Source organism: Eumetopias jubatus, unplaced genomic scaffold (assembly GCF_037043125.1).
Source record: "Eumetopias jubatus isolate StellerSeaLion01/CBP00866 unplaced genomic scaffold, mEumJub1_p1.0 scaffold_15, whole genome shotgun sequence".
Taxonomy (NCBI): domain Eukaryota; kingdom Metazoa; phylum Chordata; class Mammalia; order Carnivora; family Otariidae; genus Eumetopias; species Eumetopias jubatus.
The window spans coordinates 7,163,667-7,740,382 of record NW_028274821.1 but is presented as its reverse complement, the minus strand read 5'-3'; the positions used below and the strand labels follow the sequence as shown (position 1 = coordinate 7,740,382).

The following is a 576,716-nucleotide window of genomic DNA, read 5'->3' as shown; positions in this document are numbered from 1 at the left end:
GTTCCAATATAAATGTTGGTTGAGGAGTTTATGTAAACGAGTAAAATGAAAGTGCAGTGAGGAAGATAAATGTCAGAATTCCACCGGTTCATCAATGAGGTGAGCAACTCTCAAATACTAGAAGAATATTTCCTCAATATTTTGTTATTTACAATGCAAGAACTAAGATCACAGCATATTTTTTAAGCGTAATTTGCATTAGTAACATTTTCTTCATCATTCTTAAGTCTAGACAGTCAAAAAAAAACAATAAATAAGCACTGATTTATGGTATACGCTGATTTCCATGGTGTAAATATTCCCACTGTGGCTGATTTTGAGATAACAATGTGATGTTCCTGAGGGCAGAGTTGGGAACAGATGGGCTATTGCCTACCATTTTAAAGTATCTCCTCCATATAGATATGACAGATGTAAACTTCAAGAGCACAGACAATAGCAAAACGTAGAAAAATAATTAGGAAGTGATGAATTTTGAGTATACAGTACCTTTGTTTTTAGTATAGTTTAATTGTAAGTTTATATAATTCCATTCTTTTTTTGGCTTTTTTTTTTTTTTTTAAGTAGGCTCCATGCCCAGCATAGAGCCCAACATGGGGCTTGAACTCATGACTCTGAGATCAAGACCTGAGCTGAGATCAAGAGTCAGGCGGTTAACTGACTGAACCACCCAGGTGCCCCTCTAATTTCCTTCTTAATAATGACTGTATCTAGTCATGATCTCACAACGTTTCTGAAATTTAACAACTGGCTTTTGTGAGCTGGTGTAAGTCTTAGTTCCACACCACTGGAAATTTCCACACCATCTGACTGGTGGGTAACCCGAGGGACAGACTGTGGAAGCATCTGTCAAGTTAAGAAATGACATTTCTTTGTCTTCCATGTAGATGGGGTGGCCCTATCATTCCAGCTAATAAGATGTAAGTGAATAAACTGAATGAGACAATAAAATCTCCTTACAAGTGGGCAGGAGGAAGTTGATTGTGCCTCTTGTCCTTTGCCCTTCCCATTGGTATTGGTCAGGTTAGGCTACATAATGCTCCAGTAACACTTTAATCCCCAAATACTAGAGGCTAACACAACCAAAGATAACTTTTCTCTTCATGCCCACTGCAGGTTTCTGGGGCAGCTCCGATCCACGTATCACTCAGGGACCCAGATGCAGCTGTATGATCTAGAATACACAGGCCTCCTCAGGTGACATGACTACATTTCTGTGTTTCAGCCCAGAAATGAAACATTTCAGTTCTGCATCCAGCCTATTGGTCAGAATTATTCCTATATTTCTGTCTAACTACAGGAGAGGCTAGGAGTTCACTGTCATTAAGTAAGAAAAATAAAACATCAAATTTGTTTAAGGCCATTATTTTTGGATTTCTGTTCTAATCAAATGCAATTCCTAAACAATACCATTGGTACCAATTTTTGTAAGTTGACTATAGGTACAGTCAGTGGCATACAGAGTGTGTTATATTTAATCCCACTGCAAGCATATACAATTTCAGCAAGTGAAACAAAGTGGAAGGGTATGGACCAAACACCCGCCTTCTTCTGCCGGGAAGAAAGACGCACGTTCTAACAAGATACCACAGTTCTTGTATACTCCTCAACCAGAGTGAGTCACGAGGAATGCAGTTTTTCCATGGGAAATCACTTTCAACATTCATATGGTTTTCTCTTTTGCCTTTTTGAGAAGACCTTTGCCCTAATCTGCCCCGGGTACCCATCTGTCTGAGAAGAGATTAGAAATTAAAGTGGAAAGTATGCAAAGAGAACGAGGAGGTAGTATTCAGCTCTTGACATTAGAAATCGGATGAAGAAGACAATGCCCTTCGAGCCAGGTTATTTTCCTGCGAAGAATGTTTCCAAATTCCTGCATGCCCCATTTAGCATCTCAAGGCCAAGCCCATCCTTAGGTCTGATCTGCAGTCAGAAAGAAAAATGATATGACATAAAACTAATTGAAAAACCCACCCATCTGGTCCCTGAAAATAGTAGGAAGGCAGGGAAGGCCAAGAGACAGGGAGAGAGGGAGTGTTGTGACCAGACGTGAATACTTGGTTTTGTCCACTCTGGGCTTCGGCTGAAAGGCGAGGGCAGTGCACTAACTCCGTGACGACAGATCTGAAGGAAAAGCTGAGAAATATGACAAACAGGGCCAGAGAGAGAAGCACCTGTGGTCAGCATTTCCAAGCTCCTCTTACTTCATCCGTGGTATAGATAACGAGTTGAAGACAGTGGGCATTCCAAGGGGCCTGCCGTGGCTGAGTGAGGTGCTGCGGGTGAACCCCCAAGTCAGAGGATGAGCCAGATGACACCGCTAAGGGTCTGGAGTGGGATCTGGAGCTGAGTGAGAAGGTGAGGAGGCGCCGAATACAACAGAGCTTCACTTGAGTCAAAAGAATAGATCCCAAGTCAAATCAGCCACAGAAAGCAGCATTTAAGATGGTGGCTGGGGCAAGGATGACACACATGGGCAAAGAACGTCCCCCCAGAGCCCCAGTGGATTCCAGCTGGCAAACACCAAGGAGCAGTGCGAGTCTCTTCCCTCACCAACCTCACACCCACGCACACACACCAGCTCCCTGGCCCCTAACCACGTGGATGCAATTTCAGAGAAAGGAACAAGAGAAAAGGTAGGCTCTCTGAGGACAACATTTTTGTTTTCCTAGAGACTAAATTTTACTGCAAGGGACCATCAAAATGACTGGATTGGGCTAAACTGAATCTAGATCCAATTAATTAATATGCCTACTCACCAGTTAATTTATATTGATCTTCAGGAGGAGGCACAGGTAGCTCCAGACAAATAAGGGAACTAGCCTGTTCTCAGCAGTGGGGATGGGTTAAACGTTGTGACCTCACCACAGAGTAGTTTTGCCGTCAGCGTCCCACAAGGATATGTTACGCGGAAGGCTGTTCCTGCCCCGGGGTAGAAAATAAGCAGATTCGCCCCCCGTGTAGGGCTGGTTGCTCCCTAGCAAAGATGTTCAGTTGTGCCTCACGCACAAGCAGTTTATAGGGTCAGTACCATTCCTCCATCCACTTACTCTAATCATCTGGTGGATTATCTGGGATATATCAGTAAGCCGCAACAATTTTGCTCTTCAGTAATGAATAGGGTAGGGTTAGGGTTAGGGTTAGGGTTAACCCTACTCCTAACACGTATACACATTGAGAGAGAGAGAGTGTTGTTGAGGACTGCATTGTGCAGTTCTTCTTGGAGGACTGCATGGTATAAAGATACTGCGGGGGCTTTTGTTTTTTTCTAAGATTTTATTTATTTTACAGACAGAAAGCATGAGTGGGGCTTGCTGCAGAGGGAGAAGCAAGCAGGCTTCCCGCTGAGCAGGGAGCCCATTGCGGGACTCGATCCCAGGATCCTGGGATCATGACCTGAGCCCAAGGCAGATACTTAACTGACTAAGCCACCCAGGAGCCCCAGATATTGTTTTTTATTCTCCCACCTCATTTTTTAGGGTGCAGATAGATCTGCACAAGAGGGTCTTTTTTTTTTTTTTTAATAACAGATTTTAGTCTAAGATATGGGTGAAGAACACACGAACTCTGGTTCAGGTTTCCATTCACCAACTGTGGAGTCATGTGGGTACATTACTTTTTCTGAGTCTCAGCTTCCCAGTCTTCAAAATGGGGCTGTATACCTATACCTGGAGAGTAAAATAAATGAGTTAGTAGTTGCGAAGTGCCCGGAGCAAGTCTTGCTATAGGGTAAGCATTACATATTTGTTAAAGTAAAAATTATGGAGGCTTTATTGTGTGAGAACTTAAACCTAGCTCCCTTCTCCTATTCAGGACTGTGGAGCTGTTCACCTTCTCCAGAAGGAACCATTTATGTCCAGAGGCCCTCTGGGTTAAGAAAAGCTTATTGATTTGGGAAGTCTCCTAAGATGTTAATGGATGGGAACAAAGGATTTCCTTTAGGGGAAGCAAAAGATACTTGGGACTGACCACTCTCCATCTCACTGATGCTTCCCACTGATCTTTTTTTTTATTATTATTTAAGATTTTATTTATTTGAGAGAGAGAGAGAGAGAGAGCACGAGCGGGGAGAGGGACAGGGGGCAGGGCAGGGGGAGAAGCAGACTCCCCAGTGAGCAGGGAGCCCAACCCCAGGGCTTAATCCCAGGACCCCGAGATCAGGACCTGAGCTGAAGGCAGACGCTCAAAGTCAACCGCTCAACGGACTGAGACACCCAGGCGTCCCGCTTCCCGCCGTTCCTACACGAAAGGGAAGCCATCAAGGACAAGAACACCCCAATCCTAGGTGCACTCTGTGAAGGACTGGAGTACCACAGGGAAGACCAGGCCAGTTGACTCATAAATTCTTAAGTGATTCTGTTGCCATCAAGGTGCAGGAGAAGGCTGCCGACCTCCACAGTGTGGAATCTGGCCAAGCGCTGTCTCAGCACGTCTGGATGGGGAAGAAGACAGAGTCCATGGCCTGAGAAAGTGAGGGAGGGAGACAGCGAGAGAAGGAACACAAGCAGGGGGAGTGGGAGAGGGAGAAGCAGGCTTCCCGCCGAGCAGGGAGCCCGATGCAGGGCTCGATCCCAGGACCCTGGGATCATGACCTGAGCCGAAGGTAGACGCTTAACGACTGAGCCACCCAGGAGCCCCCAAAATCAACTTCAAATGGACCCTGTTTCTCCTAAGCCGCCTTCTCCGCAATAAAGAACCCATGAAGCTGTGGTTTGGATGATTTAATTTTTTTCTCTAAAAATTATATTAAGATACATATACAAATATTTAAACATTTTCTAAGTGTGTCCATATGCCTCCTAAAATGCTCTCTTCAACGACGGGGGTTCTGTTTTAAGAGAAGCTGGAGTCTACAAAGGTTATTATGGCTAGCTGGTGCCTTGAAGCGAGGAGCAAGAAACATCCTAAAGTCATGAAGGGCCACAGGACACAGGCGTCCGGTGACAGCCACTGTCTAGCAGTGGGAGGTTGAGCAGGTCACTTCTCCCTTTTCTCTGTGAAGAAAGCAGATGGGCTAATGGCGGGGTGAGCGCTCACTCGGGGCTAAGAATCCGTGGCAGGTGCGCTGGGTAGCAATGACAAATACATAACAGCAACAAATACAGCTGGGCTAAGGGGCGTCTCACTACTGAACTAAAATCTCAGCAGCAACAATGGGAGAACCTCATAAACCTTGACCTTCAGGGTCCCTTGCTTGGGGTCCACACTGGGCAAGAAGCCCTGGGGATGCACAGGGGGTTGATGGACTCAAGGAAGCTGGAGAGCGTGCGGGTCACCAGGGGTGTGGACAGCGCTCAGTGAGAATGAGCAGATGAGAAAATCAAGTAAAGTAACACACGACACCTTTCTTCTTTCTTGATAAGACAGTTTTTCTTAATGTCTATAGACCTTCCATTCAATTTATTTTAAATCCCCTCTTTCAAAATTAAAAGGACATCCCCACTTTTGACATAAGCCCCCAAATGCATAAGATCCTTGTAAAAATCTATAGTCCATTATAAAAATTTACAGTCTGTGTGAATGGACATTTTTAAATATTTTCAATTACAGATTTATGACAGAATTTTTCATAGGCCTGAATTGTCTGTTTAATATTAAAATGATTCTTGTAAGGAGCCATCTGTTATGCGATCAGGCCTGGAAATTCTTTACAGGGCTTTACATCAGCACTCACTCCAATGTTTGTCATGCTTCAAATATCCTCAGGCACTCGTGTTTCCATTTAGAGGAGCAAGGTGAAGGACTTAGAGGCAGGACATGATGTCTTCCTGATTATTCAGGGGCTGTTACTGAAAACACTGTGTTCAGCATATGGTTTGCTAAATTGTCTTTTTCCCTAAACTACCTTCAACATTTTCCTTTCCTATGACAAAACGATGCTTTGAAAAAGAGGATGTTTCGATAATATTTGAGTCTCCTGTCAGAACAAACTTGGCTCGTTGCATTAATCAACTCATTTTTTTCTTCGAAACCATTGTTTTATCTTTTTAAAAAATAATATACGTCAGCTCACTTTTTCCCCCGAGTGCTATTCTAATTTGAGCTACTCTCTTACGGAATAGGTTTCACTGCAAGTGCTCAGTCTGACTCACTGGGTGGGGAGCCACCTGGAACAATGTGTTGGGAAAGATTCTGAGGCTGTGCTTTGGCCCTGGTGGAAAGAGCACCAGGATTGATTACTTATGTCTGCCGTGGGTGTCGGAGAAAGGAGCATGAGCTACGTGAACCTGTTATTTGCCATCTCCGGCCCATTCTTTTTTCTCTGCCCCGCCTCCTCCCCCCCCCCCCCGCCCACTGCTGTGCTCATTAATGAGCATTGTGAAATGGCTGACCTTAGGCCAAGCATGACAGAGTAAGATTAACTCCTCCATCTGGGAGCCGAACTTGAACATGACACCAAAATAATAATATTAACAATGACAGTAACAGGAGCTCCATTTGTTGAGCATTTGCTCCGTTCGAGACCTCAGGTACTTGGCAATCATGAAATAATTCAGTCTTCACAAACATTCCGCAATATAGACATTATTCCCCAATTTCAAAGAGGACGAAAGCTCAAAGGGGTTAATAACTTTACTGAACTCATCCTTGTGCTCAAAGCAACCTCATAAATTCCGCCTGGGTGGCTCAGTCTTGGTTTCTGCTCAGGTCATGATCTCAGTGTCGTGAGATCAAACCATGCCTCAGGCTTGGTGCTCAGCATGGAGCCTGCTTGAGATTCTCTCTCCCTCTCCCTCTGCCCCCCCCCACCCCGGCTCACACATGCTCATGCTTGCTCGCTCTAAAATAAATAAATATATCTTTAAAAATAAAATAAATTCCTTCAGAGAGCTATTTCTCGGAAGACAATTTATACAATTATTTTCCGGGTTTATTGAGATGTAATTGACATAAAACATTGTGTTAGTTTCAGGCATATAGCATCATGATGATGTATCTATAATGACACGATAACCACAGTAAGTTTAATTAGCATCCATCACCTCACAAAGTTATAATTTTTTCCTCATACATAATTTTTTTGATAAGACCAGTTTAAAGAATGGTCTTATGTAGAAAAGATGGAGGAAGTAAAAGTTTATACAATTATTTTCCGGGTTTATTGAGATGTAATTGACATAAAACATTGTGTTAGTTTCAGGCGTATAGCATCACGATGATGTATCTATAATGACACGATAACCACAGTAAGTTTAATTAGCATCCATCACCTCACAAAGTTATAATTTTTTCCTCATACATAATTTTTTTGAATTGAACAGTTTAAAGAATGGTCTTATGTAGAAAAGATGGAGGAAGTAAAAGTTTGGACTTCTTACCCTAGCTGTTCTCTTTCTGAATTTAAAAACCGAGAATCAGGCCCATTTCATCTCACCTCATGAGCTCATTCAGGAATTCAGTAAATAAGCGTTTACTGAGTGTTTTTTCTATGCCACGTACTGGGAATTCGCATATACCCCAGAAAATCCTCCAGGCAACCCGGCAGAGGCTATCTGTTCTTGGGAGCCGTCCACGCAGAAGATGGCTCCCTCCTGGTGTCACCCCGAACACCGCACCCTTCTTATGTTCCTTCTGCCTCCCCAGCCATTCTTTCTGCTCCTGTTGCTGGCATTTTGTCCTCTACCCCATCCTACTGCAGCTATTGTCTCATCTCCATGTATACAGCCTAGTGCAGGGCTGTCCAACAGAAACATAATGCCAACCACGTACGCGATTCTAGATTTTCTAGCAGCCCCATTAAAAAAAAAAATGGCAAAGAAAAAGATGAAACTAATTCCAACAACTTTTTTTTTAACCCCAAATAACCAAAATATTATTAATTCAACATGTAATCAATATATAAATTGTCAGGGCAATATTTTACATTTTTTTGTATAAATCCTCAGTCTCCTGTATTTTCTACTTTGTACTTCCTGATTTAGATGTTAAATTTTTAATGGAAATACTTGGTTTGTATTTAGATTTCACAAAACTTATAGCAGAAAAAGTAGATTCACATACCCAAGTTATTTCCAACGTGTTTAGAAGGTTGCCAATAGTTGAAATGTGTACCGTCTTTTGTATTTAAATTGCTGAAAATTAAAGGTTCAGTTCCTCATTTGCACAAACCACATTTCTAGTGCTTAATAGCCACCCGTGGCTTGTGGCTACCATATGTGATAGCGCCACTCTTGTTGCTGGCAGAGATTTTCATGGCTTCCAATGCCTCATATGCTAATGACTCCAAAATTCGTGTCTTCTGAGTTCTGAACTGTATACTTCAATACCAACTTGAAGGCATTTCAAAGGCATCTCAAATTTGGTATCTCTAAAATGGTGCTCCTGATTTCCCACCCCAAACCTGATCCTCTCTAGTTGCCCTAGGTTGGCTTTTCAGAAGAACAGACTCTGAAATGAAGATCTGCATGCAGGGGGTTTATCAGGGAGTATTCTCAAGACCAAGGCCTGTGAGGGAGCCAGAGGCGTAGGAATGGGCAGAGGGGGTAGCTGACCTCTTTAGGAGTTGCAACAATGGCCTCACCCAAGTTCATAGGGAGCTCCAGAATTGAAAGGGGCCTGTAGAGATGTTCCAACTTGAGATAAGGGGCCTAGGCTTTTGTACCCCTGCATCAACCAGTCGTTGGCTATGGGTTGTGCCTGAGAAAGGGGTTATCTTGGGTTAGGGCAAATCCCAGACAGCAATAAAGCTGTAAACCCTTGGCGGTTGGAGGAATGAAGGCTATGGTTCTGCAGGGGGACCTGAGAGACACCCCACAGCATCCAACACACCAGTCTTCCCCATCTTAGTAAGCAATCTGATTCCCTGCTCAGAAGCCTAGGAATCATCCTTTACTTCCCATCCCCAAATATGTATAGAGGGAATGACAAACAACAGTCAGTCTTCTCTACATTAGCCTCTTTATATTTCCTATTCCTGCATCCTGGAATCCTCCAGCCACCCTCTTTCCTCTGCCCAGGCCCACCACACACTGCCTACCCTCCTTTCCAGGTTCCAAGCATCAGCTTCATTACCAGAGGCTTGGCAAGCCTGACTCCCTCTTCCAAAGTACATCATTACAGTTTGCATTGATTTTGTTGTTTGCTCACTGTATTCTCTCTCTCCCACTAGAACTGTAAGCTTCGTGAATATGGGTTTGTTTGTTTGTTCCTGTAAGCCCAGCACCTAGAACCCCACTTAGAGTCTACAGACTCACATTATGAGTTTATAGAATGAATGGACTGAAAAAACAATTGAGCAGAACAGGCAGAGAAGAATGACAATGGTCCTAAGTGAACATGACCTGGTGAAGGTAGGCCAAGGTGCTCTGAGACCGCAGGGCTGGAACCTGGAACTTAACGATCAGGAAGAATGTCCCGTAGAGGTAACGGGTCAGCTGAATATGAAGCAAGCAGTGGAGATCAGCTGGACAGAGAAGGGAAGGTGAAAAGATTGGAGGTGGCAGTGGATGGCAAAGGTAGCATCTGTGGCAGAGAAAACAACTGCCTTATTTCTTCCTGTCTTTCCCAGACCAACCCCTTTCTTATTGTTCTGGACACTGTGAACCCCGTTCCCCGCCTTCCACACCTACCGGGTCATTCTCCTCATTGCATTCAAATCCCAGCTCGGAGTCTCCCTGCCTACGACTCCCATCACAGAGCAAAGAGAAATGGCAGCCTCAGCTTGGCTAAGTTGATCACTCCCCAAGTTGTAATAAGCTCCTCGCTGTGGCTAGGAGATATTACCCTATATGACCCATTTTTGATAAGTCAACCAAACCAGCTGTCAATTCAATTCTGCTTAAATAATCCCTTTTTAATGATTTGGTCAATTGTCCATGTTTTAAATTTAATTAAATTGTTATGTACCAATTGAGTGGTCAATTCAGAAGAGTTAGGTAGATCCAATCTGAGCTTTTCAATTGTTGGTCCAAAGTAAATAATCAATGTCATCTGCCTAATGGTCCTTCCATGAAAATTAGTTGTGATCTTAGTGGTGATAATAAGGTGAAATGGCCTGATGATCATATCCCGCTACGTAAGAGTGAATTAATAATAATTTTATTGTTACTGTGAAGAGTGAAACAGTAAGAATTTTTAAAAGGTGGTTGTGCCATTTCCCTTGGGTAGCTCCTAATGCCAGGAGAACGAAAAGCCTGGTGCTGTTCACCGCTGGCTTCCAAAATCCTCCAATACAGGTGTGAGTCAATCATAAACTTGAAAACGGCCTCCATATACATCTTGTCAGAAGCCAATAAGAGTTCACTTCCTCTAGAAAAAAATAAAAAAATAAACAGAAATATCAGAAGGAAATTGCCTTTATGGGCCAGAGAGGGATTGGATGAGTCGTGCACTATTGTTTATATACAAATCAACAGGAGACAAAAAATAAGCTTAAATTAACACTTGAGGTTCTGCTCCTGTGTCTGTTTTCAAGGCAGCTCTCGCTATTTTGCCTAAGCAAAGCTTTTGTTTGCCTTTTTAAGGCTTGCTTTGTTTTCAGATGTTAGCACATGAAAGGGCTTGGCAAATGTGTCTCTCTGAGGCAAAATTTAAGAGGTGAGAAATTCAAACACTTGTAAAATACAGATATTTGCTTTTACTAAAGTCCACTTCCGGCTCTCATGTCTGTCTGTTCAGCCCCTTTTATCCAAGGGTTGCTTGGGCAAAAGATGTGTGAACCGATCTAATTCACAACCTGACTCCTACATCCTCAGGACAGATATCTAATGTTTGAGCTTCCACGCTGACCTACCATTAACGATCAAGGAGTCTCGTTTTCTCTCCTCTACTGTGTGTGTGTGTGTGTGTGTGTGTGTGTGTGTGTAAAGAAGGAAATTAGTGTAAAGAGGTTTGCATCACTGCTTTTCTCTGTTCCTCTGCTTTTCCCAGGATAAAACTACATGTATATATTTTTGTCCATCCCTTTAGTGGTGAGTTCAAGTTCTACCACGACAATGACTTTGACTCGAGTTCCCCAACTTACTGAAGGTCTGGCATCTTTTCTCCTTTCCTGTTATCTAGCTTAATATAATTCCAAAGGCTTTCCTCTTTCCCCTCCATTCAGTTCAAAGAGTATCTAATTCTCCTTCCAGGCACAAATCAAAGATGCTTAACACTGTCTCTTACCCTTCTGTTGCTTACTTCACGTACTTGGGTCCTTAGCAAAGCCAGGGTCTTATTTTCGTGTCTAACTAGAGTACTTTTCCCCTTTCTCCTCTGCCCACAGACTCGTTTTCCACTTATCAACAAGCACGTCAAGTTCTTTCATCCTCCCTGCTCACATTTTGCTTCTACAGCCTATACAATCAAAGCACGTTGAAACAAGATTTCCCATCTTCCCTAACACTTGGACTGTGTCATCATTTTGTAAAGATACCAGTGACATCTCCAATTGTTTCCACATGCAAGTCAAATTCTGTGTCTCAGAGTTCTCCCTACTGCCCCTGCCCCCCACCACCTGACCCCCAGCTCCCTCTGCCTCCTTTATTTTCCCCTTGACATTTCCACAACCAGACTGTTTCCCTGGACAGGGAGGGGGGGGAACATCATTCCCTCCAAATCACCTTGACCTCTCTCGATATGCATTCTTGCTTACTTGCCAACTGGAACACTATGAAAAAGATTTTACATGAATGGGGTCTCTCATTCTTTCCAAATTCTTCAAAGAACTACTTACGGTTAAATAAGTTTTGAATTAGTTTAGTGGCAGCCACCACCCAAAGATAGCCTTAGAAGCTTTTAAGCTATTTTTATCCTTAATTCTTTTCCATTAAAACCTTTGTATAATATGTTAGCAGACTTTGTACATTTTCTTGACTTAGGAACTAATTATAAATGTTAGAAATCAATTTTGGGTTATGCTGCTTGGGGCTGGTGGTATGTTGTCACTTGATTTTCCACAGTGCATGAAAGAATAGAGGCAGTTTTCCCTGTCTTGGGAGGAAGATAGGACAAGGTGTCCTGTCATCTGAGAGCGAAGGAAGAGTCTGTAAATTTCTTCGTCCGCTACATTGTGTACCTGAAAAAGGCAAAAATAACCCCCCTTCTCTGTAGTTCCACAGAGGAATGTACCCCCTGAAAGGAGCTCACATTCATATACTTTAAATCAAGGAACAAACTCTTGGGTCTTTCTCTACTTTTTGCTTCCTCCCTGCTCCCCACAATTGAAATCAGAATTATTTCATAGCTTATAATTCAGTTCATATTCCATCTAATCTACTTGATAACTCTCCTTGCTAAGGCTGATAAATTGTCTTTCTTAATTCATCTTTGGTAACTCTTCCCATGGGGAGATACGGGCCAAGAGAGGGAATAAAAAAAACCTTAGAGTGCTATCTTTTAGCAGTTTGAGAGAAAGGTTTGGTGATCCCAGTTCCACTCAAAAAAATTATGTGGGAAGCATTTCCCCATTGGCTGTTTTCAGCTAATCCTTTTTAAGCTTCGTTTGGACATTTATCTATAGATTTCTTTCTTTATCTCTTATTTATCTCTCTTTTCAAAGACATTAGTTAGATAGTAAGATACCCTTTTGATCTCAAGATAAGTCATCTTCTGAGAATAAAATTAGAGAAAATCAATAATGTTGTGGGAGAATATTTTAAGACACAGAATGCTGTTCATGCTATATTCAGTGGAAAATGTTATAAAACAACATGTATTGTGCAATCTCATTTTTCTGTCTACCCATCGATCTATCTCTCTCTCTTTCTATCATCTATCTTTCACACACACATGCAAAGAAAGCCATATAAGGAAATAGATAAAACCTTCGGGGGAAATAGAATTATTAGGGCTCAACTTTGTATCTCCCCCCCCCCCCCCGCTCCCGTTTTTTCCTGGAGAAGATGCATTGTTTGTATTAAAAGTATGGTGATTAACATAATAATAAAAATAAATAAAATTTTAAAAAGGTATTTTTTAATAGCATTTTTAATATCTTAGCACACGCTGTGGATTGTTACCAGCAGAAACTATATTAGAAAGCTTCTGTTACTAAAGACTGAATGATAAAGACTATCCTTTATTGTATCCAACCCTTTTAAAATTTTTTCAACTGGTGATTTACCAAAATCAACAAGGAACACAGGCTAACAGAAGGACAAGAAAGAGTCATTTCACTTTTCAGAAAGCACTAAACAATTAGAGAACACATAGCTCTTGGCCAGACGTCTGCTCTAGCAAGAGCAGCAGAGACATGGCTGTTCTGTTCCTGACATGAAGAGAAGGTACATCAGGGTGGAGAGGATTAGAAGCCTCCTCCCCCCTTGTTCTGGAGTCCCAGCCCCAGAAGTGGGATAGAAAGCGAGTATTTGTTGAGCTTACTATCTGTATGCACTATTCCAAGAACTTTTTTATGTGTTAACTCATTTAATCCTATATGATGGGAACCATTATTACCCTGCTTTTATAGATAAGGAAACGAAGGCATAAAGACACAATAATTTGCCCAACATCTCAGCCAGTGAATGGCAAATTTGAGGTTTGAATCAGGCAGGGTGGTTCCAGAGCTCATGCTGTGAAGGGCTGCTCCTTACTGCCTCTCATTTGTTCCTACTGAATGGGGTCCAGGCCCTCTAATAATAAGAAACCCTCCACCTGCAGTGATGGCCGATTTCACCATGAGACTCTACCTGACCTAAGGTTTTACTCAGATATATGGGTGCTCAGACAACAGGTAAGTAGAGAAATGACTCTGGTTGGATCCCCCAATCAGACCTTGGTGGGAGGACTTGGGTGCGGGTAGTTTATCTGGAGGTGTTTTGGGGAAAGAGGAGTGAAAGAGTAGGGAATGTGAGGCCAGGAAGAAGGAAAAGTCAAAAAAGGGAGTGTTAAGTGTGTTATGGGCAGTTGAGTCTTGATTTCCCAGGGTCCCCTGACACATTACAAAGAACCTGTCTCAGAACTGTCCTGCTCAGGGCTCAGGGTACATGGATATTTATCAGCAGCATCCCTGGATGGCCAAGGATTGCTACTGGAAGCTATAAATCCCCAATGCTTCTGGGCTACTCCACACGCAGGCCGAGCAGGATGCCCTGAGCTGGATGAAGCCCTTGGGCAGACAAAGAGCAAGGAGGTCTATGGACTCCAGTGTGAAGCTGTCAACGTGCACAGCAGCTGTGGCCCAGAGAACTCAGGCGTGCCATGGGTTATGGGGAAGGGTCTCGAGGGTGCTTCAACAGTGCCCCATCCAACCAGTGTTGGCTATAAATTTCTTCAAAATGTTGTTAGAGGAAGGGTGGAGGAGTTCTCAGGGGATCTCAGAGTGGTCCCCAGGCCAGCCACATCAGCATCACTTGGGAGCTCGTTAGAAATGCAGATTCTTGGGTCCTCCCCAGATGTCCTGAATCAGAAACTCGGGTAGTGTTGCCCAGCAAGCTGTGTTTTTAGAAGCCCTCCAGGTGATTCTGATGAACATGGAAACTCTGCAAACCATAGCTTTAAGGTAGAAAGGGCCCCCATCCATAAATCAATTTATCTTCCTAGGGAAGATGGAGACTTAGAACTTTTCCAAAACGCCAAGTAACCACAACGCAGGTGTCCAAGCACTGAGTTTCTCACAGTAATGATTCAGACACTCCCCATACCCCCTGTAGTTTCGTGTGTTAGTCAGGGCAGGTGTTAGGCTGCTGTAATGAAAGAAAACAGAGACAATGGCTTAAACAGGATAGAAATGTATTTCTAACATAACAGTTTAGCCCATAGAGGGTGGTGGGGTCAGTTCTGCTCTAAGGAAATCATTGAGGGACCCGAGTTCTTTCCATCTTGGCACTCTGCCAACTACTTGGGTGGTGTCTGCATCTGGGTAGGCAAAGCTAGGTTGCCCTCTTACCCAAATTCTGACCATAGGATAGGGCAGACAGAACAAAGTCCAGGGCCAGAAGCTTATCTTAGTTTGCAAGTGACACAGTAGGTTAACATAACATAGCTTCAAAAGTTCTATTGTTCCAGACTGAGTCACATGACCACGTGTGACCACACATGGTGCTGGGCAATGTTGTCAGCAGCTTAGCAGCTTTGTTCCCAGGAAAAAGGGGTCTGGACAATCTGCAGACAGGTCACAGCGTGGGCCACAGTGCAGGCGTTCCAACACGAAAGGTGTTACTGGTCCTGTTGTTCTTTGTTTTGTTTTCTACTGTAGTTACTCACATCCTGCCTTATTCTTGGAAGGTACTAAGGCACCTTCAGTATGTGAGTTAGAAGATCGCATTCAGATGGCCTGTTAAGACTCCTACACCATTTTCAAGCCGGAAAGCATCATCCGCTAGTATCTTTTAAAGAAATCTACGCTCAGGTATACTGGATCAGACATCCGTCTTCCGGTAAAGAGCAGATTACTGAAAATGGAACTCAGATCAGAGCCGTTCTGAAGAAAATAAAGGCGCCTGACAACATCAACATTTCTAGATACATGGGAGGCGGTGAGAGAACACAGAGAGGATGAACTCAGAGGAGGGTGACAGTAGTGGAAGGCAAGCCTATTCCTACTGCAATTTTGCCCAGCCTTGGCAGGGCCCAGGGATGGATTTCTCTCTCTCTCATCTGTGGGTTCCAAATGCACCCCACCAGGGCACTTGACCAGCAGGTTAGTTCCAAGGTTTGGCTTGCACGGGGCTATCACTGGGGGAGCAGGGTGTCTAATCCACGGTGAGATTGGGAGGCGCCAGGAGGCTAGGTCAAAGCCGACAGGCTGTAGAACTCCGAGCATCTTTGGATCAGAGCATAATGAACTGCAGGTGTAAAAGGGAAAAGTTGGCTTTTTTTTTTTTTTTTTTTTTTTTTTTTTTAGAAAAGAGCAAAAAAACAAGTAAAAGATTTGGAGGAATAGAGCAGAATGAAATAAGGTGGAGAGCCAAGTGAGATGAGCCATTTCTGAGGGTGGGGCTGGTTGGTGGCGTTTTCTGGCTGATGGCAAGTTCCGTGGGTGACGTGGGATGTCAGAAAAAACCAGGGTTAGTGTGGGAAAGGAAAGCACAGGAATAATCGTTTTCTGAACAGCGTAATTCTCAGAGCTAAGGGCAAATCTCTACTATTTCTAAAGTAATATGTCACCTCAACACAGTCTGAGAATGGATTTAAAGTAACAATTTTAAATAAATCAAATTAGAAAGCTAATTAATTGAAGTGCTGCACAAAGACATAGGCCTTGAATTGTGCCCCCGAAGCCCACTGACTTGTGCTTTTGTATTTTTTTTTCCTCTAGGAGGAGGGCCTATAGATTCTATCTAAATATATCTCAGTAAATCTAACAAGTAAGCATGAGCACAATTAAGCCCCTCCACATAAGGCAAAAAGCCTCACCAATGTCAGCAAGCTGCAGTGTCCTTTTAAATTTAAAGCTTCTATAAAGCCCAAAAGGAAATACCAATCAGCAACCCTTTATCCTTTTAATGAAGGCCAGCAGCTTCATATTTTTATCTCTTTGCTTTACACTACACAGAAATAGCCTGAGTATGTTGTTTTCTTTCGGCTCGCCACAGAATTAGCAGAGAATCTTACATCCAAAACTATTACTCTCTATTCCTTCATCATGTACTCTTAACACACAAGAAATCTTCAGCACCATTTAATTATGCTCACCTGCATGTATAACGTGTTGAGTATCAGCTATGTGAAAGAAAGAGACTTCTCTAAATATTTCAAAGGTCCTAGCACACCTTGGGGTTCTATGACCACGCACAGCTTCACCTCTGCCAAGACAGCAAGATTGTCTCTTGTTCCTCTCTCCGCCTCGTCCCTGGACCTTGCCTCTTCTTCTACTCTCTGTCCTGGGTCACGATGCTCTTTCAGTGTGAAGGGCACCTCAGGGCCACCCTGCCTGAGGTCACATTACAATTCTGCCACCCACAAATTGGTTGGGTGAGCTCCTGGAGCTCTCTGAAGTCCAGTTTCCTCATCTGTAAAGTGAGGACAAACCTAATAGATGTGTAGGGAGGATGAAGCCACTTGGTAACATAAAGCCCATTAGAACAGTTCCAGGCACAGAGCAAGGACTTGGTACGTTAGATGTTTCTCCATCTCTGGCTGCTCAGATCATCCACCATGGCACCCCACCCTTGCCTGAGCCACGACGGTGTTCCAGGCCCCTCAGACTGTCCCGCCTGCCTTAAGTACCAACCCCCTTTAAGTTCTTCCCTCACCCAGTTCACGGGGAGAAAGGGTTGAGCATGGAGTGGAACAGGGCTTCCCAACTGCGTCCATGCAAATCACAGGAGTCCTTGTTGTAATGCAGGTTTGGATTGAGTGGGTCTGGGGTAGAGCCTGAGATTCCGCTAATACTGCCAGTCCATGGATCACACTTCAAATTACAAGAGGCTGGTGTCATCAAAATCTGGATTGTAGGGGTGCCTGGGTGGCTCAGTTGGTTAAGCGTCTGCCTTCGGCTCAGGTCATGATCCCAGGATCCTGGGATGTTGTCCTGCATTGGGCTCCCTGCTCTGCAGGGAGTCTGCTTCTTCCTCTGCCCCTCCCCCCGCTCATTCTCTCAATCTCTCTCTCTCTCAAATAAATAAATTTAAAAAATCATTTGAAATCTGGATTCTAATTCTCTCAAGAGTCTGGGACCTGGGTGAGTGTCCCAGCTTCTGCCAGCCCGTGTAAGCTCAAGGGTACCCCCGTGGGTCAGTATGAGGGTTAAATGAATTCATGGCTATAACGTGGTCCTGCCAAGTACCTGGTGCCCAGCAATATGCCCCCGATCACGGGTCGCTACGAAGTTGTTAGGAGTGAGTTAGTGGACATTAACCCCCCAGGGCATTTGCCTTTTAAAAGAGGTGACTCACATCAGCTGAGCCCAACTGCTTTAATTCCAGCTTGTAAAACCAAGGAAGGAGACGACACGGTGCCCCCGACCCCTGGCATGGTTATGACCAAGCTCCAGGCCAAGGGCAACAGTCCACGAGGCAGGCTCTGGAATTCCTAACACAAGATTTCAGCTCTGCTACCGACAGCACAGAATCTCTAACTCTCGACTCTCCTTTTGGCCAGCAGTATGGAGTTTTTCCACCTTTTTTTTTTAAGATTTTATTTATTTATTTGACAGAGAGAGACACAGTGAGAGCAGGAACACAAGCAGTGGGAGTGGGAGAGGGAGAAGCAGGCTTCCCCCTGAGGAGGGAGCCCGATGCGGGACTCGATCCCAGGACCCTGGGATCATGACCTGAGCCGAAGGCAGACGCTTAACAACTGATTGAGCCACCTAGGCGCCCTGGAGTTTTTCCACTTTAAAACTTCACCCGTGATTTCTGCTTCTGGCTGAAATGGAGTACCATGGACAGTTACTTCCCACCGGAAATGGCCCAACACACACAGAGACAGACAAAATATATAAACCGAAGGTATCCGAGACACTAGAATTGGGTCATGAGAGAGACTAATTCTTGAGGGAAAGGAAGTAATGAAGAGGCATCCATGATGGCTCCAGCTTCCTGACTGCCTTGAGAGATCTTCCAGACCCCGTGCAGGGAGCCAGAACCCGGAGAGAGCCCAGGAGGCTCCCTCTTTCAGCTGCAGAGACAGAGCTAAGAATCTAAGGACCTTGGTGGTCCCGGGGAGGAAAGAGCTGCATAGAAAGATCTCAGGGCCTCTGTAGATAATACAGATCAGTCTATAGGAACTGGAATCAGACCAAGGAATAGTGGGAAAGAACGGATCACAAAGGAGCACGAGGGAACGTTGGGGGATGATGGATCTGTTCATGGCCTTGACTGTGGTATATACACAGGTCAAAGCCTTTCAATATGTATACAATCTATATGGTTTACTGAACGTCAATTACACCTTGACAAAACTATCAAACAAAAAACTTCACCCGCAACCTCGATTTCTCCTGGCTAGCCTTGTAGTTTGGGGGGCTGCAAAGATCCTTCAGAGCTTGGATGGGGTTCACTCTGTCCTCTTGATTTTCTGAGCTCTGTTCCTGAATCATGTCAAGTCTCTGAATCTATGGCTTGAAAGCGACTCCAGACTTACCATTTCACTTCGTATCACTGCCTTCAGCAACAAGAAGGATGCCTAGCATCTTTTAAGGAACTGTCATTAAGGAGCCCCATGGAGCACCTCCATGTTGGCAAAAAACCAACAAAAACCATATTCTTCCTGGCACCCTGGCAAGAGTGGGCTGTCTAAAAGGTTTGAGACAAAATTAGTGTGGACATACAATACAGCAGGCCCTGGAATTTCTTCTGTGCTCTTGGGTCCCCATTATATGTACTTGCTACACCCTTGCCCCCTTCAGCCCTTAAAGATACTTCCCATTACCCTGTCCCATGAACTCTGCAGAGAGACAAATGAGTGAATTTGCTTCTAGAGTTTAAATGTTGGATAAAGTTTATCTCTAGGTGAGAAGTTAACAAAAATAAAGGTGTTGTTATTTGATACTGAGCATTAGGGATCTAAATGCAATGCCTTTTGCTTCCTGATACCGTAAGCATCTGATTTAATTACATTCACTGCTACACTCCACTGCTTTCACCTTGATCCAAGCAAGCATAACAATTCACTGATCACCGCAGCAGCTCCTTAACTAGTCTCTCTCCTTCAACCTTTGTTGTTTGCAACACAGGTTGCAACCTCAGTCTGTTTGCAACACAGCTGCCAGAGCCATTCCTTAAAGATAAAAGCTAGATCATGCCACTCCTCTACTGAAAGCCTTGCTTTGGCTCCCTTTTCACTTTGAGCAAAATCCAAATTCTCCAGTGTATTCAGGGCCCTTGGTAGCCTGGTCCATTATTACTTGTGACTGCTTGTCCTGCCATTTTCCTTATTCTCACTCTTCTCAGAGCCCCCGGCCTCTCCTCCTTTTCTGGAACTTACTGGGTACATTACTGCCACAGGGCCTTTGCACTTGCTATTCCTTTCGCCAGTAAAGTTCTTCCCACAGTCAGTAGTGCAGTTTACTCCTTCACCTTCTCTAAGTCTTGGCTCATATGGTGCAGTCTCAGGGAGGCCCATCCTGACCTTCCTATTTTATTTTATTCTGGGGGGGGGGGCAGAACCAGAGAGAGAAAGAATTTTAAACAGGCTCCATGCCCAGTGTGGAGCCCAATGCCGGGCTGGATCTCACAACCCTGAGATCATGACCTGAGCTGAAATCAAGAGTCAGACACTTAAATGACTGAGCCACCCAGGTGCCCCTGACCTTCCTATTTTAAATTGCAACCCATGCCTCATTTAGTTTATTTATTATTGTTTATTGTCTGTCTACAAGGGCAGGGATTTTGGTGTATTTCATTCTCTAATATATCCCAAGCTGCTAGAAAAGAGCCTGGCATGTGGGAGAAGCTTAATAAATATCTGCTGAATGAGTAACTATGTATTCCTTGACCTAGACATGAATTAATACTTGACCCACCTATATGTACATATGCCAAAGTGGCCTTCCATTAGGAGGAGAGAAACTATTCTGATTTTAGGCAGGTTAGGGTGAGTACAGGTCACCCTGTATTTCTAACAAGTTGGGCAGTCAAACTCTTAGTATTTTAACGATTCTCCTCGAATTGTGTTTACAGTTTTATTATTATGGCTACATGGCTTGTTCTGAGAGAGGCCCATCTGTCTCATACCTCCTCCCCACTCCATCTGTCTTCCCATAGCATGCTCTCTCTCCCACTTTCTCTCCTTCTGACCTTATGATTTGAGTAAGTGCAAAAAATCTTTGGCACTATCCAGAGTGAATGAAAAGCTCAAGGCTCTCTCTGTTGATACAACAAAGGGAAGCCAACTAAATCAATTAGAGGAATAGGGCGGTAGGGAGTGTGGGGTGAGAAGTGTGTTTGCTTGTTTATTTATTTATGTGTTTGTTTGTTTAAACTTCATTCTAAAAAAAGAATTTAAGCTGAGCCAAGGAGAGGGTTGGTTTTTTCTTCTTTTTTTAGTCTAAAGAAGGGAATTAATATTTTTAGACATCTACAAATTGTGAAATGTGCTGTGCACACATACACGTACATACATTAAAATATATGTCACATCTATAATAAACTAAAAATATTTTTAAGTTCAAAATTTTTTTACATTATAAAAAAAACTCTCAAATATACAGAAAATTAAAAAAATGAACACCCAGATACTCACTATCCATAATCACAGTGTTAAACAGTTGGGCATATTTGTTTTATCTACCTAGATAATTTTTGACTGAGGGAATTAAAAATTTACAGGCATCATAACACATCACCCATAAATATTTTAGCATCCATTCCTAAATTCCCCACATCACCCGAGGCCATTATCACACCTAAAAATATAATTCCCTAATATCTAATCCATATTTAAATATCTCTAACTGACCATTGATTATTATTGTTTTTGATCTAATTGTCCCCAAGTAGACCTACGGGAGCCCCTTAAATCTGACTCGTTTTGACATGATTCCATTCCGTTAATCTTTAAATACTTCATAGCTTTGAGGCTCACCGTCTTCAATCCCTGCCACAGACCAGAAATCACATGGTTCTTAAAGGAGCTCTGATTCCTTTTAGGAGGAAATGGTATTCAGAAACCAAAATCTGGTCACCAGGGATGCTTATTACTCCTGTGATGTCTTTGCTTCTAATCTAGGTCCTTTCAGTGGTCAAATCTAGGAAATGTATTTTTAAAATAACATGGATTAATAATGATATTTTCAATTCTGACTTAACAGTTTAGAGTTTTTGCTTAACTTACATGATTTTCTACCTGTTTTATTTAGAGCATCTTGAATCTTAATAATCTGCTTTATCTGATAATAGTATTAAAATAGTTCCAAATTGCAATACCAATATTACTACAAATAACAAAATTACGGAATAAAGTGCAAGACAATTTAGCAGTTTTCTTTTTGTTTTGTTTTTTGTCCTTAGATATGAGGATACTAATACCCTGGGAATCAAGTACCTTGCTCAGATTTTAATCAGTAAGTGGCAGAGCCTCAGCCCTACACAGATTTATTTGAGTATCACTTCTTCTTCTCAGTCCCCATCACCAGGCAGAGCTGGAGGAAACAAGCAGTTGAAGGAAATAGATTGACAATAGAGAAGAAGAAAAAAAAAAAAAAAAAGCCAGAAAGGTACTTGAAATAGAAGATGGGCCTGGGGGGCTGATGAAAAGTGTGGCTGGGGGTGGGTACGGTGAAAACACCCCCCTAATTACATGCTCTTGCCCTGGGCTTTCCCCTTTCCCTATAACTATGGTCCCAGGTCAGAAGCCTCAGCAGCACCTGGGAACTTGCTAGAAATGCAAACTATCAGGCCCCACCGTAGACTTCCTTAATCAGAAACTGTGGTGTGGGACCCAGCCAACTGTGTTTTCACAAGCCTTCAGGAGCTTCTGCTTCAGCTGAAGTCTGACAGTCCCTGCTCTCTACACCTTAAGATTTCTGTTCTAAAAAGTAATTCCCAGAAGCTTCCTAGGAGAAAAAGGGTTTTTATATTTTTGTCCCTCCCTGCTCCCCACCCCAGCAATGCATATAAACTTATCCATAAATAATACATAGAATTTTTCTATGAGTATATTAAAAATGAATATACATGCTATTACTCCACACATCTCATTCCATTTTTTACTTTTTTCAGTCAGCATTATGTTCAACATACACAAGAGTAGGTATTTTGTGATAATAAAAGGAATGGAAACGGACGATGGGGAATGAAGAATAAAAGAGAAACGTACAGGGGGCGGACCAAGACGGCGGAGGAGTAGGAGACCTAGATTTCCTCTGGTCTCAGGAATTCAGCTGAATAGGGATCAAACCATTCTGAACACCTACGAACTGAACAGGAGATCGAAGAGGAGAGTAGCAACAACTCTGAACAGAAAAGCGACGACTCTCTGGAAGGTAGGACGTGCGGAGAAGTGAATCCGAGTCGATATTCGGGAGGATAGACGGCGGGGGAGGGGCCTCCGTCGGCCGCTTCTGGCAAGTGCTAGAGCCGCGGAGCACAAAATCGGACCTTTTAGAAGCCGGCTCCGCGGAGGGACGTCGCTGCAGTGGCTAAGCGGGGGTGGAACCCTCACGGGACAGTGTGGTCTCAGGACCCTCGGGGTCACAGAAAGACCGGGGGTGCCTGAGTGCGACAGAGTTCCCAGGGATCGGAGCGGGGAAGCCGGCTGCAGAGACGGAGCCGAGGTGGGGCTCTCAGCTCGGGGTGGCCATAAACTGTGATCCGCGGCCCAGTCGGGCCACTGCTCCTGCAGCAGGGACCCAACAAGCGGCAGAGCCGGGGAGACTCCCCTTCCTCCCCCGGGAGGAGCGGCGCGGGAGCGCACCGCAGGGATCTGCTGGGTTTGGAGACTCCACACGGGGTCGGGTGCCAGAGATAGAAACGCTCGGTCACAGGCCGGGTGAGCGCGGAGTGCGGCCGGAGACCGGGGACACGGGAGTGACTGCTTTTCTCTGGGGGCGCACTGAGGAGCGGGGCCCCGAGTTCTCAGCTCCTCCGGGCAGAGATTGGGAGGCCACCATTTTCACCCGGGTCCTCCAAGGCTGTACCAGAGCTTGCAGGGAACAAAAGCTCCTGAGAGCAAACCTGAGCAGCTTGCTTAGCCCGGACCAACAAGGGCGGGGCAATTCCGCCTCCGGCAAAGACATTTGGGAACCACGGCAACAGGCCCCTCCCCCAGAAGATCAGCACGACCAGCCAGCAAGCCAAGACCAAGTTTACCGATCAAGGAGAACGGGAGAACTCCAGCGCTAGGGGAATACTGCACATAGAATTCATGGCTTTTTTTTACCATGATTCATTAGTGCATCAAAGTTAATTTTTTTAACTGTTTTTTTTTTAATTTTTCTTTTTCCCTTTTTCAACCAACATCTTATCAATCCCTTTTTTAAAAATTTTTTTTTATTTTTCATTTTTAGAGTCATATTTTATCCCTTCATACCAGTTACCCTTATTTTTGGCATATATTTATAAGTTGTTCTCTCTTTAAAATTTTGAGATACAGTTTCTTCTAACAGATCAAAATATACCCTAAATCACTAGTGTATGGCTTTGTTCTAGTCTCCTGCCTGACCACATTCTCTCCCTTTTTTCTTTTTTTTTTAAATCTTCTTTCTTTTTTCAAACAACTTATCAATTCCTTTTATAAAATCTTTTATAATTTTCATCTTTACAGTCATCTTCCATCCCTTCATTGTATCGACCCTTATTTTGTACATATATGTCTTTCTTCCTTTAAAATTTTAGGAGGCACTTTTTTCTAACAGACCAAAATACGCCCAAAATCTAGTGTCTGGCACTGATCTATGCACTATCCTGATCATATTTCATCATATTCTGCTTTTTTTGTATTGTTCTGTTTTTGTTTTTATCTTTTTTTTTCTTTTTTCTTTCTTTTTCTCTTTCTTTTTTCTTTCTTTCCCTTTCTTTTCCCCTGGTTTCAGGTCTTTCCTGATTTCTATACAGTATATTTGCTGGGAACGTTGTTAACCTGTTAGCATTTTGTTCTCTCATTCATCTATTCTCCTCTGGACAAAATGACAAGATGAAAAAAATCACCTCAGCAAAAAGAACAAGAGGTACTACCGTCTGCCAGGGACCTACTCAATACGGACATTAGTACGATGTCGGACCTAGAGTTCAGAATCATGACTTTAAAGATACTAGCTGGGCTTGAAAAAAGCGTGGAAGTTATTAGAGAAACCCTTTCTGGAGAAATAAAAGAACTAAAATCTAACCAAGTCGAAATCAAAAAGGCTATTCAGGAGGTGCAATCAAAAATGGGGGCACTAACTGCTAGGATATGTGAGGCAGAGGAGAATCAGCAATATAGAAGACCAAATGATGGAAAATAAAGAGGCTGAGAAAAAGAGAGATAAACAACTACAGGATCACGAGGGCAGAATTCGAGAGATAAGTGATATGATAAGATGAAACAACATTAGAATAATTGGGATCCCAGAAGAAGAAGAAAGAGAGAGAGGGGCAGAAGGCATATTGGAGCAAATAATAGCAGAGAACTTCCCTAATGTGAGGAAGGAAAAAGGCATCAAAATCCAGGAGGCACAGAGAACCCCTCTCAAAATCAATAATAATAGGTCAACACCCCAACACCTAAAGTAAAACTTACGAGTCTCAGAGACAAAGAGAAAATCCTGAAAGCAGCTCGGGAGAAGAGATATGTAACCTACAATGGTAGAAATATTAGATTGGCAACAGACCTATCCACAGAGACCTGGCAGGCCAGAAAGGACTGGCGTGAGATCTTCAGAGCACTAAACGAGAAAAATATGCAGCCAAGAATACTATATTCAGCTAGGCTATCATTGAAAATAGAAGGAGAGATAAAAACCTTCCAGGACAAACAAAAACTAAAGGAATTTGCAAACACGAAAGCAGCCCTCCAAGAAATATTGAAAGGGGTCCTCTAAGCAAAGAGAGAGCCTAAAAGCAGCATAGATCAGAAAGGAACAGAGACAATATACAGTCACAGTCACCTTATAGGCAATACCATGGCACTAAATTCATACCTTTCAATAGTTTCCCTGAATGTAAATGGGCTCAATGCCCCAATCAAAAGACACAGGCTATCAGATTGGATTAAAAAACAAGATCCATCCATATGCTGTCTGCAAGAGACTCATTTTAGACCCAAAGACACCCCCAGATTGAAAGTGAGGGGGTGGAAAACCATTTACCATGCTAATGGACACCAAAAGAAAGCTGGGGTGGCAATCCTTATATCAGACAAACTAGATTTTAAACCAAAGACTGTAATAAGAGATGAGGAAGGACACTATATCCTACTTAAAGGGTCTATCCAACAAGAAGATCTAACAATTGTAAATATCTATGCCCCGAAGATGGGAGCAGCCCATTATATAAGGCAATTAAAAACAAAAGCGAAGAAACACATGGACAACAATACAATAATAGTGGGGGACTTTAACACCCCCCCCCACTGAAATGGACAGATCATCTAAGCAAAAGATCAACAACGAAATAAAGACTTTAAATGACACACTGGACCAAATGGACTTCACAGACATATTCAGAACATTCCATCCCAAAGCAACGGAATACACATTCTTCTCTAGTGCCCATGGAACATTCTCCAGAATTGATCACATCCTAGGTCACAAGTCAGATCTCAACCGGTACCAAAAGATTGGGATCATTCCCTGCATGTTTTCAGACCACAATGCTTTGAAACTAGAACTCAATCACAAGAGGAAAGTCGGCAAGAACTCAAATACATGGAGGCTAAAGAACATCCTACTAAAGACTGAATGGGTCAACCAGGAAATTAAAGAAGAATTAAAAAAATTCATGGAAACCAATGAAAATGAAAACACAACTGTTCAAAATCTTTGGGATACAGTAAAGGCAGTCCTGAGAGGAAAGTATAGAGCAATACAAGCCTTTCTCAAGAAACAAGAACGGTCTCAAATACACAACCTAACCCTACACCTAAAGGAACTGGAGAAAGAACAGCAAATAAAGCCTAAACCCAGCAGGAGAAGAGAAATAATGAAGATCAGAGCAGAAATCAATGAAATAGAAACCAAAAGAACAGTAGAACAGATCAACGAAACTAGGAGCTGGTTCTTTGAAAGAATTAACAAGATTGATAAACCCCTGGCCAGACTTATCAAAAAGAAAAAAGAAATGACCCAAATCCACAAAATCATGAATGAAAGAGGAGAGATCACAACCAACACCAAAGAAATACAAACAATTATAAGAACATATTATGAGCAACTCTATGCCAGCAGATTAGATAACCTGGAAGAAATGGGTGCATTCCAAGAGATGTATCAACTACCAAAATTGAACCAGGAAGAAATAGAAAATCTGAACAGACCTATAGCCACTAAGGAAATTGAAGTAGTCATCAAAAATCTCCCAAGAAACAAAAGCCTGGGGCCAGATGGCTTCCCAGGGGAGTTCTATCAGACATTTAAAGAAGAATTAATACCTATTCTCCTGAAACTGTTCCAAAAAATAGAAATGAAAGGAAAACTTCCAAACTCATTTTATGAGGCCAGCATTACCTTGATTCCCCAAACCAGACAAAGACCCCATCAAAAAGGAGAATTACAGACCAATATCCTTGATGAACATGGATGCAAAAATTCTCACCAAAATACTAGCCAATAGGATCCAACAGTACATTAAAAGGATTATTCACCATGACCAGGTGGGATTTATCCCTGGGCTGCCTGGCTGGTTCAACATCCACAAATCAATCAACATGATACAATACATTAACAAAAGAAAGAACAAGAATCATATGATCCTCTCAATAGATGCAGAAAAAGCATCTGACAAAGTACAGCATCCTTTCTTGATCAAAACTCTTCAGAGTATAGGGAGAGAGGGTACATACCTCAACATCATAAAAGCCATCTATGAAAAACCTACAGCGAATATCATTCTCAATGGGGAAAAGCTGAGAGCTTTTCCCCTAAGGTCAGGAACGCGGCAGGGATGTCCACTCTCACCACTGCTATTCAACATAGTATTAGAAGTCCTAGCCACAGCAATCAGACAACAAAAAGAAATCAAAGGCATCCAAATCGGCAAAGAGGAAGTCAAACTCTCACTCTTTGCGAATGATATGATACTGTATGTCGAAAACCCAAAAGACTCCACCCCAAAACTGCTAGAACTCATACAGGAATTCAGTAAGGTAGCAAGATATAAAATCAATGCACAGAAATCAGTGGCATTCCTATACACCAACAACAAGACAGAAGAGAGATAAATCAAGGAGTCGATCCCATTTACAATTGCACCCAAAACCATAAGATACTTAGGAATAAATTTAACCAAAGAGACAAAGGATCTGTACTCAGAAAACTATAAAATACTCATGAAAGAAATTGAAGACACAAAGAATGGAAAAATGTTCCATGCTCATGGATTGGGAGAACCAACATTGTGGAGATGTCAATGCTACCTAGAGCAATCTACACATTCAATGCAATCCCCATCAAAATACCATCCACCTTTTTCAAAGAAATGGAACAAATAATCCTAAAATTTGTATGGAACCAGAAGAGACCCCGAATAGCCAGAGGAATCTTGAAAAAGAAAAGCAAAGCTGGCGGCATCACAATTCTGGACTTCCAGCTCTATTACAAAGCTGTCATCATCAAGACAGTATGGTACTGACACAAAAACAGACACATAGATCAATGGAACAGAATCGAGAGCCCAGAAATGGACCCTCAACTCTATGGTCAACTCATCTTTGACCAAGCAGGAAAGAATGTCCAATGGAAAAAAGACAGTCTCTTCAACAATGGTGTTGGGAAAATTGGACAGCCACATGCAGAAGAATGAAACTGGACCATTTCCTTACACCACACACAAAAATAGACTCCAAATGGTTGAAAGACCTAAGTGTGAGACAGGAGTCCATCAAAATCCTAAAGGAGAACACAGGCAGCAACCTCTTCGACCTCAGTGGCAGCAACTTCTTCCTAGAAACATCGCCAAAGGCCCGGGAAGCCAGGGCAAAAATGAACTATTGGGATTTCATCAAGATAAAAAGCTTTTGCACAGCAAAAGAAACAGTCCACAAAACCAAAAGACAACCGACAGAATGGGAGAAAATATTTGCAAATGACAGATCAGATAAAGGGCTAGTATCCAAAATCTAGAAAGAACTTATCAAACTCAACACCCAAATAACAAACCATCCAATCAAGAAATGGGCAGAAGACATGAACAGACATTTTTCCAAAGAAGACATCCAAATGGCCAACAGACACATGAAAAAGTGCTCAACATCGCTCGGCATCAGGGAAATCCAAATCAAAACCTCAATGAGATATCACCTCACACCAGTCAGAATGGCTAAAATGAACAAGTCAGGAAACGACAGATGTTGGCGGGGATGCAGAAAAAGGGGAACCCTCCTACACTGTTGGTGGGAATGCAAGCTGGTGCAGCCACTCTGGAAAACAGTATGGAGGTTCCTCAAACAGTTGAAAATAGAGCTACCATACGATCCAGCATTGCACTACTGGGTATTTACCCCAAAGATACAAATGTAGGGATCCGAATGGGTACGTGCACCCCAATGTTTATAGCAGCAAGGTCCAGAATAGCCATACTGTGGAAAGAGCCAAGATGTCCATCAACAGATGAATGGATAAAGAAGAGGTGGTATATATACACAATGGAATATTATGCAGCCATCAAAAGGAATGAGATCTTGCCATTTGCAACGACGTGGATGGAACTGGAGGGTGTTATGCTGAGTGAAATAAGTCAATCAGAGAAAGACATGTATCCTATGACCTCACTGATATGAGGAATTCTTAATCTCAGGAAACAAACTGAGGGTTGCTGGAGTGGTGGGCGGTGGGAGGGATAGGGTGGCTGGGTGATAGACATTGGGGAGGGTATGTGCTATGGTGAGCGCTGTGAATTGTGCAAGACTGTTGAGTCGCAGATCTGTACTTCTGCGACAAATAATGCAACATATGTTAAGAAAAAAGAAAAAGAAGAAAATAGCAGGAGGGGAAGAATGAGGGGGAGTAAGTCAGAGGGGGAAATGAATTATGAGAGACGATGGACTCTGAAAAACAAGCTGAGGGTTCTAGAGGGGAGAAGGGTGGGGGGATGGGTTAGCCTGGTGACGGGTATTCAAGGGGGCATGTTCTGCATGGAGCACTGGGTGTTATGCACAAACAATGAATCATGGAACACTTCATCAAAAACTAATGATGTAATATATGGTGATTAACATAACAATAAAAAAATAAAAATTAAAAGAGAAACGTACCCGACCGCCGATGACCATGTGCCCCAGACTGGAGGACATGACCACTCTGCAGCCCCCAGTCATGTTCCAGTTTGTAAAACCCCAGGGACACAGATGCTTTCTCTCAACGTCATCACGTCACAACACACCTAAAACTCAGTTTTCCTATCTTTAAAATGGGAATAATTACAGTCTGCCTCACGAGGTTGCTGAGACATCCTGTGAGAGTTTTGTGAACTGCAAGGAGCTATAGAATTGTGAATATTACCAGGTCCTTTCCCAACAGACTGTCCTGCAGTGAGAGCCATAAGGCGTGTAGATAAATTTGTTCTCCACACCACGTCAGATCAAAGGACAGACAAAACTAAACCGTGTTCCTAATGAAGAAGTGCTTACCTAACTGGAAGTCCCATCAATAATGACGTCAGTGAAACACGAAGGAGCATTATGGTGGAAACTTCCGTGCTTGTTTTGCCCTTTAAAGCACCTGCATTTGTGTGTGTGTGTGATAAGAAGGTTCTGATGAGTTATGTTGTCTCAGTTTATCCATATTTATGTTGCCGTGCCTTATGTTCTGCTTTGCCTATACTCAACAAGCATTAGCACTCAAAACAGCAGGACGGGAAGGAAGGAAGATACACCCAAAGTCTCCAATTTATTAGGCATTAAATGAACCCCCAATAAAAATGAGCAATCGTAAATTTTCTGTCTTCATTATGCTTCTTTCTCTATACTTTCTCTCTCTTTTTTTTAAATCATTTGCAGAGTGACAATCATCACATCACATCTGTGCCGATGATCCGCAAATTCACATCTCTCGGCCAACGTCCTTATTAGATCTCAGACCCACATAGCTAACAGGATTGTGGACATCTTTGAGTCCCAGGGATCCAGCAAATTTGATATATACAACACACGCCATCACCTGCCTTCCACACCACCCTCTCCCCCTATCCTCTGGTTTCATTATTTCTGTAACATTACTCTTCCCCTACCCGGCAAGGCTAGACGCTTCCAACTCCTCTTGGCTCACCAACGGGTGATGAAATATTTCCATTTTTCCTTTAAAATGTCATTTGAATATAATCATTTTCACACCTAAAGTTTCTTTCTAAATTTAGCACTTGAGTATCTTTTATCTAAACAATTGCTGTAGCTTGATTTTTGCCTTGACTACAGGCTCTTCCTACCTTATTTCTTCTTCCAGAAAATATCCAAATATAATAACTAACATTCACTGAGTATTGAATGTTTACCAACACTGTTCCAAGCATTTTCTGTATATTATCTCATTTAATCCGCACACAAGGCATGTATCAATATACCACCTCACTCCCCTGCTCTGAAACCTTCAACACCTCCCCATTACTTCCTCCATAAAATCCAAGGCTTTCATAGTGCTCCCAGTATAGACCGTCAGACAGATTTCTTACCATTCTTTCCTGGATTCACTATGTTCCAACCAAACTGGATCACCTATCATTTCCCTAAACGCATCATGTGCTCATGGCTCTGCTTTCACCCATGCTATCACTCAGCCTTTTCCATACCTACTACTGCTCACCCTTTAAACTCTAGCTTAAATACTATCTCCTCCACCAGACTTGTTCCATCTCTTAAAATAATTCTCATCATTGCTTGCTTTCTTCTGTTCAATAAATATTTATAAATATAAACACATAATTTATTGAATAAATATTCAATAAATATTTATTCCCTTCGTTATTCTTTCCACAGAAGTTTTATTTTATTGCTAGGCACCCATGCTGTCATTGTACTTCACATCTCTGGTATGTTCCTTAGAAATTTGTCTTAGACAACCAACAGGATGGGAGAAGATGTTTGCCAATGACATATCAGATAAAGGGCTAGTATCCAAAATCTATAAAGAACTTATCAAACTCAACACCCAAAGGACAAATAATCCAATCAAGAAATGGGCAGAAGACATGAACAGACATAGCTCCATAGAAGAACATCCAAATGGCCAACAAACACATGAAAAAATGCTCAAGATCACTCGGCATCAGGGAAATACAAATCAAAACCACAGTGAGATACCATCTCATGCTAGTCGGAATGGATAAAATGAACAAGTTAGAAAACAACAGATGTTGGTGAGGATGTGGAGAAAGGGGAACCCTCTTACACTGTTGGTGGGAATGCAAACTGGTACAGGCACTCCGGAAAACAGTATGGAGTTTCCTCAAGAAGTTGAAAATAGAGCCCTACGACGCAGCAGTTGCACTACAAATGTAGTGATTTGAAGGGGCATGTGCACCCCAATGTTTATAGCAGCAATGGCCACAATAGCCAAACTGTGGAAAGAGCCAAGATGTCCATCGACAGATGAATGGATAAAGAAGATGTGGTAGATATACACAATGGAATATTATGCAGCCATCAAAAGGAATGAGATCTTGCCATTTGCAACGACGTGGATGGAACTGGAGGGTGTTATGCTGAGTGAAATAAGTCAATCAGAGAAAGACATGTATCATATGACCTCACTGATATGAGGAATTCTTAATCTCAGGAAACAAACTGAGTGTTACTGGAGTGGTGGGGGGGTGGGAGGGACGGGGTGGCTGGGTGACAGACATTGGGGAGGGTATGTGCTACGGTGAGCGCTGTGAATTGTGCAAGACTGCTGAATCACAGATCTGTACTTCTGAAACAACACAACATATTTTAAGAAAAAAGAAAAAGAAGAAGATAGCAGGAGAGGAAGAATGAAGGGGAGTAAGTCAGAGGGGGAGACGAACCATGAGAGACGATGGACTCTGAAAAACAAACTGAGGGTTCTACAGGGGAGGAGGGTAGGGGGATGGGTTAGCCTGGTGATGGGTATTAAAGAGGGCACATTCTGCATGGAGCACTGGGTGTTATGCACAAACAATGAATCGTGGAACACTACATCAAAAACTAATGATGTAATATATGGTGATTAACATAACAATAAAAAATAAAAAAAAAAACAGTATGTCCAGGAATACAGGTATGAAACAGCATGAAGCAAAGGTTAATAATTCTGAATTATCAGAGCTCAAGTGGCCTGTGGAAGGAGATCCAGCAGACCAGTAGATGTCCATCAGCTTCTGGAAGTTCTTAGATACCATGCCAAGTGGACATCGTTGTAGGAAATTTAAGGTAACATTGAATAAATATTTGCTGGATACCCGATGAATGCTTGCTCCCATTTGTGTGGTTCTGGAATCTTATACCACATTGGAAATCATTTCCTTTTATCTACTTGCATTTGGGGTAAAACCCAAATTTTGCAACCTCTTTTCTGGCTCCACAGTATTCACCTGCACAACTCACAGGCACTAGCAAAAACTGTCATGTCCCCTCGTTCTAAGAGGGGAGGGGACATGTGATATGCATGGAATAGGAAAAGGAGCATCCCAGCCCAGAAGATTCTGACGCAGTCCTCTAAGGAAGCGCAATGTAACTCATGTCACCTTTTGGTGTGTAAGGTTTTGCTTGTTTGGGTGTTTGTTTTAATGTGAGAAGAGTTTGTTTTTAAATTTGTTGGATTGTCAGTAAAACTATTAATTTCCATTGGCAGTGTAATATGCAAGAAATCTAAGCCTCTGCTAATCTGCTTAGGTCAGCATTATTTTTTCACATCAATGCTTTGACCCCCAAACCTGCCCTTTTAAGAAGAAAATCTAGGATCAGTCATTTGATGCACACCCACACCGTTAGCCCTGCCACACACCCACACATAATGTCCAAACACCTCAAAGGCTTTTTTTAGACAAAAGACTTAAAAGTCTTTTAGTTTCTAGGTGCCAAGCTTCAGTCAGGTCTACACAGCATGCCACTGAACCCTGGTCCCATCGTATCCAGGGAATGCTTGGTCACCCCTGTGGAGATGCTCTTGCTTCGACATTACAGTGAGCTCCCCAGCGAGGTCTACCTCCCATGCCTGAGCTGGGGCTCCCCACATCACTGCCCTATAACCAGACCCAGAACAACCGTAGGCTGTAGCCACAAAATATGACAGAAGCAATCTTCCTTAGCCTCCATATTGAGCTTCTTGGGCTAAATAACCAACCCAAGTTTGCAGAGCTAGAGAGAGCGCAGTGTAGATGCAAAGTCAAGTCTTCAGGTTCCCAAGAGTTTCCCCAGTAAGCTCTGCACCTTCAGTAAGAAGTTTGTGTTGGTTCAAGGGATTAAGAAATGGGACACAAGAGGTTTTATGAGATACCTGAGCCTTCGGGATTATCAATACTCGAAGACTAAGAACCTCGTATCATGTCCAGCAGATCTTTTAAAGGAAGGATTCCTTGAGTCTGGGTGGCTGGACTCATGCTTCATTTGGTGATTTAGAGCTCATGACTTTTCGTTTGAAGGCGTTTTGGACGTGTATTCCCATGCTTTGTGCCAAGCTACTTCTCTGACTCAGCGGCCTGCTGGCCTTATGCAGCGAGAGCCTTTTAAATGCCACATTTGTTCAATCAAAATACGAACTTGATATAAACGTGAGGGATGAGCAGACTTCAAATATGACAGAGATTTCAGAATGCATCACATCGGGATAAAAAGTCTCAGGCAACGTGTTAAACTACTGAGACATATAACGTATAAATCCATGTTTCTGTCCTTCATCCATACAGGATAACACACACCACAATCATACCAATAATCCTATCATGACATACCTTTCAAAATTATGTTATACATGTAATGGAACTCTTCATCAAAACAGATAATGAAATAATTAGCATAGATTTTGAGATGAAGGCGCTTTCTCTCATCTGAGAAAGATACTTAAAGAATGATAAAAATAAATGTTTCTCCAAATTGGGCTGTTTCTCAAGTTCCTATCAACATTTCATTATATCTCCTCCCCCACACTCACTTTTAATTCGACTGTTTACTCTCTATTCCCACGGGGTTGTGGTCCTCTCTGCAAAGACTGCACGTTCAGCGTGCCCCGAGGAAGGCAAAGTGATGCAAAGCGTGCAAGGATGGGCTGGGGGCACCAGATCAATCCCTGTGCTTAGCTCCGCATCAAAAATGTCACCCACTTCCAGGTTTCAGTTTGCTCATTTGCAAATCAAGCAAGTGGTGGTGGAAGTGCATTGGGTGACTTCTGAGAGTCTTTCCCCTTTGAAATTTTAGACGTCTGGCAAGTTGATGAAATCCTCAGTGCCAGCCTCCTCCAGAAGGTGAGGACTACCTCAGATGCCTGTGCTGAAGGCCCCACCATTTTCTCACGTGATGGCTCATGTCTACATAAGCCCCTACAAACCCAGTGAAGAGAGAAGTCTGGCTGCCCACAAGGCTTGAAGCCAACATTTGGAATATATAATATTTCTTATTTCAGAATGTTTATTTAGTTGTTCTTGTTTGGGGTTTTTTTTGTTGTTGTTGATGATTTTTTTTTTTGATATAAAGGCATTCTCTAGTCTGTGGTGATTCAAAAAGGGGATGGAAGAGGAAATAAATTTAACAATTCAACACGCTGGGTATACCAATCTTAGAGATGGGAACAATTTCTCCGGGTCACGCAACAAAGACTTAAAAGCCAATGGAGCTGGTCCACACACGATAGGCTTACTTGTATTAACAGTATAAACTGTTTAATATTTTACCTGATGGTAACTGTCAGGTAGGTCCCCTTCTGGGCGAGTACAAACAGCCACTTGGCATCACCACTCTTCTAAGGGGATGCCTGGGTATACACCAAAAATGCCTACCCTCCCCATCCCCTTCTCTCCCACGGTAACAAAATTTCTTTCCTCTCCTGCAAGCTGACAACATGCAGCCTGCTTTCTGGCTCTCCTGTACCACACACTGGCCACAGCTGTTCACAAAAATGCACACTTTTTGCTGCACAGAAGAGTATTTTAGCAGGGATTCAGGAGTTACAAGTGATTACCTCCAAACCCCCGATTTTAAATTTGGGTTCCCTAAGAAGGTTGATTTAGTCTTCCTAACTCTCCCACAAAACTATACTAAATACATACCTAATCTGAGAGAAAGTTCCAGACCTCACTTTCTGAATTCCTTAGTGTTCGCTAAATAAGATCGTTCGTGCCTAAGGGGTCATAGCACAGATTTAATGTGGACGAGGACACATTTCTTAACCAATCGACAGAGATCACTGATACCAGATATGTTGAGAGGGATACAGATGTGTCAAGCCTCTAATGCATGTGTAATGTACACGACACTGGCACCTCCGGGCCGGGGGGTGGGGGGTGGGTACGCTTTGCCTCACTTGAGAGAGAGGAGCGATCCAGGGGGCTCGCCTGCAAGGGAAGCCTGCAGCTCTAGCTGCATTTCAATGCAGTGCTTAGTTTATTCACCAGGGGTCATCAAAGGTCTGGATTTTCTTTGTCTACTTGTTGATTTCGTCTATGTACACGGCACACTCAGGCACCCCTGAGTTCTTCAGACTTGCCTATCGGGAAATATGGCTTTGCTGCCCCCGTGTCCCCGCCGCTCCAGACCCTCCCCCACGACTCAGCTCCCAGCCGCTCCTACTTACAGACCTCGACCAACACATGACGCGGGGGAAGCCGCTGAGATGCGGGGCGGAAATGCCTTTCCTAATCAAACCAACTTATTAAAGAGGAGGAAGAGGAAATGTGGAATCGGATTCTTTTGTTGTTGTTGTTGTTGTTGTTGTTAAATAATCATTGCTTCCATTTTTCAAAGTCGGAAAATATAAGGCTTACCTAGCTATCGTTTTCTAGATGCATGAATCTGAATCGTGTGCTTGGAAGGCGATGAGTCACGACGCCCGTCACGACGCCCACTCGTTCATTGGCGCTGGGGAACTGGGTTCCTAGAGGGCCAGACCGGGTCACCAGAAGAACACTGTTAACATGATTCCCTGAGACCTTTCCAGCCCCCATGAACCAGTAACTAATGGAAGGCTTCAAGGAAGATTTGCGCCCCAGAATGGGGGGCAAGGATCCCACAGGTATTGGTGGGCCTGATGATGCCTCGATTGAACGCCTCCTTTTGAGCAGCTCAAGCTACTTATCTCAGTTTTTCTGTGACGACACCCTTAAATGTCTTTAGCCTGAAGCCAGTTTGATTCTTTCTTATCTGTGCCCTCTGAATAAATCAAAATGCGTCATTGAGAAGCTCAAAAGTGAGACAGGTTTCGGCCACAATGAGGAGTGGATTCGGCTTATAGAATTCTTCCCCAGGGCTGTGTAGCTCCTACTTAAGAATCAAAGCCACTTGCCCTTCCTCTTGCCCCCAGACAGGCAGAAAACCAGCCTTGTTATTCAAGTGGGAATGATTGATCTGTTTTCCTTTTATGCTCTATTTTAAATGCAATATTCGGGGGCACTTGGGTGGGTTCAACGTCTGGCTTCGGCTCAGGTCGTGACCCCAGGGTCCTGGGATTGAGCCCTGCATCCGGCTCCCTGCTCCGCGGGGGTCTGCTCCCTCTCCCTCTGCGTGCCCCCCTCCCTGGCTCGTGCTCTCGCTGGCTCTGTCTCTCAAATAAACAAATAAAATCTGAAAGAAAGAAAGAAGAAGAAAGAAAAGAAAGAGGCACTCAAGACCATGGAACGAAGGAGGGGTCAAGTGTGGCAGATGGCACGGTAGATGACATTAGCTCTGAGCACTCTGAGGGGACCCAGACCACAGGGTTGCACTTGAGACCCTCGACTCTCCGGGCTGCTGGCCGTCTTCTTATGGGCTTGTCAACGACAAAATAAAAAGACTATGGGGCACATGGGGACCACGTTGTGTCAACAAAAGACAATGCTTTGCTAAGGCTTGTCAGAGAGAGATTTGAGAGCCAACACAAGATGGGGGAACCTGGTTCGGCACAGCCCACTGAGAATCCAGAAGATTTGGAAATCCTCATACCCTTCTGCAACACACATTTTGGCAAAATGTCCAACACCACAGTGCCCGATTTTTAAGTTACAAAACCACCACCCATTACCTCTTAATTTCCTGACAGAATACGGATTTACGATCATGAAGAAGCAGGGGTGGGGGTGGGGGGGACAGGGGCCCAAGGTGAGGCTACTTGCTGTGTATTTTCTACCGGCACCAAGTCTAGCTTGAGAGATTAACTAGAAAACCCTTAAGGAGCTAGACTTGTCCCCTGGCCCCACTGCTGTTTTATGTGGAATCCTATAACCCAACATCAACTCCTACCAAAGCACTACTTTTTCCAGCATCCTCCAACTAAATAGCAGGGACAGTTATTTCAAAGTGACATTTACGGTGTTGATGGGGAACTGATGGCCAAAGGGTAAGATAGTGATCAAGGGATTTAATCCCAGGACCAAGCAGAGGCAGGTATCTGTGAAAAAGATAAGAGAGCCCAGAGCTGCCCATGGTTTCTTATATTTAGACAAAGTAAAAATACTGCCCTTACGAAAGGCTTTACTAGCGTGTGTGTGTGTGTGTGTGTGTGTGTGTGTGTGTGCGCGTGCGCACGCACACGTGCACACTTTTCAGGAGGAATAAGAAACTACTGGCTTAGTCCAATATTTCTTATTTGTTTCTCCGTTAAGTCCTCCAATGACGGTTGATTCCCTTGTCCTCAGATACACCAGTGATGCCCCCCTCTCTCTACCCCCAGAAACTTACCAGTCAGTCAACAGTATTTTATTGAGCCCAACACGTCACAGACACTGTGGGCATGGGATCTATTTTTAAAACCCATAGGTCTATCTCATTTCGAAGGTCTACCCTCTCTCTACCCAAGTTGTTTATTTGCTTGTTTGTTTTTGTTTTGGAGGGCGTTTCCCTGCCTCTTATTTGATAGAGATTAAAGGTTTTTAAGGGGCTTTAAGGCAAGATGAAGAAAACCCGGGAAGCTTCTGTTTTGTGAAGAGAAGGCTGCATTGTAACCATCCACTATAACAAGTATAATTATAGCAGATGATGACCCTCTGTTTCCTGTAAGGCACAGCATGATGAAATGGGTTTCTGCAAAGAGGACTGCTGACAATTCAGGCTGCATCAATGAGCAAACAGGAAGGAGGGTGAGGGGCTACTGACTACCTCGAAAGAACCACGGCTGTTTAGCCTAAAACTGAGAAGATGTTAAGGCAACCTCTTAGCTTTCTTTCATACCCCAAAGGGCTTCTAAGAGGACGTTCTGCTCTGTAGAACCATAACCTAGGAGGCGGAAGCTTTGAATGGGCAGGTTTGAAGTTAACACAGGGAGTCCTTCCCATCAATTGCACGGGTTGCCTTATGCCTTCAGGGCTCTCTTACCAGAGTCTTTTGCAGAGGCTGGATGACCATTTCACAGGGGTGTTGGGAAGGGGACTCCTGAAATAAATAGAGGCTGCATTAAATAATCACAAAGGCTCTTCCTGCTCAAACACTGGAGACTCAGCATAACAACATCAGATGTGAATAACCTACAAAAGCAGCCTACTGAGTACATTTCTACTCAGAGCTAACTCTGATACAAAACAACTAAATAGGACTGCCTTGCTTTATGTAATTTTACCTAACATGGAACGTGAGATTTTTTTCCTCCCTGCCCCTCCACGCATTGCTGATCCATGCCCCGTATCATCATAGACTAAAGTGATGAGTAAAAATGCACTTCAAGAATCAATAATAGATTTCCAGCAAACATTAGAGGGTATTTTAGATGGAATTCTGATGCACATACCAGAAAAACCCAAGGTAAATAGTTTTAATGGGATAATTGTGTATCCATCATGTAAGAAATTCAAAAAAAAGACAATTTGAGACTGGTATGGGAGTTCTGTGGGCATGTCAGGGACCCAGAGATCTAGCTTTCTATCCTACCATCTCCAGTATGTAGCTTCACCTCATGGCCCAAAATGGCTGCTGGAGCGCCTGCCCTCATCCCAGACAGCTGAAAGGAGGAAAAAAAGAAAAAAGCGTACCTCCTGCCTTTTATTCAGCTTTACTGGAACTCAGAAAACATTTTCACTACATCTCATCCACCAGGTATAGATTCAAAGAAGGCAGGAAAACATATTTACCTGGACAGCACTGGCCCAGGCTTCTGTAACTGGGAAGAGAAAAGAATAGCTATCAGAAAGCAGTTGTCAGTTTCTCCTGAAGAGAGTTTAGGTATTGTACAAAACAACATAATATTACTTATTGTCTTGATTTCTCTTTTTGTCAATATTTTAAAGAGAATGCACATATACCAGAGACCCAAGTTTTCAAAGTAAATGGTGGGGGGAAATTTTGAAGTGCAATTTTACCTTGAAAAATGATCCTAAAATTCTGAAAATATATTTATCTTTATATTTAACAAGATTTAAATTATAATATCAATTGTTCATTCATCTCTTTTTCCAAAAGTGGAATAAATGCTGATTATTTCATCTGATGTCATTTTAGTGAGAAAATAATTTGATCTAACAAGAGAGCATTCTTTGTTTCCATTTGTCTTTTCTGCATGATCATGGAGAGAATCTCTGTGTGAAAATATGTATGTCACTTTTACCAAGAGTTTCTCTCAGGCCTTTGATATTCGAGCCATTCTCCTGAAGACCCTAACTTAGCATCCAAATTCCAGATGTTCACTTTGAAATTTTCACTGGTCGCCTTCTGCCAGACACTCATTTGTCAGGAACTTTGAGTGTGACATGATTACTTTTTCAACATCACTTTAATTAACTTCATGAAATCTTGTTCCCATTGCAAGATCTGCAACCTCAATTTACAACTGATGTTTATTACCAGATACTCACAATGTGCAATCTGTTAGAGAGTCATCTACAGATACTTGGATGGATGGCTAGAAAGAGACACTATTCTTTAGCACGGAGGGATGTCTGAGTGCTAAAATTCTAAGTGGACAGTTCATTGGTAAATATTTTTACATTATGAAGACTTTTGTTTCCACTATCTGATAAAAACAGGATTTTAGATAACAGAGTTGTGGATAATGAGGACTTTTTTTTTTTTAACTGTGTTGTACTTCAGTTAGGAAGTCAGAAAACATTACATACATATACATTTATATACACATACATATATAGAAGCATTTTCCATGTTATCTCATGTAATGCTCACAGCCTATAGCATAAAGTCTTAATTCCCATTTACAAATCAGAAAACTTGGGGCACCCGGGTGGCTCAGTCGGGTAAGCGTCTGCCTTCGGCTCAGGTCATGATCCCAGGGTCCTGGGATCGAGCCCCGCATCGGGCTCCCTGCTCAGCAGGGAGTCTGCTTCTCCCTCTGCCACTCCCCATCCACCCATCTGGTGCTGTCTCTATCTCTCTCTCAAATAAAATCTTAAAAAAAAAAAAATTAGAAAACTTAGTAAGTCTAAGTGATTTCTAAGTCCAGGACTGTCTGCCTCCAAGGCCTGTGCTCTTTAGTTTAGAAATACATTATGCTTTGAGATTCTGATCAACTTGCTTTTAAAGATTCCCACTGTTGATGGAAGAGACAGGCAGGATAGAATGTTTCTTTCTGGGTAGCTTCACGGAAATCAGGCTAGGAACTAGGAAGGCAGGAGGCCTTTATATCTTTACGGGTTTCGCAGCACCTATGCATGTAAATTAGGATGTTTCCAGTTGCAAATAAGTGAAACTCTTGCTGAAATCGACTTTTAGAGCAGTGATGATCAAAGTAGGATCCGCAGGCCCGCAGTATGGGCAGAACCTAGAAAGGCAGATTCCCACTTCTACCCCGGGTATCCCGAATCCAAGACCCTGGGGGTGGGGCCCAGCAATCCGTGTTTTAACAAACCCTCCTGGTGATTCCGGTGAATGTTCACATGGAAGGGCTACAGTTTTGGGCAATAAAGACATTAATTTTCTCACTGAGCAGGAAGTATACAGAGTATCTCCGGGTGCAACAGGATCGGGCCTGGTTCTAGTTCTCTGTGATTCTCTACTTCTCTCCTTCTCCTCAGGGCCACACCATCCAGACGCAGAAAGTGAGCCACCTCCTCCTTTGTCTTTTCCAAAGAGTGGAGACACACAGCATTTCTAAAAGTCCTCCCGACAGGCTTGCCCTCATGTTTTGAAGGCCAGAATTCTGTCACCTGACCAAATCTTCAGCCCATTATTAAGTTGAATGGGGCCAACACGATTGGATGAAACTAACCCAGACCCACTGCCTGCCCTATGGCGACACCAAGGAGGAAGCATATTGGAATAAAAATGAGGTTTTGGGGGTGCCTGGGTGGCAGAGTGGGTTACGCCTCTGACTCTTGGTTTCAGCCCAGGTCTGATCTCGGGGTCGTGAGATCAAGCCCCAAGTTGGGCTCCATGCTCAGCATGGCGTCTACTTGGGTTTCTCTCTCACTTTACCCCTCCCCCCACCTCTCTCTCTAATAAATAAATCTTTTTTTTTTTTTTAATGAGATTTTTACTGGAGGAGAGCAGAGCAAGGAGGTGGTATGCGGGCATACATACCTGCACAGGCTTCCAAGTGGCTCAGCTGCCGTCATGAACTTGGTTAACTCACCACAGCAAGTTCTTAGCTACATAAGGACTTCAACCTGGAATCTGTAAATGTGTTTCAATAACCTGATCATTCTAATTTGTTAGCCTTTTAAAATTTCAGGTCAAAAGCAGCAACCTAGAGATCACATATTTTAAGTTTTGGTGATTAGAGTCTGACGTTTAGAATCAGCTGGGCATAATAATATACGAAATGAAAGAGTCCTTTAGTAACATCATTTAGAGATCTGTTTCACCCATGTTAGCTGAATGTTTTATATTTTTATACCAGAGCTCTGAGGTAATTATAATTGAGAGGACACCCAATGATGATTAAAATATGAATTTTCCTTCTACAGTCTTTGAACTTCTTCAAATGACAGGTGTTTCTTAAGAAAGGAAATTCTACTCATTGCGCTCTTTTCTATAACAAGAATAAATTTTAAATAATGACTTTTTAAAAGCGGAAATCTGAAATGATGAGCAGCCTGCTTTGATCACTGTGCTTTGCTGAACACTGCAAGCAGTTGTTTGGAGGCAGGTAGGAACCCAACAAACATTTCATTTTTGCTCAATTCACAGATGAAGCTATCAGTCGGGACGATGAGTAATTACCAAATCCTCGACTCAATCACACATGAATGCCACGAAGCTCTGCAATTGTTTAGCTGGAATATGGAATTGATTTCAGCAGATGTAGTAAACGAGTTCATACCCATAACAGTCTAAAAACATTCACACAGCCTGCATTTCATTGTCTCTCTGTACCTCAGCCTTCCCCGGCTCTCCCATTGCTTAAGTTTTTCAATTAAGTGCTTTCCTCATTTATATTCCGCATCTGATCAAATACCAAAAAATGTGGATTAGTCACATTCCTACATAAATTTAAACATTATGTAACAAGTATCCCAGCAGTTTGGGAAGGACCCTCAATGTTGCAAAAAACCCTGGGCTGGCCCTCAATGGCTCCTAACCCCAACTTCTGTCACCGACCTGCCTTGGGGTGATTCAGTGCACAGTTCTGGGCCTTCGATCTCAGCAGGGAAGTGGGAGACTGTCTCCAAATCCCCTGTCAGTTCTACCGTCCGGCTGGAGAAAGATTGGAGGAGAGGCAGCTTGGCGCATTGTGAGAAAACCTTGGGTTCAAATCTCAGCTCGGCTACTCATTAACCGTGAGACCTTGGGCAAATTATTTAAAATCTCCGAGAGTGTTTTCTCACGGGTAGAACAGAGATAATATCAGCCCCCACCTCTCAGGCTGTTATGACACATTAAGAAAAATATGTTGGACGTGGCTGGCATTGTTGAGGCCCTTGTGCTCATCATTATTATGACTTGAAGGCCGAGGAAGAATGCCACCTTATTTTTCCTTCCTCTTCTTCACTACTAAGATTCCTGCGCCCACACCCCCTCCCCCCCAAAAACCCACCAGAAAACAGGTGGAGCCAACATCTCCATTTTCTTCCCACCCACGCATTCATTAACCCCTTACTGTCAAAACATTGACACCTCGGATTGATATAAGGTTACATGTCCATTATATAGCAATAAAACTGGAAAAAAGAAAAGTCTGGTTATGTCAGAGCATACCTTGAAATGCTAGGCCTCCAAGAAAAATCTGGAAAGGGCTCTATCTGCTCGCCTATTAAAAAAAAAGCAAGGAAGGAAAAGAAGGAACGAAATTGACAGCTGGGCGTGTTTTTCTTCTTTGCCCTCTACTTGAAGGTGCTGTAGCATCACCTGTGGGGCTTATTATAATTCAGATTGGTGGGTCCCTGGCTTCGGAGCCTCTGGCTCAGGAGACCTGAGAACCTGGATTTCTTACATGGTCGCAGGTGCTCCTGGTCTGCGGACCACACTCAGAACCACGGAACCGGTCCACACCAGGCTGATCATCAGACTTTGAGAAATTTGCAAAAGAAGAGAAGTTTCTAGCCCCACGCTTGGAGGTTCTCGCTCAGTGGGGCCCGGCCAGGTCTTAGGAATCAGTATTTTTTAAAGCCCCTCAGGTGATTCTCATGGGTAGCAGCTTTGACCAAGCTGCTCTAAGGGGTTCCAGCTCTGCGAACACATTTCCCAAAACTGCCTGGTGGCTTTGTTGAGCTGGTACTTTCCTCCAAAGATCCTTCACCCTTCTGGGCCTCTCCTCTAGTTTCACTGCACTTAGCATCATTCACCCTAACTTTTCTTGATTTCTAGATGAAGGCGATTTCTCCTTGCTTTGACCTCTGCTATTACCAGAAGCTGGAAGTCCTAATGCCTTATAATACGGTGTTTCTGCCTCTCAAGACGTTTATCTTTCTACTTCTCATATATGTGTAGTTCATTTTCCCTCACACCAATTCCTCTCCCCAACAGCACTAAGAATTCCTGGTCCTTCCAGGTAATGACTGTGTCCGACTCAAAGCATGCCCTAGCATAAAGCCTTGCAAGTATTAGGTGATCAAAACAAAGATGTTGAAACAAGTGGATCACCTAAGTAAGCCAGTTGTCACCTCCTCCATGACCATTGTCATAAACCCATATTTTCCCCCAAATGTTGCAGTAGTAATACCTAACATTTATTAAGCTAATTTTATGGACTGTTCCAAGGGCTCAGTCTGCATCAAATCATGTAATTCATTTGATTAGCTCAAGGCATCTTGCAATCATGGTCATTTTGCTCCCCCTTAAACCAGCCTTGGAAGGCAGAGCGGTCACAACCGTCTCTAGCAGGTGAGCAAAACTGAAGGGACTAGATGAAAGATAAATGAGGAAAAGCCAGAAGTCCTGGTGGGACACAGAAGCTACGTCCCTCTGCTGTGTGTGAGCAAATCCTACCTTCTGCCACGCTGATTCGCCACCCCCACACACCGTCCACAAAGACGACCACGCTGACGGCCACAAGCCTTGATTTGGGTATAAACATGAGCATGGGGGCAAGATCCTAAACCAAGTACCAGAAGACATGGGTCAACACCATTAGTTATGATAGATGTGAATCGCTGAACATCAATGGGTCTATTTCCTTATGGGCAAAAATGAAAATAATAGGATCCCTTACTGTGATGATCCACTGAGCCAGTATCACTGAAAAGAGCCATGTTGTCACTTACTGCACAAAACTGTTAGAATTCAGGAGTTGCGGCACCCTGAGGGCTGGGTTGGGAAGTTCGTAGGGGCTTTGTTTTATTTATCACGATGATTTTAGACACCTATGATCTGAGGAGCATCCAGCTGGACGGAATCTGAGACGCCGAACGTCCTGCAGTGGGCTGCAGACAGCCCTCTACAATTGTCTCGCCTCCACCGAATCTTCTCGTCACAGACTTGTCAATTCAAGAACAGACATTTGTGTAAGTGAAAAACTTGTTTATAATAATCGGAGTGTCGAGCCTTACTTGGGTTAACATATAAACACCAGCTAGTTTTGCATGGTTGGAATGTGTGCGGAGTTTTCCAGATGAAAATTACCATTGCAAATTGAGGAAATACAGAATCTAGTTTTGTTCAAAACTTCTCCGAGGATGGCTTGCCATTTTGCAATTCCTGTCACTGATGCTGTGATTGTGGTTTGGGTCACAAATACCACACATGTGTTTCAGTTTGTGCTTGTAACTGCGGTATCCACCGCGATTTAAACACGTACATACACATACACACAGACACGTATATGTATTTACACAACCTTTAGTTTAAAAATGTGAAGAAAGTGTAAGTAGGACAAGACTAGTTGAATATTATTTTAAATTTCAAATTTATGAATTTTAAGTAGGTGCCAGCATCCAACTACTTCATGATTCTCTTGTCATTGTACCTAAGCATTTACATGTGAAAACACATATTATTTCATTACAATTTCCTTCTCTCGTCATTGGCCTTTCTACAAAGTTAGAGCATTATGTTGATGTTTTTGAAACTGTGCTTGTAGGTAAGCTCTTTTACCGATGAATTTCATTTCAGGAGGGTGAAAAGGCAATACGAAAATATATGCTTTATAAAGACAGAGCCCTGACCGAGTAGGCTGAGCACTACGACACTAAGAACGGTGGATGATTGCAGTTTGTCCTTGGTTTTGCACAAGAGACTGACTGAAGTAGAATTAACTGGGGGTAGATGGTCCTCTGCTCTTTCTGATGTCAAGGCCGTTCTACTAGACATCTCCCTGCATGCTTCGTTTGTCCTCTAGTGTGTGTGCCCAACAGTTATGGTTTGCGAGTGTAATCTATGGGCGATCACAGTTTTCCGAAAGGTAAGTCAGCTGTGGGTGTGAGAGGTAATCCTAAGAACCTTGGCTGCTGGCAAGGCTGGACCCTTAATTTGATATCCACATGCGCATCTGTGCCTGGGGGCTTAATGAGAAAGCCAGAGTGGCTTTAGTCAGCAGCTCTGGTAAGTGCCAATTACTGCATTTATTCTAACACAGTTATATCCTGGGCTGGGTTTAAAATATTATTCTACTTCTAACCACTTACTGAGAAACCTTTTTCCCTCGCATGTGTCAGTATGTCAAAATGCGTCCGAACATTTGAGGAGAGCGAAGAAGACTTAAACCAAAAGTCCAGAACGAGACTCATTTCCCAACCCTAGTCCGTGGCCTAAGGCCCTTCCCCCAAACAATACCTTGTTCCCTCTTGATCTGCGGACTTTGAACTATCACCTCGATTTACACTTGAGGAAACAGAAATAAGCAATAAAGGGCACAGGTAGGGCTCATGGATAAATAGAAAATTTGGGAATTAAATCCACATCGTCTGATTCTAAAGCTGATAGGGTCTTTGCAAGATACCTCTCTACTCTCTGTCCCCTCTGTCCTCACAAATCTATTCAGTTTATCCAAATCGTCTTTGAGCTGCGACTGTGGGAAGGACGCAAGGATGGGTATGACCTTGGCTTTGCCTTTTGAGAAGCTCAGAGAATTGCGGGTAGGCAGATCAATAATAGGAGGAAACTGGGACCAAGGGTACGGAGCTGGCGATCTATAAAGATGGCCGCCATCAGTTCATTCTTCCCTTTCCGGGCATGCAACCCCTTCCACCAAGAGGGGATGTGCCTCTCCCCTCCCCTGGAATCTAGGCTGCCCTTTGTGATTTGTTTTGGCCTAGAATATACAGTGGAGTTCAGTACCTAGGGTTTCAGATACCTGACAGCTTCCATTTTCACTCTTTCGGCGACCTGAGCTACTCTGAAAAGAAGTCCCACTACCCTTCTGGAAGGTGAGACTGGGCCATCTTCCAGATAGCCCAGCCTCTCCAGCTGAGGTACCCGACATGGGATGAAGCCTTTGGGTCTTCCCCAGCTAATACCACACAGAGCAGAGATGGGCAGCCCTGCTAAAATTCCAGACTGACAGAATAACGAGCTGTGAAAAGTTTTGGCTTTAAACCACCATCCTGGGGACGGTCTATTATATGGAAATAGACATCAGAGGCAGAAACACCACAGAACTCCTGCAGAGAAGGAAGAGACGACTGGGGGACTTTGAGCAGGATTCACTGATGTAGAATTTGAGTTGAACCTTGCAGGGATGACTGGACCCTCAGGGAAAACGCTCTATACCTTGACCCCCGCTCAGAGCACCTGTTCTATCTTGGAAGCAAAACACAATAAAATCACAAGTTAGCAATATAGGAAAAAGGCTCGAATGACCAGTTTTTGTCTTTGAGATGAAGAACACCTCCCCTCTGCAGCAATCAGAACAAGACCATTGAGGGGTAAAGACCTTATTCCACACATGTGTTGAGAGAAACTCCTGCCACGAGGCACTCCCAGCTCCACGTCATATTCAAGCCTTCCCCTGCATTGAGATCCATCCTCTATTTTCTCTTCAAAGATGCGCCCTCGAACTTACCAAGTGACTTTATTTGCAGCCATAAAAACATGCTAAGATTTTTCCCCCTAGTTTCTTAATTTTTATGACTTCCAAAGGAAGCACTTTCCAGTGACTTTTTCCCAGTAGGTGCTCTTGAAACGGGTGTGGAATTATATGGTACTGAGTATGTAATTAATTTGTCATAAAGAAAAAAAATTTTTTTGCAAAGGAAGCTATAAAATCCAATGACTTTTGCTAAACTTCTTCTCCCAATTTCTAATGAGTCAACGTGTGTTGAGAAGAAGAAATTAGTCAGAGAAGAACGTATCCTATTATACGGCTTCACTTTTGTGAGGGTGAGTCAGAGATTCCCCTGTTGTGGTGTTCTGGGCACCTGGCTGGGAGGAGTAGGGTTAGGGGTGAAAGGGAAACTCTTTCTTAACAGACTTAAAAGGAAATGCTAGCAGAGACTCTCAAACAGAGTTCAATTGAGAAAAAGCCAATCGTAGCCAGACTTTGGTTCTAGGACTCTGGAAAAATGTATGACATTGTTTTCCCCTAGCCTATAAATCATCTCAGCTTCTAATGGCCTGGGCAAAGCCACTGCCCCACTACACAAGACAAACAGAAGCAAGGTGAGCCTTCAGTGTGACGATTTCACAGAAAACCTGACTGGATAAACAGCTGCTTTCAACCAGAATATTCCACATGTGCTTTGTGTGAGAAACTACTATGGGCAAAGCACAGAACTAGGGCGAGGGATCCCCAGATGAGCAAAGCTCAGCCAGCCTGCTGAGGCGTTGATACTTCAGAGGACGGGATAAACACACCGATAATACAGCAAATGGGAGCGAGAGGGGCAAGAGGGCATGAATTTGTGGAACGCAGGCTGCGAATGGAATTTGCCAGCCTGTAGTACTTCCAAATTGAAGTGAGAGAGCTCTTCACTGGAGATGCTTTCTCTCTCTTAATTGAAATACAGTTGACACAGAATGTTACGTTAGTTGCAGGGGTACCACGCAGTGATTGGGCAAGTCCACACGTTTCGCCATGCTCAGGCCCTCTGTCACCGTACAACCCGATTATAATATCATTAACTGTACTCCCTACGCTTGTACTTTTCATCCCGTGACTTACTCATTCCCTGACTGGAAGCCTGTACCTCCCACTGCCCTGGTTGGAGATGCTTTTAAACCCCACCCTGGGAATGGGAGTTGAGGGCAAAAGAAAGGAACTCAGGCTACCTTCTTGTATTTGGACAGCCACACTTACATTATGCGTATTTTTGGAGCCCAAGATGGGAAACTATGATCTCATGTATTCTGACAAGACAAAATCTTTGAGGTATGTGTAATGGACTGAATATTTATACTCCCCTCAAACTGGTATGTGGAAGCCCTCATCCCGATGTGATGGTATTTGGACGCGGGGCCTTAGGGAGGTAATTAGGTCATGAGGGTGGAGCCCTCAGGAATGGGAGGAAGTGCCCGAGGTGCCCTTACAAGAAGAGGCCAGAGAGCTAGCTCTCTCTTTCCATCACATGAGGATTCAGGAAGTCTGCAACTCGGGAAAGGGTTCTCACCAGAACCCCACCACGCTGGCACCCAGAACTGGAACTTGCAGCCTCCAGACCTGTGAGAAGTAAATTTCTGTTGTTTAGAGGCCACCCGGCCTAGGGTACTTTGTTTTTAAGCAGCCCAAACTAAGAGGGTAAAAGACCCAGGGCTATAGTAGCCACAGCACAATGAGGTAGAAAAAAAGCTTTCACCTCAAGGCCAAGTTCAGGACCCTTGGCCATCTGCGTGTTACTGCCCAACGCTTTTTACAAATCGTATCTCTCTAGGAATTAATAATATGAGGGCAAGGATGTCAGTGTGTTTGAATGGTGCTTCCCCCCACATCTTAATTATTATTATTTTTAATTGTACTAGTAACTGGAAGGAGCAACATATGGGAGGGCACAGAAGTGGTAAGCAATTATTTTTAAGTTGAGTATATTCAAGCCTCACTTCGGCAAGGACCCAACCAGTAAACAGCACTGTGGGAATGCTAACATGGAAACTGGTTTCAGCTTTGTTTATTTCGTATTTAATAAACATTTATGGGGAAGCTGTGTGCGGGGTATTGTGCCTCCTACAGACCTGCTCTTCCATCTGCCTGGTCAACCTTTCCTCAGAGAGAGGCTGCCAGGACGGCAAGCTCCGCAGGTCCCCAACGAGACTCATCTGGCCCCAAACCTGTTCCTCCTCCTGTGTTTCTTATCTCCATAAATGACATCACCGTCCTCCCAAATGTTCAGGCCCCCACCTTCCAAATCATCCCCGCTTCCTCCTCCTCCTCCATCCCCATTCCCCACATATCACGTCAACTGTCAAATCCAACCAGATTTCCCAGCCATCCCCTTCTGTCCATTTTAATTTTTCTGCACCTTCTCCTCTGATCTAAATGATCTGCCCGTCGTAAATGGGCAGCTTGTCATTTGCACCATCCATCATCTATTCACTTCTCTCTTCTTTTCCTTTTCCCCATAGCAGTGTAGCTGGAGCGGGGGGCGGAGAGAAACTGTTCCTGTGGATGTGAAGAAGGGAGGACGAAAGATCTAGAGCTGCCCTTGTGGCCTTGGGACCACAGCAGAAGAGCCCCATCTGACACGGGGCTAGCACAGACAAAGTACACTTGCTCCTGATCCTCTGGTAAGGCTCCAATATGCTTGTGTACCTACTTTTCTCTCTTCTCCTTCCCAGCTGATCCCTACGTCACCGCCTATTAATGACTCTATCATAAAGTTCTAGTCGTTCCTCTGATTAAAACCTAGAGTGACTCCCTATCAGCTCAAGAATAAATTTTAAACTTTTTAGCATTACCGGAAAGCCCTTTCCGATCCGGCCGTAATCTGATTTTCTGCCACTTTTTAATTGTCTTCAAAAATATTTGCAGTATCTTCTACCAACATCAGGCCTTCACATAGCCTCTTGACTCTCACACTTCTGTCATTTTCTCCTCAGGCTTTTCTATTTGGAATGTCCTTTCTCCACCATTTCTATTTGCCAAACTCCTATTCAAGCTATGAAGCCCATCTCAATTGTTACTACCAATAGGAAGCCTGCTCTGCTCCCACGTGCCATTCTCAGGTTTAACTAATAGTCTCCTCCTCCGTGTGTATCCGTCATGATAGTACCGACCAGGTGTGTTTGGTGTTGCTGGTCCGTGTACCCACCTTTCCCCTTAAACTGAGGGGAGAAACCGTGTGTCTCTCTCTCTGTATATATTTTTAAAGATTTTATTTATTTATTTGTCAGAGAGAGAGAGAGAGAGCACGGGGAGCAGCAGAGGGAGAAGAAGGCACCCTGCTGATCAAGGAGCCCTATGCAGGGCTTGATCCCATGACCCTGGAATCATGACCTGAGCCGAAGGCAGATGCTTAACCGACTCAGTCACCCAGATGTCCCACTCTCTCTCTCTCTGCTTTTAAATAACTTGGTTTTATTAAATCCTTCTAAAGCCTCCAATGTGTACTTTAAGAAAAAACAACAAATCCTATTTCATGTTTACAAAACATCTAATTAAACTGCACTATTATAGTAAGGGTACAAATACCACAAACAATTTTGGAAATACACAAACTAAGCAAAACACTCAACTGGGGAGAGAAGTATACAAAACTATTAACTAGAGAGTAGCCTAGCCTCAGCTACATGAACCTCGGGCAGTCAACATAGTTTTCAGATGAACCAAAGAGTATTAATTAATTGGGGACATTAGTGGAGAGACTTGCTAATGCATTCGCAAGGTACCCCAAAGTTCTAATATGTAGTAATATGGAGTTTTATTTCACACAGTCACTTGGATAAGTGGCTATTAAAACTTTGTTTCCTTCCAAAACTAATGATGTAATGTATGGTGACTAACATAACAATAAAAAAAAAAAAAACAACTTTGTTTCTTTGTGGAAAAATGGCCTTTCTGAAAGACACTGATGATAAAAGCCAGGTAATAGCTTTACAAATGAATCTTAAATAATAGATCATAAGAGAAAGCAAAATTTTTCTGAGTGTAATTTCATTGCATTTTATAGACAAAAATAATGTCATTATGATATCTGACAATCTAGCCATATGCCCCAAATTCCCAGTACCTAAGTTTTAATTGGTATATCAAATCTATAGGCACACTTTCATCTACCTGAATAATATTCAATGACCAAGAAATAACTGAAAGATTTCTTTCTTTCTTTCTTTCTTTTTTTAGAGAGAGAGAGCGTGAGCTGGAGGGGCAGAGGGAGAGGGAGAGAGAATCTCAAGCCGACTCCAAGCCGAACGTGGAGCCCCATGCTGGCCTTGGTCTCACAGCCCTGAGATCATGGCCTGAGCTGAAACCAAGAGTTGCTTAACCAACCGCGCCATCCAGGCGCCCCTCATATGTCTTTGGTTTGTATTTTTCAAACACACGCAGGAAGGTACAATGCCATTACAGGATGGCAGACTGTATTCCTTATGCTGTGCTTTGTGTCCTTGCGACTTATTCACTCCGTAACTGGAAGCCTGTGTCTCCCACTCCCCTTCCCCCATTTTGCCCACCCTCCACCCCTCCCCTGGGGCAACCATCAGTCTGTTCTCTGTATTTATAGGTCTGACTCTACACCTGATCCCATTCTTTTGCTTTTCTCATAACAATGTCACGCACATACAGTACTCATTATGTGTCAGGTAGTGCTTTAAATGCTTTATGTTTATGAAGTCACTTAATCGTTATAATAATTTGATGAGGTTGAGCATTATTATCACCCAATTTGATAGATGTGAAAAATGAAGCATGGAGGGGCACCTGAGTGGCTCAGTCGGTTAAATGTGTGACTCTTGGTTTCAGCTCAGGTCGTGATCTCATGGGTTGTGAGATTTAGCCCCGTGTTGGGCTCCGTGCTCAGTGTGGAGTCTGCTTGAGATTCTCCCTCTCTCTGCCCCTTCCCCTGCTCACACAAACACACACTCTCTCTCCCCCTCCCTCCCTCTTTCTAAAATAAATAATAAATAAATCTTAAAAAAAATGAAGCAAAGTTAAGTAACTTTCACACGAGCTGAGACTTGAACCCAAACTAAATCCAAAGTCTGCACGCCTAACACTAGACTACCCCTGCCACTCATGAGCCTTTGAGGGAAATAGTCTGGCTCACTTTTACCTAAGGCAGGAACATTGAAATTGTGCAAATCATTTGATAAGTCCATTTTTAAAAACCTGATGAGTCCAAGTGTCCGTGAGGAAGTACCATGATGGGAACATCATTTGCTACTGGTAGTAGTGTGAATTGGAACTGCCCCTTTGGAAGACTCTGTGGCATTATGGAGTAAGGATGAAGATAAGTAAAACTTAGGATCCACCAATTCCACTGTCAGCCACTGATACCCTAGATATATCTGAGCTCATGTGCGCCAGGATAAAGTGCACAAGGCTATTCATACCTGCATTGTTTGTGATAGCCCAAACATCCTGGACCGCCTTCAGGAGTACAATGGATGAATATGTTGTGCTATATTCACACAATGGAATGTGACATAGCAATGGCAATAAATGAACTTCTGTCTCACCAAACCACACAGGTGAAATGCTCAGTGAAAGTAGCCAGTTACGAATAAATACATAGTGTCTGACTTCATTTCAAAATTCAAAACCTGGCAAAAACTAACCTATACTGTTTATAGATTCATCTTTGGGTGATAAAATTGAAAATTAGCAAGAATAATTACTGTAGACATCAGGCCACTGCTTACCCAGGGGAAAGAGAGAATTGCAGTCAGGATGGGGTATAATAGGAACTTGCGGGTGTTGGCAAAGGACTATTTCTTGACGTGGATGGTGGTTATATATGTTCATTTAAAAATGCTTGGTTAAACTTTAAATATAGCACTTCTCTGCATGTTGATTAAGTTTCTTTATAAATAATAATTCTTTTAAAAAGTTAAATGAAAGAAACCCAGAGAGAGGGAGAAAGAAAGAATGGGAGAACAGGAACTGGGGATGTTAGGTATCTCTTGTTCCCTCATCTCTGGGTCACACTGAAGATACAAAGTCCCAGGACAGAGCATTCTACTGGGTCAGCCTACACCATGTGCCTGAAACTATGCCAGGGCAGGGACAGGGAGGATCTGGGTGACAGTGTGGGGTCCCCCCCCCGGGAAGGCACAGTATGGTATTAAAGGAAGGGGGAATTGGAATGCCAGAAGACCCCCAAACCAATAATATCCTGTAGAAGTTCCAGAGCTTTTGGTTTTTTTTTCCACCTGTTACATGGAGGTTGGGAGGGATGGGGGTGTGATTGTACATGTCCTTATTATCTCATCTTAGTGAAATGGAATCCCTAAAAATCACTCTGCAAGTCAGAAAGCTCTGCATAAAACATGCAAAACTTTATTCCTAACAGCAACCCAGAGAGACCTCACCAAAGATGTGCTGCATTATATTTTATGGCAAACCCTTGAGAGGGCTAACCCCATTTCTAGAAACAAGGGTGGGTTGTGGCCAAGTTGGATGAACACACTGACTGGAAATCAATTGGAAAACAAGCAAGAAAGTTAAAAAAAAAAAAAAAAAGCACAAGACAAAGCTCAGTTTATTCTTTCTGTTCCTCTTTAGCAGAGAACAATGAAGCCACAGGCTGGTGACTTCTGGCAACTTTGCCACAGACCAAACCACATGACACGTCGCCCTATAACGCACACGATTATGGTGGTGGTTGTTTTGAAAGTTGAAACCTGCTGTAACCTTCATTTCAAAATGCTTTTAGGGCTTTTGCTTGTTTTGTTCTCCCTTTCAACAGGAAAATCAAGGAACAACAAAATTCCACACATTCTTTCATATAAATTATTGACCAGCTTTTAGGGTAACCTTTGTTACGCTAGAGTTATCTGGTACAAATGCACTTCCTGGAAGCCAAACAGAAAGAAATCAGGCTCCCATCGTCGCAACTTTGGGGCAGGCACAGTCCCTGGTCCTCCAGACTGGAAGCTTCTCCTTCCATTTATTCTATCAAAAGGGACATAATAGCATTGATTCAGTAGGCACCCGCCCAAGGAGATCAAGATTGGCTTGTGATTTTTTTAAGAAGACTTTTTAATTGCTTCACTTTTTCTTCGTTTCCTCTTTACTCATTTTGTTCTCCTGTCTTGGGTAAATTCAGCAAGATCTGGCTGTATGAAGGCATACGGCAAGGTCATTACCCTACTTGGAAGGAATGTGATCAGGGAGAATGTACAAGGATGGGAGTATATGAGGCTTATGCTTTTCAGATTGTACCACGGAACATGCACAATGATTTTCCAATAAATAATATCCCTCATTGGGCTAATAGGTACAGTTTAGACAGAAGAGTGTAACAATCTTTAAATGATGACAGGTATTATTATGGGAAGAATAGAGATGCATGTCAGCGCTGTAGGTAAGTTGTATTTAAAATGTTTTTTGATTTGTTTGCTTGTATTATAAAAAATGTGTACGCATTGAGGAAGTAGAAAAATGTAGAAAAAAAGCACATATGAGAATTAAAAAATCACTTATTACCCTACTACCCAGATAAGCACATAATACTGTGATATATTTCTCTTTCAAAGTATCTGTTCTTTCCTATTTCAAATTGTGTTCATCTACTTTGTTGGTACCTCACCAAAAGTTTCAAAATATGCCTAAATAAAAATTGAAGAAGTCCCAAGTGTGAATACATTAACTCATCCCATCATAAACTTCACAGAGAATTTCAGAAGCCTCCAATCTAGTTTACATTAATAACAAGTCAATCAGACTCCCATGATCCCCCTCCTCAAGTTCTCATTCTGCTCTGCCTCAGCCACTGAGTTCTCATCTGTGGCCCAGTAAGATCAGAGCTCTACCAGACTGCATCCTGGTCTGTCTTGCACTGGAATGGGCTCAACTCTGCAAGCACCTCCCAGATGTCAACCCCCTGGATTCATGTGTTCATAAAATGTAGGTTAACAATGAGACACCACCTCACACCGGTCAGAATGGCTAAAATGAACAAGTCAGGAAACGACAGATGTTGGCGAGGATGCAGAGAAAGGGGAACCCTCCTACACAGTTGGTGGGAATGCAAGCTGGTGCAACCACTCTGGAAAACAGCATGGAGGTTCCTCAAAAAGTTGAAAGTAGAGTTACCATACGACCAGCCACTGCACTACTAGGTATTTGCCCAAAAGATACAAATGTAGGGATCCAAAGGGGCACCTGCACCCCAATGTTTATAGCAGCAATATCCACAACAGCCAAACTATGGAAAGAGCCCAGATGTCCATCGACAGATGAATGGATAAAGAAGAAGTGGTATATATACACAATGGAATATTATGCAGCCATCAAAAAAATGAAATCTTGCCACTTGCAACGACATGGATGGAACCAGACGGTATTACACTAAGCGAAATTAGTCAGAGAAAGACAAATACCATATGATTTCACTCATGTGGAATTTAAGGAACAAAATACATGAACATAAGGGAAGGGAAAGAAAAATAAAATAAGATGAAAACTGAGAGGGAGAGAAACCATAAGAGACTCTTAACTCTAGGGAACAAACTGAGGGTTGCTGGAGGGGAGGTGGGTCGGGGGATGAGGTAACTGTGTGACGGGCATTAAGGAGGGCACGTGATGTAATGAGCACTGGGTGTTGTATGCAACGGATGAATCACTGAATTCTACCTCTGAAACTAATAATACGGGCTACTTAAATGGAATTTAAATAAAAATGTTTTTAAAAATGCAGGTTAATCCTCAACCACGCCAGCAATTAACTTAAACAAAATGATCGCCCCACCCACATCATGGGGTCAATTTGGATCACAGTGGACACTGCTGCCATTTGGGGGGAAGTGAGGTACAGTGGTTGCAAATATTCCCCTCATTATATTGGTTGCTTTTTTATCAGGCTTATACTGTTTTGGGAAGCATAACTTGTTTTGTTGTTGTTGTTTTAGGTATAAATAATTAAATCTATAGATATCTTGCTCTGTGATCTTATTCCCTTGCTTCAGTTTTTTTGTATTTAATTTTTAGGCAAGTTGGAAAATGCTTATGTCAGGGGTGTTGTTAATCATATCTCAGCCCAGATGTCTCCAGCTATTCAGTTTGGTGCCCTCATCACCCTCAACGTAGGGATCCAATTCGCTCTCACCTCCTACCCCCAGACACAATTTCTTGTGACACTGTAAGCAGTGGGTATCCACACCAAGTAGTGTGACAAGGACCAAGCCTAGGCTCACAGACACAGGTGGGCGTAAGTCCTGATGCTCAGGCAGCTGGAGAGCCCATGGGGACCAGCTTCCCACCAGCACCCTCTGGGGAATTTACTGCCATGGGCTCCTATTCTGGCAATCGAAGATTCTCACTCTTGGGATCTGAGCAGTTGGCAAGTAAATACTAGGCTCTCCTCAACTTTTGAGTATTGTCCCTCCGAGTGGCCCTTCTCCAAGTTGGCCAGTCTCCTTTTTATTTGTTCATAACTTTTGGATTACCTTCCCACAATCAACTTCTGGAATTATGAGAGTCTGTCCGCTGACTCTCCTGCTTGCTCCTTCTGGCCCCAACCCTCCATTTCCCAATTCTCACCTCCCATTCAGAGCAGAGAGATAGATTGTTGCACCATCGTGACATCTTCAAAGTGAATCATGAGCAACAGGAAAACTGTGTCTCCTCTGTTCTCCTCATCTTTACACCCCTCGGAGGAATATCTGTAGGTCAGTTTACAAGGAAAGCTGTCCACTCCCAGAACTTAAAGTGGGTTAGGGTCTCCTAATGTTCTATATGAGAGAAAAAGAAAAGCAATGTAGGCTCATTTCCATATAGAAATCAGTTAAATAAATATAAAAAACTCACCTACACAGTGGAGCTGTATTTATACAGGACTTATTTCTGAAGTCAGCTTTAAAAATCCTTTAGATCCCTCCAAGTAGAGTTTACTCCCATTAAACACACTAAGGTTTGAAATTTATTTTGTAGACTAAAGGAAGGGAATAAAGGATGCTCTATCTGCAGTTGTATAGCCATTCAAAGTATTCTGCCTTTAAAATAATAATGACATCCCTAACAATAAACTGGGGAATGGGTAGGGAATTCCAAAGCATTTCTCTTTCCTTCAGAGTTCATTTATTCTATTTTGATACTAAACCTTGTAACCTTGATCCATGTAAATAGATGTGTTTGTTACTCTGAAATTTGGATGAGAGAGCAGAGTGGTAGTAGGAATAAAATTACCAAAGAAACAAGTAATTTATCTATCATCCAACTATCTATCATTTATTTATCTACCTACCTATTATCTATTACTACAGAGAGATTAGATATACCGACTCTACTGAAATCCTACTAACAGAATATAACTACTGTTAATATATTAGTGTTTTTTTTTCCCCAGGCTGCTTTTACTTAAACACACACACACACACACACACACACACACACTATACATTGCGATGGACCTCTTGAAGCTAAATATTTTCACACTCCCTAATTATTTCTCAGATTCTTTATCTTCGGAATTTTTATATTTTTGGAATACAGATATAAAGTTTTTTTCTTAATCAAATTAAAAGTTTTAAGTTCATGCTATTTCTCTTTGTGCAATGTTTTTAAAAATGTCTTTACAGGAAAATAAAATTAATCAACCTGTACTTTTTCCCATTAATTTATTATTTCATGTGTTTTTCCACTTATAACCCAGCTTCTTTTGGTAGAAGGTGTACAGTAGGGAATCAAGACTTTCCCCCCCAAAAAAATGTTAGCTGATTTTATCATTATTTATTTAATAATCCATTCTTTCTCCCCAAATATATTTGAAAAGCCCCTTATACAGTAAATTCTTTTTAAAGATTTATTTATTTATTTGAGAGAGAGTGAGTGGGGGAGGAACAGAGGGAGAGAATCTCAAGCAGACTCCCCACTGAGCATGGAGCCCAAGCTGGGCTCAATCCCAGGACCCTGAGATTATGACCTGAGCTGAAATCAAGAGTCAGGTGCTCAACCTACTGAGCCACCCAGGCACCCCTATAAAGTAAATTCTTATTCTATTCTTAGAGTTTTATGACATTCTAGATTTCTGTCTGTTCCTGGGGAATCACACTTTTTAATAGAGTTTTATAGAACATTTTATTATCTAGAAAATCTATTTGTCTTTCCTGTCTAAATATTTTTCCTTAAACTTTTTAAAAACAAGGACTATGTCATTTAAGTACCATATTCACTGAACCTGTATACATAGGCCCAACACAGTGTTAGGCAAAAAAGATACTTTTTATATGTAGGTTATTTGGCTTTCAAAGTTTTCTTCATATATTCTTCATGAGTTCTTCCATATCCCAATTCCCTTGCCAGTATGAAAAAAGTAAGACAAAATGGTCAAAAGCTCCTTTATGCCTCAAATACAGGCACACAGTAGGTTCTCAGAGAATTCTCCTTAGTTTCCACACTGTCTTTTGTTCTATTCAAGAACGACAGCTTGAAAAACCATGCGAACCATGATTAACAACCAGTGACTTAACATTTTGATGGAGTGAAGTGTAAAAGAAGTTCCATCCTGAGCCTAAACAAAGTAAGAAACCTCCTCAGATTCTGCTGGAATTGTTGTCTTGAACTGCGATGTCCCTGAACCGTTGGCATGGCAAGTATGATGTGTGCGAAGCATCACAAAGACACCAGGATGAGTGTATCAGTATCTTATGGATGCTGTAACAAATTTCCACCAACCTGGTGGCTCGAAGCAACACAGTTATTCTCCACGGTTCTGGACGTCAGAAGTTGAAATCGGTTTCACTGGCCATACACTCTCCTGAGGCTCTGGGGGAGAATCCATTTCTTTGCCTTCATTCCTTTCCCTAGGGCTGCATGGTTTGCTTTCTTAGCACCCAGGCTCTTCCCCCATCTCCAAAGCCAGCAGAGCAGGATCTTGCTTCCATCATTATATTGGCAGTTTCTTCTCTGGTTAAATTTCCCTCTGCCTCCTTCTTACAGGGACACTTGTGATTAAATTTAGGGCCTACTGCAGATAACCCAGGATAATCTCATTTTAAAATGCTTAATTTGCCCACATCTGCACAGTCCCCTTTGCCATATGAGGTAACATTCACAGGTTCCAGAGATTAGGACCTAGGTCTCTTGTGGGGCCATTATTCAGCCTACCGTAGTGAGTGATCCTAAGTTCTCTGAGGTTTCACAGGTTTCAATTCATGGGTCAGGAGAATGTATTTTTCTCCCAAGGAGGCATCTCTATCCAGGAAGATGCTTCTTCTTCCTTCACTCATAGAATGGGTTGTGAGCAGGTATGCAGGTTACAGAAAAGTGACTGCCTTCAAGAGGGTCTGTAGTTTTGTCATTGTTATTGCTGTGTTTTTAAAATGTAGGCTATATATCGTGGGCAGTAGAATCTACGGATGTTACCTATATTAGAGGGGAGGGAAAAACGTTTCCTCTACCCTCTTAGGTCATTCCCTGGGGCATGTAAATTAAACTGACAAAAGACTAACAGAAAAAGTTTACTTCATATGCACATGGGGAGCCTCACAGAAAAGAAGTGAAAACCTGAAAAATCAGTTGAGCTTATTGGGAGCTTATATGCCATTTTAACAAAGGGTGCTAAATTTCAGATAACTGACAAGTTAAAAGAAAATGGATTTGGGTGTCGAGGCGGAGCAAGATGGCGGAGGAGTAGGAGACCTGGATTTCGTCTGGTCTTAGGAATTCAGCTGAATAGGGATCAAACCATTCTGAACACCTACGAACTCAACAGGAGATCGAAGAGGAGAGTAGCGACAACTCTCTGAACAGAGAAGCGACCCCTTTCTGGAAGGTAGGACGTGCGGAGAAGTGAACCCGAGGCGATATTCGGGAGGACAGACGGCGGGGGAGGGGCCTCCGTCGGCCGCTTCTGGCAAGTGCTAGAGCCGCGGAGCACAAAATCGGACCTTTTAGAAGCCGGCTCCGCGGAGGGACGTCGCTCCAGTGGCTAAGCGGGGGGTGGAACCCTCATGGGACAGTGTGGTCTCAGGACCCTCGGGGTCACAGAAAGACCGGGGGAGCCTGAGTGCGGCAGAGCTCCCAGGGCTCGGAGCGGGGAAGCCGGCTGCAGAGACGGAGCCGAGGCGCGGGCTCTCAGCTCGGGGTGGCCATAAACTGTGATCCGCGGCCCAGTCGGGCCACTGCTCCTCCAGCAGGGACCCAACAAGCGGCAGAGCCGGGGAGACTCCCCTTCCTCCCCCGGGAGGAGCGGCGCGGGAGCGCACCGCAGGGATCTGCTGGGTTTGGAGACTCCACACGGGGTCGGGTGCCAGAGACAGAAACGCTCGGTCACAGGCCGGGTGAGCACGGAGTGCGGCCGGAGACCGGGGACACGGGAGGGACTGCTTTTCTCTGGGGGCGCACTGAGGAGCGGGGCCCCGAATTCTCGGCTCCTCTGGGCGGAGATTGGGAGGCTGCCATGTTCACTCTTGTCCTCCAAAGCTGTACCGAGAGCTTGCAGGGAACAAAAGCTCCTGAGAGCAAACCTGAGCAGCTTGCTTAGCCCGGACCGACAAGGGCGGGGCAATTCCGCCTCCGGCAAAGACCTTTGGAAACCATGGCAACAGGCCCCTCACCCAGAAGATCAGCACCAACAGCCAGCAAGCCAAGACCAAGTTTACCGATCAAGGAGAACAGGAGAACTCCAGCGTAGAATTCATGGCTTTTTTACCATAATTCATTAGTTTTTCAAAGTTAATTTTTTAACTGTTTTTTTTCAATTTTTCTTTTTCCCTTTTTCAAACAACATCTTATCAATCCTTTTAAAAATTTTTTTTTTTATTTTTCATTTTCAGAGTCATATTTTTATCCCTTCATAGTAGTTACCCTTGTTTTTGGCATATATATATATATAAGTTGTTCTCTCTTTAAAATTTTGAGATACAGTTTCTTCTAACAGATCAAAATATACCCTAAATCACTAGTGTATGGCTTTGTTCTAGTCTCCTGCCTGATCACATTCTCTCCCTTTTTTCTTCTTTTTTTCTTTTTTCTTTTTTTTAAAATCTTTCTTTTTAAAAACAACTTCTTATCTTATCAATTCCTGTTATAAAATCTTTTATAATTTTCATCTTTACAGTCATCTTCCATCCCTTCATTGTATCCACCCTTATTTTGTACATATATAAGTCTTTCTTCCTTTAAAATTTTAGCAGGCACTTTCTTCTAACAGACCAAAATACGCCCATAATCTAGTGTGTGGCACTGATCTATGCACTAGCCTGATCATATTTGATCATATTCGGGTCTTTTTGTATTGTTTTGTTCTGTTTTTGTTTGTTTTTATCTTTTTCTTTTTCCTTTTTTTTTTTCTCTACTTTCTTTCCCTGTCTTGTCTCCTGGTTTCAGATCTTTTCTAATTTGTATAGAGTATATTTGCTGGGGACGTTGTAAACTTGTTAGCATTTTGTTCTCTCATTCATCTATTCTCCTCTGGACAAAATGACAAGATGAAAAAAATCACCTCAGCAAAAGGAACAAGAGGTACTACCGTCTGCCAGGGACCTACTCAATACGGACATTAGTACGATGTCGGACCTAGAGTTCAGAATCATGACTTTAAAGATACTAGCTGAGCTTGAAAAAAGCGTGGAAGTTATTAGAGAAACCCTTTCTGGAGAAATAAAAGAACTAAAATCTAACCAAGTCGAAATCAAAAAGGCTATTCAGGAGGTGCAATCAAAAATGGGGGCACTAACTGCTAGGATAAATGAGGCAGAACAGAGAATCAGCGATATAGAAGACCAAATGATGGAAAATAAAGAGGCTGAGAAAAAGAGAGAGAAACAACTACTGGATCATGAGGGCAGAATTCGAGAGATAAGCGACACAATAAGATGAAACAACATTAGGATAATTGGGATCCCAGAAGAAGAAGAGAGAGAGAGGGGGGAGGAAGGTATATTGGAGCAAATAATAGCAGAGAACTTCCCTAATGTGGGGAAGGGAACAGGCATCAAAATCCAGGAGGCACAGAGAACCCCTCTCAAAATCAATAATAATAGGTCAACACCCCGACATCTAATAGTAAAACTTACGAGTCTCAGAGACAAAGAGAAAATCCTGAAAGCAGCTCGGGAGAAGAGATATGTAACCTACAATGGTAGAAACATTAGATTGGCAACAGACCTATCCACGAGACCTGGCAGGCCAGAAAGGACTGGCAAGATATCTTCAGAGCACTAAACGAGAAAAATATGCAGCCAAGAATACTATATCCAGCTAGGCTGTCATTGAAAATAGAAGGAGAGATAAAAAGCTTCCAACACAAACAAAAACTAAAGGAATTTGCAAACACGAAACCAGCCCTCCAAGAAATATTGAAAGGGGTCCTCTAAGCAAAAAGAGAGCCTAAAAGCAGGATAGATCAGAAAGGAACACAGACAATATACAGTCACGGTCACCTTACAGGCAATACAATGGCACTAAATTCATACCTTTCAATAGTTTCCCTGAATATAAATGGGCTAAATGCCCCAATCAGAAGACACAGCATACCAGATTGGATTAAAAAACAAGACCCATCAATATGCTGTCTGCAAGAGACTCATTTTAGACCCAAAGACACCCCCAGATTGAAAGTGAGGGGGTGGAAAACCATATACCATGCTAATGGACACCAAAGGAAAGCTGGGGTGGCAATCCTTATATCAGACAAATTAGATTTTTAAACAAAGACTGTAATAAAAGATGAAGAAGGACGCTATATCCTACCTAAAGGGTCTATCCAACAAGAAGATCTAACAATTGTAAATATCTATGCCCCGAACATGGGAGCAGCCAATTATATAAGGCAATTAATAACAAAAGCAAAGAAACACATTGACAGCAATACAATAATAGTGGGGGGACTTTAACAGCCCCCTGACTGAAATAGACAGATCATCTAAGCAAAAGATCAACAAGGAAATAAAGACTTTAAATGAAACACTGGACCAAATGGACTTCACAGACATATTCAGAACATTCCATCCCAAAGCAACGGAATACACATTCTTCTCTAGTGCCCATGGAACATTCTCCAGAATTGATCACATCCTAGGTCACAAATCAGGTCTCAACCGGTACCAAAAGATTGGGATTATTCCCGCATCTTTTCAGACCACAATGCTTTGAAACTAGAACTCAATCACAAGAGGAAGGTCGGCAAGAACTCAAATACATGGAGGCTAAAGAGCATCCTACTAAAGAATGAATGGGTCAACCAGGAAATTAAAGAAGAATTAAAAAAATTCATGGAAACCAATGAAAATGAAAACACAACTGTTCAAAATCCTTGGGATACAGCAAAGGCAGTCCTGAGAGGAAAGTATAGAGCAATACAAGCATTTCTCAAGAAACAAGAAAGGTCTCAAATATATAACCTAACCCTACACCTAAAGGAACTGGAGAAAGAACAGCAAATAAAGCCTAAACCCAGCAGGAGAAGAGAAATAATAAAGATCAGAGCAGAAATCAATGAACTAGAAACCAAAAGAACGGTAGAACAGATCAACGAACGTAGGAGCTGGTTCTTTGAAAAAATTAACAAGATTGATAAACCCCTGGCCAGACTTACCAAAAGAAAAGAGAAGTGACCCAAATCAACAAAATCATGAATGAAAGAGGAGAGATCACAACCAACATCAAAGAAATACAAACAATTATAAGAACATATTATGAGCAACTCTATGCCAGCAAATTAGATAAACTGGAAGAAATGGGTGCATTCCTAGAGACGTATCAACTACCAAAATTGAACCAGGAAGAAATAGAAAACCTGAACAGACGTATAGCCACTAAGGAAATTGAAGCAGTCATCAAAAATCTCCCCACAAACAAAACCCCAGGGCCAGATGGTTTCCCAGGGGAATTCTATCAGACATTCAAAGAAGAATTAATACCTATTCTCCTGAAACTCTTCCAAAAAATAGAAATGGAAGGAAACTTCCAAACTCATTTTATGAGGCCAGCATTACCTTGATCCCCAAACCCGACAAAGACCCCATCAAAAAGGAGAATTACAGACCAATATCCTTGATGAACATGGATGCAAAAATTCTCACCAAAATACTAGCCAATAGGATCCAACAGTACATTAAAAGGATTATTCACCATGACCAAGTGGGATTTATCCCTGGGCTGCAAGGCTGGTTCAACATCCACAAATCAATCAACGTGACACAATACATTAACAAAAGAAAGAACAAGAATCACATGATCCTCTCAATAGATGCAGAAAAAGCATCTGACAAAGTACAGCATCCTTTCTTGATCAAAACTCTTCAGAGTATAGGGATAGAGGGTACATACCTCAACATCATAAAAGCCATCTATGAAAAACCTACAGCGAATATCATTCTCAATGGGGAAAAGCTGAGAGCTTTTCCCCTAAGGTCAGGAACGCGGCAGGGACGTCCACTCTCACCACTGCTGTTCAACATAGTAGTAGAAGTCCTAGCCACAGCAATCAGACAACAAAAAGAAATCAAAGGCATCCAAATAGGCAAAGAGGAAGTCAAACTCTCACTCTTTGCAGATGATATGATACTGTATGTGGGAAACCCAAAAGACTCCACCCCAAAACTGCTAGAACTCATACAGGAATTCAGTAAAGTAGCAGGATATAAAATGAATGCACAGAAATCAGTGGCATTCCTATACACCAACAACAAGACAGAAGAGAGATAAATCAAGGAGTCGATCCCATTTACAATTGCACCCCAAACCATAAGATACCTAGGAATAAATTTAACCAAAGAGGCAAAGGATCTGTACTCAGAAAACTATAAAATACTCATGAAAGAAATTGAAGAAGACACAAAGAAATGGAAAAACGTTCCATGCTCATGGATTGGGAGAACCAACATTGTGGAGATGTCAATGCTACCTAGAGCAATCTACACATTCAATACAATCCCCATCAAAATACCATCCACCTTTTTCAAAGAAATGGAACAAATAATCCTAAAATTTGTATGGAACCAGAAGAGACCCCGAATAGCCAGAGGAATCTTGAAAAAGAAAAGCAAAGCTGGCGGCATCACAATTCCGGATTTCCAGCTCTATTACAAAGCTGTCATCATCAAGACAGTATGGTACTGGCACAAAAACAGACACATAGTTCAATGGAACAGAATCGAGAGCCCAGAAATGGACCCTCAACTCTATGGTCAACTCATCTTTGACAAAGCAGGAAAGAATGTCCAATGGCAAAAAGACAGTCTCTTCAACAAATGGTGTTGGGAAAATTGGACAGCCACATGCAGAAGAATGAAACCGGACCATTTCCTTACACCACACACAAAAATAGACTCCAAATGGTTGAAAGACCTAAGCGTGATACAGGAGCCCATCAAAATCCTAAAGGAGAACACAGGCAGCAACCTCTTCGACCTCAGCCGCAATAACTTCTTCCTAGAAACATTGCCAAAGGCAAGGGAAGCCAGGGCAAAAAGGAACTATTGGGATTTCATCAAGATAAAAAGCTTTTGCACAGCAAAAGAAACAGTCCACAAAACCAAAAGACAACCGACAGAATGGGATAAGATATTTGCAAATGACATATCAGATAAAGGGCTAGTATCCAAAATCTAGAAAGAACTTATCAAACTCGACACCCAAATAACAAACCATCCAATCAAGAAATGGGCAGAAGACATGAACAGACATTTTTCCAAAGAAGACATCCAAATGGCCAACAGACACATGAAAAAGTGCTCAACATCGCTCGGCATCAGGGAAATCCAAATCAAAACCTCAATGAGATACCACCTCACACCCGTCAGAATGGCTAAAAATAACAAGTCAGGAAACGACAGATGTTGGCGGGGATGCAGAGAAAGGGGAACCCTCCTACACTGTTGGTGGGAATGCAAGTTGGTGCAGCCACTCTGGAAAACAGTATGGAGGTTCCTCAAACAATTGAAAATAGAGCTACCATACGATCCAGCAATTGCACTCCTGGGTATTTACCGCAAAGATACAAATGTAGGGATCCGAAGGGGTACGTGCACCCCAATGTTTATAGCAGCAATGTCCACAATAGCCAAACTGTGGAAAGAGCCAAGATGTCCATCGACAGATGAATGGATAAAGGAGATGTGGTAGATATACACAATGGAATATTATGCAGCCATCAAAAGGAATGAGGTCTTGCCATTTGCAACGACGTGGGTGGAACTGGAGGGTGTTATGCTGAGTGAAATAAGTCAATGTATCCTTATAAGGAAACTAACTGAGGGTTGCTGGAGTGGTGGGGGGTGGGAGAGATGGGCTGTCTGGGTGATAGACATTGGGGAGGGTATGTGCTATGGTGTGAGCACTGTGAATTGTACAGGACTGATGAATCACAGATCTGTACTCCTGAAACAAATAATGCAATATATGTTAAAAAAAAGAAGAAGAAGATAACAGCAGGGGAAGAATGAAGGGGAGTAAGTAGGAGGGGGAAACGAAGCATTAGAGATGATGGACTCTGAAAAACAAACTGAGGGTTCTAGAGGGGAGGGGCATGGGGGGATGGGTTAGCCTGGTGATGGGTATTAAAGGGGGCACATTCTGCTTGGAGCACTGGGTGTTATGCACAAACAATGAATCATGGAACACTACATCCAAAACTAATGATGTAATGTATGGTGATTAATATAACAATAAAAAATTTTTTAAAAAGTTAAAAAAAATGGATTTGGGTGTCTATGGGTGGTAATTTTGGGGAAGGTAAATATATGGTGAAAACTAATGAAATATAAGGGTTATTTTAGTAAGGTTTGTTTGTGCAGACCCATCTCAGGGTGGACTGTCTGTCCCTACAGATAAGTGCTGTTTTCTTCTGGTACAGGAGAAGGAAGGAGGAAGAACTTCACAAGGGAAAGTTGTGTCCTGAGCCCTTCCTGCATGTGCTTCTTATTATTTCTATTTGTATTTTTTTTTTTTTTTTGAGAGCGATAGAGAGAGAGAGAGTGCATGATTTGGGGTTGGGTTGCAGAGGAAGAGAGACAATCCCAAGCAGGCTCCACGCCCAGCATGGAGCTCAACAAGGGGCTCCACCCCACGACCCTGATATCATGACTGGAGCTGAAAGCAAGAGTCGGACACCCAGTTGACTGAGCCACCCATTCCTGCATTTACTTCTTAATTGCCTTAAGCTCAAAACAATCCCTAAGCAAAAGTGGTATATCCTGGGGTGGCAAACTCTGATCAGCTTCGATGCAGATGTCTCCAAGGCTTCTAGTTTTGAGGATTTGTTCTTTCCTAGTATTTTTATCTGTCTGAGTCTTGTTCTCTTACAATTCCCATTCTAGTTGCCAGAGAATGATACCACACATGCACACACGCATGCACGCGCACACATACACACCCTTAACCAAATAAATATATGTATAAAATAACAGGTAGTAGAAAGAGTTTTTTAAAAAAAATTGTAAAGTAAGGGAGATGAAAGTGACAGAGCAGAGTTGGTGGTACCATTTTACATAGGATCGTTAGAGAAGAGCTCTCTGATGAGATTACATTTTAGCAGAAGCCAAAGGGAAATATAAAGGAACAAGGCAGATGGCTAGTTGGGGAAAGAGTATTCTAGACCAGGGAACTAGCTCGTGCAAAGACCCTGGTACTTTGATATGTTGCTGTGCTTCAGGAGTAGTAAAGAGTATGACTTTACCCCTGTAACCCCCAGCCACTCCCTCTTCCAGGCTCTTCACCTCTCTCTTCTTGGTCCAGCCAACTCAACCCTTTACACATCATCAGTATTGTTCTTCTGAGTTCATCCTTACAGATTGCATGTGTATTAAGTAATGTTCTAATCTCAGCAACAAATTTAATTCCCAACTGAAGCAGGAGGAGGTTAAAGTAAATTGCCCAAAGCCATATGGTGGCTGGGCTGGGATCTGAATCCAGCCCATTTGGTTCCTAGAGCCTGACCTCCTATGTCATTGCTTATTAATTCTGCAGATATGAAAACCTCTGCCTTTCCCTAGAATGGTCTCCTCTAACCCAAAGTCTTTAGGACTCAGCTTTTGTTGTTTTTCTAACCCATTCCTGTGGGATTTTCTCCCCACTCACCTCTTCATGGCATTTAGCCTTGTCCATCATGCTCAAATGACTCTCCATCTTTTGGTTCCACGGTGATAGTCTAATCTCCCCCAAAGGAACCATAAGTGCCCTGATACCAGAGCCATGTTGCATACTTCAGCCATAGCATCCAAAGAGGCTGACACACAAAGTGCTCAGGAAAAAAAAAAAAAATTGAACTAAAGACTATTTTTCATCAATTTGAAGATACATGCTTTTGTTACACTGAACATCTCTGAAATCAGTCACTCAATTCATGGTGTGTCAGAGTTAATTGGCAGGTTTCTTTTCTCTCCTAGCAGCCTTGTCGATTTGATAAAATACAGTAATTAAAAAATCTTGACCTTGTCCCTTCATTTGGTGCCTCGGTATTGTGAGGATTTACTCAGCATGGTGGACTGAAGAGGAAATGACCTTGCTCTTTTCTGACCACACAGTGCTGGAACAGAAAGCTCTCTGATACTCTTCAGCAAATACTCAGTAAAATTCCACTTATTAGACTATTTATGTGACTCCTGAAATAAAGAAAAAAAATCTACAGGTAGAACATAATGATGAGAGACTCGGGACTTTAAATATTCAAGGTCCGCGTTACAGACAATAAAAAGGGGAGCCCACCACGCGACAGAGAAAGTTTCTTGAAGTACGCAGATAACGTCTTCTACAATGTATTTTCTCTGCTGAAAAAAAGGAGCTCATGCAGGAAACACTTTAAAGCCAAATAAATACAACAGAGATGCCCACAATTTCCTGCAAGTCTGATTAAAAATAGGAGCTCTGTAATCAAAAAAGTCACTCATCTGTCAGTGGCAAGGCCATACCTTGGGAAGCTAACATCTCTGGCAGCTCCCAAAAGCAGTGGAAGGCGGGTGTTCCTATCAGCCCCTTGAGGGGGGAAAAGGTTACACTTCAGAGGCTCCTCTGGGCAGACTTTGGGTAGAGGAGAGCTTCTTGATCAGAAAAGGTAGGTGGCAAAAAATTATTTGATTTCTCGCTTTATTATTTCCATACCCATGCCAGTCCTCCAGTTTTGCCCTAGCTGTGTTCTCCAAAATGAATTCTAATCCCCTGCACCCAAGAGACAGACTGAAATCCCCCCTTACCGCCAAAAAAGGGCTGCAAATAAACATCAGACTTTTACTCTCCACTCCTTTACCTTAACAAATATATCACAAACCAATGCAGATGTTAGCTCCATTACAAATACTTATGACTGTCTTCTTCTTCTTTTTTTTTTATGCCTGAATTATAGGAACATGGATTGGATCTTCAAAGCAATATACGGGGTTCAAGCCGAGCGATTCCCATGCAAGTCTGCGGGAGGCACACAGCGAGAATCCTGTAATATCTCAGAGGATTTATTCCTTTTTAAGGTCTTTTATAAGAAGCCTTTGCTAAGGGATTTGCAAAAACTCAAGATTATTTAGTGATAATGGCTGAGAAATGTTGCTGGAAGTGTAAAACGCAGTCACACTACCACCCGAAGAATTCCTTATAAATAATGTCATTATGGCACAAAGAATACCAAATGAATTTAATCATTACCTTCTAACTGAAGGGCTCTGCCAAATTTGCTTCCTGTGCTGTGTTGGCTATTCTCTGTTCAGTGGGACTCTGTCAAATGCAGACAAAGAGCAGGTGAAAGAGCATGCTTCGTCACAAAGCTGGTGGGACAAAGTCTGGACCAGAGGCTTGGTGGTGGGAATCGGATATTGTGTCTCTTATGTCCCTCGTGCCCCAACACTTCCCCCACTAACTCCCAGAGGAGCCCTGTAATTCACGGATTTTGGCCAGTGGAAGCGAAATGGTGGCACATTCAGGGATGCAGGGCAAGATTCTCTTAAACAAAGCAAGGGTCAAATAATGCTTTCAGACTGCAACAGAATACTCTCTTTGAACAGGTGTTTTCACTGAGAGAAAAAACAAAAAACTAACTCAGTTACATGCCACATTTTTTAAGATAAGGACTTTAGTGTCAAACTTTTCTAGAGTTCCTAAATAGGGCATGTATATACATAACTTTGCATATGAATTCTCATAAAGTCCTCAATTACCCAGGAAGTTTGTGGCACAAATCAAATGAATTGTGTAGTTTTTTTTTTTAACTGCTGTTATTTTACTTATTTATTTAAGTAATCCCTACACCCAATGTGGGGCTCGAACTCATGACCCTGAGATTAAGACTCGCATGCGCAACCAACTAAGCCAGCCAGGTGCCCCAGTGAATTGAGTAATTAAACAATGACTAAAATATTTTGCATTTAAGATTTTGCAAACATTCACTGAAAAGTTTTTATAAATGCATTACTCCTCTTTCATGGCTTATTCAGTACAGTAGTAGAAGGACCACCGTTGATTCTTTTGGTAATTGGGGATTTTCTAGTTAAGAGTAATCTTCATGACATCAGTTCTATTTCTATAAAATTAGAGACCTAGAAAGCCAATTAATCCCAAGAAATGTCCTGGAAATTGTTTCAAGATTCTTTTTTTTTTATTTTTTTAAGATTTTATTTATTTATTTGACAGAGAGAGACACAGCAAGAGAAGGAACACAAGCAGGGGGAGTGGGAGAGGGAGAAGCAGGCTTCCCGCCAAGCAGGGAGCCCGATGAGGGGCTCGATCCCAGGACCCCGGGATCATGACCTGAGCCGAAGGCAGAAGCTTAATGACTGAGCCACCCAGGCGCCTCTGTTTCAAGATTCTTGATACGAGTTCTTAAAGTATCACTGCCTCTCAAAAAAAAAAAAAAAAAAAAAGAGAGAGCGAGAAGTTCCAGTAAATTAAAGATCCTGGTTAAGTAGAAATTGAATGTTTAAAATTCCTCACTCTTCCACTCACCCAATTCTTGTCCATACAAAACCACAGATTTAGTTTTACCTCAAGATATTCAAATAGATAGCATCCCCTTAACTGTGAAAGGGTAAAGTAAAAACGAAATCACTTAAAGCGACCCATATGCAGAGACAGCACCTCCTAGGAAGTTGTTAGTGTGTGAAACGGCTGAAAGTCCTTCACAGCTGAAGCCAGTGCTAAAAGAAGATGGTCTGTCATGCCCCATTTTGTGAGGCCTATGACGCTGTCTGTGGAATGTAGACAAGATGGCGGGCTCACTGGCTGATCAGGGGAGAGCGCTATGTGCCAGAGCCACCTGTTTTGTTACCTCGCCACAAGAAAATGGGACCTTCTCATGAGAACATTCACAACTTGATATACCCTGAAATGAAGACAAATCTTTTAAGGGGCTTCATGTGGAGTCAGACAATAGAGCTCACTGTGTTCCGGAACAATCAAGTATTACTCACTTACAGAGCAAGTTCACTCAGGCCTGTACACCAATGGGCTTCTCACGGAAGCAGCAACATCAAACATGACAGTGAAGATTTAAAGGACCAATGTTTCTAAAGTAACCATCTTCAAGCCACTCAGTGTGTAAGAAAAATTACATATGTATATATGATATATATATATATTATATAAAACACACCCCATTCTAGAAATTTCCATCTAAAGCCACCACTCTGGGTTCCCTGCCACTCCTCCACAGTCTGGCTTTGCCAAAGAAGGCTTAGTCTGTAGAGATGAGAAATAAGAAAAAAACAAACAAACCAAAAAAAAAAAAAAAAACACACACACACACACCAAAAAACCTGAAAGAAATAAGCCTCCCTCTTATTTCTACTTTCCCTTTTTACTCAGAGCCCAGAAAAACTGAAAGCCAGGAGAGTTAAATGTAGAAAAAATTCAGGGATTTCTCAGCTATCTCCCCCATACTACCTATCTCATTTGGTTTCATTCTTCTATTTGACTTGAGCTTCACTAAAGATAGAAGAGCCCCATATAATCTTCATTTCTTTCCTCTTATATGGTGGCCATAATGGAAAGCCACCCTTTGGGATCCAAAAGAATTTGGAATTCAAACGGAGTTGTTTTCAGAGAGAAAAGATAAGGGAGAAGGCAGAAGAAGGTAGGCTGATCCTGTGAAATCATTCATATTTGTGTAGAACTCTGTTTTCAAAGCTCACGGGAGTTCAAATGTGGGAGGAGCACAGGCAGAAGCTGAGGAAAGAATGGGGTAGACTGTGCCGCTGGTCAGTTAATAGTCCCCTTTCTTTTCCAGATCCAGCTTGCATGGCCTGTTTTGTGCAAAAGTTACTTGCCCTTTTAAATATTTGTCCTTTCCTTGATGTCATCATGTTTCTGGTTTGTATGGAGGTTTTTTGAGATTTCAGTGTATGGAGGTGTTTGTTTGTTTAGAGAGTGTATACAAGTGTCGGTGGGGGGGGGGGCGTTGCTGGGGAGAGTCAGAGGGAGAGGGAGAGTGAGAATATCAAGCAGACTCAGCATGGAGCCGGACGTGGGGCTCCATCTCACGACCCTGAGATCATGACCTGAACTGAGATCATGACCTTCAGCTGAGCTGAAATCAAGAGTCAGACACTTAACTGACTGAGCCACCCAGGCGCCCTCAGTGTATGGAGGTTTTTAATTTAGTCTTTTTTATTGAGATAACATGGACAAAACATAACATTTACCATTTTAAAGTCACACAATTCTATAGTTTTTCAGTATATTCACAATGCTGTGCAACCATTATCATTATATAATTCCGTGACATTTCTACTACCCCCAAAAGAACCCTGTGACTGTTGGCAATCCCAGTTGCCCCCCGTCCCCCCAAGCCCTGACAACCACTAGCCTACTTTCGGTCTCAATACATTTGCCTATCCACACAATATGTCGCCTTGGTTGTGTCTGGCCTCTGTTGTTTAGCACGTGTTCAAGTTTCACCCATGCTGTAGCATGTAATCAGAAACTCATTCCTTTTTTTTTTTTTTTTTGGCCAAATAATATTTCGTTGTATGGATGCACCACATTTTGTTTGTCTGCATTTTTCTTTATGCAGGTGATGGACATGTGGGTTGTGTCCTCTCTTTGGCGACTACGAGTAATGCTGCTATAAACATTCATGTTCAAGTCCTTGTGTGAACATTTGTTTTCAATTCTCTTAGATATACACCTAGGGGTGGAATTGCTGGGCATAGAGTAACTCCATGTTTAACTTTTCGGAGGACCTGCCAAACTCTTTTCCCACTGGTAACATAGGGGAATTCCAATTACTTCCCCTTCTCCCCAACACTGACTATTTTCCATCTTTTCGATTGTTGCCATCTTAGTGGGGAGTGATCTCTCATTGTGGGTTTGGTTTGCATTTACCTAATGACGAATGGTGTTTGTATGATTTTGATTTTGTATTTTGAATGATCTTTACATTTACAGAAGAACTGCAAAACTAGCACAGAGAGATTCCATGTGTATTTGGGCCCAATTCTGAACTTTCTATTCTATCCCACCGGTCTACAGTATTTGCCAATCCATGCGTCCCACCGCACTATTTTCATCAAGGAGCCTCATGTCAGGTGTCCATGTCTTCTCGTGCTACTCCTTCCTCCCTTGTAGGTGTTCTTCAGCGGTCCCTAGTGATCCTGCGTGTTTGTTTCTCCATATGAATTTCAGTATCAAATTGTCTGTCAGATAGCTTCTTAGTATTTTAATTGGAGTTGCACTGAATTTATAAATTAACTTAGGGGGAACTGATATCTTTTGAATGTTGTCATCCAAGCCAAGAACAGGGAATAGATTTCTAGTTGTTTAAGTCTGCTTTTGTGTCTTTCAGAACTATTTCAGAATTGTCCTTGTATAGGTTTTGCCCATTTCTGGTTAAACATATTGCCAAGCATTTAATGTTTCTTTTCTTTTTTTAAAGCAGTTTGCCTTTATTTATTTATTTATTTATTTATTTATTTATTTATTTATTTATTTATAAAGTAAACTCTTCGCCCATGGTGGGGCTTGAACTCATGACCCTGAGATGAAGAGTTGCACGCTCTACCAACAAAGCCAGCCAGCCGCCCCCTAAGCATTTAATCTTTATATCCTGGTACTCCACTGAATTCTTTTACTGAGTTTGCTTTATCACTGACTCTCTGGGTTTTCCAAAGAATACTATCACATCATCTTCAAATAGAGGTAGTTTTGCTTTTTTCCCCATGCTATGTTTCTGATTGGCGTCTCTTGTCTAATCACATTAGCCAACAAACACACTTAGTGTGATGTTTGATTCTTGCCTTGTTCCCAATCTTACAAAAATACCTCCAGTATTCCCTCATTAAATAGAACATTAGCCTTAGGACTAAGGTATACATATTTTATCGTGTTGAGAAGGTAGCCCTCAATTCCCATTTCTGCAAGTGTTTTCATCATGAAGGGGTGACGAACTTAGTCAAAAGTCTTCTTAGCATCTACAGAAATAGTGCATTCCTTAAATTTATCCTACTTGGTCATATTACATCATTACATTTAATGTGGTGTTGGATTATGTTCACTAATAATGTGTTTGTTTATTCCTTTAATTTTTCCCCTGCCCCTATAAAGACTCCATTCAATAAATTTTCTTCAATCCCATCTATATTAGGATTTTTTCGGTTTGTTTAGAATTTCTGCATTAACATTCATGAGTGATATTGGAATGTAGTTTTCTTTCTTTGTACTGTCTTTATCTAGCTTATATATAATGATATACTTGCTTCATAAAAGGAATTAGGAATTGCTTCTATCTTTTCAATGTTCTAGAATGATTTGTAGAACATTGAGGCAATCTGGTCTTTGAAGATTTGGTAGAAATCACTTGTGAATCCAACTGGGCATGGTGACTTTTTTGGTGTGTGTTAGTTTCTTACAAATGTTATTTCTCCCGTAGAAATTAGTACATTTAATCTTTTTAACTCCAATGGCATCAAATTTGAGTATTCTGGATTTCCTTTTAAGAAATTACCTATTTCATTTAGGTTTTCAAATTTAATTGTATAGAGATCCGTAGTTTCTAATCATTGATTTCTTTTTCTGCTTCAATGGTTATATATCCCCTCATCATTTTAATTTGTAGGTTTGTGCTTATTCTTTCTTTTTTTAAAAAAAAGATTTTGTTTATTTGAGTGAGAGAGTTCACACAGAGGGAGAGGGAGAAGCAGACTCCCCTCGGAGCAGGGAGCCTGACATGGGTCTCAATCCTAGGACCCTGAGATCATGATCTGAGCCGAAGGCAGATGCTTAACCACTGAGCCACCCACGTACCCCTTACTCTTTCTTTTCTTGCTCAAGTTAGTGGTCTATTTTGTTAACTTTTTAAATTTTTTTATTATTTTTTAAAAGATTACTTATTTATTTGACACAGAGTGAGAGAAAGAGAGACAGCGAGAGAGAGAGACAGCACAAGCAGGGGAGGGGCAGAGGCAGAGGGAGAAGCAGACTCCCCACTGAGCAGGGAGCCTACACAGGCCTGATCCCAGAACCCTGGGATCATGACCCAAGTCGAAGGCAGATGCTTAATGACTGAGCCACCCAGGCCCCCTGTTAACTTTTTTTAATTGCAATTTTGGTTTGTCAACCAGATCTGATTTTCTCTTCCTCAGGCATTTTATCTCAGCCCTGGGGGTGTGGCCATTCTTTGTATCTCCTATTCCTCTTTACTTTAGGGTTCTCCTTACTTCTTGGCTAGCCAATTCCCCATTAACTCAATCTCTTTTTATAGATAATATTTCTTTTCTTAAAATTAGCTAATTTTATTATTAAAGGGTGTTCTATATGGTTATTTATGTATGTATGTATTTGTTTTTAAGTAAACTTTACCGCCAACATGGGACTCAAACTCACGACCCTAAGCACAAGAGTCACATGCTCTGCCAACTGAGCCAGCCAGGCACCCCTAGATAACAAATCTTTATATGAAACATTTCCCATTCAAATTGCTGTGTGGTTTTGTCTCTTGATGACACCCTGATACATTTGCCATCTCTTGGATTTGCTCCCTTTTCTACCCACTCAGCTACCAGCTTACTCCAGCCTTCTCAAGTCTAGATAAATTCAAAACTTTTGTAATATCTCACTGATCTGCAAGTCTCTAATTATGGCCCCTTCTAATCTGTCTTTTATGATGATATCAGAACTGTTATTAATCTAATCACGACATTCCCCAATTTTAAAGTCCTCAATGGGTATACAACCCTAAATCTGAAGAGTAAACTCCTAGGCATGGAACACAAGGCTTTCTACGCTCTAGCGCCTTCTCAACTCTTGTGAACCAAACCTTCGGTCTTGCCCCTTTTCTTTCTCCCTTCCTTTTTCACTTTGGGCACAATAGGCATTTTGAAGTTCCTTGAACAATTGGGTTATTTCTCTCTCTTTTTTCAGCCATTGTTAAATTGATCGTTCTGCATAGAATTCTGTCTCTGACTCTTATCTATTTGGTGAACACACCCACCGTTCCTCAAGTATCAACTCAAGGATTCATTGATTTAGTCTATCTTCATCTTCTAGAATGACAAATTTCCTCAAAGACAGGACCCATGTCTCACTTGTCCTGAATTTCTAAGTTCTTCCCCAAAGTAGGCAATAAATACATGTATATTGAATGCTGAATGAATGGATGAATTTTTGTAAATGTAATTGGTCTTGGTACAACACTGTGAGGTTGAAGTACTTTCTAAGAAATAGCTAAGGACACAAGAGGGCATTGTTATTCCAAGACATTTTCTATTCTCCAGGAGGTGACATGATGAGAGTGTAGAGTTTCAAGTTCTGAGGCCAGTTCCTGGCTCCTCTACCTTATAAGTTGGGTGTTCTTCCATAAGCCACCCTGGGAATGATACTGTACTGTCACAATTACCTGTATGGTGTGGGATCCAACAAGAAAAAAAGGTGCACTCAGCTTAGATCGTGAAGACGATTAATTACTAGAGTCTTTACACAGGTATGAGGAGGATTAAGGAAAACAACAGGGAGTGTTAGGGCATGTAGCAATTAGCAACAGCGAGAAGCCATTACCACCTAATTCTAAAGGGGCAAGTGAAGAAAACCATTCCTGGAGCCTGATGAGAACTGGAGCTATAAAACTATAAAGCTTCCTGACAAGAGGAGATATAGAGATGCCGTTAGCGCCAGAACAAAGCGCACTTCAGAAATGAAGCAGGGGAAGAATCCGCTTCCTTTATCCTCCACGCTCTTGCTGGTGCTTTCCTTTGGTTGACGCCAACTAGGAGCTAGATCCAAAGACACCTGGGTGATGCCGTCTGGAGAGTCAGCCCCCATCCTCCAATCACAGAGCAAGTTGGAGAAAGGCAGAGGACAACTGGGGGAGGTGCAAGGGAATAAAACCCAGCAAACCACTTCATTTATTTTGGGGGGGGGGTCAAAATACATATGAATGTGATATATAACTTAGAAATTTAATGCAAAAAAGAATATTTCCCAAATTCAACATGGTCAGAAATACCAAATAATCAACAGTTTATTTTCTTCTAGAAGGGATGATTGGGACAAGTGTGGGAACTCTATTTGTGCCTAGTCTGTGCTTGGATAGCTCTCTTAGGTAGAGCCTGGTGTTGATGAGGCCAAATGAAGACATTCAGTCACATGAGCACAAGTGTCACATGGACATAGGCTATAGTCCAGGCTTTGGCGGGTGTTCTGCCATTATGAGGAGGGCCATGCGCATCCATTAGCACTACTCCCTAAATAATTTGTAACAGTGTGTGTCCTACTGCAGGTTTATGTCAGAGGTGAGATACTCAGGCATTAGAAACAATTTTTACATAATGCTTTTAAAAGCATATAAGGCATTCCTAGTAATTATCCAAAAATCACCTAACCACCCAATTCGATACTTCCTGTGATAAATGCAAAGAACGATGCCTCACAGAGGGTGTCAGAGGGCAACCCAGGGTAGGATTTGAGGAACACTCCAAGGAACTCCCCCCAAAAAGGATTTACCCCATTCACTGTCCCCACATTGCAGTGTGAGAATCCCCATGATTCTCACATTGGCGATCCTCCTGTGGGGTATTTGCAATTGCTTCAGAAGTCCCCCTTCTAAAATACACACAAGGTCTTTAGGATTGGTGACAAATCTGCATGTATCCCCATGATTTCATTTGTCAGATCAGCCAGATCACTTACTTGTTCATTCATTTAACAAGTATTTGCTGAGAAGTTACTTGGTGCCAGTCACTATACCAGACGTGTTTATACAAACCAAGAAGAGCACAATGGCATGGGTTATTTTGGGGTGAGAGATGGGTGGAAAGAGATCACAAAACATCCAGAGCTAGTGGCTCTTATCAGAGAGGACACATGTGTGCCTCACGAACCTAAATGAAAGGAGCAAAGGGAGTAAAAGAAGAAAGCTATGGAATTGGGGCACAGATGAATAATGTGGGTTCGCTTTGGCAAAGAGACACGTCTGAGGATATCGTGTACATTATGATGCAATTATGTGAACGCTTACTATGTGCCCAACAGAGTGTTAATATGTTACTAATTTCTTTACCTTTCATTCTTCCCTCACATGGTGGCCATTGTGATACCCATTCTTTTGATGGTAAAATTGAGATGCAGAAAAAATATGGTTTCTGCCATACCCAAGTACATGGTAGAGTCAGGAATCAAATCTGATTCTATCTCCAGAGTCTACGCTCTTTCCACTCTAGAATGTCAGCTTCCTGTGGGGCCGAATTAGTAAAACATCTTCTTCACCTAAAACTTGGCAATTCCAAAAAACTGCTTTGACTTGCATGGTCTCTTGAAAAGAGCAAATGCTGAAGGGGATCTCACATCCTTACAGAAAGCTCTTCACAGTTTTGCCCTCATCAGTTTTGTTTTCTGAGGAAACCCTAAGAAGACACACAGATTACTCAGCAAATATGGGGTGAGTAAATAGCACCATAATGAAGCAGTTAGAAGTCACACAGCATTTTATAACACGTAAAGCACAAGAAGATGTCTCAATTCCTCCCGGAAGACTCATTTCCCATTAAATCCCAATTTTCCACTTGATGAACTGCCGACCCTCCCAGTATCAACAAGGACGAAGCAGTACTTCCTTGTCAGACTGATGCTGCAGAGAAGCAGACTGTAACAAATGGGGGCCGGACCAAACAAAAGACCAATAAATGAGGAACTTTGCTCAATGACCCTCTGGCTTTCTTGGCCTGGCATCTCCCATGGAGAAATAACACAGGGCAGAGAGGATGACCAAAGAGCTTCAGGAAGTTGTGTCCCCTTTTTTTGGAATTTGTCAATGGAATTGGTTTCCACGAATGACCTGTTCTTTCTCTTAATTACACATCAGCAGGCTCAGAACCAGGCAGTTTCAAGAAATGGGTGGGCTGCCAGATAATGTTTGTTCCTTCAATGGGCTCAGTGAAAACCACCGGGATCCTGCCCACCCGGACAACAAGAGGAGATGAACAAAAGCCTAGGTCCGTCACTTCTGAGATGTGGTTGCTCCAAAAACCCCGCCATCTGTTTCCACACACGGCTGATGTAACTCAGTAGCAAGCATCCACTCACTGTGAAAGTAATGGAAACAAAGAGAACACAACCCTCCCTCTCCCCACATTAGCAGAGCCTGAAGAAGCCTCCGAATCATGTACTTCACAGGGTCTTCTGAAACCATTGCTCCTTCCACTGTGTGGAAAGCAGCAAATAAATCTAGGGCTATCATCTTATCTCTACCGTGTATTTCTACCTAAGATGCATAGTGGTGAACACATTTTGGCTCTTGCTTGATTGAAGGTGGGGAAAAAGAGAGAACCCAGTGCATTCCTACTTCCCTGGCTTGCCTTCTGTCTATATCACCATGGCTTCCAGTGAAAGTCGAGCCTCGTCTTTGTCGTTAGTTCCCACCAGACATGCCCACTATGGTCCTAGCTTCTTAAGGTAACCTTGGCTGCTGGGCCCCAAGGTCATTACCTCCCCCTTTGTCCTTCCAGCCCTCAGAGTGACCATGGCTCCTGATGTTGCTAATCTCTGGGTTCCCTCATCGTCTCATTTGGCTCCTCCATTGCTCCATCACCTACATAACCAATTCCCTGAATAAATCCACTCTTCTGTCAACCTTTGAAGCTGTTTGTTTTTCTGATTAGACCTTGATCGACACATGCGTGTTCTTCCCTTTACTGTGAGGGTGGTACCCGGAAGGCAAGACAGCAAACACAATCTCAAGGCCAGTACCTCCAAAGCAAATACTTGTCCTGCTCCACCTTCCTGCCGGCTAGACTGTGGGGTGAGAAATTGGAATTGAACTTCGGGGGCTCTCAGAGAACAACTGGTGAGTGTATGAGTCTCTCGGACATGAGACATCCTGAGTTTCCCATGTCCAAGTGGCCAGCTTTTGGCCCAGACGGAGGTGATGCCGTTCTGGAATGAGGATATACGGCTCCGTTCACCTCTGGGACCTGGGGCAATGGATAGGCTTTGATATAGTAGAAAATGCTCTAGAAAATAAAACTTCCTTCTGGACACGTGTCAGTCAGGACACTTCACTGCAATAAGAGATAGACACCTAATTGAATTAATTTAAACAGTAAAAAACTATTGGCTCACATGACTGGAAACAAAGAGGTCGCACAAGCTTTAGACGTGGCTGGGCCCCAGGTTCAAATAATGCTTCAGGAATCTGCTCCCTCTCTCTTCACTCTGCTTTCCTTTGCTTTGGTTTCTGCCTCCAACAGCCCTCTGTCTCAGGAGAGACATTTTCTCTCTGTCTCCGTGTCACCCCCAGTGCTCAAGAGAGGACTCTGGTTGGTCCTGCTTGGATCTGTACCCACCCCCAGAACTATCACTTCATCCCTGGCGACCGGAGGTCCCGGGAGCACGCCACTCTTACCAGGGAGGCAGAGTCCCAGGCAAGTGACCACAGCCAAGGGGATGCTGTGAGGCAGTCGGGCCCTGAGGGAGATGTACCTGAAGTAGAAGACTGGACATGGAGGGCTAACCCCAACACCGATTCACTCTGAGAGCACAGGCAGGGTGTTCTAGCTCTCATCCTTGATCTCCTCGTTGGTCAAATGTGCAGATTGGGTTTAGAACGGTATTTGTAAGCAATTTGAAGCCCCCCCCCAACTCTCTATTTAAGTAAAGTGTCATGCAAAACACACAGAACCCTAGTGAAGCGGGCTGGAGAGGTGATGGGGGTGCCTGGGGCCCTACCTGCTCTCCTCCTCCTCCTTCCACCCCACGTTGGGCTCCTCGGAACACCCTTTGAGAAACCGTGAGGGAGCTGACCTCCAAGGCCTCTTCCAGCCTGAACTTTGGGGAATTCTATGTAGATTGTCCAACCCTCTTTAATCTAATTTTTCTCACTTTCCCTCTATTTATTTTTTGGCTAAAATCATGGACATTGGCTAGGTATGAGAGTCCACTTAGGAAAAATAATCATTTATTTAAATGCCCAGCCAATTTACTTTGGCTTATTTGGAGCTTGTTTTTCCTGACGGAGAGGGAATAAATTTCTAAAGCCCACTTTTAAGTTCAGGCTAGAAAAGGTGAGTGTACAAGTGAGGAAAAGTGAGCCACGGAAGCAGTAAAGCCAAACCACCTCCATCCCCTCAGATGTGTGCCCCACTGGGCATCCAGGGCCAAGAGTACTCTCCGGAACGGATGGCAGAGGAGGATGTTGTGGGTTTTGGCTTCACCGCTTGTGAAAACTTGCTTTCGGGGAGACACCTTCAGCTCCAATATGAGTGTCCTTTATTGAAACAGAGAATCAGGCAAGAGGAAGGAGAGAGGCCAGGGATGTGGCCTTCCTCCAGCCAGGAGGCAAGGTGGGAGGGGGTCCTTTGATCCAGGCAGCACCAGGGGTGAGAAATTGGTGCCCAGGCATTTCAGAGGAGGAGGCTGGGATCTGTGCTTCTCTTTTCCCTGTGATTGTTTATTTGGAAAATGTCTAAAGAGTGGCTAGAAGTCAGACATACTTTGGGGGTGCAGAGGTCCGTAAGTGGTGGTCTTCTCGCCTGGGGACCTCTCAAGTCAACGGGTGACACTGTATGGGAAGGCCAGCATCCAGCGGTTGTGCACAGGCTGGTCACAGCTGGGGTCTGACGCGATGGGTCAGGGTCGGGGCCATACCAGCTGTTAAATATTTTAGATAATCATCCCTGCTTTGTGACGTGTGAGAAGTCAAACCAGATAGATGCGTCCACTCCACCGCAGGAACGCAGTGCGGGAAGGATAACCCTGGTGGAGTTAGAGAGAGCTTGATGAGGGTGGTGGCATTTGGTGTGCGGGAAGAGAGAAGGGAAGGGAACGTTCTGGAAGACAAGGGGAATGTGACCATGTTCCGTGGCCTGATGTGCCTGCAAAGGTTGGAAAGATGAGCACATGGTTGTCTTGAGCCGGGCACAGCTGCTGGGGAGTGACTACTGATCAGGCCAGAGATAATGGGGATGGGCCTGTAGTTGTTGCTTAAAGGTCTGGTCTTGGTCATGCTGCCCTTGGGAGCCAGTGACTGGAGCAACAGAGTGACATGCGCAGGCCAGCATTGGAGAAGATTCTGGAGGCGCCCCCAGGGTGAAGACCAGCCCAAACCACTCGTGCCCAAGCAGCCAACAACCTGCTCTGTTCTGTTTCATAGAAGCCGACGTTTGCTGAGCATTTACTCTGCTCTAAGCCCTTGCAAAATGCTTCCTCTTGTGTAACCCTCAGCACATTCCGGGTTCCACGGAGCCCAAGTTAAAGGTGAGAAGCCTGAGGCTTACAGAAGAGGTCACTGGCCCTGCGGGAAGGCAGCGGGAGGAGGAGGAAGGAGCAGAGTGATTCAGATGCTCTTAGTGAGGAAAGGAACATTCACGGAGAGCCCGCTGCGTGCCAGGCTCTATGCGACGCGCTTTGCACTGAATTCTTACAAAACAGTTGTGCCTCAGTGGATGGGAGCTGCGTTCTTCCACGTGCTCAAGGCCAAAAACCTTGGAGACATCCTCCTTCTCTCACACTGCATATCCAGTCCATCAGGAAATCACGTTAGTGCTCTTCCTTCAAAATCTATCCAGAATTCAGCCACTTCTCTCCCTTCAGTGCGGCCAGCCTGGCCCAGCCCCTCATCTCTCCCAGATCCTGCCCCCCTGCAGACGTCCTCCATTCAGCAGCCTGAGGGATTAATTTAGAGTCCAGGTTGGATCACCTAATGCCTCTGCTTAAAATCCTGCAGTGGCTCCCCATGTCATTAAGGTAAAGCCGACACCCTACCATCTGTCTCTAGCAACCAAGCTAATCCCATCCTCCCGTTACCCCCCAACCTCCTGTCTGACTTCTCCCCTCACTCTAATCACTCTGGCTTCCTTCCTCTTCCTCAAACCCACCACGCATGCTCCTGCCTCAGGACCTTTGCTTTAGCTGTGCCCTCTGCCTGAACACTCTTCCTGCAGGTATCCCCTCATCTCGGTCTCTTATCTTCAGGTCTGTGTTCCTCAATGATGCACTGACTACCCTTTTGAATTTTGCGACCTGATACTCCATTGTATGGTCAGTCTACCAGTCTTGACCTATGCCTTTTCTCATAGCAGTGACCACTTCCTATCATAGTACCTATTTCCTTATTCATTCTGTTTATTATTTATGTTTCTTGCTCGAAATAAGGTCCACGAGGGCAGATATCCTTGTCCGTTTCATTGACAAATTCCAAGAAGTCAGATCAGGACCAGACATTTAGTAGGTGCTCAATAAATATGTATTGAATGGCCAGGGACTGGGATTTGGCCCATTCTTCAAATCAGTGGTAGAGCCAGCGTGCGGACTCAGGTCCGCTCAATGGCAGGTCCTGGGCTCTTGCTGCCCATGTGAGTGGGAGTGGGAAGCCAACGGAAGGCTTCGTGGAGAACGGCACGGCGGGCAGCATTTGACACAGATTTCCCACTAGTCCTGCTGACGTGGAGCAGCAGGTAGATGCTGCAGCAAAGAAGAAAGCAAGCTCTTCTTGCTCCATTTTGGCACTGCAGTTTTAAAAAAATAAACAAATGAATGAAACTCATGGCCGAGCGACATCCTGCTTATGTTTGCGCATGCACGTGTGTGTGCATGCGTATGTGTGTGTATGCGTGTAGGCATTGGCCTTCATCCTAGAGCCTTACCTCATCCAGCAGGCATTTAACAAAGGCTGCATTATTGAATACCAACTAATTATCCGGCAACAGAGGGAGAGACGGAGAGATGCATGCGGACAGCGCACCTGACAGGATGAAATGTCAGTCATTCACAGATGGCTTTCAGAACGGGGACTAGTCTACAAGTGCTGCTTTATGAGCACCCCGTGGAAACCCTTTATTTCCCATAAGGTTTCAGACCGGAGACGTGAGGCTGAATTTGCAAAAGCCGCCTTAAAAGTCGGCAGCGTTGCCTGGATGTCCCCGGAATGGCCACTCCGGACCCGGTCCTGCCACCACGGCCTGGGGTCGGGGGCTGGTGCTGGGAACAGGTTAGCTGTCTCTCTCATGCTCTGGGTTAACACTGGGCCTTCACTGGTTAATCCTGAGGACGGTTCCCAAGTAGGGAGGGAATGTCGCTGTCCCCATGACCCTATGGAGAAAGAAGGCTGGGTGGGAAGGAGGCAGGCACCAATACGGGGAAACTGAGGGCAGGCCCCACTCTGAGTTAGGTTCTTCACTCAGCCGGATGCTCACTCTAAATGTGCAGGCTTGGATACATGCCAGGGGAGGGATGTTTTGCTAAAATACATGGGCTCTGTGGAATGCTTTGTTCAGAAGTCAGCCACACCTTCGGGTTGCAGTGATGCGTTGAGTGAGGCCACAAGCACTCTCAGCGATCCAAAGAGATGAGCTTCCCCGGGCTTTCTCCCAAATCACAGGCAGCAGTGTGCGGTAGGACATGGCTGGATAAGCTGCTGTGATAACAGAAACTAAATGTATTTTGCATAGAAATCAAATGATCATCACTGCCTCCCCCAAAATTTCCAAACTACTGAAGACACCAGGGACGATATCAAAAGGTGATCTTCAGAGAAATGTATTTTCTTATAAAATAGCTGCTTTACGAAGTGGTTTCTTCCACAGAAGAAACATCCAAATCTCTCTGCTCCTCTCCCTCCCCAGCTCACTTATCTTGGGGTGCAAAAGAGCACAAGGGTTCATTAAGTCCAAACCCTAATTTGGTCTCTACACCTGACCAATGTCACCTGTGACATACTGGACCTACTGTCCCACCTGAGATTTGTAGGCTTGGAATCATAAAACATTTCTGAGAAGATACCCTCCTGGTCTCGCTGTTGCTTTCCCAAATCTCCTTATCGTAAAATGCTGATCATGTCTGCTCTCCAGTCTACAGTGACTTGGGACATCGTCTATACCAGTAGTTCTCAGGCTCCTGCTTGCATCCAAATCCCTGGCGGGGCTATTAAAATACAGTTCTCCCTGGGCCCCACCCCCTGGAATTTCTGATTCCAGAGATCTGAGTGGGGCTCGAGAATCTGCGTTTCTGACAAGCTCCCAGGTGGTGCTGATGCTGCGGGCTCTGGGGTCACACGCTTTGAGAAACCTCTGTTCTGTCTACTTAGATTGCGCTTTGAGGAACAAACAAACAACAGGTGTTTTAGAACTGAACCCACGTGGAGTTAGCAATGTTGGCACAGCTGTGAGGCCAAAGAGCAGCCCGAGGACCGGCTGGGGAGTGAGGGCTGGGCCTGGAAGTGAAGGCAGGTGTAGTAATTCATGTTCCTCACAGGTCCTTGAAAGATCCTTCTCCATAGAGGAAGAACCCAAGCAGTGAAATGATCAGTATCAGTTTGGATTCTTTCCGTTACAAGCAACAACAAAAACAACAAAAAATAGGGGGCATTTATTGGCTCTTATAAACGAAAAGCCTAAAGATGGCTGATTTCAGACATGGCTTGATCCAGAAGCTCAAATGAATTGTTTCTCTATACCGTTGTCCTCGACTTCCTCTCTATGTGCTCCATTCTCAAACGGACTCTTGGATCTGGGTGACGAAATGAATGAGAGCCAGTCCCTCCCATTGGTCAGACTCTTGGGGAATCATGCTATCACACTGGCTTAGGAAATAGCCCACGGGGGTCACCCCCTCCTTGTGTTCCAGAATACAGAAGAGGATGGGCAAGGTGTGGACCGATCCACGGTATATGAACCATAATGGCCATTACCACTTGAACACGGAGAAAAGTTTGTGACCGTTTAAAAATAGCACAGTCCTATGTTTATTATCAAAGCTTCCTGTTATGCAAACTCACCTCCATTCAACTGGGAAGATGACACCTTTTACCTTGGGAACTGTCACTCCACTTTCATCTCCTTTCCACCATCAAGCGACAAGTGGTGAGCTTGATGGTGGAAACCTGTTATTTTAATGGGAGAATTTGCCAGAGGGAGTGTCACAGGCAAGGCAAAATTGTAGCCATCATTCTCCCCCAGATCTACAATAACTTAAAAAAAAAAATCTTTCCTTCTGCTGAAAAGCACCTGTCTAGCTGCAGAGTCGAACAGGAGACTCTGAGGTGGACATAATGGTATTCTAAGTGCTATTTTCGGTCCCGTGGAGTGTTCATTTAGTTCTTCATGTAATACGCACATGTACAAAAGCAATTAAACTAGAACAAAGCAGAAAATAACAGCAGGTAACTCGCTGCCTTCGGTTACAGCGCTCCCAATCTGGAACACTGTCAGTCACCGGTGTGGCCTGCAGAATGAAATTAGTTGGGGGAAAATAAATTTTTTGTTTTGGCTGAGTCAGCATCCAAATATAGGAATCCTTCTGAAGGACTGCAGGCTTCTCAGAGGGCTATGCTGGAGGCAAGGAGTAGATTGATTTTTTAAAAGTCTATCCAGGAACAAAGAATTATCGCAAAATGTGCTGGTTTCCTGAGTTGGGGTCTGGAAAAACCATTCCTGGGCCCTGGAATCTTGCCTCCCTCTTGGAGACCCTGGACTTGGTCTTTATTTCATTCTGCTACACCATTACAATCATCATGTTCCCAGGATGATAGCTGTTAAGGATGGCCGGGAGTTGTGTCTCGGTTGAGTTAGGTTACAGTTAATGGGAACCCAAACTCACATATTAAGGGGTATCTTAGAAAGACACTGGAGGCTAAAGGGACCAGGGGGAGAGAAACTGCTGGACTTCAGACACTGGCTACTATCAACACCCACTTGCAGGCCTTCTCTGCCACCAACTCTCTTCCCTACTCCATCCGCGCCCGCCGGAAATAGATCCCCACAGATGATGGACGATGGCCGCCAAAGCCTTTTGATTCATGTCCTCCAGTATCTATGACCTATAAGACACTCCCTCCTCTGCTTGAGAACAAACTCCACAGAAAAAGGAGTCCACAGCGGGGAGTGAGAGAGGGGTGCCCTGTGAGTAGGAGAACGCCCCCAGAGGGCCAGGTCCCCACAAGCAGAGTGGGAAGGAGCTCCGAGGCAATGGCAATGGTCCCAAAGACCAAACGCCACAGAGCGATCAAGTAGAAAGGGGCGGAAGAGCTCCTGATGAGGTTTGTGACACACAGAAGTCAATGTCACTTTCATCTGGGCACATACACTGTGGAGGTGTAACCGTGAACATCACAGTCCTTCTCCGGAATTTCGGTGCCCTACTGTTGTGACAGGACGCATTACTGTGGGTGACTGCCGTTACATTTGTGGCTCCATGTGAAGGTGGGTCACATGGTATTAAAAGGTATTAATCAGCGTTAAAACAAAATCTGATACAGGACCCAGGAACAACAGTGAAATAAATTCCAGAGAAGAACCATGACGGGCCTCCCTTGGGCACAGGCCCCACCCCCCTTACCTCATCACCGGGAAGAGATGATAAAGTACAACATGGACCAGGCTGAGTCACGTTACGGGGATTCCTGTGGGCAAGGGGTCAAGCACTACCACTGGCAGCCCCACTGGAATTACATACGTGGATCCGGGGAGAAGTTGTTTCCCAAGGAAGAGAGCGAAGAACGGTATGTGTAGGACCAACAAAAATGATTCCAGGAGCATAGCGAAGCATAAACACATACCCAGGCATCCAGTAACGACTCTTAGTTATTCAAAACCGCGTTTCTGTTGCACCGACTACGTGTCATGCTGTGTTCGGTCTTGGGTATGCAAAGGTAAGTGGGACGAGGCTGTAACCCTTCAGAGCTCGGGTTGCTGGATTGACAGCTGAAAATAAATCCGGGACTATGGAATGAGTGCTAAAGGGGAGGAATTTGCAAAGTGGTGGGGGAGAAGAGGGGCAAAGGGATGAATTCTGCTGGGGACGATGGATCGGGGTGAGTTTTATGGGGAATCAAAATTTAGAGGAGGGCTTTGAAGGAGGCATAGGAGTTTCCCAGCGGGGCAAGATGGATTCCCAAAGAAGTCTCCCCAACTTAACTGACCACTAAGCCCAGTTTTCTTGGAGAACATTACAGGTTTGCATGACATGGGACAAGACTTGAGAAACACAGAGCTAGTCCTAATTTCAAATACAGAAACTAAAGCTTACAGAAATCAATTTGACCAAAGCAACCGAGCCAGAGGGGGACAGGGCTAGGGTTAGAACCCAGGCTTCTGACTATCTGGAAGGTGCTTCTTCCATTCCTCCACATAAAATCCTGAGTATCAGGGGTCAAGCAGAAGGCTGGGCCTCGTCCTGGTTTTCAGTAGTCGGGTCTAGAGCGCCGGATCCAACCACAGCTGTCGAGTGCCCGGGCGTTACCAACTCAGTAGCCTTGAAGATGTCTAAGTTGCAAGTGCTCCCTGGGCCTTGTAAATTCATGAACAAGTGGTTGGAACAAATCTGTTTCAGGAAAACACAAGCGGCCCCCACAGACCTGTGAGTGCCCCTACATGTTACATCCAATAACCAATGGCTGTTGAATCACTTTTTAATTAAATTGGCCAGAGCCGCGTTTTCACATGGGCTATTTCCTTATTGGAGCAGTGACTCACCGTGAAGGCCGGCCCCAGGGTTTCCAGCAGAAAACAAAAAAGGCCGGGCCGAGAGGCCCCGTTTTACTCACATGAACCGGTGGGGAGAGGCCTGCCTGGAAGATGCTGGGCCCAGTCGGCCGTTGTGGCGCCTTCCCGTGGAAGGCTGGGCTAGAGACCTTCCCGGTTTCCCAAGCACAGGCCCAGGGCCCCGTGCAAAGCCAGCGTGGGGCCGGGCCGGGCCGGGCCAGACAGGCAAGAGGAGCGGTCTGGAGGCAGGAACTAGAAAGAGCAGTAGCAACAGCACGAGCCACCCCAGAACAGGTACGGCGGGGGGTGGGGGGTGGGGGGGTGGCTCACTGGGCCTTCCCTACCGCCAGCCTGCTGCAGGCCACCCAGGCTCCCCCAGCTTCCTGCCCCACCAGACACGGACCGAGGGCAGCAGGTGGGCCCTATTGGTGAGTAACGGCCTCACCTGTGGGATCGGGGACCGAGGTTTGCAGGCATCGTCTTTCAAAATGAAGAGGCTATTAGAGTAGCAAGAGAGAGACAGAGACAAAGCATCCCGCATTCGTGGATGGCTGGCCAGAGGAAACCCGTGCCTCCCCTAAGTCTCAGTGTAATACCCTGTCACTCCCGGGGAAAGATCAATACTGACAATTGTCAAGAGCCAGGCAAAAACTGTCGAAAGCACAGTAAACCAGCCGTGTAAGATGGGAAATGAAACTTCACCCTCCACAGTGGGCTACAAATTCCAAACTGTCATCACAAATAGAAAATAAAAAGCGAAGCCTAGGAGTGCCGCCTCACTGAGAGACCTTCCCCACTTGAGCCGAGGTTTCTGCCCACTTCGCCTGCTCACTGCTTCGGACAACCCGTTCGCTTTGGTCAGAGACCTGAGTCCCTGGGAGGCACCGGGCCCTCTCATAAGACTTGCCTGGGTATTTTTTGTGGTTTTAGAGAAAGACTCTCCATGACATGAATCCTGGCTCTGCTGTTAACTGGGTTGTGTGACCTTGGGCACGTTATTTAACCTCTCTGAAAACCTCTAAGTCGAGAATCTCGGCAAATGATTGCATGGGATACTGTCTATGAAGTGCTGAGCGCAGCACTGGGTCACGGCAGGTGCTCAGAATGGTGGCTGTTTGTGTCGTTTTTATTATTAAAACACAGTCCTTGCCTTTGAACAGCTCACAGCCTAATGGGAAAAGCAGACCTAGGTGTGACTCATGCAGGGTATAATAGAACAGTTGTGTAAGTGTAGGTTGTGGTTATTTCTAGGCTTAGGATCACTTTTGTATAATCTGTTCCCTCTGGTGGTTTCTGTCCAGCTCGACAGAGACAGCATTTGCAAAAATTCCAGGGAAAAAGCACAGATTCTCATCAGGCTGGGAAAGTGTTCTGGATTTTAGAGCACATCAAGATCTTTGTCTAATAGGGAAGGCAGGAGAGACCTGGTGATGCCCGCAGCTTTAGGCAGCTTGGATCTCAGGTTTGTACCAGGGGAGCTTTTAAAATTCCAGTGCCCATTCAACTGAGATGCCAAAACAATTCAAAGGAGAAAGGAGAGTCTCTTCAACAAATGGTGCTGGAACGATTAGATATCCATATGCAAAACCCCACACGATACACAAAAATGAACTCAAAATGGATCAGAGACCTAAATGTAAGAGGTAAAACTGTAACATTTCCAGAAGAAAATTTGCAGGAGAAAGCCTTCATGACTTGAGTTGGCCAAAAATCTTTTTAGATATGACAAAAAAGTATAATGCATAAGATGAAAAACTGACATTTTGTTCTTCATCAGAATTAAAATATGAATGAAAAGACTGGGAGATGATATCTGCAAATTATATATCTGATAAAAGGCTTGTTTCTAGAATACGTAAAGAACTCTTATAAGTCAACAGAAGAAGACAATCTGATGAAAAAATGGGCAAAGAATTTGAATAGATATTTCATCAAGGAAGATATATAAATGGCTAATAAGCACTTGAAAAGATATTCAATATTATTACTCATCAGGGAAACAAAAATTAACAATTAAAAACACTGGCAGCACTAATTGATGGTACAGATGTAGAGAATATGGAACCCTCAATCATTGGAATTGGGAATGTAGAATGGTACACATTGGAATCTAGTTTGGTAGTTTCTTTAAAAATTAAACATAAACCTATCATATGATCCAAAAATTCTGCTGTGTATATTTGTAGAACTATACCTAAGAGACATGTAAACATGTTTCCACATGAAGGCATGTATGCAAATGTATGCAAATGTTCATAGTAGCATTATTCCTAATTGCCCCAAACTGGAAACAACCCAATGTCTGTCAACTGCAGAAGAGATAAACAAACTGTGGTATATCCATACGGGGTAGAATACTGTTCATCAATAAAAAAAAAAAAATCCCACACTGTAACATGAATGAGCCTCAACACTATTAAGAGAAGTAAAAGAAGCCAGCTGCAGAAGTCTATATATAGTCTGATTGTGTTTAGACAGGTGCCCACAAAAGATAAATTGATAGAGACAGAAAATAGATTAGTGGATATCTGGCTCCAGAGGTAGGAGCAAAGACTGACTGAGAATTCGTAGAAGGGACCTTTTGGGGATGATGGAAATGTTCTAAAACTGGATTGTGGTGGTGGCTGCACAATTCTATTTTTCTTAAGTATCTGAATTTGTAAATAATTAGAATGGGTAAATGTCATGCTATGTAAATTCGACCTCAATAAACCTGGTTTAAAAATCCCAGTGTTTAAACCTCCCTCCAGATCCATTACATCAGAATCAGATCTAGGCACCAGTATTTTTTAAAAGCTCCCCAGGGTATTCCCTGCCCAATGGGCAACAAATGAGAACCACCGAGGTAGAGAAAAAGCATGGATTTGAATTGCTTCTCTATAACTCACGAGCTGTGTGACTTAGTGCATATTATTTAATCTCTTCAAACATTATCCTTGTTTGTGAAATGGAGAAATAATACCTACCTTGTCAAGTTTTTTTGAGGCCAAGATGAGATGATGAATGTAAAGGACTGCAGAATAATGTCAAGAGGGACAATGGTTACATCTTGTGTATTCTCTGGGATCAGCAGTTTAGACTAGAGATGACAGACGTATAATGTGAGCCGAAGACCTGGAAGTCAGCCATAGGTTTAGCAAGAGACTTTGAGTACCATACATCCTTGGATCAGGATGCCCTCTGAGGCTAAGCTCCAGGGTATAGAAGGCTACTTTGACTATGCTAATTTGTGATCATTTAAGAGTCTCCCAAAGAGCACATCAATGAGACCAGGCTTCCAACACTAATAGACCAAACGATCTAAAAGTATTTTTTTAGATTAAAAATATCTAGATGTCATCAATAATTCAGGATAGTTTTGCAACTGGAAACAGGGTTAGAGAGTTGAGTTCCAGATACATCAAAATCCGGAGCCTAGCCTCTTACAGCTGCTATAAAGATATTCAAGTCATAACAATTAGGGTGTGTTCAGCTACAAGTAACAGAATACTTGATCTGTAATGCCTTAAATGCTGATTCTTTTTTCATTTAGCAGATAGTCTGGAAGTAAGCAATCCGAGTTTGCTTTGGAAATTCAGTAGTGTCATTAAGGACCAAGGCTCTTTACATTCTTGAACTCTGTCATTCATCCCCACCCATTGTGTTGGCAACTTCTGTCCTCAGGGTCAGGAAATGGTGGCCAGATCCCCCAACCACTCATTCTGACGTCTCACATGATAGCAACCCAAGGAGAAAACTGGGCAGGGGGGCAGGTGGGGGCCAGCGACACAAAGGTTGTCTCTTCAAATACTTCTTTCTGATTAGGAAGGAATGAACACTCTTTCCCAGAAGTCCGAAGATACCTACACTTTATGCTACCTTAGCTGAAACTGGGTCAAATGTCCACCCTGTTCGCAAGGAAGAAAGAGGAATGGCTGTTGGAGAGGCAACCAGGAACATCTGCTATGTCACTTATCTTCATATGGTGTTTTACAGCTATGCATATGTAGTAGACAATGTTCCTAATTACGGGCAACAGAAAATGTTCCTGGCTAATTTAACCAGAAAATGACTTTATTCATAGGATTTTGAGTAATTCAGAGTTGTCGGGATGTCTGAAGAATGAAGCTTGAGGTTAAGTTGCCAGAAACAATGTCCAAATACATCCGAGCTATTCTGACGAAGAAGCGTCTGCCGCCCTCAGTCACCACACACACAATCTTCAGCTTGCACCACTGTTGTTTTCTCGGATGAGAACTCGATCTTGCTTTCACTGTCAGGGCCACGGCCATCACAGAGAGAGAGCGCGCCTGCTCCCCGGCCCTGACTGCTGTGTCGCTAGCTCCCAAGTCAGAGTATACAAAGTATACGTCTGATTGGTGGAGGCCAGGTCATGTGACTTTGCCTGGCTGCAAAGGGGTCTGGGAAGGTATCTGGCATTTTGGGTTCTTCTAATGGAAGGAAGTCTTCGTCCTCCACCAAGACTCATAAAGTAGAGATTTTACAACTCAGAGCTTTAGACAATAGGCACCTAGAGCGAATTACACATGGCTACCTCAATGTTAATAATCTCATCTAATTCACAACCTCCTGCAGTTACCCTCGTGTTACAGAAAAAGAAACTGAGGCTCAGAGGTCACTTAACATGTCCAAAAGTCTAAGCTCTACAGAAACATGCAAGTAAGCGAAGATTAACATCCAAGGGTTGTCACTGTGCATTGTTACAACACATTTATTGAAGACAAACCAGATGTCCATCATCAGGTATTTGTTAATGAATATATATGGTATATTTCCAAGATGGAATACTATGTAGTCTTTTTTGAGGTAGATTTATATGAGCTGATCGAAAAAGATGTTCAGGATGTTCCAAAATGAAATGTAGAGCATAACTCCGCTACTGTTTCAAGAAACTCAAATTATACACACACAGCCCTCCCTGATGCCAAACGCTTAACAGTGCTTGTCCCCTGGGGTATGAATAATGGCAACCTGCACTTTGTCTGTTACATATTTTTGCAATTTTTGGAGTTTTTACTTTAAGCATGTATTATTTGGTAAACCACAAAACATTTGATAAATGCATTAAGTGAGCCAACTGGTTCGTCACTCAGTCACCCACACTGTTGTGAGGACGGTGGGTGGGGGCTCATCCGTACTTGAGGGCAGGTGTGCCTCTAAGGCTGAGATAGTGAGGTGAAAATTAATGAGTCCCTCAAAACGCATGGTCAGGGGGAGAGGGAAAAGGGCGGGAGCTCGGTTTTCCACGAGAGGCTGGGTCAGCAGCACCGAGACAGGAGGGCTGGGTCACTGGCTAGAGCTGAGGGAGGTCATGCATCACGAGCGGGTTCCAGACAGCCGGGCAGTGGGGAGCAAAGCCTCGGTCACAGATCAGGACAGGGTCCTGCAGGCCCAGGCATGGTCGGGTTTTATTCTCAGGCACGGACAGGCTGCTGCTGGTTACACTGTGAAATGCTGGTTTTCTATTTAATGGTACTAACAATTTAATATTGACGAAAATTGTTTCTAGCCATAGGAATCCTATATTCCAACACCATAAAGGGTACAATGAAATGTACAGACACTGAAAGAGAGGCAGTACGGTTTCATGGAGACGAGCATGGAGATGGACTTAGTGATTTCCCAGCCAGTAGAGACAGAGTTGACCTCAGAGGACTCCAGAGGGAGAATCTCTAGTTGAATGGCTGGGTTTTTGTTATGTCCCCTCGAGAGAAATGACATCAGTATTGATGGGGACATCCCAACCCAGGGGTTCCCCCTGATTTGCCTTTGTCCTGCACTTCAGCTGTGGGAATCATGGTGGGAATCCATGGCGCTCCAACTCTGAAGTTCTTAGAGGATGCTCAGGCTTTCGTCCTAGGATAGCGAAGGAAGAACGTGTATGATGAACCCAACAGCACTCCAGTGGGGCCTGTAAATCCTGCTGACGTGTCAAAGTGAGCAATATTGCCTGACTCACACTGAACACAGAAGGACACCTGAGGAGGGAGACCCTGGCTGAAGGGTCCACCATGTTGACCTCTTTCCTTTTGTTGGAGGCTTGATGTTGGTGGCTCACTCTCCACACTCCCTAGCGCCACATGGTGTCTGTCATTGCAGGTGTCACAAATCACTGGTGAGAGGTGTGTGTGCAAAGGCAGAAGTCTAGAAAGATCATGTGAGCCAATTAGGAAGTGTTTACCCTGGAATGATCCTTCAACATCCATGTGGACTTCTAAGTCTCTTTGGTCAGTTCCCACGCTGAAGACATGACTTTGGGGCAGTTTGCAGAACAGCCTGGCATGTACCACATTGTTGGGTTTTTGTCCTTCCCCATTTTGTTTTGTTTTGCTTTCCAACACCAAGGCACCCTAAGCCACTAGACATAATTTCGATCCAATAACTTCCTATGAACAATCTCCAGATGTGCTATTTGTAGTCTGTCCAAAATATAAAAGACATGTCATCAATCCTTAGAGGCATTATAGCATAACACTCTAGAGTGCAAGCTCAGGAGCCAGACTGCCTGGAGTTGAATCCTGACTCTACCCTGTGGGCAGGCTTCTTGACTTCTTTGTGCCTCAGTTTTCCCATCTGTAAAATGGTGATAATTGTAGTACCACCTCATGGGGGTGTTGTGAGGATTAATTTTTTTTTTTTTACAAAAGGGTATGTAGAATAGTGCTTATCATATAATAAGCGCTGGATGGAAGGTAAGCATTGTCATTATTCAAAAATCTTGTTGGCAAGTTGTATAGGACCTCACAGGATGGGAGGAAGTGGATGGATGGCCATGAGCATCATGGTGGGATGCTCAGCTTCATAGATGGACAAATGTGCTTGGCTCAGTGCAATCCCAGTTAAGTGGGCCTAGGGGATTATCTCACTCAGGCTAAACTCACAAACTCACAAAAGGGTTTATTGCTCCCATACCAATGTGTTCATTTATAGCAAGATTTAGAACAGGCAAGGGGGGCACCTAGACATTCATGTTAGTGGGTCAGCATATCCTTCCTTGATATGAAAATCAACATGGGAAATTGAGCGTTAATTTGAAGGTTAGTTGGTGAGCATGGAAATGGACAAGGTAACCTCAAGTTGTATGGATTTAATGCTGCCATTCCCACTTGGGAAGAGAATATTGGGCATTTTCCTGCAGAAGGGAGGGCATCTTCTAGTCCTCTGGTCAGGAAACTCTCGCTTGTGAACAGGGCTGACAAATTTGGACTTGTTTTCTTTTGGTCTGGTTGCACACGGAATACACCGCTGTGATAATATGCTCCCTTCAGACTGTGCAGGATATAAAGAGGGGGCAGGGTCCGAAGCTTCAGCTATGCTAATACAGCACTTCCAGAACTACACTTGAGTCTGACCCAGGGTATATCTGAAACTGTTTAGACATTGTGGCTTCAGATGAGTCTCTTCCAAACCGAACAGGTGCAGAATGGCGTCTCCAGCCACTGAGTGAGGAGGTGAAGCTCTCAGTGTGTAATAAGATGGAGACGTGTACTTACCAGAGTTCTCTTAAAGGCCTTTATGGAGTCAAAGAGTATTCTGTAAGGCACTTGGTGTCAGTGTGTAGAGAGTGGATATGCTCAGGCGGCAACAGATGGTCACTAAGCTGCATTCTAAGCAGTGTGGTTCTACTCACCAGAGCCCTTTGCGTTTACAAATGTGGAAGCAGAGTTTAGAAGGGGGCACTGCCAGGGTGGTCAGGAGGAGAAGGAGGAGCACTTATCAGACAGGTAGTCAGGAAAACACAGAGGAGGATGTGGACAACGGTGGGGATTGGGGATGTAAAGTGAGACCCTTCTATTTTGCTTGAGCTTTCTTCAGTGAAGCCTGACCTGCAGAGAATGGTGTGTGTGCGCGCGTGCGTGTGTGTGTGTGTGTGTGCGCGCGCGTGCGTGTGGCTGTGGAAGGGACCAAGGGCTCAAGGTCTACCAGGACTCGCCCACCCCTCTAAGACAGTCTTTGGGATAAGACGATGCCCCATGGTTGGCTTCCTACGGGGGGAGCGGTGGGGTTGAAAGTGCTCTGTTGCTTGACGCTTGGGCAGAACTCTCTTTTGGATTGGTTCTTTCATTCTGCTTTTCCTCTGCTCTCTCCATCTCTTCCCTTCCTCTCCTTTACTTCCCATCCTTCCCCCTGCCCCCCTCACCCCATCCTCTCCCCACCCCCCAGCAGCATCTTACCTGACTCTCCCTGAAGCACCCATCACCATGCTTCTCTGGGATTCTGCCTGTTTTCTGAGCTGAGTTCTCCAATCTCCCCAATAATTGGGTGAGCTAGGCTAATGGCCTTCCCATGAATTTCTTGTTTAATCAATTCATTTATGGTGAAGCTAATTAGAATTCCTGTGTGCAATCTGTATGAACTCCCGGCAAGTGTATGTTTCAACCACTGTGTGATGGATCGCCTCGGGGGTCACCGGAGCCGTGAGTTCCTCGGGGCCTGGCCGTGTCTGGCTTCTTCGGCCCTGCTACTCTTTCTGCCATGTGACGTGGAGCTGCGGCACCGGATGGGATTTGGGGGCTCTGCCCCGAGAGTGCTCTGACGACCTTCAGAGAAACAGTGCGGCGTACTGGAGAGGGGAAGCGGCAAAACGTTAGGAGCCCAAGGTTCGGGCTAGGAGCCCACCATCACTACCCTTGGGCAGGTTACTGCCCTGCTCTGCAGCTCCGCTGGGCCACCTCTAAGATGTTTTACTCCTAATGATGTACTACATGCTGGCTGATTGAACACGATAATAAAAACTAAATTAAACAAAATAAAACGTTTTACTAGGTGACATCGAGGTGACAGTCTTCATTTCGTTTCATCAACTATTCACTTGGAGTTACAGAGATTTGTTGAGGGTTGTGGGCATACAGACTGTGGAAAGCCCGAGTTGGTCTTTAGTTAGCCTCACGCTACCCCCAACGAAGGGTTGCCTGGAATCACCTCCTTCAGCGAAGCCGACTTCTAAAAAGCCAACCACGAATGAAAAGTGCTCTCTGCTGTCCCTGGATCTGCGACGTTCCTTCTCCACCCTCTGCCTCCAAGACTCTCCTGGCTTCTGCCTCACTGCCCTTTCTCTTGGAAGACGTGTTCTCCGCTCTTTCTCCTGTGGGGGTTCATCGTATTCCTTCCTCAATGTTAATTTTACTCTCTTCAAGAGCAGAACCCTCACCCGTGTTGCTCGGACAGATCTTTCAAATCCAGAGTAGTATATGAAGGTAAAACTTAAATTCTTATAAGCATTTGATATTCATCCCAGGGATCCAGAAATAGACTCCCTTTTCAGAGAACAGAGGTACCAGCTATAATGGCACCCCTTGCCTTGGCTCGGAGGTTGCCATTTTGGACAGCAATGTGAGTTTCCTTTCTTCTTTTTCCTTGCCTCTGTGAATAAGGAAGTGCCAGAGACCTGCCCACCTCCTCAGCCAACCCAATACTCCCTGTGCAGGTGCTCCTGCCAGCTAATTAACACCTCCTTCACAAGCTGTAAATTGGACGGCAGATGCACATGAATGCAGGACCCAGCGGGGAGTCTCATGCTTTCTCTCTACGTAGATTTCATGAAAGGCAGGAAGTGAAGTCAGGCGGGCTGATGGGAAATTCATTTTGCCAACATGGCCACCCCCAGAATCTTAAATAAATGTATGGGTTTCTAACACAAAATAAATCTCACATATCTTTGGAGGAGAGGCCCATGCTGGTTGTTTTTCAAACGTGATCCAGTGGGTTTTTGAAGTCCTGCAAAAATTACTGAACACCTTCGGGCAGTCCTCGGATGCAGGCACGTTACTGCACCTACCCTGGGCCCACTGAACATTATCTTCCCAACCCTCCAAGGATCAGGGTCTCGATCGTTAAATCCCTGCCTCTGGTCTCAATCTGCTCCAATCTGTCCTTTATTTCCCTGCCAGGGTTCTGTCTAAGAGCCAAAGAGGATCATGTCACTGGCTTAAAATAGTTTTTTGCTTCCCCAGATCCCAGAGGATATATTCGAAATTACAGAGTGCGGGCCCACAGCCCGGAGGACGTGTCTCCTGCTTGCCTCCCCTTCTTTCCTGATGTGCCTTCATACTGTACACACCAGCCAGACTGAATCGTCTGTGGCCCCGGCCCAGGTGGTCATCCCCACAGCTCTGCCTTCTAGATCTCTGTCCCTGTCCCCTTCTCACTCCAGAAGCCATAATTCTGACTTTCTCCAAAGAACTCACAAAGAATTTTTTCACTGCCCTTCAATTTAGTCCACTTCAATTGAATCCTGTTCAATCCGACAAAGTCTACTGAGTAACCAACTTTTCTGTGTCCAACACTCTGCTGTGCTCAGGAAATAGAAAGATGAATAAGTCATAAGCTCTCTCTGCAAGGAGATATGAGATAGTGGAGTAGGGGAGACATTGGTAAATAACTATAATAAACTCCGGTGGGTCCTCCTAGAGGGCATGCCTCCAGGCCTGCGGTGACACGGGATAATTAATTCTTCAGAAATGGCAGCGGGCTTTGGGGTGGGGGGAAGGACACATATGTTGGGGGAAAGCTTCAGAGCAGAGGTTGATATGGGAATGGAGCTCCCCGAGCTTTCTTATTCCTTTGATTTGGTTCCATGTTTCCTGGTGCATAGAAGGCAGCAATTTGTGGAAAATGGGGGGAAAATGACACAGAGATGGATACACCCGATCATGTGGAACGAGCCCGGAGTGCTGAGAATATTAAGTACAATGGATATTGGAAGATGTGAAGAAATAAGCTCTGCAATATGTCCGAAACTGGCTAACTCTTCCCCTTAAAGTAGATATCGTCTTCCTTTCGGAGGGGGGGAATCTTTTTGTACAAACACACAAGAATACAGCTAGAGCCTCGAGTGGCTAACCATAGTCTGTTGTGTGTGCAAGCCAAAATATAGAGGTTTGCAATGATTTGCTGAAAGTTTTAACCAAAACTTCAGAGAATTCCTAACTTGTAGGTAATGTGGAACGTAATGGAATAGGCAGGTGGCCCAGAATATAATGGGGGAATATTCAAGTCTTTGCTTTCTCCTTCCTGAGAAGCAAGTGATGACCTTAACCATGATGTGCAAGGGAATGGCCTGCGTGTGAGTGTGGCCAGTGTCTTCATGCCTACGCAGCTGGGCCGGTAGGGCGACGTCTACTTCCCCGTTGTAGGTGCCAGTCTTTGTCTCTGCATCTGGTTCTCAGCGTGTGGTTCCTGATCAGCGGTGGCAGCCTCTGGGAGCTGGTTCGAAACGCAGAGACTCAGGCCCCGGCCCAGACCCACTGACTCAGATTGTGTGTTTTCTCGGGATCCTCAGATAATTCAAATAAACGTTAAAGTCTGCCAATCCCTGTGTTACCTCGTTCAAACGTCCCAGCAGCTATACGGTCTTCTCAAAGCTCAGCCTCGGGCTTCGGGCGCGGGAGTGTGTGCATCTCGTGTGTAAGCATCATGGTGGAGACAGGGACCCAGACTGCATTTACCTCCTTCCCTCCCCCATCACATATGTGCACCCTACACATTTTGAGAAGTAAATCAATAAAAAAAAAATGTTTTTCCCATGAAAACTTCTCCCGACTCTACACACGCGTGCACGCACACGCACACACACACGCGCGCGTGCGCGTTTCCAACTTCTGAACAGCAGTGGTAAAGCTAGTGGGCAGGGAGGGGGACATTTGTCCAAGGGGCGCCTGACTTGTCTGGGAGGAACAGAGAAAAGCTTCAGTTGCCGGCCGTACGCAGAGGGCAGCAAGAAGGGAAGTCCAGTTATCCCTCCCCCTCTACTGTTTGTTGTTGTCTTTTAAATGTCCCCTCTCAGTGGAATGGAGTTGCCAAACCACCTCTATCCCACTAAAGAGGACATGATCAGGGAGCGCCCGCACCTACTACATCTTCCTAGTCCACGGACGCTTATGCTCCAGACTGGGTTTAGATAGAAAATGCTAGAGAAGGTAGACAGCCCGATCGACCACTAGCAAATTTCATGCCCTCTTTCTCAAAACCTCACTCCCTACCCCTTCTTCTGAAAGCAGTTTTATTTATTTCTGAAGGGGAGAACGGAGTGTTGAGGAACACTCCGTAGTCAGTGAGGTCAGGGTTCTGAGAAGCATCCTGTTGGCGAAGGGCCAATATCCATTCATTACTGGCACAGGTAAGCCAGCAACTAGGTTCCTCTTGAGGTTACGGTCAGGATTCTGGCTGTCAGAGTGGCCCCACTTGTTAGGCTTCTGTGGACCTCTTAGAGCATCTGCCGGGATCACAGAGAACCCCCCACCCTGCCCTGTCCATTGCCCCTCGCTCATCTGGGGAGCCCAGTTCAGTAATTCATCAAGGGCTGGGAGTTAGCGATCCGACCAGGGGGGGTCCCTGGGCCACGATGGGGACCTCAGAAGCCCTTCTTTGTGGATTTCAAGTCCAGATTGATAGTCTGTATCTACACATACATACCCATCTATATTTATCTACTTATCTCTATGTAGAGAGACTGGCTGACGTACTCTCTTTTCTTTATGCTGGTGAAGCATAAGCCTTGGAATGTGGGATGGGCGTCATATGCTCGCTCTGTGGATCGGAGAAGCAGAGGAGGCTGCTTAGATAGAAGAATAGAACAGGCAGAGGCCAAAACGAGCAGAGATGAAAGGAGAGGGGAGAGACAGAGGGAGAGAGGGAGAGAACACACCAGAGCTAGGTTAGTGTCTCCACTCCACTCAGGTATCTCCTTACACTTGTTCCCTGTGTTTTTTCGATAACTTTCCCTTCAGCGCTTAAGCAGACTCAGGTTGGTTTTGTTACTTTACAGACGGAAGCATTGCCCTCCCCGCTCTGCAGCTGGGCTCTCCCCACCCCTCTCCCCCGCCTCTGCTCTCGGTCCTGAGGTTGCAGCCCGGAGAGAGGAAAGCCCAGAGAGGGTGTCCTGGTATTGTTCGCTCGGGGCACTGGCTGCCCCGTCATGCAGCACAAGCCCCGTGGCTCCCACGCTTGAGGACGGCAGGCCCCCCTCTAGAACGCGCCCGGCACCTCCCTTGGGGCAGCACAGGAGGAAATCCTGCCACAGGTTCCTTCCTGGGTCCGTCTTCTTGGAGAACCATGAATAGTGCGCGTTGCCAAGTGGACAGACTCTGAAGGCCAAGCTCCTCATGGCCTGGGAGGGAGGGGGCAGCAGCTTCATGCACACTTTCCAATGGACACGGCTGGGCGGAGGAGGGCGGGAGGGCGGGGTCCCAGAGGGGTGCCTGCCGCGGGTCCTGGTGAAAAGGCTGAGAGAGGAAGCCAAGTGAGCACAGAAGCCGGTCAGAGCCGTATGGGTCCTCTGCTTGGACTCACTGAATTTTACAAGTGGGGGACGGAAACCAACACTTATTGGGGGCCTGCCATGTGACAAGCGCCCGAGTCCCCCCAGGCCCTGTCGTTCGGGTAGGATCCTGATTGAATAGACAAAGAGACGGAGATCAGAGTGGTCAAGTAACTTGCCAAAGTGGTGAAGATGCAGTGGATTCCCAGGCCATCTAATTCCCAAGCTCGAGATGTTGTCAGAAGGGACCCGGCCACAGTCACCCAGTGAGAGCCTGGTCTTGGACTGCCCGCCCAATGCCCTTCGCATCCACCAGGCGGCCTCCAGCACCATCCAGGCTGAATGGCTGATCCCAGGCAGTCAGAGCCCAGCCAGACAGGTGGACATCTACCCCAAAGAGAACGGAACAGAACCCCAGGATCGCCCACCGCAGTGGGGCTCCGCTAGGGGCCGTGGCCAGGCCTGCCCAGCGACAGCTCAGCACAGATCAGCCAGGGTCGAAGAGGGAGGAAGTGTCAGGGCCGAGGAAAAGTGACCTCAGAACCAACAGGAGAGCCCAGGCTTCCCGTTCTTGGGCTGGTTCAGGCCACCGACACTGCGTCTGGGTTGAGCCCAGACTGGACAGCGTTCAGGGACCAAGCTCTGGACTGCGTGGGCAGCCCCGGGGGCCCGGAGCACAAAGGGGTTTCTTTCCTCACAGGCCCTCGACCTCAGACATGAGCTCTTTCTGGGGACAGGAACGTGGCCTTTTGAAAGTCTAAGCAGAAGTGAGCCCAGGGCACATGGCAGGGAGAAGAGAGAAGGCAATCTGGGGTTGATGAGAGAAGGCCCAGCTGTGCGGCCGGGCTACACAGATGGGCCCCCCAGCACCCCAGAGAGACCGTGAGCTTGATGTGCCAGGCAGATGTGCCGGGGGGGGGGGGGGCGCGTCACGCTACATCGGCGGGCTGCACAAAGGACCCAGCTGTCCAGACGTTCCGGGTGCCATCCACGGAGACACGGTCCACACATGCTCGATGGGAAGAGCATAGCCAAGTTGGGGGCTCTCGGAGTAGAAATCATAATGCATCGTTTTGTTATGAAAAGTCTCATGGGGCGCCTGGGTGGCTCAGTCGGTTAAGCGTCTGCCTTCAGCTCAGGTCATGATCCCAGGGTCCTGGGATTGAGCCTGCTGCCCCCCCTTCTGGTACTTTCTCTGTCAAATAAATAAATAAAATCCTTTAAAAAAACGTCTCAGACTACAACAAATACTTGCATTGTACGCCATTCACTGTCTGGCGACTGTCAAGGTATTTGTTGGGCCCCGATGCCAGGACACTCCGTGCGGAGGTTTCATGGGCTGAGATGCTCCACTGCACACCTTCTCTCCTGGTGCTTTGCAGGTCTGCTGGCTCTGAGCTCTGACAATCCTCCCAGGCCTGCCCTGAGCATTTACAGGGCCCACGACGAGACTGCAGATGGAGGCCCACAAACTCAGAGATCTAAATATTTAAAAATCCCCAAACAAGCTAGAAAGACAATTAAATATAGTATATTCCCTCCTCTTACCAAGTATGCTTCCATCACAAGCTGGAGGGCGCGGTCTGCTTTAGAAGATCAGAGACTCCTTGGATTTCTTGGCCAGAGCTTGGGTGGCACCAGGAGAACCAGCCCCCCGCCTCCTGCCAGTGACCCACTCCGCTCCTCTTCAAACCCTTGGTGCCATCTTCAACCACAAGGCAGCTTCATGCTCACGTATGGCTGGCCCAGTCTCTGTGTCTAGCTCCAGCCTCACCCCGTGTCCAGGTTCATCCACAATCCCACGAACAGCCACCCCTTGGCCACCTCCTCAGGTGGGGGATGGGCGCACCCGAGACCTGGGCCCCTCTTTGGAGGGTGGATTTGAGAAGCAGTCCGAGCAGCCCCGGGAGCAGCAGGGGACGCCCCTGACGGGGAATTCTGAGGTTACAGAAACCTTTTCTCATGGCCCCAGGAAGATGCCGAGGGGATGGCAACAGTCTTCAGGGAAGACTTCTCACGTGCCTGGGGCTGCGCCAGATCATCTATGTGCTTGTCTCACTGCTTGTGAGATGAGCATGATTATTCCTGCTGGAGAAGAAGAAACGGGCCCAGGGCAGTGTCCTGTAGGAACTTACCTCCGACGCCACGAAATGTGTAAGTGGCGAGAACAAGGTATCTCTGGCACCAGAGGCTGTGACCTTCCTCGATGCCCTCCCAGGAGGAGAAAAAAGCAACAGGTCATCCACCTCCCCACCCTCCTCAAAATTTCTCACCACTGTGCCCCAGGGAGGAGTAGGCTAGCCGTGAGAGAATGTACTAGAGATGCTGAAGTCCCAGGGACTGTGTGTGTGTGTGTGTGAGCAAGCTAGCAGGGGAAGGACAGAGTCAGAAGTCCATTTCCAAAGTGCATGTGAGTGGACATGCCCAGTACCCTCTTTATGGCAAACTGGGAAACCTAAAGATGGAGGGCTCGTATTTCCCCCAGTGCCCTGTGTGGCAGGCACAGGGTGTGTGCTGGGCTGACACCCTTGACTTCTTCCGAGTCTGCGTTAGCTTCGAGGATCTCTGGAGGGATCTCAGCCAATGAATGACCAAGACAGTGACAGCCAAGATGCAGCCTTGTCAAGGGGGGCTTCCGCAAGGGAGTGGTATGATGGCCTCGCTGATTCCCCCCAACATGGAACCCCTCTGCTGGGTAAGAGCTGCCTTTGTGCCAGAGCGCCTACCAAGCCTCCATGTGGTTGGCATCTCAGTCTGATGGCACCCCTGCCCGACCCTGCTTCCGGCCCTTTCCTTTCGCAGGTGACATTCTCCAGTGAACATGTTGTACTCCCAGCTCTGTCTCAGCATCTGCGTCCTGGAGGGCTGACCCTTGATGCTCATAGCCTCGTACTTAGCAGACAACCGAACTGAAACACCAGCCTGCTAGCATACAACGCCACGAGGACAGGGACAACTGTGTGTTTTCTCTTCTGCATTATCCCCTGCACCTCCAATCGTAACTGGCACCCAGCATTGGGTATGGGGCTCAGTAAACATGTGTTCAAGGAATGAACCACGTCCAGATCTCCGCCTTTGCGCACACTGGGATCGGCTGGGTCTGCGCTAGTATTGCTTTTTATCAATCCTCTGGTTCACTCGCCACCTCCTCCTTCAGCTACACCAATATCCAGGCCCCTGCCTTCCTCCTTCCTTTCTCTCCCTGACTCCGTCACTGAGAATTTAGGTCAGGCACAGTGCTCGGTGCTCAGAACCACCTTCCACAGTTGCTCCAAAGCACCTTCCCCTCTTCCCTTCAGCTTCTCTTCCTTCTCTGTGTTCCCAGCCAGCCAGGCACCCCGGCCACCTCCACTCTGACCTGTCCCAGAGCCACCTTCCCAACGTGTGTCCTGGCACTTACTTTTTAAATTGCCTTTTACGTGTCAGGTACCCTCTTAGGTGCTCTGTTTACATTATCTTTTTTTTTTATTGTGCTAAAATAGACGTAACATAAAATTTACCATTTTAACCATTTTTAAGGGCATGGTTTGGTGACATCAAGTACATTCGCTCTCACACCATATATAGAAATAAATTCAAAATGGATTAAAGACCTAAATGTGAGACCTGAAACCATAAAACTCCTAGAAGAAAACACAGGCAGTAACCTCTTTGACATCGGCCATACAAACTTTTTCTAGCTACGTCTCCTCACACAAAGGAAACAAAAGCAAAAATAAACAACTGGGACTACACCAAAATAAAAAGCTCTTGCGCAGTGAAGAAAACCATCAACAAAACGGAAAGACAACCTACTGAATGGGAGAAGATACTCACAAATGATATATCCAGTAAGGAGTTAATATCCAAAATATATAAAGAACTTACACAGCTCAACACCAAAAGAATAATCTGAGTAAAAAATGATCAGAGGACCTAAACAGATATTTTTTTTCCAAAGAAGACACACAGATGGCCAACAGACACATGAAAAGATGCTCAGCATCACTCAGCATCAGGGAAATGCAGATCAAAACCACAATGAGATACCACCTCACAACTGTCAGAATGGCTAGAATCAAAAAGATAAGAAATAACAAGCGTTGGCGAGGATGTTGGAGCAAAGGGAACCCTCGTGCATTGTTGGTGGGAATGCAAACCGGTGCAGCCACTGTGGAAAACAGTGTGGCGCTTCCTCAAAAAAATTAAAAATAGAATTACCATATGATCTAGTAATCACACCACTGGGTATTTAACCCAAAGAAAACAAAAACACTAACTCTAAAAGATATATGCATCCCTATGTTTGCTGCAGCATTATTTACAATAGCCAAGATGTGGAAGCAACCCAAGTGTCCATCAATAGATAAATGGACAAAGATGCTCTATGTATATATATATACAATTGAATATCACTCAGACACAAAAACGAATGAGATCGACCCAGAGGGTATTATGCTAAGTGAAATAAGTCGGAGAGAGAAAGACAAATACTATTTGATTTCACTTATATGTGGAATCTAAAATACAAAGCAAGGGAACACAGAAAGAACAGAAACTGATTCATAAATACAGAGAAGAGACTGGTGGTTGCCAGAGGGGGTGGGCGGGGGAGGGGCAAAATGGGGTAAGGGGAGTGGGAGATGCACGCTTCCAGTGATGGAGTAAGTCAGGGGGATGCAAGGCACAGCATGGGGAACACGGTCGGTGGTACTGTGGCAGTGTCGTACGGTGACAGATGGCACCCACCCTGGGGTGAATATCGCATAACCTATAGACTTGTCAAGTCACTATGTTGTCCACCTGAAACTAAGGTGACACCATGTGTCAACCGTACTTCAGTGAAAATGTGCATTCACAATAGTGTGCAACCATCACCATTACAGAATTTTTTTCATCATCTCAAACAGAAACTCTGTACCCATTAAACAGTAAGTCCTTCCCTCTTTCCCCAGCCTTTGGTAACCTCTATTCTACTCCCTGTCTCTATGAATTGGCCTGTTCCGGGTACCTCCCACACGTGGAACTGTACAGTATTTGTCCTTGCGTGTCTGGCTTGTTTTATATAATGTTTTCAGGGTCCATCCAACGCTGTGGTACCTGTCAGGATTTCCCTCCTAAGGCTGAAGAATATTCCATTGTATGTACAGACCACACTTTGTTTATCCATTCATTTGTTGATGGATATTTGTGTTGTTTCTACATTTTGGCTACTATGAATAATGCTGCTAGGAACATTGGTGTATAACCATTCGCTTTTAGTCTGTTTTCTTTTGAGTACAAGTGGAATTTCTGGATCATATGGTAGTTGTATTTTTAAGTTTTTGAGGGCCCACCAAACTGTTTTCTGCAATGCTAGCAGGTACTTTTCAGGAAAAGGGTTCCATGGTCAGTAGACTTCATCCTCAAACTCTTTCTTAAAGAGTCACAATGCACTTAGCAGAATAAAGGCTCTGACAGGTCCTGAAGTAAAGAATCTAAGTAACTTCGACTCCACCATCCTCGCAACTAATCTGGCAGTGGAACCCTTTCTTTGCGGAGTAACTGGTAAACACACCAGCCTCTGCTGGTTTGGGAAACAGTTCTCTGGGCTCAGCAGGAAGAGCTGGGGCTCAGGGCCAATGCAGAATCACTCAGAGCCCAGAGACAGGGCCCCCTCCAACTCTGCAGCCAGCCTATGGGGCGCCCTTGGCAAGTTACCTTCCTTCTCCAGCGGCTTTGCACCCGCCCTGTGCTCTGCCTGCTCCACCTTTTCTCTGCTTCTCTGCTTCTTGAAGGTTCACTTGGCCTTTAGGAGCAGCTCAGGCACCTACTCCTTCTCTCAGGGAACTCTGGCCCTGCTCTCCTGTCTCCCCAGGTGGGATTAGAAGCCCCTCTCCTGCTTAGCTCTTATAAAACTGTGTTGTCCTGTTAAATGGCTGCCACTATATCAAGGGGTCAGCGCCACGATTCGTTTGCATAAAACCACCACAGGCGAGCTTATTAAAAATGCTGATGCCTCCATCTTACCCTACAAATTCCTACTCAGTAGCTCTGGGGTGTGCACCCCAGGCAATGTTCTTGGGCAGATGATTCTCAGGATGCCCCTGCTGTGAGCTCTGTGAGGATAAGCACCACTTCCTCCTCTGTGTCTTGTACACGATAAATACTGAATGAGTGAACAAATGAACACGGAAGGAGGGCGTGCAGGCACGAATGAGTGAAACAGCTGTTTCCTCTTCTGTAAAAGGTGAGGTTGGAAGAGACGTTCTCTAAGTTTCCTCGTCATTAAACTTCTCTTTCTAAAGTTCAGGGTATTTTCCCCAAGAAACTTCATCAGAACCGTACACGATACACAAGCCCAAGCACCTGGAACCACTGGGGAGACCTGCCGAGGAGGACTTAGTCTGCGCTGGTATTTAGCAAATGACCCGGGACTCATGAGCACCCATACTCTTGACGCTGTCGATTTTATCGTCAGAGAGGCAAAGAGTGGCAGATGCTTGTGCCCGGGTGAATTCCGTCTCATTCTCTCTAAGAGCAAGTAGCTGAGAGGCAGTACTGTTAGAGCCAAGAACCCCGAAGTTTGAGGATTAGCGAGGGAGGTCTGGGGGGACCAGGGGCTGGAGCTGCTGCAGCACCCTCTTTGCTGCTTGGAGGGGGCACAGACCATTAGCAAGGGTAGGGTGCTCCCACCACTTCCTGGCACAGTAAAACCCCGACTCTCCCCTCCCTGGGGACCCTGCAGGTTTCGAGAGGCAGCACCAGCTTCTCCTAAGAGCTATGGCCTGAGAAAAATGAAGTCTCCCTTTGCCTATAACCTCTCAGCATTTCAGAGGAAATGGTTGGCTAGGGCTGCCAAGAGCCAGCAAATATTTGGTTAGCCTGGAAAGAATGGGTGCTCGTTTTCCAATTCCCACAGACTTCTGTACGCCCAGTTCCTTTTATTAAAAACTTCAAATCCAGAGATAATGTCGAATGGCACTCCAGGCTCTGCGCATTCATCTGTATCCTGGGGAGCAGGACCCAGAATCTAAACAAAGAAGAGCTTAATCAATAGAACTCATGAATATCCTCTAGGAACAGGACCCAGCGCAGTGGAAGGCTCGGCAGAGGGTCTGAACTGCTGTTTTCTTTGCGTGGGTGTCTATGGCAAGTGCTGGAAGACTCGCCTCCTGTCCGCGAGGGTCAGCAAACTACGGCCCACGGGACAAATCCTGCCGGCTGCCTTCTCTTTGTTTTCGTACAGCCCGTGAATTAAGAATGTTTTTGATTTTTTACAGCTTTAAATAGTTGAAATAAATCAAAAGAAGACAAATATTTCATGACATCTGAAAGTTGTGTGAAATTCAAATTTGTGCCCACAAACAGGGTTTTATGAGAACACCGCCACACCCGTTCGTTTGCGTGTCATCTGTAGCTGCTTTTGAGCGACAGGACTGAGTGGTTGAGGCTGAGACCACATGGCCCTCAAAGCCTAAAACAGGTCCTGTCTGGCCGTTCGCTGAAAAAGTGTGCAGACCCCTGGAGTCGGGGAGGGAAGGCCCGGCTGTCATTGGTATTTGAACTAAAAGCTAGGGGGGAAAAAAAAAATATATATATATATATATACACACACCCACACCCACACACCCACACAGTTAATTATAAAGCAGACAGCTGTTTAACCTAACAAGTGGGTCAAGAAAGAAAACGGTGCTGGTCAGCACCCCAGAAGTCCTCCGTGTGTCCTTCCTTCCTGACCGCAGTTCATCAGTCCCTGGACCTTTGTGATAACATCTTCCTTGCTGTTCTTGATACTTCTACCACCTGAGCTCTGCAAATGAATTACGCTTGCTCTCGAACTGTATACAAATAGAACACTGTACATTTGCTTTTGTGTCTTGCTTCTTTCTCTCAACATAGTTTGTGGGACTCAGCTCTGAGTGTGTGTGTGTGACCGCCTTCGCTGCCTGGCCTTTCTCACTCTATGACTTCAGCAAAGTTCATCTCTTCATTTTACTGTTGTTGATGGACAGGTGGGGCATTTCCAGTTTGGGGCCATTGTGAATAGCAATGCTGTGAACATCTTGCATCTGAACCATCACTGACTTAGGCAAGAGTCTCTCTCTGGAAAGAGAGAGAGAGAGAGAGAGAGAGAGAGAGAGGAGTGGAACTGTTGGATCGTGGGTTATGTGTATTTTCAACTCTACCAGTTAATGCCAAACTGTTCCCCAAAGACGCTGGACCAGTTCACGCTCCCACCAGCTGCCTCCTTATTTAAGGAGCAGAGAACTCTCTTGAGTCTTCTCAGTCAGCTCTATTTCCATCTTCAAAACCTAAACCACAGGGGTCTGCTGCCTGCCCCCTCAGTTCCCTGAAGAGCCAGAAAAGGCGCATGAGACCCATCATCTCTACCGCTTCATAGTTTAAGTCTTTTAAAAATGTAGCAAATAGACCGTCAATATTCCAAGAATGATTCTTGAGAGAAGATGATCTCTTTTAGGTTCATGTGTGTGGCTCCGGGTCAGCCAGGTGTGAGAATGCCCTGACCACCCTCTCCCTACCTAACCACTCCAGGTCCCGTGTCGGGAGCTGAGGAAGGAAGCTCGTCGCAGCCAGTGGGTCAGGTGGCCTTCCAAAGCCTCCGAGTGCGCAGAACAGGCAACCGCCCCTTTCTCCTTTGGGCAATCACAGGACTTCAAAGGTCGGGGTATCAGCTCACAGGAAGAAGACGCTTGGGTCTTTTTCTGCAGCGTTTTAGGAGAACAGGGCCGAAAAGGCCTAATCCGCCATGGCCAGCATGCCCTCCCCTCACCCAAAGGACCGAGCACTTAGTGGTATTTCTGAAACATGATGCAGCGTTGCATTGAGAAGGCACAAATACACCCCAAGCCCTAGCACACATTTATCCAGTTTGTGGAGGCGGATTAATAGAGTAACCAATAAAACATGTATAAAAGCTTTAATTAAATCTGATGAAATAAAACTTCATGTTTTATTTATGGACACTCCCAACATGTAAAGGATTCGGGGACACATTCATTCTTACTGCCATTTTGTCCTCATATCTATAATTAAATCCAGGCTGCAGCTCTGGCCCAAAGCAATGCGGCATTTTCAAGCTGGCCTTGGACTCACCCTCCCCCACCCCCATCTGCTTTTAATTATAATTACCATCCCAATAGGAAGGAGGCTTATGGTAAAACAAAACACAATAATCAAACAAACAAACAAACAAACAAACAAACCAACCAACCCACCCCTGGGTTGTTCCCATTGTGTTTCAGAAGGCCGTGCAGAAGGAGGATTTCAGGGATTTCAGGCAGGTGGGCCATTTTCTCCAGTTCCAGTTTTTATTCTGTACCAAGGGCACAATCCCTTCATTTTACTTTTGACATTAAAAAAAAAAAAAGGACTTCATGAAACAAGACAAAATAACTTATGATTATACGAAACATAACTGTGACAAATCACAAAACTATACATATTAATAGAAAAAAAAGTGTACCTAATTCTTTAAAAGATTTATGACAATAAGCACCAGATGTGCCCCTAAAGAAAAATCGGCCCCATATCCAGTATGATATATGCAGTTCATTTCTCTACGTGAGTGTATATAACTATGTACAAGAATCTGTGTGATTTATGGAAACCAGATTTCCATTTTTCCCCCCCAAAGTGCTTTATGTCAGCAACATTACACAGGATGCTCTTCTGTCTGTACAAAATAAATCTTTTTTTTTTTTTACATTCGCCATTTCTCCAATGACTGGTTTTTGGTTTTTTCTTTTCTTTTTGCTTTATCCATTGCAAAAAAAAAAAAAAAAGTAACTGCAGAAACCCCACACCACCACCAAAAAGTGCCATTACAAAATGCTGCTAGAAAACGTCACGGTCAAACAGTCAAATAAAATACCAAATAATTAAACTGGACATTTACAGTCACTATTCCTGATACTTCAAGGCAACTGGACAGTCGAGGTTCTTGGACAGGGTAGCTGGACATTTACCTCTGCTCTAACATAAGTAGTAATGTGCTTGACAGCAGGGAATTTAAAAACAGCACACCACCACCAACACTGTTTTATCAGTGGGTCCACTGAAGGCCTTCTGTCTGCTTTCCAATCACCTATGCAATCCGGGGGAGACAGGGGTAAAAGGGGACACCCCACAGGACCAGTACATCCTTAAATAATATTTAACAGCTAATCAGCGGCTAAATTACAACTGACATTTTGAGGCGGTGCCTTTAAGGAATTAAGACAATGCAGCAAACGAAATGTCTCTAGGCAGACTGATTTTTTTTTTTTTAATGTAATAGGATAATTGGCTTTGGGCTGTGTGTATTTTCACAAGCACCAGTTTTGTTTTTTGTTTTTGTTTTTTCAAAAAAGGGGGAATGACAATCTCTGCTCAGATGTTTATGAAAATGGCTAGTTACACAGCGAGACGAAAAAGGCCAGGCAATGGAAGGGAATGAATTTTCTGAAGTTTCTACTTTCACTGCTACACCTATGATGACGAACGCCATCTATGAATCTTGAGCAATGTGAAAGCCAGCAAGGGACAGATCGGAAGGTCAGGTGAGATTCTGGAAGCCAAGGACAGCCTGGGCCGTCTCCAAGGAACCTGACTGTGTCAGGCCCTGAGGGCTGAGCTCAAACCCGGAGACACCAGGAAACACCGAGGGCCATGTGCGGGGACACGAGCTTGCAGCCTGCACTGGGCCCGCTCGCCACACGCTCACACCCATGCCCTTTCCTGCTGAGGAAGGAGGCCCTGCAGGTGTTCCCCTCCCCCCCCCCCGCCCCCAGCAGTGACGAGACAGGGGCGGGGCCGCCGTGAGGCCACGGCCGGACCAGACACTGGCGCAGGGGCATCTCCTCCAGCCAAAGAGGAAGATGGCCTGCACAGGGCCTGAGGTTCGGCGCCTGGCTTTGTCCTTCTCCCCGCTGTCCACTTCAAACTATATAAAGCCACAAGGCAGGGCTGACATCCCTGCAATCAAAGCAATAACCCCTTGCTTTTCATCTTTTCCCTCCTCGTCACACAAAGTACGAAGTGTGATCCGAGTTCCTCATAAAGGAATTTAAAAACGCACACACCGTCTAACGCTATCAGAGCTTACCTTCCTTTCTGGAGTGGGGCACGGGGACCCGCGGGGGACGGCCGCCCTGGCATGCGTGTGTCCTGGTTTACACCCAGTGACAGAACCCACAACGTCTGCAAGGAGGCTGGCGTTTTACGCGCAGGCTGGGAGCTCGTCTGGCTGGGAAGCCTCAGGAGCCTTGTTTCGTAAAGCAGAGCAGAGGTTTGTAAAGTGAGTAACCTCGCTCTTTTGCAGCTCTGGACGCCTGCATGGTGGCCTTTCTCGGATCAGAGCCCATGAGTCCAAGGAAGCAGACTGACCTTGGGCCCTGGAAAAGAGACCCCCCCCACGTGGCTCGTTAGTCCCCTCACTCTACGGCACATGGGGATCAAGTCCAGCCCGGGCAGCCCGACTGTGGGGACCTGCCTGTCAGGAGACAAACTGTCCCCGGGTCCCAAGGGTGACACCGTGCTGGTGAACTCTTGTTGGAGACTGTAATGATCTCGGTGGGGCAAAGGGCACTGTTTCATTTTACCAGAGGAAAGAAACGGAAATGTGACAGTTCTGGAATGTCAGGCTTTACCCCGTGTCTTTGGGGTGTGGCTACTTTTTAGGATCTACGCGTGGGACTGAAGATCTTTTTAATAGCTTTGTCAACGCATCCCAGAAAGTGGCTTCCTATTCAGGGTTGCTATCAAATGACCAAGAGCTCTGTGAACATTCCAGGCTCTCAAAGGAGAGTTTCAGGGAAAAAAGTTAACTTCTTCTGCTTACCTTCCCTGAACTTTCCCTCTCCCTGCCTCAGAGCAGACCTTGCGGGGAGGAAGGATGGTCAGGCGAGGGCGGGTGGGTGTGCTGATTGCAGACGGGAGGAGGTGAGAATAATGGCGAGGGTGGAGAGGACAGTACGGGGGAGGGACAGACAGACAGCTGAGTGGGTATCCGAAAGGAGGTGAGCAAAAGCTATGCAAAATCATTGGACATTGGGCACCTCCAGTTGGGTTTTCTGAGAGAACCCAGGATCTCAGATCAGGGGGTCCCTGTTCTCACATCTTCTAGCATGACTCAGCACAGTACCAAGTGGAGGCAATGGGTCAACCAGTCAAGCGATCTTTTCCATGGAACGAGGTCTTCGAGGTGGAGTCACCGAACAGTCAACCCACCAGGGTTTCCGCTACGGCCCTGGGAAGGGGGCTGGGCCCACCCCCTTTCCCTCAGGTCACTTTTATGAAATGCGAAACTACTGTGGGGGGGGGGTGTTCACAGGTGCGTGAGGTGGGGCCAGGCCAAGCTACAGCGGTGGCAAAATGGACGTAACTGGGGTGATTACACTACTTCTTTCCGTCCAAAGAACAGACCTCTAAATATTTTTTTTTTCCTTTAAAAGTAGATGTAAATAACAAGTCTTTAAAAATAAAAGAACTAAGATAAGTTGCTGGAATATAAAACAAGTCGTAGTGCCTTTCAAGGGACTGTGCTTGACAGAACCTTCTTATTTTGCTTTCGGAGAAATATTGAAAAGCAATTGGTTAGCATGGGCATAGTAAGAGGAGAGAGGCAGCCAGCTCCCTGGGCTGCCAGGCCAGGGCTGGTGCCAGGAGCCAGGGCTTCTCCAGGAGTTGAGCCCAAGCTGTGCTTGGGTGTAGGTTTCCCCTGTTGCCTGATTTTGCAGGAGCCAGCGGGGACGGGGAGCAGCGGGGGGTTCACTGTGCTTCCGGCAGTTTGGGTTGTCCTTCCCTCTTTGGAGTTCTGCGCAAGCGTGATCCCCAGACTGTATGTTCATATACGCATCCTTTCACTGGTGTCCTTTGAGAGCTGACAGCCGGAAGTCACAGGTGTCCGGTAGAGTGACTCTAAATTCCCTTTGAAAAGCCAGGCCTGCTGGTCACCAGCAAACCCAGAGAGAAAAAGGACAACTGAACACATTCCTGCAAAGCCTGGCTCCGGCCAGTCCTGCCTTCCAGAGACACGTCTGTGATTCTGCAGGGTCCACCAATGAGGCGGACAACCTTTTCATGCAGTCTATGAGAATATGAAAATAAAAGGTGGCAAGTGACAAAAAAGGTTCTGGGTGTCAGTGGGGGTGGAGGCCAGGGGAGCCTTTAGCCTTCAGTATAAACAGAGGAGAGCTGGCTAGGACAGCGGTCCACGGCGCTGATCTGCAGAAACGTGGCGTCCTCAGGTCCGCTGCAAAAAGACTCCCCGAAGAGGCTCGAAGACCCTGAAGGCAAATCATACACTGGAAGAGAAAGAACAGGAAAGTTAACAATCGCGCCTGGTCACACCCACTGCATGTGCAGGCAGCAAATGCTGACGGGGGCCAAGGGCTAGGCCCTTCAGCGGCTCTGTCCTCAGGGACCTCAGTGGGGAGGGAGGTGGACTTGCAGGCAGATGGCCACAATTAGTCTTGGCACAAAATACGGGCTGAGTAGAAGTAAAAGTGTTCTAAGCAAGGGCGAGGATGGCCTCAAAAAAGAGACGATATTAAAGTTGAGTCATAAAGATGGGATTCTCACAGATGGAGAGATAAGGAAAGAACATTCTAGAAGGAGGAAACAGAGCGCAAAGATAGATAGGGAGGGGCTGTGGGGCCAAGTGCCTGGGCAAAGTTCAGGTGCAGCACATGTAGGGAGACATGCGTGAAGGTGGGCCTATGTGATCTGGCCCATCTCATGGGGGCCTTTAAGTTTAGGTGGCTGGAGACTATCTAAAGTGTTCCAGGAGGAAAGGGGCATATTTTAGCCTTCATTTTTGGAAGGCAATGCTCATGGTAGTATGGGGGGCAGAAGGGTAAAGACAGAGTTGACTCAGGGAACCTCCTGGAAGGCTATGGCTATTGCCATGGTCTGGGAGAGACACTATGGCCCCCTGAGCCAGGGCGGTGGGCATAGGGCTGGAGAGGAGCATGAAGGTGAGAGACATTTCAGGGGCAGATTCAACAGGACATGATGCGGTCATGCGCCAGGTCAAGCCTTGTCCGGGCCAGACACGGCAAACCCACCTGGTCCCACCTGCGAGTCTGCCGGAGTTTCTAAGTCACAGAAAGCCACCCACCTGCAATGCCCGAGTGAGCGGAGAAGGCTCTGTGGAACACATCAAAGCCGGCCTGCCCCATGGGCGTGGGGGCCAGGCAGTCCTCGAAGGAAGGCGCCCCGCTGCAGGGGCTGCTGGGCAGCACGGCTCTCTGGGAGTCGGGATACTGGGGGGGGCGGAATGTCTGTAGCTGCCCGTAAAATCCTGCAATGCAAGCACGGCCGTGAGCTCCTACAGAGCTTAAGTCCCCAGGACCGCCCTGGCGCAGCTAGACCCTCACGCGGCCTGGCTTCACGTGACAAGAGGCCTCTCACTCTTAAGCCCACCTGTGAAATCTTTGGAGCGAGCCTCTGAAATGCACACTCTGAGCAGAAGCTCTTCTACCATCAGGGGCTGTCAAAGCTTGTTGGCTTCTGACATTTTTACGTGCTGCTCCAGGATGGGCAGCTGAACGGACTCTGCCCTCCCCTAGATGCTCTCAAGAGGCCCAGAGACGGCAGGCCTGACCCACAGAGAACATGCCTACCCCATCCCTCCCCCCGGGTTTTGAGCCTATCTTAACTTCCTTTATCGTATATTCGATTCTGCTTTTCACGTTTGGTAAAACCTGAAACACGCCCTTAACAAGGCTCACCTGAAAACGACAACATCAACAACATAGATCTATCCACCCAACTGTCCCTTCTAACAGAGAAGTTCATACACATTTATAGACTTTTGACTATTTTGAATAGGTACACAGAGTATCCTGTAGGATGGGATGTGCTGTATTATTATTGTTAATCTTTGCAGTAACTGGGACAACTGCAAGATATCATGTAACGAAGAAATTTGAGGAAAGACTGCTTAATATTTGAAAATCATCATCAACATTCTGCTGATTTTGTTTCATTAAACTCTTCCATTGTTTTCTTCTTGTGTGACACAGGTTTCCTGGGGGGTGTTGGTGGTTCTTTTCCACAATCCCTCCACACCCCAAGATACCTTACCTTTTCCTTCTTCCTCTTGGCCTCATGATACATTTAAGTCAATGGACTGTTTTCCTGCATTATATGCTTTTGCAAATCTAATAATGAAATCTTCCCTCGATGCTTTATTGAACGGAGAGTTGTAGCTCATTGTATCTGTTTGCTCAGCTGCAAAACATCACTGTTTCCACTGACTACTGTGAAGATTTAGGGCGAAGAAAGACCATATATGACATTTTAAGGTGCTTCAGAGCATCAGTTATTACTGATATCACTACTCTGGTAGAAGAACCCATGAGGGCTGAGTAGAGAATGGGACCCATGGTTCATACTGATGGTTCATGATGATGGAGAACACAGGACCAGTTCATGGGCTTTGGTTCCCTAGTCCTGTGTGGTTCCTCCACTAGAACGGCCCCCTCTTCTTAATGATCAATAGGTAGGGGAGGTGTTATCTTTTTTTTTTTTTTTTTTTTACCAGCTCTCTTGAAGTATAACCAGGGCATGGTGACGCATCCAGCCTACTGTGCTCATCACCCTCCCATTTCTGGTTCGTGTTCTCCAGGTGGCCCGTGTAAATGCTCACATCACCTTTGGCCAGGGGCTCTGTGGCTGCTGGGGACGTCCCCAAAGCATGTGTGCAGAACTGCTCCTAAAGACACAGTCTGGCCCTCTAGGAGCTTATGATCCAAGACGGAGGGACCCATGTGGATTTATGCATGGGGCACACTCGCAGGAAATGAAGTACTATCCTTTCAAAGCAGACACTAGAATACTTTATACAGAATCCAGAGAAAAATGCACATAAGGTTTGGGGGGAAGATTAAAAGCACGTACGGAAGTATAGACTAGAAAAATATTCGGGGGGATACCATGTCAAGGCAAGAGAAGAAAAAATGGGAAACCACTGACCCTTCTCTGTTGGATTCCCCAAAGGCTTCTGTAGGATCTCAATAGACAGATGGGCAAAGGACCCAACCAGACCGCCTGGAGACACAGATAACTGATCCACCAATATGGACCAGCTCAATCCTCTAGCCAACAAAGAAATACAATCAAGACAATAATAAAATACCACATTCTATCTATCACAGGAGCAAAGATTTCTAGAAGTCATTCTTGGTGCAGGTGTGAGAATGACAAAGTCACTTCTGTCCGTGTTGCAGACACTGTGAAGGTGCAAGCTTCTTGGAAAACCACTCTAGAGCCCGAAAAGTGTTCATACTCGTACACCTGGACCTGGGGATTTTACTTCTGAGGAGGTATTCTCAGAGTCTATTCCAAAGAACAGAAGAAATTCTGCACAGAGGTAGTCGTTACAGTGCTAGTCAGAACAGAAAACCCAAGAGCCAAACGGGCAAACGTAAGGGAATGAATCAGCAGAGTGGTACATTTACACGATGGGGATATTAAGTAGGCACTAAAAAAATATTTACAAGGAGTTTTTAACAACAGGGAAAGACCATTATACAAGGTTCAGAAGAAAACAAGAGCAAGATACAAAACTGAATGTGGAGATGGTGCAGTCACGGGCAGGTCCATGTAATAGCATGGATGGTGAGGCAACGTTTCTTTGTTTTTTTAGAGAAGGAGAGAGTGAAAGAGAGAGAGAGAGAAAGCATGTGAGCGGCGGGGAGAGGGAGAGAGAGAGAATCTTAAGCAGGATCCCAGCATAGAGCTTTTGCTGGATCCTTAAGCAGGATTTCAAGACCCTGAGATCACCGCCTAAGCCAAAATCAACTGTCGGACGCTTAACCGATTGAGCCACCCAGCCACCCTGGTAAGGCCACCTTTTATGGTTGCCTTAAGGCTGGGTTTTTGGCTTTATATTTTTCTGAGTTTTAATAGTGGTGAAGAGCAAGTACGCTGGAGCCAGACTTCCCGGGCTCAAGTCCTACTTAACCACTTACCCACTGTGTAATCTTAGTGAATTACTTAGCCTCCTGGAGTCTATTTTCTAATCTGTAAAATGGGGCTAAAAGTAGTACCTATACCTCACGGAGTTATTATGAAGATTAAATGAGTTCATATGTACATATTATAGAATATAATTTGATAACATAATTATATAATTAATACTTGTATATTTTTTATATAATACATGTTTGTTAAATAAGTAAAATTAAAAAGTGACATGATCTTACAACAACTTAGTCCTCAAAAATTGAAAAAAAAAAACCTAGTTATTAAGAGAAATAAAATTTTCTAAAGGGCAACGGGTAAGTCCTTCAATAATAACCCAGTGTGGGAATGGACATGGCAACAGGCATGAGGTGCATACCCACTTCCCAGGCAAAATTCTCTGGAACATTCTTGTCCCTGTGGGGATCTGAGCTGTATGTATCTTGTCCATATTGGTTCCTAGATCCTGCACTAATTAACGCATAGCTTGATTTCTTCACTCACCCCCGTGCAGGCTCAAAACAGCAACAAGTTTAAGTGGTTTGAAGGAATCTGGGATGAGCGGCTTTGTGGTTTGGGAGGCTCCTTGGACTGATCTTGATTTTGGGTACCTGGTGGCCAGGCACACATATCAGGAGGAAAGCATGACCATGGACCACCATGGCTGGTTTATTAGAATGTAATGCCTCCTCACTGAGGAGAAGAGACAGTATTTGCTGTTTCTATCACTCTGCTGGCTCTGCTCAGATTTGTTACCCATCAATTCCCCAATAATGTTCCTCAGTGTACTGTTGCCCTTCCAAGAAGAGAAGCCATTTCTCACTCAAGTCCACAACTCCCCAAATAGGGACGTTAATCATTCATGTATGTCAGGTACACGGATAGAGACCTTCATTGGCCTTTCGTGAAAACCCAATTCTCTCTCTTCCTCATCTTCCCTCCTGCTTCTAAGAGAGCAGGAATGTTGCCTGGCTTCAACCTCCATCTGAGCGTTGTGATGTGTGAGTACAGAAGGTCAGTCATGTGGAGAACACACCAGGTTCCATCCCCCAGACTTGCCCGGCTGCCTGGATCAGTGTGAGAAGGCAGAGTGGACTATAATTCTTGCCTGCGGATGTCTTGGCTGACACGAAAAACAGTTGAAACCAGAATGGCCCCGCAAGCATGCTGGATCACTCTCACAGCCAACTTGGGGAAAGAAAATCCTCTTTATTAAATCCCTCCCTCCGAGAAGCCAGTCACTTGGAGATGCCAAGTACACTGGTGTGGATGGCTGTGGTCAAATCCAAGAGCTTTAACAGACCCTCTTCCCAGTGCTACTTCCATAAAAGTAACAAAATTTTTAAAAATTCCGTTAGGGTCTTGCCACACACACAAATCCTGAGAAAGCCTAACCCATTTTCTGATGAATGGCTCCTGTATTCCAGCTGTTGGATTTCGTGGAGTGAATCTGGATGGAACTCTACCTCTCGGACCAAAAGCAAAATGAAGCAAGATGTTAACACATTTCATGGGCATAAGAGTGACGGCAAGGTCAGCTACTCTGTCAGTCCGTGCGTCGGTGCTGGCCAAGGGGCTGTCGGAGAAACCAAGAAACAAGGTAGTACCTTGTCCTCGAGGATTGAGAATGCAGCTGGAGCGAGAGCACACATAGTTATAGCAGCAAAAGAACACACCCAGACATTCACGTTGGCAATAATTTTGTTAGCTGTCACCTCCGGTTATAAAATCACCCCTCCCCCATAATTCTGCCTCCAAAAATGGCAGGGCTGGGGGACAGGGAAGGATCTACAGATAAACTGGATCTACCCAAACTGCAGCTCCCGAATGTCAAGCAGAATCATTCCTCCTCTTGTCAATTTTGGGAAGTTTTTTCCCTTCTGAAAACACACCTGTTTTTCTAATTATATATATTTAAAAAATGTATGGAATTGTACCAACCAGAATATGCAGAATAGTATAAACAAAGAAGGAAAAGCTTTTTTTGTTTCCACATTCAGATATGGCCAGATATAGCTACACAAAACTGGAATGTTCTATATATTGCTTGGTCTTCTGTTTTCCTCCATAATATTCTCTATGCGCTTCACACATCACTAAACTTCATTCTCAAAAAACGTTCCCCTTTGTCCCACAGGGTCACTGATGCCGCTGTGATTTTGGGTTCGATCAAGAGTCTGCAGTCACTGTTGCTGCTAGGCCCCCCGAAGCCGGTGTGGGTTTCCTTCCCGAAGTGGACGGGGGTGGGGGACGTCCGAGGAGAGAGGAACTGCGTGACTAAGTGCGATGACAGAAGGGTGTTCGTTCTCTAGGGCAGCACCACCCAATGGAACTCTCTTCGATGATGGAAACGATCGAGTTCTCCCTCTGTCTTGCTGTTGGTACAGGAGCATCCAGTGGCTGAGCTAGTGCAGCGGAGGAAATGGCTCTTTCACTTTGTTTCATTTTAATTAATTAAAACTTAGGTAGCCACGTGCGGCTCGTGGCTCCTGTCCTGGACAGCAAGCTCTCGGGCATTCCGCCTTCCCAGCGTTAGCAGACTTTGTTTCAGAAATGTCTCTCGTTAAATTCCTGGAGGAAAAACACACGACCCACCACCAAGGGTTTCAATAAAAGCCAGACAATGATTCTTAGACTCGTGGCCTCCAAGATAGGAATTTATATTGGACTCCTCAATACATTTATCTTTTCTTAAAAATCCACCACTCCGATCTTTGTGGAGGGAACCAGAATATACATACATCCGTAAGTAAACAACGGTCACCAGGCTTGCAACCCTCCGGAGGGCTGACGAGTGACCGTCTGAAGCATTTCAGCGCTCCTGAAGGAGCGAGCCACATTCCCCTCTGGAAGTAGGCGAAGGAAAAGGAAACAAGTCGCACACTTTCTGCCTAGCTTGCCGGGCCCGCTGGGAGTGGCAGCAAGTCCAGTCCCATCTCCAGCGGCCCCACCACAGGAGGGTGGTGTCAAGTCCGACACCGAGGCTCGACCCAACAGTTCGCCCCCTGGACGGGGATGAATATCATCAGCCCGTACCTCATCAAAGGGCTGCGTCGGGAGCTGTGTACTTAGTGGGTCTGTTTATGTAGCAGACGGCTTTGCAAAACAGAATTCTCATTTTCCTTTACCATGAGGCTGGGAACCACCACCAAACTCTGGGCACCAGGAAAAGCGCTGGATGGACGGTGTGCAGAATCAAAGACTGACCCCCCCCCCCGCCCCCACCTCGTGGTAAGCTCTGCCAGGACCACGATGACAACTTAGAGAGGCGGACAGCCTGCAGGGGGAGCCCCTCACAGGCCATGGCGAGGTCTCCCAGAACTACCCCCCAACCAGGCGTTTCCTGAGCAGGCTTGGCAGAACCATTTGTGAGTCTTCTCAGAAACCATGACAAAGGCCATCACTTCCCAAGCCCCCCTGAGCCCTTTGGATGGGAAAACCCTCCCGCTTCTGTGTGCCCCTGGGAGCTCCTTTCAGGGGTCAGGCCAAGCACTGCCATGCTCAGCCCCGGCCAGGCCTCAGGAGCCGGCTGCTTCCTTGACCTTCCAGAAGGAGCACTGATTTTACTGTGTGTGCTTGCCCCCATTGCTGTATTTCTGTAAAGGGAGGGGTTCGCAGTATCTGCCTGACAAGGTACACGCGCAGGTTCCAGGGGACCGAAAGGAAGACCGTGTGAAGACTCGCGCTCTCCACGTGCTGCTCTGTCTTCTTCTACGAACACAAGCATTTCCAGTTTTATACTTTTACTCACTCAAGGACTATTTACTAAGCACCCAAGTGCCAGAGACACAACGGTGGCTAAGATGCACGGCGTGCCTTCTTGGAGTTGATGTTTTAGTGAGAAAGAACGAGAAACATGCCCACAAGAAACCCAGGAACACCGTTTCATACTCTGTAGGACGATATAAAGGACACTTTCAGGGACACAGAGAGTCTTGACTCTCTTCTCCAGCATGCACGCAAGACAGGAAGAGGGAAAGGCAACAGGTGAGAGAGAAGCCTGCGTGCTGACAGCCGTTCCCTCTGTTCGGCCCTGGCTCGTGGTGGCAGGTACAAGTAGGGGGCATCCGCCCCCCAGCTCTGCTGAGGACCAGCCCCGACAGTCTTCCTCCGTCAGTGGCTCTGACCTGCTCGTGCCCGGGAGGAAGACGAGCAGATTTGAGAGGTGCAGGGACAGCTGGTGTGCCTCAGCTCTTGGGTGGTACCGCCGTTTGGTAGCCAAGTGGGAGGAAGGATATGTATTTATGAGCTTTATGACTTAATTATTTTTCCGCAGAGACTATAATTTTGTGGGTTACTTTAGGAAATGTAGAGGGTTTTTTTTGCCTCAGTCCTATAATTGTTGCATGAGCAGGGGCATGGGTGAACCTGGGTGATGAACGGGACGGCGGGGGGGTGGGGGGCACGACTCAGAGAGCCCAGGGACGGGGACAAAGTAGACACATGACCCTGCTCCCCTAATTTCTCCTTCTCCGATACTCTTATGGCTCTTTGCACATATTCTCTGGGAATCCTGGAGCTACCCCCTTTGAATACCTTCTGTGATCCATGGCACAAGCCATCCAGGAGAAGAGAGGAAAACACAGGTGAGCCTCTGCTAAAGCTCCCAAAGGCCAGAAGCATATGCTCTTTGGCATCTTGACTTCTCAGCCTGATTTTATGCACTCCAACCTTACTCAGAGAAGGGCCCAGGGAATCACACGCTTACTACTCACATGGTGACTTTGTATGAGAAAATTTGTAGGATTCCTTCTCGGGTGGCCCCCTGATATTCTTGCCTTGTAAGCAGGTGATTCAAACAAACATTCCCATTTGCAGAGACAGTGAGATGGAAGCAGAGGACCTGTTGCATTTGCTGCCTTTATAACCAGTACTTTGCTTATACGATGCCATGCAAATAAAAGTGGAAAATTCATGCAATCATTTTAATATTTCCAAACATCCAGAAATTTGAAATTATTTATGGATCTAGCCTTTATCTTAAAACAAATGGGCAGCAGGACTCAAACAGCTACTATATAAGTTCCTACTAAGTTCGGGGCTTTCTCATTTGCAGTCCCCTTGCTTGGGCATTTTTGTGGAACACTTTGGTTAGCATTATGCCAACTGCTTGAGAATTCTGTCAGAAGGGAGGAAAGGAACTAATATTTATTTGCTCCACGTCAGGCACCGTCCTACATGTTTCAGACAGAAGATCTCCATCCTTACGACAACTTTTGAGTCAAGCAGTGTTGTCCCCAGTTTATAGACAAAGAAGCAGAGAAGTTAAAATAACTTACCTAAATCCTCAGAACTACCGAGTTTTCAGAGCTAGAAATCAAACCCTGGTCTCTTTTGGTGACAGAGCTCATACAGACTACTAGGGCTTGAGCTCATGGACCAAATCATTTTAAACACAGTCTTGCCATTTCTGTTGATGTCCCTTACTGCCAACTTCAGAGGCAATTTGCTCACACTGGACAAATATTTCATAACGTACAAACACTTTCATTAGGGAGAAAATCATTGAATTAATTAATGGAAATCAATAAAATCACCTAACTGCTAAAAAATTCTAAAAACCCTCAAAAGTAGAAACAGAGACATTTTAGACACTTCCTTTGGCCAATTTTCTGATTTAGTCACTATTTCATTTCCACCCCTTGCACGAACAACTTGGATCTGGGTTTGAATCGTGGATGACCCATTAACCAACTGTGTTAATTTATCCAATCTGGACAAATTATTTTCCTGCTTGAGCCTCATTATCTTTTAAAATAACACCTATTTTATTGGGTTGTGGAAAGCATTATACATGAGCGTGTTTATAAAAGCATATACTGCATTCCCTGGCAGGTAGGAGGCCCTTAGTAAATAGAGCAATTACTATTGCCACGAAATGAGCTCAGAAGTATTTCTAGATTCTGTATAACGTACAAGCAATTCTTTAGAAATGTTTCCCTCTCATAAGCCACCGCCCTCAAGTACAAAATGATACTCCTCTTAAAAGTGGAATCACAATTTGGTTGTCATTTTTTGGCTCCTGGCCATGGCCAGCAACATCCTCCAGGTCTTCATCTAGCTAGAACTCCACTCAGTCTCCTCCATGGAAGTGGTGGAGAAACGGACTCTTCATTTTGACACAGAGTCTACAAATGCAGAAGCCGCAGGGACGGCTCACAGACTGGGTGAGGAAGACAGGTTTTTCTCTGGGCTGAGAACTGAACCACCTTCCACAGCACTCGAGCTATTTACGACTGACATTTGAGCATCTACTGTACTAAGAAAGAGGAAAATAATGGACATAATAACCCTTACGATTCCACTTGGACACATTCCTCTTGTGGGAGCCCGGGGACTGTGGTTCAGAAGTCGACCACCGGAGCAACTGCCTGGTCCCCTTGCCCTCTGGCCGAGGGGCTCCTGCGTGGGCCCACCTAGATCCAAGAAAGGGCGCCATTTTCATCTGGAGCATCTGCTCCCAGTTGGCGGGTCACAGAGAGATACGCTCAGGACACTCGGTGCCTTCCTCTGCTTGCGCCCCTCACAGCCCCTCAGCGGTCTGCACGAGCTGCTAAAGCTCGTTTGTTACCACGAGCCACACTTGGCCTCGGTGTTGTGTCCAGGGCAGGGTTGGGGGAAAGGGAGAGGGTTTGCTAGTATGTCTGCAAAGGGTCCCACAAGGGGCTGGGAGTGGGCAGAGCCTGCTGCTGACAGGGACAAAAGGGAAAGGCGACAGAGCAGAGGGAGGACGGCAGGCGCAAAACACTCCTGGTTCAGAGATGTAATCCATTTTCATTTAAATATCCTCCACCCACCCAAACCCCTAACGCGTGGTGGCCTCTGGCTTCCAAATTCTCAAGAGTGATAAGCTGCCAAAGTAAACTAATTGCAATGTGTCTCAGTAATTGCCATGTGTGGGTATCTGCAGTTATAGTAAAATGGTTCAGTGAATCCTGACAGTGATAATGAAACACTTGGAAATGACATAAAATAAAGACTCTCAAATCCAGAAGACCCGAAGAGTCTGAAATGGATCCAAAAGCCGGGCTTTGCCATGTACCAGCTGTGTGGCCTTGAGGAAACCACGGCCTCTCTGAGCCTGAGAGTCCCTGTGTCTAAAACGGGGATACTACTACGCACGTGGCAGCATGATCCTCACGGTGGGAGGAGAAAGCAGCAGAAGGAACAAATGGATGGGGCTCACTGCCCCGTCGCCCACGAGTTGCCGCCCACACCCCAACACCTGCCTGCGACTCAAACATCCTCAATACCTGCGAGGCCCAGAATGGAGGGTTCGGGATCTGGCCTTTCTGGGTCTGATGGTCGTGTGAAGTGACATCATCGCAAAGTGGCCACTGGTTGGCGTTGGCAAGAATGAGCTGGGAACTTCTCTAGGAGCAGGCTCCGCCGCTCGTATGGGTACTCCTACTGAGTGGGGTCACATGAAATAGGAAGTGTGGAAACACCTGGCAAACAATAAAACCCACTGCAGATTCCAGCCCTGCTGTCTGATTGTAAGCCTGGTGCTACTTGTCCTCCTACTTTCCCTGAGTCCAGAGGTGTACCTGCCCTGGCTGACGACGGCTCTGCCCCATAAAGCTCACACCAACCCCCGCCGGGCTGTTTGGGCCTGAAGCAGAACAAGGAAAGAATGGCTAAGAATGAAGACTTAATTCTGGGTGCCCTTGGCCTTCCGAGCAAACTCTGCTGTAAGAAAGGTCCAGCAAAGAAGAGGATCCCAGACAGAGATTAAAAGAAGGGCTGCAGCCCCCCCGCCCCCGGGGGGGGCGGTCTAGGCAAGCCATTCTGGTCTTGATAGCTTTGAGGTTGTGCTATATTTACAGGACTTCCCCAGGAAGTCAAGGAAGAAGGAAGCTGGAAAGTATTTACTTTCTCTACCACTGGCCAATTGCTTCCTTTGGATTATCTCTGATTGGAGAAGCCTGCCAAGGGAGCACGGAGTTCTCAGCATCGGCTCCAACTCAGCTCTAGGCAGACTTAGTGAATCAGAACGTCTGTGTGAACGGCCTGGAAATATTCATGTTGAAAAAGGTATTTCTTACACTAAAGAGTGAGAGGTTCTGAGAACATCTTTGGAGGATTTTTAATCTTCTGAAAGTTTTCCAAATGAAAGACCAATAGGAAAACACAGAACAGCTCTGATTTCATTTGAAATGGAAGAAGAGAGTGCTTCTCATGGGCCTCTTCTCCTCAGCTGGTCCCCAGCCCTTTCTGCTGAGGACTCTCAGGGATAAAGAAATAATGACCGCCCTCAAGAGACTTCGGATTATACTCCCAGCAGATACGGATTAAGGTGGCCTCCTTCCCCACCCCAGTGCCTTTCCCACACATTTAAGTTCTTGGTCAAGGTGAAATCATGGGACTCATTTGTGTGACTCAGAAGTCTGGGTCTTACTGTGGGCCTCACAGTGATCTTGTGACCTAGACTTCTGTTGTCTAGCTGTAACCAGGTTCCCAAAATATATCTGGTCCACTAACTAGGTGACTTCTTGCTTGTTTGAATCCAAGTCTGTGATTATACAATTTTCCAGCACTCAATCTAAGAGTGGGCAACCTTCCCGGCAGTCGGACGGAAGGGGGTGACACCAATCCTGGAATCCAGTGATAGTCTTAAGGTTTTGTAAGTGGAACGTCCACTCTGCTATCTCAAACCCACTGACATATATTTCTCTACTGCTCTCCTCCAACCCAGATTTCATCTCAACTTAACATTCTAGACAGTATATTTGGGGAGGCCTAATCATATGCAACAGGAACTTTACTGTGAGGCAGAGGTTCAGGAGATATACTCAAGCCATTGGCACAAGTGTGAGATGGGGCCCCCTCTTCATGATCTGGGGGCCTGCGCTCTGATGGGTGTATATAGTCTACAGGGTCCTTCCTTTCCTGCTTCATCTCATTCCACTGCACACTAGAGTCCTGAATGTTAAGTATGTATTAAGCATCTAAAATTTTGTCAAGTGCTACAGGGAATACATAGACGGTATGATTCCCCGCCTACACATGGACCGCAAGGACTATTCTCTCACTGAAAGTTTTCCAAATGAAAGACCAATAGGAGCAACTAAGCTCAAAGATTCTGATCTATGAACCTTCTATACTACAGCCTTTCAGCATGACCTCCTGTTCTAACATGGAATTTTATTTTATTTTTTTAATGGAGGAAGAAACAAAGATGATGAAGGTATGATCGGCCTGGTCCAGGTGACCTGGAGAGTTCTGCTGTTCCAAGCCACCCTTTTCTGCTGGGTGCCAGAGGGACTATGGAACCCGAATGGGAAAAAGAGTGGGCAGAAGAATTAGGTAACTTGTCCCATCCACAGAACGCCCTGAGCTCTTTTACGAAACCATGCCAAGTCAAGGAACTTGATCAACTACTCTGAGTTCCATCTCTAAATAGGGGCAGAAATATATTTCCTACTCTCTTCACAAAGTTATAATGAGAATTCAGGTATTCATCCAACAAACATCTTACTGAGCAGTTCTGTTATAGTTACCAGGTACTGATAAAACTTTTGTACTGAAGAGTAATTTATAAAACACACACTGCAATATAAATGTAGGTACCCTCACTGACCTCACTAGTGTTGATAAAAATGCTGCACCAGCCCAGATCGACAGGTGCAAAAAAGACCTTGGGTAAATACTTGGCTAACTGAGATTTCTGGAATCATTCTGCCATAATGATGAGAAAATTTAAGAACGTGAAGAAGAGGTTGTGCTTCGCGATGTGTGATATGAGACTGGGTTTGGTGGAGGAATGTAGAGGGGGAAGGGCTGGTTGTTACACTTAGATGATCTAGAAAAATGCCTGAATGTTTTTACTTCATGGCTGCATCTTACAAAGTCTAGTTCTTAAAGACCTTGCAAGAGAACAAAATGGAGAGTTTAGTCAGAACAATCTGGTTGGGGAGGGAAATCTTCTGTAATCAGAAAGGGAACTCACAATGTAAGTAAACCAACTAGAAATTCTAAGGAAACTGGGATTGTTCTGCAACACGGTCTGAGCCCAGATGATCTGAATGAGTGCAGATCAAGGCAGTTTTGGGGTTTCATTGTCGCTCTTTTGTTTTGTTAACACAGTGTCCTCATTACCGGTCACCCATATATCCTGATGTTGGGTTCCCCCCACTTTATTTTAAGGAAACAAATAGCCCACAGCTATTCACATTTTTTCTTCTAAGCCATGAACTGCTTATCACAATTACAAGGAAAATTCCAGCTAAAAATACAAGAATCACAAGACAGAGATTGCCATTAATATGTTCAGCCTTGAAGAGTCCAACTAAGCAGCCTGTAAAATAGAGTTATAAGAAAATATTTAACTTGATTTGAAGAGCTCCATTCATCAGAGGCTAAACTTCATGAGTTTCAGATAGAAGACAGAACGTTTGCTTCTGGAAAAAAAATGTCATTAATTCCCCAGAATTAAGCATGAAAAAGCACTAGATCTGTAATAATGTTCATCAAACACTTTTCTATAAATGTTTTTAAGTTAACTGACAGAGAAGTCACAATAGTCAATGAAACAGAAATTTTCTGGATATTTTCCTTCTCTTCGATACATTTTTGGGTTCCAATTAAGGAAAACAAAGAGTCATGCTGTGAGCAACACAGCCTGCCTGGCAGGGTGAAAGAGCGAGCAAAGTGCTTAATAAGTAATATTATATATTACATATATATATATACATACATATATATATATATAACCGCCCAAGCAGCAGTTACGACCACTTCATCCTTGTTATAATGAAACTACCTTTAGAGCTCGCTACAAATAGGAAAAGATGCTGAATCACATTACTAACCAAAGGAAAATGCAAAATAATGTTGCTGCACACGCTGTCGAGAATTAAAATGACTGACGATGTCTAGGGTGGGGACATGCACTCTGCTCTGTTGCGGAGCCTAAACTGGCATGGTCTTCGTTAAGGGGTCTATGGCAGGATCTACCCAACTTTAAAATGTGCATATCCATCAAACCGGCAATTTCTTTTCCAGAAATAATTCCTGAAGAAGGTATGCAGAGAGATACAGAGGTGTGTGAGGGTGTTCATGTAAACACTCACGTGTGCATAAAGAGATTTAATATAGCATTGTTAATAAAACCAAAAAAATGTCTATCAGTAGGGGAATGATTTTAAAAAAATGACATGTTCCTGTACGTACTACATAATTTTTTTAAAAAGGAGCGGATCGGGCACCTGGGTGGCTCAGTTGGTTGAGCGACTGACTTCGGCTCAGGTCATGATCCTGGAGTCCCGGGATTGAGTCCCGCATCGGGCTCCCTGCTCAGCGGGGAGTCTGCTTCTCCCTCTGACCCTCTTCCCTCTCGTGCTCTCTCTCTCTCATTCTCTCTCTCTCTCAAATAAATAAATATAAAAAATAAAAATAATAAAAATAAAAAGTAAGTCATAAAATAAAATGCAGAATGCGAGCCCATTTTTATAACAGGGCATGTGTGTATGTATGTATATACATGTAAGCTTATGTAAGTACACATACACACATACATTTCATTTCTATAAACATCTAAAAAGTCATTAATAGTCTTGGGGCACCTGGGTGGCTCAGTCAGTTGAGCAACTGCCTTTGGCTCAGGTCGTGATCCCAGGGTCCTGGGATCGATCCCCACATTGGGTTCTTTGCTCAGAGGCGAGCCTGCTTCTCCCTCTCCCGCTCCCTTCGTGCTCTCCCTCTCTCTCTCTCAAATAAATAAATGAAATATTTTTTAAAAAGTTATTAATAGTCTTAATAGTCTTTACCTTTCATCGTTGCTGAAAACAACTTAAACTCTTTATAAGCCTAAGTACACTAAGCATCAAAAAAAAAACAGGTAAATTTTTTCTTTTCTAATTTAAAAAAATCAGTGAGAATTTTCAAACTGTATTTTAAGGACTGTGCCAAGAGTCTAACAGCCCTGATTTGATAGTAATGCAGGTTCCAACAGTTACTCTCGCACACGTGTGCTCGAGAGGCAAACACGGCGCATGTGAGGCTATGATACACACACACACACACACACACACACACACACACACACACACACACACACACACACACACCCCATGGGGCAATCCCACTGGAGGCATGAGAGAGAGAGAGCGCCCCCTTCCCTAGAGTGACATATCGGCTGGCTGAGGCACAGACTCTGTGGTCAGAGGGTCTGCGTGTAGTTTCCAGCTTCACCATTTCGAGAGTGAGAAATCTGGGGCAAGTTATTTAACATTTCAGCGATTCAGATCCCTCATCTGTAAAATGGGAGTAGACAATGCCTTCTTTATAGTGTCGTTATGAGTTCAATGAGAAAGGGCACCGTAAGCATTTGCCACACTGCCTGATGCAGAAGACACGAGATCAAGTGGCCGGTGGGAGACCCCTGTCTCACGAACCACAGTCCCTGTAATGCCTGCAGAATTTTAGCCCCGGAAGGAACCCCATCATTAATAGCTCCACACATCCACATCTCACAAACAGAATTCCCAAGCAACCAAGCACTTCCATCGTACTGGATCTAGAGGCAACATCGTGAAGGAGAAGGAGTGTGGGACTGGGGTTAGACAGTTCCCCAAACCAGCTTGGACATCGCTAGGTGTATGACGTGGGGCAAGGTGCTTCATCTCTCAGCCTCGCCTGGGAGATCAGGGTATGCTGGTATTTTTACTAATGTTATTTTGAGGATTTAACAATACAAGGGATGTACCAGAGCACCCAGCATCTGGAACATGGAAGAAAAAATAACAATAACAACAACCAGCTCTAATTAACTGAGCATCTACTACAGGCTACGCATTTTCTCTCATTCTTATATCAACTCTGAAAGAGAGGTATTGCTATCTCCTGAGTAAGAGCCAGGAAACTGAGATTCAGGGCACTGCATGACTTGGCCATAGGATTCCCATTCAGATCTGCCTGACTCTAAAGTCTTTTCATCTACCTTTTTTCTTCTTCTTCTTTTTTTTTTTTTGGTGGGCGGGCGGGGCGGGGAGGACAGAGGGATAGAGAGATCTTAAGCAAGCTCCATGCTCAGTGTGGAGCCTGATGTGGGACCTGATCCTCATGACCCCGAGATCATGACCTGAGCAGAAATCAAGAGTTGGGAGAGCTACCCAGGTGCCCCTACTTTCTTTCCCATAGTTCATTATTTCCCTCCCTGTGTCATTTGGGCTAATCACAATTTCCCCTTCTGGTAATCTCCTCTTCTGAGATAATATGACCACTTTGGGGGTATGTAAGCTAGTGGCTGTGAACGCTCTGAAAACTTTCAGAAACAAGGGACTTTTAACTCTGGGAACGCCTCAAACACTTCTTCCCCTGGCTGCCACAGCTACGGGTTTCACTGCTGGACACTCGGCTCCAGGGGTGCAAAGACTCCAATTCACCTCACCGTGTAAGGGAATCATTAGATCATCCTCTTGCCTCCAGGGCGAGGTCCCAGGCCGTTGGGTAAGCACTGGGTATGTAATGAAAGGGATACAAAAAAGGACCAAGTGCCCAGAGAAAAGAGGGGCCCTGGAAACTTGACTCCTAATCACGGTTTTGCCAAGCACTGGCTCTACCGATCAGCCTAAGAAGCCATAAGCAAAAATCTCTCTTTCCTCCTCCCCAACACCCCCCATCCTTTTATTCATTCATGTTTATTCAATAAACTTTTATTAAGCATGTACTATGTGCAAAACATTTCCTGTCCCGAGGAAACTTATAGTTAGGGAGGGTTAGTTGATCAGTCATCTTAGTATCTTTAAGGCTATATGGGTTTTAGTCCGTGTGTGTGTCTGTGTGTGTGTGTGTGTGTGTCTGTGTGTGTGTGTAGATACTTAATTCCATGTGTAGATTATTCACACTTCAGTCGTTTCCATAACCAATCGTTTAAACAGCTCTTCTGATGAAGATGGCCATCCCACACCCCTCCCCACAAAGCCCAGCATGCTGTGATGCCAAGTGTACCCCCCTGTACACACCCAAATTTAACTTTTGTTTAATAGAATTAGCACACTGTCAGAATTCATCAAGTACTAGTTATGTAAAACTGCTCTTGGGTAATTTTGCAGTAATTAAGTGTATAAGAGTAATTAAGAATTTCTCTGGATCTAATCATCAATCCCTAGTACTATATAAGCATTAATAACATCGCTGCTGATACCAAAAATTAGTCCTGACGAGGAGTGCTGCTGATAACATTGGAATAACGTGAAATATGCTTGTTGGCTCGTTCTCCTTGTGAGTATGTCACAACTTTCTCAGTGAAGACGATTACGCGCTGATTTACAACCAATCTTATTTGTCTTCCCTGAGATTTCAAAGGGGAAATTGTGACACATGCTTAAATTCTAAGCAATTTCTAGACTTAAATACTTTAGTATTTCACAACTTCACCTATGCCGATGTGACTACATTTCCTGTGGGAGGGGGTTTGTTTATTGTCTCTGCAATTGCCTTTAAACAAAATAACCTTTAAACATTTAGCTTAAACCCCCAGAAATGACATCAGTCGTGGCTGTAACCCATAAGACTCTTCTGGAAAGTACCATTGCACAATCATGGGGTGGCTGGGTGATAGACATTGTGCTATGGTGAGCACTGTGAACTGTGTAGGACTGTTGAATCACAGACCTGTACCTCGGTAACTAATAATACATTATATGTTAAAAAAAAAAAAAAAGATAGCAGGAAGGGAAAAATGAAGGGGGGGCAATCGGAGGGGAAGACGAACCAGGAGAGACGATGGACTCTGAGAAACAAACTGAGGGTTCTAGAGGGGACGGGGGTGGGGGGATGGGTTAGCCTGGTGATGGGTATTAAGGAGGGCACGTACTGCATGGAGCACTGGGTGTTATACGAAAACAATGAATCGTGGATCACCGCATCAAAAACTAATGATGTAATGTATGGTGATTAACATAACATAAAAAATTAAATTAAAAAAAATCACTGTAAGTAAACAGAGGAACTCAGAGGAAGAAGTTAAACTTGTAAGGGCCACCTCATTCCATTTAAATATCAATGCTCTGAGATTCCTTCAGCTTGAAAGATGATTTGGCTGTTTGGTAGGATAAGGCCTTTACACAGTGTTTCGTTCTCGGAGGCCTACTGGTGGCTGGAAGCGTTTTGTTTCCCCGTGCGGTCAATTTGCACTGGGTTGTCAAGCATACCATGCCATCCTGAGGTGGGAAAATGCCACCACTGTCTGCGAGCTCAATGGGCAGCCTCTATAGGGACTGCGGGCAGGACAGCTCTAAATCGTAAGACCCACAGGAGCCAGGACCCACTGGGAAGCTCCCACCCGCCAAGGCTGCGGTCTTGCTAGCACACCGCCCAGGCTGGGAGGCAGCTGCATGGTACTCTCCTAATGAAATCTAATGACTGGATCATGGATGATGGAAATCTGCGTGCTGGCAACTGGCCTCTCCAGAGGGTAAAAATAAGAACAAGCAGTGAAAAGCATAGAAATCTGAGACAGGGGGAGAGGGATGTCAAGGGCAGAACCCTCAGAAAGCCTCTACCACTGATTTCCAAGAGGTAATCAGTGTGAAGGAATCTGAGAGACAGTTCCACTTTGTAGATCAGAAAACCAGCTCAGGGAACGTTTCGCTGGCCCTGCGGTGTGCCTATCCAATAAACACCATGAACGGAAGCACGATTTCGTTAAGCCTGGCAACGCACTGAAATATCCTTCTTCCAGACTCCCTTGCAGGTGAGGGCAACCATGTGACGACATTTGGGGTACACTGGTACTTCATTCTTCTCCCTCCCTGCTGCCTGACACGGGGACGAGATTCGGAGAATGTCAGCACCTGTACCGTCAACGGGAGGGTAGGAGCCGCCTGTTACAGATGGCGAAGGAAAATGCCAGCAGGGACTGGCCCATCGTGGGCTCCCCTGGTGCTCCCCCACCCAGCACCGTCTACTACCAGGGCTGTTGTCTCGGGAGAAGAGCGAGCCCTGACGCCAGGAGCGCTGCTCTAACATGAGAAACAAATCTGGAAAAGTCTTGTGCTCCGGACAATGTGGATTGCAAATAACAGGCTCTTTGGGAAAACCTGGGATGGGGACAGACCACTCAAAATCTATGAAACCTTCTAACTCTAGCAGTATCAACACAAGTGGGAATCTGGGCAGCCAGTTCTATGTGGCCAGAGGCTCCTTGGTAGTCCAGAAACGCACACAAGTGTCGGCCGGAAATGTTGGTTTGCAGGACCTGAGGCAACAGGTGCTAGAACCAGCTTGTGGGAAAGATCCTGATCTGCCCGTCGCTGAGGGCCAAGCAAGGCCAGGAATGCACCTCTCTGGGGAAGGGGCTCTTAGGGTACTGCTCATTCCCAGCTGTACTAAAGAGGGATGGAGGGGCTCCTACCTGTGTAGCAGCTAGGCTGAAGGCTTTTTTCATTTCCTTCTCTTCTAGTCCAGCTCCCCTCACCTACAAAAGACTGCGGGTGAATGAACACAGTTCCCCATTATTCTGACCTCATTCCTCTACTTACAGTGGCGTCTGAGTTACCTAGACTGTTGGTTCAGTCACTGCTGTTTGGGTGTGGGTGTGGTACAGGTATGGTCCAAAATAATCCCAGCAGCTAGGATGCAGCATTCCCACCTCTCCAATTCCGTTCCCTACAACAATGTCCCAGCTTACTTTCCTAAAATACCAGGCTGGCTTCACCGTTCAGTGGGATTATACTTAGCATGGTCCCAAGTCCCTCTATGAGCTGGTCTTGCTGGTTCCCAGCCTCCTCTATTTATCTTCAAAACCCTATTCAAGAGTCACCTCTAGAAAGGTGACTAGCTTCTATGACACCTTCCTCTGAATAAACCAGGTACCTCTTGATATTATTATTATTATTATTATTATTATTGCATGTATCACTGCATTGATTAAATGACATTCACAACCACTTGGCACCTAGTGGGTGACCAATAAACGCTTGCTGAATTGAACTTGGCCACTCCTTGATGGGTCCAGAAGCAGGAAAGTTGTGAAAATGCTGTTTTAGGAATTCCCATGGCAATCTAACAGCCTGGAATGAATAGGGCATTTAAAAAGAAATTATCCATTAGTACCATAACAAAATGTACAAATATCAACTCTCAGGCAACTAATCCAGGCAAAATTCTAAAGCTTGCCCGGGCAAGAGAAATGGTCCTAAAGAGAAAGAAAAGACTGAAGAACAAGCTTACATGATTAGAAAGAGTTGTTCCTATGTTTACAACTAAAATAAAAGACTAAAATATACTTAGAAGTTGCCTTGGAGATGCCACCCAAACAGAGACCCATAAATGCTATCAACATTCAAACATTAAAAGAAATGACACTTCATACTAATGAAGGCAACATAAATGGATGAAGTCGATGCAGAATCAACAAAACTGAGCTCTAGTCCTGGGTCACTCGCTAGGTGAGGGGCTCAAAAAAGCAGCACTGTTAATCTTTTCAAAGTGTGCCTTTTACAAAACACTCATTAATACGGTAATAATGTATGGCAACAGATGGTGACTATAGTTAGCGCTGGGAGCACTGAGGAACGTACAGAATTGTCAAATCACTATGTTATACACCTGAAACTAACATAACATTGTCAAGCATACTTCGAGGGTAAATAAATAAACACACACACACAGAGCACACAAAGTCTAAGCGCTGTATTGATTAATATGGCATGAGCAAAGCTCAGTGGGACCTCTTTTTCTTCCTCACCTGGAAGACCAAAGCCCTTTGAATTCTAACTTTCGTGGCTCCGTGTAAGGCAGCAGCATCTACATACAAGTATATTTCCCCATGGAAAAATGTAAATACACATTTACTTTGGTGTGCCTTTGACTCAGAAACACAGAGATGAAGAACGTGGCTTGGAAATGTGGACCTCTTGTTAAGGATGCCTGTGCACTTTGCTAAGAAGGCGGCGATGCCTAGACATTTTGTATTCTTCTCTGTCTCAGCTCCCATCTCTAAAAATATACTGATGACATTTTTCTCTGACCTCTACCTACCGCAGGGAATACAGAGAGGATGGGGGTGACAGCGCTCATTAAAGCCATGAACTTCTTGAAAGACAGAACACGCCTTTCATTGTGGCTACCATGTTAGCAATCCCGACAGAGTTCTCGGCATTTTAAAAATCTAGTTTTATTAGGGGGTGAGGTTCCCCGTGACCAAGAAGCTGTATGACGCCACCCAGCAAACTAGTCCAACCAAAGCTGCCAATAATTGCAACTCATTTAGAAGGTCTCTGTGCCTCTCTTTGCTCCCAGCACTGTATCACCCACTTGAAAAATATTAGCTCAATTTGCTCTTTATCCTAAGGAGTGGTTGATGAGAAGTGCTCGTGCCTAGCAAGCTCCAGGAAAACATTTCCAGACAAAATGCTGGGAGGATGAGGGAAGGCTGCATCTGGATGCCTACTCCTTCATTCTTAGCAGTGGCCCGGCGGTTAAAGCACGGACACTCCCTCTGTGAGCCCATCGCAGCAACCACTTGCCCATCTTCTAGAACAAAGTTATGGTTTCCCAATTTGCATAACTACATCCTGATCTCTTCCAGAAAGGCTTGTCATACGGATTTATTTTTAGGCTGCTGCTAGCAGTTTCTCATTGGCCACGGGAATTTTTAACAATCGAAGTAAAAGTTAAAGAAAAAAAAAAACCAACTCAACGGATTCAAGTTGACAATATATTCATTATTCAACTAAAAAAAGAGAAATATGGGAGAGGAGCCTTTTGCTGGGAAGTAGGGCGAAATGATAGGGTAGGTCTCATTTTCTGTGTAGTCTTGTTTCATTTTACATTTGTTGAATGAGAGAGTGTCAATCATTTATTCAGTAAATATTTACCAAATGCCTACTTTGCCCCAAGAATTACACGGTGCCCTAAGGCTAGAAATATCCCCATTCTCAAAGAGTCCAGTGAAGAAAAGGGAGGGAGAAGAAGGAGAAGCATTATATTAAGTTCCTACTCTGTGCCACATGCTTTTCTTGTGGACTCTTCACAACCACTGGTGAGAGAAGGGAGCTGAGACCCCCAGAAATTGTTCAGAGTCTCACAGTTGAGTGGACTGGTATTTGTAATCGAATTGGTCTAATTCCAGAATCTCTTTTAAAATGTCTTCAGAAAGCAGAAAAAGAAGAAAAGAAATTATCCATTATCCCTACCGTCATGATTTAAAAGCAAAACAAAGCAAAACTGTTAATGTTTTAGAAAATTTCCTTCCATTCTTTTTTTTGGTCTACGTGTAGGTTAATTTTTGAATTTTTAAAATATGTTTCACAGTTGTCATCAAAGTGTTACATGGCCTTTCATTGGAACTATGACACGACTGCCTGAAATACTCCATTATTTTTTACAGCACTGGGGAGAAAAAGCCACGATGCCACTGACTGACACATGTCCAGATCTCGGCAACGTTAAAACGTGAAGGGTAAAAATGGTGTGTTGTAGGATCAGTGACCTCTTCTGTACTCCAGAAAACCCACACTCGTCTACTTCCTCCCTGCCGGCAAGGCTGGCTTCCCGGCACGGGGGACCTGGAGCTCCCCCACATTAGAGAGGCCCCTCTCCTGGGTCAGGAGGTCTCTCTTGGCAGAAAGAGTGCTCTCTTTGTCTTTCTCACACATGCGCTGCTCTGTGTACAATACGTACTCAAGAAATATTTCTTGGTTGAATAAATACATAACTAAAGCTTAAGAAGAAGGTTACCGACAGAAAAGAGGAACCATTACCATAGGCCCAAACAGTGGTGGGAGCCCACCTTTCGTCGGGGAATGAGGGTTTGTGGGATTACACTCAGGAAGAGAGGAGAAGAGATGGATGGAACTTGGACTTGGAGCCAGTGGCCTGGGCTTCTCAAGGTGTTTCCCTTCCCATAGCCCACATGGTCTCCTCTTTGGCTGTCCAGACCCCTACTCTGATGCCCTCACCTACCCCTACCTCCACAGCACTGCCTGATCCTGCCATCTTGGGAAGTCACTCACACTTATTCACACTCAGCTGGCATACTGATTAAGATTTATTTGGGGACACCACCCATTAACATCAAGTAATAACTCACGTGGAGCAAACTCGGGAATCAGCAAGAGGCAGACAGGGGAGAGTCCTATTTTTCAGAAGGAGCTGAAAATCTCCTTTAAATGGACAGGATCCCCTTTGCCCCCAGGAAGTAAAAGGCTACATATGGTCTGAGTCCATGCGATCTGACAACTCAACTCACCTTTCTATGGATGTTCACAAAGATACCTGCCTGAGTCGGCAAAATCAGCAAAAATAAAGAAAAGAAATTCAGCCAAACTTAGCTCTCCATGGATGTTCTGGGTTCAACACCAGATCTTCACATTTTGAACACCATCATGATTTCTCTGGCCTTCCTTTCCTCCTTTTCTTTCTCTCTGCACTTACCAAGGACCTTAGCATGTAGAGAACTGGGCTAAGTTCTCCAAGACAAAGAACAAAGGGTCAGAAAATTCTGACCTCAGAAAGAAGCTTCCACATTAATAGAAAGGCAAGTGTTCCTCACAAAGGAGTAACTTAACAAGGCAGAGAGAGAGCGAGAGTGCTATCTGAGTGACACAGGGGATATGCAGTCAGAGACTAGAGCCAGGAGAGATGCAATCCAGCTAGGACACCAGGGAAGGCTCCAGAGAGGAGGTGTCATTTCACCTGGGCCTTGAAGGATGGAGAGGTTCTGGGAGTAGGGGACCTGGGGAGGGGGAGGTATGCCTGGGCAAAAACCCTCCTGTTGTTCCCTTTTAAGTGACTGTTTATTATTTAGGAAACAAGATGCTGTTGTGAGGGCCTCTCCATGAGGTGTTAAATCACTGGTCAGTAAATGGATCATCATCTTGCGCTGACCATTCTGGGGTGTCATGAGTTATACCAGCTTAGGGCCAACAGCAGGAAAATGCTATGAGATTTCATGATGATGAGGTGTGACATTTTAGAGGAAAGTCCTCAAAGCCAAAGCCTGGCGTTGTGACCAAACGAGAGGGACCCACCTCTCGTGAAGGTCGTGAAGGCACTTGTCTGACAGCGACAACACAGTATCACTTTCTGAGACTCAAGGGGTGGTCGGCTCCCCACTTACCATGGACGTGGATCCCACTTGGTTGAAAGGAAGAGTTTGTTTCCGGCTGGTAAGACTTCAGGTGTGGCCCACCTGCTGGCTGCTGTGCGTGGGGAGGCTGCGTTCTCGGCATTACTGAAGAAGGAGCTGGAACTCTCCGGGGGCTGATGTGGTGAGGAGACGGGGCAGAAGGTGCAAACCTGGGAAGATGATTATGAAAGGAAGCGTGAGGGACATGAAAAAGCGGGAGCAGAGACAAACTCTCCAAAGCCAAATTCCGATTTCCACACTGGCTGGATAAGAGCGTACAAAAAGCCCTCAAAAGAAATTGGTGAACACTTTTTCTCCCATTTTTAACCAATGACTTCTCAGTTGAGATACTGAGGGGATAAAAGAAGTCAACTCAAGGGAAAATGTAGTCACAGTTTGGGTTTGTCAAGCGTCTTAAAATGCATTTCAAATACTCTGGGTTTGGTGAAATTCAAAGCACATCTTTTGCCAGTCCCCCTTTTCTGCTAATTTTTAAGTTCGTCTGCATTTTAGGGGAAATTTGATCCTTATGTTTCTGATTCATTTACACTTAGCTCATAAACATTTTGTTCTGAGAGACATATCTGAGGTCCAAGAAGTGTTACAAGTCTTTACTATAAGCCTCTCTCATCCTGTTCTCTTTAAACAATACATTTTCTTTTGCCAAGAATGAGTGAATTTAAACCTCAAAGATCAAGCGTGGTCTGAGACCCAGAACCTATCTGCATGGGTTCTGTGCTCGGCAAAGAATGCTCGCTGCTTGGGGCACAACCACAACGCCATGTGGGACATTTCTGCGGTCACACGTGCTAATCACAGTGAAGCCATTGCTAGTTTCTGAAGAGGGACAGACAAATACAAGGTGACCTGGTCAACGAATCTGAGACACAAGCCTGACAACTGTCCACCGGTCTTCTAATTGTAAGGGGACATTGGCAGGGTCCGACTCCCTGGGTTTGAAGTGACTTTCAAGGTGCACTTGGCAGAGCAGTGTTCAAGTTTACCAGCGTCCACAGACCACCAAAGTGACTCTCGGTGCCGGGTCACTAGGGGGCTGGCACAGGAAACCCATCAGTGTCATGAGATGAAGTGACAAAATAACTGGGGAGCAAAGTGTATCATGAATTATTTCATGTCCCCAGAAAGGCCCATGACGTTGAAAGCTTTCAGCTGGCTATTCCTTATGCCGAGTGAAAAGACAGGCTTTGTCGGATGCTAACATGGAGCCACGGCCGGCGGCACCTGCGGCTTACTGCCCAAGAACGAGTCCCCTCCCTTTGCTGGGCTTTTGTGTAGGGCCAGAGAGGGTAAGAAGGGAAACCGAACCAGTCAAGTTTATAAAGCAATTTGCACCGTTCTGAATCAGAATATTTAATAGGGTAGAGCTTCTACACTTGTGTTGTGCCAGGAAGGAACCATGGAAGAAAAAAAAAAAGTATGGAATTAATACCCTAGATGATTCCTAAATGCGTTCTGTCCTACGAGGGCTACGGAGGAAGGGGATGAGGGAACCGAGGAGGGAGGACGTGGAGAGAAGCCTCCACTGGAGGCCAAAACAAACTGGCTGTGTTAGGATGCCTATTTTCACTTTGCTGCAGGAAAACAGTAACCGAGTACCCTGGGCCAGGTAAATATATATTTTCCAAGCATATCATCTTAATTGGAACTTGCCTGGAAGATGAGCTGAACGGCCTTGAGAGAACACATCGCAGATGAACCCTGTCACTGCCCTGAGGACATCGAGTAAAAACCGTGCCAGGATTCCTCACATGGAGGCTATTTTCTTGGGGAACACGTCCCTAATGCGTCTGGCAACCCTCTGAGGTCACGGGAGGGAGCTGAGGAATTGTGGGATCGCAGGCTTTAGGGCTAAAAGGAGGCCACACGATTACCCCTGCTCCTGGAGCCCTGGGGGCAGGAAATCCCCGGGGGAGAGTGGGGGGGCCTGGAATTGGAAGACAACCTTTGTCACTGGCATTGCAAAGCAGCAAGATCCATTGACTTGCTTCCTGACTGTATTTCTTCATCTGGGAGTAAAAGACGCAGCACACTCTCGATGGTTTTCTGGTCTTTTCTCTGGTACTTCTGCCCCTCTTCCTTTCCGTTGAGGACCGAGAGGGCCAGAGGTGAGTGGATGGGGCAAGTCACAGGAGGTATAAATCTGACCCTGATATTGCCGGCTTGATGGAGGAGAGGGATTCCGTTTCACAATCCCCTGCCCCCGCCCCCCACCCCCTGGCCAGTGAGTCTGCCTCAGAAACAAGGGTCTGATGAACAAAGATAGAAAAGGCCGATGGGGAGGGGGAAGGAGACAAAGACCATCAGCAACATAAAATCTTACCTCTGTAATTTGGGGTGATCTCGCTATCGAGTGAACTATGGTTATTAGCTATAAAGAAGGGAAGATGTCAACTAGCTAAAAGGAAAGAATCCACTGAGGAGTCATCTAGAATGTAGATGCCATACAAGAGACTCTACATCTATATATGGATTATATAGAATTATCTATCTATGTATCTATCTATAGAGCATATAATTATACGGTAATTATAAATCATTCTTGTCTATTCACTCATGCAAATTCCAAACCCTGGCCATGCCCTCCTGGCTACCACGTATTACGTAACGTAGTAACAGTGAGCAAAGCCAGGTGTTAGCAATGGTTATTTCAGAGACCTGGGGTGGGGGAGTAAAATATACCTACTGATCCTTCGACAGACTCCACGTTCTGCTTTTTGCTAATTCAGACTGGATTTTTCTCCATGTTATTCAAATAAGTAAGATTATATGGTATGAAGTTAATGCAATTTAAAAATATAGTGTGTCACTTCATATAAAGTATTAACAAAAACTTAAAAGTAAACTATTCTAGGTGAGATAAATGTACACCTAAAGAAGTCCTTGATTTGGAAAGGGAAGGACTGATACAAAAATGTTAACTTTTACGCATATAGAGAAAAGATGAGAAGTGACAAGATGTGATTACAATTATCCACACGACTGCTAAGAACGAGGAAATAAAGAAGAATTCAGCACTGAAAAGCCCAGCATAAGAAATGAGTGTATAAATGTGATTGATTTTCAAATACAGCACTTAGATTTAATTTTGTTACTGCTGCAACACGGTACATAGTATTTTATGGAAAAATCTCTCACACTCTTCTACTAATTTAAATTTAACTTCTATAAACCTGCTTCCACGTTAACCCACTCATAGTAGAGTAGAATTAGCAAATTAAACTCCGAGGTGGGGGGTAGGAGTGCAGAAGTAGGGGAGTCCCTCTGTTAGAGGGAAGGCCCTGAGAGCATCCAGGAGTCACTGCCCACTCGTAACAAGACCGATGCCAGAAACGTTTTAGAAAAGGCAAAAGGACTTGAGAAACCTGAGTGGTTTGAGGCCATGCACTCCAGAAGAAACCAAAGAACCAAGAACATACACACTTACACAGAAGCTCATGAAGCCAAACATAAAATGTTCTTACTGTTACTGAGGGTAGAGTGTGGGGCCTTAGAACCCCATTTTCTTAGTGCCCTCACTGATTTTCCAACCTTGCTTTTTCAGCCTGCACACATACCAAAATGAATATGGTCTGAATATGCCGTCCAAAAAAGTTTTTTTTTAAAATCCAAAGATAGTGAATTAAAAATTTTTGATGTTAAAATAAACAATTTTCGTGCTGAGTCGAAGTTGCAGTGATTTACAATTTTTCTCCCATGAAATAGCTCATCCCCCATTACGTCAGGACAAGATGACATCACTCTGATTCACTCTGAGTTACAGCAGTGTCCAAGAGCCAGAAGACAGAACGTCTGAAATCTTTCTAGGTCCAACTCTGTCCCCCAGCTGCTGATCTGCAGTTCACATTTCACAGATTTCATTCAACATAGCTTTTGTTAATATAAATATGCACACAATGGACTAGAAATTAAAAAAAAAAATTTCACTGCTTACCAGAAACACTTCACACAAAAGCAAAGCAGAGAATTGAGTCAACCATTAGTACTCTTTTAGTGGAGGAGTTTACGTATAACCTCAGCGTGAGCCATTGCACGGTTCAGTGGTTTGTACCCCTCCCCCCACACCTCCTGCCAGAAAACCCAAAAAACCCAAAAAGAAAACAAAAACAAAATGGGGGGGGCAGATTTTAAAGGGCTCATAAAAAATCTTCTGGAAAAAAATAAACCTAAAAAGGCTTCTGTAAATATATATCTATACACACCCTAGAAAATGTCTATTATTTGGCGGGATTTAGTCCATTAATCTCCTTCCCCTCTGTCGACCCGCTTCCATCCTTGGCTCACACTGAGCTTTCCAACCTTGCAGTGAAGTGGGCCAGAAGCAAAAAGGTCATCTTTCCTGTAAATGAAGTACTCAGAAACAATCTTAGGTTGTTTCTCAGAACGGTAGATCCCGATTGAGACACACAGAACGGATGAGGTTCATATGCAGAAACATTGCAAATGGCAGGAGGAGAAGGGTATCACTTGAAGACCCACAGGGTTTGGAGTCCGGCGCTGTCCTTACTAGCTGGCTAATCCTGAACAAATTCCCTGACTTCTCCCAGCCTCAATTTCAAGTATAAAATAAAGAGAATCTCAGCGCTCACTGGAGATCATAAAATCTGAGGTAACATATTCATTTATTCATTCAGGAGACAGTTATTGACACTCACCCAGTGTGTGGCCCTGTTCTAATCACCAGGGACAGAGCAACACATGAAATATATCCCCGCTTCCGTGGAACTTCTATTTCGGGGAGGGGAGGAAGGCAAGGAACAAAGTTAAGTAAGGAAACTATATATCGTGCTGAGGAAATGAATACTATGGAGAAAAATTAAGAATGGAAGGTGAGGGCTGGGGGTGGACTATGAACCATTTTAAGTTGGGAAGTCAGAGATCTCACAGTACTTTAGACAATGTCTGACACCTTCCAGAGATGATCAACACGTGTTTATGGAATGACGGCTCTAAATGGAATGTACACTTAAGGTATCCCTGACGTGAACACATACCCAGTGCTTGAGAGCTCTATAAGATTGTGGTTCCAGCACCGCATTTGATTTTCTACAGTTCTTAAAATAAAAAATCTTAGGACTCTTTTCTCTCTTGCCTATTCAGATACAGAAACTAAGGCTCGAAGAAAGCAAGGCATTTACCCATCTGGCTAATTTTCTAGTTCTAAGAGCAGATAGTCGTGGTCTTGTGGAAGAGTCTCATTTCTTGGCATTGGGTTTCCCCACAGAGTATCTGTGTTCACAAATTCATGCGATCATACCATGTTCTAGCTGAAAGACAATGGAGTAGCCTTATTTGGATGAGATAAAGTAGGCCCAGAGACATGAAATGATTTGCCCAGTTACACAGCTAGTTCTCCAGATATCACTTTAGCCCAATAAGGTTAGATGCTCCCTAGAGGAGACGCAAGGCAAGGTGGAGGGGTGGGGTGAGGGAGGGCGGCGGAGGGCTCCTACAAGCATCTGAGATTTGGAACCTTCTCACCAGCTGGTGGGGATGGGCGTATCAACAATCCACTGCCTTAAAGAAACCTGGCAACCAGTTTCCCAGGTTGCTTTGGTGAACTTGTTCAGTTCTGTACTAGAGGTCTTCGTGCCCAAGCTGGGCTTAACACCTTTGGTCTTTTTTTTTACACCTTTGGTCTTTCCAGCTGGATAACTCCTTCCAAATAATGCTCTGTCTCCTGTCTATAAGTTCAAGGTATTTCTATGTCAACTAACAACTGTATTTCTTCAAATAATATTTGCTAATAGACCATGTTGCAGGTTAAGCACATGTCATAAATATATCTTACTTTTCTTCATTTGAGCTGTATATTCAAGCAGTTCTAGCAGGCAGCACGGGACTGTGTGGTTTAGCATTGTGTTGGGGGTTAATACTTTGAAAAGAGGGGTTTCCGTGATCAAGTAGATTAAATGTTGGTTGATATGTGCTTTGGACAGTTCTCTTCTCCCCTCTCTCTTCCACAGGGGTAATGGACCTCCCAAAGAAAGAAGAATGCATCAGAACAGCTCGTTTCATTGTATTCACACGAAAAATATTATTGATTTGCTGCTAGGGAGTAGAAATAATGGATACAAACTGGTCTATGCTGGATTTGGGGAGGCATTTTTTTATACCCCAAAGAACTGTGGTGGTTTTTAAATTCATCTGTGAAAACTAATCAATAAAAAGTGGCTTTAGCCGTTGGCCAACTACAGAGGGGGAAAAAAGGAATCCTTTTCAAAACCTAAAAAAAAAAAAGCACAGTTTTAAGGATTTCACATCTGATTTAACATCTAAAAAAAACCCCCCAATGATAATACCCCACTTTGTATAGCCAGACAGCACTCCATTTTAGTAGACTTTAGTGGTCTTTATAACGATTTATGAATCACTTCATGAATTCCTGGCTGACTCATCTGGGTGACTATAGTATCTACTTATACTTCCCTTCTGTCTCACAAAAGAGACACTTGGACTCAGTTCAATCCAGATTTGTCCCCGAATGAATCACAGCACGTTACTGGGGGAACTGCAAATTGAATTCTGCTTCTGAGACAATCAAGACCAGCTTTCAGTAATGAAGAAACAGCCGCTGGGAAGTGTGGGTAATTGCAACACTGTCCATCTGGGCAGGACCGAAGCCCGCCAAGAGCTGTATGTCCGTCCGAGGATTCTGTTCCAAACTAGTCAAAGAGCTGAATCCATCTCCTGCAAGGGCTTAGAGCTTCATTCTCCTCATGAGAGGCTGGATCAATATTAACTGCAAATAATATCTCACGTTGGGCAAGACCAAGACTCAGACATGTTTGCCCGAGCCTCCACAGACCACGACAAAATTAGGGCTGTGAACTGGCTGTAGGTGAAATGATCACCAGAGTTTCTCACAGAAGACTCACACGTATATCATGATGAGTGCGGCATTGCATAAATGATAGTGTGTTCTGGAGGACACTTTCTAAACTTGGGCATAGGGGGTCAGTTCTAAGGCCAGAAAACAAAGTCACCAATGCCCCAAGGCCGAGGAGTGTGTTTTTTTTCTGGGATAGACTGAAACAGGGCGGAGAGCATTACAATCTCTCCCTCCCTGTGGGAATGAAAAGGGAGGGGAGAGGACACCCAGGATATGTCAGAGAAATGAATTATGCAGGACACATTTAACCAAGAGCTGGGATTTTTTGGAATATCTTGACTGCAGAATTGGCTGTGACTCTGTTGTTTGTCTATTTCAGAATCCGATGTGATGGGGAGAAAGGGAAGAAAAGTCTGATTCTGCCAAATCCTCTTTAAAAAAAATCACCAACCAGAAGAGAATTTATCCAGAGTGGTCTTAGACATTTGATGTCAAAAATTCTGCTATAAAAAAGAAAACCCTCTGAATGAGATCATCCTTTGGGCAGCCCGGAGCAGGTCAGAGCAAGGGGATTAACTCATGGTCCTGCGGCAAAGAGAAGACTCTCTTGTTCAGCACGGTATTAGGCATACAGTTCAGTCTGCTTTGCAACAGAGTGGATCAGATGAAAGAAAAACATTCAGAAGTGAGTGTAACGAGAAAGCCAAACAGGAATGAGGGGGAAGAGTGTTGTTTTTGTCCAAACATGGGAAAGGGAGGCACAGGTATATAAAAAAAAAAAAAAAAATGGCCCCTTCCATGTCTTTCTCATGGGCTCAAACTGTGAACACCAGCCTCTTGATGACATTGCAAGAACTTTTAGAATTAACTTCAGATGCAGTAGTCCTGCCAAGTATGGCCAGGGGCCTCTGAAAGCTACTGCCAAACGAGACCTTAAAAGTCAATATAATCCATAAATTTGAAAGAAACTAGCTGGGTGGTGGTTTGATTAGTAGTAACATGTGCTGTTTACGTGTAATTTTTTTTTTCCCTCTTCAGGATGTCAGGTTACTATGGTAGTAACCACAAAGGAATTTTCTGCACCTTCCCTTGAATACAAGCGTCAACATTTGGTTAGAGAAATGAATTGGAGGAAACCACATCTATTAAAAATTCACAATTAGAGAAGGGCTCTTGGCTCTTCTAGATGAACATCAAATCCTTGGATGTCTGCTACCATTTTGTATCTCTAGCTCCTTATCCAGTCCTACGCAAAGATAAGTATTTAATACATGTTGGTCCTTGCTGTTGAGGAATTACTCTGTTGAACAGACCACAGGTTCCATAGACTTAGCTCCCAACCTGGTGCCAGTATTTGTGTGTTTTTTTTTTTAAGATTTTATTTATTTATTTGACAGAGAGGGAGAGAGAGAGAGAGTGAGGGCAGGAACACAAGCAGGGGGAGTGGGAGAGGGAGAAGCAGGCTTCCAGCTGAGCAGGGAGCCCAACGCAGGGCTCCATCTCAGGACCCTGGGACCATGACCTGAGCCGAAGGCAGACGCTTAACAACTGAGCCACCCAGGCGCCCCTGGTGCCAGTATTTGTGTCCAGGTGGATGGTGCCTTTGCCCAATGGGAGCTAGTTAATGTCCAGTTGGATACTATATTTGCCCAGAGACCACAGTTTCTGTTTCTGAGGGGAGATAATCTTATTCAAAAGAATGATTCCAATCATTGACTCCGGGAAAGATGATTAAAACCTAGAAAACTTTCTCCTTGCAACTAAACAGAAAAGCAACCAAAGACTATTTTTCAGAGAAAGGAGCAAAAAAACTTTGTCTTGTGGTTTCTGCTCACTTCAGTGGTCTCCTCACCACCAGCAGGCAGACAGTCCTTCACTTGCAAAAAGATAATACAGTTTCTTCAGAGCCCATTCCCCCAACTGCTTCCCACCCAAGAGGGGAAAAGATAAAGTTGATTTCCAGGTCACACTAGAAAGCTTTATGGGCTTTCACTTTGGGAATTCTGTCTCCACTTGACCAGTTGTTTCAGAGAAAGCCTTAGGAAAGGAATACACTGATACATCCGAATCACATAATGGTTTAGTTTGAACTCCATGTTGCTTCATGCTAACGGACTAAAGTAGAGGTTGCAAGAAAAGGAATTCTATTTTACCTCAAGCCTTCCTTGTTATTGTCATGACTCACTTTCCTGACTGAAAATCCAAGGGGACTAAAAAAACATCATCTTGGGCTCCACATGAGGTAGATTTGTTTGGAATGTGGGAACAAAATAAAGATGGCTAATTTGGCATTCAGAGGTGAAATGAATGAGACCTCTTTAAAATGAAGAACCACTGCACTTCAAAACTAAAAATACATGGAAAATAATCTGATGTGAAGGGGTATTTGGGCCATGAGTCAAGCTGTTTGTCTGGTGGAGCGACACGCGTACGCTCACATCAGCGTCTCCTGCTTTGTCCTGAGGTGACACAGAGGACAACGTGCAGACGGAAGAGCGGCCATCCCCTGCTCAGGGTTACTGTTACCGTTCCCAGGAATCATCAAGGAATCATATCGTAGTCCTCCCTTCTGTTCACATGCGTTCATTCCACACGATGCCCAAGCGCTAAGGGGGTAAGGGCTGTAAGCATGACATGGTCTCTGCCCTCAGGGAGCTCTGGTTCTAGTGGGTTGTAAGCAAGTCAGTAAGGAGACAGCGTAATCTCGGGGACTGCTAAATCCATGAAGAGAAACAAAGCAGAGTTACGAAAGAGAGTGAGATTGGGGGGGTTGGGGGGGTTAGGGGAAGCAGTCGAGAAAGGCCTTTCTGAAGAGGTGATATTTGAGCAGACACCAGAAATGAAGGCACAAGTCATGTAAAGTTCTGGTGAAGGTGCCTTTCAGGCTTCAGGAATAGCATGTACAAACGCCCCGAGGCAAGATGAGTTGGTGTTTTCCAGGAATAGTAAGAAAACCAGTGTGGCCAGAGCAGAATAAGCAAGGAGGAGCAGCGATAAGAGTGTGACTAAGGCCAGACCACAGAGAGCCTTGTCGCCTACAAGAAGGAGTTTGGACTGGACTCCAAGCATGGTAGGGGAGGGACCCGGGCAGGAAATCCTCCGAGACTCCATTTACATTTTAAAGGGGCCCTCTTGTGGTGTGGAGCCCTGGCCTTGTGTGCGCTAATGGGATGGGGGTCAAGAGCCGGGTGTGGGGGACAGTTAGGGGCCTGCTGTGGTTGAGATGGGGGGAACAGTGGTGAACTCAGCCTGGAGAAATGAAGCTAATTGTGTTTGAAGGTAGGGCTAACGGGACTTACAGATTAATGAGATGAGAGAATGCTTGAAAGAGGAGGAATCAAAGTTGACTAGGCTTTTTAAGTTCTTAGTAGTAAGTTGAGATAGCCATGTAGGCTTAGCTCTTTATTCTCCTCCATTATCAAGAAACAGACTGGACTCTGAAAATTATGCTTATAAAAGTTTTACAGACAACACAGACATTTAAATTAGAGACAGATTAGAGACAAACCAGAGAAGACTAGAAAAGCCAGTTCAGCAGTGTCTTCTTCTTGTTGTTGTTTTTTTGCCCAATAGAGCTATTCACAGTTACTAGGTAACTAAGAAGAAAGGAGCAAATACCACCAATTTCCCTGTATGTGTGCTGAGAGGAGTAGATCACGGGGGAATATTTTTTTAAATTTTTATTTATTTATTTGAGAGAGAGAGAGAGAGAGAGAGCACAAGCAAGGGGTGGGCAGAGGGAGAAGCAGACTCCCCCGTTGAACATGAAGCCCCATGTGGGGCTCGATCCCAGGACCCTGAGATGATGACCTGAGCCAAAGGCAGCCACTTAGCTGACTGAGACACCCAGGCATCCCTGAGGGGGGCATATTTAAGAAGCTGTTAAAACAGTGAATATCTCTATAAGAAGTTTCATTCCACAGGCCAATAACCCAACTAATATCTGCCATGGAGGATAAAGCATGGCTGTGGTTACAGATCAGCATTAAAGAAGCTTAAAGACTGTGGGCTATTCTGCCCTGGAATAAACTTGGAGAGGTACTAGAAACTTTCCACAGATACAAAGAAAAAATAATAGAATAAGGGTCCCAAGCTTTTCCAATCTAAGATCCAATGTTCTAATCTCCATTTTCAAGGCTGGGACATTGGGATTTTCTGCCTCTTCTCTGCTCACAGCACAGACTTTGGGAACAATGTTCATCACATTCAGGGATTCTCAAATAAAACGTGTGTGTGTGTGTGTGTGTGTGTGTGTGTGTGTGTGTGTTGCGGGTGGATTTTGAACACCACATCTCTCAGCCCCGAATATCTGTGGAAGTCATTTTCCTACAGAGAAACTGACCCCTTCGTGGGATGCTGAGTGAGGATAACTGTTTGTTTTCCGGAAAGAAAGTGCTGCAGCCCCAAGAGAGAGGATGATGCTCACGATCACGTGGCACTGGGTGAGCGCGACATCGATGGCCTGGCAGAGGATGATGCAGACGTCAACATGCAGGCTGAAGAAATGGCTATTTGAAGCCTATGTTGGTTTTTCAGCTCTGGCTTTTCTCAGGTATTTCGATGGTCAAGATTGACAAGCTTTATTTGGGGGCCAGCACTTATTAGTTGCCCTGTAAGTCAGGTATCTTTCGGTCTGTGTGGGAAAGTGTCTGTGACACACATCAGGGAAGCGCTTAGAGCAGTGCTCACTGGGTGAGTCGTGACTACATTACAACACCCCGCAATGTGGGTACCCTCTTAATGACACCCAGGTTTCTCCGGCAGAAGATGACTGTGGCCAACTTCCTGATGATATCAGAGGTCTCTCTTCCACATGTTTGTCACCGTGTCTCTAACATGGAGGTGACTTTTTTTTTTTGACAGTGACTCTTCAAAATCCTCTAATATAGGTAACAACTACATAAAATACAAGCTTGGAATTGTAAGGGGCAAAACTGGCGTTTCCAACTGTATTAAAACAGAAAATAATACAGACCCCGTGCTGCCTCGCTGGTCTAGGATATACAAAGGACAGTCTTTGTCTCTTGAGGACCACACACACCATTTGTCTGTTCTTTGTCATGTCTTCTTCCGTTGGGCGTAGAATATGTTCTGAACTCTTGCTGGGTGGATGACATGATGGGGAGGCCTTTGGAATGTATGCCAGAGTCCCCAGGGTTCCCTTCCTGGGCAAATACACAAACCCCTGTCCTCCAGAGAAAGCTCGGTTTCCTGAAGGCAGCTTATGGGCCCCCCACCCCGCGGAGGCCGCCCCTGCTGGCACCCCCTCCTCTCAGCTCCTGTGTGCACCCGTGGCCCTTGGTCGGGTCTGACAGACTTTCAGATGTCAGGGAGATGTTTCTTCTTCTATTTCTCCTCCACTCCCCCGCTTTGGGGTCATTTTTGTGTGCCTTCCGGTGTGCCCCCACAGCCTCCTCTGACACCCCTGCATAATAGCCTAAGTTATGATGGCCTGTTGGCCACTGTCTCTCCTTAGGCTGCACACTTTGAGAGGACAGGGTTCTGTCAGTCTTGCAGACCGCTGTATCCTCAGGGTCCAGCGTATCGTCTGGTACCCAAACACCAGCTGACCAAGTGACTCAATAAATGGATGTCCCCAATGCTGGGGTATATTTTGATAAACTTTAATATTTTATGTGATGCTTGTGATTTTAGCCATTAACGCTCATCTCCTAGGAGATTAAGAAGGGAGAGGACAGAAAGATTATGTTGTGTGTGCGTGTGTGTGTGTGTAAGGTTGAAAAAAGCTGAGTGGGTGAAGATATCAATGTCCCTCTTTGCTCAGAAAGTCCCAGTGAAGGAAGGTGAGCAAAGCAGCAGGTCCAGTTTTGAGCTGTTCACATGTTATAGATGCAAATGGGAAAGGATGGTGAGTCTCAGGCTTTTGGTACTGAAGATCACAGAAGAGCAACACAGGGAACCCCCAGTGGATGAGGGCGGGGGAGTCCTAGCAATGTGTGTGTGTGTGTGTGTGTGTGTGTGTGCGCGCGCGCGCGTGTGTGTGCATGCGCGCGCGCGCGCGTGTGTGTGTGCGCGCGTGTGTGTGCGCGCGCGCGCACGTACATATGTATTAGAGCAATTACGTGTTGTAGCAAAGTACGTAGGTTGCATAAATGGCTCAAACTTTGAGAACTGGGTCCACCATTGTCCAGACCAATGAATCAGGGGGGAACCACTCTTTTCTAGGAACCTCCCACCCGCAGTGGGGGCGGGCAACGACCTCCTGTTTCCCAGGCATTCCCATACTGGTCTTTCTCCCTTGTCAAACCCTCCCTAGCACACAGCACTGTGAAACACCACACAGGCATTCTGGAGGTTATAAGGAAATTTTAGGTTCCTGCCCTCAGAGAACTAGTAATTCAGTTAGCAAGACAATATCTGGGAAATGATAAATAAATAAAACAGATGATAAGAACCAAGGGGAACTTGTCTCTGTGAGCTGTAAGATGCAAGGGGGCTTTCTGGGTTGAGAACTAATCCAAGCTCCAGGCTGGGCAATGTTTAGTCAAGAAGAGGACAATGACGGAAGGTCCTTATTGTCTTTCTAGGAAGAAAAAGATCCTGAAATAAGATGCAGATACAAACAAAGTCAGTGAGGAGGCTGGTTTGACAAGAGTTGGAGAACAGTGCAGAATTGCAAAGAAGTTAAATAGAAAACAGTTGCTATCCTTAACCCCTTAGCATCCAGAAAATCTACAACATGTTTCCAGTGCTGAATTAAAAAATGGTATCAGTGAAGACCAGCCTTGGTTACCCAAAGGCACAGAAAGACTGTGCATATATGTATATATCTAGAATCTTAGCAATGCCACATCTGATATAGATAAAAAAAAAAAAACAAAAAAAAAAAACAGCACGGCTTCCCAATACTTGATACAGACTCAAGAAACTGACATTCCTTTTTTGGTTAAGGTATTTTGTTTGACTACTTTCTCAAAAACAATTGTCCCTAACATTCTCTGCTGTTGATTCCTGTCCTAGATTGTGTACGCCTCGAGAAGGCCACATCCGTTACCTATTTTCATTCCTCTGGCTCAGAGATGGGGCTCATCGAAGCCCTTCCCAAGTCACCCCAGGTGGTCAATGCTCAAGTCTCCTTCAGCTCTGTCATACTACAGAGCACCCCATGTCTGTGGACATCTGTGGAATGGAGAGAGGCAGCTCACATGCTCTCAGCCAAGGGGAGCAACACAGATCCAGTGGACTTTTCTTGGGATTGTAAGATTTCTCCACCTCAAAAAGGGATTCACATCAATATGTTTGTTTTCTCTGCTCTAACAGACATACTATGAAACCTAATGAACTGACATTTCCAAGACGCTGGGTTCCTCTTATGGGAAGCCACTGTCGTAAAGTACTCTTGGCTCATTCAACATGACATCGTGAAACACCACTTCCCATAATAAGCTTAAATCAACATTAGGTGATGTGGTGTGGTGTGAGTAAATCACTCAAACGATGTGTCATTCAGATAATGTTTCAAAATAAAAATGGAGCCTCATCAAATTGAGAGAAGTTGCATTTACTTTATTTTATGATGGCAAGGATCAAAGAACCTGATGCTAACTGGATAGATGTGGTAGACCTTTCCTGACTTCTGACAGTGACTCAGCCCATTTTATTAACAAGCTAAAGCTAAGTAAATGATGAATCAGTGCCCGCAAAGCAGGAAAAAATGCGTTTCCCACTAAAAATCGCAAAGTGTGATAAACCTATTTCCGTTAAGAAAACTGCTGGAGTTTTTACTGGGGGATTTCCCAGGCAAACAGAGGCAAAGATATATAAACCAAAAGCGGAAGGTAAGCACATTTCCTCTTAGTGTTTTTATGCTGCACACTAATGCAAACACAGTGCAAAATTCAGGGCTGTTTCATGTCACCCTCCTCCCCAAACCTGATCGGAAGAGATAACCTTCCATCAACTTGCCCAGTCCAGTTGGGCTGGCAAAGGAATGGGCCACATATCCGGTGGGAAGAGCACAGCACAAAGCAAAGCCACATGTGTGAGAAGGTACACTTCATCACCCAGCCATATAAAGTACCGTTACCTTCCTCCCCTTCCTCCCCTCTTTACCTTCCATGATGGCCTACATTGTCCACCACTGTCATTACTTAACAACACCCTCTGGCTTCTCTACCTCAACCCCCCAGCCACGCCAAGGTTGCCTGCCTTCACTCTATGCCACATGCTAGGTGCTTCACCTGCTGCGGTTCTTTTAATCTTAATTCCCCATGGGGTGTGAGCAGAGGCTTAAATGAGTAAAGGAACACCACATTCTCTATGTGGGGCTCCTGATGAGAAGGGATGTGTCTGTCGAAGAGGAAAAGTGCAGGCAAGTCCCAACTCTGGAACATTCTGCAAAATAAATGTCCTGAGTCTTCATAAACTGTCAATGTCATGAAAGACAATGATGATGATAACTTTTTAAAAACTGGGGAACTTCATTAGATTCAGGAAGATAACAAGAAATGAGAACTGTGATCTTATTAAATCCTGGATCAAAAGAAAGGAAAGAAAAGAAAAAAAGCTAGATATAAAGAACATTATTTATACAATCGAGGAAATTTCAGTATTGACTGCATGTTAGATAATGCTTTATTGATGTTCAATTTCCGGAGCATGATAATTACATTGTGATTATGCAGGAGAATGTCCTTCTTAGGAGATCTTTCCCAAAGTAATTAGGGTTAAAGCTCAATGATATTCACAACAATCTCTTAGAGGGTTCAGAAAAAACAGGCAAGCAAACAAACAAAGAAAGAGACCAAGAGAAAGAAAGAGAAGGGAAAATATCAACAGTGGGTGAGTGTGGATGTGGGGTGGTATGAGTGTTCACTGTACTATTCTTATAGTTTTTTTTATATGTTACAAGCTTTCAAAAGAGGGAATTGAAAAAAAGTTAAAATTATAAACTAAGATAAAATGTTAAAAACAAACAAACAAACCAAAGTAGCAGGAGGACCTAAGGAACACATTCAAACAACCAGCAACCGCTGGAGCTGGGCTTCGAACATCAGGTGTTTGGGGTGGTTGTTGTTAATGCCAGTCATGGCTAAAACCTTTTTCTACCTTTATTCTTTTAAAGGCTGTGTGCAAAAAGAAGACACACAGATTGCTTTTTCTTGTATTCCTGTAAACAGAGTACTAATGAGAATTAATAATAAGATGGGATGAAGAAGAGGTCTCAAGTGATGGTTTCTTAGCTTCCTGATCTTGTGGAGTATGATTCTCAGCCAGGCAGAAGGAAATGAGAGGCTGATTAGCCCATGGCTAATATCACTTAAAACCTGACTGGGAAGTTAATAAAATGCTAAAATGAATAAGCTCATCTCAACCTTTAGAAATACATCAGATCACTGGCAGGACTGTCCGCCCCCAGTGTCCGTGAACTTAACAGATGGTTACCACTTGCCCCGCCCTACTAATGGAGCCTGGGGGAGGAGGCTAGGAGCTGTTTGCACTTGACCACATAGGCAGAATGGTTAAGAGCAGTCCAATATCTTCTGATCCATATTTCTGATTGACTATTAGACACATGCACATGGATGTTTTACAGCTGCCTAAAACCCCAACCCTGAAGTCCATTTACTACCATTCTTTCTCTCCTACTCTTCCTCCTACTAAACACTCCCTTTGCTTCTGTTAATTGACACACTTTTCGAAAACATCTGTGTCTAGAGGTGTAAACTGCAAATGAATTTGGCCCTTCCCTTTTACTCCATAAATACATTAATAATTAGCAATTCTAAATAACAGCCCTTGGATAAAGTCTCCATCTTTCCCACTTCACCTTAGTTCAGGTCCTCATACTACTCACAAGGACTCCTACAATAACCTCTTTCTTGTTTTCTCTACCTCCTGTCCCTGCTCCCAGCCGTGATGACTGCCATCTTGTCACCTGAGTCCCTTCTCTATGATGACAGTCTGATGTGTCTCTCTCCTCATAAATGGGCTATATGGTTCCATATATGGAGCCACAAATGGTTTTTTGCTTTCAGTAAGAGGTAAATCCCTTGGCATAAAATATATTGTTCCACATAAAGCCAACCCCCTCTTACCTGACTTCATCAGTCCTGTCCACTCTGGATGATGGCACCTGAGCTTACTGGGACTTCCTTCCATGTGTGTCTTTGTCCCTCTCATGTCTCGCATGTGTTCCTCTGGCTGCCTTGGGTGCTGCTCCCCATTTATCCATCTGGGAAGTCTTAATCTTCCTTCCACGCCTAGATCACCCTTTCTTCCCCTCCCTCCCTGAGGCAGAATTAGGGACGTCCTCTCTGGGCTCCTGTGGCATCTAGATTACATCATTTATCCAAACAGCATTACTATACGTTGTATGTCTGTCCTCACCCACTAAATCCTAAGGGAAGCACCATGTTTTAATAATCTTGGCATCTCCAGCACCCGGAACAGTGTCTGACACATAGTACTCAACAGATTTATTAAATGAACAGATGTATTAGTAAGTGAAGAGGAGACATAAGTAAAAAAAAAAAAAAAAACTATACGGTTTATCAAACTTAAAAACACATATTTAAAAACTTATAGATAAGGCCGACACCAATGAAACCACAGATCGCTGGTTGCAATTCAAGACTGAAATCCTTCGCTACCGCTGCCCATTCGAGCCATTCTTATGTCCCAGGACTCTAGGATAGCACAGGGGTCCCCACAAGAACGTTTTTTTCCTGTAGGTGTCTGGGAGTAACCCCTACATAGGTCAGCTTAAGCCTGCTGACACGTGGGGAGAACAAGAGGGGCCACAGGCTGTCCACATTATTGGAAGGTTGGGCAGTCCAAAGACAGACGGAAATGTCCAGATTTAAAACTTTTCTCCCCAAAACTCTTTATGAGGGTGGTATCAACACAGAGTATTCAGTGACCAGCCCCTTGCTGGTCACCCACCTAAAATCCTGTGCCCTTTTATGCTACACTCCCAAGCTAATCCTGATCTCTGTGCCGAAGGCGCCATCTTGCCTCTGGAAAGCTGTTCCGCCTGTGGGGACATCGCCTTAGAGCCGAGTCACCAAAACAAACTGAGCGGAAGTGGGGAAGACGGGAATGGCAACCAGCCCCTTCAACTGGCAACCGCCAGTTCTCGGCTTCTCCCGTGAAAAGTAAGACAGATAATGAGATATTTGATCCACATGCTTTGTGTGTGCACTTTCAATATGTCACCTTTGGAGAACTCAACCCAACCGATGGATTATTAGTAAAATTCAGCAACCATCCAGGCCCTTCTCTGTGCCGGGAAGCTGAGCGGCGACACCCAGTAGAAGAGAGACAGGTGGCCTTACCTCTCGGCTCCCGCGTCCACAGCTGCGAGCGGAGGTAACTGGGAGGCAGGGTTGTGGGGGCTCCCCTGCACACTCTGGCCCGGGGAAGGGTGGCCGACGGCATGCGGGGCTGGCATGGGCCCAGCAGCTGTTCCGCTTCGGCTTGAATGACTGTTGCCGAAGATGGAGGCTGGAATCAAGGAAGAACAAGCGTCAGACCGCACGTGCTTTCCATACAGGGGGCTGACAGCAAGCGTGTTTGAGGGGCTCGTCTGCGGTTCTCCCGGTGGCTTTGCGGGAGCAGTGCTCCGCTCACTGGACACACACAGCTTTCGTTTTCAGGGGGACAGGTTCCCAGGCTCATGTGCCTTTCCTGCTGCTCGCTCCCGCTGATGCTTGCGGGTTGGCTCGCTCCCTGCCTGGACCCTGTACTGTGTCAATCGTGTCACGCCTGTGTCTGGGTGAAGGTCTCTGGGTTTGCACTGCTCAGTCCCGGGGGGACGAGAGGTAACAGTAAATATTTGGTCTGCTGACCCCGAAGGGCCGAACACAGGCCGTTTGCCCCTTCTCCTGGCTGCAGCAAGCCTCCGCGGGCCAGGCTGGCGCTCTCTCTGTCACTGCTAAACCAGGGCAATGAGAATACCGTCTCCTGTCCTAGCACCAGTGTAGGATCCGACACGCTCTTAACCTCAGAGTCTAACTGAGCCCGGGCATTTCCCTGATGGTGTGATTCATGGACACACTCAGTCTCCATCAATGGTGAGTCCGTGCCCAGCCCCACAAAACCTGAAAAGGGGCCTCAAACAAAGCTCTGGATCCCCCCCCCAACACACACACTGTTGTCTATTACAACACAGAGAGTGAGTTACAGCCTCATTCGCAGGGGCAGCCTAGCCTTTGAGAACCGTATGTGACCTCAAACTTAAATATGTGCCCATTTAGATGAGCTAATTGGTACGATGTCACAAAAGAGATGGGGCTTGTCACTTTCAGAGTCTATCACTATCAGAGAGGCTCTCAGTGTCTGGGACCCACTCAGCACACATCTCATTATGCTGCAATCACACCAGCATCATTACGCTGACTCCCTTCAACTTCCTTCTCTGTACAAAGCGACGCAGAGCTTTATACCCATCTCTGCTCTTTTTGAACTTACTCTACTGATGTCAAAGAATAAATGGATCTAAAAAAAAAAAAAAAAAAGGAATCAGGTTCAGGATTAAGAAGAAGAAGCCACATAATCAAAGAGATTTGAGGGTTTAAAAGTTCAGGGAGCGCTACTTTTAGACCAGTACCACTCTCTCCAACCTCTCCCGGAGAGCACGAATACCCCACATGACCCAGCCCCCAAAAGCTTCATCCGATGGAACAAGAGTTCAAGTACTTAAAGGAACATGTGAGGAAGCTGAATTACCATCTTCCCGCTCAAAAGCTACTGACAAGAGTGTGATCTGATGTGAAGGGTTTATTTCTGGTAAGTCAGCACGGTGTCAGGTTAACTCCTGTCCTCAGAAGCCTGCATCCTCCACAGCCCTCCAAGACCTGAAGAGGTGGTGAGACTAGAAAGTGCTTACTTGCTCAAAAAGGCACTGCGGGCCTTCGGTTGTGCGTCAGCCTCCAGAAAAGTTGCACGTTTGCAAACTCGCTAGAGTCACCTTATGAATCACTACCCTCATTTATGCTCAGCACACTCAGGCAACCACAATTCTGCTTGTATTCCAAATAATAATTTTACCCAGGGGAGAAGGCTATTTGGATTGACTGCAGCAACAGCTTCAATGCTGGTGTTTGTCAGCGTGGAGCTTGGTGTTTTATACACTATTCCAAAAACTAATGGAATAATAAGAGGTCACAGAGACACTGTGGAAACACGGCTCAGTTTTTTTTTCTGCCTTATTGTAGAAACGGGAGCTCTCTTATTTATTCCGTTGTAGTTGCAGAATGCGCCCCTCACTTGCTATCCCCTGGAGGTATTTTTGCATGTATGTGTATGTGTTCATCACAAGGGACCACGGCCCCTGCTGTTCCCAACCCTGTGGGCAATGGGGACTCTTGGTATGCTCACTCTATGCTCTACTCTGTGGTTCAACAGAAAATGTGGTGCTTCCCAGAGGGCTCCATGAGCTGTATCAGCTACATTTTTGCATTAGCTGCAATGAAATACCAGGTTGAGAAATTTGGCATTGTTTGCAGCCTGCCACACACTGACAGGCTGAAAGTCTGAAAGGACTGGTTAAGGGCCTCTCCTTCATCCCATCTAATAGCCAGGACCAACCATCTGCCATCCCTCCATCCATCCATCCATCCATCCATCCATCCATCTGTCCTCCAACCATTATTTTTTTAACCCAGGATTTATTAAGTGCCCACTACATGCCAGGCACTCTGTGGCATGTGGGTCCCTGCCCTTGAGGACGGTGCAATTTAGTGAGGGGAACAGGTCTCTAGACATTAATTCTACCCCAATACTGAGACCTGCCAGTAGACATCATCAACTGGTGTTCTAAGTGCTCTAACACACTTCTATCCGTGGCCCCACACTGTGCCCTCAGATCTGGCCAAGTCAGACAACTGGTCACTCCTCAACCATATCACAGCAACTGATGCTACCGTGCTTTCGATTGTAATGTCCCCTACCTTCCTCTACTTTAATACTTTTGCTCTGTCCTCAGTCACCTGTGTTCCTCCGAATCCTCTCTCAGCAGCCAACTATTCCACAAATATTTATGGAGCACGTACTATGTGGCAGACACTGGGCGAGGTCCCGGGATAGACTAGGGAACAAGACGCCCTTGGTGCCTACTCTCTCTGACAGCATCATTCATGTTTGTTGGAGTAAACAAGGACGGACACAATCTAAATGTCAATGGAGTCCATCTTGGGCCCAATGAGTAGGACAGGAACAGAAAGTAACTTTTATCTACCAAATCCTGTTCCTTATTGGTCAAAGATCGCCCTACCTAGGGTGTTACTTCTCCCACACAAGTAGGCGCGTGTAGCAGAGTGGCTAAAGTTCTCGCAGATGCCCAGCACCAGGGCATCAGAGAAGCCTGAGGGCAGAAAGCCAGATATTCGTGGTACAGTTGAGGGGAGGTGCTTCTGAGTTATACTTGGTGCCATATATAAGAGTTGCCATCGCAATGGCTGCCTGTAGGACTAGGTGGTGGAGAGGATATGAGGTGGATGATACAGGGCAGAAGTCTCCGGAACCTGCCTTCCAGCTGTGCTGAGGTCAAGCGTTGACTGACCAACAGTCAAACACACATCAGCAGCCCTTTCTTCCACTGCTAAAGCTGGTGAATGGCATTGAAACCAGCAGCGACCCTTTGACTGGGGACCCCTTGAGAATAAGAAAGGGAGGGCGTTAGGGTTCAATTTAAAGTCTGAATTTGTAAAGTATACAGAATAGTTTCTTATGTCAGTTGAAAGAAATCAAAGCAAAGCCCATGACTTGCCTCTATTTCCTAAGAGATGGGATGAGAAGTATGGGACAAGACCTCTCCTGGTGAGGTCCCCTAGCAGAAGCTGATTGTTCAGCAGGTTGCATGCAGTCCTGGGCAAGACTGCTGCTTGCGGATGTTGCCTGTAGCTACTACAATGACCAGAGATTTCGAGGAAATAAAAACAGAGCATGGTGTCCCAACATTCATCCAACCCCATGTCACATACCCTTCTGCTGTAATGGACAAAAGTCTGGGATGAGAGAACCGGGGCTTGGTAGGAATGCCCTTGGCCACTACCTGGGATCCACATTTCTCAGTGATTGCCCCTGTGGCCCAGGAAATGCCTCTCCTACCTACACTGACTTCTAGGAATTTCCAGCTGTATCAGTCATACATCCAGGATTCCAACTTCGTGTAGTCTAAGAATATCCATTCAATCATTCATTCATTCAAACACGATTTTCCAGCCCCTACTCTGTAGGAGGCAGGTGCAGGTCGCAATGTTTGAAGTTGAGCATCTGCTGACCTCACAGAGTGCCCAATACAACACGTGCCTCCAGACAAATGCTCGTGCTTTGCCCCGTGATTTTTTAACCTCCAGAAGAAAATCTCCACGTTAGAGAGCAACGGTAAGATCATTTAAAAAAGGAAACATTTCCTTCCATACACACTCAACCAAAGGGGCGTACAACGAAGCCTGTCAATCAAAGTGTAGGGAAAGGAACTGATCCCTCTAGAATCAGAGCAATATTAACAAAACTGCTGTGATCAAATCAACTGGTGCACATGGGGGTGGCCTTCATTGTCTGGTGTCACCTCGGGGGTTTGTGCCACTTTCGAGGCTGGAAGAGAGCTTTTAGGTGAACCTCCAGCCGGCGCTGATGACTGGCAGCTGGAACAACTGATTAGGCATGGCCGAGGAACATATTGGAAATTCTTATTGCTTTTGTGATTAAGAGATGGCGGACTCCCCAAGGAAATAAAAGCCTGGTCTTGAGATGGATTCGTGAGCCCTGCCTTCAGCGGAGGGCCGGGAGCTGGCCTCCCTGACACTTTGGGTTTTCTCTCTGGAGCATAGCTTACTGCAGTCCCCCACCCATCTCCTGCAGAGGGAGGTGCAAGTTACTCAGCTGGGCTTTATAGTTTTAACAAAGCGGCATGTGTTGATCTACGTGGTCCCCAGAGGCCATCTTGCCAGCTACTGGGACCAGGACATTCGAGGCTTGAGCCTTTAACTAGCTCAGGTTAATCTGGGTTAATAAACAGCTCTCTCTCTTTATCCAAATGAAAACAATCAATCTATATTTCTAGGGGTATAGACAGGGCACCCCTGGGGATACTTTAGCTGTCATGATATTCACTGTGTGAATGGAGGCAGGCAAGGCGTGTTCCCGAAAGAAGGCCTACCTGTTTCAGGCCCTCTCCCAAGGCCAGAGAAGGCTACCCTGGGCACTGCTTGGCAAATATGTTCTCATCATTTTAGAGGACGGGGGGAGGACCTCCCTCGTCAGGTGAGGTTTATGAAAAGAGCCAAGTGGAGGGCATATTCCTGTTCAAAGCAGGATGGGCAGTTAGAGTCCTGCTTTTCAAGTTTTCCCTAGCAAACCATTCACCAGGAACAAATAGTGATTCTGATTCACTGGTCCTGGAGGCAGGCTGAGGTTCCGAGCTCGTATCAAACTTCCCAAAGTCCCCTGGGATGCTGAGGCTGCCGATCTGGGGATCGCACTAGGAACAGCCGGGGCTAGACCTTCTCTCAGCTGCATTTCATCTTTGTGCTGCCCTATACCTCAGGACCAGGGGAACATGTATTGAGTACTTTGCAAACCTTTCCTCAGTTTACTGATGAGGAACCTGAGGCCTCACTGGGTTCCTGATTAGGGTCCCGTGGCTGGTAAGCCGTGGAGCTGGAATCCAGACCCAGGAAGATGGATTTCAGATCCCACACACCTGACCACCACACTATGTTGCCTCTCAGACACAGGGCAGATTCAAGAGCAGGCCTAAGAGTGTTGATACTGCACACTCCATTTGCAAAGATTGGAGTCACGGGGCACTTTTCCCTCACACACACAATGCACACGGCTAGCTTTAGCCACCCAAAGGCTGGCTAGGATGCCAAAAATATATTCCCATTTCTGTTTCTGCCCATCCTAAAAGCCCTGAAGTGACCTCAGCACGGCTGAGAGAAATTTTCCAGCTCTGAAAATTAACTCAGGCCAAAAGTTAACTAAATTATTTGGTTTGGAAAACAAACAGCTGGGAAGAAATGTGCTTTTTCCCAAATAAAGATTTCAGATGCTTGTCAGGGGCATATTGATCTACAGGGGCATATTGATCCACAGGTGGGAAAGAAGGAAGGCAGGGAGGGGTTATTCGTGAGCAATCAGATACATGCACCTGTTACCACAAGTGACCACGATGTGGTGGGCTGAAAGGCCACCGCCTCTGTCGATCATGCACAAAGCAGAGATTCGCTGTGCAGATCGGTTGTGTCTGAGCGTATATGGTAAACGTGCATTTGGAGTCCTTTATGACTGCTTAAAAAGCCGTGGCCATTGTAGCGGGCCCGCTCTCCTAGGACGGGGAGCGAGTCTTTCCCAGGGACTGTGAACTCACTTACAGTGAGGGCTAGGGTAATGCTGGGACCCTGAGAAATGGCAGGTAATGCTTGGTAGCTGGTGCACAGGAAGAGGTAGGGGCTCCCCACTCACCTCTCCGGCAGTATTTCCGGGGCTGGGCACCGAGGGCGTGGCTAAGCAATGAAGCCAGGCTACGTTGGCTTCCACAGAGATATTAAAAAGAATTAGATTTCCACGTGAATGGAAATGGTGAGGTCGGCCTTGTGTCTGCCTCCCCTGCCCTGCCCCGCACGTCCCCCAGGAGAAATACGAACCTGGGAAGGAGTTAAGAAACAGTTGGAACTGCAATGGGAATGTTAACTCCTTTGGCCTCACTACAAATTGGGCACCCGAGAGAGACAGTGTCATCAAGGGAGTTATTCAGAGAACGAAGCGTGGACAACGGGAGTCAGACGGACGTCGGTTTGAATCTGAGCTTTACCAATTCCCAGCAACGTGTCGTGGGCAAGTCACTTAACCTAAGCTCAGTTTCTTCATCTTAAATAAGGAGACTACCTCACAGTATGATGAGAAGGATTGTATAATGTATAAAAACACTTAGCACAGTGCCTGGACCACGTTTTAGTGTCTGATAAACCAGTTACTATTCTTTGCTTATTTATGTTATTATAATTATTCTTATCAACAGGATATAAAATGAAGGCATATGTTGCTCCAAAATGGTCGATCTCCAACCAAGTATGGCCTCTTACCTGGAGATGCATATAAACTGTGGACTGGGGTCATTTTAAAACGCAAAAGAGTGTATACGTCATGCCCTCCGATAATAAGCATTGTTTGTTCAGTTTTTCTAACACAAGTTGCTGTAAAGTGTTGAGGGTCTGTGAGAGAATCCTCACAGGGTTAAAATGTTGTCCTTTATTTTACACGGGTAATATACACCTCTGAGTTACAACCCATACCCATTTCAGTTTAAAAAACAACAGTCATTTTCATGCACGACTGCGCTTCGTTAAGGAGTGAAAACGGGCTGTTACTAGAATGTCAACACAATGGTCCCTCTTGAAGCTTAGTTTATCTTGAAGTATTTTTACATTTTCAGCACTTCATTTTATTTGTTTCTCCAAGAGCATAAAGCTGCAGCCGTGGTTAATTTTCAGAATTCAAAAAACACTTCCCTTCCGTCATTCTGAAGGACAAGGCGAACACTGCGTGGGGAGGGGGGTGGCGGTGACGGGAGGTTTGCTCCCCAACAGTGAAAATCTGGGCCACAATACCTTCTGTGGTTCTTTGCGCTTCACACATGGAGAACAATTAAATTGTTCAGTGGAAAACGCTCCCATGACCCAAATTCACGAACCAAGGAGAAGTTTCCAGCAGGGAAAAGGCCCCATCCCCCGGAGAAGGGCAGAGATGCCACAGTGACTCCTGGCCTGGTTGCTGGTGGGGGTGAGTAGAAGGGCTCAGCTCCCTTTCTTTCCCCTCCCAGGCTCCTGTGGGCAAACCACCCCCCCACCCCCTCCACGCCCCCCACTGGCCAGGGGCAGCATTCCACATTCCAGCCAACTTTAGGAAAGGGGGGCTTCTGAACGGTTCCCAGAGTCATCTCTCTAATCTTTCTCTCCTCCTGGAGGCATGAATAATTTTAATATTGCCAATCCCTAAAATTCTATTCTCTCTGCCTTTTCCCCCCACTCCTTCTTTTCAGTGTGGATTATCCAGCAGTACTGATAAGAGGATAATGAAACAATTCCTTCTCAACCGGCCCCGGGCGGCTGTCAGAATCAAATGACACCATCCGTACATCCTTGACATGCTACCCCAAGCTAATTGATGGCAAACAATGGTAACTGTCACCTGTGCACTAAGACAAAGAAAACATACTCGTGTCACCTGATGGGAGAGCTACCTGGCAACCAATGAACAAATGTGTTAGAAAGACATTCTATTAAGGTAAGAGAGGGTACATCTCTGAAGAACATGCCTATTAACTTTGAGCTTAAGAGCACTGCTGTTCACTGGGGAACGGAAATAAATAAGGTAAAATGAGAATTTATTGATGTCTGGACAGTTACATGAATATTCAGGTTCTCTTACAAATAGATATTCCCACATGAGCTCCCAACTTCTATGTAGGCTGCCCAATTACATTTCCACATCATGCAGCTGGATTTACAGCCAGGGAAGAAGTTATTAGTATTTGGAAGAGGACACATGCTTACGTGGCTTTCTGGAATACACTGGAATACAACTCGCAGATAATGGCTGATGTCATCCACACAGATGCCAAAGGTTACCATCAGACATTCTGAAATACCAGGTGTAATTAACGGCGGGTAGCAAAAGCTCCTGAAACATCCGCATTTCAGAACAAAGACATTCTGTTACGAGTAAGATGGCATCATCTGGCGGCTCGCTCAACTTCTCTGGGACCAACGTTTCATGCAGCCCCTCTCGGGTCTTTCCAGACAATGCATGACTTATCTAACCTCCAATCTCATACCTTACCTTTCTTTCCTTCACCTCCCAACCCACTTACTCACTCACAGAGAGTTAGGTACAAAGCAAGTCAGGAAGTCATATGAACAAAGAGTACCCTGTCAGAAACCCAGTACTGCCCCCGTGTGTTATGTTATCCCCCATGTTGAACAGGGCAGGGGAGTGGAAAGAACGATGAAAGATGGCACAGGTATGGACAACCTTTCCTGGAAGCTCTTGCAGGAATGTTCCCTACTCCGCTTTTGGAATAAAGTCTGATGTGGCCACAAAATCCAGTTTTAGTAAGAAATACTGGCTTCTCTAGGTCCCCATTGTTCATTCCTTAGCTAGCTCCTACCTGTACCTTAATGACCACAAAGAACGTTTCCTCACTTTCAGATGCTACCAAGACAACCCCACCTACTTGACTTCCATGCGATTTCTTTTCCTTCTTTTTCTTTTTCTTTTAAAAGTAGGCTCCTTGCCCAACCTGGGGCTTGAACTCACCACTGTGGGATGGAGAGTTGCATGCTCTACCCACTGAGCCAACCAGGCGCCCTTCCATGCGATTTCTGAAATCATTTCACAGAGGAGACTTCTTGGAAACAGATATGGAACACATACGGCCAATCCAATTTTTAATGCAATACTCTTCTAGCCAACTCAACTGCTGATTTATCAACTCTGAGCTCTCCCAAGAGACCTCTCTCTTTCCCCACTCAGTAAAATGGAGTCACAACAGCCCTTTTGGAGAACCCAAGTCTGCAGTGACCACTAGCTCTGGGCAAAATGGCACAGATGATGCAGGTGGCTTTGCTCTAACTCCAGAGAAGCCCCTTCCTCTTTTTTCTATACTTTGCCCACAAAGTGGAGGATTTTCTTGCTTTGCCTTCAGGTACCCAGTGCTATCTCCTAGTATACTCTCAGGATAGACAGACTCTTGAGAAGTCATTCACATGTTACCAAGAATTACGCCCATTTACAACCTTTCTTATGGAGCTTAAAAGCTTTTCTCTGCCTGTGGAATGGAAGGTTCAGTCTTCAGTTATATGAATTTCAAGCACCCTTATTGTTGGGTGGAAAGTATATTTTAGCATCCTCCCTAAGCTCAATCTTTTACAATCTTGCTTTTCTCATGGGCATTAATGTGAATGTCCACAAGAGGTCTGAATCTCAGAAAACATAATCCTTGATATCAAGGGTTTAAGCCTCTTCTCTTTTTGGGAAAAACAGACCTTAGTAGAATTAAGCCATGGCTGCTCTCTGTGCTATCCCTGTCAGCCCTGGGCTCATCATAACCAGAACTGAGTCTGCCTGACTTCTGGCAGCTTCTTCCTAAGGGGTAGCCACATCAGTGAGGGCTCATCTCCCACCACGGCGTGAGGCTGCCTCTGCAGATAACTGCTTAAAATGTGAAGACTTTCACAGTAATAATTCCATTTGGAAGTCACTGCATTTGGGTGTCCCTACACTATGTGAGGGAGGACAGGAGTGCTGGGCAACAGGCAGCATAAATGGTTTGGATCCCTTCAGTGGGAACAGCTCTTCTGTGACCTGTTTGAAATACTGGGCCTTATAAAACTCTCTGCAAACCCATGGGCTAGAAGACTACTAAAGTATCTGCTAAATCTAAAATACTATGGTGATCAAAGAACCTAGACGTATCGGCAGACTTTTATTTTTTTAAGATTTATTTATTATTCTTGGAGGGGGTGGGGCAGGGGAGGGGGAGAGAATCTCAAGCAGAATCCCTGCCTGGCACTGAGCCTGACATGGGGCTCGATCCCACGACCCCAAGATCATGACCCGAGCCGAGATCAAGAATCAGATGCTCAGCTGATTGAGCCACCCAGGTACCCCTATATTGGCAGACTTCTAAAACAAAATATGATCAAATACATGGACGCCACAAGCTTCCTTGATTTCACTCAGTCATCGATTAACATCCCAGCTATCAGCAGCAGTCGGCAAACCTGTTCTGTTAAAGAGCCAGATACTAAATATTTAAGGCATTGTTAGCAAGAGGCAATGTCCTCAATTCTTTGAACTGTTCTCACCTAAAAGCTAACAGTCTTTTTTACACTTTACATTTACAAATCTTAAAAACATCCTTCACTCTCAGGCCATGCAAAACCAGGAGGCAGGCAGGCAGGCCATATGCGGTCCGTGGTATAATAAATTATCTGTTGCAAGTCAACTACTAATAACCATCTATGGAAATATGGAGCCATCTATGGACTATGGAAATATTTTTGAATTATGGAAACTAAATTTGAGGTAAGCAAATAGCCAAGAACGGTCTTCTAGACACCTTAGAGCATCTTTTGAGATGAACTGCATGGCCTGGAGAGTCTATTTACGAAATGGCGTCAGGAGGGACCCAGGCTATGCCTCGGCAGGGTCGACACAGCGGTGGTGTAAAGCTCTTCTGGGGGGGGCATCAGTCCGACTTTGGTCCTCCACGCACCTCATCCTCACCAATTCCCTGCTGGTCAAACTCTTTTCACCCAAGCCCCTTGGCACTCTGTTTGAGCAGCCCGTGTGTATGTCCACTCTTCATTTTAACAGCAACACAAGGTCTGATTCACAGATCTGAAAATGGGTCTGAGAACAGCGGAGCTGTGAGTTCGCATCTTGACTTGAATTTTTCTCAAAAGGAACACTTGATCTCAGGACAGCGATTTCTGCACTCCAAGTGGTAGCACCCAGCACTAAAAGGAATGCAGAGAAGGGGTTCCAGGCTCCGTCACAGACATGGACTGGGTCCAGGGGTGATTCTCTAAGTGTTGAAGCAAAGAGGAAGGAAAAGGGAAAGGAGCCCCAGCTGCAGGGAGTGTACCCAACTCTTCTGTGCGGTCCCCCTTAATTCCCAAATCAGTCCTTGGGAGCCACTCTTCTTACCACCGGTTCACGGAAGAGGAGAGATAAACTCCCCAGAGAGGAGAGCCAGGACCGGGGCTCAGACCTAGCTCCACGTCCTTCCTGCCATTGCACACTACCTCTAAAAAACAAAAACAGACAGAAAACATGCTGGTTTTGAATTAAAAAAAAAAAAAATTCTTATCAAGACACAGTTTGACATTGTGATTCTAGGGGCACTGCCACCCAGGTGAGGGGCTTCTGATTCCAATCTGTTTTCCTTTAGAGACCTACAGGGCATTTCCTTGACTTAAAAATGTTATGTAAATGACTAAATACACTGATCAAATCCCATCCCGCACTTGTTCAGGTTTTTCCGTACTGTCCCCATTTCTCACATGGGCGCGATGACTGATTTCAGGCACCTGTTCCCTCTCTGCTCCACAAAACTGTAGCGGACATTTACCTGGTATTTGGATAAAGGCAACAACAATAACTAACAGACGCTGAACACTTGCTATGTGCTAAGTAAGGACTACTGCAAGCGCTCAGTGTGTCATTTAACCCAGCCACTGACCTCAGGGAGAGAGAAACGAACTCGAGTCGGAGAAGGCACGTTCCCACCTACCAACGTTCCACGTGAGCACACGCCAGCTACACAGGTGGTCAGAGGTATTGTATAAAACAGGGCCCCTAACAGGACTTCAGAAAAGAGAATACTAAACACTGTCCATCCTCATGTTCGCACAGATATAACCCCAAACCGCCTCAGAGCTGCAGAACTATGGGCCCTACATCATTACCAATCACACAAGGTCTCCAGGGCCGTCTGACACATTACCGCTTTCATTTCTCAGAAAAGGTGACATGCAGTCCTGGGGGCCAGTTGGAGAAGCAAGTCCCTGCGCATGCCGAGGAGAGATTTCCCCCTTGTCCCCTGAGCAGCGAACACCCAGTTCACCTTCTGCAGCCCCTCCGAGAAGGGAGGAACGGGATGCTTCACGGAAGCCCCGGGGGAAGGCTATACGGTGCAGAGGATAAATCCACAGCCTCCCGGGGGTGTGGGTAGGTGGTCACATCGCTGCTGGACAGAGCAGACACCGGCCATGAGCAGCTACATTCTCGGAGAGAGACCAGGGCTGGAGCTGAGGAGGAGGTGAGGCCCAGGCAGCAACCACAAACCAGAAACGGTGTCAGGAAAGCCTCCCCACTTGGAGGAAAACAGAGGGACGATGCTGAGGAGGAAGCCGGAACTTCTGAGGTGTCAGTGCCAGCCAGTAAGGGCCAGGTCACTCTCCGACAGTACGGAAGCCACAACAGAAGCCAGCCTTCGGTCACCGGGAACGAGTCACTTCCACAATGCCCTCTTTGGTCAGTGCCTGCATGATGCTTTCTTATTACCGTTAACAGTAAAACACGGCAAATAATATCCAAGCTAATTCAGTCATGTCCTTCCCTTTCGAGTTTTATGCTATCCCCATTTATTTTCAGTGCGAAGACAAGTGTCAAAAAAAAAAAAAACTGTCACCACGTGAACGACAAGCACCCTGAAAATGCCCACTTTTCCTTTTTCCTTCATTCTTCACGTGAAAGACACACATCTTCCTATTTCTCCCTTTCCTTGGAAGGTCAATTCAGTTGAGGCAGAAGGTCAGGGCTTTGGACCCAGAAGTTTGGCCCATAACTTCCTAATCGCAAAACTATTAGCTCCTCACAGGATAGGAAATTCTATCCTGAATTATCTGTCTTGCCATCTGTTTCCCAAGACCTGCTTGTGGGTACACTTCGAAGTACATGCAACCCTTCTTTCTCACACCCGTTTGAATGCCAGCAAAATAACATTAAATGAAAACAGAAGAAATAACAGTGTAAAGACAACGAAGACTTTGCTCAATGGGTATAAAGCTACAACCAACCCAGCTTCACTACTTTCTTCTCCACAAGGTGTGGAACTATTTTTGCTCATCCATGCAAAAAAAATATTTTTACAGCAAAAACCTGTACATATTATAAGACTGAATAATTCAGCTTAATCTTGCGTGAAAAACTAACATGAATACAAGGGAGTAAGTGGATATGGGAAATTGAAGCACCAAATTAAGCAGCTTGCAAACATATAAAGTCATTAACATTAGCTGCATACATACAAACGTGCTCGTGCTAGCTGGGAATCACAATTTTAATTTTCATCGGTTGGGTAGTTAAGAGATCTCACTCTTAATCAAAATATGAGTAATGCCATCATAACACTGGTGGGGGGAGATGAGCTTAATAGCCATTGATAGGCTTTCTGTAACGAGAAACAGAAATATATATGATGGGGCAATTTTTTTTTTCACTATTTGATTCAATTTTATTATCTCTGTAAATATTTAATTATAAGTACCAGAGCAACATTATTCTAGTTCTCATGTGAAAATATATGGCATATTGGCTATAACATTAACTTGTATTCTGTGGACAGATTTCCATCATGTGGTTTTCACATGTAAAGTTTGCTCCAATTTTCTAGTTATTATTTTTTAAATTTCACCTTCATTGAGGTATAACTGACATATTAAGACTGTAAGATATTTTCAGGTGTACATCATGGCGATTTGCTATATTACCTACACATTGTGAAAGGTTCCTCCCCGCCACCCACCTAGTTAATTATGGGCAGTTCTTATTGTAACTCCCACCTGTCACAACTGAGATCATGTTTTTCAAGAACATTCCCGCATTTTATGATCAAGAGCAGTAGTTTTCAAAGTGTGTTTCCTGGACCAACAGCCCCCAGTGTCGCCTGAGAATTTGTTAAAAAAATCCCTGGCAGAAATTCAAATTCTTGGGACTAACTCAGATGTACTGAATCAGAAAATTCTGGGAGAGGGACTCAGCAATGTGCATTCTCCCAGGTTTTCCGGGTGATCTGATGCACACGAATCGACTAGCTCAGGGCCGTGGAAGGCGAAATCTAGAGGTTAAAACTATCAGTGCCTGCATCTGAGAAGAGTAGGACTTGCCGCTGCCTTTACTGATTTTCTTTTCCTTTCTGTTTTAAGGTTTTATTTATTTACTTTTTAGAGAGAGAGGGAGCGCAAGAAGGGGGAGGGGCAGAGGGACAGAGAGAAGCCGACTCCACGCTGAGCGGGGAGCCTGACGACTCGGCGTTTGATCCCACAACCCTGAGATCATGACCTGAGTGGAAACCGAGAGTCGGACGCTTAACCGACTGAGCCACCCAGGCGCCCCCCTCACTGATTTCCCAATCCAACTCGGTAGATGAACCACAGATGTAAGAGATGTGAAGAACAATACAAGATTCTGACAAGCAGTTCAAGGCAATGTCAGCAGGGACGCGGAAAAGACACTGCCAAATGTTTCCCTTTCAGTCACTTCGGTGAGCCCAGTGTCTGCCTCCTTCTGGCCACAGCCAGTTCCAAGTCCTTCGGTCCCTCTTCCACCTCTGGTGAATTCTAAGCAAATCACTGCTTTTGAAGATCATGCAAGTAATATCTACTGCATTTTTTATAATGCTCTATGCCTGCTTTTATATAGATCATGTTATTTGATCTTCACAATTCTGTAAAGTTTAACCTACTGGGAAATTTGTATGTCAATTTAGAACCTTCTAATAAAGTCCCTAAGTTAACAACCACTATTTGCAAGTAGACTGTATGAGGTACCTTTATATAAAATTAGTTCTGACCCCTACAACTCTGCAACGCACTCCAAGATAGCAAATGTATTCGACTTAAGAATATAGAAAATGTATTAAAACATATAACATAAATTACATTAAAATGCAGCATTAACTATTTCATGACGTATGTTAAATGTTGCATAGATTTAATATGGTGCTATTTATTACAAAATGTGATAATATTGTGAGAGAGAAGGCTTTATTTCCCAGTAATGAGGGCAAAGGGAAGGGAATGACAATCTATGACTTCAAAAATTCCTGCCCTAAAAAAAGTCTTTGTTGTCTTTCTACAATTCTCTATAATATCTGAGCCTCACATTTACATTTTCTCCTGAAAAATCAAATTACATTCAAAATAAAAAATCATTCAACAGAACTCGCAAGTTCTAAAACATGATAATTATTTTATAACTCAAAAGTGGTACCAATAAAATTCCCCCATTCTTGCACATTTTCTTGTTCTAGCTACACGAGCTGCTCACTCTAGGGGTGGTTTCCGTGGGACTCGAACATCTCAACCACACTGGCCTCTATGTGATGTATTCATGGCTAAGGCCATTTGCAAAGATCATGGTTTGCTGAATCTATAGGCAGTTTTGGTTTGGAGGGAGCCATAATTTTTGTGACCACCCATGGGACAGGTCCTCTCCCATACAGCATTCTTCGTTAGTGAGTAGACTCTCGTGGTGCAGACTCACTCACTGTATCTGCATCTGCTTCATTAGTTCATCGAGGAAGCCAACACCACCTTCTTTGCAGGCATTAAACCTCAAAAGTGGCCACCTTGATCTATAGACTGTAAAATACTTCTCCCTCAGATGATCAGATAAATCACCTCAATTTATAGGCTAGTCTGGAGCATTATCTAGATATCTAGGATATAGAACTTCTGAACAAAAGGGCAGAAAATGTAAGTGAGCCGTCCTTGAGAATTGCTCATCATTGTCCTGGCCTTTCCATTAGGTCACAAAATTGCTCTCAAGTTAGCTCAGGATTGGGTCTGGGGAGCCCTGGGATTTTCAGAATAGTAGGCAAGTAAACACCTCAATTTAAAGTAGTCCTCAGCGTGGCCTCAAGTGATATTTTAGCTGCTTGAACCTGGAGCACTATTTCCTTCCACAGAAATAAAAGTCTTTCCTGGCAACCCTTTCCAATCAAATTTGGCCTCATCAACTGAAAACGGTCTCAATAAGGGAAGCTAGCATGTTAGGAGACTTGTAAGATTTGTATATGTCAGAAATGACACCTTCCCTGTTCTTCTTAGTGCTCTGCAAACTACCCCTCTCTTGGAATCTCACAAACTGTGTAAGCCACCAAAATGTCCATTTCAAAACCATGACTTCTTCAAACTATGGGTCTTCAATCGTGTGGCTTCTAAAATATCTTGGTGCCCATTGCTAACCTGCTTCTGATCCTACATCCTGATATTTTTATGATAAATCAATTTACTAGCACTTAGAAGTATAAGTGCTTGACAATCATTAAACAAATATTTTCTCGACTTCGTGTAGCAGAAGGTAAAAGGAATGGCTCCAAGTACTTTTACCATCTAGCCAAGTCTTAATCTTTGTCAAATTGCCTTAACACTTCAGAGTTTACATTTAACTAATTGATGAACAGCTTCATTTTCCTTTGGCATTTTTCACTGTTTGGCTTCCTTCCATAGATCTTTAGCACAGGTGTGAAACCGGTAGAAACATGCACTCTTGGCATGTGCATTTCTAGAACTTTAGCAGGAAGGTCTTAACGTTTTGTTTTGCAGTTTCTCCTCCTGCTTTGTTCTTCTCTGGGTTTGTTATGTATTCAGCAAAACAGAAGACTTAATCAATTTTTCAAAAAGGCAAGAACAAAGAAAGTAAAATAGGACCCGAGGGAGAGAGGAAAGAAGAAATAAGTAGGCAACATATAAACTTTCAGCTACACACTGACTCAAGAAGTAAAATTCCAAGAACAGAGTTCAACAGCATGGCCACCTGCCTGTTTCAAATGTTTCCAGAGTCACAGAAAATTCCTGTCAATCTGAAGATGCTCTGTTGACACTGTGACAACTCAGGCTCCCTGCCCATTGTGGCAGCTCGCCTGACACAGCTGGAGGTTCAAAGCTAAGAGCTCGTAATCGTTTTGAAGACCAAATACAGAAAAAAAGTGTCATGAACAAAAAAAGGATATCTGTCTGGAGTGACAAAGCTGGTTCAACATAAACCTCTTAAAAAACTTGAACAACACTACCAGATGTACAAAACACACACCAAGACAAATGTGACTCCCAAGTTCTGAAAGTCAGCCATCACTCTAGGCTACACACAGCAAAGATACTAATGTTTTCCACAGAGAGAGACATCACGGCTTCCCAAACCCATTTCCAAGTGTAAATGCAGTAAGACTAGCCCATTACCATAAACTACCTATATTAGATGTTGGCCCGCTTTTCAGTCGATTCTGGTTAGCTTTGACTCTTAACTGCTGGGTACCAGATCTTTGTAAGATCATGGATTTCTGGACTGGAGTAAGAAGGGACAGGCTGTATAGGCTGCTGTAAGCTGACTGTTAATGAAATGTGCTAAAATAAATGTTCATATATCAAATATTTTGGCAAATCAAACAGACATATGTGCAAACAAAAACAAGTCACGCTTTTTCATGTATATATCTAATACAAAATATTTATGGGAGTGGATAACATTGTGCTTTGGTATATTTCATGTGTGACTATGTACCTGTACCCAAAATCTCTGTAAGATTTGGTCTGCCCTTCAGATCTCTTAGGGTCTCTAAGAGAAAGTACCCAGAGCAACTGAGCAGGGCCCACCACCAATGGGACAACATTAAGGATGTCTTGATGACAGACCCTCTCAAAATATTTGCTTAATGCCCTTTCCCCTGCATTTGGATCAGCTGAGAACTGTTGAGTTAAAAAAGTTACACAAGCATGGCTTTTCCTATTCTAGTGTTATGCATCAGTAAGTTCTTAATTCTCTATGGCTTATTAGTACTTTTAAAAAGAAAAAAAAACCCAGTTTGCTACCAAAACCTGGCTCTGGAATCAGATGGGGGGGGGGGGCAGTGGGACCTGCGATCCACAGATAATAGAAAATCCCCATTGTCTGGAGTGTGGAGCTGCTGGGACTTTTGCTTTCATATTCATAGCGTGACAGTAAGAGCTTTCCATATGTGAGGATGACAACCAATTATGTTTGCACAAGTCCATAATCATTATGGAAAGTGGAAAATGCACAAAAATCCAGGCTAACAAAGTAAACGAAAAAAATAACTTCCTTATTGCATATTAATCCTTTCCTATTTTTCATTACATAGATGAAATTTTCCAAATATAGAGTCATCTATTCTTCAAACCCAGGCAGAAGGACGCTGGTCTGGGAGTGCCTTACCAACCCCCCCACGCAGCGGCTGATAAACTCTTCTTACAAGGTGGCTGACTGATGTGAGATTTTTCTTAGCGACCTGGGGCTTCCTTTTGAAATGCAAACATGACAATAACTGTTCCATTAAGAAATCCACATGCAGCCTGTTACTTGAGTAAGGGGGAAACATTTCCTTTGGGTCTAAATCAAGTTAATAAATTTAAGATACCTGGGAGAGCCGGGTGCACTGGACTTTTGGCAGAAGTCCAGAACCAAGAGAGCTAATGCATTATTTTACTGTGTTTCTTTATGAGAAAAAACAGTCTGCTGCCAACGCAGCTCAGGAAATCAGATGGGAAGTGGGGAGGGGGCAACTTGTAGCTCATCAAGAAAGCAAAATACAGATGATCTTAGGAGAATTGTTCTCATGTGAGCGTTCCTTTGAACCAGAGCGAAGGGCGCAGAGGCGGAGAGCTGACGTGGCCTCTGCTGTGGTTACCTGGATAGAGGTCAGGCCCAGGCCCGGGGGAGCATCCCACCGCCCCATCAGCAGCAGCATCGTGTGGGGAGGTGGCCGACTGCAGGGGCTGCACTGTGAGGCAGTCCGTGAGCAGGTCAGGATGGAGCTCTGCGCTGGACCGCAACTAAGAGGAGAAAACAGAAGACACATGAGAAAGGAAAGCTGTCCCTCGGAATACTTCCCGGGAAAGGCATCACACCCTAAGGTTCAATGCAATTCAGTTTACAAGTATTTATTAAGCAACAGTGGTGGGTCAGGCATTGGGCTTAACAGAGAGTCAATAAGACGGTGACTTCTCCAATCCTGATAACACCTGGCAGGTGATTCCGGAAAACACAGCTAGAGGAGGACTGGACTTTAGTCTTTGATGTTTCTACTTCTGGGAACCCAGCTTCCTATTATACTTCCTTTTATTTGCTCTGTATCTTATCAGAACTTGTAGTGATAACAAAAACAAACCCAAGTGTATTTGGTCCAGATTGGAAGGTGCTTTTAAAATACAGACATAGGACTAGGAAAATATCTTGGAGATAACTGAGAAATATCCACTGAGATTTGGTGCCTATAGATTGTACATGAGAGGAAAACACATAGGTTAAGTTTTAAAATAGGATGGAGCAGGATTCAAAGCAAAACTCACGTCATTAGCAGCAACAAAAACGCAACGGTAAGTTGCACGAAAAAAAAAAAACCCAACCTAATTTCGATCCTCATTTTATCACAGTAACAAAATAATTCTTTATGTATTAAAGAGTTCCATATAAAAAATCAAACCATAAAAATGTAAGAATAAAGAATAGCCCAAATTTATCTGATCTCCTTAGGAAAAAGAATTGTGGGTGTAATTTGAATGGGGAAAAATCACAATGAGAGGCTTAGGTACAGAAAAGTATCAACCTTCTGCTTCTATAAAAACATAATACCTTAAAAATACAGAACAATATTTGTTACAGATACTGCAAATAGCGTTTAAAGAGAGCACATGAATTGATTTTGCTTTTATCAAGACAAAACTAAACCTTTACATGTATGGCTGGAGTACACCAACCCAATGAGTATTTATGGAGCGTTCAGATGCTCCTCCAGGCTCTAGGACTACTGCTGTACAGAATGTCTACTCTAGAGGGGAGGCAGCCTGTGAACCCCTACAATACCCGATGTCAGTGGCGGCTAATACTGCAGGAAGAGCAATGCAGAGCAGGGAGACAGTTCGAACAGGAGGGACCGCGACCTTAGGCGAACGGGCCGCGGAAGCCTCTTGGAGAGGGCTCTTGTAAAGAGCTTCGAAAGGAGGGAGGGCAGGAGCCCTGCAGATACGTGGGGGAAGAACCCACTTGCCCCAGGGTGTGCCTGGATGGTCTGAGAAGAGTGGGACTAGAGTGGCACAAGCCTGGGGCCTGGAGAAGAGAAACAAGATGGAAGCAGCAATATGAGGAGAGAGGGGGGTACACTCCTTAGAACCAGGAAAGGGCTGACCAGATCACCGAAGGCTCTTAAACATTCTCTAGTGCAGAAATTACCTAATGAGTGAGGGGGGACTGCCTCACTGTGCAGCCCTTGATGCGAAGAAAAAGATTTTAAAAAGGAGAAATAGAGATGAGAATGAATGATGTTCAGCACGCTTGCAAGGAAATGCAATGTCAAACTTTTAAAAAACTTATCAGACTAACAAAACCTTTAAAAAAAGAAGGAGTAGTAGTGAAGGTACAGTGAGAGAGGCTTTCATAAATGTTGTTGGTAGGAGTATATAGTGGCACAAACTTTCTAGATGACATCTGGGAAGACCCATAGCTGAAGTCATTTGATCTTAGAATCTGTCTTGAGGAAAGAGCCCGAGAGGTGAAGGAAGATTTATACCCGATGTTTTAATAATACAGAGCATTATTTGTAGCAATAACCATAATGAGGGAACATTATTTATGTGTCCCCAGCTAGGGCTAATAAATGATCTTACATCAATTTGATGGACTATTAGGCAACCATTAAACTGAAGTCCATGAAGATAAAAGCAAAACACAAAATTACATATACAGAATGATCATTATATAAAACAGACAAAATACTGTAAGGAAGTATTATAAAATCCAATGTTAAAACTGATTTTTGTTCCCAGCAGCAATATTATGGGTTTTTTTTTTTAAATCCTTTCTTCTGCTTTCCAAATTTTCTACATTCCAATGATGTGTTGGAGCTGGCTTGCACCAATCCAAGAGTGCTGTTTGTGTGTATCTTTCCCAGATTTTCCATGCAATGATGTCAAACTGAGAGCTTGAAATTGGTCATGATGAGAATGTTTACACCATGGAAATTGGCAAATGCTACAAACTGGGCCTTTTTCGTCTGGAGAGCCAGTTGTTAACTACACCAGCACTCCACGGACAATGACTGTGACCCATACTCTGATCACAAAGAAAACAAGACACACACACAAAACATTGGTAAGTTACTACTCCACAACTTTAGCATTTCTTGGATCTCAACAAGCTTCGTAAAGAGACAAACACATGTCCAGGTCTTAGTCCAAGAATATTAAAATGGCATAGTGACCCTAAGTATTAGAGAAAGAGCATTTAACACATGTAGTGAACTAGCCATAATTACATTATAATTTCCTCAGCTTTGCCACATTGCAATCTCTGACCAAGACCATCTGAATTAATGGCTAACCCTCTCAGGGCTTTTGGAAGGTATGTTTGTTATTTGGGTACTAACCTAACACATGCCATGTAAGAAAAACTGGAAAAAAATCAAGGCTTCGAATGAGTTCTGGTGATCACTTTTAATTTATATTTCATCATTACAATGTGATCTGGGGCCCATATGTTCTACTGAGCACAGACATGAGTATCTCTCTGCTTTCTATTACTCTAGGGTTTTATAGTTATCGGTACTGATGCCGTATTTCCAAGGAATTTCATGACCATGGACACTCCCAGAGTCAAAGGCAGGCAAATCTTCCTTAGCTTCAACAAGTATTCATGGTTCCTAAGAGTGTGATTCCATATGACTTTGTGGGGAGCATTAATTTGGTTTTCTCTGGGATTAGGCATGGTTCTAGAAAGTGCTTCTTAAATCAAACAAGCCTTGGGGAACTTATGCATAATTTTCAGAGGAAGGCCATATGCATAGAAATGCAGTAGTGGTGTGTAAGTTTAGCATTATTCTCTCCCTCCCAGATTATTAGACCAGGAAAGGGTCTTCCAGATCATTTAGGGCTCTTAAACATTCTCTGGTCCAGGAATTATCTAAAGAGCAAGGCAGGGGGATAGAGCAGGATCTCCTGGGAGGGATGTCCTTCCATATAATAGTTTTATATTTGGTGTAAGATGCCCAACTATTTATATACAACAAATTACATAATGTATGTTTCAACATCTTCTTAGCTACTAGGAATGTAAAGACGATAGAAAGAGATTTTCCCAACGGAGGATGATCTCTAACTATGGTTCTCCAACCTGGGCACACATCAGAATCACCTATGGGCCCCACTGCAGAGCTGCTGACTCATTACGTCTGGGGTGCATTTCTAACAAGTTCCCAGGTGGTGATGATGCTGTTGGTCTAGGGACAACACTTTCAGAGCCACTGGTCTCTATGAATTCCGATGAGGAGAGCTGAGCTCTTTCCAGTTATGGGAATAGGAAATGACTTGTAGAAATTAGGAATTATAAAACCAAATTGCTTTTAACACACAAACCTCATGTAACCATTTCTCATTATGTCCCATCACAAGAAATGGTTACGTGAGATTCATGTCTTAAAGACAATTTGGATTTTTGTCTTCTTTCACAGGAATAAAAAAGAGTTAAAAATTTTCAATACCGTCTAATCACCTGCCCTTAGGAAATAGCAAAGAACTTGCCCTTTATGGAAACTTTACTGGTCTTTACAGAAAGAAGTGACATTTGAACCCACTAATCATCAACTCATCTATTTTAAAGGGCTGCCTGCTGTGTCCCATGACACCGGGGACCTTGACTTACATCGTGATACGTGAATGGTGCCTCTGGAGTTGTTGAACTCTGCTGTCCTAACCAAGCCCCATGAGTTCCAGAGTAGCACTGCCTTTCTTTATCCTTCTCATTCATTCACTGAAAAAATACTTCTTGGGCCTCCACCACATGCCCGGGCACTGTTCTAGTGGCCCGACATACATCAGCAATCAGAGCAGAGAAGGTGCCCCTTGAGGAGCTCACATTCTAGGGACAGTGAACAGCAAACAAACTAACCAGGTAAATAAATTTCATAGAAGATGGTAATTGCTACAGAAAAAAGAGAAAAAGAGAGCGGGTAGCTGGCCTGGGAGTGCTGGGGAGAACTGTGGCCTCACTGGAAAGATATATTCGAGCAAAGACTTGAAGGAGTTGGGGAAATTAGCTAAGTGCCTATCAAGAGGAAGAGTTCTAGAAGGAGAGCTCACAGAGCACTGGCTTGCTGCGGGCAAACGTCCCATTTATCATGGCTGCGCACTCCTCTTGCCTGGGATGGCCTTTCTTCTCCCAATGTAGCTTCTCCCAGATGCAGTTTAGGGCCTGCCTCCTGAGGGAAACCTCTTCTGACCAGGCTGGCCCACACTGGCCTCCGTGGTACAGGGAGAGCTGCAGAATCTGCTTTCAACAATCCTGTGATTGGACATGTGTTTGGGGCTTTGTTTCCTGTTAAGAGTTTAGTCTGCACAATTGTGTTATAAAGTCCACGAGGGCCTGGCTGACAGACAGCCCTTCAAACTTCCAAGACTCCGTGGCCTCTGGCAGGGCCAGGCCGGCAAGGGGGTACGGCACTCTATGCCCATGAGATCTGTAAGAATGAAACACGATGCTCTGTCTAGAGGAGGTTACAACATCTAGTGGTATGGGGCTGTGTCTAAAAAATACAATGTGGTCATGTCTTAAGTACCCCTACTCATGGAGAACTGGAGAAGATACAGATGATCGGAACTACAGCACAAAGGTTGCTACTATTCTGCCCAGATCTCCTCTGATCCCTTTGATTAGCTCTGTGCTGACCCCCGCCCCCGCCCCCCGCCCCGCCAGCCTTGGTGTGCCTGTTCCCCGGCTGCTGTGTGCTTTATGGCCGACAGCCTGCAGACCACTCCCCACCCTGACACACACAGCAATCAGTCACTTGTGCTCCTTTGCCTCTAAGTGGGACAAACTCTGAGACGTGCGTCATGCTCCAGAGCCCCCTATGGGGTCCCTCCTGCCCAGCTTCTTCCCTTCCCTCCTTCCTCTCCCAGGTTCTCCTGGGAGCACTTCTTTCATAACTCACATGCACCCCAACCCTTGGCTCACAGTCTGCTTCCAGGAGCACCCAACTTAGTAAACATCCCCACGTTCATGTGATTTGGTTCAGGAACGCACAGAGCCCGGCAACAGCACTTATGGGAAGCTCAGATGCACACTGTTTCCTTCTCTTCAGGACCCGCTCCTCCCAGACACCAGGGGCACGGTAAACAGATGATTATTGGAAATGGGGTGGTCTGGGCCATTAGGGATAAAGCTAAAAGCATAACTGTGGAGCCCAAGTTAAACACAAAACCCAAATTTACAAGAATAATCAGCATTCAAAGGGGCCTCAGGTGCCACTGGGGCCAAACCTTGTTATCTTCCACAGGACTTCCCTATAGCAACCCCAGTAAGCGGCTCTCAGCTCGGCTTGATTCCTTGTAGTGGGCCACTTCCTTCTTCACCTTGGCAGTAAGTTTCAATTTTAGACAGTCCTCATTGTCAGGAAGTATTACTGCTTATGGAGTCCTGACCTAGCTCTTAGTGGCTTTTAGGGCTGCATGCATCCTTCTGTTCACGAACATGCAGTAAGGCTCACGGATGAGCGAGGAGGAAATGAGACATCTCCGAGTCTCCAAAACCAACCCATGAGTCTTGGAATGTTTATGATCCTGGGCTTCAGTGACCCATTTTCGGGCTTAGTTTCTCAGCCTATCCAGGTGCAAGAAAACACATTGGCTCCTTAGCTTCTGTACAATCTCCCATTATAAAATATTTGTTCCAAATGATAGCTTTTTAACGTTAATAATGAAATCACCCATCAAGGCTCAACAAGGTTCCTACCTACATTTGGAAACTTGAGCTGCTTCCCCAACAATGCAGAGATTTTTTCCTAATATATAAAAACAAGGCACCGTCAATTGTGATTTGTATTTGTTTTTTGTTCAAGACTATTCTGTTAATGTTTATAAGCTCTCGAAACAAGAGACGGAAATTCTACTCCCGTCATTTTCTCATTTCAGATATGATTGAATAATCGTCCAAGATTAAGTGAGTCAAGTGGAAATAATTAGGAAAGGGAAAAAGGCCCAGATTCTTCAGTTTTCAATTCCATTACATTTTCTTCCAAGAGCAAAGGCATTCTGTTAGTCTGAAGTGAGACATATTTCCAAAGAAAACGAGGCACAATCAAAAAGCCTTTTGTTTTCCCTTTCTCCAATGAGCACAGTCTATCTGGGCTGTGCATGTTTATGCACCACCTTATAGGGATTCCTTTGTTCTCCAGAAATCAAATGCCACCAAAATATGTCGCTGAAGAAACTCACCCAGAAGGAAAGACAAGTAGGATTTTTTTTTTTTTTCTAGAGGGCTAAAGTTTAGTACCAGAACATTCTCATGAAGCATTCTCTATGACACTTTGAGCAATGTGGATCTTGGGGAATTGACTCATTGCCAAAAGCCTTAAAAATAATTACAATGAATTAACCTATTCTATTAATTACAATTAATTTCCAGTTGAATCTAAAAATGTTCTCTCTAGGGGATTCCTCAGCACTGACATTTATGAAGTGGCTTTGGCATATCATAGGTAATTAATCTCCAACAATCTGCTGTCAAATTTATTTCCTTCGGGAGTGACCAATTTACAAAAAGGAAAAGAAATGATAATGAAGACTTAGAAAAATAGAACTGGAAGAAACTTCTTTGGGAACATGAGGTACTGGCCAATTGGGCACCTGAATTTCTGTAACAGGGGATACCCATCTAGTTAGCAGTAGCCCCAAAGGCCAAAATTTTTTTACCCATAGCTGATTAATGAACATGCCAAAATATTTGCATAGATGCACAAGGTGGGGTGTATCTCAGTAAGAGACATGAAACATCCATTCCAGTATCATAGATACAACAAAACTGCTGGTTATTCAGTCAAAAATGGTGACTGAGGGGAACTCTTCACAGAAACAGAATTTCAAGGTAAAAGGGAACTAGGGTCCAATCTTCCTGTGGGTCCACTCTATGGCAATGCTGTCCCACAGAACCTTCTTCGGTCACGCAAGTTCTGCTCTGTACTAATTAGCAGCCACCAGTCACATGTGATTAATGAGCACTTGAAATGTGGCTAGTGCAACTGAGGAACCCACTTCTAATGTGACTCGATTGAATTTTAATTAATTTAAATTTAAATGTGGGGTGTTGAACTGCCTGACATTACTGCATATCCTGTGGCAGCTTAGCCTTTGTCTAAACATCTTTGACGACCCACTTCCCCACAATGCGGTGCCCTCCATTGTTAAATACGTCTGATCACTAGAAAGTTCTACCTCAGGCTGAACTGTAATCTGCCTCCCGGCGATCTCCATGCACGCACGGTTTATCTCTCCCCTCTCCTGAAGACCACACAGAGTAACTTTGCTCATAGTCTACTTTATGGCTCTTTTAGTATTTGAGAAGCCTCAGAATGCTATAGCATCACCAAATTTCAGCCCTGACAGGGCCCATGGTTTAGTGTGTCGGCCCTCCCGTAGCAGTTTTTTGTCCAGGCTGAACATCTACAGATTTTATATAGGTAACAGGAGAGTGAAGCAGGAGGAGTTTGGGCGTCTCAGTTTAACAGACTGTGGTTCAGTGATTGATCCTGGGCGAGTAATATTCACCAGTCTGCTGCAGTTTCGCTGCGGATGAGATCAGGATGAGAGCATGGAGCTACCTTGGTTGTTTTGAGAAATAATGTACATTTAGAAAACATTTAAAAATGCTTGACACACAGAAGTCACTTCCCTCAACTGTCAGTCTCTGCTCTCCTGTGTAGCCTATTACTCCACTCACCCCTCCAACTCCTCTGGACACTGGACCTCACTGGGTGTGCAAATGTGGAAATGATTTCCCAGTACTAGTAGACTGAACTAGAGTCTGGCCAGGACAAACGCATCCCTTGTTCTAGACTCTCTACTTCTATCCATGCAGCCTAAAAGAATCAGCGGCTTTTTAAAATCCATGTTACATTTTCTTTCTTTTTCCTTTCTTTCTTTTCTTTTTCTTTCTTTCTTTCTCTTCCTTCCTTCCTTCCTTTCCATTCACTCATTCATTCCATTTCCTGAGCCCTTACCGTGTGTCCGAAATGCTGTGAGGCCTGGGAGATAGAGGAGAGTACAAGATAACCGAGTTCCGTGTCCTGCGGAGTTGAGAGTGGCTCAGATCAAACTTGCCACTAGGTACACTCCCAAGGTCTTTTTTTTCACAGTGGAAGCTCCGTATTTCTGAAGGCCCTTGATTTTTTGGAAGTGAACTCTTGAAAGTCCTGTTGCTATTGGGTGGTACAGAATCTCTCGGCTGCATATCATTTGACTCTATCACTCAGCTGGGCTACTTCATTTCCCACTTCAGTGTCATTTGCAAACTTGACCAAAATATTCTCTGGCACCAGAGGTGATGTTCAATCCCTCCAGAGAGTGAGTTCTCTCTATAAAAGAGTGCAATCTGACAGTAAGCCATTCACAAGCACTTAAATAGCAGCTTATCTGTGATACAGATCATGAAAGATAAGAGGGTAGGCTCTGGCCCCGTAATACCTGGATTTGAGCTCTCCTGTCCTTACTTATTGAAATGTTAGGTAACGATAAACAAGTTGTTAATATCTCTTTAGCTCAGTTTTCTCTGTATGATGTGGATAATGCCCCCTAATTTCCAAGGTTGTTGTTAATGGTAGGCAACATGAGACAGCATGAGCTAAGTATTTCACTAATGCATGGTATACTGCATTCGGTCAATGTCAACTACTATTTCTCCTGTTACTTTCTTTCATTAATATTCAGTGTGGAAGCACCATAACACTGTATAATGTGCACTTGAATTTTCTTTTTCGCCTACCTATTGTTTAGGTATCTCTCTCTCTCTCTCTCCTTTTGTATCAACCTCTATTGCATACCATAGTGTGGCAATATGACAAAGGGAAAAGAATGGGAACTTTGGGGTCAAATGGATCAAATTCAAATTCACAAGATCAAATTTCAGTTCTACCTACTAATAGGTGACCTTTGGCATGATGTTTAGCCTTGAAAGGCTTCAGTAGTGTCCTCTGCAGAATGGGGGTGATAATACCAACTCTGTGGGGTTATTATGGTATTACATGATGGGACCTGAGGAGAGTAGCTTGTGTGGTAAATAGTTAAACTTATTTTTCTCAGTAGAACGATTATGGCTGTTAGGAAGGATACCTGTTAGAATCCCCCGGGGGGGCCCTGTTTATCCTCAGAAGACAGAGTCTGGGCCCAAACGGCATCTGGATGGAGATGTTAGCATAGTTTTCACACATGAATATCACCATGAAATTATTCTATCTCAGAAGAATGTCGCTAGCTTTCATTCTCTTAGAAAAGTCCAAAATATATTAGAAATCAAAGCCAACCACAAAACCCTTTCAGAACACTTGTGGGATGTTAATACTTCATCTCCACGTCCCACTTACCCGAGTCAGTACTGCTATCTAGCAATCCCGGGCAGACTTGGGGTTGAGTTTGAAAGGATGTTGAAATCAGGAAGGCATGCAGTTTTGGGTTTTCTGTGTTGCTACATTTGTAAAGACACCATTTTCTTCCTAAGTCAATAGTATTCTAAAATGGACACCAACAATCTTACAGGTTTGTTTTTTTTCCCTGAGTGAAAAGCAATATGCAAATGGACAAAGTCCAAGGTAGACTGAAACTACATCTGGAGGAACATGGCAAAAGCAGAACATGAAATTGAAGGGTGGATTGTATGTTTAAGGCAATTAGAGAAATATTAATGAGGCATTTCACATTTTTTTGTCCCAAAAAAACATCATCCTTCACCCTTTGGGGCCGGGTTACAGAGGTTGTGAAGACTCCATGCACGAGGAAGGGTTTACTTCTCTCTTGGCTTCATAAATCCCTCCTGACCACGGCTCAGCACACTAATGTGACCACACACATTCTAGCCCATCCAGCCAAGTGTAGCATTTTTCCTTCTATTCAAGTATTCTCAAAGTTTAATTAAAGCAGCCAGCTATCTCGCAATTCCTTCCCCCGTCCATCTTACCAGATCCTTATTGTCAACCTTTGAACTGATTTCCGACTAGAGCCCCAGCAGGTGCTAGAATGCAGCAAATGTGGGGAGAGACGAACGGCAGAGCTCATTTTTTGCTTCCTTTCATTTTATTAAAACGGATTGTCTGAAAAAGATTTAAGGCTGATCTTACCACACATGAGTGTTTGGAAAATTTTTAAAATGCCTCCTTGTAAAAGTTGAAGGCCGTCATTCCAAAGGAGAGCCCTTGCTTTCTGCTCTCGCATCCAACCCATGCTCTGCACTCAGTTTAATTTCCCCGCAGCACACCGCTGACAAGGCCACCTCCTCACCTGCAAAGCCCTCTAGTGACTCTCCAGCAAGCATCACCTATGGCCCCAACTCCTGGCTTTACCAGGCTAGATGGCTCCTAGCCGTGTGGCCACGTGTCCCATGCCTCGGAGCCGCACAGAGCCCAGATGCTCTCCTCCATGCTGCTCGTTCACATCTCCCGCTCCTCTTCTGGCCATGAGCCTCCTGCACCCGGAGTCCCCTTTCGTCCAGTCTCTGTGTATCTACCGCACACTCTGCATACTCTCCCAGGCCCCGTTCAATGTCACCTCTTCCCTGAAGTTCCCCGGGTCTTCCCATTCCCAAGTCATTCCTTCCTTTTTAAAGAGCAATGGCAATTAATTTTTCTTTTGCTTTTTTAAAAGATTTTATTTATTTATTTTTCTGAGAGAGGGACAAAGTGAGCACAAACTGGGGCTTGGGGCAGAGGGAGAAGCAGACTCCCTGCTGGGCAGGGAGCCTGATGAGGGACTCGATCCCAGGACCCTGAGATCATGACCTGAGCCGAAGGCAGATGCTGGGTGGGACCCAGGTGCCCAGCAATGGCAATTTCTATCACCCTGAGGGGACCTGCGGTTTTCTACACTGTATAGTACTCATTAATAAATTCTGTGTGTGAGTGTGACTGTGTGTGTAACAGAAGACAAAGAAGCTCCTTGTAAACAGAAACCGTGTCTGTTTGATCCTGTAAGCTAAAACAGTGCTTCTTTTCACGCGAAAGATCCTCCATAAATGTTTGGGGAAATGCGTGAACAATGAATGAATAAAAAATGAATCAATAGTTGCTAAGGACTCATTAATCCATGCTGATCCCTAAGAGCAGCCCCTAAAGACAGATAAAATCATGTCTTCCCGCACTAGAAGGGGAAGAGGAGTGAAGCAGTGTAAGCATGCCGAGATTATCCACTAAGAATAAGATAGGAACTAGCCAAGTGAAATCTTAACAGAAGTTAAAAAAATAGACACTTGGGAAGTTTATTTCCTCATAATACTCAGTCCCTGTTCCTGCCAAATTTCACTAGATAATACTATTCACATTTATATATTGCCTCTTGGAATGTGCAAATGAGCAATCCTTCCAATAGGAAATGCTAACTCGTTACATTTATACTTCCTAGCTCTCATTCATCTGGAAGGGTCGGGAACAAATCTAATTTTCTACCTTGCTTTTAAAGATTCAACGTCTAACATATATTTGGTAAGCAGAACACAGAAATTTTGAGCCGAGTGGGCCCGAAATGGTGCACTCTAGCCCCCTCTGCGAAACCTACACAGCCAAGATAAGAACTATCTTTGGGAACCTGGTGACCAGATGACCCGCCACAGTCCTGGTTCCCCCATGACTGCTTCACACACAGCCTGATATTCCTCCAGGGCCTTTTTCCCCTGGGGTAATGCCACTAACCTAAGAGCTGGCCCAGGGTGTTCTGTCAATGCAGAGAAGCACTTTACTGAAAGTAATTTCCCCTCTCTCATTCAAGGACTATATGTCTCAGAGTGATGTATGAATCATATGACCTTTTGATCCTTGGGGGAAATGAAGCTCTTCTCTTTAGTCCTCAGAAGGAGGCCCGGTTCAGAGAAATTCTTTAGGGTCGAGCCTGGAATAGCAACTGGACTCCTCTGGAGGCTTTCTGTAGTCTCTACAGCCTCTGCCGAAGTGATTTCCATGTTCAGAATCTACCATTCCTCCTTTGGACACAGACAATGGCTTTATCTTTCTTACCATCCACCCCCTGCAATGAACCCCAGTCTCCCCTCAAAAACCTAACCCTGTCCCAGAAATCCAGACTAGAAAGCCAAAAGTCCAAGGGAAGCACGGGAGGATGATGAGGGCTGCCAGCAGACACTCACAGTGCTCGGGTCACGTCTCAGACGCTCTGTCCTGGACTACATCAGTCCTGCTGGTTCTGACCACATGGAGAGAAAGAACGCCAGCTCAGGACGAGGAAGCGGGGACAGGTGTTGTCAATGTCGCACGCTGCCTCTCAGCTGAGCGCACAATGCCCTTTCTCCTCCCCAGATGTCCTGACATCTGCAGGCCTTACCGTATATACTTCCGTTCTCAAGGTCTACAACGAACTTCGGACTCGGCGCTCCACCCTGTCTAACTCCACTCTCACAAGCTCTAGGCCTCATGGTGCTTGCCTGTCTTCATTATTAGCACCCCCTTGGGAAGGTGCTATTCTTGGAAGGCATTTCACATTCTGACACCACACGAAGCTAGCCCAAGTTGTAGCTACTTCAGATCTCTGCAAAGAGCCCTGTGCACTGGTAACTTTTAGTACACTAGAAATAAATTTATCAAAGAAATATTCATATATATGCAGAGGGACGGAAAAGTGCCATAAAAAACATGTCTTTCTGTCATCCCCAATAATCCTCCCAAGTAGAACCAGGAAGAACGAATGTGCTATACAGTCAAACAACCAACATTTTAAGCCCGTGTTGGGGGGCCTGATTTTGGTCTGACTCTAAAGAAAGAAAATTGGGAATTTCATTTTTAATCAGAAATTAACAAGTCAGCGGTGGTCCATATAGAAGAAAACCTTAGAAACATATGATTGAGAAATAATACTTATCCATCCTTCTGAGAATTGTGCTTTGCCATCCACGGAAATTAAAGCCTTGTGCTGTTCTACAGAAACCCAAAAATGTGTTAACAAGGGAAAGCACACATCCTTGTAAGACTCCTATAGTAATCAGACATCAAGGAAAGGTAGTATGCAAGACCCTGGTGACTTCAGTTTTCCCTAGTGTTTCCAAGATCAAAAGAATATCCCTATTCGACCAACCTGACACCCTGCAGGCCTCAACCTCCCCACAGGGGGACTAAGCAAATTCCTTGGTTTCTCCTGGCATGACTATGGGCTAAAATGATGTAAGGGTAACAGTAAACAGGGGTGTCCCCCTGCGCCAACCCTCTAATCAGTTTCAAAGTATGTTTTGTTGGTTCTCACTGACACCACTCAAAGGAACTGGTCGCTCGTGGTCTCAAAAGTTTGACAACAAATTGTGTGATTAAATTCCTTAAACACGTCTGTCCATTCCTAATCCTCTTTGGCCAACATCCCTTTCAGAGAAAAATCGCAGCACTCCATGGTGCCTGATTTATATTTCATTTCGAGAACAGGAAGTAAAGGGATTAAAGTTAAGGATTAAAACACTTACTCTTTACTGAATTTTTTTTCCTCCTCCCGAATGGCTTCCCGGTTGCTATGGCTACTGTTCACTGGTCCTTAGCCCTGAATGTGCACATCTTTGCATTAATAAAATATTTTAAATGAGACTTCACGGGAAAACAATAGGGAGAGTAGTTTAAGTTCAATTGCTCTTGGAAGCAGAAGCTAACATTTTTTAAAAAACATTTTCTTTGTCTTTTTATTGGTCTCCTTGAGAGTGAAGCTTGAGCTGGAAGACAGCACAGAGACCATCTAAAGCCGCGCAGCACGCAGAATTACGCGGCAGGGGCGCAAGAAGGTGACTCTGACATGGTGGGTCAGTCCTGACTTTACAAACCAGTGTGTGTAGGAAGTCGAAAGATCCCTGGGAATTTCTCAAATGTTGCAACACCACAGAACATTTAAAAGGCATAAAAATGCATGTAGATGGGGGTGTTGCAATTCCACACTGCAAATACTAGCCAGGAAATGAAAAACTGGGGCTTTTAACCACCGCGAAGCTCAGTTAGGCACAGCAGCGTAAATTCACTGCTTTGTAGCCACGTCACTGGTGTTTGTGGCGGCAGCATCGGCAGAGGAGAGTGGCCCCCGAGGCAAGAGCCACGAGCAGCATGTGCTCCCAGGGCTGAAAATGTCGGTGGTGTGGCCGGTGCACACAGCTGATGCTGAGCTGGGCGTCCAGGACGGAGGGTGACAGTGACAAGGGAGCCAACACAACTGCGTTTGAGTTGCTCCTTTAAAAACACTCCCCTGACATTCCTTTAAGAATGTACTGCTTACATTCCTTTAAAAAGCCAAGGAAATCTAAGGAGAGGGAATAGGAAAACTCCATTTTAAGATCTATTCTTAAAGTCCAGGAGCAGGATAGGCTCTAGGATAAACTATGGAATGACTTCGAATACACCACCCCACCTCATCCATTTTTTTTTTCCTGATGCTTGGGTTTTTCTCTGCCCTGACATCCAGTAGTTTCAAACGATTCCTTTATCCCCCCGAGACCCTCTTGAAACTACCTCCCCGAGGTCCAAATGTCCTCATCATTTCTCACTTCCTCTGACCCATGACCCACAGAGGACAGACAGAGATGCTACTTGAAAACCTTTCAAGCCATATCGATATATTAACGGGAGTGAAGGGACCGTTGCATTGCCTTTGCCATATAACAAAACAAAATTATACAGGGGTCTTCTGGAGACAATCCCCTAACTGCATAGACCATTGCAATGCCGACGCTTCTGAGCACTGTAATACAGGCTAGGGGAAGAGATAATTTAAGTACAGGTGAGTAGCTCCCAAATCAAACCAGGAGATAAACGGTGTTCCCCGTGGATAGGGTCTGAAACGAACTTGGATGGAAACAATCAGAGTTATATGCAGAACCACAAGGTATAGAATCGTGTCCTTCCCAAGGCCCATGTTCCTTCTCTCCCAGCTTCAGTCTTTTCTTTTAAAAAACGCTTGTACTCGGGGATAATCCTGATGGTGTAGGGCCATGCCAGGGTTCTGCTGTTCTTGCACATTTGCAATCAAGAGGGGGCAACAGGAACCGACCATTGAGAGGCAATTCTCCCTGAGTCTCTCAGGTTTGTCCACATCTTGGGAGCAGAGGCACTGACTGCCTTTCTGGACTATCTTTCTCGGGATGTTTCCACACTCAACAGCCTTGGAAAACTGACCAGGATCATCTCTCCCTCCCAAGCCAAAGGTCAGGCATGCTTTCATCCATTATAAAGGATTTGGGTTCCCTACGCTCAGAATTTCCCTCGTGTAACACAATCCACTGAGTGTGCAAATGCTGCCTGGACCTCTTTGTGTCACCTTAAGGAACTGGCACAAGAAAATGATAATACTCTGGCTACTGCTGGGAGTAGCTATGAGTAACAAGCTCTCCCTTTGTCTTCTGCCAGCATCCATTAAACTGGAGCCGGTTAACTTACTAGCTCGCACCCAGGGTCAAATCTCAGACCCCTTATAGTTCCTGCCACCTACAGAGCCATCTCTAGCTGTGCAGGGCACTGGACAAAATATTTTTGCAGGGTTCTTGTCTTTATAATCAATTTGAGTCACCCCAAGTCAGTATGTCTACATCACACTAGAGGTCCAATCTCAAGTGATTCAGCTAAAAAAACTTTGTACTTTAAAGAAACTGGCCATCTACTCACCAGGGCACTCTCCTGGAATTGGGGTCTGCCTATAGGGCTCTAGAATGATCACATAGCTGTGTGTCCCAAGACTCATTTGGGCACCTAGGCAATCCCACATATGGGGGAGAGGGTGGGAGGGAGCCCTGAAGGAGAGAAATGGAGGCTGGCACCCTTATGGGTACCAGTGTGGGCTCAGGGCTGCCCACCTGGATGGTCCTGCTGGCCCAGCCCCCGATACTAAGATTGAGAGAATTTTGAGGCAGGTACTGACAAACGTGGGGGCCCTAGGGGCAGGGTCTCCATCGGGGGCCAGGCCACCATCTTCTAGCAGAGGGCTGCTCTAGAGCTTCCGAAAATGATCCTCCCAGCAACAACTTGTTGACGAACTACAGAATCTCCTGTGGTGGGAACACAGACAGCCCAGAGTAAAAACGCTAGCATCAAAGGAGCACTGGTCGTAGAGTCAGAAAATCTCAGCTGGTGTACAGTCCTCTGGCCGCCTGAGTGTGCTTCATAAAGTCATTTAGCTTCTCGGAACCTTAGGTCTTTGATCTCTCAGATGGGGTTACAATAATAATTGTGGAACCACTGGGAAGATTCAAGAGGCGAACAGCCATAAAAATGCCCAGTAAACCGTACTACCCACACGTTTGGCAGCTACTATTTCTTTTACCTTTCCTCTAAACCTTTATTCTATTAAGGGAAGAAAATAAAAATGTGTAATTCTACCTATAATTCTATCTATTACGTCATTATTGCATGGTTTTTTTAGAGAGAGAAACAGCACATGGGCGCAAGTGGGGTGGGGGCAGAGAGAGAGAATTCCAAGCAGGCTCCAGGCTCAGCATGGACATGGAGCCCAGAGATCATGACCCGAGTGGAAATCAAGGGTCTGAGCTTCAACCGAGCCACCCAGGTGCCCCTGCATGCTTTTTGTTTTTTTTTTTTTTAAGAATTTATTTATTTAGAGAGAGAGAGCGTGAGTGGGGGCGGGACAAAGGGAGAGGCAGAAAGAATCTCAAGCAGACTCCATGCCCAGCGCAAAGCACAATGCGGGGCTCCATCTCTCGACCCTGAGGATCAAGACCCGGGCCTACACCAGGAATCCTAAGCTTAACTGACTGAGCCACTCATCCACCACCATTACTGCATGGTTTAGAGGCCAGCTTGCTGCTTCTTGCTATCGCTGATGGTTGAAAAGCTTGAACTAGTACTGAGTTTGTGAGTGTCTGGCTGTGTTAAGGTCTCTGGTCAGTTCCAATCCTAACATCCTGATAGGGGAAGGGGCTCATAATCGGGGTGGATGTGGGAGGTGGGGAAAACAGGAAGCATTAAGTTCCTTTGCTGATTTATGCCATGATTTGAGCACCTTAACATGTCTGAGTCTTTATGGCCTGGAAATTGGGGAACTTATACATATTTTTCCATATAAAAGAACAAGATTATCTTAAAAAAAAAAGCAATCCTTGATTGCTGTTCTGAATACACAGAAATGAAATCTGGTTTTTGTATTTGTTTATGTACAGACGAGGAAATGCCAAGGATGTCCTTTGCACTACCATCTCAAAATGCAATTTATTCAAAGTCGACAGTGGGTAAATATTACCCAAATTCCTATGGCCAGTGCTTGTGGGCTAGGTTAGCCCAAAGCTACTGTGATACAGAGCTTCTTGTCTGACATGTTCTGCCATCTCTTCACCTGTTTTCCCTACTGACCTTCCTTTTTCAGAGTCCAGTGATGTCCTTGCAAATACCACGTAAGGAAAACTCCTCATGTCAGCGGTTGTTACTATACCCTACCGAGTAAAAAGAATAAAAACAGAGGGGCCCCATAATATGTTTATATATGATAGAAAACTATATGGAAAGATATACAATGGGGCTAAGCAAGTCTATCACAACTCTGCTACTACCCGGCTTTTATACTTCCCACAGGTAAGAGTGCCAAATGGGAAATATTAGAAAAATAATTGCCGAAGTAGGGCAGGAGAGGAGTAAAGCCTCACAAAGGAGTGAAAGTAGCCAGAGAGCTCAGCTAGCTAGTCAGGGAATGCAAAGTTTAAGGTTATCGGAAACTCTGCTCCCCAAAACACTTGTGAATATGGTTATAAAAGTATGCTTTGAGAAGGTACCAAGAGATAAGGCCCCAAAAATGGAGAAAGAGAAATCCATGCCTCAAATGTCAACAGGGCAAAAAAAAAAAAAAGATAAAGCCTAGAAATGCCACTGAGCATCAGAATCCTTAAAAGTCATGGTGGGAAAGATTCTAGAAAGAATTACAGGTTGATGAGCAGTTCAGAAGGAAGGATGGAATACTGAGCACAACCAGAGAATCCTTACTTCCTTTTTTGATGCCATTATGTGAAACCTGCACATAGAATGAGGCTAGAAATCAAAAGGATATTGAGCGAAGTCTCTCATGGTAGCATTTTGGACAAGACTGAGAATCCTGGAGCTGATGGCAGCCCAACTGGATGCAGTCAAGAATCTCGATTAATGGAAACAGTCCAGCCTAACTAATTGCCTTGTCTCCTTTCACCCTAAATCCCTCATTCGTTCCCCCACACTACCACCATAATTATAATCATGGATCTGACCACAGTCTATGTTTAAACATCTTAGCGTGGCACAGAAGGCCTGTTAACGTCGGTTCCCCTGTCACCTTTCTCAACCCGAATGCTTGCCTCAACAGCCAATAAATGACACGCAGGTCTCACGTGACCCTCGCGGACACTATTCCGTGGCACGAACAAAATGGAAAGAATGGGGAGGAGCGCGATCCATATGCTAAAAAACCTGGAAGCTGGGTAATAAGAAAAAATTGCAGGGAACTAGAGATATTAGCGCAGAATCTCTCCGTACATCAGCGAGGTCGTGAATGGAAAAGAAGCCTCCTCGGAAGACAGAATAGGGCTCACCTGTGGGTGTTCTGGGGCGAAGGTAAGTTTTTGAGCTACCAAAAAAAAAAAATGTAAAGAATGTTTGGGCATATGAGGTTTATTAAATAACAACAAAAAAAAGAGATCGTCTTCATTGTCAGAAAGCTTAAGATTTCGTGAAGAGCCTTTATGAATATCTTTTGGGACTTTCTAAATGTGGTTCCCCATGCTGGAGGATGTGATTACATTTAAAGGCGCTTATAATTCTGACGGACGCCAGCTGTGCCCACAGCTGACCCCGTGGAGGGGCAGTGTAGCAGGCACCCATCCCGAAAAGCCACTCAGGGAAAACATCTTTGGATTCCAGTTAGAAGAGCAGCCCTACAGAGTGCAGTCTCCTAACAGTTAACCCGAGAGTTCATTTGTACTCGACAAACAGCGGAAAGCATGAGCATTTAAGATGTCACATGACACTTTGCTAGAGTTTATAAAGACGGCTCTGGATTGTCGGGTGGGAGAATAATCTTTTGCCAAAACGTTCTGTGGAATGCCAAGACTGCAAACAGTATGTCAAGACTTAACAGACAGCTTTGCATTAGGTCGTATTAACGAACTCGGGTGCACATTTCTGTAGAATTTTGTGTGTAGAAAAACAGCATACCACCTTTTGGCATCGTACTTGGCCCCCTCTCTGCTTCTAAACTTTCTCATTTCTCAGAAACAAACTAAAGAGAGTACAAGTAGTAATAAAAAAATGTATCCTGATTCTAAAGGCCAAAAGAATAAAATGGGGTACTGTATACAAAATGGCTCTGAAGTGTCAAAGCATTAAAGGTGGCAAAATAAGACCCTTTATTATCCTTACAACCACAATCACCATTAAACCATCTGAATTACAGGGACTGGATTCCACTTGATGAACCACTCAGGTGGAGCCTTGTAGAAGGCTCAAACATTGACTTGTCAGGTTCCCTAACCTCTCAGGCCAGACTGCAACTAAACCAGGCGGGCAGGAAAAATCTCTGCTCCACTTAGATAATTTTTCGCTTCTTGACCCCTCTCCTCAAAGCCCGTTTCCTTTGTACCGTCACACCTTTTACCATTAACTCCCACCCCCGTGGCCACAGCTCCCTGCTCCAAGCCTTGAGCTACACCGAGGATTGCAACAAGCCCTGTGCTTATGTTTTCTCACTAATAACTACGACAAACCTACAGACTTGCTGCTACTATCTCCAATTCACAAAGGAGAGCCTGAAGCTCAGAGACGTTAAGTAACTCATTTATTAAGCCTGGTGACGTCGGGCTCTGAATCCAGGTCCAGGACACGGAGGTCCATGCGTGGACAGGAGAAAATGCACAGATAACTCACACAAGAGGAAATGAAATAGTAAATCATTCTAAGAATAAGGAATAATAAAGAATAATGAGAAGTCTTCTGTCAGCTTAGAAAAGGCAGTCGGGAAACAACCAAGGTCTAAAGTGGGCATGAAAGCAAAACTCCTCGGCATGAAATCTCTAACCCTCCATTTCTCACCCATGTAACAATATCTATGGGCAGCCTGACAAACGGCAGAGATTTCCAACCCAGAGATACGAATTCTCTGGATGAAAATAGACATCAGGACAGACAGCTTGTCAGGTCAAGATTTTAAAATATGTACACCTGACTACAAATGTTCCTATTTTTTCCTTAAACTTTTTTATTTTTATGTTAATCACCATACATTACATCATTAGTTTTTTTTAATTTTTTATTGTTATGTTAATCACCATATATTACATCATTAGTTTTTGATGTAGTGTTCCACGATTCATTGTTTGTGCATAACACCCAGTGCTCCATGCAGAACGTGCCCTCTTTAATACCCATCACCAGGCTAACCCATCCCCTACCCCCTTCCCCTCTAGAACCCTCAGTTTGGTTTTCAGAGTCGATTGTCTCTCATGGTTCGTCTCCCCCTCCGACTTACCCCCCTTCGTTCTTCCCCTCCTGCTATCTTCTTCTTTTTTTTGTCTTAACATATATTGCATTATTTGTTTCAGAGGTACAGATCTGTGATTCAACAGTCTTGCACAATTCACAGCGCTCACCATAGCACATACCCTCCCCAATGTCTATCACCCAGCCACCCCATCCCTCCCACCGCCCACCACTCCAGCAACCCTCAGTTTGTTTCCTGAGATTAAGAATTCCTCATATCAGTGAGGTCATAGGATACATGTCTTTCTCTGATTGACTTACTTCACTCAGCGTAACGCCCTCCAGTTCCATCCACGTCGTTGCAAATGGCAAGATCTCATTCCTTTTGATGGCTGCATAATATTCCATGGTATATATATACCACATCTTCTTTATCCATTCATCTGTCGATGGACATCTTGGCTCTTTCCACAGTTTGGCTATTGTGGACATTGCTGCTATAAACATTGGGGTGCACGTACCCCTTCGGGTCCCTACATTTGTATCTTTGGGGTAAATACCCAGTAGTGCAATTGCTGGATCGTGTGGTAGCTCTATTTGCAACTTTTTGAGGAACCTCCACACTGTTTTCCAGAGTGGCTGCACCAGCTTGCATTCCCACCAACAGTGTGGGAGAGTTCTCCTTTCTCCGCATCCCCGCCAACATCTGTCCTTTCCTGACTCGTTAATTTTAGCCATTCTGACTGGTGTGAGGTGGTATCTCACTGAGGTTTTGATTTAGATTTCCCTGATGTTGAGCACTTTTTCATGTGCCTGTTGGCCATTTGGATGTCTTCTTTGGAAAAATGTCTGTTCATGTCTTCTGCCCATTTCTTGATTGGATGATTTGTTCTTTGGGTGTTGAGTTTGATAAGTTCTTTATAGATTTTGGATACTAGCCCTCTATCTGATCTGTCATTTGCAAATATTTTCTCCCATTCTGTCGGTTGTCTTTTGGTTTTGTGGACTGTTTCTTTTGCTGTGCAAAAGCTTTTTATCTTGATGAAATCCCAATAGTTCACTTTTGCCCTTGCTTCCCTTGCCTTTGACAATGTTTCTAGGAAGAAGTTGCTGTGGCTGAGGTCGAAGAGGTTGCTGCCTGTGTTCTCCCTTAGGATTTTGATGGACTCCTGTCTCACGTTTAGGTCTTTCAACCATTTGGAGTCTATTTTCGTGTGTGGTGTAAGGAAATGGTCCGGTTTCATTCTTCTGCATGTGGCTGTCCAATTTTCCCAACACCATTTGTTGAAGAGACTGTCGTTTTGCCATTGGACATTCTTTCCTGCTTTGTCAAAGATGAGTTGACCATAGGGTTGAGGGTCCACTTCTGGGCTCTCGATTCTGTTCCATTGATCTATGTGTCTGTTTTTGTGCCAGTACCATACTGTCTTGATGATGACAGCTTTGTAATAGAGCTGGAAGTCCAGAATTGTGATGCCGCCAGCTTTGCTTTTCTTTTTCAACATTCCTCTGGCTATTCGGGGTCTCTTCTGGTTCCATACAAATTTTAGGATTCTTTGTTCCATTTCTTTGAAAAAAGTGGATGGTATTTTGATGGGGATTGCATTGAATGTGTAGATTGCTCTAGGTAGCATTGACATCTTCACAATGTCTGTTCTTCCAATCCATGAGCATGGAACGTTTTTCCATTTCTTTGTGTCTTCCTCAATTTCTTTCATGAGTATTTTACAGTTTTCTGAGTACAGATCCTTTGCCTCTTTGGTTAGATTTATTCCTAGGTATCTTACGGTTCTGGGTGCAATTGTAAATGGGATCGACTCCTTAATTTCTCTCTTCTGTCTTGTTGGTGTATAGGAATGCCACTGATTTCTGTTACAAATGTGTTTCTTGTGTGAGGAAAAAGCAAGGTGGATAATATAAACAACTTACAATTATGTCATGACCTCAGTTTCTAGGTATCATTTTTAAATAGCTAAAATCTCTTTGAGGGAAAAATAAATTAATGGAGGAGTCTGGAGTAGAGAAAATGGACTAAAATTTCAACAATCACCTGTCTTCTCTCTTAGAAACTTTTTTTTTTAAGACTTATTTTTTGGGGGGGTGGGAGGGGAGAGAGAGAGAAAAAGAGAGAGAGTGTGGGGAGAGAGAATTCTCAAGCAGACTCCCTGCCGAGTGCAGAGCCAGATTCCCGAGATCAGGGCCTGTGCCAAAATCAAGAGTCAGCCGCCTAACCAACTGAGCCACCCAGGCACCCCTCTTACAAACTCTTGATAGACAACATGATATAATTCTTGTAGTAATATCTAACCTTTATTGGGCATGTATAATGTGGCAGGCAGCACGTTAAGTGTTTTTCGATCATTATTTCACTTAGTATGACTTAAACACACTGTATTAACATTGTATGATATAAAATTAGGACAATAATGACTGATTTAAAAGTCAACATATTATAAGAAACTTATATGATCCTGTAAACTCTCTGATATATAATGCAAAATGTTTGTACAAAGTATCTGCTTATTTGCATGAAGTATAATCCCCTTTTACTCTCTTAGCAGTGTCTGTAAATTAGTTGGCATGAACATATTTGCTTTGAACAAAGGCTTAAATACAGAGGGGTAGGACCAGGTATATCCAACAATTAACTTCCTTCTGTTTTCCTAGTGAGCCATCAATTTGCACTAATATGAATCACACTTTTAGGTGCACCATACCCCGTTTTCATGTGGTTAATGTCACCTTCGAATAAAGTAACCTCAGTTGAATCTTAACATAAAGGACTCTAGTTTTTGGGTGTGATGGTTATTTTCCTGTGTCTCCTTGGCTAGGCTTTCATCCCCAGTTACACAATAAGACACTGATCTAGGTATTGCTGTGAAGGTATTTTTTAGATGTGATTAGTGTCTACAGTCAGCTGATTTTTAAGGAAAGGAGATTATCCTTGATAATCTGAGTGGGCCTGATTCAATTAATTGATAGGCCTTAAGAGAAGGACTGAGGTTTGCCTTAGGAAGAAGATGCTTCTCCCCCCCACCCCCCCACCCCCGGCAGGGACTGTTCACCTAATCCCGAAGCTAGGAACTCTGGCACCATCTTGACTCTTCGCTTCCACTCACCCCTGGCATTCAGTCCACCATTACTTCCTGTTCACTCACTTTCATCCCAACTGCCCGCTCACCCTCGTCTAGGACTCTGTTACATCTTGTCCAAGTGCACATCCTCCTAACTGGTACACATGCTTCCAGTCTATTCCTACCCCACATTTCCATTTGCCATCTGCGCAATCAGCCCACCCCTTGTCAAAATCCAGCTTTGACATCTCTGAATGCCTCAAGGGAGAGGAGTGTATCTTACCTTTTTTTTTTTTTTTTTTTTTTTTTTTACACCCAAGCACTTAGCAGACCATCAGATACATGGTAAATGTCAGGTAAAAAGGAGGCAATCTTCCAGGGCATGTGAAGCATAGATTCTTCTTAGTTGGGCAGAGTCTTTTTGGGTATTACAATGAAAGCCAGGTGAAACAGTCAATAGGGGTCCTACATTTCTTTTAGCTCAGATAGTCTTTCTTGTTTTCTTTCTTAAACTTTGTTTCTTTTATATTGAGTTGTACTTGATATACAAAGACCTGCATGTATATAACGTATGACCAAGGTATTGGACATATGCACACAGCCACAATACAATTACCACAGTCAGCGTAACAGATACGTACAGCACTTCCCAGGGTTTCCTTATGTCCTGTTGTGGGGTTGTTTAATTTGAGTTTTGTTTGTCATCAGAGGCTCTTAATTTTGGAGAGTCAGTGAAATCTCTAGAGCCTCTACCTAGAAAATACATTTTGCATATAATTTCTGGGATTTCGTGAGTTTTCTGAAATCCATCCAGCTGTGGAGCCCCACCCCACCCCTTTATGGTCCGTGGAGCCCAGGTTAATAACCCCTGAATAGAGCCAAATAACACAGGTTCAAGTTTCTTTTTAATTCCCTCTGGTTTGGGTCTCAGCTTCCTTGCTCTTGTTTGGATCTTTTGGCACCATCATCCAAGCATCCACACGACCCAGAAAGACTGGCTACCGTAATCATGGAACCATGACGCCACCCACAAGACTATTCAGTTCTCGGGGAAGGAAAGTATTTGCAAAGACACTGTCATCCCATTGTCATTCGCATACTGCCCTGGATTGCAGGTATGTGATAGAACAATGCCTTCTGCTGAAATAGGTCCCCCTTCACCTCGGAGGACCTGTATTTGCCTTTCGAGCTAGCTGTGAAGATGGGAAATGGAAAAAAAACTAGGGCATGTAACCTAAGCTAAGTCATAAAACAATTCATGGCACTGCTTAAAAGAGGCTGTAGCTTTGGACATCCAATCCAAACAGGACTCTAAGACACGACCACCTGCCCAGGGTCCACCAGGAAAAAGTTTTACGTTAGGCTTATCCAGGCCCGGGCGTGAAGTCACCCTGAAAATAAATCTTCGCTGCTCAGAGAGCCAAGATACAAACAAAACGGGAAAATATCTCCCATGGATATCAAAGGCAAGGTTCAAAGGGAAGACCAAGAGAACTAGCAGAGGGAGCGGTGGCTGCTTGAGAGACGCGGGGACTTTAAGGACAGAGATGAAGCCAGCCCGGAGCCCGGGAAGATCTGTGTTTAGCTGTGTCATGATATTTCAGCACATGTATTCAGGCAGCAGAGAGTCGGAGCTAAATGCTTTTATTCCAAAACCATTTTCATCAAGAATTCACAAAATCTAATAAGAGAAAGGGAATGAGAAGCTTAGAAGCCTTCTGTCAATCAATCAAAAAAGCAATTACCTAGGCACTGTTCCCCCAGGCTAGCCGTGCTAGGCACCATACAGCCCGAACTGCTTATTAAAGCACCTGCCAGAGGGTCCTCATGCCTTATATGGCTGGCCAGAGTTCTGCCAAACAACCCCGTTTTTTGCCCTCAATCAGAATTTTCAGGGAGAATAGAAGTAAAACTACTTTGCCACGTATGACAAGGTATTGTAAAGTCATCGAGGACGATACAAAAACCCACGGATCTCCTCTTTGCTTTCAAATGACAGAACCCAAGACTTCACTCCTTAAGAATGTCTGTCATTTGCAAAGGAACTCTCAGATGCCATGTTCCAGAAGCCTTCTCTGTGTGAGACTTGATCACAGCATTTCTCCAATCATACCGAAAGCATGTGAGTCCGTGTGTGTTACTGGAATGTCATCTTCAGGAGGGCAAGTTCAGGCCATATTCCTAAACTCAGAGCTGCTGCAGGGCCTGCCCTGTGCTGATGGCTCAGTGAATCGCAAATGCTGACCGTCGGGAGTCATTTTCTTGGGTGGGAGACAAAAGCTGTGCATTTCACTGTCTAGCACCCAGTCCTTCTATGCCACTGTGATGGAGGACACACTGACAAACCATGCAAGGAGAACAAGCTAACATGATCCAGACATCCGCTGCTATACCCTTACTGTGCTACCTTCTTCTAAAACAAGTTCAAACAGGAAGGCGCAGTGTTTTTTTTTTTTTTTTTAAGTAGTCCCCATGCCCAACGTGGGCTTAAACTCATGACCCGAGATCAAGAGTCTCCTGCTCTACAGACTGAGCCAACCAGGTGCCCCCCACTACAGTATTTTGATGTACACGGTGCTTTTTTAAAACTGTGCACTGATGCATTTTTCTCATTTCCAGAGTGGTTATTCAGATGTGCTCCGGGACCATCTCCCCTCAGTAGGTCCTTCTCTGTAACCTCCATATCAACCCCCACACTGTTTCCTTGCCTGCATATACGCTACTTATTTTCTGTTGACCTCTTTATTGCTGTCGGGTTTCATCAAGACAACATGGCTCTATGGAGACAGAAAATATGCATCTGTCTTATACCCACTTGCACGACTGGGTCTAGCCCAGTGCCTGGCACCCCATGGGTGCTTAAATAAATATTTGTTAGATGAAATAAATGAAATTATGTGAGATTATTTCTCAAGGAATTTACTAGAAGAGTAGTTTGTTGAGATGCTCAAGAGGAAAAAGATGATTTCATATGTCTCCGGCTCTGAGAATTCTTGCAAGAAGAAAACCTTGAATATTATTTAGCTCTGCATTTCCCAAACATATATGACAACAACAAACTTCTTAAAAGGAGTATCTCATAACATCCTGTGGGATGTGTTCCAAAGAATACACTTTGGGCAACACTGCTCTAAGACTTACAAAAAGACCCTGGGCCTCTAGGCCTACAGACGCTAGCTCGTATGTATTTTTCTGTATTCACAAGGCTGAAGACAGATTTTCTGCTCTCTCCAGAAAAAAGAGAAGCTTTTCCTCACTAACTGCTTACTTTATAGGCAAGTGACCCCACCCCTCCACTTCCCACACCCAATCTAGAGATTCTCAAGTCCTTCCTAACAGCTCCAGCACTGTGTGGTGGTAACATTGCTCTCCAAAGCAGAGCTGGAGTCACTTCCCTAAACTGGAAGCCTCCACGTGGCTGGTCTCAACTTCAAATCAGTGCTATGAGTCGAACGTTAAATTTATTAAATTTAAGATGATTTCTCTTTATCACTTAAGTTGAATTAATTAACATCACTACTTTGGGCCACAATCATCTGCCTTATAAAACCATATACAGCGCCTTTCTCAAAATCAGTTACCCTCAACTGAGGCATCAGGACATTGGGGCAGGACAGTATGGCCCACCATCGTTTTGAGGAGAGAGAGAGAGAAGAAATTTGCCACCAATGGTCATTAAAGGATAGAAGTTAGTGAATGACTCACTTACAAAAAAAAAAAAAAAACAAAAACAAAAACCATTTTAGTGCCCTTTCAACATCATAGAAGCATCACTCCTCCAATAGGATTTCCAGTGTGATTTATGGCATGTGAGAGGAAGGGGGCGGCTAGTTCATCTTGAAATCATATGTCCATGATCTGTGCCCATGACTGACATTCCATTAAGAGTCCGAGTGAGAGAAGGGGGGGGGGGAGAGAGACTGGGAGGAAGAAAGAAAGAGAAAAAGGAAAGTCACCATCTGGGAAGACCTCTGATTGTGTGGCCTCCTGTGCAGGCCTCTGTTGTGCAGATGACACCAGAAAACAACCGGGAGAAAGGGAGAGCCTCAGCAGCTCCTCGAATCGCTGCGTCCATGTAGGGGAACAAGAATCTTCTTTGAAGATTCTAACAAGGGCAAAAAGCAAGGTGAGCTCTGCGGTACTTAATGAAATTGTTTACAGCTTTGAGGCAAGATGGGGTGGTGGTGGCTCTGAACAGAGTCCACAAACCCCTAGTTCTACTGGAAGAGGTGCACTGCATAAGTTGCTCGTCTTAGCCAGACAGCGACCCAGAGCTGCCCCCTAAGCAGGAAAGAGAAGTGCTTGTTGCATTCATGCAGGTTCCGAATGCTGTGCTGGGTTTATCACAGCCTGCTTGAGGCTGTGACCCATCAACCAGGGAGGGTCAGAGGTGATAGTTAACTAACCATTTCACAAATCACAGCCAGAGTCTGGCACCTTTGGGGAGCTGTGAAATGGACGAAAGATGCGTGCCATCTCTAACTTATGGCCCGGCATTCTTTTGCATTCGCTTTCAAAGAAAAGTCCATTTCGATAACAAGCCAGAGTTGAAGGGAACCCCACCACCACCACCACCACCACCATCACCACTTATGGGCATTTCCACGGTGCAAATGAAAACTTCTGATAAAGCTCACAGCCTTGAGGGAAATTTCAAGTGGCTTACTGCCTTAGCTTTCTCTTATTTCGCCACTCATTACCAGGCAGAACTGAAGGACAGAGTCTGCCTTTTGCTCTGCAGGCTAAGTTCTCTTCTTGCCCAAGACCATAGCTGGTGACTTGAGTATCTCGCGACTCACTTATCCGTGTAGCCCTCTCTTCAACGGACTCAAGATCTGTAAGGCACATTCAGTGGAAGAAGACTGTACATCAGCTGATCGAATGTGTGGGTGTGCACACATTAGGCAGAGAGAAAAGTTACTTTCTGCATGCAATGAGCCAAATTACCCCAATTCCTTTGCAAAAGAGCTTTTCCCCCCTTCTTCTTCTTTCTTTCTTTCCATAGCTTGAATAATATTTAGCTAAGCTTTCAGGTCTTTGGTTTTTCGGTAGGATCCAACAGGTGTGGGGAAGGACCATCTGCCCACGGCCAGGGCATCACTCATAAGGACTCTGCTTCTCCTGATAAACATCTGTCTTACGGCTGAGGGTGCCTTGTCACTAGCCCAGATTTCAGAGTGGGGCCTCATAAAGCTGGCAACGTTAAGACCAAAATAATGTCATTTAGTGTCTAGGGGGAGGTTAAAAAGAGGATTAGAGGAAAGCAGGCAGGCAGGGTATATTAAACGAGTCCATGACTAACAGGGTGTGACAGAAAAGGGTTTTATTCTTTTCAACAAAACAATTCCCTAGGGCTGGGACCATTACTCCACTGTGCCTTTATCACCTTGGAATTTTTATGGTTATTTTTGATGAATTCACATTTTTGTAAAGGCTTTTTTGAAATGATGCCAGTTTTCAATTTTTAATTAAAGTCGTAAATAATCTTAATTCTGCCTTAAAAGGTTTATTGTTTCTTACTTCTTCTTCTTCTTCTTTTTTTTTTTATTATTGCTGCCAGGAAATATTTCAAATACCAAGCACTGATGTGAGTTAGCAATTAGAATCTCTCCAAGGTCTAGTAACAACATTGTACCATGTAAATATTACATGCCAGTACACCAGCACAAGGTCTGAAAATGTGGATTTCCTGATTTTAGGTTTATTCGCACAGCTTCTCTGGGGAGTGGCATTTCTTCTTTTTATTGGATGGACCAACTTTCATTGTTTTAATTTCCACAGATTAATTTATCCCTGATTCATAACAGATTTTTAAAATCTTCAGATTTAAAAGACCGGTTAAAATTTGGAGAGCAAACCTGGTAAACTTGTCCCTAAGGTATGGGCGATAAAAGGCAGCCACATCCAGCTCACCCATTTGTAAGAAACAGGGTGCACATCAAAAGCAAAATCACTGCAGACACAGTACCTCATTTTCTGGAAGACAAAATTAAGAGAATACTGCAATATTTGATATTAGGTTATAATACTGCTCCTGGAAAGTATATCCTTGTTACCTAGACTGTTGAAGACTGTCTGCAAATTGTCTTTAAATTTCTATTTTGTAGTCTCGGGGTCTGATTTTCTTTTTTTTAATTAGTGCTTCAAGAATCTTTCACACAATCAAAACTATTCCTCCTTTATATAGAGGCTGAGACACACCGCGTTTGAACAATGGAAACCAATTAACTAATAATTCCTGAAAATATCTCATTGTTTCCATACTTATTGTCAACCCAGGTTACCTTTTTTTTTCTTTTTAAAGATTTTTATTTATTTATTTGAGAGAGACAGAGATCGCGACAGACAGCATGAGCGGGGAGGAGAGGGAGAAGCAGGCCTCCCGCTGAGCAGGGAGCCCGATGTGGGGCTCGATCCCACAACCCTGGGGTCATGACCTGAGCCGAAGGCAGACACTTAACGGACTGAGCCACCTAGGCGCCCCCCAGGTTACCTTCTTATGTGGAATATCAAACTGTTGTTTATTTGCCGGCATGTGGGACCTGCATTCTCTCCTGTCCAAGGCAGGTGTTCTTCTCAGTGAAGGTGCTCTCCAATCTGATAATGGATTTGCTATCATGGTAAAACTTCATACATTTCAGACAACTTAGGGGATGAATGGTCAGATTTAGGAGAAAAAACCCTCAAGAGTTTTGATTCTGTTTTGTGTTGTTTTTGTTTTTTAACAAAGATAACTTATCACATCAAGTTCATAAGATACACACACAGATACGGACAAAAGCCATTAGGTGGTGGTCCTGCCGACATAGCGAACAGGATGCAACCCTGGTGTTATTTTAAAAAGATTAAGTATCCTTCTTAAAATTTTATTTATATTATTAATTCACTTAGTTCCTTTGCTCTTCTTCAATATAGGAATATATTTAGTCCATGTTGACTGATCATCTGTTATCATCTGTTGATAATGATCACCTGGTATCAGTTTACTGTATTCCAATAAAAGAGACTTAACTGTATTTATAGAGGAAAAAATGATTTTAACAGTTGACTTACAAGAGTGGGTTTGTATGCAATTAAGATTATCCATCAAATCCTTCCGACTAGGCATTTTTCTCATTCACAGGGAAGAGGTCAAATTCTTTCCATATATGAGCCCTCAACTGGCATTGTGCTAACACCTCTCAAGGAAGAAAAAGCTCAAGTAAAAAAAAAAAAAAAAAAAAAAAAGACTACACAGCATTTCCCAACATAAAAGTGTTAAATCCCCATAAACCATGAAAGAATGCACGATTCTAGTTCAGTAGAAGTGCTGGTGACCTGAAAACCATGGCCATGGGGTTCAATCACAACATGGGCTTAAATCACTTGACATAGCTGAATCTTAAATTTCCCTTACTTTTGTTACGAAGGGCCCTTACGTGAATCGGTACCATCTCGACACAAAGGGAACACTCAAAAAGCTAAGGTCAGCTCAGTGTGTTTGTGTTTTTCTTCCATGGTCAGAAGGTACTTGCTGGTCCAAAAACTTACAAACTCAGTTATTTGGAAATGCCTTGAAAGGTAATAAGCTCCTCAGCTCTCAAGGTGGGGAGGCACAACGTGGCCAACCACCCGCTGGAGATTTTAGGAGGTCAAGAGAGAGAGAGTCAGGTGGGCTGGCTGGTTGATCTTTAACATTTCTTCCAAATCCAAGACACTATGCATTCTATGTACTTTGAAAGATGCATTAATTCCTCAGTGATGTCCAAGTAATCTTAGGTTCAATTCCTTTCTCAAATTTCCATACACAGTACCTATTAAGAAATGTGTTTTTTTTTTTTTATAAGCTTAAAGGGAGGGATGCTCTATACTTATCCTAGAGATACACCTACCTTCTCCATCAGAACTAAAATGGTTTTAGCCAATTGATATTTTATGAAAAAGCACTTATCTCCGGAAAGGGTTTTTGTTGTGCTGTTTTTCCCAATTCAATTTTCTTTAGCTATGTGGACGTCATTTCCATAAAAGCCTTGTGCCACTCTCCGGTTTAGGTGACTTTCGCTAATTTTCTCTGATTCTTATTATACTAGTCCTCCCCAGGAATTCATACCTGGTTATAGCAGCTACGCAAACCACCGCATTGCTATCACTTCGCGGGAGATGCCTCTCTCCTCAAAGCGTCTAATGCAGGTAACAACTTGAGAAGTAGAAGAATTCCAATGCCCCGCACAAGGTCCCAATACTGCAAGAGTAACTTAAATATGTTTTTCCTGGCTGGATAAATTCTTTTAAAATTACCTTTTTCCTTGCTTGTTGATCTTTGGAAGAATGTGCCTTCACATGCTTTCGTAGGGAACTTGGGTCTGTGTAGCGTTTGGTGCATCCTGGAATTTGACAAGCATAAGGTTTCTAAATAAGAAAGAAAAAGAGAAACCAATTGTAGTTAAATCATAAAGGTAACTGGGGAAGATTTACTCAGACCACGGACTTCAGAGCATGAACTGTTACCAACTGATTGAGGTGAAATGCTGTTTAACACTTGGGCATTTTAATTAGAAAGCCCAGTAAGTATGCATCAAGGCCAAGAGGAGGGCAAACTTTGAAGAAACAAGGAGACATCTTTAAGGGTGCACTCTCCCCACAAAACTCTTGTAGCATTTTTGGATGTGGAAATTATTAGTAAGCATCTCTAGTCATACTTACAGTTATGTTCCCCTGAAAACAATCTTTGGCACTGTCAGAAACTAGGCAACACACATTCTTTAAGAGTTCAGGTATAAAGAAGCTGCAGAAAAGTCCAGAAAAGACTGGGAATGTTTCAGAGGAAACCTGATTCAGAAAGAGAGAAGGAGAGATTTAAAAGGGAATATTAGTGGAAAGTGAGTGAGAGACAGTAGGTTTTTCAAACACCAGGCACATGAAAACTCAGCCAGAGGAACGTTAATAATATTAGAGGGGTTACAGGTTTAGAGGAGTCCTGATACTCAGCCTGGGTTATATGTCTAAGCCCTTGGCTGGGGGCACGGAAAACATCAGTTTGGGCTACTTCAATTTCCCCATGCTCCTGACAGATGTGAGGTGTGGAGCCTCAGGCTGAGTCTAGAATCTTTTTAATTTATGCGTCCCTGGTGATTGGTCTATGATAATTAGGAATGAATGAATGGGAGCACTCCCCATCAATTTAAACTGGAGCACCTGTTCCTGCAGTAATAACAAAATGCAGAGCAAGGGTTTGAGAGTATGGCTTTTAAGCTATGAAATAAATAAAACTTTCTGTTTAATCTAAGAACTACAATAAAAAAATCACAAGATAAACTGTGTTTTTAAGTCACAGCCTCCAGTCATTCTTCTACTTTGGACCTCAGCAGATGAGAGTAATTAGAGCTGCGCCTCCGTGATTTGAAATGTAAGGAGAAGCGAAACCCGGCCTCCAGAACAGGACCCCTGCCCCAGGAACCTGCCGTTCCGTTAAAAGAGCAAACAAAAACAAGAACAGACGAAAAACTCATCAAATTAAAACAAAATAAAAAACCTGAAAAAAATTTCACGTTTCTTTCTCTTTATTTTTTTTTCCTGTTTTCATGTGCAAGCTTGTCATTTTGTGGGCCAACATATACGTGGACTGCATTATTTGCCCTGCTGAAAGCCTTATTTATGATTCACTTTTTTGTTTTTACCATTTCTGATTTCAACCACAAGGTGAAGTCATGAATACATAATTCAGTTTGACACACCCAATACGAATGCTAAGGGTGATGTGTCTGTTCCTTGACTGACTGACTGACTGAATCACCCGAAAGGTCTCACGGTTTTGTGGGGTGCTGGGCACTGCGTTACACGTAAGAAATCTGACCACAAACGGTGGATGAACCAGGCTCTCAGTAACTCAGTTTTTGCAAATGGTCGGCCAGTATGGGTGGAAGCCCCTCGCCCCTGAGTTTCCACTGGGTAAACAAAGGTTTTCTTCCACCCGGGACTCTTCCCTGGGTTCATGGGCTTTCTTGCACTGGTCTTCCCTATCCTGCCCTGGCTTTAGGGGGGCAACTCGATAATATCTTTATCAGCAGTCATGCTGTGACCACATAAACTCCCATTCTGAGCCCTCGAGGAGATGTGGCACGTAAAAAATCCTTCAGGAATATTAACATGTTATATAAATCAATACCATTATTATTACTATGGTTGCTACTATTTGGGTTGGAAAGACAAGAACTGAGTAATGTGATTTTGTATTTGATTTTGAGATGCCTCTCCGAGAAGGCTTGAATACTCACCCTTCCTCCCAGCTGGCTTCCCTCTCTCCCCTGCTGTCAGGCCCCTGGGATCAGTCTGCCAAAATAGCAATGTCAGGAGCTGGTCCAAGTGCTACTGGGGTACTGGTCTTTTTACTTCAGATTACTGAAACTTTAAATGGCATGCTACACTTTATCAAACTGTATTTTCCATGTGTACTGTAAAATCATTCCCCCTGTTTAGATATTAAGATGCTAATAGAGAAATCAGTCAATAAAACTTTTCAGGGTTAGAATTATGAACTCGGTAATCCTTGCGGGAAAATCATTTTCCTATAAGTAAAGAATCCATTGAGTTGAAGAAAGATACTTTATCCAAAATTCTGACAGCATTAGCATAAGGAGTGCTTAATGAAAGGAAACGGGGGCCTGAATTTAAATAACACATTCTTCAAGCAGCTACAGTTTGCTTTTTAAAACAAATGTTTAATTTTTACATGATTTTAAAAGAGCTTACCAATTCATTTAATGCAATAAAAATTTAAACAGGAGGGCAGGTTTGCATCTTAAAGGAAGAACGATGGTTTTAAAGGATTTAATAGAGTGGTGCTTAAGAAAAAATAAAAGTAGCTGGGTCTGAAAAGCTACTGCATTGAACTGAATCATGAAATTATTATCTGTGGTAGCTTTCCTCAAAAGTTTTAAAAAGTGATTTTTTTAAAAAAAAATTCCAAAATGATTTTAGAAAATGCTCGTAGTCTGATTAGCTAAAATTAGCTCCAAGTAAAGAAGGGTATTGTAGAGCCATAACACTTAGGCTCACAATAGTTCTTTCAAACTACAGATAACTAGCTAGAGTAGAGGCAATTTCTCAAGACAATCTTGTCTCGTGAATGTTCATTCTTCCATGATAAAGTTTAATGACAAACTGGAAAATTTATTAGATTCTACCAAGACCATTTTAGACATACAAAATAGGGCATTTTAACATAATTTATTCTTTTTTCCTATTTCTACCTTTTAAAAAATCCTGCTATTCAACAAATTTATTCAGTTCATATTCTATTCTGTTGGTCCTAAAATCACTGAATTCAGTTCAGCTAGAGCAGAAAGGGGCTATCCTCTGCCCATATTGCTCTAATTATATTTTAGCTATTTACTAGGCAAACCATCATGTTTATGTATATTAGGAGATAATTCTGTTTAGAAAGGTTATGTGACATATAGCTAAAATGACTTCTATCAATATGACTAATAGAGACTAATATAAAATTTAATAAATATGTCAACTATAACATCAGAAGAATCTTAAATATGTATGAGAAGGTGTGTAGAAATAACAGTATCTTTTCAAAATTCAAATTCTGGTGTAGTTTAATAATAGACATCGGAATGTTAACACTGAAAAAGTACTGTCATGAATATATTATTTGCAAGAATGGGGGATAAGAGATCTGTGATGTGTATAATACATTTATCCTGATGGCTTTGTTAAGTGGAGAATAATAGCACACCGACTACCTGGCCTCGTGGAAGGAAAATGGCATCAAAACTCAAGAAATGCAAAGGAGGACAATCAACATAACAGAAAACAGAAAAGTCTTAGGAAAGGAGCAAAATGTGACCACACTAAGAGAGTTAAGGTGTAATGATGAAAACCCCCTGTTCTTATAGGGGTTATGCCAGTGGATGTGTGGCTATTAACACACGGCGGCGGCGGGGGGGGGGGGCGGTGGGGAAGGCATAATGAAACTGAACCCCAGGGAAAGATCTGCTGGTTCCTTTCAGATGAAAATGCCAGGTGGTTTCTAAAGCAAAAGGCTAGATTCACACTCGGTAACCATGCCAGCCCCAAAGTTCTTATGTCAAAAAAAAAAAAAAAGAACCAGGGAAAGGTGGGGGGCAGGGAAGAAAAACCACTTCCTATTTCTAGCAATAGTATATATATTATTTATTTTCGCATACCTTGCTATTTAAATACTTATTTTTTAATGCCCAGTCCCTGGTAGTCATTCTCTGTCCTCCAATCTACTATGTGACAGCCCGTGACCCACTCTGCTTTGTACAGAGGCAATCAAGGAACCCCTCTGTCTCGGGCAGTTGTAATATTTCAGATAACTTGTCACGACAGAAAAATGAGGAAAGAGCCAAACAGGGCCCCTTCTGGACCTTCACCAAGCTTCCACTGCTGCCCTTGGCATTGTCCCTATAACCTGCAGACCATAAAGCAAACCCCTTCACCAGCCCACTATCAAACGGGCACTCCCTCACCCCAGGGCTTGGGGCTGGAAGTTGGAAAGCTCCTGCCCTTCTTACAGTGTCCAGATGTGTCCTCTGGTGCTTGGCGCGGTCGCTGGAGTTACTGAATGCCTTCTGACAGCCCGGATGCTGGCACAGGTACGGCTTTTCACCCGTGTGGCTCCGCAAGTGAATCTTGAGATTCTCAAGCCTGGAAAAGGCCTTCTTGCAACCTTCAAACTGCAAAAATAGAAAACGAGTTTTGGTTGTTGAGAAGGAGCTTGAATGTTTGGGTCTGGGGGACAGGGGAAAAAATGTCCTTAGTGTGTATTTAGCCTAAAACAAAAAAGACAAAACAAAAAAATAAGATGAAATCCAAACAGTAACAAACATGACTTCTAAAAATACCCACATAATGATGTGAACTGCATTTTTCCACTAATATACATGCCACTTTCCATACCAGATCTGGGTCCCAAACTGATTTCTGTGATTACTTATGTAAGAGAAAATTTGCTGTGAACCATCTGGCTCAGTTAATAAAAATACAGTAATGCGTGTCTTAAAGAGTTATTAAAAATTAACACACTTTTCCATTTCCAAGTTGGACTAAACGGAAGGAACCAGGAAGGAAGAAACTTTTTACAACTAATAAACTAAGAAAAAAAAAATCAAAGTGATGTACGAGAATAAAAGTGAGCTTCTGAAGATCCAAGAGTCCAGGATGCAAAAGGCATGTGTCCATGAGGCCGTTACAACCATAAACTTTCTGAACTATCTCAAGGAGTTTCTCAACTCCCCAAAGAGCGACTCTGTTGGCGTACACAGTGATGCCAAACCTAATGAGATAAAAGTTTGTAACGTGCTTTTAAAAAAGGAACTGGAACATAATTCATGTAGTGCTGAGAACGTTTTCCAAATGAAGTGATAGTTTTACCTATTTTTGTCTTTCTAAGAAATGTTACCTCGTTCATGAGGAGAGGAATTGAGAATGAGAGGCTGAAGGTTTCAAGAAAGGCTTTATTGGTTTGTCAATAATATTTATCGATGGGACTATTTACTACATGTCTTCTGTGGGTAAAATATCAGTGACTATATTAGAGGCTCACAGTGATTCCAATCCTGAAAGTGACAATCTAATAAAGAAAATGTGTTACAGAAAGCCTGTAAATGAGGCATAAATGTAAGTTGGGCATTTACCCTGTGACTCTCTTTGATAGTAAGCCCCAGAATACTGATGTCACTTTGACAACTTTCATCCCATATGAGTTCCCACTGCAAAGGAAATTTAGGAATATGGAAACAGTGTTTAAAACAATTAAAAAAACAAAACAAAACACCTCACTTCTTAGAGAAGAATGTGGGGGGCAGGGGGTAGAACAGAAGTAAAGAAGGTAAATTCAAGATGGTTTCCATTCGAAATTGGTAGTATTATTCAACCTTACTACAAGACATTTTATAAAATCCCTCGGTTCTCTGCTTATTACAATAGATGATGGAGGACAGAGTATATCATTCATGAAGGGACGAGAACTGGCCAGGTTTGGGAACGGATGGACCAAGGAGAAGGAATAACCAACCATGTCATAACTCCGTCTATTTAAGTCGTCCAGATTTCGCATGCTAGAGTATTTTAAGAAATTTATGAAAGTTGCACTTATTTTTGTTTGAGAGTTATACATGTTTTGCAGACATATGTTGGTTTATTTCAATTTTGATATTTTGCTTAAAATAATTTTGGTGTTTTCCTGATTTCTATTTCACAAAAAAATAAATTTAGCCTGAACAGAAGATGATTGCTGACAAAGCCACTACTTTTTCAACAGAGTGAAAGGCATATAATGATACACTGCTCGAGGGAGAGAGGGGTTAAGTGGCTTATTTCTGCAGGTTTCCAAGGGGGTCCCAAATTTGAGAAGAAAGGGGCTCACGGTCAATCCCCAATTCATGGCTAAGAGGGCTCTGCCAACCAAACCTCTGGTTTTAAGGTACTCTCTGAAGGGCCACTTGGAGCAAACTGCTGGAGCTCAGTTGATTTGACTTAAGAGTCTCCTGGTAGATCACACTTAGGTCTGAAATGAGCTTGTGGTTTCGGACCCCTCAAGCCTGTAGCCTGGTTCCCAGCAAGGCTCTTTTGTAGGATGGATGTTGGGCCGGGGCCAGCTCCAGGGTGCAGACCCAGACCGGGGGAGGTCCCAGCCTCCACTCCCTCGTACAAGTCTTCCCAGATCCTGGTCAGAGGGAAGGCTGCATTGTCTAGGCACCAACATGGGGGTGCGCAGCCACTTTAGAATAGATGAATGAGGTTCTGTGAGCACCAGACAAGACCCCCAGATCTACTACAGAGGGACTAGAGGGATCCCACACACGTCCTCGAACTAATTCAAACCATCCACTTGATGAGACATTAATTGGATGTTAGTCTGGCATTTCCATGTTCTTTCCTGTTCAGTGCCCATGGAAATGTCCAGTAAAATGTCCAGTTAGAGTCAATTAATTACTATTATTACTATTAGCAGAAAAAGTGATCAAAGACCGAAAGGCCTGCTGCATCCCATGGAAATGAGTGAAAAGTGAACTACGTCTCAGAACACCCTGACCGTTCTGAAAGAGCAAAGATGGGAAGAAAACATGAGCACCCAGACTGGAAATGACAATCAAAAGATTATCTGTAAAAATCACAGAAATCCAGCTGATGTCACAGGTCTCCTCTGCAGCAGGAAAGTCTGGAAGGTTCCAGGATCTACAGTGCTTGCGTTGGCCCTACAGGATTGTCAGGGGAAGAGATCAAGAGTGAAGGGGTTTGACCCCACCAGGTTGTACAAATAAAGGCAAGAGAAAGGCAATTTCTCGGACTCAGGGGCTCATCACATATACCGCCCACTCACTCTTGTTGGAGAAATTCACTTGAAACCATGAACCCCAAACCGGGAAAGTCAGACACTGAGGAATTGACACAGGGCTCCATGGGGGGCCTTGCACCCAACACCTCAGGGCAGTCTGGAGAGCACCACACCTGACTGAACTCGCCACACCAACAATTCTTCAAGAAGAGGAAGGAGGGGCTATTCATTTTTCTAATGGGGTCTGGATGAAACTTGAAAGCAAACAATTGTGTAATGAATCATTATCATTCATTATGGGAATAACCCTGTAATTCAACACAAGAATTTCCTTTCCCTTAGGGCAATTTTACCCCTAGATTTATAAATTCAGCTAAATGCAAATGCATTAAAAATAAACTAACATTGAGATAGAAATATAAAAGACTGTTACAACATACTCCCAAACTGGATGCTTTGGGTGTCTGGGTAAATGGATGCCTTTTTTCGTATTACTGTTTTTTTTTTTTTCATCTTTTCCAAACCTTTAATGATTGAGTTTCGCCTTGCAAATAAACATCTAAACCCAGGAAAGCAAGAACCACAGAAAGAGCATTTCCTTGGGTTTAGCCAAAGGCTTTCTCATCAAGGTTCCTATCGTGCAAGGTCCATCCTGAGATCTAAAGTCCAAAGTGTCACCCAACTGCTTTGTGCCACTGTCACCAACCCGGCCTTATACAAAACTCGACCAACAGGCTCCTCTCAGGTCCTCTCCTTCCCCAACCTGCTGTAGACCCAGGCACCAAGGGCTAGTAGAACTAGACCACCAGGCGCGAGGTTGCCTGTGGTTCAAACACTGGTCATATCGAAAGAGACAAGAGAAAAACAAACTCTCAGGATCCAAGGGGGCAGCAGAAGGAGGAAACACAGAATGCCAAAGAAGACAAATACAGGATGATAATGAGGGAGGGAGTCGGGGGGGGGGGGCGCAGGTATCTGATTATAGACTAGTAATTTCATGTAAACAACATTCTTTTTTCTTTTTTGTCCCCAGCAAGTATTGGGTAAGCCCTCTGCGTATGGCTGTTATGTGTGTTAGGCACTGGGAGGAACAAGATGAATGAAACTCAAGCTTCACTCATGGGAAGATGGACGCAAGGTCAGGTGTATGGCTGGGCAGCGTCCATCCTGATGCAGCTGGAGCAGGGCTCCTCAAAGAGGTGCTGCGGGAACGAGCAGTGTCCCAGTGCCCTGGGCCTCTGTCGGACATACAGCCCCCCGGCCCCACCCAGAAGTACAGAATAGAACCTTGGGGGTGAGGACCCAGCAAACTGGGTGTCGACAAGCCCTCCAGGAGATTCTGATGTTATATCCATGAATGCCATTCATATTGCAACCACTGTTGATTTACTTTGGAAAAATCTCCTGGCAGAAGTAAAGTGCCCGGCGGGATTCACCCACTTCTAACTGTGGCAAGAGCTACGTGAACTAGTAGCCACGCTGGCCCGAAAAGGAACATCTCCCGATGAGGGCGGGGTAAGGGTGCGTCATCTCTATTCACGCCGCAAATAGCACAACATTTCAGAATGCCAATCTCTCACTAGAGAGTCCATAAAACTCCTGACTTTGTAATCGGCTGCCCGGCAGATAGATGGTTCTGAAAGAGGTACCGCCTATAAGCTCCCTCAGTGGCCTCCTGACCAGCAACACACTCCACAGTTCTAGTGCCCAGTACATTCCCCTGCTGAGAAAAAGCACAGAAGGAGAGCCATAACTTTCCATTTGCACATTTCGGCGACTTTACAGAACACACAAGAACGATGCATGAAACTGGAAGTGACAGAACTTTAAATCTCGGGGGGTTTGGAAATACTGCATTTTGTGAAGCCTCACTCTGAGAATGATCTCTAACTCCGAGGCTGTTTGCAAGTAACAAACTTTAAAAAGTATAAATTGCCTCAAACCCAAAGAACCTTAGCTTACACCATTTTGCTAATTTAGGAGATTATTTCATATTTAAAGGATCACAACTGGACTGTAAGTTGTGACATATATTGGCTTGATTACAGATTGTTGACATTACGTCCATATATATTGGCTTGATTACAGATTGTTGACATTAAGTGGCATTAAGATGACCTTTGAAATATTACTTTCCCTTCTATTAGAGGCTTTTGTGTAAGGTTCTGAAAATGAAAGGCTCATTAGACACCATTAAAATAGGATTTATTTCATATGTGTAACCAATAATCAAGTAGAATATTACTCGCTCCCCTAATCAGCTACTTAACATACTGAGAAGCATACTTGGTGTTCAAAGCAGTAATAACAGCAAACCTTTCCTGATCAGGTTTCTGTACCATCACTAACGTCAACAAAACACAAACAGAAAGGAGTCTAGGATGCTGGACATGCTTTTTAAAAAATATACATTTGATTTCAATTAAGGCTCAGTGTTTATGACCCTTGGAGGTATACACTTTTACAATTTCATCGGTCAAGACCAATTAATCCCATTAGTGTGGCCGTGGTGTGGTCAGCTGGCAGCTCAGGGAACGGACTGATGGATTATAGCTGGTCTACATCTTCTCCTTACGGCTCAAAGACGACAGGAGGTGAAAGGCATGGGTGGAAAGGTTGGCAGATATTTCCAATGCCGTGGATACAGTCGAGATGACTTCTACAATAAGACCAAGAGTTCAGGTCCACTTGAATCACGGGCATACCTGCCAAAGGTGTAAATGAGGGAGAGCGCCAGGAGCTGAGGGCAGGGGCCACATCACACATCTGAGAGGAGGTGAGAAATCTGCCTCACGGATTCAGCCGAGGTTTCCAAAGTCTCCTTCTGGGACAGTGCTCCCTGGCTCGAGGTGTCATGAGTCCCCCAAGTCACCCAGGCATTCTTGTTAAAATGCAGATTCTGATTCGGTAGGTGTGGAGCAAGGCCCTCGGTGGGTGCATTCTTACCGGTCTCCTAGGCGACACTTCTAAAAATGTTGAGTGTTCAAAGATTATCCTTTGAGAAATAAAGTTCTAGGGATCATTAAACTACCCTCAGGTTGATAATAATACACAGTTCAATGGGATTTTTTTTTTTAAAAAACGAAGAGAAAATAAACAAAAGAACTAGAGCAAGAATAAAAGAATAGAGAAAGCAATTGCATTTGACGAACCAAACTGTGGCAGCTTCATCCTTCAAAGTGTGGAAGAGTAGAATCTTATTTTAAAATGTAGGCTGGGAAGATAACAGAGAGTGTTGTCTGGAAGAAAAAAAAAAAGCAGAGGAAAAGTTAAAAAAAAAAAAAAGGACAAAGATGCAAAAGAGAAAGCCTGCGGAAGCCCGTGGGGCCACCTGATTTTGCTTCTCCTTCAGTCTCCATGCACGTTTGGGCAGCTGGCTCACCTCGTGCCACCCTGAGGTTTCCGTTCCCAGTGCATTCTTATTAGTACTGGCTGTTTGCGCAAGTTCTTAGTATTTACCACATCGATTGGTAGAAAGTGTTACATAAAGGGAGAAGAAGAAAATAATTCAAATGTTTTGAGGCTTTTCAAAAGTATCTGGTTCAGGAATTTGTGACACTGAATACGACGGAATGCAGAGGGCGCTGAGGAGGTCCCCATGTGAGCTCACTCTGTGATGTCCTCATGTTTTCCATTTAACCACCTTCTTATCTGAACAACGGACTGACAGAAAAGGGATTCCTGTGTCTCCCTTTGGTTGCTAAAAGGTAGTATCTGATTATAATATTTCAAAGGTTCTACCCAGAGGAATAGTGGCCTCATTGGGAAATTATTTCAAATCTTGGTACAGTTACCCCTGCTTAATTTGAGAATTCTCTTAACTTCAGAGAAATCAGTGCCCCGCCCCCCCGACCCCGGACTGATTTTCCAAAGACTGCAGATATCTAAATAGATTTGCACTTGCACTTCCTACACCAGCCCTCAGCGTTTCCCAGCCCATTGGTTTGGCTGGCATAGCTTGAGGGGAGAAAAGGCTATGACACTCGGGGCTCATGAATCAGCCCGTCTGTGCACGCTGCTCATCTGGTGTTCTGAAGTGGGCTGTCGTACTCATTTACCCAGATCTTCTGGAACCATTAAACATTTTTTTAGAATTAATATAAAACCCTTTCCATGATGTTTTCCTAACCCATACTAAAGAGATCCCAGTTACTATGTTTTTCCCTGTTATTCTAGTGGTACACAATGAATTGATTAAATAGCTCATAAATGCAACTTCTTGGCTTATTGTGCTTTTTGCTTTTGATTAAGAAATCTGTATAAAACAAAGTTTACCTAAATGGCCAGTACGTATGTATTTCTTACCGGCTTAAGGCCATTCACTGCCTCTTAACATTGTGGGTTACGGGTTGATCTGCAAAAAGGTCCTTAACTCTACACGAGCTGGCAAAGTAAATGAGGGTACCACTTAAAAAACAAAATGGAAAACAGTGTTTTTGAGAAGCCTCATGACAATGTAGAGAGAAATATGTTATTTCTGTGCCAACATTTGAACCATATAAAATTTTTATGGAAATTATCAAGTGTCTGGTTTATAACAATTGACACTTGCTGAGGACGAATGGAACCTCATCTTGGGCACTGTATTTACAACTGGAAAGTGAATACCCCACAGTGAAACACCGGTATTTAAGTCAGAGTATATGGCCCTCTCCATCTAGTCAACAAATATAAGGTATCATATATTATTCATGTTGTGTCAATACAATGGCAGAAAACTATAATCTCAAGCAAATAATTATTCTGTGAGTGGGCAAATAATGAAAAAGGTTGTCTGGGGTTGTTTAAACATAACAATAAGTAAGTTGCCTGATTCTGCTGTTATTATTAGCATCGATTTCATGCAATCTGCAAATACATATCCACTAGAGCACGAATATTCCAGAGGTTCACCGTTAGATCTCAGTAAATGCAGTCTGATTACACATCCGTAGAACGAATGTATTTAACGCCTGTAGTTGGTCATAAATTGCATAAATATATCTAAAAGAAATCAAATCACTTAATTTTCTTCGTATCTGTGTTTCTGATCACCACATGTCATATATAATTCCATATAAATGTACCTATGTAAGTACCATACTTCTACGAACTACATATAGAGTGTACACATAAAAACAACTTTCAGATGTTTTGCTACTGTGTATTAAAGAAGACAACTGTTCTATTTCTTTCAATCCCAGTCTATACACCAAGTGACCAAGTCCCTGGCTCCATAAATGGACCACAAACTCCATAGTTTCTTGCACATTCAGCATTTGATTAGGCCCTGCGGATGATACAAAAGTAACATCAGGCCCCATCCTACCTTCTCTGCGTTCACAGAACATTCCAGGAGATAGACATATAGCAGAATAAATTTGGAATCTGACCCAGCCTGCTCCAGCACCCCTGAATTATTTTCTATATACTCAAGCGAGGAAGCTGACAGCAGAGGGAGGAATCGGCCTTTGGATTTTAGGCATTATTTTTCACTTTTTTTTTTTTTTTAAAGGTCAGAGACATTCCCTAAAACTCTAGTTTTTCTAAAAGGTCTCTCCAGTTTCAGGTCTTTCGAGACAGATAGAGATAGATAAAGTAAAAGACAACGAAGTAAGCAAAAGGAAGGAGAAGGGAGAAACAGAAACAGAGAGAAGACTGCAGGCGGAAGGAAGGCTTAGTGCATCCATGGCCAGCCCCGCCCTCCCGCCTTCCACCCGGGCCGCAGGCCAGTCCAGCTGCAGTCCCCTAATTAAGCAGCAAACTCCTTTTTGCCTCTGCTTCTGCATGTGCTATTCCCTGTGCCCGGTGACATAGGACTGACCCCTTCGCTTGGTGTCACCTCCTCTGTGACGCCTTCCTTTATGCTTTCACCAAGGCACAATAGGTCACTCCCCACACGCCCACCACGCCTTGCCCACAGCCTTGCTAACACATGGAGGGACACTAATTGGATTGTTTGTTTCCCCCACTAGGCTGTGAGCTTTATGAGGACAAGGGACTGAGTCTTATTAATCTTTTTATTACCGGCACTGGGTACAGTGCTTGGCATATACTCAAGTGACTGCAGATTATTTGCTAAATAAATGCTAAGTGAAACGGAGAGAATGAACTCTTTGTAAAAAAGCATATTGATTTCCTAGACTTCCTTGTGTAGCAAGCTCATTAAGGCCTTTTAATTAGGTTGGGCCAGTTAGCGCTCACGATGACATCAAATGGTCAACATCGCACAAGCTATAAAAATGTATTTACGGGTTTTGCCAGATTTGAATGTTCTATGGAACTACTGTAAGATATATATTTAATTATTTTAATATCTAACCATGTGGGGAAACAATAGTAATGCCAACATATGGTTGTGTTTTTTTTGTGGATGTGAGGCACTGACCTCCTTATTGATCTTTTGAGAAATATATAGCAACACTGGCAAAGGGATTGAGCGGTTTTCCTACCACACCCTCTTCCAAACTTGAGCTAAACATACACAGACCCATTGGGAACGTGTTATTAGCAATAATTCAAGGCACATAAGTGTGTGCCTTCTTCATACATAAAGGAAAAGAAACTGTTTTTAAATTGCCCTTTAAAAGCTGAGCTAATACGCTCTCCAATATGCCAGGAAAGAGCCTCTCATCAGAGCTTCTCATGCAAAGAAAAAGCTCTTTGGGGCCTTGTCCTGAGTTGCCCCGAGTCAAATATCCCCAAAAGAGCAGATCGAACAATTCTTAGGATGCCATGCCTCTGCCCTCCATCCTATAGCCAGACTCTCTAGAGGGGAGGCAGACACAAGTATCCCATGTGATCCCATGCTACAGCCATACCTAGCTCCAGAACTTTCTGTGCTCAGAGTATGGGGGCCGTAGCGAGGCCTTGGCTCTGCCTTTCCCTTTGGCAGTGGACTGGCTACCCAGTAATTGTCTTCGACTGCAGAGATGAGAATTGCCACTGCCTGCCTTCGGTTTTATTAAGAATTGGCATGCCTGGTTTAACAGAACTAAGCAATATATTTATTTACTATGGTGTTTCCCAAAATGATTGCTGAATTCTGTCATCTTTTGACTGAGAAACTGTTTGCGGGTTGCAACAGAATGTATGCTAACATACATACAGCAACACAAACTTCCAAGACAAACTGTTTAAGTCAATTTGCTATCATATAAGCACATAGGTGCAAATATGTGCATATGCACTTGTGGGTACAGCCATGGGCACACACTTTAACACTTACACACAGAGCCCACACAGATTCTGTAATAAATGTGTGTGTTTAAGATCTGTGTGCAGGGGTGTAGAGGCAAGCATGAATTTGCCAAGAGAGAAAAGGAAATTCACACACGAAGAGAATAATTTACCATAAATTGGCCCACACTGAGTTTATTCCAAAAAACAGAGTGCAAGATGCCAAATTTTTAATGGCTCTTACTATTCTAGATCTGGCCCTGACAAGCTTTGGAAGAGATGCAAGTGGGCAGGAAAGATGGGATTAAAAAATTATATCTTAAGCCTTTTCACTTTCAAATGTAAAATTTCCACCACTGTGACAGGGGGAAAGAGAGTGATAGGGATATTTTCCTGACACTGTGCTTTTCTCAACAAAAAGCCGTCGATTTTCATTATGCGCTGCTTAAATATAAATTCTGTACTTGCTAAAAGTCATCTGTGTCTGGCTGCTTAAAAAAAGAAGCAGATATGAAAATAATGGAACTCAAACCTTGCATTAGCCCTGCAGCCCTTACAAAGGCGTGAGTGAGCTCCACAGGACGCGCGTGGCCGCTCCACAGTCGAAGGACTGACAATCTTTTGTGACAGCCCACACTGCCTCATCAAAGCCACTCACTCACTTGCTTCTAAAATGCCACACCTCCGGTTTTCTGCCCTTCACAGCTTTCCCACACGGCCTTCTTGGAGCACACCTGACTGGTCCACAGCAGGTGCTCAGAAGACTTTCCGTTCCTTCCGCTTGCTCTTCCCCTTCCCTGTTCTGACTGCCAACTACCTATCCCACCTCAGAGCTCTCTTCCTTCTTGGTTGTTGAGAAAGCCACTCTCCCCCCTTGCCTCTTCTTCTATGATCCCATGGTTCACTCATGGGCAAAAAGCTAAATCCATGAACCTTTCCAATTATGACTGTTTAGTTTTCGTGACCCATGGGATATTCAATCACTGTATGCATACACTGAGTTTTAAGATCCTTACAGTTCTTAAGAAAATACTTAGGCTAAGAATTATCATCTCAATTCCCCTGACTATTCTACTTCATGCAGCTTCTACCCCCTCTCTTTGGAACATGACTCCACTGATCACAAGAATGATAGGTCTACATAAAATTCTACTTAAAACCATCAAGATTGGGTTATATGTGGCTCATCTCAGATGTTTTAATTTGATGAGAATATTGGTCTATTATTCAGAATAGTTTGCCTTTTCACTGAATTTCAACTTCTATTGTTTCCTATTCTCCAAAGAAATAAAAAAATGAGTAAAACATGTTTCTTTCTTTTTTTTCTTTTCCAAACGTAAGCAGATTTACTCAAAATAAGTGACAAATGACGGTCGCTAACGAATTATAAATAATTTGGTAACACTGTGAACTGAATCCCTCTTTATCAAATGCTTTTGAGTCCATGTGGCTGAAAGAAATGTCTCTGCCCTGATAGTAATCACACCCACATCTTCCTTCCAGCATCCCTTTCTGCCCCTTACATTGTGACCAAAAACATGTTGTTTCTAAGACACGTTTCTTCCTTTATATTACCTCTTTGGTCATCTTGTAGAGCCAATAATTCTGACATGAGAGTAGTAGCACACAGTAAATTTTCAAAAAAATGTTAGCCATTATTTATATCATCTTTTATGTGTTCAAATTTTTTCTTTTCAGGGGGGAGGGGCGGAGGAGGAGGGAGAGAGAGAATCTTAAGCAGACTCGGCACTGAGTGCGGAGCCCAATGGTGGGGCTCGAGCCCAAGATCATGACTTGAGCCGACATCAAGAGGCGAGAGATAAACCGACTGAGCCACCCAGGTGCTCCAGATTTTCTAGTATATTCTCCTTATTTTACAAGTGAAGGGAATTAGGGCCTAGAAAGGTTCAGGGACTTGCCAAAGTCACAGGCCTGGTAAGTGCAGAGCTTCAGCTAGAACACAGCTTTCTGGCTCAATTATTTAACCAAATTTTTCCTCCATGCAACTCCAAGGGAATGTTACTTCTAAAAAGGTCAAAGAGATAAAGAAACATGTCTTGGAAGGAATCCAAACACATTTTTTCTTTTGTTTCTTTACAAAGCGAAAATAGTAGTAGTTTAAATTTACTGTCGTGAATAGGGTCAACCATTCTAAATTATACCAATCATTCTCACCCAAAGTCTGAGCATAGAATAAAGTCGTTAGTAATGACTAAAAAGTATTGTAAGCCTCATGTTCTTGGTTCTAATCTTCTTTTATGAGACCTGGCATGAAATAATCAACCTGAGCATTCTAGAAGGACCTCAAGGTTGCAAACAATCAAATACCTTAGGGCATGAATGCTGACTCATTTCATCAAATGAAGGGGACCCTGTGTTTATTACCAATTTGTCAGTGGTGACAAATATTTGTTGTAGCACTTCTAACTCCATCTGAAGCAAAATACCTCAAGAAAGAGAAAATAGTTCACTTTGCTATTTCCCTTTGTGGGACAGAAGAATGCAACCTGTGTCGCATGAGAAGGCACGTGGCTATCAACAGTTACACCTGGCCTCCACCCCTCCTCTGAGCTCCAGGCCTACTGCCTGTTCGGTGTCTCTGCACTGATGAATCACAGACGCCTCAAAGTAAATATTCCAACAGTTAACAATGACCTTTCCCCCCAAACGGAGTCTTCACTCCCCGCTCCCTATTCACCCAGCAGTGTAGGCCCAGGGTCTGGATGTAATTAATCCTTGACATCTCCCTCTTCCCCACACCCATGCCCACTCTCCAAGTCCTCAGAAGTATCTCTCCAACATGCTTATTTCTCTCCGTCAACATCTGACCTCCCTGCTCTAAGCCCCCCTCTCCTACTTGGTCTACACTTCAACAGACGCCCAGCAGGGCCCCCAACCAATCCTGCCCCCAACTGCCATGCGGTCTCCACAGTGCCACCAGAGTTATCGTTGGAAAACTGGAACCCTGATCATATCACTCTCTTGCGGTACATTCTTCACAGGCTGCCCACAGGTTTCGGATAAAGACCAAAGCCTAGTCATGGCTTACAAGGTCTCACTTGATCTGGCTCCTGTCCTCCCTCCAACCTTGTCTTCTTCACCGCCCCCTCCTTCCCTCTCACCCCTTCAACCGCACTGGTCTTTCAGTTCCTCAAAGGTACCATGACTTTTCTCACCCCAGGGCACTTACACATGCTGTTTCCTTTGCCTAGAAAATGTTTTCTTCCTATTTGCCCGGTTAAATGCTACTCATCTTTTACAACTTAGCTGAAATATCCCTTTTCCAGGAAAGCATTCTCTGTCCTCAACCTTAGGTTTACTCTCCCCCTTAGAGAACATCCTCATGGGATGTGAGCTCCTTCAGGACAGGGGTGAGGCTGGGCCTCTTCACAACGTGTACTAGTGTGCACAATAAGCTCTCAACGCAAATTTGCTGAATAACGGACAGATGAGTTATTCTATATTAAAATGCAAACTATTTACATTATAATGCTGTCTCCCTCTCCCTCCCTCCCTTCCTTTCTCTTTTTACAACTATGTTTCTAGGGCTTAAAATCTACTCAGAAAAACTGTATACTCCTAAGAACAGTGCTTATTCTAACCAACAATGGGGAATAATAAAAGATGAGTAGAACTTAACAGACCCTCAGGTCTGGAGAAAAAAAAAAATATTTGTGAAGCCCTCTATAATTTCTAAGTGCTATATGAAATGCAAATGTTTTCTAGATTCCAACTGCACACACAGAAATATCTCAACTCATTTTGACAAAGTTATTCACCAGGGAGATGAATAAATAGCTTCGCTAAATACATATGGTACAATTATACCCAGCAATAAGTGACAATAGGTCTTGCTTTATAGTAATCTAAAAATTCAAAGCCCAATTATTTCAGCCGCTCAGTAAATAATACTGGAAAGACATGGTGGTAAAGCAACTTAAGAACAGACTGTATTAGTAAACGCTAATGATCTCTTTATGATCCACAGAGCCACTTCTCTTTCTTCTGAAGGAAAGAAAGCTTTTTGTAAATTAAGAAGAAGAAGAAGAAGAAGAAGAAGAAGAAGAAGAAGAAGAAGAAGAAGAAAGACATCCACGAGCTACAGCCAAGAACAAAATGAAAGCAGGGAGTACTCCTTTTGATCTTTCAAAAGTAGGTATTTAGTTAAAGAATGTATGCCGTACTGCAGAAAAACATGACCAGAAACATGAGCGTTTGGGCCCTGAAAAATACAGTCGCTGGCAGCTGGCCTTTAAAAAATATATTTATAAGATTAAAAAGAAGAAGGAGAAAGAGAAAAGAAAAAAAAAAGTATTTGTCTCCATAGCTCCCAATTTCAGGGCAAACTGACACTGACTTTAATGAAAGGGGTCAGTTTCAGCCTTCTTTTTAGAACACAGAAGCCGTGCAAGTAATTGGTATAATTAGCAGTTTAGATATGCAAATCAAATTCAAACTTGAAATGACTGAGTTGGAAAAGCAACCTCAACAGGAAAGAGAAAAGGAAGGAGAGAAGGAGAGGAAGCAGCGTGAAGGCCGCACCTCAGCCTTCTGGATTAACTGGAGGTCAGCCGAAGGCCCAGCAGAGGCAGACGAGGATGCTGCTGAGCGTGTTAGGACAACCGGGAGGGTGAGGGGACAGGTCCGCGCAGAGGGAGAGAATCTGGAGAGTGACAACCAACAAGGCAGATCTGTAACTCCTGTCCTATTTAGAGCTCTTGCTTGCATGCTCTCTGAACTTGTGGTATTTATTATTTTTCTAATTTGAGCAAACCACGTAAGCTTTTGGCACCTCAAAAAATAAAATCCTATGGCCAATAAAAATGTTTATTCAAGGGGAAAAAAGTTAGCTTAAGAGCATTGGCTTCCTTCTTTACTAGCCGCCTGACTGCTGGGAAGTGGTGGTGGGCCTCGCTCGTTGCTCTTCTGCTGGTCTGGGGCCCACTGGGTCGAGGGCTGCTGGAACCAGAGCCTCCAAAGGGCAGCACCCTTAGTGCAAGGGATCCCATGGCACTCTTTGATCTTCTGGACCCAACCAGGCTCCCCCAAATTGAACTTTCTTTGCACACTGTATACTTCCTTCATATTATTCACTCATAGGCCATTAAATGAGATTTTCAGCAATCATCTGTGCAATGTCTACCTCCTGAGTTCTGCATCTATCTTGTCTACCCCTCTGCTTCCAGAGCCTAGCACAGTGCCTGGAACTCGCCAGGCCCTCAAAGAAGGAAAATGACAAAATCCGGGACCGATGTGTAACGTTAGGTCCCATCATCCCAGTGTCAAAGCTACTCTCTATCATCATTTAGTGAACAATCAAAAACCAACTATCTGAAGTTACCAGGTAATTATGTGGAGACAATGTGTAGAACCTGAAACAATCATATGCCAAGTGGTATTTAGGACAATGCTTCTCAGACTTTAACGTGCACACAAATCTCCTGAGGAATTTGTTATAATGCCAACTCTGATGGGGCAGGTCTGGATTGGGGCCTGAGAGTTTACTTTCCTAAAAAACTCCCACCACATCCCCATTCTGCTGGTCCTCAGGCCACGCTCTATATGGGAAGATTCCAGGAGGCTGAACTGACAACCCAAACACAGCTTTTATTCCACGTGAATCCTACTTATTTTGCATTAAGAAAACCCTACAATGTGATCGTTGTCTGGGTGGTTCCTGGTTTAGATATTCACACAGATGTCTCTTTGGAAGGGAAGAAAGATCACCATTTCTTGGTTTTCTCTGGGACTTGGGATCTGTACTACATATAGTCTCTGGTGAATTCTGCATCTCGCTAGAAAATTTAGCCATGTCTTCATTATCCCAGTGAAAGTTTCGCTTGTGTCAAGGGAGTTTGGCCAGGAAAAAAAAAATGAACGTGGATTTTTCTACAGGGCACTCTTTATGATAAAATATTTCAAGAATATTTGTCTTTCTTTAGCTCTTTGGAGAAATTAGTGCATATGCAGCATGAAGGTGTTCATAAAACACAGTGGGTCCCCTTTATTAAGATTTCTTTCCATTTCTGTGAACAGTGTCACACAGATCTTTTTTCAAGTTTCCAAGCCATTGTGAAAGCCTGAAATGGGCTGATGGTTATTGATATTTTGATCCTTTACACCAACTTCCACATCAATTAATATTCAACGATTTCTTCATAAAGTGACAGAGTTTGGGTGGTTTTCTCAAACAGTGACATAACAATGTAGATGTGTTCTGCAGAGAATATCTGAATGTCTCTTTGTAAATACAGGCTTGCCTCACACCACAAAGCAAAGAGCCGATCCGTATTTAATTATTTTCCTATGGATTAAAGGTAAATAGTTTTAAATATGTTTTTGATAACAATTCTTCTGCTAGTACTTGATGTGGCACTCCTGGAAGAATACTGTCAATGGTAATTAAATGTGTTCATTATGTATTTGCCTCCTCCACCTTCCACACACACACACACACACACACACACACACACACACACACACACGTGCGCACGCATTTGCTAAAAAAGTCAACATGTGGCTTTATGTCTGTAGTATACCAATCAACATATCAAAATCCAAATTTAGAATCCTAATTCACAATACCATTTTTTTCCCTTTTTTCTCCTCCTCACTTGGAGTAAATTAAATTCAGTCTTTGTTGGAAGGAAATGTAAAATGTGTTTCACACATACATTTAACACTAATCTGTTCTCCCTACCTTAATTATGCTTTGAATTTCTGTGGGATCTGATATTCCAGGGACTCAATTTACTTTTATAAATATTCATTGATTCTCCCTTCCCACCCCATCTCCATTAGTGCTGCTAACCATTACCCTCTGTTTTGCATTTGGAGAAACTGAGGCACCAAGGAGGAATCTAAGGCTTGTCCCTTAACACAACTATAGAGCTGAAAATGTGACTCAGAAGCCCCATCTGATAAAGGGGCAACCCTCCCCTGAAGCTTAGAAATAATGGTACAATGTTCCAGGATTAAACCAGAGGCAGCCTGCTCATATTCTAGGCACAGCTATGTTCCTTATTTTTTCTTTTCCCTAGTACAAAGTGCAGTAACAGAATAGCTGCCCTGTGGTTAAAGAGAAATGATTACAGAAAAGAACAGTTGGAGAAAACAAGGCAAAAGTACTTGGATTTTAGTCAGTGGGAGTCCATCACAGTAACTAATGGGCTGAGAATGTTTCTATTTTTTCACCGAGTAATCCATATGCAAATTTCGTGCAGTATTCAATATGCACTTCCAAGCTCAGTAAATGTTTTCTATTCTTTTCTGCTTCGCTCTCTCAGCTTTTTCCAATTAGGCCCTGTTTATTTAGAAAAAAGAAAATGTCTAAAGAAAGGATTAAGCTCTGTATCTTATGGAGAAAGAATGAATATCAGAAATTCTTCCAGGACGCACCCGTTACCCATCCTCCCCACTGGGATGGGTAATGAGGATAAAGTAAAAGGAGGATGAAGCTTTTTACTTCACTTGGTTTATTCAGCTGAAAACATGCCTTTGACTCTCTGGAATTAAATCCAAAATTCATGACAATTCAAACAATGGCGCACATGGCGTAAGCCTGTGGGTAAAAATAAATAAATAAAAGAGAGATGTGGAGGCTCAAAAGGACCCACCTGGGGAGCAGAAGTTCTGCAAAAGCAAAAGAATTCGGGACGTGGAGGGGCAAGGGGACAGGCTGGGGACAGTGAGCACAAAGGGCCGAAGCCAGCAGCTGCGTCGGATGAAGGTGACCCAGGACGCAGAACTGTACATGGGAGAAGCGACTCCAGGGGTGACCACCCCCTCTTCCGGGGGGGGGGGCGCAAGGGAGCATCGCGAGTGCGAGTCAGGGCGCTCCACCCTGGACCACGACACTCAGCGACACACGTGGTGTTCTGCCCGTCTCTTTCAGCATTGAGCACGAAAGGTGAAGGTCGTCTGTGCTTAAAAAAAAAAAAGAGAGAGAGAGAAGGAAAGAAAAAGGCAGGCAGTTCAACCAAAGTTTGTCCATAAAATACCTGCACTCGAGTTCCACGGAAGACGCAGGGATATTGGTGTCACGGAGCCTGAGAAGCAGTTTCTGCCACTTGAGAAGGGCCTGAAGCTCAAAGGGATAACAAACACACGATATTTTACAAACTTAAAAGCATCCCAGCAATGGAAGAGGGCTCATGGGCAGCAGCTATGTTTGGCATGAGATTAAAGAACAGGAAATATCCAAGGTGCTTCTGGGATCTCAGAACAGATTCTTGCCCAACACGGTCGTGAGGACTTACACACTTAACTCAGATCATTTCAACTCCCAGCACTTAGGGATTCAAAAGCCATCAGAAAAAAATAATTGATAAATTATATTTCAGAACAAACTGGTCACCTGAAGAACTATGTCTAGTTCTTCAAAAGTCCCCATGTTGAGCTTGGTTGCTTAAGAGGTAGAGCAGAAAAAAAGCAAAATCTAGGGGCGCCTGGCTGGTGGCTCAGTGGGGGGAATGTACGACTTTTGACCTTGGGGTTGTGAGTTCAAACCCCATGCTGGGTGTAAAGCTTACTTTAAAAAAAGGTGGGGGAGGGGCGCCCAGGCGGCTCAGTCCTTAAGCGTCTGCCTTTGGCTCAGGTCGTGATCCCAGGGTCCCGGGATTGAGCCCTGCATCGGGCTCCCTGCTCCACGGGAAGCCTGCTTCTCCCTCTCCCACTCCCCCTGCTTGTGTTCCTCTCTCACCGTGTCTCTGCCAAATAAATAAATAAAATCTTTAAAAAATAAAAAATGAAATAAATAAAGGTGGGGGAATGTGGGAAAAGGAAGGGGTCAATATAATCAGCAGAGAGAAGTTCAAGTATCTCTTTAATTGCAGCTATGGGAAAGAGGAAGAACTTGATTGGAGTAAAACAAACACACAAGCCAGTGGTTAGGGCCGCTCCATGGTCAGCTCCTCTCATGAACAGATCCTACTACAATCTATATTCTCTGGGTTTAGCCAAAAAGAAGAAGAAGACGAAGAAGAAGACGAAGACGACGACGATGATGACGACCATGAAGACGACGATGAAGAAGAAGACGAAGACGAAGACGAAGACGAAGAAGAAGAAGAAGAAGAAGACGAAGACGACGACGATGATGACGACGACGAAGACGAAGACGAAGACGAAGACGAAGACGAAGAAGAAGAAGAAGAAGAAGAAGAAGAAAAAGACAGAAAAGACTTCTTTAACTCTGGTCAATCCACCTGTTTACATCAACCACTGGAAAAAAAAAAAATCCCGTGGTGACGTTACCCAATGGTCATTTATAAAAGTTAAATTCTATTCTTCAATGCAGCAGTTGAAAGAAAAAAATCACCTCCAATAGCTTTTTAAATTTTATTTTTAAGTTCCAAGACACAGCAATGCTCTCAAATTTCAATTCCTTAAGTCTTGAGCTTAGAGAAAAATAAACTAAACAAAAGCCTGCCAAAAATCCAGGCTAACTATTAAAATGTTACAAGCAAGTGCCCTGGGTTTGAGACTATAGTTGGTATCCAAATCAACAGAAATGTCCTGGACAGAAGCCTTCAGATCACCATGGAACAGGCTTTGATGCCCTTTGTCTAATTCTGTGGAGACCCAACCCTCAAGCGGAATATTTTTGGCCCACCAAATAAAGGCCTTTCCCAGAAAGCCAGAGGGCTTGGAGACATCATTCTGATTCTCAGCCCATTCTTAAGTAACTCAACACACTGGATCTAACTTCTAGCTTTAGGGTGAACCAAAAGACATTACATGGAGGGTTTTTTTTGTTTTTTTCTTTCTTTCTTTCTTTTTTTCTTTGATCCCATAGACCAGTTATATTTTTTTCTCCTTTCATTACCAAACCGGCTTTTTTTTTTTTTTTAAGATTTTATTTATTTATTTGACAGAGAGAGACACAATGAGAGAAGGAACACAAGCAGGGGGAGTGGGAGAGGGAGAAGCAGGCTTCCTCCCCGCCGAGCAGGGAGCCCGATGTGGGACTCCATCCCAGGACCCTGGGATCATGACCTGAGCCAAAGGCAGACGCCTAACGACTGATCCACCCAGGCGCCCCACCAAACTGGCTTCTTCCTTCAGCCAACTCTGAATAAACCCCCAAAGAGTCATTCCATTACAGAAACAGCCTTGCACACAAGAGAGCTGACCGTGTGCTTTAACAACTCTGGATATTTCATCTTTGGCTGGCTTTTTCTTCTGCAGTATCACTGAAACCACAAGAGCTCCCCAAAAAGGGAAGATTTCTGCCTCACCTCTCAGGCACATCAATAACGAGAACAATCTACACGTGCAGGCACAAGCTGATTAAGCCCCTGCATCTTCCCTGGCAAAGCGTCTAAAAACTCCATCCCAAGAACATTCCCTGGAACTCACAGCATGGCATACGCAGTTGGAGCTAAAACCTGAAACATCTTTTCTAGGCCTCTAAGCCACCTGCCTCCCACTATGCTGCGGAATGGGAAGAAAATCTCGAAGTGGCTCCTTATCTATCTGTTCTTTCTTTGAAGGTGTGGCCTCGGGGTCTCAAATGGAAAAGCAGGATAAAATCATTCTCCAGCAGTGCATTTGGAGTGCTTGCCTGGGAGTATCTTACACTGCCTACACATCAAACCTGTTCTTGTTTATGCAGCAATCAATGTATTTGGACTGAATCACACTTCTCCAGTTTGGCGGCCTAGCCAATTAATGTCTCTGCTTTCACCTTCATAATTAACACATTTAAAAGCAAACTATAAAAATTGCTATTGAGATGGCACTGAGTCTGTGTGCACGAGGAACAAAGGCCCAAACTACAGGGAGTTCAAGATGAGCCTCAAGATGGAATTTGCATACTGCAGACTCCTCAACCAAGAGACCGATCCAGCCGCCCTAAGGATATACCACCAGGGCAGCACCAACACAGAAAATTGGATCCTCACCCCAGAGGCAACACAAGACAACAGTGATTTTAAATAGAAGCCATATTTGAAACCTTGCTATTAGGCACATATATGTATGCGTCACCCTTCTGGAAAACAGACCAAGAAATCTCAGCACCAACAGAACTCTTGGTGAAGTTTCTTTAATGCTCATCCCCAGTCTGGTTCAGGGGCATAAAGGCAAGAGCTTTTCAGTGTGTTTCCTTTTCTCTTAGACCTTAAGCATTTACATCGCCTGCTCGGGTCCACACAGACTCGCACTGTGGATGTCATAAGATGGTGCACAATGTTCTGCCTGAGATGCGCATGTCGCAAAGGCAGCCTCTGGGAAAGGGGAAGTGACGGCCCAAACAAAGGGATTGTCACGGATTATGAGTCAGACCTTCAGTGCTGGAATATTCTGCGGTGGTAAATGTTATTCTCCTGAAGTTCTTCATAAAGAGCTGCCCGGTCACGGAAAGCTGTGACAGCTCCACTCCCCCAAATCCCTGCTTTTCCACCAGAATGTTGTCACAACGGTGCCTTCCATCCTCTCAGTCTCCTGAAAACAGCTTTTGCAGGTAAATATCTGCTGGACACAACCACCAAGCCCTCAAGTGAACAAATGCCCGGTTCTGAGTTTTCACCAACCTCCACGTGCTTTTCCCCAAAGGTAACACCACAAGAAGGCTTTCTGAAGGTGAGGGGAAGAGAAAGAAAGTGCCATTTTATTGAGCAGCTAGTTTGTGCCAGGCCAGGGGCCAGGGGCGGTCCCAAAGTTTTCCTAAATTAATTCTGTTTTTAAAAAGCATGACTCGTTGGGCCCTTTTTCCCAGCGAACACGTGGAGGCTCCAAGAAGGGACGCACCGATGCCCAGAAGTAACGCTGGTTGGGGTCGGAGTTGGTCTGATGCAGATGTGCTGGCAGAGCCTCTCGTTCTTTCCATCCCACCCCACTAGCCCGGCAGCCCTTAGGCTTCTCACGCGCAGGGCCCTGGCTTCCATGCGATTCAGTCATTCATCCCGTGGGGGGGGGGGTAGGAAAGGGAGGAGTGGCTCTGACTCTGGGCGCGGAGCTGTAGGCTCTCTGCACAGGAAGGTAAATGGGGCTGGGGACCTTGCCCTCAGAGAATTCGCCCAGTTAGGGGGCCATGTAAACAAACAGATGCAACAAAACGGCATGGACTTAAAGACAGACAGAGACTGGGGGGATCTGGGATGATACCACACAGGAAGTGGGTGTCAATGTATGAATAAGAGTTCAGTGGGCACAGCAGGCACTTGGGGAGATCCAGGCAGAAGGAAGATGGCTGGCAAAGAACCAGAGGTGGGAAACAGACAACACACTGTGGGAGCTGGCCATGAGGGAGTGGCAGGAAGTCCATGCTGGTTCAAGCAGAGTAGGAGGCCCAGGACAGGCTGTGGTAAAGGCTGCAGGAAAGCTCTGAGCCCCACTCCGCACTGGGTACATTGCTTTGTTTTCAGTAGGCATAAATATAGGTTTGAAAATGAAAAGCAGAACACATATCTGCTCTGACTAAAATGCTCCCCTGGTGTCCTACTGTCCTCAGAATAAGACCCAATCCCTCTCTGCAGTGGGTCAGCCAGCAAGCGCTCCTGATCGGGTGGCTGACACGTCTCGGGCCTACCGTCCTCACAAGCATGGCAGCTGCTTTCCCGAAGACACGGAAGGCCCTTCCCACCTCAGGATCTTTCCATGCCATTTCTTCTGCTCGAACACTGGCCTCCACCTCTTCCCAGGAATGGTTCCTTCTTCTTAGGTCTCGACTCCATTACCACTCATTCCAGGACGCGTTCCCTGGCCACTTTCTCTTCAGGGGTTTAACGGCTACAGTGAATTGAACTGCATGCCCCTCAAAATTCCACGTGGGAATCCTGAACCCTCCGTTCCTCAGAATGTGACTCTATTTGAAGATGGGGTCTCTACAGAGGTCATCAAATCAACATGAGATCACTGGTGGGGGACAGCGCGAGGGGAAGGCTGATCCAATATGACTGGTGTCCTCACAGAAAGGGGGAATTTGGACATAACAGTCTCACATGGAGGGAAGACAAAGTGAAAATGTGGGGGGAGGACGGCCGTCTGCAAGTCAAGGCGAGAGGCCGGGGACGGATTCTTCCCCCCACAGCTCTCAAAAGGAATTAACCCTGCTGATGCCTTGACTTCAGACTTGTAGCCTCCAGAAATGGGAGACAACAAATTTCTGTTATTTAAGCCACCCAGTTCGTGGCACTTTGCTATGGCAGCCCTCGCAAACGAATACACCTGCCCCATTCCCTACGTATTTCCTCCATAGTACTTGCCGCCATCTTGTGGAATCATATGGTTTACTTATTTTTCTATTCCTGTATCTACCCACTAGAATGTAGTCTCTATGCAGGCAGGGGTCTTTTCTTGCTTTGCTCATCTTATTCCCTGACTCCAACACATAGTAGGTTCACGATAAATTAACAATAAGTTAATGAAAAGACTGTGTTTGGGTGGGCTGTGATTGACAGTCTGAACCTATGCTTGTTTGCGGGGCCTCCCCACGCCGGGCAGATGCAGGAGAACTAGCCTGTGGTGCCCCAGCAGAACCTGCCAATGGTGAGATCAGCATCACCCACTGGTGCCTTACAAAAATTCTCATTTTGCTCTTTGCCCAAGTTTTTTGTACGAACATAGTTTGAAAGATCCAGTTGTTTCTTTCAGTGTCCTGATGTCCCGCCAAACCAAATTCAATTGATTGAAATATAGCCTGCTGATGCTTTTGTAAAGCTGGAGAAGTGGATGGCAACCTTCCACCCCTTTGCTGAATGGTGTAATTGGCCTGCCATAGAGAATTGGGGAATTTTAACACATTCCCCATTTGGCTGAGCTCACCAATTATTCCCCAGTTGCTATCAGAGCCACAGACTTTTCTTCTTTGGGGTCATTAAGCTTGTCAAAACTAATTTGTCACCACAACTGCTGGCCCTCATTGCTCTGACAGCAGCACAAGGATCACCCTAAACAGACTCTTGCATTACAAGAAAGTGAACGGTTCAGCAGAGCTCACTGTGTTCTTGCTGTATGGCTTTAATGGCCTTTTGACCCCAGAAGATGGGGAAACTATCCCATAATTGACCAGGTCTCAAAATCCATGTATTAATCACTTTGGTGTCATAAAATCTATATCTGTATCTATAAATAAACAAGTAAAATGAATAAATGCTTGGAATACAGGCTCAAAGCTGAGATGTGACCAAAACTATGCTATTCTTGGGCTTGAACAAAACCCGAACGCATTCCATGTTCTCTGCATGCAACCCCCTGACGGAAGTCAGGTGGAATGAAACACGTCGTAAATCATGGATCCCTAATAAGCTAGTCAGAATAACATTCTTTGAAAGTTTCTTGATTGTAAATGCAAAAATATTCCAAAATCAGGGTTGCCAACATTCAACAGAACGAAGGAGACTCGCCGTGAGGAAATAGCGTTCTGTTCTGAAGCGGTACTTTGTGGGCTCACCCAGATTGAGACTAGTCACTAACCATTTGCCGGAGTTGGCAGGTTTCGTGGGTCTCCATGCAAATCTCTGCACAATCAGACAAAGGTAAGAACAAGTCTATTAATTTCAAAACCACACGAGGAGCTCTGCAGACTGCAAAGCGGGCGGCGGGAAGGCTGCGTTAACTCTTTCCAGCTCGAGCGCACCATTTGATACGTGAGCCGATGTAACCTGCCCGGGGACGTGAGGATCTCAGCGTCTCCTGATGTAAATGTGCAGTCTGAAAATAGCAGTGTCCAAGAACCTCTGTCTTTTCTCCCTAAAGAGATTCAACCCTAAGTACAAGTGAGCTTAGAGTAACTGGCTGCTGTGAAATTTTCTTGGTCGGGCTGTGAGTTAGACATGACGGTGACCTTTGTAAATAACAAAGGGGAACTGCAAATACCTGATGCTCCCGCTCATGCCTCAGTGGTTTCTTCCCCCGAAATATTCATTCCCTCCTTTTAAAATGGGCAGCGGTTCCCTAATGAAAATGAACACTGTAAGTGTGCAACTGGCAAAGGGGTTAAAGGTCTTGAGAAAAGGCCAAGCCTTTGGTTGTTTATTTGTATTTATTCAAACAAATTGGATAGGCTCATAGCTGGGCACTGATGTCATGCCTCTGAGCAGTTTTTTGTTTGCTTTCAGGTTGAGAACTGCCTGCAGGACAGGACCAGCTGAGGAGCAGGGAAGAGGGAAGAGATGACAAAAAGCCGTGGAGGCCAGAATCTCACGGGAGCCGCAGATTTAGCTGAGTTCTAATGATGTCACTCCAGTTCTACTCGAGCGACAGGGATCCCCCACCCCCAGACTCTGCATTTTCAGTGAGGAGTAAGCTAAAAACTTGGCAAATCTCAGAGTCACAAAGTCCTGAATTGGCAGCCAAGATCTAGATGTGAATTTTAAGTTGTTTTCTCCCCAAATGTCCAACAAGATCTGCTGTGATTGAAGAAAGGGAAAAAAGAGAGATTTATTGTTATAAAAAAAGCCGCATTTCAGAGTTGCCAGGGCTAATCAATAACCGGAATTTTACAAAAGACCATGTTAGGGTCAATAACAGGAAGGACACACATATAAAGGCAAGTATAATTACATGGTATAAATAAGGAGAGGTTGCCAGAGTCTGCACATTGCCAAATGCCTCAAATATTCATGTTCTTTGAAAGACTTATTTTTGTGTCTATGGAGGATGAATAAACCTCGCTAAAAAAAATCAGGCTCTTCCCAAACCTTTGCTCATTTCTGGAATTGAACCCTTTTGCAGGTTCTGAAATGTTTCACTTTGTTTTTCGTTAATTTGACATGTTCACACATCCCCTGTGCTTCTGGAGCTCAGCACAACCCTGCAGCGGGTGCGCGAGCACAGCGGGGCAAGGACTGCTCCCACAGTCTTGCTGGCCCCGCTGGAGATGTGCTGCTGGTTCTCAGGAGCCATGAAGTCAAACTCCACACCCCCCATGAAGCCCGAGCTATCGCAGGGAACCAGAGACTTCCCGGTGGATGGCCAAGTATGATCCCATCTCCAAGTCCTTGGTGACTTAGCCAGAGTTCAAGTCCGCTCTGTGCTTGGGACTACCCTTTGATACAGACATCGAATATGAAGAACCCCGGCTGCTTTAACTAAAGGGGGCTTTCTCCTCGGTCCTAGGCTCCACATCCCTAGAGCAGAAGGGCCATTTAAGAGCCAAGCTCTGCTTTGTGGCTCAGCTGTAGAAATGCAGGGAAAGCAAAGGGTGGTATCTCTGCCAACTCAGATCGATAATATGGTGGTAGGGCTTTGGTTGGGTGGGGGCTGTCCTTTGAGGAGACAACCAAGGACCATGTTTACAGTACAGAATGTAGAAAAGCACACATCATTTGGAGAGTTTGGAGATCATGCATGGCAGGGCCTTCTGTCTCCCTTAAGTCCGTTTTCGGTTTCATTTCTGAATCTGATTGCCATGAGGCTGTGATGAGCTGCATATGGTATCCCACTGGTACACCAGGCACTCTTTTCAATTGGTGCAGGTGTATGGACTGCTCCGGGCCGCCGGGCTCATTTTAAGTCAACAACAGCATCAGCACACTAACTTGTAGAAGTCTCTGGTAGCTGGAGGTGTTTTCTAAGCAGAAGGCCCAGAGAGACTGCTGGGCTTCAAGGTATCACTGCCGGCCCCAACCATTAGCTCCAAGGAGAGGACGTATTGTGTTTACCAGAGATTGATGTGGCTAATTTACAGAATCATCAGTAAAAGCTGCATACCTCCTCACACTCTCACATAGCCTTTTGAAGACAGAAAGATAAATCTGAAGCTCAGAGCGAGCTCATTTAATTTTCACCTGACAGCCAGTAATAACAGAAGCATCATATAAAGGTTATGTTTCAATGAAAAAAATCTATTACTGGGCGTACAAAACACACTTGCATTAATTACATTTTCTTTGCACTGCATTTGACAAAAGGTCAGAAATTACAAAAAAAAAAAAAAAAAAAAACCCAAACCCAGAGAGAACATACAAAGTCTATTACCTGAAATTTTCTTTTTCTAATTCCCCAGGAATTTACTCACACATTCTGTACTTTAATTAGTGACTATGTTTAATTAAATCTGATGTTCTGAAGATGACTAGCCAAAAATATTATCAGGCATATAACAAGGATCAACTATTCTCCAACAGATGATGTTTCTACATTTCTGAAGCTGCCCATGTCTAGAACATACCTTGCCTGTCAGGCTGGGATATTTGAAAAGAACAAGAGACAGGAAGAGCATCTTTTCATATTTTGTCTTCACAAAAGGTTATCAGTGAAATGATTTAAAATAGACAATGTCGAGGCCCTGGTATTTTCAGAGTTTCAGGGTGGTAGTGGGTTAGGAAGGTGAAGTCATGTTTTTTTAAGGGAATTATGGTCCTTCAACTTCAAAAGTTATAACAATTGAGGGAGATCTTAAGGGACAGGAAATTTTCCTCAACTAAGAAACTCTCCAGGAGGGTAATAGGCTTAGGGTTTTGTTCACACTTAGAAGTCAGATACAAATAATTCTGTTCCCCTAATCTTAGTCCTGCTAACTGTCTCTTGTGTGATCTTAGACAAACTTAAAAAAAAAAAAAAAAGTCGTCAAAATACTCTTGAGGGCAACAGTTTTCACACTGGAAGAGAAAAATAATAATAAATCCCTCCTAAGTTTTAAGCATCACAGAATGCTTAACAATACACGGTAGGTACTAAAAAAAAATGAGTGCCCTCACATCTCAACACAATAAAGGCCATATATGAAAAATTCACAGCTAACATCATACTCAATGGGGGGGCGGAGCAAGACGGCGGAGGAGTAGGAGACCTGGATTTCGTCTGGTCTCAGGAATTCAGCTGAATAGGGATCAAACCATTCTGAACACCTACGAACTCAACAGGAGATCGAAGAAAAGAATAGCAGCAACTCTCTGAACAGAAAAGCGACCACTTTCTGGAAGGTAGGGCGTGCGGAGAAGTGAATCCGAGGCGATATTCGGGAGGACAGACGGCGGGGGAGGGGGCCTCCGTCGGCCGCTTCTGGCAAGTGCTAGAGCCGCGGAGCACAAAATCGGACCTTTTAGAAGTCGGCTCCGCGGAGAGACGTGGCTCCAGTGGCTAAGCGGGGGGTGGAACCCTCGCGGGACAGTGTGGTCTCAGGACCCTCGGGGTCACAGAAAGACCGGGGGTGCCTGAGTGCGGCAGAGCTCCCAGGGATCGGAGCGGGGAAGCCGGCTGCAGAGACGGAGCCGAGGCGCGGGCTCTCAGCTCGGGGTGGCCACAAACTGTGATCCGCGGCCCAGTCGGGCCACTGCTCCTGCAGCAGGGACCCAACAAGCGGCAGAGCCGGGGAGACTCACCTTCCTCCCCCGGGAGGAGCGGCGCGGGAGCGCACCGCAGGGATCTGCTGGGTTTGGAGACTCCACACGGGGTCGGGTGCCAGAGATAGAAACGCTGGGCCACAGGCCGGGTGAGCACGGAGTGCGGCCGGAGACCGGGGACACGGGAGTGACTGCTTTTCTCTGGGGGCGCACTGAGGAGCGGGGCCCCGAGTTCTCGGCTCCTCCGGGCGGAGATTGGGAGGCCGCCATTTTCCCCTGGTCCTCCAAAGCTGTACCGAGAGCTTGCAGGGAACAAAAGCTCCCGAGAGCAAACCCGAGCAGCTTGCTTAGCCCGGACCGACAAGGGCGGGGCAATTCCGCCTCCGGCAAAGACATTTGGGAACCACGGCAACAGGCCCCTCCCCCAGAAGATCAGCAAGAATAGCCAGCAAGCCAAGACCAAGTTTACCGATCAAGGAGAACGGGAGAACTCCAGCGCTAGGGGAACACTGCACATAGAATTCATGGCTTTTTTACCATAATTCATTAGGTCATCAAAGTTAATTTTTTTAACTGTTTTTTTAATTTTTCTTTTTCCCTTTTTCAACTAACATCTTATCAATCCCTTTTTTAAAAAAAACATTTTTTATTTTTCATTTTTAGAGTCATATTTCATCCCTTCATAGTAGTTACCTTTATTTTTGGCATATATATATAAGTTGTTCTCTCTTTAAAATTTTGAGATACAGTTTCTTCTAACATATCAAAATATACCCTCAATCACTAGTGTATGGCTTTGTTTTAGTCTCCTGCCTGATCACATTCTCTCCCTTTTTCCTTTTTTTAAAAATCTTTCTTTTTTCAAACTTATCAATTCCTTCTATAAAATCTTTATAATTTTCATCTTTACAGTCATCTTCCATCCCTTCATTGTATCAACCCTTATTTTGTACATATATGTCTTTCTTCCTTTAAAATTTTAGGAGGCACTTTTTTCTAACAGACCAAAATACACCCAAAATCTAGTGTGTGGCATTGATCTATGCACTACCCTGATCATATTTGATCATATTCTGCTTTTTTTGTATTGTTCTGTTTTTGTTTTTCTCTTTTTTTTTTCTTTCTTTTTTCTTTCTTTCCCTTTCTTTTCCCCTGGTTTCAGGTCTTTTCTGATTTGTATACAGTATATTTCCTGGGGACATTGTAAACCTGTTAGCATTTTGTTCTCTCATTCATCTATTCTCCTCTGGACAAAATGACAAGACGAAAAAAATCACCTCAGCAAAAAGAACAAGAGGTAGTACCGTCTGCCAGCGACCTACTCAATACAGACATTAGTACGATGTCGGACCTAGAGTTCAGAATCATGACTTTAAAGATACTAGCTGGGCTTGAAAAAAGCGTGGAAGTTATTAGAGAAACCCTTTCTGGAGAAATAAAAGAACTAAAATCTAACCAAGTTGAAATAAAAAAGGCTATTGATGAGGTGCAATCAAAAATGGGGGCACTAAATGCTAGGATAAATGAGGCAGAAGAGAGAATCAGTGATATAGAAGACCAAATGATGGAAAATAAAGAGGCTGAGAAAAAGAGAGAGAAACAACTACAGGATCACGAGGGCAGAATTTGAGAGATAAGTGATACGATAAGATGAAACAACATTAGAATAATTGGGATCCCAGAAGAAGAAGAGAGAGAGAGGGGGGCAGAAGGTATATTGGAGCAAATAATAGCAGAGAACTTCCCTAATGTGAGGGAGGAAACAGGCATCAAAATCCAGGAGGCACAGAGAACCCCTCTCAAAATCAATAATAATAGGTCAACACCCCGACATCTAATAGTAAAACTTACGAGTCTCAGAGACAAAGAGAAAATCCTGAAAGCAGCCCAGGAGAAGAGATATGTAACCTACAATGGTAGAAACATTAGATTGGCAACAGACCTATCCACAGAGCCCTGGCAGGCCAGGAAGGAGTGGCAAGATATCTTCAGAGCACTAAACGAGAAAAATATGCAGCCAAGAATACTATATCCAGCTAGGCTGTCATTGAAAATAGAAGGAGAGATAAAAAGCTTCCAGAACAAACAAAAACTAAAGGAATTTGCAAACACGAAACCAGCCCTCCAAGAAATATTGAAAGGGGTCCTCTAAGCAAAGAGAGAGCCTAAAAGCAGCAAAGATCAGAAAGGAACACAGACAACATACATTTAACAGTCACCTTACAGGCAATACAATGGCACTAAATTCATACCTTTCAATAGTTACCCTGAATGTAAATGGGCTAAATGCCCCAATCAAAAGACACAGGCTATCAGATTGGATTAAAAAACAAGACCCATCAATATGCTGTCTGCAAGAGACTCATTTTAGACCCAAAGACACCCCCAGATTGAAAGTGAGGGGGTGGAAAACCATTTACCATGCTAATGGACACCAAAAGAAAGCTGGGGTGGCAATCCTTATATCAGACAAATTAGATTTTTAAACAAAGACTGTAATAAGAGATGAGGAAGGACACTATATCCTACTTAAAGGATCTATCCAACAAGAAGATCTAACAATTGTAAATATCTATGCCCTGAACATGGGAGCAACCAATTATATAAGGCAATTAATAACAAAAGCAAAGAAACACATTGACAACAATACAATAATAGTGGGGGACTTTAACACCCGCCTAACTGAAATGGACAGGCCATCTAAGCAAAAGATCAACAAGGAAATAAAGACTTTAAATGACACACTGGACCAAATGGACTTCACAGACATATTCAGAACATTCCATCCCAAAGCAACGGAATACACATTCTTCTCTAGTGCCCATGGAACATTCTCCAGAATTGATCACATCCTAGGTCACAAATCAGGTCTCAACCGGTACCAAAAGATTGGGATCATTCCCTGCATGTTTTCAGACCACAATGCTTTGAAACTAGAACTCAATCACAAGAGGAAAGTCGGCAAGAACTCAAATACATGGAGGCTAAAGAGCATCCTACTAAAGAATGAATGGGTCAACCAGGAAATTAAAGAAGAATTTAAAAAATTCATGGAAACCAATGAAAATGAAAACACAACTGTTCAAAATCTTTCGGATACAGCAAAGGCAGTCCTGAGAGGAAAGTATAGAGCAATACAAGCCTTTCTCAAGAAACAAGAAAGGTCTCAAATACACAACCTAACCCTACACCTAAAGGAGCTGGAGAAAGAACAGCAAATAAAGCCTAAACCCAGTAGGAGAAGAGAAGCAATAAAGATCAGAGCAGAAATCAATGAACTAGAAACCAAAAGAACAGTAGAACAGATCAACGAACCTAGGAGCTGGTTCTTTGAAAGAATTAAAAAGATTGATAAACCCCTGGCCAGACTGATCAAAAAGAAAAGAGAAATGACCCAAATCCACAAAATCATGAATGAAAGAGGAGAGATCACAACCAACACCAAAGAAATACAAACAATTATAAGAACATATTATGAGCAACTTTATGCCAGCAGATTAGATAACCTGGAAGAAATGGGTGCATTCCTAGAGATGTATCAACTACCAAAATTGAACCAGGAAGAAATAGAAAACCTGAACAGACCTATAACCACTAAGGAAATTGAAGCAGTCATTAAAAATCTCCCAAGAAACAAAAGCCCAGGGCCAGATGGCTTCCCAGGGGAATTCTATCAGACATTTAAAGAAGAATTAATACCTATTCTCCTGAAACTGTTCCAAAAAATAGAAATGGAAGTAAAACTTCCAAACTCATTTTATGAGGCCAGCATTACCTTGATCCCCAAACCAGACAAAGACCCCATGAAAAAGGAGAATTACAGACCAGTATCCTTGATGAACATGGATGCAAAAATTCTAACCAAAATACTAGCCAATAGGATCCAACAGTACATTAAAAGGATTATTCACCACAACCAAGTGGGATTTATCTCTGGGCTGCAAGGATGGTTCAACATCCGCAAGTCAATCAACGTGATACAATACATTAACAAAAGAAAGAACAAGAATCACATGATCCTCTCAATAGATGCAGAAAAAGCATCTGACAAAGTACAGCATCCTTTCTTGATCAAAACTCTTCAGAGTGTAGGGATAGAGGGTACATACCTCAACATCATAAAAGCCATCTATGAAAAACCTACAGCGAATATCATTCTCAATGGGGAAAAGCTGAGAGCTTTTCCCCTAAGGTCAGGAACGCGGCAGGGATGTCCACTCTCACCACTGCTATTCAACATAGTATTAGAAGTCTAGCCACAGCAATCAGACAACAAAAAGAAATCAAAGGCATCCAAATCGGCAAAGAGGAAGTCAAACTCTCACTCTTTGCAGCTGATATGATACTGTATGTGGAAAACCCAAAAGACTCCACCCCAAAACTGCTAGAACTCATACAGGAATTCAGTAAAGTAGCAGGATATAAAATCAATGCACAGAAATCAGTCGCATTCCTATAAACCAACAACAAAACAGAAGAGAGACAAATCAAGGATTCGATCCCATTTACAATTGCACCCAAAACCATAAGATACCTAGGAATAAATCTAACCAAAGAGGCAAAGGATCTGTACTCAGAAAACTATAAAATACTCATGAAAGAAATTGAAGAAGACACAAAGAAATGGAAAAACGTTCCATGCTCATGGATTGGGAGAACCAACATTGTGAAGATGTCAATGCTTCCTAGGACAATCTACACATTCAGTGCAATCCCCATCAAAATACCATCCACTTTTTTCAAAGAAATGGAACAAAGAATCCTAAAATTTGTATGGAACCAGAAGAGACCCCGAATAGCCAGAGGAATCTTGAAAAAGAAAAGCAAAGCTGGCGGCATCACAATTCTGGACTTCCAGCTCTATTACAAAGCTGTCATCATCAAGACAGTATGGTACTGGCACAAAAACAGACACATAGATCAATGGAACAGAATCGAGAGCCCAGAAGTGGACCCTCAACTCTTTGGTCAACTCATCTTTGACAAGGCAGGAAAAAATGTCCAATGGAAAAAAGACAGTCTCTTCAACAAATGGTGTTGGGAAAATTGGACAGCCACATGCAGAAGAATGAAACCGGACCATTTCCTTACACCACACACAAAAATAGACTCCAAATGGTTGAAAGACCTAAACGTGAGACAGGAGTCCATCAAAATCCTAAAGGAGAACACAGGCAGCAACCTCTTCGACCTCAGCCACAGCAACTTCTTCCTAGAAACATCGCCAAAGGCACGGGAAGCCAGGGCAAAAATGAACTATTGGGATTTCATCAAGATAAAAAGCTTTTGCACAGCAAAAGAAACAGTCCACAAAACCAAAAGACAACCGACAGAATGGGAGAAAATATTTGCAAATGACAGATCAGATAAAGGCCTAGTATCCAAAATCTATAAAGAACTTATCAAACTCAACACCCAAAGAACAAATCATCCAATCAAGAAATGGGCAGAAGACATGAACAGACATTTTTCCAAAGAAGACATCCAAATGGCCAACAGACACATGAAAAAGTGCTCAACATCGCTCAGCATCAGGGAAATCCAAATCAAAACGTCAATGAGATACCACCTCACTCCCGTCAGAATGGCTAAAATTAACAAGTCAGGGAACGACAGATGTTGGCGGGGATGTGGAGAAAGGGGAACCCTCCTACACTGTTGGTGGGAATGCAAGCTGGTGCAACCCCTCTGGAAAACAGTATGGAGGTTCCTCAAACAGTTGAAATTAGAGCTACCACACGATCCAGCAATTGCACTACTGGGTATTTACCACAAAGATACAAATGTAGGGAGCCGAAGGTGTACGTGCACCCCAATGTTTATAGCAGCAATGTCCACAATAACCAAACTGTGGAAAGAGCCAAGATGTCCATCGACAGATGAATGGATAAAGAAGATGTGGTAGATATACACAATGCAATATTATGCAGCCATCAAAAGGAATGAGGTCTTGCCATTTGCAATGACGTGGATGGAACTGGAGGGTGTTATGCCTAGTGAAATAAGTCAATCAGAGAAAGACATGTATCCTATGACCTCACTGATATGAGGAATTCTTAATCTCAGGAAACAAACTGAGGGTTGCCGGAGTGGTGGGGGGTGGGAGGGATGGGGTGGCTGGGTGATAGACATTGGGGAGGGTATGTGCTACGGTGAGCGCTGTGAATTGTGCAAGACTGTGAATCACAGATCTGTACTTCTGAAACAAATAACGCAACATATTTTAAGAAAAAAGAAAAAGAAGAAGATAGCAGGAGAGGAAGAATGAAGGGGAGTAAGTCGGCGGGGGAGACGAACCATGAGAGATGATGGACTCTGAAAAACAAACTGAGGGTTCTAGAGGGGAGGAGGGTAGGGGGATGGGTTAGCCTGGTGCTGGGTATTAAAGAGGGCACATTCTGCATGGAGCACTGGGTGTTATGAACAAACAATGAATCGTGGAACACTACATCAAAACCTAATGATGTAATATATGGTGATTAACATAACAATAAAAAATTAAAAAAAAAACAAAAACATCATACTCAATGATGAAAAACTGGCAAGTTTTTCCTCTAAGACCAGGAATAAGACAAGCATGTCCACTCTCATCACTGTTATTTAACATAGTAATGGAAGTCGTAGCTACAGCTATGAGACAAGAAAAAAAAAGGCATCCAAGTTGCTAAGGAAGAAGTAAAATTGTCACTATTTGGAGATGATAACATAGCAAATCCTAAGAATTCCACCAAAAAAACTATTAGAAGTAATAATTGAATCAGTAAAGTTGTAGGTATAAAATTAATATACCAAAATCTATTGCATTTGTACAATTGCATTACAACACAGTAGCAGAAAGAGAAATTAAGAAAACAATCCCATTTACAACTGCACCAAAAAGAATAAAATACCTAGAAATAAATTTAACCAAGGAGGTAAAACACCTATACTTTGAAAATTATAAAACACTGTTGAAAGAAATTGAAAATTACACAAATGGAAATATATACCATGCTCACAGACTAGAAGAACTCTTATGAAAATGTACATAGTACCCAAAGTAATCTACAGATTCAATACATCCTTATCAAAATATGAGTAATACTTTTCACAGAACTAGAATAATCCTAAACTGTGTATGGAACTACAAAAGACCCTGAAAAGCCAGAGCAATCTTGAGAAAGAACAAAGCTGGAGGTATCACAATTCCAGATTTCAAGATATACTACAAAGCTGTAGTAATCAATAGAGTATGGTACTGGCACAAAAACAGATACACAGATTAAAAGAAGAAATAAACCCATGCTTATATGGTCAATTAATGTGGGGAAAATAAAGTCTCTTCAATAAATGGAGTTGGGAAAACTGGACAGCTATACGCAAAAGAATGAAAATGAACAACTTTCTTACACCACACACAAAAATAAAGTCAAAATGATTAAATGTGAGACCTAACACCATAAAACTCCTAAAAGAAAACACAAGCAGTAATCTTTGGACATTAACCTTAGCAATTTCTTTCTAGATATATCTTCTCAGGCAAGGGCAATAAAAGCAAAAATAAACTAACGCGACTACAGCAAAATAAAAAAGCTTTTGCACAGCAAAGGAAACCATCAACAAAATGGAAAGACAACCTACGAATGGGAGAAGATATCTGCAAATGATAGCATTGATTAGAGGTTAATATCCAAAATATATAAAGAACTTATACAACTCGGGCACCTGGGTGGCTCAGTCATTAAGCATCTGCCTTCGGCTCAGGTCATGATCCCAGGGTCCTGGGATGGAGTCCTGCATCGGGCTTCCTGCTCGGCAGGAGGCCTGCTTCTCCCTCTCCCACTCCCCCTGCTTGCGTTCCCTCTTTCGCTCTCTCTCTCTCTCTCTGTTGAAAAATAAAAATAAAATCTTTAAAAAAAAAAAAGAACTTGTACAACTCAACACCAAGAATCCAAACAATCCAATTAAAAATGGGCAGAAGAGCTGAATAGACATTTTTCCAAAGAAGACAAGCAGATGGCCAACAGACACGTGAAAAGATGCTCAACATCGCTAATCATCAGGGAAATGTAAATCAAAACCACAATGAGGTATCACCTCCCACCTGTCAGAATGGCTAGTATCAAAAAGACAAAAACAACCAATGTCAGTGAGGGTGTGGAGAAAAGGAACCCTCGTGCCCTGTTGGTGGGAATGCAAACTGATGCAGCCACTGTGGAAAACAGTAAGGAGGGTCCTCAAAAAACTAAAAAAAGAAATAGCGTTATGTCCAGTAATTCCACTACTGGGCATTTAACGAAAGGAAACAAAAACAGTAATTCAAAAATGTAAGACCCTCTGTTTATTGTAGCATTACTTATAGTAGCCAAGATATGGAAGCAACCCAAGTGTCCACTGACTGATGAATGGATAAAGAAGATGTGGTGTACACACACACACACACACACACACACACACACACACACACAATGGAATCTTACTCAGCTATAAAAAGGAATGAGATCTTGTGACAATATGGATGGACCTAGAGAGTATCATGCTAAGTGAAATAAGTCAGACAGAGGAAGAAAAATACCAGGCGATTTCACTTTTATGTGGATTCTAAAAACAAAATGAACAAATAAACAAACACCAGAAACGGAATCATAAATACAAAAAACAAACTGGTAACTGTCAGAGGCGAGGATGTTAGGTGGCTGGGGGGTGATACAGGTGAAGAGGACTCTTCCCTATGCGGGAACACGGTCGATAATACGGTAATAATGTTGTATGGTACAGAGGGTTACGACACTAATTGTGGTAAGCATAGCGTAACATATAGAATTCTTAAATCACTGTATCATATACCTGAAACTAACACAGCACTGTATGTCAACTATTCTTCAATAAAAAACCTATATATTAATTTCCTTTCCTAATTCAATCACTGTAATCCATTAGTTCATAACTTTTGCTCACATGCTGTTTTAATCATCAAGAGTCTGGAGAAGAGTTATCGAAAATACGTAGAAAACTTCAAGCTTCCTAACCTGCAGACAAACACATGGATGGGAAGGCTGGTGCCATGGAAGGGTAGCCAGAAGATGCTACTCCCAAGACCACCTCTGCTCCTCCTCCTTGCAGTGGACAACAGAGCTCTCCTCCAACAAAGGACATGCTGAAGAGGTAGCAGCTAATGACCAAGAGCTATTGGCCACCAACCCTGCCACTCCCATCTGTTTGCTTGGATGCCAGGAAATGGAGGGAATTGGGGAGAACACAGTAGGAAATACATGACAACTTCATGTAAATGTGACCACTGTGTACATACACATCATTGTATGTTACAACCTTCCTCCTCAAAGTGTGGTCTTCAGCATCGCCTGACTGCTTGGTAAAAATCCAGAATTCCCAACTCCATCCCTATGAAACCAGAATCTGCACGTTAAGAGAAATGCAGGTAATTTGTTTGGAAAGCCCTGCTTCAAAAATGCAATGGTGGTCTTTGCTTCTTTCTTAGACTTTAAGCTAGAGTATTAGCTCCAAGACAGTGGGGAATTTGGACTTTCTTGGACACATATAGATCCTGCAGGACTCGAGCGGTCCCTGGCACACACTGGGTGCTTAGTATATAACTGTTAAGTGAATGCCTTGTCAGGACTGATAAAATTCGCCAGTGTCTAAATAAGACCATGACTTTCTTCAGAGCCACACTGGAAAATGACTATTGTAATTGGCAGGAGCAAAAAAGTTTATTCGATTAAATAAAGAAAAATATTTATTAAGCATATTCCAAAAATTCTGGGGTGGTAGGAAATTAAACAGGTGTTAGTGGACTGAAATTGACTACTGAAGTAAAGCTGTTTTTTTCTCAGATAATGCTAAATGATGATATAAGAAAAAAATGTCCCATGAACCACTCAGGCAACTTCTAATCAACTTTCTGCAAAAAATTCACATCTTAAGGACTCTTTGATCAGGTACATGATTTTTTTAGAAAAGATTTTCTTTATTTGAGAAAGAGAGAGAGTGGGGAGGGGAGCAGAGAGAGAGGGAGAGAGAATCCCAAGCAGACTCCACGCCAAGCACAGAGCCCAATGCCAAGCTCGATCTCCCAACCCTGAGATCACGACCTGAGCCAAAATCAAGAGTCAGCTCAACCAACCAAGCCACCCAGGTGCCCCGGTACACGGCTTATATAGTATGTCCAATTCTTCTTGGGCATTTAGCAAATAAGCCCGGTTAAAGATTGATCTCTGTCTCCCGGCTCCTGGCTAACTCACTTTCAGTCACTATAATGCACCTAAACATAGTTCTTTCAGTCCACTTTTCTTTAAAAGTTCTCTATCCTACTGAAATATCAATATTAGTATTTAAGAATAAATGTACTGGTGTATTTATTCCTTCCTGTGTTATAGGTGCAGAAAAACAGGACACAGCCTGAATCCTTAGTAAGGATACCTCGATGCCAGGGGCTGTGATGCGGCTAAAGAATGGGTTAGGACTACCTGAATGGACCTGGAGAAATGTCTGTAACATACTGCTAAAAGAGAAAAGCAATGTGCTGAGAAATAAGCATAGTACAATCCTATTTTTATAATAAAAAAGAAAAAAAGCATATGTGTGCATGTTTGTATGCTTCTATAACCATCAAGAATGTTCAGACACGCACCAAACCGTTAACACTTATTACTTTAAGGGGGGCTGTTTCTGGGGGCAGGAGGCGAGGAAAACACTTTCTCCATTGTTATGAGCAAACATTGTTTTGCTGTTTGAAAAGAAAAATCCCATAAATGATATCTTTTGAAAGGTACAGTTCTATTTTCCATTTTTCAGATGAGCTTCCTTCTCCCTCCCTCCCCACCATAAATCTAAATTAATATGGTTTTGCCAAATGTGGGCTAAAATATTATGTGGACTGTAGAGACCTCTGGGTTATAACTTAGGTTTCAGAACTGGATTTCAAATTCACAGTGCTGGTGTAAGGGAATGAAGATGCTGGCAGTGTGATTTTATCAGGCAGCAAGAGTAGCCAGATGTTCGGGACAAAACCTCACCTTCATTGGCTCTCTGAGTTTCCCTAAGTGAATTGGGCAGGGAAATAGGGCCAATGCTTACACTCAGTCTGGCACGCGGATGAAAGGATACACAGTCCAACAGCCCTGGTCTCAATACTCCCTGTTGTCCAATTTATTAAGACAGAAGACTTACCAGTAGAGCAGCAAAGGAGATTGAAAAAAAAAAAAAAGGAAATAGCATTTTTGGCATCACAAAATGAAACTGACTGTACACATATATGAAAAATACATATTTGCGTGATAAGCCTCCTATTAAAGGTACATTTGTGAAGATGTTTGATTAAATGACAGAAATGCACATGGATGCTCATGGCTAAGTTTTTTCCCCTTTTATAAGCTTTTGTTATTCTTGTCAATTTCATCAAGACGCTCTTAAAAATAAAGCTTTTAAGTATTACATCCAAAAACCACATCAGTGGTCTGGTACAGCTCGATTAGTTATTGCGAACTGAACACACTCATGTAACTACCACCTACATCAAGAAATAGAACCTTTCATTGTGATTTGTAAAAGAGATCGAATCCTTAATTTCAGGGACCAAAGTCTGAATTACCAAAACATTTTGTGTATTTAAGCAGTTATTCCATCCGCTGGGATTTAGATTGGGCTGTCTGGGTAAAATTTAAATATGAGTGAGTGAACCAATTTAAAATGACTCCATAGAGTCTAGAGACAAAATGTCCCTGGAAAGATGAGTTAAGGCTCCATCAATGCGGCTTGCCACCACTCTTTTCCATTGTGTCACAACACAGGCTGTCAAGACCGATGACTTGCTCATGTTGGAGTCACACCACTCAAGCCAAACTTTTGACTCATCTCTGGGTTCATTTTTACCCCTAAGCTTCCTTTGTCACCAAGGTATAGTGCCATGAAATGCATGTGACCTGGCACACTGAACAGAGCCTCACTGTTCAACGGAGGTAAAACAGACGATTAATTTGTCAGCACAAAGTGAAGACTTAGAAGCCCAGAATATCAATCTCTTGTTCAATCTGTTATTCTTTCCTTGGATAAAAGGCTGCTTATGATCCACATTCAGGTTAGAAATGCAGTAGTTCAAAAGTGAGCAGACCCTGCATACTCTCTATACCTGACAAGAAATATCTCCAAAGAAGAACGGGTCTGGGGAAAGGGTTTATCAGTGCCCACTGTCTCCACCCACAGTAGATCGTCTTTGGGTCTTGCTTCTACCAGATGCATGGGGATTTGCTGACTTGATCAGAACTGACATAAGGCAATCAGAGTCAATGCCACGAAAGCAAAGATCTCAAGAGCTATAGAGCATTTCCATGATTGTGCTCTTAGCTGTGCTGAAAATTCTGGAAGGCTGGGACAGCTCTTCGACTCTGGAGATCTCTTCTTCCCCACCAAACAGAATGACTGTGAAAGAGTCCTCAGCTTGCTGTGTATGAATTAACCAAAACAACTTGGGCCCTTTGTTTTTCAGTTCCATGCCCGCTTTGTTAGAAGCCCAAATGGCTGCTTTCACAGTCACTCCTTCTGATTGGAAAGTCAGGCAATGAGCCCCTCTGTCCAGAAACTGAGTAAAACTCAAAAAGAGGCATTTTTTGAGTCCACTTTCAGGGAAGGAAGCTGGGTGAGGGGCTTAATATTGACTCTGTTACTTCCTGTGTCAAGACATGCCTGAGGACTTGGTGGGTAAATCCTACCTAGGATGGAATATTTTCGTCAGAACTGTAGAGTAGGTCTGTATTCGCCATGAAAAACACGCACCGCGTGGACACACCCTCACTCCTCATCAGGAAGTCAGCAATTCGGGTTCAGTTTTCCTCTCTGCTTAAGTGCAGAAAGCTGGCACATCAGGTCACTTGAAAACAATTATTAAGGGTGGTTTTCAGAGCTGATACACATATATCACCGCCAAGTATCTGGCCCAGATCCTTCTACTTAAGCTCAGAGATTTCCTAAAGCAGAGAGTAAATAAGACCTTTGCTGTTTCCTTGATGCTGGTAAAGATTTGGGACGAAAATGATCATAAATAAGATATTTTAATGGTGAAAAAATGCAAAAGTAATTTGATCTTCTAGTCCTTATATTACGAGCAGATAGTTTTGATTCTTCCCTGACAGAAAATGTTGTAATTTATGGAACATGGAGTCCAAAATGCAAATTTTTCTCTTTCCTAGTCAACTTGGGAAAACAAATGCATTATTTGGAGAAGAAATCACAATTTTATGAACCTTAAAGCTTGCCATAGCCATTTTCTTAAAAACTGAGCAATGAGAGACCACCAATGTTATATGGCAGTACAATGATTCTTGACCAGGGGCAATTTTACCTCCGAGAACACGTGTTGATGTCTGGAGACATTTTTAAGTTGCCACAACGGAGCATGCATGGATGTGGGAGGGAGTCAGGGCACAGTTGGCACCCAATGGGGAGAGGCTAGGGATGCTGGTGATGCACAGTTCCCCACACCTAAGAATGAACAAGCCCACGACGTCAGCAGTACTGGGGTCGAGAAACTCTAGCCCAGAGCATGGCGATAGAAGACTGTGTAGGAGCAGAAAAGGAGACTGCTTTCATCACGGAAATGCACATAAAACCCCCACTCCAGTCAATACAGTTCAGTTCTTCTGAACCTCTGAGAACACTTACAGAGGAAACACTCCAGTGCAGCACTGGCAAGGAAAAAGGGGCTTGGGAGGAAGACACACATGGATTCCAAGAAGGTTTCGAGGTTCAAAGGTGGCTGTATTCACCTTGCTGTCTGGCTGTGGTCTTTTGCAGTAAAAGAAAAAAATGGAAAGAGGAGAGGGGAAGGCAGAAGCTTTATGGTTTCCATCCTCACTGAAGAATAGCAGCATGGCAAAGTAGTCATGTTATTCCTCTTAAAATGAGGACATTTGGGGGCTCAGTTCAGATCCTTCCGGGCCACACTAAGCACTTCCTGTCTGATGTCACCTACCTCAGAAGGGGCTTGAGGCTGAATTCCATTTTGTGTTTTAATGGTGCCGCTGACACAAAGCGAGACTGGTGCATGATAAAACTGACCCAGCATTTAAAAAAGGAGTCATTATCCGATTTCTATGCAGTCATCATTTGCACCTAAAAATAGCATTCTTCCTAAATGAGACGATTCTAAATAAGCCATTGGGGGAAACTAATAACAGGTTTGTGAAAAGAAGAGAGGAAGGAGAATGAAAAGAGATCTATCACACAATTAAGACACAGACACAACCAACACGCCTGGACCCTGCTGGCATCATGACAACCAGGATGCAGAGCTGGGTCTAAATGCAAGAAATTAATTTGCGGTATACACAGTAGCATGGTAGGTATACGGTTATCAGATGGATGCATTGTAACTTTCCTATGTGATGTATTTACATTTCAGCCTGTAATAACAGTTCTTCCAAAAAGATTGTCTTGTATTTAACTGACGATTTAGCTCCAGCAGTTGAATTCCTCTGCATTTTAGGATTTTGCTGCCTTCCCAGGGTTGGAAGGAGGCAAGCTGACTCACACATATCTCACCCTTCTCGTTCAGGTCAGTGTTGGCCGCTGGGGGCAGCACTGTGGGGCTGAGGATGCCGCTGTTTTGAGAGGCACCTGTTTGCAGACATGAACTTGAGAAGCAGGCATGCTCCGGCTGTTTGTGGTACAGGAGAAGCTTTTGTTCACAGAGGTGTGTTACGACCCTTAACTTGCACGGAATGCAGTGTAGTGGGGTCACATTTCCTATCTCCACTAGTTTTCCTATCTAGACTAGAGCGAGGGGGTGCTCTCCTATGGAACACTGAACCAGTACATTAGCTATGGGCGGGGGGAGGTAGGGTGGGGGGAGGGAAGAAATGGGTTTTGAGGAGTAATGCCTGATTTGGGAAGGATGAAACTGGATACAGCTCCATTTTCTCTCCCCTCCCCAGTATGGTTTTGAGGGCTTAAGACTGTTCTTCTCCGTTTTAGGATGAAATCTGTACATATAACAAACCGCCCCAAATTCTCTATTCCTCTAATAGAACTCTAAACTTCCCCCATTCTACACCCTTGTTATTGGTTACCTCTAGATCCTGTGAACAAGTGGGGCAGAATACAATTGCTCAGGTCTGGAGGGCACGTTAGCTTCTTCAGGCTGTGTTACAGGTAATGATGGGGGCTCCCCAAGGAAGCATGAACTTCTTCCTCAGTCTTTGGGGCCAGCAAACTTACACCTTATTTCTGATTTTTTAAAAATGCTTGAAAAGAATTTATTATGAAAAACCAGAAACATATACAAAAGTAGAAAGGATGGGGGGTGAACTGCCAATCACCTTCACCAACAATTATTAAAATTTTCCACATATGCTTCACCTATTCCTTTGTATTTCTAATATACTTTAGTAAATCCTGTATAACTTACCATTTCACACCCACATAATTCAGTGTGCATCTTAAAATTATACAGATATTTTGTTACATAACTACAATGCTATTATCAAAGTTAGCAAATTGTGGGATTTGCTAGAACACAAGTTTTTTTATTAAGTTTTAACAATTAAAATTATCTCAAAATTATCTTTTCAACAGAGGTTGTTTGAATCAATTTCTTAAAAAGGTATGAACATAGCATTTTGTTGTTGGATCCTCTTAGTGTCTCTATTTCTAGTCTCTGGGCTAGTTTCAGAAGGTTTCCTGTCTGGTTTCTGATGGATGTTATCATGGGCCCAGTCACATAGCAGATGAACTATCTTTAAGTGCTCTTACTTTGTTGAAGAACATGAAACGTGTCAGGGAAGCAGCCCTTAGGACGTAAGGTTATATATTACTATTAGGATATTCTTCCTACCTGTGAGTTTAGCTTCCACCTTATATTTTCCTAGTATTAGTGAGTATATATTTATTCCTCAACTTGTTTCAAAAATGATTTAAGAGAGGGGTGTCTGGGTGGCTCAGTTGGTTAAGTGTCCAACTCTTGGCTTCGGCTCAGGTCATGATCTCAGGGTTGTGAGATCAAGCCCCACATCAAGCTCTGTGCTCAGTATGGAGTCTGCTTGAGACTCTCTTTCCCTCTCCCTCTAAAATAAATAAATAAATAAATAAATAAATAAATAAATAAATAAATAAATAAATATTTTTTAAAAAATCATTTAAGAGAGACTTCACTTCTAGAAAAGCAGATTTTGATTTTTGTATTGTAATAATTCTTCCCAAGATACATGCTTCAGTAAGTCAGGGTTGTTCTGGAAAATAACCTGCTTCTGACGGTAGGTAAATGCACGTTAACCAAACTGCAAAGTTTGAGGGCATAGTCCTCCACAAGACTTGTCCTCACTTCTGACATTATCTGCAAGTTTAGAGGGTTCTCAAGAACCATCCTCAGGTTTGATAATTTGCTAGATGGACCCAGAGAACTCAATGAAAGCTATTATATTCATGGTTTTGGATCATTCAGAAAATGAATACAGATGAAAATCATCCAAGGGAAAATCACCCATAGGGAAGAGCCTGAGAGGATTCCAAATATGAAAACTTCTGCTGCCCTCAGAAAACATTCATTACCCTCCCTGCATTGATACGAGACAATCCGCACTGGAGTACCACCATCTTGGTCATCTGAGCTTTGGTGTCCAGAGTTTTTCCTGGGGCTCCATTCTATAGGCATGATTGATTGACTGCTCCCATGGCTGGTCTCAGCCACGAGGCTGACTGATATCACGAGACCCAAAGCCCTCACCCTAAATTGCACGGTTGGTCTTCTTGGCATAGCCTGTCCACCTTAAGGTCCAATGTGGCCACCTACCACTCTAAAAAAGACACTCCTGTCAAGTATGACATATATTACCTCCCAGAACCCAAAGGCAAAGGAGATCTCTCACTGGGCAAGGCCAAGTTATTTATCACAGAAATTAATTTACTTGTTCTTACTGACCATGCTAATCCTCACCTATTCCTCTTACTATGATACTTCACAATGGGAATAATTTTCACACAAAACTGTTGGGAAATTTTAAAATGAGAAGTAAATTATATCCAGCGTTAAATATCTCTGATAATGTAAGAGTATGAAAATAAGAAGGTGACCTTCACATGATAGTTAAAAATAAAATGAGAGTTACGGAAGAACACCTTGAAAAATATACACCATTTCAACTACGTCCTAAAGAAGGGGAAACAAAAATTTTCCGATGTTTTATTTTTTAATTTATTTTTTAAACTTTTACATGTTTACTTTCCTGTTGAAAGCTAACCAAGGTTTTGACTGTAATCCGTCTCAAGCCTCATGGACCTCTAGGTGAGATTTCTTAACAGAAAAGAAGCTTCTTATAAAAATCAACATTTTATGAACTCAGATCATTTGTGATTCCTGTAAGTGCGGATAATAAGTGGACATATGGTACAAATTCTCACTCATTTCTACTTTATTTCGCAAGTGAGATGTATAAAGCTCTTCAAGACCTTCCCTGCCATACACAAAAACAGACTAAAGATTTCAGGATTTACACCTTTTTTTTTTCTTTCTTTCTTGACGTGAAATTTTATGAATTACATACAGTGGCGGTCAAGAATTGGGTTTGAATAAATTAGTGAATGATTTCTACTGCACTCAACAAACTGATGAATATGAAGAAAGCATGGTTTAATTTCACCTTTTTTCTGCTTTACTAATCCATTTCTGGATCCAAACCCTTCCCCTGATGCATGGTCAACCAACAGTCAGGTTCTGTTTCGATTCAATCGAAGCTTCTGGATTACCTTGTCTACATATGTGAAGAAGTAGTTACTTCCATAAAGAATCTCTGCTCCATTTGAAACTTTTCTTTCTTTGTGATTTTTAATGCAGTTAAGGCACTGAGCTCAGCTAGGAAACCTCCCTACAGATACATGTGGCCTCCCTCCTATCTGCTACAAGTCGGGCAGTTCCACTTGTGTCTTCAGAGAAAGCGCACTGGTTCTCTCTTTCCCAGGGCAGAGACTACGTGGGAGATTTACAATGAAACTATCACGAGTTTAAAAGAACAGTGTTCCTATGTTTCTTCCACCTCGAAGTGTTGAAGACTATAGATTGCAGTTGAGGGGAAATTAAGGTCCCTATTTACACATTTCACGGAGCCTGTGAAGCTGAAAAAGAAATGAACCCAGTTGCCAAATTACACAGTTCGCTCAGGCAATTTCATTGTCTTATGTAGGTGAAAATGTCTTCTAATGTCAGCAGCTAGAGAAAGGTGAATATTCAGGAAATCAGAAAAGCAGCCAGAAATGTTAACATGAAAAAGGAAGAGAAGAAAGGAAGCGAGAGAAGAGGTGACAGGCTTAAAGAACAACATGAGGATGCACAGGGAGGATGAGGGAGGAGGAGGAGCAAAGCGGGAGGGAAGCCTCCGGAATCAGGGATCCTCAGCTGCACTGGGGGGAGGGGCGGGGGGAGGTGAGAATGTCCTGGGGTTGCGGTGTAGTTTGCAAAAGGGCATTAGATATTATAAGCTTACATTCTGAATACAGAAAAAAATCTTTCATTTTTGTAGCACAAACCTTGGCGAGTCCAGCTCTATAAAATCTCCTTCGCTGGTAGAGATAAGCCTGTTCGAACCCAGCAGCCAAGAAGATTCTCAACAGGAGAGGGAGTGAGCAGTCAGAGGAGGAAAGTATAGAACAAGTGCATCCCAGAGGGCATGGGAAAGGAGGGGAGGGCTGGGTTTATGCTCTTCAAAAGAGGGCATTCGGGTTTAAAAGGCTGAAAACCTGAAAAATACCACAAACACTTTTAGAACCCTGTTCCGTAAGAGTCCTTACTGCAATGTCAAGGTAACCTTGGGGGCACTTGACATTCAGAATACAGTCAACCTGTGGTTCTTTCTGGAACCTAGCTGACCCCTGAGTGGGACATTCTGTTTTGTTTTTGCATATGCAGGGCATCTCTTTTTTGCAAGGCTCAAAGCACTTTACAGGTGTTTACTTTTTAAAATTCTCAAAAATAAATAAATAAAATAAAATTCTCCAAGTGCCTAAAATAAACTAGAATCCATGTAATATTTCAGGTTTACTCACACTCTTCCAAATCAATGCATTTGGCTCTCTTTTATGTCCCTGGTGACTACCCACCTTGACAAGTCTCATGGATTCATCAGGAGACAAAGCTATAATCATGTGATGACCCCACAAAAAACACCAAGATATTCCAAACCTCACAGCCTGCATCAACAAACTGCATCTGTCAATGAGCACAGATAAATTAGGTGACTCTAAGTGGAAACTGCTAAGGTAGATCAGTAACTTTAATAAAAAAAAAAAAAAATTGAAATCGCATGTAGGTGATACACCATAATTCTGTCTCTGGCTCAGCGAATCAGTAGCCAATCAGGTCCTGGCAGGCCATATGTGTATTTATAAATATATCTGCTAATGTAAAGGTCGCGCTGCTCACTGCTCAGGGAAATCAGGCACATTTGGAACCATCCCTAGAAGATTTTGGTTTCTTAAAAAAAAATATTTTGACAATTTGTGACAAATGCAATCCTGCCCCCATATGTTTTATACTATTTAAAGGGAAATGACACCCAGTTGCCTTCACATCAACACATGAATTCTTCTCTTTTAATAATGAAGTGAGGAGGTGAGGACGGAGGAGGGGGTTACCTTGCACACATATTTTAGAGGCTGTAAATATCTTTTCAAACTTCATATTTCCACACCTCAAGAGGACAGAGCCTCTAAAATCTGCGTTACTGTTCATGACACAGGAAATAACAGAAACTTCTCTTCCAGATTCGAGGAGGAAATGGGAGAGTAATGAACGACAAGAAAACAGTGGTAGATTCTTGCAGGAAACCCAGTCTTCTGGGCCCTTGCTCACTTTTTCTGCCCAGTACTTGCTGCCTGCTTTTCTGGGCACGGGGGGGCCAAGGGGAAGGGGCTCCGCTTACATGTTCCCCTCTGCCAACCTCTGCAGAAATCTCTTATGCATGCAGTTAGAACACCCAGGCACAGCTCAGTCAGGCCTGGGAATTACTCTCTGGCCACAGACCCAGAAGCCCAGAACCGACTTCATACACCGCACACTCATCTGCTTGCATCCCACTCCATTCTTTAATACCAACAGAATAACAAGGTTTCCCCACGGCATGAAAGACGGAAACTCAAAAAAAAAAAAAAACACTCCACAAAAAAACAACAACACTTGGATGACATCTTTGGTGAAGAAGAAAAAAAAAAGCTTCTGACAAGAGGGAAAGGTATGAAAATATTTTGAGAGAACTTGTTTAATCGCTCAGCAATGCCTTCCGTTCAATCTAGCCCTCAAATCTGAATAACCATGACAGATGGCTCCTGCTAGTTTAAAAAAAAAATTAGCTAAATTTTCAGATAACACAGCCTTCTGTCATGTTCTCCTACTCCGAGGCTTCTGCGGCGTGTATCGCAGGCTCAGAACTGCGGGTGCTCACTGGTGACCGGCTTTCGCTCAGTATCTGCAGAATTCACACCACTTGATACCTTGTGCTCAGAATTCCAAGGGGTGGGGGTGGGACTGTCAGTTTGGATGACAAAAGACCTTGATAGGCCATCCGTCCCCAACCCAGATTTAAGATCCACATTTTATGCACAAAGCCATGTTTGAAAGGTAAGGGCCGAGAGGAGAGCTCTTGGTTCTATCAACCTGGCCATCTCTTTGCAGCAGAATAAACTCCTATCTGATGATATAATTACAGGTCTAATGGACACACTTAATTTATTTTGGAGAACTGAAGTTGATATCCACTACTGCTATTATTGAAAAGACTAATGAGAGCTGCCCGGTAAGAAAATAAAAGATTTATTGAATTCCTTTTGGCACCCGGCACAGCTTAGCAATTTTGAGAGCCCATCAAAACAGCAGATATATACCCTGCTCAGATGTGCGGTACGGGATGTGAGCTGGGTTTCAGATTTTCAATAACAAATCTGTCACTCCGATTTTAATTAGACGGCTTAAAGCAGCTACATCAATAATGGCAGAATGACGGCTCAGTTCAAAGATCATAGAGATGTTACTCTACTTTAATAGTTCTTTTATACAAGTACATATTTCAGAAGTTTGTGAGGCATTCATCTTGACTACCCCTTTCACCAGAGAGGAGGAAAAAATATTCCTAATTGAATTGAACCACGAACACTAGCAGTCACCACCATTTCTGAGCCAGGCTGTCGCATCCAGCTGGTTAGGAGGTCTAATTTCACACCGCGCAGCAATGAAATGCTGCTAACTTTTATTTGTGAGTGTAAAACAGTAATATTTCATGACAGCCAAAGGCCAGTTGACGCTGCTGGGTGCACCCTCCGTTGGTCTAAACCTGAGACGAATGGCCGTCTTGGTTGAGTACAGACAGATGAGCCTTTCCCATGAGAAGCTCACAGGAGTGCACAGGGAGGACTTGCCCTGGGAGCGGGTAGAAGCCTTCCTGAGAAGTGCACCTGCAGCCAGGAGCACCCCTCAGCCCCAGAGAAGGGGTCAGAAGCCTCTGGGCCTCGCCACTTCTTAAAGGGGTTGGGGGCGCGTTTAATTATTGTATCTCTTCCCACTGCGTCTTAGTACATGAATAACAATGTATCGATTGCATCAAGAAACACTGTTAATATAGTGACATATCTCTTTCTGTACTTTATCCCATGGAAATATATACGTAAATGTTGTATACACAGATGTATATACACAAACCCACTTTTCTTTACAAAATAAAATCAGGCTATATATACTGTAAGTTTTTTTGCTCAACAACTTACAGTAATTACCTTTCCGTGTCAATAAGTATACCTCCAAATCATTCTTTTTAATAAGTGCATAGTATTCCATTATGGATGGCCCATCTTATTTATTCAGTCCCCTCTTGTTGGACATTTAGGTAGCCTCCAATTATTTTGCAATGATATGAAAATATGTATATATAAATACTAATATAGAGTACATGAACATGTTATCTCTATTATAAACATGTACTATGCTTATACATACAATTTAAGTATTATGTTAGAATAAATTATCTTAGGATAAATTCTTAGAACTGGAATTCTGAGGCCAAATAAAAAAAATTTTTTTATCTAAGATAGCCATTGTTTGATTTATTTATTTTTATGAACAATTCTATATCTTTTTTTTTTATTTACAGTGTAAGATTAGTTTCAGGTGTACAATTTAGTGATTCAACACTTGCGTACAGCATCTGGTGCTCCTCACAAGTGCACTCCTTCATCCCCATCACGTTTCCCCCATCTCCCCACCCTCTCCTCTGGTAACCCTCAGTTCTCTATAGTTAAGACTATTTCTTCGTGTGCCTCTCTCTCTTTTTTTTCCCTTTGCTCGTTTCCTTTGTTTCTTAAATCCCACATATGAGTGCAATCATATGGTATTTGTCTTTCGCTGACTGGCTGATTTCACTTAGCATAATACCCTCTAGCCCCATCCATGTCATTGCAAATAAGACAGGTGCTATTTTCATGCCTGGACCTGGAATGCTTGTTTCAGAAGCACCTTCTCCTGGATCAGATCCTGACAAAAGCCCAAACCTGCTCCTATCACTGTCATAGCATCATACAAATCCCTAAATGCATCTCCACTTCCTCAGCAATGCTGTTTATCACTCTCCAGAATGATGTGACCATTCCCTGGACCCGCTTCCTGAAAGTCATTCTGTCTGAGAAGTCCTCAGTGATGGAGGCACAGCTGTCCTGACTCCCGGCATGACCGAAGTCCTGACACTGACTCTGCCGTGTCGAAACATCGCACGTTTAGAAGGGAGACCAAGGCCTCTGTGGCAGTGCGTTTTCATTGCTCTGCATCAGCTCTGCCACTTTTTAGTCTATCTGACCTGGGGGCAGTGACTTATCCTATATGTGCCTCCATTTCTTAAGTGCTCATGCTTCCTCCTCCAGGAAGCCTTCCTGAACCTCTCATGTCCGAGTCAGAGGACTTCCTCTGTGTTCTCACACCCTCACCCAGCACAACACTCACCACACAGCTCAACGGTTACCTGTCCTTCCCCAAACCTAGAGTAGCAAAGCAGGGACCATATGTGTCAATATTGGCAACTACTCACGCACCATTCATTGTAAAAGGTAATTACTGCGTGCCTACTTCGTTCCAGGTACTAGGGATACCCTGTTGCTAGGGATATAGTAGAGAATACAATTCTCATGTGACAGGTACTCCAGGGTGGGGTGGGGGGAGGCAGATCAATAGCCAAATCGGTCAATATACAATATGGCAGATATGGTAACTCCTATGGAGAAAAAATAGGACAGAGTAGGGGGGAAAGGAAGGCCAGAGGTTGGGGGCTTTGAGTTTAGGGAGGGTGGGGTCAGAGGAGGTCTCCCTGAGAAGGTGACATGCGACAGTATCTACAATTGGGAGAGGTTACTCTCACTCCCTGGAGTAACTAGCTCCTTCCTTTTTTTCAGACATGAGTGCCCTGTATAATATTTTGTTTAATAAAAGGGATTGGCTGCTCAAAATAATACTAGTAATAAGTAAAAAATAGATTTTTCAAATATTTCTCCTACTGCAAACAGCCCAGTGCTAGGCACCAAATAAAGTGACATTACGGCCAGCATAAGTCCTCAAAGAACAAAAGCTTCTGAGAGGAAGCTTTAAGCGTTTTAAGTTCTCAGTGTTGAGGGAACTCACACTCACACACACACACGTGCGCGCGCACACACGGAGGCCCAAGCTTATGCCGCCAGGGGCAGAACTGGTGTCAGAATCCTTGTCTGCTACCTCGAGAGCCCACATCTCTCACCTCCAGCCGAGATATCAGCTAGACCAACAGGCTGCCAAGTCACCTGAATTCCGACGTGACAACAGCTCCCACACTGGTGCATTGCTTTGTCTGAGCGTCTTTCCCCCACGACAGTGCCGTGTGTTTGGAGACCTTGGGCAGCTCGCACTGAACATAACCTAGAGCAGTTTTCACTTTTAAGAGTTCACTGGTTGTGCCTCTGTGTACTGCAAGCGATGATTTTTTTTAAAAAACAAGAAAGCCTTTCCATTGAGATTTCTTCTCAAGAACTAGGTAATTCTAACAGTTGATACAAGGTGAGTGTTTTCTAAGGATGCGCCTAGAAGTATTGCTCCTGGCCCAACTGTCTACATCAGATCACTGTCCAGTTCCGCCTTCTGCTCCTCACTTGCCTTTTCTTCTTTTTTTCCTGCTTGCTCTCCTGCTTCCAGCTGCCAGCAAGTCAGATAATTAAATGCCAAACTAGTGACACTTGGCATTTCAATGAGCGCTCTGTATTTACTCCACGATCCCTCTCGACAGCACTCCCACTCAGCGTGTGTGCTAACTCTCAGCCGCTCTGCCCAGCCAAAGGCTCTTCTGTTGCAGAGCTGGACGAACTGAAGAACGATGAACTCGGGCAGCAGCCCAGGACCCAGCCCTAGAATTGGGAGAGGGGGGCAGCACATTCCCAAACTTCTCTCCTGGTCACTCCTCAGGGTTTGTGTCCTCGATGCAATTAGACAAGCCTTTGTTAAGACCGGAGCCCTCCCTGAGCTCACCCTCTGCTGGCATACTTTTTAAGTGGATTCCGGATTAAAGGGAACGGAGCTTTAGGTCTTTCCATGCGAGTCAGGCACTGCCAGGTTATTGCACTCTATGTGCCTGGAAGGGGATGTCACCTCTGGGGTCCACCCAATTTCATCTGAGACTTACTAGTCAGAACACAAGTGGACACTGGATGTAAGAGTCTGACTTGAGCCTCCATGGCTGTGTTTTAGGCCTGGGAAGACCTGCATTCAAAATGTGCCTCTTAACCAAAGCTATCACGTGTTCAGGCTGTATGTAGCTCAGCCATCACTTCCTCCTGGAAGCCCTCCCTGACCCACTGAGTCTCGGGTCAGTGCCCTCCCAGGCGCTCTGACACAGCCAATACTTCACACAGCTCTCAACCACGAGCTCGGAGGATAAGGACCATGTCTCACTCACCGCCATGGCCCCAGCGTCAAAAACAGTGCCTGGAGCAGATCGATGGTGCAAATACAGGACTCCAATTAAACAGCTCGGCAAGTCAGACGGAAAGGTATTTTCAAATCCCTTCAAGTCATGTTGAGCTAAATATGGTCCTAAAATCATCAACATGATTATTAAATTCACAGATAATCTTCATTCATTCATTCATCTATTCAAATAATACGTACATACTGAGCACCTACTATTTTCCATGAATTGTCCAAAAGGCTTGCTATTCAAATATTCTCTTACTTCCTCCTTTAAGAGCCTTTGTTTTTCCGATTCAGGGAGGCAACTTGTGGGCTACATCCAAGAAACTGGCTCACAAGTGCTCTAGGGGAAATTTCTAATCAATGACCACATGATGCTTCATCTGAGGTGGGCACCATCACATGGCGGTTTATTCTGTGGGTGCCTTGCAGGGCAGATGGCGCCTAGTAGATGCTCAATGAGTATCCATGGGAAAGTGAATACATGAGCAGCCCAGACATGCTAGCCACTCCTGCATTAAGTTACTGGGTTGGACGCAGTCACTAAGATGCAAGGAGACTATAAAATCCATGAGTGATACTCTCTCCACATTTGCCTCACTTCCCAGCACAGTCAAGATGGAGTAACAGAGACTATATTTACCCTCTGACCTGAAACACACACACACAAACACACACACACACACACACACACACACACAGCCCAGAAAAAATATATAAAACAACACCAATAATGGATATCAGGCAGTAAAAGACAGGGGTCCCCAAGATGAAGAACAGGTGAAGTGAGGCCTACTAGTGACCCAGGTTTACAGCCCTGACAAAATTTCCAGGTGGCAGCCCAGGGAAGAAGGACCCAGGAAGAAGGCAGTAGTCTCCCTAAATGGAGAAAATAAAGCAAGGGGATATCAGGGCAGCTAGAGTTTACAGCACAGAGTAGCAAAACCTACTGAGAAGAGAACAATCCAGAAAGAGAAGGTTTTCAGAGGGTCCCCCCAAGTACTCTACAGAGAACTAATAAGGAAGCACATGCATTTAAGTAACTCCCTGAGTGCGAAGAAACACCAAAGGACAAGAGGGAACAGTGCTGAGCATTCAGGGAGCAGCCCTGGTACTCCCACAAATCAGAATGGAAAAACTCAGCATTCATGGGGATTGGGGTATTCCGCTCAGGAGGGTCGTGCCTCAGTGGTGGGGAAGAGTTAGCCATAAGATTGAGCACTGCTCCAGAGCTGCCTAACAAAGCAAGACCTGAAGGGTCAAACTGTTTTCAGGTAACTTAACTATATCCCAGAGCAAAGCTCAAGAATATTCACAGGAATGCAAAATTATCAAGCACCTAACAAGGCAAAATTCACATTGTCTGGCATCCAACAACCACCAGGCATGCAAAGAAGCAGTAAAAAGTGACCCACTGTGTGGAAAAAAAAAAAAATCAATCTGGTTTTGATGGATTGATAACTGACACAGATGTTAGAGTTAGCAGGCAAAACCATTAAAATAGTTGTTCTCACAGTATTCCTTATATTAAAAGAGCAAGAAGGGCCATGGCAGGTATTTTAGAAAACAAACTTCTGGAGATGAAAACTGCAGTGTCTGATAAGAAAGTCACTGGAAGGGATTAATACCAGATCTGACATTGCAGAAGCAAAGATTAGGGAGACTGAACACAGAGCCATAGAGAATACCCAAAATGAAACAGAGAAGAGAGAAAGAATTTTTAGAAAGGAAGAGAGTTTCTGATCACATGACAGTACGTCTGGCTTCATAACCCATGTTCCTACCACCCTGTCACGCCACTTCCAGCTCCGCATGACCAATGACACCCTCACCACTGCAATCTGCCTAGCAGACCTGGTAACTCGGGGTGATGTTCGCTGTGAAGACCTAAAGAGGGGGGAAGCGTGTGGGCGCATGTTTATGTGGGGAGCAGTGTGCACCCATGAACTTCCCGTACAAATATTGCATCTGGACTGAAGTACGTGAACAGGGGGTAAAACACACCCAGTCCTACACGTACTGGTTCTGGCTAACATGACCAGACACGAGGAAGAACGACAGTGGAGCAGAGAGCTTATTACACGATAAATTCCTGTGAAAACCCGTCAAGTTCCGAATTTCCTCTTCACACGTTAGTATGGCCCAAAGGCAACTGAAAAACCAGCATCTAATTAAAAATAAAATAAAGTTTTTACTATGGCCCACTACCTCACACATAAAATACATCTCCCATGAAAATAGCTTACGTTAACGTGGTGCTTAGCTTAACTTTTTTTTTTTTTAAGGGAAACAGGCTTTGCTTCCTGTCTCCTCTCACGTGGTGGGCTCTCAGGGCCCAGGGTGTGGACCTAGCATCTGGGCCACCCCAGCTGCTGGTACTGGACGTTTGGCAAGAACTCAATCACCATTAACTCCTCTAATCGTTCATCCAAAAGATGGCGCAGAACCACCAAGTCACAATAGCCCACGGTTGGAAGGGCTAGAAACAGATCAGCAATCCATTTATCCGTGTTAGTTGCCCAATATTTATGCTCCCTTCCTAATTCACCCAGCGTCCTTTGGGAGAGTTAGTTCTTCGTGAGTATGAGATATCAAACGAAGACAAGAGTAAATCCAGGAGCAGGCTCTTCTCTATTGAAACCACAGGGACCAGGTCAGCCAGGGGTTGTGCATGTTACCTACTACAACAAGTTGGGCCAGTGTTGGATATATCTCCCCTGGGCACCGAAATGTGAGTAAGAAATTCAATTGTTAAAGAACCGGTTGGAGACCGTCACAGAGAAAGTGTGCTGACCAAAATTAAGACTCATTTGCAAACTCTGAAGATGCTCTGGATTCCACGGAATCCCACTTACGGTCCCCAAGCCTCCCATTGCTCCCGTGAGTGCCCCACCATCTGCCTTTGTCTGCCCAACTTTGAACTAGGGTGAATAATAGTTCCTACCTCAAACGTGCTTAGTACAGTAGCTGACACAAAGTGGACAATAAATGTAGCAATAAGAAGTCATGTTTTATGATTATCATTATCGATTACTTTACATCTACTGAATGGGAGAAATATACCTACCACATGAGTTTATTTGGGATCAAATGCTATACTAGATGTCACCAACCATTTGGTGCTATACAAATTTATGTGGTACTCATCATAAGTTTGACCTCTCTAGGTGAAGGAGACTGGTTGTTGCTCTCCACGTGGGGGATTCAGGGCATCCACGGATCCCCCTGAAATAGCATGCAAAGCTACATGAGTGTGAGTGTGCACGCACACCTCTGTCTTTTGAGCCGGGGTGGGAGGAGTGGTCCGTTGCCTTCATGAGTCTCAAAGCCATCGATACCCCTGAGGGAGGAACACCACTGTGTTAGAGCTCCTGGAGACAGATGTAAGGTCCCTTTGACCTCACCCAGTGCTCTTACAAATTTCTGGGACAGGGCTTACAATGGAAACAAGGCTCCAAGGCAGCAGTTGTTCACAGCCAATTCTTCGAGCTGGCCAGACATTATGAGAGCTTGTAAGATACTCCACCTGGGGGCTAGCCTAAGAGGCCGGTGGCTCGATGAGGGGCCTGCTGACAGAGGGAGGTGGGCAGCTTTGGTTAAAGGCCACACCATCAGCTGGGAAGGGGAGGGGACCACATGGGTTTCTCCACTTCGGCGTTGTCTTTGGAGAAAAGCAGGGTGTGAGAAGCTGCATTTCTGGTAAAGTGTGATGGCTCCAAAATTATTTCTGGATTGATTAAGCCCTGCTGGCATATAAGGACATGAAGGAAACTTCACTGTTAGAATAATGTGAGATGGGGTGGGGGAGGAGAAGGCACTGGATCAGGAAGCCTGGCTTGCATCAGGATAGGGTTCAAAGGGTGGGCTATTTATATTTAGGAAGTTTTTTTAAAAGATACCTCTTTCGTACATGGTACCGTGGGAATTTGAAGGTAGAGGATCAGGGTTTTGCTGCTCTCAAGTGTTCCTCCCTTCTCTGTACCTTGGTTCCCTCACCTGTTAGGTGAGGCATCTGTGACAAGCTCTTGCAGTTCTTGCAGCTCTATCATTTTGAAAATTAGCAGGAAAAAGATAATTTTATACATAAAAAGGCTGAACACTTTACTCAATGCCAATTGCACTGGCCAGGCCTAAATTATCACAAATCTAAAGCAACAGAAATCCAAATTCATGAGTTTTTACAGCATGGAAAGTCTTCAGCATAGGCCAGTGCCCTGGCCACAGTTCTAATGATGGAGCAGAACGCTGGACACCCCCCCGCCAGAAAAGGGCACTGAAGGGGGAGTCTTCAAATATGACAGGGAAGGCAGAAATGGAGGTCAGATGAACCCAGATCTAAAGTGATCATTAAATACAGGAGAGAAAAAGGTGAGAAAATGAAAATTTCACTTGTAAATAAAACGAGCCTATTTCATCATGAGAATAATGTCTGCAAATTTTTAAGTAATTTAACTTGAAATTCATTTCCCTTCTTAATTAAAAACCCAGACTATGTCACATGTAATTTTAAAATGCAAAGTGGATGAAGAATGTGAGTGGTGGGGGAAGGCGGGGGAGAGAACAAATTCTCTTTTGAGGAATGTCTGATAATCCAACTTACATCCCCTGAAGGTGGTCCTCCGCCCTCTTGTCTACGGGGGAAGGTTGACTTTGGAGGTTTGTATACTGTATACTCTACACTGGGCCTTAAAACTGCCTAAGACCTGAGCCACATATGAAGTCCAAATGTTTCTTCCAAGACCTTCCTATAGAAATCAGTCCTGTTGAGAAGGCCTAGAAACCAACCCTTGACTCTATGCCCAACCCACCGATTTTATCTACTGTTTTCTACTAAGAACTCATACAAACCCTGTGGGCCATTCTGGAACAGCCCCCCACCCCCTCCCACACACAACTACACTCCCAGTTTGGGCCACTTAAAAAATAAACAAAAAGCAAAATACAATGAAAATGTATTAAATTAATTAAATCAAATTTCAATTAAAATATGATTAAAGTCTCATGAAATAGTTACAGGTCCTCTCGACTAATCAGTCAGTAAGTGATTTTATGCTTCTACTGTTGCTAAGACACAGTGACTGTGAGGCCGGAAAGGCATCAGAAATGCATACAACACAGTCCCTACCCTGGAGGAGTTTACAACGCAGGAGAGAAGGTACAAGAGACAAGTGACTCAGAGACTGTGCGCAGCACGGGTGAGGGGTCGGCAGGCTGCGGGCAGGGGTGGGCTCTCAGCAGAGAAGCACCTCGGTAGTGGAAGATGTCGGCTGATGACTAACTGGTGATGCCCAAGAGGGAGAAAGGGAAGGAGAATGACTCAGGGACTCTCCTGTTGTCTAGTCCTGCTGTCTAGTCACTAAGGAAGGGGTGTTGTCGTGAATGAGGTAAGGGAATAAAAGGGAAGGGAGAGATGCAACCAGGAGACAGGAGGCCTTCCCTGGGACTCTCTCTTTTCTATATGCCTCTGAGAAAACCAAGAACTGTGTCTATGGGGCGGTGGGTGTAGGGGTGAAGAGGGTGGGCTCTAGAGTCTGACACCAGGCGTGAGGCCCCAGGCACACTGCCTAGCTCCTTAGGCCGCAGTTTCTTCATCTGCAAAATGGAGATGATGTGAATACATTACACAGCCACTCTGAAGTAAGGAGTCGAGAAATAGCACCCTTAGGATGTTTAGCATCATGCCACTTGCATAATAAACTTTAAATAAATTCTCTCCTCATCAGCCCTGGAGCTCAGGAGAAAAGTCTCCAGACTGCAGGCCCCAAGGGCGTGCGGGTCACAGCTGATGACCTCTCCCGAGGTGGTTCTCGGTACCTAGCCTCCTGCAGTGGGTGCACTGTTATCTCCCCGGAGGGTCCGCTTCCCTTGCTGATGAGGGTTCTGACCGGGACCTCCCCCAGCCCCCCTTCACTCTGTTCCCACCTCCCGTCCCCACTGCCACACGAGGCCTGAGGTTTCCAACATCTCCCACGCTGGCTTCATCATGGCCCTTACCAACCGACTCTGGTTTCGCACTTGCCAACAGGATTCTCTGAAAGCCAAATGTGATTCTATCTTCCTACTTAAGAAGCTCACAGGTATCTCCACGGCTTTCAGAAGATAGTGTTCAGGTCGCCCGGCCCTCCCTGCCGTGACCTCATCTGCAGGCCGCCTGAACTATGAGGAGTTTGCCTCGCACACCGCGCCTCTGTGCACTGGGCCTGACCTGCACATCCGGGAAGATCCAGCTCGGGTGTCACCTGTGCAGCAAAGCCTTTCCTATTCTCCTCACCAGGACAGTCACTCCTTCCTAATTGCAGGTCTCAGATGGGTTATGGTTTGGAGGGCTAGCCCACTGAAAAGCGACTGTGCTGGATCCAGTTTCAGAAACTCCCTAAGAAAAGCCCGAAGAAAGCCCTGCTTTTCTGAATGGACGGTCTGAGGCCACCAAAACGCTGGTACGTGAAGACAGTTCCCTGTCCGTGCAGAGAAAACCGGGATCAGGCCTACGGATGGGCACGGGGCTCTCTGTGATTTTCCATATGGAGCCGGTTATCATTTCTTACCCAGAGCTCTCCTGTGTGGAATTGTGCACGAAAGCGAATGGCCTTGGTGGCTACTGGGAGCTAATTCGAGTCAGTCAGTTGGTGGAATCTCATTTGACTGAACACCTCGGCCCAGTCAGCTGCACACTGAGGCGTGCTTTGTGTGGATCTTTTCTTAACGTCTTCATGTGAGTATTACACTTGAAGTTTCATTGGTGAATGATGCCATTCTTCTGCAGAACTTGCCTTACCTCCTCCTACGCACGCATTTCTGTAGCACGCAGCATCCCAACCACAGTGAGCCTCCCTGCGCTCCTGAGGGTTAGAACTGACATGCCATTCCTCAAAAACAATTCTAACAATCTACCGCTGGAGGTGTATCGAGAGTCTAGAACATCACATGTCATCATCACCATTCAGAAAACACAAATGAGACCACAGAATGAAGCGTCTCCATCAGGTACCGACGTCCAGTTCCAAGGTCTAGAGGTTTACCCATGATGCCAGATGGCCAGAGAAGAACCTCTGGGCTCCAGAGAATCAGGCTGCTACCATCTGCTGGCCCAATGAGCATGCGAGTGCTAACGGCACCCCGCAGACCCCGGCCCGCGCCCCGCTCCGTTCAGGCAGAGGCCACAGACCGCCTGGCATCAGGGCCACCACAGCCTGCGACAGGCGTGAGATGCTTCTAGGGAGCAGGCAGTGCTAAAGATGCTGCCTGACAAGCTGACGTAATAAAGCCTATAAATCTGCCATTGGTTCCTGGTGCTGGAAAATTCTCCCTGACGTGAGTATGGTGTTGCTCACTGATGCCGAGAAAAAGCATTTCAGATTAGTTTCGGGCCAGCTGAATCTTGATGGATCTCTCAGAGAGACTCTTGGGGAGAAGCCCCCCTCCCCTCAAATTGCCTCAAAGCACCGCGTTCCTTTTCTTTTGTGATTCTTAACCCAGTTTAGGTAAATAATGGTGCCTTATTCGTTCCTCTCATGGGCCCGCGAGGTCCATGGGGCAGAGAGCCTCCAGCTATAGTACTCCCTTTACTAGCAGAGGCCCTGACACACAGCGGGCGTTCCGTAACTATCTGCGGGACAGAAATTCTGCAGAAGAGCTTTGCTTTCCTTGCCTCAACCTCCTACCACCTCTGTCCCATGTCCTGTCTGTGCTGCCCCACGGATGGAGTGTCATTAGCTCTAGCCAGGCAAGGCACCCACGGCTGGTCCCCAGGCTAAGCACAGTCTGCCCACTTACCTTGCCCGCATGTTGGATACAAAATCAGCAGAGCTCGTGACACCAGAGACACCATACTCTAAACACTCCTGCCTTCACGGGAAGAGCAATGACCAGCATCAGGGACGGGGTCTGAGAGGGAGGCATGGTCACATTACCCTGATTGAATTTACAGTTTAGTAGGGAAGATGCATCTGAAACATTATACAATGAGTACATATGGCCACACAGAGAAAGTGTCTAAATGACAGAGACAGAAGGAATATCTCAAGGAAATGGAGCTACAAGAGATAGGAAAATTGCTGGGCCAGGTGTATCTTATTAAGAGTTACCTGGCTTAAGGCTATTTCACATTAGGAATTTTCATGCTTTAAAGGGATAAAAATTGATTCTGGTGAGTAAGGTACAATCCCATTACTGATCCTAAATCTCCTGAAATACAAGCGGGGTGCAAGAATTTCTTCCTTCATTACTACCTAAAAGCAACCCTCCTCATTCTCTCGAGGGCCCCAGAGAGATTAGGGAGAAGGGACCACATGAGCCTGTTGCTTCTTCTTCCTCATTAACAAGAGGCCCTTGGGAGGCATAAACTGGGTCCCACAGCCATGGAGTCAGCACTCCAATTAATCAGTACCAGCGAGTGCCTGCTACCAGCCACAGCGGGGCCACGGCCTGAGCCACCTTAAGGAAGAACAACCTCCTTCCTAACCTCCACCTGCTTACGATGCTGTTAAGGAGACCCAATTCCAGCCTATAAAACGTGGAGAGAATAACGAAATGTTAAGAATGTGGGGATTTTAAGTTAGGGCAGTAAGACATTGAGAGAAGGGAGATGACAGAAAATCAGAAGGGTCACAGGGGAGTCAGGATGGAGGAGGCCTGGAACAATGTGTTAGGACAGGGAACCGAGGAGAGAGCTCGCTTCCACTGGGAAGGAGACCCCTGGGGAAGGGCGGGGGCTGGGCGGGCCCTGGGACTGTAGCTGCCATGGGGGGGGGGGGAAGTGACGCAGCTGCCGGTGAGAAGCAGGGCACACGAGCTGAACACACAACAGAGGAAGTTGAATCCCTAGACCACAGAAAACTTGCGGGATCCTCTACAGGGAAAAGAGGCCTTCTGTGGAATTATTATGTCCCCCCAGGCCTTGACTTTCATCCCCCCTTGAAAGAAGAAGACTAAAATGCAAGCAGTTGAAGGCACCATGGAGTAAACCATGCGTGTCCGTCAGGGAGGCCAGCGGCCGGTGTGGCCGGTGTCAGAGCCACTCGCTGGGGGGCTGGAGAGGGGCAGACAAGAGGAACGGCACTGGCCAACCGCACAGGGGAAGGAACAGCAGGCCCAGAGTCCAACCCCAGAGGTAAAAATGCAGTGACATGAGGGGCAAGGAATCAACGCGTCAAACTCCGATGAGCCTGGGCTCACCTTCCAGTGGTGGAGACAGAGCCGAGTGACGCCAGGGGGGGACGTTGGTCCTGGAGCCTGCGTACAGCTCTGTCTACCGAGGTGCGGGAAGGGCCGTTTGTCTGGGCTAGGGCTGCCTCAGTGTCACACCGCTTACCAGTCTGTCAGTCTGTGAGACTATCGATTATTCTGGAAATGAAGACATACGTAGAAACTGACCTCACAGGCTCTTTCGAAAACGCATCTTATTAACAGTTACTTCTAGCACTTATGTGGAGCACTTTTGTGGGGATGGCCTGAGTCACTGCCACGGCGGAGACGTAGCACTAAAATTCAAGGCTGTCTGTGGTTCCATGTGATGACTTCATAAAGTTGGTGTATCTTCCCAACGCTACGAACAAATGAGGAATTCCAAACTCACGGAATGGATGGCTGAGCAGATGGACAGAGGGATGGATGCTAGTACATTCATCCTTTCTGCTAGCACAGTCACACTTTTTGAAGGTTTTCTAAGAGACTCCATAGAGAATTTTGCTATTCACTGTTGACAACAAACTTAGGTCCACCCAAGAGCACTGACTGGCTTGGGGCTGTGATGGGCCCGTCTGGTTTTCTGGGGCTGTGGAAGGCAGCACGTAGAAGCTAATCCTTGTCATGAGCTATCTTCTCTCCTACCACCTTACCAGGCGGGTCCAGAGGACGACAACCTGTCTGGATGGATGCCCGACCACTTGCTGCCAAGTTTCTTTCACAGAAGAACATTCAAAGCCCCAAGAGAGATCTCAGAAGCTTTTCGAGAGCTCTGGCAGGCTCTGGGCTCCGCATGTCTACCACAGAGGGAGGGAATCACGGAACAGCTTTAATCTTATTCCACCTGCAAAGTAATTGCTTACACTTAAAAGAAAAAAAATCCTGGATTGGCCTGTCTGATTTTATTATGCCTTTCAGAATGGCACATTTTAATTGTTTTGTTGTTTCCACGGAGTGCTATTGTATTTACTTGCTAATGCAGAGAACAGGACATTCCAAAATGTGCTCTTTCCCATGATTTGCCCTTCCTCTACCAGCATGGGGTACCTTTACCTCATTTTTTTTCCCCTACACAGCTGCATAAATTAAAAAAGAAACCATCTGACTACACTGCCTCTTTTTGTCTCTTTTTTTCCTCCTTCATATTAAATAACAGCCCCTGTCCACGATGATCTTGGCATGGAGACTCCATTCACCCCCCCCCTGCCCGCCCGCCCAGAGTCCCCCTACCCTAGTAAAGTCACGCTTACTTGTGCCAGGCTCCAAGAGCTTGTTACAGCTCCAGCCATTCCCGACTGTAAAGATCAGATGTTTTGCTACGTACTACAATGTTTACACGTCCGACTGCATTCCTCTTTAACAAGTGGCCCATGACAGAAAACAAAGAGGTTTCTTTTTTTCTTATTGATAAAAGCTGGGGCCCTCTGTGAACAGGGAAAGATGCTCCATAAATGTGATATCTAAGTAAGTGCAAACTAATAAATACAGAAAACTCTTTTGGTTTCTGGTCAGTCAGAAAAACCAAGCCTGGCAAAGAAAATCGATATCCACGGACATATTTAGCCAACGGACAGTTTCAAACCCTTTTCTTTACCAAGACCTTTCTCGGAAACAGGAAAAAAAAAACTGGCTTGCTTCTTAACCTCCCTTATTTTCCCGGTCATTTGTAGAAGCCTTCAGGCAGCTAGCCAGAAAGAAGGTAGGACAATCAAGGCCTAAGTCACCGCAGGGTCACCGGCTCTTAAATATCAAGAGGAGTGAGACAGAATCCAAACGTGCCTGAATTAGAAGAATATGAGAGTCAAAGTCAAGGTGAAGGGCCATGACTGAGGCTCTCTTGCCCAGTAAACAATGTTCTCTTGTCCTCGGTATAGTCCCTGTCCCTGTACACAGACCTTAATTCACAAAGAAAATTTTAAACCATATCAGTCAAAATTAGGTATGATTTTTCTGGGACGTCTGGGTGGCTCAGTCAGGTAAGCATCCGACTCTTGACTTCAGCTCAGGTCACGATCTCAGGGTCATGAGATCGAGCCCCGCATCAGCCTCTGTGCTCAGCAGGGAGTCTGCTTGTGATTCTCTCTCCCTCTCCCTCAGCTCCGCTCTCTCTCTCTCTCTCTACATCTCTTAAAAAAAAAAAAAAGATATGATTTTTCTGTGAGAAAGGACATTCTACCATTTTAGGATCTGTTAATTGCAAGACACTGGTTCCTGGTACCTGGGTATTTGAGGCCAGAAGGGAGACGTATGTTCCTCCCCAGAATGCCATCTTCTAGCACAGATTGTGTAGACATACAGCAGCTACTATTAGGCCCATTTTTTTTTTTTAATGAAATGTGTCACCTAGCAATAGCGAGAGATTTTTCAAGTAACAGAACATTTTAGCAAAGACAGCAAGGTTTGCTTTCCTGTAAGAAGTCTAACATCACTCTGGCGAAGAGAGGTATTTTTGATATGCAAACTCCATAGAAACAGAGGTCATCTGCGTTAGGGAGAGTAAGCACAAACCCAAACAGCGAGTGACGCGGCAATCTAGTCCCATAAACAGTACTTCTGAATGTCTCCTGGTGGTTTTTGCCATTCCCAACTGAAATGATAACTTCCTAATGTTACCAAACTATAAACTGCGTAGCTTGTTCTACCCATACCAGTTATAAATTCATTTGCGGAGAAAAAGAAGAGAAATAAACCGGTCAGGATAATTAAATTAAGTGAGGGACTGTCAAGAATGACTTCCCTGAAGGAAAACAAAGTCTTCTTCAGTTAAGTTAAAGAATAATTTATAGAAAACTAAAACTACCAAACAGATCCTCAAAACCTCGGAGCCACAGGGTCCGGTGAGCAGGGGCGTTTTGCAGCTTGATGGTACAGACTGCGCTCTCCCCGACAAGAGACCCTGCCCTTCGCCAGCACTCCTGCGAGAAGACAGGGCTACCTGTGCTGGATCCACAGCCCATGCAGCCCAGGAGCACGTGAAGGCTGGGAAATGCAGGCTGTAGGTATTTGCTGCCCTCTACGATCTGCTCTGGGGCTTCGGTGGTTATCTGAAGCAAACTTTTTTTTTTTAAGGTTTTATTTATTTTTGCAAGACACGGAGAGAGAGATCATGAGCACTAGAGGTGGAGGAGGGGCAGAGGGACAAGCAGGCTCCCCGCTGAGCAGGACTCGATCCCAGGACCCAGGGATCGTGACCTGCGCCGAAGGCAGACATTTTAGCGACTGAGCCACCCAGGCGCCCTGAATCAAACTTTTTTTTTTTTTAAGATTTTATTTATTTATCTGAGAGAGAGAGAGAACGCAAGTGGGGTGAGGGGCAGGAGGAGAAGCAGACTCTCTGCCGAGCAGGGAGCCCGACGCAGGGCTCGACCCCAGGACCCTGACATCGTGACCCGAGCCGAAGGCAGACACTCAACTGACTGAGCCACCCAGGTGCCCCCTGAGTCAAACTTTAAATATGGGCTGAAACTGGCTTGTGTGATACTAAACCGTTCACAGGATTCCACCACCACCTCCTTTCCCCACCCCGTTCTGATCTCTCAGGCAGATTTACTGGAAACTTGTTTATCATTAGGAATATCTTACTATTTCTCTACCATCTGATTTTTCATCCCCAGCACCAATTATATTGAGTTCCCAATTAACAAAAGCTATTCCTCAAAGCTAGCTATAGTTTGAGGCACAGGACTGGTCTCCCAAAAAAATACTGAGTAAGGCTTGAGATCAGGCCCAATGTTCAATAAAATGTGGTAACTGGCAAACAAGATAGGCCACTTGCGTAGACCAGGAAGGAGCTTCAAACTGGTACGTCACTGGTTCGTGTGAGGTCACCCAAGTGGACAGGCCATGCAACTCCCTCCAGCTGCACTATGGCCTGGGAGAGGGGGAGAACAGAGAAGACAGAGGGCATGGGGGTAAGAAAACAAGACCAGATCCAACAACATGCACACAATCAAAAGCACAGAGGGGTCTGAGTTAGCAGATTATTACAAGCCCTAACGGGCCTAATGTCACTTACTGAACTCAGCATACCACTGACTTCAATGGAAATTTGCCCCAGAAAGGGAGGGTGGCAAGAGGCCCAGAAACGCAAAAAGAATTTGAAACCAGCCATTTATAACAAGGGACCAAAAAAAAAAAAAGAAAAATCTTTAAGAAAGAGACTATTTATATACTTTAAACTAGATACTCATGTGGGCAAGTGGAACCGTAAGAAGGATCCAGATACAGCCTGTGACCCACTCTGGGAACCCTTTTTTGTCCCCATGAGCCTGAGTCTCCTCCTGAACCTGGGAAAACTGACAGGGGAAACCCAGCCCACCCTCCCCCACTGAGAGACATCCAGGGGTGAAACCTCTTGTGCCCCCTCAGGCAGCACCAGCAGGGACCAGTGGGATCCCCAGGGGCATCAGACAAACCAGGTCAATCAAACTAGCACCAGAGGCCCTGAAGATTAAACTGCCGTGGAACCACAGGCCACTACAGTAGTCAAAGACCCCCATGCTAAACCTAAACAGGGTGACTGCCTACTAAAATAAAAAACTGAAATAGAATCTGGAGTTTCCAGACATAAAAGGCAAAGTATCCAGGATATAATAAAAAAAATCACCCATCAGCCAAGAACCAAGAAAACCCCAACCTGAATAAAAAAGATGATCAACGAATGCCAATACTAAAATGAATCAGATAAATCAGATTCACAAAAATACTTGAGTCGAATATAAATTTTCTTGAAATAAGTGAAAAAAATAGAAAAATCTCAGGAAAGAAACAGAAGCTACAAAGAAGAGTCAAATGGAAATTACAGAACTGAAACACAGAATAAGAGAAATTTTAAAAACTCATTGGATAGAATCAAACATAGAGACAAGAGAGGACAGAATCAGTGAACTTGAGGACAGAACAAAAGAATTCACCCAATTTCAACGAAAAGAGAAAACATACTGGAAAAGTAACCCACAGAACCTCTGGGGCCTGCGGGACAATAACAAAAGGCTAGCGTTCCCATCATCAGAGTCTCTGGAGAGAGGAAAGACAGTAGGCCCGGAAGAGTGTATAAAGAAATAATGGCCGAAAACTTCCCAAGTTTGGCAAAAGACACAAACCCACAGATCCAAAGAACTTAGTGGGTGCAAACAAGATGAACCCCGAAAAATCCACACAAAGACACATCATGATGACTATTTTAAAAATAAAGGAGAAAAATCTTGAAAGCAGCCAGAGAGAAAGGATACACTATTTACACAGGGACGTCAATTCAAATGACAGTGGAATTTCCATCTATAACCATGGAGGACAGAAGACAGTGGTTTCACATGCTGAAGGGGAAGAACTGTCAACTGAGAATTCTGTATCCAGAGAAACTGTCTTTCCTGAGTGCAGGGAAAACAAAAACATTCTCAGACAAAGAAAGAATCTGATGATAGCAAAGCTACCCATAGAGATTAGCTAAAGACAGTCCTTCAGACTGAAAGGAGATGATGAAAGAATCCTGGAACATTAGGAAGAAAGAAGAGAAGAAGGGAAGAGAGAGAAATAGGGCTACATACAAAAGATGATCATTTATTCATGAGTTTTATAGGTAACATTTGATGATTGAGACCAAAATTATAACATCATCTGATCCTCAAGACAATGATAATTAGAAGTAGGGAAGATAAAAGGATTTAAATGGAAGTGAGGTTTCCATACTTCACACAAGATCTGTAGGGAAGGCACTGGCCCTACAACAGCTAACATGGTCTTAACAAAGAAGAACGGAGGGAGAAGAGCGGGCCTCTTTGCTAGGAAGGCTTACTGAGGACAGTGTCCTACTGACGGAAACACAGACACACCGATCAGCGGTGCAGAACGGAGAACCCAGCAGCTGGCCCACACAAACGTGCTCAACGGATATCTGACAGAGGTGCAAAAACAGTTCAGTTAAAGGACAGCCTTTTCAACAAACATCCTCATCAAAATTAAAAGGTTTTGCTCTGTGGAAGCCCATGGGAAGAAGACGGAAAAACAAGCTATGCTTAGAGACAATGTTTGCAAACACATATGCCACAAAGGACTAGTATATAGATTATATATCTTAAAAAAAACTCGAAATTCAAGGTAATGAAACAAACAATCCAATTAGAAAGCAGGAAGAGGCATGTACAGACATTTCACAGAAGAGGATATATAGATGACAAGGGAACACATGAAAGATGTCAACATCATGAGCCACCAGGAAAATGCAAATTAAAACCAGGAGGTATCACCACCTTGCCTCCTAGAACCGCTCAGAATAAAAAAATAGTGACAACACCAAATGCTGACAGGGATGCGGAGAAACTGGCTCACTCATACACTGCTTGTAGGAATGTCAAGTGGTATGGGCACTATGGAAAAGAGTTTGGTAGTTTCTTATAAAATTAAGCATAAGGGGCACCTGGCTGGCTCAGTAGGTAGAGCATCTGACTCTTGAATCTCAGGGTCATGAGTTTGAGCCCCACATCGGGTATAGAGATTACTTAAAAAAATTTCTTTAAAAATTATCAGATGACCCAGAAATTGCAACAGTGGGTATTTATCCAGAGAAATGAGAACTTATATACCCATACAAAAACCTGCGCACGAAATGTTCATAGCAGCTTCATATGTAAAAGCCTCAAATGGGACCCAACCTAGATGGCCTTCACCAAGTAAATGGTTAAACCAAGTGTGGAATACTGTGAAATAAACATACCCTGCAATATTACTCAGCAATAAAAAGGAATGAAATATTGATATACACAACAAACTGAATGAATTTTGAACTGAATGAACAAATTGAATTTTCAGTGAATTAGGTTGAATGAAAAAGGCCAATCCAAAGAGGTTACATATTGTGTGATAATACTTATGCAACACTTTTGAACTGAAAAAAAAAATATTAGCAATAGGGGACGGATTAATGGTTCTTAGAAAAGTCAGGGATCGGAGGTGGGAGAGTGAGAGGCAAATGGGGATGATCATGAAAAGGAAACAGGAGAGATCCTTGTGGTGTGGTTTCCAGTGTTCAGTATCTCGATAGTGACGGTGAATACGAGATCCCACAGAGGCAATACAATTCTATAGAATTACACACGTACACATGAGTACATTTCTGTATCATTTCCTACAAGTGCACGTAAACTACAATTATTTCAATAAACATTTCAATTTTGAAAACCTGAATAGTGTCACAGTGTGAATGATGAAACCAGGTAATATTTCCACTATGAAGTTAATTTTCAAACGTGGTGTGAGGCACCCTCAGCCAGGTGCACAGCGTGGAAAGGGCTCCGGGCAAACTGCTTTTGTGGGGAGTTTTTCATCACTCAGTTAAGCACCACTGGAAAGGCACTGCTTTATGAGAGAAAGGGGAAGGGAATGCTATATTCAGACAGTAGTAGAATCCATCGGAATGAAGACAGATGCTGGTAAACTCCCTGTCCGTCAATTAGCAATTACTGATACCAACAGATCTTTAACTCCAGAGGGCAGTGACACATCTGTTTTCTTCACCAAAGGCTGATCGGCACCTGGCACAGTCCCTGACTCATGACAGGCACTCAATAAGGTTGATCAGTGAGTGAAGAACAAATTCACACCTCTCATAGTGTGGCTAAAGAAAGAAGTTCCTGCCAACTAGGACTTCACAATATTCTAGCTCTGTAGGTCAAGTAGGGATTTCCTGGTGTGCTAACCATCCCCTAAGCGTGTGCCTTCTTCTACACAAAAGAGTGAAGAATACTTTTTTAAAAATTCCTTTATTTAAATTCAATTTAGTTAACATATAGTGTATTATTAGTTTCAGGGGTAGAATTTAGTGAACCATCCGTTGCATACAACACCCAGTGCTCATGACATCAAGTGCCCTCCTTAATGCCCATCACCCAGTGACCTCCTCCCCCCCCCCACCTCCCCTCCAGCAACACTCAGTTTGTTTCCTATGGTTAAGAGTCTGGTATGGTTTGCCTCCCTCTGTTTTTATTTTATTTTTCCTTCCCTTCCCCTATGCTCATCTGTTTTGTTTCTTAAATTCCACATATGAGTGAGATCATATGGTGTTTGTCTTTCTCTGACTGACTTATTTCTCTCAGCATAATACCCGCTAGTTCCATCCACACTGCAAATGGCAAGATTTCATTCTTTTTGATGACCAATAATATTCCATTGTGTGTCTGTGTGTGTGTGTGTGCGCGCGCACGCATGTACCACATCTTCTTTATCCATTCATCCCTCAACGGACACCTGGGCTCTTTCCCATAGTTTGGTTATTGTGGACATTAGTGCTATAAACATTGGGGTGCATGTGCCCTTTTGAATCACTATGTTTGTATCCTTTGGATAAATACCTAGTAGTGCAATTGCTGGATTCTAGGGTAGTTCTATTTTTAACTTTTTGAGGAACCTCCATACTGTCTTCCAGAGTGGCAGCACCAGTTTGCATTCCCATCAACAGCATAGGAGGGTTCCCCTTCCTCCGCATCCTCACCAATATCTGTTGTTTCCTGAGTTGTTAATTTTAGCCATTCTGACCAGTGTGACGTGATACCTCAATGAGGTTTTGCTTTGTATTTCCCTGATGCCAAGTGATACTGAACATTTTTTCACGTGTCTGTTAGCCATTTGTATATGTACTCTGGAGAAATGTCTGTTTGTATCTTCCGCCCATTCCTTGACTGGATTTTTTGTTTTTTGGGTGTTGAGTTTGGAAACTAGCCCTTTATCTGATATGTCATTTGTGAGTATCTTCTCCCATTCTGTGGGTTGTCTTTTGGTTTTGTTGACTGTTTCCTTTGCTGTGCAGAAGCTTTTTACCTTCATGAAATCCCAACAGTTCATGTTTGCCTTTGTTTCCCTTGCCTTTGGCGATGTTTCTAGGAAGAAGTTGCTGCGGCTGAGGTCGAAGAGGTTGCGGCGTGTGTTCTCCTCTAGGATTTTGATGGACTCCTGTCTCACGTTTAGGTCTTTCATCCATTTTGAGTCTATTTTTGTGTGCAGTGTAAGGAAATGGTCCAGTTTCATTCTTCTGCATGTGACTGTCCAATTTTCCCAACACCATTTAAGTGACTTTTTCTTCCATTGGATGTTCTTTCCTGCTTTGTCAAAAATTAGTTGACCACAGAGCTTAGGGTCCATTTCTGGGTTCTCTCTATTCTGTTCCATTGATCTATGAGTCTGTTTTTGTGCCAGTACCATGCTGTCTTGGTGACTACAGCTTTGTAATAAGGCTTGAAGTCTGGAATTGTGATGCCTCCAGCTTTGGTTTTCTTTTTCAACATTATTTTGGCTATTTGGGGCCTTTTCTGGTTCCATACAAATTTTAGGACTCTTTGTTCCAGCTCTGTGAAAAATGCTGGTGGTATTTTGATAGGGATTGCATTGAATGTATAGATTGCTTTGGGCAGTACAGACATCTTAACAATATTTGTTACGAGTGAAGGAATACTTGATGTAATTACCTAAAGCTGTCCTAAAGTCAAAATTAATGTTCAAATGCCCAACCATATCCATTTTAATATTTAAACATATATTAAATTTTATACAAACTAAATTTCATATAAATTCAAGAACTGAGCACACCTCCATTCCTTCCTCATACACACACACACACACACACACACACACACACACACCAAAGTTTATCCCTTACAGTATGCATGCTCCAAAATTTGAAAAAAGAAAAGACCTAACTGACAAAGGGGTTCTTAGAAGTATGGAATGTCAAAGCAAAACTGTTTCATCAGACAGGGAACCACACTGATGTTTCTTTCTTTTTTTTTTTTTTTAAGATTTTTTAAATTTATTTGACAGAGAGAGACACAGCGAGAGAGGGAACACAAGCAGGGGGAGTGGGAGAGGGTGAAGCTGGCTTCCCGCGGAGCAGGGAGCCAGATGCGTGGCTTGATCCCAGGACCCCGGGATCGTGACCTGAGCCGAAGGCAGACGCCTAACGACTGAGCCTCTCAGGTGCCCCACACTGATGTTTCTGATGTGGAAAGTAAAGGCTCTGGAACTTGACAAGAGTCTCACAATATCTGTACCCCAGCTAGCTCTCACACAGAAGTAGCTCCCTGCACATGAGCAGAAGAGCCCAGCTCCTGCCATCACTTGTGCAGAGAGGGTGTTAAGAGAGAAGAATGGTGCATCAGGTATTTTGCAACAGGAAGTTTTGTCAGTTCTTAAAACTTGGAAAGCATTTTACTGAGATGCCCTGGAGGTCAGTGTACAAACTGGCATGTCAGTAGCCACCATTACAATGGGTGCCCATTTTACCCTTACTTTTACCTTCCCCCCTGCCCAAAGCCTCTTTAATGGAGATGCCAAAGAGTTTCAGCAGATGTCACCTGGCTCAAATCTGCAGGCAGATCAGTCAATGCAAAGGATAGCAAAAGTAAAACACAGTGAATCATGTAATTAGAAAACCTGGATGTACCAGCTAAAGTTATGATTTCGTTTGAAGGTTTAATACACTAGGAACACTCAGGAAAATTACACAAGTCCTGGAACCTCATCACTTCACTTGCTATATCTTCATTTGTCGTACTTCATTTGTCGTACTTTGGTGATGGATGCAATTATCAATACTTTCATTTTTGTTTTAATTTAATTAGTTTTATATTTTAACTGTGGCTTAACTTGGGAGTGCACAATATTTTCTTATTATACAGTTTGTCATGACTTTAAATGGGTTTGAATTTTTAATTGAAATTTTATTGTATCTTAAGGCCAATTACTTTTAGAGGAACTGAAGTCAGATTTTATAGTGCAAAGTCAATGAAACAACAGGACTTCCCACTGAGAACCTTGCTTTAGGGCAGGTTTGTCTGTTCATATCATAGCCACAACTAAGTGGTGTTAGAGTGTGGACACTCAGAGAATGAGAATAGTAGCATTCACTTTATTCTTATACAGTGCCTAGACTAATGCTTAGTGTTAATCACACACACAGACACACACACTCACAAACACGTTTTCCAGAAGTAGTTTTGGGGGCGAAAAGTGACTTTCGTTTTCAGCTATTCAAAACGTAAAAGTGCAGAACCAAAGAAAAGGGATTAGTGAAAAATTAGTTGTTCGTATATCTTAACGTTAGGTGCTTCTTTGAGCAAAGGGGAAACAAGGAAATCCTTGTGAAAGGTTCTGCTGAAAAGCGTTCAAGGAACCTACACCGCTCCCTTTACCCATGGGATACACAATGAAGGTATAGAAGTTCTAAACCAAACCCCTCTCAAAGTAAAGGAAGACATGCTCAGTCATGGGACAGAGTTGGTAAGATTCTTAACCCAGAAGCTCAGTGTATTTTTTTCCATTATTAAGGAGTAAATGGTATTAAAGCTGGCTGATGGGCATGTTTATTATAACGATTCTTTCTACTTTTGACAATTTTTGTGAATTTCCATAATAAAGTAAAAAACGAAGTTAACAGTGGATTTGCTGTCTTTGTAAAAGTACTCCCACTCTCCAAATATTATTCTAGTTTTAATTTAGCCAGTCTAAGACAAAAGACCAGACTGTGTGATATCCAATAATTCTACTTTGACCAATTCTGATAAGGTCAAACACTTTTATCCTCTAGGAGGTGCCATACAAAATTGTCTTTAGTTTAATTGGATGTGTGTGAAAATTTTCCACTTAGGAATAAAATCCCTAGCAAATCTTTGCAGAGTGTTTTCCCTGTGCAATGTGGAGCCAACCGGCTAAGGCTCTCAGTGAGGCTGGCTGCCAGTGTAAATCGTGGCTTTCCTGGCTTCACACGTGAGCCAGATGTTGGGGATTTTCTGAGCTATAGAATCGTGGAGAAGAAGGTTTTTGCATTTCCTGTGTTCTCATTCCAGCTCTCAAACTTTCTGGATTTATGGCCAGACAACAGTGTCACGAACTGGCCTGAAAATATCCCCAGAGTAAAGCCCATTGACAATGCACCTGACTCTGCCACGGCCTCATACCATCTGTCAGATCAGGGTCTCTTTGTACTGCTTCTTCCCCCAACTGTTCCCCAGGAAGTCAAGGAGGAAGGTGTCATCTTTAATTTTCTGAAACCTGCAATTCAATGCAATTCTACTATGACTTAAAAACATAGTTTAGTGCCTTCTAGTATTTTATGATATTCATATTTGTCTATCATAGACAATCAAGACATTCATGAAAGTACAAATTTATTATGTGCTACCACAGGTATATATAAAAATTTCCCATAATCTCTCTGTCCTTGGAGAACCAACATCATTTTCATTTATTTCCAAGGATAACTAAGGAACTTCGGGACCACAATGAATGTCTATACTTGCCATCATTAGAATGTATGCTTGCATATATGCAAACATATATTTAAACATTCTATTACAAGCACTTTCCTTATTATTAAATATTCTTAAATGATTTTGACGGCTGCATACTTTCATCAAATGGTTATACCATAATTCATTTTCCTAGTCTCATACCATTGGATATTTAGTTTGCTCTCAAATTTCTCTGCCTGTGTAAACAATCTGCTTTGCCACATTTTGACACTGGAGAATCCACTGGAAAATGATTTGTTTTCTGAACAATCACCTCCGTTCGGTTTCAACCAGCCTTCTTAGGAGCAGCACTTCTCAGACTCTGGTACGCACCAGAATTGTCCAGAAGGTTTGTTAAGACACCGATTTCTGGGCCCCACTTCCAGGACTGATGACTGAGAAGGTCTTGACATGGGTCTGAGAATTTGCATTGCTGACAAGTTCCGTGGTCTGGACCACGCCTTGAGAAACACTGTTCTGGAGACGCACCTGCTGGGTCGATGAAACGGACGCAGAGAGAGATTTCTCATTGTGGGCCCATCGCTTTTCTACCGTCCCATCGAGAAATAAAAAGCTGCTTCAGTTGACACTTCCCAGCATAGTCCGTGGCCTGGCATGTGCTCAGGTGCCCTCCTTATGTTGAAAAATGTTTGGCAAATAAGTAATTCTGGCAGAAGAGACTGCAGTTTTGACACCTACACCTCGATTTGGGATTCATTTTTCTCACTCAAGATTTGGCAAGTGAATCTCTTCCTTAAGGTTAGGCTGTGAAAATATACTCTGACTCATAAACCCAGTTTAAAATACCACAAAAAGTAATCAACTATTTCCACAACTAATGAGTATTAAGCATCTTCATTTTGAGTTGTTTTACATGTTTTGCCTGTACAGTGAGATCTATGTATTTATACCGGATTTGTGCATTATTGTGTGAATAAATCATCAGGACAAAAACTGTCTCCCTGCACCCAGCCTCTCTCTGATGTCAGCCTATTTTGCCACCTACACTGTCCTCCTAAAAATCATTCCTTATTTACTGTTTATTTCTGTTCCCAGCAATATGGCAAATGAGATGTTCAGAGAAATTACTTCTGATGCATCACATCTAAAAACGCTGGTTAAAAATTTTTAAAGAATACCTTTTTTAATACATGGCTGACCTGGCAACCAAGTAAGGGAATGTTTTAAAGCCCAGAAACACACACAAACAAAAATGCCAGCAATTAAGGTTAAGCAAGAACTGGGGATATTCTACTAATCCCAGGCACCCTAGAGCTTGGCTCCTAAAGGGCCAGGTGGGAAAAACCACAAAGCATGGATCCAGATTTGGATTTAAGTTCAGAGAGACTCATTCATAAAGCAGAGGCTTCTGAATGGCAACAAGGTCAGCAAATGAATGAGGAAAAAAATGTGTATAAACAAATTTGCCCTACAGAGTGGGACATTGGACAAAGATGTCTTATCTCTTGATAAACAGAGGGGGAAAAAAGGCTGCCTAAAGAATTCCTAACCCCAAACCCTGGATTTGGATCCTGAATTTATGTTACTTGTATGAGCCCAAACGCCTCAAAGCTGCTATTTTCATTTAAAGTAATAGAGAGCTGATAGTTTCTGAGGTTTTAGAAGCAACAAAGCAAGCACTCCCTGGAAGTATGCATTTTCAATGTAGGTCTGAAAGACCTCCCAAAGATGAAGTTTCTCAAGAGTGTGAGCTCACAGTCAAGTTACCACCGAGTGATAGTCAGGAGAAACTACACAGTACAGAACAAGACCTGAAAAGACTGTCAGCTATTTAAACACTGAACTATCATGTCTGTAAGTATTACTTAAATATTTTAAGAAATAAAAGAGAAAAATATTGTATGCCAAGCAAACAAGAAATTTTAAAAAGTGAGCAGGCAGTTGTGAAAAATAAAAACTATTTCTGAAAATGGCATGTGCAATGAATAAAAATAAAAATTTAATGTATGCTTTAAACAGCAGAGAAGACATGGCTGAAGAAAGACTTCGTAGCCCAGGAAATGGATGTGCATAAATTAGGTGGGATGGGCAGAGAGCCAATGTGATAAAAAAAATTATGCAAGTTAAAAAGATATAGAAGGTCGGGCGCCTGGGTGGCTCAGTCGGTTAAGCGACTGCCTTCAGCTCAGGTCATGATCCCAGAGTCCCGGGATCGAGTCCTGCATCAGGCTCCCTGCTCTGCAGGGAGTCTGCTTCTCCCTCTCACCTTACCCCCTCTTGTGCTCTCTCTCTCTCTCTCTCTGTTTCAAATAAAAAACAAAAAGATATAGAAGGTAAACAGAAAACACATAATAAATAAACTTCTAATCAGAGTTCCAGGAGGTGAGAGCACAATGATGGAGGGAGGGCAATACTTTAAAAAATTAACTGTCCTGAATTGAAAAAGACAAAATGCTAAGTCTTAGGACTCACAGTGATTTCTAAGAGGGACAAATAAAAACAAATTCATCCCTAGGCACATTACAGCTAAACACCAAAGACAAGGAGGAGACCTTAAAAGCAGTTGGAAGGAAAGTGAGATCACTTACAAAGGACTGGCAGTTAGACCCAACAGCAGCAGTGGAAACCAGGCAGAGAACGGCATCTCCAAAACACTGCCGTGAGAAGTAACTACCTATCTAAAATTGCATACAAGATGTAAACATCTTTCCAAAACAAAGATGAAATAAAAATATTTTCAGAAAGGGGCACCTGGGTGGCTCAGTCGGTTAAGCATCTACCTTCGGCTCAGGTCATGATCTCAGGGTCCTGGGATCGAGCCCCGCATCGGGCTCCCTCTGCGCCCCCCTCCCCTGGCTTGTGCGTACTTTCTTTTTCAAATAAATAAAATCTTTTCTAAAAAAAATGTTCCCAGAAAGACAGCAATCTGAGAGATTCTCACTAAAGGAACTTCTAAATGATGTCCTTCGGGAAAAAGTAAAAATTATCTCAGATTGAATTCTTTTTTTTAATAAAGATTTATTTATTTATTTATTTATTTATTTATTTATTTATTTATTTATTTAGCACCAAGCAGGGGGAGGGGCAGAGGGAGCGAGAGAATCTCAGGCAGACTCCGTGCTGAGTGCAGAGCCCCACATGGGGCTCGATCCCATGACCCTGAGACCATTACCTGAGCCAATACCAAAAGTCAGATGCTTAACCGACTGAGCCACCCAGAAGCTCCAATCTCAGATTAAGTGCCAATAACAAGACTGGGGACCAAAGAAAATGGGAAAAATGTGGGTAAATAGAAGTATTGACCATTAATATGACACTAAGATTTAATTTAGGGATTAAAAAGTTTTAAAAATCAATAAATTCTGGAGGATGGCAAAAAAATTCTGGTGGGGAGTGAATGGAATTAAAATGCTGTTTGGAAAAAAGGTACAGATATTGACTGGCTTTACTTTCTGTTGAGGTAAATATGTACATTATAATGTCGAAATCTGTGGCATATAGCTAAAGCAATTCTTCAAAGAACATTCATAATCTGCTATGCTTATGTTAGCAAATAAGGAATTACTAGGAGTTAGGAAAAAAAAAAAACCCTACAGAATTAGTCCAAAGCAATAGAAGGAAAAAATAGTATGGATAAGAAAAGAAATTAATAAAATAGAAAACAAAAACACAAAATAGAGGATAAATGAATCAAAAATTGGTTATTTTAGATGAATAATAAAATAGACAAATCTCTGGCAAGATCAATGGGGAGGTGGAGAAAGATGACATAAATTCACAATAGGAATGAAAAGGGGACATAATTACAGATGCAGCAGAGATTAAAAAGGTGATAATACTTTATGACAATAAATTTATAAATCAACATGAAAAAGACAAGTGTCTAGAATAACATAAATCACCAAAACAGACTTAAGAAGAAATAGAAATTCTAAACAATACTACAGCCCATAAATAATCGAATCAGAAATTTAAAATCTTCCCGCTTGGTCTAGATGACTTAACAGTTGAGTTCTACCAACATGTGAGAACCAGAAAAGTTCCAATTTCCATAAAATCTATCAGAGATTGGAAATGAGACAAGACTAGCACAAGAAATAAAAGATTTAGGTGATCCTCATTAACACAAATGCTAAGGATCTTGAAATATTGATTGGCAAACTAACTCAATTCAATATATAAGGGATATTACACATCATGACCAAACTCAACATTTTTTTCTAGGAATGTAAGTTTTTTTGATCATGTCACTGAGAGATTAAGGAGAAAATCATATGACTATTTCTACAGAAAAAAAAATGTTGAATAAAATGCAGTAACCATTCAGGATAAAAATTCTTTGCAAACTGAGCAGATAAAAGAACTTGGTAACCTATTTAAAAAATATCATACTCAATTGTGAAGTATTGTCCAACATGAGCTTAATGGAAACAGAGGAGGGCTTGTGCTATCAGCATTTCTATTCAGCATCACACTGAAGGTTCTAGTCTGTACAATCAGACAAGGAAAAGAAATGAAATATATCAGGACTAGGAAAGAAGACATAATAATCATCATGTGTAGATTATATAATCTTACACATAAAACCCTCCAAAGAACCTACAAATTACTGGATTTAATAAGAGTTTAGAGAAGCTTCAATAATTCTCGTTTTACAATTACTCAATAATCCATTGTTGTCATTGTTCCTTTTGGTGCTTAAATTGGCCCAAATGCCTGTGCAAATTCCTTTAGGCCAGCCCTGTGCTCTTTTAACATGATCCCCATGGCTCTTTGAGCAGTTCCTTGCTTTTTGACCCAAAAAAGATGATCCAGGTTCACTTTGGTCTTTCTGTGCTCCAGATCTGTGATTAGCTACTCCTATAAGGAGTCCTGTTTCCCTTTAGTGAAGAATGATACTAGAAACTAAGACTGTTTGCTGAGTGTGCTTATTACTAACGGGCTAACACTCTCCAGGTCCTTTCAATGCACAGGGCTAGGAAATACATTATTTTAAATTATGAGTTCATCTAATAGAACCAATTCAAATTTACTATCACGGAGGTTTTTTTTTCTTGCCTTCTTCTATTGTATATCTCTTTTTTCTTACAGGAAAAATATTGTGATGTATAACTATATATAAAACATATATTATCTTTTTATATTTTTAATATATATTTACTTATATTTATTATTTATCTACTTAATCCTACAATGTGTCTATTTTTCATAACTACAATACAATATTAACACTAACAATAAACCTACTAGATAGGGTTTAAGATTTCTTTGTAGTTCTTTTTGTCCTTAGTATATATTTCATAAAAATACGTATATTCTGAGTACTATTAAAAGAGTGTGAATTTATTATTTGGTTATGTTACCTATTTGATATGCAGTTAGGATTCTTTTGTTTTTGTTTCCATTCAATTTTAAGGTTTGGTACTTTTTCATCCTTTAGGTTTTAATGTTACTTTTATTAGGTAAAATAGGCATATAGTTCAAAAAGTCAAAACTACATAAATAGGTATACTCCAAGCCCGATCACCTGCAACTCCATTATTCCCTAGCCCATCTAGTCAACCATTGTCATTACTTTTTCGTTTATCCTTCCTATATTTCTTTTTACAAAACTGAGTACATACACACCAACACACATGTACACTTGTTTCCCTTTCTTTGTGAAACAAACGGTGGCATACAATACATATTCCTTTCTATCTTGTTTTTGTTTTCACTTAAAAGCTATCCTGGATATCACACCATATCAGTTTATAGGAATATTCCTTATGATTTTAGAGCTTCACAGTATTCAATTGTGTGCATGGGCCATAGTTATTCAAGCATTCTCTATAGTTAAACTTTTGAGTTTCTGACATTTTGCCATTGCAAAGAATACTTCAACAAATAACTATATTTATGCCACTTCCTATTTATGGAGATATTTCACAAAGGTAAATTTTTAGCAGTGCGATTGTTAGGTCAAGGGTAAAGAGATATGTAGGTTTGTTAGATACCATGAAGTACCCCATCGTGGAGGTTGTAATCACTCTGCATTCTCACCAGTAATGACTGAGAATCCTTGTTCTTCTAGACCATCCAGTAAATGCTTTCTTAAGAAAGGATGAATTTCTATGCACCCAAGAATTTAAAAATATAAATTTGTTAAAGTTACCATTTATAAAAGCAACAACAAAACATATAGTATACCATGGGGGGAACACACTAACAAGAGCTGCATGAGATTTTTTTAAAAGAAAAAATACAAAACTTGAAGAAAGACCTTAAAGAAGATACAAATAAATGGAGAGGCAAGGCATATCCAGGTATAAGAAGACTCACCACTGTAAACGTGTCAGTGATTCTCTAATTGAGTTATGTATTCAACGAGATTTTAATCAAAATCTAAATAGGATTTTTCAAGGATGCTGACGAGCTTATTCTAAAATGTATACAGAAGAGCAAACAGCCCAGAAAGAGAGGCCAAGACAGGCTTAGAAGAAAACTAGGCTGGGGGGCTTGTTCTATCAAATAACAGTACTTAGTCATTATGTAATTTAGTATTTAAGCACGGGGACAGAAAAAGAGACCAATGGAAAAGAATAGAAATCCCATAAACAGACCCATCCATATATGGAAACCTGATACATTACAGAGTAGGGAAAATATGGATCGTTAAAAAAAATGCTGCCAGAGGGGCGCCTGGGTGGCTCAGTTGGTTAAGCGACTGCCTTCAGCTCAGGTCATGATCCCGGAGTCCTGGGATCGAGTCCCTCATCGGGCTCCCGGCTCAGCGGGGAGCCTGCTTCTCCCTCTGACCCTCTCCCCTCTCATGCTGTTTCTCTCTCTCTCTCTTTCTCTCAAATAAATAAATAAAATCTTAAAAAAAAAAAATGCTGCCAGAACAATAGACTGTCCAGAGGTGGGGGAAAGAGATTCCAACCCCCACCATTAAAATTTTTTTTTCAAATAAATCAAGAACTTAAAAAGTGCAAGACAACAGGCTGACGGTTGACACATTTAGGCAAAAACATAGGACGTTATTTTGAAGATCATAAGAAAGGAAAGGTGCCTTAGATAAAACATAAAAAACACAAGCCAAAATGAAAAAAATTGATGTTTAACTTAAAATTAAGAACGCTCATCAAAAGATGTTAAAGTGAATAAAAATCCAAGTCACAAACTGGCAGAAGATAACCACCAACGAACAGTATTCAGAATAAATGGGGGACTCCAATAAATCAGTGAGTAAAGGACAAATAATCCTATTTAAAATCAGCAGAAGAAATACAAACAGCCAATGAACACATGAAAAGAGGCTCAGCCTCACTAGCATGTAGAAAAATGTAAATTACAATTCTAGTGAGAGAATTTTTTATATCCAACAAATGGGCAAAGATTAAAAAGGCAATTAGAAAACTGAACACACACATCCACTATGACTCTGTGATTTCTCTTCCAGAGAAACTCTCATGCACATGCCTGCAGTATACAAGTATAAGAATAATTAAAATAGCACTGTGCATAATTATAAAAAACTTGATATAACCCAAATAGCCGTGATGGTAAGCAGGATAACTGAAGCTGGTATAATCATTTAATAACTATTGCACAGAAGATTAATGATCCATAGGTCCACAGATCGACATGGAGAAATACTGAAAACATGGGGCCATAAAGAAAGTCATAAAAGCAATGCATTCAGCGTGATTCTATCATACACACTTCAAAGGCAGACCAAATCAAACAGTATGTTTTTAGGGAACATATACATGTGGTAAAACTTTGAGGAAAAGCAAGATAAATATTAACACAATATTAAAACGGTAATTTACCCTGCTGGGGAGAGAGGGTGAAGGAGACACAGGAAGATTCTAAGACGGGGATAATCATCTGTCTCATAAGCCGCATATTAGATTAATCAGTCATTTTATTAACATTTTAATTGAAAATATACATATACGTTATATTCACTCTCTGGTAGGTAAGATATATTTCACAATTCCAAAAAGTTTAATAAAGAGAAAGAAAAGATGATTTTCTTAATCCTTTACTTAAAAGTGGTTTCCTGTTGCCTGCAGGATAAAACTCAACTTCCTAGCAAGGAAAACTATGCTCTTCCCCACCGGGCCTCCAATTATCTCTGCGGTCTTGTCCCCCACCAGCACCCCCGTTAGCCCTCATCTCGACTCTCCTGTATTCTAATCGCACCCCGTATTATCAGCACCCCATGCACACCTCTAAGCTATGCACCTGCCATTCCCATGTACTCCTCCTGTGTCAACTTCACCAACTCCTGTACTTTCAAATTCAGCAAATGCCAGATACTCAGAAGAGTCTTCTCTGAAAATTCTTTTTTTTTTTTAAGATATTTATTGGAGAGAGAGAAGGAGAGAGCGAGCGAGAGAGGACAAGCAGGGGGAGGGGCACAGGAAGAGGGAGAAGCAGGCTCCCTGCTGAGCGGAAGGTGGATGCAGGACTCCATCGCAGGACCCTTGGATCATGACTTGAACTGAAGGCAGATGCTTAACCTACTGAGCCAGCCAGGTGTCCCTTCTCTGAAAATCCTGGATGTTTTCTTCTGTGCTTTCACAAGCTGTATTTCAATTAATCTGTTTATATGTCCCATCTCATTTACCTTTGAGATCTTTGTAGGTAGGGGCTCTATTTTCAATTCATGAACACCAGCATTTCCTGAGTGTTAATTTTATGTCATGACAGTGGTAGACACTGAATTTCTCAGGAGCAGTCCCTATTTCCTACCATCAAGAGAGTTTGCAGTTTAGTCATATTCCTGTCTGTATTCTTTATGCTCACTGGAGCGCCCAGCATACTGTGGAATATTCAATTTATGTCTGACAAAATCAATGAAGGAATCACTCAGTGAATGAACAAACTAAGGGACAAATAAGAACTGTTCTTTTCCAATAAACAAAGCCTTCTGGCAATAAATCATGCTTTTAGTGGCTTTTATTTATGACTTTTTAAGGCTGTGAATTTCAGCTATCTGTCAAAAACTAAAGTTTATCTAAAAAAAACCCCACCAAATATGTATCTAAATGGAGATATTTTAATTATTCTTATGAAACTTTTAGAAAAGATTAAATCCAACCAACCAATTAACACCCAGATTCATTATACGACACAACACCAAGCAGTAATACAAGCTGTGTGGGAAAGTAGAAAGTATTAATGAAAGTATCCCTTTTTGATCTCTCGCATGTGAAGCTCTGTTTGTAAACATGTTTATTTGCTGTTCACTTTCTTTAAAATGAAAAAATTCCCAAGAAAGAGTGCAATTCAAGCATTCTTTTGAATTTCTCAACAGCTTCAGGCATCCAAGTAAGCAGTCTTCAGATCTGCCACTTATGAATATTATATGCCAAGAAATACTTAAAATGATGCATTTCTCAGATACTAGCTTTCAACAAACCATATGGAAAAGCAAGTAAAGATCATCTGTGTAACACAGCTATGCCATTCAGACGCAACTTCATTCTCCCTACGCTGGCCTCCACTCCCCACTGGACAGACGTACTATCGTTCTCCCATAGATGTCTTTCTGTGGCCTTCCTGGGTGGTTCTTGCTAGTCCCACTGTGGTAGGCTGAATACTGGCCCTTCTAACCATGTCCATGTTCTAACGCCAGAACCCGTGACACATGACATTACACAGTCAAAGGAACTTGGCACATTGATTAAGTGAAGGGTCTTGAGATGGAGAGATGATCTTGGATTCTCTCGGTGGGCCTAGTGTAATCACAACGTCCTCCCAACAGAAAGGCAGGAGGATCTGAGTTAGGAGTAGGCGATGCTATGACAGCAGACGCAGGAGGCTGGGGGAATATGAAGAACGCACCACAAGCCAAGGAACGCTGGTGGCCTCTATAAAACTGGAAAGGGCAAGGGAAGAGATTCTCTCATCAGAGATCCGCGAAGGAACGGGCCCTGCTGACTTTCACCCAGTAGGCCCACTAAAACACCTTTTGGATTTCTGATCTCCAGAAATGTTACATGATAAAGCAGCATTGTTTGAAGCAATGAATTTTGTGGTAAGTGTTACAGCAGCAACAGAAAATGAATCTCCTCATTTTAGACTTTATTCCTGTATGCGTTACCTTGCCCAGCATTGTTCTGAGCCCTGCAAATACTCAACTCTCTCATCTCTGAAAGGATCTTCATGCCTCACCGGTTATCCCTTTGTACTCTGGTGTGATGTGGATTTACGTGATCTTTGTCGGCTGTGGCAGACACTGCTGATTAGTTACCCTGAAGCCCTTTGCCACTCACTCCCTCGCTGCCTCATACTGTGGTGGCTAGAAAAATCAAACAGCCTTCCCCACAGTTTCTTGCCAGGAGGGATGGTAACATGACCCAATACTGGAAAATGAGCCATCTATGGATGTTTGCTGGGTAAGAGAGAAAGTGTGAGGAAAATCTGCTTTCCTATAAAAAGGGGAAGGTGTGACCATTCCCCTCTTCCTACCTTGAAAAGGAGTGGTGGTGGTTAGACCTGCAGTCGCTGTCTTACTATCATGAGCAAAAAACCAAGAGAACGACAAAGACAGGCTCTGGCGTTGCTGAGTCATGGAGCCAAAGCCAATAACTGCTTACCGCCAGAAGCTTCTGGTCTCATGAGGACCACACCTCCTTTGCTGAAGCCATGGCTGTGTGGTCTGCAGCCGAAAGCACACCCAACGAATACATGACCTCTCTCTGGTAGCCCCTTGAACCACAAGCAACCAGACCACTGAGGCTTCAGCAAATATAACAGGATCCTCCTTAGCACGTAATTTTATGCATTGCTATGTATAAAAAGAAAAGAAATCAAGAAAATAAGAAGGAGACAGAGCGAGGGGTTGGGAGGGAGGGGAAAAGGAAGAGAGAGCAGGAGAGAACAGGAGAAAGGGGGCAAGGAGGGAGACAGAAGGAAGGAGAGAAGGAAGCCACTGAAAACTGGACTTTAGTCACTGCTCTCTAACTGCACACTGAGAAAGAAATGCTGGAGAATAGAAACATCTACCTTCATTGCCTGGGTCTCACAGAATCACATGCTATTAAATACACGTTGAAGAACTTGCAGTGACAATCAAGTTGAGTCTTTCAAGCACTCAATCACTCCTTCTGACATGAATGTAACATCTCTAAGTCTCCCCATCGCCATTCTGCAAACCTGAACACCAAATCAACTCAAAGCATTCCAAAGGAGATTACAAATAAAATGTTCTGGACATGACACATAACATAAAATTGCCAGAGCAATAATCTGGATCACCGTGAACTGTCTAGAGGAAATCAATGTCAAAGGAGATCGAAGCTTGTTCTGGAAGGAAACAACTCTAGCAAATTTCTAAAATTGTCTCTTTGGTGCTCATATCATGGAATATCTCATAAGATTTGAGATCTTTTAAGGTTCTTTGGTAAATCTTTTGTGGCTAGGGCAGAGATCTAAAATGAGTCTTGTCATTAGAACACTCCATTTATAATGACTGTTACTGTGGTGGTGTCCGAGTGTACCAAAACACTTAGAGGCTGAAGTCACAACCTATGTGGACAGCCTGCTCAAAGACAGGCACAGTACTAGGAACAGAGACAAGGAGAAATCCCAGTTCTTGTCCTTGTGAAGCTCAGATTCTTGTTGAGTAACAGACATTAATAAATACATGTTACAGGATGCAAAAGGGGAATTACATGTTTTTGGGGGGAAATGAGAGAATAGATAAAAAAACATGAGCAAAAACATCCATCCTTTTCAATGCTCATAGATTAGAAAAATTATTATTGTGAAAATGTCTCTTTAATCCAAAGCAATCTATAGATTCAATGCATTCTCTACCAAAATACTAGTAGTATTTTTCACAGAACTAAAATAATCCTAAAATTCATACGGAACCATAAAAGGCCCCAAATAACCAAAGCACTCTTGAGAAAGAAGAACAAAGCTGGAGGAATCATAATCCCAGATTTCAAACTATATTACAAAGCTAAAGTCATCAAAACAGTATGGTACTGGCACAAAAATAGACACACAAATCAACAGAATGAAAAAAATGCCCAGAAATACACCCATGCTTATCTGGTCAATTAATCTATGACAAAGGAGGCAAGAATAGACAAAGAGGGGGTGCGTGGGTGGCTCAGTTGGTTAAGCAACTGCCTTCGGCTCAGGTTGTGATCCTGGGGTCCTGGGATCGAATCCCACATCGGGCTTCCCTTGCTCTGAGGGGAGCCTGCTTCTCCCTCTCCCTCTGCCTGCCATTCCCCTTGATGGTGCTCTCTCTCTCTCTCTCTCTCAATCTGTCAAATAAATAATTAAAATCTAAAAAAAAGAATATACAAAGGGGAAAAGACAGTCTCTTCAACCAACGGTGTTGGGAAAACTGGACAGCTACCCGCAAAAGAATGAAACTGGACAACTTTCTTACACTATACCCAAAAATGAACTCAAAATGGATTAAAGACCTAAATGTGTGACCTAATACCATAAACCTCCTAAAAGAAACCATAGGCAGTAAACCTCAGACATTAGCCTTAGCAACATTTTTCTGGATATGTTTCCATAGACAAGGGAAACAAAAGAAAAAATAAACTATTGGGACTACATAAAACCAACTTTTGTTGGGGGCGCCTGAGTGGCTCAGTTGGTTAAGCGACTGCCTTCGGCTCAGGTCATGATCCTGGAGCCCTGGGATCGAGTCCCACATCGGGCTCCCTGCTCAGCAGGGAGTCTGCTTCTCCCTCTGACCCTCTTCCCTCTCGTGCTCTCTATCTCTCATTCTCTCTCTCTCAAATAAATAAATAAAATCTTAAAAAAAAAAAAAAACAACTTTTGCACAGCAAAGGAAACCATCAACAAAACGAAGAGAAAACTTACTGAATGGGAGAAAATATTTGCAAGCAATATATCCGGTAAGGGGTTAATATCCAGAATATATAAAAAACTCATACAACACCTTAAAAAAAAAAAAGAACTCACAAAAAATCCACTTAAAAATGGGCAGAAGACCTGAAGAGACATTTTTATTGAAGATACACAGATGGCCAACAGACACATGAAAAGATGCTCAACGTCACTAATCATCAGGGAGATGCATATCAAAACCACGAGATACCACCTCACGCCAGTCAGAATGACTAGTAGCAAAAAGACAAGAAATAAGTGTTGGTGAGGATGTGGAGAAAAGAGAACCCTCCTCCACTGTCGGTGGGAATGTAAACTGGCGAAGTCACAATGGAAAACAATATGGCAGTTCCTCAAAAAATTAAAAATAAAAATACCATCCAATCCATTAATTCCACTGCTGGGTATTTACCCAAAGAAAATGAAAACACTTATTTGAAAAGATATGTGCACCCCTACGTTTCTTGCAGCATTATTTCCAGCAGCCAAGATATGGAAGCAACCCAGTGTCCTTCGGGAGATGAATGGATTAGGAAGATGTGGTGTATATACAGCAGAGTATTATTCCACCTGGACTAATAAAAAGAATGAGATCTTGCCATGTGCAACAACATGGATGGACCCAGAGGGTATTATGCCAAGTGAAATAAGCCAGTCAGAGAAAGACAAATGCCCTATATTTCACTTATATGGAATCTAAAAAACGAAATAAATGAACAAACAATAAAACAGTAAGAAACCGACAGATACATAGAACGGGTGGTCGCCAGAGGTGAGGGGCTAGGAGGATGGGCAAAACAGGTGAAGGGGGTTAAGAGGTACAAACGTCCAGTTCTAAAACAAATTAAGTCACAGGGAAGAAAAGTACAGAATAGGGAACAGATTCAATAATATTGTAATAACATGTACGGTGACCAATGGTGACTATACTTCTCATGGTGAGCATTGTATAATATACAGAATTGTTGAATCACTATGTGGTATACTTAAAACTAATATAATATTGCTATTAGTATACTGAACTAATATACGTCAATTAAAAAAAAAAAACCCTCCCTTTGATTGATGGATTGAAGACCAGACCAAGGTATGAAACAAGAAAAGAGTCCTTGACATTTTGATAGGTCCACAGAGCAGGGCTGTTTCAAGTGAAGAAATAAGGCAGTATGGAAGTGAGGGGTAGTGGGAGGACTTTCATACCTGAATTACTTGGAATTCCTCCACAAACACCAAAAATGTCTTTGGAGACCAGGCTGGAGAATGAGTTAGCAGCTAGTGAGATGAAGGATTAAAGGAGAACCCGGACGAATACCGTAGCGTGACAGGATTTTCCATGGTTTGGAAGACTGGAAATGCCGGTCTACAGGTAGAGTTGAGTTTGGGGAAGTTGTGTGTCCCTGAGCAAGTCTGTAGCACGTCCAGGGATCGCAGTCCACTGCACAGGTCTCTCGGTTTGGGGACTGGGGGGAGGATACTGGAAAATGGGGCACTGCTGATGGGCTGTGGGGTTTCAGGGAGCACCTGGGAGAGACGCAGGCTACCATACTGAGCAGATCTGTGTGCTCCTTACATGTTAATCCCTTTGATCCTTGCCATGACCCCATGAGATACCCAACGGTAACCCTATTCTACTAGACTTAGAATGCGGATTTTTGAATACACTTAGATTTGAGTCCTGGCTCTCTCATGCATTGTATCTCTGATGACATAAATTTAAAATGAGACTGAATGGGGCGCCTGGGTGGCTCAGTTGGTTAAGCGACTGCCTTCGGCTCAGGTCATGATCCTGGAGTCCCGGGATCGAGTCCCACCTTGGGCTCCCTGCTTAGCAGGAAGTCTGCTTCCCCCCTCTGACCCTCCCCCCCTCATGTGCTCTCTCTCTCACTCTCTCTCTCAAATAAATAAAATCTTTAAAAAAATAAAATAAAATAAAATAAAATAAAAGAGACTGAATGAATCAATGAAGTAAAGGAACCCTCCCAAAGAATCACAGGAAAGTCAAAGTAGAATTAAAATTCACAGGTCCTCCATTTACAGGCTCTGAACTAGCCCTCTGAAATCTCAATGCTCCCAGTGGTGAATCTTCCTTCCCATCTACTCCAACTGTCATCAGAAACATTCAAACTCCAGCTCCCACCTTCACACATTTTTGTGTCACTTCTGCATTCAGTATTCTCTGTGGCACCTAGCATTGCAAAATATGTCTTGAAACAACTGTTTAAGAGAGTAAATTGGTGCATTCTATTTTGGGGGGTTGGAGTGGGGCAGGCAATTTGGCAATAGGTAACAAAATTTCAAATGCACCCACCCTTTACATAAGAATATCACTGCTAAGAATTTAAGCTGCTGCTACACAATAAAAGTATGTCTTGCCATTCATACATAGATATATCCACAAATACATCCTCACACACACAAAAGGCTAATAATAGGTGACAGTGCAGCCGAGTGGATCAGAGCATGGCCTCAGGAGCAAAACCACCTGAGCTCAAATTTTACTTCTTCCTGCTTCTACCATCTGGGCTTCTTGGATCTCTATTCCTCAATTTGCTCATCAATAAAGTGGGGAAAAGCATAGTACTCACCTCATAGACTTGTTGAGAGAACTAATTATACTTGCAAAGGCCTTGGGCCAGCAAGTATTAAGTACCGTATAAATGTTAGCTGTTATTATGATTTTCAGTTAAACACTGGAAGAGCAAAACAACCTGAAAACAACCTTAACACGTGGCAAGAGTAGAACGGCTGAATTCACAGCAGTAGATGCATATAAAAGGGAATGATACTGTCACAGAAGATACTGAAATATATCTGTATGAGCTTCTCGTCCAGAAGAGAAAGAACATACATGTGTCAAGCAACCAATTCTGTCTGGGGCCTCTATCTGGGATTTTTCTTCCATGCAGGTATCTGTTAGCTATTTGTTGAATTAGTATAGTACTACTGTGGTTTGAAGACGTTCAGGATGAGCAGAAATGGGAGATGGGACAAAGATTCAAGTGGGGGGTATGCGTGCATAGACATAACATCCTTCCCGCCCGCCACTTCACTGCTCAGTTCCCGGCTACTACGGGAAGAAAACACGTGAGCTAACTTCCTCTCTTCCCTGCTTCCAAAAAACTGTCCACAAAAGCTGCCAAAATAATTTGGGAGAATGCATATTCTCCTGCCCGGATCTACACGGTCAGTCATTTTGCTGTGAATTCTCTCTCTCACCCTCCTCATCTGACAGGTAAATTGCATGAAAGCTCCTTGCTCAGATTATTCTGAGCACTGGTTTGTAACTCAAGTTAGTTATACGATTCAAGAAAATTGGAGTATTTCTAAGTCACATTTAACCAACCATATGGAAATTTTGAAGAGAGTAAAAGGGCTAAACCAGCCCATGAGAATATAATTTAGCTGTAGTCCAGAACATAAAAAAAATGTGTCATCTCTGAATTCAGGTCATGCCTTGAGCATACTTCTGAGATGAAGGACAGGTGATGACCTAGAGCAGACGGTGGGTGAGGGGTGGGGAAAGGATGGAGAATCAACACGTGCTCCTTCACCACCAAATGCCTGGCACTCTATAGTCACTGGGTACTCAGACCAATCCTACAAACTAAGAGTCACCAAGCCCATGCTGCCCATGAAAACATGGAGGGTGGCAAAGACTCAGTCACGTTTATTGAGCAGGCAAGCGATAGAACTAGGGTTTAGAATCCAGGTGGGCTGGTTCTAAAACCCATGCTGTTTCCTCCAAAGCTCAACATTTCTGGCCAGAGCCTGATTTCAGTAATGGTAAGGGCCAAAGGAAAGAGTATCAGAATAAACAGAAGGTCCATCAAAAACTCCCAAGGGTGCTCCTCGACCCAGAGAAACACTGGGAGGCAACAGATGTTTCAGAAAGTCCTTCCGGATCCAAGCTGCCCGGGGAAGAGGAGAAGGTTATAGCCGAGGCCCCGCATCATGAAGGTACCTTGTTGTTGGCCAAAATGAAATGATGAACCCTGGTAACCTGATGCATTTCTGGGACTCACTTGGAAGTTCTTGTTTATGGGGAACAAGCCTCGGGACCAAGAGTCTGACTCATCTTCCTGGAGGAAAGCACTACTGGGGGAAAAGCTCAGGAAACCAGCTTTCAATCCAAGCACCCAACACAGTCTTGCAGTGCTTGGTTCAGCCCTGCCTGAGGCTGATGGGTGCCGCTCTGCCTCAGGGGCCCCTAAAAGAGAGGGGGACATCTGGGATTAGGGGATTAAGTAGTTGTAGCAAAAAGCCCAGACTGGATAGCAAAACAGCCAAGATCTGAGCTTTGGATGGTGCGACCTCCGCCCTGGTGCTCCCCGGGCTAACACTCCCTGTGTCCCTTTCCCTCCTCCTCGTTCAAGGGCCCCCTCCTTCAGCCCAGTGCCAGCTGCACCTGTCCCTGGATGCCATCCTCTCCATCCCCTGCCGGTGCTAAGAGATATTTCGATTCCTGCTCAGTTAGCAGTTAAAAAAGAAGCGTGAGGCTAACGATCCCGGGGATGGCTGTGATTTCAATGGGGATTCACTGACAATTTCAGAAAAAAAGCCTAAAGAACTGTTAATCTAGTGGTAGAATTTGAGATCCTATGAAAAATTGATAATATATTCAAATCTTGCACGCACAAATGGGTCCACAGACACAAGACGGAAAAGAAAGATAACACACACACATATATAATTAAAAAGAAAGTACATCCATTGCATATAAATTAAGAAGTATCTATATGTACTCTTGCTTTGGAAGATCGAGACCTGGGTAGTAATCACAAACTTCCTTAGGGCTATTGCCTACCTCCCATGTCCCTGGGGTGTCACACCAGCCCTTGGCGAGGCAGCGTATGGTCTTGGGACTGAAGGCTGGTCTTTTGTCAGCATGCTTCTCTCTGTACACACCAGGGCTACGTATCCACGCTCCCTCTCTGCACCTAGGCTCCACTTGCCCAAAGAAAGTCCCTAGTTCCACAGTTGCTCAAATTCTATTTAAACCTAACTCTAACAAACTCTCCCAGTCTCTAGAAAGTCCATTGACAATAAAAGGCCCGAGAGTGGCTGAGAGGAGGTGTGGCCTGGTTTGTCCATGGCTCAGAAGGGCATGCCAGAGATCCCTCAGGGTTATTTCCATAGGCCCAGCACAAAGCATGGTGCTTGGCTCACAGTAGGCCCTACACATATATTTGTTTGGTGTCTCTGAACTGCTGGGCTGGGACAAGTTCAGCATTTCAGGCAGGCTTAGAAGTTGCCACCAGCCTTGGACATGAGCAGTGATCCTGAGTGCAGTGGGCAGTATTCTAGTCCTAGGTGAAGAGGGGGAGAGAAGCTGTCCAGAATGCTCCCAGGGTACGTTCAAAACCCAGACTCCCCACACCCCCTGGATAAAAGGAGCAGGGCCTGTAGAAGTCTGTGTGGGTCCTTCCACCTTCACGAGCGGCCTCATCCTTAACTGGATGCCTTTTATCACAGGGGTTAAAGACTGATTTATGTGGCCAGGGTGACTCTCAGAGCACTCTGAGTTCATCTGTCCATCCAGACCGTGAGCAGTTCACAGAGGACGTGCTCCACAGGTTTGCTTATGCAAATTCTGGGACACAGTCAAGAGGGCCACGGGCTGGTGGTCTGGAAGCTTCCAGCCCCGGGCCTCAATGCTATGAACTGAACTCTAAAACCAATGACATTTAGAGCTGGAAGAAGGTTTCCAGGGGACAGTATCTACATTTTACGGATGAGGAAATGGTGGTAAGAAGGGAGGTGACGCCGCCATGATCACGCGCTTGGCCGCAGAGTCAGAACCGCCGGCCAGCGCGCTCACCACCGCAGCATCACCGTCTCCGCGGCTTGGCGTTCTGAGATTACAGGTGGCATTCCTGCCGCTCACAAGACAACGGAGGCGTCTAGAGAGGAATCTCACAGAATCCAAGTTAAAACACTGAGTCAGTCCGTCTCTCCCTCTCCCTCTCTCTCCTCCACCCCGCTCCCTCCAGAGCCGTTCCCGCACACCATGTGTGAGAGAAAACAACAGAATGGAAATTGCTCATATGGAGCAGGAGGAGGCTGCCCACCTCCCCCGCACAGCCCGTGCGCAGAGACAGCCCCTCAGCTGTGCCGCAGACACAAGGTGGCTCGTGCTCATTGTTTATTGGGACAGCTGACAAGCCAGCTGGCACAGATCACTCCTCACTTCCAACGGAGAGGCCACCAGGACACGTGTGACAGGTGCCAACTGCCGCTCAAGGAGATGGGTGGTGTCCTTGCCACCGCCGTCCCGGGCCCCGCGCCCCGCCGCCCTCCAACGGGCTTCCCGGCAGAGAGCAGAGGCGGGCCCAGCTCCATGTGGGCTGGCCATTCGTGGGAAGGGGCGCGCGGCACACTCGTGCTAGCCACCAGTGGAGCCGAAGTTTGTTCGAATGCTCCCGGCACGTCTGTTAGATTTGGCAAGGGACTGGCAGCTCTGGACAGAGCAGGGAGGAGAAGGAAGAGGCAAAGGGTTGCATGTGAAAAACAAGCCGGGCACCACCAGAAGTGTGGGCCGGCCACTAAGGGATCTGGCAGTCTCCGGAGCAGGAGGGCCCCCCATCCCCCAGCCTTGGCCAGGTCCACCTGGATTCACTGTAAAGGGAAAAGCAGTTCCTTGTAGAGCTGGGGGGGGGGGGGAGGTGGGCTGGTGCTCTGACCCAGGGCACAGGACACGAAGAAGGCTCTCAAGGGCAGGCCCTAAGTAACACAAGAAATCCCTTCTGCTCTCAAGTTTTCCCCTGCCAACCTGCTCGGCAGAGAAGGTGCTCTCCACCTCAGCACTGCTGCTATTTTGGGTTGGATAACTCTTCACCACGGTGGGCTGTCCTGTGCACTGCAGGAGGCTCTGCAGCATCCCCGGGCTCTTCCCACTAGACTCCAGGAAAAACTCCCCCCACCCCAGCTGGGGCAATCAAACCATCTCCAGACATGTCTTCTGTACCCTAGCATAACTCCCAATTGAGAAGCCACTGGTATCAGGGTCAAGAACACAGAGTCAGGCCCCTCAGACGGCTGGGGTCAACTGAATCCCAGCTCCATCACTTACTAGACAGGTAATTTTGGCCGTGTCATTCCATCGTTGTGCTGTGTCCTCAGCTATAAAACAGCAAGGTAATAACAGAACCCGCCTTTATAAGGTGGTCCCAAACGTTCATTTATCTCATACAGGGAAAACTCTCAGACGAGTGTCTGGTCCAAGGGAGGCATTCCTTTCCCACAGAGAAGCCCAGGAAATACTCCATTCTTCCAGAATCCCTACTGGCAGGGCTCCAGCTTAGAGTCTGCCGATGAGAAGCTTCTGTGTGCAATGTGAGAAACAGAAGAGAAGGAGAAGCCGTTATAATCCCTCTAGGATAGGCCTCCAGAGCCGTGTGCGGGGAGAGGTGGGAGGTGAGCCTCAGCTTCTAGACCTCCTGCAAAGCCCCTGCTTTGGTGCCATAATGATTGAGGTCATCTGTGGCTGTTTATTTTGATTTCTGCAGGCTCCTAATCTTTGGAAGCCAGATGCAGTTTTTCCTGACCCATCCTCCACCAGCCTGTCCAATGGGTGTGTAAGACATAACTTCCTGTATGAAATCCCTTCCTGCGTAAAATATCTAGAGCCGGTCCTTTTTTCCAGACCAAATTCTAACTTATGAACCCACTGAATTGATCAAGAAACTAAAATCCTGGGACACCCGGTGGCTCAGCTGGGTAAGTGTCTGACTCTTGATATCAGCTCGGGTCTTGATCTCAGGGTTGTGAGTTCAAGGCCTGCTTTGGGCTCTGCACTGGGTGTGGAGCCTACTTAAAAAAAAAAAAGATACTAAAATCCTACCATCAGGAATATTGAGTATGTATGTATCTATCTACGATAGAACTTTTCTTTCCAGAGAAAATACCAAAATGTTACACAGGTAACAGTAGAGCTTTTCAAGATGGCCAGGTGTGTGGAGAAAGAGTGTGCCCAAGTGGTTTACCTTCCCACACCTGCAGAAACCTAAAGCTCTGAAAGACCTTGTTTGCAAATCTCTGAGTAAGAGAAGAACCCTACAATATATAGCAGGCCCAGGCACACAAAGCGCTCAAGTCGAAGTCTGCATGAAGCAGTGCCAGGGCCAGAGAAAGGAGCAAGCAACCGCTGATTTGATCTGTTCTGTAAGATGCACTGTGCCCGGGCTGGGGAGAGAAGGGGTTTGTTGGGAAGCAGGTTCTCTGTCCCTAAGGATTTCAGAGTCAAACGGCAGATGAAAATAGAAGCAAGGTCCGAAGACCAGGAAAAAATGGGTGATGTGTCTTGGTGAGAGGCCCGTGGGCATTGGGTGGCCAAGGAGGACCTGTGGTACTGTGAGCAAGGCCTCAGTGAGCAGACGCTGGGCTGTGCAGCACGAAGGGCTCCCTGACTCCCAGGTGTGACAGGAAGCCCACTCACAAGGCGTCTGGAAGAGGCAGCTGCCCAGGCAGGGGAGGGAGCCAAAAACCTGGAGTCCCCTCTCCCTGGTGAATAACACACCGAGCTGCTCCAGGCCCACATCTCCTGTCCAGGCAGCCCCACTGATTAGGAGGGAGTTGCCATATGGTCATTATTTTCTAATTGATTTTTGGCAAATTGCTTTCATCTGGTGAGTTGCGTTTGGGTGGGCCAGACACCTTGTTCCCCGCACTTCACTTTTCATCGGCTAGGACTTTCAGAAAACTCAAGGTATTCACGGGAAACTGGGCATATCTGCCCTGAACACTTTTTTCTTTTAATTGTTTTGACACACCCGCCAAGAGATTGGTCTCTCTTTCCAGCACTGCTTTCAAAAGTCAGGTTTTTATGGTTGAGAATTCTCATTAAAAATGATTATTTTTGGCAGCAGAAGTCGGAAAGGTGACAGGAGAGAGGGAAGTATTAGAGGCACTGAGATTTTTTTTTCCCTTCCATTTGCAGAAAGCCTGCCTGTAAAGCAAACATCATGGGGAGAATGAAAAAAATATATATATTTGAAACACACAACGAAACCCCTCCTAACCTTTATATGTGCTATTCGGAGCAATTTCCTAAGTACAGGGGCTAAACCGCTATCCCCACGCCCTGTTCGTACATCTGCAGAGGCTGTGACCCCACTGAGCGCTGGGCGTGTTTTCCCCCACCCTGGGGGCCTGGCTCGCGGGCCCACCAACACAGATGCCCCATGAGCAAACACAGCCACTGCGAACGTTACTAGAACACCGGGGAGAGAAGAAGCCAACGCGCATCATGGACACCAAATGTAGGGACTAGAAATCTAGGCAAACCACACTCTTTTTGGTAATACTGTATTTCTTCTTTCACCTGTGTCATGGGCAAAAGTAAAATACAATACAATCACTCCTAAGTCTGCAATCTGAACATATAAATTTTTCTTGATGTTTCTATTTAGATACACAATTTCTTGAGGACATTGAGATTCATGTTTCTTTAACTATTGTGCAAAAATATTCCTCCTTACAGTTTGTGTATGTGTGTGAAAATGACTACGTCCCCTTTGCACCATGGGAAACGTGGGGACCTGGTGGGCCGCAGCTGCCGTTTCTCCTGAACTTTGTTTTCTTCCCCTACTTATTCGTGTGTTGGATCTTGTCCCCGGGCTTCCTGTCTAGGAATAGAGTGAAAATGCGGCTGTGCTTTGGGGGTCTTCAGCTCTCCGTGACAGGCCGGCCCACAGTGTGGTAACGTCTGTCAACTATCCTGGATCCTTTGGTGGCCCGTGATGTCCTATGCCCTCAATCCTCTGAACACCAGCACCTGCGCTTGGCAGGAGATGGGCCAGTATGGACTCGAGGTGACAGACTCTAAGAGCCTACAAGTTTAGAAACCACTTTCACAGCGGACTCCATTTTTCCTCGTATATTTCCTGTTTTGATGAGTGTTGCAACTTTTATTCCCAATATCCCAGGAAGCAGTAACAATTATGTTAAAACTCAAAGTACACTTTCTCTGGATATAATCAATTTCCTGCCCTTGGAGATTCATTGTTACTTTCTGTATGATTTCTGTACTAACATTCGCTAACAGGAATAAGACGCCCACTCTGTGTCTACATTTATACATTTATACTCTGTAGACAGGGTCTGGCACATACCAGGCCCTCACTAAATGTGATTTGGCTTCCCTAATCAAACATGGAACACAGGTAGGTCTGAGACCTGCGATTCCTAGCTTGTTATTTTGTGGATATAAAGTATTAGGTCACCTTTCTCTTCACTCTTCTCCTTGGTGTTTGATCTCTTGATGGCAAATGGGAAGGCTGGAGGATAAGGAGTCTGCATCCAGAATTACCCCAAGGTTAAGGAGAGTCACAGGCAGCCCAGGTAGGCAGATGCAAGCTTGAATGACCCAACTGTGAAGGGACAAGGCAAGACAGATGAGCAGAAGTCCAGGTAGGCATTGGTCAGGAATTGGGAGAGGCCAGGGCCTCAGCACATAGTTGGGCAGGTTGTCCTCAGCCCAGATGCCCAGTAAAAGGATGATGGGAGCTGAAATCCCAAACAGAGGTGACACCTTTTACTTCTTCATGCAAAAGTATCTTATGGGCTCCCCATGATTCTCAGGGATCCAAGGGCAATGAAAGGCAAATTTGAGGAGAGAACTGACACGGGGCCCAAGAATCAAGAAGACTTCCATTCGGACTCAACATTTTCTCCCAGCCAGCAAGCTTTGATACGTACTCTGCCAGTGACAACATAAACTCCCGGATTTGGCCTCCACGGAACCTACACTGTTTCTCAGACCTGCGTGGGGAGAGTGGGGCTGTGAACACAGGAGGACAAGGTCGTACAGGCTAAGGCTCTGAAGCGGAAAACCGAGAGGGGGCTTCAGAAATTGTACTCGGCTGAAGAGTGTCCCCAAAATTCATGTCCACCCGGAACCTCAAGATGTGACCGTATCTGGAAATAGGATCTTTATAATTAATTAGTTGCAATTAATTAGTTGCGATGAGGTCATACTGGAGTGGGATGGGGCCTAAATCAACCTGACTCATGTCCTTGTAAGAGGAGAGACGCAGACACACAAACACACAGAGGGAGGGAGGCCGTGTGAAAACAGAGGCAGAAACGGGGTGACGGAGCCATGAGCCAAAGGACGTCAAGAACTGCCGGCGACCACTAAGAAGTTAGGAAGGGGCAAGGATGGATTTTTTTCCCTAGAACTATCAGAGAGATCATGGCCCTGCGAACACCTTGATTTCAGACTTCCAGCCTCCAGAACTGGGAGAGGGGCATGTTCTGTTGTTTTAAGCCACCCAGTTGTGATACTTTGTTACAGCGCACAGAAAACAAATACAGAAATCAGCCAGTCCGGTGCCTTCAAAGTCCCGATGTATGCAGCGAGACCCAGGGGAGACCTGGAGACTGACCCCACGGGGCAGGGCTGAGTCCCAGCAGAGCTGGGACAACCGAGCCATTCACTCACTTGTTCGTTCATTCTGTCAACAAGCATTCGTCGGGTGCTTTCTTGCTCAGAAGACGTCACTGCAGACTGGACAACACCAAGACAGACCTCTCCCTCATGGAGCTTTCCTTCTAATAGAGTTGGCAGATGATAAACAACTGTCTACACAAGCAATTATTTAATTACAAGTAAGGGAAAAGCGACAGAGAGAAACACAGCATCCAGTGATGAGATCACAGGATGAAGATTCTGGAAATTCAGCCAAGGTCCCCTGGAAGTGCAGTGGAGAGGAAATCTAAAGGACAAATTAGAGTTAGCTCACCATGCTATAGAAGCGTGTGTGCGCGGCACGTGATGAAAGGGGCTCTTGAGGGGGTGAGGAGGGAGAGGGAGAGGAGAATATTCCAGATAAAGATTGTAAGCTTTTCATCAATCTTCTGTCCACCAGACTGCCTTTTCTGGAAACTCATACAAAAGGAAGAGAATGTCATTGTCCTATCAAGTTAAGTTAACCAGATGTTAACCACAAAAATACAGCCTAAAAAAGACAAAGGAAACTCTCATTTGCCGTATGCACTGGACTATACATGTCCACCCTAGAAATATTACCATGTTCTATCTGAAATATTTCACCTTCTGTGAAGCCAAAAACACCCTCTCTCCATTTTCCCCCACTCTGTAGATAAAGTTACGTTGTTGGGTTTTTTTTTTTTTTCCTGTCCACAAAGAAGTTCAACAACAATAACAAAGACTTCTCTCCACAAGAACTGGCATAACCAATCTGGCCTTGATAAATAGGACTTTGGTAAACACTATACAGCTGATAAATTCTGTCCCAATTATACATGCCTGTCAAATTCAAAGGTGGTTTTGCAGTAGGCTATTAAATGCATGGTTCAATTACAACCTTCCTGCACATAACATTTCTTCCCTGGTTAAGGCACCAAATGCTAATTCAGAGATTGGTCATATTTTCCACTTGAAGTTCATTACATTCAAAGTAAATTGAGTGCAGTGAATGACTGGCTGACCCCAACTACCCCTCACCCAGAAAGTCAACGGCCACATAGCAATGTGGTCCAACAAAAAGCTTCACGCATCTGAAGCTAGTTTATATGGAGTCAACCATGAAGTCAGGAAGAATCAGAAACTACTGGAATTCCCATTGTTTCTGAAAAAGAAAGAGCTCCTGGCCCAACCATCTCCTTTTCTTTCGACAGTGGGACCTTAAGTTTTGTGATTCCTTTACTTTCCCGTTTCCACTTCACACTAAATAAGTAAGAAGAATTACATACTCCTGAACAGAACAAAGGGCCTGAACGAGCTTTGGCCTAATACATCGGGCCACAAATGCCATAGGGGCGTTTTACAAGACTTCATGTGAAGCGACAGTGGGGCTTCCCAACACTGGAAAACAACGCCACTCCTCCGCCTCGAGATTTCTGAGCTTGTTTGCAGTAATTGCCTTTGCCCACCCATCCCGCCTCATTCGGAGAAGGCTCTGATGTTTTCCTGCAATTGCTCAGCTCCGCTGCTGACTTGAAAAACCTCCTCCACATGGATGCACTCAATCACCCAGCATTGAATGAGACATCTAAGGATTCTGCCACTCACCATTCCTGTCCTGTTTTCTCAGCCCTTGAGGACTCCATTGTTGTGCAAAGCCACTACAATCCCATTACCGGCTGGCATACGATCAGATGATAACTAAAGTGAACACAAACACTGAAACGGCACAAGGAACGTCGGAGGCCTCCCTCTTGGGCAACGCAGCCCAGGAGATTTTCTGACACCCGATCCACAGACCGAACAATCACACTGCAAAACGCTTTCAATGTCGAGGAACAAGCATTCAGTCAGCCCTCATGTGCCTGTCATCCGGTCCTGGGTGCTTAGGAAACAGGCAGCTTGGCCTTTATTCTCCTCTAACAACTTTTTCAGAAACCACTAAGCTGTTCCAGCTTCCTTCCAACCGTACCACCACTCAGATGTTTGTGAAGGCCAGTTATTAGCGCCTGGCCTCGTGTTTGGCTCTGGGCAGCGCAGGAAGTTTGCCTGGAGAGACGGAAGAGAGATGCCGGTTTGGTTCCGCAGGAGTGACCGTAACCAGTTCAAAAGTTGTTTAACTATGCCTTGACCAGGCTTCGCTCTTTGGCAGGAAGTAGCAGGCATTATGCACTTCCTCCACCGACCAATGATGTGGTCTGGGTGCTGGACAATGTGAGACAGACAGAAGATGCACTGCCCCGGCCTTCAGAAAGCTGGCAGTCTACTTGTGGGCCAGTACACACACGCTAGTAATACAAGGCGATATGTAAATGTAATAGGAGAGTTAGAAACAGAGTGAGGACAAGCACTCGGGGAAGGGAGAAATCTCCTTGGGCAGAGGTGGTCCCCAAAGTCTTCCCAGAGTGCGGATGATCAGAGAGAGTCTGTGAAAGCAGGCTGGGGTTTCGATCTCCAGCCCCGAAACTTGTGGAGACTCCCAGTGGGGCAGCGTCACGAGCACAGACAGAACCCTTAGAATGAACAGGCTGACAGAGCGAGTCAGTGGAGAAGCTGGGAAGGAGCAGGAGTCGCCCCTCCTTCAACTACGTGTTCACCAAGTGGTGCCCTTTCGTCAATATTTTAAGGGTAGGTGCTAAGGCCGATGGAGAAAATTTGGCAGAACCCATGGCTAGGAAGGTCAGTTGGTTCCATGCGTGACTGGAACATCAGCAGTCAGACTGAGATGTGCTGACCAAAATGCAAGCAAGTAACATGTTTTCTAACGTGGCTGCACCCCCACCAACTGCAGGGACAGGCCTCGCCCCAGCCCCCAGCCCCGTGGAAACTGCATCCAATAGTAAAACATGGTGACACCTCAGTGCTGTGGGTTTCTTCACAAACGTGATTTCTGGATGCTTGGATTGAAAGAAAAGCAAAACTCCTGGGGGAAGGGAGGGACGAAGGGGGGCCTGGAACGGAAATAAGCTTGGCTACTTGCTAGTGGCCTCTGTCAGGTCTCGCCGGGAGGGATGCTGAACAGAGCACAGGCAAGCTGGGGATGAGGTGTGGACACTCGTTCCAGGCCGTGCTCTTCGCGCACCCCCCACCCCCGTCCCCGCTCTGGGAGCAGTTCTGGCAGCCCAGGGAGTGCACAGCCCCATCCCGGGAACCCACAGCTGAAAGAGAAGTCACTGAGGACGGAAATAAGGTGAATCGCCTCCTACGGGTTGTTTTTTGTGCATTAAAAGAACACCTGGGATGTTCTTTCTCAGTCACGGTTGATCATCTTTGAATTAAATTACAACAGACTAAAAGGTAGGGGGGCTTCACAGGCTCCCAGCTGTAACTGAGATCTGGACTGGGACTCAGGGCTCGAAGAAGGGAAAAGCGGACGAGGGCGGCTTAAAGAGTGGTTCTCAAATCATCTCCACCCTCGGCTCTAGGATCTGACCGTCCCCTTGGTGGCAGCTGTGGCAGTGAGGCCGGGTGTCCGGGGAGGCAGGTGCGCACACTTGGAAAGAGCTGCCCCCTCCGCCCCCTGAGGAGGCTGAACATGCCCCTCGGGGATCCCTGTGGCAGAGGGACAGACTACACGTGAGGCCAAGCTAACGAGAGCAGCGTTCCCAGACAAGAAAGGAAAGCTCAGGCCTTCTCACTCAGAGGAACGAACGTGAAGAATCCTTGAGTGACACAGGCTGGGATTCACGGGCCGGCTGCCCTGCTTCTGGGTGTGCCCCTCGGGGGCTCGCAGGCTGAGGACAGAGTGAGGCAAGAGCGGTTTCTTCCTGCAGCGGAGGGCAAAGGCCCCAGCACGCTGTCCTTTAGCTGGCAGCTAGTGAGTGCTGGTTCGATTCCTTTCGTGCGGCACAAAGGACAGAGTTTAAGAATCAGGTGAAGATATAAATAATCTGGGCTCTTCAAGACGCTAGAACTCAATAGCAAAGATCGAAGTTTATACGGGATGTTTAAACAGTGCTTTCATATTTGTGACTTTTTTGTCTCTCAGAAGCACCCTCAGGGGTAACCCTGGCCCAGAAGGTTCGTTTGCCTGACATCACACATCTAGCCAAGAACGAGACAAGAACAGGCCCTGCGTGCAGGTCTCTTGGATTGGATCACACAAGGTCAGAGTCTGGCAACCTTACCACCCCGCATATTTTTCTTCCCTGCGCTCATAACACAAATTCGCTCACTTAGCAAATGTTTACGGAGTGTCTGTTAGGTGTCAGTTGGCCCCATCAGTGACCAATGCAGCAAAGAACTCTGTCCTCAGGGAGGGGCCTGGGGGGGGAGGCCAACAACAAGCAGGAGACGTAAGAGTACATAACAAAGGAGTGCTACAGCAGAAGACAGAGCAGAGCGGGGGGGGGGGGGGGGGACGGGCAGAGTGGGGGTCAGGGAAGGGCGTGTGGGCTGCCATTTAAATAAGGTGATAGGAAGAGATTTCATGAAGAAGGTGACAACTGCGCAAAGCCTTGGAGGAGGTGAGAGTCAGCAGATGGCGGGACAAGAGAGCTCCAGACAGAGGGAAGAGCCAGTGTGAGGACGCTGAGTCAGGGGCGAGTCTTGCGTGTGGAAGGGAAGAACTAGGGGCCCCGAGGCCAGTGTGGGCTGGGAGGGGGAGGTCCGTTTGCCCGTCGTTCAGACGGCACATCAGAGGCTTGCGTGCTGCGGGGACGCTGCAGTTCTTCCTTGCAAGACCTGGTACTCTGTCAAGGCCCTCGCAATCCGAGTGTGCCACTGTCTGTTTATGCACACACCGCACCCAGACACCTGGGCAATCGGAGGGAAATGTCACCCACCCTTGGTTTCCTAGCAGAGAAGCCTGGTTTTCAAAAAAGCTGTACTTGGTAACATGGATTCTGCCACCTTGGCTTTAATCTTGAAACTAAGTAACTTTTCCAGGAAGCCTGGGCTTCCAGCTATGAGACACTTTTTAGACTTCTCCCCAGTCATTTACATGGCGTCTGCTTACAAATGTCTGCTATCCTGAGAATTAGTGCCGAGCTGCACCAAACAAAGCCAATAATTAGCAGCAGCACACGTGGTAGATTCATTTCGAATTCTCTCTTGCTGTCACCTTGATGGAAGCAAATGATAGTGGTCATGCATCTCCTGATCACAGCCACGGTAACACGCACCACAAATCAACCTCCACCTGCTTGTCGTGCCAAAAATAGAGCAGCTCAGAGATTTCTATGCACTAGAGAAAGCAGCGGCCTCAGGGACTGATGAAGATGCAGCTCTGCTGCACAGCTTGTTCAAGAGTAAAAGGAACAGGCACCTGCAATCCTTGTTAAGTCCCTGAGAGGACACCGAAGTTTCTGAGACTATTACCTAAGCATACTCTATTATTACTTTATGATATGTAATCTATGAACGCCATGCTCTGCTACACTAGAATATATGTACTAGCCTTTCTATGTTAGGAATAAAGATCAAGTTGGGAGGATGGTTCAAAATAGATAATGCAGGCCGTCAAAGAACCAACCAGAATTACTAATCCACATTCGTTTTTAAGTGATTGTAACATTTTACGTGTTGTTTTGATGCAACTGGATAAGAAATTTCTCCATTCTCTGCAAAAGCTCTCCTAGCCAAACTTACCTAATGATTCTATCCTCTACACAAAACTGCACCAACTATAGTGGTTATCACAATCCATAGCTCCAAATCTGCCTGATATGAAGTTACTTCAAGCCTTGGGTAACTTCCCACTGTTCATCTGTGCTTTGCAAATGCAAGCATCCACTGTGCCCTAGTCAAACTTCTGTTCAACAATTTAAGTTAGAATCTCATTTTTTAAAAGATCTATTTATTTATTTGAGAGAGAGATTGAACAAGTGGGAGGGTCAGAGAAAGGGGGAGAGAGAATCTCAAGCAGACTCCCCACTGAGCTCAGAGCCCAACACGGGGCTCGACCTCATGAGCCCGAGATCGTCACCTGAGCCGAAATCAAGAGTCAGATGCTTAACTGACTGCGCCACCCAGGTGCCCCTAGAATTTCATTTTTAATTAATATAACACCGCATTTAACATAGGCTGTTTCCTCATTTCTAACAACACATACTCAAGGGCCTAGAGACTTCCCCTGAGCTGGCTCTACGAAGCCTCTGGTTTTCTGTCAGAAACAGCCTGCTGAAGCACTTGTCAAACTGTACGTTTTCCTGAACTAAGCATGTGACCAGCTGGCCTTCCCGTGGGTAAATCACAAATCGACGTTGAAGTCTTTTCAGTTCATCTGGAACAACATGTTTCTACAGTTTGAAGTTCCCCAAACAGTGACTTTGGTGCACTGCTTAGCCAAAGAGTAGCCATTGGATAAATCCAATCACAAACAAAACATGTTGAACAGCAGTTCAATTGTTTTTGGTGTCCCATGCACTTCCCAGAGGGTTTGCTTAAGACACCTGCCTAAATACGACCAAGATGGTGCCAACTTCGGGTCTGAGGACTTGCTATGGCGAGGCACTGCGCTAAGACCATTACAAGGTCTGGCTCATTCAGCTCTTAGAGCAACCCTCTAAAAGGCCATCCCGCTACCATCAACCTCGTTTCAAAGATAAGCAAGTGGAGGGCTCACAGAGGGTGAGTGCCCAGGCCAAGTCACACAGTCAGGAAATGGTGGTGCTCAAGCCCGAGGCCCTGAACTTGGCTTGACACCTCTATGACTAGAATTACTCCATTCGTTATCTCAAATTTTTCCCTATCCTGAGAGTCTCTTCTATAAAAGCACATTTCAGCATACATTTTTACAGAATATCTTTACCTCCCCCCCAACCTGGTTCTATGCATTTATGTAGAAAAATTAAACGTTCCAAAATGCAAATGTGTATGCATTCCCTGGTAGCTGAAGTTAGCAAAAATGCCCTGTCCTGATTTCTTAAAAAACTTCAACATATACTTACCAAATGACCCACACACTTTACTCCCAAGTATTTGCCCAGGAGAAACACAAACATATGTCCACACTGACACTTGTACACAAATATTCATGGCTGTTTTATTCACAGTAGTAACTGACAGGTGAGTGGATAAATAAAATGGGCTGTATCCACAGAATGAAATACTATTCAACATTGTAAAGGAGTGAACTATATAGATACACACAACACCATGGAAGAATCTCAAGATAATTACAGCAGTGAAAGAAGCCAGACACAAAAGGGTATATGCTACAAGATACCATTTATTTAAAATTCTAGAAAATGTAAACTAATCTGCAGTGATAAAATCCAGATCAGTGGTTGCCTAGGATCACTGGCTGAGTGAAGAATGGATCACCAAGGGGCCCGAGGAAACTTCTGGGGGTGATGAGAGTGCTCTTCTGTATCTTGTTTGGGCCAATGATGTCATGAGTGTATACAGCTTGGACTGTCTCTTTAAAAGGATACATCTTCCTAAAACGTACAGACTATACCTCAATAAATTTGAATACAAAGTACGTAGGTTTATAAAAGAAACCATTTTTATATTGGACTCCAGTTGATGAAATCTTTTTTTAAAACACACTCAGAAGTTTTTTGAAAGTGCCCAGTCCTTATCTGGTACAACACTCAGTTTCAGCTAGCTATGCTGTTTATTTTAGATTCTAAAACTCCTGGTAGTCAAGAACCAGTGCTCATTTTTAGCTTGAGTTCTATGCAGTTCCCAACACAGCATTAGGCATTGCAACTGTTCGGAACATTGAATCTAAACATATCTCCATTCTATTTTCCCTTACTTTCCAAAGAGATCCTGGGAGCACAATCTACAGTGTGCCTGCTAGCATGGCCATCAGATCCTGAAAGAATGTCACCAAGGAAATGTTTGTGTTTGTCCCTAAACATACAAAGGCTGCCAACAACTCAGGATTCTGGGTGAAGTACTGCCCTTAAGTAAGTCTCAGATCTTCTCTAAAACCCTCTTTATGTTCAGAGACATGTTGGGTGGTATGGTCCATACATACAGGTAGCGTTGCCTCTGAAAGCTATGTGCAATCCTGAGCTTGAACTTTAGGTTTTCTGTACGACGAGGGGTAAGGGGTAGGAAGGTGATGAGACAGAGTGTAGCCTACAAGAGGTGAGAGACTCAAAGTATCTTCAGCCCTAAATGTGCTCGCATCCCCTTCCTGCCTCAAGGAAACTGAAGCCTATTAGACTACTAGTGCCAGTTCACAAAATGATGTGTTACTGACCCTCAAGGAGACAGGTGCATAAGGTGAGAGTGTTTAGAAGCTTATATGGCAGTTTGACATCGCTGTGATCTGTGCACTCAATTCTCACTGAACAGGGTTTACACTGGGTCTAATATTATCAAAAACTTTGGGTGAAACCGGTCACAGACAGTTTCATGTACAGTGGCTTAAAATGTAAAAAGAAAAAAAAGAAAAAAACACCTAGTCTTCCCCCACACATGGTTTGAGAAGCATAGTTTTATGGCACAGCTTACTCGGTGAAGGTTAATTTTTCCCAAAGTGATAGTGGGAGCCAGAAAAAGGCCACTTTATCATCCAATCAAATCCACGCAACCCCCAGCCTGTCTGTAGGTGTTTGGACTGAGACTGTAAAGTGAAATGAAATAAGCCTTCTCCAAGAGGAAGTTTATCAAAAGTGCTATGTTTCCATTCTAATTAGTATCACGGCTGCACCAGCTACAAATATGGTTGTCATCACGTCAAGAATCAAAATGAAGGTCATGATCCTGGCTGTGTGGATATAATTAATTTTTTTTCTTTTCTTTTTCCTCTCTCTTTTATTCTCCCTTGTTCTCTCTCTTCTTTCTCTTTCGTCCTCCTTAGGGGAGCACACTTAGCTCCGAATCAGCCCCAGCCATGTTTGGAGCAGCACTGGTTAGCTGACGCAGATGGGGCTACCCCTTGTGGCCACCGTGTACATCGAATTAGGCCAGAACTAAATGAAGTCCAGGGATCTCTGGCTCCTCTTTGCTAATGTTTTTCACAAAGATTAGTTGGTGGGGAACTCGGAGAGTCTAGCGGATAGGCTGCCCTCCACGACACAGGGAGCGCCTGAGAGGAGGTGTGCCCCTTATAACAGCCCCTGAAACTGTACAGATTGAAATGGGAAAGAATGGGGGTCAGGTTTTTGAGTTGAAAGGCAAGATTTTCTTACTGTTGATTCTTCCTTCCTATCTCAGCTCAATGGTCAGCGTCCCAGACAGCCGTCCCAACTTCCCTGAGTAGACTGCTTCTTCCTGTTTATTTCAGACACCACACATTCAGTCCTGTGGGGCTCTGGCTGCTGCCCATCTCCTCCTGAGTTCAGTAAGTCCCACCGGGCCATGGCCATGCCTGTCCTGTCCTGTCAAGCACTAGTCCCTAGCACTTAATTAAGCACAGTGATGAGCAACAGAATACACAGCTGGAAGAAGAGATGAAGGAATAAATAAATAAATACAGGGACGAACAAAGGAAGTCTCTACATAGTAGGTATTAGCATCTATACACGATGCTTTGGCCTCATTTCTAGATAAAAAGATGAGATTAATCACGAGTCTCACACATAATCACTACAATTTTTAAGAAGACTGGGTAGCCCGTGGAAGCCTTATTACCAACTCAAAAGGAAACAAAAATTCCTAAGAATTCAGGAGTGAGAAATACACTGAGAGTACATAAATCATGATGCTTGCCCACAGGGAGTTTGAGAAATGAAACAGCTCTTTGGGGGGAATAATCAATAGAGAAAAAGACTTGGGTTATTTTGTATTTCAATTAGGATAAAATGTTACAAATGATTTATGAAAACAGAAGTCATGGCAGAGAAGAATAAATTTTATAATGTACCTTTACTTCTGCTTTGGGTCAAATCATGATCCCAAGAACATTATCGATTACAGGTAGTAAAAAGCTGAGAGAACATGGTTAACAGATGGGGTAGACTGAATGTGTCCTCCAAAAGTTCACAGAGTGAAACCTAAGGCTCCTGGGAAGTGATCAGGTCCTGAGGGCGTAGCCTTCATGAATGGGATTAATGCCCTGTCAGGAGACCCCAGAGTGTTCCCCTGCCCCTTCTGCTGGGTGAAGTCACGGCAAGACGACTAACAATCTATGAGCCAAGAATCAGGCTGTCACCAGACACCAAATCTTGATTTCCGACTTCCCAGCCTCCAGAACTGTGAGGAACACATTTCTATTGTTTCTAAACTACCCAGCCTGTGGCATTTTGCTATAGAGGCAACTGCCTGAGACAACCTACAAACGCTTTCTTCCAACATCAACATTATATGTGGAATAGCACTTTACCAAACGGGCCTCAACGTCCCTGGAGCTAGGAGAGAGTGGGGTTTACCCAGTTAGTATTTACTAAAAGAGAAACAATAAGTCACTCAATTATCAAGCCCCGTAAGCACAGGTCCATTATTATTATTATTATTATTATTATTGCTAGGAAATACACAATTATTGTTATTATTTCCTATCTGAATAATAATGTTTTTCTGTTAACACGAAGCAACCACGATACGGTCAGTTTTATTAACATGCATTTAATTACGAAAGCTCAATGAAAGTATCAAAATGGATGTATTTTAAATTTCTTCATTGCCTTTCATTTTCCAAAAAAATGTTTTGAAAGGTGGCCCCCAAAAGGTACACACACATAGACACCCACACAGAGAAAAAAACCATCTGTATATCCAATGTTGTTCAATTAAAATAATACAATAAAATATAAATCATTTTGTAATGAGTAATGTACTTCCAAACCTAAGAGCCCCACCCCCACCGGTCCCCCACCTAGGAGATATTTTAACATCTATTTTCTTTAAGCATACTTATGAGACTTTATTTTAAATATGTGTTAAAGACCCTTTAACCAATATTATTTCATCCATTCAAATTAGCAGGTGGGACAGAGTTAACATTTATTGCTCAGGTACTATAAGTAGTATCTTATTTAATTCTTATAATGTTCCTTCAAGATAGGTCTTGGCACTCTCAAATAGACAAGCAGAAAGAAACAGAGAAAGAGTAACAAGTCACAGAGCTGGTAAAAAGTGGGGGTGATTCAGAGCCAGGTCTGACTCCAAACTCCATGGGTTTCCAGGCTCTGAGGACATATGCTGGTGCACGCCCCCAGCCTGGCACCAGCAGGGCAGGAGGAGGGGTCAGCCGGAGGCTCCTTCCAATCTCCAGCCTGCCCCATCTTTCTCTCAACAATAAGGACAGCTAAACCTGTGGACACAAACACAGCCTGAATCTGCTACACTGTAATTAGCTCCGCCAGTAGGGTAGTTAACAATCCACCAGGATACAGTTTTAGTAACCCCACTAAAAGGACACATCTATTTAATTGAACTACGCTTAGTCCTTCCAGAGTAGCTAAAATGATTTTAGAAGATTTTGAAAGATCTATCCAAACAGATCTTTAAGCCACAAGAAAACAAGGTAATTCAGCAGCGGTTCACAGCAGGAGCTTTGCTAAAACAGTTCACAAATGGATACACTAGAATGCCTTGCCCACTCCCACAGTTGGTAAAGAACAACCAGTTCATTTGAGGATTGAAACACTTTCAAATTGCACTGGAAAATCAGACATGTTTCTCTCTCTCTCTCTCTCTCGCTCCTTCCTCTAAATGTGAGGCTCTTTCTTGTCTTTCGAATCTATTGTTCAGTTAATCTGTGCACGCCAGAATATTCTAATTTAAATCTGAGCCTGGGACATGCTATATTTTGTTTCTAGCTGAAAGAGTGTGAATGCCATAAATAACATGCACTGTGCTTGTTCTCTGTTCCTAAACAGTCTGATAAGCTTGTATTGAAACCATCTCAGCAACCACATTTGACAGCTCACTAGGAACCTGTTCAATCCAGCCTCCCAACCAGTCCATCACTGCTGCCAGTTTCCAGGCGGACGAGGCATTCAGACACCAGGCTCTAAATGTGAACAGCCCTGGCAGAACCCTCGTAGGAGAGGTACACTCCAGCTAACAGGCCGTCAATCTGTCAGTAGCTCTTAAGATTCCTCAGCCTTCTCCAACTGAAGGCCAGCTCAGTGCTGGGAGGAAGGGGGAACACAGCACGGGGAGAGGGCCTGCCAACTCCATTTCCAGGGGCCCATCTGCAAACCTGGTCTGGTATGCCAGACCAAACCAGCACAAACCAGACCACTGGTGCAGCTGCAGAGCACTTTCCTTCCTCGAAGTAACTCATTCATCCGTTAAATAAATACTAATCCAACATCAACTAGGTAACAAAGACACCATGTACCCAGAGAACCTTGAAATCAGACCGCTGCAGGGGCAGTCCCTGAGTCCGTTAGACACAGCAATGTGAGCTTCTCTACATTTCTGAAAAATCTGGGGTCCTCAGTTTCTCCATTTATAAGACGGGGATAAGTTAATACATCATTTCACAGGACTGCTGACAAGACCAGATGAGGTAAGGCACGATGTAACATAATGCTTGACTCCAGGGGAAATATTCAACAAAGAGTCTAACCCCTTCCTTTTACTCCTTTCGTGGGAACTTAAGATTTTCCCCATTTGCTCAAATCATGCAGCCTTAGTCTTAAAATCAAGAACGTACAAGACATGGAGGAAAAAGCAAGGTTTTTTCCTTCTTTTTATTTTTCAGTAAAATGTTTACCAAAGTGTAACATACAGAAGAGTATAAATCATCAGGTTCCAACTCCCTGAATATTCACAGTGACACACCCATGCAATACACCCAGCTCAGGGAAGAACATAATAACCAGGCTTCCAGGAGCCCCCTCATGCCCACTTCCAGCCACTTCTCCCCCAACGATACCCCCTTTCCTGAGTCCCGGTCCCATAGGTTACTTTTGCCTGATTTTGAATCAAGTAACATTTTAATAATGTTGACACACACAACCTGCAAGTGGAAATGCAGGATATTTTATGGATTTGCAGCCAAAGAGCTATGCCAAAGAGACAGCACGTTATAAAAAGAAATAAATACATTGACAGCGATGAAAGTGATAAAGGTAACATGTTGTCAAGGTGCTGGGCTCTCCTCTCTGCTTCTTATTTTTATCCAAACACTGTAGAACAAAAATGAGAAAATCTTATACGTTCCAGTGGTAGGACTCATTCTACCTGCTTTCTAATGTGATACTAGCTTGAGAAGGCGTAACACTACAAGGCAATGGAGAAGAAGGAAATGTATTTTGTAGAAAGAAGAATTATTTATTTCTGACAGTAACTGCCATCATCCAAACTTAAAATATAAATCAGTAATTTCCCCGAAACACATCTAAAACTTAAACCTCACCGATCTCTTCCTTAATAACTTTAAAAAACTATCTTCAAAACCCTTGGGATCCTTGGAAAACAAATTTTAAAAACTTACGTCTAGTCAACCGTAATGCCCTTTGCCCCTTGGGATTAGAAATTAGTAATGACCAACATATCTCTTCTTCCCATTAGAGCAAAATGGGTGCCCCTTACCATTCTTTTTTTTTTTAAGATTTTACTTATTTATTTATTTATTTATTTGAGAGACAGAGAGAGAGAGAGAGAGTGAGTGAGCGCAGGCAGAGGGAGGAGCAGAGATGGAGAAGGTGAGAGAGAATCTCAAGAGCAGACTCTGTGCTAATAAGCATCGAGCCTGATGTGGGGCTCCATCTCACAACCCTGAGATCATGACCTGAACCACAACCAAGAGTTGGACGTTTAACCAACTGAGCCACCCAGGCGCCCCCTCCCCCTACCACTCTTGATGGCACGACAGTGAGAGTCCACATAGCTCACACTCACCCAGAGGTTAGCATTGCTCACAGGAGGCTAGGACAAAACAAGGCATGCCGAGTTGTCTGTTTCATTCCAATATCCGCTACAAAATGTGCCTTAGTCCCTGATAGCATAGGATCATGTGCTGACTTGTCAAGACACTGCTCACAAAAGTGTGCAACATCATGTAGGGAAATGCAAATCAAAACCACTATGAGACACTGCTTCGGCACCCACTAGGATGGCTATAAACAAATGAAAACCAGCAGGTGCTGGAGAGGATGCAGGGTCACTGGAACACCCGTGCATTGCTGGTGGGAACCAGGGCGACTGTTTTGGAAAACGGTTCCTCGGAAAGTTAAGCAAAGAATTACAAGTGACCCAGCAATTCCGCTCCTAGGTATATACTCGAAAGAACTGATAACAGATACTCCAACAAATACAAACACACATGCTCACAGCAGCCCTACTAGAATGGTCAAAAGGTGGGAACAACCCAATGTCCATCAACAGATCACTGGCTAAACCAAGTGCATACATACAAAATGGAGTATTACTCAGCCATCAAAAGGAATGCAGTACTGATGCACGCTAGGTGTGGGTGGACCTCAAACGCATGTTAGGCGAAGGACACAAGGCACAGCAGATCACACGCTGTAGGATCTCATTTATAAGAAATGCCCAGAACAGGGCGCCTGGGTGGCTTAGTCGTTAAGCATCTGCCTTTGGCTCAGGTCATGATCCCAGGGTCCTGGGATCAAGTCCCGCATCAGGCTCCCTGCTCAGTGGGGAGCCTGCTTCTCCCTCTGCTTCTCTCTCTCTCTCTCTCTCTCTCTCTGTCTCTCATGAATAAATAAAATCTTAAAAAAAAAAAAGAAATGCCCAGAACAGCTAAATGTACTGCATGTCATTGAATGATTAATGTCACATTATGTGAATTTCACTTCAATTTTTTCCAATGTGGAGGAAAAAAAAGAAAGAGAAAATAAAGAAAAAGAGGGAAAAATGGGGTCGGGGGTGAGGGGGAGAAACTGCTCATAGGCACCAAAGAAAGAAACACCCCTAGGGATATAGAGGTGATGTGGTAACAATTGGGAGATGAGGTAGAAATCGCTCCAGTAGCTCCGGTCCCTTTCTCTTTGATAATGCCATAAAGGTTCAAAACCCTTTTTAAGCTCTTCTTTTTCCTTCAAGGATAGGGGTGGCAAGGAGCCTAGCTTGCGGCTAGCCAGGAAAGGCCTGGCTGATCCCAAGATTTCAGACAGATAGAAGGTTCAGTTCAGCAAAAATCCAAAGAACACAGCAGGCCGTCTGGGCCTCGGCAGGAGGGTCAGGTGTCGGGCAGGGGGATGGAGGCAGCACAGAAGCACTGAGAGCGAGGACAGCTAGGGAAAGATCCCTGGCTGCGAGGGCCCTAAAACCCTGCATTCAGAAGAGGGTTTCAACAGTGCAGAGCAAGAGGCGCTGGGTTTGGTCCTGTCACTGAGTGTCGGCCCTCCAATCGGCATCCTGCCTCCCAGCAGGGAAACCCGGTCCTCACCAGCCTAACCACCAAGAACCAGCTTGCAGTGAAGTCTACCAAAACTATAAAACATAAAAGCGTATCATCTTATTTTTCTTTCTCAAAAATATTTTTTTTAATTTTACATTAACCTCTACAGTTTTTTTTAAATCTGGTTCTTTTTTTTTAAGATTTTATTTATTTATTTGAGCGAGAGAGAGAGAGTATGAGTGGGGTGAGGGGCAGTGGGAGAAGCGGGCTTCCCTCTGAGCAGAGAGCCCAATGCAGGGACTCCATCTGGAACTCCGGGATCATGACCTGAGCCAAAAGCAGATGCTTAATCGACTGAGCCGCCCAGGCGCCCTAAAATCTTATTCTCAAAAGAACTTCTCAGCTGATAAATATATTTAAAGACGACAGAACGGCCTGTAAAACAAACTACAGGTGTAGAACTGTGTACTATATAGCAGCCTAACAAATTTGAATAATTCTAATGTGCATCAAGGAAAATAAATATATGCAAAACATCAAATGATGAAGGGATAGGTCATCTCACTCTTTTGGGGTCATGAAGCATCTTCCATGAGACTTACCCTAACATTTATAGGACAGGGGCAGGAGGATGAATGGAGACCCATATATATCATATGGCATGAGGTGTCAGCTCACCCGACTCAAGTCGATAGAGGCAACTTCTGCCCACGAGGTGCCCCCGTCTCTACTGACAGGGGCATCTACCCTTTAAGTTCCTCAAAGACTCTGAGGCTGGAATCCAGGCTGAGTCGAGTGTTCTTGAATTTCCCAGGGCTCTCCACAAGAATGCAGCAGCGCCGGGAGAGCCACCCATACCCTGAGTTGGCTCCTTCTTTCTGTCTCTGTTCTATCTCACCCCACCACAGGCCTCTCACACACACCCACAATAGCTGTCCCTTAGCCACCTGCCGACCTGGGGTACACCCACCTCAAGTGAATGAACCAGAGGAAGACTCCAGAGAAGACCCTAGAAGAAGGCGTGAGGCCATTTGAGCAAGAAACGATAGGACAAGTACCTACATCAAGGTCTGGGTGGAGGGGGCACGGACTGTGGGTCAGCACATCTCCTTGGTCCTATGGATTCCTTTCCCCACAGGGAAGGAAGATGATGGGGAAGGGCCCAAGTGAGGCCCATCAGCTGTGTTCCTCAAAGTGTGCTCCATCAACAAGAGTTGGATAGCCCCGAGGAGCCTGCTAGAAACAGAGAATCCCAGGACCCATGCTGGGCCTACTCAATCAAAATCTCTTGGCGATTCCTATGCACGTTCAAGTTCAAGTATGGGGGCTGGCACGGGGACCCCTTTTGTCCCAATCAAAGCAGGGTGCTGCATCTGGCAACTGTTAATTCCTTGAACGTACTACTTGACCAACTTTGAAAATGAAAGCCAGCTATTTCAGATGAAATGACATTCCCTTCATGTGCATGACAACACAAGGACTTGTTCTATTCCCTGACAACTCAGGCAAAGATTCCAAGAAAACTGGAATGCCGTGGGTCCTATCTGCCTTTCTGGGTTCAGAGTGGGAGTCATGGAGTTTAAAAAAAAAAAAATTGCAACAGATCCCCAGAAACTTTATTAATTCTGTCAGGGCATAATATCATCAGAAAATAAGTAGACCCTGAGAAAAATCTGGCTCTATAATTAAGAGTAGGATTCCACAAACTAATTACTGTATTTTCAATTAAAGCTGAGCTCTCGGTGTGTTTTTCCACTGTTTCTTGAATTACCAGAGACCTGTGAGCACGTTGAGAGCAGGGATATATTAATTAGGGAGAGAATTTCCCAATAAGAAGCTGAGCCCATGATGCCTGGTAATTAGGAATATTATAACAATCCACTGACCCTTCAGAGACCCTTTCCTACTGTTAGCGGCCCCGGGGATTCACAGAAGGCCGCATCACAATTTCAACCACTTGCCATTTTAGCTGCTGCTTTTGCAGACGGTCACACTTACAGGTCTTCAAGTACTAGTTTGGGGAGCCCAGTGGCACCACACTCGCGGGCACTCCCTTTATCAGTAGTGTCTGTCCTCCCGGCTTCAGGGAAACTTGAACTTGAACTGGAGTGCTTCTTGGTTGAGGAGTTGAGCCGTGCAAGTTCCTCACACCCAGAGTTCTGCATCTTGTCTTCACTTGGCACCCTCTTCACCTAGTAGTGACTGGGGCCAAAACACAAGTGTGGGGGCGGGATGGGGGACCTTCATTACTTCAGATCATCAGCAGCAAGGTGGTGCCTGACTTCCCCATGGGGCTGTGTCTACTCGGACTGCTGGGCCAGCCAGGGCACTGAGGCTCTGGATACGTGTGGCAAGTATACGTCTCCAGCAGAACTGTAGATGAGACAATAAAGCAGAAGCACAAAGCGAAGAAGGAACAAGGCCAGCCTAAAAGTACCAGCAGCAGAAATAATCCCGGTGAGACTAGGGCTTCACAGTGCACAAAGCACTTTTTCCAAATGTGCACGTTCTCCTTCAATCTTTACCACAACGGTTCATGGTTGATGTGATCCCCATTTTACAGATGGAAAAATGAAGGCTTAGACTGATCGTGGAAGATCACATAGCTAGTGAGCCACGGTTCCACACAAACCTAGTCAACATTAGTCACAGTTCTTTACCAGTCCTCGCAGCAAAACCAGAGAAGACTCTAGAAGGTCCAATCAGATCCTCACGAATTGGATAACCTCAGCATATCCCAAACCTACCTGATTTCCTCCTGTTCCACCTCCTATCTGTCTCCTAGGTTAAACCTCCACATCTGGTCAAATCTTTTTACATTTATCTCCCACAGACTCCCCACTTTCTACTTTTCATTTCCACTGCCACTGGCCCAGCTGGGGCCTGGTCAATTCTCTGTTATTGCAACCGTGCCCTAACTGATGTCCCTCCATCAGCCCCTCGCTTCTGTCACATGGTGGGTCTGCGGGTGACAGAATGAGCCCCCCCAAGCAAGGTCAGGACACGGTCCTTCATCAGAAGCCCTCCAACTACCTCAAAGGAACAGCGTCCTCCTGACCTCCCTTCCTGTCCCGCCTTGCACTATCGGTCGCCTCCTACTTGACCTTAATGACCGTCTCCCTGTGGCCTCCCAAACACAAGCCCTCTCATCTTGACCACAGCTCCTGACACTCCCTGGGGCTGGAATGCCCATCTCTTCATTCTTCTCCAATGAAAATCAAACGCTTCAAGGCTCACTCAGGTGGGGTTTCCTGTTGCCTTCCCAGCCCCCTCTGTTAGAGTCTCTCTTCCCCAGATGTCCCGTGGTGGGGTGGGGTGGGGGAGCAGGCTTGCCCTTGAGCTTCTCGATCTGTAGGTTTTCGGTTCGACTTGCTTGCCTCACCTGCTAGATGGAAAGATTCAAGGTCACCTTGATCACCACGGTGCCTACAACCCTTTGCATGGGGAATTACCATCTGAAAGGAACCTCAAGTGAGAATTTTCCTTTAAAGGCTTTTTTTCTCCTCCTCCTCACCAAGAATTCCAAAATTAACTGCATTTTGCCTTTCATTTCTGTTTGTTTTTGGCTGGGAAGCTAGAAGTCACATCTCAGGCCTTGCCCTATTCTAATTTCGATCTTCTCTCATCCTTATTTTCTACTTTCAGTTTACTGTTCTGTGTTTCCTTTCATTTACCTCAACCTCTGCGGAACAAGATGAAATATAAACAAAGAGGTGTGTACATAAAGATCAGGTTTTTGAGAAATGACTGACACCTTGAACTGAAAGTAAGATTCCCCTTGGGAAAGAAATGGGGAAATCAGCCCAAATTCATTACAGTTTCTGTCAATAGCCAGTAGAGGCCCGAAACAAGCAAGCCGTTTGCTCCCCGAGGCTCAAAGGGTGCTACTGTGGAAAAGAGGGTGGCCGCTACTTTGCAGACCCCGCAGCCTGAAGCACTGAGGTCCAGACCCTAAATAGGTACCCAGGAAACAGAGCAGCCCCAGAGAAGGTTTCCCTTCACCTGGACTTCCCAGATCCACTCCCACCACACTGAGTGACTGCTAGCTGTTCATGGGGCAGGGATTAGAGAAAAACTAGGGTGATGCACCTGGAGGAATGACCGAAAAGCTGGTATTTGGAGTAACCCTCCTTGACGCAAACATCCCTCCACACTCCTTCTACAGGAGTTAACTTCCAACTCAGAAGAAGTGGAAGCCAGAAGTTGGTGGGCTGGCAGTAAGGGGAGCAGGCTGGGGGGGGAATCCTGCTCAGGGCAGCTACTACCCCACAGCTAAAGCGGAAAGAAAGCCAGAGCCCAGGCGGGGGGGGCATTCAGGTTCCCACCTTTGGTCCCCATAACTCCCCAGCCAGGGGACTTTGGGAAAATCATCCACCTGTCTGAGCCCCAGTTTTGTCCCTCCTAAAATGGAAAGAGCTACGCCTTCCTTATTGGTAACTTTGAGGATCACATGAAATGACAAAGGAATTTGCGTTATAAACTCTTCATAGATAAGACTTATTTCCATTTCTACAAAGATTTACTGAGAGATGTCACACATGAGCACAGATCACAGACTCCCAAATCACAAGGCCTGGGATTTAAATTCCAGTCTGTCACTTTCTAGTTTTGTGACCTTGGACAAGGTCAAACCTCCCCAAGCCTCAATTTTCTTGTTTGCAAAATGGGATAAAAGTGCCTGCCTATCCGACAGGGTTACCATGAGGACTAAGTGAGTTAATTTTTTATCTAAAAAAGTAGCTGGCATCTAATAAATGTTATATACATGTTTCATAAATATGCCAATTATGAATATCTCATAAGCCAGATACTATGTCGAGTGCGGCAGGCAACCACATACACACACAGAGTAACAGTAGATCCTGGTAGATCTCTCCAGGCCCAGGTATTACATTTACCTAGGACCCAAGCAATAGGAGATAAACAATAACCTTCTCAGGGACAGAAAAAGAGATGACCACCCTGACCAGGGAATCATAGCTGGAATTCTCTTGAACTTCAAATTTCAGATTTTCATTCTGCCCCAGGGTCACTTGATTAATTTGCAGTATCTTTCCAAGAGTTGCTGTGATTTCATTTATGCTCATGAAATAGTCAAGCTTTTTTTAAAAACAACAACAACAACATTTATTTAATGAACTATTATTATGATAGCTGTAGAAAAATTTCACTTTGGTGTTTGGGAATATTTGATACATACCTTTCAGCTGCCCACATTCAAGGATGACACAAAATCCAGGAAGGGCAAAATAAAAACCACTTCACTGGATAAAACTTTTACAAGCTCTCCCGTCCATCGTTATGAATTCTGTAGCTTTTGGTTTTTGTTTGTGTGTTTGTTTTAAGTGGAACATTAGTGAAGGAGAACATCTTTTCCCTCTTCCCGTTCACCTGGCCTCGAGGAGGTGACCCGGTAGAACTTTAATGAGGCCCAAGTAAATTTTGTCACTCTTGGATAATTCATTTTGTAATTAATCAAGGTTTTTATTTGAGGATGATTAGCAGCAGCCATATTCCAGTTCTGACATTCTAAAAATATTATCCCATGATCGACTACTTCTTTTGAAGTGTGGCAGAAAAGTTGTCCAACTTGTTACCAAGCTCCAAAAATCCTCTCTGTTGACACAGAAGGAAACCTCTAATTACATGAGTCACTGTAGTTTTACAACCGAATACACTGTTAACTAAATTGGAAAAATTGTCATCAAGATGATAAAGGCCATTCTGGAACTCCACGCCAAAGCACTCCTGACTTGTACCTTTCAGAGAATGACCTCTTGTAAAAGAGATTGATGTGTGGGAGATTAAAGGTGAAATCCAATACACTTGCCCAGGTCTCAATAGGCTGCTTTATCCTGATTAAACAGAGAAAGAATTTCCTGGACATGTTCCTTTAATGTTTTTATCTGAGGAGTGGGCACGGGAATCCACTCTGTAAAGCATGGCTATGTGCATGTTATAAAGACAACCAGTCCTCTGGCTTATGCCAGAGTTTAGTCACATGTATTCAACTCTCTAGGGCCCTTTTGTTCATTCTTTTTCTTCAAAGTCCACATTTGCACAGCTTCCTTAATCCTTATTTCTTAAAGGCGTGGGCCCGGCCATTGGCCTGCATTAAACGTGATGCAGACAGGTGTCCCCGTCTGTAGAAACACCAGGAAGACGACACCTTGGGCTCCCTTCTAGCTCTGCTCACCTGCTTCCCCGCCCCGAGAGCTCCAGGGCAGCCGCACAAGCAGCTGACAAGCTGCCTGATGACCCCGTCTTCTCTCGCTGTGAGCTGCTGAGTAAAGGCGGAGAGCCTGCCACAATTTTGGGGGCCATGACTCTCCCACAAATTTGGGGAAGACAGAAAAAGGAAAAGCAGCATAACTTGGGCTGGGCACCAGGCCTGACTCTCATCCTGCCTTTTTTGGGAGATTTTAAGAAAGAACACCCAGGGTGCTTCCACACACTACCTGCTTAATACAGAATTTGACCGGCCACCTAGTTCTCCCTGCAGACCGTCCAGCACACTCAACCAGCAAGCTATATTTGCATATATAAAAACTGGCTGTGAGGAGGAGCATTCAAGGGCTTGACTGAATGAAGAAAATGTTTTCCTAGCTGCCCACTGCAGTATTATTTTGCCGCTGAAGAGAAAAACAGAGAGCTGTCCAGACACTCCCTATTGATGCCCCAACACCTGTCTTTCCCCCCTCCAACCAATGTATTATGCGGACTTACGAACTATATGGCAAGAAGCCCAGGCTTCTTTCGCTGGAGCAGTCGGGCTCCCACAGGTCTGTCGCCTACAGAATATAGCACTTCTCAGTCACAGGACAGCGACGCCGGAAGGAGGCTGACAAACCGTGGGGTTTAACTCCCCCAGGCCAGAGAGATGAAGGCGGAATAAGTGTCGCGACTTGTCCAAGGTCCCACCACCAGGTTGTGCCGGAGCCTGGACGAGAGCCCACTTCCGGCTTCCCAGTCCGATGTTCATGCCCACTATATCTCCCAGGACATATCTGTTTTCTTCCAAAACCTGTCCAAACAGCTGCTGCCAGGGTCACAGGACCGTCCGTGAGAAGCTGACTCTGCAAAGCCAGCGGGCAGACAGCAAACACAGGGACAGTCCACCTCAAACTGTGTGGGAAGATCTGTGGGTCGAGAGGCAAGACGCGGGCAGGCAGCCCTGCTTCAAAGGGACGAGCATGCCGGGGGAGTCCCTCTGGGTCTGTCACAGGTGGTGCTGCTGACCGGGGACAGTGGGCCCACCGCTCCTCATTAGCGAGGGCTCTCAAAGGAGCTTCATGGTCCAGGGGCATCAGCACCCTTGGGAACTTCTTGGACATGCAGACATCAGGCCCCAGCCCAGCCCTAATGAATCAGAAAGATGTCTTAGTGTCTAGCCCTCCAGGTGATTCTGCTGCGTGCTGAGGTTTGAGATCTACTGGTCTAGTCAGCTATGTGGAGTGAGTAAGAGCAAGAAGCTGTTCAGTGATGCAGGATATTTGCCAGCCAGGCCACTGGGCCATGTCTTACTAGTGACTGTGCTTTAAAGCACTGGTTCTCAAATGTGGCTGCACGGTGGAAACCTGGGAAGCTTTAAAAGACCCCGATGGTGTGGGTTCCCCCCTCCCCAAGATTCTGATTTGACATTGGGCGTGGCCAGGGCATCAGGATTTTTAAAAGCCCCCAGATGATTCTAATATGTAACATTTGGAAACCAAAGTCTGAAAGCGCTTTAATCACGTTCTGCCCTCGATTTAAAAAGACTTCTAGGTCCTCTCCTCATGGGTCCATGACTCAGCTTCTGCTTCATAACCCTGGCTATCGCTGGGAAACCCAGACCAGTTGGGGTCTGTTTCCCATAGGCCAGTAATTCTCAACTGGGGGCAATTCTACCCCCCGAGGGAGGTTTGGCAATGCCTGGGGACATTTTTGGCTGTCAAAAGACGGGTACATGAATTTCCCTACTGAAATCCGGTGGGGAGAGGCCAGGAAGACTGCCAGACATCCTATACTGCACAGAACAGACCCACAACAGAGAACGACCTGGCCCAAAATGTCAGTGCTGCTTTTGAAAAGTCCCGCTGTAGACAAATTAACTGTTCTTCTCAATCCGTTTTAGCTCTTGCACCTTAGGCTGGGTGGAGGGAAGGATGGGTCTGTTGGCAGGCACACCCATGTTGACTCACTCCGGCCCTACCAACACCCTCCCTTTCTTGTGCAGGGACTTGTGTGAGGTTATCAGGTGCCTGCTCGATTGCTAATTAAACAGTCTTTCATTTTCTATTTGAATACGGTTCTTTTTGTATATGCTCTGTTGGTCAGGATCCCTAAAGGGAAGAAAGGACAAGTGCGAGGAGGTGGGTCCCGAAATCTCACCTGACACCCCAGGAATTCCCACGACCAGCCTTGACTCCTCATTGGCCACTATCCAAGCTTTAAACTTTATCAAGCCCAAGGGTAGGCGGGATAGAGATGTGAGATGGAAGCAGGGCCAACTGTGGACCAAACCCCAGCTAGATGCTAGGAGCCACCTCGGGTTGCCCTATGAGTAGGCAGGCAACTCAGCGAAGGAGCCCGCCACTTACTTGTCTGTTTTTATTTTGCCTAAAAAATGAGTAGAACATAAAACCTCACCATCTACTCTCTGTTTTATCCCCAAATCTTCAACGTCTACTGTTCCAAGATTTCCACACCGATTCAGAGTGATTTATGTTGGCCCAGGTGTTTAAAGTTCCAGGTTGAAACATTTGGTTAATTAACATCATGCTGCAAACACTCAAAATCACTTCAGCTGCCACTAGAACAGAACAAAACTACCAAACACAAAAACTGTAGGGAAAATACAAACAAATGGTGGTATTCTGTGAAAAACAATATATGATTTTAGCGACAATAAAAGCTGCAAGAGCTTTCTTAAATTAATACGGTGTTCCTGAAAAAATGCTTTTCTAAAAGAAATTCTCTTGACTTTCAGTAAAGACTTGAAAGTCCACATTTATAAGGAGGATGCAGCTACGTGCCAGGATGCCAAATCATTAGCGCTTTCTTAAAAAGAAAAAAGGTGCATGAAAAAGCAGTGCAAACCCCAAGAGTGGCAATTTTGGAAATCTCAAAAGAAACGGCCATTCTTCTATTGAGAACCAAAAATCATTTTCCTCCCTCAGTTTTGGGGCTACGAGGCTCTCAGCTGTGGTTCTCCGCGCCTACAGCCCCTCCCCCAGCTCCCTCCCTGCCCCACCCCCACACCCCACCCCGCCCCAGGGCCCAGGTTAACTCCTGCATCTTAATTCTTGTAAACACCAATTTGTGCCTTTCTTTCCAATCACCTTCAGTAAAACATCACTTCTTTGGAAAGGGGCCTGAGGTGGTTCTGTCAGAATTATGAACTGTAGAAAGTTGAGAAAGAAAGGCAGCTTTCTTCGTTTTGAGGCAGGGGTCAGGGTGAGGTACACTGAGTTTTCCGTGTCTTTTCTTCTTTTCCAAGCATTAGGAGGGTGGGGAGGGTGGGGAGGGTGGGGAGCAGGTCTGGCTTGTGCCATGAGTGGACCCCAGGCGGTGTCCGGGTGTGGCTGGTCTGCGGCCAGTGGCAGGCTGAGGCTCAGCCCGGCCAGTCCGCAGGAAGGGCTGGGGAGGCCTAGCATATCCGATCTCGAGGAAAGAGACTGGCAGGTCCACAGGATGGTCCCAAACAATGTCTTGGTCACTGGAGGGCCGGGAAGGTGTGGCTTTGAGCACTGTATTTTGTTTGCTGCTCAGACTGCTTCCAGGAAAACCTTCCCGCCCCCCAAGTCCCGGCCGCCGCTATAGATGTGCGCATGAAGCCCGAACGAATAATTGGAAAGTGTTTTCCCTCCATGTTTGAGCCACTGGGAACCCACACAATGCCTCTTTAGGAGAATATAACCAACTAACACTAAAGGGAGATAAGAACCTCATTTAAGACTAGAACAAGATGCAGCTCCAATTCAACTGTGGTTCCAGAAATACAATACAAAACTGATGGGTTGGGGGCTGACAAAGACTCTCTCCTTGACCAAACTTCACGCAGGCTCCTCCAAGCCCTCTTCCCAGCGAGGCCTCCCGCTGGGCTCGATCCTTGACTTGTCTAGTCCACCACAGCAAGAATCTCCCCATCCTCGATGCCTCCTCTGAGTAATTTTCCATCTACGGACCCCTTCATGCTGCTCCTTGACCATGAATTCCCACATGTCCTTATATCTGGAAGTGAGCCCACCTCTGTACTGGCGTCTCTGTTCCTCAATGGCAATAGTTAGTGAATCAAATCCAGCTCTGGTCCTCTCCCAGGTGTAGCAGCTGTGGGAGTGCAGAGCCTAGCACCTGGAGCCCTGGCCAGGACCCGCTGCCCGCTGGAGTCCCTAACACTGGGGGCCAGCACGCAGGGGACGACTGAAAGCATAGGTAAGGACCAAGAGGTGAAGCTGGCCAACATCCCCAGTAGGGGCTGGCACAGAAGAAAACGGGCAGACACCCTCCTGTATCCCAGAGAAGCTGGGACACCTCCAGGGGATGCCCAGCTGTAAGGATGGGAAGGAGGGGTCTCCTTAAGGGGGAAACGGAGCTCCTACAGAAGAAAGAGTAAAGTCTTTGAAACGGTGTAGAGCTCCCAACGCTCCTGCAAAACATCCCACTTTGCCTCCCCTTGTGCCAAGTTCTATGAAATAGGCATACGGTATCTACACATATGATTATATGGATCCGTCCAAAGACTGTGGGAGACACGAAACAAACTTTGCTCCTTTCCCTTGGGAAAATAGCACCTAGTCTTTCCCTGGTCTTTCATAGCTTCTCTCTGGGTTTTTATCTCCTGCTCCTGTTTGCCTGGCGCTATTCGCATTTTCCGTTAAGATCCTTCAGAGAGAAGGAATGTGATTCTGAATCTGATGGCGAGCAGTTATCCTCAGAAAGAGATGGTGGGCATGATTTTACGCTGTGATTGCTCACAATACTGTCAGAGTTACAGACATTAGCAAGTTTTCCCATGTCTACTTGAAAAGAAGAGCATTACCCTGAAAAATGTCCAGTTCTAGGACAAATACAGGTGATTTAATTTCTCAAAGACTTTGGGCAGATCCCTCCCTAAATTATTGCAGACACCATCTTAAAAGCCCCCCAACCCCAACAAGAGAATGGGTCAGAAATGGACCACAAAATGCCACAGGTGAGGCAAAGTTTCAGCTGGGTCAGAAAGACGAGGAAATGTGAATGCTGAAGGAGAGAAGAGTGACTACATTATTTGGTATCACAGCACTAAAAGACAAGGCAAAGAAAGGACCTGAGCAGAATAAATTAATTACTTAATTAAGCCTGAGGTCAGTTCCAGGGACAGGAAAAAAAAAAAAAAGGAAAAGGAAAAGAAAGGAGTGGGGTCTGTTCTTGGCATAGAATGGCTACCACAGTAGCCAGAAGCCCAGGGCCCAGAGTTGCCATAGATTTTCCAATTCCAAGTCCTGGCCATTTCTTGGTTCAGTTCCGTGTTTCTGAGAACAATTTTTGCTAGTCTTGCCCTCGAATCCTTGTAAGAAGCTCTATTACTCAAAGAAGCCACTTTTTGCTATAATTTTTTTTTCTTCTGCACATGCAATGTAACAACTTGGAAAAAGAAGTAAGTCCGGTCCCAACAGCCAAGGCCTGGAAAAAAATCAGACAGCAGGCTTAAGGTGAAATTAAACATAGACCCAGAATCACAGCCTAGAGATTCCAGTCCTAGCAGTAGAGACCACCAGTGCTCCAGCACTGTCAGAAACTTTTGAGTAATCATGGAAAATGGAAGACATGCCAAACATTGGGGGACTGGCAAATGTCATTCATGTTTTCAAACTGAAGAAGAAGGTAGATTCAAAAACTGTATAGCGGTCACCTTGGGAGATCTTGGGAAAAATCAGAAATGGTTTATTAAAAGGATTTTTCATGGGAAGCCAGAAAAACAAGCTGCAATCACCAAGAGGCAGCAAAGCTGGACTCCAAATTGGCCATATCTGCCTAAGCTCATTTTCTCCTTTGATTATACCAAAGTACAGCATTTTACAAGGTCTCTTATGATAGTCTTACAAATCATGGGGTAGGGATGTAAAACTTGTCACAAACCATTCTCAAAGTTGCCGTCCACCTCAAGAGAGGTTTCTAGCAGCCTGCCACAGGACTCTGTCCTTGGCCTGTCCAGCCCCACATTTTCCTATGAACTTGGGTAAAGACAGTAACAGTAAAGTGTATCCTTATCAAATCTTTAGAGGTCACAGTTCTGAGGAAGGTAACAAATACACAGAATGGCATGGTATGGAGCCCAAGACGTTTCACAGACATGAGAGATGGGTTAGGTCTAGCGGGATGTGATATACTCTACTTGGGTCCAAAGAAGCAACTACATCAGTAGAGGCTGGCAGACACCTGGCTTAAGCTGCAGCAGAGGAAAATACTATGTTTTCATCAACAGGAAGCTAAATATGATTCAGAGATGGGTCAAGGTCATCAGCAGAGCTAATAAGGTAAGATGCATTTAATATGCATATGGATTCTGGAATTAGAGGGGTAATAAACCCTTTCTATGTTGGACCATTCCTGGAACATCCCTTTCAATTCTACTGATTTTTTTTTTTTTTTCCTGAGGAATGTGCACTCACTGGAACGTATTCAGAGGCTAGCTACCAGGATTGGGCAGGAACTCTAAATTGTAAATATGCGGAATAGTTGAATGAACTAGGTATGTCACATGGCAAGTGTGGGTAGGGAGACATGGCCATTTGTCTTGAAACTAATGAAAGGTTGTCATGTGGGAAAGAAGCAATACTCTGTCTAGGAATCTCCAAGGGACAAAACTAGGGATCAAGCTATGGAGGATATTTTGGGTTATTGTGAAAATAAAATAGCCTGCCTGGGCAGGTGTTCAAAGGCCCAGTAACCACTACTAGGAAAGCTACAGAAGAGAGTCAGCTTTAGAATGGGTAGATGGATTGGGTAATCATTTAAGGTCCTTTTAAATTTCGAAAGTCTATGCTTTTCTAAAATAGTACTTTTTTTAGTCTTCAATTCCAGTTCAGGTCATGTCATTCCACGAAAACTTGCTATTGCTCCCAACTACAAACAGGCTCAACTCCATACCCTTTGTCCTGCCACGTAAAGACCTCTAGCAGCTGACTTCATTTGCCTTTCATTTTAGTTTCACAGATATTTACAGAGGCTGCACTATATACTCCAGGCAGGATGCTAGGAGACAGAGATATAAAAATGACTAACACATGGTCCCTGGCTTCAAGGAGCTCACAGTCTGGGGGGGGAGAAGGAACTTGAACATAATGTTGTCAGCGTGAAGAAGAGCAGGCTCAGTGGGCTACCCCACAGGAGCACAGGAGAGGGGTCCCCGGCTCAGCTCAGTTTGAACCTGGCACTCTGGCTCCACAGTCGCATCCTGGTCCTCTCTGTACACTCTTGCTGTTACGTGGCCCAAGTAACCCTATGTAGTTGAGACAAGGCCAATGGACTTTTTGAGCTGAACTCTCCTGGGACAGAAGGGGTGCAGGGATTCCCAAAGCCCTCTGTAGGACAAGAGCTTTTCCACGGAAGCATTCTGGACCTCCTGGCCATTCCTTGGGGAAGAAGAGGGGCTTGTACCAAGGACCATGTGACGTCCACTGAAGCCGGTTGACCCGACAGTCAGCCATACCCTCCACAACCAGAGCTGCTGTCCCGAAGACCCAGGAAGGTCTCTGTTCTCTACTTCCAGCTTTCCCAGTGGTCTCCAGGAGGGAGGTCTGGGTAAGACTCGAGATTCAGGCAGTGAGGGAAGGGGCCCCACTGTGCTCTCCAATCTCACCTATGACCACAGAACCCTAAATAAAACTGATGCTTTGTCCCACTTACCGCAGGTCTCTGTGTGTTTACACTGAATTCAGCCAAACCCTGAAAACGAGAGGTGAGTGGTAACACTGGAGCGTCCAACCCTACTCTGAGCCTCTAGCAAATTCTATCGTGAAGGGCATGTCAGAGTTAAACACAATGCAACACTGAAGCTCAACCACAGAAAGCAAACATTATTTTTTAGTTCAGAGTGACATTCATGAGGATCAAGAGAAGAAAATGTATTTAGAAGAAGATGTAACGGTACAAAGCCAGCCGTGAGAGGGCTCACGCACCGTGAGGGATCCCGCTGAAAACATATTTCCCTGTGGACCCACTTAAACGGTCCACCTTAAGTGCTGATATTATTTGGGGCTAGCATGTAGTCACGCCGTGGCTCAGTATGTGCATAAGATAATGTAAGCCGCTCTCACAAATAGAAGAAAGGTTAGCCTGCACCGTCAGAAACAGCTTGCTTAACCGCATTATGGTATTCAACCATGTGCTTATTTTTAAATTCTATTAAATCGCTCTGAAGGCAATGACCTAATAGAAGGAGAAGCATCTCTTCACGGAGCACATGAAAGTTTCTTTTAAGATGAGGATCGAAAGGTAGCAGCATCTCTTCCAGCACTGAGGTCCTCACCTGAAGACGGTGGTCAGACGTCCCAGCTGCAAACCTTCTCAATCAATCCACCCCTCTCCAACACTGCCCCCCCAAGCCACCCATCACACAACCAGACCCGGCCTGTACCCCTATTCAGACCCCTGCACAATCTCACCAACAACTTTTTTTGGCTACTTCCAACATTTCTGCCCTTTTCTGGAAATAGGCAGCACAGTCCTAATAAACCAAGTTTAGAGTGCCAGTGACTTTACTACATTCTTTCACTCTGGAATAGTCACCAACACGCGGTTAGATGAGTTCGGAGCAGGCGAGGACTCAAATAGTTTTGGGTTTCTGGAGTGGTCAGTTGGCCTCTATCTGTACTGAAGGTCACAGGCACAGAGATTAATACTGAGGACAAATGGTGGGGTGCTAACCAGTTCAGATGAACACCAAGGATGTATGAGCAAATTCCCACACAGGCATACCAGTCAAGAAACAAACATCTAACAACCACCACCACCACCACCAACTGCCCTAGCTACCAACAAGCTCCATCTTGTTAGGAACTGTTTTCAGAAGTCTGGGATACACAGAGATTCCCAACCATTCTCATTTACTGGTTGTTGGAATATTCACATGCCCCCACAACTGGCTGGTAAATAACCACTGTCCCGATACCTAAGTTCCCCTTGTACTAGCCTGGCCGCCTGGGCTCCTCCTGTGAGATCCAGCCTATCACTCTCCCCACAAGACGGTTGCTGAAGAATGAAAGCCTGGCACAAAATGGGTTGTCCAGGACCCCGCTCTAGCAACGTAGTTGGCATTCCGACTGGTGAGTGCTCAGGCCAGGCCAGCCACTCAAGACTTATGACTGCCACCAATGTTCAGAGCCCAGGGACGCCCGTAGAAGTGTCCTGTGCTGAGCCCATTTTCATTATCTGATTCTTTCCCTCATTCTCTTTCATACACATCTCTCCACTTCAAACACATATGCACACCTAGGAAGAGGCTCTCTGCATAAGGACCCTCTGAGGAATGTCTTCAGACCACAAAGGACACATCTTGATCAAAGCTATGCCGGGTCAGGCATCTCTGATTTTCATACCGTTCTTGCGTGATGTAAGTGGTGACTTTTTTCAATCTTCAGATACTGATGTCCACTGAAAGTCACCGACATCCTTTTTATTAGGCTGGTGAGGCTCTCACCCCCACACCCAATCAGAGACGGCCTCCTTGTAAGAGGGGATAAAGAGAAAAAGCCTTCACACCTGCAGATGAAACCCTACACCTGCCATCGGGGTCCTTGTAGCTGGGGGAAGCTGGAAGTCTCACAATAAACTACAAAGATTTATTTTTCCTCCTGTTTGAGAACAATAAACTCCTTCTGGTGAATGTAGGGTCCTAGGCGAGTAATTACTACTCTGGCACATGTTTCAGAGAGCTGCCTGAAAGCATCCATTGATAATCTCCGGTGAGGCCTAAATTTTCCCTCTACTCCCAGTCCCAAAAGAAACTAGGTCAAAACAAAAACAGACAATGGGCCTCAAACAAACAGAACAGACTGCGCTCCTCTTCTCTCACGTGTTTATGAGGGAATTCAAACATTACTTAAGCAAGACACAGCACTGCTTATTTCTAACATCGAGTGTGGTAGGAAAAGCAGACGAAGAAGAAGGAAAAGTGTCTGTGGGAGAGATGAAGGTGGGCGGCTGACACTGACAAGTGGTTGGATAGTGAGAACATATATGGAACATTCTGGATTGTTGGGAGATTGTGAGAGTCCCAACATTTTCTAACCCAGACTCGTGAAGTACTTTATACTTAAGCCTAAACATATGAAAACCCACCTCTTCAAAGATAGAACTAGAAATACATCCACTTCCTAAAAACTGTAGATCAGAAGAATTGATAGAAGAAACAAAGAGGCCTGGCAAACATTTTTTTCATGTCACTCAAAGGAAGAATAGAGTCATATTGACTCGAGACACTAAATAAATATTACTTGAGAAATAACTTTTAAAAAAAGAGCACAGCAATCATTCTTACCAGAGGTTTAAAAACCCTTCGGACGTCATCAGTAATTTTTCTGGGCTACAGAATGCTTCTCCCATGTTGAGAAATGTCAGATGGATGACACACCAGACTCAATGAAGAAATATGGGACTACTGCTGTGGCTAATATTTTAAAGTCCGATCAAAGGGGTTTATTTACTTACCAAGTGTATTTACTTCAGGCAACAGGCCCCACGAAGGTACTAATTTTTATAGGCAACACATATATGTGAATTGAAATCACATGCTAGGGGCACAGGTTAGCACTAAAACCTGGCCTTCTGAGTGTCAGCCTGGTGTTCTTGCCCTGACCCCGTGCTACTTCTAGTTATTGTCACATCTTCAACTTCATCTTGGGGGACCTGTCCAAACCCTCTCCACCTGTTTGGTTTGTTTGTTTTTGAAGTATGCTCCATGCCCAGCATGGAGCCCAACACGGGGCTTGAACTCACCACCCTGAGATCGAGACCTGAGCTGAGATCAAGAGTTGGAGGCTTAACCCCCTGAGCCACCAGGCACCCCATCTCCACCTGTTTTAATTCCAAGGTGGGTGCTCTTGATAAGGAATATCACCCCTACCCACTCATCCCCAGAGTCTTCTGTTTTCCCTAAGACCCCAGGAATAGCCAACAAGTTCACAGGACAGAAAGTTCCTCATATAAAAATGATTAGAGATGAGAGTCGATCAGGGGGAGGCCCATGTATAAAACACATCCTGTTCACTTCCAAATACTTTAGAGCTTTAAAGAATGGATTCATGGAGAGATGTGCACACCTGCATATTTGCACACCTGTATTTGTATTCAGTTCTATTTTGATAAGTCCCTGAAAGCCCCATTTCAGAGGGTGTGGGCCTAAATAAATACCAAATAAAACCTTTCCTCCCTGAAGTAAAGGGCTAAGCTAGACAGTATACAATTAGTTTTCAGGATATTTTTCAAGTGTACATAAATGTCTCTCAGTCTGGACTGATGTCAAACACCACACTTGGGTTTAGTTTCTTTTTTAACTGTGGTAAAATGCTCATAACATTTTAACCATTTTAAAGTGTACAATTTACTGGTATTAAGTACATTCACCGTGTTGTGCAACCATTACCACTATCTAGTTCCGGAACATTTTCATTCCCCTGAAAGGAAACCCTACAGCCATTAGCAGGCACTCCCATCCCCCACTCTCCTCAGCCCCTAGTCAACCACTAATCTGCTATCTGCTGCTGTGGATTGACCTTTTCTGGACATACCAGATAAGGTGAATCAGACAATGATTTAAAAGATTTAAAGATTTAAAAATCTTTAAAAAATTGAGTAATATTCCAGTTTGGTTTATTACCACATTTGGTTTATCCATTCATCCACTGATAGATATCTGGGTATTTTTTTTTAAGATTTTATTTATTTATTTGACAGAGAGAGCACAAGCAGGGGGAGGGGCAGCAGAGGGAGAGGGAGAAGCAGACTCCCTGCTGAGCTGGACGCCTGACGCAGGACTGGATCCCAGGACCCCAAGATCACGACCTGAGCAGAAGGCAGATGCTTAACCAACTGAGCCACCCAGGTGCCCAGGCGCCCTGATATTCGGATTTTTTCCACCCTTTGGCTATTATGAGTAGTGCTGCTAATGAACATTCATATAGAAGCTTTTGTTTGAACATCTGTTTTCAATTCTTTTGGGTATATACCTAGGAGTGGAACTGCTGGGTCATAGAATAATTCTATGTTTAACTTAACTGAGAAACCACCCAACTCTATTTCTCAAGGGCTACTCCATCTTACGCTTGTGTTTATTTTGTAAGTATTATTAAATACCATGAGTGGCCAATGCAGGCACAAGCAATGATGGCTGGCTCCTCGGTATCGTCCAGGTTCGGCTCATTGGACACCCCCTCAGACAGAACCCTGTGGCCACCCAAACTGAAACAGCTCCTCCTCCCCCACCCCTGGGCATTTCTAGGCTCTCATCCTGTTTCACTTTCCTTCACAGCACTTTCAGATTCTCTGAAATGATTAATATCTTCATTTGTTTGTTAGCTCCTACCTCTCTTTTCTAGAATATAAATTCCATGAGAGCAGGATGCCTCTTGTTCACCATTCTATGCCCAGTGCCTAAAACAGTGCCCGGGAACAGAGCAGACATTTCTTGAGAGGACAGATGTCTGAACAGTGCTCAGAGCTAAAAAGCATTCCTGTAACAGAGCCAGATTCCGTGCCTATTAATTTTCTTTCTTCACAAAGTCTGGATGGCAACAGGCTCTAAAGCCCAAAGAAGAGAAAGGAATATGGCCCCAAAGGCCACCCAGTTAACAACACCGGTGACCAACTGTAGACTGCTTAGGTTTTAATTGTGCTAAGTGTAAGGCTCTGCCTTTCCTTCACAGACCTGTCAACATTGCGACTCATTGTTTTAACATAACAATAAAAAATTTAAAAAAATTAAAGTAAACGGGGCGCCTGGGTGGCTCAGTCGTTAAGCGTCTGCCTTCGGCTCAGGTCATGATCCCAGGGTCCTGGGGTCGAGTCCCACATCGGGCTCCCTGCTCCGCGGGAAGCCTGGTTCTCCCTCTCCCACTCCCCCTGCTTATGTTCCTGCTCTCGCTATCTCTCTCTGTCAAATAAATAAAATTAAAAAAAAAAATTAAAGTAAACGTCCATAAGGTAAGTTTGCTTCAGGCTTTCATTTTGTTTTGTTCTGTACAGTTTATCAGATAGAAGCTTCCAAGCACTTTTAAGGTCAAAGCAAAAAGTCAAGGATCCTTCAACTTGTACGTGTTCACTCTTAGCCAGCTTGGGTCTTTCCCATAATGACCAGATTCTTGCCTCTTGAATGAGAGAGAAAGAGGAACAAAGAGAAAATGTTTGATTTGAGCACAAAGCCTTCCAAAGATCTGAGTTTTGCCTCTAGGAGATGAAAACACCATGGCTTAAAGAGGTTAAACTGCTTACTCCCAGTCGCAGAGCTCCCTGGTGGCAGAGCAAGGAGCCCGTCTACACTGGCCAGCAGAACATCAGTTCCCTGGGGGCAGAGCCCAGGTCTTCTGTGGTCACTGCTCGATTTCAGAACAGAGCAGTGGTGGCAGGGGACTCAGGAGATGTCCCCCCAACTCCACAGCACTGCCACATTTCTGAGCTCTCAAAGGCACAGAATAAACCTAGTTTCCCATCCTCTGAGGAACCACCTGAATTTAAGGGTTGACAATCAACACCTTGGTTAAAGTCACGTGGGGGACGTGCTCCAGAGTGAAGTCAACAGCCAGACCCCGTGGGTTCTGCAGGTGCAGAAACGGCCATCTAGGGAAGAAGGCAAACGCAGGCCCTGTCGAGGGCTCAGGTGAACTGGATCACATGGCCCATTGGCGTCAGAGCTGCCCCTATGGCAGTTCAAGATCTGAAGACCGAACCTTCTCTGTTCCTGGACCCTGGCTCATTTAGTCATTTCCTCTACAGACCTGTGCTGCTTCTCAGCTAAATAAATAAATGGCACACCACGGAGAGCCAAACTAGGACATTTTGAAACCAGAGTAGATTTTTTTTTTTAATTGTGTTTTGTGTGTGAGGGTGTGTGTGTGTTTTCCTGACCAAATCATCTGAAAAACCAGCAGTTCTCGACACCTAGCTCCTAGGTACACCTGACCACTATGGGCTTCCAGGGCTTAAAAGTTTCTATTTTTTAAAGTGAAGATACATATTGGTCCAAATGATGGGCTCCCAAGGCTTTTTCAATAGAAGCTACTGATTAACCTTTCTGGGATCCCTTATAAAGGATCATCCTAACGTTGATACTAGGGCCTTTTTTTTTTTTTAAGATTTTATTCATCTATTAGAGAGAGCATGCACACATGCACAAGCGGGCGGGAGGGGCAGAGCAAGAGGGAGAGAGAGAATCCCAAGCAGACTCCACACCAAGCACAGAGCCCGACTTGGGGCTCCAACCCAGGACCCTGAGACCACGACCTGAGCTGAAATCAACAGATGCTCAACCAACTGAGCTACCCAGGCGCCCCTGCTATCTAGGGCTTTTAAAAGATTATTATGATGCTACCTTGATTTTTTAAATTCTGTTTTCCTCTCTCCTTGGTCTGGTGGGGAAGGGGAAAAAAAGAAAGGTGATATCAGATAGGCTTCATCTTTCTCCCTCCATTACTTCTGTGTCCTGGACCAAGAACGAACAGTACAAGTGGGGCTTCCTGCTTCTCCGCATATGGAGTTGTCATCCTTGACATCAACAGACTTGGCAGGAATCTCCGTGTTCTCTTTACTGGGCTATTCTGAGAAATGTAGCTACAGATGTCGCGTTTGACTAAGCAGAATTTGGCCTCACATTATTCTAAGTTCCAGGTAAAACTAAGCTCAAGCACCTCTGTGCACCCCTGTTTCTGATCTGAGAGTTGAATGTCTCAGCATCACCAACAAGCTTCTGTCCTGGGCACCTTCCACGTATGAAATTAGGGGGCAGAGAGTGGAAGTTTCAACATGATCGAGACAGAGTAGCTGCCTCTCAGGGCTTACAATCTTGAGATACACCAACGTTTTAAAATATGCCATTACAAGACCAGGAATGTGCAATGTTAAGCCTTGCGGAATCTTCCCACGAAGTTCACCATGGAATTGTAAGCAGGCAGGTTGCTGTGTGGCATGTCTGGAGGCCTGCTGAAGATACGAGAAAGGGCAGTGCTGTCATTTCCATGGACAGGCCCTGGTGATCGGGTTTGAGGCAGAATGCAGAGAAGCTTTCATTTTCTCTGGAGCAACAACAGTAAGCCAGCTCGTGTTCAAACATGGAGCGATTTTAAAAAGCAGCCAGACTGCAGCTTTGCTGGGGGGAGTAAAAGGGGCCCCACAGATGGTCTGGCTTTCATAATAAGCCTCCTCTTCCTTGTTGAGAACATCTCGTTTGCAGGTAAAATTGGGCAAAAATGAACATCAAGGGCAGCGCCCAGGAAGCGAAGAAGTCCACACTCTGGAGAGAACAAGTAGGCAAAGGAAACCCTCCTTCCCCTGATGTCCGGGAGAACAGGATGACTGATGGCTGGGTGAGGCTAACACCATGTCCTGCCATGAGTCCACTACATCCACCTCTGCCACAGTCCCCACCCAGCCCCTGGCTTGGCCCTGATTATATGGACCCCAGACCGGCTCAGGGGGGAAACCTGGAGCACTGGATGGGCTGCCAGTGAGGTTTACAGCAGCAGCTCCAATAGCACGGGGCCCTGCAAAGTCGAACCTCTATCTCCAAGATCCTCTCCAGCTCGGAGGACCTGTGTCGGAGGTCTGACCTCGAAGGCCTGGGAATCAGACTGTCCTCCTGGGGATTTTATTCCTATTTCACTGTTAGTGACTAAACTCCCCAGGGATGCAGCTTCAAATATATGACTCCTTTTTAAGCTACAAACTCTCAGGGTACCATCTGCTCACAGGATATCCTTTAAATGGTGAAAGATCTCCCCCTCCCCATTTAGAGCTGAGGATTTGAGAAGAGACAAACTGAATAGAATTCAACCTCAGACTCAAATGCCAGTGTCTCAGGAGACTTTCTATAGATCTGGGTTTGTGGGAGCAAAATAAAGGCTGGAGAGAGAAGGGGGTGTGGGGGGAAGGAAGAAAACAGGAAAGAGAAGAGACAAAGGAGAAAAGACCAAGAGATACAGGTCTATGAGGTCAAGTGGGCACTTACAAATACAAAGACAAATTAGATCTATATAGGAAAGAGAAAATCTTAATGGATAGTTTGGAAAAGGAAATTGGTGAAAGCAGCTACTACTTGCCTAAATAGCATCTTGAGCAGAAGAAAGCCATTCTCCTTCCTTGAGACACCTTTTTGCCATGTGCCAGGAAAAAAAAAAAAAAAAGCCACAATAATCATCTAAATCTATGATGACTCGGCATGTGAATGGTTATCCCTTGAATTGTGCAGTGTACAATCTGCATAGCCTCACATCCCGGCCATACATCCTTCATTAACAACCAGGCTCCTAAATTTCATCTCCTTTAACACCCTGATTCTAGAATATCCGGATGAGCAGTTTTATGAAAGATCAACAATGTCCTAATGAACCAGAAGCTGAGATCATCCTAACTGCAGGGCTGGCTTCATGGGCATATGCAAGCTGTGTGGTCACACAGGGCCCCACCTTAGAAGGGTTCCACACTTGGTTTCACCTTCTGCTGTTACCATCTTAAAATTCTTAATCATTTTTGAACAAGGGACCCCATACTTTCATTTTGCACTGGGCCCTGAAAACTACAGAGCTGGCCCTAATTTCAAACTGAATTTTCTCTGGTTGGGTCCATCCCCAAGAAAAACATCTAATCAAGATATAACGCTTTTATTCTAAAGAGCTGAACAGGAAAACACAAAAATGGGTGACAAAGACCAATTTTAAACTGGATAATCCCAGATAAATAAAGAGAAGCATTTTTTCCATTTCCTGGAAAAGGCTCAAGTTCAGCAGTCATTTGGGGTCTGTTTCAGACTCATTATTTGTCCTTCACTGAAAGGCACAACATAAAGTCATGTCTTGTGTGAACCAGTTCACTCCTCTCCAAATGAAAGAAAATTGAAAAAGAAATAAAAAGGAAGGAAAGGTCAAACCGACTTCCTAGGGAAGAGAAGAATGCAGCTTGAGAAAAAAATAGTTTACTCAACTTTTTCAATGATACCAAAAGGACCCTTTGACATTTCTTGGCAGAGACATGACAGTACCTCTAATGCTATAAAAAAAGGGGGGGTGGGGTCTTCATCAAGAAAACTTCAGAAAAGAGGCCCAGATGATGGGCTTATACAAAAAGCACATGCCCCTGGCTATGAACCTTAATCTCTGTTACATGTTTAAAAAAAAAAAAAAAAGCTGTAAAGAAAATATAGTATTCTCAAAATATCTATAGATGTTTATTTCTATTCTGGGCTTTGAAACTCAGGCATTCCCTTGTGGTGCATCTGCCCTTTTGAATGAGTGACTTCTCCAAAGCTGAGGAAAAAAAGTCACAGACTATCATCTAATGTGTGCCTCGCACAGAAAATCACAGACGTACTTACTCCTAGGACAAAGGAAGTCAATCCAGGATTTTGCTGTGAGCCTAGCTTCTTGGACCACTGATATCTCCAGCCCAGAAATCGCTTTGCTTTCTTTTCCTTTGTTGTTCTTTCTTTTGGTGCTTTCATAATTAACAAGGAGAAATCACACATTACAACCAGGGGATAAAATCATGGCACAGAGTAAGTGGACTGTGCTCTTTTAGGTAAGAAGTCACACTCCTACAAATAGTGTCTTTGCCTTCTGACCTTTGACTTTCTAGACTCTTCTCCCCCAACATGAAAAAAAATTCCCATCTCTGCTGAAATTCCACACCTGTTCCCGCATGGCATCCACTGATCCTTGAATATGCTTAGCATAATCATTTAAACCCTGCCTGATAAATTCTGAAATCAGACCCTCTCTGTGTCTACTTCCATCATCGACTATTTCTTGTCGTGGGCAAGAATCACATTCACTTGCTTCTTCATACATCTTACAATTTATTTTATGGTGAACATTTTGTATCGAAGAACAACAGACTGAATTAATAATATTCATGCATGGAAAAGGCCTCACCCCTTCTTTGGTAAGGTCCTGCTGGGGAGGGGTGTGCGGAGTCAGCTCTCCACAGCTGATCTGGGTCTGGATTTACTGCAGCTTTAGTTAGAAGCAAGTACACCAGGGGCTTCTTTAAGGGTGGACTCAGGCCTCTCTTTTAGCAGGACTTGAGATCTGAGCACTGATGAGCTTCCAGAGATCTCTCTGCTTTACTGCTAAAGGCCCATGGGCAAGACCCAGAGGGTAGTGCAGGCTTGCTTTGTCCCTGGGGATCCTTGGCTTTCTAAACACCAGCCAACATACAGCCACCCAAAGTTAGTTAAAAGTTGGGCTCGTTTCTGCTCACTCTGCTTGTGACAGATTCATGACCTTCCTACCACTCTGCCAGGGATGAAAGCAGCCCTGAGTTTCTTCTCTCCTAGGAAGGGCTTGTCACTTTCTGAAATTTAATTTATGAATATTTCTTTGTGTCCTTGGCTCTCTCGCTGGTTTAAAAACATCTGTGATTGTGTTGCTTGTTCTCATTGTTAGAGTAGGTGTGAAGGCCTCTTGCAATTTTCTACATATGAACCAGAACCTTCCTCTTACTCTTAAGGTCATGTTGAATTCTAGATGCATCCTTCCTCCTGGGCCCTTAGGCTCCTGGCCAACCGGGCCAGCTCCCCTGAGCCCATGTGCCAGCCTCCCCCAGCCTCCCCCAGCCTCCAACAGCACACACCAGACACTTTGCTGAAGATGTCCCAGCTAAGCCCCCAGCTTGGAAATTCCAACCTACCCGAACCTCTCACTTACTTTATTCTGTTCTCAGCTCTCTAGGACTAAGTGCCTAACACTCAGTCTCTCATTTCTGTCTTCACTTCAGTTTACCAGCTTAACAAGCATTGTCTTTTCAACTATGAACCTGGTTCCCGATTCTCTTCCGAGCCAACCTTTCTTACCACCTTGGGTAATGGTCTCTTCTCAATGGGACCTAATGCTTGGTCCTTCCACCTGGGGGTGCTCCCTCCCAGCTCACTGACAGGCAGCATTTGGACAGTATTCCCTTTCTCCTCCGAAAGTCAACCAGCTTTTGCCCTGGAATCAAGTCTCAACCTGCCAACAGATGCCAATTCTTACACCCCACCCCACCCCTACCTATGGGTTTTCCCAACTCCGACCCTGCCTGACAGTCCCTACTTTCTGGCCTATGCCCTGCATGCCTCAGATACAGTTTCTACCCCAGTCTTCAGGTTCAGTTAGACGAGCACACCTCCCTGCTCAGCTGTTAGCATCCCGTTGCAATATAAGAAGAGTTTGGAAAATAAGGACGACTTTCCATTCTAGACTTGGAAACTCATGTAAATAGCCGCAGAATGGTTTCATTGGACCCTTTAATGTCTTATAGTTAATTGTAGTAAAGACTGAACTGCACAGCATTAGTGTCATAATGAGATGCCAGCAATGCTTTTGGAAGCCTCATATATGCATGACACTCAGTAAAATAACTGAATTATCAAAAGCACCAGGAAAGCCAACACCGTGATATCCTAGAATGGTTTTCTAGAGGAAGAAAGCAACATGTTAGTCTTTCTATAAGCCTGTTTATGCAATTCTATGAGGAATTATGTGCAATTCTATGAAGAATTATGCTAGAAAGCCACAAGTGAGAACTAATTATACTAGAAATCTGCCACCGCACATTTTAGTTGGGTTTCTCGGAGATCGGGGTATCCCGAGACAGACGCCTCCGCCGGGGACAGCTGAGCTGCCTGCATGCAGGTGTGAACACAGGAGCATGGGAAGTGGAAAAGGCCACCGGGTCCTCCCAGTCCTCGCTTCGCCGACTCTGAGGCTGTCCCAGCACCTGTCCCTGACACCACTTCATGCCACAATACGCAGGTTGAGTTCCTTCCCTGCCTTCCCACACTAAGTCGCCAGGCTGGGAAAGTTACTGTCTGCACAGGACTGTGTATTCTTTGATCCAAAGGAGCTCAACAAATGTAGTCATAGGAAAATGACACATGGGCCCGTGGCTTAGTGAACACACCTTAATTTAGGAGACAAAAGGCAGTTCAAAATGACAATCTCCATGATGTTGGAGGAGGTGTTCCTTGAGGAGTCCTCACTAGCTTCCTCACACTGGAACCCCAGCGGAAGCAGGAGAGCTGTGAGAGGGCAAGGATGTGTTCCCAACTTGTTTTGCTTCTGTGCCTGTTCCTGCCACCGAGAGGGCCTACTTTTCATCATTAAAAATCCTAAGGCAGGGCACCTGGGTGGCTCCGTTCGTTAAGTGACTGCCTTCGGCTCAGGTTATGATTCTGGAGTTCCAGGAGCAAGTCCCACATTGGGCTCCCTGCTCAGCGGGGAGTCTGCTTCTCCCTCTGACCCTCTCCCCTCTCGTGCTCTCTCTCTCTCAAATAAGATCTTTAAAAAAAATAAAAAATAAATAAAAAATAAAAATCCCAAGGCAGAGATGGAATGAATCCTGGCTTAAGGTTAAGACGACTTGGGGTCTAGTCTTAACTAGTTCACTTATCTGCCATGTGACCTCGGTTGTGCCATTTATCTAATCGGAACCTGTTGCACCCCCATAAAGCAGGGTCATAACAACTCCTCTGCCTGCCCCCACCCCTGCTGGGAAGATTAATTTAGCTGGCATATGTTAAGAATGCTACCCATACAGTAAGTCCAGTGTACAAGTGACACAAATTCTTATTGTTGTTATGTTGACTAAGCACTTGGAATAAACTCATTTACATCACTTGAATCCTTATCTCACCAGATTAATACACTGATTAATAAACCGAGTTCCATTTCTGCAAAAAACAACACACAAAGAAAAAAAATTATTTCTGAGCCAACACCATCTTAGGTCTGTCTAGGAATGTGATATGTGTGTTTTACAATATTCCCAGGAGCAAAATATATGAGCCCGGTTCTTTCTTATTCTACCTTATACTTCTTTTTTATTCCCTACTTAGTGAAATTCTAAATTCTTACAAAACATGTAATACAATGGATAACTCAGCGTGGAAGAGATTTTTAGAAGTATGTAACAAATTATAGTAGAAAGAGGGGGGATATACTTAACCTGTTCATGCAGGAAAGTATAATATTATTGAAAACCAAATCCTACCACCACAAATGGTTTACTCCAGGAATGAACAATGATTAAACATCTGGAAATCTAGTCATGTAATTCAGTACATTAACAGAGTCAGAAATCCAACCAAATGATTGTCTCAGTAGAGGTTAAAAAAGCCCTTGGTAAGATTCAACCCCAGTTCATGATTAAAAAAAAAAAAAAAATTCTAAAAATGGCATTGTATCAAAAGCATATTCAATGAAATCAAAAGCAAGACAAGCATATTTCCTATGACCTCACCACTCAGAACTCAACCATATATCAAAGATCTTGAATAAGGCAACTAAACAAGAAAACAAAAGAGGTGCAAACATTAAAAGGAATACCTAGGAAAATCAACTGAAAAGAAATATTAAGGCAAATAAGGCAATAGATTGGTCAGCACCAGGTGATCATAGAAAAACTTTTCTACTCACAAACAACCAATTAGAAGGTGAAAGTATTCAGAATATGTGTGTGTGTCCAATTTCCAGTAATAAACCTACTGACAGAAGTGAAACAAATATGTAAAGAAAGTCATAAAAATTTAACGCAGTACATAAAGGGAAGACATAAACAGGTAAAATATCAGAAACTGGATGGCGAGACTCAATATTATTCTGTGAAAGGAATATGACTCCTATCAAAATCACAAGATTTTTTATGGAACTTATCAAACTGACTCTGCAGCCCATTAAAACTGAAAAAAAAAATCTGTAAGATCAACAAAATTTTGAAAAAGTCTAATAAGGAGAAAAAAACACCTTGTCCAAATGTCAAAACATATTTTAAAACTGTAAGACATTTCTTATAAACTCTGAAATGTAGAGACTCGATAATTGACAAATAAGCCACTGAAACAGAAGAGAAAACCAAATCATAGAATAAAGCAAAAATCAGAATATAGTTTATGCTAAAGGTAGCATATTATCTCAGTAGGAAAAGAACAGACTTTATTTAATGATGCCAAGTCAACTGACATTTATTGAAGAAAAAAATAGATTTGTACCTTGCATGATACATAGAAATAAATTCTACAAAAAATAAAGAGACAAAACTGAGGAGAAAAATTAAACAAGTATTAGAAGAACACACCAGAGAATTCTTTTAATATTAGGATAAGGGAGGCCTTCTTAAATAAGATAAAAATCCACAAATAGTATAAGTGATTGAAGGATATGACTATCAAAAATTTAAAGCTTTTATTCAACAAAGCACAGAGATATTACATAAAATTTAGACATTAGTTCAAGGTTTTCCTTGACTGTCATGTTTTCTGCACTACTAATTTGTATTTCAGAAAATTTATCTATTGGATTTATAATATGGGTGATGCAGGATCTGCATCCATTTAGCTCATTCCATTCCTACCAGTCCTCTGTTCCAGACCCTCCGCTCAGAGATGTATAAAAATTAACTGAAGTCAGAAAGGCAACTACTTAATTCCCATTTCATTTCCATTTTGAAACTGAAGACTAATTTAGAAGGAAAAAAACCACAAGAGAACATGCAGTCCCATTAACTGGGTCCCAGTATCCTGGTGCAGATGGGTCTTAATCCCCCCAGGAGCTGTGTTTGTGGAAGTGATTGGTGGTGCACCCCTACCTGTTGTCTAGGAGCACAGAAGAGACACCTGAGGATTAAAACTGGTACAGTTCCTAATTTTTTAGTAAAGGAAAAAAGTTTGATTCCAGAAATTACAAAAAGGCAATGGATTTAATCCCAACAAAATATAGAGCTAGCTCTTCTACCTTCTGTAGGTCTGGATTTCTGTTTTCTCCCAGAAGTCCCCCAGCCTTGGAGTTTGCAACCCAGGCCTTCCCAGGGACAGAGGTTTTCTCTGACTCACAGCCATCTCTGCACAGGGTCCACCTGGACTGGCAGCACAGCCCAGACAGAAAATGGAAACATCAGGAGATACTGGACAGAGGATGGGTCAGTCAAGGGCAAGTGGAATGGCTTATTTTTTAAGTATTATAATGTTTATTTTATTTCTACACGCTATATAAAGCCCTTCACTTTATTTTACTGCTTTTGAATCTTTTCATACCAATACTGTATAACAGCCAAAGTGAGAAATTTTCTGTCACTTTTTTAAAATTTCACATTAAATTTGTTTGTTTTATACAATTTCCTAACTCCTCTGCTTTAATGTATTAAGTAACACAAATGTCATGTTCTACCAATTAGTAAACGGGCTTACCAAAATAGAAAACTCTCTGTATTAACCTTACATATTTCCTGCAGGCCAGAAATAAATGAAGTAGCAGAACCCAAATGTTTCTAAATCCACAAGTCAGTGTGATGCTAATTAACTAAACTGATGAGCACAGAATATTCCAGGTGAAGAGTTCTATTAAAGATGCTAGATTGGCTACACTATATGTATAGATGGCACTCATAAAAATTAAACAGAGCATGTAGTTTATTTTTAGCCCTGAGATGGCATCATACAGTTCTAAATTCAATTAGAAAGGGCATAGAAAATACAGACTAAGAAGACTGGACTTTTTAATATAAAGTTAAAACAAGTATAGGAAAACAGATTTGCGGTACATTTAGAAATGAGACTTTCTGGTGTATTAAGTATGCATGTATAACTCTGCCTCCTAACATAGTATCATTAAAGTAACCCGAAGAATATAAAAAACAGGAAAAGTTAAATCCTTTAAGGAAGTTAGAAGGGGTAATTTCATACACCAGAACTTTCAAGCACTTCTATTTCATAAAAGAGCAAATAGTACTTGTCTGTGGGGAAGGCTGATTCCAGGACAGGAGTGCAAGAGGCTCCAGCAGAAGCTCGTTAATGCCCATAACTGTGGGGCAGCTGGGAACCTCTCCGAGCCCCCAGCAGGATTTCTAGAAGCATCCAGGCAGGGAGGCCCCTGGCTGGGAAACCCTCTAGAGTGTGCGCTCCCAGTCTGCCCTTGATACTGGCCATCTGCACCATTTGCCCTTGAGCAAGGGCCCCTGTCCCAGCCACCCCTGGGTAGTCAAACAAGAATGAAAAAGAAATTCATCAGAACAAAGCTGAAGGTCCTTGCCACCAGCACTATGGCTTTAGCTCTCTCCCTGCTACTGCAGTCTGCTGGATTTCTGACCAGGCGAGAGAGAACAATACTAAAATTATGCCTTCCTTCTTTTATCTGGTCCTCAGAGAGCTCATCTGTGCCAGTTACCAATTTACTGACTGTCAACTCCAAATCTACCTTTCTTTGCTCTGCTTTGTGACACCAGGGCTGGAACCTGTAAATTTCTCCTTTGCCAGCTGGTGTAATGTTAGGCTTTGCCAACAGAAAAAGCTAGGGGAGAGCATAGTGGAAGAAGGGGCTTCCCTTTCTAGTTCTGGGGGGCTTCTCTAGCTTCTAGCGCCCTGCTGCCACGTGTGGGAGGCCCAATGGTGCAGGTTTTCCAGAGAGTTCCTCCAGGACTCCAGCGTGCATCACGCTATTGACCAGCCCGGCCCTCTGGCACCACGATGGGGGACTTCCTGTTCAACAGCTGGGACCAGCTGGTTTTCCAGCAGGGGCTTCAGGTGGAACAGATCTGGCCGGCCAGCACTGCAGTGAGCTCGTCCACCACAGGCAGCAGCTAACCCAGCCTTCCCCATGAGGTCTCATTCTCAACCTCCGTGGGGCAAGAGAGGATCCCTCTTCCGAATTCTTAGTTCCTTACTCACCCAGTCCCTCAGCCCTAGACGAAAGGACCACTCCCTGCATTTGCCATTCACCTGTTCCTCAGAATCCTCTTTTACCCTTTTTAGTACTTAACACTTTTGATCGGTTAATAATACTTTACATTAAATTGTCTCTATTCAAATTCCTGGTGAGGTCTGTCTCCTGGCGAACCCTGCCTGATGCACTGTCTCAGCACTTTATTTTGCATGAACACAGCAGCTCCTTTATAGCACTGAACAATGAGGGAAAGAGCACAGAACACAGGAAAAGATGGTTTAAAAAAAAAATGCTTTTAAGAAGATGTTGTCAAAAGAAGGAAGTAGCCGTGAAGGATCAGAGTCAAACCATGTCTATGAAATAGTTTTACTTCAAGAGCCAGGAGAATATTTTTGAGAATTTCCAATGTGTCTTTTCAACAAGATTCAAGTAGGCACTTTACGTATGAAACTGTAGGCCAAAGGCTCATGAAGAGAGAGCTGCTAAGAACAGCCCAGGGAAGGAGGGCGCCTGGCGGCTCAGTCGGCGGAGCGTCTGCCTTCGGCTCAGGTCATGCTCCCAGGGTCCTGGGATCGAGCCCTGCACTGGCGTCCCCACTCGGTGGAGAGTCTTCTCCCTCTGCCCCTCCCCCTGCTCTTGCTCGCTCTCTCTCAAATAAACAAACAAACAAATAAATAAAATCTTAAAAAAAGACTAGTACAGAGATGGAAAACAGACTTGCCAAACTTAAAGTCACAATTAAGACAGAGACTAGCAGACTGGATTCCAGGAGAGAAAACAAACTAATAATGTTTCGTTTCGAGGAAAAAAAACCCCAACAACATAAGCATCAAAGCAAGAAAAAAAACAGTACTAGCAAAGATAGATTGATCCCAGACTTCTCCTCCACTATATTAAAACTGGAAATAAAGTGAGGCAACAACCACTGAGCTTTGAAAGAAAAAGATTATGATATATAATCATTCAAGATCCTATAAAGTCATCACTCCTAAGTAAAGATAACAGGAAAAAACCTCAGAGTGTTTGAAGTCAGAAAGCATTATATTACATATTCTTCCTGAAAACAGTTCTCAAAATACCACCAGCTGGTAAATAAAGGACTCAAAATGAAAAGCTCAAAAATGGAGAAGTCTTAGCACGAAAGGGCTGGTCATAAGCATGAACACCGAAACTAAATGTTCCATAATTAAAATTAAATATCATTTATAAGATTATACAAATGTAAAGCCAGTTCTTAAAATTGTTTTTGAATTAAAAATGCAAAATGTAACAAAAATACTAATTTTCAAATTATCATAACGATTGAATTCTAAATTTCCAGTTGCAGGGAAGTTGTTCAAAAGATGCTTTATTTCTTACCTTATACAAGTGGAGAAAATCAACAGAGTATTTCATTCATGATTTTGGTAACTGCAGAAAAATCTGTACACTATTATAAATGAATCTTAACCTAAAAACAGGATTTATAACTTCCAAATCACAAAAGAAAAAACGGAGAAGAAACGTGTGTGTGTGTGTGTGTGTGTGTGTGTGTGTGTGTGTGTGTGTAAAATAAAAAAGACTAATGTGATATCCAAAAAATGTTAAGTGTTTGAGTGGTGAATTTACAATTTTTCCTCCTTTGTATTTTTCTGTACTTTCCAATTTGTTTACAATGACCAAGTCTAATCCGCATAATCAGAAACAAAATAATAAATACTGGAGAAAATCCTGGGCCTCAGAGAGCAAGGATTTCAAGAGACAGTCCCATCTGTCATGAATTGCAGTCAGGCAGGCTACGTGCTTTACAGCTGCTGCCATGAGATCCAGAAGGAGACAGAACAGTCACACGGAGGAGTCTTGAAAGAGAGTGCTGTCAAGGGAGTGTTTTCTTTCTTGCCTATAGGTTTTTGGAGTTTTTTGCTGTGTGTGTGTGTGTGTGTGTGTGTGTGTGTGTGTGTGTGAGAGAGAGAGAGAGAGAGAGAGAGAGAGAGAGAAATATGTCCTTTCCACTTCTCTCCTCCATGCAGATTTGACCAATAAATCAGGTCTGACCATTGATTAAAGAATATCAGAATAAAGGATTTTAGAAATCATCTATAATCCGACCCCCTCTGTCTCACTCATAGAGAACTAAGGCCCAGAAAAATAAATGGCTTGTTCAGGTCTGGCCAATGAGTTAGTTCCAATAAATGTATGGGATTAGCAGAAATACTATAAAACTCATAGTTTTATGAAGCCTTGAGGGCCTCGGATAAGGCTCAATAAAAATGCCTTGTTGAATATGTAGGAATTGCTGAGCAGAGTAGATCTCTAAGATACTGGCCAGCTCTAAAACTTTATGGTTGAGGAATTAATTGGCTGCCCCGTCTTCCAGATTTTGAGACTTGCAGGTTGCTCCTTTGGGCCCCCTTTCAGCCTCCGGACCTAAAACCACTGGAGAGGCTCCCCGGCTGGTAGCTAAGCTTTTGGATCAGCTCCTCGGCCATTCTAAACCCCAGGCTCATAAACTTTCCAGTTGCTATCCCCAGGGGAGGACAGGATTAGAGATAAGACATCTGCATATAAAAATCATTAATAGATTGAAATGCGCATGGATCTACAAGCACACTGAAGGCCGTGTCCCTGAGCGGGTTAACAGTCCACATACCTACTGTCTGAAAAACCCAAAGTTTCTTGCTCACCTGTCAAATACTAAGCTATTTTTTCCCCAGAACATCAAAAGGTTTTTTTTTTTTTTTTAACTGAATGCCTACTTGAGATTGAGGCAGAAAGTATCTTGCAATGAAAGCGTCTGTGGAGGGGTGCTTTTTGGTCTACGGTGCATACTTATGGGGAAATTAAGCCATTAAATTTACTCAAGAGCCTTTTACAGCTGTTTTGCTATTTTGCCAAAGCTCTTTTATGAAAGATTTGGGAATCGTTCTAAAATACCACGGTGGATTTTTAAAAGACAAGCCAACCCCAAGGCCACTATGCCTTTTCCAGTGAGCAGTGGAACTCTGAACGTTTCCATCTGGGAGGGGAAGCCCGTGGGCAACGGGAAGAGAAGCTCTGGCCATGCTCCAGCCATGTGTGACGACATCCCTGTCGAATCCAGGCAGGGACAGGCAGCCATTTCAGCCACTGTCCTGCTGGTCCAGGCTGCATTTATCTGTCATCAAGATACTCAAGGGATTCTGTCTGACTCAAAATGTTATACATACAGACACACCAATACACACCATAGTCCTGTGTGTGTACATACAGTTTACATAGTGGACCTTGATTCTGTCCTTACTCTCTGTGCTGAGACTTCACAGCTGAGACAGCTTTAGAGGAAAGTGCTTCAGATTCTTCCGTTAGCTAACCCCCTCATTATATGAAGATTCTATACAGATCCATTCTGTGCCGAATTCCTCTCTCTTGAGTATAACAATTTAATGGATAATGACTCAGGATAAGTTCAGATCTGCTCCAGGGAGGAATAATGAACAAACTGAAAAATAAGGACTATTTCTTGGGAAATTCTGTTTGTTAAGTAAGATCTCTCAGATACCAAGGACTGTGTTCCCCAGACAGAAGGCTGTCTCTCTAAACCCTCCGGGACCAAAAAAGACCCCAAAGGAGAGGTGGTGGTAACTGTGTGTGTGTGTGTGTGTGTGTCTGTGTCTGTCTGTGTCTGTGTCTGTGTACGTGTGTACATGCTCACCCACTCAGGTGAAAGAGTTTGGGTGGAGTTTCTACTCTGAAGCAAATATTCAAATTCTTGTACCCCAAAGCAAGTAATCATCACTCAAATATTTAAACAGTGAAGTAATCAACTAATTAATCTGGTGCCAGTGAGTCTCCAATAATTTACTAGGAAGCTTTTTACAGTTCCTTTGTGGGCCAGCCAGAGAAGCCCTGCTAAGAGAGGGAAGAGCCTCACAACATGGCAGCAAGGTTAACCCCCGCCCTTTATGGATCTATACTTTAGCACTCAGAGATATGAACATGTACACTCACAGGGAACAGCAATCTTTGTCATTATTTTTTCTTTTCACCACTGGGATCTTTTTTCTTCCCTTAAAACTGGCTTGTGACGCTTTGACCAATATTATGCAAAGAGATCTGTAAGGCCTTTCAATTTCAAAGCCTGCTAATACACCAAAAGCTCCCACTCAGGAATTAGTAATCGTCACAAAGCATTCCTTGAATTTCAATCAGGAGACAATGCATCACACGGAGGCAAGGGCTTCAAACGCCTATGGGTGGGTGCATTTCAAAGGTACAATGTGATGGGAAATATTCATGGCAGGTATCTATGTAACCACTGGGCCAATGTGAATAAGGAAAGTCATAAGTGCGTCTTTAATCAAAATCTTGTAGTTTTTCCTTCTTCAGGGTACAGAAGAACCCCTTAAACGGTCCAGAAATGGTCTGAGGAAACAGTAGTATCAGTTAACTGTCCTCAAACCAAACCATCTAGCTTTGCCAACAATACCGGTGCTGGGGTTGGATTAGAATAAGGGTTTAAATTAGCTACTCATTTATCCATGACCCTGAAGTCTCTACCAAAGTTTGCTTCCTATCTTGGATCTTACACTGTGACTTTTGGATACATGGATATCTACAAACTGTTAAGGAACAGAGGACTATGCAAAAAGCCTAAGAGACAGATGCCAATATGGTTATCTTTTAGAATTCCTTACTACATATCTGCTCCCGGGACAGCTCGAGCCAATAAAATTCACTCTTTCCTTTGTCATACCCCTTGGAAACCAAAACTTCTAATTTGGCATTTTTATTCCTTGGCAAAATTACTAAGGTGGCTTTATAATTTGTAAAGTTCTCTCTTAAACATATCTTTTTCAAAAGTCATCCTGGGAGTTTCATAAAAGCCACACAAACTCATCCATCTCAGAGAAAGAGATAATACAAGATCAAGAAACACACCTGAAGAGGAAAAGCAACGGGTAACATTTATCTGCCTTGGTAACATCCCTTTAGCCAGGGAATGAAACCAACAGCCCTTGCAACATAAAGGATGGAGCTCAATATATACCCACCTGCTAGGTCATCTTATTGTCTCAGATGCTAGAGAAGGCCAGGCAGGGCTGTGCAGGGATGCCTTCTCTAATCATGGAAATAGTCCTCTTACCCTTTACTTCCTGTTCTGAGCCTCTCTCAGTGCTTCTTTACTCCACGGACTGCCTTCAAGCTACTCATCTTCTCTATTAGAGTTCACCTGGAGCATAATATTCAGCCTTGACTGTTTTCTGAACCTGGGCTCACACACAACTCAGATCCCTCAAAGATGGACCCTCTGTGCTATTTACAACCACTGCAAGGTTTGGGCTATTATGAAAAGAGCCAAGCTATGAAGCCTTCAGTTGGTAAGTGTACAAGGACTGACACACAATGTTCCCATGTGGAGAGCGGGTACAGTTTCATGGCGTGTCCATTCTGCCACGACAGTTGAGTCAGTGTCTTCGATCCATCAATAACATTTGGGCAATAATGGGTTAACTTTCAGGGAGCAGAAAGACTTTTCCATAAAACTTAGAGGGATATTATAAATAGCTATTACTGAGCTATCAAGATTTAGTTCCTAATGTATGAAATACATTCACTGTAAATAATACATGACATTTTTTTCTCTTTACAATTTACTGAGAAGTCTAGCCAAGCATGAACTTCTTTTTATGACATCCTGCTTATTACAGAGATTTCTACACATTACAGAGAACTGGCTTCCTAGACAGGACTATGCCCTCTTGTTGTTATGTTATTGTGCCGTTGTTATGACTGTTTAGTTTCTTTCTTCTATAAAACTGAATTCAAGAGGAGAACCTTGTGATGTACATGAGCAGCCTAACGAAGCCACACTCAACATCTCATAATTCACATGGAGCCGCCAAATAGAACTGAAAGCCCAAATTAGTAGTAAAATAACTCTTAAATAAAAGCATATGCTTTAGCCATAGAGCATGATGTGTGTAGTCATGATCCTTTTTCGCTTGGGTTTATTGCTTTGTTTCTTCTAATATTGGCCCCTTAAGTAAGTACCTCTCTCTCTCTCTTTTAAACGGCTGCCAATCTCAAATTGGAAACCAGCTTTATAACCTTGCAACCACTACATTTGTGCTGCACACCTGTTCCTCTTATACCCACCACCTGACTTCTATAGCACAGCAGGGACAGAGATACATTTGTCTGCAACGATTTACAAGAATAATCACTACAGCTGGGCTTGCATGAGAGCAGTGATGGGTAACATTTAGCTGAATACGGGATGCTTAAAGCGGTGGTTCTCAAGCCTCAGCATACTCCCAAATCACCTGGGGATTTGTTACACCTTCCGACCGTCAGGTCTCACCTCACAAGTTTCAGACGCAGAAGATCTTGGAGGGGGCCCAGAATTTTGAGTAAGCACCCCGGTTGGTCATTCTAAAGCGTTCATGGGCAACCATACTTTGCGGCTCACTGGCAAGAGGGACCTGCATCTCCACTCCCCGGCTTAGAGAGCTGATGGACAGACTCCCATGGTATGACCACGAGGGCAAACTGGCTGGCAAATACAATATACAGCCACAAAGGGGAAACTAGAGATGACCCCTACTGGGTACCACACTAATACCCACTTCCCCAACCATGACCAAGACAGACCAGCTACAGGGTAACCTAACATGGTAGTTGGTTGAGAGCCAGACTGCCTTGCTCCAGCAAGGACTTACCTCCTCTCTACTTCAGCTTCTTATTCTCTGAAGTGGGAATAATAACAAGCATCGGCCTTAAAGAATTAATGAGGAGTTTCAATAAATAAAAACGTGAAAAGTATATAGAGCAGCACCTGACATACAGGAGGTGCTTAGTGGTCGGGGTTGGGGGGGGGGGTGTGTGTGCGCACGTGTGCATGTGTGTGTCTAATGTGGTTAAGGACAGAGACCCCTGCTCAGAACAGTTACTGAAAAAGTAACTCGTACAATCCCATTATACAAATTGAGAGCCAAGGTACAGGTTTCCAGTTTTATTTACCTAAATCTGCACACAGAGTGCACTGCAATCATTTCCCCCTGCTCTCTGGCATTTCTGTGTTTTCGCTTCTCTTCCAGCTGGCTGGTTCCTCCTTCCTCCTCAACCCCCAGGGGTTAGCGTCTTCTTGCTAATTTACCGGTCAAGCCAAGCCCAGGCTGGGGATGGTCAATGTTGTGAACCAGGAAGTCTCCAGAGGAGCATTTCAAAGTGGGTCCCCAAACCCTGCTTAGATTTCAGGTGGAAATAGTGTACTACCGAAGCCATGACTTGGTATCCTCACCATCTGGGCTTTGTCTCAGAAGTTCTAGGAATTTCGTTATCTCTTCTGAACACTTATTTTCTTACCCTTTTGTGGCTCATATACCTCTGAACACACTCGTACTCCTCCTGACAGCGCTTTCTAGAAGGCTTGCCAAAGGTTGCCAAACCCCGCAATCCTGAGAGACTCAGCCACATCCCTGTTCTCCATCTCTTTTCAGTTGTCTCTAAACTCCTTCCCTCCTTTGTCAGATTTGGAGGTTCTACCCAACTGGACTATATTCTCTCGTGGCTCTATATCTTATAAAGTGATTCCTTATTACAACGCAGATTTGTTTTGTTTTCCCTATTCCATTAACTTGGAAATGCCATCACCATGAAGAGCCATGTTTGGGGCTCTACCCCTGTAGCAAGACCTCTTCTTAGACGGCATTTCTTTAAGTCGTCAACACAGGACCCAGGTATGTTTCAGGCACCTGGTCTCAGCCGCCTATGTCACCTACAAAGCAACCATGACCTCAGTAAATGGGATTTTGCCTCCACTGGACATCAGGCATTTTCAGCAAACCACAGACTCTACAGCTAAAGCCAGTCTAAGAGGATCATCTGTTGCAATCTTCTGGATTTTCCAGAGACAGAAACGTTAAGTCCTTGTTTAAGAGACTTGCTCAAAGTCTCCTACGGTCAGGGGGCGGCTTACAGTTACCTGGTTGCCCCGGTAATCCTCCCACCACTGCAATTTCCCAGTGAAGATATGAAAGACATATTTACGAAAAAACGTAAGTGACACACCATGAGGATGACAGACAATACATCAGATCCGTTCCCATGATGATCCATTCTCAGCACTAATTAATTTTTGCCTTAGTACAAAAGGAAATATACTTTAATTGTAAAATATGTTTAAAATACAAATAAACAGAAAAAAAATTTAAACTGTCCACTGTATCTCCCCCTAAAAATAACCAATCATACGTTGGACAGTTGGCATATATCATCCCAATGTTGTTTTTCTAACATGGACGTAGGTAGTATGTACAACAGTGAAATGATGCAGGGGCGCCTGGTGGTTCAACCGTTAGGCGTCTGCCTTCAGCTCGAGTCACGGTCCCGGGGTCCTGGGATCGAGCCCCGCGTCGGGCTCCCTGCTCGGCGGGAAGCCTGCTTCTCCCTCTCCCACTCCCCCTGCTTGTGTTCCCTCTCTCGCTGTGTCTCTCTCTGTCAAATAAATAAATAAAATCTTTAAAAAAAAAACTGAAATGATGCTGTGTGCACCATTTTATGACCTGTCTCTTTTACCTAAAAACAGAACACGGCTTTCTTTTCATACTGTTAAACTTTCTTCTTCATCATCATTTATACTACCTGCCGAGTACTGTATAGTACAACCAATCTCCTCTTCTTGAACATTTCTGGTTCCTCCAAAATTTTTAAAAATTATCAGCAACTTTGAAATTAATACCCTTCTAGCTAAATTTCTATGCAGACCATGAAAAATTCATAAGGATAAATTCCTAGAGTTCGAACTGCTAAGACAAAAAGTATGCATGCTGTTGAGGCTTTCGGTAGGTGCCGACAAATTGAGAACTATATTTAAAAGAGACGCTGACAAACTGGAAGGTGTCCAGAGGATGACAACAAAAACGTCTATTCAACATGTCCTCGAGGCAGGCTGAAGGGACTGGGTGTGCCTGGCAAACTTAGGCAGGAAGATAAATTCCCTCCAAAGGGAAAGGACTTTGGTTTTCCTGTCTGCTTCTGTGTTTCTCATTTAAAGCTGATTCAGCAATGTCAGGGGACACTGCAGGGGAAAGGGAGTCCCTGTGTTGGATGTGGAGTGGCTGCATCTCAGCTTCTGTGCTGAGCTTTGTGATGCTGGGGCTGGGGCCGGGGCTGGGCAGTCACACTCCTCCTGCGCCAGGCCAGGCAAGGGGGCTCCCTGTCGGCCTCTGCCTGCAGGGAGCACGAGAGGAAAGCCACAAGAGGGAGCGAGGCTGGCTCCTTCCACGTTCTTCTGTTCCTTTCAGCATCACCCCAGGGACGGTCCCCCATCTTGGCAGCAGCAAGGATTATGCTTTGTTGTTTTCCCGTCGCTCTGAGACCTGGCCTCATCGGCACAGCTCCCTCCTCAGAGACCCGCTTCCTAGCTCCCTGGGACCCTTTTCTGAGCTCCTAAGTTTTCATAATTCTGACCTCTTCTCCTTGTTCCCATCTCAAGGGGTGACTGCTGCTTCCTCCCCATCTTTACCTTCCTGTTGTTCTAATACCTAGTTAGCAATTCTCTATACTGGATTCTCTCTGCTAAAATGACTGGCAGAATTCTGGTGTCTTCGGTGGACCCTGACTGATACGGTTCCCTACCACTGGAGCTGGTAAACTGAGAAGGAGTAACCTCATGTCCAGGATATTACAAATGAAATTCCTGAACTGAGAGAAAGTTAAGCCAGGTCAGTAGTCTTAAAAGCACTTTTGTCAGTGTAATCCTTTTCACAAATATAATCTTATGCCCAACTCAATGTGTAATCTATAAAAGCAGAGGTGCTTTGGCTGAAATGGGAGTATGGAGCATCCTGCCCCTCACTTGCATGCCCCCACTCCACCAGCAGCTTCTACAGAGCCCTGTTCCTTTCTGCCCTGCCCCATCCTTCTGTGGAACTCTTCGGTTCTTCGGTAGAGCCCAGTCTGGCAACCACTAATCCATACAACCTGAGTCCCTTTCCAAATCTCATGATTCTGTAACTATGCAATTCTTGTATGGTCCAGGGCTCTCGGGACATCTACGTGCCCCCAGTAACAGTTCAAGCAAAACAGAAGATCTCGGCCACCGAGTACCTGATAAACACCTGACTGCCCCATCTATGGCCCCCTCTTTCGACCACAACCAAGAGATCCTTTCCAGCCAGGCTGGGGTAATATGGTGCAGAAACCATTATCACTGAGTCACTGCCATGCCTGGTGTTAAGAATAGGTCAGCGTTTTTCATTATGAGCCTCCTTCTTCCAGAGGTTTCTAACATGATTTTAAAAATCTGCTCTAGCTTAAAGTTTGGCATGAAAGCTCTTGGCTCCAGGTTGTACTTTCTTTCAATGAAGCTACTAAAAGTGTGTTTAGCTACTTTAGAGCTCAGAGAGAGCACTGAAAGTCCTGAATAAGAGAAATCTGAAGTTTGAAATGCCCCATATCCCCCTCAAAATCTATTAAGCTTCCATTTCTTAAAAAAAAAAAAAAAAAAATCCAGGCTATTTGCTGAAAATGTAGCCTTTTGTTTTCAATTGTTAAACTGAACCAGGTCTTTGTGATACTCAAACTGTTCAAATACAAAAAATTTTGATGCAAACAAGATATTTCATATTAAAGGTTTTCCTGCATCCATCTTCCACTATAGTTTGGTTTTAGCTTATGTCTTTACCTCCTTTGATCCCCCCAAAAATAGGGTCACATGGCTTTTGAAACAAATTCCAAACTGTAAATTTTGCATAGGTGATATTTATAACCTGCAAATACTTTTTCTTTATATCTTCTCTACTACTGTCAACAGAGGTGGTGAGTGTTAAGTATCAGAATTATTCCCTCTTCACAGAAGAAAAGATCAAAGCTCAAAGAGCTTGACTTGCTTAAAATCCCGGGCAAAGCCAGACTAGGAAGTAGATCGCCTCGATGCCTGCCCTGGGCTTGCTCGGAAAGGGATGCTGCTTTCCTAAATGCCTGCAGCACGAGCAAACCATAGCAAAGACAGAGAAAAGGGGAAGCGACCCAATCCAGGAATGTCTGCAAACTTGTTGCACTGATGGGGTTTCCCTCTCCAGGGAAGTTCCTCCAACCAGCAGAGGCCCAGGCAGTTCCAGAGTCTTCCCTCTGCTCCCCTCCTTTGGGGACACACAGTTCAGGTCACGACCAGGAAAATACCTTTATCCCCATGCGTGTCCTCAGTGCTGGGAAGGGCCTGGGCTCTGGAGAAATCCAGAGAAAGGTGGACCAAAATCCTAGCTTTACCACTCACAACCAGGGGCAGCCTCCAGTTCTACCTCTGACAGACAGATAAAAACAAGAAACAAGAAACAAAAAACAAACAAACAAACAAACAAACAAAACCCAACCCCCTACCTCAAAAGGTTTCTGTGATCAGTAAAAACACCCAACACACTGGGATGCCTGGCTGGCTCAGTCGGTTAAGTGTCCAACTCTTTGGCTCAGGTCATGATACCAGGGTCATGAGATTGAGCTTCATGTCAGGTTCTGTGCTGAGTGTGGAGCCTGCTTAAGATTCTCTCTCTTCCTCTCCTTCTACTCCTCTCCCCCAGTTCATTTGCTCTCTCTCTCTAAATTAATTAAATAAAAACACCCAACACACAAGAGAAATTCAATAAATTGTAGCTGCTGATAAGCAAACATAAACACTGCCCCCCCCAAAAAAAACTTAAAAAAGGAAAGAGAAGAGAAGAAAAAAAAAGGGTAGGTATTCAACAGATAGCTGTTGATAAAAGAGGGGACACTATGAATACATTCCTCCCTAAAAGATGAAAAATATGCACAGGCATTTAAGACTACAAATAAGGATCTGTGTGGAAAATACCACTGGAAAAGTGTGCAGGAATCCGCGGGCTTATAAGACCCAGTTGACTCTGGGTCTTATAAGCTGGGCCACCGTGCAAACTGGCTTTATGGTTCAGCCAGTGACTGTGGGCTGTGATTCCCGAACCATCCAAGCCTTTCTTCTGATTCCAAGATGCATCACCTGTTAGTTTACATGTTCATTTTTCCAACATCTTTGCATTCCTGAGCACTTCCTGAACATATACCATATCTCAGGCATCATGCTAGGCATGGGGGCTACAGAAGAAAGTAAACCAGGGCTCAGTCCATGGTAAGCTGTGAGGCACTCACCTCAAATACACAATCTAAGGGTCCTCCAAATTGGTAATCAAGATAAATAACATTTTGATGCAATACCTTCGTTAATCAACATCAATCTAAAAGAAGTCCACGACAAGCAAAATATCAAAACTTTAAATAAAGACAAGATCATGAACAGGGCTGTGTTGAGCCATACTAGAGCTGAAGTAAAAGGGAAAACCAGTAATACTGACCTGGTCCTATTTTAAATGTTTATATTTTATCCATCGTGGTTTTTTGGGGGGTATTAAGATTGATCACTTTAAATGTTACACTAAAATATTATTTATCTGGATTAATGGGCTTTTGGCATCCCCTCAGATTTCTGACTCTAATCTTGGCCCTAAATGGGACACCTCTTATAGTTAGCTGAAACCTGAAATCCCCCAGAGTCACCGCGGGAAGCAATCTAAAGGCATTAAAGATCTATCACAGATATTGAATATCCAGGCTGAGAAAGATCAAGTGAGGAGCAGGCAGCACAAGGCTGGTCAGGAGTGACGCCCAAAACCAGGCCTTCCGTTGGATCTTCTTTGTGCTTCACCCTGCAGCCTTCATGTCTCTTCCACCCCTTAACAGTGTGAAGCGGTTCTGTTTGCCATTCATAGCCCCTGGGCACACACATTCCCGCAAACCAACCAGGTTTCTACAGGCAGGGTTTCCACTCTGTGGCGCACTGTCCCAGCCTTACCTGGCTGGCTCTCGGTTGTGATGGTCGAGTCTGCTCCAAGACTGAGTGACCGCCACGCTTCCCTGAGCTGTGCCTGGGTTACACGATGGGCTTCATACTCAACGTGGTCCACACACTCAAATCCCAACATAGCACTGAGGATTTCCATGCTGGGTGAGAACCCGACTGCCAGACACAACAGTACAGACATGACCTGCTTGATTTCTTCTCAGAATGCTCTATAGCATCCCGCTCCTCTCTCCCAGGCTTCCCCAGGCTTTGCCCCTTCTGTCCTTACCACAGTCAACTCTTTCTACTCTGCAGCATGTTATTGCTGTAAGTAAGTGAGTGAGCCCATGACGGCAGAGGCCGTCAGCTGTTAACTTAATCAGACTACATTCCCCAGCCTCCCTTGCACCTACACTGGGCCATGTGCCTCCTTTTTTAGCCAGTGAGGTGTGAACAGTAGGGACTTGTCCATTTTCAGACTTCCATGTGTAGTCCTCTCTTCCTTTGGTCCCCATCTGGCTAAATGGAGAGAGAACACTGTAGACTTCCAGAATAATGGAGCTGAGTTGGCTAGAGCATGGGTCCCTGGATGAATGTATGGAGAGACCCCAACCAGACAGAAATAAACTTTGACTGCAAATTTAAAAATAAGCTCAATGACATTTGGAAGTCTGTTATAGTAACTAGCCTATCCTGACTAATATCTTCCCCAACTAGACTATAAACTCCTCACTGGCTGGCTCTGTATCTGATGCGTCTCTGTATTCTCAACAGTGAGAGCACACAGTAGGTGTGCAATACAATCCTGTAGTAATTAGGCACCTCTATTTCCCTCTTGAAGCTATTATAAAAAAGTACATCCACCACCATTACCAGTAGGATGACTAATCATGAATTGCTCTCCATCTCTTTATACTAAAAATGAAGGCAAAATATTCCTAGAAACCCCTGTTAATTATGATCACTAAATAGAATGATTCATGCTTCTTAAATGCCACTTCAGATTCAGCTAATAATCTAAATATAAACAAACATACAAAGGCAGAGGATGGAGTCAGAATGAGAACCCCAGACACATCCTTGAGTTTTCCCCTGGAAAGATTTCTAATGCACTATAGTGTCTTAGGGTGTTTCTGCTCTGTGCATATCACAGCTGACATCTTGTCAAAACCAAGGGAAATAATTGCATCCCCGAGTAAGAGTATCATGCAGGCAGCAATTTCAATGTGGCACTGCTTATCAGCACCGATTTACTAACATCTTACTATATAGAACCATACGTGGTAGGAGAAAAACTTATACATCCTTACCAAGGTTTAGGCATAAAAACAAAATCTGTTATGCTTCCCATTCAAAAGCAGAAAGAACAAAGGAAAAAGGAGTAACATAAGAAGCTGTGTTTCTTCCTCTTAGAAACAAACTTTTAAAGAAATCTAAGGCCTAGTCTGCTCACCTCCATTTGGGATGGGGTGGACAAGACATAAGCCAGTCTGCTCAGGTCTTGAGGGAGAAGAAAAACAACCTACCTTATGAGGTTATTAAGCTAACACCTCAGCAAGCCGCAGGCATGCTACTCATTTATTACACAAAACCGAAATCTTCTGACAGTCCATAATTATGTGCTGAGAACTCTAATGAGTAACTGCATCAGAAGGATTCACAAAACTTTGATCAGTGTCCCGAGAGACAGCGGGTCAAGATGGACCTTGAAATCTGATTAACATCATCTATTCCCAACCAGCATTCTAAAAACACTCTTTTCAAGCTCTCCATTCTTCACCTGGATATTTTGAAAACATAATTTTGTCTAACATCCTAGAGCAATTATGAAAAATAGTATAAAAAGTCACTTTCGGAACAGACTTAAGATAGAGTTTCTATAATTTCCTATGTGCAATTCTCCATACCTTTTTGATCCTAGGGCCATGATCATAAAAGAGTTACACTGTAGAGCTCAATGCTATGCTGTATTAGACGGGTAACTGGCTATCATTTTGTATCTTGTCTTCTGCAAGCAACCAAGATTTTAGGCGACCTGGGCTTGAAGCGGTGATGTGTTTATTTTTATTTTTATTTTTTTTTAAGTAGGCTCCATGCTGAGCACAGAGCTCCATGTGGAGCTCAGCACAGGGCCCAAACCCACGACCCTGAGATCAAGACCTGAGCTGAGATCAAGAGTCAGACGCCCAAACTAAATGAGCCACCCAGGCGCCCGTGAAGTGGTGATGTGTTTAAAATGGGCCACCCGTACACCTTTTTCTCTTTTCCCTTTGGTTTTAAGACAAATGAAGTAGGGAACAGAAATCTGATTTAACTGAAGCTAAATCATCTGGAGAAGGAATAGAACACAAGCTGATGGTTTCATCAACAATTTGGTTCAAATGAGGGGTGTGTGTGTGTGTGTGTGTGTGTGTGTGTGTGTGAAAAATGAAAACACAACTGCCCTCTGGTCCCTCTTAGTAGGGTTAGAGGAGGAAGGGCAAAAACATAATAAAACAAACCAAATACCACATGCCACCACCCCGAATGACTGCATGCAAGGCAGCCGTCACTCATCTACCCCACTGCTTCCCACCGAGCCCCGCAGTCTGTAATCCTTACCGGAGCCCTCTCAGCACTGGCCACCTGACCCGTGGAATTGAGACACGAAAGTGAAATCCAGTTTCCAGCTCTGAGTCTGTCCGATTACTAATGAATGTCTGAAACCTCTAAGACATCAGACTTGCTCAACTCCCCCATTTACAGGTAAAGAAAATGAGCAAGGGAGGTGTTAATTGACTTTTCGAAGGCCAAACAGCCAATCCACAGGGATTTTTTAATTGAAATCTTCAGATTTTTAAAATAACTCTTTCTTGGTATGATTTATGCCATTGAAGACATGTACACCAAGGTTCAGGAGTAAAGGGATTTCAGCAAACTATTTCAGTGTGTTCTATAAACCGAGCCAAACAAACAAAAATCCACTGCAGAAAGCGCAAGGAGAGCTGTAAAATCACTCTCAACCTTGAAATTTATGCAAGATGATCAGCCAAGCTTCCTATAGACCCTGTCTCCTGTATCATTTGCCTACATCAATGATGTCTGGTATCACTTGCTAATTCAGGCCAGAATAAAAGATGATCCATGTAGAAATTACCTCTAGAGAAAGAAACTTGCCTCTGCTGGACCATTCTGGGCTCACACCATTCACCCCACAGTCACATCTGATTGCCTGCCTCTCTTCGGGGGGTCGAGGTGGAGCCACTTGGGGCTCGGTGGCTATTCAAAGTCTGAGGTCAGATTTTTCAGAACAAAACAAAACTTTTCCAGTCCCAGTTTAATAATGATTATTCTGTGTTTTTGGCTTAGTAGCATTAAAAACCCAGCAAGGAGTCCTCTGGGAGAGAGAAAAGGACTATGAAGCCTTCCGAACCTCTGATCTATCTTCCTTCTTTCTCTCTCTCTCTCTCTGACACACGCGCACATCTGCACGCGCGCACGCGCACACACACACACACACACGTGCACACACACTTTCTCCCCCTCTATCCCAAGAGGAGCCCCTCCCTCCTCATACTGATAGAAGGCCCTGGAATACCCTCCATCCTGGGGTTCTCTAAGCGTGAAGAACCCTTGGGAGCAATGCATGTGCAAGAAGAGTTTGGAAAAGAGTGGCAAACTGCTCGTGCTATAAAGCCAAAAGCCTCCAGCAGGTTCTCCGTGGTGGAGGAGAAACAGCCACGGGGAAGGACTTCACACAAGGAGACGAGGAGGAGCAGCTGGGGAGGAGGTGGAAGTGGGTGACAAAGACATGGAGCCAGAAACAGAGCTGTGAGGAAGAAGGGGGAAAAAAGGCTGAGCAGCCGAAAGCTGGTGGTTAAAATAACTCGTGGTAACAGAGTGTTCTTTGTTACCACACACTGCTCTTTGTTATCACACATTACAGAAAGTTATAAACAACAGAAGCATGCCGTACACTAAAGCTGCTTTTCAAGCTCCGGGCCCTGGTGACCTAACAGCCTCCCTGGCTTCCCCCTGTGTGGACAGATGCTGTTTCCAGAGCACCATGTCACGACTGCGGCCATTAATCTCTACATCTCCACCGACACGCAGGAACCCTCTATACTATGTGGCATCGCGCTCCTTGCTGAGGTGCCTTTTGCGTTCACATTGATGTGGGTCAGAAAGACGCAGACAGGGCTGGTCCCATGTGTGAGGAAAAGTGACCATCGAATTCTACAGGCAGAGGGATGCAAAACTTTTCTGAGGGGATTAAAAAAGCCCAGAGAAAATGATCTCACTGGGGTTTATGCATAAAATTAGACACTCCACGGCAACAAGCAAACAGCTTGCCTGTGAAGGCAGTGGACAGACACAGCCCAGGTCTGGCGCTAGGAAGGGACGCCCCGTGGTGGCTCCGAAGAACCTTCTCCCTCCCGCTGCCCTGATCACCATCTCTCCTGACTGCCATCCTTCCCTCCCACATGTGGCCTCTCATCTACCAAGCGCGGGGGCACCGAGGAGCATCTGGTGGGAGGAGAGACGGTATGCCCGGCCCTACTTCTCCCCTGCCACCACACGACAGCCAGCGGAGCCAGGCAGGTCACCTCTGCCCTCTCCGAGGCCTCGCCCTCTGACCTCTCCTCCTCACCACGCCAGTCATCTCTGCCCTCGGGGGCCAACACGGACGTTCTCCCTGCCCGAGCTCTCTCTCGGCCTCCCCTCCAGCTGACTTCTGGCTCGCAGTGGGCAGACACTAAGGAGCCCTTCCTCCTCACTCAGACCCCCCCCCCCCCCCGCCCCGGGCTGTGCGACTCTAGACGGCCTAATCGCTTTTCCTCTATCACACAGGGCTTTTTATGGGCCCGCTATTTAAGAGGTGATGGTTTCTCAGGGCTGCCTTTTCTTCCTAGTTCTTCTTCCGCATCCTGAGGATGCTCAGTTTCTCCCTCGACCACTGGCAAAGACCATGCACAAAGGCTAACTCATCTACGAGTGCCCCTTAGCAGGAGCCCAGACCCCGAGATGGGAGCATGCCTGATCCGTTCCTGTGATCCTCAGAGCCCGTCATTTGTCCTTCTGGGAGATCTCAGATCTGTTTTCTCGTCATCCCCACTGAGGCCTTCTTGTTCCATCCCGGCCAGGGTATAGCCAGAGCAATAACCTAACCAATCCCCACACTTCTACCTCCTCCCCTGTCTGTTCCAGCCTTCAGAGGACCACCAAAATGATCCTTCTGAAAGACCGTTACGCCTCATATCCCTACCATGACCGTACTCCTTCAGCCGCTTCCCTTTGCCCTTGCATGGGATGATGTCCAAATCTTGCAGGATGAGAAATTTGGTGCCCCTAATAATTTGGCCACAACCTCCAGACATATCTACCACTGCACATATCCTACACCCTAGCCCTACTGATAGACTCAACGTATATTTTCAGTCTTCTCTTTCTCTGAGTATGTGGTTCTATTGGCCAAGGATTTACTTGCCTCTCCCTCAGCCTAGGGAAACCCGCATCCCCGAGTGCTAGCTAGAGGATCGTGATCTCCGTGAAGCAACCCGGCACCACTGTAGGGCGGTGAGTCCTGTACCCCCCTGAGTCATCAGAACACTTACCCCTTATCTCCATCATATCGCTGAACATGTTACAGCCCAAGTCCTAGCTTTATGTGTACCAGGCTGTGACTGTTCAGGGACCAGAGTCCCAGTTTTGGTATTCCCAGTACTTAACACAGCACCTGGCACATGTGTGGAATGTTTACTACACTGGGTTGAAGGCAATGAAATGCCAAAAGAACCGATCAGCAACACCTCTTTCACAATTAATCACACGTGGGGAATTGTGAAAAGTGGGTGTCTCTAGAGAGAAAAAGTGATGGAATGTGTCAGGAGACAGACTTACTTTCCACCGCATATCCTTTTAATGCGTTTTAGGGGTTTTGCCACCTATGTGCACTATTTTTTAACACAGTCTAAGGAGGTGCCTGGCACTGTGCATAGTGGGGATTTTAGGCATTGTGGAAACAACTTTACTAACCAAAGAAATTCATGAACTTGGGGAACTTGGGGTAACTTCTGTGTAGATTATCCTATTTTCCCATCAACTCCCACAGAGCTTGTGCTGTTCTTCAGTTGTTGCATTCTGTACAGCCTGCTAACAGAATGATTTATGGACACGTCCTCCCTGCTGGGTCATGAGCCCTGAGAAGGCAGGGACTCTCCACTCCTCACCTTCGCAGCCTCTACAAGCTTCCAGTGTAGTGCTCTGCACACACTTTGGCTGTCAGCTTGTAACTGTTCAGTTTAATTGGACTGACCATGAAAATATGGTGAAGTTTCAAATTAAAAAAAAAAAGCAATAGTTATACTTGTTTGCTGCTAATAATCCATGTTAACTGGAGGCAAGGAAGAGAAAACCTAAAATATTGCTAAGAGGTAACAGTGAAAATATTAGTTGTTTTATGGTCAGATTGAGTACAGAGCTAGAATAGCTGTAAAAACATAACATACTTTGATATTTTGCCATTCCTTATTTAGGTTGTAGATTCACATATATTATTCCTTCTCCACTTATCCTGGCAAAACGAGCATTGTCCTTTCATGTGAGAGCCCTGAATATATATGCACAGCCACCACTCTACGGAACCACTATCAGTAGAAGATGAGAGAAAGTTTTGACATGAAAAAAGGAAAAGGAAAAATGGATTCTGAGATGATATCCTTATAAACAAAATAGAACAACAATCAGCAATTTCCAGGTAGATCTAAAACCTCACTCCCCTGGTGAAAACACTCCAACCAAATCCTTTCACAGCCGGGAAGCAGTGTGCGAGCCCCGCGCCGAGAACAAGAACAGACCACGCAGGATACAGACTCTGTCCTCACAAAGTGGAACAGACAGCTACCCTGACAATCACGTTAAAAATCAGAAAACAATGCTCGCTTCAGCAGCACACACACTAAAACTGGAACAATACAGAGAAGATTAGCATGGCCTTCACACAAGGATGACACATAAAAGTTAGAAAACAATAGGAAATTTAAGAAAAAAAAACAACAAGACAGGATTCATACATATGAGATGAACATTCACTGGGCACCAAAGACAGAAATATGCAGTATCCATCCATGTGTCTACGTGACATGCCAGGTATGGGTCCTACGGGGCTCCAATCCTGTCACATAGTCCAAGCCTCACCATTTCCTCCAGGAAGTCCTCCCGTTTCCTCTTCCCTACACCCGCCCCCCCACACACACACAAAATTGTTCTCTCTGGCCGCTGAACAATCCAGAGATTTACCCAGCCCTGCTGGCGCCATTTCACCACTGTCCATTTTGTAGTATGGTTAGTTACCATGTAGTCAACCCAGTGAACTTTAGATCACTTGCATATAGTGAAGCTCATTCACCCACTAGTAAACGCTACTAGTTCATGCCCCATGGAACACAGCTCACTGGCTACACAAGGTCTGCTCACAGCATGGTAGATCTGGATTTGTCCTCTCTCCCCACATGCCCTACGAGAATTCTACTTCTCAAAGGGAGTAAGAACAATGAATATGGGAAAGAGACGATATTTAAAGACAACTTAGGGGCATATAGTTAAATCCTTCTTCTCAGGTCACTTGCAATAATTAATTGACCTCCTTCCTTTTGGAAACAAGTATTAGATTTTATTTTCCTTTGTAGTCCCATTGCTTAGCCCAATTATTCATATAAAACATATTCTTAATAAATAGTTGGTGATTCAGTTAGTTAATAAAGGGGAGAGAAAGGTAAGAAAAATAAATGTTCTCAATTAGTACTCACTGAAATGAGAAATAAATAAGGTCAATAGAAGAGAAGTACGATTCTCCCTTACTTTGCCCATCCTAAGTGTGTCCTAAGTGAGTCAATAAGGTGTCTGTCCCTTACCCCAAATTTGAAAGGATATTAGAAGTTCACAGGACACACAAAAAAGGAAATAATCAACAAAACAAAAAGACAACCTACTGAATGGGAGAAGATATTTGCGAATGACATATCCAATAAGGGGTTTATATAAAAAATATATAAAGAACTTATACAACTCAATTACACCCCCCAGGCCCCCAAATAATCCAATTAAAAATAGGCAGAAGACTCATGAACAGACATTTCTCCAAAGGAGACATCCAGATGGCCAACAGACACACAAAAAGATGCTCAATATCATCAATTATCAGGGAAATGCAAATGAAACCTGCAATGAGATACCACCTCACACCTGTCAGAATGGCTAAAATCAACAGCACAAGAAACAACAAGGGTTGGGGAGGATGTGGAGAAATATGAACACTCGTGCACTGTTGGTGGGACTGCAAACTGGCGCAGCCACTGCGGAAAACAGTATGGAGGTTCATTAAAAATAGAATTACCAAATTCCATTACTGGGTATTTACCCAAAGAATACAAAAACATTAACTCAAAAAGATACATGCACCCCTATGTTATTGCAGCATTATTTACAATAGCCAAATTATGGAAGCAGCCCTAGTGTCCATTGAGAGATGAATGGATAAAGAAGATGTGGGGTGTGTGTGTGTGTGTGTGTGTGTGTGTGTGTGTGTGTGTGTGTGTAAAAAACAGAATATTACTCAGCCATCAAAAAGAATGAAATCCTGCTATTTACAATGACATGGATGGAGCTACAGTGTATAATGCTAAGGGAAATAAGTCAGTGAAAGACAAATACCATATGATTTCACTCGTAAGTGGAATTTAAGAAACAAAACAAACGAACTAAGAAAAACAGAGACAAACAAAAAACAGACTTAAATACAGAGAACCACCTGGTGGTTACCAGAGGGGAAGTGAGTGTGAGGGGTGGTGAATGCATTTTAGATTGAATTCGCTTCAGTAAATATTCACTGAGTACCAACTATATATAGGGTGTATTTCGGAGACAGAGAGGAAAGAGATAAATAAGACCTGTTCTTTCGCACAAGAATCTTACAATCTTACAATCTAGTATCATGTTCCTTGAGAATTGCAGTGCCTTTTACTATGATGCAAAAAAAACAAAAAACAAAAAAAACACCACAATTAAATTTCACAATATTTATAAAGTCATGTGTTTTTAAATCATGGCCAAAAGAGATATACTAGTATTCTTTTTCAAAAAGCACAAGTACTTCACTGCCAAATCCCACACAGCAGCTTGCTAGTCCAAAGGGCCTCACCCCAAAAGGCCCATCTTCAGTCCTCAGAAAGAAAATGAAATAGACAAGTCTTCAGAAGGAGTTACCAGTGATTTAACTGTGACAAAAATATCTATATCCGTATGTCCATGTTAAAAAAAAAAAAAAAGCTGGTGGAAAGGCTTATCCCCCACAACTTCCTTCACACAAAATGTAAATGTTTGCTTTACTTTTATTTTTATGAACTGCTCCCGAAGATTTTGGTCTGGGCTAGTTTTAATGTCTCTTAATAACCCAAATATTCATGTCTGCCACAACTGCCGTGTGACAGTTGAAACTCGGTTCTGTGGGGACACAGCACTCCATTGTATAAAGAGGACAGATATCACCTATGAAATAGCTCAGTTTAATACATTTATCTCAAAATTAAAAATGAAAATGTCTGAAGATTCTAATCTTGAATAGTGTATATTTTTCCCTTCACAAAAGTTTTAAGAAAAAACAAATATATGTGTGTCGGTGTCTGTTTGTATATTAAAGATAACACAAAACTATGTATTCACATACATAGCTTTAAGAATTCAAGGAACACCTGACTAAAGGGGAAAGGAAAACAGATCACTATTTCAAAATTATTGGGGAATTACTGAAGAAGAAAATTCTTGAAACATAAAAATGTTAAAAACACAAAATTAAGCCATCAGGTGTCTTCACTAATAAGGTAATGAAGAAGGAAAACTCCGTAGCTTCTTGTGATCAAAAAGAAGAGTATTTCTTCCTAGTCAAAGTGGCACCTCCCCGTACATGTCATGTTCTTGGCTTAAGGGGTGTTATGTCCAAGAATGCTGTTCTTTGTTTGGTCTCGTGTGTCCTGTGTCAATGAGAGATGGCCTGTCTGGGCTCCCAGGGACCTCGGGATATGTCCCTCCCATTCCCACCCCACGAGGGTCAGTGTGCTTCTTCCAGAAACACGTATGAGGCAGAGCGGTGGTACAGATGATCTGCACTGCCTCCTCCCTCCCACAGAGGCCCAGCACCCTCACTCTTTTCTAGAATACACTACACTTCTCCTTATTGCTGGTTTCTTGCCTACAACCCCATCAGATCCAAAACTGTGGTCTTGGCTTAATCAATATTTGAGTTTAAGAAAACCCCTTACATTCATTCATATTGAGGATGATCACACGGGCTCACGCTCAATAAAAACAAAGCAAAACAAGACTTCATTATAGCTCCTGTGGTGTGTCCCAGAGAATTTGTATTTTAACCTTCTCTGGGACTTAAAAAAAAAAAAAAAAAAAAATTAGGTAGACTCGGGTGAGGAGACCTAAGAGCGGAAGGAAAGAAGAAAGCTTCCAAGTCCACTGAAGCTAAGTTCCTGAACAATGTATTTAACCTCTCTGTGCCTTAGCTTCCAGTCATAAAAAGAGGATGATAATATCTACGGAGTTCTCATGAGTGAAGGGAATATGGGGGAAATGTTTGCAAGAGTTGCACACAGTAAGCATTTCTTCCACTTAACCTTAGAGTGACTGAAATTTTTAAAAATGTATTATTAATGGTAATAAGCATACAGACAACTTACTATAAGGTAGGCATTTGGTTAAGCCACATACACCCATGCCCACATATGTACATATGTACATACGTATATTTAATTATCCTCATTTACAGATGACAAAACTGAGGCACGGAGTAATTGAGCAACGTGTTGAGCAGCTGAGTCACGATTTAAACCCAGGCAGTGTGGCTCCAGAGCCCCTGCACTTAATCACTATGCTGTGCTGCCTAAAAAAGTGTTAAAACAATGAATGAATGTTCCTGCTGAAAAAATACAGAAAAGAGTCAATGACCTTGACCCTCCTGTTTTCAATGAGCAGGGACAGTTCTTGCAAAGTGCGCACAAAGGGAGGACAAAGGCATGTGGAGGGCAAGGGAGGACCAATTCAGTGTTCCCTCTGCAGGCCTGGCAGGGGTTTTCCAGCCCGAGTCAGAACACAAGAGTGGCCTAAAGATACAAGAAAGAACTCAGGGTTTTGGCCCTAATTCCAAAGCCTCTTAGTTTTCAGCAAGTTTTAAACAGACAAGAAACAAATGCTTGTCATGGGCTTGGCCTTCTGCGGTACCATGAGGGGCTGTAAATAATCAGGATCTTGGTCTTGAGGAAGCTTACAGGAGGCCAAGGTATCTTCCACCACACTCCAAACCCAGCTGTGAGGCTGACCTATCCATCTACCACTTTTCTGGACTGCAGTGGGTCTAGTGGACTCGGTAATGCTCAACATCCTGCAGCTGAACTTTAGGCCGTTTCAGGTCAAAGACATATTCGGTGGTCACAACAGGATGAGTTGACCAGAGGCCTTATCAACCCATCAATATCCCTAAGGTCTTACTCCATAAAATCCCACTCCAAAAACCTAGGAATTTTAGGTCAACTGTGTGTTGAATCAGTGTTTTGCTACTGACTAATTCTTGGGAGTGATTCATTGCTTTTCTCATCCGGTTTGAATTCAATTTCCTGTCAATGTCTCAACTTTTGGTCCCTCTAGATCACCTTTTCAGGGGATGCTTCCCAATAAAAGACTTTAAGCAATCTAAAATCTCAACCAAAAACACCCAACGATGGACAGAAAGAGATGGGGAAGAAACATGGTAGGGAAGACAGAGAGGCTGAGGAACAAGGGAGAAAATCAAAATGGGTCACTGGATTCTCAAAAAGATGAACATTTTTCATCTACCAGATTAGCAAATACTGTGTTCCTGAGGTATGGAAGCAACTGGCATTCCCATATATGGGTAGTGAGAGGGCATACAATTGCCTATGGAGATGAAATCTGCCAATATCTGTCCAAGGTTAAATGCACACACCCTTTAGACAAGCCATTTCCTGGACACAAACCTTATAACCGGGTGCCATCTCATGCTACACCAAAAAGACACCCAAATTGTGAGTATTTCTATATTTCAGGAAAGGGTTTTATGATAACCACAGGACAAATTACACACAATATAACTTACTTAAGTAACCAGTTATGTTATAACAAATATGATGTCCAAGTAGACAGAGATCATATATGCTACAATCCCTCTGGTGACTAGATTGGGGGGTTTGTTTAGGTGGTTGCTGTGTTTTACAGAATCCAAGAGTAAGGCTTACTGGATCACGGGACAAGCCATACTATAAGAGGAAAGGTCTGGGTTTGAGGAAGGGGGACACAGGGGTTCTAATCTCTCTTCTGCCTCGCAATCTATCCTCTTGAATAAGACACTTCACTCCTCTGATTTCCTTCATCCATGAGTGACATACGTGAACTAGCTGTAAATTTGCTTCACTTTTAATGATCCATTTATACTGCAGCTAAACAGACCTGAAACTCCGTCCGCCCACACAGAAGAAAAATGGAAGTAACATTTAAGATACGGGTTACTGCCGATTGGCTGGCATCGTAATCGTCCATTACAGTTGACCCTTGAGCAATGTGGGAGCTAGAGGTGCCAACCCCACATGGTTGAAAATCCGTATAGAATTTCTGACTCCCCCAAAACTTTACCAGTAGCCTACTGTTGATCGGAAGCCTTACCAATAACATCGTCAATTAACACATATTGTATTAATATTAATATTGTATTTATATATGTATTCTTACACTAAAGTGAGCTAGAGAAAAGGAAATGGTGTTAAGAAAATCATAAGAGAAAATACATTCACAGTGCTGGACTCTAAAATCTCTGCACATCGGTGGCACCGTCCAGTTCAGACCCATGTTGTTCAAGGGCCAAGTGGACTTCTCTTGACCCCGCCAACAACCTCATAAGGTAAGTATTATTATCTTACTTTTTTAAAGTTTAGGTAACTGAAGCTCAGAAGAGTTATTTTCCGGATTCCAGAGCCAGCAAGAGACAGGGCAAGGAATCAAAACCAGCTGGATTTTACCCCAAATGTGGGTTCTTTGCCCTTTGCTGTATTTTCTCTGCACCTGATAACCCAAACTTAAAGGAAAAAAAAAAAAAGTCGCCATTGCTGATTTTGCCAAACCAGAGAATGCAGCATCTGAATGCAAACCAAAAAGAGAAATATATTTTTAAGGGAAATAAGGAAAAAGAGTAAAGATAAATTTGTTCACCAAAGGATTAAACAGATAATTAAAAATAAAAACTTCTCTGAATCACCATAAATGACTTAAAATCTATGTTTTTACCTAGTGCTAAAATAACCAGATGACTTGTTAATTGACTCTATTTAGAGTAAGGTAAATATGGGTGTTTGGTTCTTTTTTGCCCACCAGTTGTGTTACAAAGACATAGACTGAATCACTCCTACACCTAGTCCAGGAATAGTTCCAACTCAAAGGTCATTTGTATTGTTAACTCATACCAAAAACAAAAGTCACACATTCATCCTGTGAATAACTCTAGAACTCTAAGTCCTCAATGGCCCTTTTTTTAATTTGGTCACCATTTATAATTTTTAAAAAGCAGGGTTAGGGGGTAAGCGGGGAGAGCCCTTACTTAAATGTACTTAAATCCATCTAGTGGCTGAAGGACTAAATCAAAAATTAAAGATGAATATAAAACCTGAAACTATAATTCTGGAAGAAAACTTAGGGTAAGCTCCCTGACACAGGTCTTGGAGATGCATTTTTTTCAATGTGACATCAAAACTAAAAGCAACAAAACCAAAAATAAACAAGTGGGACTGCATCAAACTAAAAAAAAAAAAAAAAAGCTTCTGCACAGCAAAGGAAACCATTAACAAGATAAAAAAGCAACCTACTGAATGGGAGAAGATATTTGCAAATGATACATCCAATAAGGAGCTGATACTCAAAATATACAAAGAATGCATACAACTCAACAGGAAAAAAAGCTCCACAACAATCCAACTAAGAAATGGGCAGAAGATCTGAATAGAGGTTTTTCCAAAGAAGGCACACAAATGGCCAACAGGCACACGAAAAGATGCTCAACATCACTCATCATCAGGGAAATGCAATCAAAACCACAATGAGATGTCACATCACACCTGTTAGAATGGCTAGAATCAAAAAGACAAGAAATACCAAATCTTGATGAGGATGTGGAGAAAAGAGAATCCTTGTGCGCTTGGCAAGAGTATAAACTGGTGCAGCCGCTGTGGAAAACAGTACAGAAGTACCTCAAAAAATTAAAAATAGAATTACCATATAATCCAGTATTTACCCGAAGAAAATGAAAACCCTAACTCAAAAAATGTGCACCCCCACATTCAGTGCAACATTATTTATAATAACCAAGATATGGAAACAACCTAAGTGTCCATCAATGGATGAATGGATAAGGAAGTCAATACACGCGCACACTCACACACGCACACATGCACACACACACACATGTGCATGCAACACACGTGCACGCACATGCACACACACGCATATGCACACACACTGGACTATTACTCAGCCATAAAAAAAGAAATGATATCCTCCTGTGTACGACAACATGGATAGACCTTGAGGGCATTATGCTAAGTGAAATAAGTCAGACAGAGAAAGACAAATCCTGTATGATCTCTCTCATGTGAAGAATCTTAAAAAACAGAAACAACAACAATAACAAACAACAAGCTCATGGATACAGAGAACAGACTGGTGATTGCCAGAGTCTAGAGGTGGGGGGAGAAGAAATGGGTGAAGGGGCTCAAGAAGTTAAAAAAAAAAAAAAAAAGGAAAATATTGCGTAGCTATTATAAATTGGCCAAAGTTGAGGGGAAAAATTGCCCGCTGTGGGCTGTGGAAAAATTCAAGCATTACTCAGGGGGAAGCAATGCATTGTTCACAGAGCCTGTATTAAGTGCTGGGGGCTTTACACGTACTATCTCTTTTAGTTCCCACAAGACTATCTTCATTTTACAGATGAACATAATGAGCCATCCTGCCAGCGTATGGCATAACTGAGATTTATACCCAAGTGTATCCAGCTACAAAGGGCACTTGCCCCCGTAGGAATAATGCAGCGGTTAAAATTCCTGCCACCTGAAAAGGCAGAAGTGCAGATACTGAGACACAAAGTCCGACCCAGCATCAATATAGGTTTTGTTTTGTGCTGAATTACCCAAGTATGAATTCTGACCTCCCCCATCCTACCCTCCCTCTTACGGATAAGGAAGGAACGGAGGAAGGGAGAAAGGGAGGAAGGTGGGAGGGGGGGGGAAGGAAGGAAGCTATCACAGAGGGACCTTAAATGCATATTGCTAAATGAAAGGAGCCGATCTAAAAAGGCTGTGTTCTGTGTGATTCCACTTCTACGATCCTCTGGAAAGGGCAAAACTATGGAAGCAACAGGATGAGTACTGGTGTTTGGCAGAGGGAGAGATGAAGAGAGCACAAGCTGTTTAGGACGGTGACACTCTGCCGGATGATACTATAAGGGTGGATACCTGCGTCCAAATCCACAGCACACACAACACCAAGAGTGCACCCTACTATACACTAGGGACTTAGGAGATTACAGTGTGTCCACGCAGGTTCATCTCTTCTAACAAATGCACCACTCTGGAGTTGGATGGTGATAATGCGGCAGATTGTGTGTGTGAACAGGGGGTTTATAGGAACTCTTTGTGCTTTCCATTCCCTTTTTCTGTGGACCTAAAATTGCTCAAAAAATAAAATCTACTTTTTTTTTTTGAAGGTAATTATGAACTCTAGAGAAAACAAAATTTGCTTAGAAAAGGGCACTCATAGTTCACTCTATAGCTCAGCCAGGGTCACATCCAGGTTTTGTGGGGTCTGAAGCTTACACAACTGGAGTGCGAAGGCAGTGAGAGGGGGCTCTAAGAAAAGAAAAACACTAAATCAGAAATAAATCTGATTAAATCTCAGAGACTTTCTAGCATTTTTGTAAAAAATAAAAATAAATAAATGAATAAAATCACAGAGTAGTATCCTTTATCTGTGGTTATTGGCAGCGGGGACTACTCCCTCCCTAGTTTAGGAGTTATCAGAGCTACGACCCGGCCCTCTAAACGAGGCTGGTGGGGCGGGGGGAGGCAAAGATGCGGCGAGGGTAAGGCAGCTTATAAACTGACCAAGGAAAGGAGACAAAGGGTGGAGTAAGCTAGAAAGAAGTCACTCATTGCTGCATGGAGAGGGTTCTGTTCACAGAAATCTTTCTTCTCAGAAGGACCCACAGGTCTGGAGAGCAGCAGCATCGGCTCTTATAATTTCCTGCCATCCAGAGCCACTGGGGACCAGAGTTCCCTCTACTATAAATTAAGAGACGAAAGGGGGGCACCTCAGTGGCTCAGTCGGTTAAGCGTCCAACTTTCGATCTCAGCTCAGGTCTTGATCTCAGGGTCTTGAGTTCAAGCCCTGTCCTGGGCTCCATGCTGGGTGTCAAGCCTACTTAAAAAGAGAGAGAGAGAAGGAAAAGATTCTTCTTGGGTTAAGAGTAGAAAGTTGTTAAGAGTAGAAAGTTATGAGTGAGCCTCTGCTTGAGTGAATACCTACAACACTAACAGGACGTCAACCCTGTAAGAAGAAAGAGACAGAAACATGGGCCTACATGAAATTCTGGGCTTCGGAGCTCACATGAGGGCAGAAAGGTGAACTCACCTGATGCTTTTGTTACTTGCTCTTAGAGGTCACGTGGGTGCCCTTCAGTGAGAGGGCAGGTGGAGGGAGGTGGCTTCTGCCATGACCACCTCCATCTCCTCCCTCTCCTCATACTTACGACTAAAAACCTCAGAAATTCTTGGATAATCCAAAGCAAGATAACAGAGACTCTACCAGCATCACACATTTTTGCCAGTATGAAATATTTTAGAAGAGAAACAACCATGGACATGTGATATCCTGTTGTACTATGTGAAGCACTTTGCTCAATTTCAATGATATTCTCTTCATTCTATCCTGACTCTGATCAACATGGATAGTTTATTGGGATCATGCTCCAAGAACCCAAAGGTGCTGGATTTGAATCATCCCCCTAAGTAGCAAGAAGGCCCACCACCCAGTTAAGGCTCACACGCATGTGCGCACACCCAAACACACACACACACAAAATTCTGAAAAATTAAGTTTCCATGTATTTGTGGGTCATTTCTGGGCTCTATTCTGTTCCACTGATCTACTTGGATGTTTGCTGTATTATTCTTACAGCTTTGTGTATAAGAAAAAGTTTGTAACTTTTTAAAAACAGGGTCTCAGTATCACACTGAGAAGCCCACAGATTCTCTACACACCAGGACACTGGATGATTAAACAAGGGAGAGCCGGGGCGGTTGAGAGATATGAAAATAAAAACAAATTTCTGTCTCTCAGAATTTGATTTCTCACTGAAGCGAAGGAATGGGTCCATTTCAAGACTTTGTAACACTTTCTTACTTAAATGCTAATTTCCTCTTGCAATTTTGAGTAATGACTGCCTTTTAAAAATCCTGCAGCAACACACAGAGCCACGCCATTCACTGACCTTGGAATATTCCTAATGAGATGTCCCTCTGTGATACAAGAATTACTAATGGGGGATGGGAATAATGAATGGGGGCAGTGGAAGATGAATGATATACCAGGGACACCATTAACATTTTCCATGAGCAAGATCGATACGCTGTGTACCAGAAACATAATAAATCGCTTCGTCAACTAACCCTCACCCCTGAAGAAAGCAACTCATAGGTTTGGCAGCAGAAGCCAGTAAACAAATTATCCTGAGAGATTAATCGGATGTGAACTAAGATCTCTGTAGCATTTCTTTCTTCCAATGGTATACAGTACAACTTTGCCTTAAAACTATCAGGATGGCTCTAAACTTAATCTGATTTCAACTTACTGAAATATTCTGTTCTATCCCTTGCTGTAACATCAGACTTCTTCACCTTTTCACTTTCTCTTTATAGTAAAAGACAATGATAAAAGTTGAGACATAAAATTACAGATATCTTAATTCAAGTACAGAGAGACTCGTGATTCAGTTTCCCTTCGAAGCTTACTCATCCGTCTTTCCAAGTTCACTCTCACATAACTGCCAAGAGACATGACACGAACGTGCTTGCTGAGTTCAAAGTGAGGGATGTCTCTGTCCGTGGCAGAGTGTGATAATCCCAAAACTCCCATGAGATGTGCTCAGATACATAGTCCAAGTATGTTCGGCGCCCTGATGCATGACAGACCAGGACGTGTCCCCAGGAGACATCTGCTCTATCCTGCTCTGGCCCACAGGCTGAGAGAGACATGTAGAGCTGAGGCCGGACTGATGAACATTCCAGAAACCTCAGGAATGAAAGATGAACTCAGCGCCTTCTCACCTAGCCTGTGACCTCATTGTCTCTCCAGTATAAAACTGGACCAGTATAAAACCCTCCTTACTGGTCTGTGGTCTTGCTCCCACCATGCTTCCTAAGTCCATTCTCCGCACGGCAGCAAAAGTGAGCATTTAAAACACAGGTGTGATCAGTTCCTTCTCCTCTTAACATTTTCCAGAGGCTCCCCAGGCCTTTGAGATCAAGTCCAGAAGGCTGCCGCGTGGCTCACTGTCATCACGATGCCAAGCAGGCAAAGCCGCAGCTGTAGCGCTCCTGTCTCCCTTGCTGGAGGCGGGCAAGGGGGTGGGGGGGGTCTGTATTCGTTCCTCCAGCCGCTGTAACAAAGTACCCCAAACTGTGTGGCTTGAAATAACAGAAATTCAGTATCTTACAGTTCTGGAAGCTAAAAGTCCAAAATCAGGGTGTGGGCAGGGTTGGCTCTTTCCAAGAGCCGCGAGGGGGTCAGTTCTGCGCTCTGCCCGGGCTCCTGGGGGTTCGCAGGCACGCCTGGGCTTCTGCCTCGGACTTCACACAGCCTTCTCCCTGTCTCTTCACCTCTTCCTACCTTTTCCCTTTTCACGAGGACCCTGGTTGTACTGGGTTAGGGCCCACCCTGATGACCTCATTTGAACCTGATGACCTCTAGAAAGACCCTATTTCCAAACGAGGTGACATTCTGAGCATTGGGGATGATGATGGTGGCCTATCTTTTTGGGGGGACATGATTCAAGCCGTAACAAAGTCCTGTTCTGAGAGGAGGCCTGCCTCTCTATGCCCCTTCCAGACCTAATTTCTATCGCTTTCTGTTTTGCAGGACATGTTAAGTTACCTATTAAGTATAATCAGAAATATGTGACTTTGTGTTTTAAAATGTTGTTTGCATTTCATCTCACCTCATCCCACAAAGAATTTAAATGGCTTATAATGTGTTTTCACCTTCCAAGCCCTAATACTATTCTGGGTAAAAAATGGTAAGATTTACAGCATAATAGAAAGAAGACTCTGTTGTGTAATTGATTAACTTGCTCTGAGCCTCAGTTCCCTAGCCTGTAAGGTAGAAACAATGAGATTCTGCCTTCCATACTGAATTTGTAACACATACCATAGAGGAATGTTTTGAAAAGCTGTAAAACGGTATAGAAAGGGAAGATCATGGCATTCTTACTCTTACTTAGTCATCTGTCTGTTATACATCATAGACACCACAGCTTTTACAGGAGAAACCAGAACAGGGGAGGCAGTGTACGCGTATGAGTTTTAGGCTGGCAAGCCGTTTTCCTCCCATCTTAACTGGCCTTACTCCCTGCCAGGGCTGACCTGTTAGACCACACGTTCTCCTACTCAGACACGTATCTCCTTGCCTGCATTATGGTCCCTCAAACCTGATCACTCATGAAATGAGGACAAATAACTTCTGGAAAAGGTGAGACAGTATATCAGTATATATATTTTAAAGGATGTCTACAACAAAATAGGATAAAAGACACCTGACTAATTAGGAAAAACTAGTAAGTTTTTTTAAAAGCTCACTTCCAATACCTCTTGATAACATGGATCAGAGATACGTAGTTTTGTATTAAGTGAAAATGTGCTTTTTCCAGAATAACCAAATTCAAAAGATAAAATTGCATCTTAAATAAAAGATGAAATGATTCTGTGTCTAATTAGCTGATTTTAACCAAAGGAATAAAATCAACGGTGTCTCTTTCTTCTAATTTAGCAGGACTCAAGTGGTCCTTTTCACAAGTAGAATTACAGAGTTCCATGGTGTTTAAGTGGTATGATACTGTGGCGGGGCGGGCGGGGGCTGGGGATGCAGGACACAGATTCCGGTAAAGCTTCCAGGCATAGAGAGCCACTTTACTCTCCCAGGTTCTCACTGTACAGCTTTAACTCACACAAATAGAAACTGCCCACTGGATGGCATTCTCTATGGCCTATGTAGCTGCCGCCCTCCAGGGACCTTGAGTTGTACAAGACCCCAAGGCAGGCAGAATGAACGGTGCCCCCGGACTTGTGCAATATGGCAGCCCTAATGAGACAGAACTAGGATGTGGGGCCCTAAGAAATAGGAAAGTATGGAATGGAGTAGACATAACTCACAGTAACCTCGTGGGAGACTCTGATGGAATGGAAAAAAGCTCTGGCCTAGGAGGCCAAGAGACTTGGGTCCTGGTTCGCCAGCCAGTACTTACCGGCTGTGGAACCTTAGATAAAGTCACGTGAGCTGTTCCCTCATTTTTAAATGGAAATGAAAACCACAAACACCTTTTCTACTTCCTAGGATCACGGTGAAAATCCAATGAGATTGTGCATGGGACATGGCTTTGTAAACCTGGCTTAGCAAATGGAAGACATGATCTTCCTGGATAGGGTTCGGCTTCCCTACAGTCTGTCTCAAGCAACGAAAACTCTTTTCCTCTCGGGGTCCAAAAGTAAATATTCAAATATGGCTGTTCCTACTTAACTTTATTCTGTCATGAACATAGTGGGCTTTTTCTTATCCTGCACAAACCACATAAGGCTGCTTTCATTTGTCATCATCCGATTATCATTGCCACTAGTCCTTCTGTATAAAATATCTCCAAACCAAGTCTTGACTCAAAATGTCTCCTGGGTGGAACAGGTTGGTTAAGCAATTGGTGTCTTGTGTTTATATTCTTCTAGGATAATAATGTAACTATTGATAATTATACCTACTGTCTTCCTGATGAAGATCCAGAAAGCTGTTTGTTTTTAAACTGCTTCTAATTAGCTGATTTCAAAAAAAGTTTAATCGTATAAGCACTGCTGGCCCGACACAGATCTACAAATTCAAGCTTCTTTTGGCTTTTCTTATCAAAGTTGGGTCATGATGGGCAGAGAACTCCATTTCCTGTTGATGAGTCATCATACCTAGTGCCATCGTGAGTCCCAAAAGTGCACCCTTTCTATGATTTATTCTAAATGGAAGAGTGTAAATGAATTTCACTTCTAAAATCAAGACGCAGAGCATCCAATGGCAGACACAGTGAACTGCAAATGTAGACCTCTAAATTTCCATATATTTTCAGCACACTATGGTTTCATTAGGAGTACTGAAATTGGTGAGAAGTTAAACACCAAGGGCTCATTCTCACCTAAAGCTAAATTTCTGGCTTAGAAGATCACACTCTATCTACTTTAGATGCTTCCCCATCAGAAGAGGATAAATTCTAGATACAACCATTCTTCTAGGACCAGGAACCAACCCTCCATTTATATCACAATTTCTATAAGAAAAGGAAATCCCAGTATCAGCTAGGTACTTGGAAACATTTACAGCCCTTCCTGCTATAATTTTGGACACATAAAGGATCGCTTCTTCATCAGCTAGCCATCAGAAGTTGCCTGGGTCATGGCCAGGGTCCTTGATGAGGCCAGGAAAGAGGAAGAGGCTTAGACAAGCTCTCACTTGGCAATGCCAACTGACATGGGTTTCTTTCTGGGTTTGTTGTTGTTGTTGTTGTTGTTTAAGCCAAGTATTTGTGTTTCAGACACTGGCTGTAATCTCCAAACAACTGCCCTGTCTCGGCATAAATAAGGCTGGTAAATTCAGGTTCCCCTAGACTCAGTGGTTCTCAACCAGGGACAATTTCGCCCTCCCAGGAGACACAGAGCAAATGCCTGGAGACATTTCTGTTCCCATTAGGAGGGGAGGGAGGATGCTACTGGCATCTGGTGGGTAGAGGCCAGGGGTGCAGCTCAACACCCTGCAATGCCCCAGATGCCCCTCAAGCCCAGAGAATCGCCCACCCCCAAGTGTCAACGGTGCGGACATGTGAAGCCCTGCACTAACTGGTAAGACAGGACACCTTGCTACAGCCCCTCGCACAGACAGAAGCTCCGTAAAATACAGACTCCAAGATTCAAGCACTGAACATGCTTTCTTTCACACTCACTGGATGGAAACACACACACAGGTTTGAAGCACTGTTGCAAGCTCCATTTGCTCTTTGCAGTTACCCTCGATACCTCTGCATAGGAAGAAGAAACAAAGGAAATGAGTGGGTGCCAGAAAGATGGAGGGGAGATGGGCGGTAACAAGAGGGCAAATTAAATGTAAAGAGAGGGGAAAAAGTCCCTGTCCCTTCGCTGGATGTAGACGTGACCTAACAGTTCAGTAAAACAAAAGAGGCAACCCACTGGAGCCAGTGAAGTTTTATTGCCGTCGACATGGACGTCATAAAATTTTCCAAAAGCTAAAATGTAAGGTTTTGTTCCCTAGCTATCATAATTCACAGTAAACAAGCCCAATATGTGGTACACAAAAGGTTTTTCATTAAGCTGCTTCTACAGTAAGAAGAAATCTAATTGTGTGATCTTAAAATTAAAATTATTTGCACCAATGCACTGGGCTTCAGTGGCCCAGGACAGAGTCGCTGAGCCTCTCACGCAACTTACACATTTAGGATGTGAATGTGAGTAAAACGCCTGAGAGCCTCCAGCCAGCAGTGCTTTCCCACTACTCCTTCTCAACACTTACAGAGACATTCAGAGACCAGGCTCTCAAAGTAGAAGGTGGCCAAGCAACTGAGGAGATGCATCTAGGAGCACAAGATCAATTCACTGAGAAATTAATTCATTAATTAAATTTAAAAATTATTAAAAATTTATTAAAAGACAGAGTCTCAGCCTCTCACTGCTGGAAAGGTAGAAAATATACTACCCATTGCTTTCTGTACCCTCTCAAAACACACTCACCAAGAAGTCATCCGGTCTGTTCCTGGACTCCTGGTCACCTCAACGGCACCCCAGTGGCAGAACTGACTTAATACTGTATCTCACAGTGTCTCTGCTCACGTACTCTTAAGTTCTGTATGAGCTAAAATATACACATCCTGTCACTAATGCCTCCTCAATTTAAAAGCATAAAACCGTGATGGCAGAAATCTGCTTGTCTTGGAACCTAACCTCCATGTTTTCTGTCTGCCCCTTTTCTGGTCTGGAGACGTACATGCAGGTGTGCCAACGGTTGGCCCACTTGGAACAAACTCTTCAACCCTGTCTTTTTGAACGGCCCCTGAAAATTCTTGTCGGTACATGGAAGGCGGTTAGGGCAACAAAACAAAGCAGAGTAAAGAAGATACAAGGTATTTGGTAGAGAAGAGTTCACCATTCCTTTTACCTACTCCTCGTGGAACCCAGAAATACAAACATCAATTTTTTCACGACTCTACTTCTCATTTCACTTTAAATCTGGTCAGCCCATCTCATAACCTTAAATGCTATCAGTACACAGGTGACCCCAGAGCTGTACCAGTCTAGACTTCTCTCATCTCCAGACTTACCATTTGGGACTCATCAAAGGTTCCTTAAAATGAACAACTCTGAAACCAAACTCTCTGCTTCCTCCCCAAACCTCCTCAAATCACCTCAATCTCAGTTAAACGCAACTCCCATCCTTCCAGATATGCAAGTCAAACCTTGGAGTCACCCCTGACCTTTGTGTGTCCCACACTCCATTTCCAATCTATTGGGAAATGCTGTCAGGTCCGCCTGTTTCCAGGTGGCCAGAATGCCGGCCTCCACCACTGGACATAAGCAGGAGGACCAGAGAGAGTGTTACTGCAGTGACCGTCCTCACACAAGTCTGGTCCACCTGCTTCTACTACTTGTTCTGCTTTGCTATGCTCCCCACATGGCACCCAGTAACCATAACAAACGTTAAGTCAGGACACCTGGGTGGCTCAGTCAGTGAAGCAGCTGCCTTCGGCCCGGGTCATGATCCCAGGGTCCTAGGATCGAGCCCCGCGTCGAGCTCCCTGCTCAGCAGGAAGTCTGCTTCTCCCTCTGCCTCTGCCCCTCCCCCTGCTTGTGCTCTCTGTCTCGAATAAATAAATAAAATCTTAAAAAAAAAAAAGAAAACATGTCAGATGTGCCCCTCTTCTACTCAAAACCATCCTCTTAGTGACCTTACAAGGCCCTAAACAATTCAGTCCCCATTTTTTCCCCTCACCTCCTCTACTGTCTCCAACTTATTCACTCCACTCTAGTCACCCTCAACTCCTTAATGTTTCTAGAAGGTGTCAGGCTAACACTCCTGCCTCAGGGCCTTTGCATTTGCTGTTCTCTCTACCTGAAACTTTCTTCTCCCAGATATCTGCATTACTTATTATCTCCCCTTCTAGAGCAGAAGCTCCAAGAGGACAAGGAGTCTGGGGTCTGATCTGTTCACTGCTGCGTCCCCAGGGCCGAAACTAGCGACTGGCATGAAGCAGTTGCTCAGTAAATAGTTGATTCATGAAAGAGAGAAAGTCATTAGCCACCTTTCTTTCTGTTTGATACCTGAGGATCGTGTTTAGAGACCACAGAGAACATGCACACCTATCGGTAGAGGAACAACCCTGCATTAAAAGGTAAATAAAAACTAAATTCTTAAATATCTAACAGATCTTTAAGTGAACCAATTATAAAATAACCTTATTATTTTTTCCATGTGAACACAATTTTCCTTTATCAAGCCGATGTCACAGAATCGAGATTCAATTGTTGGATTTTATATAATACCTCTCTGAGTAAAAAATGAGGGACAGAACAAAATTAAAGTGTTTTAGAAATGGTCAGTATAAGGTTTTTCAGAAATGCATGAATTCTGTATTTAAAGAATTTTCTACTGTCCCCTCGTTGCAGACACCTTCAATTAAGTCTGTTCTAATCTTGGCTAAGTGAGAACCAACTTCGAAATTTCATTCTGAGGCACAGCTGTCTGACAAGTGCAGCAGGAGCCTGTCAAGACAATTGGCAGCATCATTCCTGCAGAACACAATGGGCTTTTTTACTTTTTCCTTTTTGTCATCCCCTATTACTCGCTGATGGTAATTAGCAAGCCAATCTTTGGAGGAAAAGCGCAATCAGGCAACTAGAAATGCCTTTTATGAAATTCCTCCCTGAAAATAAATCACTAACACTGCAAATGGTCAATATGGACTCTTAATTTTAAACTAAATGCCCATTGACTTACCAAGATCTATGTTCCTGACCCTGTGGTCTAGTGAAATTCATTTTTTCCTGAAATTCTGAGTTCAAGAAAAGTGATGGTGACACAGCTGTTGATTTTCATTTACTACCTCAATGGAGTAGGCAATTAGAGTGATTTCTCCATGATTTGCTCAAATTATACAGCTCCCTCCCGGACCGGTGCCATCATAAAGGCGCCACTCCCTAGCCGTAGCTTAACACCAGGGTTACCACTGAGTGCTGACCTTCCCGCGGTCCACAGTGGAGCAGGCCCAGGCTGACCCGACAGCACAAGCTGCTAGAGTCTTCACCAGCGATGGATGAACGCGCCGGGCTGGTGGAGAGCTAGAGATAATGACAAAAAGCTCAATCCTTGCCCCCAAAAACCTGAATACTCCCCAACTCCGTTTACGCTGCAGTTTGGGGCTTTCAGAGAAAAACAGCGCCTGTCTCCCTGTCACAGCTTTGTAACAACTTGCATCCCAGCACACCTCCCACAAACACCTTCGACAAGTTTCGACAAGCACAGCTGAATCACTTGTGATGGGCCAAAAGGTCAGGGCCCTGAAACTTTGCCAGCCTGATTATCTAAAGCCACTGGAAAGCACTCCATGTGTCTCAGAGAACAGGTAGACTTTCCACCACACAAAAGCAGCTTTGTTTCTGTATAGGTGACGCCTCCTAATTAGAATCAATGATTTTTTTTATGGTCACTCCCGATAAGCTTGTTTGCCTAGCTTCATTTTCCTAAAACACTTTAAACGTTTCTAGGAAGGGTGGATGTTGGCAGAACACTGAGATGGGCCTTGAACCTGGGCTGTGGTATTGCATGATGTTTACAATTTGTCATCATTGGGGGTAATTCTGCAAGCTTAAACACACTAAAGGACATATTATAAAGAGCCAGGCAATTTCATTTTATTTGAATATATTTATGGAAATGGACCAAAAGCGTCCATAGAGGCCCATTGTCATTTTTTCCCTGAGTGTGGGCCAGTTCATGACCAAAAGCAAGCATTCAGAGACTAGAAGAGCATTTATGACCACACTGTGTGTATCAAATAAGCTGCTTTATGAACAGATGGGGAATATTGTGTTTCAGGGTCTTAGTAAAATAACCCTTCACACCAAATTTCTGTTCATAATGGTGGATCTCTCGGTGATTCATTTATGACCTTGCCCTTGATAATGAGCAGATCTCCCTCAAGGCTGAGTGCCTGTGGGACGTGAAGCCATCACACATCCTCATGACTTAAAGAGATGATGAGCGGTAGGGAATTATGCACCAAGAACAAGTAATCTGGACAAGGTGGGAAAAACTGAGTAATTCACTTGAGATAACCAGAGTTTTCCCAGCAATGGTGACTATACAGCGATGGAATCCTTGGAGAGTAAATAAAAAAATGGTTGGGCTGAGAAAGATTTGCTAAGTTGAAAAGCAAGTTACAGGAGCCAGCGCTGATAAGAAAAAAGAAATGGTCTTTAACAAAACCACTTTGATGACACAGGGCCATCCCTTCGTGGAAAGCTCAAAGGTCAAAACTGAAATGCATCTTCTTTTCAAGGGGATACAGGGAACCGGGGAAAGTCAGCAGTGAGTAGGAAGGGCCCTTCTGGTCCCCCGCAGCAGACACACATTCTGTGTTTAACTTCCTCCTGCGTCACACAGAAAAACCACGCTTCCCAGGCTCCCTCGCACTTAGCTGTGGTCATATGCCTGAGTGCTGGCCAACGGGATGCAGGCAAAAGTAAAAGGTGTCATTTTCAGACCCGGCTCCTAAAACTTCCTGCACAATCCTCAACATCCTATCTCTCGCCCTGGACTCTGACTGCAGAGCCATTAGACTGAAGGATCCTGAGTCAATGGATGATCACAAGCTGTATTAGAACATGAGAAAGAAAGAAACCTTTATCATACCAAGCCACTGAGATCTGAGACTGTCACAGTTAGGTTATCTTAATATATTATAATCATGTCACAGTTAGGTTATCTTAATATATTATAATCATGCTTCCTTGTTAGCATTTGCCTTTTCAAGTATCATGCTATTGCCCAAGAGTTATCTCTCATCTCATTCTCTAGCAGGGTGATTTCAGAGCCCTGCAAGAGCAATGAAAAAAAACTGATTTGTTTCCAGGTCAGTAGAACACGGGTTATCCATGGGGCAAAAAATGGTTGGCACCATTCTCTGAGATGTCAGAGGGAACAAACCACCCTTCTGTTTCCTGTAAGTTAACTCAAAAAAAAATTCTTTTTATTTTTAGCTTTTTATTTTGAGGAATTTCAAATCATCACATAAGAAGTAACAATAGAACAATGAATCTTCATGTATCCATCACCTAACCCCGAGTATATGGATATACAGATATAGATCTATACACCCACATATATGTACACACAGACACAGAGAGATAATAGACAAGTATGGACGTATACATACTTGAAGTCTACTATCTGTTCATCTAATCACTGAGCTGTTGAGCTGGGCACCGCAGGCAAGACTCAAAGGGCAATAATGCTCTCTGAGTATGTAGTAGAAAGAACAGAGCATAAACCTCGAACTCCATAAATCACATTGCTCTGAGGGCTACAGTGTGGATTAGCGTAATCTAGTAGCTCGGAGTTGGTAACATAGCTATTTTCTTCCCACTCCCATTTTTGTGAAGGGGTTTTCCTTTAAGGGAGAGGTTTACTGCTTCCTTCCCAGTAAAACTGTAGCTACCCCTGGGAGGGCCAGCGCGCTGAGTCTTTTCTCAGCCATTCACCAATTACATGTATGAATTTTATCTTTCCTGAAGTTCTTTCCCCAAAGCAAGACTTGAAAAGGTGGAGAGAAAAATAAGGAGCAAAGCGAGGGGCCTTGAGGCAACATGGAAATTCTGAGGGAAGAAGAGAAAACAGTAGAGTCACCACAAATGCAATGCAAGACAAATTTCCATGTTTGTTTAAGGTGGGGACCCCCATTTTTCCTTCACTGAAACTGATCCCTCACTCCCAAGTCTACTCTCTTGGCTAACAAAGCACCATTTGATCTTTTCACTCTAGAAACTGGGACTGGGAAGGGGAGAAAAGGCTAGTAGAAGAGAAAAGAGTTTAGAAGTAGCTGCATTTCTCCTCAAGAGATGGGGATTATCAGGTCCAATATCCATGCCCCAACTTAAAAATTAAAGTGCTTTCAAATAACACAGTAAAGAAATTATTCTGGAGAGAGAAGCCTAAGACCCTGCCTCATAAGTTTTGAGAGCAAGACCAGTGAGATGCCCCTTCTGGAACCCTATGCACACCTGAATCCACTGTGGTTGGCTCTAGGCTGTGCTCTCTGGTCACACAAGCAAATGGGAGTGGAGGCTCAATCCCCAGGGGAGGTGAGTGCTGCTAGAGCAGGAAGCTCAACTAACAAAAGATGAGTCTCTCCCTCCACTGCCTTCACCACCCTGGAGAGGCCCTTGGCCCTACAGTGTTCCAGCCACCACCACCACCCGGAATGGACGCCATTTTGGTGACAACTGATTTAATTCGTACTCCTCTGACCATCTCAAACATTTAGCTCTGTTCTGCATTAATTCAGTCTGAGCAGAAAACAATTCCAAAGTAAATCTTAGCAGTGGGGGGGAATGTCTTGAAAGGGCTGACAGGCTCAGCATAATGAACACCCATCCAGAGTTCTGTTTAACAGTACTCCACTCTCTTTACAGATTATAAAAAGGAAATACTTAACTAATGGAAGACTACTCACACAAAGGATAATGTATGCAGCCTCTGTCCAAATCTTAATCGTTCAACATAACTGATCCAATAGCTTTGGTCTCTAGGCTCTCCCAGATTTAGAATTTTTTTTCTTTTAAAGTTCACTACAGAAAATGCTTTCATGCTTGTCTCCACTTATGTGTTTCCCTGGCTGATCACTTGGCCTCAGAAAACTTTGTGTTTCATGTGGTAGAGGCCCAGAGATACACTCTGATGAAGTATTAAACTGTCAACTTGAAGAGACAATGAGATGGTTTGGGGGAAGCCACAGTTTCATTTCACAAGCTCGAGAACCCAGGGCTTGCTACCTCAGTGATGCTGCCTCCTAAGGTTCTGTTTTTGTATTAACTGGATTTGCATTTGTATCAGCTAAGTGTGGGATTCTTTCTAACTTTCAAAACATTATCCCTATTTGATAGTAAAGGTCCTTTGCATTGGCCCAAGGTAGATTCCCAGCCTCCCTTCCCTCTCCTGCCTAGTGTTGGACCATCTAACTACTTGGGAATAGTTTCTTTCCCCGGGCTCTTTTCACACCACTGTGTCAGCCCATATTGTGGTCCTCCCCTTGAATGGCCTCCTTCCCTTTCTCTGCAAGAATTGCTGTCTTCTTTCAAGATGCAATCACCTCCTCCAAGAAGCCTGCCCAGACTCTACACATAGTTGGAAGCTTCTTCCCGTTTTCGCGTGAAAACAATTTGCATAGACCTCTTACAAAGCCCTTGCTCCTAATTATTTACACATCACCTCTAGAAGACTGTAAGCTCCTCAAGGAAATGTCTCATTTATTTTCTGTAACCCCCAGCTTCCAGGACAGGGCATGGCACATAGCTTGTACTAAGTGACCAAATAAATGAATGAACATGTTTCAATTGGGTGGACACATCAGTGCATACACAGACAAACTATATACCTTGGCCTTCCCAGGAACAGCCTGGTAAACACTGATAGCCCAGAGACATAGAACCCTTTTCAAAAGTCTCAAAAGTGTCCCTACTTAAATAATAAATTAATTATACCATCACCCCAAGTTTGGAGCATGGTATAATGACTCATGCCCATTGCCCCTGCCTGCCCAGAGCCAGTCATCTTATTTTCCAATTTCTCAACAACGTTGCAAATTAACTGTGTTTTTTTTTTTTAATTCTTCAAAATTCTCCCTCAAGAGGATTAGTCATTCTCCCTACTCAAGTCTAGTATCTATGGCCCAAGAAAATAAAATGAAATACTGTGCGGTAAAGTAAGAACACACAGGTCTCATTCCGTTTCCTCACCAAATTCCTATCCACACTAACCTCCACTATGAGTGACGACACCTATTAGACCAGCCCATCTCCCCCCTGGATGAGCCCATCTCCCCCCTGCCCCCAGTTTGAGCATATGGGAAACCCAGCCTCTCCACCCAGGCCCTGTACTTGCCAGCCACACATCCACTGCCTAGGGTTGTAACATTCATTGTCTTATTGATAGTCTAGAAGCTCCAACTCGGTAATTATGGTAAAAAACTAATAAATCTGCATGGAAAGAAAAATAAACATCTCTTTTCCACATCATTCTCCCCAGAGCTTGAAAAAAACACTTCTGAAAGATCAAAGAAAATCAGACTGCCTTTTTTTTTGGAAAAATAAATGTGTTTGGTCTTTCACTCCACACACTCAGATTCTGTCTGGACTCAAAGATGTCAACACGACCAAAGGTAATCAAGAAATATTCCAAAGGTCACAAAAGACGTCTCTAATAAATTGCCAAACTAATTTTACACTGGTGCGGTCTGAACAAACAAGAAAAACACACTCTAAAATCTATATGTGAGCAAACCTCACAAGGTTTGAAACACATTCCCCTAATCAGCCTGTTCATGCAAAGATTTACATGTTTCTTTCTAATTTTAAAAACATTATTTCAGGGCATGAAATTAAAGAAAAACCACAAAACAAATACAAACTAAAAGGAACATTAAACCGTCATGTAGTTAATGATTTTGCTGAATGAGGATAAAGCCTCCAAATACTTAACCTCTTAGGATTCCTCTCATTATCTATTGTTTTTCATTAATCCTGGAATCGCAGGGCAAAGAAACAGAAACCACGATTTGCTTTGAAACGTTTGCCCAAATCTGCTACGAATTTATTTTCAGGACAAAGTTCATGAAAGTCCAGCTCTCCAGGTAAAATGGATTAAATGCCTTCTAAAGGGAAATAAAATTAAACCACTACCAAATGGAAGGCTTCGAAACTCTGTTTTGGGATGTGAAATTCGATTTGACAGATGCCTTATAGACTGTGGTCGATGCCGCATCTGATGAGAATTTCTGCAGTTTCGCGTTTACCTGGACTAAAGGGTTTGTAACTTATGGTGACATATATATGTCTACAGTATGTTGAACATGTATATACACAGATAAATATGCCAGTATCTCTTTATGTAAAATCATTGGGGAAAAAAATCTTGCGATTTAGTTGTATTTTTTTTTTTTTAAATCATTGAGCTTGCATTAACTGTTTGACAGACTGATGCCTCATGGGATCGGACTTGGAAGCTACACTCTCTCTGATCTTTACCAGATGTTTTGCTGGTGGTGTTTCAGCCTCAAGAGACAAAGAGGATATTAATGTTAATTTTATTTATTTAATCACATCAGGCAGATTTGATAAAAGGGAAAATTCAATATTTTGGTAATTTACCAACTCTTCAGAAATATCCCTGGTAGCAAAAATGTTTTGAAGATCATTTTATATTAAAAGCAGAAAGGCTGCATTGTATTCGGAAGACAGAACACTCTCCGTTACCTTTAAAAATGGGAACAACGTGACAGATTTGTCAGTTCCACTTTTAACTCAGGGAGGTGAGGAGGTGGCGATGAAATATACTGCTCAGCACAGCCTCATCCCAACCTTTAACTGACTGTTAATTGTAGAGAAAGAGTACTCAGAATATGAAATGGACACTCAGTTGAAAGCCTTCTGCCACTACCACAGTCACTCTATTATCTTCTTATTTCTTGTCTCTGAATTTTATTCCAAGGGAACATGAAATTACCCTAATCATTGTCAGGACATTGGAGATAATGAAGATGTGCTTACTACAAAACCCTCCCTCCCCACACCTTAACTGAAATGACAGTGTAGCCTTTCACTTACTTAGAGTTCAATGTCAGAACACGGAAGCTTTTAGAAAGCGCTGGTTCTCACCCTTGGCTTCACATTAGAATCGCCGGGAAGCTGCACCCCACACCAATTACATCACAGACTCGGGGTGGGAAGCAGGTATGGGTCCTTTATAAGGCTTTTCAGGCAATTCCAACGTCAGCCAAGGTTGAGAACCACTGCCTTGCAGGCGCTAAGTAGGCAACAGCCAAACAACTTATTAGTTTAAGAAAAATCACTTAATTTCTCTAGGCTTTGTTCTCTCTCTCAAAAAAAAAAAAAAAGATAGGTATTAGAGGGAGGTAGAGTTTTATACTCATTGATTTTCTTTTATTTTTAGATAAGAATCTATACTTACAGTTATAAACAAAATATTTCAAACAGGCAGCACAGAAAATATTTTAAGATACCTATGACACCTCTATTACTACCACCAAGCTAAAAAGAAATTAATATTTTGCCGTATTTATTTCAATTTTCTCACTCCTGGAAAAAAGGTAAAATACCCATCCCATTTCTTCTTACTTCTTTCCTCTCTAGAAGAACCTACTATTCAAAGGTTATTGATTATCCTGCCCACAGTGATTATGTATCTGCCACAACTATATGGTACTGCTTAGTGTGTGAGTGTCTAAAGGCCTATAAATTGTATTACACTGTAATATATCCTTCTTGCATTTAATTTTTTCATTCAACATTGTTTTTTGAGATGTAGCCACATTGATATCTACAGATCTATCCATCCATCCATCTAGAGATATAGAGATTTATACCTAGTTCATTAATTTTAAACTCCTTTATATTATTTCATTAAGAATAAACCTCAGTTTATCAATTTACCTCATCTATGGGCAGTTAGATTATTTACTTTTTTTTTTAGAAACAGAGGTGCAATAAACATCTTTTTGCATGTGGCCCTGCTACTATATACAAGAGTTTCCCTAGCGCAGACACGCAGACATGGTTTTGTTGGATATGCTCATTTTCATCTTTACTAGATGTTTCCAAATTTTTTTCCAAAGTGGTTACACCAATTTACCTCTCACCAGCAGTGTTAAACCTTTCCTCATTCTCTATATCTTCACCAATACTTGACATTATGAGAATTTATTAATTGTTGCCAGTTTGAAGGTTGTGAAGTGGTAACTAACAGTTATACTTAGATAGTATTTTCCTAAGGTCTCTTCCGGTCATATAATTGTGGTCACCCCATCAATGGCAAGTCTTATCAAAATAACAAAATGAAGGATGTGATTTAAAAAAAACTTCTTCCACAGTTTACAATGAATTTACTTTTCCTCAAGAAATGTCTTACATGGCTAACGCTGGCCCATGAACCCATAAATCAGGCCATAAAAGAGGAACGGGGACAGGGCCCCAGCTCTGTATTTATTTTTTTGTATTCCATAATCCAATGTTACTTAAAAAGCAAACTGCCCAATCTTCTAGCCAAAGCAAATACTCTGGATTTTGCCAGGCAAAATGCCTGTGGAGAAATGAGTCAATTCATACAAAATCCAAAGCTGTCTTTGGTCAGTGACATTTTCGTGAAAATCTGTGGGTGGGTAAAAGCCTTGCAAAATTCCTATTTGCTATTGGATAAAATTCATCCAGGAAAAATAAGCAAAATATAAGTGGCGACCCGCACTCCCCCTAATTCCCTTATTAACACCCCCTAGCCTCCCAACAAAACTGCTTTCTATTGTGCATGTTTCTGATGCTGGCAACGGAACCCTCTCCCTCTGCTCACTCTGCTCCCATCAGATAGGCTTTCTCATGAGAAGTACTGGCAGACACAGTGCGCCTGATCTCATTCAGAACACACCTTCTGGGAAGGCCACCCAGGCGTGACACACTCTTCAACTTGATGGCAAAAGAGACCTACGGTAAAAACATTCTCTGTGTGCACTCTATTGGAACCATTACTGTGGATACTACCAAGGATGGTTAGTGTACAGCAATAATTTGGGATTATACTTTATGCTGTCCTTTTAGGACGGTGAAACGGGAGTCTGAGAAACAAAATCCAAGGCTCCATGACTTGTTCTGACTTGAGTATTTGAACCCTTATCACCTCAGAAAAACGTTGGAGAATTCAGCATAGTTACACCCAAAAGTTTTGGTTAATTCTGAGATTCATCAGTGTTGGGGTTGGGTCTAAGCTCAGGAAGGTCTAAATAGAATGATTCGGCATCTCGAAATTGCTTTAGTTAGTAGACAGCAGTGAGTGGACTCGGGTATTTTTAACGGAATACTGCCGTATCCCAGTTTCCGATTTAACTGAGGTCCATCTATCTGCCTGCCGAGGCCTTTACTTCTCCAGGCTCTTGCCACTGGCTGGGAATATCTCTGTCATCGGGGCCAGGCCTGGAAAGAGAGCAGCTGGTTTGGCTCTCCGCAGAAGAATAAGAATGAGATGTACAGAAGGGTGGAGTTGTTTGGGTGGGAAAGAGAAAAGAAACCATTCTCTTCTTCCCGTAAGTTAACCAAATAATGAATTAGCAATCCTCCCCCAGTTCTGACACCTAGAATCCTGAGAGATCCGAATCCCAGCGGGTGAGGCTGAGTGAGGTAGAGGCGCAGATGGTGAGAAGGCGCTTTCCCTGCAGGAGGCGGAATGGGGCACTGAGGGAGGACACCAGCGCTAATCTTTTACTGTAAGTCGGCTGTCGCTAAGCGGCCCTTTCACACATCCTTCTTCCACCATGACTTCCAGAAGCACATTGTGCTGCCTGTAGTCATGGTCACCAAACACAATTGGGTCATCACATGTTTCTTGGGTCAATAAGCTAAGTGAGTGAAAATGGTGGCTAACTCTAACGATGCATCACAGAAAATTAATAGCAGTGAAACTTATGTGGAACAAAAGTGGACGGGGTTCTATAATTTAAACTGCCCCGAGCCTCTGCAGCATGTGACATAGCCACAAAAACCCAAAGATCACTTCATGTCTCCAAAAGATGAATGTGGTCATTTTACTTGGCAAAGATCTTGAGCTTTGAATCAACTACCATCAGATTTCAAAGCAGCGGGAGATGAAATATTTCAGTTTTAACAATTCTTTGTGTTTGGATTCCAAGAGTGTAAAGATTGGTTTTGCAAAAAGCAGAAAATGTCTTTTCAGATGTGCACCCACGTCAAGTACAATGTCTTCTCTCCACGGACTACAACTTGGGAGGAATGCTAAACTTCCACAGCAAAATTATGTGCCACCACTTAGCTCTAACCCTACAAATCAAGCAGATGCCATGTGGCAACAGAACAGTTTTAAAAGACATAACGCTCCCACTATGTAGGTTTTATATGAAAATGGGTATCTTCCTGCAAAAAACATACAGTCCCAAGAGTAGAACTGCAGCATTAGTCAGCTCCTAAGAAACCCTGTTTTTTTATAAACATATTTGCACTACAACACGTACCATTTAACGCTTTGTGGGTCTGGATTTGACATGCTGTTATATCCAGCAATCTGAATTTTACAGGTTCCATCGAGAAGTGGGAAGGAGACAAACTAGGAAAGAAACCACCTCCCATACCCATCCTGAATAATACAATGAAAAGCCAAGCAGAGGCCTGCAAATATTCACCTCTCAGCTTATTCTTTCACTGAAATATTTCTATTTTTAATAGTCATCCTGCACTTTAGCAAAAGTCAACTTTACAAAGTTATATGCCATTGCAAAGTCTGGGAAGAGTGGGAAAATGGGGAAATCCTATTGCACAAAAATTAATTTTGCAATGCAAAAAATATGTTTTGGATAATTCAGGCCTTTATGTTTATTTCAGTAAAGCCAAATCCAGCAAACTATTTTCAGCCAGGATTAGTCAGAACTAAGAGGTTGGACTGTTTTCCCTCAGAGACTGAACGTCTTTCCTGCCTGCAATAGGCCAGTGTGTTCCAAACAGAATAAATGGAATTGCCTTCAATTGCTTGTCTCTTTCTGGCATTTTTAATGCAGAACCCTACTGACAGAGGAAGGTTTTGCCACCTGAAATGTAATTATTCTCTTCAGTCATATAACATGGCATCCTCACAATGTATCAGCTTCTGGTTTTCCTTAAGAAAAATCACAACATGGGGCACAAGGTAACAGCAAGAAAGGCAATTTCATTCCACCAGAAATTCTGAAAACTCTTTCAGAGATACCTACTGGATAGTGAAAAAGTGTTTCCAATACCTGCATTACAGCTACCAACCTATTTGGTCTGCTTTTACATAAATCAGACAACTTGGCCAATCTACAATCAAACATAAACACAGTCCAGATTCTTTATCATCAAGACATACTAGAGTAAGAAAGGACTCTGGCCGGGGGACCACCGTCTGAATAAGTCCCTTTTCAAAATGATTTATATGTTTCACACATTCAGTGATCTGTAGCATATTCAATATCCAGGGAGTACCTACAATTCTCAGATTTTAACTCTGAAAGAAATATCCCTGTCCATCTAAAGTAATATAAAACACATGCTCTTCTTCTTCCCAGAGTTAAGCGAGCTGTCGGAGATTGTGCAAAGCTGCCCTGTGATCCCAAGGGTGATGTCCTGCTTGTAAACCCTGAGGGTTTCTGTTAGGTGTGAAATGATTGCAAAATCATTTAAGAGTCCTATTATTCAAAAATAGCAAATTTTGCCAAGAAACAGAGACAAGTTCCAGGATCGATGTTGTGAAAAGGGGAGGCAGGGGAGAAAGAGACACCAGGGTCACTTCCTTCAACACCCAAGGCACAGTCCCCTCTTGGTTCATTCTCCTTATACTTTTCCACAAAATCTTCTCTCCTTAAAATTCCGTGAGATCCTGTGAGACCCTGCTCCTGCGGTATCCCCTGGGTGTTTTATGCTGGCTATAAATCATTACTAGGCTCACAACCCCAGAGTGTGCGGTATACAGGCGTGTGGGTGTATGCAGCAACATTTTTATTAGCCAAGTTGCTAAGTGTGCGTTCCTTTCCAAATATCAGAACAGCCCCTCCTCCAACCCCAATACTCGCCCAGTTATTGGAGGGAAGGAAAAATCCCTGAATATTTGCTTTGGAAAAAAGCTAGCTCTCGCTGGGAGTGCAGCATTTGTTTCCCTGCCCTGCGCATTTCAGCAGCTTCAAGCTGGTACCTGGCAGGCATGGATTTTCCAAGATTCTGGACAGTGTGGCAGATCAACCTCCCCTGATGGTATGGGTCACGTACATTTGCAGAAGAGAATCCAGAAGTGGAGCAGGACCCCTGCTGCCAATAATTAAAGAAATCTTTCCTGTCCTCAGGCTAAAGAGAAGTCAAATTTCATGGATACCTAGACCCCCATGGATCCGAATCCCATAAAAGAAGAAAATGTCCTGATTTGTGGCCAAGTCCGGAGGAACGCCACGCACCTTGGACGAAACCCTGAGAACCTTAGCGGGAGACTCACCGTGCACTTGTTGGGCTTCTCCCCGGAGTGGACTCGCATGTGGATGAGCAGTTTATACCGGGCGTTGAATGGCTTGTACCTTCGAGGACAGCCGGCCCAGAAGCAAGTGAAGTCTTCCCCTTTGCGCTGGTCTATGTGAACCTTCTCGATGTGCCGCACAAGTTCCTCCTGCTGGTCATACAGGGCGCTGCAGTCGATCCAGCGACAGCAGTGTTTGCCCCCAACGTCCTCCATCTCCCCGTCCTCCTCCAGGGCCTCCTGGGGAAGGGCCAGCGGCTGGGCCCGGGCCACTAGCTCCTGGTGGTGCAGATGGGGGTGGGAGTGGTAGGGGGGCGGGGGGCCCTGGGGGGGTGGTGGCAGAGGGGGCAGAGGGGGCGCAGGGGGCAGGTCCAGGGCACCACCCGGGAAATCATCGAGGCGCTCCGTCTTCAGCAGGCCGCCTGGCTGGCCGTCGTGGTTGGGCAGACCATGCTGTACCACCATGTTGTGGACCAGCCCTGGCTGGAGGCCTCCGTGCTCCAGCTGCTGCATGCGCTCACACTCCAGCACGCCGCCCTCGCCATAGGCCGGGAGCACCAGGCCACCGTTGGCCACCCGCACGCCCTTCTGGCTGCTCGGCACCGAGCACGGCTGGGGAATGCAGCTGCCACGCACCCCCAGGAAATGCCCGTAGACCTCAGGCTGCGGGGACATGGTGGCCGGGGAGGCCCTCGACCCGTTGATGTAGGCGACCAGTGAGGTGGGCGAGGTGCGGATGATGGTATTGAAGTCTATCCCAATGCCGTCAGACAGCGGAGACAAGGACAGCGCTCTCTTCTTGGAGCGGGCCGAGTGGGGCCTGGCCGACGAGTGCCGGGGACTGGGGTAAGGGGAGTGGCTGTTCTCCATGCTGAAAAGGTAGGACGGCAGTGAGTTAGAGACGCTATTGCCGGACACGGCTGTCCCGGGAGGAAGGCTAAGGAGGTCCCCTAGATCAGTGCCGTTCTGGGAGCTGTGGCTGGAGGAGAGTGACGGGAGAGCCCTGTAGCCATGAGACCACTCTTGTTTCACGCTCAAGGCTGACTGACTCTCTGTGAGACTCAAAGTCGTGGACGCCAAAGACTCGCGGGAAATAAGGGACCTGGAACGGCAGCCAGAAGGAGGAAAAAAAAAAAGAAAGAAAGAAAAAAAAGACAAACATTTTAGCAGGATATGGATTGCTTAAGAGCTAAAAGAACACTGCATTGACAATCCCTTAAGTATTTCCCCTAATTACATTCTCGGCTAAACACACATTCTTTGGCTAAGATAAAACCCAAGGCTTTTAGTTCCAGGTAAATAACATTTTACCAAGAAGGACAATAGAGGCTAATGCTCAGTGGAATAATAAAACAAAAGATCTATTGTTATAAATAATCTTAATACTTTAATGATAATACATAGTCCTTACTTTATTTTTAAATATCTTTTCTAATGTCGGGGTCGGGGGGGCGGGAATCAGAGACCGGGGAATAATTATTGATGCCCATCATGGCAAAGCAAATAAGCAAGTGTTTAGTAAGCATTTACTGTGTACAGCATACTACAAATAGGCATTGCAGGGAATACAAGTCTAAACAGAGCCTCAGCCTTTGAGCAAAATCTGTCCGGTTAAGTAAAACGCAAACCAATGCTTAATTTGAAAAAAAGTATATCCTCAAAGTCAAAGGGTCATCCAGGGGACCCAATAATAAATTCACAACTGCATTTCACTGATGATAAGGAATTCTAAAGATTTCTTTAAAAGACAGTAACTCAGTCAGTACTCAGTCACAGCATCAAATCACCCCAGGAAATGAAAAAATACATACAAAATATAGCTACGATATAGGAGGGAATGACAGCCTGAGATCAATTCATGTGTGGCATAATGCATTTGGGCCTTGCAGGGTTGAAATACACCTGCTACTCTCGCGTTTTCCACAAGTTCCTGTCCTGAATCAGAGCAGCTTTAGATCGAGAAGAGACCTTTCCCTTTCTTTCCCAAGAAGAGATCTTTCGTTCACTTTTGCAGCGATTCGTCTCCCATTCTTCATGCCCTAGACAAAGCATGCGTCATGTGTCACAAGATTTACCTGCATATCAAAAGGACTTGTGACGTAGTCTGGCCACTTTAAAATTTGTCTTGCTTTGCTATGAAATCAGTGTCTTAAAAATCACCGAAAGGAAAAGCTACACTCCTCGGATGTAAACCCGTCACAAAGAGGCTAGCTATCACTCACTGCATTTCCCGACTCAGACGTGGTATGGATCAGAAAAACCCAGTTTACTCATATGTACCTGCACTGGCTTTTCTACAGAGATCTTTTTTTCTGACCCCCCCCAAAAAATTAACCAAAACAAAATATTAAACAGAATGTCTATCTTGCCACGAATGAACCCATTTACTCCTTCCAGCTGTTATTCAGCAGCCTGTTGCAAAGGAACGGAGGGAAAAGAGAAGCATTCTCGTTCCATCTGTTCCTCCTACTCCTTCTCACAAGATGGAAGCCAGGAATACTGTTTCCTACAGCATGAGCTATCAGCAAGAAAACATCTCGACTCTCAAATGCACAGTATAAGGTGATGGATAACACCCTTATCGATGTGATGTTTCCACCGAGTGAAGTAATGTTTACCAATGACAAACACAGCAGGAGTTTACGTCCAGTTGCCCCTGACACAGGTTTCTTTCGCCATCCCCATTCCTATACTAGGGCTGAAGTCCTTTTGCAAGCCCCAAAGTAGTTTCTGAACCATCTGTTTTTTAATTCCCCATGGACACTTTCAATTATTTTCCCAGCACACCCGCGGCAGGCAGCCCTCCCTGCAGAGCTCAGCTGAAGGCTCCTGGTGATTGGATGTCAAGGGCCTTTTGGTCCCTTCCCCAGGGAGATTCAGGAATTGCTTTCTGACCCAAGCCAAATCAGTAGTCATGTCATATATGAGGCAAAGACAACTGACTTTGCTTTACACCCTGAGGTTGAGAAGGTTTATAGAACATTCTCAAATGGTACATTTGTCTGGTCACTGTCATACTGGAGCATTTCAGGTTTTTAAGCAGTGAATATCAGGCAGGAAAGTATTCGACCCATCTGTATATACTTTGCATGTGAAATTATATTATTTAGTTTGAGGGCAGCCTACAGTGTGACACATTCATCTGTTCTATTGTCCAGAGATATTTCTTATTTTTCCCCAATTACACCTAACTATGGCTTGATTTAGATCTCATCCTAACCCCACGCAGACGCATCCCTTAACTCCTCGGACATCTGTTTTCTAAGACAGTTACCGTATACTTGCAGAAATCAAATTCTATCTTCTCTTTACGATGGTAATAACAGGAACAGAGAACTCCCTCTTCTATCTCAAACACCTAATACAAACACAACTTCCAACAAATGGCCTCTGCCTAGCCGCCAATCTCCCTTGTGTGCAATTACCCAGAGCTTTCCATCTTTCAAAGTTCTAACCCGTGAAGCCTCCCCCAAATACACCAGCTCTCAGAAGAGTCCTCTTTCCAAAGCTGGTGTGCGTACTGTCTATTCTGTGCCTTCGACGCAGCCCACTGCTGGCATTTGTGGGTGTGACCTTCCTTGGGGAAATTCAAGGCCCTTCAACAAAAGGGATCATTTTTATCTCCCTGATACCCACCAGAGTATGAGATATATAGTAAGTTTTCAAAAAATTGTTGATTAAGTAAAGGTGAATAACCAATAGAATGATAAATAGCCATCATTTATAGCTTACAAAGCATTTTCCGTACCCATGATCACATTTGATACAGCCTTTGAGGTGAGTAAACTGGATTTCTAAAATACACTCTATCTTACAGAGAACAGAACGGAGCTTCTGGGAGCTCTTCCCACCGCCACCACACAACCACACATACACCGGAAGCACAGACGAAGCAGCCCTGGGTAGGCAGTCACCTCGCGAGATCACCACACAAGCACACATACACCAGAAGCGCAGACGAAGCAGCCCCGGGTAGGCAGTCACCTCGCGAGATCACCACACAAGCACACATACACCAGAAGCACAGACGAAGCAGCCCTGGGTAAGCAGTCACCTCGCGAGATCCCACAGACCCTCTGTGGTTCTCCCCGTATCATACCCCAAACGGGGTCTGTAAAGTTCTGCCTGATCAACAGGCCTGGTATAACGGGCTTGAAGCCACACAAGCTGTGCTTAGAACCCACACTTTCTGTTCTCCTTCTGAGACAATGTGCTCAGTGACTGAAAAGTTCCCAAGGACTCTCTCCTATAGCCCCTGAGGCTGCGCACTCCAGGCCTCTGGGAAAGAGATGGACAAACAGACAAGACTGTCTCCATTTCCGTATGTTCATCTGCTCCCAAGGACGTTATTTCTAGTGAGTGGTTAATCTGGAGCTATAGGAAAGGAAAGAGATACAGCTCAAACAAAATACAACCAACATGACAACTCCGACACCGTCAGTGAAACAGGTTAGGGGGACTGGTGAGGCAAGAGCTAAGTGACTCTCGCGGTGCCATAAGGGGCAGGGTGACTCTCGCGGTGCCATAAGGGGCAGGAGGACCAAGCTGGATTGCTCGGTTCGATACCAGGTTCAAAAGAAAAACTAACTTACAGATCACATGGAATTCCTCAAACTGATCCTCAAGAGAATATATATTATCTATGTCACAGAAAAGACTAGTCCTCGTCTATCTGTAAGTTCTCATCTCTGTGCGTGGGCAAATCCCCCAGAGGTAGCACTGCATCTGAAGACACTGTGGCTTTGTAAACCATTAGAACTTAACAGAGTCCACAGTCCATTCTCAGCCACCCTGGCCTCCTCTGAGCTTTGTGGACATACTCCAACCCAAAAGGAAACCCTATGAAATTCCACCACCAGAAATCACCTCCAAGAATGTCTGGTTTAGGAGAGAAAAATGTGGTGCCTTTTGAGATCCAGAATGACATTATTAGATTGATGGCTGCACTTTGCAAATGACAAGCTAAGTGACACTAGGCAAAGCATTTAGACTTTGTGTGTCTTGGGTCCATCATCTATAAAAGTGAGGTAATACCTACAGATGGTTTATGAATATTCAATCATAAAATGTACAATCACGATGTATATGAAAGCACCAGGAAAGCCAAACATATACAAAACCCACACCAGTAGTGTCCAATCTCTTCTGTTGCCCAACTTTTGCTGTATGGGTACATGAAGCTACTCTATGAGGTTATCCTATCAGTACATTGTCATTGTATCACACTATCAGTGTACTTGTCATTTTAGGGTAAATACATACAATGGCCTCTGTATTACAGAGTTTTGGCAATGCCTAGATCAAGAATGGCTTCTGGATCTTCAAGAAGGTAAGGTGTAGTCTGCATTTATTATTAAGTGGGGCTAGTCAGAAATGGCTGGGAAGTTAATAAAGGCAAATATAGAGCATTAGGGCATGTTGTGCGTCACTGCATTAAAAAGAACCCAAGGGGCGCCTGGGTGGCTCAGTCGTTAAGTGTCTGCCTTCAGCTCAGGTCATGATCCCAGGGTCCTGGGTTCAAGCCCCACAAGGGGCTCCCTGCTCAGCAGGGAGCCTTGCTTCTCCCTCTCCCACTCCCCCTGCTTGTGTTCCCTCTCTCGCTGTGTCTCTCTCTGTCAAATAAATAAAATCTTTAAAAAAAAAAAAAAAAGAACCCAACGAAGCTACAGAAGAGTGCATTTTCCAAAATGAGCACTCCAGAAGACAAACAGTCAAAGGAAGTCAAAAGAAGAAATGCAAACAGTAAATCTATGGAGACTACTCAATATTATTAATAATTAGGAAAATTCAAATTAAGATAAAATAACAATTTGCACATCAAATTGGCAAAAGGTATCAGAATAAAAATACCTAGCATTTAGTAAGAAAACAGGAACTGTCAGACTGCTGGTGAGTGTATCAATGGGTAGAACTTTGCTGCAGTGCAATTTGGGAATATAGAGCAAAAGCCTCAAAACCGTACATCTCCTTTAACTCAGCAAATTTTACTTCTAAGAATTTATTCTCATAACCAGAGATATGCAACAGAAGATTTACAGAATTGATCCAATAAAGCATTACTTATAATATTGAAACAAAGGGTACCAACTGAATGAATGCCCAGTAATAAAAGACTGATAAAAATTACAGGTTTTTTTTTTTTTTAATAAAATGGAATCTTGGGTAGGAAGAAGCCATTATACAATGCTGAAGAAGATTTTTACTATAAAGAAAGTGTTTCTATTAGCTAAAAACAAAAAATGGTAATTATAAGACCATGTAGGTAATTATAGATCAATCTGGTGGAAAGGAAAACCTGTGCTTATCGTGAATGCATCTGCATGTAACAAGAAGGGAACGTATCAAAATTACTCCCATGGCTGCCTGTGGGTGGTAGGGTTCAGGACGACTATCATTCACTACCTCCTGCTTTTCCACACTTTCCATATTACATAGATAATCAGGAAAAAACAATAAATTTTACAGCTTTCTAGAGGACAGCCATCACTCACTGCAAACAGCACATGCCCCCTCCCCACCCGCTTCCCTCTGGCATGTCTCCAATGGATAACACATAAAGATGATTCTCTCTCCATCTTCTCTTTATCTTCAGACAGCAAAATGCCCTCAGGTTGAACTCGTGCCTCCTACCCTTTGTTTCCTCTGAAGGAACACACAACCCAATTTAAGGGTCACAATAAATGCAACCTTCCCAGACTGCTAAGAGTAATTTCCACACTTCACCAAGCCACCCAACCTCCCAACTCCTGTTTCTTTGCTCATCCTGCCAAAGAATGATTTCCATAGAAGGACTCACAGAATACATAGTCAAAAACACATGTCAATGCATCTTTAAGATGCTGTCCTTTAAGGATATAAAATTATGCTAAGGAATCAAATATGCCAGAAAACACTGAGATAATGACCCTTCTCTGGCCGACCCATGAAAGGGACTGCATAAGGTACGCGGCTGGAGCAGCGCACGCCCTGTCTACCGGCACTTTCTCCATTAATTATGACTCTCTGCCTTCAAGGCATGGGCTGGACTTGCCACAGACAGGAAGCTGAAGGCTTTCCAGTGACACCTACCCCCCGAGTACAGTTAATTTTACATGCAACACTCAGCAAGTCTGAGGAGTCCCTCAAGGCATAATCATCAATGGCAAAGTGACAGCAGCAGCTTCCCATCACAAAAATTCTCAGGTGAAAAACAAGTTTCCATCTCATGAGAAAACTGGCATAAAAAAAAAAGGATCCAGGAACTATGATTGCTGAGTCTCAAGTAGTGGCTGGGAGGACAAGCAGAGATACCAGAGGGAAAGGGATACGGGAGGAAGGGCGGGGGAAGCCACGGGACCCCACGGCCGTGGGGCACCTCAGTGGATTCCAGCCTCCGAGAAGAGGAAGCGGAGGACCCTTGTAGTCCAACTCCTGTGGACTTGGGTCACAGCTACAGCAGAGCCAGGACTAAGAGGTCAAAAACTCTGGATGGTGTTTCTCTAAGAAGGCTACTTATTAGGAGTCGAAAGAATTCATTTCAAATATGGAAATGGACCTTACACATTGCACAGTATTTTGGTTTTATGTCCCCCATAATATCAACCTTGAGAGATATAAAAATGTGTCTGAAGGGGTGATTTCCCTTTCCTATTCAATCCTCTCCCATACCGAATGATGCACAGCATTGACTGGACCCCCTTAATCTGGCACCTAATCAAACATTATGTTGAAATGCTATGTAATTCATGCATGAAAGTGTGTCTTCCCAGACACATCATAAAGTCTTGAAATTCATGATTTCTCTCTTTACTTTTCTACCATCTCCCTAAACGTCAACTATTGTATTGTGCAGACAGTAGGTACTTAATAGATATTCGGGTGGATGGATGGACAGACAAAACAGATGGTAAAGCAGCCTGGGGACACTGCAACACATACCCTGAAAAACAAGCAGGTAAGAGATGTACATGGCACATCCCAATTCTCTAGCCAGGACAGGGCCAGCCTCGCCAAACTGCCGCATTTACACACTGGGCTTTCATCACGAAGGCCCAAGAGTCTCAAAGTGGGGCATTAACTACACTTACAGTATAAGACAGCAGGTAGGAAACCATTCTTCCCAATTAAGAGGATATTACAACACATACTTCGTTTTTATACACATTCCCCTACAAAGCTCAAATTGAAAGAGTTGCTGGAGTGAGTATGTGTGTGTGTGTGTACGTGTATGTGGGGGGTGTGTGTGTATGCATGTGTTCAGAAAGGGAAGGGAAAACATACGTGGGGTGTGATTATACCATAAGAAGGGAGAAAAAAAAAAGTAACATGAGACCTGGTATCTGAAGGAGGTATATTCAGGTTGGCAGCATTCATTGCCCTCTGTAAGCTAGGACTGATCTGGTTGCATGCTGTAGAGACCTGGCTTGCTGGAGGTGAATTGGGTCCCAGTCGCTGAACCATCATGGGACTGCTGGTGACCACTAGATTGTTGCAGCTGCCTTTTCCAATGGACTTGCACTGAGGCCCAAAGCCAAGAGCCCCTAAAAACAAATGAATCAGGTTAGCTTTCATGTCCCTTACATCAAAAATCAGTAAATACACACATCTGCCCACTTCTATCAGGACTCCTCTTTTAAGACAGTCCTTGGATCACCTTTCTGTTCATTTTTAGTATTAGTGATACCAAAAGCTTTCCGGTATTTCCAATGAAAAAGCCATTGCTACAATAAAAACCCTTCGATAATCACCATCCATACAAAATGAGCTTACATTTTGCTCCTTCTATGTAGAAGTACCCAGTTATTAAGAATCATATTTTATCATCTCCCTACCCAAAGGGTCAAGGTGGTAAGCAGATGGGATTACTTATATCTAGAAGTTTCTTCTAGAATAGCTAATATCTTGAATTGCCCAACAAGGAAAGTTGACACGGCCAAACAACACTTATTTAACTGGTTTACTTCCTTCCAGTTCTGGCCTCCCAAAAAGTCTCCTTAAAGGGATATAGTCTGGCTTTGTCTCTCCAATCTTGATTTCTCCTCTTCATCCCAGTACATTGTTATTGGACATAGACCCAAGTAAAAAAAAAAAAATCAGGATGAAAGAGCCATAAACAAAACACTCATTCTAAAAGCAGCATGGTAACCAAATTCAACATAGATTTACCATTTCATTAGTAACAATCTTCAAACGTAGTAAAATGTGGTATATACCCAAAGGAAGAAGAAAAAAAAAAAAAGAAACCCACAAAAATCTGTGTCATTATGGAGAAATGAAAAGCATAGAAGAGAAAGTCAAACACAGCTATGACTCATTTATAAAAAAATAATAATACCGGTTGAATCATTCTAGACATTCTTTTCACATGGATGTACTTTTTCAAACATTTTTTGCAAACTACCTGGTCAAGTCTCAGTGACTGTACACTGTGTTCCCATTTCAAACAAAAATAAATATGATGTCAGATTTTAACAATTTAGTCTCTAAAATTTTCTCACCAAATTCCCTATTTCTCATTGAAATAGTTGGGATCAAAGTAAGTGGAAAATCATCACAGTAACTTTTCTTAGCCCTAGGCGACATAATTTCCTATTTTGTTTTTCCAGATACTAAATCAATAACCAAAAAAATGACTTTGTCATCTTTTGTAACATTCTCTTCCAAGAGCCCACAGAACTGAAGGATAAACAAGACCTGAGAGCAATCACCATGCTCTCATCAATGAAACCACATCTCAAAAATGCTGAGAGAGTTGCAGTGTTTTTAGCTGGCAGGAACCTGCTTTGTAGTCCAGCCCTCTGGGAAATCCCAGTGGTAATTCACTTGCCCAAGGCCACACGGGGACTTAATGACAACGCAGAAATGGATTACACTATGGTGTATTTTCATGGTGCCTGTGTGTTTAAGTTTAGGTACTGGATGCTTAGTTTCTTCCTTGTATATTTGCCAAGATCATTAGCTCCAACAGAAATTTCTCTCCAATTTTTTTTTTCAGACACATAAACCAGAACCTTTCCCTTGCCCCCTCCCACTGCCACCTCTATCTGATGCATCTTCTTGTGCCTTGAAAGACCAATCATAGATAGTCTCTCTGATTTCATAATGCATAGAAGACTGTACCTTCAGGACTCCATCTTGCCACCAAAAGTAGTGGGTACATTTTTACACGATGATCATAAATTTAGTATCTTTTAAATTCCAACAAGCCACATGCCATTTGCTTTTCAAACTCCCTGTTTTAACTCGGAAAGAGGCAATGTGATGGTTCGGAACCTAGTCCAATATGTGACCCTTGAATTGCCTCCCCAGGTTCCATCACTACTAGCCATGCTATGAAAAGCAGCATCAGATGTCAGGTACTCTGTTAAATTCAATATCATCTATTCACCTGTCATTTAATGCCTGATTCCTTCCCAGTAAAAAGGTACTAATAGTCTACCTTTAAAGCAAATACATATTAACAGCTGGTATAGCACAACCAAAAAATACCACTTGATGACAAAGCATACTGATGCTTTCTTCATCGAAGCTAAGGTGCCATGTATTATAAGCCACGGTATTATTTTACGTGCCGGTAAGAACATGCACTGCCAATAAACCTAGTGCGTGGTATCGAGATTTCAGAGATATTCTGACGCAGAAATAGGCACACCTTAGAATCAATAAATACAAATATGATTACTGAAGCTCTTCACTTAGCCCTTGTCTTGTTCATGCTCTCCTCTCTGCCCGGCACAGCCTTACCTTCACTTGTCCACCTACTGAGCACCTCTCCATCTTCATGCCCTCCACTCCAAGGTCCCTCCTCTCCAACGGCCCCTCCCCCACTGCCAACTGGGCAGATGTGGCCAGGTCTTCTTTTTGTCTCCCCCCCCACCGCCCATCTCTCATAACACATCTGCCTCAGCACCTTTACGGAACTGTCATGTTGACACGCCTGTCACATCCTCTTGTTTTATACTTATTGCTTTGGAAGACAAAGACCTTGCTTGAGGCAGCTCTGCTTCCTCGGCACCTAGCCTAGGGCCTGTACCGCGTACACACCGAGGTCTGTCAATGGAGTTAAGAATGAGCGAATGTGGACACAGAGAACAGATTAGCGGTTCCAGGGAGAGGGGCGGTGAAGGGGACGTAGGGTTAGTTATAACATAAGTTAAGTCCTGGGTGTGTAATGGGCAGCACAGTGACCATAGTTAATAATACCATATTGCATATTGAAAGTTGTTCAGGGAGTAAATCTGAAAAGTCCTCATCACGAGAAAGAAAAGGAAAACAATGTGTGTAACTATGTGTGGAGATGGATCATTTCACAGTGCCTATAAATAGTGAATCACTATGTTGCACACCTGAAGCTAATAGACTGTTACATGTCACTTATACCTCAATGAACAAAAATTTTAATGAATGAATGAAAAGACAGTTGTACATGAATATTAAATGCTCACACATTATTTCCACTGAAACCCTCCTGGTTAGCTTTTTTAAAACAACAGTGCAGGTTTTCAAAAACAAACGCCAACTAAGTCAATCCCTTGACACCTCTCCTCGGTACTGCGAACTAGGTCAGAACTGAAGATGAAGCCCGTGGGGATCACAATGATAAGCCTGTCTTCCTGGGCGAGAATTTTACACTGGCCAAGGCTGCCTTTGTAACTCTCTAGCCTGGATTCAGACATTCTTCCCACTCTGTCTTACAGTGACATGGACCCTCTCCTTGACAGTACCCCCATCGCTTTGGCTACACCACCTCCTACTCCCAAATTCACTGGCCTCCTCTAACCACAGAGGAATGACAGCTCTTGAAAGGTATCATAAATAGCACCCTGAAGCATGAGGGTGAACAGTAAATTTATGGGAAACAAGTAATGCCTGAGGCACAGCTGTAAGAATGTTCTGGAAAATGGCATCGTCTGTCTCACAAGTGGAGGCAAATAATAGCTTGACCACGACCCGGTGCTCAATGCAACCATCCCACTCAAATGTTGTTTTCATAGTGCCAAATGTAACGACCACCAGATGGCTCGGAACCACGCTGTGCTCTGGGGTCTGGGCTCTGAGCTCTGGAGACAGCCTGACTTGGGGCCACCCCCCTCCACCCACGCTGGTCCTGTGACTTGGGCAATTACTGAAGCATCCGTGTGCCTTCTCACCTGTTAAACAGGAATAAAAATAATACTACCTCTTAAGAGTGTTGCACATCTCGTATTGATTACACAGGACTCTGCACACCTTCCAGCATATACTAGGTATTCAACAGATGTCAGATGTTATTGTCATGACTCTTACTATTACTGCTCATGCCCTCACTGCTTTTTTGTTCCACTCTCTTTCTTGAAGAAAACAGTTCCTTATAATTCTATGCACAAAACAAGAGAGTAAATGATGCTATTTAATTCTCTACCCACTTCCAATATTCTCTCTGCTTTAAGGCTCGAGCCAACTTTTTTAAAACCAGGTGTCACCACAGAAAGAAGAAAAGTTTTCAACTGGCCAAGTTTGAATGTTCCTTGGCTTGTCATTCCCTGAAAACAAACCATACAGCTTTTCTGTCTACCAGATGTGCCAACTACTTGTGTGCTGGTTTTCGTTTTGAAATACTGCTTATTTTTAGAGACTGCACGATGTTTTTTAAAAATGTGTTTACTGCTCAAATAAGGATCCGAGTAGATGGTCTTCTGAGTACTACGTACATTCTAGCCAAGATCGCTGCGTGCTGGTGGGGAGTGCAAATGTACTGCATTTCTGAGTTTCTGAACTGAAAGGTCATCCTAGCAGGGGCATGTTTTTAATTAACATCTTCATTAGTTAAAAGGGTTCTCTTGAAGTCAAATAGTTGATTGTGTCACAATTACCCCTGCTGAGGCTACATCCCTCAGAAGGATTTGTGTTTACCCACTGGTTCCTCTAAAACTGACACAGATATGGAAGGGGGCAGAAATGGCATATATATGGGAGGGGGTTAGGGAGAACTAATCAAAGTTTCTTTGGTTGTTACTGTTGTTACTGTTCATTCAACTGACACTTCTCAAAGGCCAACCACAAGCCAGAGAGTCCCTGGAGACAGATGGACAGAGTCTCGGCCACCACGGAGCCCTCATTCTGGCTACAAAGATGGACACCAAACCAACTGCTCATTACAGAAGAGGTGATCCCTGCTTCCAGGTTGGATCATAGGAGATGGCTTTCTTTGTAGGTCAATCATGATCGAATAAAAGCAATTCCTATATGGCTCAACCTAACACAAATGCAGGGTGTTATGGAGACAGAAACAATAATACACATCAGGATTTGAGCCCTGCCTCCCCAACTCACTGGCTGTGTGATAATGGGCAAGGTCTTTAAAGTCTGTGCCTCAATGTCTTGTTCCCTAAAATGGGGACAGTAGTAGTACCTAACTCATAGGGTTGTTAAAGAGGATTGAAAGGGTAAGTATATATTAATATATGCCTTACCACCATATACTACCAATGTAATATACACCACCATACACTACCAGTATAATATATACCACCATATACTACCAATACACCATACACTACCAGTATAATATCTTACCACCTCTAAGGATCAGGATTTCCTTCCCAGCCTTTCACTTTAAAACATTTCAAAACTATAGGGGCACCTGGGTGGCTCCGTTAAGTGATGCCTTCAGCTCACATCATGATCTCAGGGCCCTGGGCTCCCTGTTTAGCAGGGAGTCTGCTTCTCCCTCTGCCCCTCCCCCCTGCTTGTGTTCTCTCTCACTCTCTCTCTCTCTCAAATAAATAAAATCTTAAAAAAAATTTCAAAACTATAGAAAAGTTGCAAGAAGAGTACAATAAACTCTATTTTGTCTATTAAAAACTGTATTTACCTCTTTATCTGTCCATATCCCTTCTATGTAAGCTTACTGTTATTAATTTGTTGAACCATTTAAGAATAAGTCATAGATTTTTTTTAAGATTTTGTTTATTTATTTAATAGAGAGAGAGACAGCAAGAGAGGGAACAGAGGCAGGGGGAGTGGGAGAGGGAGAAGCCGGCTTCCCGTGGAGCAGGGAGCCCGATGTAGGGCTCAATCCAGGGACTCCAGGCTCATGATCTGGAGCTACCCAGGTGCCCCTAAGTCATAGATTTTTGTCCTTCATTCCTAAATACATAAAACCATAGCAAAATCATCAAATTCAAGACATTTAGCAAGGACATTATAATGGCATGTAACATACCATTGCTATTCAAATATTCAATTACCAATTATCCCAAGAACAGCCTGTAGAGCAACTGTTTTCCAATCCAGGATCGTGCATTTCAAGGAAAGGTTCTGAGACTCATGCTGAGGTAGATTAGTAAGTCACCGCACATCAGAGCACTGAAGGCAAATGGAAAAGTAGAAAAACAGAAAAAAAAAAACAAAAAACCAAGTGCAAATAAGCACAACAATTATGAGCATGGGTGAGCACTCCAGCTCCACCATGGACTGGCTGTGTTACCTTAGACAAGTTACTCGACCTCTCTGTGCCTCACTGTCCTGATCTGTAAAATGGGATTAATACTAGTGCACACTTCACTGAGTTGTTTTGAGGGTTAAAAGATCTAACATAGGTCATATGTTTAGTGGCTTGGCACTTAACAAATATATTGTAAGTATTAATTATATTTTATTTTAAAGAACTTATTTCTGGTACTTTCTGATATTGTCTATAGCACCTCTTTTCTCCAGAGTGACCAGGGACTAAAGGCTGACACTTCCCTTTCCAAGACCTTCTCCTCAACACACAGTAGACTTGTCCTTCTCTGGATGGGCCCCAGGCATCGGTTCTCCCCCTTTCCTCATTGCCATTCTACCTTATTCTTAGATTCTCTCCAGCTTTCATTCATATGCCTCCCTAAAACTAGAAATAAGAAATTCTTGCATACTAAACATACTCAACTTGCTATGTAGTGTTTTGTCAAATTGGTAACGTTTCACTGCTGAGATACAGTAGTGACAACTTAATGACTATATGTGAGTGTGTAAAGCGTTACTCTGAAACACATCAAGCCATGGGTAAATGGCTAAGAACACCAAATGGTGAGGATCAGAATGACATGACTGGCTTTTCTGTTCAGGGGTAAAGCATTTCAATTCAGCAGATGTTACAAATGCTCAAAACTGCACAAAACCTATGGGAGGTAACAAATACTGGATATAGCGTCCTGCCTCCATGGAGCTTACAATCTGTCGAGACAAGGCATGCTCACCCAGAAACAATCAGATAATGAGAAGGGATGGTACGGGATAAGCACAAGGCTGAATCGTAGGAACAGGCATTCCGAGAAGGGAGAAAAATCCATGTACCAGACAATTCAGTGAAGAATAATAATTTTAACCACAAAGGCATTTCCCAAAGTTCTTCAGGAAGTCCAAGGGTATTCAATGGTAACATAAGGCAAGGTCATGGAGAGATCCACAGTCAAACAGCTTTTGGAAACCCTAACACAATGAAGGTAAATATATCTTTACATTACAGGGCCTTTACTTTCAAAGACTTTAAAACTGCAAATGCATATAACTCCCAGAGGAGAAAATAATATGCAATATATATATATTTTTCTTTCTCTATGAGCTCACCCAAGACTGATATCCTAAGAAACACCCTTTGGAAAACAATAAGCTAGAACATGAAGGAAGAACAAGCACATGAACAAGGAGAAGACTGAGTATAGTCATGGAAACAGAAGGGAGCAGGCACGGCGCGCACTGGCACGAAAGGAAGAGAAGTCAGGGCTGCCTGCAGGAGGAGGCTCTGTCTGACCAGGAGAAAGAAGAAGATGGACGTAAAGGGTTGTTGTAGTCACCCTGGAGAATCTGGTGTACCAACTGGATGGTATGTATTCACCAATGGCTCCACACCTAGTTGCCTATCAATGTGACCAGGGAAGCTTTTCAAAACTGCAAATTCACAGGCTCCCCCTCAAACCAATGAAGCCCGATGATGCTGGTGCCACCGGCCTGACATGCACCAGGACCCTGGGCTGTAGTGCTGCGGCCTGCCAGAAGCCACGCTTGTCCGAGACTAATCTGGACGACTCAGGGACAAAAGCTGGAGGAGCACATGAACCAGAAGCTGGCCGCATGCTGGCAAAGGACAGAATGAAGAAGGCAATGATGATGGGAGCAAGTGAGACTAAGGTTGGAGATTTCATAATTGGTAGATAAGGATTCAGGAGATCAAGGTTTAAAAGGAGGGGGGATCCCCTGAAGACTATTTTCATGACTCCATTCCAAAGCGAGTTACTTCGTCCCAGCCAATGTACAGGCCAAAGCTGAATCCAGATTAATGGAGATTCCCACGAGCTGTGCATCTCTCCTTCCACTCTGCCCTTTGGAGTGCAGCGAGCATATACCGTTTACCCCTCAAAGAATGTAACTTTCACACCAACACTCTGCTAGCCTGAGTCAGCATTCAGGAATGTTGGCCCCCAAGTATGGAATTGCTAGCATTACTCATTTCATTTGATCCCTGCATTAAATGGAATCGTATTTATACCCCGAGAGATTTAAAAATATCATATTCTTTTCTGTACCACTCTGTGCCCTGGATTCCTGGACCTGAAGCCCCAATCTATCTCCCACCACCAGGCACTCCTGATAAGATTTATTAATACACAGGCTCTGAACCACCTCATAAAGATGTAAAGATATATTAAACAACATTCCCGAAGTTTATATGCTAAAGTCCCAACAGTCAGCTATTGTACATCAATTATCAACTAATTAGTACAGAGTGCTTATGCTGACCCTTCTGTTCTCCCTTGTAATGATTTGCCAAGTTAACTGAAAGCTGCTTTGCTCCACAGAGACTCTTAGTTTAGCAAGAGTGTTAAATAAAGTTCACCAACAATTAGCCTAGAAAACCAAAGAGGAAATGTAAGCACATTTTACTGCTTTTCCCTGGACAAATTCTTGAACAATCCCATGGGAAGAGAGTAGATCTATTTGTTAAATAAGCAAATCACGGCTCAGAACGGTGGAAGCAGCAGCAGAGATGCCGTTTAGGAACGTACTGCTCACTGACCAGGTATCTGTTTACCGCAGCCCCGCTCCGTGCGGGAGTGTGTGCTCCGGGAAGTGCGGGCACGCGGATGAGCGAGGTGGTGCTTGCTTACGACCTAATTTAACAGGTTTAAACCAGGGGAGTGATCTGTTAAATGAAGGCGTTCAAGGTGAAATTCTTATACTGACTCTATAAAGACAGGACTTCTATCAATAATAAGAAAGGCTGGGAGCAAAGGAGGGAGGACGTACACTTTGATGGGAGGAAACTGCCTCTGTTCCCCTTGATCAGGTCGCATTTACTGAGCGCTACCTGTGGGCTTGGTGCTGTGCTGGACGAGTGGAGCCTTAGGCCATTGTGTTCGCCCTCAAAGAGCTTCTGACCAGCTGGACAGAGTTTTAACCAACACATGGAACAATTAGGAAACACCCGATCTTAAACTCAGGTGCCATGATGTTGAGCACATAAAGCGTCCAAACAAGATCCGTGTGAACTGGAGGGAGTACGGTGGAGGAGTAAGGCTCGACCTGAGGCTCTGGACGCTGGAGGGGAGAGGGCAGCCCAAAGAGTGGGCTGGCCGGAGTGAAGGAGGGCAAGTGGTGTGGAGGCAGTGCGGGCAAGCAGCAAGAGTGGGAATGCTAGGGCCAGAATGGCTTCACTCAGCCCTGTGTGACCTCGGGCAAGTTCCTTAAACTCTCTGTGCCTCTGTTTCCTAATCTGGAAAATGGGGATGGTACTTGTACCTATGTTCCTGAGGCTGTTTGGAGAACTAATAAGTCAACATTGTAAAATACTTAGAATAGTGCCCAGCACACAGGAAATTCTCTATGAGCTGTGGTCATTCCCATACTTATTAAAGGGTTACCAGATTATATAGGACCTCTAAGGCCAGCCTCCACTCCCCCCACCAAAAAAGCTACAGTAGGTGTTTAGGCATGGGTGTGGTGAGGGACTATGAGGGGGATAAGTCCAACAACTTCCAGCACATATGGAGACAGAACAAACACTAAAGGCAGGAAACCAAGCTAGGAAAATGCTGCCATGATCTCAGGGTGTAGGGCTGAAGCCCTGGGACAGGTCGGGCAGAAGCAAATGCAGAGTAACCCCAAATGACCTTATGAAGGAAACAAAAAAGAAAATTGTTGAAGGATCTGTCAGAATTCCAAATTCCAATTCCAGGGCCTGTACTAGATTCCAAACCCTCCTCCCAAAATCAAGATCATGTCTTCCCTGAGCTGTTTCTCCCTGCAAGTCAACCAAAAGCAAAGATGGGATGAGAAATAGCAAAGCGGCCGACTGGTGAGGCCCCTCACTGAATGGACCAGTGGTGACTACAATTGTTGATAGGTCCTGTCTATGAATTACTGAACAGCTGGAAATATTATTAGTTTGCTTTCCTCTCTCCACACTCCCTACACACACACACATACACACACACACACACACACTCCCTACACACACACTCCCTACACACACACACACACTCCCTACACACACACACACACACACACACACACACACACACACCATGAAAGGAGCGTAGTCTAAACTACTCGATATAAATCAATGGAACTGTTTTTTTCCAGCATCTAGCTGGTTCAGAAGGCAAATCCCATTCATTCCTTCATATTAGAGGTAACTTCTTAGTTCTCAAAGCCAAGGCTTATACAGTCATCACTAAAAGCTGCTAGGCTAACCTTTGTTTTCCCTCAAATAGTAATTCCTCAGAACTGTCCAGAGACACATACTCTGCCATAAATATTTTCTGCTACATATGCTACATAGCCTTGCAAGTCCAGATGGGAGGCCCAGAAGCATCAGACCCAGATGATTATGGAGATTACATTTTCTTACATTAAAAATTCAATCACCCATCTTCTAAGAACCAGACAGAACCCAGCTTCCTACACCCAGAAGTCCCCCAGGGCTGCTCAGGTACCTCATCAGCCAGATACTTTTTGCCTCTAGGCTGTAGATTCTGGACTCTATGCTCCAAAGCCCATTAGTAGCCCAGGTATATGGCAAGAAAATTTGTTAAGCTAGGATTTGTAATTTGTGCTCCTTTGTCTCAGAGGGGTTATTATAAGAGAGCTAAAGGTAGATACTGTTTGATTGCATCCTCTTTCCTAGGCCTGTATTGAACCCTAAATCCCCGGAGATTATCCAGGTGCTAAGAAAGCTATGGGCACAGAGGGCATTGCCCCTGAGGAGGAAGCCAGGAGAAGGGGAGAGCGCCCCAAGTCAAGGAAGGCAGTGTCGGGGGGCGGCTCTGGGGGGGGGGGGTCACGGCTGCACGACAAATGTACAAAGGCCAGACTCTAGGTCTGGGCTCCCAACCCCAGCCGTTCCCTGTGCCCAAGCAATGCACGGAGCAGCAACCTCTGGCCTTGGCCAGGGGGCACCTCAGCAAGAACCTGTAGACCATGAATCAGGAGGGCTCTTGGAATGTTCCGCTCTATGCGAAGATCCCGGGATCTTGTCTCACCCAGGCAAGGCATTAGGCACCCCAGGCAAAAATGACTGAGATTAGATTTCCTACTCATCAGCAAGATGGGGTCTTGGAGTCTCATGTTTTGATTTAAAGGAAATAATTTTAAAAACCGTTTCTTGTACATGCACTGGTGAAGTAAATTACAAAGGTATCTCTAAAATATTTTCAGTGAGGGGGAGCCTGGGTGGCATCCAACTCTTGGTTGCAGCTCAGGTCATGATCTCAGGGTCATGAGATCGAGTCCCATATCCGGCTCTGCACTCAGCATGGAATCGGCTTGAGATTCTCTCTCTCTCCCTCTCCCTTTGTCCCTTCACCCCCCAACTGAGCATGCATGTATGTGCTCTCTCGCTCTCTCTCTGAAAAAATTAATAAAATATTTTCAGTGAGGATGACTGTTTAGACACTAATCTTAGCAAGATCATTCTAAACTCTAAATTCTCAAAATACAGTTCATGTAATTTGCATCCAAATAAACCTACCCCATCTAGTATATAAAATCACTTAGTGCTTAGAGATATGCATGTTTCAGAGTCACAGACTTCGAGAAATCAAATTATGCTTTAAGGCTGAGGAATTAGTGAGAAAATAAATCACTTTTGCCGAATTTCACGGGTACCCCATTCCCTTTCTTCTCTCTCATAGCTGTTAAGTACTAGTTAGCCAAACATACTCTCTTAGGTACTCATTTTGTGAAATATCCAGAAAAAAACAGTAATAAAAGGGACATATATCTTTTCTTTGGTTTTCTTCTATCAAGCACACCAAGCTTATCTGTGGTGAAATCATGTCAAGGTTCAAAAGAGATTTTGCTCCTTGTTCAGAACTCTAGGACCAAGGGAATGGACAACTTTTTCCTTCACTGTTTAAACACAGTGAGCACCTTTGTTTGGAAGGACTTTCCCACTACCTTCTTTCAAAAATGTGTCGGTCAGAATGGTTTGGAGGAGGGTGGGAAAATGTGGCCGCTGGGATGGTGGTTATTGTACCTCAGGTGAGCCGGCAGAGGGATGAAGATTGAGAAATCCTGCTCCATGAATACTGGCTGGTCTGTCACCCGACACCAGCAGCACAAGGAACTGAAGTAATACCTCCGTCCAGAGGAGGAAAGGATAGAGTCCGAAAGAAATTCGCAAAGAAGACCTATAATTCGGCTCGACTGATTTTGATTTTTGACACGTAGCCTTGAAAAGAACAATTTTGCCTCAGAGTCTTGGCAAATGCAAAGTGATTTTTTGATAAGTTTTAACACGCATTTTACTAAAGAGAGAGTGAGGGAGAGAAAGGCCAGGTATCCAAAGACAGGGAGGCTGTCAGGTTTCTCTTTTCTGTGTCATTTTTGTTTAGTCGGTCAAATGAAAATTCAAAACCATATAATTAGATGGTTGTTTATACATGATTAAGCATGAGCTCATTGGACTTTACACGCCAAAAAGTCAGAGATGTGGTTAAGGGCAAGAAGGAACTATTAATAAAAGGAAATAAAGCTGTAATACATTTTTCACTTATGAATAAAAATAATTCAAAGGTCTCTAGATGGAAAAAGAAAGAAAAAAAATCAACCAGGAGTAGGGCAAGAAACCAGATAATTTTATAAATGGTTAGAATTCATGTGATATAAGACATAAACCACTGGTACAAAAAAGCTTTTCCTCCTCTATGATTCTAATCCTATTTTTGATTCTCGTAAACATAACTCACAATGAGAACATAACAAAACTTACCTGTATTATATTTCTTTAGAATTGTTCTGGGAAATATTTAAGCAAGAACATGTTGTGCATTCAAAAGAGTTACTTGTTCTCTTCATAACTGCCTTCACCAGCAATCCTCTCTGGAGAAACCAAGAGCTGTCAGCTTCCTTGAAAAAGGCAAGTGTCCTTCATTTTTCACAAACGCAGAATTTTTCTTTCCCAAATGAAGTGAACCCATCGATAGCTAGGTTTAACTGGCCATAAACTTCATACAGGTAAAGGAGACCTTATCAGATCCCCCAGAGAATCTGAGATCATAGCTTGGGGCTCTCAAAAGTGGTGAATCAACTGCTCACAGAGATCAAACACCAAGCTCTGGATGAGGTCAGTGGGCAAGACTTTCAGATGAGAGAGAGAATGAACTGATCCAGGATCAGCCTACTTTTTCCACCTTAGGTAAGGTTTTTGAGCCACTACTACAACCTCTCCCTACTGCGAATATCCACCAATGTGGGTCACCCCCAGAGGCCACCCAGGCAAACACCGAACAAACCCCAGAGACTGTGTGACTCTGTGTCCTATATTCTACAACCAAACAACTCCTTGGGCTGCCGATGACTGATACCTTCACACACAACTGCTGTGATATACAGTAGAGCCTACTGATCAGAATGAGTAAAGCCCATGGGAAACCCAACAGACAGCACTTAAGACTCAGGTGAAAATGAATCTACTAACACTGAAAAAGCCCACAATGCCTAAGAAGCATAAAAATTGACTTTTTCAGCCTCTGAGAGCAATGTCTCCAAGTCCTATCAGTTCCCAGTCTGTCAGAGGGACCGTCCATCTCAACCACCCACCCCCTCAGCCCTCTCCTCTCCTCCCATGCCATCTCCTGTCCCAACACCTCACACGCACAATACGAACAGGAACCAGCTCTGACTCGCAGAGTTATCAGTCCTGTACATACATACCTGCCCCTGAAATTTGAACAGAATACTTCATTTAAACCTATATGATAAACCACAAAACATGGAAACTCCCTAAAAGTTCATTTCCAAGAAATTAAGATGATCATAGAATACATCTCTAAAAAGGCACCAGTATTTGAGACAAAGCACAATACTCACACCTAATTTGGCAATCTTAACTTACAAAGCCTTGTGTATTACCCATGTGTTTTATATGAAATATGTACTTTGTTCTAAAGATATTTTTTAATTATTGACCTGATTTGGTCAAATAAAGTTCTTAGCACACTCATTTAGTGTTAAAATCCACTCAAAGCTGAGGGAAAAGTATACTTTCACAAAACAAATTCTTTATGAGCCAGAAATTCACGGCTTCTTGTCTATAACGCTGAAGGAAGAGGGAAAATCTTGCTAAATTAATACATATTGATTATTCCAAATAGTTTAATATCTACTATAGTTCCAGATAAGAAATGTGATAATTCATTTCTAAACAATGTGTGGCATGTAACTCAAAACCGCTTTTCATCAATAATTAATATTAATAATTAACAAGTATAAACAACAAAAATACCTCTTGGAAATGTTTCAACCCGGCCTTTTCCTCATTCCACAGCCTGCCTGTTGCCCCCCCTTACCCTCTATGTGGGGTTAATAACTAAACTTCCCTCCTCTCTGACATGCAACACTACCCCACAGCAATCTTCCCAAGAATGTGTGCACAAATGCATAAGATTGAAAAGAATAAAAGTCTTATCAAAGTCACCTGAATCTGGCAAACAGATTTCTAAATTAGCATCTGCGGTTACAATCCCCTCCACAGTGAATTGGATTTTGCTCCAGTACAGAAATTCACCCCAAACACCTACACTCCTACTTACAGATGGAATGTCTTATGTCTTTAATCCAGGGATTTAGCCTCGTAATAAAAATTAAACAGTCCTCTAGACAAACACAGCGGACGGGGAGGATAACGCAAAAACTGCTCATTTAAAATGAGGCCAGAGCCAATGCGCCAGGACTTTATTTGGCAGTCCCTCTGAAGAGCAGTCAGTTTGACTTTTAAAAACGACACTGTTGTCCTTGCTACATATTGAGTGTCTGTGGAGTAGCATTTTCAGAGTCAAACGCATCTCTTACACTGAAGGTGATCCACCCTGTCTCTCACACTTCTATAGCCACCTGCCCTAGCACTTGATGTTCACATTTGGAAGTCCACTGAAATTCCTCTCTTCCGGCTATTCATTCCTTCGCCAAACTGAACACGATGCAGGTAGTACCCTAGGTTCCTGAAGTTCAACGTCATGCTGTCCTATAATTTCTTACAGCAGATACAAATTCCACAATCCCTGATCCCCATCCTCCACGTACCTCCAACCTCCACTCGGTACATTACCATTGTTCCTCCCGAAAAATGATCAGAATCCCCGGCACATCACCTCATGCTTAAGTTATGCATGTTCCCGGGCTGTCTGGTCACTGACATTTAGAAGGGCTGGAAGTAAGAAGCCCTCCCCCTGGGGAGCTTCCGAGCCATAGGCAGTGTCTGTTTGTGCAAAGGTGTGGGGGAGAAAGGTGTTTCCAACCTTCCTCTTGGCTGGGGGCCTCAGACAGCCGTGCAGAGTACTTTGCCTAGATTTCCAGGGCTACCTGGCTCTTTGGCTTCACAGTGTCCTGGCGGGCACATTCAAGGACAACTAGGACATTTAGCAAAGGCTGGTGTGCCGCAGAAAAAAGCATCTGACAAACGCAGCCAAGGAAACAATGTCTCCCTTCAAGTGGAAATGCTGGTGAAGTCAGCCAGCGCTGGCCCGCACAAACAATACTGGGCAGGTCATTAACTTGCCTGGTTCAGACGGCGGCGATGAGCTCACCCACCTTTCTGGAAGTGCTATTTTAGCCGCTGAGTTTATACAAATAAAACCCATAATTTTCTAATGGCTAAACTAGGAATGTGTTCGAAAATAACTAAGTCTCCGAGAACCCTGCAAAAGCCACCCGGGGAACTCACGAAGGTGAGTCTGCAGTGGGCTGTTCCGTTCGCGTTTGCATACATCTTTATAATTGCTACATATGTATTACCTCGAAAATAAGCAACCACAAAAGCAAATGGGGAACATTTTTTTTTAAGTTAGGTGGTTACTGCTGCATTGTGTTTTCTCCCTCTCTTTTTACCTTTTGCAAAAGAAAAAAGTAAGTTAGTCGTTAACTACACAAAGGAGTTAACATTTAACTTGAACACTGAGAGTGCCTTAGCTCTCAATCCCTCCCTCCTCTTTCTGATTATAGTGAAAAGAGGTTCAGGAAAACTCTTACTAATTATCACAGATCCTGGATGATATCTGACTATATCATTTTGCTCACGGCATTCACAGGAGGCCCCAGGTCCTTCACACACACTCCACTTCAGCAGCCCAGAATCCCTGCCCATCCCAGCTCTCACCCCACGCCCCCACGCTCCCCACCCCTCCTTGAAACAAACCTTCCAGATTCCTGCCTCCTATCCCCAGGTTAGGGTGCTTTATCTCTCCTGTAAAACCGCAGGTCGTGTTATTTTTGCATCTTTTGTGTTACGCATCCCTTCCACCTTATGTATTAGCTGCCCCTCTCCCCCTTACCCGGCAGGTCTATGAGGATAGAGAACGTGCCCGATCCGTATGCCCACCCCTCGCCCCCAGAACAGCAGGCCCCCCCTCAGTGTCCTGCACTGGGCAGCCGCTCACTAAGTGGACAGGTAATGCCCACAGCACACACTTGTAGCATTTTAGTGTGGGGCCTCTTTCTGCATGTGGGTGGGGGAAGGGCTCCAAGGTGAACAGTCTTTTATTATTTAAAAATAGAGCGGTTGCTGGGAGGCCCAGACATGGGCTGGCAGAGGGGATGCCTCTTTCTCTCCCCACCAGACTACACCCCACGGCACACACAGTTCTGCTCTATGGATGCAGCAAACTGTTGGCTTTGTCGCCTTCTCTGTGAGGCCCTCTATGGAAACAGGAGTCTAACACACTTCTCTCTCCTCCCCCCTCTCCTAGCCACGCAGAAGTACCAGGGTGGAGGTGCAGAGGTGACCTAGATATCGACATGCTGATCCTACTTCCTCACCAAAAACTTACTCTTACTTGCAGCTGCTATTATTATTACTATTAATAATAATACATCTATACATTAAAAAGACACGAGCTAACATTAATGGAAGGCTTACTTGGTACCAGGGGAGGATGTGTGGCCCTATGCCTGGATGAACCCACTCACCTCACAACACAATCCTGATTATTACCAGCCCATTTCTCAGAGGAGGCAATCTGGGGCTCAAAAAACACAGTAACTTGAGAAAAGTGAGCAGGCAGACCCAGTTAGTCCCACTCCAAAGCCACATAAGGATGCCTAAGAGCTCATCCATTCTTAGCCATCACCCTCCACACAACTGGACAAATCCTGCCAAATGGGGAGGAGACAGGACAGCTGGACGCTGAGTCTTCTCCCAACACTTGAACCCTCATGCACCCACAGCCTCTAACATCTTGGTTTCCACATGGAAGCAACAGTCAGGAATGATACCTTAATCTAAGCTGAGTGGGTGCTACAAATGATGGCAGTGTGCATGTAAACAGGGGACGCTCTTCTAACCTCCACAGTAGTTGTTAAATATCTCTTGGATGACCCTTCTCGCTTTCAGGAATTTTTGGTGGATAACATCAACTGGATTTGTTCACTCATTCATCCAGTGGTTAAACGGTATGGTAAGAGCAGCTGAAACATAGATCAAGAAAATTACAGCAAACACCTCTTTGTCTGGTAAGATAAGGTAAGACCACAAAGCTGTTGGGACATTGAGAAGGACGTGCTGGTGATAATGGTGGTGATCTTTAGGAACATGATATGAAAATACTCATCTGCATACATCTTCCTACAGAAGGGATTTACTAATTTTCTCCTCATTTAACGGTCTGGAGTGCACACAATTCATTGAGAGATATACTAGGGACATAAGAACACGAGAGGTGTGTGCGCACACGTGCACACAGAGAGACACAAGCACAAAGACAATCACACAATGTGTCAGGTGCAACAAGAAATACGAGGTACCCCGAAGGGGCAACCTCCCACACAGTCCAACATTTTAGAGGGACCCTTTCTAGTAGAAACCAATCTATCCTTAGAACAATACAAATAACTTTAAAGGGGGTCTTTTCTAAAATCCTGCCTCAGCGGGGCACCTGGGTGGCTCAGTCGGTTAAGCATCTGCCTTCAGCTCAGGTCATGATCCTGGGATCCTGGGGTCCTGGGACAGAGTCTCACATCCGGCTCCCTGCTCAGCGGGGAGCCTGCTTCTCCCTCTCCCTCTGCCCCTCCCCTTACTCATGCACATGCTCTCTCTCTGTCTCTCGTTCTTGCTCTCTATGTCAAATAAATAATAAAATCTTAAAAATTCTGCCTCAGTAACACAAGATTTTGTTTCAAAACTGCACTGACATAAAAGCAGAGTCTAATCAGCGATCACCTGTCCCCAGGCATGTGGCTGCTCTCGGCTTTCACTCTGCAGTAAAAAGGGTAACGTAAGGAGGAGAGAGATGTGGAGGTATGGGTGGGTGTGGTCAGTGGTACAGAGACAAGAGGGGATAGGCCAGAGTCAAGTCACAAGGCCAGTAAGCCAAGTGTGGTCTGTGGCTATGCAACTGTGTGAACTTGACCAAACCACTTAGACTAAACCTCCCTGTCAAGCCTAGCTTCGTGAGATCATATAATAAATTATCTAGCCTCTCACTGGGCAAAAACCAGATGCTCAGCAAGTGTTAACTTTCTTTCCTACCTGCAATTAACAGTGAAAACCTTTCATCTCTCATAATCTGAAAGACTAACTTTAAACCCGAATAAATAATGAAATCATTTCAGGGACTTCCTTCATGAGAAAAGATGCATCGCCGCTCCCACCGTGCTTTGAATTCATTGATTTACATGCCAAGAAGGAATAAGAGAAATCACGTTTCCAACCTCCTTATTATACAGGTGGTAAAATTCAAGTCCAGAGAGGGAAAGCGACTGTCCCCAGGACACAGAGCTAGTTAACAGCAGACTGAGGACAAAAACCCCAGTAGTCAGGCGCCCGACTTATCTCCCTTTCTACTGTATCCTATTACTTACATGGGACTGTCAGTTATAAATGATGCTTAATGGTGCAAATACCTCTGAGGCAGTTAAAAATGTCTTTCGCCTTCAAAATAGAATGAAGATGGCAGATGGTAGGGCTCCTCCTACACAGTGAGCATGGAATTTGGGGCAGGACCGTTCATGAAGAGATGAACAGTCGGAAGAGAAAAGGACTAAGCATGGAAGACGGGATCAGGAGTGAAGAGGGACACAGAGACCCCCTACCTTACAACTGTGCCTAAAGAGAAGTCCCATTTCCATCCATAAATTGAGTCTGAAAACTCCCCCAGACAGATTTCTCCTTCCCTTTGTCTATAAGCCTAGAGGGTACAAAAGACACCACTCTCCCAGATCAGACAAAATCTATGAATTCTCAGGAGCAAAGAGAAATGAGATTGTTTATCTTCAATAGTTTAAAAAAGAGGTTCAGTTTGAGTTTGCTCAAATCTCGTAAACCTTGGGTTTTAGCAGAACCACGGCTGAACCACAGATTCTAGTGGGACCAGGGCCTGCTTCTTTATCGGCCACACGTAAATCTGCCATGGAACAAATATTCAGGCTGCTCCGGGACAGCAAGCATCTTGTTAAGGTTTGGGGCGGGGGGGATCTAATTTCAACATATCAAACTTGACAGCATAATTTTTAAAAAGATTCCCATCTCAAAGAAAGTTTACAAGCAATGAGCAAGGCTATAAGGCAATGATTATGTTCTGGCATAATAATAATTGCAGAACAATTGTCCAATTAGCAATCATGCACTGAGGGAGTTCCTTTGCATTGTGGCCTTACTGTCTTTGTCTTTGTTCTGAGGGAAAATTCTGCCTTCGGGAGTCCGAAATAATGAAAGGGTTCTTCATTATGTCAATGAGTTTGGATGGAGTCCCCATGGCACACAACGCTGCCTGGTAATGAAACACAAGAATCATCTGTCCCTAGTTAGACCTGCTCATCGCCTCCCCAGCCGGAGACAGCCCTGGCTGAAGTCCCCAAGGAAAGGAGAACTTCTGGAGGGCGACAGGACCGGGGCATTTGGGGTTAGGACGCTCAGTCCTCCTTGGGCCAAACTCTTACCTAAAGGACTCTCAAAAAAAAAAAAAAAAAAAAAAAGATTTAAAAAACAGCATATAAAATTCAATAAAACTCTATCTGACAAGTTATTTATGGGACGCCCAGTTCACACAGGTCTTGTCCACCTAGAAACCGGAACTTCAATCCCTCCCAACCCCGTATCTCAGCTAGTCACCCAACCAGGAACAGTTTTCTCCCACTGCCCTTCAAACCTCTGTCGGTTGCCCCCTCAGCAGCTGTGAATACTCTGCTTCCTCCAACACCATTCACCCATGAAGAGTGTGTTGGCCTCAAGAAGGCAGAGTGCCGCTCACCCAAAGGAAGAACTTTCTAGCAAGCAGAAGTGACTTGGGAACGCTTTGTGAGGCAGAGCTCTTGCCCCGGGAAGCACACACGGAGGGGCTGCCGGGACACTGCAGCCAGGGCAGGGGGAAGAGGCTGGGAGGTAAGGTTCCTAAACTCATTGCCAACGCTCTGTGACATCCCCAAAGGCTTTAAAACCCAGTGTGGAGTTCTCAACTTTTAGGTAAACTAAGAATTTTCAATACTCTCATCCAAAGGCTTTTTTTGTGTGTGCTTCTTTCCTCTCTAGGCTCCTACACTATGTGACATGACGCAAGTAAATTAACTTTTCTAGGTCTCAGATTTATCATCACTTACAGGAAGGCAAGGGATTAAGGAACCTCTCAAGTCCCTTCTAGCTCAAACATTTTATGAGTAAACACTGAGTTCACTCTCCCCACCTTCTACCAAATTAAATTTCAGGAATTCCATCTACCCATAAAATGCAACAGAATCTACCAAAAATCACTATATATGAAAAGAAAATTCAATCAGGTGACAAGTCACAATGTAAATAGGGCAAAAGCAACAGATTTCTTATATATTCTCAATTATGAGTTTTAAAATGTAAAGGGAAATTTTTTTAGGGTAAAAATACCTAGGAATAGCATGTTATATGAAGAAAACTACTTTTTTTTCTGAAGACATGAATATAGACATATACATGTTCCGAGGTGAAAAAACTAATATAATATGTTGACTCTTCTAAACTGTTTCATAATCTTAATGCACGGTTTCTCAGCCTCTCGTTACTGACATTTTGTGCCAGATAATTCGTGCATGCATGTGTGCGTGTATGTGTGTTTGTGTTGCGGGGAGGGTACCCTGGACATTGTAGGGTGTTGAGCAGCATCTCCAGCAGCATCTCTACCCACTGGATGCCAGTAGCACTCCCCCCAGTGATGACATCCAAAACTAAAGTCTGTCCAGACATTGCCAAATATCCCTGGTGGACAACATGATTCAGGTCAGGAACCATGACTGACTGCAAGTGCTAATATGTCCTTCCTTATTCATTACCTTGACAATGGAGTCTAAAGTTCTTCTGGAAGAATGAACTCTACTAACCGTCCAAAAGGCTTTGAAGAAGAAAATAAATATATTATAGAGCTATGAAAGTCAAAATTGTGGAACACTGAAGGAAGGCTACAGAACTGAAGAGAAACAGAACAGAAGCAAAAGGTCATAACCTCAGATACATAATAACAATCAGCACATGGTGGCATTACAAATGAGTGGGGGCAAGGAGGCTGGTGGGTAAACCATAGTAGAGCAATTATTTATTGTTTGGGGGGGAAAAAAGCTAAATCTTTATCACACTATGTTCTGATTATGTATTGCTGCATAACAAACCACCCCCAAATTTACGGTCTTTAAAGCAACAATTTGTTAGGACCTTGTATGATTTGGCCAGGGTTAACTGGGCTCAGCCACATGCTTCTCGCTCAGTCTCATGCACTGAGGCCAGATGTCAGCTGGAGCTGAAGGGGGGACTGCATAGACTCCTCACGTGCTGGCTGTCAAGGAAGAGCACTTGGGCTCCTAACAGCATGGCAGCTGACTTTGAAGAGGCTGCTCTTGGGTCCTTGAGGACCATTCCTGCAACAGGCATAGCATGACTTCTGCCATATATGATTGGCCAAGACAATCTTGGGTTCATTCAAATTCAAAGGGGAAAGAGGAATGGACTCCAGTTTGTGAGAAGACAGCCAGGCAAACTCACCCACACAAGAACACGTGGAAGGGGAGAGAGGGTTTCAGCCATTGGTGGAAAATCCAAGCAGCCGTAATAGAATACAAATAAATTCCAGGAAAATTCAGAGCTGAATATTAAAAATAAAATATAAAACAACTAGAAGAAAATATATGAGTTTTTCTTAATTATTGGGATCCAGAAGGCAAAGACATAACTGCAAAAATAGTTTAGCTCAAAAAGCACCAAAAGCAACATGAAAATGCAAATAAAAGTCTAATAGTTTGCCAATGTTTCATGTAACAAAGGGTTAAGGGTTTACCATATAAAGGTGCCTTACAAATCAATAATAAAGACTAACATTCCTATGGGGGTAAAAGGCAAAGGTCATAAACAGTTCACAAAAGAAGAACCCAGCAGACAAGACATAAAGTGGACCCTCTCAATTCTGCTCCTAGATAGAGTGCAGTATGAAGTGTGATCTAACCCATTTGGGAAGCAACTTGGTAATACAATCAAGAGTATTTAAAATGTTCATTGGACCCAATCATCTACCAACATTGTAAAGATAGTTGTGATAATATAGTTTTAACAAAAAAAAAAAAGAAAGCAAAATTGATTAAATAGAGTAGACTTCCAAAACACATTTTAAAAATGTCTGCTGTACTTCAAAGTCATATCTTCGAAGAATCCTGAAGCACATGAGGGAATGTTCACAACAACGTGAAGAAAGAGAACATAACACTTTAGACATTAAGCATCGCTATTATCTATTACAAAACAGTCACACATGTTTATCTCCTAAAATATTAACAATGGACAGCTCTGTGTCTGGGGAATACTGGAAGGTAATTTTATTATATTCTTTGGTTTTTTTCATCAGCATTTAAATATTTTCTACATAAACATATTTTTACACTCAGAAAAGAAAAAAATACTGATACTGGTGGGTAAAAAACCGGAAAGGTCACATGTTACAAAGTTACTGCTGAAAGACTAGAAAGCCAAAGCAGAAGAAGCATGACTGTGCATCCTGTGACATCAGGGCTGACTACACCTGGAGCAGCTGACCCTCTACACAGTCCATTTCATCCCCAACCACGTCACTTTCCCAGGCTCGTGACCCGGCCATGGTGTAGATTCTCATGTTTTGTTCAGTGTGACTGCTTGAGAAATTTTTCTCTTTCCCCTTTTAATATTCAGCCCGTTTATTTTCCTTGCTAAGCTCAAAATGTTTCTGTTTCTGTCTTTGGAGGTCTTTCAAATGATGACATATTTAGGAAAAATTTGTAGTCACACACAGGAAAACAATGGTCCCTGCTATTCTTTAGCCAAATCCTCCTGAATTTCAGAGGGTCCTGCTCAGCCACAGCCTCCACTGTTCCTGCAACTGCAGGAACCATAAGGATAGTACCTCCCTAGTCCCCTGGGTCTCCAACTTGAGTGTATGGTCAGAATCCGCTGGAGGGCCCATGCAACCACAGAATACTGGCCCCACCCCAGTTTCTAGGTCCACAGGCAGGGGGAAAAGACTGAGAATCTGCTGTTCCAGCAACTTCCCAGGTGATGCAGCTGCTGCTGGTCTGGGGACCCCTACTTTGAGAAACACGGTTCAAGATCGTACGACCAACTAAGCATCTCCCCACCATGTGCTACAGGTATTCATTTATCCTTATGATTCACACTTACAAAATATTATTTGGTATTTGTTGACACACTGAATCACTCACAACCCAAATAAATCCCAGGACCCCTCACTCCAGTTTCAGATGGAGTAGTCCCTTCAAAGAAATAAACTTAGGCAATGCATATAAACATCACCTTTGCTGCCACAGCTCTCTGTCGTCCCTCTTCACTGACAACTCTTACACCCTTCAGCAGCCCAAAGCCTTCCTTCACTCTTGTACTCTCCCCCACAACAGAACAAACTCTCCCCAGGGTTCCCACAAAAATAAGGTTCTTCTTGGGGAGCCTGGGTGGCTCAGTTGGTTAAGGGTCGGACTCTTGGTTTCAGCTCAGGTCACAATCTCAGGGTTGATTTCCTTATTTTCAAGCAACACTACATCTTCCTTCCAGAGCGAGAGGAGAGAGAAGCACTCATTCACACAGGCAATTAATTATTTTTGTCCCTGTTACACATCCATCCCTCCATCCGTTCGGTGTACATTGACCAGGTGTCTGTTGCATAAGGGGCCCCGTGTTGGGGATTAGAGAATGTGCAAGCAAAGGTGGGCTCATTCAAGAAGGTACAGGGGCAGAAGGATGCTTTGTGGACACATGGAGTAGTGGGCTTGAATGGTGTGATTTCAAACCTGAATTTTATCTCCCTTAAAACCCACTGGCAGATATCAAAAATACCTTCCCCAGAGCTTAATTCCTTTGGTTTCACCCCATTAAAATGTACATGTCCTTCGTAAGGGCAGCTCTTTACATTGCCAAGGGTCACACCTACATGTGAGTGAAATTTTGAGGCCTTACCGCATAAGAAGGGCCCTGGATATCTTAGAGAAAGAATAGAATATTTTTTTTAACGAAGAAAGGGGTACAGGATGGGAGTCTAGAGGGTACCTGAGGCAAACCACATCCCTCCCTGGTTGTGACTTCTCAGAAGGGTGTCCCTGACACAGCTTTCCCCACCCTGCCCTGCATCTCATCTGCAATGGTTCTCCAACTGTGCTGTCTGAACCAAGAGCATCAGCATCACCTGTTAGAAATGCAAGTCCGTGGGCCACACCCCAGACTTACGGGATCAGAAACTCTGGGGGTGGGACCCACCCACCCACTGGCACCTTCACGGGCCCTCCGGGAAGTGCTGATATGGCCTGGAGTTGGAGAAGTACTGCCCTCACACCATTAGTAAATACTGTCACTATGCATCTTAATGGTTTGTCAGGCTCCTTTGTTAGCATAAGAATGTCATTTTCAGGAATGAAATTATAAACTACTCATTAAGAGCTAAGTTCTGTGATAACGGGGCAGAGAGGAGGCGCCTGTGGCTGAGGAGAGAGCCAATGGCTAAGAGGAAGCTGGTCATTGATAAACGTCAATGCTAAGGAGGGGAAGAATGAAGGGGAGTAAGTCGGAGGGGGAGACGCACCATGAGAGACGATGGACTCTGAAAAACAAACTGAGGGTTCTAGAGGGGAGGGGGGTGGGGGGATGGGTTAGCCTGGTGATGGGTATTAAAGAGGGCACATTCTGCGCGGAGCACTGGGTGTTATGCACAAACAACGAATCATGGAACCCTACATCAAGAACTACTGATGTGATGTATGGTGATTAACATAACAATATTTTTTTTTTTTTTAAAAAGTCAATGCTAAGAGCATTGTTCGTCATTCAAGTAGGTCGTCCGCCTCCCCAACTGGCGGGACCTGTAAATGGCCTCCAAAGCAGGAGTGGTTTTGCCTTCTTTTATAAATTCTCCGAGCCCTCACCCGAGCATGTCTTCACATGCAGTTGAAAAGGCCCACAAGAATCCCTGTTGCACAATGAAATGTTCAACTCATATCATTTAGCATCCTTGCTCTCTGTGGAGGGGAAAAAGGAGGGAGGGAGATGCATATTTTTAGAACCAGGGAATGATTTATCATTCAATGAAACAGCATAGACAGAGGCTTAAATCAAGTGTGTGGAAATAATATGTTGTTATTACTAGTCTTAACTCTGCTAAATTATAACCTATAAACCCTGCAACGCTTGACTTAAACATCCCATCCGCATTTGCAGGAAATCTAAATGGTTATTTCCTTCTTTACTGCATGCATTACAGGAGGATTTACTGTTGCCTCCACAAAGTGTATGTGAGGAGAGTGCTACCCAGGACGTCGGTGTAACCAGGCATGATGGGTAAGCACATAGCCCACATCACGTATGTATTCTGGGAGCCTTTATGTGCACTTAATTAGCTCAGCTATTGCTTTCATGGTTCATTTAGAAGCTTCATGCTTCATTAAATATCAATAAATTTTATCCTCAAAAAACCTTTTCAGTAAAAATACGATTGTCTCTTCAAGTGATAATCTTGTTAATGGATGTATATATTGCAAGTATGTCTATCGGCACTGACAAAACTCTGGATTGCCATGGTTGCGGTACCCTGAAGTAAAATGCAAATTTTATTCTATAGTTTAGAACACATGCCTCATCCACACATATTTTCTTACAGTAGGGGGAAAAAATCTTTTTTAACTTTCCCAAAATGATGCGTCTTTTAAGCTTCTATTTTTATTTCGTCAAGAATGCCTACTTCTGTTTCATAAGCTCCTTTTATCCATTACATTAATTCCAAGTTCTCTTTATTGGAAAGACAGCTTTTAGCAACTTTTCACTGCATGAAAGAGAAGTTTTCAGGAAACATGTGTTCTTCACTTCCCTGATACATGCATCCAAAGAGGGCAGGGGTCACAATGAAGGGCTTATCCCTGTCAGGTATTAGAGTCGACGCTCACAGTGAATGATCTGGGCTATTCACCGCAAGCCAGGAGCAACTGGGTCAAGCTGGGGAGGGTGAGGATGATGAAGGAAGAGCTTCATCTACCCAAGCATAAACAGTACCTGCCAACAGGCCTCCCCCTCCTGCCAGGTCCAGCTCGTGAGGAGATATCCCCCAACCTGCTCAGTCAGGGAAGTTGTCACTCGCTTCCTCCCTTTCCTAGAGCACTTTGTTAACGCACCCACTATAGAATGGATTGTTATGTAGTATAGTTGTCCAACCATTCATTCAACAAAAATGTAGTTCTAAGGGTACAATGGTAAACAAGACAAGTGAGATCCGCTTTTTCGTAAAGTGCACATTCTAGCGATGAGGAGATACACAAGAAAACAAATGAATGAACACAGGAACGAGGTGATTTCATACAAGAAGTGCCACAAAAGAAAGCAAGCAGGTAGAGGGGATTGAGAATCATGGGGGCCAGGTGGTGACTTTGGACTGAGTGGCAGGAAGGCCTGTGGAAGACACAGCACATAAAATGAGATGCAAAGGGTGTGAAGAAAGCAGCCACCAGGAGCCTGATCCAGCCTGGTGTGTTAGAGGAAGGAAAAGAAAAGCGGGCTGGCTGGAATGTACTCGGCAAAGGGCAACACGGTACCAGATAAATTTGGGGATGACTTGCCAATCTCCTGACCTGAGACTACGAGCTCCCAGAAGACAGGGCCTGTGTCTTCCCTGAGCCCGTACCTCCAGTCCTTACTCTCCTATCTGACTCATGGTCAACAAGCACTGTGTTGAATGAATGAACTGAGTGAGCCACTCCCCAGAGTCACATGTGAAAAACACTGAGGGTATTTTTCTATTGCTTTGCACATTCTGCCTTCTCTCAACCCTCTCAATACGGACGATCACGTTCTACCCTTTCTATGCAAAGATAACGTACCATGTACTCTTACTCCTGGAGAAGTTCTTTTCATTATTTTTCCATCAGAGATGATAAATTTGTGCCTAGAGGTCCATGTGGTTTCACTGATGGCTCTTGTAACCAAGAGTGAAATACATTCAGGAGGGAAAAACCAGGAGTTAAAAGGGCAGCCCAACGGGGTTTCAAAAAGTAGCTCAGAAGAGTTCAAACTCACATCCTAGGATCAGTTTATTTATATAGTGCTTCGATTCAGCCAATAACAGCCAACCAAGAGGGAACATTAATATTAATGTTATCCCTGTCATCATCATCGTCGTCTCTTTGAACACAAAATAATATAAATGAACTTTCACAGTGGGCTTTATAATGATGGATGAAAAGAAAGAGAAGAAGGAGACAGGCTGCTAGAAATACTTCCATTTTCCATCCTACAAACCATTTTCAGTCCTTCCAAAACTGGTTTATGTTACCTCCTCTGTTTCTTTCTCTGAACAGGCCTGGTCGATGGGAAACAATTTCTGAGTAAGGGATGAATGAACACCTGGTTTCATTTCTTCACAATAACTCCCAGTGGTGATAAGGAACGGACTGTGTTGGCAGTGACAGGCTTCGAGACCACCACAAATCCAGAAAGCCAAGTGTGACCACATTGGATATGTGTGGGAAATGCAAAACTCGCTGGATTTATGCACACCAGTAAAAATTCCAAAGGGGCTTGATGCCAGGAAAATGCCTTATTTTGTCAGAAAGTACATCTCCCACACAGCAGCAGGTCTGGTATAGCTTGAGCCACATGTTAAAAACAAAGCAAAGTGACATGTGATACGGGCCTCACTGCCTGATGACAGAATTCACGAGCTGTCTTCACTCTGAGCTTTTCTGGAACAAACGGAGTCCACAGAGCCTAAGCCTGTTTGACGGCTTTGTCTTATTATCATGTTTTCTGCAAAGTTCTTGCCTTTTAGGTAACTAAGGCTTACTTTTCTTATTATAATTCCAAGATTTATTCCCAAATTACCAATTATTAAATGATAATCTAATTCTAAGGAACTCTGTACTTTCCAATCTATTCTACAGCCAAGTTAGTGTTTCAGACATACTGACCCTTCTTCAACTTCTGGAAGCATGTATGCGACTTCAAAAAACACTCAAATCAACTGGTAAAGCACATAGTGTTACTTCTCCTAATAGTCACTGTGTGGACTACACTTCAGAATCTCCATGGGTAATCATCGGAGTCTAAAATATGCTGGGTTTTTTCTTTATTATGTTAATCACCATACATTGCATCATTAGTTTTTGATGTAGTGTTCCATGATTCATCGTTTGCGTATAACACCCAGTGCTCCATGCAGAACGTGCCCTCTTTAATACCCATCACCAGGCTAACCCATCCCCCCACCCCCTCCGCTCTAGAACCCTCAGTTTGTTTTTCAGAGTCCATAGTCTTTCATGGTTCATCTCTCTCTCCAATCCCCACCCCCCCCCGCTTCATTCTTCCCCTCCTGCTATCTTCTTTTTTTTTTTAACATATAATGTATTATTTGCTTCAGAGGTACACATCTGTGATTCAACAGTCTTGCACAATTTCACAGAGTATGCTTGTTTTTTGAAACCATATTGAAACCCATATTTTTAAAAACACTGGCCTATTTAAAAATCTTATTTTTTGGTCATATTTTTTGTTTTGTCACTTCCGTGACATCTGCTCTGACCTGGATCCTAAGAGTAAAAAGAGGTTTACTTACTCTGGGCAGAGGAACCTTGATGGCAATACATGGCTTCCAAACACCCCTTACGGGCTCATTGTGTTTTCTTTCCCCCTTAGTCAGTACCTGTCTGTCTCCCTCTAGTCTGGCCCTGATTGTGACGGTTTGGAACCAGGTGCCTTTCTTGCTGCATCAGTTTCCCAGGGCTGCCACAAGAGAAGTACCACAGACTGGGTGGCTTTAAACAATGGAAATGTATTCTTTCACAGTTCTGACTAGAAGGTGCTGGAAGAGCCGTGCTCTCTTTGAAGGTTCCCGGGGAAGATCTCTCCCTGCCTCTTTCCAGCTTCTGGTGGTTTCCAGCAATCCCTGGCATTCCTTGGCTTGCAGACATATCACTACAATCTCTGCTTCTGTCATCACTTGGTGTCCTCCCTGTGTGTCTTCTGTGTTCAATGCGTCCAAATTAGGCCCTGCCCTAATCCAGTGTGGCCACACCGTTAAACTTGATTACACCTACAAAACCCTATTTCCAAATCAGGTGACATTCTGGGATTCTAGGGAGACATGATTTTGGGGGGGGGAGGGGGGACACTATTCAATTGCTAAGCCAGCATCCTCTCAATTACTACTTGTCCCACGGAGTATGAAGGACATTGGTATCTGAAGAACATTATAAACAAAATAATTACTCAGGAAGAAAGCAAAGTGACACAATTCAATGAAGAAGTCCACCAGGAAAAATGCCGGCAGCTTCGTGGTTTCAGGAATGAGGCGTTCTCACCCTAAAGTCAATTACCAACAGATCATCACACACAAGCCTACCAAGCATCTCTTCAGGAAAATATCCCTTCTGGCTGAACCAGCCTCTTCTCTGGACCCAGCTCCCTAAGGGGAGCGGGGGGCTTCTTCTACCCACCTGTCACACCAGCTACATGGGGACAAACAGGAGAAATGCCAGTGATGCTCAGACATGACGCTTGCTACTCTGGACACATTATATCATCGCCTCCATCAGAGAAGGGAAGAAACTAAAGTTCACAGACATAAAGCAATCGGCCAAGTCATACAGGAGAGTTAGGATCTGAACACAGACCTGTCTGAGTCCAAAGCGGATGCCTCATTTTTTACATCTGAGTGGGAACATGTGTGCGCATGCACACACACCCCCTTCAGAAACAACCATTCCATTTACCCTATATTTGAATCATGTCATTTTCTTAATCCATAAAATATTAGAACCAGAAGACAGCTTAGACATCACCGAGTACCATAATTTCATTTTATAGATGAACACACTGAAGACCAGAAATGATAACTGAATGACTTCTCCAAGATCACGGGAATAAGTAGGGACCACACCGGGAAGAGAGCCTCAGACTCCTGGCCCCCAGTCTAGTCTCTCTGGCAGCAGGCCGTAGTCTATGCGGTAAGGCCATATTTCACAGACTGGTCGGAGTGGTGGTTTGGAGTATGGACACCAGAATGAGACTGCATGGATTCAGATCTTGGCTTTCACTTAGATATGTGGCCAGCCACTTCCTGTCTTAACCTCAATATTCTGAACTGTAAAATGGAGGTAATGAAGACATGAGTTACATCGTATCCAGTATCTAATGGGACTGTTGAGAGGAGTAAATGGGCTTAGAATAGTGCCGAGTGTTCAGTAAATGCTTAGTACAGGTTAGTTGTAGGGAGCAGCTCTGTTGTGGTTTTATCACTACACAATTCTTATTATTGTGTTACTATGGTCATCACCACCATCTAATAAAAAGCTACAAATGAGCGACTGCAGTGTTTCCATCACCATACATTTCCAGCAGCCACACTGGTTGCAAGTCTTCATTCAAGGACACAATGGTACAGTGATTTCCTGGCCCTTCCTAATAATTAACTTCAATCGTATTTCATAATCTACTGTATGCTGATCCGATTGCCCTGTTTTCCTCTAAACACAAACTGTGGAAGGGGTCTATATCCTGGTTTTAATTTCCCTGACTGTGTGAGTCCACATTTAACTGCCTTCTTCAAACGACGGTGGGTCGTTTAGAGTCCTGACAAGCCAACAGTGTTATTACATCCTGACTCCGACAAATCCTTGCTCTCCTCTCTCTCTGGTCTTATCTCTTTGAGCCTCAGGAAGGCAAACCCTGGGAAAATTATACAAACAGCCCCAAATATTTGAAATCAGCATTGTCTTCACATGCGTATGCCTCTCCAAAAGCTTAGAGCGTTTCTCTTTCAGTTTTATTCTTTCATTAGCCCAAGGCTTGCTAATTAATTGGAATTTTCCAGGGCTTTTGTTGCTGTGACAAAGGCAAACAATGCAAAAGCTCATTCTTTCTTGTTAAAGAGGTCTATCCACCCTCCAAAGTGTAGCCTGAAGAGGGAGGGGTGAGAGGGAGGATTAAGTCGACTTTGAAAGGGTTAGACTTTGTGGGTTCCTGCCCCCCTCCCCCACAGCTGCCTTCATCGTCACCAAACCTGATTTATGGGAAGTGACATCTTAACCATGGCTTTCATCCCTCTAAAGGAGAGGCTGCTTGGAGGGCATTATGTTGGATCTAAAATTAGATGGCAAAGAACATCCTATAAGCATGGAACAAACAATATTGGGAAGCAAAAGATACTGTGTTAGTTGAGAGGTTCTATTTGAGAACAAAAATTCATGGATCAGGAAGGAAGGGAGTAAAACCTAAACGAACACTCCCAAGCAAGGCACAGAGCAGACCTAAAGGAAATAAAAAGATGCTTAATCTTGGCAAAAATAGCACTGCTTAAACCAAAGATAGCAGAGCAGCTGGATGCTAGGAGAAGGGGAGTGAAGACAAATTAATTCTAAATTTTGTTCCTCGTTTCCCTTTCAAAGCGTCACGCTACGGCTTGATACACTGGGTTACTGGAACTCGCGGGTTCCCCATAGGCTGTGTTTCATCCACACTGTGAGAAGTTCTATGGACGAAGGGTAAGGGAAGCTGGAGGGGCCCTCCAACATGGTGACAAAGCCATTTCCAACATCACCCCTGCAGAGTTCCTTTTGATAGAAACACCTACTTGAATATCCAAGGCATAGGTGTGTGTGTGTGTGTGTGTGTGTGTGTGTGTGTGTGTATATAATGTCTCATCCTAGGCTTCTTAAAACCACATTATTTTCCATAGGAGAAAAAGGTTTTCTAATTTACTTGCTCATAGGTAAATGTTTATCAAAAACATTTTGTAACAATGGACCCACATTGTGACATGGAGCTACCCTAGAGTTTTGTGCAGCAGAACCTGGAAGGCCTTCAAAATATCTCCCCCTCCAGGCTAATGCCTGAAAGGCAATCACTCCAGTCACACGAGGGGACCCGTGGTTTGGAATAAGTTGCATGTGAGGTGCCTGTGCAGGCATCCAGGTAGATCTAGAGACGCAGTGGAAGGGAGGGTCCGGAAATAGGGCTAGAACCAGGCTCGGGGGGGATCAGTAAGTATGGAGTTCTCAAAGCAGATGGGATTGCTCAAGGGTCACATATCCAGGGGACACAGGGTAAGAACAGGGACGGAGCTCTGAGAGTCTTCTGTTCAGGGGTGTAGGCAAAAAGAAATTTGAAGAAGAAGAAGAGAAAGGGGGTTTGGCGTGGGGTGGGGTGAACAGGAGGGAGCAGGTTGGGAGGGGAATATGCCACAGTATTTAAAGGCACAGACTCTCGAATGAGACCACTTGGCTTCAAATTGTGGAAGCACTGCTTACAGGACTTGGAACCCCAAAGCACAGAATTTCTCTCCACTGGAAAACAGCGAAAACAGTACATCACATAGTTGTTGTGATGCGAAAGTCCTCGACACAGTGTCTTGCTCATCTGATGTATTAAAAAACTGATAACCATGATTAATGTTTATTAAGAAGCAACAGGAATAGATACATAAGGTGATGGGTGATAAGAGCATCTCAGATCCTTCCTTGGAACTGCTCAGAATACACTGAAGGGTGGAAAGGAAAGTCTCAGCACAGGAGACATGGCGGGGGGAAGGGGGACTCCATAAGGCAAAGAGAGGCCACAGGCTGAGGAAGATGGGGGCCACCAGCTGATCCTTTGCAGAAAGGAGGTGCGTGGTGTTTGGTGGCTGAGAGGTGACGTGGACACAGACCAGTAGCGACAGAGTGAAAGAACGCCACACCGGAGACGGAGTTCCAGTTCTGGGCTGACCACTCACCTGCTGCTCATCCTAGGGAAGGTTCCTTCCCCTTCCAGAGCTTCCGTTTTACACATGCAAAAGGGCTCCTCAGGCCCCTCCCAGTCCTCACCATGGTTCCCTGAGGCTCAACAGCTACACTCAGAGCAGTGACCCTGGTGAAGACACCAGGGGTCTTAACAAGAACCAGAACCAAGAGTCACCTGCAGTTCAGCTACAGGGGATGGTAAGGTGTGGAGACGGCCCTCCTCCTCATTTCCCCGTTTGCCCCAAAACCAGAGCTGAGAGGAAGGAAAAGGAGAAAATCAACTGAATCGAAGTTGAAACCAAACCAACAGAGCTCTGAGGATGCGGAGGACAAGGTGGACATAAAAAAGGCACTGCACACCTCACATGGACCCAAATGCACAATCGGAAGTGAGCTCAATTACCACCAGGCCCCACGGGATAAAGAGCAGGCCTACCTAGGCCACAAGCCTCCTTCTACAAGGGACAAAAATGACTGCCAAGGTGCAGAGACTTGCAGAGGTGCGAACGGTCAGGGACACGAGGCTGGACTAGGAGCTCCTGTTTGCTGACTCAGTTCAGCACCGATTCCATAGAAGTATGCCACTAACTGGTCAAAATCCAAATTATGACATGGTCTTTTAAGAGATTTTGTGGGGGATGTAATAGGAATGACTGACTACAGTTGCTAAATTCTTGGGAAAGCTTGGATTTCCCCATTTTCAAGGAAAGCTGAGAAGACAACCAGGAAAAGAAAACATATGAGCTCTCTACTATGTGCCAGAAATCCTGCCATGTGATGTCACATGTTCCCACATAAGCCTCACCACTCTGTGGGTCTTAGAGGTTCTGAGCTCCCCAAGGAGAAGGGCATCACACACATCCATGAATCCTCAGTGCTCGATGGAGTGCTGGTACACAGTAGGTGCCCAATGTACACTTGCAGAATGAGTGTAAGATTTTCCTGGTGCACAAAGTGAGGATCAGAGAGATTAAGAAGTGTATCCAAGAGGGTCACATCGCTCGTAAATGTGGCAGCACGAGCATTTGGATTTGGGATTATCCGGCCCCCATGGTGTATTCATGTGCCTCTTACTGCATGACCTGACCTTGAAATGCTTCTCTCCAACCCCAACAAAAACACTTCTTTTCTAACAGACAGACTGGCAGATATATATCCCCACACTTGTGGCTACTGCATGCTCTTCTTTAAATCCTAGGTTGCTTTCAAAGTGTTTCTTTCGAGATACCACCCTTGGTCTAGCTGCTCCTCTCCACTGACCGAGCGTGGTCAGGATCTCCAAGGGCACTGATGAGAACACACGATCTCAACGGCCTGCAGCGAGGAAGTGCAGAACCATGGGAGGAGCTCACTGGGCTCCTGAGAGCTGTTCCTATCGGGTAGAAATATCATAACTGGCCTGGTCAGAGGCATTCTTTCCTTCCCTTCTTGATAACAAGGGTTCCAACTTACAGCAAGCAAGTCAGACCAACTGTTGTCTTTCTCTCCTCTCCTGCTCTGTCTCCTCTCTTGCTTGCCAAAGCTTCAGACTAGCTCTCTGTTGTAAATGACTCTCTAAAGTATATCCAAAAATGAAGGGCTTTTTTCCCCCAATTTTATATATATATATATATATATATATATATATATATGTCAGGTCTTTCAGATACTTTTTATTTGAAGCTGTTCATTGGACTCTATTTTTCCATCCAAGGAAGCCCAAAGAAATGAATAATGAATGATCCAAAACAGACTCTATTTGAACAGTTCTGTATATTATATGCAAAGAAATGTTCCCACAACAAAGTCACTAAATGAATGTCACTACGCCTGAATAGAGGAGTAAAATTAAATTGTGATAAAAGCAAGTTGTTTAAAGGATCTTTAGTTCATGTCTACCAAATTACCATGAACATTATGTGCTAAACAAAGGCTCTGATACTCCCACTATTAAGTAATAGAAACATTTTGAGAAATAAGCCAACATTTTTACTTTAAAAAAGATTTATGTGTCACTTTCTGGTTTTATGGGTATTGTGATTGTCCTCCAAACCTTTGAATAGTGTCAAATTCTTTTCCAGCTGAATATTCTGCTCTACTATGTTCTCTTCAATGCTGGAGGCCATGTTGGGATGTCTTATGGTAAATTAAACAAGGAACTCCATGGAAATCGACCTAAGTCTTTGTCCCAGGCTAGGCCTAATCACTGAAACAGTGCTATGTTTAATACAGATTCTCTAACTGGTAAGTAAGCAAAAGATCTGGTTAATGAAAATCACAGTAGCCAGGTAGGAAAATATTTAATTTATAAGTGATGAGCTATTTAAACTAAATCTCGGATATTTTTCCCCCGGACTCAAAGATCATCATCACCATCTTTGATGAGGAAGATGGAGAGAGCAGACTGTCCGACCTCCACAGTCCAGGCATCTCTAACCCTTAGTTAATTCTTGGCCAAGGTTCTGCTGCTGTCGACATTGTCTACTGGCAGTTCTCTGGACTTTAATCTCATAAATGAGGTTTCTACTGCTTGGCCTACACAAGGAAAGCATGAAGAATGACATCAAGCACTCTACTTTGCATTCACTGATCTTCAAAAAAAAAAAAAAAACAGCATTACATGCCCCAGGTTCTGGAAGTAACTAAAACAGCTTTGAAAGTCCTGAGTTTACCAAAGCTTTGGAGATAACTCCATGATGTTGTCAGAAGTAAGGTCTAAAGATGTTGCTTAGTGTAGAGAGGCAAAAAGTACCCAAGAGAATGAGCTGAAAGTTTCGGCTGCTAGTCTCACAGCTCCCACTTACATGTGATCCAGGATCTTCCTTTGCTCCAATGGACCCTGGGACATTTGGTGAAATCACTAAGGTCTATATATTAGATAACAGTATGTATCAGTATTAATTTTCTGATTTTGATACTGTTCTGTGGTTACATAGAGAACTTCCTCGTTTTTAGGAACTATACACTAAAGATTAAGTGCCATGTCTGCAACTTACTCTAAATGGTTCAGAAAAAAAGAGAGAGAGGCACTAGAGAAAAGTTAACGTCTGGAAAATCCAAGTAAAGAGTACAAAGGAGTTCTTTATACTGTTCTTGAAATCTTTGTTCTGTTGGAATGTATATCAAAATAAAACTTAAAATAGGGGCACCTGGGTGGCTCAGTCGGTTAAGTGTCTAACTCTTGATCTCAGCTCAAATCATAGGTCGTGAGACTGAGCCCCACGTTGGGCTCCACACTGGACGTGAGCCTGCTTAAGAGTCTCTTCCTCTCCCTCTCCCTCTGCCCCTATCCCCACCCCTCTCATGTGCATTTGCTCTCTCTTGATCTCTAAAAAAATAAATAAAAATAAAATTTGGGGTGCCTGGGTGTCTCAGTCATTTAAGCATCTGATTTTGGCTCAAGTCATGATCTCAGGATCCTGGGATTGAGCCCAGTGTCAGGCTCCCTGCTCAATAGGGAGTCTGCTTTTCCCTCTCCCTCTGCCCCTCCCCCTGCTTGTGCACGCTCTCCCTCTCAAATAAATAAATAAAATCTTAAAAAATAAAATAAAAAATAAAACTTAATATAAGTGCTGGCTATATAATAGGCAATCAGTAAATATTCACAAAATGCCACTTTAACTACTTTTTGGATCCAACTTAGGCATGTGAGCTGGTGTTAGAGTACCTGACTGGCCTGACAGGAAGCCTTCAGCCCACTCTGCCATGAACAGTGAATCAAAGTCTCTGAGATAGTTATCCAGGAGCATGCACCGATCTCGTTCTCCTAGCACACGCCCAATACAACATCCCAAGCAATTAACATGTGCTCTGTTGTGATTGTCCTCCAAACCTTTGAATGTGAAACACATAAATGTGCTATGTATTAAACATAGCACATCCCAAGCAATCCCAACAGCATTGGGTAGAGTTAACACACTGCTCTCAACCCAAAGTAGGCAAGTCTCATTCAGGGCTAGAATGTATAATGGAAGTCCTTTCCCCACTCTGCAGTCTTTAGAAAGGTACCCACGTTCTGTCCAACATGCCTATGTTCAGGGTGTGTTTTTTAGTAGCAGCTACCTAAATTCACAGGAGCAGGAGCATTCCAAAGGCTTCCGCTATAAATACTAAGTAAAAAACTTCCATGAACTTCTAACTGGGATCACACACAGAGGCAGGGAACACAATGAGATAGAAAAATGAATTGGTTAACAACTATTTATTTAAGAAATCAAGTACCTAGGGATGCCTGGGGGCTCATCGGTTAAGCGGCTGCCTTCGGCCCAGGTCATGATCCCAGGGTCCTGGGATCAAGTCCCACATCAGGCTCCTTGCTCAGCAGGGAGCCTGCTTCTCCCTGTCTCTCCCTCTGCTTGTGCTCTCTCTGTCAAATGAATAAAAATCATTTAAAAAAAAAGAAATCAAGTACCTAGAACTGTGCCCATGATACTTAGCACATACAGATCCCACAAAGGGAGTCATGAGAGGGATCGAGTTTCTATCTAAGGATGAGATTTATCAGCCCCATGGACAGGGTGAATGCACTTTTACTAGAATCACCTGTAAGTCATATTTAGACTAGCAGGTACTCACTCCTCAAATGCTACGATTTTCCATCTCGGAGGGGTATTTATTAAATTCAGTTCTGCAGGGACGGACATGACAATATACAGACAAGTACAGCACTCACCCATACAGTAGGGCGAAAAAAGGTTTTTGTGTTTTTTTTTTTATTTTATTCACTAAAAGAGAGTCTGGGGCATAACTTAAGTTAAGCCTTCAAAAATGAAATGTGTTATACGCAAGCACGTAATAATGATCCCATAGAAGCTGCTTAGAGAAAGACTAGATCACAATTTAACCTTTCCCATCCTGTTCTTTACCTTAAAAGAAATGATCAACTCTCTCTTTAGGCTTCCATTTTTAGTGAGAAAGGAAGGAAGGAAGGAAGGTAGGAAGGAAGGAAGGTAGGAAGGAAGGAAGGGAGGAAGGAAGGAAGGAAGGAAGGAAGGAAGGAAGGGAGGAAGGAAGGAAGGAAGGAAGGTAGGAAGGCAGGAAGGCAGGAAGGCAGGAAGGCAGGAAGGAAGGAAGGAAGGAAGGAAGGAAGGAAGGGAGGAAGGGAGGAAGGAAGGAAGGAAGGAAGGAAGGAAGGGAGGAAGGAAGGAAGGAAGGAAGGAAGGAAGGCAGGAAGGCAGGAAGGAAGGAAGGAAGGAAGGTAGGAAGGCAGGAAGGCAGGAAGGAAGGAAGGAAGGAAGGAAGGCAGGAAGGAAGGAAGGAAGGCAGGAAGGAAGGAAGGAAGGAAGGAAGGAAGGAAGGAAGGAAGGAAGGAAGGAAGGTAGGAAGGCAGGAAGGAAGGAAGGAAGGTAGGAAGGCAAGAAGGAAGGAAGGAAGGAAGGAAGGAAGGAAGGAAGGGAGGAAGGAAGGAAGGAAGGAAGGTAGGAAGGCAGGAAGGAAGGAAGGAAGGTAGGAAGGCAGGAAGGAAGGAAGGAAGGCAGGCAGGCAAATAGATGGAATAAACCTCATTCACTTAATTTGAAAATCAGATGCAGACTTCAAAATTTGGGATAAGGAAAGATTCTTGCTGGTTGAACTCTTTAAAGAATTCATCTTTAGCTGAGAGGAGAACTGCTTACATCATCCAGTGTGACCTTTAATGGACTGATAAGTTATCACATGATACAGAGTTTTATGACAAAAGCAGTCGTATGGAAGGAATCTGCCTAAGATGGTTTAAACTCCTTGTCTTTTAATGTAGATTAAGCTTAAAACTGGGTCTCCAGTGTCTGGACTTTGCAGGTTTTTGATGGGTGGAAAGAGAACTATAGTACCACACACACAACAAACGCCCCAGTGCCCACTGGCTAAAGAGGGCTGGCTCCCAAGGAATAAAAATTTAAAAGTCATTTAAAAAAAAACTACAACCAAAGGTTGAGAAATCCATGTATTTTGCTTGTATTTGAGATAATAATGACCAGAAGAGTTTTTGTGAATGTTGTTAATTCCAACAATTAATAGGTTTGCTGAACATCTCTTTTTTGTAAAACATCTCCCTTATACCAGGTACCTTGTATTTAAGGGTTTGTGAAAAGTGAAGTTTAGCTCTGCTTCCAAATGCTAGGATCTGAGGGAAAAAAAAAAAAAAAAAACACGTGTCCCCCAAATGAATCACATTCAGGCTTGGAATAAATCCACATAATTTTCTTATTTACTTAAAAAGTCTTGTATTTGCATCTTCTTTCTTACTATATTGATGAGCTTTCTTCTCTGGAGTATGGCTCAGCTCCAACCCTCAGTATCTACAGACTCTTTGCTCTTCCATCCCTAAGAGTAAGCTGGGTGCTGACAGGAGTGTAGGATCTTCTAGTCCACTGAGCTCATCAGGTGCCCATATCAAAAAACCGACACAAGCAGTTTCTTCCACTGAAAATTCAGAGCGGATTCTATGCATCTAAGATTATCCCAAATCCTGTCGTACAGTATTTCTAAAGCATTTTCTAAAACATCAATGATAGACAGCACTCTCTGGACCTGAGTTTCGGTAGTGTACTTGATAGAAAAGCTTTTGTAATAAATGATAAATGAAGGAGTGAAGGAGTGAATGAATAGTGAATGAGGAAGTGTCGTCTGAGATGAATTATGGCACAAAGGGCACTGTGTGTGCTCTGCACAGGCATAGGTGAGGGATGTCTCTAACAAGGCAAACTCTACAAAAGTCTCTGGGCAACATGCTCAGACTATGCAATACTTACCGCCACTCACTGTCAGAAAGACTGCGAGCTCTCTGCAAGCAGGGCTGAGTCAGGGGTCTTACTCCCAAATGCCCACCCAGGCCAGGCAGAGGAGAGGAGCACGAATCCATCTGGAGCACAGGGGCCGGTTGCCTTCATGTAGAAGAGAGGGAGGGCTGGATACGGCTGGTTGCTCTTTCAGCTTCCCGCGAGAAGCCGAAGGTCTGAATTTTGATATGCAACCCTCTCACTTCTAAATGTTACCTCTGTTATTTTTTCTTAACACCACGTGGAATTAACAAAACATAGCTGCTACAGGCCACATTCTGCCATGGACTCTCCCTTCTTCACCTCCAACCTAAACCTGTCTACATATCATCAAGAACTCACTGCCTAGTTTTTACCTTATCTTCAAGTCTGGCAAAGGATGGGAGGTGGGAGCGGCAAACCAGTGTCACTGAAGAAATCACCCACAACAGAATCGGAAAACCAAGTATCGCTTTCATGTGGTGAAATTCCAGGAAGGGCTCATGGAATACAAAATCCTGAATGCCCTCAGCAATTCTGCTCACACCTCACTCAGCGCTGTTGCCTCCTATTTGACCACCTGTATTCTCACCCCCCACCAATGTGCCCCTAACTGTTTTTGTTTATTAATCACGCCAGATAGGTCTTCTTTTCTTTTTGTAAATAGCTTCAAATTCTTTTTGAAAAGAGGTGGTAAAATTCAAAATAAATAAATAAATAAATAAAGTCTTTCATATGCTCATGATATTCTAATTACAGGCAAGTATATCACTATATTTAGGAGCTATATAGTTTTAACACAAGGATTGATTCCTGAAGGGTGAGATTTTCAATAAATGTTACTGAAAAATTCTATACCCAAAATTCATCATTGGAAATACTGGAAGATCCTTATTTCAAATGAATTATGTGCTTAAGCCTTTAGCAAGAGACAGAAATCTTAGTCTGAGCACCCAGTTAAAACACAGACACACAGACACACACACACATTTTCATATAGAAAAATAACCTAAACACGCCTGTAAATTAAAAAAAAAAACTTAAATTTCCACAACTCTATCTCAGTTATAACCCTCATATTTTGATATATTTGGACCTCTGCAGGAAATTTTACTTAAGTAGGTAAGACCATGAAAAACTTTTGGAGCAAGGACATCTCTAGAAGAAAAATCAATTAAATAATAGTTGGTCCCTGTAAAATAAAGGTAGATACAAACATGCAAACTATAAAGGAATAACATGTGAATTTCTTCATATTACAATAAGAAGCATTTGAGTTCTTGTTATCAGGAAATGAAACAGCCCTCCCATCTTGCATCTACTTAGAAAACACAACCCATGGAACCTCAGCTCAAATATATTGCTTGGACATCCTAAGGAAAATACACAAATAGAAAATTTTCAATTCACTGATTTAAATTTTTAAAAAATGAGTTCCAGAAATTCTGATGATAAAATGGCATGCCAAAAAATATATATAAATTCTTTCAACTTAGAATATTTAATTCCTAAAAGACATAGGGTCTAAGTACACATTCTGTTCTGAAACAATACCTCAGTGAGGATCAAGAGAAGAAAAAGGGAACTGGATTATGCAAAAAGAGATTAGTACACATATCATAAATTATCTGACATTTTTATAAATCTGCCACTAGTTCCTTTTAATGCATATGCTAAACAAGCAGATGCTAAGTCTGTAAACTGTGAATTAAGCTCCCTTTAAATTAATTGTTCCTTTGGAATTAATGCCATTTAAATCCTGTGTTGTGATTCCTTCATCGTAGATGCATGTGCCAATCTCTTGTCCAGGTTCCCAGGCTAGGTTCCAGGAGGCAGTAAACACTGATTCCATTTTTGATTATTTAATGAATCATTTGCATCCTATTTACACATTGGCATCTGACCTGACTTTGTATTAGGTTCTTCCAACATGAGCCCGCAGGTCTGCAAGGATCTCTACCTGACCATCTTCCCAGCAAATATGGCCAGTGATGTTTGGAGAAGTGAGATAACTCAGGCCAAAGGCACAAAAGAATGAGAGCCAGAGAACACCCACCAAAAGTGATGGCCGTCCCTAAGCACCCGGGGCTTCTGAGACCAGCATCTCTTCCTTCTTTTAAAAAGTCAATAGTCCAAACAGGAGGCTTCCTCAGAAGTTATTTCAAGGCCTTTCTAGATGGTCTCCCTATGTCCAAATCCTCTCCTGCTAACTGGACCTCAGAATTCCTCCATCAGGACCCAAATTCTTAGCTACAAGCCTTCTAATTAAAGGCAAATGCACCGAAGAAAGGGAACATCAAAACCTGTTAATGGTGTTACTCTTTCCAACACGGAGGATGAGCATTTGATAGCAGTCTTCTAGAAGGGCAAAGAGGGAGACAGATTTAGGGCACTGGGCAGTGGAGTGAGGAGACGCAGAAGAAATGGTTCCTCAGCAGCTCTGAAACTTACTTTGTGCTGGGCGCCTTCTCCAAGTCACAAATAACATAATAACGAGTTGGACCTCCAGCTACTGAAGACAAATGACTGTGATTTTTATATATCCCCTGAGACACACATATAAACATACACAAAGTGCTTAACCATAGCAGTCCACAGCCCCTGAAAAACAGCAATCACCATTTGTTGTTCTCCTGAATCGCCAGAAGGATCTACTCATCTAGGACTACCCTTCTGACTCAGGATTATATCTACCCAAGTCTCCACTGTACATGGTCAAAGCCCAAGTACCTTCCCCCCTAAACAACTCCCACAATAAAGGGAGGAGGCCCAGAGGAAGCGAAGCAATGTAACAAACACAGATTGAAGGTGTCTTTCACATCAACCTCATGCATTATGTTATCCACATTACCTGTCTTCTCTTGCTTTAATAACACCATAAAGGAGGTATCATCATTCTCATTTGGCAGATGAAAAAAACTGATGCTCAGAGTTTCCAAATTTGGTCAGTTGCATAGATAGGAAATGAGGTAGCCAGGGCTGAAACCCAGGGCTTCTCCTTTTTGTGAGCTAGAAGAAAGTGTCTTTACGTTGATGTATCATCCTCTTTGAGGCCCAAACACTGCCATTATGCCCTCCCTAACATAAAGCCAGAGTTCCTTGATGGAACTAGTTCCTAACTTGGAAGTTCCTAACTTGGAAGACTCAGGGAGCAATTGTTGCCAGTAGACAACTAGGAGTGTGCTGAACCCCAAATGATGTGTAGAAATCTCTCTGTTCACAGAACCAAAACAGGCCAGTGGAAGGCAAACTCTGGCCCTTTCATCATGCCTGGGTTATATCAGAAAATAACCCAGGACCTGGATTTGGGTGGCACCTTCAGTGGTCAAAAAGAGAAAAAATTCATTCTCCCTTTTAAGAAAGTAACATATACACAATGTGGAAAACTGGGGAAATATTTTAAAAGTCAAAGAAGAAATTAACAATTACTCATAATCTCACTGCCCAGAGACAATCATAGCATTTTAGGTTATTCTCTCTAGATTTCTCTATACCTATTCATATTTTTTAAAGATTTATTTGAGAGAGAGAGACTGAGCAAGTGTGGGGCAGAGGGGCAGAGGGAGAGGGAGAGAGAGTCTCAAGCAGACTCCGCACTGAGTGTGGAGCCTGATGCGGGGCTCCATCCCATTACCCTGAGATCATGACCTGAGCCAAAACCAAGAGTCGGACGCTCAACTGACTGAGCCACCTAGGTGTCCCATGTATCCATTCATATTTTGAAAGCATTCCAGCCTACACCTTATATGAAGTTCTATTCACTTAATGTATATTAAAATGGTTTTAACACTTCTCAAAAAACTATTTGTATACTTAATTTTAATATTTCACCATACAGACATTACCAGTTTGCTTAACTTTTCCTTTACTGTTGTGCATTTAAGGTAGAGATGATTTTTCACTAAAACAAATACTGCAAAAAAAACATTTCTATTCGCATTTGTTTTACTGTATTTCAAATTGTTTTCTTAGCATCAATTTCTGGAAGAAGGATCGTTAGGCTATATGAAGGAATGAGAGGCAATACATTTAATCCTCGACAGCATGAACACCCCCTAGTCAGCAAGCACACACGAACTGGTCAGAAAAGATGTGGCTTGTAAACATCTGCTAGGCTACACCAGAGTTTACCAGTTGATAGGGTGAATGTATCTTAAATATTTTGCAAGCTTTCTACATAAATATGGCCCCCAAAGCACACGATGAGAACTCCAAACTCAACGTATTCTGCTTATCCACTGAGTGTTATCTTCTTTGCCAATTTGATAGGCTTATGCAAAAAAATAAAAAATAAATCACCAGTGTGTTCATTTCTATTCCCAAATTCATTGAAGTCAAGCATTCTCTAAAAAGCCTTACTTCTAGTTTATTCTTTGTATTTGAGTATATTTCTATTTTTCTTTCATTTGTTCATTTGTTTTTTAGATTCCACATATAAGTGAAATCATATGGTATTTTGTCTTTCCCTGTCTGGCTTAACCTCACTTAGCATAATACTCCCATCCATACTGCTACAAATGGCAAGATCTCATTCTTTCTTAGGGCTGTGTAGCCTCCCAATGTGTATATATATGCTGAATCTTCTTTAGCCATTCAACTGTGGATGAACAATTGGGTTGTTTCCATATCTTGGCTACTGTAAATAATGCTGCAATAAACATAGGGGTGCAAGTATCTTTATAAATTAGTGATTCTTTTTTTCAGGTGGTTGCCCGAGGGGAGGGCTGAGGGGACAGGCAAAATAGGTGAAGGAGATGAAGAGGTACAAACTTCCAGTTATCAAGTAAGTTATGGAGAGAAAAAGTACAGCACGGGGCACAGAGTCAACAAAATTATTATAATCTCGTATGGGGCCAGATGGTAACCACGCTTCTCATGGTGAGCATTTCATAACATATACTGTACATAAATTGTCGAATCACTATGTTGTACACCTAAAGCTAATATATGTCAACTGCACTTCAATTAAAAAAAATTTTAAAGGCTTCTTTCTTCATTATGAATGTTCTCTTCATGATTCTATTTACCTGTTGGTTGGCAGCTTATGCCTCGGTTTCTATTTCATAAGTTGTAACAATAAAATAAGACAGGAGAGCCAGGAGATTGGGAGCCACATTCCAGACTTAGTCCCTGCCATTAACTAGTTGGAACACTTGGGGCTAATCACTTCACATAAACCAAAAGCTCTCCATTTTTGGTTGACATGGTTGAGAGAAATTTCACACACAGCTAAACGTAGAAAACAGTTCAAAGCAAAGGTGGTGGGGCCAAAGCAAGGGAGATTTCCTTCTTAATGCACTCAATCCCCTGCCCCCATAGCTTCCAGGACACCCTGGAGAACCCTAGTGTCCTGAAGAATAAAATAAAACATCACTGAGCATGCTGGTTAAGATCTCATTCAGCTTCTATGAAACCAACCTTTCCCAGGGTGCAAAAGGAAAATACCACCAGGACTTGGTGAGTTCAGGAAACCAGCAATCCCAGAGACAAAGGAAGAAGCCTTCACATGGAAAGTATTCTTGGTCAGTCTGAAGGTTTCTCTCTCTCTCTCTCTAAGTACAGTTGGTACGGGGTGGGGGGGGGGGGGAAGCAATACTGAATAAGCTATGTGACAGAAAGACAGGAGTTTTCCAAATGCTGAATGTTTCCAGCAGATGTACCAGCCATTCTTCAGAATTCACAAACTCCCATCACAGCTTGGGTCCTGGATGAGACAAATCAATGTGAAATATTTCCTCCTCCATTCTTCCTGCTGAAGCGGAGAGTCAAAGCACATTGATTATCACCACCTTCAGGGAAATATAGTGATTTATGGAGCGAAGCCAGCAATCACTATGTTCTTTCTCAAAAGCCCCACATTTCAGTAAATCTTTTCATGGGACTGTTCTTATTCTTAAAGATATGCTCTTATGTCCAAGTGAGCTAGAAGGACTCTGGTCAGTTGCATAATGAAAGAGGAGTAGGTGGCCTACACATTCATGAAAGGGGATATGAGGGGTGGCTGAGAAAGACACCCAGCTCCTAAAATTCTTGGCTCATAACTGATTTTGCCATGGTGCCGAGATAACTACTCACTCCAAGTCACTTTTCTAAAAGATATCTTACAAAGTAAAAAAAAAAAAAAAAAAGGTAGCATAGGAGATAATGTGAACCAGTATCACTTATTAACAACATCTAGGTTGAGTAGAGATCAGAATCCTAAGGCAAAGAGATGGGATAAAGAAAAGTTGGGGACCAGACGGGAGATACATAGAAAAATCTGGAGCTGGGAGCATCCACAGTACCTATACTGCTGAAAACAAACACATAACTGTCGAGTGCTGTTGAATTTTACCTGTTTCAGGGTTTTGCCTAGAGCTTGTCCTACATATACCTTAGGTATTCCAAACCTATAAGTGTAAATAATGCATGTCAAAGGTATCACAATTTAACTACGATTAAAAACAGGAAAATATAATCCCAAATTTTCTAAAGAAATTCAGAAGGTCTGATACGTCATTTTCTAGTGTATAGAATTCTTCTTGACATATATTGATTTATCAGAAGTCTTCCACTAAAGAAAGACATTTCTTAGTTATATAACCTCCCTCTATTATCCACTAATAATATTTCTTTAAAAATCCCACTAAGAAAAGAAACAAACTTCTTTCAGGCTATCTAGCATAATCACTAGTTATTTAAATAAACTTAAGAATCTGAAGATGAGGTCCTACTATTTGGGTTTTTATTTTATAGTTTCTACCAACTTAAAAATAGACAATTAAAAATAATATGAATTATTTAGGGCTGTAATTACCAGGGTTTTTTGTTCTACAACTTGGCAAACAGCCATTCTTGCAATCACAAAAAGTCACACTTCAGTCTGAGTTATGGATGGTGCAATAATTCACACCTTGGACATTGTTTTGCCTCAGTATCTTACTGCTTCATTAGAGATGTTTATATTTGGATAGTTTGCAAATGTTCAGAATGAAAGACAGAATCCAAATGTGCGAACCAGACAAGAGAAACTTACTGGCAATTTGAAAGCTCTGAGGCTATTAATAACAAGCAAGCCAGAAAGTTACTTTTCCTTTCACTGTTCAGAAGTTTGCCCTGGAGACATGCGTGGATTTTCTTTAAAATTATTAAGACACTACCTAAAACAACTTGTCATCAAATTATAAAATACGTGCAAGTAGTTCCCAGCTTTCAAAGGTGTGCTGTCCTAAAATTCCCTTATGTCAGGTGGCTATACATCCCTGTTTATCCAGGATAGTCCTGGGGTGTTATTAATAGCACCCTCTTCCACCCTCAAAAGCACTCAGTTTGGATGATAAATTCTTTGGAAACCCTATTTATTCTGTCTCACTAGTTTTTAACCTAGGATACAACCTCTCATAGAGAAGAAATATAAGCTTCTTTAAAAACCATCATTTAAAATTAATTTCTAGCAACAGAAATGAACCACTCATGTCATAGCACTTCTATGAGAAAGTAGGCTTGAAATTTAAACTGGACATTTCTCCATGAGCCCACGTCATTTTCTTGGACCTGCAACAACATTCTTTTTGCCACTTGACAGATACCTGATTTAGAGATTCCTTCAGCTCCAAGTTACTAATGGTTACCTGTTCAAGCCGAGCTGCGGAGGTCAATGGGGAACAGAGACAGAAATCCAGAGACAGGGAACAGGATGGGGGACCCTAGAGGGCCATGCATAAGGAGAGGGTGTGGACGGAGGAGAATTAAGGGCAGACAGTTATGGGGTGGAGTCCCCTACTAGCATGATCCCCAAAGCTACTTCAGTCCTTGATCAGCAATAACCCCACCCCATCCAGATGCCTCCTCCCCACCTGCCCATAGAGTCACGATGGAAAACACAAGGCTCACCTTCACCCTCGTTCATGGGTATGCTTGGGCTGTTTAGCTGCTCTGGGCCTCAGTTTCCTCACCAACAATAAGGAAACACTTACATAAATTTTTAACCATCCTGAGGCTCCCTGCAGCCATCTGGATACTCTGCCTGTTCCTCCCAGTCTCTCTGAGCTCTGACAACAGCAGCCAGGGGCTCCAGTTAACTGTGCTCCATGGCATCCAGGTAGCCCCTGCCATGCTGTGCCAGAAAACTCTGTAATGAAGATCTGTCCTCTTTGCCTGACCCCCACCTGAATCTCCTTCCGGTGTGTAGAGAATTTCCCACCAAGCAGAGTCCTCTTTTCCTCCGTAAAAACAAAGTACCCTAGAGTATGCCCGGCACGTGCGGGTGATCTTGCCATTTCTTCCCACCAAGACATGGAATCCGTGTACTCCTTGAATCTGTGCTTGGCCCTGCAACTCGCTGTGGCCAGTGAGACATTCGCAAAAGTGACCAAGCAGGGGCTTGAAAAGTGGTTCAGCACCAGGGCGCACTGCTACGGGAACCCTGAGATTACCACATGAAGAAGTCTGGTCTAGCGCCCTTGAGATCAAGAGGCCACCTTGATCCAATTATCCCAGTGAAGGACTCAGATATGTGAGACATCCTAGGTCACCCAGCTGAGCCAGCCCAGACCAGAAGAATCTCTCAGCCAAACCACAGAATTCTGAGAAATAACAAACATGTATTGTTTTAAGTGACCAAGTTTTGGAAACCGTTAGTTATGCAGTGACAGCTAACTGATACAGCAAGTTTAGCTTTGTGAAGATGCAAATGTACCCACTTTTAAGCATCTGTATGTTGAGCTATTATGTGCCAATGGGAAGCCAGGCAGGGAACAAAAAGGTTCTAATAAGGACTGGGGGTTGTCAATATGGTTGTTCATTTTGATCAGAGTTGTCGAATTGGTGCCAACATTCTTAAAAATTTAAATTCAACATAGAGCTTTAAAGAGAAATTCAACGAGTGTTGGGGGGTTACTTCAACCATGACAGTCCAGGGTCCCATGAAAGCAACACAAACCATAATTGCTCAGGAATTCTGCCATTTCCACACCCAGACGTTTCCATGCCACTCACTGTTGGTTTGATAGATTTCCCGAGCAAAGACTCCATGTCTTTTTCATTAACTTAATTAGCCTCATTTTCATTAACTTAATTTAGCTTCGTTTACATGGTCCAGCACACTACCGGAGGAAGCAGCAGTCAAATCAGTCTATGAATTTTCATCTGAGTCCTGGCTCCTTTACTCCAATCTGTGTGACCTTATAAAGTTCCTCCATCAGTTTACACTTCAGTTTCTCCATTTGTAAAATAATGGCACTGATTAGATTTATTTCAAAGGTCTCTCTCGAATCCAACTTTTTCTTATTATGTCAATTTATCTTAAAAAAATTTTTTAAATAATACTTCCCAAATCACTTTCAACTAGACTAGCTTTACATGCCAACTGATGAGGGAGTTCCTTCTATTTCTTCTTGCCTTGTCAGGCTCCAGACATGTACTTTGGAAAAAAACCTTAGTTTTTTACATGCCTGTAAAAGTCCTTGAGGGCAGAGAACTATGAAGGATTCTCCTAATAAACTGCTGCTGCCCAGCACAGTAGGCACTTTACTTAAACGACACAGTTACATTAAATCCAACTGCCATTCAGATTCCTATGACAAATTTCAATACATTTTATTTTTATTGCCATAGGAAATCAATGAAGAAAATGAGAAGTTTACCTTCTGGTTATAAAGTAAGCCCTGGAAAAAATTTTTAACTCAGGTCATTTATACTGAAAACACCAATTAACAGGAAATAAAGTTTATATATAATCACACATATCAAATCAAAGTATAAGTTATTATAGCCAACTCTTGATTATCCTTGGCAATGTGGGAGGGAACAGGGTAAGCACACCTGTAGATAAACATTATCCAATCTAAATCTAATCTAAATTCAACAGTAGGGACACCTTACATTCTTATGTGAAGATACGGGACTCACAGGAACTTATTCGGAAGAAAACTTAAATAAAAAGCTTATTTCATCCATAAAATGAAATACCACGCAGCAATTAAATAGAAGAAGGAATGTAGTAATATAAACATGATCCTATTTTTCTTAGCAACTATATTAGAATACCCTGAGCCCAAAGAGAGTACTATTCTGCAAGTAAGCATGATCTATGATGTGTTTGCCTGAGACGGTGAGGGAAAGGAAGGGCAGAGGAGGCGGGGAGATGGGAGTTCTGGAAGGTAGGGGAGGGGAGAGAGAAAAGGGAAGGGCAGAGAACCCCAGGTTGGCCCTGCATGGAGTGGAAAGTATCCGTGGATGCAGGAGCCCCTGGTTGGAGGTAAGGCCTGGAGAGACTTGGGACAGAAGACTTCTCTGCTATGGTTACTAACTCTTCCCTACGGAATCTTTGATAGGGTTTATAGCACTTTGAGTGCTTTCATGCAAATAGATTATTTGGGGATGGGGCAGGGAATGTGGAAAGGGACTGAGGTTGTACACTGTATTGCATGGTAGGAAAACAAATTATATACAAAAACATTAAACATATGGGTTACAGTTATAGTCACAGCTACTGACATAAAAAGATTTCCAACATGTACTTTCACAAAAACTTTATTGAAGTAAAATTCACATACCATAAAATTCACCCATTTTAAGTATATGACTAAATGATTTTTAGTAAATTTACCAAGTTGTGTAACAATCACCATAATCTAGAATTAGAACATTGCCATCACCCCGGCAGTATCCACGGTGCCATATGGTTAATCCCTGTTCCCGTCATCAACCTGGGCAAATACTAATCAACTTTCTGTCTCCACTGACTTGACTTTTTGAACATTTCATACGATTGGAATCACACTGTGTGATCTTCTGTGCCTGGATTCTTACACTTATTATAATTATTGTTTGAGGTTTATCTATGATAAAGCATGTTTCAGAATCCATTCCTTTTTATTGTTGAATAGTATTCCATTATATGGATATACCACACTTGCTTATTCATTCTCCAGCTGATGAACATTTGGGCTGTTACTACTTTTCGGCTATTATGAATAATGGTACCGTGAACATTCGTATGCAATTCTTTGTGCTAACATACCAACACAGATCTTAAGGTGAAGGGAAAAAGTTGTAGAATAGCATCAATTCCAAGAGCTTCATCTTGGAAATTAGGATGCATCATACAATCAATCATTACATATCAAAGTCCCAAAAAGAAACATGATATATTCAAATTAGGATAATTTGAAGAAGCTTTAATAAGGGAACTAAATATAAAGGTAAAGATGGAACCAAATAAGGAAAGAGTCAGTCACATAGATAAGAGTTTGCCACCTTGCATGCAAACTGGTGCAGCCCCTGTAGAAAACAGCATGGATAGTCCTCAAGAACATTAAAAACAGAATTACCATATAATCCAGTAATTCCACTCCTGGGTATCTACCAAAAAAAATATGAAAACACTAATTCAAAAACATATGGGCACCCTTATGTTTATTGCATTATTTACAATAACCAAAATATGAAAGCAACCCAAGTGTCCATTAACAGATGACTGGGTAAAGAAGATGTGGTGTGTATGTGTGTGTGCGTACGTACATGTGTGTATATATATATGTATACATATGCATACGTATGCACACAAATATATAATACAATGTTACTCAGCCATAAAAAAGAATGAAATCTTGCCACTTGCAACAACATGGATGGATCCAGAGAGTATAATGTAGAAACAAACACAAAACAGCCTCTTCACTATAGAGAATAAGCTGGTGGTTACCAGAGGGGAGATGGGGGGGTGGGGATTGGGTGAAGGAGGTGAATGGGATTAAGAGTACAATGATTGTGGTGAGTACTAAGTAACGTGCAGGACTGTTGAATCACTATATTGTACACTAATACAACTAAGATAACACTGTATGTTAATTACATTGGAATTTTAAAATAAATTTTTAAAAAAACTTTGCCATCTTGAGAAGAAAGCACCCTTCTATCAAGGAGAACATTCAGAACAAGGTACTCTGGGACAGAGCTATATGAATAAATCCCCCTTCCTTACTCCTCTCCTTCCCTCTGATCTCCCTCAGGGGTTCTCCACTGGCCATGCCCAACTGGAAGACAAAAACCAAGAGGCCATTGACTCGGTCCACACAGATCAGCCTTCCCGGGCAGAGAGCAGGTAGAGACGGGTGGAGAATGAACAGGGAAGAATAATCAGTGTACATATTTGGTACAGTGTGTCAAAGTTAAATTGGCAAAATTTTCTTCTTTCTTTAGTGATAGATAAAATAATGGTGTATCTTCATTTGAAAATATTTGATTTGATGAAATAAGATATGATCCCAATTTGGTAGGAATTATTAATAATAAATTGTTCATAGACACACGAAAAAAATCTGGACATATCTCATGTTAATGGGGGAGTTTAAAAGGAAGTTTTCTTGTCAATGTTAAAATTTTCTGTAATGTTAGGAATTTTTACAGTGAGTATATCCTATTACCAAGACTTAGATATTCATGTTTCCTGAACACTGAGCCTTGTTTTTATTCTTCAAACTTCCTTGCATTCCTACTAACTCCCCTTTGTCCACACTGTTTTCTCTAACTGATACAGAATGTGGCCTTCTGCCTTAGATTTAGAATGTGTTTTAATAAACACGTCATACAGAGGAAAGATTTTTCTTTTTTTTAAGGATTTTGTTTATTTATTTGACAGAGAGAGAGAGACACAGTGAGAGAGGGAACACAAGCAGGGGGAGTGGGAGAGGGAGAAGCAGGCTTCCCGCCGAGCAGGGAGCCCGATGCGGGGCTCCATCCCAGGACCATGGGATCATGACCTGAGCCGAAGGCAGACGCCCAACAACCAAGCCACCCAGGCGCCCCCAGAGGAAAGATTTAATAAACAATTCAATTAATAAACGAAAGTAACTTAAAGCTAGTCGTCTAGTCATTGATCACACTGGTGATCTCATAGCCAAGTTACAAGTTAATTAAATACCACAAGAAAAATCCTGATGAATCAGAGAGAAAAATAAGGTGGAAAAGGGAGGAAAAAAGGAGAACAATGAGTCTAAAACAAGAGAAAAGGTTAAGATAAAAGGGAATTTTTCTGAAGAAGGTAGAAGTAAATGGTTAAGATTTTTTTTGCCTCTAAAATATGTATTATTTACATCCAAGTCAAAAATGGACATAATTTTTTTGAAGATTTTATTTATTTATTTATTTGAGAAAGAGAAACAGAGATAGCAACAGAGAGCATGAGTGAGCACGAGCCAGCCTGGAGGAGAGGGAGAAGCAGACTCCCCGCTGAGCAGGGAGCCCGACGCAGGGCTTGATCCCAGGACCTAGGATGACCTGAGCCAAAGGCAGATGCTTAACCAACTAAGCCACCCAGGCGCCCCAACATAATCTTTTCTGATGAGCCAAAAAGAAGTTCTTTTTTTTTTTTTAAGATTTTATTTATTTATTTGACAGAGAAAGACAGCAAAAGAGGGAACACAAGCAGGGGGAGTGGGAGAGGGAGAACCAGGCTTCCCGCTGAGCAGGGAGCCTGATGCGGGGCTCGATCCCAGGACCCTTGGACCACGACCCAAGCCGAAGGCAGACGCCTGACGACTGAGCCACCCAGGTGCCCCCAAAAGAAGTTCTAATAATAAATATTTATGATAGCAAAGAAAACTGTAAGTTTTGAAGTGATAATGAAAAGAGTCAAGAAATGATGCTCTTGAAATCAGTTTCCCATAGAATGTTCCAGAATCTATCTGCCTTCTCTATCCACACTAATCCTTCACCAGCATTCAGTGTTGTTTTTTTAAAGATATATTTATTTTAGAGAAAGAGTGGGGGGACGGGTAGAGGGAGAGAATCTTCAAACAGACCTCCCCACAGCCCAGAGCCCAGAGCCCAGCCTGGAGCCCGACTCGACTCGGGCTTGACCTCACACCCCTGAGATCATGACCTGAGCTGAAATCACAAGTCCAATGCTCAACAAACTGAGCCACCCAGGCACCCCAGTATTCAGTGTTGTTTCATTTAGAATATTACAAAATGCCAAGAAACACCTTTCAGAGTTTCCTGAGATGAGCCATGGGCTGATATTTTAATAACATGTAAAAGGTGACACCTCAGTTTTTATTTTCTAATTTGTAAAAATTCCAATTCCAAAAAAAAAAAAATTTCAATTCCACAGTATTTCAGGGACATGATGCAGCAAATCATCTTTTGTGAACAAGGGTGAACAGTTAAGCATAATTTATAACATCATTTCTATGGGAAAATGCATTCCAAGTTCTAAACAACCAACTCACAAACAAACTTTTGGAACCCGACCCATTCCTATGTTAAAAACTGCCTGTACTGGTTTCAACCTGTGAATTCACCAACACTTTGGTCAGCGTTGTTAGCAAAATAGCTCAGTTGGCTCATTTAACTCTTCCATTCCACTTATTCATTTGTCCATTCATTCATGCGTGCATGCGGGCATGTATTCAGCAAATATTTATTGAGTGCCTACTTTAGCAGGGCACCAGGCTAGAAGTGGGATGATGGGGACACAGATTAGAATAACACACAGTCCTGCCAGCAGGAAACAAACTTCTTAGCAGAGCGAGCAAACCAGCAACTCAACTCGAATGTGTTGTACAAAGAGAAAAAGAAAGAAATGTAAAGGGGAAGTCGTTCCAAGAAGAGAGGTCAGGATCCCGGCCCCGTGAGCAGGGAACGCAAGGAGACCAGTATTCTGAAGAGTGCAGGGCAAGACCTGCCCTGGTGGAGAATGAGGCTGGACCAGTGATCAAAAAGGAATTAAAAGATCATTTCAAGGAAGAAAACCCTTATTTTTTGGCTCTTGTTGGCAAACCTTTGATGATGGGTTTCAGCATGCAAATGAAATGTTTAGGTTTGTATTTTGGTTAGCTCATTCTGGTAACCCTACAGAACTTGGGTCAGCAAACTACAGCCTGTAGAACTTTGTGGCCTTCAAGCTATGAATAGCTCTTACATTTTTTAATGGCTTTTTAAAAATCAAAACAAGAGTAATATTTTGTAGCACATGAAAATTCTATGACATTCAAATTTCGGTGTCCACAAGGTTTTATGGGAACACAGTCACATCCATCCGTTTACAAAGCATCAGTAACTGCTATCGCAATGGCAGAGTAACGATGGAGACTAAATTTACTATCTGCCTTTTACAGTTTGCTGACCTCTGATATAGAAGACGGATGAAAGAAGAAAGGCCTATGCAAGGGCTTCTGGGTCTGAAAGACCAGTTGAAAAATGACCCAGGACTGAACTAGGGTAAGTGGTAACTGGGATGGGGAGAGTAGGGTAGTTTCAGGACATAGGGTATCAAATCAGCAAGGTGCATGGATGAAATCAAAGGTCATGTCAGGGATAATTTCAGGTTTCAGTTCTGAAGAACTAGGGAGGAGGGGGGTTGTATTCCACCTGAGTGAGAAGATGCAGGACAGATGGATGGATGAGTTGCACTGGATACAGCTGGAGGCTAGGAATGTAGGCTGCAATAAACCCTCAGCCATTTCACCTCTGTACCCTAAATCCACAAATCACTTTTCACATGCCAAATATGGACTTTGTTTTCTCGGCAGATGAATGAATATTCTGAGCAATCATGTGGTAACAGTGCTTATCAACCAGATGTTCGGTTCTGGCTGTAACAGCAACATATTCTCACAATGTTTGTGTGATTGTTTGGTTACTGGGGTATGTTACATTTTAGGCTATTTTATTAAACAAATGGAAAAAGGCAAAAAGAAAAAGAAAATTAAGGTGTTGACACTAATGATAAGAAATATAAGTATCATTAAAGGCAGAAATTAGGGGCGCCTGGGTGGCTCAATTGTTAAGCATCTGCCTTCGGCACAGGTCATGATCTCCAGGTCCTGGAATTGAGCCCCGCATCGGGCTCCCCGCTCCGCAGGAAGCCTGCTTTCTCCCTCTCCCTCTCCCCCTGCTTGTGTTCCCTCTTTCGCTGTGTCTATGTCAAATAAATAAATAAAATCTTTAAATAAATAAGTAAATAAATAAATAAAAAATACAGTCAGAAATTAGTAAGCATGTCCAGATAGCCACTGGTTTGAAGTTGACGAATACATGATCCATTATGAAGGAAAAGCAGCAAGTTAAGGAAAGCAGGTATACATTCGAGGAAATATCTTCTAGTTGAAGATAATGTCTAAAAAGAGAGGTGTCATTAGGGGCTCTATAACCATTTTCTCACACACATTCCCAATGCTTCTGGACTATATCTGACTTTTGTATGTGTAACCATCCAACACATTCTCCAGAACTCATTTTTCTAAGAGTAGGACACTCCTTGCTTTCATCTGGGAGCAGAAGCTGAGAAGATACAGATGATAAAAGTAACCAAAGAGAATGAACGAGAAGAAAGGGTTGCATCCTGGAGGAAACCAGCGCTTACTGGTTAAGCCAGGTTAAGGAAAGCCCCCAAAAGAAACTGAAGTAAGACACTCTGGTAGGTGGGCGTAGAACCAGGGAAATTAGACCTACCACGGCAGAAGGGAGCTGATGCGCAAGGAGTCAATTTTCGGGAAGGAGAAAGTTATGACCATTGCAAAGACAGCAGCCACCACTGTCTCTGCCTAAGACTTCTTCTCTTTCTGTTAATAGCGCCCTTTCCCCACCCCTTGTCATCTGAATGTACTGATACCACCCATAGCTCCAAAGGTGGGCCAGGACTAGCTTCAGTCGATCCTCATCTTGGCCTGAGTGACTGATCTATTCGGGGATGGGCAGGAACCCCAGCAGAGACAGTGGAGTGCAGAGAGGTATTCGAGGGGGATTCTGAGAAAAACACATTTTCTCGGTCTTTCCTGGAAGGTTTAACATGAGGATGTGAAGCCCGGAATGGCTGGCAGACACGGCCGTGAGAGGGAGAGTCTAGAGCCAGGAGTGGAAAGGTGAGTAAGTGGCGCTCGGGAGCGTTAAGGTTGAAGCCAAACCATGGAAGGCAAAGCAAGGAGATGGAGAGAGTCCAGGTCCTTGTGAATCACTTCAGGCTCTGGATGAAGCCTCACCTAGGGCCAGCCCTCACTTCAAGATTTTCAGTTACATTAGCCAAGAGTTCCCTGTTATATTTAAGTCAATTAGAGTAGGTTCAACAAGACAAGACAGAGAATCCCAGCTGATAAGAGGAGGTCACTGGTGGCCTCAAGGAAAGCAATTTCAGTGGACTGGCAAACATGTCAAATGTGAATGATTTCTCTTAGAAGAAATGTGAACAACAAAAAAAAAAAGGAATGTAGGCAGCACCCAAAAAAGGATGAGGTGAGGCCACAAGAGGATTGTTTTCAGTTTATTTGTTGTCGTTGTTCACTGTTTGCTTGCTTGCTTGTTTCAAGATGCAAGATACCTGGATCTGATTTGAAAACTAACAGTAAGGATCTAGAGTAGAAGAGAGAGCTGAAAGTATAGAAGGGAAAGTGAACAATTGGTACAAGATCCTTCCACTTTCAAATTATGGAGGGAAAGGGCGCCTGGGTGGCTCAGATGGTTAAGCGTCTGCCTTCGGCTCAGGTCATGATCCCAGGGTCCTGGGATCGAGTCCCGCATCGGGCTCCCCGCTCAGCGGGAAGCCTGCTTCTCCCTCTGCCTCTCTCTCTCTCTCTCTCTCTCTGTCTCTCATGAATAAACAAATAATCTTTAAAAAAAAATTATGGAGGGAAAGACTTTATGCTTTCTGGTCACTAAACCTAAGGAAATCTGTAACAGAACCATCTGGAAAGGGGATCTTAAAAGTGTTCAAGAAAATCTGAAAATTAGTTTTATCTCCTTTACTTTTACTGAAGACATTTTTTGAAGTGATCAAAGTCTTCATTCTGGACAGAAGAAAACTTAAGGAGACTACAAATGAGGGTCTTCCAAAAATTTATAAGACTGGCCAAAACAAGATCTCGTTCACCAATTTTCACTATACAAAGACCAGTTGGCACCCCCTAACCTTAAAAGAGATTTCCTATGAATAAAAATTACTATTTCCAACAGAAAGTTATGATCACATAGTGGACGTTTAAAGAAACCACCATATTTCCAGACCTTTGAGGTCTACGAAATAAGAAAGCACTTGATCATCTCTCCCACAGCATGTCGCTGGGCTACCAGAACCATGGGCCTCACACCTCAAATTCTCAGGGCTAATGAGGAGCTTGTACCATCCATAAATGAAAGGATATATCTGTGAAAAATGTAGGACTGTGGTAACTGCCTGAATGAAGATCTCTGATAGATATGAACTCTGGGTCAATTTACGCCAAAGCCGAACAGTTTAACTGTCTATTGAAATGTGACCTGTCAAATCTGAGTACAATTGAGAGATTAACCCAGTTTTCACATTTTAATGTAGATACTTGGCATGTCACACTGGGAGGAAGCGGGGAGGGACCAAATCCTTGATACTGACAAACAACAACTGTTTGACACCCCCATTTGGACATTCACGTGCACGGAAATAAAATGCATTTTTTGTGGATCCAGAGGAGCTGGAAGCCAACGAAGACAACCTGCCCTTTGAAAATTACAGAATCGGAGACTGAAGGGCATCTAAAAGTCACCACATTCCTTCCCTACCTCCCAGTCACACTTCCCAATTCATAATGATAGAACCCAGTTCAATTTGGTGCTCTAACCCCAAATCCACTCCTCATGTAGAGCAGTGCACGCTCCAGCCATTCCCCTTCTCCCCCTCACGTGAATGTAAAGGAAACATTTGCAGAATTCAAATGTACATTTTTTTTTCCAATATGCCTTTACCTCAAAACAGTGCTTACGAGTGATTCAGAGACACGTTACAAATCTGGGAGGAGTCATGATTTTTTTTCCTGTTTAAAGTTAATAATAACAGCTAACGTATTACAACGTGCCTTACACAGAGCAAGGTCCTTATGAATATTGTTTCATTTAATCGTCTCGGCAAACGCCATGATAGAAGCCTTCCTTTTCTCATCACGCCTGCATTGTAGGTGAGGAAAGAGCAACACGGAAGGGATACACACGTGGCCCAAGACCACAGGGTCCCGAGAGGTAGAGGCGGCCTTCCGAGCGAGCAGCCTGGCCCACAGCTGTGCCCTTCACCACCGCACCACACCGCCTCTGAGCAGGGGAGGAGACAAGGAAGCAAACGGATGATAATTTAAGATCACTTTGAGGTCAAAGCTTCTAGGACTAACTTTGATTTATCTGGCTCCGGTGAAGTACGTCCACCTCAACTGCCATGGAAATACAGTGTGTACCTTGCGCAAAGCCGGCGGGAATGGCACGGCACTTAAAACAGCAGAGTTAGAATGTGTGACTCAACAGCCATCTCACCAGTGGCAAAGTGACTTCTATTCCGCCAACGTCACATTACTCTCTTTGCCTGCCAAGTGCAGGCCCGACCAGGCCTACAGTTTCCATTTTAGCTCAGTCCCCGGGGAGAAAAGCTTTTATTTGTGAAAGCAGGTTCTTGCCACATAAAAGTATTCTAAGGAACTAGCTGATTTCTAAAATATGGCTTCTTTATATGACTAGCAGCACACATTCCCCCAAGTAGATGACAAAAGGAGAATGGCTCATGAAGGGGCTTGAGACCAGGGACAGCGAGGATTTCTATTTTGAATCTCGAGACTGCAGTGACCGTGGACAACTTCTGCTCTTCAGTACAGCACGGCTCCCTGCTCCGCAACCTGACGTCAATGGAAAGGAGAGTGCGCGAGAGCCATGCCTCTGAGCAGCTTCCAAAGAGTGGTCTTAAGAATATAAAGTCTACTAAGTTGCTCAACATGGTGTAGCCTGAGTGTCTGGAAACAAGTATGCTATTCTGCTTGTGCTGGAGTGGGCGGGATTGGAAGGGGCCGTTTCTACTCATGGCCCTTTTGTGAGTGGCGATTATGTAATCCAACCATGTCCCCATGCTCTTTGTAAAGTGTGAATCAAATTTTCTGTCAGGAAATAGTATTTTCCACACTCGTGTAGAGAATCATTTGAAAAACCCTGGTTGCTTGCCAGTTTTTAAAAATTCTGATTCTGTGTGACAAGAGAACATGTCATTTTTTGCCCAAAGCCCTCTGCCAATCTCCACATGCCGAGAGACAGACCTCTGTGGGTGACTGCTTCTTGATGACACCAATGTCCATCACCTTGTGTGCCCTTCAGCAGAGGTGAATTCAGGGCTAGAAAGCCTCCAGCTTCTATGATGTTGCTTCCTGTAACAGGCTGTCAGAAATAGGAAGAGGTCTGGTTCCCCAACTTCTCTGATGGTGCTCCCCTTCAAGTAAAATACTACTGGGCATGCCCTTTATAGATGTACATTCATTTTTATATAAATTATGTACCCGTGTTACTGGCCCATGCTAGTTACATTATAAAACATACACAAATTGCCACTTTTAAAAGACATGAATAATAGGTAAAATTCTAGAAGTTCTAAGATTTTCTTCTACACTAAAATGGATGCCCATGCTCCATGTTGGAGACCCTGATCTAACTCAATCCCTTCATTTCATAGACGATGACCCTCAACTCAAAGAGATAAAACTAATTCCAACAGGCATCACCGAGTTTACTGAGAACCCACATACCCTGACCCTAGATCAGTGCTCCTTCTTGAAGGTTGTCAACAGTAGTTTGTGCGACCTCCCTTCAGGGCATCTGTAAGCACATGAGGTGTCTGGGTTTGTCATAATGCCTGGGCATGTGCCTGGCATTAATGGTGTGGGCGGGGACACCAAACATGCTGCAATCTACAGAAGAGTTCCCCACACAAGGAACCTCCTACTCCAAGTGTCAATAGAGCCCCTTTTGGGAGCAACCCTCTCAAGATGGGCTTCCTTTTCGCAGCAGAAATGTCATCAGTAACAAGTCTGTGTTATGCTCACTGCACCAGCCTGCTCTTGGGTCCTTATAAGTCACACTGATTCCATTTCACTTTTTTCCACAATATTAATCACAATATTTGTCAAAAAGAGACTCATGGCTAGAGGCTTTGTACAATTCCTATCATTTTATGTTCTGCTCTACCGGAGTCTCTTAACCTTGGTACGACTGACGTTGGGGCCGGATAATTCTTTGTCGTGGGGGCAGTCCTATGCAGTGCAGATGTTTCAGAGCAATCCTGACCTCCACCCACCAGAATCCAGTAGCATCCCTCCATGACAATCAAAATGTCTCTAGGCACCGCCAAAATCCGCCACGGCTGAGAACCACTGTTGTGAGGCTAAGGCTGCCAATAAGAAATCTACATGGGCATAACGGACACGAGCCATCCTATCACCTCATCTTTAATTTCTTCTATCACTATCAGTCTATGGCTTGGCGTGAAGATGGAAGACAGAGTCCACACAACAGAGGGAAGATGATCTGTTCAGCTTTGTATCTCCAGTCCAGTAACAATGCCTGGCATGTAGCAGGGACACCTTAAGTATTTCCTGACTGAAAGGAGCCTCCTTCAGAGCAATACATACCTTAGTTAACTCAAGCCTTAATAAATGAGCCTAATTCCAGTAACACAAGCCCCAAAGACCTTCTTGAGAAAACATCAGAAAGTACCCATTATGACAGCTTTGTAATATATAAAGGATTTGTGGTGTGGTTAATCATTCCATCTTTGAACAACCCAACCAGAAAGTAACCATCAGATTATTGTGCCTCTTGTTATCAGTGAGGCTCGGCATCCAATTGCCTTTCCTATTTTGCAGTGGCCTTAGTTTATCTTAACATCCTTCTGTATTATCTGGGAAAGCATTTGAATTGCCAATCTGAAAAAAGGGCTGTGCAGCATGCTTTGAATTAGAATAGAATTTCAAATTTGGCCTGCTTAAATTCATATCCAGCAAGCTATTTATGACTGCTAAGCAGGGATTTTTTTTTTTTTTTTTAAGAGCAAACTTCAGTGAGCTGCCCTGGGGATTTTTCTTTTTTCTTATGTTGGGATTCTATAATCCAGAAAACCTAAGTCTTCAGTTTAAAAATAAGGAAGGCTCCCTGGAAAATAACAGACTTCCAAATACAGAAAGAAATGCACCCCTTATTCTGCTAGCCCCAGGAAGAAGGGCACCTGCAGGCCCCCAGTAGGCTCGTCCGGATGCAGCCACACTTGCCCATTCCTTTGCCCTTGGCTCTGACCAAGGCAGCCTCCTTAGGGTCTCACCAACAAGCTAGGCCGTCTCACCTTCGGGTCTTCTCTCGTACTGGCCCACCAGGAATGGTGCCCCAGTTCCCTCTTCCAAGGTGAATCCCATCAGTTACATTCCTTCATCTAGGAAGCCTTCTCTGACACCTCCAGCTCTCCTAGACAGTCCTCTCTTCAAAGCCACTACCACACCCTTCCCCACTTAGCCAAACCTTGTCTTCTAGGGCTTGGCTATGACTTCCTATAGGCTAAACTGGTCTCTGCAGTCAAGACTAAATTCTCTGAGCATCCATGCCACCCATGCCCCCTACCAGCATCCTGCTCAACTCTGGTCATGTGGCCAGTGCTCAATGAAAACTTGTTCACCGTGCTATTTCAGATTATCCTAAACATATGAATCTGTGCCCTGTTCTTTCTGGACATTTCTTTTGGACTCCTGTGATCTGCATAAATATAAGGTCCACTTTGGCCCTACTCGTAACAAACCCACAAAATGGATTCTCATTGGGATGGCTGTGGGCAGTGGGTTTTCCAGCAGACTCCTAAGAGTATCCCTAAGTAGGTTTCATTCACACTCACTGCAGAAAGAGACCCACCACACCCCCTGCCACCATCTCCACTCATGCCTTGCTCTCTAAGGAAAGAGACACTGTGTTACTAACTGCCAGCTCACAACACCAGGTGGTGGGATAAAGGGGTATGCAGCCTTGATTAAAGTTAGCTCTTAGGAACAAAGGTCATTCATGGTAGGAATGTAAACTGGTGTCACAACTTTGGAAAACAGTTTGACAATTTCTTAAAACGTTAAACATCACACTCGATAGGATGGTTCTATTTTTTAAAAAATTCTTTTAACAGAAAATAATAAGTGTTGACAAGGCTGTGGAGAAACTGCATCCTGATGCAGCCACTCTGGAAAACAGTGTGGAGGTTCCTCAGAAAGTTAAACACAGAACTACCCTATGATCCAGCAACTCCATTTCTGGGTATATACACAGAACAGTTGAAGGCAGGATCTCCAAGAGTTAATGTGCACACCACCAGTGTTCATAGCACCATTATTCACAACAGACAAAATGTGGAAGTAACCTGTGTCCATTTGTAGATGAACAGATAAAAAAATGTGTAATATATATATCTGTGTCATATAATATATATATGTATATATATACACGCATGATGACAACACTGTATGATTCCACTTATATGGGTACTGACGTTAGCCAAACTCACTGAGCCAGGAAACAGATATGGTGGTTATCCAAGGCTGGGAGGAAGGAAGAATGGAAGTTACTTAATAGGTATAGAGTTTTCGTTTTTTGAGATGAAAAAGAGTTCTGGATACTGGTTGCATAACAAATGTGAATGTAAGGTGCCTGGGTGGCTCAGATGCTTAAACGTCTGTCTTCGGCTCAGGTCATGATCCTGGAGTCCTGGGATCGAGTCCCGCATCGGGCTCCCTGCTCCTTGGGAGCCTGCTTCTCCCTCTGCCTCTCTCTTTCTCTCTGTCTCTCATGAATTAATAAAATCTTAAAAAAAAAATGTGAATGTATCTAACACTACTGAACTGTCCACTTAAAAATAATTGAGATGAAGGGCACCTGGGTGGTTTAGTCCGTTGAGTGTCCGACTCTTAACCTCAGTTTAGGTTTCGATCTCAGGGTTGTGAGTTCAAGCCCCACAATGGGCTCCACACTGGGTGTGGAGCCTACTTAAAAATAAAAAATAAAAAGAATAATAATAATAAAGATGATAAATTTAATGTCCTGTGAATTTTACCACAATTAACATTTAAAAAAAATTTTTTTGATCAGCAATCCCACTACAACATATCTTCCCAAGAGAAATGAAAGCATACAACCACAGAAAGATCTGAACACAAATGTCCACAGCAGCATTATACATGAGAGCCAAAAAGTAGAAACAACCCAAATGTCTACAACCTGATAAAGAGATAAGTAAAATGTGGCACATCCATATAATGCAATACCATCAAATATAAAAAGAATTAAATACTGGTACTTGCTAAAACATGGATGACTCTTTAACATTTGCTAAGTGAAGGGCACTTGGGGGGCTCAGTCGCTTAAGCATCTGACTCTTGAGTTCAGCTCAGGTCATGATCTCAAGGTAATGGGATCGAGCCCCACATTGGGCTCAGCACTTGGCAGGGAGTCTGCTTGGGATTCTCTCTCTCTCTCTCTCCCTCTCCCTCTGCCCCTCCCCACCCCATGCTCTCTCTCTAAATAAATAAATAAATCTTGGGGCGCCTGGGTGGCTCAGTCGTTAAGTGTCTGCTTTCAGCTCAGGTCATGATCCTGAGGTCCTGGGATCAAGCCCTGCCTCAGGCTCCTTGCTCAGCAGGAAGCCTGTATCTCCCTCTCTCACTCCCCCTGCTTGTGTTCCCTCTCTCGCTGTGTCTCTCTGTCAAATAAATAAATAAAATCTTTAAAAAATAAAAAAATATTTTTAAAAAATTGCTCTGAGAAAGAAGCCAGACACAAAAGATCATATTTATATGATCCCGATTATGTGAAAGGGCCAGGGGAGGCAAATCCACAAAGACAGTAGACTCATGACCGTATGGAACTGGGAGTGGGAATAGGAAGCAGCTGTAAGGCACATGAGGACTCTCACTGGGGTGACAGACATGTACCAAACTGGACTATGGTTGCACAATTCAATAAATTTACCAGAAGTCACTGCATTGTGTGCTTCAAGGGGTGAGCTATATATGAAATTACACCTCAATAAAAAAAATTAAGTATAGGGGGCAGAGCAAGATGGCGGAGGAGTAGGAGACCTAGATTTCGTCTGGTCTCAGGAATTCAGCTGAACAGGGAATCAAACCATTCTGAGCACCTACGAACTCAACAGGAGACCGAAGAGGAGAGTAGCAACAACTCTCTGAACAGAGAAGCGACCACTTACTGGAAGACAAAATGACAAGACGAAAAAAATCACCTCAGCAAAAAGAACAAGAGGTAGTACCGTCAGCCAGGGACCTACTCAATACGGACATTAGTATGATGTCGGACCTAGAGTTCAGAATCATGACTTTAAAGATACTAGCTGGGCTTGAAAAAAGCATGGGAGTTATTAGAGAAACCCTTTCTGGAGAAATAAAAGAACTAAAATCGAACCAAGTCGAAATCAAAAAGGCTATTGATGAGGTGCAATCAAAAATGGGGGCACTAACTGCTAGGATAAATGAGGCGGAAGAGAGAATCAGTGATATAGAAGACCAAATGATGGAAAATAAAGAGGCTGAGAAAAAGAGATAAACAACTACAGGATCACGAGGGCAGAATTCGAGAGATAAGTGATACAATAAGACGAAACAACATTAGAATAATTGGGATCCCAGAAGAAGAAGAAAGAGAGAGAGGGGCAAAAGGTATATTGGAGCAAATAATAGCAGAGAACTTCCCTAATGTGAGGAAGGAAACAGGCATCAAAATCCAGGAGGCACAGAGAACCCCTCTCAAAATCAATAATAATAGGTCAACATCCCGACATCTAATAGTAAAACTTACGAGTCTCAGAGACAAAGAGAAAATCCTGAAAGCAGCTCGGGAGAACAGATACGTAACCTACAATGGTAGAAATATTAGATTGGCAACAGACCTATCCACAGAGACCTGGCAGGCCAGAAAGGACTGGCAAGATATCTTCAGAGCACTAAACGAGAAAAATATGCAGCCAAGAATACTATATCCAGCTAGGCTCTCATTGAAAATTGAAGGAGAGATAAAAAGCTTCCAGAACAAACAAAAACTAAAGGAATTGGCAAACACGAAAGCAGCCCTCCAAGAAATATTGAAAGGGGTCCTCTAAGCAAAGAGAGAGCCTAAAAACAACACAGATCAGAAAGGAACACAGACAATATACAGTCACAGTCACCTTACAGGCAATACAATGGCACTAAATTCATACCTTTCAATAGTTACCCTGAATGTAAATGGGCTAAATGCCCCAATCAAAAGACACAGGCTATCAGATTGGATTAAAAAACAAGACCCATCAATATGCTGTCTGCAAGAGACTCATTTTAGACCCAAAGACACCCCCAGATTGAAAGTCAGGGGGTGGAAAACCATTTACCATGCTAATGGACACCAAAAGGAAGCTGGCGTGGCAATCCTCATATCAGACAAATTAGATTTTAAAACAAAGACTGTAATAAGAGATGAGGAAGGACACTATATCCTACTTAAAGGGTCTATCCAACAAGAAGATCTAACAATTGTAAATATCTATGCCCCTAACGTGGGAGCAGCCAATTATATAAGGCAATTAATAACAAAAGCGAAGAAACACATTGACAACAATACAATAATAGTGGGGGACTTTAACACCCCCCTGACTGAAATGGACAGACCATCTAAGCAAAAGATCAACAAGGAAATAAAGACTTTAAATGACACACTGGACCAAATGGACTTCACAGACATATTCAGAACATTCCATCCCAAAGCAACGGAATACACATTCTTCTCTAGTGCCCATGGAACATTCTCCAGAATTGATCACATCCTGGGTCACAAATCAGGTCTCAACCGGTACCAAAAGATTGGGATCATTCCCTGCATGTTTTCAGACCACAATGCTTTGAAACTAGAACTCAATCACAAGAGGAAAGTCGGCAAGAACTCAAATACATGGAGGCTAAAGAGCATCCTACTAAAGAATGAATGGGTCAACCAGGAAATTAAAGAAGAATTTTAAAAATTCATGGAAACCAATGAAAATGAAAACATAACTGTTCAAAATCTTTGGGATGCAGCAAAGGCAGTCCTGAGAGGAAAGTATAGAGCAATACAAGACTTTCTCAAGAAACAAGAAAGGTCTCAAATACACAACCTAGCCCTACACCTAAAGGAGCTGGAGAAAGAACAGCAAAGAAAGCCTAAACCCAGCAGGAGAAGAGAAATCATAAAGATCAGAGCAGAAATCAATGAACTAGAAACCAAAAGAACAGTAGAACAGATCAACGAAACTAGGAGCTGGTTCTTTGAAAGAATTAACAAGATTGATAAACCTCTGGCCAGACTTATCAAAAAGAAGAGAGAAATGACCCAAATCCACAAAATCATGAATGAAAGAGGAGAGATCACAACCAACACCAAAGAAATACAAACAATTATAAGAACATATTATGAGCAACTCTATGCCAGCAAATGAGATAACCTGGAAGAAATGGGTGCATTCCTAGAGATGTATCAACTACCAAAATTGAACCAGGAAGAAGTAGAAAACCTGAACAGACCTATAACCACTAAGGAAATTGAAGCAGTCATCAAAAATCTCCCAAGAAACAAAAGCCCAGGGTCAGATGGCTTCCCAGGGGAATTCTATCAGACTTTTAAAGAAGAATTAATACCTATTCTCCTGAAACTGTTCCAAAAAATAGAAATGGAAGGAAAACTTCCAAACTCATTTTATGAGGCCAGCATTACCTTGATCCCAAAACCAGACAAAAACCCCATCAAAAAGGAGAATTACAGACCAATATCCTTAATGAACATGGATGCAAAAATTCTCACCAAAATACTGGCCAATAGGATCCAACAGTACATTAAAAGGATTATTCACCACGACCAAGTGGGATTTATCCCTGGGCTGCAAGGATGGTTCAACATCCGCAAGTTAATGTGATACAATACATTAACAAAAGAAAGAACAAGAATCCTATGATCCTCTCAATAGATGCAGAAAAAGCATTTGACAAAGTACAGCATCCTTTCTTGATCAAAACTCTTCAGAGTATGGGGATAGACGGTACATACCTCAATATCATAAAAGCCATCTATGAAAAACCTACAGCGAATATCATTCTCAATGGGGAAAAGCTGAGAGCTTTTCCCCTAAGGTCAGGAACGCGACAGGGATGTCCACTCTCACCACTGCTATTCAACATAGTATTAGAAGTCCTAGCCGCAGCAATCAGACAACAAAAAGAAATCAAAGGCATCCAAATCGGCAAAGAGGAAGTCAAACTCTCACTCTTTGCAGCTGATATGATACTGTATGTGGAAAACCCAAAAGACTCCACCCCAAAACTGCTAGAACTCATACAGGAATTCAGTAAAGTAGCAGGATATAAAATCAATGCACAGAAATCAGTGGCATTCCCATACACCAACAACAAGACAGAAGAGAGACAAATCAAGGAGTCAATCCCATTTACAATTGCACCCAAAACCATAAGATACCTAGGAATAAATTTAACCAAAGAGGCAAAGGATCTGTACTCAGAAAACTATAAAATACTCATGAAAGAAACTGAGGAAGACACAAAGAAATGGAAAAATGTTCCATGCTCATGGATTGGGAGAACCAACATTGTGAAGATGTCAATGCTACCTAGAGCAATCTACACATTCAATGCAATCCCCATCAAAATACCATCCACTTTTTTCAAAGAAATGGAACAAAGAATCCTAAAATTTGTATGGAACCAGAAGAGACCCCGAATAGCCAGAGGAATCTTGAAAAAGAAAAGCAAAGCTGGCGGCATCACAATTCCGGACTTCCAGCTCTATCACAAAGCTGTCATCATCAAGACAGTATGGTACTGGCACAAAAACAGACACATAGATCAATGGAACAGAATCGAGAGCCCAGAAATGGACCCTCAACTCCATGGTCAACTCATCTTTGACAAAGCAGGAAAGAATGTCCAATGGAAAAAAGACAGTCTCTTCAACAAATGGTGTTGGGAAAATTGGACAGCCACATGCAGAAGAATGAAACTGGACCATTTCCTCACACCACACACAAAAATAGACTCCAAATGGTTGAAAGACCTAAACGTGAGACAGGAGTCCATCAAAATCCTAAAGGAGAACACAGGCAGCAGCCTCTTCGACCTCAGCCGCAGCAACTTCTTCCTAGAAACATCGCCAAAGGCAAGGGAAGCCAGGGCAAAAATGAACTATTGGGATTCCATCAAGATAAAAAGCTTTTGCACAGCAAAAGAAACAGTCCACAAAAACCAAAAGACAACTGACAGAATGGGAGGAAATATTTGCAAATGACATATCAGATAAAGGGCTAGTATCTAAAATCTATAAAGAACTTATCAAACTCAACACCCAAAGAACAAATAATCCAATCAAGAAATGGGCAGAAGACATGAACAGACATTTTTCCAAAGAAGACATCTAAATGGCCAACAGGCACATGAAAAAGTGCTCAACATCGCTCGGCATCAGGGAAATCCAAATCAAAACCTCCATGAGATACCACCTCACACCAGTCAGAATGGCTAGAATTAAGTCAGGAAACGATAGATGTTGGGGGGGTTGTGGAAAAAGAGAAACCCTCCTACACTGTTGGTGGGAATGCAAGCTGGTGCAACCACTCTGGAAAACAGTATGGAGGTTCCTCAAACAGTTGAAAATAGAGCTACCATACTATCCAGCAATTGCACTACTGGGTATTTACCACAAAGATACAAATGTAGGGATCCGAAGGGGTACATGCACCCCAATGTTTATAGCAGCAATGTCCACAATAGCCAAACTGTGGAAAGAGCCAAGATGTCCATCGACAGATGAATGGATAAAGAAGAAGTGGTATATATACACAATGGAATATTATGCAGCCATCAAAAGGAATGAGATCTTGCCATTTGCAACGACGTGGATGGAACTGGAGGGTGTTATGCTGAGTGAAATAAGTCAATCAGAGAAAGACATGTATCATATGACCTCACTGATACGAGGAATTCTTAATCTCAGGAAACAAACTGAGGGTTGCTGGAGTGGTCGGGGGTGGGAGGGATGGGGTGGCTGGGTGATAGACATTGGGGAGGGTATGTGCTATGGTGAGCGCTGTGAACTGTGCAAGACTGGTGAATCACAGATCTGTACTTCTGAAACAAATAATGCAACATATGTTAAGAAAAAAGAAAAAGAAGAAGATAGCAGGAGGGGAAGAATGAGGGGGAGTAAGTCAGAGGGGGAGACGAACCATGAGAGACGATGGACTCTGAAAAACAAACTGAGGGTTCTAGAGGGGAGGAGGGTGGGGGGATGGGTTAGCCTGGTGATGGGTATTAAAGTGGGCACATTCTGCATGTAGCACTGGGTTTTATGCACAAAGAATGAATCATGGAACGCTACATGAAGAACTAATGATGTAATGTATGGTGATTAACATAACAATAAAAAATTAAGGTTGATTTAAAAAAACTAATGATGTAATATATGGTGATTAACATAACAATAAAAATATTTTTTAAAAAATTAAGTATAAAAACAAACAACAAGGGTCACTGATCTGCTTTCTTCATGGACTGATGTCCATCTCTTCCCCCGCCCCCCATGTTTGAGTTTTAGGAGTTTCCTCTAATGGGCCACAGTTTCACTTCAAAACCATACATGGGTCTGATCACACCTTGGAAACAGAGATGGATCATCAGATCCATTTGTTCATTCAGTAAGCAAATATTTACTGAGGCACGATGCTGGGTACTTGGGGCAAAATCAAAAACAAGGCAGATGTGGTGCCTTGCAGTCCCAGGGCTAAGAGTTACAGACATATGAGCAGGCGAAACAGAACAGTGTGACATGGTCTACAACACAGGTATGTGCAGGTATGACCAGACACACAGGTGGGGCATCTTAGCTTGAGGTCAGTATCAGGGAGTCCTGAAGACACTCACTCTCAGCTGAGGTCTGAGAAGCAAGTATGGAAACAAAAGGGAAGCAGGTGAGGGAACAGTTTTCTGTGCAGAGGGAACAGCAGGTGCAAAGGCCTAGAGGCAGGAGAGATGGAACACTTGGAGAAGGGGTACTGCTCTGTAATAGTGTGACAGGTGAAGAAAAGGAAGAGAAATTCTAGAAAACAATGAAGCGTGGATCACTACATCAAAAACTAATGATGTATTGTATGGTGACTAACATAACATAATAAAATAAAATTAAAAAAAAAAAAAAAAGAAAGAAAAGAAAACGGGTCAGACCGTAAAGAGCCTCACAGGCATATTCAAAAGTATGGGCTTTATCCTTAGTGGTATAGGGAGAAAATGAAGTGCCTTCAGCAAATGAATAAGAGAATCAACTTCGGAGTTTGGTGGACACAAAATGGAGAGGAGTCAAAACTAGAAGCAGGAAGGTTCACAAGGAAGGGGTTACAGACTGATAGTGGGCTGGGCCTGAGGAGAGATAGAAGCTGCCATGACAAATATTATCTGCCTGCCAGATGTGGCTTATCCACATGCACCTTGAATCTATTCCTGTGTAGACCTCAGAATAAGATCCCAGGCCCTCCTGGAACTAACCAGGTTAAGGCATTTATTCTAGCCCCCTTTCTCCAGCTGCTTCCGTTGACTCCGACAGTGGCCGTGCTTTGCCCCCCTTAGCCTGCCTCATCCCTATTCATTCCTGATGTCTCAGTTTAGAAACCCTTCCTCCAGAAAGCCGTCTCTGACAACCCAGCCATACCCTAGGCTAAAGCCTTCCTCTACATGTTCCCTTTGAAACATGTGCTTATTCCTTACACAGTATATATTGTGTAGTTCTGGAGTGCAAGTGCCCAAGGACTGACCCGTTTGATCACAAAGGGCATGCTATCCAATAGAACTTTCTATGATAGCACTGATATTCCATATGTGTGCTGTCCAATATGGTAGCCACCAGCTACGTGTAAGCACATGAAATGTGGGACTTAGTGGGACTAAGAAACTGGGGTTTTTGTTTTATTTTATTTTATTTAGATTTACACAACCACACGTGGCCACCATATCGTTCAGCACAGCACCCAGGCATTATCATCTGCAAATGCAGGTACTGTATATTGTTCACTGCTGAAACTAGCATACAGAGAGGCACTGGGAACATAACAGGAACTCGATAAACATTACTGAATGAATGAATAATATTCACAGGCTCAGAGCACCAATAATTCTATTCATTCATTCAATTCACTCATTCGACAACCACACTTATCAAACATCGATAAGGTGCCCGGTACTGTTCTAGATACGAGGGTCACACATCGAATCCTCTGCTCTCGTGGCACTTATACTTTAGTGGGGAAGGCAAAAAATAAACATGTAAGCAAAACAAACAACTTCAGTGAGACAGGTTCTATTAAAAAAAAAAAAAAAAAAAGCCAAGGAAGGGAATGGAGGGTGACGGCGGGAGTGTGGGTTTTAATGACACTCTCTCACTGAGACGATTCGCCAGAGCCTCTGCTGGCCCAGCACATAACAAACAAAACTCATGATGAAAGTTAATGGAACAAACTTTAACAGAAAGTAAGATAATTGCTCAGAAATAAATTCTGCTCTCTGATCATCTTGTCATAAAAGCTTTCAAGTATGCATTTTTGTGGGAAGGAGGCAGGGGCAAAATTGACCCATATTCTGTTTCAAAGCTATTAATGTGTCAAATGGTTAGCCCCAGCAGGCAGAGAATTTCTGCAAACTTGTGCAGAAAAACATCTTCTGAATTACTTAGTGTCACAACATGTGTCAGAACCAGTGGCCAATCAAAATCTCCGTCTGCAGTATGTACCTTCTGTTTTGCAATTCAATCCACCCCGTATCTACTAAGCATCTCCCTAAGTGAGGGGCTGCGCGAAGCTTCAGGATAGAAAACCACTGGTGCTCCCCCCTCTAAGAGCTCCCACACTGGGAAGAACAAGAGAGATCACACATCAAAGTTAATTAATTAATTAATTAAAAATAAAACAAAAATAAAAAGACAATGTGGGCAGAGCATGTCACACCATTTTCTTTCTTTTGGTGAAAGAAAGAAAGCTCCTTCCTGAAAGCTCTTTATCCCTGGTCATAAAGTCTCCAAAGATGCTGTTTTCTCTCCCAAGACCAAGTTTATTTCATAATTCCACATCGTACATAAAATGAAATCTTCCTTCACTACCACAGCACCTAACACCCTGAGATTACAAATCATGTTGCCAGGAAACATGTCAGAAAATAAAGTGCATTTTGTAGGCTGGAAAAAAATTATAAGGCTGGTCGACGGCGTATAACACATATTAGTCACTTACCCGAGAGGAGATTCCCCAGTAAGATTATCTGGACTTTAAAAACACTTGCCCACCTCTCCTGGTTGTGAAAGTTAAGGGCAATTGGGCAGGACAGCACTCTGTAGTTTAAAAAGCCTTGTATAACTGGTCATTAGGATAAAATGGGCAGTCTGCCCTCAGAGCATGAGCCGACTGGTGCACAGATGAGCCAATATTCCAGAAAAGAGATTGAAAACTTAGCCTCATGAACACAGAAGCAAAGCTTCGCCAAGCTCACCCCCAGCTTCCTCCTTGGAGGAGAGGACTAATACACAAGCAAGTAAATCTATGTGCAAACCGTCCCACCTCACCTTTGGGACTCTCCAAGTAGAACCGGTCTGAACCACATGCATACACACTGTGAGGGGCAGGTGAGAGACACGCATATGCACACACATGTATGTGTGTGCACATATTACTACGTGTGCAGATGGTAGAGACATACTCTCAGGCAGGAAAGGAGTTCGCCTCTCTCGTTAATTAGCACAGCAAGCTTGTGTGGCGGATGACACAAGGCTTACCATTTATGGTGAGGAAAAATCTGTTTGGCCTTATTGCTACTCTACTGAGAAAAGTTTCCTGGGTTTTCCCAGGCTCTGCTTTCATCTTCTAAGCGTCAAAAAACCCTGGAGCTTGACGATAATGCCATCGTCTGGGTCGATGCCATGGAATCATCTTTCTATGATTCCATCTCGATGCAGTGAATATTCCCGTCATCAGCTTCCCTTTCCAATACCTACTGAAAGCTGTAGACTCTGAAAACATGTCTGTGTAACTGAACCACTTCAAAGTTTCTTCGTGACACTGTGTTACTACAGAGTCATGTTCCAGCTTTCAATGTTTGTTTTCTTCAATAGTACCACAATACTTGGTTGGTATTTGCTTGCCTTTAAAAGAAAGGCAAACTCCGTCGTTTTCAAAATCCTGTTCTTAAAATGGTTCTGCAGTATCGGGATAGATATAGGAGAGTGTGAAAATCAAAAATCTGGTTCCAAGGCAATTCTAAATCCAAACAGAACTCTCATCTTGAGGCTGGACTCCCATGTTCTTTGGTGCGATGGTCCCGCTGCGGCCTCCCTAATGTTTGAGAAAATCATGTCCATATAAATGTATTACATATGCTTAAAGAAGGTTTTTGGGGTTTTTTTGTTTGTTTGTTTTTTAAAGTCTTTGACTTTCCTTTCTATTTGAATAGACAGATGCCAGGGCAGTTTTTCTTTTTCAGTTCCAAATTAATTCCATGTAGGGAGAAAATGTGGATTGAATTGGCAAACTCGTTGGGCTTGGAGAACCCACTAGGGTTCTGAAGGAAGGCTGGGGAGAGCCAGTGTTGAGCGGCCACATGAAAGTTCACCATGACGCATACCTGGCTCTCTGGTTTTAGTCCTATCTCAGTGGCTCTGTGGTTTCCAGCCCACCCAAAGGCCAACGTGGCCTAGGACTCAGGTTGCAGAACGCCTCACGCTTGCCTGGTAAGTTTATTCTTCTGACAGCTATGGATCTGTAAATATTCATTCTCTATCTGATGAGCAGGATGTGGGGGAGGGGGCTGTCACAACAGAAAGAGATGAAGCAGACAAGGAATGTCACATGTATTATATTAAAAATCAAAACTCCTCCTCTCCTGAATAGCAAATTGGAATCAATCTGATTTGCCCAACAGCATAAGAATGGAGACCTCAATCAATTAAAGAGTGAGCATTCAAAGGGGAACAGAGCCACGCTAAGGGGATGGTTGCTGCCAGGAGCCGTGGTGCTGGGAAATGTGTGAGGGAAGCGAACAAAGGAAACGGAACATTTCCAAAGTCGATTCCAGTTTGCTTGTGTCAGCCCCTCTGTGATTGCCCCCACTGCCACAGCACAATTAAACAGGGTCTGGAAATGTGAAGCAGGGCACCAGGGTGACTGGTTTGTGAGCACAGAAGTGGTCAACCCCAAACCCAGCAGCCGAAGAAGAAGAATGTGTCCAGGGAAGCCCACGGAGCGTAGCTGTGACTCGTGCATTTGGCCCAGACGCCATACCTGTGTGCAGGCCACTAGCCACGAAAGCACTGCAACATTTAAAAAAAACAGCCTTTCCCCCCTTGACAACTGTCAATATAGGGCCTCTCTCCCTAAATGTGGGCAGGCAAGTGACTCCCTCCCCAAAGAAGGGCAACACTGGCAGAGATCTCTGAGAATGAAAAACTGCAGGTGTATGCACCCGCATACAGAGCACAGCACGGACTGTCCCGGCATCTGAATATATCACCTTCTGGAAAGAGACTGAGACATGTCATTTGGTTCTAAAGACGGCCACTTGCAGTACCCTAATCCCCCAGAGGTTCCTCTTTTAGAAGACATGCCTTGCTTACAGATTTTAAAGTGTTAAGCTCCAAAAAAGGTAAGGCTAGTATAGTCTAATGTACCTGTCATAAGCCTGGGCCAGGGTCCTATACCTATGGTCCCTTAATAAGTAACTCCTCAACAAATAATCAAGAACAAACTCCCTATTTTCTGGTCACTTTCAGTTGGCATCTCAAATCACAATTCAAACAAAATTAAAATAAACAAAGGGATTTCTGTGGAATTAAATTTTGCAGCAGCATGAAATAGTATTTAATAAAACAACCAACAGACAATAATGGCCTCTTTAAAATTAAAGCAAGATGAGGACTTACAAACATATGGGACTTATTTAGCATCTTTTATGAGTTTGAAAAGCTCATCAAAATGGACTTTTCCTTCTCCCTCTACCTCCATTAAGATTTATTTAGATTCTGCCCTAGAAGAGACGGTACAATACGCCTAAAGCAGAACTCTCTTGATTTGTATGCTGGGCTCTGTTCTCTCTGGGCTGATCTAGTCTACCCCAGCTGTTCATGCAGAAAAGCCACACAGCATCCTGAATTTGTCGCTTCCCTTCTTCCACCATATCCTATCAGTCAACAAGTCCTACTGGTGATATTTCCCGGATCCATCCCCAATCCATCCACTTCTCCCCACCGCCAGAGCAATCACATGGTCTACACCAGAGCAGTCCAACAGAATTTTCTGTGATGCCGGAATTGTTCCAACACGGTAGACACCAGCCACAGGTTTCTACTGGGCACTTGAAATGTGGCCAATCCAACTGCGGAAAAGAATGAGTTTTATGTTAATCTATTGGGGGGTGGAAATTAATGTTTTTAATTCCCTTCTCATATGCTATTTCTTGGGACAGGCTGGGTTAGATCTCCCTCCCCCTCTTTCAACCCTGGCCTCATACCCTCTTGCTACTCTTTTCATCCCTTTTTCTCCTCTCATCCCTCTCTTAGTCCACAAATTTCTTATCTCTCATGTTTTCACATAAAAAATGTTGGCTAGCTCTTTTTTACATTTTTTTAAATTGTGGTAAAATATACTTATAAAATTTATCATTCTAAATCACTTTCAAGTGTGCAGTTGAGAACAGTTAAACACACTCACATCCTTGTACGTCAAACTCCAGAACTCTGTTCATCTTGCAAAACTAAAACTCTACCTGTGAAACTACATCCCCCTGCCTCCCAGCCCCTGGCAATCACCATTCAACTTTCTGTCTCTATAAATCTGACTACTCTAGGGACCTCATGGAAATGGAATCACACAGTATTTATCTTTGTGTGGCTCATTTCGGTTAGCATAATGTTCCTAGATTCATCCATGTTGTAGCATTTGTCAGATATGTTCATTAATTTGGAATTAAGTTTAAAATGCCACACATGGCTAATGGCTACCATATTGGAAAGCCAAGTCTGAATCATCATTATCTTTCTCCTGGGGTCCCGCACCCACTCCTGCCCCCTAAAATCCATGCCCCACATTATCAGCCAAACTGATCTTTAAAAAAAAAAAAAACAAATCACAGCACAACCCGAACAGCCTGTGCCCACCCCCGACCACCACCTTAAAACTCTCCTATGGCTTTATTTTCTTCATAGCACTCATAGCTACATGCAGTAATCCTTCCTTATCATTTGTTTATTACCTGCTTCCTCCTCTAAAATATGAGCCCCAAGAGAGCCAAAATTGGTCATCACTGTATCCTTATTAACTCAAACAATGTTTGGCACATAAGTAGAGCTCAGTAAGTAATTGCTGAATGATAAATAAATGAATTTGGGATAGACTTTTTTTTTTTTTTCTTCCCGGCAATCCTCCACTACTGGTGGTGATTAGTGAATCTTCCTCTGATGCGGCCCAGTGCTCTGAGCCTCTGCCTTCGGCTCAGGTCATGGTCCCAGGGTCCTGGGATCGAGCCCCGCATCTGGCTCCCTGCTCAGCAAGAAGCCTGCTTCTCCCTCTCCCTCTGCTACTCCCCCTGCTTGTGCGCTCTCTCTCACTACGTCTCCATCTGTCAAATAAATAAATAAAATCTTTAAAAAAAAAAAAAAAGGCTTGTGGTGAGATGCCCACTTCCTCCTCTTACAAGCCTTTTTTTTTTTTTTTAAAGATTTTATTTATTTATCCTGTGACCCCTGTGACCACTGGTGCAAATCTGACAGATGACTAGCCAACACCAAGTCCACAGGCTACAGACAGCAGCCTTAGGTCCTCAAAGCATCTCAGCAGCTTAGGATGCCATGCGCTAAACCAGAGCTTGCAAAGCCATGTCCTTACTGGATGATGGGCGTACAGAGACAAGGGTCACCCGAACACCCACAGGCCCCATGCCTGTTGACTGCAGCCCCTATGAATCTTATCCATTTAACTTTGTGTGCTATACAAATATCACCATTTCCTATGTGCCTCAAGACAAAAAAGGATTGTGAAGCACTGTTAACCCACTGAACCCACCCCTCAATAAATGAGATCAAATCCAAAACACTCAAAATATCATTCAAATATTTAGAAATCAGTTACTTCTCTCCTCCCCATATTGAATAGAGAGAAAGATGAAAAGTACCACTTATGAATTTTACCTTAGTTAAAGCAATCCTTATTCTAAGCATTTTCTAATGAAAAAATATTAATTTTTTAATCTTTTTTTTTTCTTTTAGAGAGAGAGAGAACACGAGTGGGAAAGGAGCAGAGAGAGACAGAGCAAGAATCTTAAGCAGACTCCACACCCAGCACGGAGCCCAACGCAGGGCTCAATCCCATGACCCTGAGATCACGACCGGAGCAGAAATCAAGAGTGGGACACTGAGCCACCCAGGGCGTCCACTTTTAAGAGCTCACAAGTCATACAGCTGAGCTGAGGGGAGGGAGTGTCCTTGGTCAGTAGAGTCAGCATGTGCATTAGGCACACGGCAGGCAGGGCAGGGATGGGGACCTGCCCCGCATCACTGTTATGTTAAAGAGATTAGGGCCCAGGAGGAAGCCCACAAGGCCAGGAAATTGAGGGGGAAAAGTCAATATACTAAGGATACTAGAAGCAGCGTTTTCATTGTTGGAGAAGGAAGATACAGATACACTAAGGGATAAAACTAGAATAAGCCCTGCGGTGTTGGACTGGAATTGAAGGTAGTGATATGAACTCAAGTTTTTGAACATCTACAGATAGATACAGAAAGATATACAAATGTCTGCATGTGTACAACGTGTGTGTGGGGGGGGTGTATTTCCTAGTTCTTCCTGCTGGAAGAGCCTAGAAGCAATGATACTTCAGTAGCAGTAAGCACACCCACCACCCCGACCCTGGTTCCAAATACCACTCTCAACTGAAAGGAACTAGGGCTCTTTGGAGAAATGACTGATTCCAGGGCTGGGATGAGAAAGTACTCAGTGAACCCAGAACATCTAATTATGGCAGAAAGTAAAAAACTGCTTAAAGAATGGTAGGGACACTTCAGAAGGACTCAGGAGGCAGCTTGAAAGGGCTCCCACTGGCCAAATCTGGAACATTTTGAACATCAAAATAAATATTTAGAGCAACGGATTCCAACATACTGGAAGAAATAAAAATCCATGATATACTATATGTATAAATATATCTTTTTTTTACTGTTGAGTTAAATGAATAAATTTAGAAAGAACAATGGGGTTACAAAAGGGGTTACAAAATAATTCGTGTAACTTAAAAGCTGAGGGTAGAAGTTTGATGAGGAACAGAACATTTAAATAATCTCCAAGTATCTCCATGTCAAAAATCTATTAGTCACTTTCAAATCCCTGGATACAAAATATTTACTATATAACTTTACAGCAGAGAACCTGGCACGCACTACCTCAGCAGCATGACAGAAGTTAACATCACCAGTACTGGACACACTGATGTCCCTCATTTGACACCCAGAGAACACAGCATCACAACTGAGGTCCTCCGGCCCAAAGCACACCATCCCCCTGAGAGCAATGTGGACAGACTAAGAGGCAGGTGCTCTTCAAAAATGCCAACTCATCAGGGGCACCTGCGTGGCTCAGTCAGTTGAGCATCTGACTCTTGGTTTCAGCTTAGGTCATGATCTCAGGGTTGTGAGATCAAGCCCCGTGTGTCCAACTCCACACTCAGTGGGGAGTCCTCTGGCAATTCTCTCTCCCCTTCTCCCTCTGCCCCTCCCCCACCTCCAAATAAATAAAATCTAAAAAAAAAAATTTAATTTTTAAAAATGTCAACTTATCAGTAAGAAGAGAAGACTGAGAGACCAGGCCTCATTGAAGAAAACTAAAAAAGACACAACAAAAACAATGTGACTCTAGGTTGGATCCTAGAGCAAAAAGGGAGAAATGGAAAAGAAGGGTTTTTTTCTTGTTTTTTCTTTTCTAGGAAATATATTCTGAAATATCTCAAGGTATTGGAACACTTACAGTGATCCAGAAAAAAAAAATACATACCTTTTGGAACTTCATCAAGATAAAAAGCTTCTGCACAGCAAAGGAAACAGTCAACAAAACAAAGAGGCAACCCACAGAATGGGAGAAGATTTTTGCAAATGACATTACAGATAAAGGGCTGATATCCAAGATCTATAATATAAAGAACTTCTCAAACTCAACACCCAAAAAACAAATAATCAAGTCAAAAAATGGGCAGAAGACATGAACAGACACTTCTCCAAAGAAGACATACAAATGGCCAACAGACACATGAAAAAATGTTCATCATCATTAGCCATCAAGGAAATTCAAATCAAAACCACACTGAGATACCACCTTACACCAGTTAGAATGGCAAAACTGGACAGGGCAAGAAACAACAAATGCTGGAGAGGTTGTGGAGAAAGGGGAACCCTCTTACGCTGTTGGTGGGAATGCAAGTTGGTACAGCCACTTTGGAAAACAGTGTGGAGTGTACCTCAGAAAATTAAAAATAGAGCTACTCTATGACCCAGCAATTGCACTATAGGGTATTTACCCCAAAGATATAGATGTAGTGAAAAGAAGGGCCATATGCACCCCAATGTTCATAGCAGCAATGTCCGCAATAGCCAAACTGTGGAAGGAGCCGAGATGCCCTTCAACAGATGAATGGATGAAGAAGAGGTGGTCCATATATACAATGGAATAGTACTCAGCCATCAGAAAGGACAAATACCCAACTTTTACATCCACATGGATGGGACTGGAGGAGATTATGCTAAGTGAAATAAGTCAAGCAGAGAAAGTCAGTTATCATATGGTTTCACTTATTCGTGGAACATCGGAATAGCATGGAGGACATTAGGAGAAGGAAGGGAAAAAGGGGGGGGAATCGGAGGGGGAGATGAACCATGAGAGACGATGGACTCTGAGAAACAAACTGAGGGTTCTAGAGGGGAGGGGGTGGGGGGATGGGTTAGCCCAGTGATGGGTATTAAAGAGGGCACGTTCTGCGTGGAGCACTGGGTGTTCTACGAAAACAATGAATCGTGGATCACTGCATCAAAAACTAATGATGTGCTGTATGGTGACTAACATAACATAATAAAATAAAATAAAATAAAAAATGTAGTTAATATAAAAAAATACATACCTATATTGAAAGATAGATATCAAAACTCAACATTTTTGAAGAGCAGAGAGACAATGATAAAGTAAAAATGAGGTAAAATGTTAAAATTTGAGGAATCCAGGTGAAGGGTATATGGGAATCCTTTGCATTAATCTTATAACTTTCCTGTAAGTTCCAAAGTGTTTAAAATTTTCAAAGTTAACCAAAATGTATAGATAACAAACGAAAAATAAAATATATTAATTTTTATTTGGCATTTTCTTAGAACTCTGAAACACGTGCAAAATACATGTTATAATACAGGGTCCATGAACCAGCTGGAAAAAAATTTTTCTCCTGTTCTCAGATGAGTGGAAATATAAAGATCAATTAGTGAGGTAAGAAAGAGGCTTTGAAATTTCTCTAGAGTTAATTCAGGTCCCTGACCTGATTTTTTTCCCACAACTCTCCTTTGATATCAAAAAATGTCTGAAGACAAAGAACTACCAATGCACAGAATGGAAAATCTAATTTTTGCCTTTGGCTAACATGTGACCATATCATGAGAGGAAGGGGCAAAGATAACATACAGAAACACCAAGGGGCAGAAACAGCTGAGAAAAGCACTGCATGAACTGAGGATGGAGGAAAAAACGAGAGGCCGGGGCAGACGCGATGACAGGAATCAGACAGTGTGAAAAGGCAGTATCACCCGTCCTTCAGCAAGAAGTCGTCCCAGGGCTGGGAACCATCTCTAAGACCTCCTGAAAGGGACCCGAGGTCATCCAGGCAAGTTTCCCGCTGTAAAGACAAGGTAATTGATCACCAGAGCTGGGCCATGGCTTGTCTTCAGTCTGACAAAACCAGACAAAAACCCAGAGCTTCTCAGGCCGCCACATCTCCCTCTTCTGTGCAAAACAGTTCTTTTGAGACACAGGGGAGCCATCTGCATGGTGAGCCCAACAGGACTTGATGCCACGTATGCAGAAGTCCAGTCCCTATCCTGCATACAGTTCTGCAGGAAACATCAGGACCAGAGCAGCTGCCCAGGGACAGAATCAGAAAGGGAAGGAGGAAGAAGCTACTTTGGCTCTTGGGAGGATGGAATCAGAACTCTGCCAGAGGTCCCAAAGGACCCTCCAGATGTCTTTGGCTCATGCTGCCAGGGACACCTTTGGGGCTCCTCCCTCACCCCCCCTTTCCTCCACCCAGAGTCGGTGAGACAATGTGTGTAGTATCACTTTACAAGCTCTCAGCTTTCTGCCCACATAACCCGGGATGGACCACAGCTTCTCTAGACCCTGCAGCAAAAGTGCATCCTCCGTCTTTGTCTTCTCCTGTTGCCACTCCCACAATGAATACTCTTCCATTTACCCAGCCTCTCCCACCATCCACAGAGCTAAAGGACGACCTCTCTCCGCATCAGGCTCCCCATGACTCACTCCTTCTGGAAAGCCATACACTGACTCACCTTAGGACCCAGCAAATGGACACACAGAGATGAGTTGCTTAAGACAGGCCCAGCCTTTGCCCTTGTGCTCAACCTTTTCTTTTGTGAGCCACTTCACACTCATCACCTACAGGAAACAGAAAGAGCCCCAGCCAAGACTTTGCTTAACCCCACAGCACTGCAGCTTGCCCAATGTTTCGAGTCACAGTGTCACTATCTAATGTCAAGTGCTTGCAGGAGGGAGTTCTGAGATGCGAGGGTCAAAGAACAGTAGTACCTGAAGAAGAAAAAAAGAAGGATAAAAGGCATCACCCAAACCATGTCCGGGCAGTACCAAGTCCAGGGGAACGTTACACTTTAACTATGTGCTAGCAATTTGAGTAAAAAAAAAAAAAATGGAGTATATGTTTTGCATCTTAACACATTGGCTTAGCAAGTGCATATGTTTGAGATTAAAGACATCAAATTCATTTTGCTGTCAGTAAGATGGAAAAGATGCAGTGTTCCATTTCTTGGGCCAACATGTTCATTCACAAGGCTATACCGAACAGAAAGGGAATAATAGATTGTGCCTCCACTCTGTTTATCTCAGTAGCCTTCAGGTTTTTACTCCTTTAACTGCCTTTCCTTAGAAAATTAGGGGAAAAACACTTTTTAGGTAGGCTGGGGTTTTTTTTAAAAGACAGAGAAAGATTACTTTTAAAGTACTTACATCTCCCACACCTCCACTTTGCAAGAGGAATTCTTTTTAGATTGATGAAGTTGTTCTGAGATAATCTGGCCCCAATTTGTAATTCTACAAATAAGCAAGCAAAAAGACAGATGGAGGAGAAATTTAACATCTGCATGCCTCTTCTTCCTCTCCGCGCCTGCCTATCTCCACACGTCTCAAAGCTGGAGAAAACGCAAGGCTCAGGCTCCTACTTTGTGACTTTGGTGAAGTCATTCAACATTGTCTGGGAGACAAATACGACAGATGACTTCCTAATATCACTGCCTCCAGTGTTTACTGCCCATGACTCACTACCCCTAGGTCAAAAGGTTGTAAATACGCCTCTCTCAGTGACACAAGCAAATTGCCTCACAAACTGATCAGAAACGGTCAAGTTTCTCTAAAATCCTCAAACCCATTGACTGATCCTCTGGGAGACCCACCTTTATTTTTTCTAGAACCTGGGCCCCCTGTATTCCCGTGGTTGATCTCATGGTTCCTTGATGAAAGAAGTTTGTTTTAATCAGCCTTTAAATCACCCACAGGAACCTCTTGAACAATTGCTATGCACATCAGAACTTTCCATGAATATGAGCAAAGAAGTTCACTGAAGAAGCCAACCTAAAACTCCCTTAGGCTTTTAGCCAATGTTTTTAAGCTCCATCTACGTCCCGAAATTAAGATCTGGGGTTTTATTTTAATTTGCTTAAAATAGCAATGACTTTCTACATTTTCCAGTTATGTCTTTGACAATAGTGCTAAGGATGCTTTATGAGGATGGACATTCCAGGCAGTACATTTGCAAATTTCAGAAATTTTACATATCGAGACCTGTTCCCTATAAATTTCTGATCCAATTTGTCAGGTTTATCAGTAACTTCCACAGTGGAAACGAAACAAAACAAAACAAGCAATATAGGGAGATGCCATCAAATCCAATAGCTTCTACACTTCTACAACCAACAGCCAGAAAAAAACCCACCACAGTAAACTGCTAAACTCACAATTTCAAATATTCAAAGTACCAAACGGTACTTTTATTGAGATAAGGAAAGCTCCCACAGTCACACAGAATGGGCTCGGAGCAAACTATTTTCACTTGGAGCTCCTCGTGCTGAAACAAAGCACAGGTAACCCCGAGCCGACACTCAGCCCCGTGCAGGTCATGGTTCCCTATGGCCTGTAAGACAGGAAGGGTAGCAAGGTGTTCTCAGAGGTTATTTCTAGGCCTAACACACATTAGATCATGATTAAAACCAAGTAACTAAAAGCTTGCTAACAATGAACTTGTCAATTTCTCATCTGGCAGTCACACTTATAACAATTTCAAAAAAGGTACGAATGCTTAATCATCAAGACGTTTTGTAGGATGTTGGTCATCACGCACCATCCTCTTCATGAGGGCCCTGGGAAAATCACTGTCTCGTCTCTCATTATTAGAAATAGCCCTGCTTCACTATTTGGCCTCACGGGCACCATGATTCACACGGCTGGTTCCCTCATAGCACTGGCTGTAGGAAAACTCCGAACCAAATCTCTGACTCACCCCTCACCAACAGTCCAGAGCCTCACGAGGTGCATTTTGGGTCCTAAATTAACCCTTTGCTTCATCCCACTTCCCTGTCTCACCATTTCCTCACTTAACTTTTTTTTCTTCTTTTTCTATTGTTGGTATCTTTGAAAGCTGCCTTTAACCATTTTTGAAACAAAGGAGGTTATTTCAAGCTATTTTTATTTACTGATGTCAATGTTGAGCAGCAAAATCGTTCCTTCAGTGACTTGCATTTTTCAAACACTGAACACTGTCACTATACCGACACATAAAAGCACCCAAGCACCCATTTAATGTTCTCTTACACATAATTGTATGCCAAGATTTAGATCACAATTGTCACTCTGAGTTTCATTATCATTACGACAATATTTTTAAACCCTTACATTTACATAGATCTTCATAGCATTTTTCTAGTGAGCCTTCACATTCAGCTCATGTGATCTTCTGAACAACCACACAAGGTAGGACTATCTTCATGTTTACAGAAGACAAAGACAGACTCAGAGAGGTTAAAGCAGCGTGCCCACGTGGACATAGTTAATCAGTTAATAAAGCAAGACCACAAGGGTTTTTTCCTCCACGTCTAGCATTTTTCCCCATAACTACAAAATTCTGTCTCTTATATAGTTGACTGTGAAATTCTGTCCTGGGATATATGACTCAGACATTTTACTTAGTTGGTTTTCTAAGCAGTATCAGCCTGCTAGTCAAAATCACATCAATTACTCTTTGGTAATGGAACCTGGGCATGATGAAAACGAGGCAGCCAAGACTCTGGAAAATTTCTTAACCATTAGAAAATGCATGAGTAATTTATTTCCTCCATTGGAATTCAGTGATGGCATTAAGAAAACTCATTCCTGCAACCTAGCAGGGAACATGAGTGCTTTAATGTGGTCTGCTAAAGCAGTCACACTGAGTAAAACTGCCTCTTGAGTCACTAGAACTAGTAGAACCATTTAGTAGTAGAAGATGAGATTTAGACAAGGCCGGCTGGAGAGAAGAGCTAACTAACTGCTTCTTGATGATGAGCTCACACTACTTCAACCACATCTAAGAGAAAGATTCATGAAGTTCAAATCATATTAATTTCCAAGTCACTGACATTGCTAATGTATGAGAAGGTGAACTGTTGACAACTTGAACTCCCAGGACCTTGAATAAACCGGAGTCTATTCATCCTACGAGTCATCAGTTTGGGAAGTAAGGGAACACTGCATATGCAATTTCTCTGAGTTTTAATTTCTGCAGGGGAAATGAGGAAGGAGAAGGTCACACATTTTTAAACTCAACATTCTATGACTGCATGAATAACTCTTAGCGCCACCTACCTGAAATATTATCGTTTTAACAATCAGCCAGGATTTTAAAATATATTTATATAATGTGTGGGTAATGGGTAATGTTCCAGCACATTTAAATCATTACTCAGGAATCTGACTATTTTCCTTTAATCAACTTCAAACATATACTGGTTTGAATTACTAATTCCTGCCTATGAGACAGTGTATCCATATATGTGTCTTTTCTCAACAGATCATGCATTAGACGCTCAAGTTAATTCTGCTTTCCAACATCTTGATAGTAAGAAGGAACAAAAGTAAGTTGGTCTCTTACTTGTTTTTTATTTACATAGAGCGCGAATTATCCCCGACTGATCTTTACAATTCTATGGAGGCAGGACCCTGTATGTGTTTTTAACAACTGCATGCTCAGTGTTTTGCATGGAGTCATTAGAATAAATTTTTGTTGAATACATTTAAAAATTACTCACAGAGACAACTTACCAAACTCAAAGGTTAATAGCAGCTCTTCCCTAGAGAAGGTTAAAGGGTGCTGTGCCTAGGCTCAAATTCTATCGCAACCAGCCTGTGGCTAAGGGCAAGTGCATGGTAAGCCAGAGCTAGGCAAGGAGAGAACTCTACAGGTCCCTGCTTCTTTCTGAAACAGAACTTTATAGCATTACTTCAAAGTGTGGAGTTAACAAGGTGTGAAGGAGGGAGCCAAGTCGAAATGTGGATGTTCCTTATCTGTATAACCTTAGGCGAGTTACTTAACTTTCCTGAACCCTGATTTCCTCCACCGCAAAATGGGACAGGAATGACAGTATTGACCTCATAGAGTTGTCGGTAAGGACTAAAAAGACAATGCATGCCAAGTGTCTAGCTTATTGTAAGACCTCAATAAGTGGTGGCTATTATTATTAATTAGTTTGAAGTAAATTCCTAGAGTATTAACCCACCCAGTTTTAAAGGGAATCAGAATTATTCATCCCTAAGAGGAGCATAGCTGATCTTGGACAGACAGACACACACACACACACACACACACACACACACACACATACATCTAGTGAGCATAAGCATTAAGAGCATCCTTGGAAGAAAAAAAATCCTACCATGGTAGTAGGAAGCCTGGTGGTGCAGGGAGCAGTCTGCAGAGGTCAACACAGCAGCCTGTCCCTTTGCTTTGCTGATGGGGAGAGGTGTGGAAGGAAGCAGTGAGCTCAGCCACCGCTGGAAACCTCACCAAGCACTTCTGTTTTTCTCCTCCTCCCTTATCCTGGGTATTCCTCTCTAGGCAGGTGTTCCTTCCTGCTCCCCGAAAGATAGAGCTGAGTTTGCCAGACTCCCAAAGATGGTTCTGGGTCATGTTATACATAAAAAAGCAGTAAGTTGGGCCCACAAATTGACAGTCTTAAATGGAAAGACAGGAAGAACTACTGAAGGTTTTAAAACAGGATTTGTGGAGGAGGCAGCAACTCCTGGATTGTACTGGCCTCCTTGGTATGGATTCCTGTCCTAACGCAATGGCAAAACATGGGGCAGCTCAGTCCAAAGCTCTGGGCACAGACAATATTCATGATTCTAAATGTGTGTTCTGTTGTTTCCTTGTGAGTAACACACTACAGACTGAAAGAGCAACTTGAACAAGCCACTGAAAAGCCTGAATACTATCTGAAAAAGCCAGCATCTCTAGGAGTCAATACTGATTTACAGAAGACAAAGGGAGATTCGGGAACTCTGGAATTTCTAGAGTCTGGGCATAACGTCCCCCAGCAAGCCTATCTAGGATCTACGAGATCAAAAGGTTCTAGGAAGACAGAAACCCACAGGTGTTACCATGGGATGAAACCAAAGCCTGATCCTAGGTGAAGGCTAAGCGGTTCTGAATTCCCTTCAGGAAGGAGAAAAAAAAAAAAAAAAAAGGATAGGCCATGCTGATCCGAAAGCCATGCTGTCAGGGATCCCAGAGCCTCCCTTCATTTCCTCAAGGGTTGCCCATGGACCCCAGGGATATGGGCAAAGGGACGGTGATGCCAGAACGGGTGTGGGTTGAATCACAGAGCTTGTTGCAATCAGTACATGTTTAATTTAGAAAACCTTATAGGACCCCTCTATCAATTTTGTTTACTCAAGACAGGAGGATTATTCTTCCTTTTCTTAACAAGAACAGAAGGGGAGTGGGCAGGAGGATCACACAGTTACAAAGTGACCAAAGCCTTCTATTGCCAGGGAACAGATATAAAGAACATTTTCAGAAAGACAAAAGGCTGAATTAGGGGGCTCCTGGGTGGCTCAGTCGTTAAACATCTGCCTTCGGCTCAGGTCATGATCCCAGGGTCCTGGGATTGAGCCCCGCATCGGGCTCCCTGCTGCACAGGAAGCCTGCTTCTCCCTCTCCCACTCCCCCTGCTTGTGTTCCCTCTCTCGCTGTCTCTCTGTCAAATAAATAAATAAAAATCTTTAAAAAAAAAAAAAAGGCTGAATTAGAAATTGGTGGAGAGAAGTCTAAGCAGGCAATGAAAAGGAAAAAGGGGGGGCTTCTCCCTGAGGAATTATGATAGAAATTTAATTTTTAAGTGCTGTGTTTTAAATGCTGATGGGACATTCTAGGCATGGCTGACAGGGCACATGGGGTAGCAGGAGGGGCTGAGACAGTCCGGAAAACTCAGATGGGACACAGTAAGCAATGAGCATACACAACTCCTGGGCTCAATGATGAATTCTCATGTGTATGGCCAAATTTCCATCAAAATAAACCTGAAAACAATTCACCTGCATATAGAAACTCACATTCATAATTAGTGAAATCAAACGTGTTAACTAAATGTCTGCTCTCACTAGATGACTGAACAAGGGTGTGGGGGGCGGGGAGGGGAACACACCCCAGGTACCTTTCTGCAAAGTGCTTCTGAATCCCCTGCGTACCTATGCCTGCTTGCGCAAGCCTCTCAGCCTTCAGGTAAACACATCTTTGTTCTTAATAATCTGTGAACACAACGATATGAAATGAAAAATGGTCAAAATAATGATGCTTCACATCTACATACAGCCCAAATACAGAAATTGCTGGTGCCACCTATTGTTGAAAACACAGAACTGAAAGGCTCCTTGAAAACTGATGACCAGACACAGAAGCTCTGCTCTGTTATCGACTCCAGTATAAAGTTCAAAATCCACCAGCCAGGAGAGCCAAATAAAGAAAGTCCAGGCTACTTGAAAATAAAACAAACCTGCGGTGGACATTAACAGCTCCTACGTAATGCCTTGTTCAGGACAAGAAGATTTTAGCGATAGTTAAGTCTTAAAGTAAAAAGCATCCTCAGATGGCTTTATATATACTGATAGAGGATGAGCTCCAAAGCAAGCTGGTAGGTGTAAAGACACAGCTCAGAACGGTGTGTGTAACATGCGACCGTTTAATTTTACAGAAAAGGAACATGCATGTCCGTGCCTGGGTCACCCAAGCACAGCTGCGCTGGAGAACGGCAGTCTCTGAAGTCCTGTGGGAGTGAGGCCGGGCTGGGCAAAAAGTCATGCTTTTACTGAACATGGCTTGTGCGGAAATTTTACCTTGTACACATATTAACTCTTCAAGGGATTTTTAAAAAACAACTGAAAAGAAGTAAACGATACTTGTGAAAACAACAGTTGATATTAAGCTATTGTATGTAAAGAGGGCATTTCAAGAGCTCTAACCCAGGGAGGTTACCTCGATCAGTCCCCAGACTCAAGGATCTGAGCAGAAGAGCATGAGCTGCTCGAATGACAGCCAAGTTACCTTGGGCTTTAAAAGACTTTCCAGGCGGCTGGAGAAGTTGTCTACAGCACAGTGGCACCTTCACACCCTGAAGAAGTGCCCGGAAGAGGGGAGAGTTTCTGGTTCTTTGAATTTATTAACATGTGAAAACAATAAATTATTTTGCAGTTTTATTAACGTTTGCTTTTGTAGAAGCTTTGATATAAACAAAGTCTATACTACAATACTCTTTCTGATTTCAAAGATAAAGGAAACCCTAGCAATTTGTTGAAGCTTTGTTGGCTATTTCAACACACGAGAGCTAAGTGGAAGTTTATACTTGGGTACACATCATATCAAATGTCACATCTCCTGAAAATTGGTTCTGGAGAATAATTTCTGTAAACTTATTTATTTCTTAATACTATTCTCCTTAACTTGAGATAATACTGACATTTACACTGAAGGTGGAGTCTCGAAATTTATTCTGAATATTGCCCAATCAAAGTAATACCAGGAAGAAAGAAAATCCCTTAATTTCTGAAGCAGTTCTGCAAGAGAAGGAAGAAGGGACAGGCAAAGCACAATACAATAGTACCTGGGCATTCCTGGGAAAACTACTTTAAGACCGGCAGACTGGGCAAAGTGAACGTGATACAGGTCAGGTCAGCTCAGCCCTGCAGGTCCAAGCTCTGAAACAGTGTCTCTGCTCCAAATACATATTTTACACTTTGAAATTTACTTTTTAAAAAATAAAATCAATAAGATATTATCAGATAATCTCCACAGACTGGAAAAGAAACAGAAAGAAAGAGGAGGGAGAAAGGAAGGGAGGGAGGGAGGGAGGTTGGGATCAAAGAAATGCAGGACTCCCAAACCAGAAGCAGACAGCGCAGAGAGAAGTAGACTTCTGAAGGGTAGGGAGACCCAGCTGCCACATGCTAGAGGGAGACGGGGCACAGCTGTCTGAAGCCCTCCTCGGCAAGTATGCAAGAACCCACAAATTTGTGAAAGCAAGCCAAACAAAACAAGAGAGCACCTACTACCTGAGGCCCCAGTTTTATTGGCAGCCATGGGCACAGGGAAGGAGGGAAGCCTTAGGAGAGAAAGGGAGTCATATTGCCTACTTGCTGTATTAGTCTGTGATACTCCCCAAACCATCACCAAGCAAGCATAAACATCATATGATACTGTTATGGACAGGGCCTGAAACACCAAGTGAAGGCAACTGCAAAACCACAAAACCATTAGTCAAGGAAGGAGAATGAAAGACAGAAACAATGCAAAAAAAGCAAAAATCCCTCACATCAATTTGAAAGGAATCCACAAACTAGAATTCCAAACATATAAAAAGATCTAATTCTGAGAAAGCTGAATCAACCATCCAGTTATGAATTCAACCCAAATGAAAGTAATCTCATAGAACAGTCAGACAAAGTTTAAAACAAATAGGTTTGGGATGATTAAGATGAATAAAGCAGCAATATCCATCAAAAATACACAAGAACTTATGGGGAAAAAAAGCAGAATAAGAACAGATAGATATGTTTTAAGATTTTATTTGTTTATTTATTTATTTGAGAGAGAGAGAGAGAGAAAGAGCACAAGCAGGGAGGAACAAAGGGGCAGGGAGAGGGAGAACAAATCTGAAGTGGACTCAGCACTGAGCCTGGAGCCTGACTCGGGGCTCAATCCCATGACCTGTGAGATAATGACCTGAGCCAAAACCAAGAGTCAGACACTTAACCAACTGAGCCATCCAGGCACCCCAGAACAGACAGCTGTTTTAAAAAAAACAATTAAAAGTCTTGGATAGTGAAAGTATCCTCACTGAGCTAGAAAAATCCAACAGATGAGGTAACACACCCATAAAGTACAGTGAGTTAGAAGACAATACTAGGAGGTATAATTTTATTTCACCTAGAAGGTAGAACAAGGAGAAAAAAAATATTTTTCTTTAAAATACTAAAATCCAATTAGGAGATTCAGAAGATAGATTAAGAGGTTCTGTTACATGTCTAATAACAGTTCCAGAAAAAAAGAATGGAGAGACTTATAAAGATGAAATATTTGGAGAGATCTCTCCCACAGTTTGAGAAACAAGTCCTTAGAGTGAATGCATGAGCAGGACAAAGAAAGATAAATCCACACCTTTGTACCCTGTTATAAAATAGAAAAATATCAGAATAAAGCAAAACTCCTGAAGGAACTAGGCAGATGGTTAGCAAGCTTGAAAAGCAAAATTGAGGCCAACAACCATGCTAAAATCTTCAAAATACTGAGTAAAATTGCTGACAATCTAGAATTTTATGCCCAACTAAACTATCATTCAATCAGTCAGCAAAATGAGACATTTTCAGACATTCAAAAGTCAAGATTTTACCACTCAGAGATACTCACAGGAAGTACTATTTATTAAATGGCATTCCTACCCACAGACCATCATGGGAAATACTATTAAAATATATACTGCAAATGAACCTAATGGAAGGCATGGGATTTAAAACACTGACACCTACAAAGCTGATGAAGCCTTCTGGTTGTCCTCATGTTCCTGTTAAAGCCCTTCACTCTGGTCTACAAAAGTTAATTTGCCCAAACAATACTATTTTTCTTTTTTTTTAGTTACCAGAAATCAAGATAAACAATTTCTTTAAAACTTTAGCTTTTTTGAAAGTAATATTTATATTAATTTGTTCTTTAATTCACTGTTTTATATTTCAAAAAAAATTGTTTAAAATGAAACAAAGGAGTCTAACTTTAGCACTACATTTTCTGAGGTTCTTGTCCTCACTCTGCCACTAGCTGTGTGACTTTAAGCAATTAGATAACTTCTCTGGATCTCAATGTGTTAACTAAAATATAGATAATAATCTCTAACTTACTTGGTTTGTTCAGGAGTTAAAATACAAGACAATTTCTAAACATTACATAAAGACTAAAAACAGGTAGAATACTATAAAACTAGCTACTATCATCATCATCAATAGAGGTTTCTAGAAGTAGTAATAATAAAGTTGAAGAAGTTGGAAGAGCTAGAAAAGTCATCTAAAATGAGGAGACCACCTCTGCTTTTCCTATTCTCTTCTTTTTTCCTCCTACAATTTCCATATACTAACTCATGTTTAAACATCTGGCACTGAGATGTAAGTGAGAGGTTAAAATTACCCAGGGCACTGTAACCATACCAAAGAGAAGACTGTTAATCCTAATATACCTCAGTGGAATCAGTTTGTAGGCAAAATGTTTTTGTGTTTGGGACAATTTCTTTTCTACTCTAATAATCAAAACTCTGCTCCCAAGATCACCACATGACAGTAATGCCTGTATGAACAAAAAGGATGAACCCGAATGACCAGTTACATCATTTTGATACCAATGATATAAATACACTGGTGAAACCCTTTTTCAAAGAGAGTGTTCCCAAATTATCTTCAATCTTTAAGACTGGCAGACAAGATGGATTCCTTGAGCCTCTTGGTTAACTACTACTTCTTTTGTGACAGTCTCCAGCCAAACACCCAGAAGTTAGAGCTAGCCGCCATTACTACAGAAACCCCTGATATAGGCACTTGCCAGGTCTCCTCCAAAAAGGTTTGTCTTTACAGCAGAACTGACGCCTCCTGCTCAGTTGCTGTCCTAGCCTTGTCAATCTTGAGGAACCCAGAACTTCCAACTCCCTCCAGCTTTGACTAAGGGAAGCTTTGCTCAAGGAAAATGAAGCCCACAGGGCTTATGGTATGCTCCAAGGGGCATTTCCAAAGACTCGCACTTCAAGACTTGGTGTGACTGCTACAGTCCAGCTGCACAAATTGTGTGATTCCCTCAGTCTCTGAGCTCAAAGACCTTTGACTAAAGTGATTCCGTAGACCCTCACATGGGTTTTCCTGCATTATCACTGCTGTTATTACTTCACGGACCCTCCTGGAGAGAAATCTATCTACGGAATGCCTCAGCCTTTGGTAACCCTTTCAATTTCTCACTACCTCTAAACCACTTGCTGAAAACCACTTTGACCAGTGATGAGTCAGAATGCCAGTTCTCAGAGCCCCGCCCCCCCTTCTCCCCAACCACTAGAGGTTAAAAGCAAGCACAAGTTTAAAATCTGGAGAGCTCCTTGGTCAACTTTTCAATCTCATCTATTGCATCTTTCAGAAGCAGAAATCGTGGTATATAAGACAACACACCAGGGTGTTTCGGGAGAGGCAGGATGGTATAGTGGAATAAACATGGTTCAAGAGATACAGTTGTTTGACTGCTGCATACCAACTATGTCACCTACAACAAGATCTTTAACCTCTCTGGGTCTTGGTTTCCTCATCTGTAAAATCAAGATATAACAAGATGTACCCCAATGCATTGTTATGAGGATTACATGAAACAGCATATGTAACATGCTTAAGCATAACACCCAGTATACGGTGAGTGTTCAATTAGTGTTAAGCTATATTATGTTAGCCCATTACTTACTACACATTCTTAACACTGAGAGGTTAACTGACTTGCTCAAGGTCATACGGCTATAAAGAGATGGTGTCAAAGTGAGAACACTGATCTATATGACTTTAGACCTCCTGGTCCAAGCTCTTAGGCATTACACTCTTTGCCCCTCACACAGCACTGTCTAAAGTTGGAAGGATTGGAAACCATGCCACTCCATACCCTCCCTGGTGTCAGTCTGGTCTGCCTCAGTCAGGTGCGGAAAGCTGCACCCCACTTAACTTAATAAAAATGTGACGGGGGCAGAGTTGGGGAGGGTCTCCTAAAATGTGCATACAGGGCAAAGGCTCACATGTGTGCCCCTGCTTAGGACTCAAACTGAAACTTTTATCAAGCTCTGTGTCTAACAACTTGATCTCAGTGATTCAGCCATGCTGGGAGTAAGCTCAGAATGTTTCTTGTAGTGATTCAGTCCTTTTGGTAAGTGCCAAACAGAGCAGAAGAATTCATTCACCCCCAGTCACTTCTACTGGCTAGCACCCTTTCTAATGGCCAACAGTCATCCTTTCTGTACTTCTTGGAATCAAGGTCCTCTGTGAGTGTGAGGGGTGTGGGAATGTGTGTGTGTGTGAAAAATGCACTCCATCCCGGGGCACTGAAGTATCCCCAAAGCTGGAAAAATCTGTCATCTCAGATGCAAACCAAGATCATTATCGCTTAATCACTTCGCTGTACTTAAACATCAATAGTGGCAGGGCTGTGCGCTGACGAAAACTGATTAAAGAGAACCAAAGAAAGGAACAGAGGACTGAGTCAAGCTTTCTCTGCAGAGAGCATCCCGGCATACTGATGAACTTCTTTTTCAGATGGTGCCAATTGACAGAGACAACAATCACCCCTAAAGAACAAAATAACTATGTAAAAGAGATTTTGAGTATGGCTCAAGCTGCTTACTGATTAACGCTTTTGCACACAACACTCTGCACAAACCTGCGCCGTCATTGTTCCTAGTAAAACAAACCTTTGTTGACAACTAGAGACAAATGATCCTTGCTGACCAAGTTCACTGTTCTCACACAGCTTAATAGTTGGAGCGCTGCTCCCTGGCCACAGCCAGGAAAACTTGATGTGGTTGTCAAAAAAAATAAAAGAGAGAGAGAGGGAAGAGAAAGGGGAAAAAAAAGCAAAAACTAGAGAAAAAGGAAAACGTTTTGTTATGAAGGTGAGAAGGAGGCTGAATGATCTCATGTGCTAAACATGTTTGTGGTTTACATCAGCGTGTCTCCTTCACTTATTAAAGTTCTGAGTTTTTAAATAGTTCCTGCTCCAACTGAATAATTTATAATATTAAGAATTCCCACTTTTAAAAAGTACTTCCCTTTCCACATGGGTTGGAATGTGACAGACTGAATATTTGTTTTTGTGTTTAAACAGTTTTTTGTTACAGTATTTGCAAATATTGGCTGTAGCACTGAACTGTAGAAGCATACCTCATTTTAAGAAAACCTGTGTGGAAAAACATCTAAAATTTCAAGCAGAACACTTGAATTTCCACCACATGATTAAAAAAAAAAATTCACTTCAGGGTTACTTTCAATGACAAGTTTCCCACGGCATTTCATTTACTCACAAATATTATTGAGCCCCACTATATGAGAGGTATTTTTAGGTGCTATCTTACATAAAACAAAATTCAATTTATTAAAATTTTATTCACTCCCCAGTCTTCGTGCCCCAGTTTAAGCTCTTACCTAAGACAGTGTAAACCTAAAAAAATAAATCCTTCCATCGGAGGCTATCTAAAGTTCTGACTAGTGGTTGCATTTCTTCCTTTTTTCATAGCAATTCATTAAAAATATTTTTTGAGACCAGGATTCCCTTGGGAGATGACTCAACATCACCTCTGGTGAGAATCATTTCCAGTTGCATTAAATCTAGAGAATCCTTCATGCAGTATAACCCCATTATGCGTAAGGGGCTACATCCATGCTTACTGCGCCATGTGAAAATTACGGAAATGTTTTAGAAAGCAATTTGACAATAAGGATAAAGAGCCAGCAAGACATTCATTTCCTTCACTCGTCCTATTTAAAAACAATTTTAAGGAAGTAGTCCAAACTAAGGGGAAAAAGTGTATTGTACAAAAATGCTTGCAGCAGATTATTTGTAGTAGCAAGGATGCCCTTTTGAAATAACCTAAGTATCTAACACTAGGCATGGTGAAGTACAGTCTCCAGGTGGAATATTACACAGCCATAAAAATTAGGACAACAGGAAAAAATGACTAACCGCTCATGGCAACTTTATATTAACTGATGAAAAATCAGGACATAGCATTAAGTCTATACCATGACTACAGATATTTTAAAAATAAGTATGCAAAACAAAACAAAACAAAAATAGTTTCAAAGTTGGAGCCAAAAGATATCTCTACATCAGGCTATTAGCCTTGAGCATGGCTGAAAACCTGTAAGTGGGATCTTTATCGGCCCGGATTAATTATTTTTTTAGACCATATAAGTACAGCTATTTTAATATACACTTTCATTATCAAATTCTTTTACCTTTTTTACCCCCAGTTTCAAAAGGGTAAGTTTTTAAACATGGTTTATCAAGCTCTTGATTCTCAGAACTTGATTAACCCCCTTGTAAGACATGTCTTTTGTTTTTCACTATTTTTTCCACTGCTTCCTTTGAGATTAAATTAAGATAATTACAACTGACAGGTTCATTTCTCTCTTCCTGTTTTTGGAAACATTGGAAGCATATTTTCTCTTTTCTAGTCCTCTGCTTTCCAGCGCTTCATGGAGTGTGGTATGGTTTTGAATAACTCTCCCTTCCTTAGTAAATGGACTAGGTCTAGCCCTGTGGGTTTCACCCAGGCAGGCTGAGTCTCCCACGTGCTCCCTTCATTCTGCCTTTGACACCTGACTGTCCAGATCTCCTTTCTCAATATTTCTACCTAAGAATGCTCTAGAAAAATTTTCCCTGGAAATGTCCTGTTGCCACTGTGTCTTACTTCCGTAGCTGCAAGCACAATGTCAGGGCTAGGCCTTTAGGGCCACATTCTCTGTGAAAGAAACTGGGACTTCTCAGCCTGCTGGGTGTGAAGCTGATCCCCACAGAGCTTCGTGAGAGGCAACGTGAAACAGCGTGGCCACGAGAAGAGTACAGGGCAGGACATGATCTCTTCACAGACACTCTGTGTTTATCCCTCCCATTCCCAGCCTCTGCCCAGAATAGAACTGACACAGGAGGAGAGGGAAATCTTACTTTGGCTAGGAAGAAGAGTACGCATGTGAATATACTCCTTTTGCATTGAGAATGAGAGTGCCTACTCACATGAAAGAGGGTGTTAATCATCCCCCAACATTCTAACTTCCTTCCTGAAATATACCTACATCTACCAGTTTACGATAAAAAAAATTTTTTTTTTTTTTTTATTTAAAAAGCACCAAATCTTCTCCCACGCTGCAGTGCTATAACCACTGTGGCTACTTAAACTCGGAAGGCCTCGATGAGGCAACCAAAGAAACCTTAACCATTTGTGGACAGCATGATAAAAGAGCCACCAGCGTTCTTGGTTCCTGATAACAGGAAAACGAACAAGTTTCTCAACGAGTGTTCTCCCCAAGTGCCATTCCTTGTGAGTCAGCACCTCCTGCCCACCGCATCGTGTGCCCACTTGACATCCTTCTTCCAGAGATGGCTTTCTTTAATTAAACCCTTCAGCACTCATGCCCCAGAGCATTCTGGGAGTCAGCTTTCCCTGGGGTTCAGAGGTTTGAAATGCCCAGCAGAGAGATGCACCGTAAGTACTACTGCAGTATCTACTGCAGCTGCCGTGGCCGTGAATTCTCCACCACGAGGAAGCCAGTTCAAAACGAATTATTAGACAGTTGTTCTCTCTGACCACAGAGTCCCAGCTTCTTTTCCTCTGCAACTGAGGAAGATGAAGTTCTCGTACTTCTGCATTCCTGTGAGCAGACCTAGCTTATGGGCTCTGTGCCATTCCTGAGACCTGGGAGCCAACTCTAGTACTTTCGTTATTAATGAGAAAACATCTGGGGCAACCATCCCAAAAAATGACAATCGTGGAGACTCTGGCATCAAAGCTGAGAAGCATTACACTTGTGCTATCTGTCCTTAAATCCAGTAGAACAGAAGGCCTGGACTTTGGGAGCTGTGGGGATCTGATCATCATTGGGTATCATCCTCTCCTTTTCAGAGGGCATTACCAAAAACAAGATCTAAAGGTTTCTTATGGTTTTCTATTACCTCTTTCCTTTCTCTTATTACATTATATCTAGGATGTTAAATAGGTTTCCACTTGACTTACCAACAGCTGGTTAAAAAGTATTGTGACACTATGCCTAGGTGCACTGAAAAAGAAGACCATGGCCCACGAGCACTCTCCACCATGATCACTAGATTTCACGAGTGTCTGCAATGTGTGTCATGCATTTCCTAACTCCAAATCATTAGAACTTTACCAGAATAAAGTGTGATAGCCCCTGCCTCACCCACCTGCATTATATTATTCTTTAGGTTACTTTTTTAACTTTAGTTTTTCTCATGCTGAATTATTTCTGTAACTTGACCTTTTTTGCTAAATCAATTGCAATTGATAGATAAAATGATAATATGTAAGTGGTGGACATATATCTTTTTATGGTTATTTCATCATCTGAAGCATCACTTTGACCCTCTGTTCCTAAGGTTTTCCCTCCAGAAAAAAAAAAAAATTAAATAGCAATAATCAGGGGCACCCAGCTGGTACAGTTGGTAGAGTGCACAGCTCTTGATCTTGGGTTGTGAGTTCAAGCCCCATGTTGGGTTTAGAGATTACTTAAAACTGAAACCTTAAAAAAAAAAAAAAACCAGCAATAATCATAAAATTTTAAGATGGCACGAATATCACAACACTAACAGGTAACTGTATCTTCTTCACACAACCAGGATGCATTAGTCTTATAATCAGAGTAAAGCAAAATGTTTGAAAAGACTTAAAACACAAGCTGGAATCCTAAAGGGAATAAAACATTTGTCTAAATAACATAGTCCCCAAATTTCACAACAGTAAACATTCAAATAAAAACAATGACATGGGGCAACAAGAACTTTGGCTACTCTCAAGTAAAGAATGTGTATGTATGTGTTATGTTTGTGTGTATGTGTATTTCTTAAACTACATTTTTACTGAAATTAATCTTACCAGGCATTTGTTGTCCTTTTCTTTCAAAATACTGATTTCAAATGAACTTCTCCTCCACCACTGGAAAATACCCCTTTATAATTGTGGCTTCATCAGAATTTCCTTGCCATTTGTGCACACTCCAGAAGCTGAAGGTGCATTAAACTCAACACTAGAGGACGTGTGGTGGGATCAGCAGGAAAGGCAGTGCTGCTAACAAGTATTCCTAACAAACAAAGGGAAATGAGCTTTTTCTAGGGAAAAAGATGGTATGTCCTACAGCAATTCGCTGTCATTTTTTTTTTTACAAGACTTATGTTTTATGTTTTAAAATGCAAGGCAATTTTACATTATACTTATAATACAGCCACGTTTGTTTTAATACAAAAATAATATTGCTGCTCTTTTCCTAAGTCTTAGAGTAAAAGTATACCATACTTACCTGTGGCTTTGGGTCCCTCGGCAATGCAAAGGAACCGACAGGGCTTCCCCAGGGGTCTAAGCAGGAGGGAAAAGCCAGTTTGCTGGTCTGGACACATCCCAATCCACCCTGGACCCCTGGAAACAACTTCTAACCTTGTCAGGTTCAGGAACATGGTGTCTGTTCTAGTCCCCCAATGAAACACATGCTGTTTTTTTACCATCTCCTTCTAGGGCATCTCCAGGAAGTAAAAAAAAAAAAAAAAAAAAAGTATGCCAGCCAATCTATAGAAAACCTGCTCAGGCTTGGCCATTATCCAGGAAATCCTATACCTGTTGCTCAACACGTCTCTTTCTGAAGAACAATTCTTTTTATTTAGAGCTCTATAGGAATCAATCTGCTCTCTTTGAGGTGAAATCAAACACACAGTGGCATTCCAAAGCCCCATGCTCAACAAAACGTTCTGATTCCAGCTATGTACTGGGCATGACCAACACTTATCATGGAACCGCCTGACTGATGGCAATCATTTAAGAGGCTCCCTGTATCTAGTGGGATCCAGCACTTAGAGATGACGTGCTCCCTGTCCTCACAATGGGGCACTCCCTAGACCTGTACCATCAAAAGAGTAGCCACCAGCCACATGCAGCTACTGAGCACTGACTACAGATGCACCGCATAAAATACACACCAATACTGAAGACACGGCACACAAAAAAAGTAAACTAGCTCAATAATTTGTGTACATTATTTGTTAAAATAGCATTTAGATATGTTAAGTAAAATATGATTAAATTTAATTGATTGAAATTTAATATGATTAAAATTAATCTCACTTCTTTCTTTTTATTTTTTAATGTGCCTACTAAAACATTTTAATTACATATGTTGCTCCTATGTGTGGCTTATGTTATATTTCTACTAGGGAGCACAGATAAGCCACACATCCAGAAAAGCCCACTTTGCATGCACACCAATAAAATTTCAGAATTGCAGACAAACTATCATGCCTGGCCCTGAGGCCACTTGGTTCCACATTAGAGATTCCAGGCCTTTGGTCTTCAAGACCTTCTGTCTTCAAGGCCTTCCATCTCTAGGAATCCTCTCTTAAAAACAAATAACCCAAGGGAGACTGATACTTGAATCCATTTTTAGTAGCAAATGCACTGAATAATCAGAAGGAGCTTAGCAAACTGATAGGAGGGTCAGATGTTGTTTAATCTGTGACAGAGTACAGAGCACAGGAAGGAGTAGGAAGTGGCCAGAAAGGATCAGCCAGAAGTGACTGAGGGGAAAGGGTATCAAACAACCAACCTTCCCTTCTGTCAGGTGATCTCAGCAGACAGAACCTTGATATTCTGACTTTCAAGTTACAGCTGAAAGCCTGCCTTGGCACTTTAATCCAATCAAATGTCTCTCAAAGGCTATGTTGTCTGCCGATGGATGTGAGTGCACTTGTGTGTATATATTTACACACTATGTTTTAGACCCATGTTTATGTCATACATGCATTCACACACACACCTACACACACAGCACTAACATACATCTACACATACAGTACTCATACTCTTCATGGCTGATTTGAAACTGTAGATGAGAAATGTATGCTCTGTAATTTTTCTTTCTTTCCACTTCATAAATTTAGAATAAAGAACGTATGATATGATGATTCTGGCACTTTGGGATAATCCAACCTAGACACTGGAAGATAGATTTAGTCATCATTTTTAAATATGTGAAGGGCTATTACAGAGGGCCAGAACATCAGAGTGGACCGCTAAGGGAAACCTCGTAAATGCCTCCCTGGCGGTTTTCTTACAACAGGGATGGACCTGCCTAGGAGGGATTAAATGTAGTCCACACTGAAGCTGGGAGACTGAATAACCATCTAAGTTTCTAACTACCACAATGATTTTACCTGCATTAGAAAGTGAATCCAAATCTTCACCAAACCCACCTGAGACAAGATTTCCTACATGAGGCAAAATTCAGAAGAGGATTTTGAATAGAGGAAGTTGGTCTCTCTGACTTTCCTAGAAGTGGGCTTCTTTCCTTTGCTGAGAACACCTGGTTGTTCCCCACTTACTCTCAGTCTCTCTCTCTCTCTCTCTCTCTCTCTCTCTCTCACACACACACACACACACACACACACACACACACACACACACTCACACAAACTCCTCTCCTAAATCCCACCCATCTCTCTAGCCCCAACTAGCACTCCAAGTTACCCATCCGTCTTTCAGGACCACGTCAAAGCACGTGCGCTCTGAACTTCTGTAGTGGTTAGTACAAACTGCTCTAGGTTACAGAGCAGCTGAATCTCTCTTAACCAACTCGTCGGCATGACTGGTGTCCCCCATTCCCTCTGTGAAGTACACAGACTGTTCCCCACGGGACAGGGAGTACTCTGGCCAGGACGCTACTTCCTAATATGCCAGGCTACTTCCATTCCCACCAGCTGAGTTGGGTATTTACCAAGAGTCATTATGTTTATTCTCAAATCCATGTATGACAGAAATGTTTCTGACTTGTATGCTGTTATATTTACATCATTTGCCTAAAGATTACATAAAATGAGTAGAAAGAGAAGGCAGGTTGTTTTTCTATGAAGCTACATTGGAAAGAGGAAAAAAAAGGGTGACTGCTTTTTAAAAATGGAATTAGGCATGGGGTAAGTATCTGTAAAAGAGCTTAGGTGGGAGCTTGAAAATCTAAAATGGTTCTACACTCAAGATTGCTTCACAAATGTTTTTCTCTCTGCACATTAAAGAAATCAATAATTTTAAATTATAGAAGAGTTATGCAAGAAAAATGATTGAAGTGGACTCCCAAGAAGAAGACCCTTAATCACAGAAAAGACCTTGGTCCTACATCAAAAGACTGGCAAATAAATATGCATTTAAATCCTTTAAGTTGCTGTAATTTGTGGAAGGTATGTATGTATAGCAACTTTAGGATTTCCCCCTCGAACCAATTTTTTTTAATTATCTGAACAATTACCAGTCCAGACCATGCTGGTTGAGGGGAATTCTACTGTTTGGTAGGTATGTGACCTCAGACCCCACAAAGACTGTCATCACCTCTCTTCAAGAACAGATAATTGTGGCCTACAACCTTAGCATTCACAGTATTAAGTGTTGTACAAAAGCAAGAAATTTGTTTAAGAAATTAAAAGACCAAAATTCTGGTCTGAATTCACCACTTTCCAGCTTTTCAACTGGGAGCAATTTTTAGGTTCTCTATCTATAAAAGAAGAACCAGAAAATCAGCCCTACTAACTTCACAGTATATTTACAGGAAATAAGACAATTTTATAAAGACACTTTGAAAAGTACATGGAGCTATATACATGCGAGGATATAATGAAGGACCCTGAACATTTTTTCCTAAGTGAGTGGATAAAGAGAATACATAGGGGAGGAAGGACGGAAGTAAAAGAGGAACTCTGTAAGATCCTAAAGACATGGAGAAAGGGATGTTTTAGAAACTGATATAACGCCTAAATGCAACCCAAATGTGTTGCTGGTCTTTCCCCAAACACATGGTCATTTGCTGCCAAAGTGGTCTTTAAACAGTTCAGATCACGGCATTTCTTTCCTCGACATCCTTCAGTGACATACCTCTGCCAAGACAGTCAAGACCGCATGGAAGGACCTCATGGTCTAGCCTCCCGGCCCCAACGCTTCCACACCCCCAGGCCGTGCCCCCGCTATTACCCTGTCCTGGCAGGGACTTCACCCACAAACCCATCTCTGGGTTGAAAAGCTCAAAAATCCTCCATCTCTTCCATTCCTCCAGTCCTCTGGACTCCCACAATACTTCATATTTTCATCATAAACTGAATTCCGCCTTAGGTTATGGTTAAGCAGACCCTGCTTGTTAACTGCCTCTGGGATGGAGACCTCCCTTTTCTTCTCTAAGTCACCCCAGAGTATCTGTCCAAGTGCCCTCCCCCGAGCAGGGTGGGCCTGAAGGCAGAATTCCGACTATCAAAGTAGTTAAATTTCACAGGTTCTGTTCGTTCTCATATCTTCCGTTCCTTACTCTGGCATTTATTTTTCCTTTTCCAGTTTGATTAGCAAACTACATAAAGAATAATCAGGGACAAGTAATTCTTGGCTGTGTTTCTTCCTCCCCTATCTGAGGAAAAGGAAACACCCCACTGCAAGTAGGAGTCCATTTAACATAGGAGTCCAATAAGTAATAACCCCTCTTAAAATACTTATTCCATTTTAAATGGTTAATAATGCTTTTGCTGATCAGCCTTTGAATCCGTCATCGCCTGCGGAAAGAAAGAGCCATACTGTGTTCCCACCTATGCAAATAGGAAGCGGGCCTCTCAAGATCTTGTTTAAGGTAAAATAATTCCACAACTCCGTAGGGGTTCCTGTGCGGCTACAACTTACATGCGTTTTTCTCCAAGTGCCACTTTTGGCCGCTGCGGGACCTCTAATGGCTCCCACTAAAACGTCCTTCAGGAGTACTTGCTGAGGAAGCCACAGCCACCTTCATAGTCAAACTGAGGCTGGACTCAGGGATCCCCCAAACTGCTGCTGGCTAAAGGCAGCTGCCTGGTAAGAAATTTGCTAAGGTTAAAGGTAGGAACTGGTGTCACCCTTTTCCTCCCATCACTTCCTGAAACATAAGTGCATGCAGCCCATTGTAGAACCTCCCTGGAGTTCGTACGTAAGCAGGCTTGTCGAGTGCCATCCATTTAACTCCTGTCACAAACTGCAAGTTACATTTCGCTTATTTTCATGAATACTGTCCAATGAAACAATCTCTGTCATTTCCCTCAGGTTTTTTTACATCCTTTACTTACACACTGACACCAAAAAAAGTAAATGCAGCTTTACCCTAAATGAACCAGCATAAAACAATACATTTGTGAGAAGTGGTGACATTCTCTATTCAGAATGCTTTATTTGTCACTCAAACACCTTGTCAGTGCTCCCTGCCTTGGTCTTCATGAGTTCAACGTGTACTGAAACACCATTCAAATAGCTTCCCTCCGCCATTTTGTACGTATCTCCAGCCTTGAGCAAAGTTTAAATCTCCCAACTGCCTGGATTCTCCCAATGGCTGGTTTCCCCACTGCTAACAGTATCACCGTCCAACCAGCTATTTCAAGGGATGTATCCTTAAAGCTTAAAGGGCAGTGTTTTAAAACAAATACAAGGAAAGAGGAACTCAAAAAAAGGATAATAATCTCACAATAAAAAAACAGAAGAACAAAGAGACATATTATTTACATGATTAAAATTATAAATCTAAATATAATTTTATAATATATATTATATATAAAATATAATAAAATATATAAGAATAAATGTGTAAATTTAAATACTTTCACACACACAATCTCTCACATCAAATCAAATTTGCATATATATTCTAAGGGTTAACAGCATTATTTAGGGGGATATAGACATCTCAATAAGATATAAAACAAAACATTTAAATATCAAAATAAGTAGCAGAGCAATCATTACTTATAGAACATGACAGTATACTGAGAAAGTCCAAGATTACGAACTAAAAGGCTAACTGAATTAACTATGAGAATTCAACAGTGACTGGATAACAAAGTAAATTTATAAAAATCAATTACTCATTTCACCAAACATTTATTTAACATTTACTGCATGTCAGGTAATGTTCTAGACACAAAGGGTGCAAGGAAAGATAAAGTTCGAGCACTAAGGAATAACCTCTACCAATAAAAACTAATCAAAAAACATGTAGAAATGAAGATTCCATTCACAGTAGCAACAACATCAACAACAAAGCCTGAAATAACTTTAACAAGAAATGTGTTGGATCTATCTGAAGAAAATTATAAATCACCTTGAAAAATACAGAATTTTTTTAAAAGACTGAATACAGAAACATGCCATGTTACTGACTGAGAAGACTAGCAATTATAAAGCGATTACAGTGAAACTGGACCATATATATTCCTCTTTGGAAACCGGAAAAAAGGTTCCAAAGTTCATCTGGAATGGTTGGAAAAGCTAAAACATTTTTGGAATAAAAAGATAAGGAATTTTCCCAAGCTCTTAATAAAAGAATTCTAAAGGTAAAATAATAATGGCATTGGCCAAAGATACAGAGAAGTCACGGGAACAGATGAGTGACCCCGGACAGAGACACTCCTATAAAAAAAGAACATCACAGTTCAGTGAAAACAAGATAGGCCATATTCAATTACAGTTTTGGGGAACATGGACTATGTAGAAAAAGTCTTTTTAGATCTTTATACCCTACTATTCAATAAATGTAAATTTAATTAGTGATGACTCAAAACTTTAAGTATAAAATGTTAATTTACATAAGCAGAGAAAATATAGGTAAATCTGGTCAACTTTAGTAACAGAGAAATGCAAATTAAAATAATTAAGATATCCAAATTTTCACCTATCCAATTGTGACAGATTAAAACTATGATGTTCAATGTTAATAAAAATGAAATAAGGTGAGTATCTCAAAGGAAACTTTGGGCATATAAATGGGTACCATGTTTCTGGAGAGTAACTTGGCATACATCAAGGGAGGCCCACAGACCCAGCAATTCCAATCCTAGAAATTATCCTGAGAACATCATCAGAGAAGCAGTAAAATATCTATATAACACACTTCACATCAAATGTAATTTACAAGAGATGAATGAGTAATTACTTGATGTCAAGATTTTTAATTAATTTCTCCTCAGATAATATCATATGAAAAATACACAATTTAAAACTGTACTGTGGACATAATAAACTTCATTTGCTTTTGTGTACATAAACACACAACACAAAATTGGGCCAGGGATGGGGCTACAATTAATTTTATTTTATTCTTTATGTTTTTCAGTATTTTCCTAATTTCTACAATGAAAAAATATGGGTTTTTTTTTGTTTTCAGAGGGGGAAAAAAGCATTATTTAAATAAATAAAGTAGTATTACAGACAATATCAAACTTTAAAAAATAACTTCAATAAATTCATAGATAAATGATCCACAACAAACCCGTGAAATCTGAATAAATTCTGGAGTTTAGTTAATAGTAACATACCCCCTGATTTCTTAGTTTTGACAAATGTAATATAAGGTAATTTAGGTAAATATTGGCCAGTACAAAGCAACCAAGAAATACCCTAACATTCATTATGAGTCCATGAATAACCTTGGTCAGCAAGCTGGCCTGCTGGGGGGTGATGGAGGCCTGTCTTTGGGGCTTTGTCTCTGACTCTCTTTGCAACTTTTCTGTATATCTAAAATTATTCCAAAATAAAAAGTTTACTTTAAAAAAAAAGAAGAAGAAGAAGAAAAAAATTCATGGTGGTTCAAGAACTTGTTTCTTTGGAAGATGGCCTTTTGCTTCTAAGGACCTCATCACCAAGGGGACCATGTTCATTCATAAATCACCTCTTGGAGCTCTCAGAAACTACAGAAAACTAGGCCAGTTGACTTTTTTAAAACATTTTTTTTAATTTATTTATTCATGAGAGTCAGAGAGAGAGAGAGAGAGAGAGAGAGAGGCAGAGGCAGAGGGAGAAGCAGGCTCCCCGCCTAGCAGGGAGCCCGATGCGGGACTCGATCCCAGGACCCTGGGACCATGACCCGAGCCGAAGGCAGACACCTAACCTAGGCCAGTTGATTTTAAGTGGCAGGATTGGGGGTGATTTTATGTTTTCATTTGTTCATTTTTTTAAATTGCTACAATAGTAAATGTAAATACACTAAAAAATGTGAAGCCACTTGAAGACAAAATACTGGGCTACCCTAGTATAACATTACTTGGATTCTCTTCTTTCTTTTCTCTGTTATCCAAGCAACCTTCCACATTCCCAACATGCAGTAATAATTCAACCTCTGTACTTCCCCAATCCTATTACTAAACATAGTTCTTCAGCGTACCATTCCAAAGCCCCAGATGTCATCTAGCAAACAAACTTACTCTAGCAAAAACCAATGGACCCTTGTGAGCGTGCCATCTCCTTACTCGTCCCTAGCTTCGCCTCATAACCTCTCCCCAAACATTCTAGATACTTCTTTGCCTGTCACCAGTGCAGACCTCACCACCTCTCTGTCACAAGAGCACAGATGAGCAACACTTCAAGTAAGGTCCAAAACTTAGAAACCCAGGAACAGGGACTACCACTGGGTCTTAGATTTCATAAAATCCAAGGGTCTCTGGATGCACATTTCTAAGAGAAGTCACATAATCGACTGTAGAACCAACAGTCCCCAATTCACCACTAGCACCATCAACACCCCTCCACCTTCCCCACTGCACACAGAGAATGGAAAATAGACCTTCTTTATGAAAAACACTGGAGATTCCTCAACTAATCAAACTCCCCATTTCATAGGAAAGAAAACAGATGGAAATTAGCGTAGGGGGATTTAGGTGGGAGGAATTAAAGCTGACCGTACTTCCATTTTATTTACCTGGTTATTGACAACTTACCAACTCTCTACCCCCACAACCTCAGCCCTTCGTCCTCAGGGCAGACTCAGACCAAAGTTAAATGGGGGCGCTTTCAGTTCATGCTTGTGTTGGTGTTATGCAAGAGCAATCCAAAGAACACAAGATAATGCTTAACCAAGGAGAAAGAAGCAGGGCCTGTTCAAACTTGTCTCTATTCACAGATTGGGGGGTGGGGGGTGGGGGGTGGGCAGCACCTTCCTGTCGCTGTGACATGCAAACCATGAAAACACATTACTTAGACTTGCTGGCATTTGAGCCTTCCTAGAATAAAGTGTCACTGGGTAATTTCAAGGCAACAGGTAGATCTCCTCCTTCTCCATGTGACCTAAGGTATAAAAAGGAAGAGAATGTGTTTTGCAATTTAAAGGACCTACCTGAGCTCTTAACTACTAAGTTAATTTCACCAATAAGACTAGTCTGTCTCTGGTTAAGTCCTGGGCTTGCAAGAAGTAGGGAAATTTAAACATGGCAGGTGGAAACAGAGGGAGAAGGGTAACCGGGTGGCTGTATAGAAAGACTGCTGGTGACTCCTGGATTTCTATCACTTCAGGTCAAGTCCCTGTGCCCCCAGCACACAAGCTATCTGATTAAAGTAATTAAAAGACCGACATTGAACTTGAAGGTCCTTCCCAAGCCCATCTTATTAGTCAAGCACCTGTTCCATTCACTCAGTATTCTGGAAGCATAAAGCTAAAGAAATACTTTTGGTTCATTAATTGTCTGAAACCTCTCTTTCTCTCCATGCTACCTGGAGCCAGACTAATACAGTAGCCAGTAACATGAGTGGCTCTTGAGCAATGGAAATGTGGCTTATCCAAATTAAGACGAGCTTTAAGTATAAAATACACGTTGGATTTCAAAGACTCAGTAGGGAAAATATCTCATTAATTATCTCTTTTTACGTTGATTACATGTTGGGATAATAGTTTGAGTATATTTGGCTTAAATATATTATTAAAATTAATTTAACTATTTGAGGTTTTATTTTTTTAATATGTCTACAAAAAAAATTAAAATGAAGTCTATGGCTCACATTTGTGGCTACCATAATATTTCTCCAGGGAGCACTGCTCTGGAGACAATGTGGTACTACAACTAGAGATGTTGAACCAAGCGGCAAGTACAGGCTCAGCTTTCTGAATTTTATGGAATTCTGGAAAACCAGTGGGGGAACTGAGACCTCATGAACTCATCCCAAGGAAAAACTCATTCATAGAGATCATCTGTGTCCCATGCACGAATTCAACACAGAAAGTATCACAAAGCTCTGGTGCTGCATCCAGATCTAGGGGAATGCTCACAATCCAATGTGAGCACCTCTTTCCCTTGGGGTTACTTAGAGTGAGACGTGGCTTGAGGAGTCTGCTGTGATGGAAGCAATGAAGGGGGATTAGGGGGCGGAGGAAGAGGGAAGAAGCTAGGGGAGGAAGAGAGAGGGAAGGGACAGACTGAGATAGAGAACAAAGGAGATAGTGAACGTACGGATGGGAAGATGGAGATTAGGAAGAAACAGACGGAGGTAGGGAAGAATCTCTGTGTTAGACAAAAATAACCTCCCTTCGCACTGCTCAGGGGATTCTGAAGGCGAAGACTGAGAAGGCCAGTATCAAGAAGGAAGTGACAATGCCCAGGGAGGTAACTCCAGAGGCTCACTGCACTCAGCAAAGAAAGACACAAAACTAAAAAAAGGAAACACCTCTGGGCACACCAAAAGCCTTCAAACACTCCTAAGCAAAGCGGACAAAGCCACATCATGTCACTCACTCACCGCCTTTCATCTCTGTCAATGGTCACAAACGTGCAATTTTGCTAAATGCAATTCCCTTTTCAGAGAGTCTTAAAGCACATGGCACTGCCTCATGACCCCGTGAAGATGGATCTTTCACTTTCTTCTCTTAAATCTCAAAATAAATGAATAAAAATAAAAAAGCATATTCCTGCTGTGAGAAAATATGGATTTCTTTTAGTCTTTAAGGGCCAAATATAGTACATCAGAACTAGTCTGTCCTCTAATAACATCTCCAGAGATGGCTGTCCACAGATCCATCCAGCTGGGTCCCACGTTACAAAGGCTGGTGTTCTGAAATTTCACTAGTTGTCTCGTTCTCAGAACACACTGTCATGGAAAGGAAAAGAAAACAGAAGCAAATGGCTAGAGAAACTACCTGAGAGAGTAGTCCCGGCTTTAGGAACCGCGGTGCAGTGCCCAAGGGGGGGCGAAGAGGAAAAGGGGACAGACATGCTGTCTCTCATGGGTGGCAAGCAACAGGGACCCTCTCTAAGTAGGAGCCAAAGGCTCAGCATCACAGAAGAATGCTCCTGGGTACTTGTTACCAGGGCAAATGCACCCAATCCCTCACAGGAAGGCGGGAAGGGGGCTAGGGGGCATGCACGTAGGTGACATGCAGGTGGGCAGGCAGGCCCAGCTGGAGCCGGCAGCAGAACAGATGCCCCAGAGCCTAACCCAGACGTTGTCCGGATTTTCTCAGTTTGTCACACCTTGCTGTTTGAATACTATTCTCATGGCACCCCGAGGCCAAGAGAAATAAATACCAACACTTCTGTCTGTGAAACAGGTAGATTTGAACAACGTAAGCATTTCTCCTAACAACTTAGTAGCCACTCGAAAAAACAACAGACATAAATTGATAGAAAAGCAATGTTTTTATTTCATTCTTAACTAACCACAGCTGTTCACGGGCTATGTATGCTGCTGGTACCACACAGCTTCGCAAACTCTGGAATCTGTTTGAACTCTGCCACCCTATTTCCTCTCCACTTAATTTTTACACAGGACTGGATTTTTAAGGATAGTAAACCCCAAAAGCCCAGTTTTGCAAAGATATGACATCATGAGAAAGGAATGCAGCGATCTAATACTAATTATGAACTACCTGGAGTCAGGGGTTCACCAGGTAGCTGACAAATGTTGATTATTTGTTTTCCTCCAAAAAATTAAGATATCCCACAGCCTCCCTGTGAATCACTGTGGCGCCCCAGGGTACCTCGGAGAACAGTTTGGGAAACTGCTAGGTGAGACTCATTCCCCTGCAACCAGTCAAGAGTGTCCTTGCTGGTTTTCATCTAAAACAAACAAAAAAAGATCTATGTGGCCCAGACTGAAATGGCCTGTGGTAACCGCAGATCCCATCTAGTGAAAGGACTCTACATTCAAGCCACAGCTGCCGTTGGGTAACAGATAAACCCCTGGGTGACTCACACGGATTCTGCAGACCCAGAGGCAGGGAGGGCAGGGGGCGCCGTGTTAATGGATCCATCAATCACTTTTCTTTAATTACTTCACCCCACCGGTAAATGGGGGACATTTGTCTAGAAAAGTGGTAGATTGTATGTTTTTCATTAATTAACATGAGAGATGAATGTTGGGTCAATATTACAGACTGCTGACGGAAGGCAGGTGCCTTGTGTATGTGTTATAGCAATCACGTGGTTTTGTCCCTGCTAAGACTAAAAACTAAACTCTAAAATAAGCAAAGATTAGGGAACCCAGGTGGCTCAGTCGGTTAAGCATCTGACTCTTGAGTTTGGCTCAGGTCATGATCGCAGGGTCATGGGATCGAGCCTGGTGTGTCGTCTGCTTCTCCCACTCTCTGCCTACCCCCCGCCTGCTCATGCCCTCTCTCTCTCTCAAATAAATAAATAAATCTTTAAAATAAATAAGCAAAGATCATACTGAGACTAAAATAAAGGAGGAAAGTGAATTCATTCATTCATTCATCCACCCAGCATTCCACAGATGTTTTTTTGAGTTTCTTTCGTGTTCTAGCCCATATGTCACGGGGAGCACGGCAGTGAACAAGCCACATACAGCGCGGCCTCAGTCCTCTTGGCAGGGGCAACAGCGGCCTCCATCTCCCCCAAATCAATAGAGAATGTCCAGGCGTTGTCTTACCTGACCTCCCAGGAATGTGCGGCTGAGTGGAGCACTTCCTCTTTCCTGAAACACCTGGTTCACTTGCGTCCCCAGGCGCCCCCCGCCCTAGCCTTCTTCCTGGCTCTCCGGCTGCATCTGCCGCTTCTCCCTCTCCTCGGCTTCCAGAGCTGACTGCCCTGTGGCTCGGTTCAGGGTCAGTGTCTGCACCCTCCCTCTCTCCCTGGGCGTTCCCTTGCGGTCCCATGACATCACATAGCATCTCTGTACGGTGAACTCCCACATTTCTAACCCTCGCCCCCACTTCACTCCGGAGCTCCAGACCTGTATATCCAATGATGGACTTGACACCCTCACTTTGAGGACAAACAGGTATCCCAGATGCAGTATGTTCAAAACAAAATCCTGATCTCCTACCCTTAAACCCTGCTTTCTCGACCCCAGGAAATGGTACTGCCATTGAGTACATGTTCAGGCCAAACACCTAGAGCCCTTGATTCCTCTGTTCCTTATCACTGCATCTAATCCTTTAGAGCAAGTCCTGTTGGCTCTAACCTTCAAAACCTATCCCGAATCTAAACCCTCCAGACCATCCATCTCACTCACTGCAACACGCTAATGGTTTTCGGTTTTCCCGTTTCCACTCTGGCCCTCCCACTCGGTCTATTCTCAACAGAGTAACCAGAACTTCCTTTTTAAAATGTAAGCTAGATAATATCAATCCTTTACCTAAAATCCTTCAAGAAGTCCTGTCACACTTGAAATCTCTGGACTCCCTACTTCAGGCTGGAAGGACCTAACTGATCTGGCTCCATGGGAATCACATTAGGACTAATATTGCTTTTACCTCCTCCAGGAACACTTTTCCTTAGATCTTCAGATGACTCACTCCTCACTCGACTCAAAGAAGCCTTCTCTGGACACCCTTTCTAAAATATCCTTCCCCTCCTTCTGAACCCCAGTATCTGTTTTATTTCTCTCGATAGTACTTAGTAGCCGGTGAAAATACATCTTAGGTATGAATTGCGGACTGCTCCTCCCACTGGAACATTAGGTGAGTGTGGTTACTGTGTCTTGTTCACGCAGGCACTCGGTACGCTCCCGAATACTTAGTGAAATGACAATCTCCTGCCTTCACAGAGTTTATATACAGTGAAAGATGACAGGGAAAAGACCTGGGTATCCAGTTTAAAGCCTGTTGTTTACTTTGTTTAACCTCCCGATATGCTACTTAACATGTGAGCATTTCATATGTACCAAACATTATTCTCCTAATTCTGGATATATGTTATCCCCTTTATTTTATATTTCTGTCAGGTGGGTAAAAATATCAACCCTCGGAGAGGGTAAGTCACTTGCTCAAGATCCCAGAAGTGATCAGAGGGAGGGTTTGCATTCGTCTCAGACCCATCGCACTACTGGGCTGCACTCTTACCCACGATGCCATGCTATGCACAGCCCCTGTGTATCACCCTCCAGGAAGGGACGGGCTAAACCACAATGACCTCCCATACCTCCATTCTACCTCACATCAAAGAAAAAACTGTTGGGGCGCCTGGGTGGCTCAGCTGGTTGAGCGTCTGCCTTCAGCTCAGGTCATGATCCCGGGGTCCTGGGATCGAGCCCCACATCGGGCTCCCTGCTCGGTGGGAAGCCTGCTTCTCCCTCTCCCACTCCCCCTGCTTGTGTTCCTTCTCTCGCTGGGTCTCTCTCTGTCAAAAAAATAAATAAAATCTTTAAAGAAAAGAAAAAAGAAAAAACTGTTGTCACTTGTGCTGCTTGAAATTTAATTTCTAGACTAAATCACAAGAACTCTTTTACCCAAATACAGTTCAGTGATGACAACTGGCCATGACCAAGGCCGAATATGTGCAACCTGAGAGCAGGTGGGGTTAGGGGGTGAGGATTCAGATGAGACATTCGTCATGCTACTTCATTATCCATATTACCCGCACCATGAATTTTCCCCTTCTAAAGATCACACATTTAAACAAGAACCGCCAGAGGTGACAAGCTCACAAGTTTGGCTGGATTCAACCAAAGCAGAAGACTTCAGCAAAACACATTCACCCTGGTTCTTTATCTGTCACCAGGAGAATTAGCTGCCTGGCTTGTGCAGAAAGATCCAAACCAACCCCTTGCCTTAAACTCTCCATAACTGACTCTGCAAGACAGAGTGCCTCAGATGTACCCCTCTTACAGCTTGATACAACTCTAAGCTCCATTCTGGGACACCCTCCAGCTCAATTCTGGAACAGCACAAGACCTAAGAACAGGCACCACAAGCTCAAAGATACATTAAGGTGACTTTACTTCTTTCTTCTACTGTCATAAAATTAGGAACAGCCCATCTGTGTACCCTATCAAGATACCACTGGTTCTCACGCTCATGCTAGCTAGCACACACTGGCCCACATTTTATATACACAGACACAAGCGTGTGCGCGTGCGCACACACACACACACACACACACACACACACACATACCCTCCTTATTCAACCCTGCGGTTCTTGATTGCGTACGGGGTAAATATCAGACACTATGATAACGATGCACAGTTATTTCACTGCAAATATTACTTACAAATGCAAAAAAATATCCAGACTCATTTCAAAGATTATAAAGAATTATTTTGAAAAGAAACGAAGTAACTCTATTCAACTTTACTACTGAACATGAGCCAAAATTACTCTTTTGTTCTAGATTTACCAAAAATAACATCAATTGTGACATTTGGCAACACCCAGCACCTAATTTAAAATCACTTTTGCCTCTAAACCCATAAATTTTATAAAACTGCTAATAAGTGCTCCATGCTGCGAGATGACCCATTTATGTAATGGCTTCAAGGACTCAATTCTTTGGTAAAAATCAAGACTTGGAAAATGTGGGTGGAGAGGAGGAATGGGAAAGAAAACAGGAGAGTGAGCATGAAAGGGAGTGTCGCTGCTGAGAGAACAAGAGACAAGCTGCCCCCCCATGTGACACCCCCCCACACCCGTGTTCCCTCCTTAACCTCAGGAGAAAGTTTTTCAAGCCAACACAACTCATCACCCATCTTCTAAGCTGGGAGTATTTTTACCAGACTTTTCTAGCTCCTGGGCATTTTCTGGTCTCTGGACTCCAGGTCTGCAGCCTTCAGATCAAAGACGGGCCTACAGATGGGCTATCTCTAAACTGAGAAAGCAGACAGCCCCTAGGAGCAAGAGAAGCTAGAAGAAGGGGCCCCCTCTCTTGGCTAAATCCCTGGAGATGAAATGACTTCTAAGTAGTGCTGCGCAAATTCCTGGCAAGATTGATTTCTGGATGTAGAAAAATGAAAATCAGGAAGAAAAAAATAAGAACTCAAACAACAGCCAACACCCCAGTGCTCAAATGTCTGAAGAAAATGAGTCCTTAATCTCTTTGTCCTTGACACTCCCTGGCTAGTTAGCTATCAACAGCATCAACAGAACTACCACTTCCAAGTCTGCATCTGACACTTGGTAGGAAAATGACTGCTACCTCACCCTGAAGGTCAGGCATCAGCTCTAGCTCCCAGTTCCTGGAAGGTAACCAGGCTCCTTACAAACCAGAAAACAATGATAGTTAGAAAGGAATCTCCAAAATTATTTCACTCAACCTCTTCATTTTATGAGTCCAGACTGCTAAGGTGACTCTCTTAAATCTCTAAGAAAGTTAGTGAAAGACCTAGGTTTTGAGCCTCCTTCTCCTAATCCCCAATCTCCTGCACTACAAGAAATAAATGGATTTGTTACCCATGCATCCATCCATCCATCCGCCCAACTGTCCATCCATAAAGAAATAAGGACACAGGTTTAAAAAACAGACATACAGCCAATATGCCTTAGTGGTTAAGAGCATGTACTCTGGAGCCAAACCGGCTGGTTTATATCCTGGCTCATCCGCTTATGAACACGTGACCTTGGGGAAGTTATTCAACCATACCTCAGTTTCCTCATCCATAAAACAGGAAGAATAATAATAGTAACAACTAGCATGATGGTATCCACCTCCTTGGGTTTTTAGGGCAACTCAAATGAGTTAATATGTCTTAATATATTTTAAAGTGAGAAATCAAGCACCTAAAAAAATATCGACCACATCGTAAGTGCTATGTGAGTACCAGATATCATTATTCTTTCAAATTTGAGTAAGACTTTAAAGAAATATGAGAAGGAGGTTATGGTCTCACTTTGTGCCTTTCTGGTCTTTCAGTACCTGCTTAACAACTTTCTGAGACTGGAATCTCTCTGTTACAGTAACGGAAGTGGCTTCTCTTTTCCTTACTGGACCCTGGCTGGTGCACCACTCCCTGGATGGGCAGTCAGCCCCAGCTCTCTCACACCACACAAAAGTACCCCTTATCATTAAAGTCAACAGAGAAGGCAACTCCAATCCTTCACCTGGAGAACGTTAAAATGCCCCTGTGCCCCTTATACAGTGGTCTCTGCTGAATGTCTAATTTCAACTTATCCACTTGAGATTACAGAATCTTCTCCAATTAGTTTGTTGTCAATAAAACCAGTATTGAACTTCATGTCAGCTAACTAGAATTTAAATCAATCAATAAATCAATAAGTAATTTTTAAAAAGACATACTCCACACTGCCCAGACATATTCTATGTCATCCACAACCACTGTGTGACAAGACCTGCCCCCCTAGTCATGACACGAACTTTCTTAGAATACCTACTACTTTCCCAATTTTCTCTCTTTCCTTTGGTATGTAAAATGAGCTTTCAACTCTAAGAGACACCATGGTAGAGCATATGTGGAGGTATATTTCTAATGTATAAGAGTGGAAGAAAACTTGCCTCTGGGCACTTTCGCTTATCAATTTAATAAAAGCTTTTACATATAAACCACAGTATATTATAGATAACAATATATAATTGTGCATGATATACACAACATGCATAGTACATTAAATAGCATATAATGTATCATTTTACAGGCTTAATGTATTTATGTTACTAGTTACACATTATATATATGTACATAAAGCCTGTGAAATTCATTTATTACTTTTAATGAACCATTATTTATACGACTTACTGATTTTCTTTTAAAGATGCTATTTATTTATTTGAGAGAGAAACAGAGAGTACAAGCAGTGGGAAGGGTCAGAGGGAGAGGAGAAGCAGACTCCCCACTGAGCAAGGAGCCCGATGCAGGACTCGATCCCAGAACCCTGAGATCATGACCTGAGCTGAAGGCAGACACAACCGACCGAGCCACCAGATGCCCCTAAAACTTACTGCTTTTTTTTTAAATTTTTTATTGTTATGTTAATCACCATATATTACATCATTTGTTTTGGTGTAGTGTTCCATGATTCATTGTTTGTTCATAACACCCAGTGCTCCATGCAGAATGTGCCCTCTTTAATACCCATCACCAGGCTAACCCATCCCCCCACCCCCTCCCCTCTAGAACCCTCAGTTTGTTTTTCAGAGTACATGATCTCTCATGGTTCGTCTCCCCCTCTGACTTACTCCCCTTCATTCTTCCTCTCCTGCTATCTTCTTCTTTTTCTTTTTTCTTAACATATGTTGCGTTGTTTCAGAAGTACAGATCTGTGATTCAACAGTCTTGCACAATTCACAGCGCTCACCATAGCACATACCCTCCCCAATGTCTATCACCCAGCCACCCCATCCCTCCCACCCCCGACCACTCAGCAACACCCAGTTTGTTTCCTGAGATTAAGAATTCCTCATATCAGTGAGGTCATAGGATACATGTCTTTCTCTGACTGACTTATTTCACTCAGCATAACACCCTCCAGTTCCATCCACGTCGTTGCACATGGCAAGATCTCATTCCTTTTGATGGCTGCATAATATACTCTTCTTTTCTCTCTTTATTTGATTGTGAGCTCCCTGAAAGCACAAACTTAAGTGTGTGTTTGTGTGTACCCATGCCTGGCATGGTGCCTTGCCCTGTAAATGTGTGCTGGATTGGGTCACAATCACAAATCTACTGAGATTTCAGGCTACATCTCAGTGGCCTTTGACCCCGCAGCTAAGCACAACATCTTGGTTAAAGTCAATGCTCAGAAAATAGCAAGTGATTGACACAGAGAAGCTCTTAAAATACAATCAGATTTAAAAAAAAAAAAAAAGAATTTGACTTAGAAAGGCATCTAATTTGTCATGTAAAGTGTATATGGAGCCTATAGGAAGGAAGGCTAGACTCAGAAACAGAAAGAGGACATGAGGCCACGTGGTTAAGGGCTGCACAAGGGATCCTCCTCCCCCTTCACCTCGCCACCTCCCCACTCCCTACTAATTCTACCGTGAACAGTGACGTTCTTTGTCTTAAGGTCTCAGGCTGGTTAAAAAACAAACACCTCTGGAAATTGTCATACTTTAGTCAGTTTTTTTTTTTGGTTTTTTTTTTAAAGATTTTATTTATTTATTTGAGAGAGAGAGAATGAGAGAGAGAGAGCACGAGAGGGAAGAGGGTCCGAGGGAGAAGCAGACTCCCCACTGAGCAGGGAGCCCGATGCGGGACTCGATCCCGGGACTCCAGGATCATGACCTGAGCCGAAGGCAGTCGCTTAACCAACTGAGCCACCCAGGCACCCACTTTAGTCAGTTGTGTTTTTTTTTAAGATTTTATTTATTTATTTGACAGAGAGACAGATAGGGAGAGCAGGAACACAAGCAGGGGCAGTGGGAGAGGGAGCAGCAGGCTTCCCGCCGAAGAGGGAGCCGGATGCAGGGCTCGATCCCAGGACCCTGGAGATCATGACCTGAGCCGAAGGCAGACGCTCAATGACTGAGCCACCCAGGCGCCCATCATACTTTAGTCAGCTGACCAGCTCTTTTACTGAAAGCAGATTTAGATTTAGATTGGTGGGTTTGGAGGACATTGCCCTGGGGAGACAGCTGGAAATTCCAGGGCATTCTGGGTTATCACTGTTACTGGTGTTCAACTGTAAAGGCAGGGATGCCACATCATCCTGCACACAAAGAATGACCCACATCCCAGATGATTTTCAAGTATTTCACCAGACATTCATGTCGTTAAGAACCTGTTTATAATTATCAGAGTATACAACCTAAGTCCATTTTATGTTCATGATTCCTATTCATGCTAAATTATCTAAAATGAAGCTAACAGTACAAAGGAAGACTGATCATTGTTTTGACAGACATATCATAAAGTACTGTCCACCATTTCATAAAACCGTATCACCGAAAGCAAAGCAACTAGACATGTGAGCCGCCACTACAACAAATACAATTCTGAATCATGAGAATTTTAGCTAAATCCACATTTAGGTGCAAGCTTACCTGACTCCTTCCTTACGTCTTCTGGCATAGTTATGCTGAAACATTTTCATATTTAAATCCATATTTGTTACAAATCATGTTCCTTTTTTCCCTTGTATTTCAGTTATGAAATTATATTGACTTTTTAAAATTACATGCATAGGTAGAGAATACTGTCTATGAATTTTGTTTGAGAATAACAAAGAGGGCAATAAAAAAAAAACAGGACTGATGGGGTACCTGGGTGGCTCCAGTCGGTTAAGAATCCGACTCATGATTTCGACTCAGGTCATGCATGATCTCAGGGTTGTGAGATCAAGCCCTGTGTCAGGCTCTGCACTCATCGGGGAGTCTGCCTGAACACACCGCTGAGAAGGAAGAGAGAGTGAGACCTGGCAAGAAGTCCACAGAAGGTGTTTGATGAATGCTTGAAGATGAATGGGCTTTATGTTAACATTTTTTCTAGGCAAAAAATGCTACATTGGAGTTTGTCATGGCTTATGGGAGTTAGCCAGATGCATGGAAGGAACAGGAGCACCAGAGTAAGGTAGACCAGCATTCAAACCCTGGTTCTCCCTTTTATGAGTCATGTCAACTTGGGCAAATAACTTCACTTCTCTGAGGGTTGATGCTCACATCTGCAAAATGGAAGTAATAAAAAGGGCTTTACAAGTTGGCCTTCCTGAATCTTAAAGTCTAGCACCATCAGCCTTTGACAGAGATTAATTCCTACCCTGTTCCTAGATGTTACCTCTTTATTTCCTAGTATGCCCAGAAAGAGAGAAAAGCCAAGACGAGAACTGTCTTAGGTACCCACGCTACATAACAAATTACCACCAGATTAGTGGCTTAAAACAACACACGTACAGTTGACTCCTGAACAATGCACAGGTTAGGGGTCCTGACACTTTGCAGTCAAAACTCTGTGTATTTAACTTCTGACTCCCCCAAAACTTAATCACTAATCAGCCTACTGTGCATCAGGAAAAGCCTTACCAATAACAAAAGTTGATGAACATATATTTGTATGTTGTATATATTATATACTGTGTCCTTACAATAAAGTAAACTAGAGAAAAGAATATGCCATTAATTTTCTCTTCCTAAGGAAGAGAAAATACATTTATAATTCTGTAAAAAATCTTTTAAGTGGACCTGCACAGTTCAAGCCTGTGTTGTTTGAGGGCCAACTGTATTATCTCAGTTTCTATGGGTCAGGAATCTGGGCATGGCTGAGTGGGTCCTCTGATCAGAGTCCCTCACAGGGCCGCCAACAAGGTGTCAGCTACAGCTAGAGCCTCATCTGAAGGCTCAACTGGGGAAGATCTGCTTTAACACTCATATGGTTGTTGGCAGAATTCAGTTTCTGGAAGGTTGCTGGACTGAGGCCTTTGGTTCCTCACTGTCTGTTGGTCAGATGCCTCCTTCTGTTAGTTGCCACATGGGCCTTTCCAACATGGCAGGATGCTTTATCAAAGCAAACAAACCAAGGAGACTGCAGAGTCTCACAGCAAGACAAAAGTCATATCTTTCATAATCCAATAACGGAAGTGACATTTCATCATCTTCGTCATAGTTATGAGCAAGTCACTATATTCAGGCCACACTCACGGGGTGGCTGTTACAGAAAGTATGAATCCCAGGAGACAAGAATGGTGGTGGACAGGGAGGCATCTTAGAATCCGCCTGTTACAAAATAAAATAGGTAAATAGATAATTGTACAGAATTTTCTTCTAGGTAAGTGGGAAAATCAGCTGAGCCAAACACATTAAAAAAAAAAAAAGTTTTCAACACCCAATCCATGTACCCCAACGTTTAAAAATTTTAACTCATTGATTAATCTTATGTTTTGTGTCTGACAGGTTCCTGTTAAAATCTGGCACAAAAGCCAGGAATATTCAAATCACAATGTTCTTTGGAGTGTCTGGGTGGCTCAGTCAGTTGAGCATCTGACTCTTGATTTCAGCTCAGGTCATGATCTCAGGGTCATGAGAGCCAGCCCCACGTCGGGCTCTGTGCTGAGCATGTAGCCTGCTTGGGATTCTCTCCACCCCTCCCCCTTTTTGCCCCCCCCTACTTTTGTACTCGCTTTCTCTAAAAGAAAACAAAAACAAATAACAATGCTCTTTGATTATATAACCCAACAAGAAAAAAACTATGCTGAAAATTTTCTAATCTGACAACCAAACCTCTTCTAATTGCTGTATTGTTCAGTGTAGTTTCAAATAGAAATCATGGTTCTGTGTACCTGAACCCTGGCAATCCTCCCCCCTTCACTAAACTCTAAACACAAAATAAACCTAAAGGCTTAATGGATCATCCATTAAATGGTCTTTTTTTTTTTTAAAGATTTTATTTATTTATTTGAGAGAGAATGAGAGACAGAGAGCATGAGAGGGAAGAGGGTCAGAGGGAGAAGCAGACTCCCTGCTGAGCAGGGAGCCCGATGTGGGACTCGATCCTGGGACTCCAGGACCATGACCTGAGCAGGCAGTTGCTTAACCAACTGAGCCACCCAGGCGCCCTAAATGCTCTTTCTTAATTCCCACATCCCAAAATGAAAATCTGCATTACCTTAAAAAATGAATTACCTTATAAAATGTAGTGGCCACCACTGAAAAACTGATGCAAAGCATCACAATCTATACAGTTCAGTGGTTCATCTTTCAAGAAGAAGAATCAATTTAAAAATTAACTTCCTAGAATTAACTTCTGCTAGTGGCCATACTTCTAAAATTCTCTCCCATACTTGGGAATTGTACTGGCTGAAGAACATGATTTGTGGGATAACTTTGGAAATGTCACTGTTGTTTAAGACAGAGCCCCAAAACTACCTTCATATAGGGGACTAAGTCCCAGATGTCGCTCAACCCACACTGCCCTTTTCTGAGCAGGTGGGATTCATGTTCATTCCACGAGGCTCCACCCCCACCAGCTGGATGAACCGGATCTGACACATACTGGACCAATCAGACTTTTCCCAAGGAACCTGAGCATGGGATAGAAGGACACTACCCAGCTGACTTGTCGCACAGAAGTTCTGAGTACATGACATGCTTAGGCCTAGTGAAGAAAGCCACGCCAGAGCCATGGATACCGTGATGGTTCATTTCGTGTGTCAACTGGATTGAGCCACAGGGTATCCAGACATTCAGTCAAACACTACGCTAGGTGTGTCTGTGGGGGTGTTTCTGATGAGATGAACATTTGAACTGGAAGACTCACTCATTAGAGTGCCCTCCCCAAAACGGATGGGCCTCAAGGCCTGAACAGAACAAAATGGGGGCCCCCTCCCACAAGTAAAGGGGAACTTTTCCTGCCTGACTGCTTTGAGGTTGGACGGCAATCTTTTCTGGCCTTCAGAATCTAACGGGAATATGGGCTCTTTTTGGGTGTCAAGCCTGCCAGCTTCTCAAGCTTGGAACTTAGACCATCAGCTCTCCCGGTTCTCAGGCCTTTGCACTCGAATAGAACCAAACCATGGGCCCTCCTGGGTCTCCAGCTTGCCAACTGCAGATCTTGGGATTTCTCAGCCTCCATAATCAAATGAGTCAATTCCTTATAATAAATTCCTTTATATAAATATTATACACACATAAACATACATATAAATAAATATCCTATTGGTTATGTTTCTCCAAAGAACCCTAATACATATACTAAGAAACAGAGAAAAGCAATCTATAGGGAGAAAAATAAAGTGATGTGTACAGAAAGCAGAAATAAAAGACCATGTGGCCTGTGGAGAAAAAGCATGGGGAAGCGTCCTGTTCTCATACTCTTCCAAAGATCTGGTTGTCCACCCTGTCCCTGGGTAACCATGAGGCACTCTCGATTCTTTATAACAAATTCCCTTTCATATAAACTAGCACAGTGGGTCACAGTTACCCGCAACCCGAAGAGTCTTGAATAAGGTACTTGCTGAACCAGAGCTCTTGCAGGAGAAAGTCCCCATCTCCAGCTTGGCTCCCTGCCTCATCCTGACAGAACACAGCAGGACGGCCTGCATTCACCTCCCAGCTTTGCCACATACTAACCACGTCACTGCTAAGGGACTTCACCTCTCCACGCCTTGGTTTCATGATCGAAAGACCCATGGGGTTGTTACGAGAATTAAGGGAATTCTGAGCTCCAGGGCCATCATGGAAGGCCTTCCAAATAGCACTCTGGTTGTGTGACCCAGTAGCTCCGTTTAATGCAGCAGCTGGCCCAGAGGAAGGGCTCAAAAGTTAGCCATTACTGTCTCTCTCTCTTACATCACATTCCCTACCTGACTGCCGCCAAAGCCACTGTCTTAAGCAAGTGAGGAGGGGCACTTGTAACACAAATTGACACAAACATCTGCAACTACGTGTCAGTGGTTTTTCTGCTTCTGCTGACTATATTTTTTAAAATAAATATACACCAGATACTACACCACCACACATAGTAAAAATTATGGTAGACATACTGTGTCTTTCAGGAAATCATTCTCAATTGCCAAGAACCTAGTTTTTGCAGCAAACTCTATACCAAAACACAAAACAACATCCTACAGAAGTATATAGGGCCCTGAAGACAGTGAGACATGGGTTAAAATTCCCACATGCTCCTGGTCAAGTTTCTTATTTTTTCTAAGCCTTTCTTTTCTCATGTTTTCAAGGGAATACTTCATAAGGTTGGGAAGGATTAAAATAAGTTACATAAAGCTAAGAACATTAATAAGTAGAATGTGCTAAATAATTGCTAGTTTGTTATTTCCAGCCCTAGAATAACCAGAAATGAATGTATTCTACTTAATAATATACTAATAATCATTCAGTGGTCCAAGAAATAATTTTACTATTAACTTCTCCGGGTCTAATCTTGTCAAGTAGGTTGGACTACTTTACCTTAAAGCAATTGTGTAAGATTCTGAATCTAAATGCAATTAAACTTCGCCCTAAAGTAGGGTGGCCCTCATTCCAGTTCATCCAGGATAGTCCTGGGCGTAATTATTAATAGGCCGCATTTCACTCTTGAAAGTGTCCTTGTCTGGATAATAAATTATAGGATTGCCCTAAAGGAAAATCTTTAGGTGAAAGATACACTTTTAAAATGTGTTCTTTCACATCAGTGTCTGTTTACTGTGGTTTATTAGGATTTCAGTGTTTTCTGTCTAGCCTTTGAAGCAAGCTGAAACTAGAGAGTAGTCAGGGCTCCATCCCCACATGGCAAGTAGCTGTTCATACTGCCCAGACTTGGGAGCTCTGACTAAGCTGGAAGCCTTTATTACCAGGACACGCGGCACACCCGAGCAGAGTAGCAGAACGGGCCGTCTCAGCCCGCAGCAGCTGCTGTGGCTCACGGAGACCCACAATGCACCACGCGGATGTACAATCGGGGAGCAGCAACCCCTGGTGTGCCTCTGGCACTGGACAGTATAGAATGCACTCTCCCAGTTGCCATCTAATTTAACTCTCCAAAGCACACACTGTTCTCTGCTCTACCTGCCGCTGCCACACGACCAGGTGGCCGCCTGGAAAGCCAATGCATTAGCTCCCCAGTTCTCTGAAGCACGCCTTCTCTCGACCCAAGATCCCCAGAACGTGCCTGCCTCAGTACTTGACCCTTCCTTTCCACGCACTAACAAGGATGTGAAGACCAGTTCTGGCCCTTCTTTCCCACTTGTAGCCCTGCCCATAACGTCCAGCTTTGTTCATCAACATCATGAAACCAAAGCCAAAGATGAGAGGTGCCCTGGTCACACTCTTACTCAAGGATATGTGGCCCGGTCTGCCCTTCACCTAGACCCCGCCCATTTTCAAAGAGGGATGAAACATTACCCGCCCCCCGTTTTACACATGAAGAAACCAAGGCAGGGAAGGTCACACACCAGGGTCTTCCGACTCCAGTGTCCACCCCCCTCCTCCCATACCAGTGTTTCTCAAATTCCAGTGGGTACTTATAAGGTCAGCTACATAATTTTCAGGGACCAATGAAAATGAAAATGTTGGGTCCCTTGTTCAAAAAGCAGAAGAAAATCCTTTTCCATTCTTCTCTGGTCTCCCTCGTGATGGGTTCATGGTGTTTTTTGTAATTTGCTATTTACCACTGAGCTCCTTCCACATGGGGATACTCACAGGTTAAGTGCAGACTCTCAAAGGTGCCCAGAGCCTCACATGGATTGGGCACACAGAGCCTATGCACCAAACCCTGACCTCCCCACCCTCATGCCTGGGTCCCCACTGGGGGCAGAGGGCAGCAGTAGATACTGGGCAGGGACAGAGGAACCAGGAGCTATCCTAGCAGGATGGGGGACCACACACAAACGGAGACTCCAAGCACCCCACACATGATCCAGGGGCCCATAGGATTTCACTTAAAATACACAAATTCGAAGATAAAATCAGTAAGAATGTCAAGACAGCAATCACAGAGCATTAAACCCCAAGCACGGGGCACTCCTTCCAAGCAAGGGACCCTATACAGTCACTGCTCACACAGCCAAGAAGTTGCCCTTGTGCCACGGATCTTATTAAAAGACACAACCTGATTAAGTCAGTCTGGGATGGCCCTGAGATTGTGCATCTCTCACCAGCTCCTCAAGGATGCTACAGCTGCTGGCCTCAGCCTATCCTTGACTAAGTCTCATTTTTTAATTTGCTTATTATGTCAGAGTCGATTACGGGCCTTCTATTTCTTTCATTATTCACATAAGGCAGCAATAAAAATAGGTATTAAATACAAGTCACCATCCACTATATCCTTAAAATTTGATGGGTCAGAAATAGCGAAACTATTCATATTCATGATACCCTCCTGCCCGGGTCTAAAGACGTCATGAGCAGAGGTGTGCGAAGCTACTTCAGTACGTATTTCTGCACACACTTGTGTCACTCGAGGGGCCCTCACAGAGATGGCCTGATTCCTGCCCAGGTAGGCACCACCTTCCTTGCTCAGAAGGGCCTGTTATTGGAAACTGTCAAGCCCAATTTTCCAAAACAGGAGCAAGAGCCCATTTCCTCAGCTTGTGGATGGAGACAGCAGCTGAACGGTATGCTTACTCGTTCTGGAATGGCAGCAACTGTAAACTCTAAGGCAGACTGGGGACAAGGCTTCTCAGAACTCCCACAGCAGGAGCTCTCAAACTGTGGAGTCCCACTCTGAGTCAACCCACGCAGCACACAGAGAATGAGATCTCCAGCAAACTGAGCCTCAGTCTCTCAATCCCTAAAATGGGGCCAATCACACTTGCCCAGCCTCCTGGGATGGAACCTTTGATCAAATCATAGGAGACAATCAATACGCAAGTTTGGGCCAAGCTCTCTGCAAGTCCAAAGCTGTTGCTATTTAACAGTCTAAGAAAATGCTACAGGTGTGGGGCGCCTGGGTCGCTCAGTCATTAAGCATCTGCCTTCAGTTCAGGTCATGATCCCAGGGTCCTAGGATCGAGCCCCACATCAGGCTCCCTGCTCCGCGGGAAGCCTGCTTCTCCTCTCCCACTCCCCCTGCTTGTGTTCCCTCTCTCGCTGTGTCTCTGTCAAATAAATAAATAAAATCTTAAAAAAAAAAAAAAGAAAAAGAAAATGCTACAGGTGACTAGCAGATGGTACCTTCCAACTTGGTGTCCTACAGTATCTGAGGTGTGTCTAGGGGGTGGGGAGTGCTAATGGAATATGTTCTTTTAAAGAATGCTGTGAGACTGACAAATCACTTTTATAACTGGAGCAAATCATGCCTGCCATTCAGTAACACTTGGAAATCCATCATCAATTTGATTTACACGCTGCATCAATAAATCACACAAAGTGTGGCCTGTGAAGCCCAAAGAGTAAACAAAAGTAAACATTGTGTTTCACCCGCCTTATTGGCGAGACGAAATGAAAACCCTGGCTACCTCAACTGGAATAATGCCTTTGGTCTCTGACTGGTTTGGTTATTTTTGGAACCTTTTATGGAATATTAACTTTATTTGCTCTAATTCTGCAGGAAGCCACATTAGAAGTGCAAGGAAATATAAATGATTAAAAAGAAGAAGTGAAAAGAAAAAGTAACCAAGTATTTTGCCCCAACTTTCATTAGCTAATATATCAACTGCATCTCTTCAAGAATGTGAGATCCCAGCTGTGAATCCTGCCCCGGTGCTAACATGACAACATTCAACACAGTCTACTCACCAGCGTTAGCAAATTCTTTTTTCATTGTCTGTTTGTCCAGAAATAAACATAAGCAAAGGAATGATTATAGGAAAGTAACATTCTAAATCAGTGACAATGTTTTAAAATTTATAATGTGGCAGCGGGGGAAAAATATGAAGCTAGCTGACCCACTAAGGAATCAAGCTCTAACCTAAGCTCCAGGTTATAGCCAATTGAATTAGCAAACCACAAATAGGAAAAATCAAAATAAAACGACGTATTATTTAAAGTACACTTAGTTTCTAGACCTCCTGGGTTCACACGATAGGTTACTTTTTTAAAACCAGGTCTTTACAAGAGATACCAGCCTTAAGTTATACAAAAGAGTTTTTTAATCCCAATTAGTTAGTGTCCTTTGTTGATATCATTCTGCTTTTTCTGACCAACAATAATGAATAACCCACAAACGCTAATGAATAACTAACTCCCTTTGTCTCCAAGGACGGCAGAGCTCCACAAGAAATGTCAGAGGCCCTAAAGTAAAATAAAAAACCTTTACAATAAAAATCTTCCCAATTATATAGTCCTACGGGTACTGCAAATGTGGGATTGTCTTAAATATTTAAAGAGCTGTGTCAAATGTGCTTAAAGTGGGGATCATAAAACTGATTTCCCAGATGCTTTGAAAAATGCATTTCTACCAGTCTAATTACAATTCATAACTGTTGAAGAGGAAGTAGAGGGAAAAGCCATTATTGGTACAATATAACTGAGATTCTGTACTCACCAGTCCTAGCAGGGCTTGGAAGTTGCCAACTGTGGGACATCCTCCACACTCACTCGGTGGCTCAGATAAACACAAATATGCTCATCTCAGTACATGAAACACTTACATGTAGTAAAAAGATCATTTCTAAAACTAATTTCCACTATCTTAAAAATGTAAATCTAAAAGTAACTCATTATTGTAGGACAGAATCAATAAGAAACTCCAAGGATGTTGCTGAGAACCAGGGATCCCACTGACACATGCACAATGAGCAAGTGTGAGAAGAACTCTGTAATGTTGTATTTTAACTGGAACCCATTACCTTCTGACAGACTTCCTAACTCTGTCCACACATAGGGCCCAGAAGCAATGACACCCCAGAGTCAAGAAAAACATGCTTTCATCCGGTTTTCCAAAGATTTCCCACTAAAAGGGACCCAAGTTTTTAGGGAAAATGGCTGGTTGCGTGTCTGGGGCAGGGAAGTACTAGTGGGTCTGAAATGTCTCATTCTATGTGAAAGCAAGGAAGTGCTTCACGGGGACATAACAAAAGGACATCGGGACCAGCTTGAAGGGGATCCCACCTGCCAGATCCAGGACAATCTGAGCATCAAAAAGAATAGTGATGGTAATGAATTATGGCACAGGGACTTTTTAAAAAGAATACATGGGGTCTGTGGTGATTCTCAATAAAAGGAGAAACAGAAGTTCTTCTTTCCAGAAGAATACCAACTAATAAACACAGAAGAAATACTGGAATCAGAAAATCACTGTTATGCAGTTAATAATGTAGTAACAGATTCACACAAGCATCATTGATGAAGAGCAAGATATTTGTATAAGATTAGGTATTAATTTTGAAAAGGAAAGTGTCCACAATGCAGAGATCCTGGTGACACCACCTTGGCGAGACAACCAAAAGCAGCATCACAAATACCAGGACAAATGAGCATGCAGTGCTCCCAGGATATGTAATCCACAAATAACCTATGTGGTACTCCTACCAAAAATGTTTAACCTGAACCGAATCATGAGGAAATAATTAGAGGAACCAAGTTGTGAGACAAGACAACTGACCTAAACTCTAAAACAGCAACATATTTTGTCATGAAACACAAAGACAGGGGGAGAGGGTCATTCTAGAAAAAAGGAGACTAAAGAGACATGACAACCAAATGTAATGCAGGGTTCTTTTTTTTTTTTTTTTTTAAGTAGACTCCGTGCCCAGCGTGGAGCCCAACATGGCGCTCAAACTCACAACCGTGAGATCAACACCTGAGCCAAGATCAAGAATCAGACACTTAACTGACTGAGCCACCCAGGTGCCCCCTAATTCAGGATTCTTGACTGGATCCTGACTCAAAAGAAAAGAATAGTTACAGAGGACATGTGCGCTATAAGTAGGGGAAACCAGTATGATAAGTAAAGTAAAATATAAAATAATATTATAAAAATTAATTTGAATAGGAATTTAAATATGTATTATATTTTAATATATAACTCTATATAAGCAATACTGTTGAATCAAAGTGAAATTTCTTGGTTATAATTCATGTATCCTAGTTGTACAAAATGGAAGACACCTGCTTAGCAATTTGGGGATGAAGAGCCAGAATGTCCGCAACTTACTTATACGTGGTTTGACTTCGTTGAGAGAGAAAAAGGTGGCAAAAGCTAAAAGGTGAAATAAAATATAAAAGAACATAATACAAAATAAGATAAAATCTAACTTTGTTTATAAAGATACATTCAGGAACAACTAATGAGTTTTATTTACAAGTAAGTTATGTACGACTGAGTAGGGACAGTTGAGTGGGGCTCCTGGGAAAGCCGATTGATTAATGGCGTCGATTTGGAGGGAGTCGTCCCTTTCATCCTTCTGCCTATTGTCCTTCCTTCGTCTTTCACTCTTCTCAGAATACAGACTCCACAGCAGGAGGAGGAGTGGGGTAAAGGCGAAGGGAGGCTCCGTGATCATGGACCTGACATCCCTGAGCTTCTCACCATGAGCAGCATCCGTGATCGTGGACCTGACATCCCTGAGCTTCTCACCATGAGCAGCATCCGTGATCGTGGACCTGACATCCCTGAGCTTCTCACCATGAGCAGCATCCCCGGCCCTGGGCTGCTCTTTGTGTGAGAACAATTAACTCCTCTGACACAGGTCCCCAAATGTCTGCAGTTCGTGGCATTCTTAGCATCTCAGTAATTTTTTCATGGTGCCCCTTGGCCAAAAGGAACAACTAACACTACCCCTCATTAAGTAGTTATGTGCCAACAACTTAATAGTATTTATGTACTAACAATCTATTAGCTGTTTGAAAAAAATAATGTACATAAATTAAGAATTAAAGTATTTTTATTTCATTCTTAAATAACAGTATTACTGATGGGATGTGCATTCCAACTGTGCCCTCTACTACTTCAGCTCTTGGAATCAGACCGGATACCACCACCTTCAGCTCCCATTCCACACTGATTTTCACTTAGAATTTGCTTGTCTTTCTTACTGTGATAAGATACACATAACATAAAATTTACCACCTTACCCAATTTTTTTATCTTAGTTTATTTATTTATTGAAGTAATCTCTACACCCCACGTGGGGCTTGAACCCAGGACCCCAAGACCAAGAGTCGCACACTCCTCCACCTGAACCAGCCAGGCACACCCGATCTTAACCATTTTTAAAGTGTATATTAAGTACATTCACACTGCTGGGCAACCATCACGCACCATGCATCTCCAGAACACTTTCATGTTCCCAAACTGAAACTTCGTCCCCATTCAACCTAACTTCCCATGCTCCCCTCCCTCCAGTCCACAGCAAACACCATTCTACTTTTTGTCTCTATGATTTCACTCTTCGAGGTACCTTGTACAAGAGAATCATACAATATCTGCCCTTCTGTACCTGGCCGTAATTCACTTAACATAATGTCTTCGAGGTTCAACCATGTCGTAGCGTATGTCAGACTTTCCTTCCTTTTTAAGGCTGAACACTATTCCACTGTAGGTATAAGACATACATATTCTTTATCCACTCATCTGCCTATACTTGGGTTGCTTCCACCTTTTGGCCTACAGAGTAACTAGCTTTTTCATCACAACTACTGAAAGTGGAGCTTTGCAAAGATATGACATCACTAAAAGGATACAGTGCAATCTCATTTTGAAACTGTGAACCTCCTCAAGCTAGTAGTTTGCCTGGAGTCCAAAGGATGCCACAAACCCTTCTGTTCCCTTCAAAATTAAAGTTACCCCATGGTCCCCCCTGAGTTTGCTGTGGTACTCCAGTGTCCTTGGCACACTATTTGAGAACCATGCTCCATGATGTGAAAGTCACTGTTTTTTGAGTTTTCAGTTGAGTAGACCTCAATCCTTAAGTAAGTAACACAAATACTACAATCAAATTTATATTTCTCATGAGGCTCCTACTGGAGATTTCTCCAGTCTTCAAGTCAGATATTTGTCTGTGTGGCAATCCTTAAATGACATATTTTCTGTACACAGTTCCACTGGATTCCTGAAAGATGGTATAATCACCCTGAAGGCTTAGAAAATGTATTTTCTTAGCCACCATGTAAACTGTGCTTGGCCCCAAAGCAATGGTACCCCACTATGATGGTTGGTTTTATATGTCAACTTGAATGGCTCATGAGTTGCCCAGGTATTTGGCCAAATACCATTCCAGGTGTTTCTATGAGTGTTTTCAGATGAGATTTACATTAAGTCAGTAGACTGAGTAAAATAGATTGCTCTTCCTAATGTGGATAGGCCCCACCCCATCAGCTAAAGGCCTGAAGAGAATAAAAGGCTGACCTTCCGCCAAGTGAGAAAGAATTCTTCCCTGAATGACCACTTGCAAACTGGGACATCAGCTTTTTCCTGCCTTTGGACTCAAACTAAAATGTCAGTTCATCCTGGGTCTCAAACCTGCTGTCCTTCAGAAGGGAAATACACACCATTGCCTCTCCTCGATCCAGGTCTTCAGACTCACACTAGACCTATAGCATCAGCAGGCCTGGGTCTTCAGTTTGCTGACTCATCTCCCGTGTCTTGGGAACTGTCAGCCTCCGTAATCTATTCAGATACAGGAACAGACACAGGGACGGGTACACGTTCAGGCATAGATACATCTCCTGTTGGTTCTGTTTCTCCAGAGAACCCTAACTAATACACGCACAGTCACAGGTCCTTCGGTACTATCCCTCAGGGTCAGGGCACTGTGAGTACTGCATAAAAAAAGCCTGAGAGAGATGTCAACCTCAAGTTCATCACATCATCCCATCACATGATCCCCAAAGTTAAAACCCTTGCACAGCTCACCAGTGTGCTCAAGATAGGTCCAAACTCCTTGGCGCCTCCTCCATAACCTTTATCTGGCCTCTGCTTATTCCTCCCCAGTCTTGTCTCTTGCCACAGTCTCTACATCCTCAACGTGGAATCAGGCAGAAGTTAATGAAACACACCACGATCTCTCCCCTTCAGGTTTTGAAGGTGATTTCTGTCTATCCAGAATGAGTTCCAGACAGCCCCCTCACACATACACAAACACACACACACACACACACACAAATTGGCATGATCGCAAGGCTAGCTCCTTACCCTTCAGGTGTCTGCCTAGACAGCCTACTGTTCTCCCGGATCCACTGATCAAGCATGGGCTGGGAACCCTGCAAATGTAGCCCTATTGCCATCAGTGTATCCCTATCAGAGCCCTAAGTGCACTTTATTTTAACTGCCCATTTATTTGTCTGAATTCTCCTAACTCCTTGAGGGCCAGGACTATGTTTTATTAGCTACTGTATCCCCAGAACAGTGGCTCACCTATAATACATGCTCAGTAATTATCTGTTGAGTAAATGATTGGATGAAGTTCAAACAGTCCTACTAGATCACCATTCTCAACCAGTTATTGGCTTAGCTTAGGATCTGTCAACCAAGACCTGAAAGGGACACATTCAGCCACTGCTGGCACCATCCGGAGCGGTATCCAAGCTACAAGGCCACAGGGGTAATAATACAGTTATCCTAAACCCCTATGCCATGCTCATGCATACCGCGACCATGCAGATCCAGAACAGGCACCGTAAGCTTGGAAGCTGAGCAAGGAGTCAGAAAGTTGGGAAGAGGCGAACCTGGGGACAGCACTAATTTTTGCAAGAGTTCCAAGATGTATTAACCCTGAGAGTTCACTACCCCTGAATTACCAGAAACGTAACGTTTTTAACTATGAATATAATCATAACCACTTCTGCTCACCATCAAAGTAACATCCCCAAACTCCTTACCGATGGCAATGCTGAAGTTATTTATTCTTTCTAGATCTTAGTTCCCTTATCAGTTAATCAACAGTAGCATACGACTCAGGGCTGTTGTGAGGGATAACTGAGATTTTATATTGGAAGCACTCAATACAGTGCCTGACACATGCCCAGTTATGACATAATAAATAGAAGTTATTAATATTATCAGCATTAATAATGCCAGCCGGAATTCAACACAAGTATATGTGATGAAAGCAAGCTACATACAGCTCATTAGACAAGCAAGAGCTGAAAGATTTTCCCGGGCCCCAGTCCCTGAAAATCCAAACACACGAGCTTGACATTGTAGCTTGCCACACCATGAACGCAGCAACCTGACAGTGATGGTGCTATCTTGGAAGCACCCCCAAGGAAAGTTTTTCCTATACTTATACTAGATATCAGTAGGTCTAGGAAATAAAACAATCTAAAACAAAACCTAAACCAAAATAAATAAAAGAAAAAAGCTAGATATATAGCTTTTCATACTTTAAGGTTTTACAGTTTAGGGTTTTTTCTTACCCTGCCCATCTATACCATACAGAGGAACACAAAGGCACTAAAACAACTTTTAGGATAAAAATAATTATTCACCTGAACTGAGTGAGTTATGAGTTACCTGGGCGAATGGCTATTCAGGCTGTTAGTAATTTTATTTTGTAGTGTACACACTTAATATAAACATTTGAAACCAGATGCTAAAAATACCTAACAGCATATATAATTATGCTATTTTACATAACAAAGCTGTATTTCACATGAGATACACGCTCTTCCTTTTTCTGGCCCAAATACACATTTCATGTGCAATATCACTCATTAAGTCAACATCGGTTTCTAGAGAGAGTGAGTCATTCAAATAATTCGCTATTTTCCAACAATTATTCCATGATTTAAAATTTACATTATTCAAACACTGAATTAAACACTGAAACACTGAATTCAAAAACTGAATTAAAAGTACACTCTCTCTGCATTTCAAATTAACCAAGTTTTCTAGTTCTCCACAAGCCCAAAAATACATCCTTTCATTATTCTCTTCTAGCTTCCTTCCCTCTTTGTCACCAGCTGTATTACAAAATTTAGGGGTTCTGCTCTTGGAATAATTTTTTATCATTTCTATGCACTAATTCCTCACTTTATTGGCTGTTAAGCTTTCTCCCTTTTTATCCTTTTCTTTCCAAACCTTTCTTCTAGCACCCGACCCGCACGATGACGGCTCTGGCTGCCCCCCTCCGCCATGGCCCAGGGAATCCCGTCCCTCCATGCATCCCGAGGGTAGGGTCTTGCTAAACTGGTCTTGCCTGCCGCCACCACCACCACCCACCCTCACTCCCTGTTTCTGATCTCTCTGTCTCACCTTCCACTCTGCTTCACAGTTCCATGAGGTATCACGTTTACCACTGTGGCCTCCCCACCCTCCCATGCATCTATCCATCCACCCCCTCACCAGGGAGGCTACAGAGCATTGTGAGACCATCAGAATTGACCCTGACATTCAATCCTGTAGTTTTCCATGAGATTTGCTTGCTGAGAAGGATCTGGAGAGGAGAAAAAAAAAATCGTTTCCACTTTTAAAAGATCCCAGAAAGACAATCCTACCTTTCCCAGGATTTGGAGGAAAAGGACTTCCAAACTCCTGCTGCTTTGGCTTTAAATTGTGTGGCCCTGACATGCCTCCAGCCTGGGTGACCTGGAATCGTGGCTTCCCATTGGTGAGCACTTGTCTCCTGGGGCTCAAGGCGGGCAGATGGAGGGGGCTCTCGGCCACGTTGCTCTGAGGAGCCATCCCTCCTCCCGAGGGCATCTTGAGATGAAGGCTGTTAGCAAGGCTTCCGATGGCAGGGCTCGCTGTGCTGCCACAGGACGAGGGGCCAGGAGTCCCAGAGTGGGCTCGGATGGGAGGAATGTATTGGCCACTGACCATCCCGGGCCCCTGTGGGGTTCCTGATGTCCGGTGGAGACTCATGCTGCATGACCTTCCATTCATTCTGAAAAAACCTGTGGCCAGGATGGTCAAATATCCAATGGCACTAATGACTCCTTTCAGGCAAAGTCCAATAAGTTATCCATGGTGTGGGTTATTAGCCTGTTTAAAAAAATAAATGCAGGCATTTTTAAAAGTAAAAATGAAAATAAGTCACAGTGAGTTTTCAACCTGTGTAGCATTCATACCAGGAAGAAAAGAAGCACTCTTAGCCAAACGGCCTTTTATGTAAAGCAGGGTCATCAAACACATGGTTCATTGGCAGGCACTCTTCCCTCCTGCATTCACGGTAGACATGGATTATGGATCACTGTATTGTTTTGTTTGCCACTGAGCCCTTCTCAATACAGTGCCCTTGGCAACGACAACCAATCAACTGGTACCAGCTTGCAAAATGAAACTTATTTTGCTCCCCAGAGGATCTGTCCATACTAGTTCACTGAGTCTTGGGAAACCCAAAGCACTACCCTTCTGAGCTGTGAGACCAACGCTCCAAAGTTTCCAGTAAACAAGGAAAAGTCTGATATGGCCTCTAAATGAGAGTATGAGGATACTAAACCACCTCTGATTTTTACCGTAAGAGCAAATTTTTCACAGTCCCTAGACTTACAAAAGGTAAAAACAGGGGTCTGAGATTCTCACGAAGATGTCATACATCCACATGTCCAAAATCACAGCAGCATTGAAGTCTTGGTTCCATAATGGTTCTGAGTTATGGGGATGGAAACAGAAGCAACATCACAATACTCTCACCTTCTATTAAGATCCTAGAAAAGGAAAAGTCTGTACAAAACACTTTACAGAAAGCATACCGAAAGAAGAGACCCTCTAAAAGGAAGTATGTTCACCATACACTACACACAGTAAATCAACCATAGTTCCACAACCCAGCTCCATCTGCCATCCCAGCACCCCCTTCCTCAAGCGGTAAGAGAAAACCAATGGTACGACATGACCACAGGACGTCATAATGTCAGTACTCTCTGGTTACAAGTCTGTAGGAAAGGTGCTTCCCTCCCTTCACTGAGAGCTCCCCAAAATGTACATAGAGTCAAGGAAGTGACTAAGCGGCACTACTCCAAGTGATTGACAAACACACTCCCACTCTGTATTATTTTGCACAGATATGATTGTCATGAAAGGAAGCAAAAGCTGAACAAATACAGGAGATATGACGGAGTGCAAAGCAGTATTGGTCAGATATTCTCAACTGGATGATTCCCACTTTGTCTGCATGATCCACTCAACGCCTTAGACAATCATTTCCAACCAACTCCCACACAAATGGCTTCATCCACCATTGGGGACAGAACACCACAGAAGGAAAACTCTCTGTGAAGAGGGTTTTTTTTTTCTTTATCCTTTTAAAAAATCAAAAAATATTTGATCAAAAATCAAATATTTTTTATTTTCTAGTCAAGCACTCACTGTGCCCTCTGCAAAGTTTACTGTGTGTGCCTGAATGCTGAGAAACTTCAAAATTTACTAACAATACAACATTTGGAATGTTTTCCTCCTTACCAGTTCTCCACTTTATTAAGAATTCTATCAGTCTGTCACATTTCACATTGCCAGGCCATCCAGTCCTGAGAAACACTCTGAGGTCCATCTCCTGCCCTTCCCTCCACTACGGTCGCCAAGAATGGGCAAGGAAACCCAGCCCAGCCAAACCTTATCACTTAAGTTGTCTTATGGGACAATAACAAATGAACCCTAGTATCAAACTGGTTGTAAAATTTTGGTTTTTCACATTGGAAAAATCCCAATGCCCTTCTTGCTGTGTCCGTTTAAGAACTCCAGTGTATTATCAGCTGGTTTGTTGAGTTGTGGGTTGACTGTGAGCAAGAATCATTTCATGTCTCTGTGCTTTGCCAGAGGATGTTGGCCATCTATTCTCTGCTCATTCATAAAACAGTGTTTTCTGAGTACTCTGAACCCTGCAGAAGAGAGCACTTATTCAGCACCAAACAAAATAAATAAGTATATATGCTATACTGGCAATTTGTTGAAAATGAGGAATCATCCAATATGACTGGCACTATGAGTCATCATGAATCCACGTGACAAGTGTCTGTAGATTTGCAGACTATGCCCACTTGCAAGTTTTTAAAAACAAAGGAGTCTTTTTGGCAGCAAGATCATATACAAGCAGGAATTCTCATCAAAAATCTGGATAAAAACACATAAGTAGGTACTTAGCACTAGGTTAGATCATTAAGAAAGTGAGACTGCAAGAAAAATAATTAACGTGCTGAGAAGTTAATTAAGTGTCAGACACTCAAACCAGCCTGTCAAACTGGACTTTCATTTTATTTATAAACTGCAGTCCTGTTTTAAATAGCTTTAGGTTAAAAGTAACAATAACAATAACAAAAATGCACTTAAATTTTATTACTAAAAAGACAACAACCAGAAAGTAATTAATTCCATAAAAAACAGCAGTAAGGCAATGGCATATAAGCTGAGAAAACCAGCCTCAAGACAAAAATAAAATAAACTCTATGTGAAAATATGCTTAATAACCCAGTTTTCACATTAATTATGCCAAAAGATTTTTCAAGCATTAGAGACTAGAATTTAGAAATCAATTTTATCTATCGCTATTATAGTACTTTATATACTTTTTAGCAAGGCCATATGATCATTTTTAAGTCTAAGTCCACGTGGTAACAAAAAAGGAATAAACTGCTAACTTTTAAGAAAGACACATCCTTAATGAGTCAGAATGTCAGGACACCTGAGTTCTACCTCTGGCAAATCATTTATAACTTCTCTGGACTTACAGATTTCATCCGTAAAACAAGGAAGTTGATGAAAATCACTACAGTCTCTTGAAATTCTGATCCTCCAGATAATTAAGACATGGAAGATTATCAAAAATACCCACTTAAGATGATCAAGGATAAATACATAGATTTTATACCTATGGCACTTAAATCAAGAGGAGAGGGTAGACACGGAAGCAAAAAGAGTAATCTTCACCCACTCCATCAAAGCAAGAGCTGATAGGAGGTTCTCATGTCAGCAGTGTGTTGAAAGACAACACTTACCTTGAAAAATGGACCTCAGGATTAAATTTGCCTACATTTTGCCAAAAAGCGAAATCACAGCTAATCAATATCAAAACCTAACTGGTAGGATTCCACTGGCAGAGCATCCTTCTATTTAAAAACCTATCCAAGGGGCACCTGGGTAGCGCAGTGGGTTGAGCACCTGACCCTTGATTTCAGCTCAGGTCCTGATCTCAGGGTCCTGAGGTCAAGCCCCACATCTGGCTTCTTGCTCCATGGGGAGTCCGCTTTTCTCCCTCTTCCTTTGCCCCCCCCCCCCCGCTTGCTCACACGCGCGCATTTGCGCGCGCACTCTCTCTCTCTCTTAAAAAAAAAAAAAAAAATTGGGGACACCAGGGTGGTTCAGTCAGTTAGACGTCTGCCTTCGGCTCAGGTCATGCTCCCAGGGTCCTAGGATCAAGCCCTGTATAAGGCTCCCTGCTCAGTGGGAAGCCTGCTTTTCCCTCTCCCACTCCCCCTGTTTGTGTTCCCTCTCTCACTGTATTTTTCTATGTCAAATAAATAAATAAAAATCTTTAAAAAAAATTGTTCAAGTTCTCCAGAATTACTTTCTCCTCCACCCTTCACCCACCGCCTACCCCAAGATGTCAACAGAAAAAAGAGAAGAAAAAGAAAAAGCAAGGAACATCCTGAAGTACAAATTTAGGGTACTTTGGATCTGACATATTGATACAGTTAGAGTTTTAATAATCTGTCCATTCAAACAATGAAAATGTTCATTCTGTCAAATGAGTCAACATGAGTTAATAAATCTTCCTGTTGACCACTTTCAAACTCCAAAATGCACTCCTGTAAGTCAGGTCAGAAAGGAAATTACTTAACTCCTAAGGAAACTAAGGCACAAAACCATTTAATAATTTCACTGGTTTTCTGGAAAAGCTATGACTTCAATCAAAATACAAAATCATGACTCTACCTTCTACCCAAGGCTCCAGGCACTGTGTCTCAGATTAAAAGATCCAACAAGTGAAAAGCAATGTTAACTGGGCCATTCAAGAAAATTCCAAAAACACGAGTTCCATAATGCCTATTTACAGCCAAAAGCCCTTTCTTAGTAAATATCATTAATAAACTCATCTAGAGTCATAGTTCATCTGATGAGCCAGTTAATTATTAATTTTCATACATCATTTCATTTCCTTAGGCTACATTTAGCCTTTGTTATATTTTCCATTCCTTATGCCACAAGCGTTTCTTACCCTGCATAGAAAACCTGATAATGAGACACAAAATACTGGTCAGCAAACAAAAATGCTCCTGAGCTGTTTCTTTTATATACATCTAAGCCATCTAAAATAGGGTTTTTATCGATTCCTTCTAGTTTTTTCCCCTTCGGGTTAATGATTCTATAATTTCATTAACTGCCTTTTCAACATCGCAGCCTTGATCATTAATAGACCCGAGCTATTCCCCTGCGCTTCTCTTGGTTACAGCTTTTGTAACCAGAAGAATATAGAAATGAAAAGCCTATTGACAGATAATATAAGTTATTCTCATGCACGGCTGCAGTGTGAAGCACATTTTGCAATTCAATCAAGGACAGATAGAGCTGAATGTTCTTAGATCCCAGGAGTTCATTTTAATCAGCAGAATGTACCTTGTCCTAACACAGGTGACTGACTCCTCAGAAAAGACTGTATAAACAAAAACCAATCGTGTAAGTCATTTTATTGGCAACAATATAAACACGGCTATATTAGATGAAACCAATAAATCAAAATTATTCTTGTCTGCAATCTTAACAAGAGGAAAGTGCAAACAAGTGCCTGTGAAACTGGAGGATATTATAGAGGAAACGCACTGGATGTGTACAGTATCATTTCTCTAAATTGAAAGGAAGGGTACGATGTTATGATAAAGTAACCCACAACAAAGTGAAGTTGATCGTTTCTGTGGTTTCATAACTTTATTCAGTGAGACTGACAGATTCACAGACTTTACAGCAGAAGTTACAAAGAAACAGGGCTGGATGGGATACTTCCACAGTAGTGAGACATCCAGCACAAACCTATGGAGATTACATCTGGTAGCTACCGCGTATAGAATATAGACTCATGTGGGCACTACCCAGGTTTGAGGTCAGGAATGCTAAGAATATTAACATATTTATTCTGAACACTAAGATGTACACACATTATTCAAGCAATATAATCACCAATAAGATAAAATCTTACAAATCAAAGAGGTTTAGCGCTGAGTTATATCAATTACAAATATGAAGACAAATTACTATTCCCTCCAGGTATTCAAGACCATTCTTTCAAAGACCACTCAGAAAAGATAATATAATGCACATTATGGATCCCACCTAAGAGTCCCTGATTGTCTTATCTGTGGATTTCAACCCTTAGCTATCTAGAGATATACACTTTAATTATTTTTATTTTTATATTTTATAAAATTTTCTCAATGAAAATAATCTTCCCTAAGCAGGGAGTAAAACATCTGGCAGTGCCCTTTTAAATTCAAATTAATGGCTATAATATGCCAAATGCAGGTAGTAAATATGGACAAAGGAAAGAAAAGCAAGAGGAAAGGGGAAGAGGGACAGAAGGAGGAGAAAAAGAAATGATGAAGTCCACTTCAGGAATCTATTCTCTAAATTAGTCAATCCTAACTTAAAAATCAAAGCAGAACTGAGAACCCTCCAGAGGGTGATTACAGATTGCTGGAAGAAATTCTGAATCTTCAGGAAAATATTACTGGAGGGCAATATTAAAAGCCCAGTAACCTCTCTTAGAATCCGTTCACCATACTTCAATACATCTATACAACTCTCAGACCCCCCTAGCTTACCGAATATAATTACTTTTAGTAGTAATTACCTACAAATGTTTCATTTACTTAGCCTCAATCATTAAGTCATCAATGAGTACAGAAAGTTCTAGAAATCTGTGACCCTATCACAAATGTCAAGGGAGAGGGGAATAATTAGGACTGTAAGCGATCACACAAAATGAGAATGAACTTGGAACCAAAAAGATTTTTAAGGCAAACATAGGTATGTTCAGAAAGGTAATCATGCTATGGCCCTAAATTCCTAGATTTATGTCTAACAAAGGGCTCTTTCTAAAGCAGTGTTTCTCAAACTGGTTGCAATCCGATGGTAGGCCCTAAAATCAATCATTCAATGGAAAAAGTGTTTCTTAATGAAACAATTGACTAGAACAAAATAGAAGCTACCAGAGTACATCAACTGTATTAATGGTTAAGTACAGTTCTGTTTCAGTTACTTGTGGGTGTATATGTCTGTATATCTTCAACGCATATAGTGTATATTGAGTAAGATGAAAAACATGTTTTATGGTGAGTTATAGTCAAAAAGATATAAAAGCCACTGTTACAAAAGCATTTAGACTATTTGCCTGCCCAGGCACCTAACAAAAATAAAAGGTGCAGGTATAGACAGAGTTGAACAGCCAAAGTAAAACAAATATCAAAATACAGCTGTAATGAGCAAAGGATCTAAAAATTCATTATTTTTAGCTTTATAAAACATAAGGATTCACCAGTACAAGGTTATCCTCCTACCACTGCTATCTTTTCACTGTGCATTCGACTCAGTAAATATCACTCGATCACTTGTGCTCTATAAACATCAAAAATCAACCAACTAACAGAATTAGGATCGAAATGACCCACAGTTGTAGTGATTCCACACTGCAGAAGGTAGAGGACCTTCCCTGAAAGACAATTTCCTTCTTACAATGCTAAAGGGGGACAAGTTTAAATTAACACGCAATTGCCTTTGAGAACTGAGTTTGTCAAAATGTGTTAATGTGAGTTAACCATCAGATCCTATGAGGAGGAATTTGAAATGGAAAAATGAACACATTCCTTATGATGTCACCACTGAATTAATTACCTGAATTGAAAAGAGGGAACTCCACACAGCCATGGTTTGAGACACAAAGGCCTCTTCAGAAATATAAAAGAAGAGTAACTGGCTAGAGACTTTTCTTTCAAAAACAAAACAAAACCTCCAGCCTCATAGGAGGAGATACATATGCAGTAAAATATGACAAATGCAAAGTGCATTCTTTGTCATTTTTCATGTACAGATGACTACTTGGTCCATATGAATAACTATTTACAAAGTCAAAGATCACAATCCTTTCAAACAGGTAATAAATAACTACTTATGGGAGATTCTAGAAATAAAATTGAATTCATCACTCATTAAACCAAATACTCAAGCACTTCAAAGTGTCCCGCATCACATGTATAAATGAGTGATTTCTTTCCTTCAATGTAATTATTGCTTAAAAGCGACGAATAAAACTATTTTTAGTGTTGATAGACAAAAGTTTTACCAAGTTAAATTATGTTCACTGACATCACTGCAGAAGTATGAACATTCACAACAATGACTAGGCCTTAACCAACAAGACAATATATTTATAGAAAGAAAGAGAGAGAGAGAGAGAGAGAGAGAGAGAGAGAGAGAGAGAGAGAGAAAGAAAGAAAGAAAGAAAGAAAGAAAGAAAGAAAGAAAGAAAGAAAGAAAGAAAGAAAAAAGTAAACAACATGAATGACTCAGTCAAGTTACAGAAAGCAGCAGAATCCACTGGTCATGCTGGAAAGGTTGGGAAAACATTAATCCATTTCTTCACACACAAGAGTAACAAGAATTCATACACAGCCCTGGCATCTGGTTAGTTTTCTGTGTACGGTATCCAGCAGGCCTAGAAATGAAACTTCAGGAATAACTGATATGTAGAAAATCTGATCTTGAAGAAGAAAAAGAAAGGAAGAACGTCTAATTTCTTTACCAAGGCCCCCAGGACAGGGTCTGATCTGGCGCTGTAACCCTATCTGCCCATCTGCAGTTCAACAAGGCTTGCTGCACCTGAAAGGAATGTGCAGTCATTCCCATGCTTGGCCTTGAGGAGATCACATCAGATGAGAATGGCCCCATCAGCTTTCTTCATTTCAAGTCTGCTCTCAACCACTTATAGCTCTCATGATTCCAGTTTTGCAGACAAATCCGATTTTGTTCCCATAGTGGAATATAATTGGATCCTTGTTTCTGCTCATCCTACAATGGGTGGTCCCATCCACACAGGTGGTCTTTCCCCTTCTCCCTCCTTTTGCCCCCGCTTTTCCCCAAATCCAGATCTTATTTACCCTCCAGGTCCACCCCAAATACCCACTTGAGGCCTTTCCTGATCCTCTCTTAATATCTGTATCTATTTGCAAAATGGTTAGAATTACACTATTAAACATAAATTCATGGAATTACAAAATATTAAATGAGATCAAGCATGTTACTTGCTTAGCACAGTGCCTGGCACATAGAAGGACCTGATAAATGTTAACTATTTTACTCAAAATACCTCTCTTGTAACATTCATAACTTTCTACATTGCCTTATAGTTATTTGTCTGTGTTTCATCTCCCTGCCTAAATTCTAATGACATTACCTTTAGGGATCCTGTCTAATTTACCTTTCAACTGTCACCAGTCCTTATATGTACATAGATGGTTTTATATTATACCTATAAATTTATATTTTTCATCCTACATGTATTATATATGTATGGATTTTTATGTTACATTTATATATTACATACATTTATATGTACTCATACTTATCATACTGTACTACTCATTTATACTGAAAAATGTGGGATGAATGAAATATATAATTATGTATTTATATCCTATACTTATCATTTATTGCCCAAATCCAGTATAATAAGGTGTAACCATATGATCACAAATCCTACACTCTGTGTCCTGTGGAGCCCGTTAAATCACAGTTGCACATTCCCTAGTTTATTCCTTTCTCTTGACAGGAAAAAGTAGCACAGACACTACAGCACTCTTCTGAGCAGAAACATTATCCTGGCCTTTATCGTGGTGTACTCGTGAACAATGAAAAATCATAGCTAAAAGCTGGAAAACAAACATAGTCGTTTCAGTACTGAGACCAGGCACTTCTTTTGTTGTGGGGGTTGGTGACCCTAAGAGAGGGGCTGTCAAAGGCATTTGGAGCCGTCATGGAGGAAAGAGCTCCTCGGCATTCTCCTTGTTCATCCCGCACTGGCTTCATGCTGGACGCTTCGCTCTTATCTGCTGTCCCCCTGTCAGACCATCATTAGCATAGAAAATATAGCTTCTGTTTTGTCAGTGTTTTCTTTAATTCTATCATATTAAGTAAGGTCTGACCAACTAACTTCTGCAAGCTAAACTATTCCCACCATGTTTAAAGGGAAATCCAAATTATTTGACCTACTAGAAGGTTGTTAACATCAGCAAAAGAAGCCAGACCCAAGAGTACATATTGAATTATTCCACTCGCATAAGGTATTTTTAAAAACAGGCAAAATTAATCTGTCAGAAGTCAAGGCAGTGGTTACTTTTGGGGGGAACACAGTGAGTAGAAGGGTTTATGAGAGATGTGTGTGGAGTGTTGGTAATGTTCTATTTCGTGATCTGGATGCCAGCTAATCAACTGCATTTAGCTCATGAAAATTTATCAAGCTTAAGATACGTGTATTTTCTGTATGGATATTTTATTTCAGCTCAATAAAAAATTTGGGTTTTGTGTCAACTCCACCTGAAGTAAGTGGAAAACTTGGAACTTGGGTATCTTTATATCAAACTACATGTTAGAGTCATTTAAAGGTTTTGTCGCATGTCTCATCCTCCAGGAATGAGTAAGGCAGCACAGATTTCCTATGCTCCATTTATTTACTTTTTAATTTTATTTTCAATCCTAATTGAGTCTATGAAGCAACCAGACATAGTGAAAAGTCCTGTATTTCTACCTTCTTTATAATATCTTCCACAGAAAATAATTACAAAAACACAGAAAATGACTTCTCCAGGGAAGAGAATGTGCATGGGATGCCACTTCCTGACCTATCTCCTTCAAGAAGTACTTCATCTCTATTTGGGAAGAATTACAAATTAACATTCCAACTCCAGAGATCAATACCTACAATATGAGAGGGATAAAAGTGAAAAGAATGTCCTCAGACTTAATTACTAGCAAGAAAGAACACTCAGAGAAACAAAGACTAAGAACACTCAGCTCTCTTTTGAAATCATGGAAAGACCACTTTCTGCCATATGAATGAAGACAGGGCTGGTACAAAACATTAGTTTGCTATTGTTTCACCTACCCTATCCTGCCTATTTGGGCCCAGTAGGAATTTTACCCACTAGCTGAACCTGGAGTCCACCCCACCCCACCCCCCAAGAATTTGCTTTTCCTATTTGTAATGGTGACCACTTCCAAGCAAACCAACAGACCCCAGGTATTCAATCTCTGACAAACCAACTACTATTAAGGAACTTGGGTAGAACCAAGGCTCAGAGAAAAGATGCCCTCTCACAACTGGCCTAAGGTGAACCAGGAGAGAGGGAGTTGTATACAGCAGCACTTAGACTGAACTACTCATACTCAAGATCTGCTGAGTCCTCTGAGCAACAAAGGTAAAGAATTCAACTACCAATAAGGAAAAGTGTTTTGAAAGAAACTGGAAAAGAAATGTCTCCTACTCGACCTTTCAAAGGCAGTGGCGGGTCTAGAGGGGCTGCCATAGACATCTAGTGAAAACATCCAAAACACTGGAGTGCATTTACATGTGATCCTAAACCTTCGGCATGTTCCCAGTTGCAACAATAACATGTAATATCACACAGTCCTCTCTCTGCATGGCTGCAAGCTGTCCCCCAACCTTCATGTGGGTAAATCCTTCTTCTGCAAACCTTTGCAGAGAAGAGGAATGGGAGGATTAAAACCAAACAATTTTATACCAAAAAAAAAAAAAAAAAAAAGCTTCCCAGTTTAGTGTAAAAGGGTAGTCTAATGGAGAACGTGACACAGGGGAAAACGGATGTCTGGCTAACTCCCAAGGCAGAAATCATGACTCATCAAAGCTTTCAGTGGGGACCTAAGGCAACCTCACATTTGTCTTGAGTTCACCTTAACGCCAAGAAATGCTCTCTGCACTGGAAACTGGGAAACTTGAGTGTGTGCCCGGCATCTATGTCAGTAGCTATGAAGGCCTGGACAAAACCCTAGAAGTCGTTGGGTCTGGGCTTCCTCGTGCGTAGGTGATCGCCAAGGTTCCTTCTAGGTTTAACAGTCTATACTTGGTATTCCCAGTTCCCATAGCCTAAAGTGATTTGGTCCGCTGGGGGGTGCTGCAGTACATCCCTCTCCTCACAAACTCCAGCACCCCACCCCCACCCCGGCCCAGACTCTGGGGAGATACTGATGTTCTGGAAGTAGGCAGAGAGAGGGTGCAAAGCCCTTTTCTCCGTAAAAGGGGCGGCAATTCCAAGAGTCCAGTCCCAGCAGACGCTGCTCCCTGCCATTCCGGAAGTACCCTCCACCCCAGCCCCTGCCCCGGGTTTAGATGCTTCAGAGATGAGGGCCTCGCAGAACCCCAGGAAGCCTAGCAGGCGGGTGAAGAATACAGAGCAGAAGGGCGGGAGACTCTCCAGGCAGGAGGAGGGCCAGAGAGATCCGGAGGGGTGCTGGGGATCCGCCGGGCGGGGAGACGCGCCTGGGGCAGGGTAGGAGAAGGGCAGCCCTTATCAGTTCCCAACGCCTCCTGGCTTGGCCCGTGGAGGTCCCGGCCGAGCGGGGAGCGAGGGGCGGGTCTGAGGGCGGAGGCGACAGGGCCCGGCTGGGGCGCGCTGCTGCGACCCCGTCACTCGCCGGCCGCCTCTGACCCTAACCCTCCGCCCGGTCCGCGAGCTAGCGCAGCAAAACAAAACAAACTCGTGCCGGTTTCCTGTTGTGCAACCCAGTCCTGAGTAAGTCGGGCCGAAAGGGCGCCGCCGCTGGCCCGCGGCTGGGAAACCCAAGCGGCCGGGACCAGTGCGCTGCCCTTCCCGGCCCAAGCTGGGATTCCGGGGCAGCCGCGGCCCGGAGCTCCCACCGAGCTCCCAACCCTCGGGTCTCCTTTCGCTTCTTGCCTCCCTAACACCCCCAACAAGTCGAGGGCACAACTCGCGAAGCCAGAAACAACCTCTCCCAAAGCTTCTCCCTCCAGGTACCTAATTGAATCATCCATAGGATGACAAATCCGTCAGGGCCAAGTTTTCCAGACACTTGGGTGACTTCCTCGTCCCCGAGGTGACTTGTCAGCTCCAGTGACTAACTTTAAGTGTTGCTTGGGGCAAGGTGTGTGTCTAGGAGAGAGACGGCTGCTCACTCACGCTTTCCAGAGAGCGGCCCGGACCGACTTCAAAATACACACAGGGTCATTTACAGGGACTGGAGCCGCGAGCAGGACAGAGCGCCGGAGACTGAGACATTTTCCAAACAGTGCTGACATTTTGTCGGGCCTCAGAAAAATGTAAACGCAAAGTGACGAACCCGGTGGGGAGTGTGAGCGTCTGCGTATGTCTGCGCATTTTGCGGCGTGGGAGGTTATAGTTATTGACCTGGCGGCTGCGGGTCACGGAACCCCTCCCAGCGACAAGCGAACATACCCCCAAACGAAGGACCTTCCGGAGCAATGGGGGAATTGTCTTTGGCGAGATGCAGGCATGCAAAACAGCCTTAGTGGAGCTCCACAAACACGTGGAACTGGAAAACGCAACTACAGCCCCGTGTGAGCGCGCGGGACTTCATGTCACCCCATCAATTCCCACTTCTCCAAAGTTTCCCTTCAGTGGGGACTCCTGGGTGGCACGCAGGACCATGCCCCTACGTCCTGTAACTTGCCTTGATTGTGTGGCCCTCTGGCCCCTCTTGTTTAAAAGAAAAACCAAAAACAAAAACTCTTCCTAATTAAAGAAACTTTAATACCTTGTTGATTTCCTTTCCGTCTTCTCTACTCGGTGCTCTTAGGGAACTGACAACAACAGGGCTTGATTCCTAATCCAGGGTTGCTATCTCAACAAACAGAGCTTTTAGAAAATCTGGGGCTGGGGGGTGCGCGTAGCCTTAAACCCGCGCGAACGCCACTGGCTCAGCGTGGAAAACTATTTCTAATCCCTAGTTTGTGTCTCTGAGCATTAACTCCCCCACACTCTCAAGCGCCAGTTTCTCCCGTCTCTCGCCTGCGAGCAAAGTTCCTCTGGTATCCACTTACCAGGTAACCCGGATTTCCACAACAAAGCCAGGCGTGCGGGTCCCTTCCCCGGCCAGCCTGCGAATGACAGCGGAGGCCAGCACTGGCGAGGAGTAACTTGGGGCTCCAGCCCTTCAGCGCGCTCCACGGGTTCTGCCTCCTTCGGAAATGAAAACTCCCATCCAAGCCAGGGGACGGAGCGCGGAAACCCGGCCCAAGTGCCGTGTGTGTGCGCGCGCGTGTGCGAGGGCAGCGGCGGCAGGGGGAGGAGGAGGCAGAAGGGGGGTGGCTGGACCCTCGGCATCAGCTCATTCTCCCCCCACACATACACATACACACGCAAATGTTTTTAAAAAGTTGAGTTTCGACTTTGTGCCTCCCCTGTCCTGCTCATCCTCGCCCTGGGCCGGGGAATGCGTCTGGGGGCTGGTGCGGGATGCTGGCTAATTGCTTTCGGCGGGTTCCGCTGGGAGAGCGCCGGTGCGAGCCTGGACGGCTGCTGGCGGGCGTGGAGGGGGGGGTGCGGGGAGGGGGGGGGTGCGGGGAGGGGCAACGGTATCGGCCCTGGCGCCGGTGCCCTTGCGCGCCGCGCTCTGGGCTGCAGGGGCGGCGCAGTGTGGACGCGGCTGGAGGGGGGAGGGAGGAGGGAGGAGGGAGGGAGAGAAGCGGGGGGAGAGGCGGCCCCGCGAGGAGTGTGGATGTGTGTTTGGCCGCGAGGGCCGGCCTGTAGCCAGCTGCTTCCTGAGTGTGAGCTCTGGAGGGGGAGGGGGGAAAGCGTGGGGGCGGGCTCGCTGGTCACCAGGCTGGCCAATTCGATGGCTGCGCTCATGTCTCCCTGTCCACGCATTCACACACACACTCCTTCCCGTATGCCAGGGAGGTTAGGCACTCCAGAACAGGGTAACAGCAGGGAGATACTTTGCCTTCTTTCTTGAGCCTTATTTGTTGAATTGGCTTTGGAAAAGTATCCGCGTTTCGACAGGATCTGATGTCAAATAGTAAAGAACAAGTGGGGGAAAAAATACCCAATAGTAAAATTCAGAGAGAAAAACTTCTTTAAAATTGGGAAATGGCAAAAGAATCTTTCTAATATACAGGATTAGATGAAAATAACTTCGAAAATGGCTAGGTGAAGCACAGAGGTTGCCTTTGGCATCTCTTCTAAGCAGAGAAGAAATGGAAATGTTACCTGAATATAAAATTCTAAAAACAGGCTGTTAGGAATGGAAGCACTCTCCCTGCATGGATTGCCTCTATACAGTGGTGCTTGCTCCTTAAGAATTCAACAGCCCCATCTTCATACCCCACCTCAGCTGTGACCCCAGCCTTTCTACTTGGCTTGGTCAGAGCCCTTGAGAGGTTGTCCCCAGAAGGCCAACTAGTAGTGGTTCCCCACATGTACTGCTACAGAGGTACAGACTTCCATCTTGGGAATCAATGTATATAAAGCACAAATACCCTACAGTGAGGCCTTTCTATAGTGACACGTAGAATTCACCAGCCCTGGGGCGCCCAGGTGGCTCAGTAGGATAAGCATCCGACTCAGGTCATGATCTTAGGCTAGTGAGATCAAGACAACTACATCTCCATGCTGGGTGTGGAGCCTACTTAAGATTCTCTCTCTCTTTCCCCCCCCCCCCCCCGCCAACCACGCTTCCCGTTAAAAAAAAAAAAAAAAGAATTCCACCAGTCCTTATATTCTATTCTAGGGCTTTCGCTCAAATATAAATTAGCATTCCTATGAGCAAGACAAAGCTCTCAAGTACACAAACGACACTCCCCAAAAAACCAAACCAAAAGGGTTGTTGATAATTTTCATTTATCTTACTTCAGAAAGAATATTACTAGAGTGGGTCTGTATCCAAGATATTGACATCCCAGAAAAAAGTCTGTTTTCACAATACTTCTTTGCCTTGTTATGGTCTGCTCTTCAAGACTCCCTTTAGGGGAAGGCATTTTTTTCCCTCTCCTAAAGACACAAACTCATCAGAATATTAATCATCAGAGTATCTGTCAGCAGAAGTGGAGGGAGGGAAATAAATTTATAAGTGCTTAGGATATGTCATTCTGTCAATTTTCCAGTTTCTCTCTCTGTTCTTCATCTCCTTTAAATAAAAGTATCCAAGCCCAAGATGGCAATAGATGGGTTCAACCACACACAAAAAAAGACTCATAAAACGAAGCATGCAGCAACATCACAAAAACAAAGAGCCCAAGCGGTGGAAGTTGCTATGACTATTCCGTTGTGGCTAGTTATTGCAACATGCCTGACATTCACAGAAAAACTCTTCCTCATTAACTCCAGCCTTCAGGAACAGAGCAGGATGGGATCACTGACCCTTTAATGTGTCTCAGGAAATTCTCTTCATCCAGACTCCCTGTGTATACACAGGGCTCCCCAGGAACTAGACAAGTCTGGTGGAAGCTGCAAAAAACCGATCCACCATCTCTCAAATATCATTTTAAATACAATGGTTTTCATGCATGAAATGATATCCTAGGGGTTTGAAGAAGCTTCCAAAGCTTCCCACTTGATAGGAACAGCTTAGCTGGAAGAGAAAAATCTTGTGCTACACCCTACTTTAATCAATGGCTCATGGAAATAAAACACTGAGAAAACTATGAGTCATCAACCTGGAGATCCCCAAAATTCTCCTCACTTAGAAGAACCCTAGGGCGGGAATGTCATTTTTTATTTAGGTGGGATTTTCATGAGCCTCTAACATTCCTAAGACCTTTACCACTAAATAGGTACAGTACTTCACTTGACTTTTTTTTCCTGTGGCCAGGAATGTAGATCTGCAATGTCCTTACGTTCCATGGGATATAGTAAAAATGCAGCATTCCCAATAAAACCCTGGAGTGACTCAGAATGAGATCTGCACCTCTTCTAGACTGAATTGGTCAGCAGGGGTGGGGGAGGGGAGAGTAAGAAATGGTGGGAAAGGAAACAGTGTAGTTCAGAAATGACATTCTCCTTCCCCAGCAGCTCTCCATCATGCTTAGGAATCACGCCCCGCAGCCTTTCAGCCAGAGGTGGGAACTGCAGTCTCATCTCGTTGCTATCTTCCCTCTCTGGAGCCGGGGTTGTGTGTATCTCAACTGCTGACTCAGGGCAGCTGACTCAGCAGACAGAACCCTGCTGCCAGCTCAAGTCCAGTTCTCATTCACTGGAGAAATACTCAGTGAAAACCTACTCTGTCCCAGGACAGTGGATAAAGGAATGAAGACTTGTAGGCACTGCACAAAGTTAGAGGTCACAGAAAGCATTTTGCCCAGTGCCAGGGACGTAGCAAACCCTCAAGAAATGAGGGCTCTGTGTAGAGTGCTGATCCCAGCGAGAGTATGAATAGCCGTTGATGGTCTCCTGCACAGGAGCGAGGAAGCTGAAGCTCAGTGGAGAGTTACAGACGGAGACGCAGAGCTAGGTCTCCCGGTCTTGAAGCCCCAAAGTCCTTGTAACACTGCTAGCCTACAAAGTAACACCACGTGTTCTTTGAATGTGTGCAAAATACCCGGCAAGTGTATAAAGTGCAAGGCACCCTGTGATCAGTGTCAGATACGCCAGAGGAGTGCGGAGGAGGCGGGCCTGCTGCACACCACGGGCACTGGCTTGGCTGTTTCAGCCCGACTTCAAAGAGGGGTGGAGAACTGATAAGCAAAGAAGACCACTGCAGGTGGAAGGGCCAGCCTCAGGAAGGCACAAAAGGCACAGATCTCCTGTATCTGCTCACACCAAGCAAGAGTACAAAACAGAACTCACACAGTAACAGGAGCGGAACACAGTGGACTCCAGGAGGGAACATCCTAACTGCAAACCTTCAGGAGAACTGTTATTTGTGTCCGTCTGAGGGATCCGACAGCAAACCTTTACAAACTTGCAAAGAACTATGATCAGATTCCTACTCCTATAAAATGTCTATAGAGAGAAACAAGTTTTAACCCCCAAATGCAGATAAGTTGAACAGCACCAGTGATAGTATGCCTAGCTGCACGCACGAGCGCACGCATGCACGCACACACACACACACACACACACACACACACAGGAGCTGGAAAGAGTCCAGTTATGTAGAAATGCAGTGGAAAAAGTCAGTGTTTGCCAACTTAAAGAGGGGAAATAAATGTGTCAGATGGAAAATTTCCATTTTACCTTCCTAAGCGAATAGTACAAATAGTGGAATGTTATCAGTGCTTGATACCCTAATAAAACATTTAAGTTGATCTTTCAACTAATTTTGCCACAAGTGTAGTCAGCCCAGACTCTCCTGCTTCCACAGCAGTGATGCAATTTTTTAAAAATTATTATTTACACTCATTCCATTCACAGCATCATACCTCTTTTCCTAAGGTTGAAAAATATAAATCAGTCTAAAATGTATCACTCCTCAAGCAACTGACCAAAATCTGAAATATTTTACTTGATACAATGCCCCTTCATTTTTTTTGTTGGTAAAATTTTTCTTATTTTATACAAACCCGATTGAGATGCATCTTGTGTTCTGCAAAGTTGACAGGATATTTCTTGATATACTACTAAGGTATATCTACATTTACCAAAATAAAAAAATAAGTTCATGGACATATACAATATTCCACAGGCAGCCAGTCTCCTACTTTTACTACTCAGGACCCATACTGGCCACTTCTATATGGTACATAATATAAAATTAATTACCTCCTCATAAGGCTCTCTGTCCCTAAGTTGCGTTCTTGAAGTGCCTTCTCATAGGTAGAATTTACATTTCTTCCCAAGCCTTTCATGGCCTAGCAATACAGCTGGGCCCTGGTAAGTAATTAATGCTAAGTGAGTGAATGAATTAATGAGGAAGAGAAAGGACATTTTTTTCTGCTTTGAGAGTTGGTGAACAGCACTGAAGACTGTCTTTACACATGGATATAATCATTCCAATACTCCAAAAGAGTCCAGACACCTGACATTCTCTTTCTGGGCCCCATGGCTCATCATTGTAAATGGAAGGTTCTTACTTCGTGGGGCAGAAAACTCACTGGCTAAGCAATGCTTACCATCAGGAGGGTGAGCCTCCTCCCCCACCCCTCCCCCTCCCCCTCCTCCCCTCCCCCTCCTCCCCTCCTCCCCCTCCCCCACCCCCTCCCCCTCCTCCCCTCCCCCTCCTCCCCCCCCCCCACCCCTCCCCCTCCTCCCCTCCCCCACCCCTCCCCCTCCTCCCCCTCCCCTCCCCCTCCTCCCCCACCCCTCCCCCTCCCCCTCCTCTCCCACCCCTCCCCTCCCCCTCCTCCCTCACCCCTCCCCCTCCCCCTCCTCCCCCACCCCTCCCCCTCCCCCTCCCCCTCCTCCCCCTCCCCTCCTCCCCCACCCCTCCCCCTCCCCCTCCTCCTCTTTCTCCTCAGCCCCAGTGATCCTCTTCCATCTGACACCCCACTCCTCTCGTGCCACACCGCACCAGGTCATTTGCATCACATCCTGAACTCTACCAACAGGAAAAATTATGTACTACATTTGGGAAGAAAAAAGAGGGAAAATATGGAATGAGGGTGCAGGGAGGAAGATGAATTTTTTTAAAAACAAGAGGAAGCTAGGACACCTGGGTGGCTCAGTTGGTTGAGAGTCGGACTCTTGATTTTGGCTCAGGTCATGATCTCAGGATCCTGAGATTGAGCCCCACATCAGGCTCCAGGCTCAGTGCAGAGTCTGCTTGTCCCTCTCCCTCCCCCTCTGCCCCTCCCCAAAGTGCACACTCTCTCTCTCTTTCTCTCTCTCTCTCTCAAATAAAAATCTTTTTAAAATATAAATAAAAATAAAAACAGGAAGCGAAGAAGGGAAGACAGCATTAGGCCAGCTTCAGGATAAATGAAAACAGTGAGTAAGCTGTGGGAAAAATTAAACTCTGGGGGGAAAAAAAGTGATCCAGTGGCTTTTTGGACTCCTCCCCACTCATCTCAAGTTCTAAATACACTTGCCTGCAAGGGAGTTTGAATGCATTTAGAAACTGTCTACAAATTCTAAGGCCCTGATGCTGAAGTACTCCGGAGGTTTTCACATCCATAAACACTTCTATCCCCCTTTTGACCCTGTAGAGGATGGGGGAGTACCATTTTATTGTCCATCAGACAAATGACCAACTTCCCCCAAAGGAGACCCACCCCGGGCAAAGTGTTGGCTCCCTTTAGGCTGGAACACTGTTCCAAGTTCATTGTCTGCATTACTTCCATTAATTCTCACGACATCCCAATGAGGTGAGATGTAGCACAAGTTCTATTTTACAAATGAGGAGACAGAGGCAGAGAGCACGTTACCTTTGCAGCGTTACCCAGCTTGTGGGGGAACCGCCAGGCTTCAAGGAGAAACATTCTCCCACATTAACCATTCCTCTACTATTCTTTCCATACAGGGAGCCCTGCTTCCCCCAGACAATTTATTTGTGCATTGGCTCAGGCAGGATGGTGTGTTGGAAGTAGGGTGGACTCTGGAATCAGAAAACCTAGAAATCCTAACTCTACCACTTCCTAGGAGACCTCGGGCTAGTTCCTGAACCTCTCAGGGCCTCAGTTCCGCTACCTGAGTTACTGCAAAGATTGAGTGGAAAGTATGAAACTGGCCAGCACACATACAACCAGGAGCTTCCTCTATTGATGAAGGACACAGCAAGAGAATACGGGGGTAATTAACCCCTGCCCCTGCTCCAAGAATGGGCGTGATGTCTCTGAGAGAAATCTCTCTCCCCTGGTCAAAGTCAATGGCTCACAAATTCAGACCTAAGCCAATCAGGCCCTCCCCAGGCCAGAGAGATTGGTTCACTGATGGGCATGTGACCTAATTTGAGCCAATATGATGCAAAGAGGAAAGCTCTGGCTACAGGGATCGGTTCAATGATGGGAATATGACCCAATTTGGGCCACTGAGATGTTCTCATGAGAGGAAAGTTCTTTGGTAGCTTCTGAATATGGCATCTCTTCTCTCTAGGGAGCCACTAGAAAGATGGCCTTTCCTCTTCTGTGTGTTGGGAAGAGACGGAGAGGAAGCTTCCTTTCTTTTAGCCTGCCAAGGAAGGTGACACTCTGCAGAGAGCAGGGTGGGGAAGGTAGCAGGAAACAGACCCAGAGCCCTGATGAAACCATACCTGATCTCCATCCGGTCTCTGGACTGTTTCATCTGTGGGAGGCAATACATCCCTCTTATTTTTTTTTTTAAACAAATAGCTGACAACTTATAGAAGTACCTAAGGTGTTCAGTGTATTGTGGAGCGTACAAAGAAAAACAATACTTAAAAATTTAAAGGGGCTTACCACCCAATAATAAATACTTAGTTTTTGTGATATCATTTTAGCCTGGTTATTTAAAAAAATTAAGTTATGGCTCATGTTCTTTTTGAGATCCTCTTACCATTTCGTCAGTATAATATTAAACAAGAGGGTGCCTGGGAGGCTGAGTCGTTAAGCGTCTGCCTTCGGCTCAGGTCATGATCCCAGAGTCCTGGGATCGAGTCCCGCATCAGGCTCCCTGCTTGGCGGGAAGCCTGCTTCTCCCTCTCCCACTCCCCCTGCTTGTGTTCCTGCTCTCGCTATCTCTCTGTCAAATAAATAAATAAAATCTTTAAAAAAAAATAAAAATAAACAAGAGACATTTCACTTCCCCAGTAATTACACAATTCCCCCTTTCAGACCAGGTGGTCAACCTTTGGGGGTCAGCTAGAGTAGCTTATCCATTTGGTTGTCAGACAAGTGCCTCGAAAAGCCTCAAAAAGAAACTATGTGTTCTCAGTTACTGGCTGACAAATACAGCCCCAGAACTCAGCACCTAATAGGAAGGGTGTGCATTCCCAAATTCCTATTGAAATTGGACTTTATCTCACTCCCAGATAAAAGAGAGTCAAGCTTTTCCTGGAATGACATACGGAAATAAAAAAGATTTGTATAGAAGTGACTGCTCAGGCATCTCTGAGTCCCGCTCATTTCTGTTGTTGCTGTTATTCATCCTACCTGAGGAAGTTTCAGTTCAGCCTGGAACGCTGCCTCCCCCAACCCCATGCTCTTCTGTCTTGTGTTTTGTAACCGAACGTCATTTAAAACTCAGCTGTAGATACCATCTGGGGCTACTGGTGTAAGCAGCAGGAGCAGAAAGCCCTCAGATTCTAGACCGAATTTAGGGGACAGCAGTTAGACAGTCTGGTAAGAGTGATGCTGCCTCAGCTGGTTGCATAGGTCAGAAATGTTCTCCCTGCCACTGCTTTCATTTTCCTTCCAGCAAGAAGGGGACATTAGGGAGAAAGTGTGAGTGGCAAATTATAAGCCATAAGCTTAAGATACAGCTTAGTTATGGCAATACTAAAAGCTCACATTTATTAGGGGTTTATTGTGTGCCAGGGGCTGAGGCAAAGTCCTTGAGATTCTTGATCTCATTCAGTCCTTACAGAGATCAGTCTAATAAGTGGAGAGGCAGGATGAGCACCCAGCCATGGCTCCAGGGCACATGCTCTCAGCCACACTGCTCCGCTGCCGTCCCCAGAGTACTGCTTATTGGAAAACACCCTGATGAGCTATGTGGCAAAAACAACTATATGTAAACTTCATAAATAAAATATATAGTATAAATGGTATGTGTCATGACCAGTTACAGGACACTACCAAGTGACACTATGGTTCCTCAAAACCTATCCTGAACACTCTTCAAGTCCCCAGCCTTGGCACCTGCTCTTCCGTCTACAGTGAACGACGCTCACTGCCCACTTGTGCTCTGCGAGGCTTTCTGTTAGAGGGAGAACAATGTCCCCCCTCAAAATGCCCATATCCTCATCCCTGGAATCTGTGAATAGGTTAGGTAAATGGCTAAAGGGAATTAAAGTGCAGATGAAATTAAAGTTGCTAATAAAATGATGATTCTGGATCATCCAAGTGGGTCCAATGTAATCACAAGAGTCCTTAAAAGTGGCAGAGGGAGGCAGAAGAGGAGCTTCAGAGACAGTGATCTGGCAACCACGAAGGACCATGTTACTGCGGGCTGTGGAGATGGAAGGAGGAGCCACGAGCCAAGGAATGAAGGCAGCAACTAGAGGTTGGAAAACACAGTGAAACAGTCGTCCCTAGAGCCCCCTGCCAACACGGGACCTCAGCTTAGTGAGACCCATGTCAGATCCCTATCTTACAGAACTGTGGGATGTGCATTGTTTCAAGCCACTATGCTGAGGGCGACATCCCTTCCGAACTCTCCTCTCTTCCCTCAGCCCCAGAGCCAAGCACCACACGCGCTAGGTCCCCAGGGAATATGGCCCTTGCTCGTACTGCACATGAATTACGCCACTGGGGAACCAGGTCTATACATCCCAGGCCTTCCCTCGATTCCCTCAGGAGCACTGAGAACGAGCACCCAGGTGCACCCAAAGCCACAACTTCTGCCTCTGCCCACCTTCTGCCGGGAGGAGGGGCAATGTTAAGTGAAATGACCAAAAGGCCATAAAGTGGAGTTAGCGGTGGGCAGGAGAAGGAGGAAAAAAGAGAAGAGAACAGCAGGAGGATGTAGGAAAGAAGAAGGTAAAGGGGTTCACAGGAGAGGAGGAAAGGGGAGCAAAAGATAAAGGAGGGCCATGGGGTCGGAGAAGAGGAAAAAGACCCAGAGCCTGGCGGTGGGGGAGAAGAGGGAGAGAGAGAAGATGAAGTGGGGGCCTTGCTCTCTGCCCCTCCCGCCCCCGAAGCACCTGACCCCCCTCTCCTCCTACCTTCCCGAGCTCCTGCCCACTCTCAGGCTCTGGCTCTAGGGCCTGGTGCCCCCAGCGTCTTCTCATGCTGGCTGCCCTTCAGAATACCTGGGGACGCTATTCACACACCTGGCCGCCACCCCCCCCGAGATTCTGATTGAGTGGCCTGGATGAGATCTGGTCATCGGGACTTTCTCAAACTTCCCAGGGACGGTGATGGGTAGCCAGGGTGAAGAAGCGC

At 43.6% G+C, this 576,716-nt stretch overlaps 1 protein-coding gene and 1 non-coding gene across 3 annotated transcripts; one reads left to right on the top strand and one right to left on the bottom strand.

Moving 5' to 3' along the window:
- Window positions 1-116,128: 116,128 nt before the first annotated feature.
- Window positions 116,129-553,693, bottom strand: GLIS3 (GLIS family zinc finger 3). 2 transcript variants are annotated; one of them, XM_088018913.1, is made up of 11 exons: window positions 553,306-553,693; window positions 418,051-418,258; window positions 409,722-410,841; window positions 214,386-214,547; window positions 210,541-210,666; window positions 210,136-210,246; window positions 178,040-178,184; window positions 159,153-159,321; window positions 140,997-141,175; window positions 117,081-117,263; window positions 116,129-116,265 (listed from the first exon to the last, which is right to left on the bottom strand). In XM_088018913.1, exons 1-11 carry the CDS (start codon window positions 553,691-553,693, stop codon window positions 116,129-116,131), a joined length of 2,928 nt encoding a protein of 975 aa, XP_087875039.1. The 2 variants fall into 2 exon arrangements, with proteins under 2 accessions (XP_087875039.1, XP_027973094.2); XM_028117293.2 differs by lacking the exon at window positions 210,541-210,666.
- On the top strand, window positions 378,946-379,052 carry LOC114219824 (U6 spliceosomal RNA). Its single transcript, XR_003611470.1, has one exon. It is a non-coding gene; the product is annotated as a U6 spliceosomal RNA (small nuclear RNA).
- Window positions 553,694-576,716: the final 23,023 nt, after the last annotated feature.

What these genes read in the sequence shown, in the direction of transcription:
- GLIS3 (XM_088018913.1), bottom strand. Translation starts at nt 553,693, where the DNA reads ATGAATGGAAGGTCATGCAGCATGAGTCTCCACCGGACATCAGGAACC. An exon ending in AGAAGCCCAACAAGTGCACG is followed by an intron (nt 214,548 to 409,721) that starts GTGAGTCTCCCG and finishes CTATTTTTGCAG; the next exon opens with TTTGAAGGTTGCAAGAAGGC. An exon ending in GTGGACGCGGGAGCCGAGAG is followed by an intron (nt 141,176 to 159,152) that starts GTAAGGCCACCT and finishes TCATCTTCCCAG; the next exon opens with GTTTGCACCTTCTGCCCCGT.